At 41.4% G+C, this 576716-nt stretch overlaps 11 protein-coding genes, 4 long non-coding RNA genes, 2 other non-coding genes and 1 pseudogene across 49 annotated transcripts in view; 6 read left to right on the top strand and 12 right to left on the bottom strand.

Moving 5' to 3' along the window:
• LOC144986786 (NLR family CARD domain-containing protein 3-like) overlaps nt 1-8830 on the top strand; it is a 16357-nt gene extending 7527 nt beyond the window's left edge. The window contains exons 4-10 of one of the 3 annotated variants that reach the window (XM_078934862.1): nt 1231-1309; nt 1471-1669; nt 1809-3612; nt 3695-3868; nt 4169-4345; nt 4803-4976; nt 8072-8830. In XM_078934862.1, the coding sequence (XP_078790988.1) occupies nt 1231-1309; nt 1471-1669; nt 1809-3612; nt 3695-3868; nt 4169-4345; nt 4803-4976; nt 8072-8099 (2635 nt within the window). In that variant the 3' untranslated portion in view covers nt 8100-8830. Of the gene's footprint in view, nt 1-1230; nt 1310-1470; nt 1670-1808; nt 3613-3694; nt 3869-4168; nt 5458-8071 lie in introns of those variants that run through there. The other 2 variants (XM_078934855.1, XM_078934853.1) reach the window with 2 other exon arrangements.
• A 4753-nt stretch (nt 8831-13583) lies between these two features.
• Nucleotides 13584-44442, bottom strand: LOC110014287 (NACHT, LRR and PYD domains-containing protein 3). 16 transcript variants are annotated; one of them, XM_078934760.1, is made up of 14 exons: nt 44332-44433; nt 42822-43044; nt 36649-36777; nt 35897-36034; nt 35716-35814; nt 35470-35574; nt 33882-34001; nt 27615-27670; nt 25736-27527; nt 25188-25364; nt 21981-22154; nt 16409-16585; nt 14973-15146; nt 13584-14658 (listed from the first exon to the last, which is right to left on the bottom strand). In XM_078934760.1, the coding sequence occupies exons 4-14, from the start codon at nt 35980-35982 to the stop codon at nt 14649-14651; spliced, it is 2970 nt and encodes a 989-aa protein (XP_078790886.1). In that variant the 5' UTR covers nt 35983-36034; nt 36649-36777; nt 42822-43044; nt 44332-44433; the 3' UTR covers nt 13584-14648. The 16 variants fall into 16 exon arrangements, with proteins under 16 accessions (XP_078790886.1, XP_078790896.1, XP_078790893.1 ...); XM_078934770.1 differs by having other exon boundaries at nt 25736-27524; XM_078934767.1 differs by having other exon boundaries at nt 42941-43044.
• A 5402-nt stretch (nt 44443-49844) lies between these two features.
• LOC144981288 (protein NLRC3-like) lies at nt 49845-95079 on the bottom strand (annotated as a pseudogene). Its single transcript, XR_013650656.1, has 10 exons — nt 94993-95079; nt 82866-83003; nt 82679-82783; nt 81163-81282; nt 72275-72330; nt 70396-72187; nt 63093-63266; nt 52153-52329; nt 51653-51826; nt 49845-51336 (listed from the first exon to the last, which is right to left on the bottom strand). The product of XR_013650656.1 is annotated as a protein NLRC3-like (transcript).
• A 39277-nt stretch (nt 95080-134356) lies between these two features.
• Nucleotides 134357-137761, bottom strand: LOC110016625 (protein NLRC3-like; the record flags this gene model as incomplete). Its single annotated transcript, XM_023962172.2, has 4 exons — nt 134357-134613; nt 135321-137166; nt 137254-137369; nt 137643-137761. Coding segments are annotated over 4 exons (2268 nt in total), but the record flags the coding sequence as incomplete, so codon positions are not given.
• A 10698-nt stretch (nt 137762-148459) lies between these two features.
• LOC144986480 (NACHT, LRR and PYD domains-containing protein 12-like) lies at nt 148460-319613 on the top strand. Of its 3 annotated transcripts, XM_078933958.1 has the most exons (18): nt 148460-148593; nt 149517-149654; nt 149738-149854; nt 150651-150764; nt 152750-152828; nt 152990-153188; nt 153328-155131; nt 155226-155399; nt 158544-158717; nt 175671-175847; nt 179547-179720; nt 186724-186900; nt 193838-194014; nt 197381-197557; nt 292620-292796; nt 314864-315037; nt 316570-316743; nt 317467-319613. In XM_078933958.1, the coding sequence occupies exons 2-18, from the start codon at nt 149569-149571 to the stop codon at nt 317504-317506; spliced, it is 4194 nt and encodes a 1397-aa protein (XP_078790084.1). In that variant the 5' UTR covers nt 148460-148593; nt 149517-149568; the 3' UTR covers nt 317507-319613. The 3 variants fall into 3 exon arrangements, with proteins under 3 accessions (XP_078790084.1, XP_078790085.1, XP_078790087.1); XM_078933959.1 differs by lacking the exon at nt 186724-186900; XM_078933961.1 differs by lacking the exons at nt 292620-292796; nt 314864-315037; nt 316570-316743; nt 317467-319613 and adding exons at nt 198412-198585; nt 198902-201704.
• Nucleotides 215381-231455, bottom strand: LOC144987022 (uncharacterized). Its single transcript, XM_078935877.1, has 3 exons — nt 231111-231455; nt 224040-224498; nt 215381-217798 (listed from the first exon to the last, which is right to left on the bottom strand). The coding sequence occupies exons 1-3, from the start codon at nt 231253-231255 to the stop codon at nt 216150-216152; spliced, it is 2253 nt and encodes a 750-aa protein (XP_078792003.1). The 5' UTR covers nt 231256-231455; the 3' UTR covers nt 215381-216149.
• LOC101164534 (NLR family CARD domain-containing protein 3-like) lies at nt 240508-260187 on the top strand. The gene is made up of 11 exons (XM_023962158.2): nt 240508-240609; nt 242989-243126; nt 243209-243307; nt 243853-243975; nt 247532-247610; nt 247770-247926; nt 248066-249857; nt 249953-250126; nt 251606-251782; nt 254682-254855; nt 259107-260187. The coding sequence occupies exons 2-11, from the start codon at nt 243041-243043 to the stop codon at nt 259132-259134; spliced, it is 2889 nt and encodes a 962-aa protein (XP_023817926.2). The 5' UTR covers nt 240508-240609; nt 242989-243040; the 3' UTR covers nt 259135-260187.
• On the top strand, nt 263034-272875 carry LOC105355338 (uncharacterized). Its single transcript, XM_023962660.2, has 3 exons — nt 263034-263449; nt 265842-266336; nt 271005-272875. Exons 1-3 carry the CDS (start codon nt 263305-263307, stop codon nt 271007-271009), a joined length of 645 nt encoding a protein of 214 aa, XP_023818428.1. The 5' UTR covers nt 263034-263304; the 3' UTR covers nt 271010-272875.
• Nucleotides 271889-271961, bottom strand: trnar-ucg (transfer RNA arginine (anticodon UCG)). Its single transcript has one exon. It is a non-coding gene; the product is annotated as a tRNA-Arg (tRNA).
• Nucleotides 318747-331322, bottom strand: LOC144981348 (uncharacterized). Its single transcript, XR_013652072.1, has 2 exons — nt 330659-331322; nt 318747-321273 (listed from the first exon to the last, which is right to left on the bottom strand). It is a non-coding gene; the product is annotated as an uncharacterized LOC144981348 (long non-coding RNA).
• A 5314-nt stretch (nt 331323-336636) lies between these two features.
• LOC101161958 (uncharacterized) lies at nt 336637-349153 on the bottom strand. Its single transcript, XM_023962386.2, has 4 exons — nt 348896-349153; nt 348576-348797; nt 346008-346448; nt 336637-339136 (listed from the first exon to the last, which is right to left on the bottom strand). Exons 2-4 carry the CDS (start codon nt 348718-348720, stop codon nt 337785-337787), a joined length of 1938 nt encoding a protein of 645 aa, XP_023818154.1. The 5' UTR covers nt 348721-348797; nt 348896-349153; the 3' UTR covers nt 336637-337784.
• A 2846-nt stretch (nt 349154-351999) lies between these two features.
• LOC111948635 (uncharacterized) lies at nt 352000-365705 on the bottom strand. The gene is made up of 2 exons (XM_023962446.2): nt 365249-365705; nt 352000-356746 (listed from the first exon to the last, which is right to left on the bottom strand). The coding sequence occupies exons 1-2, from the start codon at nt 365418-365420 to the stop codon at nt 355104-355106; spliced, it is 1815 nt and encodes a 604-aa protein (XP_023818214.1). The 5' UTR covers nt 365421-365705; the 3' UTR covers nt 352000-355103.
• Nucleotides 365706-366400: 695 nt separating this feature from the next.
• On the bottom strand, nt 366401-383380 carry LOC144988219 (uncharacterized). Of its 2 annotated transcripts, XR_013652064.1 has the most exons (3): nt 382742-383190; nt 371026-373841; nt 366401-370144 (listed from the first exon to the last, which is right to left on the bottom strand). It is a non-coding gene; the product is annotated as an uncharacterized LOC144988219 (long non-coding RNA). The 2 variants fall into 2 exon arrangements; XR_013652063.1 differs by lacking the exon at nt 366401-370144 and having other exon boundaries at nt 371140-373841; nt 382742-383380.
• A 3603-nt stretch (nt 383381-386983) lies between these two features.
• On the top strand, nt 386984-387056 carry trnar-ucg (transfer RNA arginine (anticodon UCG)). The gene has a single exon. It is a non-coding gene; the product is annotated as a tRNA-Arg (tRNA).
• An 11025-nt stretch (nt 387057-398081) lies between these two features.
• Nucleotides 398082-436417, bottom strand: LOC105358446 (uncharacterized). Of its 4 annotated transcripts, none has more exons than XM_023961758.2 (27): nt 433063-436417; nt 432051-432213; nt 431896-431931; nt 431739-431794; nt 430775-430882; nt 430090-430197; nt 429415-429522; nt 428738-428845; nt 428053-428160; nt 427376-427483; nt 426696-426803; nt 426011-426118; nt 425334-425441; nt 424654-424761; nt 423969-424076; nt 423292-423399; nt 422612-422719; nt 421930-422037; nt 421253-421360; nt 420575-420682; nt 419930-420037; nt 419622-419684; nt 417411-419400; nt 417267-417329; nt 416941-417072; nt 413044-416248; nt 398082-400580 (listed from the first exon to the last, which is right to left on the bottom strand). In XM_023961758.2, exons 2-26 carry the CDS (start codon nt 432139-432141, stop codon nt 416022-416024), a joined length of 4494 nt encoding a protein of 1497 aa, XP_023817526.1. In that variant the 5' UTR covers nt 432142-432213; nt 433063-436417; the 3' UTR covers nt 398082-400580; nt 413044-416021. The 4 variants fall into 4 exon arrangements, with proteins under 4 accessions (XP_023817526.1, XP_023817523.1, XP_023817513.1 ...); XM_023961755.2 differs by having other exon boundaries at nt 431739-431931; nt 433063-433171; nt 433967-436417; XM_023961745.2 differs by having other exon boundaries at nt 431739-431931.
• Nucleotides 436418-445367: 8950 nt separating this feature from the next.
• LOC105357660 (NACHT, LRR and PYD domains-containing protein 12) lies at nt 445368-520477 on the top strand. Of its 9 annotated transcripts, XR_013650421.1 has the most exons (17): nt 445368-445495; nt 445856-445996; nt 446079-446183; nt 446733-446852; nt 448145-448200; nt 448288-450148; nt 460886-461056; nt 462145-462321; nt 469111-469290; nt 470202-470378; nt 473433-473606; nt 474732-474902; nt 482259-482435; nt 516855-517021; nt 517936-518112; nt 519150-519323; nt 519638-520477. XR_013650421.1 is itself a non-coding variant. In XM_078934008.1 (16 exons), the coding sequence occupies exons 2-16, from the start codon at nt 445908-445910 to the stop codon at nt 519645-519647; spliced, it is 3816 nt and encodes a 1271-aa protein (XP_078790134.1). In that variant the 5' UTR covers nt 445368-445495; nt 445856-445907; the 3' UTR covers nt 519648-520477. The 9 variants fall into 9 exon arrangements, 8 of the variants coding, with proteins under 8 accessions (XP_078790134.1, XP_078790128.1, XP_078790124.1 ...); XM_078934008.1 differs by lacking the exon at nt 516855-517021 and having other exon boundaries at nt 448291-450148; XM_078934002.1 differs by lacking the exon at nt 516855-517021 and having other exon boundaries at nt 469114-469290.
• On the bottom strand, nt 453450-456693 carry LOC144988142 (uncharacterized). Its single transcript, XR_013651965.1, has 5 exons — nt 456102-456693; nt 455519-455576; nt 455309-455370; nt 454421-454516; nt 453450-453927 (listed from the first exon to the last, which is right to left on the bottom strand). It is a non-coding gene; the product is annotated as an uncharacterized LOC144988142 (long non-coding RNA).
• LOC144988412 (uncharacterized) lies at nt 508564-513525 on the bottom strand. The gene is made up of 2 exons (XR_013652328.1): nt 513026-513525; nt 508564-511070 (listed from the first exon to the last, which is right to left on the bottom strand). It is a non-coding gene; the product is annotated as an uncharacterized LOC144988412 (long non-coding RNA).
• Nucleotides 520478-576716: the final 56239 nt, after the last annotated feature.

The following is a 576716-nucleotide window of genomic DNA, read 5'->3' as shown; positions in this document are numbered from 1 at the left end:
GGAAAGGTGTTGGAGGGTGTTCCTAATCTCCTGGAGTGCCTGGTCATGCCGTCCACCAAGAGCCCCTTGGATTGAGAGGACATGTTTAACCTCTTGAAACTCTGCGGGGTCCATTATGGCCAGATGATTCTGTTATGTTGAGTGGTTGGATCCCAAAGCAGAGTCTGATGCCGAGGACAGGTTAACAGTTTATTATTCGCGAAACAGAACAAAATCAGACAGGAAGCTGAATCAGGGAGCTAGACTTGAAACACAGGACGGTCACATATAGCAACTGAATATAAATCATCTGGCAGGGAGGAAGAGAAAGATTCAGGCTATTACAGAAAGATCAATGAGATGAGGATCAGGTGTGCAATGTTGAGAGGCACCAGGCAAAAGCTCAGACACGCCCCCGCTCCACACTGCTCAAAACTGTGACTAGTCAAAGGGTGGATTCATTGACTTAAAACCTTGTGCTATCCTACGGGGTCAAGATGACCATTGACGTGTTATCCCTACCATGACAAAGGTGGATAAGGGTGGAGAGGATTTCATGTAATCCATCAAAACCAGTAAAGATCACAAATCATTGAAGAAAAAATTGTTCAACACATTTTCTTGTGGGGTCTAGATTACCTCACTCCCAAAGTCAAAGTGCCTAGGATAGCACAAAGGTTAAATCATCATCATCTTCTGGTGCAGATAGGTGAGCTACATGTAAACATTCTTTCTCACAGACATTTCTATCTTCATGTGTGCAGCAGTGAGTGTTGGAGCTTTTCCACAAACACAGCAGTCACAATGAAAGAATACATCTTAAAGTGTACTAAAAGCTGCTCGGTGGGGCAGTGGTTAACGCCGTCAATTCAAGTCCCTGCTGGGGGACCTGAAACTGGACATCAATGGGGGACCTTTCTGTGTGGAGTTTGCATGTTCTCCCTGTGTATGTGTGGGTTTTCTGCTGGGACTCTGGCTTCCTCCCACATCCAAAGACATGCTTTATAGGTTAATTGGTTACTCAAAATTGCCCATAGATGTGAATATGAGTGTGCAAGGGTGTGTGTGTGTGGCAACCTGTCCAGGGTGTTGCCAGCCTTCGCCCACATATGGCTGGGATAGGCTTTGGGAACCCTGTGACCCTGAAAGGCATAAAACGGCTTAAAAGATGAATGAAATAAGGATTGTACTGAGTGTTTGCACGGCCACCAGCGGGTCCAGTAGGATCTGATTATTGCTGATTCTCCACAGACTGGACCAGCAGAGCTCAGAGACTCCCAGTGGTCCGTCTGTCCAGCAGCATCAAACACAGTTGGACTCCATCTTTCTGGTCTGTACATGAACACAAACTACTTTCCCATCATTCTGTCCACAGTCGTCTCCATGCTGCACTTTGAACACCGGTGGACTGTCAGTGTGTCCAACATGGAGCTGATGTTTGGCTCCATGACTTCACTCTGATTGGCTCATTCATCTGGAATTTTGTTGCAGCTGCTGGAGGACAACATTGTCACTTTTGTCAAGAAGGAGCTGAAGAAGATCCAGAAGCTTCTGAGTCACAGAGAGGATGAGGAGGAGCTGGAAGATGAAGATGAAGGGCTGAGGAGCAGCAGAGAGTCACTGAGGAAGATCACAGTGAACTTCCTGAGGAGAATGAAGCAGGAGGAGCTGGCTGATGGACTGCAGAGCAGTAAGAGGATTTCTCTGAAGGTTTCAGCTGCTGATAAATGAAGATTTACTGATGTCTGAACACATGGAACTACAGGGATTCAAACCCTCATCATTAAGGGCTGCAGAGAGTTGATCTACTGTTTGTTGTCTTCATTCAGGTTTGACTGCTGTAGTTTGTCGACATAAAGTCCAATCTGGTCTAATGAAGAAGTTCCAGTGTTTGTTTGAGGAGATGGCTAAAGCAGGAAACCTAACCCTTCTGAATGAGATCTACACAGAACTCTTCATCACAGAGGGAGGAAGAGGAGAGCTGAATGAAGAACATGAGGTCAGACAGATTGAAGCAGCATCCAGGAAAGCAGACAGAGCAGAAACAAGCATCAGACAAGAAGAGCTCTTCCAACTCCCAGCTGGAAGACAAGAACCAATCAGAACCGTGATGACTAAGGGAGTGGCTGGCATCGGGAAAACAGTCTTAACTCAGAAGTTCACTCTGGACTGGGCTGAAGGCAAAGCCCACCAGAACCTCCACTTCACATTTCCATTCACTTTCAGAGAGCTGAATGTGCTGAAAGAGGAGAAGTTCAGCTTGGTGGAACTTGTTCATCACTTCTTCCCTGAAACCAAACAAGCAGGAATCTGCAGCTTTAAATATTTCCAGGTCCTCTTCATCTTTGATGGTCTGGATGAGTGTCGACTTCCTCTGGACTTCCACAAGACTCAGATCGTAAATGACCCTAGAAAGCCCACCTCAGTGGCTAATCTGCTGACAAACCTCATCAGGGGGAACCTGCTTCCCTCTGCTCGCCTCTGGATAACCACACGACCTGCAGCAGCCAATCAGATCCCTGCTGAGTGTGTTGATATGGTGACAGAGGTCAGAGGGTTTGATGATCCACAGAAGGAGGAGTACTTCCGGAAGAGGTTCAGAGATGAAGAGCAGGCCAGCAGGATCATCTCCCACATCAAGAGATCCAGAAGCCTCCACATCATGTGCCACATCCCAGTCTTCTGCTGGATCACTGCTACAGTTCTGGAGGATCTGCTGAAGAGCAGAGAGGGAGGAAAGCTGCGCAAGAGCCTGACTGAGATGTACTTCCACTTCCTGGTGGTTCAGGCCAAAGTCAAGAAGGGTACATATTATGGAGGGACTGAGACAGATCCTCACTGGAGTCCAGGGAGCAGGAAGATGATGGAGTCTCTGGGAAAACTGGCTTTTGAGCAGCTGCAGAAAGGAAACCTGATCTTCCATAAATCCGACCTGACTGAGTGTGGCATCGATATCAGAGCAGCCTCAGTGTACTCAAGAATGTTCATACAGATCTTTAGAGAGGAGAGAGGCCTGTACCAGGACAAGGTCTTCTGCTTCATCCATCTGAGTGTTCAGGAGTTTCTGGCTGCTCTTCATGTCCACCTGACCTTCATCACCTCTGGAGTCAACCTTATGGAAGACGAACAGAAGAAAAAATCCTTAAAGATTCTCAAACTGAAAAAAAGCGGTCCAGTCCAGTTCTACCAGAGTGCTGTGGAGAAGACCTTAGAGAGTCCAAACGGACACCTGGACTTGTTCCTCCGCTTCCTCCTGGGTCTTTCATCGCAGACCAATCAGAATCTCCTACGAGGTCTACTGACTCAGACAGGAAGTAGCTCACAGACCAATCAGGAAACAGTCCAGTTCATCAAGGAGAAGATCAGTGAGGATCTACCTACAGAGAAAAGCATCAACCTGTTCCACTGTCTGAATGAACTGAATGATGGTCCTCCAGTGAAGGAGATCCAACAGTCCCTGAGGTCAGGACGTCTCTCCACAGATAAACTGTCTCCTGCTCAGTGGTCTGCTCTGGTCTTCATCTTACTGTCATCAGAGGAAGATCTGGAAGAGTTTGACCTGCAGAAATACTCTGCTTCAGAGGAGGCTCTTCTGAGGCTGCTGCCAGTGATCAAAGCCTCCAACAAAGCTCTGTAAGAACTCTCAGGAAAATGAACAAATGAATCTGAGTGGAAACATGAAAGATTCGATAACTTCTGTATGTCTTTTTTTCAGACTGAGTGACTGTAATCTGTCAAAGAGAAGCTGTGTAGCTCTATCCTCAGTTCTCAGTTCTCAGTCCTCTAGACTCAGAGTTCTGGACCTGAGTTACAACAACCTGCAGGATTTAGGAGTGAAGCTTCTGTCTGTTGGACTGGAGAGTCCACACTGTAAACTGGAGACTCTCAGGTCAGGTTTCCTTCAAAGGTTGATTTCCTACAAGTTCTGTCTGTTTTTCTCTGTTTCAGGAAAAAGCGTCAGATAGATGTCAGTGAAGAAGAACCAGCAGAGGACTGTTGCATAAAGGAAAAAGAAAACAACATTCTGTTTGAATTAAAAATCCTGGTTTTTCCAAGAGAAATTGCTTATTAGTCAGAATGTCATCTGTCAGTCTGTCATCAGGGCGGGTCCCCCCTGACTGAATGTACCAAGTTCCTGGACCTCCAGCTGCATCACTGCTCCTGAACACACTTTTCTGTCTGATTTCAGGTTGTGGAGCTGCAGTTTGTCAGAGATCAGCTGTGAAGCTCTGGTCTCCGCTCTGAAGAAAAACCCGTCCAACCTGACAGAACTGGACCTGAGTTGGAACGAGAACCTGCAGGATTCAGGAGTTGTTCATCTGTCTGGTTTTCTGGAGAGTCCAGACTGCAGACTGCAGACTCTGAGGTCAGACTCCATGTTTCAGTTGTGTTCAGATCAAAATGATGACAGTTGTGTTCACCCACATCGGTTAGAGCTGAAAGTCTCTGGCTTGAAGGACTGCAGCACAGAAGGACTGGAAGATCATCTCCTGAAAACTGGGATGAAGACTTTCCAGCATCATGCTGCTGAAATTCTCCCATGTTTCAGTGCTTTTTGGAGAAGAGCTGAGCAGAAAAAGGAAGTGGACTTTTTCTGCTGTTGGTGCAGAAACATCAGTTGGTTTGGATGCAGCCACAGGCTGATGTTTGACTTTCACACATCTGGACTTCTTTCCTGAAGCAGCTGCATGTTATCCTGAATGTTCCTGAATGTTCTTCTTCTTTGCTTCTCCTAGACTTCAACTCTGAATTATTCTCTTTAGAAGTGAAGGATGAAAAACAAGAACTTTGTCTTTAAACTCAACTCTTTGTTCTGGATTCAGGTTGAACTATTGCAGTTTGTCAAAGACCAGCTGTGCTGCTCTGGTCTCCGCTCTGAAGTCCAACCCGTCCCACCTGACAGAACTGGATCTGATGTTCAACAACCTTCAGTCTTCAGATGTTCAGCAGCTCCAGGATCTGGTGGAGAGTCCAAACTCCAAACTGCAGACTCTGAGGTCAGTAGAGGGTTGGAGTCAGTCCAGCTGCTTCCAGATGTTTGGTCCTAAAGTTAGTCTGAGAGCAAAGATGCAGAGTTTCCTGTGAAGCTGCAGCTTCTCAGTGAAGCTCTGAGGAGAATGATGACAGGCTTCAGGACAACAGTCAGCCAAACAGAGCAGCAGAAGCTCCAACAGGTGAAGATTTAAATTAAAAATTAAATTAATTTTATGTATGAAGCTCCTTTTATGTAAAAAGAACAGGTCAAGGTGCTGTACATAAAAACAAACAAGAACGCAAAAACACCAATTCCCACGGATGCTAAAAATAACAGAATAAGCCCCTCATAATAAAAACACAAAAACAAAGACAAATTTAAAAAAAATAATTATAAAAAGCTAAAGAAGAAAGAACCCAGAAGGGCTGTCCAAACGGTCCTTTTGTTTGCTGCGGCGTCATTATCCAGACAATACAAGCACAACTAAGCCCCAGCCTCTCCTGCCTCACCCCCCCCCCCCCCCCCCCCCCCAACCCCCAGGTCCAATGCGCCACCACCAGGCCAGGTAGCTCAGAGGACCTGAAACAAAAGAAGCCAGAGGCCAACAGGGCCAAATCCTCTGGGAGCCCAAACACCTCAGCCAAGACATAGTTAATGCATAAAAAGTCTAAAACACCTAGAATACAAATTAGAAAAGTTTTGATGTAAAAAAGTACAACTTGACTCTTCTTTCTCTTTCGGCTTTTACCATCAGGGGTTGCCACAGCGAACAAGTCGCATGGTAAACTTGGCAATGTTTTACGCCGGATGCCCTTCCTGACGCAACCTTCTCAAACCGGGCTTGGAACCGGCACAGAGGTAGAAAAAAGTACAACTTGACTAAAAAGCCATAAATAAATAAATATCATAACATAACATACAAAATACAAGAGTAAAATTCTAAATCCCACATAGGAGATGTACTTAAAAGCTGAATTAAATAGTTGTGTCTTTAGTCTCTTTTTAAAAACTTCGACAGTGGATGAGGCCCTCATATCCTCAGGGAGGTTGTTCAACAGACGAGGCCTCTAGTATCTAAACGAGGCCACGTCGTAGATTTTTTTCTGGACCTAGTGACCTTAAGCAGGCCGGTGAACCCATGGGAGGTCCATAATCTCAAAGCAAGTCTAATATAAAAGTAGAACCAAGACCATGAAGACTCTCATAAACTATTAAAATAATCTTAAAATAAATCCTAAAGCTGACAATGACCCAGTGCAGAGATTTTAAGCTTGGTGTAATGTGCTCCCTCTTCCTGGTTCTCGTTAAAAGTTGTCTAGCCGAGTTCTGGACTAGCTGCATACCATTAGGAATGGTTTTCTTAACACCAGAAAGGTGGGCATTTGAGTAATCAATTCTTGATGTGATAAAAGCACGAATTAAAATTTCAGCACTGGCTCTAGAGAGACAGGGTCTCACTCGTGTGATATTCCTCAGATGGTAAAATGTAGTTATGCCGTTATAACCCAAGATCTGCGTCTAGAACCACATCGAGGTTCTTTACTGTATCACATATAGTCATATAGTTGGTTGACAGATATAATTGGACCTTATTTCTTTCATCTTCAGAACCGATAACCAAGATTTCTGTTTTTTTCTTGGTCGAGCTGCAAACATTTTTCTCCCATCCACATTTTAATATCTGAAATACAGTTTAAAAGGCTGTCCATGGGTTTTGTATCATTGGGTGACACAGCTACACACAATTGAGTGTCATCAGCATAGCTATGAGTTAATGCCGTGTCTCCTGATGACATCACCAAGGCGAAGCATGTAAAGATTAAAAAGTGTGGGACCCAGGATAGAGCCTTGGGGCCCCCCTTCATGTCCGTTGGTGTCTCCCAGATAAAAAAAAAATCATTTAAATTAACAACAGAATCTCCATCTGTGAGGTGGGATTTAAACCAATTAAGCGTCGCAACATCAATCAAAACACAACTATCGCGTGTTCTCTCACTGATAGGAGGACGTACTGTAAAAAGATCAACAAGGGTTGTTGATCCATTCCCTGTAAGGAAGATGATCTAAGATCATCTACCTTAGTGGTAAAGAGGTCTACATACTCTGCTACTCAAACTTTACTGCTAAAAGTGGAGGGCAGGCCAGAGATTGGATTTATTATTTCATCAATTATAGCAAAGAGGATTTTTGGCTTGGACTGATTTTCTTCTATGAACTTTTAGAATAAGAAATTATTTGTTTGATATTGATTGAATGTTTAAGACTGTCAAATTCAGTTCAGTTGATATATTGCTGTGATTCTATTGGTGGTAACTGGACGAGTTCTGGATGTGCAATGTGTTAAGATTATTATAGTTCCTGTTGCGTTTCCTGGAGAAAAGACTGTGTGGATAAAACAGATGGTATGGTGAAGATGACAAGTTGTGGTGATGGTTTGTGGGATATCTGGCTGAAGGGTCTGAGGAAGAGGACAGAGTTTTGTTGTGATCCTGTAGATGTTGGATCTGGGGGAGTATTGAGAGTTGATGGTCGGTCCTCTTTAACCCTTGTGATATCTTAGATGACCCCACCCTTACATTGACGTGTTCTCCCTACCATGACAAAGGTGGATAAAGGTGGAAAGATTTCATGTAATCCATGGACACCAGTGAAGATCACAAATCATTGAAGAAAAAAGGTTCAGAGCTCTGTCTAGTGGGTCTAGATGACCCAACTCCCAATGTTAAAGTGCCTAGGATAGCACATTCAGAGGGTACTGGGGTGAAGACCGTCGGGTCAATATATCTTAAAGTATCAGCGAGTTTTACTAATATCGTCCATGAGCCTGGTGACGGTTTCATTCATTTGGTCACAGCAGCAGTTTTGACAAGCCATAGAAACCACCATGAGTGATGAGAAATAAAAGAAACCTTCTCCAGAGGCTTTCTCTAGCTGCTCACAGAAACACCACTCGCCACTGAAGTGCACTGAAGTGCATCAACAAGATGACAGGAAGCTGCTGCTCTGAACAGGACTGAAGCTCCTGCTGCTCTTTCTGCTGCTGTGCTGCATCACTGACTGATAGACCAGGATCAGGAGACACTCCATCACCTCTGTCTCTCTACTTTCTCTTCACAGGTGGGAGGAACATGGCTGGTCGGACTGATGTTCCTCCTAAAGGAGCAGAGAGGAGCAGCAGCTGGTCTGCAGAGATGTTGTGACTGGACGGTGTTCCTGGGAGGTGGAGAGCAGAGTGATGGAGGAATCAGAGGAAGTGGAGATGAGTGTCAGAGCTGCAGCAGGAACTGATCTGAGATCAACTCCACTGTCTCTCTCAGCATCAAGTGGACAGTTATTGTGCTGCAGCTCCCCCGGTGGACTGATGGAGAACTGCACTTCCTCTTCTCATTCTAACTTGGAGTGTTGGTCTGAAACATGGGTTGGATTCAGATGTTCAGCAGCTCCAGGATCTGGAGAAAAACAGACCTGCAGACAAACAGATTCTTTTCTAGATCATCACTTTCTTCTTTGATCTCCATTTGATGGACAGACTTGAGTTTGGGATGGACCAATCAAGGATTGAGGGAATCATTGATCAGACAGAACATTTCTGGATTAGATAGATCTATGTGTGGGTCAGGGGAAAACACAGTCAGGCGTTGGATCCTGGTTCTGTCTCTGGGACAGCTACAGAACCAGAACTCTGGATCACAAGATTCTGGTTCCAGATTTTTCACACTTTTCTGTTCTCCAGAAACTCTCATTGACAAACAAACAGAGTTTCATTCAGAAACCTCCAACGTGGTCATGTGACCAGAATGTTCATAGTGTAGACACGGACAAACGCTGTGGTCACATGACTCACTGGTTTGGATTCAAGTCATTTGAAGTCAGTTTTTGGATCAGAAATCCCATCTGATCTCAGTTAGTGAACAAAAGTCTCTCAGTTGATTCATTTTTCTATCATCTCTGTTCTGTTGATGATCAAATATTGACTCATGCAGTTTGAAAGACTCAGAGTTTTGGTTTGATTGATGTTTTCCACAGTTTTCTGATTGAACTGCCTTTTTCTTTGGTGTTTTGTGGGTAAAACTTCATTTTTTTCATGCTGACAACATTTTTAGCTGCAGTTTTGAAGAAGTTTCATCTAAATCCAGTTGAATCTCCTCATTTTATAGAATGTCTGAAACTAGTTGAAACTTTCTGAACATAAAATCTGTTTTCTCCAGAGGACATGAATGAACAGAGTGGATCTTAGTGAGGAATGACAGCCTCTGGATGCAGAGAATCACTTTTACATGGAAGCATATGTGTGTCATATTTCAAAAATAAAAGTCAATGGCTGAAATGGTTTTTTATTTTCACTTTTTTTCTCTAACCCTTCCCTATTCCCACCCAATCCCCAGGAGAAAGGAGATGGCTAAACCAGCGATCCTCATCAGGTTTGTAAATCAAAAACACAAGCTAGCTCTGATGAATCAAACAAGGAATCTGAAGGGATCTGCTGCTTATCTGAACGACAATCTGACCAGAAGGAATGCTGAAATCGCCAAACATGCCAGGCTTCTCAGGAAGTGTAAGCAGATTGAGAACACTTGGGTTAAAGGCTGCATGATTTACGTCAAACCACTCGGTCCACCGGACCGGTCCAAGGTTCTGGTTGTGAACACCATGAAGGACTTTGAGAAGTGTTTGATTACGGACGTCTGAACCATCGTGCTGTAAATCAAAGAGCCAGATAATTTCAAGAAAAATGACGCCTGGATTGATCACATTCTCCAAAAGTCTGAAGTGACCTGATTATCAGCAAAGTTCTGACCTGCAGACAACTTGACCTCAACTTTCAGCGCCGCTTATAACAGCCGCCGAATGATATTGGACCTTAATCTGATGTCTGCAGACATAACATCGAAAAGAACTTAAAAATTCAATTCAAATCATTTGTTGAAGACTGTTAAAATGGACGATTTCTACTTTACTTGCTCCAAAAATTGATTCATGATTTTTCCTGATGAAACATAATTTGCACATATTTTAAATTTGACACTTGATCAATTTTTGCTATGAAGATTTTTGAAACAGTGTTATGTCTATTTTACTGATATAGTATTATTTTTTAATCATGTACATGAGTTTCTAATGAATATAATCTGCATATATTTGAGATAACTGATGTGCATTTGCCATGTTGATTTCTAAAATAGTTATTTCTATTTTTACATAATAATTAAGTAATTCATCTTTGTTATGTGCTTGATTGATACCTTAAGGATTCTTAATCTGATTAAAGTTATGAACCGGATAATGATAAATCATGTAATAAAATGGTTACGGTAGAACAGGGGTGGGATTATATAAATTCGCTTCGTTCCACTCCCTTTCAAGCAATATTTATTAACATGTCTAGTTATCCTAAGTTTGATTTGTCTTTGTATGAATGTATAACAGCTGATTAAATTGTTTTTGTGTATTATTTTTACTTGATTGCTTGAAATAAACCATTTAAAAATAATCAAATCAAAAACAATAAAGCTGCGTTTGTTGACTCAAAAAATAAATGAAAAACCAGTCCGCCAAACAGCTTTTTCTTTTTCTTTTTCAACACCGTTCATTCTGACACTTAATTGAAAGACATTTGTATTTGACTTTTAATTTCATAAAAGGTTCTCTAGTAAAGAGAACTTCACTAGAGACGACACCCGGGTGCAGTGTAGCAGTGTAAAACTGTCCTCTGAGCCTCCCTTAGTGCTGCTGCAAAACCCATGCAGGGAAAGTCGAGTAGTTCCTAGCTTTAGCTTATGTGCTGAAAGACAAGTGAAGGGAGTGAGACACAGAAATATTAAAGAAATAGTTACTAGTACTCTCAAAAACAAGCAGAGCTATGATGTAATTGTGGTTTATTAATCATTCAATCCATTTCCTCCAAGACCCTCTTAGTAAATGAGTTAATCAATGATAACAACCTTCGTCTTCTAGCCTTAGAATGAATGCCTTGAATGAAGCAACCCCCCCCCCACACACACACACACATACACACACTTATGCTAACTATAAAAAAATCAAGGATTTCAGGAAAGGAGGTGGTTTGGCTGTAATATCACAGTCAAGCTTATTGCTCTGCGCTACGGTTAAACATGTTTATGATTGCTTTAAAAGCATCATATCATGTCTATATTTCACCCAAACAGGAAGACTCAAAAACCTGTTATATTCATAGTTATTTATCGCCCAACCGCATGCCCCCCTGCCCATAATTAAATTGATGAATTTTCTGACTTTCTATTGCCCACTGTTTAAGATTCTGATGAAATCATAATAATGGGGGATTTAATATTCATTTTGATGACTGGGAAAAGTATTTGCAGCTTCATTACATGATGTTGGTTTCACACAAAACGTAAATAAACCCACTCACTAGGCCTGCACGATACATTGCAAATTAATCGTTATCTTGATATCAAGCTGCAATACACATATCGCAAAAGTTGGTGAAAATTGAGATAAATGGTAATCTTAACAGTGCTAAGATAATCTTATGTCAGCTTGAAGTATTTAAGGAATGAACTAAATCTATTTATGCATTTGACCAATCGGATGGACCCCTTTTATGTTAGATGTTTGCCTCCTATGTAGACTAGGGTCATCTGGATTGTAATTTAGGTTATGTTAACTTTTTTTTAAATTAAACTGTTGCAGTGAAATAGAATTTATGTTTTTGGTTGTTTTGCTATTTGTTCATTTACATCGTCATGGCAATATTGATAAATAGTATCGCAAATGGCAAGTTTTACTCATATTGCTCAGCACTTCCACTCACTGTCATAAGCACACCCTGGACCTTGTTTTAACCCATGGTATAGAGATCAGCCAGCTGAGTGTCCTTCCTCATAACCCCATCATTTCTGATCACTTACTGATTACCTTCCAGTTTTCATTAGAACATGCTACTGCTCCAGTGAAAAAAAAAACAGCTTAGAAGAACCTTATCTGATCATTCTGTGTCTGAGTTTAATCTCACAGTTCAACAAATATTAAGTAAATTAAGTAATGATGCCTTACAAGCCCTCAGGAGTACACTCAATGTTGTACTCAATGTAACCCTAACCGAGTAGCACTGTGTGGTTTAATGCTGAAACAAGTGACTCGTAAGTTGGAAAGAGAATGGCGTTGCTCCAGTTCAGAGAAGTCTCTGGATACCTGGAAACATAGCCTCTTAACCCTTGTGCTATCTTAGATGACCCCACCCTTACATTGATGTGTTCTCCCTACCATGACAAAGGTGGATAAAGGAGGAAAGATTTCATGTAATCCATGGACACCAGTGAAGATCACAAATCATTGAAGAAAAAAGGTTCAGTGCACTGTCTAGTGGGTCTAGATGACCCCACTCCCAATGTTAAACTGCCTGGGATAGCACAAGGGTTACATTATAAAAAAGCTCTGCGTAGAGCTAGAACCCAGGACTATTCAACCTCAATAACAGAGAATGGAAATAATCCAAGATTTCTTTTTACTACAAGTTACACACCAGATTACAATGCACTGGAGAATGGCATGCAATGACAGTCTTCCCACTAATAAAGAAACAGATTCCAGACGTCAGTGGAAACATGGCAGTCACCTGGTGGGACAAGGCTAGGAAGTGGTGGTGGTGCTGTGAGACTACTGTTTTGATGCAGAAATTCTTTTTGCATCATAACTCAAACAAACAGGAGAGCATATCTGCGGGTCTTAAGTCGCTCACATTATACCATTGTCTTGATTCTGATTGGCTGCTGAGTGTGCATTAAAAAGTGATAACCACACATTTTAAAAATAAGTTCCGGTCACATAGCATAAATGTTAACATTGAGTTGGTTTCTTTAAAACAAACTTTAGCTTCATCATCTGGACAACCAAAAGCACTAAGAGGTGAACTTTCTCTCTGATCTGATGCTTTATTCAACCCAACATGACAATCAGCATAGATATCGCTTTCCTTTGCTGCTGCACTCGAGGTTCGCGCTGGCTGAGCTGGCAAAGGGGCGCGTTGTCACTTTTCTGTTGCACCACGTAAAAAAATAGTCTCTTTTTGGAGAAAAAGAGATCACACCGAAAAAATAACAAAAAAAAAATAACAAGAATAAAGTACTAAAACATGGTTGAATATTTATTTCTTTCAAAAAAAATGGACAAAAAAAGAATATACATTTTCTCTTTTAACCATGGTATAAGCGGGTTAATGATCTTTGAAGTGTGCATTTTCAGACTAAATGCACTTCACGGAAACTGAAGCATCTTTCTGCAGGTGGTGCTGCAGCTTTGGGCATGTTTTCCAACTCTTTAGCTTCTGCTGTTCATGGAGTCGTGTCCCTCTGTTCTTGGAAAGGAGAAACGTGCAGAGAACTTTTCCCATTTCCACTCCCTCCTTTCAGCTGCTGCCCCCTGTTCCCCTCTGAATCAGGGGGGAGGAGCTCTCATCTGTTCTGCCCACCCCCATCTAGAAAGACATCAGCACCACCTGAACATTCCAAAGCTCTTTTCCAACCCATTTCTACTGAGAAGGAACCAAACACATGAAGATTAGAACAGCTGGAACCGGATGAGGGGGAAGGCTAAGGATTCAAGTCTGTTTGTGAGTCAAAGACAGAAATCAATAGAAAACACAGAGTTGATTCAAAAGAACATTTATTAGATCCAAACAGGCTGCAGGAATTTTACAGACAGCTTTGCTTAGTTTTCCCTGCAGTTCCTATCCTGTTTCAATGCAGTTTGAAGCATGAAAAAGAACAGAGTTTTACCCACAAAACACCAAAGAAAAAGGCAGTTCAATCAGAAAACTGTGGAAAACATCAATCAAACCAAAACTCCGAGTCTTTCAAACTGCATGAGTCAATATTTGATCATCAACAGAACAGAGATGATAGAAAAATTAATCAACTGAGAGACTTTTGTTCACTAACTGAGATCAGACGGGATTTCTGCTCCAAAAACTGACTTCAAATGACTTGAATCCAAACCAGTGAGTCATGTGACCACAGCGTTTGTCCGTGTTTGTACTATGAACATTCTGGTCACATGACCACGTTGGAGGTTTCTGAATGAAACTCTGTTTGTTTGTCAATGAGAGTTTCTGGGGAACAGAAAAGTGTGAAAAATCTGGAACCAGAATCTTGTGATCCAGAGTTCTGGTTCTGTCCTTGTTCCAGAGACAGAACCAGGATCCAACGCCTGACTGTGTTTTCCCCTGACCCACACATAGATCTATGTCATCCAGAAATGTTCTGTCTGATCAATGATTCCCTCAATCCTTGATTGGTCCATCCCAAACTCACATCTGTTTATCAAATGTAGATCAAAGAAGAAAATGATGATCTAGAAAAGAATCTGTTTGTCCGCAGGTCTGTTTTTCTCCAGATCCTGGAGCTGCTGAACATCTGAATCTAACCCATGTTTCAGATCAACACTCCAAGTTAGAATGATAAGAGGAAGTGCAGTTCTCCATCAGTCCACCGGGGGAGCTGCAGCACAATAACTGTCCACTTGATGCTGAGAGAGACAGTGGAGCTGATCTCAGATCAGTTCATGCTGCAGCCCTGACACTCATCTCCACTTCCTCTGATTCCTCCATCACTCTGCTCTCCACCTCCCAGGAACACCGTCCAGTCACAACATCTCTGCAGACCAGCTGCTGCTGCTCCTCTCTGCTCCTACAGGAAGAACATCAGAATCACCTTTACTTCCACCTGCAAAAAAAGCAGAGAGACAGAGATGAAGGAGTGTCTCCTGATCCTGGTCTGTCAGTCAGTGATGCAGCACAGCAGCAGAAAGAGCAGCAGGAGCTTCAGTCCTGTTCAGAGCAGCAGCTTCCTGTCATCTTCACCTGTTGGAGCTTCTGCTGCTCTGATTGGCTGACTGTTGTCCTGAAGCCTGTCATCATTCTCCTCAGAGCTTCACTGAGAAGCTGCAGCTTCACTGGAAACTCTGCATCTTTGCTCTCAGACTAACTTTAGGACCAAACATCTGGAAGCAGCTGGACTGACTCCAACCCTCTACTGACCTCAGAGTCTGCAGTTTGGAGTTTGGACTCTCCACCAGATCCTGGAGCTGCTGAACATCTGAAGACTGTGGGTTGTTCCCTCTTATGTCCAGATATGTCAGGTGGGACGGGTTGGACTTCAGAGCTGAGACCAGAGCAGCACAGCTGGTCTTTGACAAGCCGCAGTTCTTCAACCTGAATCCAGAACAAGGAGTTGAGTTTAAAGACAAAGTTCATGTTTTTCATCCTTCAGTTCTTCTAAAGAGTTCAGAGCTTAAGAAGATGAGGACGAGTCAGCAGCAAATGTTGGACATTGTTCCCTGATCCATGACTTCAGCTCTGAATGAAGAGTCAGAAGCCTTGATGAAAGGATGTGAGCAGATGTTTGTGGATGTAACGGTGAGTGTTACAGACTTTTGTCTGTATTTTTGTGTTTTAGTTTACCCTATGCAGAGGCCTGCTCCCTCACGCTGCCTGATTTCACCTCCTGCAGGAGATGATTGCACTCTCCTTCCCTCCTCCAATCACCAGACTGGGCAGGAAGCATAAAAGCCTCAGCAGCCCCTGTTCTAGTGGCAGCTGAATTCCTTGAGAGGGAACCCTTATCTCAGCTTACCCCTGCTATCAGACTTACATTTTAGGAGCCTGTGGAAAAGGCCTGGTTCTCCTTCTTTGTTGTGGTCATCTTTTCATTTATGGTTTAATCTCAGTACTGTCCCCCTTGTTAAAGGTTCCACTTTATGTTCAGTGGATAGTTGTGTTTTTTCCACTTTTTTTGTTGTATTTTTGGGGAGGTCTTCAGTTTATTAGAAGATGCAGAGTAGTGCTTATCAAGTTAAGTTTTGTTCCCTTTTTGAAACAAAATCTTTGACGCCATTGTGTTCACTCCCACACCTGTCCATCTAATACATGGTTACAATATCAGTCTTGACCTTATCGGCTTACATTTTTTTTCTCTATGTTGCCTATTTTCTCCCTTCCCATGGGGTGGAAAGTGACAGTGGGGATGTATGTGGATGAAAAGGTGAGGATGTTTGTGGAGGATGTGTCTGTCAGAGCAGCATCCAGCTGCAGCATGACTCTGTCACTGTTTGCTCACAAACATCAGCCGCTGGACTCTCAGCTGCATCTGCTGAATAACAGCAGGACTCAGAGTGCATGTGAGCGTGCACGGCTGCTTCTTCTGCACTTGTTTTAAAGGAGTCTGTTGGAGCAAAGACACAAAGAAGAGCTGATGGCTGCAAGCAGATCTTTGTGGAGCACAAATGTCAGCAGACAGCTTTGAAACAAGCAGCTGCAGGAAGAAAAGAAGAAGTTCTTCTGCAGATCTTTGAAAAGATCAAGCAGCTGCAGGAAGATGCTGCTGCAGATCAGAATCTGGACATTTCTGCTCACTGTGGATAAACACAAATTTGTCATCATATTGATCTGAACACAACTGAAATGTGGAGTCTGACCTCAGAGTCTGCAGTCTGCAGTCTGGACTCTTCAGAAAACCACATAGATGACGAACTCCTGAATCCTGCAGGTTCTGGTTTTCACTCAGGTCCAGTTCTGTCAGATTAGACGGGTTTTTCTTCAGAGCTGAGATCAGAGCTTCACAGCTGATCTTTGACAAACTGCAGCTCCACAACCTGAAATCAGACAGAAAAGTGTGTTTAGGAGCAGTGATGCAGCTGGAGGTCCAGGAACTTGGTACATTCAGTCAGGTGGGACCCTGATGACAGATTGACTGATTATGTTTTCACTGTTTAGCATTTTCTTTGGGATTTTGACCCAAAAACATGACATTGAATGAAAATGCAGTAGATGAGAAATTACTTTAAAATTGAGTTAAAACACACGAGGTATTGAAATGTCATTTAACATCATGAATTATTCATTACTAAATACATTTTCAAAATGCATGGTAGAAATGCAGATTGAACTGACAGTTGGAAAACTTTATTATGGAGATCATGGAGAGTGAAGAGTTAATTATTGCTGTGATGAGTGGAGAGATGATGGGGCAGCAGCCTTTAACGCGGGTGGAAGAACTGGGGTCCAGAGTGCAGGTGGAGGCTTTGATTGCTATCAGCTGCTTGCTGAGTTCCACAGAGGAGACTGGAGAATTGGGAGTAAGGGAACTGTAGATTGTTTCGATTTTAAATTGAAATGGGACAGAAAGGAGTTGCCCTTGGCTAACGTGAAAGATAAAGAGAAGTTGCCATTATAATTTAGGAATTTTCTATGATAGACAAACAAAGTTTTAGGATTATTGGAGCTGATATGAATGTTGTTGAAAAAAATAATATGACCGGGCAGTAATGAGGGCATACTTGTACTGATGAATGAAATCAATGTACATCTGGAGATATGCAGTTAGTCCAGTTTTGCGATGCAGTCTCTCAAGCTGTCATTTGTGGGATTTCATGGTGCAGAGTTCAGAGGTGTACCAGGGTGCTGTGTGGGTGAAGGAGAAGAATTTTTGTTTTAGTGGGAGCCAACTGGTCAAGACAGGAGGAGAGTGTGATATTGTAGTAGTTTACATGTTCAGTAGTATTGTTAGACGGGGGTGGGGATGGGGGGGCATTTCAGCAGTAAGGGAGGCTTGGCAGTATATCAGGAGAGACGGATAAGAGGTTATCAAAGGTTATCTTGCAATTGATTATAGGTGCATAGAGAGGAAATTCAATGTCCAGACTTATGGCTAAGTGGTCAGTTATATGATGGTTTTGACTGGAAAGATAATGAACCAAGATCCCAGTTTTGCAGATGAGATTTAAAATGTGGTTGGTAGATGGTAGATGGTAGAGGGGTGGTTGGTAGCCATATGCTGCCTGAAAGTGTAAAAACCGGTGGACTTCTGAGAAGACCGTGCAGACGGAACACATGTTGACAGACAAGTACTGCCATCTCTTTGGCTGATGGTAGCCACTGCAGGTATATGGCATGAACCAACTCGGAGAATGAGTCCACAACCGTCATGACGACTGTTTGTCCCTGAGAACATTGCAGACCTGTAAGGAAATCCATGGCATGGCAATCCATGGCAACATGGAACCAAGGTCTGGAGGGCACAGGCAGAGGCTTAAGTAAACCAACAGAAGGGGTTTTCTGGGTGTCTTAACACTGGCACACATGGGGCATTAGGAGACAAATGCCACAATGTCAGATGACATAGTGGGGCACCAGAATCTTTGAGCCACCAGGAAAGCATTCCTAGTAACTCCAGGGTGGTAAACTAAATGAAATTAATGTCCCAATTTCAGGACTGACTGCCATAGGTGCGAGGAGACAAACAAATACTCTGGAGGACAACCTGGAGGTATACATGTAGGATCGGGAACAGAAGCCTTGATCCTGCGCTCCAAAGACCACCGTGTTGCACCCATAACCAGATGAGCAGGGAGAATGACGCTGGTAGTTGTACACTCTTCACCCTCCTCTCACTGATACAAATGTGACAGAGCGTCCAGTTTGGTGTTTTTACTGCCCAGATGATAAAAGAGGGAGAATTTGAATCTGTTAAAGAACAAATCCCACCGCGCCTAGTGGGAGTTCAGGCGTTTGGCTGTCCGAATGTATTATAAGTTCTTGTGGTCAGTCCACACAAGAAATGGTCTCTCAGCTCCCTCCAGCCAATGACGCCACTACTCAAGTGCCAATTTGACAGCAAGGAGTTCTCTGTTCCCTATATCATAGTTTCTCTCAGCAGGAGTGAGCTTGCAGGAGAAATTTTGCGCAGGGATGGACTTTATCAGACGCTTTCTGAGACAAAACAGCCCCTACTCCTTTTTAAGATGCCTCCACCTCCATGATGAATTACTTGGAGGGATCAGGCTGAGTCAAGATAGGAGCTGCAGAGAAGCGTCATATATCTTATCTGCTCCCTCATCCCAGGTAAAACACACCTTCGCTGAAGTTAGTCCATGGAGGGGTGCAGCCATGTAACTAAAGCCTCTAATGAATGGCCTGTAAAAATTGGCTAGCGCTGGAGTTGTTTGCGCCCGGTAGGAACAGGTCAATCCAGAAGAGCCTTTACCTTGTCCCCATCAATCTGTACGGACCCAGGTGTAACTACATGGCCGAGGAACATTTTGTGTGTGGAAATCACACTTCTCGGCCTTGCAATACAGCTGGTTCTCCAGGAGGCGCTAGATGATGGCTCTGACGTGCTGCACAAGGGTCTTGAGAACTGGAGAGAAGGTCTGAATTTTGTCCAGATACACAAACACAAACTTATTAATCATGTCCTTGAGCATGTCATTAATCAAACACTGAAAAACAGCAGGAGCGTTGGTATATCCAACAAGTATTACCAAATACTCAAAGTGGCCACGAGGGGTGTTAAAGGCGGTCTTTGACTCATTTGACTCATCCCTCTCCCGTATGCAGACCAGATGATATGCACTTCGGAGGTCCAATTTGGTGAAGACCTGAAGACCTCAGAGTTTCAAGGACCTCATGCGCTCCTTCATGTGCCACCAAGATCCTGGTAGGTGGTCGTGAAGGTGGAGAAAAAGATTAAATGTGGCACACCGGTTCCCTCCTAGCTGGTGAACCCTGGCATTTTCCCGGACTGTTGAGGACAAAGTGTCCAGACTGCCCACGGTACAAACACAGTCCTGCTCCCATACGGTGCTGCTGTTCTGCAGGAGAGAGACATACTAATTCCAGCAGCATGGGCTCCGGGGGAGGAATCCTGTCGTAGAGACATTCTTCTGGTGTTTTTTGTTACAGTCAATTAGTAGCCAAAACTTTATTTTTTATTTTATGCCCCCCTAGGTACCCCTCGACTCTGAAGGGCGCGTAACAACTCCCATCGCTTGGCTCTCCCGTCAAGAAGCTCAGAGCGATCAATTCCTTTGCTCTGTTGGGAGGGGAACACACTCGGATTTAAGTCAACATGGAGGCGGCAGGAAGTGAGAAAAGCCTGGCAGTCCCTCCAAATGGCTCAGGGTGACCCAGTTGGGTTTGTCGTAACGGAGACGTAGGAGCCAGCTCCAATCTAGACAGGCGATCATGGAGCTGCTGCATACCAGACATGCAGCCGTGCATCCCCTGAGTCAGGCCCGACAGCTCACCTCCTGTAGCAGTACCTCCTTCACCGGATGACCCAGGTAAGTCTCTGGAGTGTGAATTTTCTGGAGGGTTTGACATGGTTGGAATGTAATGTTAGGGCTTGTAACTAGAAGGAACCCAGGAGCAGGAAGAACTCGAATCCAAGGGATTGGAATGCCATAAGGATAAATAACCAAGATCCACCACATACAAAATCATGACTCAAATGACAGGACAAAACAAGACACTGCGACAACGAAAATCCAAGTGACAACTCCAAAAATACCTGAAATAATAATTGACAAGTGCAAACAGCTGTGAAGGCTGGAGACAGTACATGGGGGAGGGGGGGGGGTGCTGCCACACAGCACTAATTGTGACAGCATATCATAAAAAAAAATGCTTCAAACTTTGACTTTCAATCGAAGCAGGAAGTGATCAATTACGGAGAATTAATTATTGCTAATTTATTAAGAGTGAACTTTTTGGGTGTTTTCTTGTGAGGTCTGATCGTTCTTAGATGACTCGTCTCACCGATTTGGTTTTGACAGGTTTTTCCAAAATCATGTGCAGAGTTTCAGCTTGTTTGTGATCTTTATGAATGTAACTGGGAACACTCAAAGAATGGATCAAATGTCTGCTCTTTTCTGAAGCCATTTCTGTTTTCTACACCAGGTGATAAGAGCAGCAACAGCAGGAGAGGACAGATAATGGGAGGAGCAATGAAGAAGACTGATGAGGATTCATCATGTTCATCCAAGCATCAGAGCTTCAGCTGCAGCAGCTCCTCCTCTATGTTGAACAACAGTTTGAGAGGAGGAACCGCTGAGATCCAGCCAAGTCATTCCACACAGATACTGAGGGACACTGACCAGTGTTGGTAAACGAGTGTCAATGCTAGAAATTTCCGGAATGCAATGGCCAGACTCAAATGTGGAAAATACAGGTATCTGTGCCCACACAAAAACATCAACTGCTTTTTTGCATTTCACTATAAGAAAGAAGCAATGCACACTTTCTGCATTGAAAAGACAAATACACTTGTTGGTTTTTATGTGCATTAGTCAAATTAACAATCTCTACTTAATCATCTACTCAAATACAAAATCATGACCCAGAGGGAGATCCATGTGGAGCCAAGAGTTCCACACAAACTCTTTGCTCCTTTGGAATTCTCACAGAGGAGCTGGAGGAAAAAAAACGAGGAGATGAAAGTCTGGACATCTTTGGTTAGACTGCTGCTAGACCGGGATGAGTAGATGATGGATGGATGGATGGATTGCATAGCTGCTTTTACACAACTTCAATGTTTATCTGCTTGAGGAGATATGACCATCACAATTATAAACTGTTTTATGGGGGTGGCAAAATTAGCATAATTTCAGAGCATTTATATTTAACATTCAAAACAGAGAAAAGAAGGAGGTGATGAGGAAGAGTCAGCAGCAAATGTTGGACATTGATCCCTGATCCATGACTTCAGCTCTGAATGAAGAGTCAGAAGCTGCTGGGAGCTTTGATGGATGATGTGATGATGTTTGTGGATGAAAAGGTGAGGATGTTTGTGGAGGATGTGTCTGTCAGAGCAGCATCCAGCTGCAGCATGACTCTGTCACTGTCTGCTCACAAACATCAGCCGCTGGACTCTCAGCTGCATCTGCTGAAACACAGCAGGACTCAGAGTGCATGTGAGCGTGCACGGCTGCTTCTTCTGCACTAGGATTTAAAGGAGTCTGTTGGAGCAAAGACACAATGAAGAGCTGATGGCTGCAAGCAGAACTTTGTGGAGCATAAATGTCAGCAGACAGCTTTGAAACAAGCAGCTGCAGGAAGAAAAGAAGAAGTTCTTCTGCAGATCTTTGAAGAGAACAAGCAGCTGCAGGAAGATGCTGCTGCAGATCAGAATCTGGATATTTCTGCTCACTGTGGGTCAACACAACTTTGTCATCATATTGATCTGAACACAACTGAAACATGGAGTCTGACCTCAGAGTCTGCAGTCTGCAGTCTGGACTCTCCAGAAAACCACACAGAGGATGAAATCCTGAATCTTGCAGGTAGTTCCCGCTCAGGTCCAGTTCTGTCAGATTGGACGGGTTTTTCTTCAGAGCTAAGACCAGAGATTTACAGCTGATCTGTGATAAATTGCAGTCCTTCAACCTGCAATCAGACAGAAAAGTGTGTTCAGGAGCAGTGATATGGCTGGAGGTCCAGGAACTTGGTCCATTCAATCAGGTGGGACCCGCCTTGATGACAGACTGATAGATGAGATGATCACATTGAATTATAGGTACAAAAAAAAAAAAAAACTTCCGTTGGAAAATCTTGATCACATTTTAATGAATCCGACACAAAGTTAAGTGAACAAAGACTGTTTAAACCTTCTGCAGATATTTTACGGGGAGATGAAGATTCAAGAAAACAAAGTTGCTGATTCATGAAAACTTGGAAAAGAGACATTGAAGAATTTTCCAACAGCAAAGCTAGATTAGACAGAACCCTGTTAAGAACCTTAAGCACAGAAATCCTTCTCTGTGTTACAGAGAAATACACAGTCAGTCCTGTTTTTAGACACTGATGCTATGATACTAATGATGCTATGCTAACGAGCTGTTCGTGTGTCCTAAGTATAAAATAGCGATTTGTCAAATTTTAACACTCTGCTCATGGAAGAAATGTGTAATATTCAGCGGGTTGTTTAGGTTTCAATATTTATTTCCTATCATACTTTAAACATAACGGTTGCACTGAAGGACCTGGATGCAACAGTTTTTTACAGATAACTAAGAATAGGCATTTATTAATAAAACTCTATTCCAAATATACAAACTCTTGTGTAACCTGAGTACTTGAATTATTTTACTACCAGACAGTGGTTTGTTTTTATTAATTTTACCGACATGTTTCGGTGGAATACCTTCCGCCTTCGTCAGGGTCGTCATCAGGTGGTAGTGTGTGACGTATTTAAAAACAGATGATTGTGACTGAGGTGAGTCACCTGTCAAACTTTGACGAGTGACTCCGCCCCTTGTGTCTGTTTTTTGCTGGAGGATTTTGCTCCAGGTAGTTTTTATAACTCTTTGTATTAAGCCATTTTACTAAACTGGATAACAAGAAAAACATTAATGTTTGATTAGATGGGCTCGGAAAAACTGTCAGCCCAAAGTTCAAGTAACTTTCAAAGAATTCATTCTCTTTGGTCTCCCATAGCTAATTTCATGACTTAGGGGGTGGGTGACTGGGCGTTGCTGCTCCTTGTCTGTCTGCCGTGGTTTGGGAGTGGTGGGTGAGCCCTCCGGTGCCTGGCGGGTGCGGTTGGGACTCCGTCGGTCTGGGGGGTCAGATCCGGTGCCGGGGTGGGGCTGGCGGGGGCGCCACGTGGTCTTCTGGGCTCGGGTGTGAGGGGACGTGGTCAGGAAGATTAAGTGGGGCTTGGGGGGTGGTCTTTTTGCCTGTGCAGGAGGGGCCCTGCCCTCGGGCGAGGTGCTCCTGCACTGGATGGGCTGCCCATCTGCACGTGGGGCTGGGATCACTCCTTCTCTGGCTCTGGGACGGGGCAACTCTCTTGGGGCACGTGGTTGCTCTGGGCGACACCTACCATGACATGTTTCTTTCAATTTGAGGAGTTGTGAATAACAAGTGTTGTATCTTGAGGGATAATATAAATGTAGTAACTTTTTCAGATATGGAGGTGAGAGACCAAGCAAGCTTTTGTAAATGAACATAAGCCAGTGGTTGTTGCGATGGGACTGCAAAGAAGGCCAATTAACCTGAGAGTACATTATGCAGTGATATCTTCTGTAAGGGGCATTAGTAACAAAACGAATTGCAGAGTGAATAATTGTGTAAAATGTTTGAAAACTTCCTTTGCGGCCATGGCTATATATTATATTACCATAATAAAACAAAGGAAGAATACACATTTCAACGACAATCTTTTAGCTGAAGATGTAGAAGCAGAACGGTTTCTGTACAAAAAGCCATGTTTTGCTTTGACTTTAATTTGTAACATGGTGATGTGGTGACGGGAGTACAGTGCATTGTCTAACCAGATTCCCAAGTACTTGTTCTCTGTAACCAGCTCTAAGATGGTTCTATCTCCGGTGATAAGGTCGGGTTGGAAGGAATTGCAGTTAAACCACATGATTTGAGTTTTTTTAGCGTTCAAGGATAGCCCTAAATTTGTAAAGGCCTTTTGTATATCCAATAAGCCTCGTTGCAGTGAATGATGGACTGTTTCTGGAGACGGACCAGAAGCATACAAAACAGTGTCATCAGCATATAAGTGTACAGTACCTTTACTAACAGCCCTTGGGATGTCATTAATTTAAATAGAGAAGAGAGTAGGGCCATGAACAGACCCCTGTGGCACACTTTAAGAGATACAGAGAGGCTGAGAATATTAAAAAAATATATATTTGCCTGCTGCATTCTGTCAGACAAATAGTTAGTGAATCATATTAGAGACTGGTTGGAAATACCCATGTTGCCAAGTCTGTTCAATAAAATAGAATGGTTTACCAAATCAAAGCTTTAGCTAGATCAATGAATGCAGCACAATACTATTTGGAGTCCAAAGCAGAGCCAATATCATCAACAACTTTAAACACTGCAGTGATACAACCATGACCGGAACGGAAGCCAGACTGTACTGCAGATAATATTTTATGAATCTCAAGATGGTGAGTCAGCTGTTTATTAACAAGACAGCATTGCAGATGTCCATTCAGCTGGAATTTCACCAGTATGGATGTAGAGATTAAAAGCATTTGTCAGTATTGATCAGGATGACTGTCATTAGTTTGAGTTCTTGTTTGTTTTCTGACTCTAAATACTCATAAATCTGTCAAATGTTTCAACAGCTGAACCTTTTGTTGCCATGGAAACATCTTTGTTCTAAAGAAAATCTAAGCAACCGTTTTCTTCCACTGTAGACTCTTCCAAGAATCAAAGATGTTCAATTTCTCAAAAATCCAGAAAATCTTTGAAACCAAACCTTTCAGCTTCAGTGAAGAACTACAAATGTAGAAATGAACCAACCAGCAGCTTCAATGTTAATTAAATATGTCAAATTATCCTAAGTTTGATTAGTTACCGTATGAATGTATAACTGATGTTTATATTGCTTTTGTGTATAACTTCTATTTGATTGCTTGAAATAAACCATTTCAAATAAAAAAAAAATGTTCTGACCTCAGAGTCTGCAGTCCGCAGTTTGGACTCTCCAGTCCAGAACACATAACCTTCACGGATGAATCCTTCAGGCTGTTGTTGCTCAGATCCAATTCTGTCAGGTGGGACAGGTTGGACTTCAGAGCTGAGGCCACAATTTCACAGTAAGTCTCTGAGAGTCCACATCGTTCTGAAAGTCTGTGAAGAAAAACAAAGACAGAAACAGGTGATCATATGATGAGTTCAGGATGTGATGAAGTTCCATTTGGACATTTCTATATTCATCAGAGCTTCATTTTGGAATAAAATGTCAATAGGTTATCCCATATTTACTCTGAAGTACTGAAATATTGAAATATCTACCAAGTGACCATGTATGGTAAAATAATGTGTGGAGAAATGCTTGTGCAGGACTTGTTTCCAGGGAAAAAAAAGATCATTTGAGTGTGAAAAACAAACTGATTTTCTTTTTTCATGTTTTTATTTCTTATCATTTTCAAACCTTTCATTCTTTGTAAATCAATCTGAACACTGATCTGATTCATCATCACAATCACTTCTGGACTCACCTGAACTTTCTGCAGTTCCTCATAGCTGGGATCAGTCTCCGTTTACCCTCATCTGATGTCTTGTACTGGTTGAGGTCCAGCTCATCCAGAACCTCCTCTGACATCTGCAGAGTGTAGGCCAGAGCTGAACAGTGGATCTCTGAGAGTTTCTTCTCTGATTTGTTCTCTGACTTCAGGAACTCTTGGATCTCCTGATAAACTGAGAGGTCCTTCATCTCCATCAGACAGTGATAGATGTTGATGCTTCTGTCAGGTGAGACTCCTTTACTGTTGATCTCCTTCAGGTTGTTGATGGCTCTCTGGATGGTTTCTGGATTCTTCTCTCTCTGACCCAGCAGGCCTCCTAAGAGTCTCTGGTTGGACTCCACAAAGAGACCATGAAGGAAGCGAACCAGCAGGTCCAGGTGTCCAGTTTTACTCTGCAGGGATTTCTTCATGACTCTACTCAAAAACTCATCCAGGGATGGGTTCTCCATTTTCTTCTTCAGGAAGTTCTCAATGACCTTTACCTTCCTGTTGGAGTAACAGTGGAACATGTAGACTGCAGCCAGAAACTCCTGAACGCTCAGATGAACAAAGCTGTAGACCGGTTTCTGGAAGATCCCACACTCTCTTCTGAAGATCTCAGTACAAACTCCAGAGTACACTGAGGCCTCTGTGACATCCAGACCACACTGCTGCAGGTCTTCTTGGTAGAACATGATGTTTCCTTTCTCCAGATGTTCAAATGCCAGCCTCCCCAGCTTCAGAAGAACTTCCCTGTCAGTCTCTGTCAGCTCTTGTGGACTTGTCTGATGTTCCTGCTGGTACTTGTTCTTCTTCCTCTTTGTCTGGACCATCAGGAAGTGGGAGTACATGTCAGTCAGGGTGGTGGGCAGCTCTCCTCTCTGCTCTGTGGTCAGCAGGTTCTCCAGAACCACAGCAGTGATCCAGCAGAAGACTGGAACTTCACACATGATGTAGAGGGACATGGAGCCCTTGATGTGGGAGATGATTCTGCTGGACAGCTCTTCATCTGGGAACCTCCTCCTGAAGTACTCCTCCTTCTGAGCATCATTGAAGCCTCGTACTTCTGTCAGTCTGTCCACACATGAAGGAGGGATCTGATTGGCTGCTGCAGGTCTGGAAGTGATCCAGACCAGAGCTGAGGGCAGCAGACGTCCCTGGATGAGGTTAGTGAGCAGCACGTTGACTGAGGACTTGTGTGTGACATCAGACACCAGCGGACTGTTGTTGAAGTCCAGAGAAAGTCTGCTTTCATCCAGACCATCAAAGATGAACAGAAGTTTGCAGACAGACAGCTGTTCTGCTGGGATCTTCTGGAGTGTTGGATGGAACAGCTGGATCAGAGTGAGAAGACTGTGCTGCTCATCTCTGATCAAGTTCATCTCCCTGAAGGACAGAGGAACCACAGCACTGATGTCTTGGTTCTCCAAGCCCTCGGCCCAGTCCAGAGTGAACTTCTGCACTGAGAAGCTTTTTCCAGCTCCAGCAACTCCGCTGGTCAGAACCACTCTGATGGATCTGTGTTGGTCAGGGAGGACTTTGAAGATGTCTGGGTTCTTGATTGCAGTGTCATGGAGCTGGTTGGTCTTGGTGGTTGTCTCCAGCTGCATCACCTCATGTTGGGTGTGACCCTCTGGTCTCAGTTTCTCTGTGATGTAGAGCTCAGTGTAGACCCTGTTGAGGAGCGTTTCTCTTCCTGCTTCTTCAGTTCCTTCAGCCACATGTTCACTTCTGCTCTTCAGACTGATCTGATGTTCTCCAAAACTCTCCTGCAGACCAACATCTGCTGAAAGAGCAGAGAAGAAAGCTCCTTCATGAGTGTTCCACATGTTTCCAGAAGAATCCATCAGCAGATGATCAGGCTCTGACTCACCAGCTCTGGGTCTTTCTGCAGACTGGGGTCCGCTCCTCTTCTTCTCTCTGTGGACACTAAGGAGAAACGTTAGTGAACAACAATCAAAGCCTTCAGTGGGAAGTTCCAGACTAACGCTGATCATAAAGCAGATCCTCTCTGATCTTCAGACTCAGATAAGTTATGTGATCCAGACTGTGCTGAATGTGAGCAAATGTGTTTCCAGGTTGAAACCAGAGCAGATCTAGTCCATCTGAAGGTCTAAATCAGGGCTGTCGAACTCATTTTGGTTCGGGGGCCACATTCAAGGCGTCTGATCCCAAGTGGGCCGGACCATAACATAAAGGCAAAAAAACAGCTTTTTTTTTTTTTTTTTTTACTTTGTTGGAAAAAATGCATCAACCAACACAGTAGACAAATCATTTGTTATTACTGTACACATTAATTCACAGAGGCCAATGGATCTCAAATAAAATGCATTTCAATTAAAAAAATTTGTTTATTCAATAGTCACAGACTGAATATTTTACATCTGACACTGAAGCAATCCCGTTTATAAACTCAAGAGTTTCCCCTTGTTGGGATTAATAAAGTTCATTCATTCATTCAAGAGGGGCCACGGAAATAAATGAAACACCTGCCTAGAATGTAAATGTGCAAATCAATGAAAAATTAAACTTGTGTAGCCCACTTATAAAAAAGGATTTATTTTTCCTACAGGTTTTTAAAGGGTTAATTTTTCATTTGCGCTAGAGATGGTTTGGACCTCCAGGCATACCATGCAGGGCTCTGTGGAGGGTGCCATCTTGTGTCTGTGTGTTCTTTTCTTGCAAGCACGAGGCAGAGAAGGAGCTGCGTGACCAGCAGAAAAAGATCGGTAGTGTTATAGAGAGAAGAAGAAAAATAAGTTGAAGAATCAAAAGAAGCTACCTTTTGTTTTTTGAGATCGGTTACATTGTGTGCCGAACGAACATTTTCAGAGCGGCTACGTTGTGAACGTGTCGTGTTTAAGAATTCTTGGAAACTCCGGTGAGCAGGAAAGAGTTGTAAAATGGAGTTGACGGTTATGTTTTAAATTAAATTCTTAAAAGGGGGAACAAAACAATTCGGAGTATGTAAAAAATGTTAAATTTTGTTCTGTGTTATAAATGTTTACTTTATCTGATTTCTTCCTGGTATAAATATGCGTGAATATGTATTTTTGACAAGTTAATTGAAATGGTGGTTGAAGTATTCATTGTTTAAAAAGAATTGTATTAAACCATGGTTATAATAATTGTATTTGTTAACACTTAATTCATACAGTTATTTTTTCAGATTTGTGCAAAGGGAAATTCCTTTTACTAATAGTAAATACTTGTTAAAAGGATTCCTGAATTTTTTGTTTGTAAATTGGTTTTGGTGAACTACTAAAAAAAAAAGAGAAAACCATAAAAACAATTTCCAAATTCCAGGGAAAAGATATTGAGTTAATTGAAAGATGAGATCTCACTTAAAATATAGATTATAATGTGTCTGATTTATTCTGTACTATGTGCAGAATTGTTTTGATGACCCTCAATTATATCTCGTACTACAATTCTTCGTTGGCGGTCGATGGTGGGCCAGGCGTAGAACGAGAGTATCCTGTTGGAGATTGAAGTACAGTGTGGCCAGCTGTTACTGATTCCCATCAACAGGATTGAACCCAACCTGACAGGACAAGAGATAAGGAACATTCCCATACACATTCACTTATCCTACCCGGGTAGAGAACAAATTGAGTGCATGAACGAGACAAAGGAAAATTTATTTTATACTATTTCTTATAAAGCTGATTTATTTTGTAAAAGAAATTCAGTTTTCTGAAGAAATTATTGTTTATGTTGTTCTATTTTGTGTTGTGAAAGGTAATGGAATAAACCTGCCCTCTGTTATTTAAACACATTGTTGTTTCGGAGGTCCCGAATACAAGCGGCTGAAATGAGCTTCCTCCGTAGGGTGGCTGGGCGCTCCCTTAGAGATAGGGTGAGAAGCTCGGCCACCCGCAGGGAGCTCGGAGTAGAACCGCTTCTCCTCCACATCGAAAGGAGCCAGCTGAGGTGGCTCGGGCATCTAGTCCGGATGCCCCCTGGACGCCTCCCTGGAGAGGTGTTCCGGGCATGTCCCACTGGGCGGAGGCCCCGGGGAAGACCCAGGACACGCTGGAGAGACTACGTCTCTCGGCTGGCCTGGGAACGCCTCGGGGTCCCCCCAGAGGAGCTGGAGGAAGTGGCTGGGGTGAGGGAAGTCTGGGCATCTCTGCTCAGTCTGCTGCCCCCGCGACCCGGTCCCGGATAAGCGGAGGAAGATGGATGGATGGATGGTTGTTTTTCTTCTCTTCGTAAATAGAATATAGTAACTTTGTGTAGCTTTTGCTGGTTAAGTTTGACACAAGTGCTACACTTGCAAACATTTGTGAACATAAGAATTTGGAGTTAACCTCCTTTCTCTCCTGAAACTTCACCAGACCATCAATATCAGGATTCAGATCAATTCAATTTTATTTGTATAGCCCAAATTCCCAACAACAGTCGTCTCGATGGGCTTCGTATCGATCCTGTGCAGCAACACATTTACTGTCGTTCCAGTGTGCAAATCACAATGAAATGTCCAAGAGTCTTTTCCTGGTTTCCTGCATGAATTTTGTGGCAACACCTCACTTTTTCCTGATTTTGATGGGGCGCCATCAGTGACCAGACTGACATCACGTGACCAGTTCACTCCAACATCGTCCAGCACAGTAACTAGAGAGCTGACTATGTCATCAGCTGTTGTTGTGTCCATCAACTCAAGAAACTCCGCTATGACGTCTCTTCAACACCTCTAATAAATATGCACAGTTGTGCAATATCTGTATCTGTGCTTTCATCAATGACTGGATTCCTTCATTTGGCACCCAACTCTCCTCAGAGATGTTGTATCTGCAATCGTAATCCTTGACAGACTTATGCTAGCAAAGGTCAACTGCTTTTTGGGGCACAAGACTTCTGCAGCCGTCAGCATTTTTCAATAAGATCATCATCCAAAAATGTTTAGAATGTTTGCTCCAACTTGTTTGCAATCAGGTGTCTATCAATGCTCCATCACTGACATTACGCTGCAGTAAATGCAGACGGTTGTTCTTCAGTCCAGCTAATAGTTGGTAAATCTTCTCTTTTCTTAACTGCAAACGGTGAAACTTTTCTTTGTGACGAGTCTTATTGTGGTGCTGAAAGTTATATTCTTTGAGCACCTTTTGATGACATAACAAGCATGCAGGTTTTGCAGTCAGTTCCGTGAAAAAAATAAAACATTTATTTTCCTGGAAAGCTCAGCGCTCCACTTCAACCTTTTTCCTTTTTGACAACATTTTGGTCATTATGGTGACACTACTCATCATTCTTATTGCAACATAACAGCAATGAGGCTCGCGCAGAACGAAACTACATCTTACCCAGACACAGAGCTGTTAGGTTTCGCTTTTGAGAAATGAGAGCACAAGGGCACAGTTTGTAGAAATGATAAACCCTGAAAACGCCTCTGGTGCCAATGTTGATGAAATGCTGAATTCTGTTACTTCTAGCATCTTGAATGTTCTGGATGCCATTGCCCCTATGAAGGTTAAATTGAGAAAACATAGACAGAAATCTCCCTGGAGGAACGATGATCTAGTCAGGGCACAGAAACAACAGTGCCGCAGAGCTGAGCGAAAGTGGCGCAAGTCAAAACTCCAGGTTCATTATGAAATCTATAAGGGGGAGTTGTATGCTTACAACCAGATCTTATGCAGAACAAGGGAAAGGTACTTCTCTGAAATCTTTGGAAGTTGCAGCAGCAACTCTCGTGTCCTGTTCACAACAGTAAACAGATTAACTAACCCTCCAACCCAGCTACCAATAGAACTGGTTTGCACACTTAAATGTAATGAGTTTGCTGTATTTTTTAATGACAAGGTTCAGGGCATTAAAAAACCCATCAACTCCACAACACATATAACTATCGAACGGCCACCTACTCACTCTAAGCTGACTCACTTTGTACCTGTCACTGACCAAACTGTCCAAGAGACCATCACCCGTCTGAGCTCGTCTACATGCTGCCTTGATGTGTTACCCACTAGATTTCTAAAGTCTGTCCTGAGCAGTGTGTTGCCATCAATTACTCAAATAGTTAACATGTCTCTTCAATCTGGAATATTTCCAGAGGCCTTAAAAACTGCAGTCATTAAACCTCTCCTGAAGAAAAGCGGTCTTGATCCCACTGTACTGAATAATTACAGACCTATCTCTAATCTGCCATTTTTAGGAAAAGTCCTTGAAAAAGTTGTCTACCAACAGCTCACTGATTTTCTCTTATTAAACAATTCATTTGATGTTTTCCAGTCAGGTTTTAGACCCCATCATAGCACAGAAACTGCTCTTATCAAGGTAACCAACGACATCCGCCTGAACACTGATGATGGCAAAGTCACTGTCTTAATCCTGCTAGACCTGAGTGCTGCCTTTGATACTGTTGATCATGGGATCCTTTTGCACAGACTCCAAGACTGGGTTGGCATCTCTGGATCTGCCCTAAGTTGGCTCAAGTCTTATCTAAAAGACAGGAAATAATTTGTTGAAATTGGGAGTTGTGTCTCAAACTACATGGCCTTGACTTGTGGTGTGCCCCAGGGATCGCTCCTGGGACCCCTTCTGTTCAACCTCTACATGCTGCCACTAGGGCAGTTAATAAGCAGTAATAACATATCTCATCACAACTATGCAGATGATACTCAGATCTATGTGTCACTGACAACAGATGAATATGGGCCAGTGGATTCACTCAGCCACTGCCTCCAACAGATCAGCGCGTGGATGCAGAACAACTTTCTCCAGCTAAACTCAAACAAGACCGAAGTTATTATTTTTGGACACAGAAACAAAGAGAAAGTCTCAGCAGCTACCTTCATTCTCTGTCTCTTAAACCCTCAAATCAAGTCAGAAATCTAGGGGTAATCATGGACTCTGACCTGAACTTTAACAGCCATATCAAGTCAGTAACATCAGCGGCATTTTACCATCTGAAAAACATTGCCAAAATCAAAAACATAGTGTCAAAGCCAGACCTGGAGATACTTATTCATGCATTTGTCTCCAGTAGGTTAGACTACTGTAACGGCCTGCTCACCGGCCTCTCCAAACGAGCTGTAAAACAGCTTCAGTACATCCAGAATGCTGCTGCTCGAGTCCTGACCAGAACCAGGAAGTATGATCACACTAGTCCTGTGCTCAGGTCTTTGCACTGGCTCCCTGTACCTCAAAGAATAGACTTCAAAGCAGCTCTGCTTGTGTACAAGTCTCTCCTTGGCCGAGCACCAAAGTACATCTCTGACATGTTAGTGCCATATGAACCATCTCGTACCCTGAGGACCTCAGGGGCCGGCCTCCAGTTGATTCCCAAAGTCAGAACTAAACAAGGGGAATCAGCGTTTCAATATTCTGCAGCTAAAATCTGGAAGAGCCTCCCTGAAGTCGTAAGACAGGCCTCTTCTGTGTTCATGTTCAAATCTAGACTTAAAACATTTCTGTTTAGCCGTGTATATGACTGAAAGGTCCTATCTGCACGTTTGTTTTCTTTCCTTCCTTTATTTTTAAATCAATTTTCAATTTTTTTTTTCTTTTCTTTTAAAGTAAATTTTACGTTGATTATTTCTATGATGTATTGTGATTTTAATGCATTTTTCTGTTTTGTGAAGCACCTTGAATTACTTTGTGTACGAATTGTGCTATACAAAAAATCTTGCCTTGCCTTGCCTTTTGGAACGTCCAAAGATGTGCTGTTTCACCTGTTTTGCTTTTCCATTACTCCCCCTAGTGGCGGAATTGCACATTTCAGTTATGTCTTTAAAAAATCATAACTCGCCACAGGAATGGACTAGAAACGTGCTTTCTTTTTTAAACATCCTTATTATTTTTACTCTTCATGACTGGGCCTGATAGAAACATCTTGCGGGCCGGAAACGGCCCGCAGGCCGTATGTTTGACACCCCTGGTCTAAATGATACGTTAGCTGTGTTTGGAGCTCATGTCTGGACTGAGCTCAGAGAAAAGTTCAGCTGTTTGCTTCATGCTCACAGACTGAGCTTTGTGTCCTCAAGAGTTGTCCAACTCTTTTCTTTCGTCTCAGACCTAAAGCGCTCACAGCAGATGGTTGACCTTCCTGGATGGATCAGCTGATGTTCTTGATGAGAACATTGTTGTTCCTGCTGAGAGCTGAACTCTGCTTTGTTCACTAGAAACTGCTTCTTACTGTGAGTCTGAAGGTCCTGGTTCAGTTCTGAATTCTGGAGAATTCCATTTGGACCGGTCACTCTTCATGGATCCACAGCTGGAGGCTGCAGACTGGAGTCTCTGTGTGACCTGTTGACCTCTGTAAACACAAAACCATCAGAGTGTTGGAGGATCTGCTTCTTCATGAACAGCTGATGGACTTTGACATGAACACAGACTGAGCTGTTTAGTCTGGAATAACATGACATGTTTGGATCAACAGTTTACAGTTGGAGGTGTAACCCTGACTGCTTTGCAGCTTCGCCCATATGACATAAAGCTCTCGCGAGAGTTTGTGCGATTATCGCACTAGGCTTTATAAAGGAGCATGCGCACTCAGTTTTGTTGACGGAAGTCAGACGAAGGGGGCTGTCACTGCCAGCATGAGACGCGGGCGGGTGATGAGAAGCGCTATGTGAATGAGTAACGTGGGAACTGGTGAGTGTTTTGTATATATTGGGGAGTCATTCTTAATAAACACTCTCGGTTGTGTGCCCAGGCAGATCAGCTGATGCTGGCGTTAGCTGAGTTCGTCTTGTTGAACGGGTTATGTGTGTTTTGTTGTTCTGTGCACGCAGTGGTTTTGAAATGCTGACGTGTTGTCACTGATGTTTGGGATTTGATTCACTCTTTATTGGTTTGAATTTATTGGTTATGTTTGATTTGGAGTACTCTTTTTGAACTTTAGTTGTTTATTTGCTGGAATTTGTGTTTTACTTTAATGTCCTCTTCCATTACAAAGAAGTTAGTTATTGCTGGTTCTGTGCAGGCCAGGTTCCACCGAGGATGGAGGCTGTTCGGCCCTGAATTCAGGCCTTTGCAAGTGGGAAACATTGGACTGGGCGGTAGGAAGCATCTACACCTACACCCCCATATGTGGATATGATGGATTATCCGATGAACTCTGCTTACACTGAACTTCTTGGACTGGATTCATGAACATTATTGGAGGATGGACAGCAGATTCACTGCAGTGAACTGATTTATGTTTTTTGCTTGTTTATTTTTTGTTGTAAATCAAATATGAATACATATATACACTTTCTGCATCTTAATGTTGCTTGTCATCATTAGCACTTCCTCTGAGACGAACTTTGGCCCTTTATAACTAGCTTTAACTAGAGTCTGGTGGATTCTAGTTAACTGGCTACAGAGGGAAAAGGTTTCAGCATTTTCTGTCAGTCAATCCAGACTTTTTTCTAGAAAAGCTGATTCCAATTCTCCATGTAGAAATGCAGAAATTTTGATAGCAGAAAGTCAAACTAGAACAATGTGATGTTTGGAAAGCATGAAAATCTGAATCCTAGGAGTCTGCAGTGATTCTTCTCATTAGACTGGAGCTGCTGTCAGTCAGAGTCAGCAGTCAACATGTTTTCTTCTCCAACATCTCTGATGTCTCTCAGAGACTCTCAGAAGACTCAACTGAAAAGATCTCATCACACACATGATGCTCCAAGTGAGTCTGATCAGAGAGATCCAGAACTGAACCAGACCTCAAGTCCTTCATCTGAAAACTGTTGATCATCTGAACTAGAATCCAGCCTCCAAAAACTCTGACAAACACTCACTGTTTCAGTCCTGAATGGATGTCCTTGAAGTTTATTGGTAAATCCTTTGACATGTCACTCCTGTTGGACCCCCAACTGGATCCAGATCCAGGTCCAGGTTGGTTCCTGTGAAGAATGAAAGTTGTTTGTGTGAGTGCTGAGCTCTGACATGGAGAAGATCATGGACAGTTGGAGATGTTCATCATTTGAAAACTGTTGATCATCTGAACTAGAATCCAGTCTCCTTTAACTCTGAAAAATACTTACTGCTCCACTCCTAAATGGATGCCTTTGAAGTTTATTGGTAAATCCTTTGATATGTCACTCCTGTTGGACCTCCAGCTGGATCCAGATCCAGGTTGGTTCCTGTGAAGAGAGAAGGTTGTTGGTGTGATTCCTGAGCTCTGACATGGAGAAGATCATGGACAGTTGGAGATGTTCATCTCACCTATGACCTTTTCTCTGGTTGTCATGGTTACCACCTCTGCTTTTAGAGGGAGGGGCTCCTTCCTGTGTGTCCTCCCACTGATCCATGCTGCTGGATTCTCTGGATCCACATCAGCTCACACACACCTTCCACCTTCACCTGCAGAGGAAACCCTCCTCATCATCAGCTCTGATCCTCCTTCACCAACAGATCAGCTGCTCCTCCACTGATTGGCTCTTCTCTTGTGTTTCCTCTCAGGTTCAGGTGACTGCAGTCAGACAGCAGTGGGAGGCAGAGGAAGCTGCCATCAGCTGCTGCACTTCTGCTCTTCCTCCACCAGGTGGAGACATGGAGCTGCAGCAGCAACATTTCCATTCAGTCACTTTGACAAAGAAACAACAAACTTCCTGTTTCTACACTTCAGGAAACATGAAGCATCAAGAAAAACAGGAAGAAATCAAAGAATGAGGAGAAAAGAAAGAAAGACATGAATTCTTCCTCTGACTGAGATGCAGAAACGAGCAGAGAGCTTCAGGCTGATCAGCTCTGGATTCAGCGCTTGATGAAGAGTTCTGGGAGCAGAACTGAGAATCTCCAAACAGAAAGAAGCTGAGAATCAGATATTTCCTGATCTAAAGACAGAACAGGATCAACAGAAAACCTGACACCACCTGGCAGCAGGTGAGAGGAAGGGCAGAGCTTCAGGCTGATTGACAGATTGTTGATGTCAGTGACTGTAGAAGATCATGGACAGTTAGAGATGTTCATCTCACCTCTGAGCTTTGCTCTGGTTGTCATGGTTACCATCTCTGCTTTTAGAGGGAGGGACTCCCTCCTGTGTGTCCTCACACTGATTCATGCTGCTGGATTCACATCAGCTAACACACACTTTCCATCTTCACCTGCAGAGGAAACCCTCTTCATTTAGATTGATTGATTTGATTTATTTAAGTGTCATGCACTAATGTGCCCAGCCCACACGGGCTTATGTGACACTGAAAAACAAAATACATAAAACATATAGAAACATGCCCATCACAAAAATCCAATAACCCTCCTAGTCAGAGTCTCACAGAATACAAAGTGTCCATTCTTATTGTCCGTGCCTTTGACACAAAATTTTCCAAACAAAACATTTCATTTTCAAAAATCCAGCGTAAAATTTTATCTTCAGGTAACCAAAACAAATCAGGACATTTCTTTTCTATTACCTCATACATACAAAGTCTGTGTTTTTCGTACAAAGGACAATAAATCAAAAAATGAAATTCATCCTCCACTACTTGCAGCTCACAGACCTCACAGTCTTTCCTCCTCAGGAACACCTTAAAAGTTCCCTACTTCCACCGGTAGGGGGAGCACTCCTGCTCTAAGTTGAGCACATGAGGATACTTGTCCTCTTTTTAAGTTGTACATAACATATGGCTCAGCAGAAAATCTGTCCTTAATTTGCAAATAAGTTTGTAATTTTGGTTTTTGAAGCAGTTTCATTTTCCAGTCTTTTTCATAATAACCAACTAAAGTTTCCTTAACATTATCTATCTTACATTTCAAACAGTTAAATAATAATGATTGTAGGTTCACAGAGAACAGAATGTTGAATACATCACTACACCAGGGACAAATATGAGCTCTATCCCAGTCAAATATGTTATGTGCAAGTCTCTCTGCAGGTAAAGTCACCAGCCGGTTCCATAATCTGAGGACTTCTGCTCTTTGTTTGTTTGTCCCCTCTATGGCAGCTTTTGTGGTGAACCTGTGTACACCAGGAAGTATTTAATTGCTCTGTTCTGGACCTTCACACACTCAGAAGTGTCTTCATAACCCCAGACTCCAGCAGCATAAAATAACACAGATCCCACCATGGCATCATACAATTTACTAAACGTGTCAAAACTCAACTCCAGACAGACCTTCATCTGATTCATCACAGCACCAAGTGCCCTCCCAGCAGAATCTGATAACAGCTGCTTTCCTTCTGTGAACATCATATTTGTATGAAAAAGAAAAACCAAGATTTTAAGAAGTATCAGTATACATAAGAGTATTTTTACCAACATAAAACAGAAAATTACTTTGAGGTACAAAAGGCTTTCTAAAACAAACTATTTGTGTTTTATCACCCTTGATAGTGAGTCTCTTTTTGTTACACCAGTCATTCATTGTATTTAACATTCCTTGTCATTTTATTTCCTCATCAACTATCAAAACAATATCATCAGCATAAAGTAATATGCTCAAATTCCAATTATTGATTTCAATACCTAAGTTAGTTTTCTTAATTTCTTGAGCTAAATCGTTAACATAGATAGCAAAAAGAGTTGGGGAAAGAACATCTCCTTGTTTGACTCCAAATGGTGTAGAAAACCATCCTGTTTTTAGGTCATTCACCTGCACACAGGCTAATGGAGCCTTGTACAGAGCTTTAATTGCTTTATAAAATTTATCATTAATACCATACATAAGTAATTTCTATTCAAGGAGATCTCTATTTATCAAGTCAAATGCTTTTTCAAATCCACAAAACAAACAAATGTACTTCTACTTTCTTGCAGTCTAGCTCTCACAACAGAGGACAAAACGTAAATATTGTTAATACATGCTCTATTTCCCCTGAATCCATTCTGCTCCTCTACAAGGACTTCGTTTGTTTCTAGGTATTCAGATAACCTATTATATAAAATACTAGAGAACACCTTATACACGGTACTCAGAAGACTAATGCCTCTATAATTCAGAGGGACTCTTGGGTCTGCTTGAGGGGATTTTGGAATCGGCTTGATGATCGATTTTTATCAAATTGATGGTATAAAGCCATTCTTAAAACAGAATCTAAAGAGACAATGTAAAGTATTTAACAATTTAGGACACCTAAGAACTCGTTTGATAGTTCATCCACACCAGCAGCTTTATGAAGTTTAGTTTTCTCAATGACTTTTAGAACTTCCTCAATTGTAATATCTTGATTCGTTTTGTTTCGGGAGTTCAGAGAAGTTTTTTATACTACTGTCTTCAAGCAGTTTTTTGGATTTGCACATATTCAGAAAAACTGGTCATCAAACGACCAGTTTGGTCATCTTTTAAATAATCTTAACTTCTTATCAAAATGACTCTGACAGTTTTTAAACCCAGAAAGAAGCTCTCTTTTTCAGGACCATTTCTTTGCCTTTGAAATACTTTTTCTCTGATAAACACAATTTTTCCCATAGACTCTGCAATTCATTGCTCCAGTAAGGTTGTTTTCTTTTACATATTCCTTTATTGCTTTTTTAGTTCTGTTTTGGTCTATTTTTTATCCATTTCTTTATATAAAGCATTACAAATCCAACCATAACAATGGTTCAGATTTTCCTGTGTTTGTCTACCTTCCCTCAGCTGAAGACCAATTTCACTTAGGGACTCACAACAGACTTCTGACTCCAGAAAATTAACAGGCAGTTTTCCGATTGGCTTTTTATTTTATAAACTAACTTGCATATCATTTGAAAAATTTGTTTCAATGGTTTTAAGACGCAAATAGAGCACTAAATGATCAGGGAATTGACTTCTGTCATCAGATAAGACTTGTGCTTTTTACCAGCTCCAAAGGGGTGAGAACTTTAAATTCAACACACTCATTTAAACCAGTGTGCGGGGTGACAATATAGTCCACCACAGCTTTACCCTTAAAGGATATAGAGGTGAAGCCATCATTCTGTGGATTTACCCTCCTATTCAAAACACAACATTTAGAGTCTTTAAGAAATTCAACAAAAACGTGTCCATGATTATTTAATACCGTGTCTAAGACAACTCTTGAGGGAATATCATCCTCATCCACAAAATCTTTTAAGCATCCTATGCGACTGTTCAACTCTCCACATATATAAACAGAATCAGCATCCAGTAACCATCACAGTGGCAGACATCCAAGAAAGAGTCTCAGGTATGAAGAACTGGACAGCACCGGGCCCTGACATGATACATGCCTACTAGCTAAAGAAGCTTACCGCACTCCACGAGCGCCTGGCAGCACAAATGAACCAGCTGCTAAGAGATGGGACTCACCCCGAATGGCTAACGGAAGGGAGAACAATCCTGATCCAGAAGGATCCTTCAAAGGGTGCAGTCCCATCCAACTACCGGCCAATAATCTGTCTCTCCACAACATGGAAGCTCATGTCAGGCATCATTGCAACCAAGATAAATAGGCACATGGATCAATTCATGAGTAACACACAGAAGGGCATTGGTAGAGACTCCAGAGGAGCCAGACATCAACTCCTGGTCGACAGAACAGTCGCTCAAGAATGTAAGTCACGACACACCAACCTGTGCACAGCCTGGATTGATTACAAGAAGGCCTATGACTCAATGCCACACACGTGGATCACTGAATGCTTGGAGCTGTATAACATCAACAGGACTCTAAGAGCCTTCATAGGAAACTCGATGAAGCTGTGGAAAACCACCCTTGAAGCCAATGGGAAGCCACTTGCACAAGTGTCCATCAAATGTGGGATATACCAAGGTGATGCTCTGTCCCCACTGCGGTTCTACATAGGTCTGAACCACCTCAGCCAAATAATCAACAAGACTGACTGGATACAGACTCAGAAATGGGGCCAACATCAGTCACCTCCTCTACATGGATGACATCAAGCTATATGCTAAGAGCGAGCGTGACATTGACTCCCTGATCCACACCACCAGGATCTACAGTCCTGACATTGGGATGTCATTCGGGCTCGAGAAATGCAGCCGGATGGTGACAAAGAGAGGCAAGGTAGTCCACACAGAAGGGGTCTCACTCCCAGAAGGAACAATAGCAGACATCGAGGACAGTTACAAGTACCTTGGAATTCCACAGGCAAAAGGCAACCTGGAGCAGGCAACAAGGAAAGCTGCAACAGCTAAATACCTCCAATGAGAAAGGCAAGTCCTGAGAAGCCAGCTCAATGGCAAAAATAAGACCCGGGCAATTGACAGCTACGCACTGCCAGTTATCAGATACCCTGCAGGAATAATAAGATGGCCAAAGGAAGAGATACAGAACAAAGATGTTAAAACACAAAAGATTCTCACCATGCATGGAGGGTTCCATCCCAAATCCAGCACCCTGAGACTGTATGCTAGCCGCAAGGAAGAAGGCCGAGGATTAGTGAGCGTAGAAGCCACTATCCAGGATGAAACATCCAAGATGCATGAGTACATCAAGCTCAAGGCCCCAACTGACAGTGTGCTCAGTGAATGTCTCAGGCAATGGAGAACAGAGGATACAGTGCTGGAGGACAGATCCTCATGGGAGGTCAAACCCCTGCATGGGATGTACCACCGGACCATAACTGAAGTGGCTGATATCAAGAAGTCCTACCAATGGCTAGAAAGGGCTGGCCTACAGGACAGCACTGAAGCGCTCATCCTGGCAGCTCAGGAACAAGCCCTGAGCACCAGAGCCATAGAAGCTCAGCTCTACCACACCAGACAAGACCCAAGCTGTAGGCTGTGCAAAGAGGCGCCTGAAACAATTCAGCACATAACTGCAGGGTGTAAGATGCTGGCAGGGAAAGCATACATGGAGCGCCACAATCAAGTGGCTGGAATAATATACAGGAACATGTGTGCAGAATATGGACTGGAAACCCCAAAGTCAAAATGGGAAACACCATCCAAGGTGGTAGAGAATGAGAGGGCAAAGATCCTGTGGGACTTCCAGATCCAGACTGATAGGATGGTAATGGCGAACCAACCAGACATTGTAGTGGTGGATAAAGAACAGAGGAAAGCCGTTGTGGTGGATGTGGCAGTGCCAAGCGATGGGAACATCAGGAAGAAGGAACATGAGAAACTGGAGAAATACCAGGGACTCAGAGAAGAACTGGAGAAAGCATGGAAAGTGAAGGTGACAGTGGTGCCTGTGGTAATTGGAGCATTCGGGGCAGTAACCCCCAAGCTGGAGGAGTGGCTATAACAGATACCTGGAAAGACCTCAGACCTCTCAATCCAGAAAAGCGCAGTGCTGGGAACAGCTAAGATACTGCGCAGGACCCTCAAGCTCCCAGGCCTCTGGTAGAGGACCCGAGTTTGGAGGAGATACCACCCGCGGAGGGTGAGAGGGGAGGTTTTTTTTTTATATATATATATTATTATATATATATTATTAAAAAAGTCAGCGAGAGAGAAGCCCGAACCGACCCGAACGTAATGATTGTCATTTAGTTCTGACTCGGGCTTAAGATCTTACCTCTACTCTGGATTCAGTGATTTGATAAAGAGCTCTGGGAGCAGACCTGAGAAGAATCTCCAAACAGAAAGAAGCCGAGAATCAGATATTTCCTGAGCTAAAGACAAAGAACAGGATCAACAGGAAACCTGGCAGCAGGTGAGAGGAGGGGCGGAGCTTCAAGCTGATTGACAGGCTGTTGATCTTAGTGACTGTAGAAGAGCTGGAGAAAGGTGAGGTCATGTGATCTTCTGCTTTGTAAGGAGACCCTTTGAAGGTGATTTGATTGAAACTACAGAACAGATGATGAAGAAATGATGTTTGAGGAAGAACCAATCAGAGACGAGCTCACAGCTTTGTTCCATCAGAATCATGTCAGAAGTTCAGAAATGAAGGAGATCTCAGTACTGAGGGGATTGGAAACATGCAGTTGTTCAGCACTGAGGACCTGAGAGCCTCACAACCTTCTTCAGCAGAGATCAAACCACTGAGGAGCTTCCACAGCCTCTAAGACATTTGAATGTCATTTGAATCTGAGCTGAGAGGAAGGGTGGAGCAGAGACAACAACTGTTTTTTGAAGAACAAGGATCCAGCAGAACTCAGAGTTTGTCCTTCAGCGCATCTCTGACAGCTTTAGTGTGGTATTATTGTCTATTTGTGTTGTTTCCGTTGAAGAACATAAAACTCATAGAACTGTTTTAGAATCACTGTTAGTAGATAATGCATGCCATAAAAGGCCTCACTTAAAGTTCCAAGTTCCAATAACGTTACGTGTTTCAGTTTGACCGTCCTGTTGATGTTGTACAGCTCCGTCCGTGAAACCAGGGTTCAACTCCGGGCTGCTCCCTGTTCCCTTCTCTACCTCTGTGCCGGTCCCAAGCCCGGTTTGAGAAGGTTGCGTCAGGAAGGGCATCCGGCGTAAAACATTGCCAAGTTTACCATGCGACTTGTTCGCTGTGGCGACCCCTGATGGGAGAAGCCGAAAGAGGAAGAAGATTAGTGATCTCTGTGATCTACTGCCAAAGACAGACGTCTCACAAAAGCCTTAGATGGCCTTAGGAGCTTGAATAACTAGATGAAGAAACATTCGGGAGTAAACACCTCCTTCTCGGACGACTGGATGAATGATGTGTTTGGACGATACAAGACGGCCTCTTTTTCCCTGAGTGCCATTATTATCTGTGCATCTATTTTGATTGTTTGTGGATGTTGTTGTGTTCCCTGTATCTGTCAACTCCTCGTCAGGTCAGAGCCAACCCGACCAGAAAGATGAGGAACTAGAGGGGACCACTCTGCTGTGAGATCAATGTGTGCTATACTTTGTCTCTGTTTATCATATAATCTGCTTTACTTTTACATTTACTTTTTGATACTTTTAAATATACTGTTATTACTCAAGTTGCAGAGTCAAGTTAATAAATGAATGATGGTTTAAAGTTCCGGGATGTTCTGTACCACGAGGCTGTGTGTCCTGCACATGGAAAGGTCTAGTCCTGGCTCCTGAAGGTTTCCTCATTATTACATTTTTTTTCTTCCTATTTTTTATACATTTTTGTGTTAGACAATGCATTATATCTTCTAGGGGTTGGTCTGGGATTTAAACATATTTGCTGACCCAGTAGAAAGAGAGGGAATGAAGAACATAAAGCTCATAAAATTGTTTTAGAATCACTGTTAGTTGATAATGTGTGCCATAAAAGGCCTCACTTAAAGTTCCAAGGAGCAGAGGTCAGGTTGTGGAGCAGGGTGCCAGGCACTCATGGTGGTGGTGGGGTCCTTTGTAGTTTGTGTTCTGATTTTTTCTGTGCAGATGGCTTTGGGAAAGCTAACGTTCCTGGGAGCCGTGGAGGCTGCTGACCAGGTGGGTTCTTTATTATATTATTGTTAGGGTAACAGAATCTCCACGCTTCACTGTCAGAAATCAACTGTCAACTGTATGTGCATCATCCCCTCTGTCACTCAGACTGTTCAGCTCTGAACATCCTTGTCAAACCTCCCCCCACCCCAACACACACACACGCGCCAGCACGCATACACACACAAACACCACTCACGCTCCTCATGTCTTTTTCCCTCTTAGGTGACCTGCAGTGACCTTACGCTGCTGGTTTTTGGAAGAACTATTTTCTTTTTGAACAGAAGAACAACTTAAAGACAAACTTCCGTCTGAGCTCTTCCTCTGCTGCTTCTCTTCCTCACAGATGAGAGCCTTCATCATGAGTGGAGAAGACAACAGAAAACACAAAGACTCACCGTGAAGAAGAAGAAAGTCCTGCTCTGTCTACTCTGACACGGAGGAAAACTCTCAACTTCCTCATTTCCTGATTCAGGAACACATGAGCAGAGCTCCGCCCCCTTATGTGTGTGTTGGTTGGGCCGAGCGTCTGACTGAGTCACGTGACGTGGAACTGAACAGCTGAGCGTGCTGCGTCATTCATTCAATGGCGATGCACACACTTCATTCAGGCAAAAGCACCGGCGAGACACGAGCCTTGTCAGTCTGTGTGTAGAGTTTGTTTGCTTACTTGTGTGCAATTGAGTCGTCCATGTTAATCTGTGGAAGAGGCAGCCGATAAGAAGAAACTTTATCCGAGCGCTAGAATAGCGCGATCACTTGTTTCCTTGTTTGTTTGGTGTGTGTTGTGGGAACAGAGTGAACTTCGCAAGTGTTTGTGTGTACTTCAGGTGCATGTCGGAATTTTTAGTATTAAGGACTTTGTTTATTCTGTGGGTGTGTTTTGTAACTTTTGTCAATTTATAGTGGGAAGTTTATTTTTGAATGTGATTATTCGCTAAATAATTTGATTTTAAAGCAATTATTGAATGAATTTGGACTTGATGCATGAATTTAAATAAGAATGTAATTAAAGTAAATGAGTGAGGTTGATAATTAACTGAGGCACTTTAAATTACACAAATATTTTGTTGTGTATGTGGAATTTGAATTTGTAAATATTTATTACTGTTATTGTGTGTGTTAAAAGGGAGCCGGTTTGGCTCGTGCTGGTTTGCGGCAGCTTCCGTCCATGAAACCAGGGTTCGATTCCGGGCTGCTCCCTGTTCCCCTCTCCACCTCTGTGCCAGTCCAAAGCCCGGCTTGAGAAGGTTGCGTCAGGAAGGGCATCCGGCATGAAACATTGCCAAGTTTACCATGCAACTTGTTCGCTGTGGCGACCTCTGATGGGAGAAGCTGAAAGAGGAAGGATTGTGTGTGTTAAAGGTTTTTACTTATTGATTCCTGACTGATCAAAACGGAAATGAATTAAAGTTTGGAAATTGATCTCAGTCAGAGTAGATCGATCTTCAACGTTGGACGCGCAGCCCTTTTCTTTTTGTGTTAGTTTCCCCCCTGTTATCAGAAACCTAAAAGAGACTGTTTCATGTAATAGGAAATAACACGACTTATTACAATGCACAGTTTGTGTTTTTTTTTTTTTGTGTGTGTGTCAATCAACTCTTGGTAAATAGGTTTATCTGTTTGTTCATGTTACTCTAAAGGCTCCTGCAGAAACAATCCTCACAGTGTCTCTGAGTCTGGATCCAAGCATCAACAGCAACGTTTTTCCTCTGATCCATTTGTCTGAAATACTGTGATGGACCAGCAGCTCCACTTCAATCTGGACAATCATTGTCCAACAACCTCCACTGGTCAGGTCAAAGGTCAATAACTGTTATGAAGTGGAGTGTGTAGAGCATGAACACTGATTCAGTGTGTGAATGTGTGTGTGACTGGGTGAATGGGACTGTGACTGTAAAGCACTTTGGGCCTTCAAAAGAAGGTAGAAAGTGCTATATAAGTATACGCCATTTACCATTTGTATTCTATTTCTTAATTTGACTTTGACACAGTTTAAAGGTGAACTTTGCTTAAACCTGATGGTTGAACTCTCGCCTTTTTTCTGCCTTGTGCAATGTGACAAGAAGTCAACTTGAAACTTTGTTCTTCCAGTTTTTTCTTCTGGTTCTAGAGAAGGAAAGTGTTGATTCCACTGGTGACTGAAACAAACACACAGTAGTGTCTGATAAGGACACGTCAATGAACACTCATGGGATCATGTTTGGCACGTGTTCCTGGCATCTGCAGTTATGGCACACAGTCGGGACTTGAAGATTTTCTTCCACAAAAACTTGTTCAATAAAAAAAACTTTTACATAATCTTTCTGCCTTAACTGTGTGATAAATATTATATTACATCCAGTTTATATAAAAAGATCAATGATACTTGTTTCATTGGAACAGTGTCTTTTTAGATTTGTGTAGGTTTTAGAGTTGTGATGTCTAAAATTATTTAATATTAAATTTAACATTATCTGATAATAAACTAATTATTTATTTTGGTGTTTTTTTTCCTTGCAAGGATGACTGTAATGTTGGAGCTACAAAAATGCTCTAATAGGTTCATTAATAAGAGGTTTGAAGGGCTTATAATTCAAGATTCAAGATTCAAGAGGTTTTTATTGCCATATTCTGTGTAGCTACACAGAGTAGGAATTTGTTTCGGTGCAAATGTGCAACATAAAACAGAAGAACAGTAAACAACAAAAAATTTTACGCAATGGACAGAACAAAAATATAAATATAGAGTCAGTAGTGCAAGGAGTGACAAAACAGTGCAAACTGAGAATGTTCAAGGTGCAGGTAGTGGGCTGGTGTCTGATTGGACATTGAAGTGAAATTTGGGGGGGGGGGGGGGGGGGTTACAGGGCGTTTAAGAGTCTGACTGCAGAGGGAAAGAAACTGTTCTTGTGTCTGGAGGTTCTGGTCCTGATGGACCTTAGCCTCCTGCCTGAAGGGAGTAGTTTCAGTAGGGAATGTCCAGGGTGGGAAGGGTCGTCAGCTATCCGGCCTGCACGTCCCCGGGTTCTGGAGAAATATAGTTCCTGGACAGATGGGAGGCTGCAGCCGATCACCTTCTCTGCTGAGCGCACAATACGCTGTAGCCTGTTAATGTCTCTGGTTGTGGCACTAGTGTACCACACGGTGATGGACGAGGTGAGGATGGACTCAATGATGGCCGTGTAGAACTGCACCATCATCTGGGCCGGCAGCCGGGCTTTCTTCAACTGCCGCAGGAAATACATCCTCTGCTGGGTCTTTTTGAGGAGAGAGCAGATGGATGGCTCCCACTTGAGGTCCTGCGTGATGGTGGTGCCGAGGAAACGCACAGAGTCCACTAGGGTGATGGGAGAGTCTGACAGGGTGAGAGGGGTTGAGGGGGCTGTGACTTTCCTGAAGTCCAGTATCATCTCCACTGTCTTCTGGGTGTTCTGCTCCAGGTTGTTGATGCTGCACCACGACACCAGCCGGTCCACCTCCCTCCTGTAGGCAGACTCATCATCATTAGAGATGAGTCCGATGAGGGTGGTGTCATCTGCAAACTTGATCAGTTTGACAGAGTCATGGCTGGAGGTGCAGCAGTTAGTGTACAGGGAGAAGAGCAGAGGGGAAAGTACACAGCCCTGTGGAGTTCCTGTGCTGATGCATTGGGTGGTGGAGACATTCTTCCCCAGCCACACACACTGCCTCCGGTCTATTAGGAAGTCAGTGATCCACCTGCAGGTGGAGTCAGGCACGTTGAGCTGGAGGAGCTTTTCCTGGAGCAGAGAGGGGAGGATGGTATTGAACGCAGAGCTGAAGTCCACGAACAGGATCCTAGCATAGGTTCCCGGGGAGTCCAGGTGCTGCAGGATGAAGTGTAGGGCCAGGTTGATGGCATCGTCTACAGACCTATTGGCTCTGTAGGCGAACTGCAGAGGGTCCAGGAGGGGGGAGGTGAAGGATTTGAGGTGGGGGAGGACCAGACGCTCGAATGACTTCATGACTATAGACGTGAGTGCCACAGGCCTGTAGTCATTGAGGCCAGTTATGCGGGGCTTCTTGGGGACAGGGACGATGGTGGACAGTTTGAAGCAGGCCGGGACGTGGTAGGACTCCAGGGAGGTGTTGAAAATGCCTGTGAAGACCGCTGCCAGTTCGCCTGCGCAGTGTTTCAGGGTGGCAGGGGAGATGCCGTCCAGGCCCGGAGCCTTCCGTGGGTTTTGCTTCCGGAAAAGCTTATACACCTCCTCTTCTGTCACTGAGAGGACAGTGGTGGGGGAGAGGTGGTCTGGGGGGGTCATACTGTCCTCAGTGATAGTGGTGGGGGAGGAAAGTGGCACCAAAGTTGTTGAGGAAACCTGTTCAGTGAGGGGGGAGGAGGAGGGTTGTGGGACCTCAAACCTGGCATAAAAGGTGTTAAGCCTCTCAGCCAGTTGTAGGTCGTCAGCAGCATGTTGGGCTCTGGGCTTGTAGTTGGTGATTTGCCTAAGCCCTCTCCAAACAGAGGTGACGTCGTTGACAGAGAATTGGTCTTCTAGGCGTTTATTGTACCGAGCTCTCGCCTGTTCCACCTCTTTTGAGAACTGGTACTTAGCGGCCTTATAGCTCTCTTTGTCTTCCGCTCTGTGGGCTGCTTCTTTCTCCTTCCTCAGCTGTCTCAGTCTGGGTGTGAACCAGGGTTTATCATTGTTATAAGTGACCCTGGTTTTTGTTGGGATGATGCTGTCCTCACAAAACTGGATGTATGACGTTATAATGAAGACTTATTTGTTTGTGAAAAATAGTATGAGGTAATAAACAAATACTGTGGATAAATATACAGTATATAAAATATGTTTAATAGAGTAACAGTATTTTCATACAAATATGTTGCTGGTAATTATTGATGTTGTGCTTCCCTGGAATCATCAGGGGCCTGTTTCAGAAAGGAGGTTCAACCAACTCTGAGGTTGAACTTGAACTCTGAGTTGGTCAATCGGGAGATTAACAACTCTGAGTTTTCTGTTTCAGAGAAGCTGATCCGAGTTAGGTCAATCAACTCTGAGTGGACTGATTCAGAGGTAAGCGTGCGCACCGCGACTATAAGAAGCCATTATCAATAGAGCGCAGATATCACGAGTCACCATGGCAACCGTGAAAAAAAGAGGTCTGCATATTTTTCTCCAGCTGAACTTGACGTGCTGCTGCAGAGTTACAGTGAATATGAGCACATATTCTGGAAGAAAAGCAACACCGCTGCATCTGCAAAACAGAGACAGTTAGCGTGGAAAACATAGCTGCTCAAGTTAATGCTTAAGTTTGCATTTAAATCATTGTTATAAAATATTGGCTGTAATAACTTTCTAAATAGCGTAACGGTGTGAAATAAAAATGGCGATATTAAGGTGTACTTTTGAAGTGTTATTCCTGGTGTTATTGCATGAAATGCTGCATAGTGTACAGAACCAATCTGGGGGAAAATGCATTTAATGTTGATAATGTTTAGATGACTTTTTTGTTAACCTCCCCCTCTTGCAAACGTTGGTCAGTTTAATATTAATACATGCAATTGTGTTTTTAAAAGTGAACTTTTGTCTACTGTTGGACCTTTCGCTGCGCGAAGACTTCTCCTTTCTTTTCTCTCGTCTTTCCGACCGACCGTGGTCAGAAGCGCAGGGGAGATTTCCTCCAGGGCCGAAGGGAATTCTCCTCCGGGGTTCACTTCCCGTTGGAAACCCTCAACCTCCAGAGCGGATTAAGAATGACTCCAGACAGTTATTCTGGGAATGGCACCTTCTCTTTATTTAACTAAGTGCTCCGTCCTCCGAACACACAATATATACCACGCACACACCTCCGCTCCGTACCCCCCCCCCCCCCCCCCCCCATCTGCACCTGCACTCGCCCCTCCCCTTCTCTCTCGTGGATCGCACCCCGCTCAGCACACACACGCTGCAACACTACCCTTTTATTGATCAAGTGGTATAGGTTTATATGGGATTAAGAAAGTAAGCAGTACTAGCAAATTGTGTTTCCAAAAAGTAATTGTTACATTAATCTAATTCAATGTCCCTGATTTCATTTTCATGTAGATGCAATCCTGCAGGAATTAAAAGAACATGGCAGCAGCTAAAAATGAAGTATAAAAACATAATTCAATCAGGTCCATGGGGAGCATGTCATGGATGTAGGCTATGTTGACAATATTTGACATATGAAACATCTACATAGCAATACATATCTAAGGTTGTTTTCATTGTATATATGTAATTGACTGCAACGAAAAACGGTAACGCTCAAACAAAAACGTATGGAGCAATGACAAAAAATCGAGTCATATCAAAATCCTCGTACGAGGTAAATATAATTCTCTACGAATTAATGCAGCCTCCTCGTCTATTGGGTCCTCCAAAAAAGAACAAGCCATTCTTGTCACTTATACCGTCTCTGTGTGACGGAAATTTGGGCAATGAAGGTTAAAGCGAAAAATACCGCTTCGTCTTTAAAAAGGGGAGGGGACCGGCAGAAACTTTGAGTTTGGAGAATAAAACCTGCTCCCGACCAGGTTTGGTTCACAGCATAAGTAACCATGGATACTGACTCCGAGTAAAAGTTACCTCTCTTTCAGAAACGGGTTTGACTTACTCTGCTTTCTCTGGTTTAACAAACCTCCCATTCTGAAACGGAAAACCCAGGGTTTCCCTGATTTCAGGGTTAATGCACTCAGGGTTTACACTTAACCTCCTTTCTGAAACAGGCCCCTGGTCACATGACCATGTTGGAGGTTTCTGAATGAAACTCTGTGTTTGTTTGTCAATGAGAGTTGACAAACACAGAGAATAAATGTTTGGATTTCTTTCTATGTGTGCATTACTTGGGTTGATGCCGACATCTGGTGAAAATTTCCTGTCAATAGCTCGATTAGAAATATGTTTTTTGAGAGAAATGTTGACGTGTTCAATACTTATTGTCCCCGCTGTATGTCATCCAGAAATGTTCTGTCTGGTCAATGATTCCCTCAATCCTTGATTGGTCCATCCCAAACTCACATCTGTTCATTAAATGTAGATCAAAGAAGAAAGTGATGATCTAGAAAAGAATCTGTTTGTCTGCAGGTCTGTTTTTCTCCAGATCCTGGAGCTGCTGAACATCTGAATCCAACCCATGTTTCAGATCAACACTCCAAGTAAGAATGAGAAGAGGAAGTGCAGTTCTCTATCAGTCCACCGGGGGAGCTGCAGCACAATAACTGTCCACTTGATGCTGAGAGAGACAGTGGAGCTGATCTCAGATCAGTTCCTGCTGCAGCTCTGACACTCATCTCCACTTCCTCTGATTCCTCCATCACTCTGCTCTCCACCTCCCAGGAACACCGTCCAGTCACAACATCTCTGCAGACCAGCTGCTGCTGCTGCTCCTCTCTGCTCCTCCAGGAGGAACATCAGAACCACAAGCCCCACCTGCAAAGAGAAAGTAGAGAGACAGAGGTAAAGGAGTGTCTCCTGATCCTGGTCTGTCAGTCAGTGATGCAGCACAGCAGCAGAAAGAGCAGCAGGAGCTTCAGTCCTGTTCAGAGCAGCAGCTTCCTGTCATCTTCACCTGTTGGAGCTTCTGCTGCTCTGATTGGCTGACTGTTGTCCTGAAGCCTGTCATCATTCTCCTCAGAGCTTCACTGAGAAGCTGCAGCTTCACAGGAAACTCTGCATCTTTGCTCTCAGACAAATTTCAGGACCAAACATCTGGAAGCAGCTGGACTGACTCCAACCCTGTACTGACCTCAGAGTCTGCAGTTTGGAGTTTGGACTCTCCACCAGATCCTGGAGCTGCTGAACATCTGAACACTGAAGGTTGTTTCTCCTCAAGTCCAGTTTTGTAAGGTGGGACGGGTTGGACTTCAGAGCTGAGACCAGAGCAGCACAGCTGATCTTTGACAAACTGCAGTTCATCAACCTGAATCCAGAACAAAGTTTAAAGACAAAGTTCATGTTTTCATCTTTCAGATGAAAAACAGCTGCTTCCTCTGCACTTGCTTTAAGAGCACAAAGAAGAGCTGATGGCTGCAAGCAGAACTTTGTGGAGCACAAATGTCAGCAGACAGCTTTGAAAGAAGTAGCTGCAGGAAGAAAAGAAGAAGTTCTTCTGCAGATCTTTGAGGAGAACAAGCAGCTGCAGGAAGATGCTGCTGCAGATCAGAATCTGGACATTTCTGCTCACTGTGGGTCAACACAACTTTGTCATCATATTGATCTGAACACAACTGAAACATGGAGTCTGACCTCAGAGTCTGCAGTCTGCAGTCTGGACTCTCCAGAAAACCACACAGATGAAGAACTCCTGAATCCTGCAGGTTCCTGTTCCAGCTCAGATCCAGTTCAGTCAGATTGGACGGGTTGGACTTTAGAGCTGAGACCAGAGCAGCACAGCTGATCTTTGAGAAACTGCAGAACCTCAACCTGAATCCAGAACAAAGAGTTGAGTTTAAAGACAAAGTTCATGTTTTTTATCCTTCACAGTTGTCCCCCCACACATCTGGATGACGCTCATCAGCTGGACTATTTAAATACAGTATGTAGTTGTGGAGTTAGATAAGCTTAGATAAGTTAGAGTTCTGGTACATCACCTGTCAATCCTGGGAGAGGATCCTTCCTTCATGTGGACACCCCTATGGTTTGTTCTTTTTTTCCTGAATCCGTTATTTAGGGGTTTTCCTTACCACAAAGGAGGGTCTAGGGGCAGGGATGCCCATTGTACCTTAGTATGTTTAGTTTAGTTTAGCAATCAGCTATTGAAATCTATGATTTCATCTTCTTTATGATTTATGTTTATTACACAATCACCGGCATGAAGCCCAGTATTGTAAATATTGGGCTATATAATTAGTTTGAATTGAATTGACCCTAAACACAGCTCAAATTTGGCTAAGGCATTCATACAGAGGAACAATTACAATGTTTTGGAATGGCCATCTCTGTCCCCAGACATGCATATTATTGAAAATTTGTGGTGCCATTTAAAGCGGGCTGTCCATGCTCGGGCACCATCAAACATGACTGAACTGGAGATGTTTTGTAAAGAAGAAATGTCAAAAATACCTTCAGCCAAAATCCAGACCCTTGTAGGAAGCTATAGGAAGTGTTTAGAGCTTGTTATTTCTGCAAAAGGAGGATCTACACAATATTAATGTAGTTTTATTTTTGGAGTGCCCAGATTTATACTCCTGCCTATTTTTGTCTAGCCCTTGTACTATCTTAGATGACCCCACCCTTACATTGACGTGTTCTCCCTACCATGACAAAGGTGGATAAAGGTGGAAAGATTTCATGTAATCCATGGACACCAGTGAAGATCACAAATCATTGAAGAAAAAAAGGTTCAGTGCACTGTCTAGTGGTCTAGATCAGTGTTTTTCAACCAGTGTGCCGCGGCACACTAGTGTGCCGTGGGAGATGGTCAAGTGTGCCGTGGAAAATTGCCCTCATTCACTGATCTTTTTTTTTTTTTTTTTTTTTTTTTTTTTTTAACTTGTCCTGTCCAACAGCTAGGCAGACAGATGAGAGCTGAGGGCCTCTTGGGTTGGACATATTTTACTTTAACAAGAGGGGTTATTAATCTTCAGACAAACCAAAGGTATGTCTGAATAAACCCCTTTTGTAATTGAGGCCAAACTTTATTAATTTCAAACATGTCTGAAAATCTTTGGTGTTGGACCGGACGGAAAAGGAAAGAGGGGAAGAAGAAAGAGGGACGTTAGAGAGAGGGGGGGTAGGGGGTGATAATAGGAGGGGAAGGGGGATAAGACCATGAAGCAGCATAAAGCAACAAGTTTACTGGTTGTTAATCATTATGGTAAGGTTCAAATGTAAAAAAAAAACAAAAAAAAAGGGCGGAGCCTGTCCACACACACACTCAAATGTTATAAACACACTTGTTAGTTGCAAAAATGTCCACCTGTCGACATGTACACAAAACAGATAGTGTTCACACGCATACTTATGCCTTAAAACCAACTAGTGTGAAATATTTCAGTCATTCAGTCTGTTGAGCTGACACCTGTGCTCAGGTGAGTGTTTATGTTCTTCTAAAATGGATGGTGGAACGTGAAAAGAAGGAGGGAGAGTGCCCAGCCATCCCCACCCCAAGACCCCCACCGCACCAGCAGCGGCAGCCGGACCCCCCCCAACACCACACGGGAACCGGCAGGGAACAACCGCCGCCCGGGCGACCAAGCCCGCCACCCAGGCCAGGGCCAGCAGGGCCGCCGCAAGGCCCCCAGAGCCAGAGAGCAGGGAGGCACGGAGGGAAAGAGGGCGCCGCCCCAGCCCAACCAGGAGAGCAGCCCCCCCGCCGCGCCGGGAGAACCCAAAGCAGGGCCCCACCGGAGAAGGACGCCCACAGCCCCAGACGAGCACCCCACCACCACCCAGGAGTTCCGGGCATCCCCCCGCCCCAACCCCAGGTACGGGCCAGGACCCCCCAAGGGAGACCCACTCCGCACTCCAGGCAGCCATCCGCCCGGCCAACGGTTGGTCCAGGGAGGAGCGAGGCAGGGGCCCGCCGCCCCCGCCCAGGAGGGGGGAACCCCGGGGAAAAAAGAGGGCCCACAAGGGGTGTTGTAAATATGGCCCGACCAGGCTCGGCCACAGTTGGAAATTTGGCGGGGCCCAGCACTCAGGAGCAAGGACCAGAACCCACCCCCCAGGGACACGAACACCCCCGGCTCAGATGTAATGTGAACCCCCCCACCGCGCGGAGAGAGCACCGCCGGGCCCAGGAAGCCAGCACCCCGGGGACACAGCCGCCGTTGCAAAGGGGCCCGTACCCCCCACCAGGGAAGAGGCAGGGGACAGATGGTCCTAGGTCCCACCTTCCTTGCAAAATGTGTGTGCGTGTATGTGTGTTTGAGAGAGTGTGTGTGTGCATGTGTGTGTGTTTATGTTGGGATGTATATATTGAGGGGGGAGGGGTGTGTGTACTAAGGGGGGTGCGGTTAAAATTGGCGGGTAGGGCACTAAGGGGACGTCTCCTGATTACTCACAGTGACGTCCCCTCACCCTCCCCACCAAGGGGCCCTAAATGTCTAAGGTGCGGTTAAAATTGGCGGGTAGGGTGCTAGGAGGACATCCGCTGCTTGCTGGCAGTGATGTCCAAGCACCCCCCCTACCAAGGGCCCTACATGTCTAAGGTGCAAATAAAACCGAAAGAGGGGGGGCCCACTCCATACGGCAACCACAGGAGGGGGGTCACTGCCTAGTGAACCCCCCCCCCCCAAGGCTCATCGCAGGCTAAGCCCCCCACCCCATCACCCTATTATGAGGTTATATGAGGAAGGGGGTAAGTTGGGGACAGATGATAGACTGTCCCCCGGTGGTCAAACAGCCGTCCCCCGCCCCCCCCCCCAGCAAGGGGGCCAGGCCCACCCAGCCCCGGGGCCCCACCCCCGGAGGCGCAGACACCCCAGGCCCAGCACCACCACCCCCACACAGAGAGAGGGGAGCCAGAAAGCGCCGGCCCCCCCCGGAGCAAGCCCAGGCCCCCACCCCCAAACGCCGGCCCTAGAAGAGCTCTGGTCAGGCCTCGACGGGACCGAGGCAGCCAACCGGCCGGGGAAACCGCCGATGGCCTCAGCGGAGACCCCGACCCGTCAACCCCCCCTGCCCCGTACCAATAGGGCCCCCCCCCCCCCCCAGAATGCCCCCCCACAGGACAGGGCCGACAAGACCCCCACCCCACCCCACCCCCAGACCCCGCAGCCGAAGCGGATGACACCCAGAGCGACCGGGGGCCCCAAGAGGGTTGTCCCGTCCCGCCCCAGAGCCAGGGAAGGGCCGATCCCAGCCCCAGGTGTAGACGGGAAGCCCATCCAGCGCCGCTGGGCCCCCCCCCCCGAGCAGCGCCCCCCGCCAACCCCCCCCAGCACAGGCAAAGGGACCACCCCCCCAAGCCAAGCCAGACCACCACCCCACCCCCCCCACCACGCACCCCCACACCCAAGCCCAGAGGACCACGCAGCGCCCCAGGCCGCCCCACCCAGGCGCCGGACCCGACCCCCCGACCAACGGAGCCCCCACCACCCCCAGCCAGGCACCGGAGGCCCCGACCCCCACCCCGGCCCACGGCAGAAGGGCAAGGAGCAGCGACGACCATGCCCCCCCCACCCCCTAAGTCACGGAGTTAGCTATGGGAGACCAGAGAGACCGAATTCTTTCAAAGTTACTTGAACTTTGGGCTGACATTTTTTCCAAGCTGATATGATCAAGCAGCAGATTTCTGTGTTGACTTATATTTATATTTTTTTTGCTTTTCCAATTTATTAAAATAGTTTTTTTAGCAATGCAAAGAGTTATGAAAATGATAGAGCCTAATCCTCCTTCTACATCGATGGCACTCATGTCACCAAGCACACAAAGTGACGGTGAAGCTGTGATTGAAACCTTAAGCCAGACTGATAGATCGGCACATACCTGCTGCCAGAGAGCCTGGACAGGCGTGCAGAACCATAGTGCATGCATGTAATTAACGGGTAGATTATTGTCACAGTGCTGACAAATGTCTGAGTTACTGAGACCCATCTTGAACATCCTCTGTCCAGTGTAGTAAATTCTGTGAAGAGTTTTGAAATGGATTAGCTGCAGATTTGGATTTTTTGTCATTTTAAAGGTGTTTAGACAAAGTTCTGACCAAAAACTTTCATCTGTGCTGATGCTCAAATCCGCATCCCATTTTGTTGTCGGAAGTGAAATATTGTTATCTAAATTACATAAAAGTTTGTATATTTTGGAGAGAGTTTTATTCATTGAGAAATTGATCAGAGTGGTAACTACATCTGGTAGCTTTAAATCGTTGTCTCTGTATTTAAACTTTTTAGTAATAATTGATTTAAGTTGCTGATATTCCAAGAAGTTATATATTCCATGTTTGTCTTGAAGTTCCTGGGGAGTTATGAATCTTCTATCAATAATTATGTGCTCTAGTTGTTTTATGCCCCCTGCTTGCCAAGCTGGGAAGTGGATAATTTTTTTGTTTATGAGGATGTCTGGGTTGTTCCAGATGGGTGTCATTTTGCACGGTTGAATTGATGATTTTGATATTTTGAGAAATTCCCACCAGGCTGTTAAAGTGGCATTTATATTAATACTTTTGAAACAATCCTGTTTTTTAACTATTTGACTAATAAATGGAAGATCTGACAGGTTGATCTTTCCACATAACGCCTGTTCCAAGTCTAACCATGAGTTGGTTTCTGGATTATTTTTTAACCATTTTAAGATGTATTGTAATCTATTTGCAAGAAAGTAATTGTGGAAGTTAGGTAATTCTAATCCTCCACAGCTTTTTGCAGATTTTAAAGTTTTTAGACTAATTCTTGCAGGTTTATTGTTCCATAGAAAGCTTGATATGGATGAGTCTAATGTTTTGAACCATTTTAATGGCGGTTGTGTGGGAATCATTGAGAAGAGATAATTAACTTTGGGTAAGATTTTCATTTTAACCGTGGCTACCTTGCCCATAAGGGACAAAGGCAGGTTGGTCCAGCGTGTTAGGTCGTCCTGTATGTTTTTCAGTAATGGGGTGTAGTTTAGCAGCACCAGTTCTGATATTTTGGGGGAAAAATAAATACCTAGATATTTTATATTGCCTGATTTAACTGGTATTGTGAGTCCTTGCTCCGCATTACTGTTCAGTGGTAATAAAACAGATTTATTCCAATTAATGGAATAGTCTGATATAGAAGAGAATTCATTAATGATTGTTGCCGTTTCATTTACAGAATGTATATTACTTAAAAACAGTAATATGTCATCTGCATAGAGACTAATTTTATGATGGCTGTGTTTGGTTTTAATTCCTTTAATACTCTCATTCTGTCTTATTGCTGCAGCTAGAGGCTCGATAAATATTGCAAAAAGCGAGGGGGAGAGTGGGCAACCCTGTCTAGTTCCTCTTCCAAGAAAAAACCTGTTGGAAGTCTGTTTATTAGTTCTAACTGATGCATTGGGGTTGTGATATAATATTTTGATCCAATTGATGAATGATTCTCCAAACCCAAACTTATGGAGGGCAGCAATGAGGAACTTCCAATTTACTCTATCAAAGGCTTTTTCAGCATCCAGTGATAGTATAGTCATTTCCTGGTTTTTGATGGTGGCAAAGTCTATTATGTTAACGAGTCTGCGGACATTGTCATCCGAGTGTCTGCCTTTGATGAATCCAGTTTGATCAAAGTCAATTATGTGAGGAGTGACTTTTTCTATTCTCTGTGCTAGTGCTTTGCAGATAATTTTTACATCTGCATTAATTAAAGAAATGGGGCGATAGCTTGAAGGACTCGTGGGGTCTTTGTCTGGTTTTAGAAGAAGGATAATGTTGGCAGAGTTCATGTTAGGTGGTAGAGATTGGCTTTCATTGATAAATTTTACCGTTTTATAAAACGTTGGTGCCAGTTGTTCCCAGAATTCCTTATAAAACTCTGCAGGAAAGCCGTCAGGCCCTGGTGCTTTACCATTAGGCATAAGTAACAGAGCTTCATGAAGCTCAGACAACGAGAGCGGAGAGTCTAAATTTGTGATTTGATCTTCGTTTAACTTGGGCAGGTTTATATTGTTGAGAAATGAGTTGATGCTTTGTTCTGATGGATTGATCTGTGGAGTGTATAAGTTTTGATAAAAGTCTTTAAATGCATTATTAATTTTTACCGGGTCATGGGTGACATTCCCTGTTTGGTCCATAATCGAAGTGATTGTTGATTTTTCTTTATTAATTTTAAGCTGATTAGCTAGAAATTTGCCAGATTTATTTGAGTTTTCATATCTTTCCAGTCGAAGCCTTTGTATCTGGAATTGTGTTTGTTTATTGATGATGTCATTTAACTGCAGTTTTAAATTTTTCAGGTCGCCCAGTATGTGTTCCTGTGCAGAAGCAGCATAAGCAGTCTCCAGAGTTTTTATTTTATTTCCTAATTCTAATAAATCTGCTTTCTCCTTGCGTTTTTTATGCGTTGAATAAGAGATGATTTTCCCTCTCATGACTGCTTTTGCTGCTTCCCAAAGAATACTTGGTGATATTTCAGAAGTATCGTTGAATTCTAAGAAGGTTGCCCACTCTTTTTTAAAGAATTCAATAAATTCCTGGTCTTTTAACAGAGACGTATTAAACCTCCAGGTTGAACCCGAGGGTCTGGGTACTTCCCTTGAAATAGTAACAGAAACTGGTGCATGGTCACTGATAATAATTGGATGAATGTTGGAACTTTTAATTTCTTTCAAAAGGGAGTTACTGACTAATAAATAATCTAAACGAGATTGTGAATGGTGAACTGGAGAAAAAAAGGTGAACCCCTTAGTGCTCCTCATCATCAGCTCTGATCCTCCTTCACCAACAGATCAGCTGCTCCTCCACTGATTGGCTCTTCTCTTGTGTTTCCTCTCAGGTTCAGGTGAATGCAGTCAGACAGCAGTGGGAGGCAGAGGAAGCTGCCATTAGCTGCTGCACTTCTGCTCTCCCTCCACCAGGTGGAGACATGGAGCTGCAGCAGCACAGTGTAATAGATTAGTGTTTTTCAACCAGTGCGCCGTGGGAAATTGCCCATTTTCACTGATCTAAAAACATTTCCCATCTCCAGGAAATCAGCTCTTTGTTCATCCAAACAGGTCCTGATAAAACACTGAGTAGTTAGGAATATGAAAGATCATAAAAAACTTTTTTCTTTGTGTTTATTTGATTCTATTAAAGACATTTTTATAAGAATGACGGTAACGCGATTTAGCTGCAGCTATAACTGTTTTCTGAAAAGTCCCGCAGCTTTTACTGTCTCCACGACTCTACCAATCATTCTTGAAGGCTTCATCACATGTCATCGGTCTGACCAATCAGAAGTGTTTAAAGTATTCACTTCCTTGTTCCAATTTAGCTCATAACTCACTCAGTTCCAACAAAAATACCAGCTAAAGCTCGTCTTTAGCGGTGTAGCTTTCCACAGAATCAGGTATCAGACTGGAACAAGTGAACAAAACCATGAAGCTCAGAGACGCGAGTCTTTCTGCCGTTTTGTCGCAGTTTTTACACTACATCTCCCATGATGCATTAGCTTAAAGGGACAGCGCCTCAGCGTACAATAAGTCAGATTGCCGGGGGGGGGGGGGGCTGTAGATCAAAACAGACTGAGTTTCTGCTTTTTTTTTTTTTTTTGGGATGCTGGTGTGCCGCGGGATTTTTCTCAAGGTCAAAGTGTGCCGTGGCTCAAAAAAGGTTGAAAAACCTGGTCTAGATGACCCAACTCCCAATGTTAAAGTGCCTAGGATAGCACAAGAGTTTCATCTGTCTTTCTTCTACGATTGCCCATTAATCTGTTGGCTGATTTTATCGGCTTTTATTGTGTTGATTTTAGTTATTTATTGTATTTTCTGTAATGTACAGTGTCATTGAGTGGCAAGAAAGGCACTTTAAATAAATTTCATTATTATTATTATTATTGTTACAATAGCAGCAACGCTGCACTGTTACCAATCAGGGACTCAGAGTTGATAGTGTTGTGTGGGTAGCGTCCGCTTCGAAACACGCCAACCGTTGTAAACACGATCGTGAAAGAGAAATGAAAAGTTGCGATTTGTGCACAGCCAGATTAATATGACACAAATATGAACATTTAATAGAAACAGAGCAGTGAAAACTAAAGGTCTGAAGCAAGATTTGCGGAAAATCCACCAGCTGGATGCTTCTACCCAGCCCCCCTAAATGGCTGTGACCACCTGCCAGGTGCCCCACGAAAGGCTCCTGACCTGGATGGCATCAGCCCCAGGACACTGAAGTGCTGCACTGGCCAGCTATCCACAGTTTTCAGTGCCTCTTTAACCTGAACCTCAGTCTGATGAAAGTGCCAGCCACCTGGAAAACCGCATGTCTGGCTCCTGTTCCCAAGAAGACTGCACCCTCTGAACCTAGTGATTACCGTCCTGTTGCCCTCACGTCCTATGCGGCTAAGGTGCTGGAAAGGATTTTGTTGTTCCACCTGAGACCTCTGGTGAAACCATCTCTCGACCCACTTCAGTTTACCTACCAGCCATGCCTAGGGGTGGAGGATACTGTTATTTACCTGCTGCAACGTGCTCATCCTCACCCGGATAGAAGGGGGGACACTGTGAGGGTCACATTTTTTGATTTCTCCAATGCGTTCAACTCCGTCCAGCCCTAGTTACTGGGTGAGAGGCTGCGGCTGATGGGTGTGGACGGTGCCTTGGTCTCCTGGATTACTGACTACTTGTCAGACAGGCCGCAGTTTGTCCCGTTGGGCAGTATCCAGTCTGATCTGGTGACGAGCAGTGTGGGGGCCCCACAGGGCACTGTGCTCTCTCCTTTCCTGTTCACTTTGTACACCAGTGACTTCCAGTATAACTCAGAGTCATGAAAATCGTCAGAAATCTTCTGATGACTCTGTGGTTGTTTGCTGTATTACTGGTGGGCGGGAGGAGGAGTACAAGGAACTTGTGGATAAATTCGTGAGGTGGGCTGGAGAAAATTACTTGCTGCTAAATGAGGAAAAGACCAGAGAGATGGTGATGAACTGCAGGAAGAAAAGACCAGCTTCCTATCCTCTCAAGATCTTGGGCAGGGATGTGGCAAAGGTACAGGAAGACAAGTACCTGGGAGTAACCATCGCCAACAGGCTGAGCTAAAAGACCAACAGCACTGCTGTGTACAAGAAGGCCAGCAGCAGACTCTACCTCCTGAGGAAACTATGGTCCTTCAATGTGTGCAGCAAGATGCGCAAGATTTTCTAGCACTCTGTTCTTCTCGGTGGTCTGCTGGGGGGGGGGGGGGGGGGGGGGGGCAGCATAGCTGCCACGGACACTAATAGACTTAACAAACTGATCATAAGAGCTGGCTCTGTAATCCGGTGCAAAATGGACACGTTTGAAGCTGTGATGGAGAGGAGGACTTTAAATAAGCTCTTATCCATCATTGATAATCCAGAGCATCCTCTCCATCCTGTTCTTGACGGTCAGTGGAGCACCTTCCACAAGAGGCTAAGGCAGCGTCGCTGTCAGACCAACCGCTACAGGAGATCATTCCTTCCTCACTTCATTGGACTCTATAACTCGTCATCCATTTTCAATAGATAAACTCATTTGAGGTCTGCCTGTTTTTAGCTGATAGATGAACGGATTGTATCTGATTGTCACCCTTTGTTTGTATTTGTATTCAACCGCCCAGCTTTCACCCGATTTTGTTGGCGGCTTCCACGCCTGATTGACTGCTGCAGTGTGCAGACCGAGGCAAGGCTCAACGTGGATGGGGTTTAATGTGTTGCGCTCCGAATGATGTCTAATATGTTCATCTAAATGTAAATGTTAAATCTAAATATGAACAATAAATGTTTGATCTAAACATTAAAGTCCAGTTTCTGACTCCCAGTCTTTGGATTACAGTGGAAACGGATCCACACAAAGGAACATCCTCAGAAGGAGCCTAGTAAACCATTGGAGAGAACAGAAGACTGAGATATTCTGACACTGTGGACCACTGATCTCTGAGAGAAGTGTTGCGGTGGGGCAGCGTCCTGACGGTGAACTAATTCTCTTTGTATTTTGTATTTAATCCTTTATCAAATATTGTTAAGCTTATAATCTATTTACTCTTAACTTTGTTGATCTTAATCTTTTCCTAAACAAACAACCAATACACAATGTTATTAATTTCAATATGTGGAAAATATGCTAATACTTCATTCCCATTGAATTGGCCCAAAGCTCAATGGCTCTGAAGAGTTATCAGAACCCTTTTTTTTCATTCATTTTTTTTTTTAATTTTTCATCCTTTATTGTGAAAAATTGATTTCTAGTCTGCACTCAGACTTGTGTCTGTGTGTGTGCACATGCATGCTCACGTGCTCTGCTGTGTCGGATTTAAACTTTGACCTTGATCAGCTTTCAGGCAGGTTTGATCAGGATGACTATTTTGTCATTAGTTTGAGTTCTTGTTTGTTTTCTGACTCAATCAGAAATCAGTCAAGTATTTCAACTGCCGAACCTTTTGTTTCCATGAAAACAAATTTGTTCTAAAGAAAATCTAAGCAACCATTTTCTTCCACTGCAGACTCTTCAAAGAATCAAAGATGTTCAATTTCTGGAAAATCCAGAAAATCTTTGAATCCAAACCTTTCAGCTTCAGTGAAGAACTACAAATGTAGAAATGAACCAACCAGCAGCTTCAATGTTCTGACCTCAGAGTCTGCAGTCTGCAGTTTGGACTCTCCAGTCCAGAACACAGAACCTTCACGGATGAATCCTCCAGGACGTTGTTGCTCAGGTTCAGTTCTGTCAGGTGGGACGGGTTGGACTTCAGAGCTGAGGCCACAACTTCATAGTGAGTCTCTGAGAGTCCACATCCTGGAAGTCTGCAAGAGAAACAAAGACAAAAACATGTCTATCTCTTAACAGATCTTATGATGAATTCAGGATGTGATGAAGTTCCAGTTGGACATTTCTCTCTTCATCAGAGCTTCATCTTCATCATGAAACAGTCCTCCTCATCAGTTTCTCTCAGACCTTCATCCTTTCAGAGTGGATAGAAAGAACCTCATTCAGGTTCCTCTCTGTCATTTCTGCCTCACAGCTTCTTTCACTCATTCATCTTGCTTTCTGACTCTCGTCGAGTACAGACATGTTTTCCTCTTGCTCCTCCTATGTCATCCCTTTCCAAGGCTTCTTATCCTGTCTGCCCCAGAGCTGCATTTTTTTATCCTTCTGAAACCACTGCTTTTCTACAAACTGAATTTGGATCTGATCAGCTTGTCCCTAAATTCGATCAACAATGTTTTTTCCACACTTAGGAACGGGAAAGCGGACCCTTCCTGCCCAGACTGAACCCATGCTGCTGGATACACCTTTGATCCATGGGGCAAGTGGAGCCTGGTGTGCCTGGCCCAGCTGTCTGTGGAAGACGTCGAGGACGTGTACCTATTTGGACTTTTGATAATTGGATTTCTCCTAATTGGCATCGGAGGTTATTCGGGGAGGAGAGACTCAGATGGAGAAGCTTTCAGAATTGGTTCAAAAGCTGTGTGCTTTTCTTGCCCACTTATGCAGATTGCTTGAGACTCTAAAGATGGATGTCACCATGGAGTGATTTTCTGCCAGGATTGAAGGAAGACCAGAATAACATCACACAGTGCCACTTTAATTGACAACATATTTTCAAATATTTTTGATAGTAAAGTGGTTAGTGGTGTATTACTAAATGACATTAGTGATCATCTTCATGATATATGATGTAAGACATAAGATACGTAATCAATCAAAATGATTTTGCATATTGTAGGATTAAATCAGAACAGTCACTCAACAGGCCATCGGCGGTTTCCCCGGCCGGTCGGCTGCCTCGGTCCCGTCGAGGCCTGACCAGAGCTCTTCTAGGGCCGGCGTTTGGGGGTGGGGGCCTGGGCTTGCTCCGGGGGGGGGGGGGGGGGGGGGGGGGGGGGCAACGCTTTCTGGCTCCTCTCTCTCTGTGTGGGGGGGGTGGTGCTGGGCCTGGGGTGTCGGCGCCTCCGGGGGTGGGGCCCCTGGGCTGGGTGGGCCTGGCCCCCTTGCTGGGGGGGGGGGGGGGGGGGGGACAGCTGTTTGACCACCGGGGGACAGTCTACCAGCTGTCCCCAACTTACCCCCTTCCTCATATAACCTGAGGTGAGGGGGTGGGGGGCTTAGCCTGCGATGAGCCTTGGGGGGGGTGGTTTACTAGGCAGTGGCCCCCCTCCTATGGTTGCCGTATGGAGTGGGCCCCCCCTCTTTCGGTTTTATTTGCACCTTAGACATGTAGGGCCCTTGGTAGGGGGGGTGCTTGGACATCACTGCCAGCAAGCAGCGGATGTCCTCCTAGCACCCTACCCGCCAATTTTAACCACACCTTAGACATTTAGGGTCCCTTGGTGGGGAGGGTGAGGGGACGTCACTGTGAGTAATCAGGAGATGTCCCCTCAGTGCCCTACCCGCCAATTTTAACTGCACCCCCCTTAGCACACACACCCCTCCCCCCTCAATATATACATTCCAACATAAACACACACACATGCACACACACACCCTCTCAAACACACATACACGCACACACATTTTGCAAGGAAGGTGGGACCTAGGACCATCTGTCCCCTGCCTCTTCCCTGGTGGGGGGTACGGGCCCCTTTGCGATGGCGGCCGTGTCCCCGGGGTGCCGGCTACCTGGGCCCGGCGGTGCTCTCTCCGCGCGGCGGGGGGGTTCACATTACATCTGAGCCGGGAGTGTTCGTGTCCCTGGGGGGTGGGTTCTGGTTCTTGCTCCTGAGCGCTGGGCCCCGCCAAATTTCCAACTGTGGCCGAGCCTGGTCGGGCCATATTTACAACACCCCATGTGGGCCCTCTTTTTTCCCCGGGGTTCCCCCCTCTTGGGCGGGGGCGGCGGGCCCCTGCCTCGCTCCTCCCTGGACCAACCGTGGGCCGGGCGGATGGCTGCCTGGAGTGCGGAGCGGGTCTCCCTTGGGGGGTCCTGGCTCGTACCTGGGGTTGGGGCGGGGGGATGCCCGGAACTCCTGGGTGGTGGTGGGGTGCTCGTCTGGGGCTGTGGGCGTCCTTCTCCTTCTCCTTCTCTCTCTGCGTTGGGTTCTCCCGGCGCGGCGGGGGGTCTGCTCTCCTGGTTGGGCTCCCTCCGTGCCTCCCTGCTCTCTGGCTCTGGGGGCCTTGCGGCGGTCCTGCTGGCCCTGGCCTGGGTGGCGGGCTTGGTCGCCCGGGAGGCGGTTGTTCCCTGCCGGTTCCCGTGTGGCGTTGGGGGGATTCCGGCTGCCGCTGCTGCTGCGGTGGGGGTCTTGGGGTGGGGATGGCTGGGCACTCTCCCTCCTTCTTTCCACGTTCCACCATCCATTTTAGAAGAACATAAACACTCACCTGAGCACAGGTGTTAGCTCACCTTTGCACTAACAGTTTGCATGACTGAATGACTGAAATATTTCACACTAGTTGGTTTTAAGGCATAAGTATGCGTGTGAACACTATCTGTTTTGTATACATATCGACAGGTGGACATTTTTTGCAGCTAGCAGGTGTGTTTATAACATTTGAGTGTGTGTGTGGACAGGCTCCGCCCTTATTGTACTACATTTGAACCTTACCATAATGATTAACAACCAGTAAACTTGTTGCTTTATGCTGCTTCATGGTCTTATCCCCCTTCCCCTCCTATTATCACCCCCTACCCCCCCTCTCTCTAACGTCCCTCTCTCTTCTTCCCCTCTTTCCTTTTCCGTCCGGTCCAACACCAAAGATTTTCGGACATGATTGAAATTAATAAAGTTTGGCCTCAATTACAAAAGGGGTTTATCCAGACATACTTTTGGTTTGTCTGAAGATTAATAACCCCTCTTGTTAAAGTAAAATCTGTCCAACACAAGAGGCCATCAGCTCTCATCTGTCTGCCCAGCTGTTGGACAGGACAAGTTAAAAAAAAAAAAAAAAAAAAAAAGAACAGTCACTTAAAAATTTAAATCCTTTTAAAATCCTATCCTTTTAAAACTGGGACTCCGTTTACAAGGAGTCAGATGTAAACACAGCTTACAACTCCTTTATAGAAATTTTCATAGCCAGAAAGATGCATCTGTGTGTGATTTGATTGAGACAAATTCAAATACAATGTTTCTCATGCCTACTAATGAGAAGGAGGTATTGGACACTATTAGGACATGTAGTAATAAAAAATCACAGGATGCGGCTGGCGTTGATATGAAAACAATTCAGAATGTTGCTGAAGCTATTATCAAACCACTTGCACATATCTTTAATCTGTCATTTAAATGTGGGCAGTTTCCCACTAAAATGAAAACGGCCAAAGTAATTCCTTTATTTAAAACAGGGGATAAGCAAAGTTTTACAAATTACCGTCCAATGTCTTTATTGCCTCAGCTTTCAAAAATTCTAGAGAAATTATTTACTCTCAGATTACTTAACTTTATCGAGAAAAACAATCTGCTGTTCAACAGTCAAAATGGCTTCCGACAAGGAAGATCTACGTCACTTGCCTTAATAGAACTTGTGGAAAAGATTACCAACTGTATTGAAAAAAATAAATTCAGCAATGGAATTTTAATTGATTTACAGAAAGCCTTCGATACGATTGACCATCATATTTTACTGAAGAAATTGGTGAAGTATGGAATCAGAGGAGTAACACAAAACTGTTTAAAGAGCTAACTGGAAGATAGACAGCAGTTTGTACAGATTGATAATACTAAATCTAGAAATAGGAATTTCATATGTGGAGTACCTCAAGGTTCAATTCTTGGACCAACTCTGTTTTTACTTTATATTTACGATATGTGCAAATTGTCAAACATTATGAAATTCATACTTTTTGCAGACGATACCAGCATTTTATGTTCAGGGCAGAATCTAGAGAAACTTCTTAGTGACGTAACTCAGGAATTTTACAAGTTAAAACATTGGTTTAGTAAGAACAAATTATCTTTGAATCTAAAAAAAGACTAAATTTATGCTATTTAGGAGGAAAAGTAAGGGGGTGCCAGTGGAAATTATTATTAATGATACACCAATTGAGAGAGTGCAAAAACATGTGTTTTTGGGTGTAGTTATTGATGATAAGCTTTGTTGGAAATCCCATATACATCATTTACGTTCTAAAGTGGCTAAATGTGTTGGTTTGATGAAAAGGTTTAGCTATGATGCTTAATCAATCCGTTTTTGTTTATTTTGTATCATTCCTTTCTAATGGCATATTTGAATTATTGTATTGAAGTGTGGGGAAATAGCTACAAAACTAATTTGCATCCTTTAGTTATACTCCAAAAGCGAGCCATCAGATTAGTTCACAAAGTTAAATATTATGAGCACACCAATCCTCTTTTTCTTAATACATTTACATTTACTACATTAAATTGCAGGCCTTGGTAGATTTTAAAACGGCCCAAATCATGTATAAAGCATCAATAAATTATATATAATGAATATGTACCAAGATGCAATGCAACAATGATTAGTATGTGTATTCTCGGACTATGGAAGGATCATTACCAAAGTGGTTGTTTTGTTTTATTTAGTTTTCATTTCTTTTTCAACTTAGGCATCTTGTTTCCTTTATAGGGGGTTTGGTGTTTGGTCGGAGTTTTTGGGTGTGTCTGTCTGTCGTCATCAGGTGTTTTTTGTATGTTAGCGTTATTATGTCAAATGTTTAATTTCGTTGTTTTGTTGATATGAGTGTTGTTGAGTGGGGGTTTGATTTTTATAAACTTTCGCTTCTTCCATTCCCCTATCAAATCTTATTTTCAAAGTCTTGTATTGACTTATATTTTCTTTTTTCAGGTAAATGTTGATTTGATTTGAAACAAACTTGTTACTAGTTACTAAGACTGGGCTAAATTCACCCACTTTATTTGAGTCAAACCTGCCTCAACACAGCAGTGCCAGCCAAGGACTCTGCCAGCAGGACTAAACAACCTGCTGCCGCCCAAAAGAATTTAATCTAATCGGACTCCCATAGCGAGCTGTGGACAACCGTCCTTGGCTCCACCAAACAAACCACTTTCAGAGTGGACAACAGCAGCTGTTCACAGGGCTGATAACTGCAACTCATCCCCCACTTGACCTCGGCTCTACTAATACCCCCCTCCCTCCTTTGTGCGCCGTCTGGAAGAATGTGCCCGGCTAATGGAGCTGCACTCCAAGGAAAGATCTCATGGGGGCCCCCAAACCCCATCCTCCCCAGCCTCATGTATTGTGTTTTGTCTGCATACATGGCAATTGTGGTAAATGGTGTAGTTTTATCTTGTATCTACACATTGTACACATTGTTTAGATACAACTTTTTTTGTCACCAAAGACGCCCCCTCCCACTTTTTTGGACCATCTGTACGCTAACCAAGGTTGCGCCTACGTCATGGCGTCACAGCCGGCATCAAGGCAGCAAAACAACCTTGGTCAACTCCCAAATGTGTGTGTTTTCCTGTTGTTGTATGTCTGCTCCTGTTCAAATTATACTAGAATCTAATTTCCCTCTGTATTATAAAGTATCATTCATTCATTCATTCATTCATTCATTCATTCATTCATTCATTCATTCCATTGAGAACATGCGGCTCAACTTTCAGGCTTTTGTCATGTGTTCAGAGGGAGAGCTCTGTTTGTTTAAGCGCTGTGTTCATAGATTGTCTGGAAAAAGGAAACCGCAGAGAAAGAGGCCAGGGGGCGGAGCTTCAACAGGAAACAGAGAAGTGTCTTACTACAATAAAAGCAGGTGGATTCTTCAGAGTCTCATTCAAAGTCAGGAATCTTCTCCAAAGGATCCTCAGGAGACCATGATGACATCACTCTGACCTTTGACCCATTATGCTCCTCACAGTTCACACACACAATATGAGGCTGTTGATGTTCCATGGACATAAGAAGCTGCATCCAGACTGCTGAAGGCTAGCTAGCTTTGATCAGGAACATCATGGTTCTAATGGTTCCAGAGCCATACTATAACAAAACAGCAGGAATCGTTTAATATGCACCTGGTGAATCCATGCAGGTGAATCAAATCCTGTCTGGACTTTCTTCACTGGATTCCAGAACCTCGGTATGGAGGAACAAAAACCTGTGCAGGTTTACAAGTTAGCTATGATGCTAGGCTTCATTCTGCAGTCAGAACTCCTATTTCGGTCCGATCAATAAGGACTTTCACAATCAAACTTATTAGCAGCACAACCTTCATTTCCAGGTTCTAAAAGCCTGGATTGATCCAGAAGATTTTCTGGTGAACTTGTACTCACACTCTGGGATTTTTCTAAAAGCATCAGAGAAATAGGAATCCAGAAAATAGAAGAAAGACGTCTGAAACATGAATCCTTTCAATGGAACTGGATAAACAAATCAATACAAGCTCATGAAACTGCACTGCTGTGTGTTAGACTCAGATCTTCATCAGAGACTGTATGTATGCAGATGATGGTTGACTGAACTAAAGGGACCAAAAGGATCAGAAGAAAGAATCTGTTTCTGCTTCAGTTTCTTCTGTTAGTTATCAAACTGTTTAATTCACAGATCAATGAATTATGTAGAAAGAAGATGATGAACAGAAGAAAGAGCATTTTAGAAATGTGCTTCTAGAATGACTGACATTGTGGAAATGAAGACATCCTTTCATTCTGGACCGTCTGCTTTGTGTTCAAACCTTTCAGACAGTTCTGAAGATTTCATTTGGACAAAATGTAATCTATTTGTAATCTGATTAAAACAGAAGTCTAAGGGAAAACTGAATAGATTCTGTGATCACTAAAGTCTATAGCTGCAGCTCTGAGTAGAGCCATCAGTAAAAATGTTTAGAAGATGTTAGCTTTCTTACAGAATCAGGAAGATCAGGAGAGTTTGACATGATTCCAGAAATCAAATCTAAATGTTGTTTTGTGTTGATTCTGGTGTTAAATTGAAATGTGTGACCACAAATGCTAGAAGATAAATGTTGAAGATCTGAACACTGATCTGATTTATCATCACAATCACTTCTGGACTCACCTGAACTTTCTGCAGTTTCTCACAGTTGGGATCAGTCTCCGTTTACCCTCAGCTGATGTCTTGTACTGGTTGAGGTCCAGCTCATCCAGAACCTCCTCTGACATCTGCAGAGTGTAGGCCAGAGCTGAGCAGTGGATCTCTGAGAGTTTCTTCTCTGATTTATTCTCTGACTTCAGGAACTCTTGGATCTCTTGATGAACTGAGAGGTCCTTCATCTCCATCAGGCAGTGATAGATGTTGATGCTTCTGTCAGGAGAGACTCCTTTACTGTTGATCTCCTTCAGATTGTTGATGGCTCTCTGGATGGTTCCTGGATTCTTCTTTCTCTGACCCAGAAGGCCTCCTAAGAGTCTCTGGTTGGACTTCACAGAGAGACCATGAAGGAAGCGAACCAGCAGGTCCAGGTGTCCAGTTTTACTCTGCAGGGATTTCTTCAAGAGTCTTTTCAGAAATCTATCCAGGGATGAGTTTTTCATGTTGTTTTCCAGGAAGTCCTCAATGACCTTTACCTTCCTGTTGGAGTAACAGTGGAACATGTAGACTGCAGCCAGAAACTCCTGAACGCTCAGATGAACAAAGCTGTAGACCGGTTTCTGGAAGATCTCACACTCTCTTCTGAAGATCTCAGTACAAACTCCAGAGTACACTGAGGCCTCTGTGACATCCAGACCACACTGCTGCAGGTCTTCTTGGTAGAACATGATGTTTCCTTTCTCCAGATGTTCAAATGCCAGCCTCCCCAGCTTCAGAAGAACTTCCCTGTCAGTCTCTGTCAGCTCTTGTGGACTTGTCTGATGTTTCTGCTGGTACTTGTTCTTCTTCCTCTTTGTCTGGACCATCAGGAAGTGGGAGTACATGTCAGTCAGGGTGGTGGGCAGCTCTCCTCTCTGCTCTGTGGGCAGCAGGTTCTCCAGAACCACAGCAGTGATCCAGCAGAAGACTGGAACTTCACACATGATGTAGAGGGACATGGAGCCCTTGATGTGGGAGATGATTCTGCTGGACAGCTCTTCATCTGGGAACCTCTTCCTGAAGTACTCCTCCTTCTGAGCATCATTGAAGCCTCGTACTTCTGTCAGTCTGTCCACACATGAAGGAGGGATCTGATTGGCTGCTGCAGGTCTGGAAGTGATCCAGACCAGAGCTGAGGGCAGCAGACGTCCCTGGATGAGGTTAGTGAGCAGCACGTTGACTGAGGACTTGTGTGTGACATCAGACACCAGCGGACTGTTGTTGAAGTCCAGAGAAAGTCTGCTTTCATCCAGACCATCAAAGATGAACAGAAGTTTGCAGACAGACAGCTGTTCTGCTGGGATCTTCTGGAGTGTTGGATGGAACAGCTGGATCAGAGTGAGAAGACTGTGCTGCTCATCTCTGATCAAGTTCATCTCCCTGAAGGACAGAGGAACCACAGCACTGATGTCTTGGTTCTCCAAGCCCTCGGCCCAGTCCAGAGTGAACTTCTGCACTGAGAAGCTTTTTCCAGCTCCAGCAACTCCGCTGGTCAGAACCACTCTGATGGATCTGTGTTGGTCAGGGAAGACTTTGAAGATGTCTGGGTTCTTGATTGCAGTGTCATGGAGCTGGATGGTCTTGGTGGTGGTCTCCAGCTGCATCACCTCATGTTGGGTGTGACCCTCTGGTCTCAGTTCCTCTGTGATGTAGAGCTCAGTGTAGACCCTGTTGAGGAGCGTTTCTCTTCCTGCTTCTTCAGTTCCTTCAGCCACATGTTCACTTCTGCTCCTCAGACTGATCTGATGTTCTCCAAAACTCTCCTGCAGACAAACATCTGCTGAAAGAGCAGAGAAGAAAGCTCCTTCATGAGTTTTGAACATGTTTCCAGAAGAATCCATCAGCAGATGATCAGGCTCTGACTCACCAGCTCTGGGTCTTTCTGCAGACTGGGGTCCGCTCCTCTTCTTCTCTCTGTGGACACTAAGGAGAAACAGATTTTAAAAGTTCTCATTTGGATCCAAACAGAAATTATGTCAGATTTGCTTTAATAATAATAAACTTTATTTGTATAGCACCTTTCAAGACAAAACACACACAGTGCTTCAAAGTAAAACACTGTAAAACACAGAGTATAAAAATAATTATAAAAAATATATTTTAAAAAGATAGGTTTTTAGCTGTTTTTTAAAAGAAAACACTAAGTCTGCAGATCAGACATGTAGATTAGAAATACACGAGGTCAGGCCCACAGTACGTGTGCCTCAAGGCAGAGGGCACTTGTGATCCCAGAGAATGCGACACCACGGCTAAAGAATGATAAAATTTGTGGTAGCAAGTAGTCATGGGTAGATGAGGTCTCGTGAAGCGTTTCAGCACATTGCCCAAAGTGTAATGATAATGTCTCCAGATGCTTTTAAGTTTGACAGTTCTGCTGAACAAATGCAACAATTAACCTCCAAAACATAAAATGATTAATGTAAAGAAAGAGTCAGTTTGAAATGGAATTATATTCTGCTAGATCAAGTGGAAACCAAGAGGAACCTGGGGTCAAAAAGAAAAAACTCTCGAGAAACCTCATGAAAAGGTCAAACACAGGTGGGCGGGGTAAACAGGGGTGCACGGGCGCGAGATTTATTCAACAGCTGGAGGCTGGGCACGCATCCAAGGCAACAATCTTGCATAGCCAATATTTCTAACAGTGATAGTCAAAGGACAACACCACACACTGACCTGCCAAGACATACAATCGCAAACACGCAATTAAAGCCATAGTATTTCCAATAACACACTCCTCTCCTTACAGTACTTGTGTTTATTTCAAGGAAATGTGTCCTCCCTCAATACACACATCAAATGCAGCTAAGCCAGACGTAACACAGGACAAACAAACCACATGTTGTGTCACAAAGTTTCTCAAGCACGAAGACAGTGGGAGGGAATGCACATGAAAACTGGAGCTTGCGGTGTACCTGAACATGAACCTGCGTGGCTTGTCCTCATGGATCTTAAATATGTCACAGAGCTTGTTGTTGCCCCTGTTCACAGTGATGACTCACTAGCATTTTTGGAAAGTAAAATAATTGAGCACAGGCACAGACTTAAAGAACTTTTCCCTGATTTGAGTTACCGAAGCATCATTACTTGGAGCACTATTGAATAAAGGAATATCTTATCTTATCTTATCTTATCTTATCTTATCTTATCTTATCTTATCTTATCTTATCTTATCTTATCTTATCTTATCTTATCTTATCTTATCTTATCTTATCTTATCTTATCTTATCTTACTATCTGCAGATGATCAAGCTGTTTGGTCCAGTTGTTGGGCAATGGACAATGCGCTTTAAAGCCAAGCATAACTTTTTCGAACAGGTTATCAGACACACAAGTTGTTTCAAGAATGTCCCCGTTTCTTTATCCTTAAACATCAGATGATGATTGCTTACCATCTGCGTGCACTACATCTATCTAAGCCAGACATTGAGGTTTCAGATGTATCCACTCTGCCAGTGGACTTGCTCAATGAAGACACAGCACAAGTCATCCAGCAAAAGTTCCCTGGCACACATGAAGTCCAATTTGCACAGTGTGTGACACTCAAGGGCATTACTTACAGAAAAGAAATGTTACTGGCTCACAGAGTAGCAGGTGGATTGCCAGACGTTTTTGAAATTGACCAAATATGCATTGTACATGATTGTGTGTTCTATGTTGTCAAAGAGCTGTGTGGTTGGTATAGAGAGCATTATAGAGTCTTTGAACTCAGCCCAGCACCTAAAAGAACATGTTAAAAACACCCAAAACACAATTTTCATTGGAGTGGGTCTTTCTAGAGGTGAATAATAAAGATATTTTCTTTTCCAGTGTAATGATGTAGATGCCAGACGAGAGTACATTATTAAAGGAGTCTCCATTTACATGGATGAAGATCCAGAAAACTTGGTCCAGGAATATGAGGTATGTATATCTTTTTTTTAACTAATAAATTTCTTATGTGCTGGACTTCACAAAATGTTATTTTGCAGTCCTTCATTTTCTTTCCAACTGCTTAAGGCCGTGTCGCACTGCCACTACCTACAATCTTTGTTTTTTCCACATTGTGAATGACCAGTTTCCATCTGTAGACAATGCGCAAGCGGCAGTGCGACGTGGCTTCAAAGGAAGTGTATGTCTTCCTGTATTTATTAACAATCCACCACTGTAATATATTGTGTATTTGTCAATGTACAGTTAATATTTCTTTTTGACTAAGATCTTGCCCATCTATTTGTTTTGGTACAGGGCATGGATGAAGACTCTATTAATGATGCCATTGCGGACACCTGCGCGGGTGTTTATGTCCTGAAGGAACAAGCTTCGAGTGCCGAGGGTAAAGACATTGGAGTTGTCTTGGAGGGTAAAGACATTGGAGTTGTCTTGGAGGGCATCATGGTGCTACAGAATCTGGAAAATGTGGCAATGGCTGTCGCCATGCTGTTTGGATTGATGTATGCCCTCAACCTCAGCTATCCGCAAAACCTCCGTTACATGTTTGAGGTACTTCAAAAGATAATAATGGAACTGAACGAAGGAGAACTTTCCAACAAGGTTCGTGCTCTGAAAAACAGACTCTTTCAGAGACAAGATCAGAGGCCACGGACAGTGAGCAGTGTCTTCAGACATTCACCACAGAGGGTGTTGTGTCCTCACCTACCAGTAGTACTTGTTTTCCATCGTTAAGCATTTACCATTGTTAAATGCATTTTGTGCAATGTTTGATTCTATGATTGAATAGCTTTAGATTTTAATAACAAAAAAAACTTTTCTTTACATTCTTATTTGTTTACAATTCTTTAGAAGGATTTTTTTCCACTCAGGTATATTTGCATTAGTACTTAACAGTTTTTACTTTTAAGAAACATACCTGACAATGCACTTTGTTTTTTGTCTTGAAACATGGTTCAACCGTCTTAATTTTGAAGTTTATTGCAACTGTGAATGTTATGAATACAAAATTGCTTTGTGATAGCAGTCTTTTAGTGTGAAACGGACAAAAGGTCCAGAAAACGTAGCATTTTCTTTAGAATTGCACTACCAAACGTGATATGCCCTTATTTGCCAGCACTACTTAAGTTCCATTTTTTTTTAAATTTAATTGCACGGTGTGCAATATTTTTGTGTTTTCTTAGGTAAGTTTGAAGATTTTGATTGAATGCCTTTTGAGTCTTCAACATATTGTGACTTTGATATTTTAGAATGCACAGTATGCACATAAAAAATTGATTTATGTACAATCTTATTTGTTTAAAATTTTTATGATGATTTTTTTTTGCTCTGGTATATTTGCACTGGCAATAACAGTTGTTTACTTTTGAGATACCTGACAATGCACTCTCCTTTTTGTTTTTGATACATGGTTCAGCTGTCTTAATTTTTGGCAACTCAATGTTCTGAATACAGAATAGGTATGTGATACCATCTCTTTGTGTGACTGCAAGTCATTTGAAATTTCATATCAAGTACACTGTAACATGTAACTATTTAAAAAGAACTATTTTGATGGGAAGTTTCAATAAATTGCTTTAAAGTAAGTATAGGACATAATGAAAACACTAGTTTTGTAGCTTTAAATAAGAAACATAATTACTTTTAAAATATCAAGTTGAAGTTATAGTTAAGAATTAAGTTTGCTGCACATGGTAAAATCATTTCAAAATTTCACAATAAACTAGGTTTACATTTTCAACATTTAACACATTAAATGAACATGATTCTTTTAAACTAACACGATTCCTTTGAAATAACTAACATGATTAAAATGATTTGGACTTTTAAAACTGAAGAAATAGAAGGAAAGCTTCTACAAACAGGTTTTCCATGTGTTTGTTCAGAAGGAACGGCGCACCGACTTCATTTATGAGTAAAGTAGGTCTATAATAACAATGTTGGTGCTTTTTTTCTGTGCTACAGTTTGTAAACGAAAGAAAAATGTGGAAGATAAAGTTTAAACAACAAACTTTAACTGATGCTAATCAACTGGTGACTAAGCTGATCTGTAAGGGTCATTTGTTTGTGTATCTGACTGATGACATCAGCGCCTCACCAGCTGTGAACCTCAACACAAGTTGCTGAGTCAAAGCTGATTGGCTGTGGTGATCACAGGAGGAATGTGCTGAAAGGTGAACAATGACAAGAACAAAGTGGTGATGGTTGATGACATTTTTGGTTCCGAACTCTTTTTATTGAACAAATGCAGATGTTTTACACTTCCCGTTGCACTGACTGGACGTTTTTCTGCTGCCCTCTGAGAAACATTTGCATCAACTGGAATTTGGTCTCCAAACTGAGTCGATTCTTGCTCCTAACAGTTGGTCTTGGTGCTCAGGAGTCCTTTCCTTTCTGATTCTATAAGCTCACACTGTTTAGTGGTACGTCTCATTAAAATGACAACTCTGTGATCCAGACTGTGCTGAATCTAATCTAAGCAAATGTGTTTCCAGGTTGAAACCAGAGCAGATCTAGTCCATCTGAAGGTCTAAATGATGAGTTAGCTGTGTTTGGAGCTCATGTCTGGACTGAGCTCAGAGAAAAGTTCAGCTGTTTGCTTCATCCTCACAGACTGAGCTTTGTGTCCTCAAGAGTTCTCCAACTCTTTTTTTTTATTATTATTTTTTTTTAAACTTGTCCTGTCCAACAGCTGGGCAGGCAGATGAGAGCTGAAGGCCTCTTGTGTCAGACATATTTTACTTTACACACAGGGGTTATTAATCTTCATACAAACCAAAGGTATGTCTGAATAAACCCCTTTTGTAATTGAGGCAAAACTTTATTAATTTCAATCATGTTTGAAAATCTTTGGTGTTGGACCGAACGGAAAAAGAAAGAAGGGAAGAAGAGAGAGGGATGTTAGAGGGGGGGGGGGGGGGGGGTAGGAGGGTGATAATAGGAGGGGGGGATAAGACCATGAAGCAGCATAGAGCAGTGTTTTTCAACCAGTGTGCCGCGGCACACTAGTGCGCCGTGGGAAATTGCCCTCATTACCTGATTTAACAACATTTTCCATCTCCAGGATTTCAGCTCTTTGTTCATCCAAACAGGTCCTGATAAAACACTGAGTAGTTAGGAATATGAAAGATCATAAAATACTTTTTTCTTTGTGTTTAATTGATTCTATTAAAGACATTTTGATAAGAATGACGGCACCGCGATTTATCTGCAGCTATAACTGTTTTCTGAAAAGTCCCGCAGCTTTTACCGTCTCCACCAATCATTCTTGAAGGCTTAATCACATGTCATCAGTCTGACCAATCAGAAGTGTTTAAAGTCTTCACTTCCTTGTTCCAATTTAGCTCATAACTCACTCAGTTCCAACAAAAACACCAGCTAAAGCTCGTCTTTAGCGGGGTAGCTTTCCACAGAATCCGGTATCAGACCGTGGAACAAGTGAACAAAACCATGAACCTCAGAGACGCGAGTCTTTCTGCCGTTTTCTAGCAGTATTTTCACTACATCTCCCATGATGCATTGGCTTAAAGGGACAGCGGCTCACGTCTTGAAACCACAACGAACATAGTCAGTTTGTATGTAACTTAACTTTTATTACATCTTTTAGAAAAAACACCTGCAACTTCCTGCTTTTTCTGCCACAATTATCACAAAAATGCACGTCAGATTGCCCCCCGGGGGGGGGGGGGGGGGGGGGGGGGCTGTAGATCAAAACAGACTATGAGTTTCTGCTTTTTTTTTTTTTTTTTATTGGACGCTGGTGTGCCGCGGGATTTTTTTTAAGGTTAAAGTGTGCCGTGGCTCAAAAAAGGTTGAAAACACTGGCATAGAGCAGCAAGTTTACTGGATTTTTATCATTACGGTAAGGTTCAAATGGAGACAAAAAAAGCTTCCGGTTCCGGGTTACACAGCAGGACGCGTGGCGTGCCTCTCTGCGAATACAACTATCTTCAAATTACTTAAAAGGTTGATTTTCTCCAAAAAAGAGAGCTGACCATGCCCCCGAAGAAACCCCAGGAATACGAAGATCTCAAAAAGTCTCTTGACATTATTCAAGAAACGCTGAAAAGTTTTATGGAACAAGTGTCGGCTAAGCTAACGCCACTTTGGGAGATGATGGAAGAGTTCCGAAGAATTCGGGCTCAAAATGAGCAGCGAGAAAACCGGGTCGAGATTCTGGAGAAAAGACTGGACGATGTGGAACAGCAAGTAAGGATGAATAATGTCATTCTCACTGGAGTACCAATCAAGCCTCGAGCGAAACTGACAGCAGGAGCAAGCACTGCTAATGCTAGCGCTAGCGTAGCTAGCAGTGCTAATACGGTGATCGGGGCAGAGTCTTTGGAGCAGCAAATACATTCATTTCTCACATCTAAAGGGATTTCCCTGGATCTCAATACCATCGAGACCTGCCACCTGCTCCCCAGGAGAAAGGAGACGGATAAACCAGCGATCCTCATCAGGTTTGTGAATCACAAACACAAGCTAGCTTTGATGACCCAAAGGAAACACCTGAAAGGTTCGGCTGCTTATCTAAACGACCATCTGACCAGAAGGAATGCTGAAATCGCCAAACATGCCAGGCTTCTCAAGAAGCGTAAGCAGATTGAGGACACTTGGGTTAAAGGCTGCAGGATTTACGTCAAACCGCTCGGTCCAGAGGACCGGTCCAAGGTTCAGGTTGTGAACACCATGAAAGACTTTGAAAAGTGTTTAATGACGGTCGTCTGAAACAACATGTAGTAATAAACCAAAGAGCCAAATAATTTCAAGAAATATGACGCCTGGATTCCTCACTTTCTCTGTATGTCTGACGTAACCTGAATAACAGCAGAGTTCTGACCTGCAGACAACTTGACCTCAACTTTCACCGTCGCTGATATCAGCTGAAGAAGGATATGGACCTGAATCTAATGTCTGCAGACATAACATGGAAGAGAACTATTAACTCTGTTTAAACCCAGAAGTACGGCTGTTATCAGTAAAAGAAGAAATACCAACCTTGGACAATCGACAGTTATGGACCCTTTTTACTTTTCCCCTACAGCATTACTTTATTATAAAAAAAAAAAAAAAGTAAAACAAATGATTAATCACTTATTGAAAATTGTTAATTTGATTGACTTTTAATGATATTACTTCACTTTCTCAAAAAATTGATAAATTGATTCAAAAATCTTTCCTAATGTAGCATAATTTTGCACATGTTTTTAACTTTTGATACTTGATGAAATTTTGCTATGACAATTCCTGAAACAGTGTTGTGTCTACTTTACTGATATAGTATTATGTTTTATTCATATGAATGGCTTTTATAAGTAACATAATCTGCATATATTTCAGATGACTGATCTGCATTTGCCATGTTGATTTCTAAAATAGTTATTTTTGACGTAATACTTAAGTAATTCATCTTTGTCATGTGCTTTATCGATATCTTATGATTTTTAATTCTGTCTGATAAAAACTGGGAACCGGATATTGATAAATCATGTAATAAAATGGTTACAGTATAACGGGGTGGGATTATATAAGTTTGCTTCCTTCCACTCCCTTTCAAGCAATGTATAACTGATGATTATATTGCTGTTGTGTATTATTTGTACTTAATTGCTTGAAATAAACCATTTCAAATCATTTCAAAAAAAAAAATGTAGTACAAATCTAAAAGGGGGGGCCTGTTCACACACACACTCAAATGTTAACAACACACCTGCTAGCTGCAAAAATGTCAACATGTCAACATGTACACAATACAGATAGTGTTCACACACGCATACCTCTGCCTTCGAACCAACTAGTGTGACATATTTCATTCATTCTATCACGCAAACTATTAGTGCAAAGGTGAGCTAACACCTGTGCTCAGGTGAGTGTTTATGTTCTTCTAAAATGGATGGTGGCGCATGAACGCAGGGCCCCACCCGAGAAGGGTGCCCACAGCCCCAGACGAGCACCCGATCACCACCCAGGAGTTCTGGGCATCCCCCTGCCCCAACATCAGGTACGAGTCAGTACCCCCCAAGGGAGACCCGCTCTGCACCCCAGGCAGCCATCCACCAGGCCCACGGTTGGTCCAGGGGAGGAGCAAGGCAGGGGCCAGCTGCCCCCGCCCAGGAGAGGAGCACCCCGGGTAAAAGGGGGGCACACGAGTGGTGTTGTAAACATGGCCCGACCAGGCTCGGCCACAGTTGGTAATTTGGCGGGGCCCAGCGCCCAGGGGCCGGGACCAGAACCCACCCCACAGGGATACCGAAACCCCCGGCTCAGGTGTAATATGAACCCCCTCCCCGCGCGGAGAGAGAACTGCCGGGCCCAGGAAACCGGCACCCAGGGGACACGGCCGCCGTTGCCAAGGGCCCCGTACACCCCACCAGGGATGGGGTAGGGGTCAGATGGTCCTAGGTCCCACCTTCCTTGCAGAATGTATGTGTTTGTGAGGGTGTGTGTGTGCGCCTGTGTGTGTGTGTGTTTATGTTTGAATGTTTATTTTGAGGAGTAAAGGGTGTGTGTGTTTACTAAGGGGGTGTAGTTAAAATTGGTGGGTAGGGCACTGAGGGGACATCTCCTGATTACTCACAGTGATGTCCCATCACCCTCCCCACCAAGAGGCCCTACATGTCTAAGGTGCAAATAAAACCGAAAAAGGGGGGGCCCACTCCATTCGGCAACAATGGGAGGGTTGCCGTCCAACTTTCCTCTCAGACCTAAAGCGCTCACAGCAGATGGTTGACCTTCCTGGATGGATCAGCTGATGTTCTTGATGAGAACATTGTTGTTCCTGCTGAGAGCTGAACTCTGCTTTGTTCTCTAGAAACTGCTTCTTACTGTGAGTCTGAAGGTCCTGGTTCTGTTCTGAAGAATGGAGGTTCATTTTTGGACCGGTCACTCTTCATGGAGCCACAGCTGGAGGCTGCAGACTGGAGTCTCTGTGTGACCTGTTGACCTCTGCAAACACAAAACCATCAGAGTGTTGGAGGATCTGCTTCTTCATGAACAGCTGATGGACTTTGACATGAACACAGACTGAGCTGTTTAGTCTGGAATAACATGACATGTTTGGATCAACAGTTTACAGATCTCATCACACACATGATGCTCCAAGTGAGTCTGATCAGAGAGATCCAGAACTGAACCAGACCTCAAGTCCCTCATCTGAAAACTGTTGATCATCTGAACTAGAATCCAGCCTCCTTTAACTCTGACAAACATAGAGCTGTGACGGTGTCGAATTTTTCATCACCGCGGTGTCGCGGTTAACCGCCCCCCCCCCCCCCCCCCCCCCCCCAAAAAAAAACCACAAAATCCCCCGGCAGCCGCATCGGAAATAAATACAATTACAACGTACTAGTCTTTATTAACAAACAACAGTAACAACTAACAACTACATATCTAACTTGTGAACTAACTATAGGTGTTGTAGATTGACTGTGTGTGTGAGCGCGGAGCGTCTTGTGTAGGAATAGTAAGAAGGTGCGCACACGTCTGTTGGGGGGTGTGTGTTGATTCTTCTGCAGTGGACCGCTCTGGAGCTGCACGCAAGTTTCACCTGTGCTCTCTGGTACAGACATCTTCTCAGAATATTATGTATTGCCCAGTAATAAACAGACTGCAGACACTTTGTCACCTTTCCGGTAGCCGTGAGCCTGACACCCATGAAGAACGCGGGGCAGGAGGCTCCGCCTTTGTTTATACAGACACGTAACGTTACGCTGCAAAAAATAGTTCCCAAACTGATCTTCATGGAAATCCAACAGCGCGCGTTCATATTTGGTGTTACGGAGTGAAGGAGGACAGTAATAACACCCCCCCCCTCCAACACAAAATCCTCCAGTGGGCGGGTGTGTCGCGCACTTAAGAACGCACGCAGCTTGTAATGGAAATGAATACAGTGGAAATTAACAATTGGAAAGCAGTAAATTTGTCTTATTTCCTTGCGAGACGGAAACTTCTGTTGTGGAATAAGGATGTGTGCTTCTGAAAGCGCGCGCCCGTGTATGTAAAGGGAGCCGCGTGTCACGTGCAGCGCAGAGGCAGACAGTGAGGGTACTTGCGCGGTGGGAGAAATGGAGACAACAGTCTGAAAGAAAGAAGGAAAGTCTGACCACAGGACTAGCAGAAAAAGGAAATTATCAGCAAAGATGAATGCGTTTAATGTGTTTATTATAGTTCCAAACACGCGCCATATGCAAAAAGTAAAAAAAAAGTGCGTAAAAAAAGTGCGTAAAAAAAGTGCGTAAAAAAAGTGCGTAAAGAAAGTGCGTAAAAAAAGTGCGTAAAAAAAGTGCGGTGATGCGGTGATGCGTTGATGCGGTTATCGTCACAGCCCTAGACAAACACTCACTGTTCCACTCCTGAACTGATGACTTTGAAGTCAGGATTAGAATCCTTTGACATGTCACTCCTTTTGGACCTCCAGCTGGATCCAGATCCAGGTCCAGGTTGGTTCCTGTGAAGAATTAAGGTTGCTGGTGTGAGTGCTGAGCTCTGACATGGAGAAGATCATGGACAGTTGGAGATGTTCATCTCACCTCTGAGCTTTGCTCTGGTTGTCATGGTTACCACCTCTGCTTTTAGAGGGAGGGGCTCCCTCCTGTGTTTCCTCCCACTGATCCATGCTGCTGGATTCACTGGATCCACATCAGCTCACACACACCTTCCACCTTCACCTGCAGAGGAAACCCTCCTCATCATCAGCTCTGATCCTCCTTCACCAACAGATCAGCTGCTCCTCCACTGATTGGCTCTTCTCTTGTGTTTCCTCTCAGGTTCAGGTGAATGCAGTCAGACAGCAGTGGGAGGCAGAGGAAGCTGCCATTAGCTGCTGCACTTCTGCTCTCCCTCCACCAGGTGGAGACATGGAGCTGCAGCAGCACAGTGTAATAGATCAGTGTTTTTCAACCAGTGCGCCGTGGGAAATTGCCCATTTTCACTGATCTAAAAACATTTCCCATCTCCAGGACATCAGCTCTGTGTTCATCCAAACAGGCCCTTATAAAACACTGAGTAGTTAGGAATATAAACGATCATAAAATACTTTTTTCTTTGTGTTTATTTGATTCTATTAAAGACATTTTAATATGAATGACGGTACCGCTATTTAGCCTTAGCTTCAGCTGTTTCCTGAAAACTCCCGCCCCTTTAACTGTCTCCACCAATCATTCTTGAAAACTTAATCACATGAAGTGGTTAAACTCTTCACTTCCTTGTTTCCATTTAGCTCATAAGTCTCTCAGTTCTAACAAAAATACCAGCTAAAGCTCGTCTTTAGCAGTATAGCTTTCCACAGAATCTGGTGTCAGACTGTGGAAAAAGTGAACAAAACAATGAAGCTCAGAGATGCTAGTCTTCTTGCCCTGTTACGTCAGTTTAACTACATCTCCCATGATGCATTGGGTTAAAGTTACAGCACCTCAGCGCACAATGAGACATCCTTGTTATATGTCTTGAAACCACAACGAACACACAGTTTGTAAATTTTCTAACTTAACTTTTATTACATCTTTTAAAAAACAGGTGAAACTTCCTGCTTTTTCTGCCACAGTTATCACAAAAATGCTGGTGGGATGCTGGTGTGCCGCGGGATTTTTGTCAAGGTTAAAGTTTGCCGTGGCTCAGAAAAGGTTAAAAAACACTGTAATAGATCAACCAACTTTCAGCAATCCTTGTGCTTAGTTTGCTTTGCTTTGCAAAAATTCTGGAAGGTGTAAGGAACACATTTTGGAGTTTTCCTTAGTTATGATATAAAGTTTGCCAAATAGTTAAAAAACAGGATTGTTTCAAAAGTATTAATATAAATGCCACTTTAACAGCCTGGTGGGAATTTCTCAAAATATCAAAATCATCAATTCAACCGTGCAAAATGACACCCATCTGGAACAACCCAGACATCCTCATAAACAAAAAAATTATCCACTTCCCAGCTTGGCAAGCAGGGGGCATAAAACAACTAGAGCACATAATTATTGATAGAAGATTCATAACTCCCCAGGAACTTCAAGACAAACATGGAATATATAACTTCTTGGAATATCAGCAAACTTAAATCAATTATTACTAAAAAGTTTAAATACAGAGACAACGATTTAAAGCTACCAGATGTAGTTACCACTCTGATCAATTTCTCAATGAATAAAACTCTCTCCAAAATATACAAACTTTTATGTAATTTAGATAACAATATTTCACTTCCGACAACAAAATGGGATGCGGATTTGAGCATCAGCACAGATGAAAGTTTTTGGTCAGAACTTTGTCTAAACACCTTTAAAATGACAAAAAGTCCAAATCTGCAGCTAATCCATTTCAAAACTCTTGGACAGAGGATGTTCAAGATGGGTCTCAGTAACTCAGACATTTGTCAGCACTGTGACAGTAATCTACCCGACAATTACATGCATGCACTATGGTTCTGCACGCCTGTCCAGGCTCTCTGGCAGCAGGTATGTGCCGATCTATCAGTCTGGCTTAAGGTTTCAATCACAGCTTCACCGTCACTTTGTGTGCTTGGTGACATGAGTGCCATCGATGTAGAAGGAGGATTAGGCTCTATCATTTTCATAACTCTTTGCATTGCTAAAAAAACTATTTTAATAAATTGGAAAAGCAAAAAAAATATAAATATAAGTCAACACAGAAATCTGCTGCTTGATCATATCAGCTTGGAAAAAATGTCAGCCCAAAGTTCAAGTAACTTCGAAAGAATTCGGTCTCTCTGGTCTCCCATAGCTAACTCCGTGACTTAGGGGGTGGGGGGGGCCTGGTCGTCGCTGCTCTTTGCCCTTCTGCCGTGGGCCGGGGTGGGGGTCGGGGCCTCCGGTGCCTGGCGGGGGTTGTTGGGGGCTCCGTTGGTAGGGGGATCGGGTCCGGCGCCTGGGTGGGGCGGGCTGGAGCGCTGCGTAGTCCTTTGGGCTTGGGTGTGGGGGTGCGTGGTGGGGGGGTGGGGTGGTGGTCTGGCCTGGCTTGGGGGGGTGGTCCCTTTGCCTGTGCTGGGGGGGGTTGGCGGGGGGCGCTGCTCGGGGGGGGGGGGCCCAGCGGCGCTAGATAGGCTTCCCATCTACGCCTGGGGCTGGGATCGGCCCTTCCCTGGCTCTGGGGCGGGACAGGACAACCCTCTTGGGGCCCCCGGTCGCTCTGGGTGTCCTCCGCTTCGGCTGCGGGGTCTGGGGGGGTTGGGGTGGGGGGTCTTGACCTGTGGGGGGCATTCTGGGGGAGGGGGGGGTCCACTATTGGTACGGGGCAGGGGGGGTTGACGGGTCGGGGTCTCCGCTGAGGCCATCGGCGGTTTCCCCGGCCGGTTGGCTGCCTCAGTCCCGTCGAGGCCTGACCAGAGCTCTTCTAGGGCCGGCGTTTGGGGGTGGGGGCCTGGGCTTGCTCCGGGGGGGGCCGGCGCTTTCTGGCTCCTCTCTCTCTGTGTGGGGGGGGTGGTGCTGGGCCTGGGGTGTCGGCGCCTCCGGGGGTGGGGCCCCTGGGCTGGGTGGGCCTGGCCCCCTTGCTGGGGGGGGGGGGGGGGCGGGGGACAGCTGTTTGACCACCGGGGGACAGTCTATCAGCTGTCCCCAACTTACCCCCTTCCTCATATAACCTCATAATAGGGTGAGGGGGTGGGGGGCTTAGCCTGCGATGAGCCTTGGGGGGGGGTTTACTAGGCAGTGGCCCCCCTCCTATGGTTGCCGTATGGAGTGGGCCCCCCCTCTTTCGGTTTTATTTGCACCTTAGACATGTAGGGCCCTTGGTAGGGGGGGTGCTTGGACATCACTGCCAGCAAGCAGCGGATGTCCTCCTAGCACCCTACCCGCCAATTTTAACCGCACCTTAGACATTTAGGGCCCCTTGGTGGGGAGGGTGAGGGGACGTCACTGTGAGTAATCAGGAGATGTCCCCTTAGTGCCCTACCCGCCAATTTTAACTGCACCCCCCTTAGTACACACACCCCTCCCCCCTCAATATATACATCCCAACATAAACACACACACATGCACACACACACCATCTCAAACACACATACACGCACACACATTTTGCAAGGAAGGTGGGACCTGGGTCCGTCTGTCCCCTGCCTCTTCCCTGGTGGGGGGTGCGGGCCCCTTTGCAACGGCGGCCGTGTCCCCGGGGTGCCGGCTTCCTGGGCCCGGCGTTGCTCTCTCCGCGCGGTGGGGGAGTTCACATTACATCTGAGCCGGGGGTGTCTGGTCCCTGGGGGGTGGGTTCTGGTCCTTGCTCCTGAGTGCTGGGCCCCGCCAAATTTCCAACTGTGGCCGAGCCTGGTCGGGCCATATTTATAACACCCCTTGTGGGCCCTCTTTTTTTTCCCCGGGGTTCCCCCCTCCTGGGCGGGGGCGGCGGGCCCCCTGCCTCGCTCCTCCCTGGACCAACCGTGGGCCGGGCGGATGGCTGCCTGGAGTGCGGAGCGGGTCTCCCTTGGGGGGTCCTGGCTCGTACCTGGGGTTGGGGCGGGGGGATGCCCGGAACTCCTGGGTGGTGGTGGGGTGCTCGTTTGGGGCTGTGGGCGTCCTTCTCCGGTGGGGCTCTGCGTTGGGTTCTCCCGGCGCGGCGGGGGGGCTGCTCTCCTGGTTGGGCTGGGGCGGCGCTCTCTTTCCCTCCGTGCTTCCCTGGCCTCTGGCTCTGGGGGCCTTGCGGCGGCCCTGCTGGCCCTGGCCTGGGTGGCGGGCTTGGTCGCCCGGGCGGCGGTTGTTCCCTGCCTGTTCCCGTGTGGCGTTGGGGGGATTCCGGCTGCCGCTGCTGCTGCGGTGGGGGTCTTGGGTTGGGGATGGCTGGGCACTCTCCCTCCTTCTTTTCACGTTCCACCATCCATTTTAGAAGAACATAAAACCTCACCTGAGCACTGGTGTTAGCTCACCTTTGCACTAATAGCTTGCATGACTGAATGACTGAAATATTTCACACTAGTTGGTTTTAAGGCATAAGTATGCGTGTGAACACTATCTGTTTTGTGTACATGTCGACAGGTGGACATTTTTGCAGCTAGCAGGTGTGTTTATAAAATTTGAGTGTGTGTGTGGACGGGCCCCGCCCTTTTTGTACTGCATTTGAACCTTACCATAATGATTAACAACCAGTAAACTTGTTGCTGTATGCTGCTTCATGGTCTTATCCCCCTTCCCCTCCTATTATCACCCCCTACCCCCCCCTCTCTCTAGCGTCCCTCTCTCTTCTTCCCCTCTTTCCTTTTCCGTCCGGTCCAACACCAAAGATTTTCAGACATGATTGAAATTAATAAAGTTTGGCCTCAATTACAAAAGGGGTTTATTCAGACATACCTTTGGTTTGTCAGAAGATTAATAACCCCTCTTGTTAAAGCAAAATATGTCCAACACAAGAGGCCCTCAGCTCTCGTCTGTCTGCCCAGCTGTTGGACAGGACAAGTTAAAAAAAAAAAAAAAAAAAAAGGTTAAAGTTTGCCGTGGCTCAGAAAAGGTTGAAAAACACTGTAATAGATCAACCAACTTTCAGCAATCCTTGTGCTTAGTTTGCTTTGCTTTGCAAAAATTCTGGAAGGTGTAAGGAACACATTTTGGAGTTTTCCTTAGTTATGATATAAAGTTTGTACTTTGTAATTTTGTATTTATTTTCATATGTGGTTCCATTAAAAAGTAAATTTTAAGAAAGAGTGAGTCCTCTATGTTCTTTTAATTTTGATTCCTCTTATTAAGCAGATGACTAAATATTTGGCAAGGTTCCAACCACTTCTGTCTCTTGGTTATATGAAGACACTGAATAATGCTTTTATTGTCAATTTTTATTCATTCATTTTCTTAACCGTTTTTCGCTTTCGGGGTCACGGGGCTGCCGGAGCCTGTCCTGGCCACTTGTGGGCGAAGGCAGGGGTCGCCCTGGACGGGTTGCCAGTCTGTTGTCAATACAATTCATTATTGTAACTCCCTGTTCTCTGGTCTTGAAAAAAGAACAATAGATAAGATAATATATGCCTTTATTGTAACTGTCCACTTGGACAATGAAATTGCAGCAGTCACCATTGCAGTGCAAAAAAAAATCTAACAAAGTAAATGTAAGAACTAAAAACTTTCAGCTGTTTTTAAAAGTCTTTAAATATCGAAACAAGTGTGCTGGTGTGTTTTTAAAAAAGGCAGCAGGAGCAAAACTGATTGGTTGTGATTTCTTTTTTTATTTTTTCAGTCAGCAATCAGCATCCAAAAATCCATCAAAGTCCTCATCGTCTGTATTTGAAATGAACAGCTGGGCTATATTTCTATCAAACACGCCAGATTGCCTTTCATTGTCAGAGTCTGTCTCGTTGCCGTGTGGCTCCTCCAGAATGATGCCGGCAGCATGCCCAAGCATCTACAATTCATTTACAAACTGTGGTGTAACTCGTCCGGCGCTGCCTCCCAGTCTTAATAAAACTGTGTCCACCATTCGACAGTGTGACTCACTGGGATGTCAAAAGTGGGCAGCACTTCGTCCATGTTGGTGGTGGCTGGGCGTGTTTGTCTGCAATCTTTTAATTGCAGTAGCAGCTGAAGATAGGCAAGCTTTTCATTGTAATCCGCCAGAAGTTGCTGCGCCACCGTAGTCCTTACCCGGTGCTTTCGTTTCATTAAAGGAAAGCACCAAGCCGGACCTCCTTGAAAATATTCAGTTTTCATTTCCTCTGAAAGTGTTTCTGCCCTCAGTCGAATGGTGACTGTAGAGACACCTCTTCCCAGCTGTTATCTGATCATTGATCCATTGCTAGAGTCTGCTTTTTTTCTCCTGGAAACTGTGTCATCTTGACTTGTCGGACTTCGTTTTCCAGCTTCCTCTTCTTGCGAACCATGTTCCTCCACATACAGTAGCTGATAGGTCTTTGCAGAGTTTTCAGGGTTTCCAAAACTATGTTGTTTTGTTGTTCACGCCCACACTTCCCTCCTTACTGTTCTCATGCTGTACTCTCCAACGTCCTCTTTACCAAAGTCGCACAACAATACATTAGACGCACCACCTCATAGGGCGCACCGTACATTTTGGAGAAAATTTAAGACTAAAGTGCGCCTTGTGGTCGAGAAAGTACGGTAATCTCTTACTTTTCCTGTTCTGACATGAACCCACTGGGCAAAGACACGTCTATTAGATATCTAAATCATGGCTATTTCAATGCTTAATAACATAGATATGCATTATGTAGCTGATAAACATGGATTCATAGAGTTCTATTGCACATCATGGTTTAGATCTCTAGCAGATGACTTTCCCACAGATAATTGCATCGTGTCTACTGGATATATTAGACAAATCTATTTTGCTTCTCTATTATATATCTAACAACAGTGTTCACACATGGGTCACTTACTCACCTACATGTAAATATATCATCCTGAGATATGTTTAAATGTCTATTAGAAAACTTTTTTGAATATTTAAATAAAAGAGAAAAAACAAGTCAAGCATGATTCTATTGTTGTTATTTTGTTGTGCTGTCATCCTTTTTCTTCTTTCATGCAGATGACAATATTAGTGGAGAGTCCACTTTCTTTCTTATCTATACACATAAATGCAATTCTGTGTTTTTAGAACTGAACAACAAGCAGACACTGGTGTACAGCATAAGGTTAAAAAATGTGCTTTAAGGTCATTATAATAATAATCCACTATTACAAATAGATCAGACCTATTACCATCATTTTGTTCACTTATATGACAAATTAAAATCAGAACAAAAACAAGTTGGATTGTTGTTTTGATGCAAGTTTCTGAGACCTTTAACAACAGGTACATTTCAGGATACTTCTACTTCTGGGAATTAAAACTTTGTGATTACTAGTTGTCTGTGAACAAAAAGGCTGCACTGTGACAAAGTGGTTAGCTCTTTCACCTTACAGTGAGAAAAAATCTGGTTTAAATACCAACTGGGACCTTTTCATGTGAAGTTTGCATTTTCTCCCTCTACAGATGTGGACTGTATAAAGTTTCCTCCCACATTTCAATAAGATGTTTCACAGGTCAACTGCAGTCTGCAAATTTATTTTTTGTGTTTTTGTGGCCTTGTGATAAACTGGTGACCTGATTAGGGTGTACTTCACCTTCAACAATAGCAATTAAGTCATGGTACGGACATGGTACAGATTTGAGCATCGGGCATGGCTTGTTGTTCAAGCAACAGCGCAATTTGAGCAGCGTGACGCAGTCAGTTTTCAAACTTCTGAACTTTGGCGAGGTTGCCGAGTCACATCTTAGGAACTCATCTTTGGACATGTGAAGTGTTAAATGACACGACCAGCTTGTAGGATCAGCTACACCGACCCCTGGAGGCTGGCTGGCAGGCAGAGACAGGGTAGCAGCTGCCACATTGGGGAGGCAGCCTGCTCCGGTCTCCTGAACGTTATATTTTTCTTATTTTTCCCAGAGAAAATAATTTAAAGGCATCTATTTCAGTCAGACAACTCATGCAGTAAAGAAAGCTTTATTTTCCATATTTCTTTTAGTTTGGCACAAGGCTCTGTTCGTATGCGATAAAACAAGATCTCCATAAAAAAACTCGGGTATAAAACTACCTACCCCTAACAGAGCTCAAAGGTGGAGGGTGGGGCAAAAACGCAGCACTTGTGGAAATGGATGAAGCATAGGAAGCAGACCAGGGGCCTGTTTCAGAAAGGAGGTTCAACCAACTCTGAGGTTGAACTTGAACTCTGAGTTGGTCAATCGGGAGATTAACAACTCTGAGTTTTCTGTTTCAGAGAAGCTGATCCGAGTTAGGTCAATCAATTCTGAGTGGACTGATTCGGAGTTTAGCGTGCGCACCGCGACTATAAGAAGCCATTATCAATGGAGCGCAGATATCACGAGTCACCATGGCAACCGTGAAAAAAAGAGGTCTGCGTATTTTTCGCCAGCTGAACTTGACGTGCTGCTGCAGAGTTACAGTGAATATGAGCACATATTCCAGAAGAAAAGCAACACCGCTGCATCTGCAAAACAGAGACAGTTAGCATGGAAAACATAGCTGCTCAAGTCAATGCGTAAGTTTGCATTTAAATCATTGTTATAAAATATTGGCTGTAATAACTTTTTAAATAGCGTAAGGTGTGAAATAAAAAATGGCGATATTTAGGTGTACTTTTGAAGTGTTATTCCTGGTGTAAATGCATGAAATGCTGCATAGTGTACAGAACCAATCTGGGGGAAAAATGCATTTAACGTCGGTAATGTTTAGAGGACTTTTTTGTTAACTTTCCCCTCTTGCAAACGTTGGTCAGTTTAATATTAATACATGCAATTGTGTTTTTAAAAGTGAACTTTTGTCTACTGTTGGACCTTTCGCTGCGCGAAGACTTCTCCTTTCTTTTCTCTCGTCTTTCCGACCGACCGTGGTCAGAAGCGCAGGGGAGATTTCCTCCAGGGCCGAAGGGAATTCTCCTTCGGGGTTCACTTCCCGTTGGAAACCCTCAACCTCCAGAGCGGATTAAGAATGACTCCAAAACAGTTATTCTGGGAATGACACCTTCTCTTTATTTAACTAAGTGCTCCGTCCTCCGAACACACAATATATACCACGCACACACCTCCGCTCCGTGCTCACCCCCCCCCCCCCCCCCCCATCTGCACCTGCACTCGCACCCCGCTCAGCACACACACGCTGCAACACTACCCTTGTATTGATCAAGTGGTATAGGTTTATATGGGATTAAGACAGTAAGCAGTGCTAGAAAATTGTGTTTCCAAAAAGTAATTGTTACATTAATCTAATTCAATGTCCCTGATTTCATTTTCATGTTGATGCAATCCTGCAGGAATTAAAAAAACATGGCAGCAGCTAAAAATGAAGTATAAAAACCTAATTCAATCAGGTCAAATTTGAGCATGTTATGGATGTAGGCTATGTTGACAATATTTGACATATGAAACATCTACATAGCAATACATATCTAATGTTGTTTTCATTGTATATATGTAATTGACTGCAACGAAAAACGGTAACGCTCAAACAAAAACGTATGGGGAAATGACAAAATATTGAGTCTTCTCAAAATCCTCGTACGAGGTAAATATAATTCTCTACGAATTAATGCAGCCTCCTCGTCTATTGGGTCCTCCAAAAAAGAACAAGCCATTCTTGTCACTTAGACCGTCTCTGTGTGACGGAAATTTGGGCAATGAAAGTTAAAGCAAAAAATACCACTTCGTCTTTAAAAAGGGGAGGGGACCGGCAGAAACCTTGAGTTTAGAGAATAAAACCTGCTCCCGACCAGGTTAGGTTCACAGCGTAAGTAACCATGGACACTGACTCCGAGTATAAGTTACCTCTCTTTCAGAAACGGGTTTGACTTACTCTGCTTTCTCTGGTTTAACAAACCTCCCATTCTGCAACGGAAAACCCAGGGTTTCCCTGATTTCAGGGATAACCCACTCAGAGTTTACACTTAACCTCCTTTCTGAAACAGGCCCCAGGTGAGTTAATTGGACTGAACCGCCCACGGGGAGAAGTAAACAGGTAAACGCACTACTGAGCTTGCCTGCCTGAAATTCTCCCAAGGTCGTTTAATTTTAACTTCATTCTTGCTTTTGTTTTTTTGTCCCCCCCCTCTACAAACCGGGGCACAGAGAAACTGAAACATTGCAGATGCAGTTGTCATTCAGATGTAGCTCCTGCAGCAGGAGTGAACCGGAAGAATCTCTGAATGATTGCAGGAAACCAGACATGGAGACGTGATTATCGATGTTTTTGTGGAGCCTTTTAAAACAACTAGGGCTAAAGAAACATCTGGTGGTACACGCAGCCAGGGCATCAAGCTCATGAACACATTTTTGGACAGGCGGTGAGCAGAAAATTCACAGTGGGGCAAAGTAGAGGCAGCCAAAGCGGGTAGGTCCATAAACTGTACATCACTAGACTGTTTGGCTTCATTTCACTGGATCCTGAAGTAAGGCGTTTTCTATGGGTGACATCCTAACCGGCTTTGTCCATCCATCCAGAAAAGCAGGGTCCAGCCTCCTCCCATGGACTCCGAACAGCTCCTCTTAACCCTTGTGCTACCCTATGGGGTCAAGATGACCATTGACGTGTTATCCCCACCATGACAAAGGTTACTTTCCTTAAGGGGCGGCTGACCTTGGGTCGGAGGTTTGCAGGTTCGATTCTCGCCTTGCCCACCCATGTGTTGAAGTTTCCTTGGGCAAGACACTTGCCTGTGGTAGGAGGTTGGTGTTAGTGTTTGGCAGCGGAGCCGCCATCAATGTGTGAATGTGTGTTAATGGGTCTGTCACTGTAAAGCTCTTTGGGCCTTTGAGGAAGATAAAAAAGTGCTATATAAGTACACGCCATTTACCATTTCCTTCTTGGATATGTAATTGTACATAAAAAAGAAATAGCAACTCCTTACAGTCACTCAGCAAACCCCTAAGCTTCTGCAAAGAAAAAATCCTGGAGTTGCCACTGCACTGTTGGTAAACATCTCTGGATATCCAGTAGACATCTATGATGTCTGTAAGTTATCTAACAGACATCTTGCTTGCCCCTGGTAGGTTGGAACATGATCTGACATGTTCAGATTCTTCAGCAGAGCTCCTCCCTGTGCAAGTTTCTACATGCAGCAGCATCAGCAAAATCTACACTAATCACCTCACCAAAAACAGCTTGATGAAAAAGACTCTCAAATACCGGGTGCTTTAATTACTGATAGTGATCAGCAAACAAACTAAAGCTCTGCAAGCTTCTACATGCAGGAGAGGTCATCACGTCACCAACAGCAGCTTCATGAAGAAGACTCTTTTTTTAAACTCTGGAATCTAACATTGTCAAACAAACTCCTTTAAAAACCCTTGTGCTATCTTAGATGACCCCACCCTCCCATTGACGTGTTCTCCCTACCATGACAAAGGTGGATAAAGGTGGAAAGATTTCATGTAATCCATGGACACCAGTGAAGATCACAAATCATTGAAGAAAAAAGGTTCAGCTCACTGTCTAGTGGGTCTAGATGACCCCACTCCCAATGTTAAAGTGTCTAGGATGGCACAAGGGTTAATGGTGTTTTCCTCAAAAGGTTAAAGGTTACAGTAAAACAGATTATCTGAGGAAGAAGAAGATTTTCATATCACATGAATAAAAAGACAAATATTTCAGCTCAGGTGGAACTTCACTAATATGGTTTGTTCATATAAAGGGTTTGGTTTATTTTAAAAAGACAAACTTTAAAAAGTTTTTATTTTTACAGATTTTGAGTCTGAATGTTTGTCACCATGGAAACCGTTTTTGTTTCAGTGCAGCAGGAATCAGTTCCATCTGCAGAAATCTTCTTTTCTGTTAAAAAGCTGAGTTTTCTGGCTGCTTAAGCTTCCAGTCTGGGGCGGATTTCTGCAGAAAAGGATGTTGCATCAGATCCAGACCATAATGACTGCACAGCCATTGATCAGCACATAGAGGAAACGGCTGTTCTCAGCCAGAGGATTCTTTAGCTCACTGACTGCATGATATCAAAAAATTCAACAGTTCAAGTCAGAAAACGTTATTGACGGAAATATAACAAGCTTCCCATGATCCCTGCAGGTGTTTCCTTCTCTGCTTCAGTTACAGACAGATCTCTAAGGATCAGGGACCAAGCTAGACCTCTGTTTTTTTTTATATTAGTAAGTAAAACTTTTTATTTAGACAAAACACCTTGATCATGACAAGAAACAGAAAACCTTTTCACAAAGACTCACCGTGATGGAAGAAGAAATCAGGAGCAACATCCAAATATCTGTCTCCTTGGTCAAACTCTGCTTTCTCTCTAATTCTTCAAAACTTGGGAAGAGCTCCTCCTCCTCCTCCTCCTCCTCCTCCTCCTCCCTGCACATATGAGAAATCCCCTAAATTGTTCAGTTTGCTGTCAATAAGCAGCTGTTCATTAAAAGAACACTGTTTATCCCCTTATCAAGCATCGGTAACATCCCACTCTTTCTCTGTTTTCCTTGTCTGTCCGGAGGAAATTCAGACAAATATAATTAACATAAATGAAGCTTAGCCTGAAATACAAAAGGGGGTTTATCCAAATTTACCCTCTGTTTGTCTGATGATCCATAAACCCCTAAATTAACAGTGAAATCTGTCCAACACAAGAGGCCTTCAGCTCTGATCTGCTCTGCTGTTGGAAAAAAAAGAGACTTTTTAACCTCTGGGTGTCTTGTCAGGGTTCTGACTTTTTCCTTAATAAAGAGAAGAACCACACAGGAGATGAAAACTTTTGCTAGACTTCTGCAGAAGGAGAATCGGTCTGTGACAGCGCAAACTGTCACAAAGGAGTTCTGCCATCCTAGTGCATGGAGCCTTCTTTTATTGAAAACTGAAGGTTGCAAACATGAATCTGGGTCATTTAATCAGAAACAACAAGAGCATCATATTCTTGTATATTCAGAACTTTTCAGGTCATTGTTTTCTTACTAAAAGATAGAACTGAGACGAACATATCATGGTGATTATGGCGTGTAAGCAAAAGATAATTACATAACCCTAACAGTCTCTTAACTGAAATTGAAACTGGAATCCATCATGGACAATCCTCTTCATCATCATCATCCTCTGCATGAGACCATGGAGTCACTAAGCAGCTTCTTCAGTCAGAGACATAAACCCCCTGCTGCAGGAAAAAAGTCTTTTTACAGATCTTTCCTTCTAATAGACTCTACAATGCCTCATAGACACTGGACACTTCAGTCTTTTTATTGTACTTTTGTGTTGTTATTTTTGCTGTTATTTATTATGTTTTAGTGATATTTCATATCAGCTATTATTTGTTCTTTTATTATTATCTTTTGCTTTTTGAGCTACAAAGCAATTTCACCATCATAGGATGAATTAACGTTCTGTTTATCTAAATTCAATAAAATAACTTATTAAACTCATTTTATCTCCAGATTTTTTTCTGATTTTCTCTTCCTCCAGAACGGCAGGTCATACTTCCTGTGTTGCCATTTCCGGGTGAACATAATCCAGTGCTTGATCGTTGTTTAACTGTTTGCTCCGAAAAAGTAAAATCTGCTTCTATTAGATACTTAGCGGATAATGGAACCCCGCAAGAAAGTGAGATTATTCATTTTTAAAGAATGGTCTTTTCTCTAAGTTTGCACTTTGTTGACGGTCCCTTGGCAGCCAACTCGGTGTCTCGGTATCTCCATTTACTGCTGGAAGAGAAGAATTCTCAATAAAAGAAAAGAAAAAAAAATTCTTTTGTAATGCATTTACAGTTCGCTCTCTGTGATACTTGCTGTCACATTTGAATGTTTATCAGAAGAGTTCTTGAGACCGGAAGTCTGAATCTGTGAAGATCTTTGTAACTTTACTGAACAGATATATTTTTTATTTTCATAGTGACAATAATAACTAATAATAACTAGAGGGTTGAATGCTACATTGCTGAATGAAAATGAAACTTATAAAGGGGTAATAAATGAAAAAAAAAACTTTATGGTCAACTTTGATCATTTCTTAATTTAAATAAAGTGAAAACAGCTTAATAACAAAAAATATATTTTTGTGGAGAATGTGAGCGACGGCTATTGGACCAACAAGTTTCAGCACCACAGAAAGAAGCAAAACTTTCAAATATTCCCCATGTTTTTCATTGGAGGCAAAAATCCTGGAATATCTTGGAAAGTTCTAGGATTTGAAGGACCAAAAGTCATGGCTGGAAAAAGCTGAAAGAGTTAAACATTTTAATAGTTTAAGTGTTAAAATAGCTGAAATATTGTAGAATAATTTAAGCACCAAAAATGGCAGAAGATACTGCAATAAAGAAAGAGGAACAGGTTGAATGCTTTATAGCAGGGGTTCTCAAAGTTCGGCCCAGGGGGCCAATGGCGGCCCGCGGGAAGATTTTTTTCGTGGCCCTTAATAAAAGAGAGCCAGAGCAGGTTCCTTTGAGGAAAAAGTTGTTGGCGAGAAGAAAAGACGCTTTCGAGCTAAGTGGACAAATGCTTACTGTGTCGTACGTCATTGACTGAATAAAGTCATGTGCCTTATTTGCAAGCAGGTAAATGCAATGCTCAAAGAATTCAAAATAAATCGTGATTATGTTACAAATCATAAAAACTATGATAAATGTACCAGCGAGGAGCGCGACAAAAAGCTCCAATAACTACAACAAGGCAATGCTGCACACAAGATGTTTACAAAATGGCTAAATCCCGTCAAGCTGTGACAGAAGCTAGCTATGTTGTGCTTTTGGTAAAGGCCTGTTGTAGCAAGCCCTTCAGCGATGGGGAGTTTGTAAAAAGAATGTATGCTGAAAGTAGCTGACATTGTTTGTCCAGAGCAAAAGAAAAAGTTTGAAGAAATACGTCCGTCAAATGAGACAATTAATAGACGAGTAGAAGATTTGGGCAGCAACCTCTGACAGCAACTGGGAAAACATCTGGAGGGCCTGGTTGATTGTACAAATGACACTTGGTCATTACTGTTATTAAAAACAACTTTTCCTCGTTATCCATTTTTTTTCACCAAAATTGGCCCCCAGTCTAATGTTGAGTTCCTAATTTGGCCCTCCACTGCTAAAACCTTGAGAGCCCCTGCTATATAGCATTCAATCAATAAAATAAAAGATCCCCTTATTTTATTTTCCCCTCTCGGGTTATTGCGGGACAGTGAGCCTTCAAAGTGGGTCACACAGATACAGAATTACCGTGGAAGTGGCTGACACACAGACAGGGAGAGAAGCTGCGGGAGAATCTTTGAACGATCTCATGAACCCTGAATGGAGACGTGATGACCAATGTTTTAGCCCAGGGAAAATTTCAGAATAAAAGCAGATCAACTTCCGTTTCATGTATACTTACATTTTGAAATAAAGGGTGGTGTTGGGAGTTGATTTTTTTCAAGTTGTGAGTTATTGTTTCGGGTTGCGAGTTATTTTTTAACTGTTGTGATAAATTTGAGTGTGTTGTTTTGTGTTGTGAATGTAAAGTGTTGTTTTTTTTATTAGTTTTTAAATAAAAAAAGAGATGTTCTGAAAGGCAGAAATGTGTTTCCACGCAGAGGAACCTGCAGCAGCTGCTGATCCATCAGAAGAGACACAGCTGCCTCTGCCTCCAAAGAAGCTGCTGATCTGCATAGAGAGAGAGCTCCAAGTCTATGAGGGTAAAAATGTGTCAAAAAGAACGCACTTGTAGATTTGATTTGAGATCTTGTAATATAGAATCTGAATACTTGTGCATCAAAAATCTGCATCTGTGTGTAAAAATCTTCTGCTGTGAACTGACAAATTTCCAATTGCATGTGTTCATTTAGAGCAGGGGTCGGGAACCTATGGCTCGCGAGCCATATATGGCTCTTTTGATGGTCACATGTGGCTCGCAGACAAATCTTTAATTATACTTTTTTTTTTTCTTGCATTTTACCAGTCCTTCTCGGGCACAATGCGATGCCAGAGGCGCGCAGTAGTAGCGGTGCTTGGAGAAAAAAATCTGCGCCAGCGCTATCAGTTACTATTATCTATTATTTCACAGAGTTTGTACCAGCCGGAAACCTGTGAATTACCGTGCCTAAAAGTGCGCGCTCCCGTCTCTGAGAAAGAGCGCGCAGATGCGAGGACGGGATGTGTGAGGGAGAAAGCAGAGGGTGGGGCTGAGGTGTTGTGGGGACAGGCAGCAGGTGAATCGCGCAGGGATTGTAAAAACCTAAAACCCGCTGCCCGTCATTCACTGCAGCGTGTGAGTGTGTGTTTGGCTCCCCGTCTGCATGTGAGCAGTCTGTCTCACATCTACAGAACATTCAGACCTACGATGACGTTTAAAGTCTCAACGCCTGCATGAAGAAGAAACTCACCACGTATCAACCAGACTAGACCATCAGCAAAACTACCACGAGAAATACTCATCATTTATTAGCAACAGCATAACAATGTTATTAAAAAGAATCCTCAGACTTATTGTACTTTAAAAATGTTGAAACTAAATCAAATGCACACATTCACTTGTATTTTAGTTTTAAACAAATTGTCGCGGACTGAGTTGGATGGCTGTTGGGCCGCGTTAAAAGTTCTGGAGTTCATGGAACGCATCGATCAAGCAGAGATCTGATTGGCCCTCAGTTCTGTCGCTCAGCCTGTTGTTAGGTAGTTTGGACCAATGGGGTTCAGCTGTGGGCCGAATAAGGAAAATGGGAGGGGCTGGAGCGGGAGCAGGGGAATATAAAGTTGGGAGAAGCTCTCTCGTCTCGGCGGGAGAGATTCAGGAGTTGCTGAATGAATTGAACGGCGTTTGTTGCGGTCTGCAGTAATCAGAATAAAGACCTTTAAAAGAGGTTAAGTCTCCGTACCTCAGTGTGGGAAAAGGACACTACATTATTGTATGGCTATTTAGAAATTACATTTCAGAATATGTGGCGTTTATGGCTCTCTTGGCCAAAAAGGTTCCCGACCCCTGATTTAGAGTTACAACTTCAAATCTGTGATTACAACTGCTCAAATGTGCTTCTGCGTGTGCTCGAATCTGCTGCCGCAAATCACAGGTGCGCTACAACTGCGCTCTGAATTCTGACACATTCCTTGCGAGAAACTTGGGTCAAAAGTGATCTGTGTCCGATAATGGGACTAGGGGGGGGAGGGAGGGTAAGAGGAGGCCGAGTCAACCAATCAGAGTGCTGGATTCAGAGGACTTGGTAAAGTTAGAAAGATCTTCACAGATTCACACTTCCAGCTTCAATAACTCTTCTGATAAACGTTCAAATGTGACAGCAAGTCTCTCAATCATTTTGTATGAACACAGAGAGTGAAATAAAAATGCATTTCTACAGAAAAACTTAGTTTTCTCCTGCATTTTAATGAGAAATGATCTCTTCGTGCTTTAAATGCAGACATGCAGCTAGACGGCTGCCAACGGACAGGATCAGGAAGATGATTGTAGCAGGACAACAGGGCCAGGGCTATGAGCAGCTTTATTATAAATCATATGGATAAACATTTGAAAAAAATATATTAGATTAGATAAATGCGTTCTCCGCGACGTTCCAGGCGACAGCGCGGCGGCGCGCGGCTGTGGCGGACTCAGCCCGCTGAGCAACGGCTGGCCGCTGACTGAGCGATGGCGTAGCGTGTCGCTGGTACGCGACACCGCGGCCAAACGCCGAGCTCCGCGGAGGAAAGAAGAAACGAGGATCCCGCTGACCGACGGCGGAGCACACCTGTCGCTCGCGGGTGCTCCGCGCTTGTCCAGTGGGATGCTCGGCCTCTCCTTCCTCCGCGGAGCTCGGCAGCTGGCAGCGGTGTGACACCGCGCTATATGCCCTCGCTCAGCGGGCAGCCGCCGAGCTCCGGAGGAAATAAGAAGCAAGGATCCCGCTGACAGACAGCGAGGTCTACGCCCTCGCTCAGCGGAGGAAAGAAGAAGCGAGGAGTCCGCCACAGCCGCGCGCCGCCGCGCCGGAACGCGGACTCAGCCCGCTGAGCGCTGGGTATGCGCGAGCGACAGGTGTGCTCCGCCATCGGTCAGCGGGATCCTCGTTTCTTCTTTCCTCCGCGGAGCTCAGCGTCTGGCCGCGGTGTCGCGTACCAGCGACACGCTACGCCCTCGCTCAGTCAGCGGCCAGCCGTTCCTCACCTCAGCGGGCTGAGTCCGCCACAGCCGCGCTGTTGCCTGGAATGTCGCGGAGAACGCACATGCAGAAGCACATTTGAGCAGTTGTAATCACAGATTTGAAGTTGTGACTCTAAATGAACACATGCAATTGGAAATTTGTCAGTTCACAGCAGAAGATTTTTACACACAGATGCAGATTTTTGATGCACAAGTATTCAGATTCTATATTACAAGTTCTCAAATCAAATCTACAAGTGCGTTCTTTTTGACACATTTTTACCTTCATACAAGTCTCTGCAACCAAAGCAAAGAAGCAACCAGAGAACAGAAGACAAGAACATCTGAGACTAACAATTCATTCAGACAAAAGAGGAGATTGAAAACCAGCAGAGACATGATCTGATGGAGTTTCTCATTTATTGTCATTATTCTTCCAAACAGTCCTATCAAGTTGGCCCAAAGGCACATTGGCAGTGCAACATGTTGTCTATGAAGAACCTACTCAGCCGTGCTATAAATAACAACAAACATCCAAACCACAACAGTAAACAATCAAGACAAACAACTCTCAACACACAGAATCCAGGAAATATCCCAAACAGAAAGAACCATTTTTACCCACAATGCATCTGCACTGTCCTGTTTATCCTAAAAGACCCTGCAGCAGACAGGGTCTTTCCAATAACTTTATTAGTCTTGTCTTTTTAAATTGGAAAGATTTTTTCACTCATTCTTAAAGGAAGCTCTTTGCAGCCGTTCTCTCCTGACAGATGGAATGATGGGAAATTAAATTCATGTTCAAGTGTGGTCAAAGCAGAACAGAAAAACCTCACCTGAAAACATTCCTTTTAAGGTGAGACAACTTCTGATGAAAACTTGAGTCAAGAAAAAACAAGCTCCAAACGGCCAGAGGGATGTTGTGAGTTGGATGCGGCGGGGGATGAAGTGAGTCATGCAGGCAGGATTAAGACAACGACAAGCAATCAGGAGGAAAACAAGACAGAACAAGTTCTGAGACAAAACGGGTCCCTGCAGGGAATTGAGCAATAACACAGAAACAGAAAGCAGAAGATCTCAATTGGAAATCTGGTGAATTTACTACAATAAGCAGCAGTTGCTCTGAAGTAAACTTGCTCCAATGATCAATAAATTCTGCAGAAACCACTTCCTGTACTCACATCAAATAGCCTGTAGACGAGGAACAAAATCAACGCTGACCCCTGGTTAAGGAACTGTCATATTTAAATCCCATTTCGTGTTTAACTGTTAACATTTAACAGTGTTAATTGAACTGCGTTAATAATACCGCTGGCATAGGGGTTAGGTTGTAAAATAATAATTTAATTTAACTATAAAGGACAATTAAAAACAATTACATTATGAATAAAAAGCACAACATTTATTTTTTTAAATTCATGGCTTTAACATACATGAAAGAAATTATTCAGTATAATTAAAGTTGGGTACAAAAAAGACCAGCTAAATCCTTTTTCATGGAGACTTCAGACAAAGAGGCAACATTTTCACCATTTTTTCCTGCATAACTGTATTTATTTTGTTTTCTTAGTTTGTTCACAAATCAAAATACAAATTGAAGTAGTCCTTCAATATTCAAGGTTCTATTGAAAATACCGACTTTTGATGTGGGCAAATATTAATCTAGCGATTTACATTTTGCCTGATGTTAATCGCATGTATTGTACGTGCAACCAAGCACAAAAACTGATGGATATTCAGTTTGTCAACGTAGTATGTGGCCAAGAGGCACATTGCTGCATTGCTCACAGGTTTTTAAGTGTTTTGGATGTGAGGCTAAACGTAGTTTTTGTTTTAAGGGGTATTATTAAGAGCCTTATTTAGAACACTCTGCCCTCCACTCCACATCTTTGGTCTAACTATAAAAAAGCTTCCAGAGACTAAAAATGGTCTACGGTGATGCTTTAAGACTGCTGTTAAGAAAGTCCAAAGGGACCAGTCCTAGTAAACTGTTTATGTCCTCCAGAGTAAGCATAGTGCAGGCTGATTGAAGAAAACAAATGTAGAAATGTTTATGTCGCCTGAATGTTTCTGTAAATACAATTATTTTATCGTTTGCTAAAATAGTGCTACACAATGTACATCAAAGCTGTGGAAATATTGGCACGACTGTGTAGTGAAAGGATAACAATCCCTCTGTTCTTATGGGGGCGGGGATCTTTTTAATGCTTTGTAGAATGGACTACGAGTCTGCTATAAAAGCTTGTCTTGTGGCTGCAAAACTCTGAACTGCAGCACATACAACAGAGACAATTGGACAATGTTTGTTCTTGGACAATGTCCAAGAACAAACAGCGCTGTGATAAAGGCAAAACTGAGCTTAACCCTAACCCGCCAAATAAGTAGACTTCAGGGTGGAGCTCTCCCTAAAGCCATGCACACACACGGCATTGTTGGCTTCTGTTTTTGTGCATGAAATAATCTCATAACTTTTATTTTTAATACTAATAACTATAAAAAAGTATTATGTTGTTTGTATAAGCCACAATATATTTCCCCATTTAAATCAGTACATACATTCATTCATTCAGACAAAAAAATATGACAACGACAACAACAATAATAATAATAATAATAATAAATCAGGGTGGTATTCCAGAAAGCATGTTTAAACTACCCTGACTTTAACCCTGAACTCTGGCTGAAATCCGCCTGAACTTGCTTACTCTGGTTATGTTGGTTCCAAAAGACCAGATATGAGTTAGCATAATTACGCTCGACTTGGTAACCCTGGGTTAATGCGCGTGCAGGTAAAGTACATAAAGACATTCTCAATGGATCGCCGATTTCCAGAATCACCATGGAAAGGCATGGTGAAAAAAAGAGCGTTATACTTCAGTGAGACGGAGTTGGAGATTTAAATGAGGTGTATGAAGATTATAAGACCATCAAAAAAGTAATACGGCTGCATCATCAGCAAAAGAAAGATTTTCTGCTTGGATAAAAAGAACGGACAAAGTAAACGTTTTTGATATTATTTTCAATGTGAGGCACCTATCCAATTTAATTTAATTGGTAACAAGTAATTGAATTAAATTTATTCAACCTAATTTCTTATGTCTATCTAACTCAATATTTTTACTACAACTCAAATTTACATATTTATCTTACTAAATGTCATATTACTTCAATTCAATTAAAGTTTTTCCATCTTTATTTATTGTATTTGAATTCTCGTATGTCTAAGTTTGAGCCTGCAGATATTCTTATCCTTTTCCTCCCTCTCAGTCATGGTGCAGAAAGAATTAAATATAACAGGACAAATAACTCAGCAAAACGCAGTAAAACAGATAATTAACTAAACACATTTGGACAAAAACCCACACTTAAACCCAAATCCATCCAGACAGGCAAAGGGAATGGTATCCCACAATTCTTTGCGGTCCAGATCTAACAGCAGCACCAAAGTTACACTTACTTAATTGAATTAATTTAAATGAAAGCAAAATAACTGTCTCAAAACTACCTGTTATTTTTAAACTGACTTAACTGATAAAACTGATTTATCTTAACTGAAGCAAATAATTAAGTTAGATCAAAGTGAAAAAGTTGATCTTTCCAACATCCATATGTGGTCTTATCACCCTCTCACGGTGGAAAAAGTATTATCTGAGCTTCTTCATCCACTAAATCATCTTCAAATGGACACTCCATGCTGCTTCACCTCTCTGTAAACAAACTAACCTTCAACTAAACCTGCTCCAGACCAGGTTATGTTCAGAGCATGAGTTACTATGGCAACTTGACATACCCTAAACAATCCCTCTGTTTGTGGAACCGAAAGCTGAGCTTATCAACTTCCTTAGCCTCAAACTTACCGTGGGAGCTAGCATTAACCTGCTTTCTGGACTACCCCCCAGAGCCAGAGAGCCAAAGAACTTCATCTGAGATGGTCTGTAGTCTGAGGGACTCATGAGGACGACGACACTGCAGCGCCTCCTGCAGAAGCATCAGAGAGTCTGCAGACAGAAGCTCCTTCCAACAGCAGAGAGGTCTGCAGGAGCTCTTTCCACCACCAGCAACAAACTGAACCAAGCAGGACCTACAAGAAGATCAGCCACTAAACTTCCACAACTCTGTCATTTCCTTTCAGAAGCTCTGAGCTCCATCTGAGTCTGCAGAGATGCTGAGCTCCTCAGCTGCTGCAGCTCCCACAGTCACATGAAGGTCTGCAGACAGCAGCTGCAGCAGGAAGTCTAGATGTTTGCAGCTGCTGCAGCTTTCAGATGAAACAGTGATGCTGGAAACAGCCTGGAGATGTTGTGAGTCCATCACAGGGTTTGGTCCAAAGCTCCAGTGCAGCCTCTCACCTCCTCCACCTTCCTCTTTGAGGCAGCAGAAGCTCCTCCTCTTCTTCAGCTGGATGATGCTGTCCTCCATTTGCAGCTGGACCATGACATCATCACTGACCATGTGGCCTACTGGATCAGAAGGTTCAGGGTTCAAGTCCCTTCATGGTTGGACAAAAAAAGAAGAGTTTGGTTTGGATCCTTTCTTGTCTTTCTGTTCTCATTTAGTCTCTTCTAGTTCCAGGTCTGGTTCAAATAGTGGAATCATCCAAAAGTAGGAAAACAGTCCTCCATTTTCAAGTTTAGCAGTAATTTGATGGACGTGTGGAGGACTTCCCAGCTGGATCAGTCCATAAAAATGGACATTATTGAAATAGGACACATGAAGGACGGCACCCATAGACAGAAGTAGTGCTTGAAAGAAGCTCCCAGTCTTCTCTGCTGCTGCTTTGACTCTTCAATGTTCAGGAATCTTTACACAGCTCCAGGCTCTGGGATAGGAAAAGCTATGACAGAGGATTTCACTAATACCCGAACCCCAATGACACGACTCCAGATGATCATCCAAACCACTGACAAGCTGGACTTGTGCTCTCCTTCAGTGAAGAACCTCCTCCTGCTGCTCCTCCATCTTTAGCTCTGACTTTGGAAGTCTTAACTCCTCCTCCTCACCATCACTGTGACTGTTGACGTCTTCCAACTCCTCCAGAAAGCTGTTTTCTGATGAAGGTCTAACATCTCCTCCTTGTTGCTGCACAGTGGAGGTCCCCAAACATTTTAGCACCACAGACCGGTTTGATGTCAGACAAAATCTTCACAGACTGTTAATTAATGAGAGGTAGATTATTACTGTAGCAATGCTATGATTGAGCCAGAGAGAGCTTTCATTTTTAAACGTTCAACATTGTACATCGCACAGATGTCATCCCTTCCTTTCCCACACTCATGGTGCTAAAAAGAAGTAAACACAACGGGAAGAAATGACTAAGGGTGAAAAACCAAAACGGCCAGATGAAAGGACACATAGGCAAAAAGAAACACCCGTGCTCAACCCTATTTTTGACCAGAGAAAGTGTGGCAGTTTCCCCTGACTGAAACTCCACACGGGAACTCAAACATACACACACATCATATAATCAGGGACCAAGCTAATGCTGGATGGTATGGAGTCCTATACTGTTCATAATTAAATAAATAAATATTTAATTCAGTAAATAAATATGACCTCATGTAGGGCTGCACGATATGAGGAAAACTTGCGATATGCGATATTAGTGATCAATATTGCGATAACGATATAATTTGCGGTAAATAAACAAATAGAAAAATAAACAAAAACATCATTCCCATTTCATTGCAACAGTTTAAAAATTATACTCCATATGACCCTCATCGACATGGGGGACAAACATCTAACATAATAGGCCTCCATCTGATTGGTCAACAATGGGAAGGCCTCCATCTGATTGGTCAAAGCATAAAGGGATTTATTTGCTTAGTTAAATGCTTCAAGCTGCTAGAAGATTGTTTTAACACATTTTGGGTTTGCGATTTATTGCAATATTCGCCGTCTTTTGCGATATGCATATTGCAGAGCTGGATATTGCGATAACGATACATTTGCAGTATATTGTGCAGGCCTAACCTCATGCAAATATTCAATAAATAAATATGACCTCATGCAAGTACACAATCAACCAATAAATCTCTCATAAATATATAAAAAGACCATGAAATTGTGAAAAACCTGCACACCGATTTTAAATTAGCCATTATATTATTCAATACATTTCATTTTGCTTTAAAAACCTGTTCACTATTTTTAATCAGCATTTTAAAATATTCATTTTAATCATGTGGAATATTATTATAATTCTACATCTTTTTTTCAGAACCTTAGATTTCAAAATCAATATTTTCCAAAGTAGCTTTGTTTTTATTTCATGTTGCTGTTTTTCACAATGACTGATTTATTTCATGAAGAGCTTTTTCAGGACAATGTCTCTGTCTGTCAATCAAACCAGACAAGGCGGAGACACTTTTGTGATTGGCTACTCCTTTACTCAGACATGAGCAGCAGCACCCTAACTACATCGATCAAAGATGCTTCAGCGAACGTGAAGGCGCGAAGCCCACTCCTCACTGGGGGAGTATGCACCTCAACACATCCACAGTGTTACCAGAAATTGGCCTGATAGCCATTTGGAGCTGTGGCTGTGTTTATCTCACTTAAAATGCATGGATGCACACAGAGAGTGTTAAGAGATCAGATTTATTTATTTTGAATAGTTCCACATGATAACAATTTTACCATGTTTGAGTTCATGAGATCATCCCAGCGAGGCCTGCAGTCAAACTACGTCTTAAATTACGTGTAAATCAGAGCGCCCAGCGCAAAAGTGTGTGTGAGCGCAAGTTAAGGGTCTGTTGTTCAGTTCGCCGGAAAAGTAATAATAAAAAGGTATATCCAAAGTATAGAGAATGAATCATTTAATAACCCCGCTCTGAGGTCTGAACAGGGAAGTGAACCCCAAATCAAACCCCGGATCTCCGCTGCGTTTTACAACCAGAAAGACAAACGTCATCGCAGGAAAGGTTCAACATTTTATCCGAGAGGGAAAAATAAGACCAGAGGACCTGATTATATTCATTGTCTCAATGAAAATAGAAAACATATCTTAAGGTTCAGGAGGCCCGAGCAGGCTTGTTCCGCTATCCGCTGCTGCCCGGTCTGACTGTCGGTCCGCCAGCTCACCTCCTCCTACGAACCGACACAGTGTAAGGCACGATGACGTCAGACTGGATCTGTGAGCTCAGACAGCAGAGCTGTTAGCTGCAGAGCAAAGGAGAGCTCTGAGTGAATGACGTGACAGTCAGGAGTGTTTCATGGGGGACTTTGAGACGTAGACGACCGGAGCTCCTTTGGTCCACAGAAACCCTCAAACTACAAAAACAGAATCATCCATGTTTGCATATTTTGCTGCAGACAGTTGGATAGATGCGGATATCGCTGAAATATGTCATCTGACTGGTACTCCGCTTAGCCGGTATCCTGGAATATAAGTCGATTTCCAGGGATCAGCAAATGTGCGTTTAGATCCCGCCCAATTTCACTGATTGACAGACAGAGACATTCTCCTGAAAAAGCTCTTCATGAAATAAATCAGCCATTGTGAAAAACAGCAACATGAAATAAAAACAAAGCTACTTTGGAAAATATTGATTTTGAAATCCGAGGTTCTGAAAAAAGACGTAAAATTATAATAATATTCCACATGAATAAAATGAATATTTAAAAATGCAGTTTTAAAATAATGAACAGGTTTTTAAAGCAAAATGAAATGTATTGAATAATATAATGGCTAATTTAAAATCTGTGTGCAGCTTTTTCACAATTTCATGATCTTTTTATATATTTATGAGAGATTTATTGGTTGATTGTGTATTTGCATGAGGTCATATTTATTTTTCGAATTAAATATTTATTTATTTAATTATGAACAGTATAGGACTCCATTGGTTCGGTGGGTGCACACATTCAACCATTTAAAACATGTGAGCAAGTTCCTGATAACAACACAGACTGCTGTACACAATGTTAAGTCCATTATTATTTTGGGTGGTTTGTTTGTGTTTATTATGTTTATGTATTTTAGTATGTCTTGTGCCTTACCTTTTTCAGTTTCAATTCCTGGGTCAAAGGACCCGACCTCTGAGTTTGGTAGGCTTTAGTAGGGCCCGACCAAAAATCAACCATTAACCTCAACTGGAACCACCGGGCACCTAGCAGCCAGATGGGGGTGACCAAGATGGCGCTCTGAACAGTCGTGTTTGGCTGAGCTCTGCAAACCTAACTGTTTTTTGTAATAATACACGGTGAGCAAAGACCTTTTCTTGATTTTTTTTACCTCTTTACAATTTCTTTATACTTTTTGCATAGTTCTCAAAGCAATATGAGTAAAGCCGAGAAGAGAAAGACGGAACTCAAGAAATCGCTAGCGAGTGTTGGCTCTGTTAGCAAACCTGCTAACGTTAGCCAACCTGCAAAGCCGTCTGCGTCGAGTAAGACTACTGATGCTAAAGTCAAATTAATTGACTCAATGCATGACTACATGGAGGCAGTTTCGGAACCATTCCTAATGGAAGAAGAAGACTTCCCTGCTCTTCCCTGCACACCCACTGCTTCCCCAGCTGGTAAGCTGAGAAAAGTCACAGAAACGGAGACAGAGGCTGTTCTTTCTCAACTCTCGTCACTTACACAATTGATAAACTCGAGGTCAGACACTCTGGAAAAGTTAATTAGCGGCAACTCCAGAGAGATCTCTGAGTTGAAAAAAGCTGTGCAGGAGAACTCCATGCAAATCTCAGCTGTAAAAGACTCCGTTGATGTTGTTTGCACTGAGATCAGTGACATGAAGAACAGAGTGGTCCACGCTGAGGCACAACTGGAGAAACATAAAACAATCGTGGAAACACAGGAAAAAAGGATCTCCCAGCTGGAAAGCTACTCCCACCGCTGGAATCTGAAACTTCGCGGTTTGGCTGAGAAAGAAAATCAGAACGTGCGGCAAGAAGTGATCCAGATCTGCCAGTCTGTTCTACCGGAGGCGAAAGACAAACTCCCCGATGTTGTGGATACGGTGCACAGACTCGGCCCGAAGAGACCGAACAACAACCAACCGAGAGGGATCATCATCCAGTTCACTGCGAGGATTCACCGCGATGCTGTCTGGCGCGCTGCAAAGAAATCTGCCTTCCTGAAAGAACACAACCTGAGGATGTCGGAGGATCTGTCTGCTGAGGACCGCGAACGGAGAAACCGACTGTGGCCGGCCGTGGAGAAAGCCAGGAGGGAGAACAAGCTGGCGTTCTTTGTTGGAGGACGTGCCTTTGTGAATGGTAAAGAAATCCTGCCGCCTTAACGAAGGCTGCAGATGTCAAAGCTGGATCTGAACGTTTTTTGCTATTTTCCACATTTGTCAAAAATGATACTGTTGCTTAAAATTTGATTTTATTTGAGCTCATAAGCTATTGCATTCAAGCTGCTACTTTTTATTTTAATTTTTATCTTGCTTTAATTTTGTTTTTGATATAACATTATAATGTTATTTTAAGTATTACATTATACTTAAATGTGAATCAAGTAGCAGCATTGTGGGTTTTATTTTTATTTATTTTTTTCTTAAAACATTTACTCTTATGAGTAAGATGGGACTAATGACGCCCATCCCTTTGATGTTATTTCATAAGGAAATAATTATTGTTAGGGTCTTAGTTCACAGCTTTTTTTGTAATGGTTTGCAGGTTCTTATCCTCTTTCTGTTCCTAAGCGACCAAAAATCCTTAACTCAACTTCTTTTTTCTTCTTCTTTGGTCTAAATATCTTTTGTTTTTGTTCTTTTTTTCTATTTCAACTTCATGTCTTTATCCATTATTTCTTTAAATGCGAGAGGTTTAAGAAACAATGTTAAACGTAAAGCCATTTTTTTATTTTGTAAGCAGTTTAATTCAGATTTTTGTTTTATCCAAGAGTCCCACTCAACTGAACAAGACAAATCCTTCTGGAGGTCACAGTGGGGAAATGATGTGTGGATGTCACATGGTACAGAGCGAGCTGCTGGTGTCTGCATTCTCAAAAACAGATTCAATGGAAAAGTTTTGCTATCTGACAGCGATAAAGATGGTCATTACATTTTTATGATACTTGAAGTAGCCCATTCCGTCTTTATTCTAGTCAACGTGTACGGGTTCAACTCTCAAACAGAAAATAATCTCCTCTTCAATAGACTAGAAACACGTTTATTGCACTGGCTGTCTAAATACCCAAAGTCTTTTATAATATTTGGAGGGGATTTTAACACAGTTTTTGATAATTCTATGGATAGATGGCCTCCCAGGAGTCCAGACTCTAACTCTCCTATAAAGTTGTTTGCACAAAATTTAGATTTAATTGATTCTTGGAGAGACTCGCATCCAAACCAAAGAGCTTATACATGGTGTAACAAATCACAGACCAGACACTCACGCATTGATTTCTGGCTTACTTCTAAAGACTTAAAAAATGTTAAAACAGATATTCATGCCACACCGCTTTCAGACCATAAAACAATTCATCTAACCGTCCCTTTGTCGAGCTCCTCTGGCACCAAAGCTTCATATTGGAAGTTAAACAGTACCATTCTTGAGCATCTGGAGGTGATTTCTGAAACTCATCTCTTAATAAAACTTTATTGGAACAAAGCACTAGCTGAACACTCATTCTGTAATAATTGGGAACTTTTGAAATACGAACTTGGTAAATTTTTTAGAAAATATAGCTCTGACTTAACAAAAAAAGAAGAGCTGTTGAGACAGATGTAATACAGAAGATTGCTCTTCTTACATCTAAACCAACAGATATCCTGGATGAAACGGATAAAACAGCTTTAATAGACTTACAACACAAGTTAGATGACATTTATAAACGCAAAGCAGAAGGCGCGTTTATCCGATCTAGGAGAAGGTGGATTGAAGAAGGAGAGCAGAACTCTGCCTATTTTTTCAGGCTAGAGAAACACCAGTCCAATAGTAATTCTATTTCACAATTAAATATTAATGGGGTCATTTCTGATGATAGAAGTACCATAGCAAAATATTGTTCTGATTTTTATAGTAAACTCTATTCTTCCAACTATTGTTCAACATCTGCCCTTACCTTTCTTAACACTGTCAATAATATTACTCCAGTGAGTGAAGCGGACAGAGTCTGTTGTGATGATGTCATCTCTTTGAATGAGGTTACAGATGCTATAAAATATCTGAAAATAAATAAATCTCCTGGAACAGACGGCCTTACTGCCGAGTTCTATAAACAGTTTTCTGACAATTTAGCCCCATTTTTATTAAAAGTTTTTGAAGAAAGCATTAACAAGGGTGCACTCCCTCCCACGTTATCTCAGGGACTGATTACCTTGATCCCTAAACCGAGAAAGGACCCTCTTTCCTTAGATAACTGGCGACCAATCACCTTATTGAATTGTGATTATAAGATATTGGCTTTGATTCTTGCAAATAGAATAAAGCCAGTCTTAGATACAATTATTGATGAAAATCAGTCTGGATTTATGCAGAATCGTCATATCTCAAACAATATTAGATTAATTTTAGACATACTAGATTACTCAGAACTCGTGCAGGATGACAGTCTCATTCTTTTTTTAGACTTTTATAAAGCCTTTGATTCTTTAGAACACAATTTTATTATTGCTGCTTTAAATAAATTTGGTTTTGGTCAATTCTTCTGCAATGCTGTTCAAACTTTATATGTCAATAGTAATAGTTCTATAAAACTCGCCAGCGGAACTTCTCCTAGATTCTTCTTGAAACGTGGGGTAAGGCAGGGATGCCCCTTGTCAGTCTATCTGTTTCTTCTTTCTGTTCAACTCCTTAACCTACATATCAAACTCAGCCCATTAAAAGGTTTAATTGTGGCTGAGAGGGAAATATTCATAAGTCAACTAGCAGATGACACTGCTCTCTTTCTCCGAGACGCTTCACAAGTAGCTGTGGCGATTAATATCATCCAGTCCTTTTCTAAAGCTTCAGGACTTACCCTTAATTTAAATAAATGTGAAATTCTGCCTGTTAAAAACTGTTTGCTTACATCTATCCAAGGTATTCCTGTAAAAACATCTGTTACGTACCTTGGTATTCAAATCACTAAAGATATGCAATCCAGATGTTCTATAAATTTCTCTCCAATAATAGATAAAACCAAAAAAAACCTAAACCAATGGCTGCAAAGAGATTTGTCTTTGAAGGGCAGAGTTCTGCTTACAAAAGCAGAAGGAATCTCTCGTTTGACGTATGCAGCTCAATCTCTACAGGTTAATAACACAGTCTGCAATACAATTAATAGAATATTATATAACTTTCTATGGAGAAATAAAACTCACTATATCAGAAAATCTGTTATTTTAAATACCTCTGATAAAGGCGGTTTAAATTGTATTGATTTTACTGCCCTTAACAATACACTCAAGGTAATCTGGATTAAGAAATATCTTAATAACCCCACATCTATCTGGAACTTTATTCCACATTTTGTATTTTCAAAGGTAGGAGGCCTGAACTTCCTGCTGTGCTGTAACTATAGTATTCCAAAAATCCCTTTGAAACTGTCAAATTTTCATCAACAGGTTCTCTTAGCCTGGGCTCTGATCTACAAACACAACTTTTCTCCACAGAGTTGTATTATCTGGAATAACTGTAATATTGTCTATAAAAGGAAAACTCTGTTTTTAAATAATTGGTTTAATAATGGTATAATTTTCCTCAAACAATTATTCAAAGAACCTGGATTATTATATAACTACTCAGATTTCACAAAGCAGTATAAAGTACCAATAACTCCCAAAGAATTTGCAGTAGTGTTTGATGCCGTCCCATCTGGGCTTTGCATGTTATTCAGGGGTTTCTACAGCGCTCCTCCTCTGACTCTTCATCCTCCTGATGTGCTCAAATCCCCTCTGGGTAATTTCTGCTTCACTTCCACTAAACAGTTGAACTCAAAAATCAGAGCTTTGTTTCAAGATAATTTAGTTTCTGTTCCATCAGCTATCTTTTATTGGGCTAATTTCACTTCTAACATTGATTGGAAAAAAGTCTGGTCTTTACCACAAAAATACTTCTTAACAAATAAAGTCAAAGAAATCTCTTTTAAACCCCTACACAGATTTTATCCAGCAAAGCATTATTTAACGAAATTTAAGGCTGACATAAACACCAGTTGTACTTTCTGCCAGAAACAACCTGAAACCTGCTCTCATTTATTCTGGTCTTGTGAATTTACATACAGATTTTGGAAAAACATTCACAAATTTATCACCGATTCTATTTTTGCTGACATACAACTTTATTATAAAAACATACTTTTTGGTTTTCATAGCTTTGATGTCAAAGACCGTGATGCTTTCTTTTGTGTAAACATGGTATTATTTATCGCTAAATTTCATATACACAAAAGAAAATTTTCCAATAAAAAACCGGATTTCTTTGTGTTCAAACTGGAACTGCAGCATTATTTAAACTTAATTTCTGCTTCAAAAAATACAAAAGCTCAAAAAACAATTAGCATCTGTAAATCTTTTGGACTGCTGACAGATTTACTCTCGCATTTTCTCTTTTCTCTTTATTTTTTTGTTTCTTTTTATTTCTTATTCCCTTTTGTGTTTATTATTAATAATTAGTATTTTTTAAAGAATGCAACATGTTTGTTCTGTATTCAGAATTCTATTGTACATTATATGTGCATAATTGTTGTATTTTCTTGTTTTGTAAGTTGCAATTGTTCAATAAAAAAAAAAAAAAAAAAAAAAAAAAAAAAAAAATGATACCTGCAAAACAAAAAGTTTGCATTAGTAATGGAAACATTAATTTCTGTAAAAAAAATAAAAATAAACACCTGTTAAAAAAAAAAAAAAACAAAAAAAACAAAAAAAAAACCTAGCAGCCAGACACACGGAGATAGCACTGACGTCATCGCCCCATCTCCCCTCTGAAAAAGGCTAAGTTGAATCGAATAATGTGACAGTGTTCGTAGGGTGGGTGTTAAAATGAAAATGCAATCCTCCCTTTGCATTTTCATTTTAATTATGACACAGAATAACTGTTTTTTAAGTAGAAATAAGAAATGGAAAAATAAATTTTGAAGGATTGTTTTTTTTTTTTTTTTGAGTCGTTTGATGCAGTGACATTGTGAAAATGAAAAAAACATTTCTGTTAATCCATTTTAATTGTCAAATTAAACATTTCTAAATGAATTTTACACATTTACCATGGAACTTTATGAAAATGAAATGTTAAATACCATTTTCTTTATCATTTTAATTAAGTGACAACATTAGCAGTGTTGTTGAAGAAAAAAAAGCGGTCTGGGAGATCTCTTTTTCTTTTTAATTTTGTGTCAAGAAATGCAGCTCCATTTTAAAAATGGAGCTGCATTTCTGGTAAGACTTTTCTTTTTTTCTTTTTTATGTGACAGAATCGCTTCCATAATCCATCAATCCACCCGGGGAGCTGCAGCACAATAACTGTCCACTTGATGCTGAGAGAGACAGTGGAGCTGATCTCAGATCAGTTCATGCTGCAGCTCTGACACTCATCTCCACTTCCTCTGATTCCTCCATCACTCTGCTTTTCAACTCCCAGTCACAACATCCATGCAGATCTGCTGCTGCTCCTCTCTGCTCCACCAGGAGAAACATTAGACGCTAGTACTCCCACCACCTGCAGAGAGAAATGAGAAGACAGAGATGGAGTGTCTCCTGGTACTGGTCAGGAGCTTCTGCTGCTCTGGTTGGCTGGCTGTTGTCCTGAAGCCTGTCATCATTCTCCTCAGAGCTTCACTGAGAAGCTGCAGCTTCACAGGAAACTCTGCATCTTTGCTCTCAGACTAACTTTAGGACCAAACATCTGGAAGCAGCTGGACTGACTCCAACCCTCTACTGACCTCAGAGTCTGCAGTTTGGAGTTTGGACTCTCCACCAGATCCTGGAGCTGCTGAACATCTGAACACTGAAGGCCGTTCAAGGTCATATCTAAGAATGTCAGGTGGGATGGGTTGGACTTCAGAGCTGAGACCAGAGCAGCACAGCTGGTCTTTGACAGACTGCAGTTCCTCAACCTGAATCCAGTACAAAGAATTTAGTTTAAAGACAAAGTTCATGTTTTTCATCTTTCACTTCTTCTAAAGAGTTCAGAGCTGAAGAAGATCAGAAAGTTTAGAAAAAGTCCAAAGATGTGAAGCAACAGCAGCAGATCAGAAGAGTCCAGCAGAAGCAGAGAAGAAGAACATTCAGGAACATTCAGGACAACATGCAGCTGCTTCAGGAAAGAAGTCCAGATGTGTGAAAGTCAAACATCAGCCTGTGGCTGCATCCAAATCAACTGATGTTTCTGCAGCAACAGCAGAAAAAGTCCACTTCCTCTCTCTGCTCAGCTCTTCTCCAAACAGCACTGAATCATGGGAGAATTTCAGCAGCATGATGCTGGAAAGTCTTCATCCCAGTTTTCAGCAGATGATCTTCCAGTCCTTCTCTGCTGCAGCCCTTCAAGCAGAGACTTTCAGCTCCAACAGATCAAAGCAGAGAGAAGAAGGAAGTGATGAGGAAGAGTCAGCAGCAAATGTTGGACATTGATCCCTGATCCATGACTTCAGCTCTGAATGAAGAGTCAGAAGCTGCTGGGAGCTTTGATGGATGATGTGATGATGTTTGTGGATGAAAAGGTGAGGATGTTTGTGGAGGATGTGTCTGTCAGAGCAGCATCCAGCTGCAGCATGACTCTGTCACTGTCTGCTCACAAACATCAGCCGCTGGACTCTCAGCTGCATCTGCTGAAACACAGCAGGACACAAAGTGCATGTGAGCGTGCACGGCTGCTTCTGCAAGCAGAACCACAAATGTCAGCAGACAGCTTTGGAACAAGCAGCTGCAGGAAGAAAAGAAGAAGTTCTTCTGGAGATCTTTGAAGAGAACAAGCAGCTGCAGGAAGATGCTGCTGCAGATCAGAATCTGGACATTTCTGCTCACTGTGGGTCAACACAACTTTGTCATCATGTTGATCTGAAAACAACTGAAACGTGGAGTCTGACCTCAGAGTCTGCAGTCTGCAGTCTGGACTCTCCAGAAAACCACACAGATGAGGAACTCCTGAATCCTGCAAGTTGTTGTAGCTCAGGTTCAATTCTGTCAGATTGGACGGGTTTTTCTTCAGAGCTGAGACCAGAGCTTCACAGCTGATCTCTGACAAAATGCAGTGCCTCAACCTGAAATCAGAGGTCCATGAATTTAGTACATTCAGTTAGGTGGGACCTGCCCTGATGACAGACTGATGTATGACATTTTCACTGATTGCTCATATCATTTAGATTTTGAAACAAAAACATGACAATGAATGAAAATGCAAAAGATTATATATGAAAAAAGTTAAAACAGAGGAGCAATGGTAATCTCATTTATCATTATAAATTATTAATTACTAAATATTAAATAAATATTTTCAAATATATTTTTTTAAAATTCATGGCAGAAATGCAGATTGAACTGACAATTACAAAATGAATTTGAAAGTTAACAAACATGACAATTTAAAATCCAATTGAATTTGCTTTGATTTAAAGCTTTGATTTAAAAACGTCAGATTAAATTGTTTTTCTTCATTTTGAATCCTAAATTGTAAAAGGCCTTTTCAAATGACATCATCATATTGCAAAGTGAATTGTTCATTGAGAATTGAAGATTGATTTGAATTGTGGGTTAAAAAATTTGTCCATAAGAATATTTTGACAACATTTTAATGGATGCAAAACAAAATCAAGTGAACAAAGAAAGTTTAAACCCTCTGCAGATATTTTACAGAGAATGAAGATTCAAGAAAACAAAAGTGTTGATTAATGAAAACTTGTAAAAAAAAGACATTAAAGAACAACAGCAAAGTTAAATTAGACAGAACCCTGTTAAGAACCTTTAGCACAGAAAATCATCCTGATCAATATTCCTTTAATGAACTGATCTCTTCCATAAAGACTCACTGATGAAACTGAAATTGAAGATTGAAGCTTAGCTGACTCACCGGGAAGTTTAAGCAAAGGTCCAAAGTCTCAGCATCAGTTCATGTCACTGACATTACTGTCATGGTTTGTGTTTCTTTTTCTTGGTTTTTGCTTTCCATCTTGTTTCTGTCATGTTTGAGTTCTGTTTCCTGTTTTATTTTGAAAGGTTTCCTGTTTTGTCATGCTTTTGAGTTTTACTTCCTTGGTCCCAATCTGTCCTGATCATGTTCACCTGTGGCTTGTCTGTCCTGTCTGTATTTAAGTCTTGTCTCTGCCTTTCTTTTGTGCTGGTCCATTAATGTCTCTTCCATCTCCGTCTTCCCACAGTAAGCCCACAGTTAGTTTTGGTTTTGTTACCCTGCTTGGCAGCGCTTTTTTTATTATATTAAATCCCTTGCCCTGGAACCGTATTCCTCCCGTTTCTGCATTCTGTGTCCTTCATGCTCCCCAGCCCTCCCTACCTGACATTTAGAAGAATATTGGAAGGTTGTCAAAGTCGAGGCCCGCGGGCCACATCAAGGGGGTTCCGGGAGCTCCGAGAGCTGAGCGCAGGCGAGGAAGGAGGGTGTGCGTCCCCCGTGAGGGCGGCGCCCACCGCATCCCCGTCTGCGCGACCGCTGGAACCCCCGATGCCCTGGACCCGCGGTACTCCAGGAAGCATGTTTAGACTAGCCTGAGTTTAACCCTGAACTCTGGCAGAAATCCGCCTGAACTTGCTTACTCTGGGTATGTCGGTTCCAAAAGACCGGATATGAGTATGCGTAATTACGCTCGACTTGGTAACCCTGGGTTAATGTTTGTGCGCATCAAGTACATAAAGACGTTCTCAATGGATCGCCGATTTCCGGAGTCACCATGGAAACGCGTGGTAAAAAAAAAAAAGAGCACTATACTTCAGTGAGACAGAGTTGGGCATTTTAATGACGGCGTATGAAGATTGTACGTCAATCAAAAATGTAACACGGCTGCATCATCCTCAAAAAAAAAAAAAAAGAAGAAAAAGAAAAAGAACAGACAAAGTAAACACACGAGTTTCTGATCTTATTTCCATTTTCCTTTTCTGAATACTACATGTAATTTTTAAGGTAAGCCTGAACGCCGGCTGAAATCTGCCTGAACTTGCTTACTCGGTATGTCGGTACCAAAAGACCGGATATGAGTTGGCGTAATTACGCTCGACTTGGTAACCCTGGGTTCAGGCTTAAAGTCAGGGTAGTTTAAACATGCATGTCAAAAAGTTTCTTTTTCCAGCATCCATATGTGGTCTTATCACTCTCTCACGGTGGAAAAAGTATTATCTGAGCTTCTTCATCCACAAAATCATCATCAAATGGACACGTCATGCTGCTTCATTTGTCTGAAAACAAACTACCTTTCAACTAAACCTGCTTATGTTCCAGGTTGTACCAGGTTATGTTCAGAGTATGAGTTGCCATGGCAACTTCACATACCCTGAAACATACCTCCATTTCTGGAACCGAAAGCTGAGGTTATCAACTTCCTTCGGCTCAAACTTACCGTGGTAACTCACATAACCTGCTTTCTGGAATACCCCCCAGGCCCGGCGTGTAATTACATGTGCCCAACAAGATAATTTTCTATTGTTTTTGATGGCCCGAAATTTGTAGTGCTGGAAACTAATAACTGCATATGCCATAATGCAGGACTTTAGCTGCATTGCTGAACAGCAGTTTTGCCAGGTTAGGTGGTTTCCTTGCCAATTGGATGGTTTTAATTCAAAATTTATGAGCCTACGTTTTAGATTTTATGTTTTGCTCTGACTGACTGCAAAAACAGCAGACATGGAAACCAAGAAGGGCAGGATATGTCCAGATTTTTGTCATCAAAGTCGTTGACAACAAACAACATACACCACAGTGGGGATAATGTTCATTGACTTCTCTTCAGCCTTCAACACCATACAGCCGAGACTGATGAGGGAGAAGTTAGGGAAGATGCAGGTCGATGCCCCCCTGGTCTCGTGGATTGAGGACTACCTGACAGGTCGACCTCAGTTTGTGAGACTGCAGAGCTGTGTGTCTGACACCCTGATAAGCAACACAGGAGCCCCTCAGGGAACCGTGCTGTCCCCCTTCCTATTCACCACATAGACAGCTGACTTCCAGTACCACTCTGAGCTCTGTCACCTCCAGAAGTACTCTGATGACACAGCTGTAGTCGGGTGTGTGAAAGATGGATGGGAAGAGGAGTACAGGTGCCTCGTGGAGCATTTCATCAAGTGGTCTGGGGAAAATTATCTGCAGCTAAACGTGACCAAGACTTAAGAGATGGTGATTGACTTTAGCAGGAGAAAGTCTCCGCCCTCCCCAGTCTTTATTGGTGGGATGCATGTGGAAATTGTCTCGTCATACAAGTTCCTGGGAGTACATCTAGACGATAAACTGGACTGGTCCACAAACACTGAGGCGGTCTACAAGAAGGGCATGAGCAGACTTTAGATTCTAGAGTTACAGACTGTACAGTTATTCTATTATTATTTTATTCAAATATTTCCTCTTTTCTTCCCTGTATATTTTGTGTCTGTGTTTGTCTTTATCCCCCTATTTCCTTAGTGCTGCTACTGCAACTAAATTTCCCTTTGGGGATTAATAAAGTTGTTCTTGAATCTTGACAACAAAAACCAGAAGTGCAAAGAGCTGTGATCATGAAACTTCACTACCCACTGTATAAGACGAGGGTGATGGCCCTCAGCTCAAAACAGAAACTACTGTTTGAGGGAGCAACAGTTAACATTCGCCAGGGCATCCCTCAACCTGTTCTTCAGCAAGGAAGAAAGTTTAATGCAATATGCCAAAAAACTAATCACCAAAGGCATCAGGCTCATGGTGCAATACCCAGCGACTCTTCATTTCTCAACAATGAGAACTTCTCTTTTGATACAGTGGAGGATGCCACAATCTCTGTCAACGCAATTAAAGCATCATGTGACTAAATGTCAGGCCAGAAATATAATTAACAGTAATGCAGGACCATATTAATTTTCCTTGCATATCTGCTATGTCAGCAAATTCAGCAACATTTAATTTAAATGTAATGAGTGCTGTTTTGTGGCTGATGCATTTACCTTTCTATTTTGAAATTGTTTATTATAATTATTATTATTTTTGGAAGGTTGGGTGGGGAGTGAGGGAATCGCATACTGAGTAGGCTGCTATCTTCTTGCCTCTGTTCCCAACAAGTGCCGTCTCCCGTCAGCCCCAATGAGTCAGAATATTATCAATGAGGTCTTTTCTACGTCGATGTACGGGTCTGTTTAAACTTTTGATCTGTTCAACAAGTTACTATGACCAGGTTGCTTTTGTAAAGAAACCCAGTCTTTTGATTGTGCAAAGTGGAATATCTATTTTTGGTCTTGGAAAGGTTTGGTTTTGGCAAAGGCTTTATCAATTTGGTAAAATCATTGTATAGCTCTTGAAGGAATTTATATTTTTTGGTAAAATTCATTAGGGTTTGCAGTCTTAAATTTTATTACATTGAAAATAAGTCATTTGCTGAAGTGTGTGCTTTTACATCCTTAAAACCTCGAAGAAGCTTCTTTAAGTTGTGAGAGGTTTCAGGAATGCAGCTCCAACCTCCAACCCCCTTCAGGAGAAAACAGTCTTTGATCTTCTAAGACCATCTGGAAGCCTTAACTGTAGATCTGACATGGACCAGAATTAAATTGTCTCCAGGATTCAATTTAAATCATGGGAAACCCTGGAGGTGTCAACTCACATGAAAAGGACAAAGAGTTGGGACTGATTGCCTGCGGAGAGGGATCCGGGCGACTCTGCTGGACCCCCATGGGGACACAGTTGGTGGTCGGACAGATGTCCGTCTTTGAAATAACCCCCCTGGACGTTTGAAGCAGGAAGCTAGGACCAAATGCTGTAACTCCTAACATGGGCTGAAGGAAGTAGGCAGGCTCCTCTGTCAGCCAATCTCCAGCGACCAGAGGCGGAGATTCGGCGGCCATCTTGCTCCCGGGGGAGGATGTTCTGACCACATGCTTAAAAGTCTGAACTCAAGGAATTTTCCTGTGTCTCCAGACAAGCTGCATGTGAATTCGGAATGTAACCTCTTGCGTATTGCAGGCCTTGATTTTGGACACCCAGATCGATCTGTTTTTACTCTGTTTTTAGAAATATTGTTAGGGAATAAATTTGTTAAACTTAATCCGGCCGAATCCCGTGGTTTTCTTCTTCTCGACTTTATTGAACATGCAACAAGGAAAGTAATCTCAAAGCGACAGATTATATTTTCCAACATTAATTGGTGACCCCTGAACGTGAAAAGTGGGGAAGAAACGCGGAAGCGCAACGCGGGTAAGAGGACCGATAGTGGTTTATTATGAGATTTCTGAGACTTTCGGCGAAAAGTCGGTGACGCTCCCCCCCACGTGCTTGACTTCCCTCGAGGCCTCACAAACAAAAGGTAAAGCAGGAACCTGTTCGTAAATTCTGCATATTGACCAGGTTATTCTCTTAGTGAATAACTCAAATTGTGGGGAAGTGAAGTATGTGGACGGCATAGCGCACCTGTATAAGTTTTGTGGGTTCACCCTCCTGAAACAGCAAATTGGACTGAGGAAATTTATGAAAATTAGAGCTGAGCAAATTGTGCAGGTTTTGTGTCTGTTTAGCCTGTCAAAATTGAATAAATAGTAAATTGGGAGCGTGTGATATTTGGATTACGTTAAAATTTAGTAGGTTTTGCGTCTGTTTGAGCCTGTACGAAATCCCGTACGAAAACAACAGTGTTACTATAGGAACTAATTTTGCGCGTTTTAGGATTTTCGGAAAAACCAGGAAGGCAGCGAACCTTCACAAATTATTTTTAATGCGTAGAGAAACCACAGAGGGATTCACAGTAAAAATGAAAGGTGCACTAGACAGAAAATATGAGGAAACCGGTGTATTTTGTTTTGACGACAGACGACGCTGACGACTTGACTTGACAACAGCGGTGAAAATGGCTTGAATGAGGATGAATGGGATGAAATGTATGCGATTTTGGAAAGAATGGGATGAAAGAGTGTTTGAAATTTGTGCATTTTAACTGTATTTTCCACATTTCCCAGTGTATTGTCTGCTCTACGGACGCAGCCATCTTGTTCATCATGTTTACATCGAACGGACCAATGACGGGACGTTTTACTTGTTTTCGAATGTGTAGACGACTGTGATTGGTTTTGTCTGTACCACGTGGTAAGCGTGACGGAGTCCTGGCCAAAATGGCAACGGTGGCTGTGATTGGCTTTGTTTGTACCATGTGGTCGGCGAGACGCGTCCCTGACGACCAAATATGACGGAACGTGCTGAACTTTTTCATGAGGAACATTTGAAGAGTTTGGGATGTAATTTGCGGTAAAATCATGATCGTCGTTATCGAGCGTGGTAATGACCTCGGTTGTAGTTTAAAAACAAATGTCAGTGGGTTTTCGGTTCGCCGAAAAAGGTTTTTATGTTGCACAGCGCCTCCGACGGGAGCCTCTGCCGCAACGGTGATATCAACGTGCATGGTTGCAGGGTCTAATACATTTGGGGTAAAATAATTTTGTAATTATTTAGGTTTTCTTATTGTGAATACATGTCTCTAATTTGTTTGTATGTCCTAATAACCGCGATTAAGTTCAGCTTTGTTTGAAGAAGTATTATTGACATTTTTAATTTGTTTAATTTCGTTTTTCTGTTTGTTTTGATCTTGTGCACTGCTGTTTGAATGAGAAGCGAATGAGTGGCGGTTTTGTTTGTTTGAATCATAATCAATAGTATTTGAAAATTGTTATCAGAATGGGGAAAAGGACGAGGTAAAGGAAAGGAAAACATGGTTTTTGAGGATTTGGAAGGATGTTGCAATGTAGAGACAAAAAATGTAAGGTGACAAGCAGGAGAAATTAAAGGCATTGTAAGTAAAATGGAGGGTCTGTGGGCATGTAAAGGTGTGGTATGAAAGTGCAGGGTATGGTACAACAGGAGAAGAGGGAACATGAATGTTAAAACGCTAGTTATGAACGATTCATTTCAGTGAAATGGTTTAATTTTGTTTGTGTAAGGTACCTAATTTGTTGTGTTATGTCTTTTGCAAAAACGGTTAAAAGTTCTTGTCTTTGTATTGATTGTCTGTTTTTTAGAGTGTAAATTGTGTTTTTGGTTAAATAAGGAAAAGCTCAAATTGTGGGATTTTGTTGCTTTTAGCACTTCTCCATATTCTTTTTGTAGGGCAACAACAGTCCTTAATGGTAAGTCAAAACAATTTGTCTTTATTTTTTGATTAAGAGTGAATGATTAGCGGTCGGAATGCATGTAAGACAATATATTTTTCAAAGATTTTGCTCCAGGTCCGTCATATCGGACAAAGAAAATTTTAGGGATTTTTCCCTTTGCTGGTTTTCATTACTGATCAACTGACGGTGTTGGAGACGGTGAAGACTGAACATGACTAATACATTTCTAAATCTCTTTCCAAGCAGAAGAGCAGCAACCCCCCCCCCCGAGATCTCATAAAACTTTACGCAGAAAACCCCCCTCTGTTTTGTGGGTGAGTGACAAAAGACGCAAAAGTTTACCATCCTCCGCAGCTCTCTACCTTCACAGGAGGGAGCCGAGTCAGCAGTGACTGACCCCCAGAGCACATTTGAAGAAACAGGACAGGAGAGAGGGGGAGGTTGAGCAGCTGAAGAAAAACAATTCTTTACCCTGCTGAAACGATTCACACAGGATAAAAGGTGTTTTAAAAAAGAAAAGGAAACTAACATGAATTTTGACTTTTGATGCCCTCAGAGACAGCAGTAATGACGTGTCATGCTCAGCCATTCGGAGACCAAAACAGGAGGACGGGTGGAAAAATCCTGGGAGAAGCAGGCCACCCAGGGGACCCCAGCAGCAGTTGGAAATGGCATCTATGGCGCTCTGAACCCTAACAGCCCACAACGAGGTGCCCAACAGCAGAATGTACAGACCAAGAGGCAGAGGGTCTGGAGGAAAAATGAACAGTACCCATGACCACTCCAAGCCCTCCTCCACCGTGGCGAGGACCACAGGGCAAGTCGGACAACACCACTTGATGCAGGAGCCATTGTCTTTTTCAAGCTCAAAGGTAACCACTGATGAGTCTACTGGACACTCTACCTGCTCTGACAAATGAACAGATGACTCCTCAAAACCTGCAAAAGACCATCCGACTGACTTTTGACCAGATGGTGGAACATTCATGCGTGCATTCACCAAACACGCCTGTGAATCTGTTGGGATGGGACAGTCTTGTCAAAACAGGAGACAACAGACTGGATGCCATGCCGGACACCACAGCCGACCCCCACTGCAGACATGTAAAGGGCCCTGAAACGCCAGGTGGTTTCGTTAATTTCAGGTTTGAAGCCTGGACTCCTGTGTTTGAAGCCTCCGAATGGTCTGACCTGTACACTCCATTATGACAGAGAGCATGATTAACAGTAAGAAGTATTTCAGCAGGTAGAAGGCCACACGTGGCATTTGAACTACACTGACATATATTAACCCTGAGGGCGAGCGGCTTATTGTGCATTCATACACTCACAAATGCAATGATACTAGCTGTCAGACACAGCTGTATCTCACATAGGATTAGACTAAGCAGGACATTAACAACACATTGGTTAAATTGTGTTTTTTCAGGTGTTCACTTTCCTCCCTCAATAAAAATGTACAGGTTAATTTTGCCGTTCAACAACTAAGCAGAGAGGAGACGGCTCATGAAGATGCAGAGGTGACGTTTAAAACGCTCTCTGATGCTTCATGGTCCACAGGTTCAGTTGATGTTGGTTCATTCTTCATCGTCCCCCCGGTGGTGATTCAGGTCATTGCAGGAGCACAGGTTTTTAGATTTCAGTGCAGCTGAGTGACTGATGCAGATGAAGGGAGGAAGGAAACTCAGTCTGGGCTGTAGAACTATAGTGTCATTGAATATTCGTATTCTTCATAGTTTACTTTAGGAAAGCGGTTTTAAAAGCTGATGGATCGTATGGCATATAATTTAAGCTAATGTTAATTTAAGTTGATGACGTCACCATTATTATAAAACCTATCCGTCCCTGATCCATATTGCATGCTGTCACCTTTAACCTCACAAGGTGTGTTGTTTGTTGCTATTGCTTTAGCACACGTCTTCTTTTGCTTTCCATCACATAAAAATAGCAGACAATTGTTCGCATTATAGTACAGAGGGGTTCATAAAATCCTTCTTGCATTTTTGATCACTGTTTAAAGTCTCTCTGACAGAACATTATGCTATAAGAGGTTTGTGTTTTGCTAATACAGGTTGATATCTGCCTGCAATTAATGAAAGATCTTCTGTTGCAGTTGTATTATTTCTTCTTGTGACCTTGCCTTTTACAGGAGCGTGGACAGGACGCCTGTTCACCTTATCGATGCACCAAACAGTTTATTGTTTTTATGTTCTTGCTTTATATTTAATTCGTTTTATGTGTTTGTCCTGGAGCTTAGCCCCAGGCCAAGAGAGGGAGGTGGACGAAAGAGGTCTTAATGATTAAAAGAAGGACATTATTTTATTATCGTTTAAATGTATTTGTCTAGAAAGAATGTTTAAATAGTAACACAGATTGACCATTTTTAAAATTTTAAAGCTTTGTGTGTCTGTTCATCTGATTTTCTCTCATCCACAGCAAGGATGAGTAAGTTCTACGACTGGGTCATTAGACAACAGCCCATAATAAACTTTTTTCTTTTTCTTGAATTTGTATTTTCCCCACTTGTGTTCTTCATAAAACAGCACGAGGGGAAGCAGACCTTTGAAAAGAGAAATGTGGTGGACCTTTTCCATCATATTTTCTCTTACTGCGCATGCGTAAATTGATTCTTGTCTCATTGTCTTTTGTGTTTTATTGTTTTTTATTTTTTAATTTCCTGACCCTAACACTGACAAAAACTTAGACCCACAGCAGAATCATCTTGGCAGAACAGTACCACAGCAGTGGACACCCCAAGTCCTTTTGCAGCCGTTCTGTTGTATCAGATGTGTCACATCTCTAATAACAGGCTTATTGAGAAGTCCATAGGAGGCCAGGTCCAAGCTTGCCAGAGCTTGTGGGACATGCAGAAGGAGGACGCGAGTGTTCGAGGCCCGGAATGACCTTTTTTGGACTTTGTTACATTTTATAAAATTGCTTACTGTTATGTTTGGCAATTTTCTTTTCTCTTTTCATCGTCTGTGTGATTTTGTTCTGCTTTAACATTTCTCAATTCCCCCCCTTAATTCCAGGTGTTCCTTTTCCTTACAGGAAGTGCTATTTTATTGTCTTTGTATCTTTTACTTTTTAGAATAATTTGAATTTTTATTTGTGCATTTTCTTTATTTACTATTTTTTGTCTTGTTCTTTGTAAACGCCAATGTGCCAAAGATCCAATGAAGCATGAGTGTCCTTAGGGACGGTCGCTGATGGGGCTCGGGGCCTTAGCATGCATTTTTCCTGTCCAACTGAATGTTTCTTAAAGATCATTAATGCAAGCTCCACAGGTTTTTCGCTGCTGAACTCATAAACGGATCATCAACACCTTTGAAATGCACATTGGTTCTGTTTATATATTGTGAGGGCTCGAGACCACAGCTGTTTTGATTGCATGATGTGATAATGTGTTTTTATTTTTTGTGTGACCTCACTTCGTGAGGTCAAGAGAGGGAAGCTGAAGGAATTTATATTTTTTGGTAAAATTCATTAGGGTTTGCAGTCTTAAATTTTATTACATTGAAGATAAGTCATTTGCTGAAGTGTGTGCTTTTACATCCTTAAAACCTCGAAGAAGCTTCTTTAAGTTGTGAGAGGTTTCAGGAATGCAGCTCCAACCTCCAACCCCCTTCAGGAGAAAACAGTCTTTGATCTTCTAAGACCATCTGGAAGCCTTAACTGTAGATCTGACATGGACCAGAATTAAATTGTCTCCAGGATTCAATTTAAATCATGGGAAACCCTGGAGGTGTCAACTCACATGAAAAGGACAAAGAGTTGGGACTGATTGCCTGCGGAGAGGGATCCGGGCGACTCTGCTGGACCCCCATGGGGACACAGTTGGTGGTCGGACAGATGTCCGTCTTTGAAATAACCCCCCTGGACGTTTGAAGCAGGAAGCTAGGACCAAATGCTGTAACTCCTAACATGGGCTGAAGGAAGTAGGCAGGCTCCTCTGTCAGCCAATCTCCAGCGACCAGAGGCGGAGATTCGGCGGCCATCTTGCTCCCGGGGGAGGATGTTCTGACCACATGCTTAAAAGTCTGAACTCAAGGAATTTTCCTGTGTCTCCAGACAAGCTGCATGTGAATTCGGAATGTAACCTCTTGCGTATTGCAGGCCTTGATTTTGGACACCCAGATCGATCTGTTTATACTCTGTTTTTAGAAATATTGTTAGGGAATAAATTTGTTAAACTTAATCCGGCCGAATCCCGTGGTTTTCTTCTTCTCGACTTTATTGAACATGCAACAAGGAAAGTAATCTCAAAGCGACAGATTATATTTTCCAACACTCTTCAGAAGCAAATGTCCTTGTATATGTTGTAAATGTGTGGAGAGAGGGCCGCCCAGCCCAGGAACCCAGCACCCAAGGGACACGGGCACCATTGCTACGGGCCTGGCACCCCATTCCAGGGATGGGGTAAGTGATTATATAAGGAAGAGGGTAAGTCAGGGACAGCTGGTAGACTGTCCCCTGGACTGTCCCCACCCCCACCCCAGGTATTTTACAGAGGATGAAGATTGAAGAAAAAAAGTTGCTGATCCATGAAAACTTGTAAAAGGGACATTGAAAAAGAATTTTGTTTTGTGCAAACGATTGCGCATAACAAGTACAGGGAATTAGGCGGCTGACAGCCAAAGGGACTTGATAATGTGATAGGGCTGAGGGGGGTAGTTTGTTCCTCATGGTGCACCACAGGCTAACCTTCATGGCCACCACCTGTCTCATGAGTTGGGATTGGCCCATTAAGATGAAAAATAGCTCTGGTCCCAGTCCCAACCAGGCTTTGGTTTCCTGATTTGGCCATGGTGAGTGATATTAATATGTGGACCTTCTACTGAAGTTTTTAATAATTTGAGGTGGCAACATTTTAAACTGTATTTATATTAACAGGTGGTGAGATGAGTTCTGACCCTGACCAATAGCATTTTAGCTGTGCTTTGTTGCCAGGCAAGGGTAAGGGTATTCACCATAACGTGGTAAGGTCCCCTAATGCAAAATAAATGTCGGTCATTCTTTTTTATTTAACCAGTCACATTTTGAGTTGGTGTAAGCAGAGCTTTCTAGCAGACTAATGCAACATCACAGTATTCAGACCTTCTGATTGGACAGAAGTTTCAGGAAGTCACATCAGATCCATGGAGCACTTTTTGATCTGTCTTTGTTAAAAACAGAGCTGACAGTAATGTACTCCATGGAGGATTTTGGAAGAAAATCTCCCACTGATCTCCTTGACATCCTTCATCAGAAAAATCTAAGTGAGAACATGAAACAACCGTATATATTTGTATGTTTGGTGCTGACAGTCCCAGTGTCCACTGTGTCTGTCGACCGGACATTTTCGGCTCTAAAGCTAATTAAAACCTAGACATAAACACAAGTGGACAGACTTGGATCTCAGCACTGGCCTTGATGGCAGAAAAGGAGATCTTGACGGAACTGCGGACGATAAGCTACATTACGGGGTGATCGAACTGTTTTTAAGGAAATTTAGGACGATGGATTTTGTCTTCAAATCTGATTTTTTATTTGTTTTTTTGTTTTGGAGCGAAATGATAATTATATTCCAAATGTATCTGGTTTTCAAAGTTTTGTCCTGGGTGTAGTTGCATATCAAGATTTGTTTAGTGTTTTGTTTATTTAGAAACAAAAAATGCTTAGTGATGGGTTGAGTTATTCAGATGTAGCACTACTGAAGCCCAGGTGTGTAATGCACAGTAGAGGATGACCTCACAGTTTCGACCTACAAGTGGTGGTGTCCTGTTCAGATGCACCTCCTCTGTTTTTTTGTTTTCTTTTAGTCACTGTTGGGGTAGTGGTGTTTGTGTGTGTATTGGGGCCCTGAGCAGGTACTCCTGGTGAAGAGGTTGGATTGGAGATCTCCTTTAGCGTAGTTAGTTGGCAATCCACCAGTGCAGTGGGGCTGAAGAGTCCTTGGAAGCTGCGCCCCTTATTCAGTGTTGAAGCGTGGCCCAACTGTAAACTTCTTTTTTTTTTTTTTGTGGAACTTTCAAAATTTTAATAAATTGTATATTTTTGTATACAGAGACTTTTGTTCCCCACAAAAGGGCATACTGAAAAAAACAGTGATGTGTTGGTCATGAACGAAACAGCTCTTATATGATATAAATAAATCTCATTATTTAAACTATAATGCCATTTAGACTATAGAATCCAATTAGCTACCTTTTTTTTTCAACCTCTGTATTGTCTGCTTCTGCTCAGTGGATAAACACACCACCCTCAGCGCTCACAGCAGCAAGTGAATCAGCAGGATGTCGTTCATTCATCTTCTAAACCTGTTTTGTTCGTTTCAGGTCACGGGGCTGCCGGGCTCGCAGCCACTGGTGGGTGAAGGCGGATGACATCCTGGACAGGTCGGTAGACTATGAGGCATGTTTTTGGATGGTGTTCTGTTTAAGGTCCCATCCGGGGCTTGAACCGGGGGCCTTATTGCGGTAAGGCAAGAGCGCTAGCCACTAACCACTAAACCCTGGAGATGATTGCTTTGTTTGAAAATTAGGAACGCTGCTCATTGCAGTTCTGGCAGACAATCTCAGGGAAACAACATTAGTATGAACTAAACGCGCCATTGTGGATACGACTGATGGCCGATCATTTGTTTCTTCAAACGGAAAAAGAGCCAGCATCTTCCTGGGAACTATTTTTTTTACTGTCCTTCACTCTGTCTTACTACTTCTTCTCTTCAAGCCGCTCATAATTGGTCAATATGTGTTTTTGCTGAGCGGGGGAGGGGTAGCAAAAGCTAAATGGAATAGAGCCCCAAGTGAAACAAAAGACTAGAAGAGACAACATCAACACAAAAATGTAGAGAATTAAGTGACACTAGAAAAAGAAGCAAAATCCAGAACCACAAATCTTTAATTAATAATATGAATAGAAAATTTAGAGTCTAGAAGAAAATTACCCTCAGAAGGAGCCTAGTTAACCATTTGAGATAACAGAAGACTGAGATTTTCTGACACTCTGGACTACTGATCCCTGGAGGGAATGGAACGCTGCTTTTAGAGCTGGGAATGAAGCTGGTCTAAGAACATCCATGTCCAACCTGTCACATGGCATCAGGGTGCCAACATCTTCCGCCTCTCACTGAGCCAAGCTGTTGTTCCCTCATGCTTCAAAGCCACCACCATCATCCCGGTCCCAAAGAAATCATCTCCGTCCTGCTATAACGACTACCGCCCAATCACTCCCGACCCCATTCTCATGAAGTTCTTTGAGCAGTTAGTCGTGCATCAAATCAAGTCTACCCTCCCCAGCCACTTCCTTCAGCTCCTCTGGGGGGACCCCAAAGCGTTCCGAGGCCAGTTGACAGACATAGTCTCCCCAACGTGTCCTGGGTCTTCCCCGTGTCCTCCGCCCAGTGGGACATGCCCGGAACACCTCTCCAGGGAGGTGTAAAGCTTGCATCCAGACTAGTTGCCTGAGCCACTTCAACTGGCTCCTTTCAATGTGGAGGAGAAGCGGTTCTACTCCGAGCTCCCCGCGGATTGCCGAGCTTCTCACCCTATCTCTAAGGGAGCACCCCGCTACCCTACGGAGGAAGCTCATTTCAGCCGCTTGTATTCAGGACCTCGTTCTTTCGGTCATGACCCATAGCTCATGACCATAGGTGAGTGTTGGAAAGAAGATCGACCGGTAAATTGAGACCTTTGCTTTTTGGCTCAGCTCTCTCTTTACCATAACGGACCAATACAGCAACCGCATAATTACGAATGCCGCTCCAATCCACCTGGCAATCTCACGCTCCGGTCTTCCCTCACTCGTGAACAAGACCCCAAGGTATTTAAACTCCTCCACCTGGGGCAGGGACACTCCACCCACCGAGATATGGCAAACTACCTTTCTCCGGTCGAGAACCATGGCCTCAGATTTAGCTGTGCTGACCCTCATCCCTGCCGCTTCATGCTTGGCCGCAAACCGCCGCAATGCACGCCGGAGGTTCCAGCCCGATAAAGCCAACAGGACAACATCATCTGCAAAGAGCAGAGAGGAAATCCTGTGGCCCCCAAACCAGACCCCCTCCGGTCCCTGGCTGCACCTAGAAATTCTGTCCATAAAAACTATGAACAAAAACCGTTGATAAAGGGCAGCCCTGCCAGAGTCCAATGTGCACCGGGAACAAGTCTGACTTACTGCCGGGTATGCGAACCAAACTCTTACTCTGGTCATACAGAGACCGGACAGCCCTCATTAAGGCTCCCTGGACCCCATACTCCCAGAGCACCCTCCACAGGATACCACAGGGGACGTGGTCAATGGCCTTCTCCAAATCCACAAAACACATAAGGACTGGATGAGCAAACTCCCACAATCCCTCCAGCACCCTAAAGAGGGTGTAGAGCTGGTCCACTGTTCCACAACGGGGGAAAACCGGAAACCACACTGTTGTTCCTGAATCTGAGGTCCAATTATGGGACGAACTCTTCTCTCCAGTACCCTGGCATAGACTTTCACAGGGAGGCTGAGGAGGGTAATTCCCCTGTAGTTGGAACACACTGTAGCATTGCCACACAAATATAAAATTGTCATATCGCTGTTGGGATAAAAAAAGTAAATGATTTCTAAATTGGCCACCAATATTAATGGTCCAGTATGTCATTGTTAAGTTTCCAGGTGAGCACATTATAATAGTTTGATTTGTATGTATTTGGTTTTGGATTATGTTTTTGTGGACTACAAATATGGCGGCCAAGAGACTTCCTGCCGGTGACTTCCGGTTACTCAGGTGTGTGGCTTATTGTTGGAATAATGTACCGGTATATAGGTTATCTCATATTTGCTTATTTTATGCATCACCTTGCTATATATATATATATATATATAGGTGATTTAATCATGTTTGCAGAAGTGTCTGTGTGTGTCCAAATCTGTTTCACAGGAAGGTGGAGGTGACACCCTTGGGAGAAAATGTTTATCTTTGCGTCTTTTCAGCATTCTCCTGAGAACCTGTGTTAGCTATGTCTAAAATGAATCGAAGGACGCTCTGTGTTAGTTTATCTGTGAGAAACGGCTTTGCAGGTCCAGAGATGATTTGAGAAGACTGTGGAAGGATGGACATGTTGTAATAAATGCTTTCTGATAGCGCTGCAGCTGTGTTTTTATCTGTTTCCCCTCCTTAGAGCTCAGCGCATGTGTAACTTAGGGAAAATCCAAATCAACTTATTAAAAGAGGAGGCAGCAGAATTTGCGCCAGAGTGGAGAGAGATTGTTTACTGGGTAGATCTCTGTCTGCTCTCCTCGTAAAGGTACCTTTGTCCGTTGGTCTTTCTTTCCTTTTTGAATTGTTATGATGTTGCAGGTTGTTTGAACCCAACACTTATGACAGCTAATGTTCTTTCCTTTCATCAGGGGGTTCTGAAAAGTTCTTTTCTGGCTCGTCACCCCGGACCTGTCTACCATGGGAGACCCTACGAGGGGCTTAAGCCCCAGACAGCTTAGCTCCTGGGATCACTCAAGCTCTCAAACTCCCCCACTACATTAAGGTGGCGGTTCACGGGGTAGATTGCTGTTATTCTTCTTATTATAACTGTTATTTTATCTATTTTATTTTATTATTTTATAAGCTACTTGCACTCTGGGGCGAGAGTAAACTAATTTCCTGTATGTCAGGAAATGTGCTATATGTCATGTGTTTACAGCATTTTTGACATTAAAGATTAGTTTGACTTTGACTTTGACTTTATTCCTTTATCAAATATTGTTAATTTTATAACCTCTTTACTCTTAACTTGGTTGATCTTAATCTTTTCCTGAAAAAAAAAATACACAGCCATTTTAACTTTAATTTTTGGAAAATATGCTAATATTTCATGCCCATCTTCAGAGCCCATTGGCTCTGAAGAATGTTCAGAACCCTTTTATTGTGAAAAATAGATTTTACAGGAACTGGGAAATAGTTAAAAAAACATCAGATGTCAACTTCAACCTAGTAAACGCCGGTCCTTGAAAATATTGTCTGACATTGAACAGGCCTGCCTCTGCAGGTTTACTCAATTCTTTAATTTCTCTTCCCCAAAACTTTCCTTCTTTTTCTGTTTGTTCTTTCTAGAGTGCACTCACACTTGTGTCGGTGCGTGCTCACATGATCTGAGCACTCACCGACGCAAAACGCATGACTTTTGACCTTGCTCAGCTTTCAGGGAGGTTTTATCAGGATGACTAGTCTGTCATTAGTTTGAGTTCTTGTTCGTTTTCTGACTCTTGAAACTCATAAATCTGTCCAGTGTTTCAATAGTTGAACCTGTTGTTGCCATGGAAACAAATTTTTTGTAAAGAAAATCTAAGTAACAGTTTTCTTCCACTGCAGACTCTTTAGAGAATCAAAGATGTTCAATTTCTGGAACATCCAGAAAATCTTTGAATCCAAACCTTTCAGCTTCAGTGAAGAACTACAAATGTAGAAATGAACCAACCAGCAGCTTCAATGTTCTGACCTCAGAGTCTGCAGTCTGCAGTTTGGACTCTCCAGTCCAGAACACAGAACCTTCATGGATGAATCCTCCAGGAAGTTGTTGCTCAGGTCCAGTTCTGTTAGGCGGGATGGGTTTGACTTTAGAGCTGAAGCCACAATTTCACAGTGAGTCACTGAGAGTCCACATACTGGAAGTCTGTGAAAAGGACAGAAACAGGTGATCTTATGATAAATTCAGGCTGTGATGAAGTTCCAGCTGGACATTTAACTCTTCATCAGAGCTTAATTTTCCTCATGAAACAGTCCTCCTCATCAGTCTCTATCAGACCTTCATCCTTTCAGAGTGGATAGAAAGAACCTCCTTCAGGTTCCTCTCTGTCATTTCTGCCTCACAGCTTCTTTGACTCCTTCATTCTCCTTAGAACACGCGGCTTAACATTCAGCCTCTTGTCATGTGTTCAGAGGGAGAGCTCTGTTTGTTTAAGAGCTGTGTTCACAGACTGTCTGGAAAAGGGAAACAGCAAAGAAAGAGGCCAGGGGGCGGAGCTTCAACAGGAAACAGAGAAGCGTCTCACTCCAAAAAAAGCAGGTGGATTCTTTTGTGTCTCATTAAAGCCAGGAATCTTCTCCACAAGCCTCAAGAGACCATAATGACATCACTCTAACCTTTAACTATTTTAAACCATCCTTGTTTAAACCTTTCAGAAGGTTCTCGATTGGATTTTATTTGGACAAATAGGATCCTTCTTTGCTCTTTAGCTAAAAGATCAGGTGAGTGTTCAAAGCAAACTGATATTCTTCTTTTCTGTTTTTTTTATTTCTAAAAATTCTCAAACCTTTCATTCTTTGTAAATCAATCTGAACACTGATCTGCTTTATCATCACAATTACTTCTGGACTCACTTGAACTTTCTGCAGTTCCTCACAGTTGGTATCAGTCTCCGTTTACCCTCATCTGATGTCTTGTACTGGTTCAGATCCAGTTCATTTAGAACCTCCTCTGACATCTGCAGAGTGTAGGCCAGAGCTGAGCAGTGGATCTCTGAGAGTTTCTTCTTTGAGTTGTTCTTTGACTTCAGGAACTCTTGGATCTCCTGATGAACTGAGAGGTCCTTCATCTCCATCAGACAGTGATAGATGTTGATGCTTCTGTCAGGAGAGACTCCTCCACTGTTGATATTCTTTAGGTTGTTGATGGCTCTCTGGATGGTTTCTGGATTCTTCTTTCTCTGACCAAGCAGGCCCACTAAGCGTCCCTGGATGGTTCCTGGATTCTTCTCTGTCTGACCCAGCAGGCCTCCCAAGAGTCTCTGGTTGGACTCCACAGAGAGACCATAAAGGAAGCGAACCAGCAGGTCCAGGTGTCCAGTTTTACTCTGCAGGGATTTCTCCATGACTCTACTCAGAAACTCATCCAGGGATGGGTTCTCCATATTGTTGTCCAGGAAGTCCTCAATGACCTTTACCTTCCTGTTGGAGTAACAGTGGAACATGTAGACTGCAGCCAGAAACTCCTGAACGCTCAGATGAACAAAGCTGTAGACCGGTTTCTGGAAGATCTCACACTCTCTTCTGAAGATCTCAGTACAAACTCCAGAGTACACTGAGACCTCTGTGACATCCAGACCACACTGCTGCAGGTCTTCTTGGTAGAACATGATGTTTCCTTTCTCCAGATGTTCAAATGCCAGCCTCCCCAGCTTCAGAAGAACTTCCCTGTCAATCTCTGTCAGCTCTTGTGGACTTGTCTGATGTTCCTGCTGGTACTTGTTCTTCTTCCTCTTTGTCTGGACCATCAGGAAGTGGGAGTACATGTCAGTCAGGGTGGTGGGCAGCTCTCCTCTCTGCTCTGTGGTCAGCAGCTTCTCCAGAACCACAGCAGTGATCCAGCAGAAGACTGGAACTTCACACATGATGTAGAGGGACATGGAGCCCTTGATGTGGGAGATGATTCTGCTGGACAGCTCTCCATCTGGGAACCTCCTCCTGAAGTACTCCTCCTTCTGAGCATCATTGAAGCCTCGGACTTCTGTCAGTCTGTCCACACATGAAGGAGGGATCTGATTGGCTGCTGCAGGTCTGGAAGTGATCCAGACCAGAGCTGAGGGCAGCAGACGTCCCTGGATGAGGTTAGTGAGCAGCACGTTGACTGAGGACTTGTGTGTGACATCAGACACCATCAGACTGTTGTTGCAGTCCAGAGAAAGTCTGCTTTCATCCAGACCATCAAAGATGAACAGAAGTTTGCAGACAGACAGCTGTTCTGCTGGGATCTTCTGGAGTGTTGGATGGAACAGCTGGATCAGAGAGAGAAGACTGTGCTGCTCATCTCTGATCAAGTTCATCTCCCTGAAGGACAGAGGAACCACAGCACTGATGTCTTGGTTCTCCAAGCCCTCGGCCCAGTCCAGAGTGAACTTCTGCACTGAGAAGCTTTTTCCAGCTCCAGCAACTCCGCTGGTCAGAACCACTCTGATGGATCTGTGTTGGTCAGGGAGGACTTTGAAGATGTCTGGGTTCTTGATTGCAGTGTCATGGAGCTGGTTGGTCTTGGTGGTGGTCTCCAGCTGCATCACCTCATGTTGGGTGTGAGCCTCTGGTCTCAGTTCCTCTGTGATGTAGAGCTCAGTGTAGACCCTGTTGAGGAGCGTTTGTCTTCCTGCTTCTTCAATTCCTTCAGCCACATGTTCACTTCTGCTCCTCAGACTGATCTGATGTTCTCCAAAACTCTCCTGCAGACCAACATCTGCTGAAAGAGCAGAGAAGAAAGCTCTTTCATGAGTGTTCCACATGTTTCCAGAAGAATCCATCAGTAGATGATCAGGCTCTGACTCACCAGCTCTGGGTCTTTCTGCAGACTGGGGTCCACTCCTCTTCTTCTCTCTGTGGACACGAAGGAGAAACGTTAGTGAACAACAATCAAAGCCTTCAGTGGGAAGTTCCAGACTAACGCTGATCATAGAGCAGATCTAGTCCATCTGAAGGAGTTTGGAGCTCATGTCTGGACTGAGCTCAGAGAAAAGTTCAGCTGTTTGCTTCATCCTCACAGACTGAGCTCTGTGTCCTCCAGAGTTGTCCAACTCTTTTCTTTCCTCTCAGACCTAAAGCGCTCACAGTTGATGTTTGACCTTCCTGGATGGATCAGCTGATGTTCTTGATGAGAACATTGTTTTTCCTGCTGAGAGCTGAACTCTGCTTTGTTCACTAGAAACTGCTTCTTACTGTGAGTCTGAAGGTCCTGGTTCAGTTTTGAAGTCTGGAGGTTTATCTTTGGACTCGTCACTCTTCATGGACTCACAGCTGGAGGCTGCAGACTGGACTCTCTGTGTGACCTGTTGACCTCTGCAAACACAAAACCATCAGAGTGTTGGAGGATCTGCTTCTTCATGAACAGCTGATGGACTTTGACATGAACACAGACTGAGCTGTTTAGTCTGGAATAACATGACATGTTTGGATCAACAGTTTCCAGTTGGAGGGAAAATGTTTCAGCATTTTCTGTCAGTCAATCCAGACTTTTTTCTAGAAAAGCTGATTCCAATTCTCCATGTAGAAATGTAGAAATTCTGATAGCAGAAAGTCAAACTAGAACAATGTGATGTTTGGAAAGCATGACAATCTGAATCCTAGGAGTCTGCAGTGATTCTTCTCATTAGACTGGAGCTGCTGTCAGTCAGAGTCAGCAGTCAACATGTTTTCTTCTCCAACATCTCTGATATCTCTCAGAGACTCTCAGAAGACTCAACTGAAAAGATCTCATCACACACATGATGCTCCAAGTGAGTCTGATCAGAGAGATCCAGAACTGAACCAGACCTCAAGTCCTTCATCTGAAAACTGTTGATCATCTGAACTAGAATCCAGCCTCCAAAAACTCTGACAAACACTTACTGTTCAACTCCTGAACCGTTGTCTTTTAAGTTTATTGGTAAATCCTTTGACATGTCACTCCTGTTGGACCCCCAGCTGGATCCGGATCCAGATCCAGATCCAGGTTGGTTCCTGTGAAGAATGAAGGTTGCTGGTGTGAGTGCTGAGCTCTGACATGGAGAAGATCATGGACAGTTGTAGATGTTCATCTCACCTCTGAACTTTGATCTGGTTGTCATGGTTACCATCTCTGCTTTTAGAGGGAGGGGCTCCCTCCTGTGTGTCCTCCCACTGATCCATGCTGCTGGATTCACTGGATCCACATCAGCTCACACACACCTTCCTTCTTCACCTGCAGAGGAAACCCTCCTCATCATCAGCTCTGATCCTCCTTCACCAACAGATCAGCTGCTCCTCCACTGATTGGCTCTTCTCTTGTGTTTCCTCTCAGGTTCAGGTGAATGCAGTCAGACAGCAGTGGGAGGCAGAGGAAGCTGCCATCAGCTGCTGCACTTCTGCTCTCCCTCCACCAGGTGGAGACATGGAGCTGCAGCAGCAACATTTCCATTCATTTTGACAAAGAAACAACAAACTTCCTGTTTCTACAATCCAGGAAACATGAAGCATCAAGAAAAACAGACAGAATTTAAAGAATAAGGTGAAAAGAAAGAAAGACATGAATTCTTCCTCTCAAAGCTCCAACAGAGACTTTCTCATGAACTTTGACCTCCACACAGGTTTGGATGGAGGAGAACAGGAAGGTTTGGGAGTCAGAACTGAAACCTTTGAACTCCAGAGCTTAATGATGGTTTGTGTTTCTGACAGAAACTCTGTATTTTGTCTTGGTCCTGGAAACTTCTGACAGAAAGCAGCAGTCAGCTGATTTATTCCACTTTCATGAGTCAGCATTTTAATTTCTGTAAACATCAAGAGTTTATTCTGTCAAAAATCTTCATTAAAAATGCAATTTGTTTCCATTTTCTTTATCAATCAGTGAAACAGAAACTGATCAATAAGTGAGAATTGATCCTCAGTTGTTGTTCAGTAATGAGATCAAATCTTTAAACAGCAGAGTGATGAGAGTTTGCAGAAAAAAGAAGATCTTTAAATATTCAGAGACAAACAGTCAAGTTAGTGAAGTCAAAGAAAGTGTTGATTTTCCTGAAAGATCTGAAGAGTCGTCTCTTCTCACCGTGTGATGCAGCTCAGATCAGTGATTCTGCTTCTTCCTCGTCTGCTTTGCTTTAAGAACACTTCACTTCCTCATGTTGTGTTGATTCTGCTGAGTGTTGTTGTTTGTCGTCACTGTTTAGGTTTGTGTCTTCAGATCAGCTGTTCAGATAAATGGAAAGAAAACCTATTTTTCTTTTGATCTCTTCAGACTTTTTCCTTTCAGTCAGGCTTCTGCGTTGATCTTTCCTCTTTAGTCTCCACTAGTGATGGGTAGATGAAGCCTCGTAAAGCATTTCAGCACATTACCCAAACCGTATCAATATTGTGTTACTCAAAACTGATTCCTGCTGGTTTGAAAACGTCATTGCAAGAAACCAAGTGGAGAAACTCACTGATATACTCATTAAATACACTAATATATGCCGAACAATATTTTACAGAGTATGTGTTATGTCATATCTTAATCTAAGTGTAAAATATCAATTACATAAAATGTACAATCAAATAACATAAATGGTTCCCAGATACATGAAGTCTGAAGCAGGAGGGGTATTTCTTTTCACAAATTTCTATTCCAAAAAAACATTGTTTTGTTAAGTATCTTGGCTTTCAGCCGATAACGTTTTTGGAGGCAAGTTCCCCAGCTTTGGAGAACACTCGTTCGAATGGCGCTGATGATGCTGGAGTGCATAAAAACTGTAGGGACAGCCTGAAGAGATTTAGGAAATTGGTTTTAAGATGGGCCCAATACTGCAAAAGATCCTGGATCCGTGTCAGGTTTCCCTCAGCGAGGTATCTTTTGACATCAATAATAGAATCTGCTGTGGTGTTGGTAGCCTGCCCTCCAACGTCCTTGTCCAGCTGCTGCCACTGGTTGTCTAAGAAACAGCAGATTTCATTTAAGTAGTCAAATACAAACCAGTACATGATTTTCAAATAAATACAAGCACAAATAAAGGGATAAACTTGAACGCAACATGCCTGAAGTGGGTGCCGATAACTGTTGTGAATACGTTTCAGGCTGCGGTTCAGCAGATGTGCGCCCAATAACAGCAGCACTTTCCATTTTTAATTTATTCATTGCTTCACCACACCTTGAGGAACACAGAGATCTTAGTGTTTTAAATCTGGGGTCTAGAAGTGTTGATAGCCCTTGTGCCATCCTAGGCACTTTAACATTGGGAGTTGGGTCATCTAGACCCACTAGACAGTGCGCTGAACCTTTTTTCTTCAATGATTTGTGATCTTCACTGGTGTCCATGGATCACATGAAATCTTTCCACCTTTATCCACCTTTGTCATGGTAGGGAGAACACGTCAATGGTCATCTTGACCCCATAGGATAGCACAAGGGATACTTTTAGCACACATAATGACTACAGATTGGCAGCGGTGTCTGTGACTTGTCGCCTAAGTTGTTCCTGTTGTGATGCCTGAGTGTGAAAAGTTGAAGCATTGCGCTCAAGTGCATGATATAGCATTTTCATCATCGAGATGACCTTTGATCCTAAAACTTTCTTCTCCTCTGCTGTGGCTTGATGGACAGGAGCAAGCACAAGAAGTGTTTCTCCTATGATTTTATATTCATCAGCTGTAAGTGGAATTATGTCTGTTGTCAATCAGGAAAGAGATAATCACACTGGCTCCTTCTCATCATTTAGCCTCGCCAGCATCTGATATGTACGGTTCCAATGTGTTGGCACCTCATTGATAAGTTTCAGGATTGGCCGGCCCATCTGTTGCTGCAATTGAGCAAGCTTCCTTTTGGCTATGGTGCTTGATCTGAAGTATGTGACACAGAGTGTCTAGATTTGTGTCTGATTGATGTGAGTGCAGGGATTTGATCACAGGATTTCTTAACTATTACATTTATAGTGTGTACAATGCAAATAGAATGCTGAATGTTTTGTAAATGCCATAATGTTTGGTGCTGCGTCGGTCACAAGACTCCTTACTTTATCAGCCATGGCCCAGTCATCCATTACGCCCTTTTTGACTCGGGCCAAATTGTCTCCAGTGTAATTTTGTTGAAAGGGTTGCACCCCCAACCCATACAGTATATACACAACTGCATATTACCATTGATGCAGTGACAGGTAAGGGCCAAGTAAGCCTCCATGTTCACAGATGTGCACATCAGCTTTTATACTTACTGTCACAGCTTGCTGTACTTATATTTCTTACCCACCTTTTCTTGAACAGTCTGAAAATTTAACCACATTAAGACAAATCAATATCTCAATTAAATTTCAAATGAATAATTTCTAACAAATTTTCTAAACAAACCCTTCTGGTCGGAAAAAACATACGATGGCTCAAGGACCTGAAGCAGTTCCCTGAAGCCCTCACTCTCAATGCTAAATAGTTTGCAGTCCTTGATGCTAAAATCTGGTCCAAAACATGCCTCCTGGAAGCTTGATGGTCAAATGAAACAATGAAAACAACAATAATTCATGTATTTATTATTCAGAAAGCAACAATTACTGAATGTTTTTATAGAAATACCTGTGTTTATTATAGGACATAGTTGTGACTTCTTCATTCATATTCCTTGCTCTATAATGAATCAGCATTGAGGAGGAGCTTTTATTTAACTATGAAAGTTTTGCCAAACAAATGCGACATTTAACCTACAAAATGTAAAATGATTAATTTCAAATAAGAGTCAGTTTGAAATGCAAAAGAATTCTGCTAGATCAAGAGGAAACTGAGAAGAACAGGATGAAACAAAAACTAATGCCTTTATTTGCCGGAATGACATCAAAATAGTCCCACACGGCGGACACCTTTCTCTTATTTCTGGGATCCATCTGAAAGCTTTGGCGCCTCTGTGACACACAGACACAGTAGCTGTAAGAGTCATGTGACTTTTCTTAAATGGATACGTGCAACGACACAGGGTTTTACTCTATGAGCTCCACACGTGAGCTGACGGGTCAGTGTTGGCGGATCGGTCACTAGACTCCACATCTCAGCTCCTCACCGTGGTTCTGAATCCAAACAGGTTCTGATTTCCAACTTTTCTCTAATTTTTCTGAACTGAAACAAAGTGAATTCACAAAAACACTGATCCAATCATTTCATCTGAATGATCTGGAAGTCAAAAAGTCGGAATCTCTGAGCCAATCATTTAATGTCTGAGGGTTTGATCAGGATTCATCTCCAATTTCTAAACACAGCAGATGGATATATGTATATATAATAACAATCTAACAAAACTATTACGAATAAGCAAACAAAATCATTTTACTACACAACTGAAGGCTGCATCTGGAGATCAAAAAAAGTCTTGGAGGGTGTTAAATGACATTCTCAGCCGCAGAACAAAAACTACAGTCATCCCTGATTCTTTAAAGCAATGTCAATCAAACAATTTAAGTTTACCTGATATTTTTAACAATTATTTCTGTTCAGTTGGGAAAAGTCTTTCTCAAAACATTTGTCCACCAGGTGGTGCCAATTACAATGTTTACCTTCAGGGAAATTACCCAAATTCATTCTTTCTAAAACCCACCTGTAAATCAGAACTGGTAAATATTATAAACAAGCTAAGATCGTCCTACACAGTTGGTGCTGATAACATAAGTAGTAATATCATTAAAGCCACAGTAAATGACATTGCAGAACCTCGCGCTTACACCATTAATCTTTCATTAACACATGGCATAGTCCCAAAAATGACTAAAATAGCTCAAATAATACCCATATATAAGTCTGGGGACAAAAATGATATTAAAAATTACAGACCCATATCAATACTGCCAATTCTTTCCAAAGTATTTGAGCGAGTTGTGTACTCAAGATTATCAGACTGTTTTGTAAAACACAATATACTAGTGCCTCAACAATATGGCTTTAGGAAAAACAGCACCACGGGTATGGCTCTATCTTAGATCTTGTAGAAGAAATTAATGATGCCTTTGAAAGAGGTGAATATGGTAATGGGGTTTTTCTGGATCTTTCTAAGGCATTTGACACTATAGATCATGAAATATTACTCAGCAAATTAAGGCATTACGGGGTCAGGGGATTAGCGCTCCAATGGTTCAGAAGTTAAATCTGTGGAAGAGAGCAATATGTAAAAGTTGATGAACTAAAATCACATAAACTCAACATTCAAACGGGTGTGCCACAAGGATCCATAATGGGACCACTCCTCTTCATAATTTATATAAATGATTTTGTTTACTGTTCCGGCGCCATCCACAAAATACTTTTTGCAGACGATACTAGTTTATTTCTGGCACATAGAAATATAGACCTATTAGAAAAACTCTTAAATGAACAACTAGTAAAAGTAGATACTTGGTTCAAATGCAATAAATTGTCATTAAACACTAGCAAAACCTTTTTTATCATATTCCACACATCCAGACACAAATCCACCTACAGGAAATTAAACATAAATATAGATTGGCGATCTCTACAACAGGTGGACTCAATAAAATTTCTTGAAATCCATATAGATCAATTTATAAATTAAAAAAAACACATAGATGAACTAGTTAAAAAATTATCCAAATTTGTTGGTTTATTCTATAAGATTCGGCACATTCTCCCATCAGATGCATTGCTAACATTGTACAGATCCCTGTTTGAGCCTCACCTGAATTACTGTAACATCAAATGGAATAACACATATTCTACCTACACGGCAAAACTCCAGATTACACAAAATAAAGCAAAATAAGAGCAATAACCTGGTCCATGCCAAATTCTCCAATGGATGCACTCTTTCACAGATACAGCCTCCTTAAGTCACCGGAACTCAACACTTATCATAATGCATGCACAATGTACAGTGTTGTTTATAAATTAAATAGTCGTTTGTGTGACCTCATTCCACTTTTTTCGCCCTCTTATCACCATGACACCAGGGGAAAGCATATGCTAAAAGGCAAAAACAGAAAGTTACAATGCACAAGCTTCTCTGTCTGTACTAGAGGTCTACAAACTTGGAATACTTTAGACAATGACGTTAAACAGTCTGCCACAATATATATGTTTAAAAGGAAACTGAAATTGCTATTATTGTCAACATACTGTACAAATGCTGCCCCGACCGAAACCACCTAGTAATGTGTTCGTGATTTCTCTCTGTTGACACTTATATGGCCACACGCCTGAGTCTATGTTGTTCGAATTCATTGTTCCATTGTCCAACGCTTTCCACTATATTACCATCATTTTCTCATACCATTATTGTATTTTATTTATGTGATTGTTTTCATTTCCTTTTCTTTTCTTTTTTCTTCCGCCATTCATCTTCTGTACTTTAATGCTTGTTTAATATGCTGGACCCCTAATAATAAGCAGCTGCTTCGGGGATGTCCATTTTTTCCACATTCTGTATTGTGAGGGGATTTGTTTGCTTTTGACACATTGTGGAAAAAAAAAAAAAAAAAAAAAAAAATGTGATGGAAGGGGCGGGGCTTCAGAGTGAATGACAGGTTGATACAGAAGTCCTCTTGGAGGTGATCTGCCTCTCAGAGTCTGCAGGATGTTTGTGGATTGTCCTGCAGACTCTGGATCCATGAAGACAGGGTGAAGATGAGGGTGGATCCTCTTCATTCTGATGCAGTGGGAGTGCTACTCTGACAGGAAGTGAAGCAGAAACTGAAGGAAGCTTCAGAACCAGCAGTTCTGGGAAGAAAGCAGAGGCTGAGGATTCTGGTTCTGAAGGTTGTGACGTATCAAAAATAAGCAGATCAGAACCTGCAGAAGATTGGAGAACAATCAGAGGATGGCCCTGCTTCACTCCTCCCTCCCCTCAAAGCTCTCTGTTAGAGCGCCGCAAACCTTCACGCACACGCTGGATTGAACGTGCACGCGTGTGCATGAAGTTCTGTCATTGCAGCCACAGATCATATCTGCAGACATAATCAAAGAGCTTCATCTGAGCAGAATATTCTTCACTTTCAAAGCTTCTTCTTTCATTTCTCTCTAAGGTCAAAGGTCGCTCCGTATCCCCAAGGCGCCTCTCGGTTTTTTTCTTTCAGCTCAGTGCGCCTCCTATTGTTTGGTGGTGGAACAGCTCTGCTGTAGCTTTGTTTTTTATTCATGGAGGATCCAGATGAGCCGAAGAAAGAGGAGACAATGATCCAGATGTTTGTCTTCTGCAGGTTTGTTCTCCTTCACTGGTCTCTTTCTGTGTGACATCATGAAGTTTTGTCCACAGGGTGTCACTGTTTCTATGTTCTGATGTTTTCTATTGAGTTCAGGAAGTTCTTCTGCTGTGAAGAAAAGTCTAAAGTTGAAGAATGAAGAACGAACTTGCAGGATTCTTCCTGGTTTGTTTCTCACTAACTGAAGAACAAATGTGAGTCTTTTGGTCAAACGTCTCCAATGATTGGTTTTCTTTGGTCCAAAGGAGGAATTCTGACCTGAAGGAGCTTTGAAGGTTGGAGCTCAGTGGAAATGTGAAAAAATCTGGAAGGAGAAAATGACTTTCCTGATGTTTCCTCACAAACCATCAAAGGTCAACAGGAACCAACAAAGAACATGTTGGTGTTGCAGAAAGATCTCAGAGCTCTGAGGTCACTGATGACCTGATCTAATCAGCAGCTGAACATTGAGCCCTTTATCCCGTACCACGAAGACACCTCTAAACCCTCATGATGCTGTGTCTGTAAAGTCTGCAGGTCACCATGACAACCGTTTCCTTCAGGTTGAAGATCTGCAGAGTTGATGTGAGTAACTTCCAGTTTTCAGTCGGACTCTCTGACAGCTGAGTTTGATCTGCTGTGAAGCTGAAAGATGAAAACCAAGTTTGTGAGTTTGTGGACGTGAAGAAAGATCTGGATGATTCCTTTGACTGGAAAATGTCATCAAGTTAAAGAGATTCCAACATGTTTGCTGTTGTCAATGTTCTGCAGAGAATGGCAGTGACTCATGTGACCATGTCAACTCAATTCAATCCAGTTCAGTTCAGTTCAGTTCTGTTCAGTTCTATTCTATTTGTATAGCCCTAACACACAACAACAGTCGTCTTGATGGGCTTCGTATCGGTAATTGAAAAAGTAAAACATAAAATCAAAAGGATCATGAATAAATAGAATTCATTAGGAAAATACTAAAATTAACTAACAAACTGACTAAACTAAACGGTCATCCCTGCCCTTAGACCCCCTTTCCCGGTAAGGAAAAACTCCTAAAAAAAAAAAGATTCCGGAAAAACCAAAGAATCCTCATTGGTGCCCACATGAAGGAGGGATCCTCCCCCAGGACTGACAGGCAATTTACCAGAACTCATAAAGAAGAATTAACTTATCTAACCCTACAACTACATATTTAAAGTCCAGCAGATGAGCTTAATCCAAATGGAGCTGGGGGGATGGCCGGGGGCGCGGAGTCGAGCCGGAGACAGGATCCAGGTCGAGACAAGCATGACCTGTGCAAAATGTGCAAAATTAATTTGCGCAAAACACAATGTGATGACTGGTCACTTTTGTGCTGTGTAAATGTATAGACACACACACAACTTCATATTGCAATTGTTTGTCTGTTGTATTGTGATTTTGTTTTTTTCTGGTTCACAGTGCATGAATGTAAAACAAAATTTCAAGATTATGTTTCAATTTTATGTAAAAGTATTGTATTTTATATGTTAGTCTTTTAAAAGTAATACAGTAGTGAAAAATTTGAAAAAAGTTTGAACATGTATATTTTTAAGAAAAACGAGTGAATTATCTAATAATTGAACCACTACCTGTTAGAGGTAAGGAACACAATTTCACTAAGTTTTGATTGAATATTTCATTAATAACTCCCTTACTAATTATTATCACTGCTTGTTTTTGGTTTTCAGATATCTTTTGATTAATAAAACATGCAGCAGGTCAAATTGACCCAGGAACATCATCTCTGTTCCTCACAAATGAACATAACAGGAGGATTAACAGCCCAATCCTCAGAAGATCTGAGCTGTCTGGAGGTGACGCCTCCTCCTGCCCCCTGAAGGAGCAGCAGAGAGGAAGAGGAGAAGCTGAGGGTTCTGCTCATGTGAGCGTCTGCAGAGTGAAGCTCCCACACAGACTCTGCTGGGGGGTGGAGCTCAGGTGTCCTGTGGGCATGTCAGCGGTGGAGGACAGCAGCCACGGAAAAGTGCAGCAGCTGACCTCTGAGCGGCTCTGTTCTGCTATAAAAGAGATTAGATTAGATTCAGCTTTATTGTCATGACACAGAAAAACGGGTACAAGGAAACGAAATGCAGTTTGTGTCTAACCAAAGTGCAACAAGCAGTAAAGTGCAGGATAGAAACATGTCATAAATATAAGTTAGATATGAATACAATATACAAGATAGTACTACTATAAACAGTTTGTCCAGATTTCCTGGTTGACTGATTATAAATGTACAGGAATATTATATATTTGCATTTAGGGATGAGTCTATTTACAGTGTAGTCTTACATACATGTTCAAAGGAGACAGCTTTGGAAAAAATTGTTTCTCAGTCTGCTGTGGGTGGAACCAGCTGACGACCTGCTGTTGCCATGGAAACAGACTTTGGAGCAAAGGGTCTGAACCTGCAAATGCAGCTGGTTTCTTCCTGCAGGGTTTGTCTGTCAGACCTTCATCAGGCAGAAGAATCCAGAACCAGATTTGAAATGTTTCCCTCCTGAAATCCTGAAGGTCTTTTTCACAAACTCAACCCTGATAGAGACTCTCAAACATCGGACTTTCAAAGACGCTTCAGGAATCCAGATTGAGGAGTTTTGGGTCAAACTAAAAGAAAATGAGAAGAAAAGAGAAATAAAGGTAAATGTAAACAGAGTAGAAAAGTCTGTTTTTTCTGATCCAGCTCCTTCAAACTTCCATCCATCATGTGATGTTTGGAGAAACAGAAAGAGAAAAAACTCCAAATCCGTTGATGTTTTACAGAAGAAAACAATCAAATCATAAATCCAGTCAATGATTACAAAGAAACCTCTAGACTGCATAAAAGATTAACCAAATTTAAGATCTGCTTTAGGATCAGACCATGTGCCTCATGTCCAAAGTCCACAGGAATCTGCTTTATGCATTCAGAACCGGTTTGAAACTGGAGCCGGTTGGACTTCAGGGACACAAAACTGTTCAGAAAATCCAGAGGAAGAAGTCAAAGAAAGAACAGCTGCATTTGTGACAGAGGGGTGAGTTGATGGAACAGCTGGGATGGAAAGAATGTGGATGTTTGCATTTCAAAGGCTTTCAGAAGAAGTTCTTGAATGTTAGGACTCAGCTGGGAGCCTCTTTGTTGGAATCCTAAAGGATCCTGGCTGAGATCAGATTCCATTGATCCAGCAGTAGTTTGGAGTTCTGGATCATGAAGTGATGAAATGATTTGGAGGAGTTGAAAGGAGGATCAATCATCTGAGCTTCAGCTTTTCCAATCCCATTTGATCTGGTTGGGATTTTTCTTTCTTTGGTTATTTTTTCATCTTTCAACCAAACAAAGAAACAAAGTGAAGATCTTCACTTCTGCAGGTGGAGACCATGAGCTCATCTGAAAACAGACAGACTTTAGGACTCTTCAAACACTGACCTCTGCAGGGCAGAATAGGAAGTGCAGCTTGAAGATCTGATCTTCCTCTTCATCAGATGAAACGACAGGCTCTCATGTGACTAAGAACATCTGAACAGCTTTGATCCTTTTCTGCTGCTTTTGCTCTGATGTTGCTTTAATTCTTCTTCAATCCGTTTGGATTTCAACTCCTTTCATAGATTTTCTTCATAGCAGCTCGACTTGAATTTGGACATGAAGGACAACAGGTCAAAGGTCAAATGTCAGTAAGGAAACTCTGAGCTCATCCAGATATTTAGTTTTAGTCCAAGACAAACATCAGAACAGAAGTTGGTTCAGATCCACAGAGTCCTGCTGGGATCAGAGTCCTGATCCTGCTGCAGACAGAACTTCTCAGAACATTTGAATCATCATCTGATCAAAGAAGAAAGACTTTTCTGCTGGCTGCAGCAAACAAAGGTTTGATGAAGATGTTGAGGATTGAAAATGAAGCTCCAAAGCAGAAACTTGATCCTGATGTACAGATGATGATGAGGAGGGTTTCCTCTACAGGTGAAGGAGGAAGGTGTGTGTGAGCTGATGTGGATCCAGTGAATCCAGCAGCATGGATCAGTGGGAGGAACCACAGGAGGGAGCCCCTCCCTCTAAAAGCAGAGATGGTAACCATGACAACCAGAGCAAAGCTCAGACGTGAGATGAAGATCTTCCAATTGTCCATGATCTTCTCCATGTCAGAGCTCAGCACTCACACCAGCAACCTTCATTCTTCACAGGAACCAACCTGGACCTGGATCTGAATCTGGATCTGAATCCAGCTGGGGGTCCAACAGGAGTGACATATCAGAGGATTATTTAAATATGTTCAAAAAAAGTCGTTCAAGAGTGAAACAGTAAGTGTTTGTCAGATACATGTTGTTGGAGCAAGATTCATGTTGGTTTGCAAATATGTACAATTTATAATATTAATACCATATGATATTGGGAAATAATGCAGCCATGAAGAGGCCCAAGTCAGGGTATCACTTTGCTGGTCCCAAGACTGGATACATACAGAGGGTTGTTTCAGGAAGGGCATTCAACGTAAAACCTTTGCCAAACCAAATATGCAAAACATGGCCTATGGAATCCATATTGGTTTGGTTCAGTTCTGGATCTCTCTGATCAGACTCACTTGGAGCATCATGTGTGTGATGAGATCTTTTCAGTTGAGTCTTCTGAGAGTCTCTGAGAGCAGAGATGTTGGAGAAACATTAAACAGAAATGAATCTTTTAACATTTTTTTGATTTGCTCAACTGTTTCGACCAGAAGAGAAAAAGCTCAGTCGAATGCTCAAATGAAAGTCTTTCAGACAGTTGATCTAATAAAGCAACCAGAGAAAATATAAAATATTGATGGATAATGGTTGGACTCCATTAAAACTGTAAATAGAACGTATTTCTTGGTCTCATCAACAAACTCAAACATTAACTTCTTCATTTTCTTCTGGTCTAAATGAGAATCAATGATCCAGTAAACTGTAACTCTGATTCATCTGTGAGTCAGAATGAATGTTGGAATCATTGCTGTTCTGAAAACCACAGCATTCATGATGTATTTATGATCTAAGATGATCCAAATCCAAAAGAAGTCAAACACCATAATGAAAGAAACTGGTACTTCCAATAAAACAAGTGTTTTTCTATCAGGATCCATCAGAGACTCAGAACTGGATCTGGATTTGAACCCAGCTGTGTGTCCTTCAGGAGTGACAAGTCAAAGGGTCTTATTATCGACTTTAAATCATCTTCTGGTGCAGAGAGGTGAGCTGTATGGAAATGTTTTTCCTCACAGACATTTCTATCTTTATACAGTCAGGACCATAAATATTTGGACAGAGACACATTCTTTCTAAGTTTGTTTCTGTAAATTACCACAGTGAATTTTAAATAAAACAACTCAGATGCCATTGAAGTGCAGACTTTCAGCTTTTATTCCATGGGTTGAACAAAAAGATTGCATAAAATGTGAAAAACTAAAGCATTTTTTAAACACAATCCCTTCATTTTTTGGACTTCTAAGTACTTGGACAATTGACTTCCATGCTATGACATGGGCAGGTGTGGGCAATTCCCTTGTTATGTCATTATGAGTGAAGCAGATAAAAGGCCTGGAGTTGATTAGAGGACTCGTGCTTGCATTTGGAAGATTTTGCTGTGAACAGACAACATGCGGTCAAAGGAGCTCTCCATGCAGGTGAAAGGAGCCATCATTAAGCTGAGAAAACAAAAGAAAACATGCCGGAAATTGCTACAGTATTAGGAGTGGTAAAATCAACAGTGTGGTACATCCTGGGAAAGAAAGAAAGCACTGGTGAACTCAGCAACGCAAAAAGACATGGACGTCCACAGAAGACAACAGTGGTGGATGATCACAGAATCATTTCCATGGTGAAGAGGAACCCGTTCACAACAGCCAACCAAGTGAACAACACTCTCCAGGAGAGTGTTGGCGGATCAATATCCAAGTCTACCATGAAAAGAAGACTGCATGAAAGTAGAAAAGTCTGGAGAAAAGTCTGGAGAAGGCGTGGAGAAGCTCATGATCCAAAGCACACTACATCATCAGTAAAACACTGTGGAGGCAGTGTGATGGTCTGGGTGTGCATGGCTGCTAGTGGCACTGGGTCACTAGTGTTTATTGATGACGTGATACAGGACAGAAGCAGCCCAATGAATTCTGAGGTGTTCAGAGACATACTGTCTGCGCAGATCCAGGTGAATGCAGCCAAACTGATTGGGCGGCGTTTCATAATACAGATGGACAACAACCCAAAACATAGAGCCAAAGCAACTCAGGAGTTTATTAAAGCAAAGAAGTGGAATATTCTTGAACGGCCAAGTCAGTCACCTGATCTTAACCCAATTGAGCAGCATTTCACTTGTTGAAGACTAAACTTCAGACAGAAAGGCCCACCAAACAAACAGCAACTGAAAGCCGCTGCAGTAAAGGCCTGGCAGAGCATTCAGAAGGAGAAAACCCAGCATCTGGTGATGTCCATGAGTTCAGGCTTTCATTGCCAACAAAGGCTTTTCAACCAAAAATTAGTAATGACCATTTTGTTTTCAATAATTTCATTTCATTCATCTTCTTCCGTTTTCCCCTTTCGGGGTCACGGGGTTGCCGGAGCATATCCCGGCCACTTACTGGCGAAGGCAGGGGGGAAGACACCCTGGACAGGTTGCCAGTCTGTCGCAGGCTCAAAATCACACACCCAGTCACACTCACACCTAGGGACACTTTAGAGTGACGAATCAACCTCTGAAGCATGTTTTTGAATGGTGGGAGGAAGCCGGAGTCCCCGGAGAAAACCTATGCATGCATGGGGAGAACACGCAAACTCTACACAGAAAAGTCCCCCATTGTTGTTCTGTTTAAGGTCCCCCAGCCGGGACTGGGGGAATTTGTCCAATTACTTACGAGCCCATGAAATGAAGGGATTATGTTTAAAAAATGCTTTAGTTTTTCACATTTTATGCAATCTTTTTGTTCAACCCATGGAATAAAAGCTGAAAGTCTGCACTTCAATGGCATCTGAGTTGTTTTATTAAAAATTCACTATGGTAATGTACAGAAACTAAATTAGAAAGAATTTGTCTCTGTCCAAATATTTATGGTCCTGACTGTATGTGCAGCAGTGAGTGTTGGAGCTTTTCCACAAACACAGAATAGATCTTGTAGATTTTACTGAGTGTTTGCAGGACACCAGTGGGTCCAGTTGGATCTGATTGTTGCTGATTCTCCACAGACTGGACCAGCAGAGCTCAGAGACTCCCAGTGGTCTGTCTGTCAAGCAGCATCAAACACAGCTGGACTCCATCTTTCTGGTCTGTACATGAACAACAACTACTTTTCCATCATTCTGTCCACAGTCGTCTCCATGCTGCACTTTGGACACCAGTGGACTGTCAGTGTGTCCAACATGGAGCTGATGTTTGGCTCCATGACTTCACTCTGATTGGCTCATTCATCTGGAATTCTGTTGCAGCTGCTGGAGGACAACATTGTCACTTTTGTCAAGAAGGAGCTGAAGAAGATCCAGAAGCTTCTGAGTCACAGAGAGGATGAGGAGGAGCTGGAAGATGAAGATGAAGGGCTGAGAAGCAGCAGAGAGTCACAAATGAAGATCACAGTGAACTTCCTGAGGAGAATGAAGCAGGAGGAGCTGGCTGATGAACTGCAGAGCAGTAAGAGGGTTTCTCTGAAGGTTTCAGCTGCTGAGAAATGAAGATTTACTGATGTCTGAACACAAGGAACCACAGGGATTCAAACCCTCATCATTCAGGGCTGCAGAGAGTTGATTTACTGTTTGTTGTCTTCATTCAGGATCTTCTGCTGCAGTTTGTCGACATGAAGTCCAATCTGGTCTGAAGAAGAAGTTCCAGTGTGTGTTTGAGGGGATCACTAAAGCAGGAAGCCCAACCCTTCTGAATGAGATCTACACAGAGCTCTACATCACAGAGGGAGGAAGAGGAGAGCTGAATGAAGAACATGAGGTCAGACAGATTGAAGCAGCTTCCAGGAAAGCAGACAGAGCAGAAACAAGCATCAGACAAGAAGAGCTCTTCCAACTCCCAGATGGAAGACAAGAACCAATCAGAACCGTGATGACTAAGGGAGTGGCTGGCATCGGGAAAACAGTCTTAACACAGAAGTTCACTCTGGACTGGGCTGAAGGCAAAGCCCACCAGAACCTCCACTTCACATTTCCATTCACTTTCAGAGAGCTGAATGTGCTGAAAGAGGAGAAGTTCAGCTTGGTGGAACTTGTTCATCACTTCTTCCCTGAAACCAAACAAGCAGGAATCTGCAGCTTTGAACATTTCCAGGTCCTCTTCATCTTTGATGGTCTGGATGAGTGTCGACTTCCTCTGGACTTCCACAAGACTTGGATCCTAAAGGACCCTAGAAAGTCCACCTCGGTGGCTAATCTGCTGACAAACCTCATCAGGGGGAACCTGCTTCCCTCTGCTCGCCTCTGGATAACCACACGACCTGCAGCAGCCAATCAGATCCCTGCTGTGTCTGTTGACATGGTGACAGAGGTCAGAGGGTTCAATGATCCACAGAAGGAGGAGTACTTCAGGAAAAGATTCAGAGATGAAGAGCAGGCCAGCAGGATCATCTCCCACATCAAGAGATCCAGAAGCCTCCACATCATGTGCCACATCCCAGTCTTCTGCTGGATCACTGCTACAGTTCTGGAGGATCTGCTGAAGAGCAGAGAGGGAGGAGAGCTGCCCAAGAGCCTGACTGAGATGTACATCCACTTCCTGGTGGTTCAGGCCAAAGTCAAGAAGGTCAAGTATGATGGAGGAGCTGAGACAGATCCTCACTGGAGTCCAGAGAGCAGGAAGATGATCGAGTCTCTGGGAAAACTGGCTTTTGAGCAGCTGCAGAAAGGAAACCTGATCTTCTATGAATCTGACCTGACAGAGTGTGGCATCGATATCAGAGCAGCCTCAGTGTACTCAGGAGTGTTCACACAGATCTTTAGAGAGGAGAGAGGCCTGTACCAGGACAAAGTCTTCTGCTTCATCCATCTGAGTGTTCAGGAGTTTCTGGCTGCTCTTCATGTCCACCGGACCTTCATCACCTCTGGACTCAACCTCATGGAGGAAGAACAGAAGAAAAAATCCTTAAAGATTCTCAAACTGAAAAAAAGCAGCTCAGTCCAGTTCTACCAGAGTGCTGTGAAGAAGGCCTTACAGAGTCCAAACGGACACCTGGACTTGTTCCTCCGCTTCCTCCTGGGTCTTTCACTGCGGACCAATCAGAATTTCCTACAAGGTCTGCTGACTCAGACAGGAAGTAGCTCACAGACCAATCAGGAAACAGTCCAGTTCATCAAGGAGAAGATCAGTGAGGATCTGCCTGCAGAGAAAAGCATCAACCTGTTCCACTGTCTGAATGAACTGAATGATGGTTCTTTAGTGGAGGAGATCCAACAGTTCCTGAGGTCAGGACGTCTCTCCACAGATAAACTGTCTCTTGCTCAGTGGTCTGCTCTGGTCTTCATCTTACTGTCATCAGAAGAAGATCTGGAAGAGTTTAACCTGCAGAAATACTCTGCTTCAGAGGAGACTCTTCTGAGGCTGCTGCCAGTGATCAAAGCCTCCAACAAAGCTCTGTAAGAACTCTCAGGAAAATCACCTTCAGTAAACAAATGAATTTGACTGAAAACAATAGTTTCAATAACTGCTGTTTGTTTTTGTCTTCTTCAGACTGAGTTGCTGTAATCTCTCAGAGAGAAGCTGCATAGCTCTGTCGTCAGTTCTCAGCTCTCAGTCCTCCAGGCTCAGAGATCTGGACCTGAGTAAAAACAAGCTGCAGGATTCAGGAGTGAAGGCGTTGTCTGCTGGACTAAATAGTCCAGACTGTAAACTGGAGACTCTCAGGTCAGGTTTCATTCCAATGTTGATTCTCTACAAAAGTTATGTCTGTTTTTCTCTGTTTCAGGAGAAAGTGTTAAATAGACATCAGTGCAGAAGAACCAGCAGAAGACTGTTGCATAGAAGTGAAAAGAAAACGACATACTGCTTAAATTAAAAATTCCTGGTTTTTCCTTATCTGATGGTTACAAATGTTATCCTGGTTTTTTGCACCAGACTAAACAGGAGAACTTAAGTCCATCCAGGTGTCGATATGTGGGAGAAGTTCGTGGTCTCTGTGTTATTTTAAGAAAACATGAATCAATAACAGAACTGCAGATTTCAAAGGACAAACAGTTGCAGCAGATTTCTGACCCACAGAGCAGCAGCTTCTCATGAAGAGATATGAGGAGATCAAACTACAGCAGACTGACAGGTCTTTCCCACAGACCTGGTTCTAGTGATTATTCAGAACTGAGCTTGGATCAGAACCAGGTCTTTCATGTCACATAGTCTTTAGGTTAGCTTCTGGTTCTCAGTCCTGGTGCTTCAACAGACACCAAATCTTTGCTGGTTTAGAGTGAAGAACCTCTGCATGTAGTTTATGTTCAAGGCTGTGGGCGGAGCTACCTGGCCAAAGGAAGACCGTTTGATCAGCAAACCAAGAAACTGAAGAAGAACTTAATGCTGACCAGGATCTCTCCCAATCAAATGTGCCGTTAACTATCTGCTCTAGTTCAGCAGCAGCCCTGGTCATGAAGGTCCTTCAAACACAGATGTTCCTTCAGGCAGAGCAACAACACCAGAGAAATCAAATCCATAACCCTTGTGCTATCCTATGAGGTCCAGATGACCTGATCCTTACATTGACGTGTTCACCCTAGCATGACACAGGTGGATAAAGGTGAAGAAGATTTCATGTAATCCATGGACACCAGTGAAGATCACAAATCATTGAAAAAAAAGGTTTAGCGCACTGTTTAGTGGGTCTAGATGACCTCACTCCCAATGTTAAAGTGTCTAGGATAGCACAAGGGTTTAAAAAAAAGTGGTTCTTCATCCTTCAGAAGACAAAATCAAATCTCTTTGGAAGTTCTCTTTTTTGATTCTTTAGCAGCATCAAAACATGCTTCATTCCTGCAGATCCTCCAGGACAACGTTCCAATCTTCTTTTAGCTACAGTCACTGACATGAACTGAAACTGAGACTTTGGACCTTTAGTAAAACTGTCTTCTTTCTGCTGAGGCAGCAAAGTTTCAGTCCTCACTTTCAGTCCCATCAGTGAGTCTTTATGGAAGTTCAGTTCAGGTTTAGAAAGGGACTTTTTACTGACAAACTGATCAAAAAGATACTTAAAGGGTCTATACCAGGGGTGGTCAAACTACGGCCCGCAGACCAGATCCGGCCCGCCACTTATGGATGGCTTCCGGTTCCAGGTTAATGAACGGACACATATTGCCTGCCGGCTGCTCTCTCAAGAGATTTTCGAGCGACTTAGTTATTTCAACGATCATCAATCGACTGAAAAACGCGGATTATCTCTAAGAAAGACAGCCGACCATGCCTCAGAAGAAAAACCAAGCAACAAGTAATGGTGATGACTTCAAAGCTGCACTCGACGAAATCCATGCTAAGCTAGCTCCTCTCACGGAGCTAGTTCAAGAGTTTCGAAGACTCCGTGCTCAAAACGAGCAACGTGATAATCTGTTCAAGATTATGGAGAAAAGACTGGACAACATGGAACAACAGGCGAGGATGAATAATGTCATTCTCACTGGATTATCGATCAAACCTCGGGGAAGGCTAAATGCAGCTGGAGTTAGCATGGCTAATACTACTAGCGCTAGCATTGCTAGTAGTCTTCTGAAATGGAGAGCAATGGAGAAACTCTGGAACACCAAGTGGAATCATTTCTCACATCTAAAGGGATTTCCCTGGATCTAAATACCATGGAGACCTGCCACCCGCTCCCCAGGAGAAAGGAGACGGATAAATCAGCGATACTCATCAGGTTTGTGAATCACAAACACAAGCTAGCTCTGATGAATCAAAGGAGGAATCTGAAGGGATCTGCTGTTTATCTGAACGACCATCTGACCAGAAGGAATGCTGAAATCGCCAAACATGCCAGGCTCCTCAGGAAGCGTAAGCAGATTCTGAACATTTGGGTTAAAGGCTGCAGGATTTACGTCAAACCACTCGGTGCACCGGACCGGTCCAATGTTCTGGTTATGAACACCATAAAGGACTTTGAGAAGTGTTTGATCACGGTCGTCTGAACCAACAGGCAGTAATAAGTCAAAGAGCAAAATATAATTTCAAGAAATATGACGCCTGGATTCATCGCTTTCTCCAAAAGTCTGAAGTGACCCTGATTTTCAGCAAAGTTCTGACCTGCGGACAACTTGACCTCAACTTTCAGCGCCGCTGATATCAGCCGAAGAAGGATATGGACCTTAATCTAATGTCTGCAGATATAACATCAAAGAGAACTATAAACTCTGCTTAACCCTTGTGCTATCCTATGAGGTCCAGATGACCTGATCCTTACATTGACGTGTTCTCCCTATGACAAAGGTGGATAAAGGTGAAAAGATTTCATGTAATCCATGGACACCAGTGAAGATCACAAATCATTGAAGACAGCGCACTGCCTAGTGGGTCTAGATGACCCAACTCCCAATGTTAAAGTGCCTAGGATAGCACAAGAGTTAAACCCAAAAGAACGGCTATTAATAAGCAAAAGAAGGAATACCAACCTTGGACGATCGACAAATTATGGACCCTTTTTTATTTCACAGTATTAGCTTACTATAATGTGTATATATATATATATATATATATATATATATATATATATATATATATATATATATATATAATCTATTATTGAAGATGGTTATAATGATTGATTTGTAATTAGATAATATATTATATTCATGAAATATGCATTCTTTTTTTGAGCTAATTTTCTTCCTCAGAAGTAAGACGACTCAATCTTTGAGGCTCCGCCGTTCGCTCTATGTAGGTGCCATCCATTTCATGACATCAACCCAGAGTCGAAATTGGCGGCATGTCTGTGTTTTGCCAAAGAAAAGCAGCAAGAGAATGAAGTGCCTGGACCTCCAGCTGCATCACTGCTTCTGAACACACTCTTCTCTCTGATTGCAGGTTGGAGAACTGCAGTTTGTCAGAGATCAGCTGTGAAGCTCTGGGCTCAGCTCTGAAGAAAAACCCGTCCAATCTGACAGAACTGGACCTGAGCTGGAACAACCTGCAGGATTCAAGAGTTCTTTATCTGTGTGGTTTTCTGGAGAATCCAGAATGTAGACTACAGACTCTGAGGTCAGACTCCATGTTTCAGTTGTTTTCAGATAAAAATAATGAGTACAGATAACTGACTGATGAAATGAGTACAGAACAACAACTGAGACCTCACCTCTTTCCTACCTTCCTGTGTGCTGCTGCTGACTGCACTCGCTGTAACTCTGAGGCTCCGTTTTTTCTTTTATTACAGAGGTGTTCAGGTATATCGGATGTGCACAACTCATGTGATATTTGCATCTGAAATAAGAAGGAGAAGCTTGTCTGAGCATTTATGTGAACGTGTGAAAGTCAGGGAGGGAGGTTAAAAGACCAAAAAAGGGAATCATGACTTGATTCCCATCATTAATGTTAATGATCCGCTTAAAAGATTTGATTAACTCCTGAATGTCACATCTCTACAACGCATCTCTGTAACATCAGGAATGTCAGTATACTCCGAATCTGTCTCCTGCATGAAGGAGTAAAACTGCTGGTGATTCAAATCTTTAGCTCAAATAACGTTTACAGTTTGTGTTCCAGAGCTCATTCTATAGTCCATCTTCAGGACTTTGCCACACAGTGCTCCTTGGTGGATGATGCAGTGATCTATTGTCAACTCACCAGTACACTTCTCCTCCTGGATCTTTACTCACATCCTTCCCACTAGTGAACTTTTTTCCACCACACATAGCCGCTGCTCCATCAGTTGCTAGTGCAACAAGTTTGTTTCGTGACAGTTCCACTTTGACAAACATTTTCAAAAATATCTTTGTCCCGTGTATCGATTTAATGTCCATTATTTCTTCTGTAAGAAGAAAAATTGGAGTCCACTCTCCGGATGAAGATGTCCAGCTGTGCCGTATCAGTCATGTCAGGACTTTGATCCACAGTCAGAAAGTCTGCAATACTTACCTACTTTACTTCTTTCACTCAACTGTGTTCTTAAACCAGCGGCCATCTCCCAAACTCCACCAACAACCGTATTTCTACTCAGGCATCTGTTTGCTTGGATTTGCTTTTGTCTGGACATCAGACGTCAAACACCTCCATCCAACAACTCAGCAGAACTTCTCTGTTGGTAAACGGTCTGGCTCCTCTGCCGTGATAAAACTTGCTTTCACAGCAGCATCACTTTGGGATTCTGCACGGCTGCAAAGCGTCTGCTGAAGTGTCCCATTCTTCTCTGACTCTTCTGCTTTCTGGATCTTCTGCTCTGCATTCAGGTCTTTCAGGTTCTTAGGATGTTTAGTCTCACAGTGTCGTCTTAGATCAGGTTCTTTCACTAAAACCACATTAGCTCCACAAACGAGACCCACGGCTTTACCAGCAATGTCTGGAAACATTTAAGTTTAAAGTTAAGCTTTAGCATACCTCAAGCCACTCTGTTTGTGGAATGTGAGCAGAAAAGGCTTTCATCGCATTACTCTTCCATGAAGCATCTCCTTGTGCAAAGTGCGCTGAATAGTTGATGGATGCACAGTGACACCATCTTCAGTAAGATCATGTTGTAGGTCTGTGGAACTGGTCTGTGGGTTGACTTACTGTTATCACCGTCCTTCAGCTCTGCTTATATGAGAAGATTCAATGAGAACAACTTGCAACTGGCAACCTTAAATACAATACCTTAAATCTCATGATCGGCTTTACCTGTGTATGTAGGTCAAGGGTCGATGAGCGTATCTTATCATATTTTGTGTTACAATTTTTTGTGCTGAAGTTTTTAAATTCAATAACACAACAAGAGTGCCCAAATGTATGCACCTGCCTACTTTTAAGTAATTATTGCACACTTTCCGTAAATCCTATGAACTTCTTTGCACTTCTCAAATGTCACTGTGTATGTTGCTATGGTGTCTATTTTACAAAACTCCTGTGAGGTTGATGCAATGAGAATGTCATCTACATACGTTATGATTTGAATTTTCATAGGGGGCTCAAATACCGCTAAACAGTTTGAAATAGCATCAGAAAAATTGGTAGGATTTTCTGCATAGCCCTTAGGAAGTCTTGTATAAGCGTACTTCTTTCCTTCAAAAGTAAATGCAAACGAATATTGACTATCTGCGTGTCAGGGGACTGAGAAAAATGCATTACTTAGATCTATTACTGAGAACCATTCTGCTCTTGGATCTAAAGTATTTAACAAAGTGTGTGGATCTGGTACATTAGGTGCTCTTTGTACAACAACATCATTATTGGTCAATTTAAGGGTGGGGTCATCTAAGATAGCACAAGGGTTAAGAGATTCTTTCTCTGTCAACATAATTTCCACTCAGCTTGTTCTGTCAGCCAGATGCACATTAGGCTGTGTCATCACTACCCAGTTTAATGCAATCCTCTTAAACTTAGTTTCAGGAATGGTAGAAATTCCAGTTTCCAGATCAGTCTGCCTGTTCGTTGTATAAGTCACTTCCTGCACATGTTCTTTCATTTCATCCCATTTTGAACCTTTAGTACAAGAAATAAATGGAACTGCATCTGCCATTTGTTTCCAACTTGTCACTCTTTCTGTATACATTAAGTTTTTTGCTTCTGGTGTAACTTTCCAATAAAAATCCTTTATTGTACATTTTTGAAACCCTAGTTTACTCACTGCTTCGTCATATTTCCTGTCAGGACCAGGAGACTTTTGCATGTTAACATGACAAATAGATTTTCTGGAGACATAAAATCTGCATGGGGTGACACTCTGGCTTTTGCTTTTTCCATTAAGGTTTTTGCAGTCTCTCCAAGATCAGTCTTCGGTAGATCTAAAGTCCAATAATAGTATGGTTCACCTCTACCTTCTAGCACACAGATGTCTGTATCTGGACAACGTCGTGCTTGCATCCCCCCTTCTCTTGTGGGGTAAATTCCTAATTTCAATCTTATCATGACATCTCTCCCTAAAAGATTAAAAGGACAGTTTGGTGCTAAAACCACAGGAATGCTTGTTGTTTCATTAGTGTCAGGATTTTCAAAACAAACTGGTTTACTCAAGTGTTTAGTCTCAATTTGCAGATTTCATTTGGATTGTTTTATTTGACTTAGGAAAATCATGGCAATGACTTCTTATCACAGTTCTACAAGCCCCTGAATCACAAAGAAAAACAAATGGTTGTCCCTGAACATAAAGAGTTATTTCTGGCTTTTCCATTAGACAAACTTCAGTGATATCTAAAAATTCATCACTAATTGGTTGAATTTCTAGTTCAGAATCATCTTTTATCTTGTCATTTCTTCTACCATCTAATCAATCTGATTTCTTCCTTTCAGGACAATCTCTCTCTCCCAATGATCTCTCTGTCTACAAATCCAACATCCATCATCAACCTGCTCTGACCCTCTGTTGCTACTTCCTCTAAACCTTTCCTCAAAAATTTTCTTTAAAATTTCCTTTTCCACGACCACGATCTCTTCCTCTCTTCACATTCCTTCCAAAAAACACATCACTACTTTCCTCCTGCCAAAATGTAACTACACCTAAATTTCTTCTTATTCACCATCACTGTTTTCTGCATGAACAGCAAAATTCATAAACTGTTGTAGTGCTCCTGTAAGTAGATCAATGTAATGCTTCCTTATCCAGTCTGCAATCTCTGGTCTCATAGCTTGCAGTAAGGCTTGTTTCAGCTGCTGTCTATAGGGACCATCATCATTATCATCATCTCTGAGTCCACTGTTAGCTTTAAAAACTTCTTCAAATTTGACTCTAAAATCAGACACTAACTCTCCATCGTTTTGCTTAGTTTGACCAATCTTTCCATAATCAGGTCTCATTGGAAAGGCTTCTCCAATTCTTTGTCCTAAAAGTGTAAGACATTGAATCAACTCTTCACTGTTATGCGGAAGAGGTCTGGGTGGATCCTCATCATCCATAGGATTCCAATTTCCCTTTACTTTTGCCCAGTCTGCTTTAATAGCAATCATCCATGCTTGCTGACATTTAATGCCATTCAGATGGTAAGCTCTCTGAACTTCCATCATTTGCTCATGAAAATCCTGTGGATTTTCCATGTGAGAGATGAATCCCTCCACTGCCTTCCTAACATCATCTACTGTCCAGGTTCTAAACACAAGAAGTGTAGGCGTCTGGCCATCTTCTCCAGCTCTGGGATTGGGCACTTCAATCATTGGGTTCAGATGACTCTCCGGCTTCTTCCAAACCAACCCCCACAGTTTTGCTCCATTCAAGTTTTTTCGCTTTTCCTCTTTACATCATTTTTTATTTTTCTGGTTTATTTAAATCAGTCAGTGGCAGGTAAAGACCCGTCAAGGAAGGAGCAGTTGGCCCCTGATAGGGAGGAGGTGAGAAAGCAGCTGGATTCTGCCCCCCCCCCCCCCCCCCCCTTTCATCTCGGCCTGCAGCTCAGCTGCAGCCGGCTGCAGGATTCTGGGTCTCATGAAAACTGATTCATCATCCTCTTTCTTAGCAATCAGACATGCTTCTCTAGTTTTATTTTTCTTAATGCCATTTGTTCTTTTTATTGCTTCATTTAACCACAGTTTTGCACAAATTAATTCTTCACTATTTTTTGTTTCTTTTTTGTTTTTTATTCTGTTTTTAATTGGTAACTGTTGAACTAATTCAGTACATGCCTGTACTCCAAGATTCCCCTTAAAATCGAAGTTTTTATCCCATTTTCTCAAGAATGTAGTTGAGCCTGGATGAGCTCTTTCCATGTATTTTGAATCCCCTGTTAATTCTACTTTTCTATTTGAATTCCCCATTTTTTGTTTTTATTAATGTTAGTCACAGAGTGTGATCAGAACCAACAGAGAATTTCACTCCCCGTGCAACAAGCTTCTGGGTCAGACCTATTGTCTGATCCGGTCACACGTTTAGGGTCCTCCTATAGGAGCAAAACCCGTTTTAGACTCTTGGTCCTTTTCACCTAAAACCTTATGAGATGAAATCTTGTTCTACTTCAACAAGCAGCCTTGTGTTAACACCGCAAGGTTTCGAGCTGCCCACTGCTTCGAACAAGTTCACTCCATTCACACATGCACTCACATTCACACCAAAAAAAACTTTTTATTTATTTTTGTTGTTCTTTTTCTAGGCCTTTCAGGGACTTGAACCCTCTTACGCGTTTTAGGCTGCAGAACTCAAACCTACACCTTTATTCAGAATTCTGGACCTTTTCGGGACTTCAAACCCACACGTGTTCTAGGCAACAGGACTGGAACCCGTCCCTTTCAGAATTCTGGGCCACTACGAGGACTCGAACCTCTGAATAAGCGCTTCACTTGCCTTGTCGTTGCGGTCTGACTGGTTCACGGATAACGTCAATCCGGACCCAGGGATCAGACCAGTCGATTGGCTGGCGTAGAATTCACTACGACAGACTTTCCTCCGGAGACCTAGTCTCACGGGCTGTCGACAGACTTCAATCAGTGTGGTCCTCACCCAAGGACACAGATATGTTGTCATCTGGCTCGAATGGACCAAAGAATGTCAGATAAATGCATCTAGACATTAAAGAAAAACACAATTATAAACAACAAACCACAACAAGAATCAAGTTTCTCAAGCACGAGGGAGAAGAAACCAGTGTGACAGAAGACAACCGCCACACTTGCTCTTCTCAAAAGTCTCAAAAGTCGACATTAAGCTGTTCTGTATTGGTATCCTCAGTTAGCGTGAAGTGATTCTGTTGTGATCTGTGTTTACATTATCAGTCTGTTAGATGCATGTGATTGGAAGAGTGTGGGTGGGGGCGGAGGAGCAAGTGAATATAAAGGAATGCAGTGAGAGCGTGTGTACGCCGTAATCAAATGAGGAGACAGCATCAGGGCAAGTCTTCCGTTTTATGCCATCTTTGGCCTGGTAGCGGCTGACAGCAACCATTTAAGATACATAAAAGGCTTCCGATTTCGAAACAGCCGTTGTGGACTTTTCTTTACGTCCAGCCGGACTATGTAATAATTTTGAGTAACCCATTTTGTTTAATCTTGCATTCTCACTATCACCAAGGTGAAATTCCTTTATGTAAGTTATTTGAACTTTATCTCTTTTCAATCGTGAAAACAGCTTTGATCTCTTAATAGGATTATGTGTGCCATTTATATTTAAAGAAACAAACTTTGTAGGCCTCCTAGCTATTCAACTGTATCATTTCACCATGACAAACCTGGTGCTTTTCCCTTCTCTGCGCAGAACAGTAAAGTGTAACAAAACAACAAAAGCAAACACACCAAACACCCACAAGATATGTAAAAAAAACATGGCTTCCAATGTTGGGGTCAGCGCTATAGACCCTAGTGTCCCCTAGAGGGAGCTCTATGGCAACAACCCTTCTTCTGTTAACCAGTGCAGGGGAACCTTTTGCCGGGGACGGTGATTTATAAACTAACACCTAGGGCTGGGCGATAAAACGACAACGGTACATGTGCCAAAATAACTTTTTCATGATAGAACAATAGGTCAATCATGACAGACTTTTATTTTGAATTACGAAATTAGCACTCGCCAGTTAGACCATTTTTTCCTCTTTGACAAGTAAAAGTGCGAGGGTTAGTTGCCGTGGTTCCCGTGTAACGCCTTCCCAGGTTCGGCTTGTTAAGGACAACCTGATGTGCAAATGGGAATGGAAAAGAATCGCACAAACTCTGCAAGAATTTGTCAGGTTGGGAGGGCTGGGGGCATGAAGGACCCAAAATGCAGAGACAAGAGGCACACTGTTCCAGGGCAAGGGGTTTAATCACAAACAAAACTAAACTCACTGTGGGCAAAACATGAACATGGCAGAAGGGAAGAGCCGATAAAGACGTTAGAGACATTACATGAGAGACATGAGAGTCATGGTCAGGCACGGAGTCGGCCAAGGAGTCAGGCATGGAGTCGTGGTCAAGCATGGAGTCATGGTCAGGCATGGAGTCATGGTCAGGGTTCTGACAGCAGTAAGCCGGCAGGTCGGGTCAGTCGTCAAGCTCCGGCGGGTCGGGCCAGTCGTCGAGCTCCGGCGGGTCGGGCCAGTCGTCGAGCTCTGGTGGGTCTGACCAGTTGTCGAGCTCCGGCACCCCCTTGGAAACAGGGGTGAGTCGGGGTGCGTCCGGCACCCCCATGGAAGCAGGGGCGAGTCGGGGTGCGTCCGGCTGATGAGGAGAGTGGCTTCAGCTAATTGTGTCAGGCAGGGAGTGAGAGTGGGAGGGGGAGGATCCTGACAGAGGCACCATGACAGAGACCAGCCGTTCCTGGTAGGAATGACAGTTGGATCTCTACTGCACAGACAAAAAACAGATACAGGTTTCAGCACTTAATTCACACAATGTTCATGTATATAAAGAACCAAGTAAATGCATAATCAAAAACTATAAAAGTATAATAGAATACATAATAAAAGTACAATAAAATACATCATCGTTCCACATCGCCACATGGTAAGTTAACGTTTGAGTAAAATTATTCGTATTTATTAGTCCTTCGTTTGGTGAATTTTCTTTGTCCCTCCCTCTTCCAACATCTCTGCACGCGAGGTAAACAAGCACATGCGGGTCACTCCCTGAAGAAACAACGAAATGTGGTGATTTTTCACAGGATCCAATCAGAACTGGAGGATAGAGCTGCTTCATTTACAGCAGCAACAGACAGATGAACAAAAAGTGTTGACTTGGAGACAGCGCTGTTGTTGGATACTAATGCTATGATGCTATGCAAACGAGCTGTTCCGTCTGATACCTAAATATAGACAAGGAGAGAGAGAGGTAAGCAGTCCCAGGTTGTAAAATTTCAGCGTCATCTTGTCTGGGATCACAGTGTTAAAGGCTGAACTGAGGTTACAAACATCATCCTGACGTAGGTGTTAGTATGCTCCAGGTGGGACAGGGACACGTATAGGCAGTGGCGGTTCTACACTGACTTACTCCCTGGGCGAGTAACCCCACCAGCGCCCCGCCCCCCCCCCCCCCCCCCTGCACACATACAAAATTTGACAACAACATCCTGTTGTGTTCCCTATCTTCTATTTAGCCATTTTACACAAAAAATGCATGACTTTTCTAGACTCGTATTACAGGGGGGTCAAACTCAGTCACACAGGGGGCCTAAGTTAAAAACACGCTTAAGGTTTTGGGCCGAAGAAGATAAACATTTACTGAACACACTAAAGCTAAACTTTTAAACCTTTTAAACTGAACTTTTTGAACATAAATATGAATAAAAACAGGAACACAAGTTAAACCTTAAATAATATGTTGCTCCCCATAGAAATATATTCTGTCAAAATTATACAAATATGAACATGCTGCAGAACAAAACAAAGAAAGCCTGGAAATATTAATAAGAAATTACAAATTAAATAATTCAATTTTTTAGAGCATTTTTTTAGAACTGGACTCCTGCTTCATTTTTAGCAATAATTTCTTAATGTGTGACGCCCTTTGTGAAACATATCAGAGGGATTAGATCTAAAAAAAAAAAAAAAACTTATTGTGATTAATATGTTTAGGTCTTATAAAACATTAAAGACTAAATCATAGAATTCATCAGTGGGATTACTCCAAAAATATTTGGCATTTCCCTAAATTTGTGCAACACCAACAGTAGAAATCCTCCAAAAAAACTCAATCCATAAAAAATGGTCTGCCCCCACCACCCCTCCCCCTCCCCTTCCCTCTGACACACGCGGCTCCGTCTCTATGACGGGAGGCGCAGCTGCGGCCCAGAGTTGATTGTCAGATAGAAAAAGACTCCCAATCACCTCTTAGTGTGATTCAGCCAGCCACCGGCGAGTTGCGCCCCCTTCTCGAGTTTTTTAACTTATGTTCCAAAGACTACCGCAAAGAGGTGTGGCCGCAAGCGTCTTGCAGCAGAGGGCGGTGGTCACGTGCGTGTCGGGTCTGCCGTGTCAGAGCAAAGAATTGTGGGAAATAATCCCCATTGCCTGCTTTTGTCGAAATTGGGTTGAGCACGGGTGATTGTTCTGCCTAATTCCTTTTCATGTGCCTGTTTTACGTTGTTCTGTTTTTGTTACGTTGAGTTATTTCATCTTTTTTTTTTTTTTTTTTTTTTTTTTTTTTTTTTTTTTTGCACCATAAGTGTGAAGAGGAAATAGGATGAAGACTTTCTTAAGAGTCTGATGTATCAAAGTAATAGTATCAGCTGTCGGCAGCTGAAGCAATTTCAAATTAAAAGCTTCAAGCTTCCTCTTTGACTATCTAACACAATATGTGTAACGCACGCATCGGGCACGGCAAATGCCGCCCTGGGCGACCGCCCACATCGCCCATATCAAAAACCGCCACTGCGTATAGGGCTTACGAGACTGCATCTTTTGTTGATCGGTACTCCCTGTAGGCAAATTGATGACTGTTCAGAGTAGCAGGGCTGATTTAAGTGATGTAACTTAGGACAATGACTAAAAGGATGTCAGAGCGACAGGCCTGTAATCATTGAGGCAAGAGACAGACGATTTTTTTGGCAGCGGCATGATGATGGGAGACTTGAGACACAGGAACTGAGGCGGGCTGCAGAGACAGATTGAAGATGTCCAGAAAATTCCAACCTGCTGTTGGGCATATAGCTTCAAATACAACCGGACACCTTATCTGGTCCTGCAGCTTTGCTGGTGTTAATCCTCCTCAGGGTGGAGCTCACTTGATGTAGCTGCAGGACAAGAGGCTGGAGCTGTTCCTCCAGCCTGGAAAGATGACCAGTGTCTCTGCTGCTGGGCGTGTCAAAGCATACAAAGAAGATGTATATTGTTCCTGTGGTCTGTGATGCTTCTAGTGCCTCATCACATCTCCTGCGGGTTGTTGTTAGCAAAGTGCTCCTCGATGTGTTGTCTTTACCTGCGTTTGGCCTGGTTAATGCCTATCCTTGGCTCTCTCAGGACCCTGCTGTAGGCCAGCCTGTCACCTGTCCTGTAGGCTGCATTCCGAGCTTTGAGCAGAGATCTCACTGTGTCATCACACCATGGTTTCTGGTTTGGATACACTTCGATGAACTTTGTCGGCATCGGTGCAACACTGCACACAGCTCAGGACAGATTTAATCTGATATTTTTCAAATCTTAGCTTTAAATCCAAGCGAAATCATTTGGATTTTATATTGTCATGTTTTTTGGTTCCATAACTGAATAAAAAGTAATTTTCCTACTTTCAGTTTAATCTGCTTTCCTGCCATGAATTTTGAAAATGTAATTGGATATTTAGAATTCATGATGATGATCCTCATCTCTTTTAACTTCAATTTAAAGTAATTTAAAATCTTTTGCATTTTATTTACAATCATGTTTTGGGGGTGTCAGATAAATGCATCTAGACATTAAAGAAAAACACAATTATAAACAACAAACCACAACAAGAATCAAGTTTCTCATGCACGAGGGAGAGGAGCAAGAGTGACAGAAAACGTCTACCACGCTTCTCTTCTCAAAGGTCTGCCTCTCCTCGTGCCTCTTTTATTAAGAACACAAGAAGGAGGTAACATTTTCAAGACAAAGAGAAAAGTTCATTAGGGGGTGTTGTATAATGACCCATTTGGTTGGATTCTAAGTTCAAACAGTATTCCTTATCAGCTAAGGACAGTGTGTCGTAAAACCCCCTCTTAGCTGGGATGAGAAGCAGATGAATAAACACACACAACTGTTTTCAGAAAAGGTCAATCTGAGTTAACATTTAAACATACATTTACACAAATACATTTAAGCAATGATAATAATAAAACAAATTCCTTCACATACTCCCTCCTTTTTATCATTGATAAATGTCAACATCTCACATCCAATATCACATCTCTTGTCAGTTTTCCGTGACATCTTCATTTTCATAAAACTTTCAATTTACACTCAGATGAGAAGTTCCTTTTTTTTTCTCAAGTAATTTCAATTTCAAAATCATTACAGTCATCTTGTTCTCCCTTTAATAACAAGTTGTATTCTTAAATCATAAGAACACTTTGTACTCCACAATTCACTGCTCTGGAAATCATAGATTGAATACAAGGAAAAATGCACATAGTGAACACATAACATATGATCAGTACCATAAGAATAGGTGTCACTATTTTTAACAAAAGTTGCCACCATGAACCAAAAGCAAACCAGGAGAAGAAATCCCAAGATTGGGGTTTCCTGTCATCCTGCATTGCCTGCTGAACCATTTCAAGTTGATGTAATGCTTCTGTGATGCTGTGACCTTCATTGGTGTTGTCAGGATTAAATGTACAACAGGTATCATTTAACATTTTACAAACACCTCCTTCCTGAGCAACCAATAAGTCCAATACCAATCTGTTTTCTAGAACAATAAGTCTCATGCTTGACATTTCTTCATTATAGCCTTTAAATGCTTTAATTGTAGCGTTCAAAAATAAACCTAATCAATAATCAATGGTCTCAATTCTGAGAGCGTTTTAGCATTTCCCACTCAGGGAAACAATGCCATAGTTACCTTGTCCCCAGTATTCCAGTGTTTATGGTCTCCAGGAACATGTGATCCTCAAATGGAATCATGTGGCTTGACATCAATAAGGTTACGTCTGTGGCGTAGGTGAAGCTCATGGACTGCAGAACCTATGAAAGTGTGACCTGTGACCTTTACGGGAGCACAAATCCCACTCCAGTCTCTAGGCAGACTGAGGTAGAGGGCCTGCCCACAAAACCAAAACATTTGATCAACCACATAAGTACCATTGTTACCTGGCATTAAATCTGGATTAGATCCAACACAACGTCCTCTGGGGCAGGGAACAGCATAACCATGGGAAACTCTGTCATTGATTATCTAGACTGTGAAGGGAACAAGAAGTTCATGACACATCTTACTCGGCAAAGTTCCTAAAAACACTGTTCCATTGTTAGTTACGCAATGTGGAAACACAGTTCCTGGTTCCACACTAGCATATGGAGCAAATGATTTTTTCAATTTCAGTTTTTTAAACTGATACAAACTCTTGCAACTCGGTCTTACAAGAGTTCCATTTGAAGTGGTGACGGCTCCAGTACTAATATACCCTCTGGTATGATATTCAATAACACAGTCGCTTTTCCACTCAGAAAATTGCTTTGCCTGTAAATTAGGATGTAGGGATGAAGCTGGAATTACAGAACAAACATAGCAATCAGATCTATTCCTTTCTTTAGTCAGTAACATAACATACCTATACCAAGAATTTGTCATATACAGGTGAGTTATGTTCATTTTTGGACTATTCAAAACATCATGTTCATCAATACTCAGCCATCGTCGAGAAATGTTTCTTTCCTCGTTGGTGGTTCTTCTTGCAGGTGGATAATGATTCCAAAAGAACCAAATCCTTGTGGTTGCTCCTGTCAGGAATAGCAGGAACAGTAAACAAAATAAACTGTCTCTTAGCCCAGTTGGACACGCCATGGTGGATATGTGCCTATCTTCGGGAGGGAGAGGTTACTAGCACATCACCTCCTCAAGTCCTCTAACAGTGTAGGATCCGTGTAGTGCAAAAGAGTTCTGGTGTGCTTTCTTCCCTAAGACTAGGTGGATCTCTCGGCTTTGCTGACGTTGAGACAAGCAGCTTCTATACAGCTGCCTCCCTTTGTAGTCAGACTTCCCCACCTAGCAGTTGGAGTTAGCCTCACCCAGATGCTTTTTCTTGCAGTGTGATAGATGGATCCAAGACGTCCTTTCAGCAATCTTTACAGCTGTTGGTGTAGTCAGCAGGACTTGGAATGGCCCTTCCCCCCGTGGGCTGGACCAACACTTCCTTTTTATGGCCTTCACAAACACCCAGTCACCAACCTGCACTGGTGAAGTGTCCTGTGGAGATAAAAAGGAATCTGGCACGTGATTTGTCCTTTGCACATCTGGTAAACAGTGGTAAACATTTTTCTCAAATAATCCACTAAATTGGCATCATCATCTGGAGAATGTTGCCGTGTAGGATCAAGATCTGGTAACCTATAAGAACGTCCATACAACATTTCAAAAGGCGTTAAAGGTTGACCTGCTGTGCGTGTGATACGCATGCTTAGTTGAACTAAGTCTATGCAATCAGGCCACTGTCTGTTTATCTCTTCCATGCATTTCTTTAACTTTGATTTGATAGTGCCATTAGTTCTCTCAACTAATCCTGCACTCTGTGGGTGATAACTACAATGTCTCTATAAATCAATACAAAAGATGTTGAGCCATTTTGTCTATCACTTGATTTACAAAATGTGTACCATTATCACTTCTTATCACTTGTGGTATGCCAAAAGTTGGGATTATTCTTTTACAAATCCCTTTAGCTACTGTAATAGCGTCTTGTGTTGCACATGGAAAAATTTCAACCCATTTGGAAAATGCATCAATAATCACTAAACAATATTTCAATCCTTTACTTTTATTGAATTCAATAAAATCCATATGGATTGTATGGAAAGGAAAAGGTGGTTCAGGAAATTTTCCTCTCTTAGGTCTAACATTGCCTTGGGGATTATGACGCATACATGTAACACATTGTTTACAAAAAAGTTTTGAATAGAAAATAAATCCATAAGTTGTATAATACTTCTCTAATAACTTCATCTTCCCCCCTGTTGAGACATGGCAAGGCCCATGACTCAAAATTGCTACCCATTTGTACATGGATTTTGGTAAAATAGGTTTTCCTTCTGTGCTGATATAAAGACCTTGTTCTAACTTTGCTCCCTTTTTCAACCATAGATCTTTCTTGTTGTAGTGCGCTGTGTTGCATTTCTTTAAAACATCAGCCGTTGCATCTGCAGTCACATCCTCATTAATGCATATTTCTACATCTTTTGTTGCAGCTTGCTTTGCTGTTGCATCTGCAAAGGCATTCCCTTTAGAAATTTGATCTGTTTTTCGTGTGTGTCCCTCGCATTTACATATTGCCACTTTAGATGGTAACATTACAGCAGTCAATAATTCTTTCAGTAAGTCTACATGTGTAACTGGTTTTCCTGTTGATGTCTTAAACCCTCTGTTCTTCCACTGTTGACAAAATAAATGCACAGTAGCAAACGCATATTGGCTATCAGTATAGATCGTAACTGGCTTATCTTTAAACAGTTTGCATGCTTCAGTTAAAGCTGTCAACTCTGCTGATTGTGCTGAGTAATTTCCAGGCAGGGGTCCTGCCTTCAAAACCTTATCTTGAGTTACAACAGCAAAACCCACTTTGTTTCTGCCCGTTTCATCTTTCTTTGCTGACCCATCAACAAAAACAATTTCTCTTTCAGTGAGATCTAAAAATTCATCACTAATTGGTTGAATTTCTAGTTCTGATTCATCTTTTATCTTGTCATTTCTTTTACCATCTAATCAATCTGATTTCTTCCTTTCAGGACAATCTCTCTCTCCCAATGATCTCTCTGTCTACAAATCCAACATCCATCATCAACCTGCTCTGACCCTCTGTTGCTACTTCCTCTAAACCTTTCCTCAAAAATTTTCTTTAAAATTTCCTTTTCCACGACCACGATCTCTTCCTCTCTTCACATTCCTTCCAAAAAACACATCACTACTTTCCTCCTGCCAAAATGTAACTACACCTAAATTTCTTCTTATTCACCATCACTGTTTTCTGCATGAACAGCAAAATTCATAAACTGTTGTAGTGCTCCTGTAAGTAGATCAATGTAATGCTTCCTTATCCAGTCTGCAATCTCTGGTCTCATAGCTTGCAGTAAAGCTTGTTTCAGCTACTGTCTATAGGGACTTTCATCATTATCATTATCTCTGAGTCCACTATTAGCTTTAAAACTTCTTCAAATCTGACTCTAAAATCAGACACTAACTCTCCATCTTTTTGTTTAGTTTGACCAATCTTTCCATAATCAGGTCTCATTGGAAAGGCTTCTCTAATTCTTTGTCCTAAAAGTGTTAGACTTTGAATCATCTCTTAGATTGTTATGCGGAAGAGGTCTGGGTGGATCGTCATCATTCATAGGATTCCTTTACTTTTGCCCAGTCTTCATAGCAGTCATACATGCTTGCTGACATTTAATGCCATTCAGATGGTAAGCTCTCTGAACTTCCATCATCTGCCCGTGAAAGTCCTGTGGATTTTCCCTGTGAGAGATTACTCCCCTCACTGCCTTCCTAACATCCTCTAATGTCCAGGTCCTAAACACAAGAAGTGTAGGCCTCTGGCCATCTTCCCCAGCTCTGGGATTGGACACTTCAATCATTGGGTTCAGATGACTCTCCAGTTTCTTCCAAACCAACCCCCATAGTTGTACTCCATTCAAGTTTTTTCCCTTTTCCTCTTAACATCATTTTTCCTTTTTCTGGTTTATTTAAATCAGTCAGTGGTGGGTAAAAACCCGTCAACAGAGGAGCATTTGTCCCCTGGTAGAGAGGAGGTGAGAAATCAGCTGGTTTCTGCTCTCCCCCCCTTTTCATCCTGCCCCTGCTCGGTCTGCAGCCCGCTGTAGCCTGCTGTTGCAGGGGTCTCACAACTGATTTCCTCCCCTTTTTTAGCAATCAGACATGCTTCACTAGTTTTACTTTTCTGAATGCCATTCTTTATTTTTCGTTGCTTCATTTAAGCACAGTTTTGCACAAATAAATTCTTCACTATTTTTTTGTTTCTTTTTTATTTTGTTTTTAATTTGTAACCTTTTAACTAATTCAGTACATTCCCCTTAAAATTGTAGTTTTCATCCCATTTTATCAAGAATGTAGTTGAATCTGGATGAACTCTTTCCATATATTTTTAATCTCATGTTAATTCAACTTTTCTATTTGAAATCCCCCTTTGGTTTTATCTTTTTTATTTACGTTAGTCGAAAAGTGTGATCAGAACCAACAGAGAATTTCTCTCAGGACCGAATTTCACTCCCCGTGCAACAAGCTTCTAGGTCAGACCTATTGTCTGATCCGGTCACACGTTTAGGGTCCTTCCAGGAGCAAAACCCGTTTTAGACTCTGGGTTCTTTTCACCTAAAGCCTAATGAGATGAAATCTTGTTCTACTTCAACAAGCAGCCTTGTGTTAACACCGCAAGGTTTCGAGCTGCCCACTGCTTCGAACAAGTTCACTCCATTCACACATGCACTCACATTCACACCAAAAAAAACTTTTTATTTATTTTTGTTGTTCTTTTTCTAGGCCTTTCAGGGACTTGAACCCTCTTACGCGTTTTAGGCTGTAGGACTCGAACCCACACCTTTATTCAGAATTCTGGACTTTTCGGGGACTCCAAACCCACACGTGTTTTAGGCAACAGGACTTGAACCTGTTCCTCAGAATTCTGGGCCACTTCGGGGACTCGAACCCCTGAAAAAGCGCTTTACTTGCCTTGTCGTTGTGGTCTGACTGGTTAAAGAATAACGTCAATCTGGACCCAGGGATCAGACCAGTCGATTGGCCGGCGTAGAATTCACTACGACGGACTTTCCTCCGGAGACCTGGTCTCACGGGCTGTCGACAGACTTCAATCAGTGTGGTCCTCACCCAAGGACACAGATATGTTGTCATCTGGCTCGAATGGACCAAAGAATGTCAGATAAATGCATCTAGACATTAAAGAAAAACACAATTATGAACAACAAACCACAACAAGAATCAAGTTTCTCATGCACGAGGGAGAGGAGCAAGAGTGACAGAAAACGTCTACCACGCTTCTCTTCTCAAAGGTCTGCCTCTCCTCGTGCCTCTTTTATTAAGAACACAAGAAGGAGGTAACATTTTCAAGACAAAGAGAAAAGTTCATTAGGGGGTGTTGTATAATGACCCATTTGGTTGGATTCTAAGTTCAAACAGTATTCCTTATCAGCTAAGGACAGTGTGTCGTAAAACCCCCTCTTAGCTGGGATGAGAAGCAGATCAATAAACACACACAACTGTTTTCAGAAAAGGTCAATCTGAGTTAACATTTAAACATACATTTACACAAATACATTTAAGCAATGATAATAAAACAAATTCCTTCACAGGGGGCAAAACCCAAGAGAAATTACTCAACAGTGAAAATGTATTCTGTCATTTTCTCATCAGGGTGGGTTCCATCTGACTGAATATACCAAGTTCCTGGTCCTCCAGCTGCATCACTGCTCCTGAACACACTTTTCTGTCTGATTGCAGATTAGAGAAATGCAGTTTGTCAAAGATCAGCTGTGAAGCTCTGGGCTCAGCTCTGAAGAAAAACCCGTCCAATCTGACAGAACTGGACCTGAGCGAGAACTGGAACCTGCTGGATTCAGGATTTCTTCATCTGTGTGGTTTTCTGGAGAGTCCAGACTGCAGACTGCAGACTCTGAGGTCAGACTCCATGTTTCAGTTGTGTTCAGATCAATATGATGACAAAGTTGTCTTGACACTAAACTGCTGACATAAGGCACTTCCTCATCACTTCCCTTTTCTCTCTGCTTTGATCTGAATGTTAAATCTAAATGGTCAGAAAATGTGCAAATTTAGCCACGCCCATCAATCACCTTATACTTGTCAGCCACGTGTCAGTAGAACATGACCCGCTCTCCTTAAGCAGATAAAAGTTAACGTGGTGTAAAAATAGCTATGCCATCCATCCATCCATCCATCCATCCATCCATCCAACCATCCATCCATCCATCCATTCATCCATTCCTCCATTTTCTTCTTCCCATCGTGGTCTGGCAGCAGTCTAACCAAAGATGTCAAGACTTTAATCTCCTCAGTTGTTCCCTCCAGCTCCTTTGTGGGAATCCTGAAGTCTTTCCAGATCAGATGTCAGTTGTCTCCTTTCCATGCTGAGGATGCTGAGGAGCAGCATTTCTACTCTGAGCATCCTCTGGGGGACCAAGCACCCCACAGTTTGAGAAACATTGCATTAATCCATTCCAGAAGCGGCAGTGATAGCTCCCCATATCTCTAAAGAGGCGCCCAGCCACCCTGTAGAGGAAGTTGATTTCTACCGCTGGTATCTGGAACCGCGATCTTTAGATCATTATTTAGAGCTCATGACCACAAATAAGTGTTGGATCAAAGACCAAACACTATTTGGCGTGGCCAAATTAGCATATTTTCCAAATATTGAAATTTAAAATTGTTGTATCCCGGTCTTTTTATTAAGGAAAAGATTAATATCAACAAAGTTAAGAGTAAACAAGGTGTAGATTAACAAAATTTTATAAAGACTAAGAGCAAAATGTAAAGAGAATTAGTTTACCATCAGCACACTGCACCACAGCAACACTTCTCTCAGAGATCAGTGGTCCAGAGTGTCAGAATATCTCAGTCTTCTGTTCTCTCAAATGGTTAACCAGCCTCCCTCTGAGGTTGTTTCTCTGTGTGAATTAGTTTCCAATGTGAACCAGAGTCTGGGAGTCAGAAACTGCACTTTAATATTTAAAAAAACTTTGATGTATAACATTTAGATTTACATAAAACCATGGTGATTCTTTTGTCGCTGTCACTGGTACAACATTTAAAAAGTGCTATTTGGACAGAGCATCATTTTTACATTAAAACAACAATTTACTGTTGTAACACTCTACATCAAATGAGAGTAATTACAAAAATAAACAGGGTTCTCTTTCCTTCTTTACAGTATGTCTTTGTTTCTTTTTCTCTAATGACACTAACAACCCCAATGCGACTCAATGATGTTTCCCAGCTACTTTGTTATTTTTGAAATGTACACGGATAAATACGAAAACCTCACCCTTGGTTCAAACGACCACCCAAATACACCCAGTCTTTATATTATTTACACTAAGTTCTTTAGAGTTTCTTTGGCGTCTTTAGTCTCTTAGGACAAAGCAGTCTCAAAGATGGCGGGCCTGTAACGCTCCGTCCGCATTCTGACGGACAACAGCTCCTTAACCGGTTGAGTTGACTTGGTTACTGTGCGACTTTCAAATTAAAGGGAAGACCTCATGATGCATGGTAGAGAGTTCCAGTTTACACTCCAATGATGCACCCAGAGAAACATCTGTTGTACACTAGTGGTTCTCAAACCTTTTCTCTTATTCCCCCCTTTGAAAGAGGAAAAATATTAAATCCCCCCACCCTCCCTCACCACGAAAAACTGTGACAAAATAGGCCAAAGCATGTTTGTTTTGTTTTTCTTTTTTTGCCAAGCAGGACTTGATGAGTGTATGTAACTTTTGGAATACATGGAAGTTATTTACAATTTATAAGTTTGTCATTTTCTTGAAATACAAAGGCGGTGAATTTATGTTGTTTTATGCTGTAATTATAGAGTTGGGCTGGTGGATTGTGGTTGTTGTCTGGACTCATGTCCGCATTTCATAATCAGTCCATGATTTCGTGCTGCATAACTTCATATAACTCCACTGTAGGGAGAGAATATTGCTTTATGATCTGTATAGACTGACTAGAGAAATAATTTGACTTACGTGAGTATATTTAGTGTTGATGTGTGAGGCCAGGAGTGCTGCCTGAGTCTGGAATTGTAAAGAGTAGGCGGCTGCGGTCTGTTGCCCCTGCATGATCCTGTATTTCTGCTTCCTGGGGTCCTTGCCATCTGCGGCATGATTAAACACCTCCCGCAGCTGCTGTGTGAGTGCAGGATCGGAGTGGAAGGGTAACACACCTCAAGTCCAGAGCGCAGCTATCCACTGTCGTGGTCAGGAGGCAGACACCCAGGGAGCCTTTAGCATCTTCTGTGGGAGAAAGGCTTGATTGTTGGCCCAGAAACAGATCACACTGCATGAGGAAGCCCATGCATTGCTCGAGTCTCCATTGAATTTACCCGAAGGGCCATTCTCTGTTCCGATGCTTGAAGCTCCCGGCGCGTCGCCTCCAGCGGCCGCTGATGACTGAGGGACCGGGGGAGTTGTGGCGGCTGTGTGGCTGACAGGCAGGTTGATATGAAGCTGTGACTTGATGGTTACAATCGCAGAGTTCAGACGTTGGAGCTAAATTTAGCTCAATTTACAGATCCAGCAAATTAAAAACAAAAGATTTTAGCACTTCCCCTCAGTTGCAAAGAGGCTGAAAGGCAATTCAGGGACAGGAAACGTGCTTAATGTACACAGATATTGTGATATAATGTCCAAGCTGGTAGAAGAGTTTTCAAACTGTCTGTGACTTTGAGAAATGGGAGCTCTGTGTGATGGATGTGAACATTAGTGAGTTGTCAGGACAGATGGCTGACTTTTCCTCTGTTGACTCTGCTGATTGAAAATCTCAGCAGCATTCTGAGCACCTTTGGAGTTTAGTGCAGCCAGAAAATGATCTAAATCTCCACCGAGCTGCTCTAAAAATGGCAGGATTATTTGGGTTGACATATTGGGTTGACAAAATATTTCCATCGAACAACTGAATGCTGTTTTTCTTTTCTGTCCTATTCAGTGTTCATCTGAATCTGTGTTGAACCCATCAAATGTGCTATTAACTATCTGAACTAGTTCTGAAGCAGTCCTGATCTTCAGTTCTTGAGGGCCAAAGTGGTAATCCCAGTTAATTTTTTTTATTAAATCTGGACTCATTGTGTATTTATCTTTAACATAGACGAGGATTTTCTGTGCTACAGGTTCATAATGTCTCTTTTCCAAGTTTTCATGAATCAGCAACTTTGTTTTCTTGAACCTTCATGTCATTTAAAAACGCGTTTTACAATAGGATTCAAGATGAAGAAGTGTAATTTAATCTGCCATTTTTAAAAATCAAATCTTTTAATCAAAGCAGAATCTATTGGATTTTAAATTTTCATGTTATTTGGTTCCATAATTCAAATGTCAGTTCAATCTGCATTCCTGCCTTGCATTTTTAAAGTGTATTTATTAATTAATCATTCATGATAATAAATGACATTCCAATTCCTCGTCTGATTTAACTACATTTTAACTTCATTTTAAAAGCAATTTCATTTACCATTATGTTTTTGGGTCAAAACAGTGAAAATATAATCTGTCAGTCTTTTATCAGGGCGGGTCCCACCTGACTGGATCTACCAAGGTCCTGGACCTCCAGCTGCATCACTGCTCCTGAACACACTTTTCTGTCTGATTGCAGGTTGTGGAGCTGCAGTTTGTCAGAGATCAGCTGTGAAGCTCTGGTCTCAGCTCTGAAGAAAAACCCATTCAATCTGAAAGAACTGGACCTGAGCTACAACAACCTGCAGGATTCAGGAGTTCTTCATCTGTGTGGTTTTCTGGAGAGTCCAGACTGCAGACTGCAGACTCTGAGGTCAGACTCCATGTTTCAGTTATGTTCAGATCAATATGAGGAAAAAAATTGTGTTGACATTAAACTGCAGACATGAGGCACTTCCTAATCAATTCAGTTTTTCCTCTCTGCTTTGATCAGTATGTTAAACCTAAATGATCAGAAACGATGCTAATTTAGCCAATGCAGCTATACCATAGCACCTATGCCATCCATCCATCCATCCATCCATCCATCCATCCATCCATCCATCCATCCATCCAGCCATCCAGTTAGCCATCTCTCAATTTTCTTCTTCTAATCTCGGTCTGGCAGCAGTCTAAACAAAGATGTCCAGACTTTCCTCTACTTGGTTGGTTCCTCCAGCTTCTCTGTGGGAATCCTGAGGTCTTCAAATCTGCATCCCATTTAATCGTCGGGATTGAGATATTATTATTAACATTGCATAAGAGTTTATATATTTTGGACAGAATTTTATTCATTGAAAAATTAATCAGAGAGGTAACTGGTTCTGGTAGTTCTAGGTCATTGTCTTTGTATTTAAACGTTTTAGTAATTGTAGATTTTGGCCTTGTTAGAGAGTCCGCCCTGTAACTGGAAGGTCGTGAGTTCAAACCCAGGCCGAGTCATACCAAATACTTTAAAAATGGGACCCAATTCCTCCCTGCTTGACACTCAGCATTAAGGGGTTGGATTAGGGGGTTGAACCACCAAATGGTTCCCGAGCATGGCTGTGTCTGCAGCTCACCGCACCCCCAGGGGATGTGTAAAATGCGGAGAACAGATTGTGGAACTTTTACTTTACAATAAGAACCGTCCAATTTATAAATTCAAGAACAAGTTTGCCAAATACCCTTGGTTAACTACCGGTCTATAAAATGCTTGTAAAAACGTAAATAACTTCAATAAAAATTCTTATAACAAAAGACATAAAAAAAGTGTACTTTAATAATCTACTTAATGAAAATAAAAACTAGGTGAAGCAAGTTTGGGAAATATTAAATAACATTATTAAAAACAGGGGGGGGGGGATCCCAGATTACTTTAGAGATGAGAAGGCGCCTTGGGGTGAGAGCTACTTGGCAGTGGTCTCCCTCCCATGGTTGCCCTATGGAGTGGGCCCCCCCTCTTTCGGTTTTATTTGCACCTTAGACATGTAGGGCCCTTGGTAGGGGGGGTGCTTGGACATCACTGCCAGCAAGCAGCAGATGTCCTCCTAGCACCCTACCCGCCAATTTTAACCGCACCTTAGACATTTAGGGCCCCTTGGTGGGGAGGGTGAGGGGACATCACTTTCAGTAATCAGGAGATGTCCCCTCAGTGCCCTACCCGCCAATTTTAACTGCACCCCCCTTAGTACACACACCCTCTACACCTCAAAATATACATTCAAACATAAACACACACATGCACACACACACACCCTTACAAACACACATACACGCACACACATTTTGCAAAGAAGGTGGGACCTAAGACCATCTGTCCCCTACCCCTTCCCTGGTGGGGGGTACGGGGCCCTTGGCAATGGCGGCCGTGTCTCCTGGGTGCCGGTTTCCTGGGCCCGGCAATGCTCCCTCCGCGCAGGGGGGGGGGGGTTCACATAACACCTGAGCCGGGGGTGTCCGTGTCCCTGGGGGGTGGGTTCTGGTCCTTGCCCCTGAGCGCTGGGCCCTGCCAAATTTCCAACTGTGGCCGAGCCTGGTCGGGCCATCTTTACAACACCCTTCGTGGGCCCCCCTTTTCCCTGGGATGCTCCCCTCCTGGCGGTGGCGGGTGGCCCTGGGCTCGCTCCTCCCTGGACCAACAGTGGGCCGGGCGGATGGCTGCCTGGAGTGCGGAGCGGGTCTCCCTTGGGGGGTCCTGGCTCGTACCTGGGGTTGGGGGATTCCCAGAACTCCTGGGTGGTGATGGGGTGCTCGTCTGGGGCTGTGGGCCCTGCGTTGGGCTCTCCCGGCGCGGCGGGGGGCTGCTCTCCTGGTTGGGCTGGGGCGGCGCTCTCTTTCCCCCCATGCCTCCCTGCTCTCTTGCTCTGGGGGCCTCGCGGCGGTCCTGTTTGCCCTGGCCTGGGTGGTGGATGTGGACGCCGCCCGGGGGGCGGTTGTTCCCTGCCTGCTGCTGCTCCGGCGGGGGTCTTGGTGTGGGGATGGCTGGGCACTCTCCCTCCTTCTTTACACATTCCACCATCCATTTTAGAACATAAACACTCACCTGAGCACAGCTCAGGTGAGCACAGCTCACAGCTTCCAGATCATGTATTTTCTGATGGAGTGTCTCATTCTCTGTGCGAAGCACGGTGAGCGTTTTCTCAGCCAGTGAAAGGCGATGGTCATGATCAGAGCTAGCTTCTTCAACCTCCTGTATCCGAGCCCTGAGATTCGCAAAAGATGCTTGGGTTGCAGCAAATGACGCCTCGAGCTTGTTAAATCTTTCTTTCATTGTTTTATTCATGCTCCGAATTGCTGAGAGGACGTCTGCAGGCTCTGGGTCCGGGCAGTCCGGTCCGCTAGCTGAGTCAGAGGCTAGCACGGCATCGTCAGCTATCTCAGGCGGGTTAGTCTCCACTTCCGGAGGTTTTAATGGCTTCTTCCATTTTTCGTTTTTATCATTTTAACAAAGAAAGTAAAAAGCTCACAACTGCAGCTGTAAAGATTTATTCCAAAAAATCTGTAAATCGCAAAAATGTTCGGAGAGAGTGGAGAGCTCGGTGAAAACACGTCTACTCCATAGGCGTTCCCATTCGCACCCCCCACAGAAATTAAATTCTTAAGGGTTGTTATCGATAACAAACTATGTTGGAAGTCTCACATCAGACACATACAAACTAAGTCTAAAAAAAGTATTTCAATCATAAATAAATCTCAACATATATAAGAATACAACAGTAGATTTTTATTGTACTGCTCCTTAATATTAACTATATTTCCCCTGCTGTATAGAATTTAGGGGGAATATTTATAAGAGCTCACTATATCCTCTCTTTATACTTCAAAAACGAGCCGCCAGAATTGTACATAAAGCTGACTTTATTGAAACAATTAATTTTATCAAACCTTAATCTTACAACTGTATGAGCCTGTTGATTTTTTACACCACTCAACTCTATACAGAGCCAGTGAGAAATCATTACGATTCAATATCCAAAAACAGTTCTTAGAAAAGGAAGGAGGCTACAAACTGAGGGGATAGGAACTTCAAGATCAAATTGATAAGAACCACAAAGAAAAGTTTCTGTGTGTCGGTGTGTGGCACTAAACTTTGGAACGGGTTAGGTAGTGAGCTCAAACAATCTTCAAATATTCAAATATTGAAGAAAATGTATAAAGAAACTCTGATTTCACGATGTAAAGATAAGAGGAGCTAAGGATCAACAGGTGTTGAATTCCAAATACATGTGTGAACTTGGTGAAATAATCAAAGCGTTTTTAATTACAACCAACAAGTGTTACATTGTGTAATGTGCAACAATTATTACTGAAATGTTTTTTAACACAATCAATAAGCTATTGATTTGTTTACGTGATCTGCAATGTGTAGCAATAATTACTGGTTTATTGTGATAATGTGCTCTAATAATAATCAATGATTATTACCTAACGGTTACCGTTACTGTTAACTGATGATTGATTTCTGAAGATAATCAATCATGTCTAGGTAGTGGATTTTGGAACTTCAAAAGAATCTATCTGATCAGAACCGGATTACAAAAACTGTGTAAAACTATAAAATTAACTAAATCAGTGGGGGTGGGATTATATAACTCCTTTTTTCCCACTCCTTTTCAAGAAATAAATCAAGCTCTACTTGACTGTAGTTAATGATCTTTTACACTTAATTAAGCAAATGGGATTTAAGTGTCTTTTTTGTAAGTTCTTTTTTATGTTTTTTTTATCTATACATTTCTATATTTCTGTAATGAGTTGGATAAATATGAGTACATTCTTTATTGCTTCGATTACAATGCTTGAAATCAATCAATTAATCCAGTGTTTTTCAACCTTTTTTGAGCCACGGCAAACTTTTACTTTGACAAAAATTGCGCGGCACACCAGCATCCAAAAAAAAAAAAAAAAGTAGAAACTCCTAGTCTGTCTTGATCTACAGCCCTCCCCTCCCCCGCAATCTCACGTTCATTTCTGTGATAATTGTGGCAGAAAAAGCGAAAAGTTAAAGCTGTTTTTTCTAAAAAATGAAATAAAAGTAAAGATAGAAAATGTAAAAACTGTTTGATGTGTGTTCGTTGGTTTCAGGACGTTTGACAAGGACGGCTCATTGTGCGCTGAGGCGCTGTCCCTTTAACCCTGTCCCTTTAACCCAATGCATCATGGGAGATGTAGTGTGATAACTGCCGTAAAAGGGCAGAAAGACTATCTTCTCTGAGCTTCATTGTTTTGTTCACTTGTTCCACAGTCTGAGACCGGATTCTGTGGAAAGCTAAACCACTAAAGACGAGCTTTAGCCGGTATTTTTGTAAGAACTGAGCGACTTTTTGAGCTAAATTGGAACAACGAAATTAAGACTTTAACCACTTCTGATTGGTCAGACTGATGACATGTGATTAAGCATTCAAGAATGATTGGCGGAGACAGTTAAAGGGGCGGGACTTTTCCACAAACAGCTTTAGGAGCAGCTAAATCGCGGTACCGTCATTCTTCTCAAAAAGTCTTTAATAGAATCAAATAAACACAAAGAAAAAATAATTGTATGATCTTTTATATTCCTAACTACTCAGTGTTTTATCAGGGCCTGTTTGGATGAACAAAAAGCTGATATCCTGGAGATGGGAAATGTTTTTAGATCAGTGAATGAGGGCAATTTCCCACGGTACACTTGACCATCTCCCACGGCACACTAGTGTGCCGCGGCACACTGGTTGAAAAACACTGAATTAATCAATCAAACGATCAATAAATCAAGTGCTCAGTGCTTCGATGCTCAGTGAGCATAGAAGGTTTGAGACCCCTGTTCTAAAACATAAAATTCCAAAGAATAGACAAAACTGATATCAACCTTTTGACCAGCCCTAAGGCCAGATATAATCACACACCAGGCTGGATTTGCCCCGCAAGCCTGAGGTTTGACACAAATGTCCTAAAAGATTTCTGGCATCAGAAAAATGAACTTTGGGAGCGGAATAACAAGCTGAACCGCTTAGACTACCAGCAGAACCAGCAGAAACCCTATGACTAACAGCAAAACCATCTGAAACCCTTAGACTAAACGCAGAACCAGCTGATACCCTTAGACTAACAGCAGAACCATCAGCAGCTCCTCTGCAGGGCTACATTCAGACATTTTGGGCCCTGTGGATCCTCATGTTTTTCAAGGCCCTTCTACAGTTTAGAGATTTCAATATGATGCCTGGAGTCATCGCTTTCTCCAAAAGTCTGAAGTGACCCTGATTTTCAGCAGAGAGTTTTGACCTGCAGACAACTTGACCTCAACTTTCAGCGCCGCTGATAACAGCTGCAGAAGAAAAAGGACCTTTATCTAATGTCTGCAGACAAAAGATCCAAGAGAACTATAAACTCTGTTTAAACCAAGAAGAAGGAATACCAACCTTGGACGATCGACATGGATATGGACCCTTTTTTATTTCACAGCATTACCTTACTATAAAAAATTAAAATATATAAATAAATCAAAAACGCTTAATCTATTATTGAAGATGGTTATAATGACTGAATTCTAATTATATTAGTTCACTTGATCTAAAAAGTCATGATTTGTTATGTTTATTTTCTGATTGTGTTATTTTTTTAATCATAAACATGATTTTTCTAATGAAATTAATCTGAATATATTTTAGATAACGGATCTGTATTGTGGTATTTTATTATACAAAATAGTTATAACTACTTTACATAAGTATGAAGTAATTCATCATTGTCATGTGATTTATTGATACTTAAGCATACGTAATGAACTGAAACTGTGTTGGTAAGGCATTGTTATCAGATGATAAGGTTATGAACCGGATAATGATAAATCATGTCATAAAATGGTTACGGTTCCTTCCACACCCTTTCAAACAATCTTTGATGTAATATCTAATTATCCTAAATTTGATACGTCTTTGAATGAATGTATGAATGCTTATTGTATTGTTTTGTAAATTATTCTGTGATTGCTTGAAGTATACCATTTCAAATCAAAATCAAATAAAATGTCAGTAAGTGCTTTCAAAGGAGAACTAAAGACTTTTTTAGCAGTTTTTCTGCACAACCTGCTTTTTCCAGAAGAGAGAACGGAAAGTTTAGCTCTGCTTCATTCTTTTCTTGTGGTGAACATCTTTGAGTTTCTGCTGTTGGAAAAATCCTTAATGTCTCTTCTGCAAGTGAATCAGCAACTTTGCTTTCTTGAATCTTGTCATTTGAAAATGCATTATAACCCTTGTGCTAGCCTACATTGACATGTTCTCCCTACCATGACAAAGGTGGATAAAGGTGGAAAGATTTCATATAATCCATGGAAACCCTTGAGGTACACAAATCATTGAAGAAAAAAGGTTCAGTGCACTGTCTAGTGGGTCTAGATGACCCAACTCCCAATGTTAAAGTGCCTAGGATAGCACAAGGGTTAAAATTTGGGATTCAAGATGAAGAAATACAATTTCATCTGAATTTTTTAAATAAAAGCTTTAAATCTAAGCAAAATCAATTGGATTTTAAATTGTCTTTTTTTTTTATATGACAATTTTCTTTTTTCAAATGAAGTTTATTTTCCAACTGTCAGTTCCATCGGCATTTTTGCCGTGCATTGTAAAAATGTATCTCGGAATTAATAATTCATGATGATAAATGATATTTCGATTCCTCGTCTGTTTTAACTTTATTTTAAAGTCATTTCAGATTTACTGCATTTTGATTATATTTTATCATCATGTTTTTGGGTCCAAATCTTAGAGCTAAGATGTAATCTGTCAGTCTGTCATCAGGGGGGGTCCAACCTGAGAGAATGTATCAAGTTGCTGGACCTCCAGCTGCATCACTGCTCCTGAACACACTTTTCTGTCTGATTTCAGGATGAGGAACTGCAGTTTGTCAGAGATCAGCTGTGAAGCTCTGCTCTCAGCTCTGAAGAAATACCCATCCAATTTGACAGAACTGGACCTGAGTGAGAACAAGAACCTGAAAGATTCAGGACTTCTTCATCTGTGTGGTTTTCTGGAGAGTCCAAACTGCAGACTGCAGACTCTGAGGTCAGACTCCATGTTTCAGTTGGGTTTAGATCAATATGATGACAAAGTTGTGTTGACCCACAGTGAGCAGAAATATCCAGATTCTGATCTGCAGCAGCATCTTCCTGCAGCTGCTTGTTCTCTTCAAAGATCTGCAGAAGAACTTCTTCTTTTCTTCCTGCAGCTGCTTGTTGCAAAGCTGTCTGCTGACATTTGTGCTCCTCAAAGTTCTGCTTGCAGCTGTGAGCTCTTCTTTGTGTCTCAACTTTGGTCCAACGGACGCCTTTAAAGAGCGTGCAGAAGAAGCAGCCGTGCACGCTCACACGCACTCTGAGTCCTGCTGTGTTTCAGCAGATGCAGCTGAGAGTCCAGCGGCTGATGTTTGTGAGCAGACAGTGACAGAGTCATGCTGCAGCTGGATGCTGCTCTGACGGACACATCCTCCACAAACATCCTCACCTTTTCATCCACAAACATCATCACATCATCCATCAGAGCTCCCAGCAGCTTCTGACTCTTCATTCAGAGCCGAAGTCATGGATCGGGGATCAATATCCAACATTTGCTGCTGACTCTTCCTCATCACTTCCTTCTTCTCTCTGCTTTGATCTGTTGGAGTTGAAATTCTCTGCTTGAAGGGCTGCAGCAGAGAAGGACTGGAAGATCATCTCCTGAAATATCCTGTATTGATGATGTCATGGAATATACATCTATAGAGATTAGTAAGGAAAAAAACAGAGTGACATCAGTGTCAGTTGCGTGTATCTAGCCCCGCATCAAACATTGAAACTTTCACAAGTGCTATCGAAAACATTTGTGCTAATATTTCCAAAAGCATTTGGAAATATTTCTATGTGGAGACTTTAATATAAATTGGTTGAACCCAAACAATCACACCATGACAGAAGATTTTAGTCATAGAATGTAAAGTTTTAGCTTATATCCATTAACAACAAACCGAGCAGAATAACAACAAATAGTGGGACCTTGATGGATAATATATTTACAAACTACCTAGAAAACAGGATAAAAAGTAGACTGTTGATGTTGATGTCAGTGACCACCCTCTGGTATTTGCAAACTATGAATGATTTTGTAGATAAATAAAAGAAAAAAGGCAAGTAGTTTACAGAAGAAAACTAACATAAAAATCAATAAATGAATTTAAATCAGAACTTCAAGAACAAACTTGGAAAACCCTGTATGGAAGCAACGATGTTAACTCAGCTTATGAAAATGTATGCAGGAGTTTACATCAATATACAACAAAAACTGCCCACTTACAAAATCCAGTAGTAGAAAACAATATAATAAAATTCCATGGAGGACAACTGGACTGAGAAATGCATGCAAAAAAAACTGTTTATAAAAAAGAATTCCTAAAAAATAGAACTGTTGAAGCGGAGCAGCGACAAAAAAATGTTTAAACAAATTAAACAGTATAATGAGAGGTATCAAACAGTGTCATTATAATACAAAAAAAGAAATGAAATTATCCAGACTTTGCAGTTGTTAAAATGAGATATGCAGTAATATTCAGGATATGACAAGGGAGTTAATGAATATTTTGTAAAAAAAAAGGTCCAAAGGTAGCCGACGAAATGAACTGTACTACTAAATCAGAAATAAAACAGTCAAACACCAGATAAGAAACCAGAAACCTGTGGAAGCAAATTAAATTCTAAAAATCATCAAAGAATTGAAAAACAAAACATCTACGGACTATAATGGATTGATGGATTGATATGATGGTGACAAAAAAGTTAATTGATTCCATTGTTGACCAGCTAACCTGCAATTTATCCTCTCAAAAAGGAACATTTCCAAAGAAAATGAAAATAACAAATTACAGACCAGTGTCTTTACTGGAGGAAGCTCATTTCAGCCGCTTGTATTCGGGACCTCGTTCTTTTAGTCATGACCCATAGCTCATGACCATAGGTGAGTGTTGGAATGAAGATCGACCAGTAAATTGAGAGCTTTGCTTTTTGGCTCAGCTCTCTCTTCACCACAACAGACCGATACAGCGACTGCATAACTACGGACGCCGCTCCGATCCGCTTGTCAATCTCACGCCCCTGGTCTTCCCTCACTCGTGAACAAGACCCCCAGATATACAAACTCCTCCACCTGGGGCAGGGACACTCCCTCCACCGAGAGATGGCAAACTACCTTTCTCCGGTCAAGAACCATGGCCTCAGATTTAGCCGTGCTGACCCTCATCCCAGCCGCTTCACACTCGGCCACAAACCGCCCCAATGCACGGTGGATGTCCTGGCCTGATGAAGCCGACAGGACAACATAATCTACAAAGAGCAGAGAGGAAATCCTGTGGCCTCCAAACCAGACCCCCATGTGGGCATTGAAGTCCCCCAGGAGGACAATGGAGTCCCCCATTGGGGCACTTTGCAGTACGCCTTTGAGAGATACCAAGAAGGTCGGGCACTCCGAAATGCTGTTCGGCCCGTAAGCCGAAACCACAGTTAGAGACCTGTCCCCCACCCAAAGGCGAAGGAGCATGACCCTCTCATCCACCAGGTTGAACTCCAACACTTGGCGGCTGAGCTGGGGGCTCACGAGTAACCCCACACCAGCCCGCCACCTCTCACCTTAAGCAACTCCAGAGTGGTAGAGAGTCCAACCCCTCTCTAAGGACTGTGTTTTAGAGCCCAGGCTATGTGTGGAGGTGAACCCGACTATATCCAGATGGTATCTCTCAACCTCTCACACCAGCTCAGGCTCCTTCCCTCCCAGAGAGGTGACGTTTCGTGTCCCAAAAGCCAAGTTCCATGTCAAGGGTTTGGGCCGCAGAGGCCCCGCCCTTGACCGCCACCAAAACCACATTACACTGGCCCCTTTTGAGGTCTCCTACGGGTGGTGGGCCCATGGGAGAGTGTTCCCACGTCCTTGATCTTTCCTTTCATTAGGGGTTCTGAACCGCTCTTTGTCTGGCTCGTAACCCAGGACCTGTCTACCAGGGGCCTAAGCCCCAGACAGCTTAGCTCCTGGGATCACTCGAGCTCTCAAACTCCCTCACCACGTTAAGGTGGCGGTTCAAGGTGTGGTCATCGATATGAAAAAGGCTTTTGACACCATTGATCATAACATTTTAGTAAACAAACTGAAAAGATATGGAATAGGAGAACTGGCATTAGCAGTTACATTAAAAACCGGCAACAGTTTGCACAACTGGAAAATTGCAAATCCCCCCTACTAAATTTAAGGTGTGGAGTACCACAAGGGTCAATATTAGGTCCAACACAAACAATATCTAAATGGCATACACATGGTGTAGGTGTAAAATGAATGCTTTGTTTTTAAATGGAACTAATCAAACAGTTTAGTTGTGAGGTATTGGGGCCAGGGCGGTTTTAGTTTTTAGGGAAACAAAAGAACTGGTCTGAAAACGTTTTTTAGGATTCGTTTGTTTTTATAGAGAATAGGGCCCCCAACTGTTGAAACAGCAGTGACTTCTAAACCCTAGTTTAACCAAACAATGCATTCTGCGCTTCATATCATCGTCATCAACCACGTGATCTGCGCTACTTGACACACATCCCGAAACATTTTGCCCAACCACTCTGCTTCACGAAGGTGAAACAAGGGCCGGAGTGTCCCTGTCAAATAGGCCATCCCTAATAAATGCCTTTTCTTAATTATCTGAAAAAACTGTTGCATCAGGATCTGTAGGAAAAGATCTGTCCGCTTTTCAGACTTTTCCATGCATGTTCAAAAGTCGTGAAAAACAAATTTTAATTCCCTAACAAAAGTTCTCGAACAGATTAAAACATATTTAAGACAGAGCTCTGGGTCTCAAACTCTAAAGCCTACAATGAGAACAAGTTACAGGCGTCTTAGGATGCAGGCCGGCTGGGGACAAAGGAAATTCTTCAGAGCAAACTTTATCAATGGCGGATCGGGCATCCTCCAGTCTCCATCTCCCGGACACACGGATTCGCTGAGAGAGGGGCCGCCTGCCATATTTGGAAGTGCACGTCATCAAAATGGCCACCAGATCTGCACACACTCAGTTTGGACAGCAAAAATTCCAGAGTAGGGCGCTGGGGCAGCAGGTCAACTTCTTGACATGAGAAGGGTTTTATTGCTCTGTTCCCATGGTTTGAATCTACAACCTAGATCAGGGGTGTCTAAAGTTTTTTTGGTGAGGGCCAAATACAGATACATGAGCAAACGTCCGGGCCGCACACAAGAGGTGACATATTTACACATGATTACTGTGTATTTCTAACTCACTTATAATGTGGAGAACAGTGCTCTCAGTGGGAGCAGTGATGCTGATCTGTGCCACATAAAACATGAAACATTGACTCAGACGATGAAACCTCATTCCAACCAGGCAGTTCAGAACGGATTTATTGAGCAGCTGAAGCCAGCAGATCTATACATAGCCGTTAGTGTGGTTGACTGGCAGAGCGCACGATTTTGTAGTTTATAAAGTAAAGAGTCGACTGTTTTCTCAGAAAAGTAGACCAAAAAAAAGGGCTTATGGGTGACCAACCAGGACAATTTTAACATTAAACGCACAGAATTTAAAAAGCTTCATTTTACACTCTGTGACAAAATTTGCAGCTATGAACAAAAAAAGAAAAATCCAAAAACAAAAGTTATTTTTTACATAAAGGGAATATTTTTCACAGTTCAGAATGCATTTTCGTCACCTTTTAGGTTCACTGTATCTCTGTGAAGCGTGCAAACATGGCCTTGCGAACAGCATCCTTGTAGGTGTCAGACGGAGACAGCTCATAGGAGCTTCCTTTACTTCCTAAAGGCCCGTACAAACCGGGACGAAAATTCGCCAGGCGTTATTCGCCAGCGTTTTTCAACACGTTTTTTGTGTTCACACCCAGGCGATTTTCGCTGACGTTGAGCCGAGCGAACATGCAATTTCATTCCCTGACATTAGATGGCGCTTAATGTAAAGCAGAAATACTCCTGTACACAAGGTGGCGCTGCGCAACTTTACGCTTCTTAAAGTCGCTTTTCACTCAGTAGAAGAGAGCAAGTATTTACGCACTTGTCAGAATCATACAAAGAAAACATGAATATTTCAAGCACCAGTTGCTCCAACTGGTGCTTGGTTCGGGGATATTTTAGAATGTCTGTCATTATTTCTTCGCGGCTGTGTAGATGCAACTCGGCGTCTATCTTCTTCGCTGGTATGTGTGCTCAGCAAGGCAGTTTTGTGTTTGAGCGCCCCCAAGTTGTGTTTTACTGTAACTTCAGAGGCTCCAGACACGTGTGCAAAAGCGCCATTCTCATTGGTCGAATAGATTTCGACGCAACGCGTCAAAAAAAAAAATGAACCCGAGGCGTTTTTTTTTTTTTTTGACGCTTTGACGTGTGGCGTTTTTTCGCATCGGTGTGCACACTATCATTGGTGCCCTTTGTTTAGTCACGAGGCGTTAAACGTCGGCGAAAATCGCGCGCAAAATTCGTTCCGATGTGTACGGGCCTTAAGCCTGTGCCCTTTGAAGCGCAGGGGAGATTTCCTCCAGGGCCGAAGGCGATTCTCTTGCGGGGTTCACTTTCCTGTTCAGAACCCTCAGCCACAAGAGTGGATTAAGAACGACTCCAAACAGTTATTCTGGGGGGGAACACCTTCTATTTATTAAAATGCTCCGTCCTCCATACACACAATATATCGACCCCCCACACCTCCGCTCCGTGCTCACACACCCATCTCCACCTGCACGCACTCCTCCCCCTGTCTCTCGTGGCACGCACCCCGCTCAGCACACACACACTCCGCAACACACCTTTCTGTGACCGACTCCATCTAGTGTTGAAACTGAGAAGTTCAACAGAGTTGAGCTCAAGCGCCATGTGCGGGCCATATTCAATTATATTTTCAAAATTTGCTGCGGGCCAATAAAAACAGACCCGCGGGCCGCAGTTTGCCCGCGGGCCGTAGTTTGGACACCCCTGACCTAGATGGTTTAAAATGTCTCTTCAAATGAAGCTAAAAGAGAGTCTGCATCTGCAGTCATAAATTCTACCCACATAAATGTCAGAGCAAGATGTACCTTCAGGGTTCAAAATGAGTTCACGACACACTACAGATTAAAACTATAACATAATTAAAATAAGATAGAAAATATACAGTCCTTCAGATCCTTCAGTTCATCTGTTATGTTTAAAGTCTGATAGGAAATAAATATTTAAATTTAATCAACCTGCTGATGATTACACATTTGTCTTAAAAGTAGAGTGTTCAAATTTGACAAATATAGTTATTTGGTTTATATCATGATACATGTCGTTATTTTATACTGAAAACACATGAACAGCTTGTAACATAGCATAATTAGTATCATAGCATCAGTGTCTAACAACAGCGTGCAATTCTCTTTAACACAGAGGATTGTCTGTGCTAAAAGTTCTTAACATGATTAGGTCTAAGTTAGATTGGCTGTTGGAAAATTCATCAATGTCTCTTTTTCACATTGTCGTAAATCAGCAACTTTGGTTTTTTTTTAAACTTCATCCTCTGCAAAATATCTGCATGGGGTTTAAACTTTCTTTGTTCACTTGATTTTGTGTCAGAAAGATAAAAATGTGATGAAGATGTTTCCTATGATCGTTTTTCTTTACCCATATTTTAAAGTGATCTTCAATTCTCAATGAACAATTCACTTTGCAATGTGATGATGTCATTTGAAAATGCATTTTACAAATTAGGATTCAGGGTGAAGAAATATAATTTAATCAGATATTTTTTAATTTTTTTTTTTTTAAATCAAAGCAAAATCTATTGGATTTTAAAGAGTCCTGTTTTTTTTTTTTTGGTTCCACACTTCAAAGGAAAACTCATTTTCCAACTGTCAGTTGAATCTGAATTTCAGCCATGCATTTTCAAATTGTATTTTATGTATTTACCAAGTTCCTGGACTTCCAGCTGCATCACTGCTCCTGAACACACTTTTCTGTCTGATTGCAGGTTGAGGAGCTGCAGTTTGTCAGAGATCAGCTGTGAAGCTCTGGTCTCAGCTCTGAAGAAAAACCCGTCCAATGTGACAGAACTGGACCTGAGCGGGAACTGGGACATGCAGCATTCTGGATTTCTTCATCTGTGTGGTTTTCTGGAGAGTCCAGACTGCAGACTGCAGACTCTGAGGTCAGACTCCATGTTTCAGTTGTGTTCAGATCAATATGATGAGTACAGATGACTGACTGATGACATCACTACAGAACAACAATGTTACATTAATGTAATTTGTTCTTTTTGTTTAGAATTTACTTTGGTGAAAATTACATAATCTTGATAAATTGCCACAGTATATTTCTGCTATGCTGGTGATAAAGCGGGCGGAATAAAAGAAATTGCAAAATTGCATTTTTGTTTTGAGACAAATATTTCTGTTTTGAAATTGATTTGAAAGAGATTATGTTCACATTTAACTGAGGAGAAATAATATTTAAATAGTAAAATGTTCAATAACTGTGTGTTTTTTTGAAGAAAGTGAAAACAATCATTTGCTTTTTTGGATTTCGAAATATTGGGTTAATTTTATTTTTACATTGTGTAACAATCACCCAAATCTAATGGAGTGGAAATATGAATTTCTCATGAAACAGTGGTTTAACATCTGTCAACTCAGAACTCAGGGATAATTCACTCACTTTAAAGCTAGTATAGCGAGGAGGTGTTACATAGAATTTACAGTTTGTGTTACAGTGCTCAGTGTTTTGCATGAATGGACTCTTTATGATGTTATAAGGGAAAAAAAGCTCATTGTGAGAAGAGATTGCCTCTCAAACCAGATTTTCTTTTTTTCAAATCTGAAAAATCAGACAGACGACGGCTTAAGTGTTTACTGTTTTCACCCCCCTCCCCCCGCGTGTCACTGTCTTCCTCTCAGCCTGCTCCAGGTTTCCGACCCCTGCGTTAGACCAGAACTCACAGGTTGAAGTAGGTAGCTTCACTGCCACGTCTCTTCAGTTCTCCATGGGACAGCAGTTTCTCTCACTGTCCCTCATTGTCTCTGGCAGCTCTGAGTCTGAGTGAAGTTGCAAAGACAGAAGCAGCAGATCAGAACCCTGTATTACCATAGACGTATATATTACAGGACGGAGCGTCTCTGACGTCAACCACTGACTTCTACAGTCCCCTACCTGAAGCCTAAATTATCAGCTCAGGTGCTGCCATGTCGGCTGGAGTTAACTCAGCCTAAACCAGACGTTCCAAATATGGTGAAAAGAGGCAGGACCAAAGGAAATCGTTTTCCCCATTAGCTTTTGTCCACCCCAGCGGTTCATATTGGTCCCTCCCCATGCTAATGGGGCTAATCATTTTAGCTAAAGCTAAAGCTCCAGCTCAGCAATGCAGCGTTGGATTAATATTTACAGCACGAATACTTAGCTGAGTTGAACATACTGTCTTTAACTTAAGGCTCAGGTTAATATTTGAGTTAACCCTCTACACACACAGTCACAGGGCCCCGGTTAAGCAGAATGAACTACTGTGGTAACAGAACCCAAAATGTGATGTTGATGTGGACACAGGTCTGAAGAGGTTAAACATGACTGATGCTGTCTCTTCTTCTGCTGACAATGCAGAGAAGTAAGTGTGACAACACGAGCAGTGCAGGCACACACTAAAAAGAATGGGGACTCAAATCAAGCGGAGACGTGGTTCCAAAATAAAAATAAAAAGAGAATTATAAATTTTGTTTAAAAGACAGAACAACTGAAACACCTGAGATAAAACCACAAGGGGCCTCTAGCGCACCTGCAAACAAAAAGTTGGTCACTCAAAAAAACAACAAAAAAAACACCCCACCCATATGCATATGCAGAACGTGACACAACAACAGAAAAGTACCAGTTACTGTTGCAGGTAGCTAGGGAGGAGTAGAAGTTACGAGCCCCAAAAGCCCTCCAAGTCCCAGGAGCGCCTCCGCAGCCATGTGATCGACCACAAGGGAGAGGAGATGCCGCTGTTCAGTAGCTGATCTGGTGGACTGGTGGAGCAGATTAAAGGGACCCGTAAAGCATCTGTAATTACTCCTGATAAGGCTACAAAAACCCATCCTAAACAGCAGCGGGGTTCCACACCAAAGACCAGATCAACGCTGGATATCACCTAATAGGGAGGAACATGGACAAATCACTCTGTTCCCATTTCACCTTTTTCCAGTCACAAGCCGACCCGCCGTGTGACAAGGAATTGTGATGTCCACTGCACTGACAGGAGCAGGAACCCAGAAAGAGAGGCAGTCTCAGCCAGGAATGAGGGAGAGCCAGCACAGTCCTATTTTATAGGTGGTCAGGTGCTCATTATTTATTGAGTAAAATCGATTTTGTTTTTCTTACAATTACAGTCTGGATTATCGGTAATGGTTAAGTCTGTTGGGCACCAAAAGGTGAAGCATAACAAAACCATCACAGCCATTTGGGCTCAACCAATGGGCTTTTTTTGTATCGCTAAAAGGAATATATTTATGATATAATATATAATAATAATTTCAAGGCCCCTCTACAGTTTAGAGATGTCAGGAAATGCTTTCAAAGGAGAACTAATGACTTTTTTTAGCTGTTTTTCTGCACAACCTGCTTTTTCCAGTCAGGATGAATAGAGAAAGGAAAGTTTAGCTCTGCTTCATTTTTTAGTTGTGGTGAACATCTTTGAATTTCTGCAGAGAAACTTCATGCTGACCTGAATTTTTCTACACTTCCAATAGTTTGTTTCCAAAACTCCTACAAGGAATCCAACCTTTCCACAAGTTTCTAAATGTGGTTCTTGTTCCTCTGATTTGAAAGGAACCAGAGTGTTTAGTGTCTGCAGAATCTTTCCATGGAACAACTGAATGCTCGTTTTCTTTTCTGTCCTCTTCAGTCTTTATCTGAATCTGTGTTGAACCTCATGAAACTTCAGCAAATCAAGTGGAAACATTGATGCTGTCACAGTTGTGGAAATCTGCTCTCTAATTGAAAATTTCCACTTCACTTCAGAATGATCTGTTGACTTTGATTCTGCAGACCTTATTGTCTCCATGACCTTCAGACACTCAGATATTGCATTGCTCTGTCATTTCTTTCCCATTAACTGTGCAGTTAACTAACTGAACTAGTTCAGCAGCAGTCAGTGATCAAGATGTTTCTATATCAGGATTTTTTACACACAATTCAAAGTAATCTTAAATTCACAGTGAACAATTAACTTTGCATTGTGATGATGTCATTTGAAAATGCATTTTATAATTTAAGATTCAGAACTAAGAAATACAATTTAATCTGTCATTTTTTTAAATCAACGCAAAATCTAGTGGTTTTTAAATCGTCATGTTTTATGGTTAAATAATTCAAATGAAATTTATTTTACAACTGTCAGTTCATTCTGCATTTATGCCATTCCTTTGTATAATATATTAGTAATCAGTTAGTCTGTCACCAGGGCGGGTCCCATCTGACTGAATTTACCAAGTTCCTGGACCTCCAGCTGCATCACTGCTCCTGAACACACTTTTCTGTCTGATTTCAGGTTGATCTGCTGCAGTTTGTCAGAGATCAGCTGTGAAGCTCTGGTCTCAGCTCTGAAGAAAAACCCGTCCAATTTGACAAAACTGGACCTGAGCGAGAACAAGAACCTGCAGGATTCAGGAGTTCTTCATCTGTGTGGTTTTCTGGAGAGTCCAGACTGCAGACTGCAGACTCTGAGGTCAGACTCCATGTTTCAGTTGTGTTCAGATCAATATGATGACAAAGTTGTGTTGACCCACAGTGACCAGAAATGTCCAGATTCTGATCTGCAGCAGCATCTTCCTGCAGCTGCTTGTTCTCTTCAAAGATCTGCAGAAGAACTTCTTCTTTTCTTCCTGCAGCTGCTTGTTTCAAAGCTGTCTGCTGACATTTGTGCTCCACAAAGTTCTGCTTGCAGCTGTGAGCTCTTCTTTGTGTCTTTGCTCCTCACCTTTTCATCCACAAACATCATCACATCATCCATCAAAGCTCCCAGCAGCTTCTGACTCTTCATTCAGAGCTGAAGTCATGGATCAGGGATCAATGTCCAACATTTGCTGCTGACTCTTCCTCATCACTTCCTTCTTCTCTCTGCTTTGATCTGTTGGAGCTGAAAGTCTCTGCTTGAAGGGCTGCAGCAGAGAAGAACTGGAAGATCATCTCCTTAAAACTGGCATGAAGACTTTCCAGCATCATGCTGCTGAAATTCTCCCATGATTCAGTGCTGTTTGGAGAAGAGCTGAGCAGAAAGAGGAAGTGGACTTTTTCTGCTGTTGCTGCAGAAACATCAGTTGGTTTGGATGCAGCCACAGGCTGATGTTTGACTTTCACACATCTGGACTTCTTTTCTGAAGCAGCTGCATGTTGTCCTGAATGTTCCTGAATGTTCTTCTTCTCTGCTTCTGCTGGACTCTTCTGATCTGCTGCTGTTGCTTCACATCTTTGGACTTTTTCCAAACTTTCTGATCTTCTTCAGCTCTGAACTCTTTAGAAGAAGTGAAGGATGAAAACATGAACTTTGTCTTTAAACTCAACTCTTTGTTCTGGATTCAGGTTGAGGAACAGCAATTTGTCAAAGACCAGCTGTGCTGCTCTGGTCTCAGCTCTGAAGTCCAACCCATCCCACCTGACAGAACTGGACCTGAGATACAACAACTTTCAGTCTTCAGATGTTCAGCAGCTCCAGGATCTGGTGGAGAGTCCAAACTCCAAACTGCAGACTCTGAGGTCAGTAGAGGGTTGGAGTCAGTCCAGCTGCTTCCAGATGTTTGGTCCTAAAGTTAGTCTGAGAGCAAAGATGCAGAGTTTCCTGTGAAGCTGCAGCTTCTCAGTGAAGCTCTGAGGAGAATGATGACAGGCTTCAGGACAACAGTCAGCCAATCAGAGCAGCAGAAGCTCCAACAGGTGAAGATGACAGGAAGCTGCTGCTCTGAACAGGACTGAAGCTCCTGCTGCTCTTTCTGCTGCTGTGCTGCATCACTGACTGACAGACCAGGATCAGGAGACACTCCTTCATCTCTGTCTCTTTACTTTCTCTCTACAGGTGGAGGACGTTGGACTGATGTTCCTCCTAGAGGAGCAGAGAGGAGCAGCAGCAGCAGCTGGTCTGCAGAGATGTTGTGACTGGACGGTGTTCCTGGGAGGTGGAGAGCAGAGTGATGGAGGAATCAGAGAAAGTGGAGATGAGTGTCAGAGCTGCAGCACGAACTGATCTGAGATCAGCTCCAATGTCTCTCTCAGCATCAAGTGGACAGTTATTGTGCTGCAGCTCCCCCGGTGGACTGATGGAGAACTGCACTTCATTTTCTCATTCTAACTTGGAGTGTTGATCTGAAACATGGGTTGGATTCAGATGTTCAGCAGCTCCAGGATCTGGAGAAAAACAGACCTGCAGACAAACAGATTCTTTTCTAGATCATCACTTTCTTCTTTGATCTACATTTGATCTACAAAAAAAAAAGCATCTGCCTTGGCTGAATGACAAAATCTGGAAAATAATGAAACAGAAAGATAAAGCACTTAAAATGTTCATGAAAACTAAATCAACCTCCAATTCCTTATTCCTTACCTCACTAAGGAATAAAGTTACTGCAGAAATCAGACATGCTAAAGCTAATTTCTTCATCAATGCTATAATTAACTCAAAAGGTAATGCAAAAGAAGTCTGGACACACATTCATAAACTGGCAGGATGCTGTACTGCAACACGTAACATTAGTGAAATAAAATTAAAGAAGGGTCCATCCAATGACCCTTTAGATATTGCAGATGCCTTCAACAGATATTTTGTGACCTCAGCCATAAACTTGACACAGACATTGTCTCCTGTTACAATCCAGCTAGTTGTAATGCCTGCTTCAGTAATAGAACCAACGTTTAGTCTAAGTCCAGTATCACAAGAACAAATTGGAAAAACACTTTGTGGTTTTAAAAATTCTAAAGCCGAAGATGCATTTGGCCTGAGCACATTAATTATAAAAACTCACAAAGAGTCACTGGTATGTCCTATTACCACCATAATCAACAAATCAATAAACACAAGTACTTTTCCAGACCTCTGGAAAACATCAGTGATCACACCAATCCTTAAATCTGGAGATCCAACAGAAATAAGCAATTACAGACCAATAAGCATCTTGCCAGTCGTGTCTAGAGTGCTGGAAAAGTGTGTAGCAGAACAACTTGTAGGACATCTTAACTATAGTTCTTATAACCTCCATCAAATGCAATTTGGATTTAGAAAGCATCACTCTACGGAAACAGCGGTCTGTTTTCTTCTCGAAAACTTAAAACTAAAGATTGACAGAGGAGGAGTTGTGGGAGCTGTGTTCCTTGACCTTAAGAAAGCTTTTGACACAGTCAACAGGGATATCTTAATCGAAAAATTACATCATTTTAATCTTTCACCAAGAACTCTACTCTGGCTGGAATCTTACCTGACATGCAGAAAACAACAGGTCAGAATCAATAATACAACATCATCATGTGGAGAAAATCAACTAGGGTTACCTCAAGGCTCATCATTATCCCCATTACTGTTCAGTCTTTACATCAATGACCTCCCTAGCTGCTGCCCACCTAATGTGCAGTGCCAGCTTTATGCAGATGATGCTGTCATCTATGTTCATGCTAGGGACAGATACCAAGCAGCTCAAGAACTCACATCAACCATGAACAAGATCTCAGAGTGGCTCCAAAAATCCCAGCTGATTCTCAATGTATCTAAAACCGTGTGCATGTATTTTTCTAAAAGCTCAACTAACCAAGACACCCCTCCGGTATTGATAAATGGAACAGCTATACAATCAGTCTCTGAATATAAATATTTAGGAATAACAATTGACACACAATTAACATTCAAATCACACATCAAAAAGGTTGTTAACTCAATTAAATTCAATTTATCAAATTTTAGACACATAAGAAACACCTTAACTCTGGAAGCTGCTAAGCTGTACTATAATGCAATGATTGTTTCACAAATGACCTACTGTATGACCAGCTGGGCATCAGCATGCAGAACCATTCTGAAACCTCTACAAACTGTTCACAAACAAGCTCTGAAAACTTTGGACAAAAAGCCTAAAAGCCACCATAATTGTAAAATACTTCAGAAACACAATCTACTGAGCTTCAATAATATGATTCAACATACAGATTGCATATTGGTCTATAAAATCCTTCATGGTCTGGCTCCTCCCCCACTTCATGACTTTGTTAAAAAAAGACAAAACAGAAGCACCAGAGCAAGTTCAAGAGGCGACTGCATCATTCCTTCCAGAAAAAGCAGCTTTGGACAGACTGTTTTCTCCTTTCGAGCCTCTCAAACCTGGAACACAGTCCCAGAAAGCATTCAAGAGCTCTCCACACTTCCATCTTTCTCAAAACAATTAAGATCTTGGCTGCTGGAAAACCAAACTTGCACTCATAGCTAATTTTAGGGACAATGCAAGAAAACTGTTTGCTAACAAAAGTAAAAATAAACCATTGGGGGGTGAAAAAAAGTGGTCACAGTTGTCATAGTATTGTTTTGATTTTGGCGATTTTATTGATGTATATTTTGGGGAACTATGCATTTGAAACTGTTTTAAATGTTATCCGAGTTATGTTAATTTTATGTCATTTTTCTAATGCAATTTTACGCTATATATGTACATTTTTACTCTGTTTTACTCATTTTATTTTAAGTCTCTAGGTGGCTGGCCATGGTCAGAACGGGACAGAGGATGGAAATTAACCTAGGCTGCAATCCTGCATATTTACAGTGTCTCATTACCTTTAGAGTATTCTACACTGTTTGTTGTATGCATTGTCCCTTAAATAAATAAATACAAATACAAATTTGATGAACAGATGTAAGTTTGTGATGTACCAATCAAGGATTGAGGGATTCATTTATCAAACAGAACATTTCTGGATGACATATGTGTGGGTCAGGGGAAAACACAGTAAGGCGTTGGATCCTGGTTCTGTCTCTGGAACAGGGACAGAACCAGAACTCTGGATCACACGATTCTGGTTCCAAATTTTTCACACTTGATTTCTGTTCTCCAGAAACTCTTATTGACAAACAAACACAGAGTTCTATTCAGAAATCTCCAAGTATTCTGTCTTACTACGACTGACCTTAATGCCTCTTCTTTCCAGAACAAACCTCCACCTCTCTAGCTGTTCCTCCACCTGCTCTCTACAATCACTGCAAATTACAATGTCATCCGCAAACATCATTGTCCAGGGAGATTCCTGTCTTACCTCGTCTGTCAGCCTGTCAATCAGCATAGCAAACAAAAAGGGACTCAAAGCTGATCCTTGGTGTAAGCCCAATTCCACCTTGAACTCCTCTGTCTGACCTACAGCCCATCTCACCACCGTCATACTTCTCTCATACATGTCCTTATATGTAGTCAAAATCCTGACAACCACGTCATCAATCTTCACCAGATCAAAACTTTTAGCCTTGACAGTATTGCTTTACCGTGCTGGCGTAGTGATGTTGGAACAGCACGGACACGGCGTACTCTACTTTGTTGCCATGTGTCTTAAAAAGACTAGCCGTCTCTCTCCTTTTCTTCTCACAGCTTTTCCTCCTAGAGTGTGAAGGGGAGAGGCTGCTCACACTTTATGACCCAGACACGCCTGATGAGTGACAACAAAAGCACGCGGATGACAGAGCAACTGCGAGCAAAAAGGATGTCAGCAAAAAGATTCCAGATTCCGTGCTCCTGTACTTGGCTGTGGACATTACCTCTGCTCCTGCTCTTACACGAACACCCCAGCCGTCCCCCTTACTCATCTGGATTAAACCCATCTGCTGGACTATTTATATATGTAGTTGTAGGGTTAGATAAGTTAATTCTCTCTAAGAGTTCTGGTACATTGCCTGTCCGTCCTGGGGGAGGATCCCTCCTTCATGTGGGCACCCGTGAGGTTTCTTATTGTTTTTCTGAATCCGTTTTTTTACTACCAAATGGTTACTTGACCTTGTTTTTACCTACCGCTAAAGAGGGTCTAAGGGAGGGGATGCCCAGTTTTCTTTTTGTCTGTTTAGTTTAGTTTAGCAATGAGCAATTGAATTCTATGACTTCATGTTCTTTATGAGTCATGTTTATTATACAATAACCAATATGAAGCCCATTGAGATGACTATTGTTGTAAATATTGGGTTATTTAAATAAAATTGAATTGAAAAAAGACCAAAGCATATTTGTATTTTTCCAAAGTAGATACAGACAGCGCGCACTGTCTCATACGTATGAGGGGCCGTATAAGACATTATTTATTCTGAACATTCATACATTCTTGCTCTCACAGTCATATATACTCTCTTTCGCATACATATATTCTCTTACGCATCCATATATTCTCTCTCTCACATTCATACATTCTTGCTCTCACAGTCATATATACTCTCTTTCGCATACATATATTCTCTTACGCATCCATATATTCTCTCTCTCTCACATTCATACATTCTTGCTCTCACAGTCATATATACTCTCTTTCGCATACATATATTCTCACTTGCACATTCATATATTCTCTCTCTCGCATGCATATATATTACTTTACACATACATACATTCTCACTCTCATTGTCACTCTTAAAAAAGAATGTATGTATGTGAAAGACAAGTATATATGAACGTGTGAGGAAGAGTTTATATGTGTGTGTGAGAGAGGAGTATGCATGAAACGGAAGTGACTTTGCATGAAAAGGAAGGCACTTTGAATGAAAAGGAAGGCACTTTGCATGAAACGGAAGGCAGATGATTTCTCGTGCTCTGATTGGACGAGAGGCCGCCACCTCCCATTTTGAACACACTCTAAACCCTATCACTTGTACTGACTCATAACTATTAAGGTTACACAACTTAAATGTCATTTTGTAGTTGATTCAACTATAAAGTATTAAGCTCTATCAAGATTTTTTCAAATTTAACTTAACAGTGCTAAATATTTTAAAGCTTATTTGTATCTAGCACTCAAAAATTTTAAGATTCCTGAAGTAGCGTCATGACGTCATCACGTACTGGTGGGAGGGTCTTTCGTTTTCTCTACGTTAGCTCAGGTGGCCATGTTGGATTTGCCGAATGCGAGTATGCGACGTTTGAAATTGAAAGTCGAGCATTTTATTTTTCTGCAAAGCGTTGCGATTTCGTCCCGCTTCAAGACGCCCCAACCTCGGGTTTTTTTTTTCATCCGCCTCATCGCTGATGGTGCCGTCTTGTCTTCAGCCCTGATTTAATTTGGTAAGTATCGTTCATGGTTTATTTTGAATGAATGCTTTAAAAATGCTCTTATACTACCGTAAATGTGGTTTACTGTTGTTTAAACATATGTGTGTTATGATTGTTTTAGAGATTAATGTGGCAATGTATACATGATTAGTTTGTCATAGCAGACGTATGGCGAGCCAAACCCAAAATGCATTTCTGCCCGTAAGTTACGACAGTGATGAGTTTTTTTTTTTTTTTTCAGAGGTAGAAATGATCTGTTATGCTGCAATCACAGTAAACGTGATCCGCGTGTGAAATTCGCGTTGGAGGCCTCTGTCTGTGGCTAAAGTTTGCTGCTGGACATTTGTCCAAAAATGTCACTCAAAGCCTCTAACGGTTGTGTGGGAGGAGCTACCGCCAACAGTTTTAAGCCTGGTTGCTACATGGAAGCATTGGGTTTTGAATGCAGCTTTAAGCTTTTATAAATCACTGATCTCCATTATAAAAAAGGTCTTTGTAAAAATAAATTAATCAACGTGCTCGTGTTGTGTTCAGGTACCGAACTACAGAGTGTTCAGTGTTTCACCTCCAGGTAGACGCCAAGGCCAGCCAGGTAACTTGTCTCCTGATCAGTTATTTGTCTAGAGCTATTTTAAAAAAACAAAAAATGCAATAGGTTGTGTAGTGCAATAAATGTTTTTTGATCAGAATATAATTGAAACATTTTTTAACATTGAAAAATCTCTTTTGGACTTTTTCAGATACTGAACTTCAGAAACTGAACTTCAGAAAGTTCACCAGAAAGTCACCATTTCACCAGAAAAGAGGTGTCAGTGGGTGAGTTTTATACTTATTTAATGCATTCATCCTGAACTATTACCATTATTAGATTTATACGGCAGCATGGAAACATTTATGCACATTTTAACTAGCCAAAGGTCTAAATAGAGCTGAAATTATTTACATTTGAACTAAACATATTTAGATTGCAGGCTGAAGGTGGCACAATGGAATGGAGGTGCAAGTTGTGTTCTGTTACTTTGGCACTAAGCAGTACTACATATAATACTGCAGTACTACATAGCCAATATTCCAAAGTGTTTCCACTGCCATGTATGTGGAGACACTTTGGAATATTGTCATGTCTTTATGACAGTATATTACAATAATAAAATGATGTTGCATTAGCACCATTCCATCATTTGAAACCATGAAAACTCATCTGTCAAGATCTGAAATGGATTTATGTAGAGTAGATGCAGTCAGAGGAAATTGTGCAGTTTTTACATGTTTGTGTAACTTAAAGCTGCCCTTTTCTGAGACTAAGTCCACCAAAACAGACAGGAACTGGCCAGCTTGGTTAGGATTTATGACCTCCAGGTGAATTTCTAATGTGCATAATTCAAAAACGGATAACAGCTGTAAGAAGCCAAGGTGTAACTTGCCTTAAAAATGACTTTGGGTCTTTGACCTGAAGTGGATCATGCCATGAACACTGTATTGTACTCTCACTAGAAATAGACATCTAGAAAAGGTATCATTTTATTATTTCTTAAAGTTCCTTAAATAAATATTGGAAGTGTTTGCTCTGCATTTGCTTCAATGGTAATGGATATTTCTTTTTATTCTTTTAGGACCAGCGTGACGTGAACATGAGACGGGCACTTGTCCTCCTTGCACTTCCTGTTTATCTGCATGAAGATGCCTCCAACTTCTTCAAGACCTGTACAGTAAGTGCAAACGACTCCCTGTCAATGGTTTTCACTAATCCTTTAATATTGATTGAGATTTTATTGAGTGACATAATAAATAGGGCAATTGTTTGTAGTTTGTAAACTGAGTGATATTTTTAAATAAGCGACTCGTCGCATTTCGGGCAGACACTCGGCAGAATTGCAGGTTACTCCCCTAGGGCGGGTCTGTTAATTAACCCACCTGCTTAGCGTCCTATTTAAGTCAGGTGTACAATTGTTCATTCTCTCTTACCTTCAGCGCTCATTCTTCGCCGGTCTCAGTGCCCGCGGGTCTCCGTCTCTTTCGGCGTCTTGCTGTGTTCCCACCGTTCTTCGGATGGATGATCCCCGTTTTTTATGATGTGGGGTTTTCGTTTCGCCGCGTCTGCTCTGCTTTGCAGTGATCCGCGGGCGGCTGACGGCGCACAGCGCGGTCGTTTCGCCGCGGTCGCGTGCATCTGCAGGGGGTGTGCTTTCCGCGATGTTCGGGATGTCCGTGGCCCCCGATCAGGGGCTGTCCGGGTCTTCTCGTCTGCCGTGGTCAGCCGACTTTCTGCGGTGAGCAGCAATCAGTCCTTTCCCGTGTAGTTTTCTAAGGCTGCGTTTTTCTTCCTGTTTACTTCGGTGACGTCACGCCCCTAAGGACCCTGGGAATTGTAGTTTTTTCTCCGGGTCCTTCTTGATGCACTTCTGATTCCTTTTCTGCTGCGTAGTTCTGCGTCGTCCGGTTGTTTTTTCAGGGGTTGTGGGGTCCTTTCTGTGGTTGTGAAGGCTGGCAGTCCTCGTTTGGACAGGTTTCTCATGCTGGCTGAATTTATCGTGGCTTTTTGCATTTGTTTTCTGTTGCTGTTTTGTTCTTTGGGAGCTGTGTGTGTATCTTATCTTTGATTTGATGCTGGCTTTATTATTATGGCGGTTCTTCTGTTTGTTTTCTTCGTTGTTGTGGCTGCTGGTTAGTTAGAATGTGAATCAGTGTCTCTTGGACCCGTCTCGGCTCTGTGGACATTTTTCCCTATGATTGGTCTCTCTTATGCAGCGTCTATGGCTCATTTTATTCACTCAGCGATCCTCGTTCATTGCCCCCGCACATTCTGCATCTGGTTCTGCTCCGCCTGTTTTTTTTTCCCCTGCTCTGTGTACCCTAGTGGGTCCTGCCCTGTCCTCAGGGACTTGCGTCGGCTGCATTAGTGAGTGTGTCGGTCTCGTCGCGGCCTTGTTTTTTTCGGCTGGGGGTAGTTCGATTCTGGGCCGCGTGTTCCTGTTCTGGATTTTCGTGTTTTGCGTTTGATCTTTCCCTCTCTATGCCTGGAGTGGTTTTGTGATGACTGTTGTGTCTTCAGGCTCCCTCCACTTGTTCTCCTGTGTCTGCGCCTTCTGGTTTGGGGGAAAAGGATTTAAGAAGAGTGGTTTGTGTTTGTCCGGCCGCCAGAATCTACAGCTCTGATGGTTCTTAAGGGGTCGTCCGGTTATTTCATCCTTGGAGATTATATTAAGGCTGTTTCAATATTGAATGATAGTATTGTGTCATCGGTTGACTTGGTTAATTAACACTTTGAGCAACTTCTACCCTGACCATAGGAAATAGATCACTTGCGCTCTCAAGCTTAGTTCAAGAGTTAAATCTTGTGTCCACAAGTCAGTCTTCGGTCTGCCTTTTCTAAGCAGATGGCACTCTGCTAGATGCATCCCCATTTGGAGGCTTGTTATACTCCGCCTCTGAATGCTTAAGGTTCAGTCTAGCAAAAATAATATCAAAACCTATGATCCCTCATGGCTCTCAAGTTCTCTTTTGCAGTATCCAGTCGCCCTTGGCTAAATAAAAATTTGAGAACCATTAATATCATATACAAGGCATCAAATCCAGCCGAGCTGTAATCCTCTGCTACGTGGGATGTTGACCTTCCTCAGCTACAAATCTCCTTGGCTACTCTTCCCATCTACTACTCCTACTCCTCGATGGCCTCCTGAAGGTGCGTCCCTCTGAAACTGTCAAAGGTTAATTTTATCATTGGAATATATAAAAAAAAAAAAAATTGGTGTTAAGATTTCGTGCAGGTCATATATTTCACTATTATTTCACTGTTGGAATTTGTAATTATGGTGGTTTCTAGGGTGCGATAAATCCACAATGGGTCTTTACCTTAACTATCTACTAAATTTCACTTTCTCAGATTTGTTTTTAAAAGCACTGTTATTTAATTTATCTCAATCATTTTGAAACTGATCAGTTTCTGGGTTATTTATATATTCTTGTCAAGACTAATACTGCTTTGTTTTTTATCTATGCATCGCATCCTGAGCCTGCGAACCCTCACGCCCCGATCAGCTTCTCCGTTTCCAGGAAATGATGTCACCCATGCATTCCCTGATCTGGTGCTGCAACGATGACTGCTTAACGTACCTATTGCTGCACTGAAAGTGAAGGGGTGGTGGACCTCCTCTGCGTTCCAAGGACACTCTGGCTTGAATCAATCTATGTCAGCTGCAGAATGAGTGTGACATTCTTGGATTATAAATGTTGAAAGAAAATTATTTGTCAGGTGGAAGCCTCTAAATTTAGGTTGCTCTAAGTTGTATCAATTCAATCATTTTAATTGGTATGCCAAATGGGAGAAAACTTTGTGGCCGTTAAGCTCGTTGTGGTATTGTCGTTGGAGTTCGTAATAATGGAAGTTATTAAGCCTGCGTGAGTAGCATGCATAATGTGTATGTAATGGCGTCGAGCCCGTCATAGTGTGATGGCAGCTTAGAATAATGGATTTTACTAAGCTTGTGTGAATATTATGCCAGATGAAATGTTTATGGCCGTTAACCCGTCATAGTATGTGATGGAAGCTTCAAATATGGGGTTATTTCATTCATGGCATAGGATGTCATCGGGAGCATTGTATTGGATGTAAGTTTGTGTCATCCTAGGGTCGTCCATGGCGGCTAGAATTATAGTTCCGCACAGCGTTTTGCGGACGTGGGCTTTACGTTCTAAGATCAGGTAGGAGTACTTCTTATGTCGGCTCCCTTTTCATTTCTTTCCCTCTCTCTTTGAGGTAGTATGCTCCCCTGGTGAATGGGAGCGGCCCAACGGTCAATAGTGCCGGGGTAAACACATAGCAGATACACTAGATAGCATGTTCCCTTCGTAGAGTGGTTCTCGAAGGGTGCGGCCAAACGGTCAATAGTGCCGGGGTAAACACATAGCAGATACACTAGATAGCATGTTCCCTTCGTAGAGTGGTTCTCGAAGGGTGCGGCCAAACGGTCAATGGTGCCGGGGTAAACACATAGCAGATACACTAGATAGCATGTTCCCTTCGTAGAGTGGTTCTCGAAGGGAGCGGCCAAACGGTCAATGGTGCCGGGTAAACACATAGCAGGTACACTAGATAGCATGTTCCCTTCGTAGAGTGGTTCTCGAACGGGAGCGGCCAAACGGTCGATGGTGCCGGGTAAACACATAGCAGATACACTAGATAGCATGTTCCCTTCGTAGAGTGGTTCTCGAAGGGAGCGACCCAAACGGTCAATGGTGCCGGGTAAACACATAGCAGATACACTAGATAGCATGTTCCCTTCGTAGAGTGGTTCTCGAAGGGATCGGCCAAACGGTCAATGGTGCCGGGTAAACACATAGCAGATACACTAGATAGCATGTTCCCTTCGTAGAGTGGTTCTCGAAGGGAGCGGCCCAACGGTCAATGGTACCGGGTAAACGCATAGCAGTCATACTGGAAAATGAAATGAAATGAAGTGAAAATGGAATGCAGCCAAAAACACACCTCATCTTATTTACACACTGATTATACATTCACATTTTCTTCTTCTGGATGATCTTGGCGTTGGGGGTTTTTGTTACCCTAAAGCGTAAGGAAAATAATTATCTTAAGAGAAGTCCTCCCTCAAGTAGAAGCCGCGAATGATGAGTATAAAATGCATGGTGTTTAAATTGAATCAGGTTGTGTAATCTTGTTGGCTCCCCTCCAGTCTTCTTTTTCTCTCTCTCTCTTCAGATAGTATGCTCCCCTGGTGAACGGGAGCGGCCCAACGGTCAATGGTGCCGGGTAAACACATAGCAGATACACTAGATAGCATGTTCCCTTCGTAGAGTGGTTCTCGAAGGGAGCGGCCAAACGGTCAATGGTGCCGGGTAAACACATAGCAGATACACTAGATAGTATGTTCCCTTCGTAGAGTGGTTCTCGAAGGGAGCGGCCAATCGGTTAATGGTGCCGGGTAAACACATAGCAGATACACTAGATAGCATGTTCCCTTCGTAGAGTGGTTCTCGAAGGGAGCGGCCAAACGGTCAATGGTGCCGGGTAAACACATAGCAGTCATACTGGAAAATGAAATGAAATGAAATGAAGTGAAAATGGAATGCTGCCGAAAACACACCTCATCTTATTTACACACTGATTATACATTATACATTCACATTTTCTTCTTCTTCTGGATGATCTTGGTGTTGGGGGTTGTTACCCGAAAGTGTATGGAAAAATAATTGTCTCAAGGAATTGAACGGAGCCTTATGCCAAAACGAAGTTGTGAATCAAATTGTGAATGTCATCCTAAAGATGTTGTGAAAACCTAAAGATGTCGTGAAATAAATGTTCTTCTGCAAGAGTTGTCTGACTGAAATAAGCGACTCGTCGCATTTCGGGCAGACACTCGGCAGAATTGCAGGTTACTCCCCTAGGGCGGGTCTGTTAATTAACCCACCTGCTTAGCGTCCTATTTAAGTCAGGTGTACAATTGTTCATTCTCTCTTACCTTCAGCGCTCATTCTTTGCCCCTCCCTCCTCCCCGGCTTCCACCTGTGGGCTCCGTTACGGGGGTTGTTACCCGAAAGTGTATGGAAAAATAATTGTCTCAAGGAATTGAACGGAGCCTTATGCCAAAACGAAGTTGTGAATCAAATTGTGAATGTCATCCTAAAGATGTTGTGAAAACCTAAAGATGTCGTGAAATAAATGTTCTTCTGCAAGAGTTGTCTGACTGAAATGGTTTTAAGAATGAGACGGAAGATGAAAGGCGAACATCAGGGACTGCTGATTGGATGGCGCGGGAACCTTTTCGTTTACCTTTTCTGCTCCTGATCCATCATTATTTGAATAAAGAAAAATGAAGCTTTAGTCTTAAATTATTTTATAAATGTCCTCCTTCAGAAAAATGCTAAAGAACTTTTTAAAAACACAATTTTAATTGGAGTTGGTCCTTAAAACATCATAGCCAGTTGATTAAAATCTAACAGAATGTTAACATGAAAAGATTCCCATTGACAGATGGCAGGAATGTCAGTTTTGGACATTAGTGTGATGAATATCTTTGAGGGTCTGAACTCATCTGTGTTTTTTGTTTTGTATTTTCCAGAATACCAGACCTCACAGACACCGCTGTGGGTATCTTCTCAGTTGTCGTGGTGACGCTCCTGATGCTGCCGTCAGTGGTCCCACACATCTGGCTGACTAATCTCTTCTACTCTTCGGGGACAAAACTTGAACTTGCCTTCACATTTATTCATAACGCTGTCATGAGCCGTGAGGACAGCAAACCACTGAAAGGACATTTATTGACGCTGAAGAATGTTTCGTTGAGTGAGTCTTCCAGAATGGACCATTTGTTGGTTTAAGTGTTATGTAACTAATGTGTTTTGTTGTGATCATCTGCTTTTTCTGCCGTACAATACAAAACCAACTCTTTTTATCAATATGTTGTGTGGCACTCTTATAATGCAGTTTTATTGCACTTATTGTTTCTTCATCCTCTTGATATTTGTGCTTTTTTTTTAAAGAGCAATTAAAAAAAGTGTATTAAGCAATCACTATTGTGTGGCCTTCACGTTTGTTGGTTTTTATCAATGTTAGCTTTTAAAATGTAGTGGGGCAGTATCATCTCTATCTCTGTTTAGAATACATTTTAAGCTGAAGAATTTTAAATATTTTCAATGCTACACATTTAATGAGTTAAAGAATTTATAAAGCATTTGAGTGAATTTTACATATTTTATGAGTTGAGTAATATTATAAAAATATAGTTAGTTAAAGCGTTTTTTAGTTGGAAAATATTAAAAACTTTAAGTAAATAATCTCTCTTTTATAAGTTGAGGAATCTTAATATTTTTTATATGAAATAATACAAATGTAAGCCAACTGACAATATGAATTTTAATAAATGTTAACTTAAAAGTTTTAATAATATAACTTAACTGTTGCGTAATCTGTTACACAATAATTTTTAAGTTCAGTCAACTCGCTAGGGATTACAGTGCAGACGCTAACATGAACCAGCAAGAAATCCCAAATTAACAGACTTGTGGTGTGGAAAGGTATGTTTTTCAGCTAGCAGTAATAATCAAAGTATCCGTTCTCTGTTTCAAAATGAGATTGCCACAAAACCGTATGTTATCTCATACTGGAACAGCTTTGGATGTAGAATTCAGTGGGAAAAGGTTTGGACCCTGCCACAAAAGTATTTCATCACCAATAAAATCAGAGAAATTTCTTTCAAAATTCTTCACAAATTTTATCCAGTGAAACATTTCTTTACTAAGTTTAAAAAAGATCTGGACATAAACTGTTCATTCTGTCATTCCTCACCAGAAACTGTGCCTCATCTTTTTTGGTTTTGCTCTTTCACTCAACTATTTTGGAAAGATGTGATACATTTTATAAGAACTCATCTATGTGAAGATTATAGATTATTTTACGAGCATATAATTTGTGGATATTTTACACAAGAATGACTTAATGCAGAAAAAATATATGTAGTTAATTTACTTATAATTATGGCTAAATACTTTATACACAAGTGTAAATATGCCAACAAAAAAAACGTGTTTTATGTTTTTCAGAAAGAAATGGTTTTGTATGTGAACAGTATTAAATCTTCCACTAACAAAAAAGCTGTCAGAACAGTTGAAACATGGTCTCTCCTGAAACTTTAACAGATTCCTTTGCCTTATTATTTTTGTTTTCTTTTTGCATAACCTGTTTTACATGGTTATCATTATGTTTTTTTTGTTCATTCTCATGGCGAACGTGAAGATTGTATTTTGCACACAGTGGAGTTTTGTGTTTGGTATTTTGTATGTGCAAGATATTGTTAATAAAGTTTATTTTTTTTTAAAAACGAACCGGCAAGAAGTAGCCACGGGGGTCCTGCAGCCATCGGAACCTTAACAAATATTTCATCTCCACCTCACCGTTGCCTTTTTTAAGAAATGACAGCTGGTTTTCCCACATTTATATGTAGTTATGGATCGAAAACAAGAGGAATTTGTTTTAATGTAAATGCGTGTTCCAGCGTCTACAGGAAGTGTCGCCCATAATTCACGCAAAGGCTCATGGGGGCTAGGAATAAGGTGGATACGGATTTTCTGTTTCGGTGGCACTTCTATTACCATTATTGGTATTTGAGACATTCCTTTGTGTCTCTAGAGATGCAGACAGGTTTGTGACCACTTGAGGTGAAGATAAAATATTTCTTAAGGTTCCGATGGCCTTCTTATTGGTTCGTGTTAGCGTCTGTTCAAAATGGGAGGTGGCGGCCTCTCGTCCAATCAGAGCACGAGAAATCATCTGCCTTCCGTTTCATGCAAAGTGCCTTCCTTTTCATTCAAAGTGCCTTCCTTTTCATGCAAAGTCACTTCCGTTTCATGCATACTCCTCTCTCACACACACATATAAACTCTTCCTCACACGTTCATATATACTTGTCTTTCACATACATACATTCTTTTTTAAGAGTGACAATGAGAGTGAGAATGTATGTATGTGTAAAGTAATATATATGCATGCGAGAGAGAGAATATATGGATGTGCAAGTGAGAATATATGTATGCGAAAGAGAGTATATATGACTGTGAGAGCAAGAATGTATGAATGTGAGAGAGAGAATATATGGATGCGTAAGAGAATATATGTATGCGAAAGAGAGTATATATGACTGTGAGAGCAAGAATGTATGAATGTTTATGGTTCAGAATAAATAATGTCTTATACGGCCCCTCATACATACGTAACAAAAATGTGGTTGTAAAGATGGTAACATCAGTAACCTGTCCAAACAATGCACTGAAATACACCAGTCTCAATGGATTGTAAGGTATCATTAACAAAGTGGTCATTTATACTAGGACTGATGCTATGGAAGCTGGTCTCAGAGTATTTGCTCAGCATGTTACTAAGTATTGGTTTAACTGTGACTTTAAACTCAGACACAGAATGGTCAGATAAGGTTCTTCCAAGATGCTTTTTATTCACTGGGGCAGTAGCGTGTTATAAGGTTATTAAAAAGTGATCTGAAATGATGGGGTTATGAGGAAGGACAATCAGCTGGCTAGTATTTATACCATAAGTTAAAACAAGGTCTAGGGTGTGCTTGTGACAGTGAGAGGGTTCATTTACATTTTGTGTGAAACCAACATAATCTAATAAAGCTGCAAAAGCATGTCCTAGACAGTCACTAGGGTCTTCAAAATGAATATTAAAATCCCCTATAGTTATAATTTGGCCAGAATCTAAAACAGTATCAAAAGGATGTCAGAAGACTCAGTTAAAAATGTTGACTACGGGCCGGGGGGGTGGTGGTAATAAATAATTATGAACAAAACTGCTTTTTGAGTCTTACTGTTTAAGTACTTACTTACTGTTTATTTATAGACAATATGTTTTCAAAGGAGTTACAAACAAGTATTTCTTTAGTGCTAAGAAGTAAGCTAGACTGTGATATTACTGCCAAACCACCTCCTTTCCCTAAAATCCTGGATTACTGATAGTTATTATATCTCAATAACTTTATTCAGCCTAACATAGTGATCCTGTTGGAGCCAAGTTTCTGTTATGGCTAGTAGACTACATTTTTTATCATTAATCTACTCATTGACTAAGAGGGACTTGGAGGAAATGGATCTAATTTTTAATAAACCACATTAAATTATAACATAATTCTGCTTGTTGTTATTGAGAGTACTAGTGTCTGTCACTTTAAGGTTTCTGTGACTCACTCCTTTCACTTGCCTTTAAGCTAAAGCTAGGAACTGCTTAACTTTCCCTGCATTGGGATTGCACCAGCACTAAAGGAAGCTCAGAGGAGAGTTTTACACTGCTGCTCTGTGCCCGGGTCTTGTCTCCGGATTGTCAGGTTGCATGACAAAGGCAAGCAGAAATGTTCCTAGAAAGAAGAGTGGCTCGATCCAGGATGGATGCCTTGCCATCTCTCCGCATGAGACCGGTCTTTCCCCAAAACGTGCTTCAATTGGCCACACAGCCAACGCCGTTTTCTGGACACAGTCTAAAATATTAACAGGCTGAAAGTTCATATTGTGCCTCAATAATAAATTATCCAACGTACGATGTAAAATTAAGTAAAATAGTCCCACTGTTATTGTTCTTCAAAGTGAGGATGGTAGTCAATATTGTCTGCATTTTGGTCCTTGGCTACACTGTTTATCTAATTTGTTATCTTAAAGTGTATGTAATTATTTCAAAGACATGTTAGTATTTATTGATCATTTCATTATAGTGTTGCAAACGATGTTAAATTAATATGTTATGTTTTAAATTGTTCTAAAATAAAAGGTTTTCATGTTCAAAATGTATTTGTCTTCTCCCTTCTTGTTTTTACACAGAAGACTTTCGATAAGAATACAGACAACAATACTGGATTGAAAAGCAGAATCGATTAGAGTACTATTGATATAATCTAAAAAATACCTATCTCAGCCAAATGGTTACTTGATCTAACAAAGCATAGACTGCTGTCACTACTTTTAGTTTAAATAATAGTGAAATGTTCACCGATCATATTAGAGATGATAAAAAACTACAAAAAAATAAAACTACCCCAGAAAGAATATATCTAAACAATCACACTTTAGAAAACTTAATTTCTACATATTCAAAACCTACTTGTGCATTCCTCTAATAAAGATACTTAAAGGCTTTTCCCTTGTGTCAGTTTTTATGCGTGTTTGTAGACAAGACCTGTGAGCAAACTTGTATCACATTCTTTACAAAAAAACAGGCTTTTCTCCTGTATTAGTTCTCATGTGTCTTTTCAGACTACAGACATCACTAAAACTTTTATCACATTTTAAACAAGAAAATGACTTTTCTCCTGTGTGGGTTCTCATGTGTGTTTTGAAACTAGATATTTGATTAAAACCTTTATCACATTCTTTACAAAAAAAAAGGCTTCTTTCCTGTGTGAGTTCTCATGTGTGTTTTGAAACTAGATATTTGATTAAAACCTTTATCACATTCTTTACAAAAAAAAAGGCTTCTTTCCTGTGTGAGTTCTCATGTGTGTTTTGAAACTAGATATTTGATTAAAACCTTTATCACATTCTTTACAAAAAAAAAGGCTTCTTTCCTGTGTGAGTTCTCATGTGTGTTTTGATACTAGATACACGACTAAATCTTTTGTCGCATTCTTTACAAGAAAATGGCTTCTCTCCTGTGTGAGTTCTCATGTGTGTTTTGAGACTAGATCTGTGACTAAAACGTGTATCACATTCTTTACAAGAAAATGGCTTTTCTCCTGTGTGAGTTCTCATGTGTCTTTTGAGACTAGATATATCAGTAAAACCTTTTTCACACTCTTTACAAGAAAAAGGCTTTTCTCCTGTGTGAGTTCTCATGTGTGTTTTGAGACTAGACACACGACTAAAACTTTTATCACATTCTTTACAAGAAAAAGGCTTCTCTCCTGTGTGAGTTCTCATGTGTGTTTTGAGACTAGATACATCACTAAATCCTTTTTCACATTCTTTACAAGAAAATGGCTTTTCTCCTGTATGACTTCTGATGTGTGTTTTGAGACTAGATACATCACTAAAACGTTTTTCACATTCTTTACAAGAAAATGGCTTTTCTCCCGTGTGAGTTCTTATGTGTCTTTTGAGACTAGATATATCACTAAAACTTTTATCACATTCTTTACAAGAAAAAGGCTTTTCTCCTGTGTGCATTCTCATGTGACTTGTGAGATGAGATATACGACTAAAACGTTTTTCACATTCTTTACAAGAAAATGGCTTTTCACCCGTGTGAGTTCTCATGTGTGTTTTGATACTAGATATACAAGTAAAGCTTTTATCACATTCTTTACAAGTAATAGGCTTCTCACCTGTATGAGTTCTCATGTGTGTTTTGAGACTAGATACATAACTAAAACGTTTTTCACATTCTTTACAAGAAAAAGGCTTTTCTCCCGTGTGAGTTCTTATGTGTCTTTTGAGATTAGATCTGTGACTAAAACTTTTGTCACATTCTTTACAAGAAAATCGCTTATCCTCTGCATGAATTCTTGTGTGAATTCTGAACAGAGAAATGTTACAAAAGCTTTTACCACATTCTTTACAGATATAACATCTTTCATCAGACTCAGTTCCTATGTAGTCAGACGGGTTCCTACTAATTGATCCTAAGCTTTCACCAGACTTGAAAGGGGAATGTTTCTTTTCTTTTGGAGATTGTTTACATTTTTTACCCAAACTTCCATTCTTGGGATTGTTTTTAACATTAGAGTCACACTGACTTGCTGACATGTGAGAACTGTCCACATGTTGGACATGACTTCTGTCTATTCTCTTCCTCTGATCTCTGTTCTGTGGGTCTGAATCTTCATCTGTAGTTGATGTTGATTCTTCATGGTGGCTTCCCTCTTCATCCTGTCTATCAGTTACATTAAAACTCTGCTGTTTGTTTAGATCTGCTTCACTGTTCTCATTTTTCTCATAAGTAGGAAACTCTATCAAAGTATCAGTCTCCTGCTTGAGATCAAGCTGATCTTTATCCTGACTGATGAAGAGCTCTTCTGGCTCCACTTTAATCGGCGATGGTTCTGGTACATTCAGCTCCTCTTCAATTTGTGGAGGTTCTTTATCCTCCTGCTCCTCTTTATAATGTGGAGGTTCTGGATCCTTCCTTTCCACTCTGAAGTTCCTTTGTTTGTTGCAGAGATCCTCCTCTTCAGTTACCCAATGCTGAGGGAGAACTGTGGGAACACAAGAAGACGCCCTTTTATATTTTTTGAGGACTTTGTGTATTGTTAAGCACCAATAAAAAAACGAATAGTCTCTGTCAGAACATGTACAATTAAAAAAAAACAAGTACAAAAAAAAAGAATTCCATAGTTTATACACCAAATAAAAAAAATTCACTTTTAAAAAGATTATCCACCAGCTGTGGCTGCTTATCTACAACACAACTTTCAAAACATTTGAGGACCCCCTGAAGTGCTTTAAAAAAAGAAGAAAAGTCTCTTCCATTTTCTTTAGGAAACAGGACAAACCTCTTATGACCCCCCATACCTCCTCCCCAGTGAGGAGAGCTGTGTCAGTCAATAACTTGTAGTCTATCCCAGCTGAAGATGATACAAATTATTTTCTTATTGATTTCTTTAATACTTTCTAAAAGAAAGCCGAATTTCTGACCAATCCCGCCCGCTCCCGCAACGTATGCATTACACTCCCGCCCGCACCCGCAAAACTCAGAGAATTTATTACCGCACAGTAATAGAGATGTTTTGATTTTGTATCGTCTCCCGTCCCGCAGGAAAAAAACACGTATTTGTATTGATATTATTTAAGAGATTCATGTCCCTCCTCCACCCTCATCTTTTCATGCATTCCTCTTTTGTGTAATGTGCAACTTCATTATTAAATATATTTTCACAAATCCTGTTCGGTTAAAAGTGTGCGTGTGTGTGTGCGTGCACAGACAGACGGCCTGAGGCGCGCTGAACCAGCTGGTAAAGATTCAGGTCAAACTCATTTGAATTTATGGAGGGAAAAAAATTAATGGTTCAACAGAGCTGAAAATCCATGAATAAATTTTTTCCTGACGGAAAAATACATTATTTTTTAGTTTCAGCCTTTTCCCATTTTTGCGCCTCAGTGGGGCATCGGCATGCAGATCTGAACACCATGCGTGACTCACGATGAACCTCGTTTGAGGTTCTTTTCTGCTTCATCCATTGACATCATGTCCCTGCCAGGCAACCTGCTCCGTCTTATCCGCGCAGTGTTGCCAGATAGAGTCACAGCTCTTTCATCCGTGTGCTGCGCTGGAGCGCCCCAACTATTGTGTCAACCTGCTATGACCGTATTTTGCACTCTCAGCTGCAGAGGATGTGAACAGGTGAACAGGTAGAGAAGAAAAGCAGGTAAAGAGGCGGGGGATGGCTTTGGCTTCAAACTGTCAGAGAGATGAAAACACGGGCGTCAGATTCAGACGCAGCTTTCACTGCAGGAGTTGAAGAGAGACTTTCTCTGGGACGATCACATGATCTCAAACAGGGAAACATGATTACCAAGTAGAACTCTTCAAAATAATAAACCTGATCTCTCCACATTCGTCGTGTCTACCATGCATTGAGGCACACATCGCTCCATGTAGCGATCAGACCATAACCTCTAGCTAGTAGCTCCACCTCACGCGACCGCGGTATCAGGCTTTAAAGAACACAATTTCTAAGAGGCGGGCGGGGCCTTGCACACCCCCAGCAACAGGTTAGATGACAGTGGCCATAAGGCGTCTCTACCTGGTGCCTTCAGGGAGCTTCAGTACATAAGAATCAAACAGCCGCACAGCCTAAAGTAGTCCGCTAATATATATTCATGAGATATTCATGGCAACACTGATTCCTCAGGTTTTTTTTTGCTGCCTGCTCCCGCCCGCAGTACAATTCAAACCGCCAAATCCCGCGAGATTTGGGTTGGGTCCCGCAGGACCCGGCGGATCAGCAAGCTAATTCTCAAGTGCAATATCACAGGGCTGTGCAATGTATAATGTATATAATATACTGTGCAATTTGTAACACACTTTCTGTGCAATACTCAACAGGAACCACACCGTATCATGTTGATATTATATTATTTATTTGTGTCTCAATGTAAACGGCTGGCCCGGTACCAGACAACGTAATTTCGTTTTATCATGTGATAAAATGACAATAAAGATTCCCGATTCCTGAAAGGGGGAACTAGGAAATTGCATTTCCGTTATATTGGTCCATTCGTCAAGCTGGACCTTCCGACCAGCTTGCGGATCCACCCAGTCTTTTAGGTGTGCAAGCTGATGCCTGTGAAAGTCAGCCCCTCCACACCATTGCCCAAACGCGCCGCAGCAGTACCTGAACCGAGGATGAGGGGGGCAGAGAGAGAGAGCGCGCCAGGTCCAACAATAACAAACTAAATCAACATAAAAGTGTATCATTAAACCCCCAATTGGCATTTACTGCTTTTAAAAAGTTATTAATTAATGTTGATGTAACTTGTTTTAGTACCGGAATTAACAAAAATCTACTTTCACCCCAGACTATTACATAGTAAAAACTGCAGATAATTATTCATGTCGGTAAGTTTGGTGACTGCAGTGTTAGTATCTTCAGAACTATTGAACATTTTGATCAGATGTGATTCATATCTCCATGATAAATTCTTAAAAATTATTGATGATTTTTTTTAAAGTTGTTGTTGTTGCATAAATATGATGATGAGTAGTAATGACTGGCTAATGTCAATTGAACCTTTTTTGTTTGTTTGTTTGTTTTTTAGAGTACATGGTATACTTTTTTTAATCTCTTAGGACCTGGCATAAACATGCATGGACATCACATTTTGGGTTTGATTACCATAGTAGTTATTTCTAATTAACTGGGGTTCTGTCTAAAAGAAATAAAAAATTATCTGGTCTTAAAGGGTAATTCCCTTCTCCAGCAGCTGCAGTGTCTCACTGCTGTCTGTCTGTCGGCAGCACAGAGAGTGCCGTTTTCTATTATAAGGATACAAACATTTTTTTTTTCTGTTAACATGATTTTGTATGTTGTTGTTAGCATTAAGACAACCCAATAGAGAAACCCGCTGTCAGTTTAAAACATTTTTAAAAGAGCTATTGATCCCAGAAGTCTGAATCTGTGAATATCTCGCTAGCTTAGCTAAGCCAGACTGTTTTTGAGCTCCTCCTGATCAAACTAGCGCAGCAATAAAGTGAGGCCCCTGTAATCCCACAAAAAATTCAGTTCATAAAAAAAAAGTTTGAAAATATCTGTAGATATTTTTTACAGAGGATAAATGGTCAACAAAAGAAAGTAGTTTATTTATAAAAGTATTTTTTTTATTATTAAAATTCAATAGAAAACTAAAGTATTTTTTTCATGGAATGGCTTTTAGTATAGACTTATATTAGTACTGGACAAGCGGTGTGTGAGTCGCCCATGGAAAATTCCTCGTGAAATCAGACCAAATCTGACGCCGTTTTTTTGGAATTACGGCCACCGCCATTTTGAACCAGGCAACAGTGATGAGTGAGAGTCGGTCTTAGTCATGTTTTTAGGGCAACTACAGTTGCCAATCAGGATGAGCTTGTTCATAGTCCACACCCCTTCTACTGAAAGTGGCTCAGGGGAATCTGTCAATTAAACGTTCGAATTGGGGCCAGCGGGCACCACACACTTCTACTGAAGCATTTGATTGGTCATTTTATAAGTTAAATAACTGTCAATACAGAAAACTTATTGTGAAAAAAAACCTGCGTATAGTAAACTAGTTTCTCAGTTTACTCCAGAGAACATGTTGTGTTGAAATAGTACTCAACTTTCTTTGTTTAAAAAACAAAAGAACAGCATTTGAGGTGTCATACGTACAGCAATAGGATTGATTTGTAAGAACAAAATGCCATCAATATTTCTAAGAACTTCACAACCATTAACATGAAAAAATAAATTATTGTGGTTTATTCATCTTTTGTTCCATTATCCGACAGGGCCTGACTAATTAAAAGACCACTGGGAACACTTTTACAACAGATTTCAAGATGATCGCAGTGAGACTTTAAACCTTGAAACATACGAGTTGACCTCAGTGAATGTGCAGTCATGATGCTGTAGCATTTGAATTTTGAAGTATAACGATTAATCAATAACTGGTGAATCGATTTCTATTCCTATGAACCAACCAGATCAACCTGTCTGAGGCTAGTTGTAATTGAACTGAATCTACCCATACCATACAAAATCCTTTCTGAGTAAGATAAATTGATAATCGATGTTGGAAAATACAAACATGATTAAGGCATGGTAGGTGCATTTTATTATAACGTAAAAATGACCTAGTGCATCACAGCAGAAAACACACATGTGATGCAACAATAACTGATCAATCCATCGTTCCAGTCCAATGTGCGGAAACACTCTGAATTTTGTGTACAGTACAGTATACAGTGTGGTAGAATGTTCAAATAATGTTCCTTTTTTGTTCTTTTGATGTGGAAATACAACAGTGGGCAGAGCTTTTTGAAACTAAAAGGTGAATGGATTTGCCATTAATTTTTGTTACTTGTTTGTTTGTACACGTATTTAATTTATCTTGTAAGAAATACAAGGAATCTGGAAAAATTCAGCTGCACTGTTTAGTACCAGGTATTTCTCAGAGTCACACTGATGGAATTTTTGGATAAAGATGTTCTGGATCCATTTTAGGTCGGTGAATCTGATTGTTCAGAATGAAACAATATTGACTATAAATCATATCAGCAACCACAAATCATATTAATCGAGTCATTAAAACAAACGGTTATATGTATGCTATGTAGCATACATTGCATGCAAGCTTTTTTTTAGTTTCATTATCATCATTTTCATATTTTTATTCTCTTTTTTGACTTTACTGGCAACCAGCATCACAACCTTTAAGTGTTATAATTAGGGGTGTGTATTGGCAAGAGTCTGGCGATACGATACGTATCCCGATACGCGCCCTGCGATACGATACGTATCCCGATATTTTACCGAAACATGTTTTCTTTCTGTTTTTTTAATATGACTTAACCTGAATTTGAATGTCTTCCACTGTAATAAAATGTTCAAATTCGGTTTAAGGATCACAATGTTAAGCACTGCATTTGTATCTCATATAACAAGTTGTGTTTACCAAAGCAAATTCATAGTGCTTTTATTTTGGTAAGTTAAAATATAGAAAGGGAAGAGTCAACATTGTCTGATTTAAAAAATATATATCTTTTTTTTAAGTGTAAGAAAAAACAAAGAATGAATGAGCCTTAACCAATAAGTTTCTATTGGGGAAATAGAATGCTGTTTATTTTCAGCATTAATGTAGCTTCTCTAGTGCTTTTAAATAGTTCAAGAGCCTGAATGGTGCTTTAAAAATAAAGGGTGGGGAGGACACACTGATTCTTTCCAGAAACAATAAATTGTGATGATGAGGCAGCATGACAGAACGAAGGAAAGTTGCTTTATGTGACAAAAAAAAGGGTCTTTATTTACATTTCTGCTCTTACACCTTTGCAGCCACGCTTCTGAAAAACACGGAAGTAAACTGGTAAAGCTGATCACCACAATGTCAGCCTTTTTCAGAGCATTGTACACATCCCTCTGATCCATCAGGTCCCTAAACTAGAATCCATTGCTTTGAGGTTCGGCAGAACTTTAGCCCGCTTTGCTAGCATGTTAGCAGATGCTAAGCGCATTAGCCTATTAGCTGCTGCCGTGCTTCATTGTCTATCTTAATTATCTGAGCCGCTAAAAAGCACAGCAATCCACCTTTTCATATCTTACTGGCAGCAACATGGCTCAAACTTTCTGTTTGGTATCCATTCCAAGTAAAAACTAAATAGTTCATGTCTCATAACAACAGAACAAGCTGCCTCTGGCGGCAGTCTTCCTGTTGTTTTGTGCAGAGTAGAGCTGCTCAAAGAGGCTCCGTGTGCTCTGCTGCCAACTAGCGGTCGGAGGGTGAAGTGGAAAGCAAGAGTCAGAAGCTGAAGGACGCTCAGAAATAATTGAATAAATATCGATCTGGCAGCATTTTGAATCGATACAAGTATTGCCAAATGACGTATTGCGATATATTGTCGAATCGATTTTTTCTTACACCCCTAGTTATATTGGTGAGTGAACTAAAATTAATTCTATGGTTTCATTTTCTACAGTGGGCTATCATTTAAATCGCCCGTTCCTGAAGGCCGACATGGAAAGTAATGTACGTTGTGTGAAACTCTAAGTTTTATTGAAAAGAAGTGGAAGTATTTATATAGGTGGGCGGGGTCACAGTAACAGCAACAGCATTGGAAGAATGTTGTCGGCTGCAATGACCAACGATGTACAACGATGTACAACTTGATGGACTGCATGTTTGGAGAGCTTGAAACTCAAGATAGAACTGTTGATGAAGTGAACATTCTGATAGTGTGGAGATGAAGATCAGAGTCACACTCACCTTCTGACATGTGAGAGCTGTCCAAACTTTGGACATGACTTCTGTCTCTTCTCGTCCTCTGATCTCTGTTCTGTGGGTCTGTCTCTTCATCTGTAGTTGATGTAGATTCTTTCTGTTGGTTTCCTTCTTCATTTAGACTATTAGTTACATTAAAGCTCTGTTGACTGTTTAGATCTGCTTCACTGTTCTCATCTTCCTCAAAAGTAGGAATCTTTATTAAGGTATCAGTCTCCTGCTTCAGATCAAGCTGATCTTCATCCTGACTGATGAAGAGTTCCTCTGGTTCCTCCTTAACCTGTGGAGGTTCTGGATCCTGCAGTTCCTCTTTAATCTGTGGAGGTTCTGGTTCCTGCAGTTCCTCTTTAATCTGTGGAGGTTCTGGTTCTTCCTGTTCCACTCTGAAGGTCCTCTGCTGATTGCACAGATCCTCCTCTTCAGTCACCCAATGCTGGGGGACGACTGCAGGGACACAAACACAACAAGGAGCCTTTTATACGTTTTCAGGACTTTTGGGTTTTGTCAAGTACCAATAAACTCAGTGATCATTGGACTGTTCAAACCTGGATTGAATTATGATTTAGATATTAAATGCATTAATACATTAAATACATTAGATACATTAAACACAGTTTCTGATTTGTGAAACCTCTCTCTGATTTGTGAAAATTTGAAATAGGATGATTTTTTTCGCATGTTTCGCTCTGAGCCCACCTTAGACCGGGTCCTGTTCAAAAACCGCTGGACCTGGACTGCTCAAACCTGGATTAAATTATAATTTAGATACTAAAGAGATGAGAAGTGAACTTGAAACTTTGTTCTTCCAATTTTTTCTTCTGGTTCTAGAGAAGGAAAGTGCTGAGTCCACTGGTGACAGAAACAAACACACAGTAGTGTCTAGGGGTGTAACAATACACGTAGTCGAACCGAAACGTTTCGGTACAGCAGTTTTGGTTCGGTTTACTGCTGTACCGTTTCTGTATGTTTTTGTTTTTTCCCCCTGCATTTGCATTGTAACAACCCAGGTGCTTTGTCACTCATATCGGGGAAACTAGAACTAGCTGCATTGGCTGTCCTTGCCTCATACTCCACACGACTTCATACAGTTTCAAAGAGAGAGGTAGACTGACGAGTAGATTGCTCATTCTCCTTTCCGGGATCATAGCTCGTTTCTTGTGGACTGTTACATCCCTCTTCTGAGAGGAGGGAGAAATGTGTGACATAAAGAAAATTATGAAAACCGGGCGGGGTTAAAGTTGGCCACGCAGCCGTTTATTCGGTGACAAATATAACACTCATAGGGGACTAAAAGAGAAATAATCAACTCAACACCAAAGGTGCAACAAATAATGGGATAACTTAAATTCTCAGGCTTTATAGCAAGGCACTGAATTACTCAAAATGCAAACAAAAAGACTACAAGAGTAAATGTAACAAAAAGACAAAACCAGAATCAAAGCTAAGGGGGAAACCAGAGGCTTTCTCGAGCTAAGGCCAGGCAGACAGCAGGGGCAGGCTGAAGAACGAATTCCCACTCAGGAATGCAGCCGCCACTGGAGCAGAGGATCCTGGGAGCTTTTAAGCTTCCCTCCAAGCCAGGCGAATTGTAGCAGCCTTAATCAGCTCTGCATAGGAGCAGAGTCAGCAGCTCTGCAGGAGCTGGACTTCTACAGGAGCTGAGAACACATATTCATACACACACGGACACACAAGACAAGCAGACAACTACCAGGGGTCGTAACACCCCTCCCCTTAAGCTGCAAACCTTTAAATATGAAGATTTGCAAGCAAACCAACCAAAATGAAATTAAGTGTGTGATGCACAACTTACTCTGAGGGAGAACTTGAATCCAATCTGGACATGTCATCACCTAATCGGTTCTCCTCTGCAGCTAAACCGAGCACCGGAGGCGCAGGTTAGGAGGTCCGGGCTGGAACTCATGCCTAACGGCTGAGGGGAGCGTTGTGGGGTGTGAATGCTGTCTAATTTACCCGGTCTCAAAACTAGTGCCCCTTCCACTGGGTCACATGCAGAACATCCAACAAAACAAGCCGTGCGTAAAAGCGGATCAGCTCTCCGTGTGGCACGTCGCTGTGCGCATACGGGGAGCGCGGACTTCCTAGAGCGCTCCAAATCAGACGTGTGACCTTTTCTCATGGTCACCTGTCTTTGAGAAAAACTGTCAGATTTACACGACGTCGTGACACGGTTAGTTCCTGAAAGAAAATGCATAGATAAACCGTCAGACAAGTCATCTCGCGGCTGCGCGCACGTAATGGCGCAGGCTGGGTATGGCCTGTGCATGGCTGTTCGGCGCTGACTTTTCGGTGCTAAGGTGGTTATCGGGGGTACCTCGAGATGTGGCACAATCTTTTCGCCAGCCACATCATTTCCCAGCAAAACTGTAACACCTTTTATGGGCAGTTCCGGACAAACTGCCATGGGAAAAATACCTGAAATTAATTCAGATTTTAGATGCACGAGATGAACGGGGAGAGGAGAATACTCCATGCCAATCCCACGAAGAAGGCAGGTATACCCACAGGAGGATAAATCTGAAAATGATAATGCATTAGCCAAAATTACGGTCTGGGAACCACCTGTGTCCCTCAAAATGCGCACTGAGCGCTCATCCGTGCGTTTGCCGCTCAGCGAGATAAGACCTTCAAAGACAAAAGGTTTAAAGCAGGAGGCTGAGTGTTTCTTCCTTTTACCGGACTTTAAGATGATTCCAACCCCTTTTGGACTAGAAGGACTCCGTTGGGCATTTTCAGATCTCGTTTGGAGGAGAACGCAGTCAGCGATGACATGTCCAGTTTTGTGACAATAAAAACACTCGCGTGTTTCTCTGGATGCAGAAAAAATTACTTGCAAAATTAATTTATTGGTTTAACATAACAATAAATAAATATGACCTATGTAGGTGATCTACTTGATAAAATAGGAAAAACTATTACCGTAATTTCTGGACTATAGAGCACACCCGATTACAAGCCACACCCACCCATTTTCACGTGTTTAACTTCTTTAGTACATACACAAGCCGCGTCACAGTACAAGCCGCATGCATTACGCAACATGGTCAGCCTGACAAATCACGTCCTGACTCCCAGACTAAGTGCATTTCATTAGCACACTGTGGGAGGAGTCAGCCTTGCCTCGGGCTCATGTATTTAAATATACCCACATCTGCCAAACAGCATGCACCTCTATTCTGTTCACAAGTTCCTCAGTTATGGTGTTTTTATTTTATTTTTTTTAGCTTTTTTAACTTATTGACAATCTAGGTATCATACATAAAATTACAAACAGTAACCATGTAATCAACATTACATCCCTCAGTTGTGATGAGGAAATTTACATCCGCGATCCCCCATTTCCCATGAGTCTTAGGGGCTAAAGGCGGGTCTAACCCAGCTCGCCACACTGTTGTACGTGTTTAAAAATGAGCAAGGAACAGCAGTGGATGGAGGGGCGAACGGAAGAACAGCTCTCCTTCCGCTTGTGTCGCGGCAGCATTATGGGAGTAACAGAGCTGGTTAAAAAAACACACCAGTAAAATAAAGCAGCGGCGACTGAAAAGTATCGCGCGCCTCAGCGCGGCGCGTGCGTCAGAAATTTCCTTCCACAACAAAGACTGTTGCTCCGCGCTCGCCCCGCGCGCTCCTTGTCTCCCCTTCCTATCTTCTCCGACACCCCTGGCCAGGGCGGCTCCAGGGAGTAGCACTTCGTCCCCATTGCGCCTGTGGACGGAGCGAATCGTATCTGTGCAGAGCAATCGGACTTAATACTGAACGTTTTGTGTATGAGGGGCGGATGCGTTGTTACATGTGGGAGCCATCAGACTGCCATCGGCCCCCACAGCTCTATAACAGCAGCAGGAGAACATGTCTCCAGCTCACACGGAGGCTGTGAGCTTTTCAATGCAAAATTCCGCTCAGTCCTTAGAAACAGTAAAAACGACCACGTCAATTTGTGTTTCCAGTCGTGTCCCGACAAAATAAAGGCTGATGTTATTCCCACATATTTACGTGCAGCCAAGCTGCAGATTGCAGCTTTTCCGTCGCGCAGCAGAGCGGCTTTTCCAAACCCGTTGGTGATGGTGGATTTTTTCACGCTGCTCTTAACGATTGCTTTTAACTTGAAAGCTACATCATATTGTAGTGGCGGTCACGTGCACGTTGGGTCTAATGGCACCAAAGGATTCTGGGATGCGGCCGGGCATGCGTGTTTCTTTTTGTTGAACCATGACTGAAGTGTCTTAGACCTGAAGTGAGGTCCATGCTGTTAGGCTGCTAAGAGGTGTGTTGAAAAATAAATGACTTGTTGCTTGGAGTTGGATAGAGAATTTGAACCATGCACTAAGTCCAAAAGTACGTACATGGCGGCCGCCAATTAAATCCATAAATTAGCTGCGTCACTGAATAAGCCGCAGGGCTGTAAGCGCAGGAAAAAAGTAGCGGCTTACAGTCCGGAAATTACGGTAGCTGCCAGGAACCAAAAACTTTGGATAATTAACACCAGCCTGAAAAATTAACTTGCACATTTATTTTCTTGTAGACCCGATTGTAACAATCGGGTAATGCCCTTTAAGAGCATTAACAGATCTGTGGCATTCACTATCTTTGTGCAACAATGTCAACACACAGCATTCCACGTATCCAACTGTCTTTCCCCGTCATGCATGCTGAACAAAGCCAAAGTGTTCCCACACAGGAGAGCGTACGGAGATGGGGTGGGGGGGGTCATCACTTCTGCATTAGCCATGCTGATACTGTTGACATGCGCACTGTCACCTCCATCACCTAATAGCTGTTGAACCTGAACTGCAATGACGTTTTTGACGGTGGAAGGTGGACAACACTGTCCTTCTGCATCGCCTCAAAAACACTGTAGGACTGTGAGCAGAGGTGCTGCAGTGGTTCCGATCATATCTGACTGACAGAACTGAATATGTGCTCATGGGAGGATGCAAGTCCAGACCGCTCCCTGTGACATGCGGAGTCCCGCAGGGGTCAGTTCTCGACCGTATTCTCTTCATAATTTACATGCTTCCCCTTGGACATCTCATCAGTAAACATGGGTTGTCCTTCCATTGTTATGCTGATGACACACAGATCTACATAAAAACTGCTCCAAACTCCACTGCAGCTCCATCCCATCTCACTGCATGCCTTGAGGAGATAAAGGCATGGATGAACAGCAATTTCCTACAGCTAAACAACAGCAAAACCGAGGCACTCCTTGTTGGCACCCCCCAGCAGATTAACTCCTCTTCAATATCCCAGTTCACTTGCGATAGTCAGATCATCACTGTTTCCTCCTCAGTCACCAACCTAGGAGTACAGTTTGACGCTCAGTTAAACTTTAACAACCACATAAAGGATCTATACAAGACCTCATTCCACCACCTACAAAACATCTCCAAACTCTGGCCACTTCTATCACTTCCCGACGCAGAAACACCTGTCCATGCCTTTATGGCTGGACTACTGCAACTCCCTTTTTTCTGGCATTCCCAACAAAAATATAAAAAAACTTCAGTACATCCAAAACAGCGCAGCCAGAATCCTAAAAGGAGTCAGGAAATATGAAGACATCACCCCCATCCTGAAATCGCTGCACTGTCTTCCTGTTTCATCCCGGATTGAATACAAACTTTTCATTATCACCTACAAATGCATGGCCGGTCAGGCACCACCATACCTCCACGAACTCCTCATTCCCCAGAAACATAAGCGTACCCTCCGTTCATCAGGCAGCTTCCTTCTTCATGCCCCCCCCACCAGGCTCTACACGATGGGAGACAGAGCATTCTGTTCTGCTGCACCGAGGCTTTTGAACTCCCTTCCTATCAATCTCAGAACATCACAGACCCTGGACTCTTAAAGAAATTTCTATTTAAAAAAGCCTATGATTGCTGATAGTTTTATTTTTTGCATGTTAAGTGCTACTTTTATCATTTCAAATTAGTTTTGTATTAAGATGTGCACACTTTCTTTTTAATTGAGTTTTATTCATATATTTTAGAAAATTGAGGTTTCATTTAATGAAAAGTGCATTATGGATTAAATTTATTATTATTATTATTATTATTATTATTATTATTATTATTATCTTCCTTCAGGGTTCACTTCGACGTTCGGACCCTTAGAGCCTCCAGAGCGGGTTAATAATAGAACCAGACTCCGTTCTTTTGAAGGAAACCTTTTTTATTGCTGTTCTCCATAACTGAGCTACACAAACTGAACGCACCCTCACACACACTGTTGCGCTGCGTGCTCCCACTCTCTGCCCCCCCCCCCCCCCCTCCATCTACAGGTGCGCAAGTGCAAAGACCATTGAGAGTCTGGGCGGATTACCGCGAGTAACATTAGTTCCGCCTCGGTGCAAAGTTAATACATGGGGGGGGGGCAAACAAACAAAAAAAAAACCGAAATGGTACAAGAGTAAACCAAACAGAAAGTGCCGTACCGATACAGCTCGGTCCACCTACGTGTACTATTACTGCGTTATTACTGGGATTGCTTCAATGTCAGATGTATAAATTGTTTAAACCATTTTTTTAAGTGAAATGCAATTTATTTGAGATCCATTGGCCTCTGGGAATGAATGTGTAAGAATAAGTGATTAGGCTACCATGTTGGTTGAGGCTTTTTTTCCCCAACTGACTGAAAAAAGCAAAAACAAAGCTGTTATGCTTTTAGGCCCACTTGGGATCAGACGGATTGAATGTGGCATACCGAACCAAATTGAGTTTGACACCCATGTTTTACCAAATCATTATACCCGTAATAGTTTCTGATAAGGCCAAGTCGATGAATACTCATGTGATCCTGTCACATTACTGGCAACTGCACTTAGCTGGAAAAACTGTCCACTGATTTCCCATCATGCCTTTGTTTACACTAACACTAGCTAACAACCTCAAGCTAACATTAGCAGTGAAAATAGAATACCAGCAATATCAGCGCTATCCAGCTGCACAGTTTGGATCCAGATAGCAGCTCAGATGATGAAAACAAAGACGTTCATCATGAATCTTTGTCTGCAGGTGGATGCAGTGAACAAACCTGCAATGTGTAGCTGAAGCTGCGGGTTCCAGCTGCTATCCAGCAGTCTGCGCTGACGACAGAGCTCCTGCTCGTTCTGGACGATGGTTCCTTCAGCAGCAGAAAGTTGTTCTCTGACAGAACCTTCCTGAGGTTCTGAAGACATGGTTCCTGCTCCGATCTTCAGCTCCAACTCCCACAAACACCGCCTTCCTCTTCACTGCAGCTCCGATCAATCATCTGCTAGTCTCACAATCACAGCAATCCACGTTGTCTTTCCGTTCAACACTTCTTCACTCATTTACGACACTTTGGAAAATGCTGAGAGTTCCAACACGAACCACGTATCGCCCTTCCTGTCCAAAAACCTCACGAACGTCCCCACAAAACACACAAGCTAACGCCGCTAGCCTGCTAAGAAGCTAACACCGCTAGCGCCTCGTGCTGTTTACTTCCGGGTCACGCGCAGGAGCTTTATTTAAAAAAGAAAAACGTATAAACTGTTTAACGGGACCCCAGTGTGGTTCGGGATACTCCCAATGTTTTTTAAAACAGATTCAACTCAGGGGATGAAAAAGAAAAGAAATTCACAAATTTATAAAGTATATGACTGAGATGTAACATAATAACAGAAAAGTGTCTTTCTTTGGAATGCAAACATTTTTCAGCAACAGTCGGCAAAGTTTTTTAAGCTTTTTCTTGTTTCTGTGTCTTCTTCAAAGACCTGTTCAATAAAAAGTGTTTGGAAAAGATTTTTAAAAATCACTGATTATTTCAGGTTGAGACAAAATAAACACTAAACTTAATCATTTTATTTCATTTATGTTTATTTTTTGGGTATTCAGTTTAAATAAAAACTAAATATCACATCTGGTTTATTTAAAGAGATGAATTTTTAGCCGTTTTTCTTTGTTCCCCTTTTGCTTTTTCTAGGTCTGAGAGTATTAACGGCTAACAGACTGAAATATGTCTTCTTTTTCTTCTTGCAGGTTGTTGTTGGTGTTCATCTCTTGGCTCCTCCCATCAGTCACAACAGGCAATCAGGTTTCGCTGATCTACTGATCAGTGGTTTGGCATCTGTTCCAATACATTTTTTAGTAGTTTGGGGTAAAGACTGAAGATAGACAGAAAGATAAACTTTCTGTCTGGTTAGTCTTTCCAAGAAAACCTGGAAGTTTCTGACTTCATGATCAAATGTTTGTCAAAAACTTATTTAGGGAGTCTGGAGAATAAAGTTGATTTTCTGCTGCTCTAGTCTGGACATTAAAACAAAAAATTTAATTTTCATTAGAAACATTTTGTTACAGAAATATTATTTTACTTTTTTGAATAAATTGTGGTTTAGAATCAGAGACATAAAGGTTTTTCATTTTCAGTCAACAATCTTTAGATGTTTTTCATGTTCAAAGTCACAAGTGAGGTCTTTCTTTTTCATGTAGCTGCTATATTTTTTACATTTAAACTGTGTTAAACACCAAATGTCCTCATTGTGCTGCAGATCCCATGTTTGCCACTAGAGGGCAGCACAGCAGCTTCAGAGTTTATCCAAATTCAAGGGCTGCATCCGATTCTTTACTTACAGAAATGTATTCCATATAAATTAAAACATCTTTCTAAAATCTTTAAACTGCAGCTAAAAGTCTTTAAAAATCCAAATATAAAAAGAAGAAACATGAAATTAAAAAAAAACAATCAAATTGTCTTAAACAAAACTATTTTTAAATTAAAGCACAGACTGTGTTAAACAGCAACAAATCAACAATAAAGAACATAAAGCCTGTAAAAAAAAGAACAGTCAAAAGAAAAAAAACATAAACCCACACTTTAACAGTAAATACATGAATTCTCAATAAACAGCAAGAAAGCAGCCATGTAGGCATTGAAAACAGACATCAAGCCAGAATCCAAGCAACACCTTCATCCTGATGAAGCTCCGCCCTCTGACCTTTATCCGCTGCACAGCTGCAGTCATCTCCAGTCTCCACCCCCCGTCTGCAGCAGCATCTGCTGCCTTCATCCTCTCTCTGTGAGTCTCTGCAGAGTTTTTCTGCAGCAGCATCAGAGTCAGAGAGCCAAAGGAAGTGGTCTGAGAAGGAAGCAGCTCTGAAGCTCTGCAGCAGGGGGGTATTCCAGAAAGCAGGTTATGCTAGCTCTCACGGTAAGTTTGAGGCTAAGGAAGTTGATAACCTCAGCTTTCGGTTCCAGAAATGGAGGTGTGTTTCAGGGTAGGTCAAGTTGCCATGGCAACTCATGCTCTGAACATAACCTGGTCTGGAGCAGGTTTAGTTGAAGGTTAGTTTGTTTTCAGAGAGGTGAAGCAGCATGGCATGTCCATTTGAAGATGATTTAGTGGATGAAGAAGCTCAGATAATAGTTTTTCCCCCATGAGAGGGTGATAAGACCACATATGGATGGAAAAAAAAAATTTTTTTTACTTTGATCTAACTTAATTATTTGCTTCAGTTAAGATAATAAGAAATCTTTTTTTTTTTTTGTTAAGTCATCTTAAAAAAAACACGTAGTTTTCAGACAGTTATTTTGCTTTCATTCAAATTAATTCAATTAAGTAGGTGTAACTTTGGTGCTGCTGTTAGATCGGCACCGCAAGGGATTGTGGGATATCATTCCCTTTGCCTGTCTGGACGGATTTGGGTTTAAGTGTGGGTTTTTGATCAAATGTGTTTAGTTGTTTAGCTGTTTTACTGTGTTTTACCGTGTTTTGCCGAGCTATTTTGTCCTACTTTGCTCAAGTCTCTGCACCATGAGTGAGAGTGAAGGAGAGGATGATGAGTTTATATAGCACCCCTACGGAGTAACAGTAATATTATCAATGTTGGAAAATTCCTAAATGAACGTACGCATGTAACATATATTATTTTGTTCTTTTTATTGTTATAAAAATGAGGATCTGCCGGCTCAAACATAGACTTTTGAGAGTTCAAGAATTTTAATTCATTACGATGGAAAAAAAATTACTTGAATTGGAGTAATATGACATGTAGTTAAATAAATATATAAATTTGAGTTGTATAAACAAATATTGAGTTTTATAGACGTAAAAAATGAGGTTGAATAAATTTAACTTAATTACTTGTTACCAATAGAAGTAATTCATTTAAGTTGGCAAAATTGGATAAGTTATATATATATGCGTCACATGAAAATAGAAATAAGGTCAGAAACTCGTGCGTTTACTTTGTCTGTTCTTCTACTACAAGCAGAAACTCTTTCTTTTGATGATGCAGCCATATTACTTTTTTGATGGACGTATAATCTTGATACGCCGTCATTAAAATCTCAGACTTCGTCTCACTGAAGTATAGCGCTTTCTTTTTTTTTCACCACGCGTTTCCATGGTGACTCCGAAAATCGGTGATCAATTGAGAATGTCTTTATGTACCTGCTGTGCACGAGCATTAACCCAGGGTTACCAAGTCGAGCGTAATTACGCCAACTCATATCCGGTCTTTTGGAACCGACATACCCAGAGTTAGCAATTTCAGGTGGATTTCAGCCAGAGTTCAGGCTTAAAGGCAGGCTAGTTTAAACATGCTTCCTGGAATACCCCCCAGGACTCATGAGGAGCACACTGCAGCGCCTCCACCTCCTCCACCGTCGTCTTTGAGCAGCAGCAGCTTCTCCCCTTCTTCAGCTGGATGATGTTGTTCTCCAATTGCAGCTGGACCTGGATGTTGTCACAGACCATGTGGCCTAATGGACAAGGCGTCTGACTTCAGCTCAGAAGACTGAGGGTTCAAGTCCCTTCATGGTTAGAGATTGAAGAAGAGCTTGGTTTTGATTCTTTCTTGTTTTTCTGTTCTCATTTATTCTCTTCTAGTTCTAGGTCTGGTTAAACTAGTGGAATCATCCAAAAGTATGAAAATATGAGAACAGTCCTCCAAGCAGGCGTCGTATTGAAAAGCTCACACATCTGTCATACACCTAAAAAAGGTCATAGTTCAAATCCAACTTAGCACTTCCAAGTTTATCTGTAATTTGATGGTCCAGAAAGCTGTTTTCTGATGAAGACCTAACATTTCCTCCTCACTCTGTTCATGTGAATTCACCCCAGAGAAAATCATTTATCTGTGAAACATCTGCTAAAAGTTTTCATCGAACTAATAATCTGAAAAGACAGATGAGAACTGCCAGCAGGAAACTTGTTCAGGGAACTAGAAAAATGTTTTTTTTGTGTGGGATAGAATCTTTACAAATCTCTAAAAACACCAGAAATCCCAACTTTTCCTCCACTTAGCCTGAGTTTGGGTTCCAGGAAGCGGTGTGCGTTCAAGCTCCGCCCCCAGCAGCATCTCATGAAGCCCCTCCTCCAACATGAGGCCTCTGAGGAATTTTGAATGAACCTTTACATTTCAACAGAAATTTAAAGCTAATAACAGGAAAAAAAACTCTCTTCATGTTTGAAAACAATCAAACATTCAAACAGGAAGAGAAAACAACGTTTTTTAGGAAATCAACAGATTTGATTGATTGTAAATCTTCTTCCTGTTGGAGTTTGATGAATGGAAGTAGAATCTGTGGAAAGTCAGTTGATGTTTTCCATTTCAGTAAATGAAGGTTTGATCTGCAGATTTCCTGATGGCTTTCTGACTGGGATCCAGACATGATCTAGACATGACTCATGAGGAACCAAACAGCACAGAAACTGCTCTGAATGTTCCCTCTTCTTCACTTTCTGTCTGACTGCATCCATGAAGGGACTTGAACCCTCAACCTTCTGATCCGTTTGGCCACATGGTCTGAAAGAAAATCTAGGTCCAGCTGCAGGTGGAGGACAGCATCATCCACCCGTCACAAAGAGAGGATGCAGACCTGAGCCTGGAGATGACTTTGTTTGTCAGAGCTTCAGGATGAAGCTCTGACAAACTGTTGAAGCTGCTAGAAAACACTGAATCTCTTCTTTCTGCAGCTCCTGCTGATCTGGAGGTGAATTTCATGGTTCAGTAGAAACATGTTGGTCTGAACTCTAACCTTCAGAGGAAACATTTGATCCAGTCAAAGCAGGAATTAGCCTGTAGAAGGAATCTCTAGTCAATCCTCTTGTTGGAGCCTGGTGAACATCCAGGAATGTAGAGGATTGGTGGTTAGAAAACTGCTCCTTCCTCTTTTTTCTGAAGCTGTTCTGGATCCAGAATGAGGAAGAGGCTGGACTCTGCTTCATCATCAGCTTTGAACACAGATGCTGTCATGGTCCTCTCTCATCTTCTGACTCTGAGCTTGTCTGTTTCCTGTTGAAGTGACTGAGGTTGGAGTTTCCAGATCCTGATGCTGCAGAGGAACAAAGTGGATCAATGGGTCTCATCCACAGTGGTCCTTGGAGCAGAACTCTCCAAGTCTGAGTGGAAATGTTCCTCCATCATCAGATTCAGTGAATGTCTGGTCTGAGCGGGATTGTGTCCAAACTCTCACAGAGCTTCTCCAGAATGAAAGCTGTCAGGCAGCAACAGCAGTGTGATCACAGAAAAATGTCCTCTGACACCAAAACCACAGAACATTTCATCAAATCATCTTTGTATTGGACCTGAAATTCTAGTTTTCATTTAGTAAAGTCTTTTTTTTCAGAGAACAAACCTGCCTGATTGGTGGTTTGTTAGTAAGTGGGAGGAGCTTAATCCAAGGCTGTTTCTCACCTTCTGCTTTTGCCTTTATGTGTTCAAAATTTAACAGCAACAATCAGAGTTGGTGACATTTTCGTGCACTTTCACCTCTTTCTTTGAGTTGACGTTTCTGAAGGTCAAAGGTCAGACAGAGCAGCTTTCAACTGTAGAAACTAAGAAGAGGAAGTTTTCAATGCTGAAGAACTCAACTAAACAGCATCAGGAACTGCAGCAGACCGACAGCTGATGGAACTGAAGCAGTTTCTAAATTCAAGTTCCAAACATTCTAAAGAATAAATCAGTACGGTGGCCGACACTACACTCACACTACATACACAAGAAACACTACACACGACATAACCACAGCAATAGCATTAACCTCAGCACAACGGAAATGAGGACTTTTTTTTTCCTATCGGAAAAAAAAAAGCAATTCAGTTTCAAACTATTCAGCGCTCCTGAGAGCTACGTGATATTTGGACAAGATTAGGATGTTTTCTTACAAGATAACGTAATTATTAGTTATTTCTTACAAATATACTGTGACGAATAGTTAGAAACTGCCTTTAACTTTTATTACACTAATGGTTTAAACTTAATTCACTGAGCATGTATTGTCATCTCAAAATTATATTACATTTGAAGAAAGCACAGCCAAACTATTGTTCTAACAGTTTCTTCTCATCCTCCCTTTTTCTGTGCATGTGTTTTCTGCTGAGCAGGCCTCAGAGTTATCTTCACTTTAGCCTTGGAGCTCCTCTCCAGCAGTAACCTGTGGGCGTGATTTTCACACGAGGTCCATCGGACGATCTTCTGAATATGCAAATGCAGGGTTTTTATACCAACCCCATCCCTGAGCTCGTTGGTTCGGACTTTGAATGCACCATGTTAATCTGTCTGTCCCCTTCGTGTTTGTGCGAAGTAAAACCTCCACAAAAGCTAAGTAACTGTCTCTGAGACGTTATTCATTATTTCTGTGTGCAAGAAACTGACGGGGTTACGAACTAATACAATACAGTCCTTTCTAGACAATCCAGTTTCTTCACCTATACATTTGTCTACAAATATAAATTTACCCAGCTCTCCACGTAGTGACATCTGCATCTAACGCTCTTTTTTTAAGTTATGACTTTTTAGTCTTAAATTTACGAGAAAAAATCTTGTAAATTTACACGTTTTTATCTCATAAATTTACGACTTAAAATCTCATAAATTTACGAGAAAAAGTCATAGATTAATGGCGACTCAAAATCAGATTATTTTCAGTGGAGTCGTCTTTCTTGGGTTCTGTGTCAGTAAATCGGAGTTTCATCTGAAAAAATAAGAAGCTAAGAAATACGTTTGGGTGTAGAGGACCTCTGCAGCCTTTATTTTCCTTTTCATTCACATAACTTGAAGTTCATTTGTCACCTTACGTCATGAACCTGTCATCCAATCACCAATGTGGAAGTAAACAGTGTTACATATGCTCCCTCCTCCAAATGAATCTCCTATTTAACATGAAAACAATAAAGATGAATGAAAATAGTCTGTTCTATTAGCATTAGAACGTTGACAATCCCAGAAAGTGCTGCTCCTCCTCAGACAGAAGCATCCCACAAATGTAGAGATCTTGTCTTTAATGGAGGAAGAAAGGATTCAAGTGTACAGCTGCAGGGATACCGACGGCTTCATCGGGCTGCAGAGATCCTGCAAACCACCCATCAATAAATTAAACATTAATAAATCGTAAATCAAACAAATGAGCTTCCAAACATTTGGAACGTTATTAATATATATTCAGCTCACCTGTTCAACTAAGTTTAGTGGGTCTGCTCTGCTGCTGCGCGGCGTTCACTTGCTGCTTCACTGTATGCTCACCTCCACTTTAATCTCGTAAAATTACGAGTTTTTTTCTCGTAAATGTACGATTTAAAATCTCGTAATTTTACTTTTTTTGGTGGCCCTAAAACTGAATTATTTTTTTTTTCGCCGATAGGAGAAAAAAAGTCCTCATTTCCGTTGTGCTGAGGTTTTTCCTGTAGGTGTCATGATCCGAAAACGAGACCGACCCAGATGCTGTAACCTGGAAGGAGGAGATAGGTAAGTGGTTAGGTGAGTAATAAGGATTTATTTCTGATCCGATGAGGTTCTTGGGATTTACCATGGCTGGAGGCTCTGACGGAGCTATGACCGAGTTGAGGGCAGAGGTCCAGATGTGGTAAGGGTTTCGTTGCGTGTCTGGAGATCTTGGCGAGCGGCGTGGCTGGAGTTCTTGAAGGAGTGATTTCCTGTGAGGATTCAGGAGGGTAGCTACTGCTCGAGGTAGCGTCTGACTCAGGTGACTCTTGTGGCATGAAGTTCCTGAGGCAACAACAAAACAAGGTTAGCGAGAGAACAAAGCAAGGGGGCAGACGTAAGTTTTTAGGATGACTAGGCACCATCAGAGTTATCGAACTGGCGAAGAATACTGGAGCTGGGTCTCCTTGAGAAGAGCAGAGTCTTGATGAAGAGAGTAGTCACAGCCGGTGGAGTCAGGAGCAGAGCAGAGCAGGGAGGGGGAGGAGAACTGACAGAGGCACCATGACAGTAGCTGTGGTTATGGGGATAATTTCGTTGTGCTTCGGGTAATTTCGTTGCGTTTTTTCTTTTGTATGTAGTGTGAGCCCTGTCGGCCACCATAAATCAGAGGTTGAAAGTGTTCCTCAGTACTCAAGTACTTTATTTCAGCAGCTCCTCTTTTCCTCTAAGGTGAAGCTTCATGTGGACGACTTCTTCTTTTCTCCTCTTTTCTGAAGCTTGGGTTCCATGCAGTCTGATCAGCTCTGATTTGGGGTTCAGTTGATGTTTGTGATCAGGAACTCTGGATTCTTCTCAGACGGAGACGTTCTACCTTTTTAGCAGAGAGCAGAATCTTTCTACCTCTAAAACAAAACTCAAAACCCATCTGTTCAAACTCTTCTGTCTGTGGTCGTTTCCACTTCCTTTTCCTCTGTAGCTTTGGTATTGTCATGTCTCTTTGAATCAGCATCAATAAACACGAAGGTGTAACCACAGAAATTTTAAAACTGTCTGATAATGGAGGACACATTAGCAATTGGAGTTTGTGCCCAGCCTGAATTACATGACACTAAGTCATTTGTAAGATTTGACATCAAGCCTTTTCCAGCTGTATGTGGTGGACACGCACTAATAAACAGTAGAAGAAGCCCCCCCCCCCCCCCCCCCCCCCCCCCGCTCGCAGATACGTGCAGTTCTTTGTCTGGTTAACGGTTTGGACAGTGTGAGGGTGACACACATTGTGGTTTCTGCTGAACAAGTGTTCACATGTCAGTTGCATGGTGTGAACATAGCATAAGTCTCAGGGTTTGGCTGCAGCTCTCCTCCAGATGAAGGAACATTGAGATCCTCTGAACTCTTCTCTTCTGCTCTGCTTCTCAGCATCAACTACAGAGTTGAAGTTTTTTTCTTATATTTCTGATTCATAATCTTTGTTTTAGTCTTAGTGAAGCAGATGAACTGTCAGAACAGAAACATCCCTCAGTTCCTCAGGAGTTTATGATTTACTTACACGTAGAATCTTTAGAGGAAAAGAGGATTTGAGCAAATATTTTAGTTTGAGTTTAGTCCAGCCCCCCAGAGCTGAAACACAATGATCTATTTAGGAGTCAGCTGCTCATTGACTGCTGCAGCTGCGGTCAAACCAATTCTTGTAAATGCAGAGAGGAGGAAAAAGCCACACAAATGCACACACACACACACACACACACACTCACTCACACACACCCACAAACCTACACACCCACCCTCACACACATACCCACACAGACACAAAGAGGGAGGAGGGCTGCTCTCAAACTCAGACAGCAGAGTTTGTCCAGCAGACACAGACGTTGGAGTTTCCTCCGTTTTCTTCTTCTGTCACGGTGAGTCTTTGTGCAAAAGTAGTTTTCTGCTCTCATGATGAAGCTGTTGTCTCTGATCTGTGAGGAAAAGAGCAGCAGACAAAAACACATCAGAGGTCACTGACATGGCGACTTCCTCCAGAAACTCTGATTCAGTTTGATCTGTGGATATTCTTTCAGGTTCCTAATGTGTTTTTAAAGATCCAACACATTTATAATGTATGGAAGGGTTACCTCATCAGCACTAACAGCACCTTCCACCAGTTATCCAGTGCCGTAAAAAAAAAAAGTTAAACAAGGAACTATACTTCAGTCACTTTATTTTCTCCTCTAATTTTTACATTGTTATTTTTTATACTGACGAAGTGTGCATCATCGGAAATTAACGCACTGAACTATTCGACACGAAGCGGTGGATGGTTGCTTCCGGCATGTGCGTTAATTTTTGATAATCCACACTTCGAAGGCTTATACCATGGTCACTTGAATTGAAATAAATATTCAATCCGTTTTTATTACTTTATTCTTGTTATTCTTTTGGTTTGGATCCTTTTTTTTCACAAAAAGTGAACTATTTATTACGTGGTGTGGCACATTGACCCAGTAACATGACATGTCAAAAAAAAGCGATATTTATGCTGAGCGTCACAATGGGTTGAATAAAGCATCAGCTCAGACAGAAAGTTTACCTCTTATCGCTTGTTTTTGTCCAGATACTGAAGCTAAAGTTTGTTTTAAAGAAGCCAGCGCAGCGATATAGAACATTTAAGCTATGTGACCAGAACTTCTTTTTAGGCTGTGGTTATCACTGTGGTATATCACTTTTTATCACACCCAGCAGCCAATCAGAACCAAGTATTCATCCGGATAACGGTACAAATATTTCTTATGGAGTCAAGATGGTGCTCTCCTGTGTGTGACATTGCGCTACTCTCAATCAGTTTTTTTTTCTTTTTTGCTGGTGATAGTTCTGTCTTTGTTTTATAACATCCAAACATTGTTGACTCATATCAAGTACAACTGGGAAGCTCTCTTAAGGTTGGAACTAACGAGTCACAGAGGTTATTTTGACACAAATATCTTGAAAATTCACCTGGAGCTACAACCCCACGCTGGTATCAAATAACGACAGGCTGCAGCAAGCTCGTTTCCCAGAAGCCGCCACACAAGCGCAGAAGATGGGGAAGGACAGCACGCAGGCTATGCAAGCTGGCTAGCCTCCTTCGTCGATAAAGTAGTAGACCCAATCAGTTTTCCTACCGCCCCAAAAGATCAGCAGAAGACGCAGTGCCCCTTGCACTTCACTCCACCCTAACACCTGGATACCAAGAACACCTATGCTCAGTCACGTTTCCTGGACTACAGTTACTGTTAATACAGTATGGATGTGAAGATGACTGGCAAACTCACCGAACTGGGAGTGCCTACACTCACCCGAAACTGGATACTGGACTTTCTCACAGACAAGACCACAGGTGGTGAGGATGAGAAAGAAGGTCTCTGCAGATCAGACAATCAGCACCTGAACACCACAAGGGTGCTGCCTTAAACTCTTCTCATTGTACACATACGACTGCACCTCCCCGGACTCCAACAACATCATCATTATGTATGCAGACGACACAACCGTCCTTGGCCTCATCAGAGGAAGGGACGAGTCCGCATACAGAGACCTGGTGCACATGATCACTATCTACAGTGAGGACAATGACAATGACTATCATCTCAATGTAGAAAATCCAAAGATATAATCGTGGATTATAAAAGCAATGCCCCGCCACATCAGCCGCTCAACATCAACAGAACTGTGATGGAGCGGACCAACTGTCACCAGTCTTTGGGTCTGCAGATTACAGACAGACTCAGCTGGGAAAGAAACACTGTTGCCATTGTAAAGAAAGCCAAGCAGAGGCTGTACACAACATGCTAACCAGCCACGACACTAAGAGCAATGAACAATGAACAACAACCACAATATATTACAAACATGACAAAAAGTACAATAATGAAAAGGCTTGGAAACTGCAATAACATGTGGTTATGACTGCATTATGTCCGTCTGCAAGTCATATTTTACTCTACTCTTCTCTATCTTAAATTTTGTTCATCTTTATTTATGAACGTTGTTTTTGTTGTCCTTCAGTAATAACACCTGATTTGAGAGCTGCCAAAGAAAATTTTCAATTTACTTGCTATACATGTACAAATGGCAATTAACTCTTAATCTCAATATCCAGGATAATTCTAACAACATTCCACACAGCCCAATCAGTCGGTTCATCAGCTTAGTTGACACAAACAAAGAAAAGGTTTTTTGATACCAGAGAACAGAGCTCAGAACCTCATCTGGTAACAATCAGGATGTCTATCAGAGCTTAAGAGGACATGTTTCCTCTGCAGGTGAAGGTGGAATGTGTGTGTGAGCTGATGTGGATCCAGTGAATCCAGCAGCATGGATCAGTGGGAGGAACCACAGGAGGGAGCCCCTCCCTCTAAAAGCAGAGATGGTAGCCATGACAACCAGAGCAAAGCTCAGAGGTGAGATGAAGATCTCCAACTGTCCATGATCTTCTGCATGTCAGAGCTCAGCACTCACACCAGCAACCTTTATTCTTCACAGGAACCAACCTGGATCTGAATCAACCTTTGGGTTCAACAGGAGTGACATGTCAAAGGATTCTAATCCTGACTTCAAAGTCATCAGTTCGGGAGTGGAACAGTAAGTGTTTGTCAGAGTTTTTGGAGGCTGGATTCTGGTTCAGATGATCTGTAGTTTTCAGATGAAGGACTTGAGGTCTGGTTCAGTTCTGGATCTCTCTGATCAGACTCACTTGGAGCATCATGTGTGTGATGAGATCTTTTCAGTTGAGTCTTCTGAGAGTCTCTGAGAGCAGAGATGTTGGAGAAGAAAACATGTTGACTGCTGACTCTGACTGACAGCAGCTCCAGTCTAATGAGAAGAATCACTGCAGACTCCTAGGATTCAGATTTTCATGCTTTCCAAACATCACATTGTTCTAGTTTGACTTTCTGCTATCAGAATTTCTACATTTCTACACGGAGAATTGGAATCAGCTTTTCTAGAAAAAAGTCTGGATTGACTGACAGAAAATGCTGAAACCTTTTCCCTCCAACTGGAAACTGTTGATCCAAACATGTCATGTTATTCCAGACTAAACAGCTCAGTCTGTGTTCATGTCAAAGTCCATCAGCTGTTCATGAAGAAGCAGATCCTCCAACACTCTGATGGTTTGGTGTTTGCAGAGGTCAACAGGTCACACAGAGAGTCCAGTCTGCAGCCTCCAGCTGTGAGTCAATGAAGAGTGACCGGTTCAAAGGTCATCCTCCAGCCTTCAGAAGACGAAAACAAAGACCTTCAGACTCACAGTAAGAACCAGTTTCTAGTGAACAGAGATCTGTTGATGAATCTTTTTCCACAGTCAGTGTTTAGATGGGATTTGATTGTTGGAGAGAAACCCAAACAGTAACTTTAGCTCCAAATCTCAAACAGCTTTTGAAAATGTCTTGCATGATATCATCATTCTCTGATGGTTTGAAGTCCTCAGGTCATGAAGTGAACAAAATTAATTGCAAATGAAATTGATTCTCTGGGATTTTCTACATTATCGCAGAGCTGAGGCTCACGTCTCAACCAAAGCACAAAGTCTGAAGGAGGAATTTTCATTTCTGACTGACATGTTGCTCCTCCCACATTTCTGTTCTTCTTCTCCAAATGGTTTCAAAGACTAAAATCAGAGCAAGTCCAAGTGTCCTTTGGAGCTCAGAAACCCTCAGAGAAAGTTGGTGAAAAAAAAGCGACGACAGAGAGTTTAGAATCCCAAACAGACAGCAGAGATTTGATCTGAATCTGAAGAAGATGAGAGAAGATCTGAGAGTCTCTGAGAGCAGAGATGTTGGAAAAACTTTAGACAGAAATTTATCTTTTAATATTTTCTTATTTGAACAAATGTTTAGATCAGAAAAGAAAATTTAGTCAAATATTTTAATGACGGTCTTTCATACAGTTAATCTAATGATAATTAACCACAGAATATGTAGAATATTGATTTTGATGCGTAACGGTCTCCATTAAAATGATAACTTTTTCTTTGTATCTCATCAACAAACAAACATTAAAGTCTTCTTTTGTGTCTAAATGAGAATCAATAATCCAGTTTACTGTAACTGTAATTCATCTGTGAGTCAGAATGAATGTTGGAATCATTGCTGTTCTGAAAACAACAGCATTCATGATGCATTTATGATCTGAGATGATCCAAATTCTGAGATGATCCAAATCCAAAAGAACTCACCAAACAACATCATCAAAGAAACTCACTTCTAACAAAACAAGTGTTTTTCTATCAGGAACCACCAGAGACTCAGAACTGGATCTGGATCTGAACCTAGCTGTGTGTCCTTCAGGAGTGACTGTTATGTTGAGTGGTCGGATCCCAAAGCAGAGTCTGATGCCGAGGACAGGTTAACAGTTTATTGCTTGCTAAACAAAACAAAATCAGACAGGAAGCTGAATCAGGGAGCTAGACTTGAAACACAGGACAGACACATAGAACAACTTAATAGAAATCATCTGGAAGGAAGGAAGAGAAAGGTTCAAGCTTTTAAAGACCTACCAATGAGAAGAGGATCAAAGTATTAATATAAACACCACTTTAACAGCCTGGTAGGAATTTTTCAAAATATCAAACTCGTCAATTCAACCATGCAAAATGACACCCATCTGGAAAAGCCCAGACATCCTCATAAACAAAAGAAAACTTCCCAGCTTGGCAAGCAGGGGGTGTAACACTAATAAAGCACTTAATTTTTGATAGAAGATTCATAACACCCCAAGAACTACAAGACAAACATGGAATAAATAACTTCTTGGAATATCAGCAACTTAAATCTACTATTACAAAAGTTTAAATCCAAAGAAAATGATTTAAAGCTACCAAAAGTAGTTACCTCTCTGATTAATTTTTCAACTAATAAAACTCTCTCCAAAATATACAAACTCTTATGCAACCTAGATAATAATATTTCACTTCCGATAACAAAATGGGATGCAGATTTGAGCATCAGCACAGGTGAAAGCTTCTGGTCAGAAATTTATCTAAACACCTTTAAACTGACCTGCGACAGACTGGCAACCTGTCCAGGGTGTTCCCTGCGTTTGCCCATAAGTGGCCAGGATAGGCTCCGGCAGCCCCGTAACCCCGAAAGGGACAAACGGAAGAAAATTAATTGTTGCTTGTTGGCTCTGTCCTGTGGGTGGGCTGCCCGGGGGAGGGGGGTGGCTACACTATTGGTACGGGACCTTGGAGGTTTGACGGGTTGGGGTCTCCGGTGAGGCAATCGGCGGTCGCCCCAGCTAGTTTGTTTTCTTGGTCCCATCGAGACCAGAGCTCTCAGGGGTGACGCCTGGGGGTGGGGGCCTGGACTTGCTCCGGGGGGGGGGGGGTTGCTTCCTGGCTCCTCTCTCTCTGTGTGGGGTGGGTAGCGTGGGGCCTGAGGGATCTGCGCTACAGGGGATGGGACCCCCTGGGCTCTATGCTGGGGGGGGGGCTGGGGGAGGCTTGTTTGACCACCCGGGGACAGTCTACCAGCTGTCCCCGACTTACCCTCCTCCTCATATAATCTCTTCTTAGGGTGATGGGGGGGGGGGGGGGGGGGGTTCAGCCTGTGATGCACCTTGGGGGGAGAAGCAACTTGGCAGTGGTCCCCCTACCATGGTTGTCGTGTGGAATAGGCCCCCCTTCTCTCGGTTTTATTTGCACCTTAGACATGTAGGGCCCTTGGTAGGGGGGTGCTTGGACATCACTGCCAGCAAGGAGCAGTTGCCCTTTTAGCGCCCTACCCGACAATTTTAACAGCAACGTAGACATTTAGGGCCCCTTGGTGGGGAGGGTGATGGGGCATCACTGAGTAATCAGGAGATGTCCCCTCAGTACCTTACCAGCCAATTTTAACTGCACCCCCTTAGTACAAACACCCTGTACTCCTCAAAATATACACTCCAACATAAATACACATACATGCACACACACCCTCACAAACACACACATGCATTTCGCAAGGAAGGTGGGACCTCGGACCATCTGTCCCCTACTCCATCCCTGGTAGTGGGTACTGGGCCCTTGGCAACCTCAACCATGTTCCTTGGGTGCTGGCTTTCTGGACCCGGCAGCCCTCTCTCCACACAGGGAGAGGGATCCCTGAGCTTTCTGGCAAGGCAAACACCCGGGGATCACATTACACCTGAGCCGAGGGGTGTCTGTGTCCTTGTGGTGTGGATTCTGGTCCTTGCCCCTGAGCGCTGGGCCTCGCCAAATTTCCAACTCTGGCCGAGCCTGGTCGGGGCATGTTTACAACACTTCTTGGGGACCCCCTCTTCTCTTGGGTGCCCTCCTCCTGGGCGGGGATGGGCGGCCCCTGCCTTGCTCCTTCCTGGACCAACGGTGTGCTGGGTGGGTGGCTTCCTGGAGCGCTGGGCGGGTCTCCCTTGGGGGGTCCTGGCTCGTAACTTGGGTTGGGGTGGGGAGAGGCCCAGAACTCCTAGGTGGTGATGAGATGCTCGTCTGGGGCTGTGGGCGCTCTTCTGGGGTGAGCCCTGCGTTGGGCCCTCTAGGCGCGGTGGGGGGGCTGCTGCTCTCCTGATTGGGCTGGAGCTGCACTCTGTCCCACCATGCCTCCCTGCTGTCTGGCTCTGGGGGCCCCCGTGGAAGTCTGTCTGGCACTGGCCTGGGTAGCAGATGTGATCGCCCAGGGAGCGGTTGTTCTCTATCTGCTGCCGTGCGGCGTTTGGGGGAAAGGCTCCAGCAACCCTGTTACCCTAAAAGGGATGAAACAGCTTAGAAGATGAATTACTGAATGATTCTACTGAGTGTTTGCAAGACACCAGTGGGTCCAGTATGATCTGATTGTTGCTGATTTTTCACAGACTGGACCAGCAGAGCTCAGAAACTCCCAGTGGTCCATCTGTCCAGCAGCATCAAACAGAGCTGGACTCCATCTTTCTGGTTTGTACATGAACAACTACTTTTCCATCATTCTGTCCACAGTTGTCTCCATGCTGCACTTTGGACAGCAGTGGACTGTCAGTGTGTCCAACATGGAGTTGATGTTTGGCTCCATGACTTCACTCTGATTGGCTCAACATTATCACTTTTGTCAAGAAGAAGCTGAAGAAGAAGATTCTGAGTCAGAGGGAGGATGAGGAGGAGCTGGAGGATGAAGATGAAGAGCAGAGGAGCAGCAGAGAGTCACCGATGAAGATCACAGTGAACTTCTTGAGGAGAATGAAGCAGGAGGAGCTGGCTGATGGACTGCAGAGCAGTAAGAGGATTTCTCTGAAGGTTTCAGCTGCTGATAAATGAAGATTTACTGATTTCTCAACACATGGAACCACAGGGATTCAAACCCTCATCATTCAGGGCTACAGAGAGTTGATCTACTGTTTGTTGTCTTCATTCAGGATCTTCTGCTGCAGTTTGTCGACATAAAGTCCAATCTGGTCTGAAGAAGAAGTTCCAGTGTTTGTTTGAGGGGATGGCTAAAGCAGGAAATCCAACCCTTCTGAATGAGATCTACACAGAGCTCTTCATCACAGAGGGAGGAAGAGGAGAGCTGAATAAAGAACACGAGGTCAGACAGATTGAAGCAGCATCCAGGAAAGCAGACAGAGCAGAAACAAGCATCAGACGAGAAGAGCTCTTCCAACTCCCAGCTGGAAGACAAGAACCAATCAGAACCGTGATGACTAAGGGAGTGGCTGGCATCGGGAAAACAGTCTTAACTCAGAAGTTCACTCTGGACTGGGCTGAAGGCAAAGCCCACAAGAACCTCCACTTCACATTTCCGTTCACTTTCAGAGAGCTGAATGTGCTGAAAGAGGAGAAGTTCAGCTTGGTGGAACTTGTTCATCACTTCTTCCCTGAAACCAAACAAGCAGGAATCTGCAGCTTCAAACATTTCCAGGTCCTCTTCATCTTTGATGGTCTGGATGAGTGTCAACTTCCTCTGGACTTCCACAAGACTCGGATCCTAAATGACCCTAGAAAGTCCATCTCAGTGCCTGATCTGCTGACAAACCTTATCTGGGGGAACCTGCTTCCCTCTGCTCGCCTCTGGATAACCACACGACCTGCAGCAGCCAATCAGATCCCTGCTGCGTGTGTTGACATGGTGACAGAGGTCAGAGGGTTCAATGACCATCACAAGGAGGAGTACTTCAGGAAGAGGTTCAGAGATGAAGAGCAGGCCAGCAGGATCATCTCCTACATCAAGAGATCCAGAAGCCTCCACATCATGTGCCACATCCCAGTCTTCTGCTGGATCACTGCTACAGTTCTGGAGGATCTGCTGAAGAGCAGAGAGGGAGGAGAGCTGCCCAAGAACCTGACTGAGATGTACATCCACTTCCTGGTGGTTCAGGCCAAAGTCAAGAAGGTCAAGTATGATGGAGGAGCTGAGACAGATCCTGACTGGAGTCCAGGGAGCAGGAAGATGATGGAGTCTCTGGGAAAATTGGCTTTTGAGCAGCTGCAGAAAGGAAACCTGATCTTCTATGAATCTGACCTGACAGAGTGTGGCATCGATATCAGAGCAGCCTCAGTGTACTCAAGAATGTTCTCACAGATCTTTAGAGAGGAGAGAGGCCTGTACCAGGACAAGGTCTTCTGCTTCACCCATCTGAGTGTTCAGGAGTTTCTGGCTGCTCTTCATGTCCACCTGACATTTACCAACTCTGGACTCAACCTCATGGAGGAAGAACAATCACAGATCTCTAGGCCTGAACTGAAAAGTCTAGTCCGGTTCTACCAGAGTGCTGTGGAGAAGGCCTTACAGAGTCCAAACGGACACCTGGACTTGTTCCTCCGCTTCCTCCTGGGTCTTTCACTGCCGACCAATCAGAGTCTCCTACAAGGTCTGCTGACTCAGACAGGAAGTAGCTCACAGACCAATCAGGAAACAGTCCAGTTCATCAAGGAGAAGATCAGTGAAGATCTGCCTGCAGAGAAAAGCATCAACCTGTTCCACTGTCTGAATGAACTGAATGATGGTCCTCTAGTGGAGGAGATCCAACAGTCCCTGAGGTCAGGACATCTCTCCACAGATAAACTGTCTCCTGCTCAGTGGTCTGCTCTGGTCTCAGACTTACTATCATCAGAAGAAGATCTGGAAGAGTTTAACCTGCAGAAATACTATGGTTCAGAGGAGACTCTTCTGAGGCTGCTGCCAGTGATCAAAGCCTCCAACAAAGCTCTGTAAGAACTCTCAGGAAAATCACCTTCAGTAAACAAATGAATCTGAGTGGAAAACAAAAGTTTCAATAACTGCTGTCTGTCAATGTTTTCTTCAGACTGAGTTGCTGTAATCTGTCAGAGAGAAGTTGCATAGCTCTGTCGTCAGTTCTCAGCTCTCAGTCCTCCAGGCTCAGAGATCTGGACCTGAGTTACAACAATCTGCAGGATTTAGGAGTGAAGCTTCTGTCAGCTGGACTAAAAAGTCCACACTGTAAACTGGAGACTCTCAGGTCAGGTTTCATCCAAATGTTGATTCTGTGCAAGTGATTTCTGTTTTTCACTGTTTCAGGAGAAAGTGTGAGATAGACATCAGTGCAGAGGAAACAACAGAGGACTGTTGCATAGAAGTAAAAAGAAAACAACATTCTGCTTAAGTTATAAATCCTGGTTTTATACTTCATTTTAAAATCATTTCAAGTCTATTTTTTTTTCTCCAACTCCAAGAGAATTGCTTTTCAGTCAAAATGTCATCTGTCAGTAGCCGCGTTTACATGAGCAAAAGTAATCGGTATGAACGCCTGATCGGAAAGAAAATGCGTCATGTAAACGCGCCGTTCGGAATGCTCTGCCCCTTTCAGACTCATTCGGATCAGAATTTCTTTCCGATCGAGATAGGTGGGTTATACCGATCGTTTATCCGATCGTGGAACATGTAAACGGTCATTCCGATTGTGTGTCACTGCTGCTCTGGGTTACGTCATGCATAGACGGTGTTTCGCTGAGAGAAAGCTTTGGAGCGCATACGGGACCAACCAGCTCTAAGGACGCCCCGTGAAAAGCGCCGCTCCGCTCTCGCCCCGCTGGCTCTCCCCTCTCTTTCACCCCTCACGGGGGAGATTCGGAGGAGGAGCGCTTCGTGCCCCCCGACGCTCACTCGGTCCACTGGCACCCGAGTGAGCAGAGCAACTGGATTAATAATTTTGTGTCGGGGGGGGGGGGGGGGGGGGGGGGTGCTTTTTTACGTGTGCGTTTTGTTGTTTTGTTATGTGTGGGAGAATTCAGACAGCGAGCCGTCCCGCCGCTCTGGGTAAAGCGGCTGCAGGACTCAGGAGGAACCGTGTTCAAACAGAGCTCGGGCCGCTAGCTCACAGAGTGGCTTTGGGGCGGTCTGTGTGAACTTTTCAGAGCAAAAATAAATGTCGCTCAGTCCTTAGAAAGCTGCAGATTGCTGCGTTTCTTGCACGGTCCTGGATTTTGTGTCCATCCATCAGGCTAATGATGTTAGCCCGTGTTAGCCTGTCCTAAGCTTTCGTCCATCTTAATTCTTCCACAAAAAAGCACTGACCACACAGATCAAATATAACGATGAGCGAACTGGCACTTCATAATATTCATAACATTAATAAAAGCACGTTTGGAAGATCGTCTCGTATGTTACCGAGCTGCTGCATAAATGTCTGTGGAAGCGGTTTGTTTACAACGGGACCTATTTCCGCATCCGGGTGATTTATCACTACTGCGCATGCCCAAATTATTCATTCCGCACGAAAGTGTGTGTCATGGGAACGTTTGTTCTGATCGGAAAAAGGTTTTCTGTGCCCATGTGCACGGGTGAATTTTAACCCGACCATTGATCCGATCAAGATATGCTGCCCATGTAACCGCGGCTAATCTGTCATCAGGGCGGGTCCCACCTGAGTGAATGGACCAAGTTCCTGGACCTCCAGCTGGATTACTGTTCCTGAACACACTTTTCTGTCTGATTGCAGATTGTGGAGCTGCAGTTTGTCAGAGATCAGCTGTGAAGTTCTGGTCTCAGCTCTGAAGAAAAACCTGTCCAACCTGACAGAACTGGACCTGAGCTACAACGAGAATCTGCGGGATTCAGGAGTTCTTAATCTGTGTGGTTTTCTGGAGAGTCCAGACTGCAGACTGCAGACTCTGAGGTCAGACACCATGATCTGTTTTGTTCACATCAACGTGATAACAACTTCGTGTTATCCACATCTGTTGGAGCTGAAAGTCTCTGGCTTGAAGGGCTGCAGCAGAGAAGGACTGGAAGATCATCTCCTGAAAACTTGAATGAAGACTTTCCAGCATCACAGTGCTGAAATTCTCCCATGATTCAGTGCTGTTTGGAGAAGAGCTGAGCAGAAAGAGGAAGTGGACTTTTCCTGCTGTTGGTGCAGAAACATTCAATTCAATTCAATTCAATTTTATTTGTATAGCCCAAAATCACAACAACAGTCGTCTCGATGGGCTTCGAAGTAAAACATGAATTCAAAAGGATCATGAATACAAAGAGTTCAATAGGAAAATACTAAAATGAACTAACAAACTGACTAAGCTATACTGTTATGAAAACTTCGGGCGGGGGGATGCCCGGACCCCCTGGGTGGTGATGGGGTGCTCGTCTGGGGCTGTGGGCACCCCTCTCGGGTGGGGCCCGGCGTTGGGCCCTCCTGGCACTGCGGGGGGCTGCTCTCCTGGTTGGGCTCGGGCGGCACTCTCTTTCCCCCCATTGCTCCCTGCTGTCTGGCTCTGGGGGCCTTGTGGCGACCCGCTGGTCCTGACCTGGGTGGCGGGCGTGGGCACCCGGGGGTCGGTTGTTCTCTGCCTGCTGCCGAGTGGCTTCTGGCTGCCGCGGCTGCTGCGGCGGGGTCTGGGTGTGGGGGTGGCTGGTTGCTCCCCCTCCTCCTTTCCACATTCCACCCTCCATTTTAGAAGAACATAAACACTCACCTGAGCACAGGGGGTATTCCAGGAAGCATGTTTAAACTAGCCTGACTTCGAGCCTGAACTCGGGCTGAAATCCGCCTGAACTTGCTTACTCTGGGTATGTCGGTTCCAAAAGACCAGATATGAGTTGGCGTAATTACGCTCGACCTGGTAACCCTGGGTTAACGCACGGCACATAAAGACATTGTCAATAGATCGCCGATTTCTGGAGTCACCATGGAAACGCGTGGAGAAAAAAATAGAAAGCGCGACACTTGAGACGGAAGTGAGACGAAGTCTGAGATTTTAATGACGGCGGATAGAAATTATAAGTCCATCAAAAAAGTAACACGGCTGAAAAATCATTTAAATAATTTATTTAAATTTATTCAAACTCAATAATTGTTTATACAACTCAAATTTACGTATTTATCTAACTAAATGTCACATTACTCCATTAATCTTTTTTCCATCTTAATTACTTCTATTTCTTGAACTTTCATATGTCTAAGTTTGAGCCGGCAGATATGCTCATTTTTATAACAATGAAAAGAACGGGGGAAAAATGCACGGAGTGCATAAACTCATCAAAGAATATACCGTCAGCATCATAACAGTTTAAGGCGGTAGGGGTGCTATATAAACTCATCATTCTCTACTTTACTCTCACTCATGGTGCAGAGACGTAAGCATAGTAGGACAAAATAGCTCGGCAAAACACGGTCAAACACAGCAAAACAGCTATACAACTAAACACATTTTGTAAAAAACCCACACGTAAACCCAAATCCGTCCAGACAAGCAATGGGAATGATATCCCAGAATCCCTTGCGGTGCCGATCCAACAGCAGCATCAAAGTTACACCTTCTTAATTAAATTAATTTGAACGAAAGGAAAATAATTGTCTGAAAACTACTTTTTATTTTTAAGGTGACCTAACAAAAAATGATTTATCTTAACTGAAGCAAATAATTAAGTTAGATCAAAGTAAAAAAGTTTATTTTTCCAACATCCATATGTGGTCTTATCACCCTCTCATGGTGGAAAAAGTATTATCTGAGCTTCTTCATCCACTAAATCATCTTCAAATGGACACGCCATGCTGCTTCACCTCTCTGTAAACAAACTAACCTTCAACTAAACCTGCTCCAGACCAGGTTATGTTCAGAGCATGAGTTGCCATGGTAACTTGACCTACCCTGAAACATACCTCCATTTCTGGAACCGAAAGCTGAGGTTATCAACTTCCTTAGCCTCAAACTTATCGTGGGAGCTAGCATAACCTGCTTTCTGGAATACCCCCCAGGTGTTAGCTCACCTTTGCACCGACAAATTGCGTGAATGAAATATATCACACTAGTTGGCTTGTAGGCATAAGTATGCGTGTGTGAACACTATCTGTATTGTGTACATGTTGACATGTGGACATTTTTGCAGCTAACAGGTGGGTTTACAACATTTGAGTGTGTGTGGACAGGCCCCGCCCCTTTGAGATTTGTATTCTATCTGTACCTTACCGTAATGATAAACATCCAGTAGCTTTTTTGCTTTATGCTGCTTCATGGTTTTACCCCCCTCCTATTATCACCCTCCTATCCCTCTCTTTCTAACACCCCTCTCCCTTCTTCCCTCCTTTCCTTTTCCGTACGGTACAACACAAAAGAATTTCAAAAATAATTAAAATGAATAAAGTCTGGCCTCGATTACAGAAGGGGTTTATTCAGACATACCTCTAGTTTGTCAGAAGATTTATAACCACTGTTGTAAAATACAATATTTCCAACACAAGAGGCCTTCAGCTCTCATCTGTCTGCTCAGCTGTTGGACAGGACAAGTTAAAAAAAAAAAGCTAGACAACATCAGTTGGTTTGGATGCAGCCACAGGCTTATGTTTGACTTTCACACATCTGGACTTCTTTCCTGAAGCAGCTGCATGTTGTCCTGAATGTTCCTGAATGTTCTTCTTCTCTGCTTCTGCTGGACTCTTCTGATCTGCTGCTGTTGCTTCACATCTTTGGACTTCTTCTAAGCTTTCTGATCTTCTTCAGCTCTGAACTCTTTAGAAGAAGTGAAGGGTGGAAAACATGAACTTTGTCTTTTAACTCAACTCTTTGTTCTGGATTCAGGTTGTTTTACTGTGGTTTGTCAAAGACCAGCTGTGCTGCTCTGGTCTCAGCTCTGAAGTCCAACCCATCCCACCTGACAGAACTGGACCTGAGATACAACAACCTTCAAGATTCAGATGTTCAGCAGCTCCAGGATCTGGTGGAGAGTCCAAACTCCAAACTGCAGACTCTGAGGTCAGTAGAGGGTTGGAGTTAGTCCAGCTGCTTCCAGATGTTTGATCCTAAAGTTAGTCTGAGAGCAAAGATGCAGAGTTTCCTGTGAAGCTGCAGCTTCTCAGTGAAGCTTTGAGGAGAATTATGACAGGCTTCAGGACAACAGTCAGCCAATCAGAGCAGCAGAAGCTCCAACAGGTGAAGATTCAAATTCAAATTCAAATTAATTATATTTATAAAGCACCTTTTAATTGAAAAGAACAGCTCAAGGTGCTGTACATAAAAACAAACAAGAACTCAAATACAACAATTTCCACGCTCCCTCCACAGCTCACTGTGACATTACTTTCTGTTAGGTAGTTAGCCGCTCAGCCCAGTGGAAATTTCAGAATAAAAGCACCTAAATTGCTGCTTTACTTCTGTTGTGAGTTAAAGTGTTGTGAGGTAAGTTAATGTGTTGTGTTGTGACCCTTCTGGGCCATGAGTTAATGTGTTGTGTTGTGAGTTAATGTGTTGTGTTGTGAGTTAATGTGTTGTGTTGTGAGTTATTGTGTTGTGTTGTGAGTTATTGTGTTGTGTTGTGATTTAATGTGTTGTGCGTAAAGTTAATGTGTTGTGTGTAAAGTTAATGTGTTGTGTTGTGACCCTTCTGGGCCACCGTAAGAATTGGACTGAGTTCATGATTGAAATGCTGAATCGATGATATTAAAAAGAGTTGGTTGCTGGTCTTCCAAATGTGAGATAAAGTGTGCAACCACTTCAGGGTGTAGACGGCGCCTTCTAATGGTTCTCTCAGGGATCCTCTCAATGCAGTCACTCTGGGTATGTCGGTTCCAAAAGACCGGATATGAGTTGGCGTAATTACGCTCGACTTGGTAACCCTGGGTTAACGCACGGTACATAAAGACATTCTCAATAGATCGCCGATTTCTGGAGTCACCATGGAAACGCATGGAGAGAAAAAAAAGAAAGCGCGACACGGCGGATAAAGATTATAAGTCCATCAAAAAAGTAACACGGCTGAAAAATCATTTAAATAATTTAGTTAAATTTATTCAAACTCAATAATTGTTTATACAACTCAAATTTACGTATTTATCTAACTAAATGTCACATTACTCAATTAATCGTTTTTCCATCTTAATTACTTATATTTCTTGAACTTTCATATGTCTAAGTTTGAGCCGGCAGATATGCTCATTTTTATGACAATGAAAAGAACGGGGGAAAAAGGCACGGAGTGCATAAACTCATCAAAGAATATACCGTCAGCATCATAACAGTTTAAGGCGGTAGGGGTGCTATATAAACTCATCATTCTCTACTTTACTCTCACTCATGGTGCAGAGACGTAAGCATAGTAGGACAAAATAGCTCGGCAAAACACGGTCAAACACAGCAAAACAGCTATACAACTAAACACATTTTGTAAAAAACCCACACGTAAACCCAAATCCGTCCAGACAAGCAATGGGAATGATATCCCAGAATCCCTTGCGGTGCCGATCCAACAGCAGCATCAAAGTTACACCTTCTTAATTAAATTAATTTGAACGAAAGGAAAATAATTGTCTGAAAACTACTTTTTATTTTTAAGGTGACCTAACAAAAAATGATTTATCTTAACTGAAGCAAATAATTAAGTTAGATCAAAGTAAAAAAGTTTATCTTTCCAACATCCATATGTGGTCTTATCACCCTCTCATGGTGGAAAAAGTATTATCTGAGCTTTTTCATCCACTAGATCATCTTCAAATGGACACGCCATGCTGCTTCACCTCTCTGTAAACAAACTATGCTTCAACTAAACCTGCTCCGGACCAGGTTATGTTCAGAGCATGAGTTGCCATGGTAACTTGACCTACCCTGAAACATACCTCCATTTCTGGAACCGAAAGCTGAGGTTATCAACTTCCTTAGCCTCAAACTTATCGTGGGAGCTAGCATAACCTGCTTTCTGGAATACCCCCCAGAAATGCCCACATCCACAACAGAGGTCACTGGGAACTTCAGGCCGTGAGTAATGAGTGTGACCTCTGGGTGGGCACATTCACATGTAGAACAAAGTACAGAACTGTTAAAATGTTCATAAAATCACGCACAATGTGTAAGTTAAAATTACCTAGAACCATTATTTTTTCAAAATCGATGTATACTAAAGAAAGCACTTCAGAGAAATCAGAAATAAAATTTTAATTATATTTATCAAACACTATCAAACACAACATGACAGGATTGTCAAATACAATGGCCTGGTATTCATAAGAAGAATATTCATTACATATGGTGTCTCTTAAACCAATACCTGCAGATACAATTGCAGTAGTCCCACCACCCATGCCTTGTTTTCCATCTTTGTTTGTAAAGTTAAAAAGCGGGGGTGTTGCCTCTGACAGAGAGATTGGTGGACCAGAGTTTTATTAAAAGCAGACCATTTAGATTGTGATTTAAATGAAAGTCATGAATGAGAAATGATTAGTTTGATAGTGATTGAACATTTAAGACTGCAAAATTCAGTTCAGTTTTTTTATTGCTGTGACTGGATTGGTGATGACTGGACGAGTTCCGGATGTGTACTGTTTTAAGATTATTATAGTTCCTGTCGCGTTTCCTATAGTAACAGACCGTATGGATAAAACAGATGGAATGGTGAAGATGTCAAGTTGTGGTGATGGTTTGTGGGATATCCGGCCGAAGGGTTTGAGGGAGGGCACAGAGTTTTGTTGTAATCCTGTAGATCAGGGAAACTCATTACATCGATCGAGATCGACCGGTCGATCTTCAAGGACATGAGGGTAGATTGCAGGCCAGCAAAGATAAATAACAAAAAAAAAACGTACTTCTAAAAAATCCACCAGCCAATCAAAATCCTCACTGAGAAGTACAGGACTTGATTGACATGCAGGCCGGCCAATTGAACATCCTCTGATGCATACGTCACTGCACATGCGTTTTTAAATTCACTGAGCGCAAATACTGTCTGTCATTAGAAAGTTGCTTTGTTTTGCTTTCTGCCCCGCGGCACGTCAAGTCCCCGGCAGAAGACCACTCTGGACAACCGGAGTGTTTATTGTTTTATTGTGTCCTCCTGCTATCGCCTCTGTAGTTGTCGCCCGATAAATACGAGCTAATTAGGGATGCAGTGTTTTCCGTGACATGTGCTCCGTAGGCAGCCAGCAGTGCTTTCAAAATCCCATGCTCCCGCATTGCACGGTTTACAAAAGAACATGACATACAATAGTCGCTGCTTTCTGTCTTTGTAAAAACACGCCTCATCTGTTAATGCAAAAGTATTTCTGTGTAATCTTACTGTGTATTTTTTAATCATCAATACATAAACAACAATGTTCAAATAAACATGTAACTGATAAACATAACTAACAAACATTTACTAATAGTGTATATATATATGTACACATATATATACACACACACACGTACACGGGTAGATCTTCAAGACATTGTCGACTCATGGTAGCTCACGTGCCAAAAAAGTGTGAACACCCCTGCTGTAGCTGTTGGTTCTGGGGGAATGTTGGGAGTTGATAGTCAGTCCTCTTTAAAACAATGCACAGTGTGTTGGATACTAGCAGTGAAAACGTATGTTCAGAGGGGACTGGGGTGAAGACTGTCGGGTCAATATAAAGAGGGTCAGTTCCAAAAAGGATATTATCAATAAAACCAACTTATCAATAAAACCAAAACACAACTTGCGAGAGACTGACAGCTGCCAGGTGCTTAGGGAGAGGATCCTGCTAAATCTAGTGGATCTAGTGGGGGTGGGCCCAGAAAAGAAGACAGCTTTCCAAGTGTTTTTTAAAAAGAGAAAAAGGTCCAGAAAATCTAATTTCGTTACCTCTGACTGCTGCAGTGAGGTGTCGTTAGTCCAAACGTGAACAATAATCTGGATGATGGTGGATGGGAGAGCAACCAGAAGGTCTGGGAGTTTTTGGAGAATGTCCATCATTGCTGGAAAACATCTGGTGACTGCTTTAAAGTATCAGAGAGTTTTACTAATTCGTCCTTGAGCCTGGTGACGGTTTCATTCATTTGGTCACAGTAGCAGTTTTGACAAGCCATAGAAACCACCATGAGCAATTAGACAAAAGCGATACAGAAATGCTACTCGCCACTGCACCAACAAGATGACAGGAAGCTGCTGCTCTGAACAGGACTCCTGCTGTTCTTTCTGCTGCTGTGCTGCATCACTGACTGACAGACCAGGATCAGGAGACACTCCTTCATCTCTGTCTCTCTCATTTCTCTTTGCAGGTGGGAGGATGAAGGCTGGTTGGACTGATGTTCAGAATCGGAATCAGAGGAAGTGGAGATGAGTGTCAGAGCTGCAGCAGGAACTGATCTGAGATCAGCTCCACTGTCTCTCTCAGCATCAAGTGGACAGTTATTGTGCTGCAGCTCCCCCGGTGGACTGATGGAGAACTGCACTTCCTCTTCTCATTCTAACTTGGAGTGTTGATCTGAAACATGGGTTGGATTCAGATGTTCAGCAGCTCCAGGATCTGGAGAAAAACAGACCTGCAGACAAACAGATTATTTTCTAGATCATCACTTTCTTCTTTGATCTACATTTAAGACTCAGAGTTTTGGTCTGATTGATGTTTTCAATCACTGTTTTCTGATTGAACTTCCTTTTTCATTGGTGTTTTGTGGGTAAAACTCTGTTCTTTTTCATGCTTACGGGATTTTTAGCTGCAGTTTTTATAGAAGTTTCATCTAAATCCAGTTGAATCTCCTCATTTTCTAGAATGTCTGAAACTAATAGAAACTTTCTGTGCATCAAGCCTGTTTGTCATGATTACAGCTGGCAGCTGCATCCCCCTCCCTCCGTGCAACCACCTGGTTCTTAGCACAGGGTCCTCTGAGCCTCCCTGAGTGCTGGTGCAAAACCCATGCAGGGAAAGTTGAGCAGTTCCTAGCTTTAGCTTGTGTTCCAAAAGGCAAGTGAATGGAGGGAGACAAAGAAATATTAAAGTGACAGACACCAGTCCTCTCAATAACAACAAGCAGAATTATGTCATTAAATATGGCTTATTAAACATTAGATCCATTTCCTCCAAGTCCCTCTTAGTCAATGGCCCTAATTAATGATCACAAGCTTGGTGTACTAGACTGAATGAAGCCCCCCCCCCCCCCCCCCCCCCCTTATAAAAACTGTCAGAAATCCATGATTTCAGGGAAAGGAGGGGGTTTGGGAGTAATATGACAGTCTGGCCTACTTCTCAGCAGTAGTCAAAATTGAGATAAATGGTAATCTCAAATGTGCTAAAACAATCTTATGTCAGTTTGAAAAATGTAATGTGATTGTCCTTTGTTTTCTGTTTTTAACAATTTCATTTTTTTTATGACTGTTCTATCTCCTTTTATGTTAAGCGCTTTGTGTTTTCAACTGAAATGAAAGGTGCTATATAAATAAATAAAGTTTGCCACAAGTAATTGAGTTAAATGTTTTCAACATAATTTCTTATGTCTATCCAACTCAAATATTGTTTATAGAGCTGAAATTTAAATATAAATGTCATATTACTTCAATTCAAAAAAATGTTTTTCCATCTTAATTTATTGTAATTCTTGAACTCTCATATGTCTAAGTTTGAGCCTGCAGATATTCTAATTTTTATAATAATAAAAAAACAAATATGGACTTGCAACATGAAATCATAGCTTTTCTCTGACATTAACACAATTAACCCCACAGTGCAGTAGTGGTGCTAAATAAACTCATCATCCTCTCTCTCCCTCTCACTCATGGTGCAGAAAGAATTAAACATAACAAGACAAGTAACTAAGCAAACCACAGTAAAACAGCTAAACAACTAAACACATTTGGTCAAAAACCTTCACTTAAACCCAAATCCGTCCAGAAAGCTAAAAACTACAAACTGAAGCTCACCAACATGATCTTCCTCTCTGTCCCAGTCACTGCAGTGATGAACAGCTCAGTGTGTGTGCGTCTGTGTGCAATGACACAAACAAACATGAAGATCAGATTTGGCTCTGAACAAGTGCAGAAAGACAGAAAGATCTCTGGTGTTCTGTTAAAGTAGAGCTGAGGTTTCACACCGACACACACTTCATTTTCCAGCAAACGCAGCAAACGGAAGGAAAAGTCAAACTTGTTTTGTGTGTTTCTGTTCCAGAAATTGTTGGGTTAAAACAACCTCCAACATCAGAATAACAACATGAAGGAAAGAAAGACAACAGACAAAGGTACCTTTTTACGAGGAGAACGAACAGAGAATAGTACCCAGTTACAATCTCTCTCCGCTCTGGCGCAATATTTCTGTCGCTTCCCATTTTATTAACTTTGTTGGGTTTCCCTAATTTACATAATGCGCTGAGCTCTAAAGGCCCGTACACACCGGCAAGAATATTCGCCAGCGTTTTTCGCCACGTTTTTTGTGTTCACACCCAGGCGATTTTCGCTAACCGTGAGTCGAGTGAACATGCAATTTCATTCCCTGACATTAGATGGTGCTTAATGTAAAACAGAAATACTCCTGTACACAAGGAGGCGCTGCGCAACTTTACGCTTCTTAAAGTCGATTTTCACTCAGAAGAAGAGAGCAAGTATTTACGCGCTTGTCAGAATCATACAAAGAAAACATGAATATTTCAAGCACCAGTAGCTCCAACTGGTGCTTAGTTCGGGGATATTTTAGAATGTCCGTCATTATTTCTTTGCGGCAGTGTAGACGCTACTTGGCGTCTATCTTCTTCACTGGTATGTGTGCTCAGCAAGGCAGTTTTGTGTTCGAGCACCTCCAAGTTCTGTTTTACTGTCACTTCAGAAGCTCCAGACACGTGTGCAAAAGCGCCATTCTCATTGGTCGTATAGTTTTCGACGCAGCGCGTCAAACCAAAAAAAACAAACCCAAGGCGTTTTTTAAAAAGTGACGCTTTGACGCGTGGCGTTATTCCGCGTCGGTGTGCACACTCACATTGGTGACCTTTGTTTAGTCACAAGGCGTTAAACGTCAGCGAATATCGCGCAAAATTCGTCCCAGTGTGTACGGGCCTTAAGGAGGGGGAACAAGAAGGCACAGCTGCAGCCGGATTATAAAACATTAATTACGACATGTCTATCTTCTGCAGCCTTAGCACATCATCTTTAGACCTGCAAAGACTTTTCACACAGCTAAACTAACACAGAACGTCATTCTTTTTATTCTAGACACAGCTGACACAGGTTCCCAGGAGAATGCAGGGTAGAAACAAAAATATAATAGGGGCGGCTGTGGTGCAGTGGTAGGCCAGGCTGACCCATGATCATAGATTGCAGGTTCAATTCCCGCCCTGCACGCCCATGTGTCAAAGTGTCCTTGGGCAAGTCACTGAACCCCACCTTGCCTCTGGTGGGAGGTTGGCACCAGTGCTCAGCAGCAGAGCCTGGGACTGTGACTATAAAGCACTTTTGGGCCTATAAGTATACACACAGATGTGGACACAGACACTTCTGCAAACAAAAGCAAGTATGAGATAACTTATATAAATTATTCCAACAGAAATGTTACACTGTGATCTCCTCTGTGATGACTCTCCTCTTCATCACAGATGAAGCTCCTCCTCCTAGAGTCCACGTTTGTTCTCCAATCTTCTGTAGTTTCTGACTGAGACCTTCACTGGGAAATGTGGAAAACATGTTTTCAGCTGAGTTCAGATAAAACCTTCATGCAAAAAAAAAAAACGGATATTTGTTGCTTTTTTTATATTTGAGAACAGGACAAAAGCTATAGGTTAAAAATGAGATTAACGCCGTAAAATAAATAATGTTCTAATAAGTCTGTTATTAATTGATCAGGATTAATACGTTCATTTGACGCCTCTAATTATAACTTTTATGTGACTCCATCATGTCCTCACTGCAGACTACTTTTCACAGCAAAAAACTGAAAAACTAGTAGGAAGGAAAGTTTCCATCTAGTCTCAGTATTAAAACAAAGTTTTACATCCCTCGCAAAAGTGTTTTTCCTCCATTCAACGTTTTTTAAGCCATTCTTACAATCAAGATTAGGTTTTAAAGACATCATATCCGCTTTGGTTTAATGACTTTTTTTTAACAACTTTAATATTGTCTGACTAGTTAACTAAAACTGTTAATTTAATTTTTTTTAAGAGACTGAGTTTTAGAAATGCGGTTCTCTGAATGACGTTCCTGTTGTGACCCGGAAGTAAACAAACGAGGCACTAACAGTTTAGCAGCGTTAGCTTACCTTGTGTTGAGTGGACGGAGATGTTTTGGCAAAACCTTTGTGAGGTTTGTAAGGAGATATATAGCGATACATTGTTCGATTGCGAACAAAATTTCTTGTCGTAAATGAATGAAGAAGTGTTGAACGGAAAGACAACGTGGATTGCTGTGATTGTGAGACTAGCAGATGATCGATCGGAGCTGCAGTGAAGAGGACGGCGGTGTTTGTGGGAGTTGGAGCTAAAGATCGGAGCAGGAACCATGTCTTCAGAACCTCAGGAAGGTTCTGTCAGAGAACAACTTTCTGCTGCTGAAGGAACCATCCTCCAGAACGAGGAGGAGCTCTGTCGTCAGCGCAGACTGCTGGATATCAGCTGGAACCCGCAGCTTCAGCTACACATTGCAGGTTTGTTCATTGCATCCACCTGCAGACACATAGATCCATGAACGTCTTTGTTTTTGGCGTTGTGAGGGCTGTGAGCTTGTGAAAGAGTGTGTAAACAAAGGGATGATGGGAAATCAGCGGGCATTACCCTCGGATAGACGCATGCGCTGTTTTTCCTCTGTTTTGGGATAAAACATTCATTTTAAAGGCGTCTAAGACGTTTGCATTAACATGTTTAAAGCCCTAGTAACTGGCAGTGACATGCAGAGGACTGATTGTGGTCTGCAGAACCAATATCATCAATGCTGGAGACAGAGGGGCGTGGCTACACCTGAGCCAAAATAACCACTTCAGTATCGGCCTGTCGGGGGGGGGGGGGGGGGGGGGGTGATATATGTCAAAATAACACATCTGTCAATCAGGCTGGTCAACTTTTCATTATGATGTTTGATTAGCTTATCTGCATGTCAGTCAAGTGATGTACTTCACAGTGAGACTGTTGATTGGCTGATGGGAAAAAAATTTTTTTGCTGAAAAAAAGTTTATTTAGGATGGTTTGCAATCTGGGAGGTATTCCAGAAAGCAGGTTATGCTAGCTCCCACGGTAAATTTGAGGCTAAGGAAGTTGATAACCTCAGCTTTCGGTTCCAGAAATGGAGGTATGTTTCAGGGTATGTCAAGTTGCCATGGCAACTCATGCTCTGAACATAACCTGGTCTGGAGCAGGTTTAGTTGAAGGTTAGTTTGTTTTCAGAGAGGTGAAGCAGCATGGTGTGTCCATTTGAAGATGATTTAGTGGATGAAGAAGCTCAGATAATACTTTTTCCACCATGAGAGGGTGATAAGACCACATATGGATGTTGGAAAGAGAAACTTTTTTACTTTGATCTAACTTAATCCCAGCCTCCCAGTCTTAGGAAGACTGTGATAGCTTGCAGTTTAAACTACACAAATACCCCACACTTTTGTACTGTTCGAGGGTGTGTTGTCTTTCACGCCCACACTTCCCTCTTTACTGTTCTCAGGCTGTCCTCTCCTTTGTCCTCTTTACCAAAGTCACACAACAATACATTAGGCGCATCGCACCATAAGGTGCACCGTACATTTTGGAGAAAATGTAAGACTTTTAAGTGCGCCTCATGGTTGTGAAAATTAACTATTTGTTTTCATACTTTAAACATAACAGATGATCTTAAATATGCAATAGTTGTTTGTTTTTTTGCTAATTAACAAAAGGCATTTATATTACGAACTAAACCGAAAATTAAAGCAAACGCTTTCAAGTTTCAAAAGAGACCCTCCTCTCAAGTGCCTATCAACTCGCTTTAAAGCAGTCGCAGGGAATCACCAGGTTGACTGTCACCCAGGAAACACTTCCATGAGACCCGGCAGAGTGTGTATGGCCTTCCTCCTGCTCCACACCAAGAGATTTTCCATCCTGGGCTGAGGTAGTCATTTGGGGCACAAAAAGAACTCAGACGAGGCCAACACATCCATCAACGCCTCCTTAGCTCACCCTCTTCAACGAACTCACCGTTCCGGCCTAGAAGGACGCCGCTGCTATGGTGGGTAGCAAGCAAGGGCCATCCCCAGCCATGTAGACACTGTTGTCCGTGGGAAGGAAACGCTCCCCAAAAACTGCAAGTGGCAGGGATCCTGGGTGATCCGGTGCAGACAACACTGCTGCCAATTACTCCACCGAGGCCCAAGCGAGGCAGCTAAATCCGTAAGTGGCCCAGGCCTGGCAGCTGGCACGCAGAGAAACAGATTCTACTAACCGGTAGATTAAACTCCTCTGGGATGCGGTGACCAGGCGGTTCGTCGACCATGATCAACCACCATGGATCAACCACTGGAAAAACCCATCCTCAGACTCTCTGGAGGATCCATTAGATTCAGCAGGATACTTTCCCAAAACACCTGGCTGTAGTCCGCCTCCCACACGTTTAGGTTTGGTTTTATTGATAATTGTTTTTTTTGTTTTTTTTTAACTTCCCCTCTTTTCATCGACCCAACGGTCTTCTTGGAAACAATATTTTAACTGCTAATATCTAACACACTGTGCACTGTTTTAAAGATGACTGACTATCCACTTTTACTGTACCGGATACTTCACTCCACCCCTCTCTTCTAACTGCAGATCACACTCCTCATCCCAGTGAGCTTGTTTTTGCTCTAATGACTCAAGATCATTTCCTATCAATAACCCTCTCCTATCTTCTTCTAGCACCCATACATTGGCTGTATTTCTCCAGACTTACCTCATTTAAGTTAAAGAACAAATTGTGTGGAACTCTCAACCTTTCGGTGTTTTATTGGCACTAAAGTGGATGGAATAGAAATATTGTGATTGACAAAACCCAAAGTACTGTAAACGTATAAAAGGCTCCTTGTTGTGTTTGTGTCCCTGCAGTCCTCCCCCAGCACTGGGTGACTGAAGAGGAAGATGTCTGCAACCAGCAGAGGAACTTCAGAGTGGAACAGGAAGAACCAGAACCTCCACAGATTAAAGAGGAACTGCAGGATCCAGAACCTCCACAGATCAAAGAGGAACAGGAGGAACCAGAACCTCCACAGATTAAAGACGAACAGGAGGAACCAGAACCCCCACAGATTAAAGAGGAAACAGACGAACTCTTCATCAGTCAAGATGAAGAGCAGCTTGATCTGAAGCAGGAGACTGATACCTTGATGGAGATTCCTACTTATGAGGAAGATGAGAACAGTGAAGCAGATCTAAACAATCAACAGAGCTTTGATGTACCTAAAAGTCAGGATGAAGAAGGAAACCAACATGAAGAATCAACATCAACTACAGATGAAGAGACAGACCCACAGGACAGAGATCAGAGGAAGAGAAGAGACAGAAGTCATGCCAGAACTGTGGACAGCTCTCACATGTTAGAGGGTCAGTGTGACTCTGATGTTAGAAAAAAATCAAAGAAGAAAGGTTTGGGTAAGGAATGCAAACAATCTCCAATGGAGAAGACACTTTCCTCTGGAAAGTCTGGTGAATCTTCAAGAATAAGTAGTAATCTCTTTGTCCACATGAGAACTGAGTCTGATGAAAGACTTTATGTCTGTAAAAAATGTAGAACAGCTTTTTATAAATTTTCTCAGTTTAGATTTCACATAAAAAAACAAACAGGAGAGAAGCAATTTTTTTGTAAAGAATGTGATAAAAGATTTTGCAAAAGTTGTACTTTTAAATCACACATGAGAACTCACACAGAATATAAACCATTTTCTTGTAAAGAATGTGATAAAAGTTTTAGTGAACAATCTGTCTTGACAACACACATGAGAACTCATACAGGAGAGAGGCCTTTTTCTTGTAAAGAGTGTGAAGCAAGTTTTAGTAAATGTTCTAATCTCAAAAGACACATGACAATCCATACAGGAGAAAAGCCTTTTGTTTGTAAACAATGTGATAAAAGGTTTTGTAAAAGTTGTGCTCTCAAAAATCACATGAGAACTCACACAGGTGAGAAGCCTTTTTCTTGTAAAGAATGTAAAAAGAGTTTTAGTCAAACATCTAGTCTCAAAACACACATGAGAACTCATTCAAGAGAAAAGCCTTTTACTTGTAAAGAATGTGATAAATGTTTTAGTCAAACATCTATTCTCAAAAGACACATGAAAACTCACACAGGAGAAAATACTTCATGTTAAATAATGTAATAAAGGATGTAGTGTAAACTCAAAATCAGGGAAACTCGCAGCACAGAACTTGTGCAAGTGCCTTTCAGGTCACCCAAGGTCACTCTACAAGGTTAAGAAGTAATAAAAAAAACAGAATAAATCAATAAGAAATTTACAGATACAGAATAAACATAGAGAAAAAACTTCTGTAAGACAAAAAAAAAACTTAAATAACACTCCAGGTTTACAAAGAAATGATAAAGGATTTTGAGCAAGGACCATTTTTCTTTCATAAATAAACAAAAATTTTATATAAAGCTTTTACATTTATTTTGAAATATTTAACCCCATTATTTTGATGATAAATGGCAAATACTTATATAGCACTTTACTACCTTTTTGGAAGGCCAAAAAAACTTTACAGTCCCGTCCCCAGTAGCGGTTTTAGGCATGGGCAATACGGGCAATTGCCCGGGGAGAAAATTTCAATGGGGGTGCTTAGAAGAAAAGAAAAATTGCGCAACTATCAGTTTTCTATTATTTATTTCAAAGACTTTGTAACAGCCTAAAACCAGCGAATTGCCACCCCCGCAGCTGTGTGCTCCTGTCTTTGAGGAGCTGCGTCTGTGAAGGGGAGGGGTAGTGGGCGCAGGCTACAAGGAGCGCAGCTTTGGTTGCGCAACACCTGGATTATCGCTGCGGTTGGATCACTCAGCTCATGTGTATAATGTCATTATTTACTAACTATTGTAGATATTTTTATTACATGTCTTTTCTGTCATTTAGTTGGTGTCAGGTTTTGACATAAAGATAGCAGGTAATGTAGGATGTAAAACAGCTGTACTTTATGAGATCAGAAATAAACAAAAGGTCATTTTTAATGAATGTATCGAGGTTTTTGTAGGATTTTTACTGTTGGTGTTGCATAAAATTAGAAAAATGACAAATATTTTTGGAGTAATCCCACTGATGAGTTCTATGATTTCATTCTTAATGTTTTATAAGACCTAAAAATGGTATTTACAATAACAGGTTTATAAAAAAATCCAATCCCTCTGATATGTTTCACAAAGACACGCACAGGACGTCACACACCAAGCAGAAATGAACTTATTGTTAAAAATGATGCCAGGAGACCAGTTTTAAAAAGAGCAAAGAAAACGAAAAGACATGACTTGTCATTTATTATTATTAATATTTCCAGGCTTTGTTTGTTTTGTTCTGCAGCATGTTCATATTTGTACAATTTTGACAGAATTATTTTTATGGAGAGCAAAATAGTACACGTCATTTAAGGTTTAACTTGATTTATTCTGGATAATGTTCCTGTTTTTATTCATATTTATGTTCAAAAAGTTCACTATAAAAGGTTTAAAGGTTTAGCTATAGTATGTTCAGTAAATGTTTATCTTGTTCGGCCCAAAACCTTAAGTGTCTTTTTAATTTAGGCCCCCTGTGTGACTGAGTTTGAGCCGCCTGTAGTACAAGTTTATGAAATTCATGCATTTTTGTGTAAAATGCCAAATAAAGATAGGGAACACAAAAGAGTGTCGTCAAATTTGTATGTGGGGGGGGGAGGGGTAGTTCCCGGTGGAGTTACGCCCGGGAAGAAAGTTAGTGTACAACCACCACTGCCCGTCCCCCAATGCACTCACCCATGCACACACTGATAGCAGCTTCACTGCCGAACAATGGAAAATGTGAGGTTTAATGTCTTGCCCAGGGATACTTTGACACATGGGAAGGCAAAGTGCTAATTGAAGATCTTCTGATCAGAAGTCTGCCTCTACACCACGGTCAAAGACTTTTGTTTCTGTGTTTTAGAAAGTTAGAATATTTCAAAATATGTTTTAACGTGTAAAATTCCTAATGTGCTTATTAACTTCAAAACAACCTGAGCTTACATGCCATGAACGCAAGGCCACAGGCTGATCGCCTCCATATTGCAGCACATTGATGCAGTCATTAGAGGGAGGCACAAGTTAGTACTGAACACAGAAATAAACAGTTTCTAAAGTCCGATGAAAAAAATCCTTTTGGGATTTTTCTATGAGGTTCCGTTTGTGCCAAAAATCTGTTTTTGTGTCCACTGTCTATGTCTTTGGTCCATTGTCTATGTCTATTGACCAAGTTCATTGAACATTGGTTCATGCGTTATGTGTAAAACTTTGCATTTGTCTTTGTTATACGCCCTGTCGTCTCCTTAGCATCCGTTGCTACTGTCGTTAGCTACGACGTTTGCTACTGTCGTTAGCTACGACGTTTGCTACTGTCGTTAGCTACGACGTTTCCCCGTGTCTTGTCGTTAGATCTTAGATCTTGTCGTCTTTCAAAGTCGTCAGAAAAATCCTTTGTACGGCCGGTAAATTGTTTCCTGTACTACCACGGAATGAAAAAAGAAATGTTTATTAAAGCCGGCGCCAGGGTTAACCATGACAAATACTTTTTTAAGATGAACTTTATTGATATTCCCTCAAACGCGCATTGCCAGAAAGAGGGGGGGAGGGCGCATGCGCACAACGCTTTCACGTTCCCGAAGCGACTCTCTTGCCAATTTTTTAAAGTTATTTAGAGACTGGCTTCAATTAAATCTGGAGATGAAACTACTATTTAAGTCTTTTAAAATAGCTGATCTTTATCAAACATGCTGTCACAAATCGGGTGGATAAACGAGGAGCAGACGGCCCAAAATCTTTGAATGGATTTTGATCTTTTCTTTTCAATCTGTTATGTATTTATTTGAGCATGAGGTGGCGCTCTCTGGACCACTATGAGGCTGTTTTGGGCGCCTCTGCTCCTCGTTTATCCATCAGATTTGGAACAACATGTTGAATAAATTTCAGTTACTTTTCAAAAGACCTTTAAATAATAGTTTCATCACAAGATTGAATAGAAGCCATACTTTAAATAACTTAAAACTAAATAACTTTAAACGGGAACGCGAAACCGTTGTACGCATGCACCCCCCCCCCCCCCCCCCGCGCACCTTTCTGGCAGTGCGCGTTTGCAGGATTATCAATAAAGTTTTGTTTTTTTAAAACGTGTTTTGTTCCGTGATAAAACAGGAAACCGTTTACCGACCGTACAAAGGACTTCTCTGACAACTTTTGCAAAATTTGAAATACAACAAGATCTAAGGACACGCCATGGTGAGACGACGTAGCAAACGACACTAGCAACGGTTGCTAAGGATTTTCCTGACGACACGTGAAACGACGTAGCAAACGACACTAGCAACTGTTGCTAAGGAGGACTTTCCTGACGCCGTAGTTAGACGACATGGGATAAGGACAAAGACAAATGCAAAGTTTAAGCATGGATCAAGCATATACATCACAAAGTAAATACAAAGTAATAATAAAAGAATCATGGGCATGCAGAAGATATTGCTTAGTAGTACATAGACATGAACCAATGTAAAATGAACTCATTCAATAGACAGACAATGAGCTCAAAGCATAGACAGTGGACGCAAAAACACAATCAGTGGACATAGACAATGGACCAAAGACATAACAGTGGACGCAAAAACACAATCAGTGGACATAGACAATGGACCAAAGACATAACAGTGGACGCAAAAACACATTTTGATATTTTTGGCACAAATGGAACCTCATATTTTTCTGATAAGATATTCTATGTCAAACAGTTTTGTAGGCTTTCATAATCTCTAAACCACAATTATCAAAACCCAAAAGATAAATGATCAAAACATTTTGAAACGTGTGTGTAAAGATACTAGACAGTATGAGTTTCACTGCTTGAAATGACAAAAAAATGATAAACATACACACTTACAAAACACATTCTTTTAGATGTATGTGTAATGAGTTGTTTTTAATTATTAGAGTTATATCTTAAACGGCTTTATTGTGATTGTAGTTTATGCTGAGACAATGTACATGTTACTGCTGTTGCTCCACCTCTGCAGGCTGAGGAAGACGTCCTGCAGATGAAGCTTCACACGTGACCACCTGCTCTCTGCTCCTGATCCATGTCTTCATCTCACTCCTGCTGTTCACATCCAAACAGATCTTCAGGCTGAAGCTTTAAATCTGGATCTTCAACTTCATGTTGATGAAGAGTGAAGGAAGTCGGTTGGATTCTTTGATGCTCTAATGTCTTTTGGATTCAGGATGAGTTCTTGTAGATTTAGAAAAACCACCATGATGATCATGCTTGAAGACTTTCAAAATAAGAGACTTGCAAACACGACAATCACTGCTGGAGGATAAATACATTTAATAATTATTATCTGTAAATAAATAATATTTATCAATAAATCCTTGATTCTAAATGATTGATCTAAAGTTTAAAGGAAAATAAGTAAAAGTGCCTTCTCAGCACAGGCACAGATGATTTCCTGGAAAGAAGAAAACCTCAAACATCATGATGTGATCTGGAACTGAGCTGTTCTTCAGAAGATCCTCCCAAACATGGAAACTGTTGCTGCAACACGTGAAGGTTTGGTTCTGTTGCTAGTGAGATCTGATGGATCAGAACCAGACTTCTGTCAGCTGGAACTGTGGCTTCTTCCAGACCATGTGACCTCATGGAGAAAGTTCCAACATGGTTTCAAGGAAATGTAGAGGTTTTCCAGGAAACGTTGCTGCAGTTCCTCCGTCTCATCAAATGAGAGATTTCTCTGCACTAAAGAAGAAAATCTTCCAGAACAGCTTCAAGCTGCAGAAAAACTGTTTCCATCATTCCGAAACAAACTGTTTCAAAAAAGGAAAACAGAAACGTTGCTAGAAGCTGCAGATGCAGTTACAACAAACAGCTAGTAACAGTTTATTTGGGAATATGTTCTGTCTCTGACCATGAAGGGACTTGAACCCTCAATCTTCTGATCCGAAGTCAGACGCCTTGTCCATTAGGCCACATGGTCAGTCATAATGTCGTTGTCCAGCTGCAGGTGGAGGACAGCATCATCCAGCTGAAGAAGAGGAGGAGCTTCAGCTGCCTCTAAGAGGAAGGTGGAGGAGGTGAGAGGCTGCACTGGAGCTTTGGACCAAACCCTGTGATGGACTCACAATATCTCCAGGCTGTTTCCAGCATCACTGTTTCATCTGAAGAAGCTCCAGGCTGAAAGCTGCAGCAGCTGCAAACATCTGGACTTCCTGCTGCAGCTGGAACTGCTGAAGAATTGGAATGACAGAGTTGTGGAGGTTTAGTGGATGAACTTCTTGTAGGTCCTGCTTGGTTCCGGTTGTTGCTGGTGGTGGAAAGAGCTCCTGCAGACCTCTTTGCTGTTGGAAGGATCTTCTGTCTGCAGACTCTCTGATTCTTCAGCAGGAGGCGCTGCAGTGTGGTCCTCCTCATGAGTCCTGAAGCTGCCCCGTCAACTGCAGAGCTTCAGAGCTGCTTCTTCTCAGACCACTTTATTTGGCTCTCTGGCTCTGATGCTGCTGCAGAAAATGATGAAGCTCTGACAAACTGCTGGAGCTGCTGGAAAACGCAGAGTCTCTTCTTTCAGCAGCTTCTGACAACAGAAGTTGCAGTCTACAACAGTTGTTTCAGTCACACATTAATGTTCCAGTCTCACTCAACACAAACTCCTGTCCTTCATCAGCCGTTGTCATGGAAACCAGCTGACTCCAGCAGCTTCAGAAGCTCCCGGGATGAGGCAGGAGGGACGTTGTTGGAAAACAAAAACTTTTCATCATCCCTGAAACCTGAAGAAGATGAGGAGTTCTGAGCGTCTTTTCTGAGCCTTTCATGAGGATCTGTCAGCTTACTGACTTTACTGACTGAAACAGTCAGTTCAGTTTGGATTGAAACAGTGAATTTTCCTCCTGACTCTCCTGCTGATCTGGAGGTGGATTTCAGACCAATGACTCTCATGGTTCAGTGGAAACATGTTGGTCTGAACTCAAAACCCTCAGAGGAAACATTTGATCCAGTCAAAGCAGGAATTAGCCTGTGGCAGAAATCTCTGTCATGTTATCGGCTGTCTAAAGTCTGTTCTTCAGAATCTTCTCAGGATGATGGAAACCAGAGGATTCCTGCTGCTGAAACTTATGGAAAGCCGTTCTTCAGAACAGGAGGTTCTCTAGAGGAGGGTCTAGATGACCCAACTCTCAAGTGCCTAGGGTAGCACAAAGGTTGCGAAAACTAATCGGTTTTAGGATTAACATGCAAATTTGTTTTATTCTGATGGCTTGGTTTTCTTGTGTTACATAAACAGACACGAATAACAAAGAGTCGAATCAGTTGTGTAAATATATCAATTTAAAGAATCTCAGTACCCTAAAAAATGTAATGAGCACTAAAATAAATAGATGATCGTTACACATCTAATGGAACAAATTCAGGATTTGTAGTCAGACAAAATGGTCTCGTAAAGTGCGCCGTGACGGCCCACTGTGTTTTTGTGACATTGATGTGGTCAGTGATTTTTGATTAGGGTGTTATATTCTGGTCTTCACTCAAGAAACGGAACACATAAATGCCCGTACACACCGGGACGAATTTCGCGCGCGATATTCGCCGATGTTTAACGCCTCGTGACTAAACAAAGGGTACTAATGTGAGTGTGCACACCGACGCGAAATTATTTAACAATCGCCTCGGGTTCGTTTTTTTTGGTTTGACGCACCGCGTCAAAAACTATACGACCAATGAGAATGGCGCTTTTGCACACGTGTCTGGAGCTTCTGAAGTTACAGTAAAACACATAACTTGGGGGCGCTCAAACACAAAACTGCCTTTCTGAGCACACATACCACCAAAGAAGATAGACGCCAAGTAGCGTCTACACTGCCGCGAAGAAATAATGACATTATAAAATATCCCCGAAAACGCTCATGATACATTTTCAGCTCTTGTACCAGTCGATAAAACTCCCCTTGTTCTTCTCTTCTTGTAACTATGGGATGTACCCAAAATCGGCGTCTTTCCAGCGTCTTTCATCATTCAACAGAACAATAATTTCTCAATCGCTGGAACTGGAGCTGGAGCTACTGGTGCTTGAAATGTTCATGTTTTCTTTGTATGACAAGCGCGTAAATACTTGCTCTCTTCTTCTGAGTGAAAATCGACTTTAAGAAGCGTAAAGTTGCGCAGCGCCACCTTGTGTACAGGAGTATTTCTGTTTTACATTAAGTGCCATCTAATGTCAGGGAATGAAATTGCATGTTCACTCGGCTCATCGTCAGCGAAATCGCCTGGGTGTGAACACAAAAAACATATTAAAAAACGCTGGCGAATAACGGCTGGCGAATATTGGTCCCGGTGTGTACGGGCCTTAATACTTTTACCCAACAGGGGAGTACTTTTAATAAACTCAGGCAGCTCAGGTACATGCTCTCATTCATTCTGACTGTGCAACGTCCGACTGGAAACAAACACACAACAATAGTTCCCATTGTTACATAGGGAACACTTTGGTTTCATTTCCAAACGTTGGTTTGTCCTAAATCTACAAACTGTCTCCACAAATTGTCTCCTAACTCTCAGAGATTCCTGCTGCTGTCAAAACCCGCAGCACAAGGAACCACTTCATGAATCAATTTTTCCATTAACTTTATTGCACAGCATAGATAATTACAAACCACACCTAGCAAGTAGTGCGTCAGAAAGCAACAACCAATTTTATCTTTCAAGAAAGATAATAGATTGGTTTTTAAAAGTATAGAAAAGTAGCACACACAAAGTAAGTGCTTTGAGTGTCTGGAAAATGATGATGATGATGATGATGATGATGATGATGATGATGATGATGATGATGATGATGATGATGATGATGATGATGATGATGATGATGATGATGATGATGATGATGATGATGATTATTAGGAGTAGGAGTAGGAGTAAGCTTGTGGGACTGACAGAACTCCAACCAGAACCAAGAAAATTCCCTGAAAACCAAACAAAAGAGCCCAATCTTTAGAAGATCTGACCTGTCTGGAGGTGACGCCCCCTGAAGGAGCAGCAGAAAGGAAGAGGAGCAGCTGGGGGTTCTGCTCATGTGAGCGTCTGCAGAGTGAAGCTCCCACACAGACTCTGCTGGGGGGCGGAGCTGCTGCTCAGGTGTCCTTTGGGTGTGTCAGCAGGTGAAGGACTGCAGGCAAGGAAAGGTGCAGCAGCTGACCTCTGAGCGACTCTGTTCTGCTATGACAGAGGTAGGTGGGACCAGCTGATGACCTGTTGTTGCCATGGAAACAGACTTTGGAGCAAAGAAGCTGCAAATGCAGCTGGTTCTTCCTGCAGAGTTTGTCTGTCAGACCTTCATCAGCCAGAAGACTCCAGAACCAGATTTGAAATCCTGAAGGTCTTTTTCACAAACACTAACCCTGATAGAGACTCTCAAACATCTGACTTTCAAAGACGCTTCATGAATCCCGATTGAGTAGTTTTGAGTCAAAGCAAAAGAAAAGAAAAGAAAAGAGAAATGATGTCAAATGGAAACAGAGTTGAAAAGTCTTTTTTCCTGCTCCAGCTCCTTCAGACTTCCATCCATCATGTGATGTTTGGAGAAAAAGAGAGAGAAAAAAACTGCAAATCAGTTGATGTTTGACAGAAGTAAACAGTCAAATCATAAATACAGTCAATGATCACAAAGAAAGCTGTTGAATGCATAAAAGATTAACCAAATTTAAGATCTGTTTCAGGATCAGACCATGTGCCTCATGTCCAAAGTCCACAGGAATCTGCTTTATGCATTCAGAACCGGTTTGAAACTGGAGCAGTGGGACTTCAGCGACACAAAGCTGTTCAGAAAATCCAGAGGAAGAAGTCAAAGAAAGAACAGATGCATTTGTGACAGAGGGGTGAGTTGATGGAACATCTGGGATGGAAAGAATGTGGATATTTGCATTTCAAAGGCTTTCAGAAGAAGTTCTTGAATATTAGGACTCAGTTGGGAACCTCTCTGTTGGAATCCTAAAGGATCCTGGCTAATATCAGATTCCATTGATCCAGCAGTAGTTTGGAGTTCTGGATCATGAAGTGATGAAATGATTTGAAGAAGTTTAAAGGAGGATTTTTCTTTCTTTGGTTCTTTGTTCATCTTTTAACCAAATAAAGACACAAAGTGAAGATCTTCACCTCTGCAGGTGGAGATCACGGGTTCCTCTGAAAACAGACAGACAGAGGCTTTTGGGATCTTCAAACACTGACCTCTGCAGGGCGGAATAGGAATTGCAGCTTGATGTCTGAATGGAGGAAATGTTTGATCTTCTGGACAAAAAGATAAACAGGTCTAAGGTCAAATGTCAGTGAGGAACCTCCGAGCTCATCCACATATTTAGTTTTAGTCCCAGCAAAGAGAAGTTGGTTCAGTTGGTTCTGCAGCAGGATCAGGACTCTACAGACAGACAGCAGACAGAACTTCTCAGAACATTTGAATCATCATCTGATCAAAGAAGAAATACTTTTTCTGCTGCAGCAAACAAAGGTTTGATGAAGTTGTTTAGGATTGAAAATGAAGCTCCAAAGCAAAAACTTGAGGGTTTCCTCTGCATGTGAAGGAGGAAGGTGTGTGTGAGCTGATGTGGATCCAGTGAATCCAGCAGCATGGATCAGTGGGAGGACACACAGGAGGGAGCCCCTCCCTCTAAAAGCAGAGATGTTAACCATGACAACCAGAGAAAAGCTCAGAGGTGAGATGAACATCTCCAACTGTCTGTCCATGATCTTCTCCATGTCAGAGCTCAGGACTCACACCAGCAACCTTCATTCTTCACAGGAACCAACCTGGACCTGGATCTGAATCCAGCTGGAGGTCCAAAAGGAGTGACTGGTCAAATGATTTACCTCCTAACTTCAAAGTCATCAGTTCAGGAGTGGAACAGTGAGTGTTTGTCAGAGTTTTTGGAGGATGGATTCTAGTTCAGATGATCAACAGTTTTCAGATGAAGGACTTGAGGTCTGGTTCAGTTCTGGATCTCTCTGATCAGACTCACTTGGAGCATCATGTGTGTGATGAGATCTTTTCAGTTGAGTCTTCTGAGAGTCTCTGAGAGACATCAGAGATGTTGGAGAAGAAAACATGTTGACTGCTGACTCTGACTGACAGCAGCTCCAGTCTAATGAGAAGAATCACTGCAGACTCCTAGGATTCAGATTTTCATGCTTTCCAAACATCACATTGTTCTAGTTTGACTTTCTGCTATCAGAATTTCAACATGGAGAATTAGAAGAAAAAAGTCTGGATTGACTGACAGAAAATGCTGAAACCTGTAAACTGTTGATCCAAACATGTCATGTTATTTCAGACTAAACAGCTCAGTCTGTGTTCATGTCAAAGTCCATCAGCTGTTCATGAAGAAGCAGATCCTCCAACACTCTGATGGTTTTGTGTTTGCAGAGGTCAACAGGTCACACAGGGAGTCCAGTCTGCAGCCTCCAGCTGTGGATCCAAGAAGAGTGACCAGTCCAAACGTCATCCTCCAAGATTCAGAACTGAACCAGGACCTTCAGACTCACAGTAAGAAACATTTTCTAGTGAACAAAGCAGAGTTCAGCTCTCAGCAGGAACAACAATGTTCTCATCAAGAACATCAGCTGATCCATCCAATCAATTCAGTTCAATTTTATTTATATTGGCCAGTATTGCAACAATAGTGGTCCCAATTGGCTTTCTAATAAACAGGAAATTATAAAGAACACAAAGTCATACAATTTAATAGGTAATGGCTAAAATAAACTAAACAGACTAAACTAAACTGGGCATAAACTAGACCCCCCTCAGTTAGGAAAAATTCCTTTAAGAAATGGATTCTCGAAAAAAAAGAAGAAACCTCAGATGTGTTCACATGAAGGAGGGATCCTCACCAGGATGGACAGGTGATGTACCAGAACTCTTAGAACAGAATTAGCTTATCTACACCTACATGTTTAAATAGTCCAGCAGATGAGCTTCATAGGCTTCTTAGGGTCCACAACCAAGTGTAAGAGCAAGTACAGGTGGGACAATGCATGAATCGCTCTGCACCAAACAGAGGCATGGAGGACTGAATGATAAATTATCAGGAACAGAGGAGAGAAGGAGACAACAAGTAGATGAGATTAGAGGACAGAACCCCAGTGCACCATACTTTCCGCAGCTTCTGGTTAGGGTCAAACTTAGGGATCAGGTCTGGGCTAGGCCCGGGGGGGGGGGGGGGGGGGGGGGGTCAAAGGGTAGTGTTGCCATTGGTCTCTGGGTATGGTCGTGGATAGATTGTGGTGCAGGAATGATCTGGAGGTTCTTTGAAAATATTTGTGTGGTCACAATGGGATCACATCATCCAAGTGTGTGTAGTACAAAGGTCAGGTCGGGTCAGGTTGAAGATGGGTTAAGATGCATACAGGATCTGGAGCAGCCTACTAGCAACTAATTGGTATTGATATTAAGTTTCAATCAAACATGTGAATAGTAAGCTACTATTAGAAAATTACTAGCTACTCTGACAATAAGCCTGTCCAAAGAGGAATGTTTTAAGCCTAGCTTTGAATGTCGAAACTGTGCCGGCCTCTCTTACATGAGCTGGGAGCTTATTCCACAAGACAGGGACTTGATGGCTAAACTCTACCTCCGACTGTTCTTTTACAAATTCTAGGCACCACAAGCATTCCTGCATTTTGAGGGCGAAGTCTTCTGTTGGTAAGGCACTGAGCCAGTGAAGTCAAAATAACAAGGAAGTTATATGTTCTCTTCTGCTAGTTCCTGCCAACAATCTAGCTGCTGCGTTCTGAACAAGCTGGAGACTTCTTAAGGAACTTTAAGGACACGCTGCTAACAAGGAGTTACAGTTATCCAGCATAGACGTAACAAACGAATGGATGAGTTTTTCAGCATCACTTTAAGATAATATATTTCTGATCTTAGATATATTGCACTGGTAAAAAAATGCAGTTCTACACGCCTATAATATGTGAGCCTTAAATTATAAATCCTGGTCAAATAAAACCCCTAGGTTTCTAACAGTGGAATTGGAGGCTATACATGCGCCATCCAGGGAGACTATCTAACTAGACAAAGCATCCCTCAGGTTTTTAAGACATAGTTTAATTAACTCAGTTTTTCTGGGTGTAGGAGAAGGTAATTAATTGTCATCTAGATCTTGATGTCCCTAATGCAGGCCTTTAGTTTCTCTATATGATCATTCTGGTCAGGTTAAATACAACTGTGTATCATCTGCATAACATTGAAAATGAATGTTTTTTTTCCAGATTATGTTTCCTAATGGCAGCATGTAAAGCATAAACAGTATGGGTCCTAGAACTGAGCCCTGTGGGACTCCATAGCTAACTCGAGTGTGATAAGAGTACTGTCCATTTACATTAACAAACTGGTACCTTTTGGGTAAATAGAATTCAAACCACCGGAGGGCAAATCCTCTGATCCCAATATGATGATCTACTCTTGAGAGTAAAATACTGTAGTTGATAGTGTCAAAGGCTGCGCTGAGGTCTAACCGGACCAGAATATAAAGTATTTCCTTTTTCTGAGGCCAGTAATAAGTCATTAGAGACTCTAACTCTGAACCCTGACTGAAAATCTTCAAAATGGCTATTGTCGTGTAGGTGGCAGTAAAGCTGCTTAACTACAACTCTTTATAGGATTTTCAAAATAAAGATTTGATATTGGTTGACATTGATCTTGGTGTGGGGATGACTGGGCACTTTCTATCCTTCCTTTAACATTCCATCACCCATCTTAGAAGAACATAAACACTCACTCAAGCCCAGGTACTATCTTACCTTTGCACAAATAGTACACATGACTGAATGAAATGTTTCATATGTATTGGTCTGAAGTCATGAGTATGCGTGTGTAAACATGAGTTCTATTGTGTACATGTTGACTTGTCTGTATGTGAACATTTTTGAAACCAACCGGTATGTTTACGACATTTGAGTGTGTGTGTGTGTATGTGTGTGTGTGTGTGTGTGTGTGCGTGTGTGTGTGTGTGTGTGTGTGTGTGTGGACTGGCCCCGCCCCTTCTAGATTTGTATTTCATCTGAACTTGACAGTAATGATTATAATCATCCAGCAACTTGTTGCTTTATGCTGCTTCATGGTTTTACCCCCCCCTTCTATAATCATCCTCCCACCCCCACCCCCTCTCTAACATCCCTTTCTCTTCCTTCCTCTTTTTATTTTCCGGTCCAACGCAATAATGTTACAAATATACCGGTAAGTAAGATGAATTAAGTTTAGCCTAAATTATAAAAGGGGTTAATTCAAATATACACCTAGTGTGCCAAAAGATTCATAACCCCTGTTGTAACAGTAAAATATGTCTAACACAAGAGGCTTTCAGCTCCCAAAAATAGAGACAAGTTGAGGTTTTGGAGGACATAATAACTGATGTTATTTCCACTTGATCCACAGCAGTGAAGCAGTCTAATGTTACAGAGGTTTCTATGGATGCCTTCACTTCTACCGCTTCGGCCAGCTCTGGGCTGATAGTAGGAATAACTAGTTTCAACTTAAGTTTAATATTTGAGATTTTACTATAAAAAATATAAGAAAATCTTCAGAGCTGCTCTGACTGCAGATTATTCTGGCTATTGAACTAAGGAGAAATATTGGATTATTTCCATTCTCTGCTATTTAGGTTGAACAGTACTGGAGCTTTGGGTGCTCTAAGTTTTTTCATCTTGCACTATGCTTCCTTCCCACCGGTGCAAAGTCTTTCTGTGTATTCTGTGTATTCCCTGGGTGCTAGGGAGGCGCTGGGGTGCTAACTAGGTTAGCCCTGATAGGGTGGACCGCGCTACAAGTAACAACCTGGCTTGCTGGTTTGGCTTGTCTGGAGCTGCACTTTTAACTGCTCTAGCCTGGCCTCCATGTCTAAGAAAACACTACACCTAGGATCCTCACTAAACATATGGACCATGAGGCAGGAGAGAGGAATGAAGGCCGAGGAGGTAGAAGCCATGCCGTGCTAAACTAAGGCTAACGGTGTTTAACTAAGAAGCAGTTACATTGCAAGCTTAGAGTAGCATAGACAGCAAGTGGTTAACACAGTAGTGTATTTACTATTATAATAAAGATGCTTCTTAATTAATGTGAATATTAAACCAGATAACACTAAAGTTAGGTATTAGCAATTAGGCTAATACCAAACGGGAGCAAAACAGTCAAACAACAATCAAGCACTGGATTACGCTGACCCGGGGAATGACATCACAGGAAACAGCTCATCCAGGGACATCCAGGAAGATCAAGCATCTGGTATGACTGCTTTATGTCTGAGTGGAAAGAAAATAGTTGGATAACTCTTGACACGAAGCTCAGTCTGTGAGGATGAAGCAAACAGCTATTTTTTTCTCTGACCTCAGTCCAGACGTGAGCTCCAAAAAACAGCTAACGCATCATTTAGACCTTCAAATGGACTAGATGTGCTCTGGTTTACAACTGGAAACACATTTGCTCACATTCAGTGCAGTCTGAATCACACAATATCTGAGTCTGAAGAAAATCAGAGCGTATCTTCTCTATGATCAGAGTTAGTCTGGAACTTCCCACTTACTGCTTTTATTGTTGTTCACTAACGTTTCTCCTTAACGTCAACAGAGGGAAGAAGAGGAGCGGACCCAATTCTGCAGAAAGACCCAGAGCTGGTGAGTCAGAGCCTGATCATCTGCTGATGGATTCTTCTGGAAACATGTGGAACACTCATGAAGGAGCTTTCTTCTCTGCTCTTCCAGCAGATAATGGTCTGCAGGAGAGTTTTGGAGAACATCAGATCAGTCTGAGGAGCAGAAGTGAACATGTGGCTGAAGGAACTGAAGAAGCAGATAGAGAAACGGTCTTCAACAGAGTCTACACTGAGCTCTACATCACAGAGGAACTGAGACCAGAGGGTCACACCCAACATGAGGTGATGCAGCTGGAGACAACCACCAAGACCAACCAGCTCCATGACACTGCAATCAAGAACCCAGACATCTTCAAAGTCTTCTCTGACCAACACAGATCCATCAGAGTGGTTCTGACCAGCGGAGTTGCTGGAGCTGGAAAAAGCTTCTCAGTGCAGAAGTTCACTCTGGACTGGGCCGAGGGCTTGGAGAACCAAGACATCAGTGCTGTGGTTCCTCTGTCCTTCAGGGAGATGAACTTGATCAGAGATGAGCAGCACAGTCTTCTCACTCTGATCCAGCTGTTCCATCCAACACTCCAGAAGATCCCAGCAGAACAGCTGTCTGTCTGCAAACTTCTGTTCATCTTTGATGGTCTGGATGAAAGCAGACTTTCTCTGGACTTCAACAACAGTCCGGTTGTGTCTGATGTCACACACAAGTCCTCAGTCAACGTGCTGCTCACTAACCTCATCCAGGGACGTCTTCTGCCCTCAGCTCTGGTCTGGATCACTTCTAGACCTGCAGCAGCCAATCAGATCCCTCCTTCATGTGTGGACAGACTGACAGAAGTCCGAGGCTTCAATGATGCTCAGAAGGAGGAGTACTTCAGGAGGAGGTTCCCAGATGGAGAGCTGTCCAGCAGAATCATCTCCCACATCAAGGGCTCCATGTCCCTCTACATCATGTGTGAAGTTCCAGTCTTCTGCTGGATCACTGCTGTGGTTCTGGAGAACCTGCTGACCACAGAGCAGAGAGGAGAGCTGCCCACCACCCTGACTGACATGTACTCCCACTTCCTGATGGTCCAGACAAAGAGGAAGAAGAACAAGTACCAGCAGGAACATCAGACAATTCCACAAGAGTTGACAGAGACTGACAGGGAAGTTCTTCTGAAGCTGGGGAGGCTGGCATTTGAACATCTGGAGAAAGGAAACATCATGTTCTACCAAGAAGACCTGCAGCAGTGTGGTCTGGATGTCACAGAGGCCTCAGTGTACTCTGGAGTTTGTACTGAGATCTTCAGAAGAGAGTGTGGGATCTTCCAGAAACCGGTCTACAGCTTTGTTCATCTGAGCGTTCAGGAGTTTCTGGCTGCAGTCTACATGTTCCACTGTTACTCCAACAGGAAGGTAAAGGTCATTAAGGACTTCCTGAAGAAGAACATAAGGAACCCATCCCTGGATGTGTTTCTGAATAGAGTCATGGAGAAATCCCAGCAGAGTAACATTGGACACCTGGACCTGCTTGTTCGCTTCCTTCATGGTCTTTCTGTGGAGTCCAACCAGAGACTCTTAGGAGGCCTGCTGGGTCAGACAGAGAAGAATCCAGGAACCTTCCAGAGACTCTTAGGATGCCTACTGGGACAGAGAAAGAAGAACCCAGGAACCATACAGAAAGCCATCAACAACCTGAAGAAGATCAACAGTGAAGGAGTCTCTCCTGACAGAAGCATCAACATCTATCACTGTCTGATGGAGATGAAGGACCTCTCAATTCATCAGGAGATCCAAGAGTTCCTGAAGTTGGAGAACAAATCAGAAAAGAAACTATTGGAGATCCACTGCTCAGCTCTGGCCTACACTCTGCAGATGTCAGAGGAGGTTCTAGATGAGCTGGACCTGAACCAGTACAACACATCAGATGAGGGTAAACGAAGACTGATCCCAGCTATGAGGAACTGCAGAAAGTTCAGGTGAGTCCAGATTTGATTGTGATGATAAATCAGATCAGTGTTCAGATTGATATACAAAGGACAGGTTTAATAATGATTAGAAATAAAAAAAAACATGAAAGAAGAAAGAATTGTTTTTAACAATCATATGATCTTTTAGCTAAAGAACAAAGACGTATTATATTTGTCCAAATGAAATCCAATCCAGAACCTTCTGAAAGGTTTGAACCCAAAGCAGACGGTCCAGAATGAAAGGATGTCTTCATTTCCACAATGTCAGTTATTCTAGAAGCACATTTATAAAATGCTCTTTCTTCTGTTCATCATCTTCTTTCTATATAAATCATTGATCTGTGAATGAAAAAGTTTGATAACTAAACGAAGAAACTGAAGCAGAAATTGATTCTTTCTTCTGATCCTTTTGGTTCCTTCAGTTCAGTCAACCATCATCTGCATACATACAGTCTCTGTTAAAGATCTCAGTCTAACACACAGCAGTGCAGACAGAAATGCAGGGAAATCTATCTGAAATCTGCTTTTTTATGAGCTTGTATTTACTTGTTTATCCAGTTCCATTGAAAGGATTTATGTTTTAGACTTCTTTCTTCTATTTTTCTGGATTCTTATTTCAGAGTGGATTCAGAGTGTGAGAACAAGTTCACCAGAAACTCTTCTGGGTCAATCCAGGCTTTAAGAATCTGGAAATGAAGTTTGTGCTGTTGATAAAGTTTAATTATGAAAGTCCTTATTGATCAGACCAACATAGCAGTTTGGACTGCAGAATGAATCCTAGCATCACAGCTAAATTCTAAATCTGCAAAGGTACTTGTTCCTCCATATTGAGGTTCTGGAATCCAGTGAAGAAAGTCCAGATGTGCTTTGATTCACCTGCATGGATTCAGCAGGTGCCTTTTAAATAATTCCTGCTGTTTTGTTATAGTGTAGCTCTAGAACCATGAGAAACATGTTATTCCTAAAAAAAAAACGTTCAAGATGGTGGACCTGAGGACTGGAGTTCAGAAACAAAACTTCAGAACACAAAGACTGAAGCTGTGGCTGTTTCTGAAGGTCACCACGAGAGGCAGACCATGATACTTCCACCGCATGCAGCTCCAGCGACAGGGAGAGGAGCAGGTATCAGGCAGCAGCTGTGGATGTAGACAGTTGTTCATGGATCTGTCAGCACAGAGAGCTGCATGTTAGTCAGTGACTGCACTCATGTTCACAGCCATGCTCCAGCTGATCCTGAAGGAGATGTTGTCATGGAAACAGGTTTCTCACAGCTGAAAGAAGCTCATCTTCAGGGTCAGACAGGGGAAGATGCAGATGTTGTTCTTGAAAATGAAACACGTATGAAGCTAGCAGCTGTCTACAGAGTTTGATTGTATTTCACCTTCAAGCCCAAAAGAACAACAATGCTGACTCATCATTCCAAAAAGAGTTCAGAGGAGCAGAGAAGTGAAGAAACGCTTGCATGTCAGTCAGCTGGTAACAGACCCCGCCTCCAGAATGTGGTGTTTCCATGACATCATAAACAGCTTCAAGAAACCATCAAGTACAGATTTTGAAAAGCTCTTTGAGAATAGGAACAGTCACTTTAGCCTCTTTCTACCAAGAAGACCTTCTAGAAAGTTCTGCCTGAAGGTTGGTGCTGCTGTGATTCTGTTCATGACGGGAGACGTGGAACTGAGGAGGAAATTGGATTCAAAGTTCTGCAACAGAACAGGAAGATGAACTGTATAGTTATTTACAGCCTCAGAGCTGAAAAAATGAAAATATCATTTTGGAAACGGAAACAAAGGATTCCACATTCAACCCTCATCCTCATCATCATTATGGTCAGAGTGACAGCAGTCAGTCTCTGTGATCCAGATGTTCTACTATGAACTTTGGTGTTCAGACCTCAGATCACTGACAGACTGAGGACAGCATGAAGCTCCATGGAGCTCCACCTTCTCTCCTCCAGCTGCAGATGAAAGAAAGATGAAGGTCTGAGAGAGACTGATGAGGACTGTTTCATGATGAAGATGAAGCTCTGATGAGGAGATGAATGTCCAATTGGAACTTCATCACAGACTGAATTCATTATAAGATCATCTGTTTCTGTTTTTGTATCTCTTCACAGACTTCCAGAACAATTTGGACTCTCGGAGACTCACTGGGAAATTGTGGCTTCAGCTCTGAAGTCCAACCCGTCCCACCTGACAGAACTGGACCTGACCAACAACATCCTGGAGGATGCATCCATGAAGGTTCTGTGTTCTGGACTGGAGAGTCCAAACTGCAGACTGCAGACTCTGAGGTCAGAACATTGAAGCTGCTTGTTGGTTCAGTTCTACATTTGTAGTTCTTCACTGAAGCTGAAAGGTTTGGATTCAAAGATTTTCTGGATTTTCCAGAAATTGAAAAGAAAACAGTTGCTTAGATTTTCTGTAGAACAAAGATGTTTCCATGGCAACAAAAGGTTCAGCTGTTGAAACATATGACAGATTTATGAGTTTAAAGAGTCAGAACTCAAACTAATGACAGACTAGTCATCCTGATCAAACCTACCTGAAAACTGACAAAGGTCAAAGTTCAAATCAGACACAGCAGAGCACGTGAGCATGCACATGCACACACACAGACACAAGTGTGAGTGCAGACTAGAGATGAAAATCACAGAACGAAGGAGAGTTTTGGTGAAAAGAAATGAAAGAAATGAATTAACCTGCACAGACAGATCTGTAGGTGCATATTGGTTTAATGTCAGACAATATTTTCAAGAACCTGTGTCTATCAGGTTGAAATTGAAGTCTGATGGGTCTTTTATTTCCCATTTTCGATCAAATCAATTTTTCACAGTAAAAGGGATCTGATAATTCTTCAGAGCCAATGGGCTCTTGGCTAATTTGATGGGCATAAAATATTAACACATTTTCTAAATATTGAACTTGAAATATTAAAAAAAGGAATACTGCTGGACCTGAACCAGTACAACACATCAGATGAGGGTAAACGAAGACTGATCCCAGCTATGAGGAACTGCAGAAAGTTCAGGTGAGTAAATGGCTGACCGACATCCCCAGCACTGCATGTACGGCCACTGCCCCGGCCAACAGGATCCCCAAAAGCCAAGCCGCCCTGAGAGGACCGAGGGGTGGGAACACCGGCCGCCCCTCCCCAAGCCCACCTATGTATTATGGTGTGAGTGTGCAGTGTGCTGGCTGCAGGTAAAATGGGGGGTCTCCAGTGGGTTGGCGGGCTCCTCTGTGTGTAGTATGTAGTGTGTATGTGTTGTGTGAGTGATGCCAATAAGCAGTGTGTGGTGCCTGGAGCGTGGAGCAGGTTTCTCTTGGGGGGGTCCTGGCTCATGCCTGGGGTTGGGGTTTTCAATGAACAATTCACTTTGGAATGAGGTGGTGTTTATTTTATTTTTTTGACAATGCATTTTATGATTTAGAATTCAAGACAAAGAAATATGATTAAATTTGACATTTTTTAAATCAAAACATTAAAACAAAGGAAAATTTATTGGAATTTAAATTATCATGTATTTTGGTTGTTTGATTCAAATAAAAAAACATTCAGTGCAGTCAAATATATTTAGTAATTATTAATTCATGATAAAAATATCATTCCTTTACTGTTTTAACTTCATTTGTGTTGCTTTTTAATTCACCATCATGTTTTTGGGTCAAAATCCAAGAGAAATGGCCAAACAGTGAAAATGTTTCAGTCTGTCATCAGGGCGGGTCCCACCTGAATTGACCATATACCTGGACCTCCAGCTGCATCACTGCTCCTGAACACACTTTTTGGTCTGATTTCAGGTTGATCTGCTGCAGTTTGTCAAAGATCAGCTGTGAAGTTCTGGTGTCAGCTCTGAAGAGAAACCCGTCCAATCTGACAGAACTGGACCTGAGCTGGAACAACTTGCAGGATTCAGGAGTTCCTCACCTGCGTGTTTTTTTGGAGAGTCCAGACTGCAGACTGCAGATTCTGAGGTCAGACTCCATGTTTCAGTTGTGTTCAGATCAATATGATGATAAAGTTGTGCTGACCTGTCCCTGACCAAACATCTCCCATAAGCGAGCCTTGGGGGCGGGGTCCTGGGCTTTCTTCTAGTAGCAGCTTTTTCTTGGCTCCTCTCTATATGTGTGGGGTGGGGGGTGGGGGTTGAGGTTGTGAGCTCTTCAAGTTACCCCTGGGCTGGGGAGACCTGAGCCCAATGCTGGGGGGGCTGGGGGACAGTTATTTTATATTTAGGGCCCCTTGTTCAAAGGGGTCATTATTGTAAGCAATCAGGAGATATCCTCTCAGTGCCCTATCCGCCAATTTTAACTGCACCCTTTAGTACACACACCCTTTACCCTACAAAACAATATACACTCCAACATCAGGCCCTCTGCAACGCCGGCCGTGTCCCTTGGATGCTGGCTTCCTGAGCTCAGCAGCCCTCTCTCCATGCAGGGAGAGGGATCATTGAGTTCCCTGGCAAAAACATGAGCCAGGGATCACATCACATGTGAGCTTGGGGTTGTACGTGTCCCTGTGGTGCATGTTCTAGTACTTGCCCTTAAGCGCAGGCCTTCTCCAAAATTCCAATACTGTGTAAGCCTTTTCGGGCCAGATTTACAACACTCCTTGAGGACCCCCACTTCTCTTGGCTCCTACTGGAGCTGGAGTGGGCTGGGTGGGCGGCTGCCTGGAGTGTGGGGCGGGTCTACCTTGGGGGACCCTGGCTCGTGTCTGCAAAATGGGGGGATGCCCTTAACATCCGGGGTGGCGGTGGGCTGCTTGCCAGGGGCTGGGCGTGTTTTCCTAGGGTGGGGAAATTCTTCTGGTTGGGGTGGAGCTTGCACTCTCTGTTACCCTGTGTCCCTGTGCTTTCTGGCATTAGGGGCCTCTCGCAGTTCTGCTGGCTCTGGCCTGGGTGGTGGATGTGATAACCTGGCAGGCGTGCGAGTGTTGGGGGTCCTGGCTACTACTGCTGCTTTAGCGGGGGCCTTGGTGTAGGGAACACTGGGCACTCTGTCTCTTTCTTTTTACATTCCATCATCCACCCCAGAACAACATAAACAATCACTCAAGCACAGGTGCTATCTCACCTTTGCACAAATAGTTTGCGTGACTGAATGAACAAGATCAGACGTACAACAACAAAAATACACACACATTACAGCCGAACGCAGGCCCTAATGCCTGAGCCCAGCGCAACCTTGTATAGTATGCAAGTGGTCGACGATGGGGGTGGGGGGGTGTCATTTGGTGATAAAAAAAGCTGTATCTCTACAGTGCGTACAATGTGTAGATACAAGAAAAAAAACTACACCGTTCAACACAAATAGCACATATGCGGCAAGACAAGCACGGAGCTTTTGATCCGCTTGTGAAAGCTTCTTGTTCTGAGTTTCTCCACCAGAACTGTGACGGTGTGGGATTTTTGATTACTGCGGTGATGCGGTTATCGTCACAACCCTACTCTCCACCCCGATGAATCTTTCTCAAAAGCCTTGACAGATTGCTTTTCTTGATCTTCTGCTCCCAGGCCACCTGATACATCAGAAATTCTCCGATCCCAATTAGGAGAAATCCAAATAGGTACACGTCCTCGACGTCTTCCACAGACAGCTGGGCCAGGCACACCACCCTCTACTTGCCCCATGGATCGTTGGTGTACCCAACATCTGGCAGGAAGGGTCCACTTTCCCATTTCTTAGTGTGGAAAAAACCTTGTCAATCGAATTCAGGGACCAGCTGATCAGATCCATATTCAGAGTGCAAAAGAGCAGTGGTTTCAGAAGGATGACAAATTGCAGCTCTGGGGCAGACAGGACAAAAAGCCTCAGGAAGGGATGACACAGGAGCGAGAGGAAAACTGTCCTCGGCGAGAGTCCGAAAGCAAAAAGCATAAAAATGTGTTCCCATGTATTAGTATGAGTATGCGTGTGCAAACAGTAATAGTATTGTGTACATGTTGACATGTTTGTATGTGAACATTTTTGGAACCAACAGGCGTGTTTGTAACATTTGAGTGTGTGTGTGGATGTGTGTGTGTGTGTCGACAGGCCCCGCCCCTTTTCGATTTATCATACATCTACAATTGAAAGTAATAATTGTAAACGTCCAGTAACTTGTTGCCCCTCTATAATGACCCTCCTACCCCTCTGTCTGCTAAGCTGTTGGACAGGAAAAGTTTAAGTCCAAGTTCCTGTACCTTTGGCTGCCATCACTGCTTCTGGTACAAGCTCCTGAATACATGTCTGATTGCAGGTTGGAGAGCTGCAGTTTGTCAAAAATCAGCTGTGAAGCTCTGGGTTCAGCTCTGAAGAAAAACCCGTCCAAACTGACAGAACTGGACCTGAGCTGGAACTGGAACCTACAGGATTCGGGATTTCTTCATCTGTGTGGTTTTCTGGAGAGTCCAGACTGTAGACTGCAGACTCTGAGGTCAGACTTCATGTTTCAGTTGTGTTAACAATGATGACAATGTTGTGTTGGTCCACAGTGAGCAGAAATGTCCACAATGTAAAACTGATCTTCAGTAGCATCTTCCTGCAGCTGCTTATTCTCTTCAAAGATCTGCAGAAGAACTTCTTCTTTTCTCCCTGCAGCTGCTTGTTTCAAAGCTGTCTGCTGACATTTGTGCTCCACTAAGTTCTGCTTGCAGCCAACAGCTCTTCTTTGTGTCTTTGCTCCAACTGACTCCTTTAAAGTAGGTGCAGAAGAAGCTATCTATGCTCTAATAGATAGGAATCCCTTTTTGCTTTTTTCATTTGGTCTGGGAATCTTCCAGCTTGCAATGAAAAGTTACACATTTATGTAAGAGGCTTAGAGATACTATTAATAACCTGTTTCACCAATGTCATATCTACATTCTCACAACCTTTTGAGTTTTTCTACCCTTGAATTCATTCACAATTGATATCAGCTTATTTTCGTTCACATCAGAGAGAAAGATTCAGTGTGGGATCCTTTCGATGGGTGGATTATTGTCTTTGCTGGTTCTGCATTTTGGAATTTCCGCTGCCAACTCTGGACCCATGTTTACAAAATATTTATTGAGTCCGTTTGCTGCCTCATTGCTGTTACAGCTTTGACCTTTCTCCTCTGTAAAGTAATCTGGGTATGTTCCCTTTTTTGTTCCATTTTTAATCATGCTAATTATTTCCCAAACTCGCTTTACGTTGTTTTATTTTCATTCAGTAGTTTATATTTCACTGTGGCATGTTATTTCAGTAAGTTTAATCTTGAATGACTTATGTCTACGTTTAGTTTCCCTTGACCTCTGTTTTAAGAAATTTTTAGACATTATTTTTCTTTTTACAAGCATTTTGTAGACCTGTAGTTAACAATGGGCATTTTGCAAATTTGTTCTAGAATTTATAAAATGGGCAATTCTTCTTATAAAGTGAGCTAAATATTCCTAAAAACATTTGTAAGTCGTGTCCACACCGTTCTCTCTGTTCGCAGAGTTACCGTTTTGTCTGGATAAACCATTATTAAGAAATAACTCATAGTTTTTTCATTTCTTTACCTTTTGTAGACTGGTTCTTCTATTTTTTCTGTTTTTACATTAATGTGAATTTGTGCAAAAACTGGTAAATGATCAGTTAAGTCACATATCATTAGTCCACTCATTTGAGTGCATTCTACATTATTTGTAAAAATATTATCAATGAGAGTAGCACTTTGCGTAGTGATTGTACTAAGTCTTGTTCTGTTTGGATATAAACTCATACCATACATTCTGCTAATAAAGTCGTTGGTTGCTTTATGTTTGCTGGGGTTTATCAGATTGATATTGAAATCTCCACAGATGTATAATATTTTGTTATTTTGAGAGGTAAACATCTTTTCCATCCAGTCACTGAACACCTCTAAGCTTGACCCTGGTGACCTAAAAACACAGCTTATAATGAGATTTTCCTATAATCATTGCCTATTTCAATTTTAAGACATTCCAGTTTTCCATCAACTGCAACTGACAATTTATCAATTACTGTAAACTTAGTATTTTTTTCACATATATTGCAACTCCTCCACCTTTTTTGTTTACTCTGTTCACATAGTTACGTTCGTAGTTTTCCAATTCAAAGTCAGCGTCCTTGTCGGGGCTGAACCAAGTTTCAGATATGGTTATGAAATCAAAGGAATGGTCCATATTGTGTAGATAGTCCTTGATTTCTTCAAAATTGGTATAAAGGCTTCTGCTGTTATTAAAGTGAATAATTGACAGTTTTTCTTCTGGTTTAAGAGTTTTTTAAAGTAATCTGTGCTGTAATATTTGCAGTCCATATTGATAGTGGAAAAGAATTGATCAGGGTCGATGTCTTGCTGGTTGTTGTCATTATTACTGAATATTTTAAGGTCGGTTTGCTCACCATTCAGATCTCTGAAAGTCGTGGTTGCAGGTGACTGTTGAAGAAAAAGTGTTGTTTTTTTTAAAAGCCGTAGATAGTAGTGTTTGTCTCCTCACCTTGTAAGACCAGCATCTTCACTTATGCCTTGTTTAGACTCAATAGGTAAATATTTATCCAATTCATGCAGGCTCCTGAGAAGAACAGCCTTGGACTGCTCAGGGTAGCCACAGAGTTTGGCATAACTTGTACAGTCTTTTACCAGGGTTCCTTGAATTTTCCCAGTTTTTCAAATAGCTTTTTCATGAAAACGTTGGTTCCCTTCAGATTTCTTCTTCGCTTCAATAAAGTTGCTCTCTGTTTCCGATTAAAAAACTTTAAGAGGATCGCTGGTTTGCCGGTCTCTCCTCCTGGAAAGTGATCGCCAGATCTCCACATTGTTTGTGTCCAGAGAAATCCTTTGGACTTTAAGAACTCCTCCACCTGTTTCTTTTTTTTTAATGATAAATGACCTTTCAATTCCTCGTGTGTTTTAACTTCATTTTAAAGTCATTTCAAGACTTTTGCATTTTCATTTACCATTATTTTTCTGGATCACAAAGAGAAAATGCTGAATATTGAAAATGTAATCTGTCAGTCTGTCATCAGGGCGGGTCCCACCTGACTGAATCTACTAAGTTCCTGGACCTCAAGCTGCCCTCACTGGTCCTGAACACACGTTTATGTCTGATTTCAGGTTGAAGAGCTGCAGTTTGTCAGAGATCAGCTGTGAAGCTCTGGTCTCAGCTCTGAAGAAAAATCCGTCCAATCTGACAGAACTGGACCTGAGCTGGAACCAGAACCTGCAGGATTCAGGAATTCTTCATCTGTGTGGTTTTCTGGAGAGCCCAGACTGCAGACTGCAGACTCTGAGGTCAGACTCCATGTTTCAGTTATGTTCAGATAATTATGATGACAAAGTTGTGTTGATCCGTGCCTGACCAGACCTCTCCCATTGGCGACACTTTGGGGCGGGGTCCTGGGCTTTCTTGGCTCCTCTCTCTATGTGTAGGGGGGTTGGGGCAGTGAGGCCTGGGGGTCAACTCTTTAAGTGATATGACCCCTGGGCTGGGGAGACCTGAGCCCAATGCTCAGGTTGGTTGTTTCACCAACTGGTTGCCTGTTAGCAGTTGTCCCAGACTTACCCTTTTCCTCATAATCACTTTTTTGCTTTGGCTCAGCAGACCCCTTTAAAACAAGTGCAGAAGAAGCAGCCGTGCATGCCTTTTGACCGTTCATTAACTCCAGGTGACCAAAACATAAAATGGTTGCTATGGAGATAAAATCAACAGAAGAGCTGCACTTTTGAAAAAAGCAGATTTTCTATCAACTTATCACATGTAGCTCCCACTGATATGATAATCTTAAACTATGTGTTATTTTGAGTATGTTAAGTTTATGCTGATTGCAATGCTAGCAATTTTAGCTACATTAGCATAACTAGCATAGTTAGCATAATTAGCATCATAACCAAAGTTTTTTTCTGATTCAGTTGACGATGCTGATCGTCGTTATTAGTGGTCTTGTAATCAAACAGTCTTCCTATGCCAGGGCAATTAGCCAGCAGATTATGGGGTACAAACAGAAGTGGGAATTGCCGTCAACAGCCATGACATCGAAGTTTGCCATGCCCTACCAAGGAAAATGAAAAATAAACCCTCAGCAATAATAATGCAGTTTTAAAATAGAAAACATAACAAATTTCTCCTAAAGCAAGAAAGAAGACTAAAAGGAACAACGTCTACATGTATTAACATCTAACCACGAAGAATTCTGACATTATTTGGAAAGCACGGTTACTCAGAAAAGAAAAAAAACATACAATAGACATGAACAACAAACTGCAAAGTTTTCATCAAACTAAACGGCCCACCTAAACAGGGAAAAGTCATTGCAATCAAAGAAATGGATTAACTGGATCAATTTTGAGACACAACAGTGTAGTCCACCGCGCACACATCTCTAAATAACTATGGACGTAGACATTAACCCAGATATCAATTTCTTTGACTTTGTGAAGATCCACTGCAGTTTTTATGCTGAGGAAGAAAACAATAGAAAGGCAAATCCTAATCACAAACTCTCAATCATACATTTTATCAGCAGAAGCTCATATGCAAATCACCAAGCAATTGAAGAATACACCAATTTACCAAAACTTTCATAATAATTGTAATATCAGAGACCTGGCTTAAGGCAAAAAAGGACTTTCACTATGTGAACAGGACAAATAAGCAAGCCGGGGGGGGGGGCTCTTTAGATACACTACAGTCTTAAACACAAAGTTGTGGAGACAATGTCGGGCTGTATTAATGATGTTGCGGAATATATATCAATAGAGATTAGTATGCAGAAACAGAGTAACATGTTGAACTGTTGAAAACATCTCCAAAAATATCTCCAATAGGGTCATATTTCTTAGTGGCGATTTTAACATAGATTTGTTGAACCCAAACAATCACACCAAGACAGAAGATTTCACGCATAGAAAGTTCACTTTAAGCCTGTATCCATTAATTTAACAAACCGTGAAGAAGAACAACAAATAGAGCGACCATGATAGATAATAGCCGCGGTTACATGGGCAAAACATCTTGATCGGATCAATGGTCGGATTAAAATTCAACCGTGTACGTGGGCCCAAAAAAACTTTTTCCGATTATAACAAACGTTCACATGGTCACACTTTCGGTCGGAATGAAACATTTAGGTATGTGCAGTGGTGAAAATACCGGAAGAGGAAATGAGTCCCGCTGTAAACAAACCGAGATGCAACATACATAGACATCTGGCAGCTTGGTAATATACGAGATGATCTTCTAAACATGCTTTTAATAATGTTATGAATGTTATGAAGCACCTGTTCGCTTATCATTGTCATGTAGGGGGGCTGTGGTAGCGTGAAGGACCCAGAAATGCAGAGACAGAGGCAAACGGTTCCAGGGCAAGGGGTTTAATTTTAACAAAAAGTGCTGCAGAGCAGGATAACAAAAAACAAAACAAAAACTCACTGTGCCGTGGCATGGAACATAGAACATGGCATGACAGGACGACGAGGCATGAAGACGTTAAGAGACGTTAATGGACCAGCACAAGAGGAAGGCAGAGACAAGACTTATATACAGACAGGGCAGACAAGACACAGGTGAACACGATCAGGGCAGATGGGGACCAAGGAAGTACAACTCAAGACAAGACAAGACAGGAACCCTTTCAAAATAAAACAGGAAACAGAACCAAACAAGACAGAACAAGAACTAAAACAAAACCAGAGACAAAACAAACTCAAACCATGACAATCATTTTATTTTTAATCTGTGTGGTCAGTGCTTTTTTTTGTGTAAGAACATAGCCGAAAGAAGCCAGGGTTATGAGTGGGCTAACACGCGCTAACAATATTAGCCTTGTTTGATGAACACAAAATCCATGCGGGAAATGCCGCAATCTGCATCTTGGCTGCACGTAAATATGTGTGACTAACATCAGCTTTTATTTTTTTGGGACACGACTGGAAACAGAAATCCAGGTGATTGTTTGAAAAGTTTCAAAGAGCGGCGGGACGGAAGCCTAACAAAGCACCCGTAACAAACACGTAACAAAGCACCACCCCCTTGTCTGCAAACACAAAGCTATAACTCCGGCTGCTCTTAAAAAATAGAACTGGGGGTATTCCAGAAAGCAGGTTATGCTAGTTACCACGGTAAGTTTGAGGCTAAGGAAGCGTATGACCTCAGCTTTCGGTTCCAAAAATGGAGGTATGTTCCAGGGTATGCTTAGTTCCCATAGCAACTGATGCTCTGAACATAACCTGGTCTGGAGCAGGTTTAGTTGAAGGTTAGTTTGTTTTCAGAGAGGTGAAGCATTTTGGCGTGTCCATTTGAAGATGATTTAGTGGATGAGGAAGCTCAGATAATACTTTTTCCACCGTGAGAGGATGATAAGACCATGTATGGATGTTGGAAAGATAAACTTTTTTACTTTGATCTAACTTAGTTATTTGCTTCAGTTAAGATAGATAATTTTCTTTAGTTGATTCAACTTAAAAATAACACATAGTTATCAGATATTTATTTTACTTTTATTCAAATTAATTCAATTAAGTAGGTGTAATTTTGCTGCTGCTGTTAGATTGGCAGCGCAAGGAATTGTGGGATACCATTCCCTTTGCCTGTCTGGACGGATTTGGGTACAAGTGTAGGTTTTTGTCTAAATATGTTTAGTTGTTTAGCTGTTTTACTGTGTTTTGCAGAGTTATTTTACCCTGTTATGTTGAATTCTTTCTGCACCATGAGTGAGAGGTAGGGAGAGGATGATGAGGTTATTTAGCACCCTTAGTGCATCAATAAGAGAATTGAAGTTTCGGTCAGAGTGATGATACATTAAATACATGGTATATATTGTTAATCCACATTGTATCATTTCTTTTAATTTTCTAAAAATGGTAAAATCTGCAGGCTCAAACTTAGACATATTAGAGTTCAAGCGGTACAATAAATTGATATGGAAAAACATTTAACTAAATTGTAGTAATATAACATTTAGTTAGATAAATATGTAAATTTGAGTTGTAGAAAACAACTATTGAGTTGGATAGACATAAGAAATTAGGTTGAAAAAATTTAACTCAATTACTTGTTACCATTTGATTTAATTCATTTAAGGTTTATAAGTTGTACATATATACATCACAATGTAATTGGAAATAAGATCAGAAACTCGTGCATTTACTCTGTCTGTTATTTTTCTCCAAGCAGAAACTCTTTCTTTTGCTTATGCAGCCGTATTATTTTTTTGATGGGCGTATAATCTTCATACGCCGCCAGTAAAATCTCTGACTCTGTCTCACTGAAGTATAGCGCTCTCTTTTGTTCTCCACACGTTTCCATGGTGACTCGGAATATCGGCGATCTATTGAGAATGTCTTTATGTACTTGCTGTGCACGTGCATTGACCCAGAGTTACCAAGTCGAGTGTAATTACGCCAACTCATATCCGGTCTTTTGGAACCGACATACCCAGAGTAAGCAAGTTCAGGCGGATTTCAGCCAGAGTTCAGGCTTAAAGTCAGGGTTGTTTAATCTTTCTTTCTGGAATACCCCCGTGTTAAAACGGAATGGCGATACAAAAAATATAAAAACAAATAAACCAGTATCATGAAAACTTGCAAAAAAGACTATTATACAGAAATATTAGAAAAAAATAAATCAAACACTAAAGACATTTTGAAAGTATTGAACAGTGTCAAATTAAAAAAATCATCAAATAATTTAAAACCAAAACATCAGACTATAACGGAATTAATATGATGGTTATTTCATTGTTGACCCGCTAACTTATATTTGCAATTAATCCTTTCAAACAGAAACATTTCCACAAAAAAGCTAAAGTAAAAGCTAAAAATAGCTTTACTCTGCCAATTTTCAAAAATACTCGAAAAAGAATTTCTCACAAGGCCGGAAAATTTGTTGAAAATCTTAAACTAACATCCGACGACAAATATGGTTTCAGAAAAAACAGATCAACATCCATAGCAATTACGCAACTAACTGAATAAATAATAAAGGGCACAGATAATAAAGAGTTCACAGTGACATTGGTCATCGATCTGAAAAAGGCTTTTGACACTTTTGATCGTAACATTTTAATAAACAAACTGGAAAAATATGGAATAAGAGGTCTGGCATTAAACTGGTTAAACAGTTACATTAAAAACCAGCAGCAGTTTGTCCAACTGGAAGATTGCAGTGCTTGCAACTTTAATTTAGCTTTGCTGTTGGAAAATTCTTCAATGTTCTTTTTTTCAGGAGCCCCCATGAATCAGCTACTTCTGCAGGGGGGTTTAAACCATCTTTGTTCTCTTGATTTTGTGTCGGATTCCATCAAATTGTGTTTAAGATTGTCCTATGGAAGGTTTTTTTTTCACTTTGCAATATGATGATGTACAGTTTAGGATTCAAGATTTAGAAATAGTATTTTGAAATCCAAGCTTTAAATGAAAGTAAAATCAAAAGGATTTTAAATTGTCATGTTCTTTTGGTTCCATAATTCAAATGAAAATTCATTTTCCTAATGTCAGTCCGATCTGTATTTCTGCCGTGCATTTTGAAAATGTATTTAGTAATTAATAAGTAATGATAATAAATGACATTTCAATTCCTTGTCTGTTTAAACTTCAGTATAAAGTAATTTAAAATCTATTGTATTTTAATTTACCATCATGTATTTGGGTCAAAATCCAATAGAAATTGCAAAACATTGAAAATATATCTGTCAGTCTGTCATCAAGGCGGGTCCCACCTGACTGAATTTACCAATTTCCTGGACTTCAAGCTGCATCACTGCTCCTGAACACACTTTTCTGTCTGATTGCAGGTCAGAGAGATGCAGTTTGTCAAAGATCAGCTTTGAAGCTCTGGGCTCAGCTCTGAAGAAAAACCCGTCCAATCTGACAGAACTGGACCTGAGCTGGAACCAGAACCTGCAGGATTCAGGAGTTCTTCATCTGTGTGGTTTTCTGGAGAGTCTGCAGACTGCAGACTCTGAGGTCAGACTCCATGTTTCAGTTGTGTTCAGATCAATATGATGACAAAGTTGTGTTGATCCACAGTGAGCAGAAATGTCCAGATTCTGATCTGCAGCAGCATCTTCCTGCAGCTGCTTGTTCTCTTCAAAGATCTGCAGAAGAACTTCTTCTTTTCTTCCTGCAGCTGCTTGTTCTCTTCAAATATCTGCAGAAGAACTTCTTCTTTTCTTCCTGCAGCTGCTTGTTTCAAAGTTGTCTGCTGACATTTGTTCTCCACAAAGTTCTGCTTGCAGCCATCAGCTCTTCTTTGTGTCTTTGCTCCAACAGACTCGTTTAAATCTAGTGCAGCAGAAGCAGCCGTGCACGCTCACATGCACTCTGAGTCCTGCTGTGTTTCAGCAGATCCAGCTGAGAGTCCAGCGGCTGATGTTTGTGAGCAGACAGTGACAGAGTCATGCTGCAGCTGGATGCTGCTCTGACAGACACATCCTCCACAAACATCCTCACCTTTTCATCCACAAACATCATCACATCATCCATCAAAGCTCCCAGCAGCTTCTCACTCTTCATTCAGAGCTGAAGTCATGGATCAGGATCACTGACCCAAAGAACCAAAGCCACAAGAACCAAAGCTAAACCCCTCTTCATCCTAAAATAAATTTCACCAAATCAAACTGAGTCCCTGTCTGTGATAGTTATTGGGTCCAGCCTACTCCAAACCTAACATGTCCAACATTTGCTTGTTTCCAACTGTGGGAAGAGTGAGCAGCACCAAGTTACTGGGTGTGCACATTACAGACAACCTCTCCTGGATGGAGAACATCGCATCACTGGCTGGGAAAACACAGCAGCGTCTCCACTTCCTCCGAAAACTAAAGAAAGCAAAAGTCCCTCCTCCCATCATGCACATGTTTTACAGAGGCGCCGTGGAGAGCATCCTCACCAGCTGCATCACTGTGTGGTATGACGCCTGCAACGCGTCCTGCCAGAAGTCCCTCCAACGCATCGTGAGGGCAGCTGAGAGGATCATCGGTGCCCCCCTTCCCTCCCTCCAGGATATATACAACACCCGCCTCACCCGGAAAGCCCTCTGCATTGCAGATGACCCCACCCATCCATCCCACAGCTCCTTCAGTCTGCTGCCATCCGGGAGGAGACTACGCAGCCTTCAGGCCAGGACCAGCAGACTAAGAGACAGTTTTCTCTTCCAGGCTGTCAGGAAGCTGAACTCTCTCCCGGCCCTGCCCCCACTCACCTCTTTTTGCCCCGTTGTCCTCCTGCTCGGCTGATCCCTGACATACACAGGTCATCTACCTCATCAGCACTAACTGCACCTTCCACCAGTCCTCCAGTGCCGTAAAATATTTAAAAGGAAAAAAAGGGAAAAAAAGCGGAAGAATGCTGATTGGTACGAGGCCCACTGGGAGGAAATGGAGCCTGTTACAGAGGCAAAAAGAAAAGCCCTTCTGGCTTACAAGGCCAAGCCCAGCCCAAGTACACTACAAGCCCTATGGACTGCCAGGAACAAAGCCCAGCAGACCGCCCACCACTGCACCAACACCTACTGGCTGAACCTCTGCAGCAGTATACAGTCAGCTGCAGAGACAGCCAACGCAAGAGAAATGTATGAGGGCATTGAGAAGGCAATAGATCCAACCCTCTCCAAGACTGCGCCACTCAAGTCCAAAATGGGCCAAGTGATCACCAACCAGGGTAAGCAGATGGACTGATGTATAGAACACCATCTCAAGCTGTACGCAACGCAAAACATAGTAACTGACAAAGCTCTTAACTCCATCCCGGACCTGCCAGTCATAGAGGAGCTAGACGCCCCACCAACTGTGGAAGAACTCAGCAAAGCCATCGACGGTCTTGCCTGTGGGAAGGCACCTGGGAGCGACAGAATCCCCCCCGAGAGAGATCCTAAAAAGCGGGAAATCAGCCCTGCTTCACCCACTCTACGACCTCCTCTGCCTCTGCTGGGATGAGGGCTACATCCCTCAGGACATGCGAGACGCCAATGTCATCACTTTGTACAAGAACAAAGGTGACAGGAGCGATTCCGACAACTACCGCGGCATTTCCCTCCTCAGCATTGTCGGCAAAGTGTTCGCCCGCGCCGCCCTAGTCCGCCTGCAGCCTCTTGCCTCCCACGTTTGCTCAGAGTCCCAGTGTGGCTTCAGGACTGGTTGATCTACTGTAGACATGATCTCCCCTTGCCAGCTGTAGGAGAAGTTCCAGGAGCACATCATGCCGCTCTACATCGCCCTTATCGTCCTCATAAAGGCATTCGATTTGGTCAGCCGAAGCTGACTCTTCAGTTTGCTGCGAAAGATTGGTTGCCCCCCGCACCTGCTTGCAGTGGTCATATCCTTCCCCGAGAACATGCACAGCACAGTCTGCTATAATGGTGAAGCATCTGCGGCCTTCCACGTCAGCAGTGGAGTAAAGCAGGGCTGTGTCCTCGTGCCAACACTCTTCGGCATCTTCTTCTCCATGCTCCTTCAATACGCCTTCAAGGACTGCAGCGAGGGTGTCTACATCCACACCAGGTCAGATGGCAAGCTCTATAGTTTAGCCCGTCTTCGTGCCAAGACAAAAGTCACAGAATTCTGGGAACAACTGGCACAAACATTTTATAAAACGGTCACATCTATTAATGAGAGCCAATCAATGCCACCTAACATGAACTCAGCCAACATAATTCTTCTTCTAAAACCAGAGAAAGATCCCACTAGTCCTTCAAGCTATCGCCCTATTTCTTTAATCAATGCAGATGTAAAAATTATCTGCAAAGCACTAGCACAGAGAATAGAAATAATCACTCCTCACATAATTCACTTCGACCAGACTGGATTCATCAAAGGCAGACACTCGGATGATAATGTCCGTAGACTAGTTAATATAATAGACTTTGCCACCATTGAAAACCAGGAAATGACGGTACTATGGCTGGATGCTGAAAAAGCCTTTGACAGAGTAAATTGGAAGTTCCTTATTGATGCCCTCCATAAGTTTGGTTTTGGAAAAGCATTCATCAATTGGATCAAAATATTATATCACAACCCCAATGCATCAGTTAGAACTAATAAACAGACTTCAAACAGGTTTTTTCTTGGAAGAGGAACCAGACAGGGCTGCCCACTCTCTCCTTCTCTTTTTGCTATATTCATTGAGCCTTTAGCTGCAGCAATAAGACAGAATGAGAGCATTATAGGAATAAAAACCAAACACAGCCATCATAAAATTAGTCTTTATGCGGATGACATATTACTGTTTTTAAGGAATTTACATTCTGTAAATGAAACAGCAATGATCATAAATGAATTCTCCTCCATATCAGACTATTACATTAATTGGAATAAGTCTGTTTTATTACCACTCAACAGGAATATGGAACAAAGACTCACAATTCCAGTTAAAACAGGAAATATCAAATATCTGGGTATCTACTTTTCCCCCAAACTATCAGAACTGGTGCAGCTAAACCACACCCCATTACTGAAAAGCATACAGGACGATCTAACACGCTGGACCAACCTGCCTCTGTCCCTTATGGGCAAGGTAGCCACGGTTAAAATGAAAATCTTACCCAAGGTTAATTATCTCTTCTCAATGATTCCCACACAACCGCCATTAAAATGGTTCAAAACATTAGACTCATCCATATCCAGCTTTCTATGGAACAACAAACCTGCAAGAATTAGTCTAAAAACTTTAAAATCTGCAAAAAGCTGTGGAGGATTAGAATTACCTAACTTCCACAAATACTTTCTTGCAAATAGATTACAATATATCTTAAAATGGTTAAAAAATAATCCAGAAACCAACTCATGGTTAGACTTGGAACAGGCGTTATGTGGAAAGATCAACCTGTCACAGCTACCATTTATTAGCCAAACAGTTAAAAAACAGGATTGTTTCAAAAGCATTAATATAAATGCCACTTTAACAGCCTGGTGGGAATTTCTCAAAATATCAAAATCATCAATTCAACCGTGCAAAATGACACCCATCTGGAACAACCCGGACATCCTTATTAACAAAAAAATGATTCACTTCCCAGCTTGGCAAGCAGGGGGCATAAAACAACTAGAGCACGTAATTATTGATAGAAGATTCATAACTCCCCAGGAACTTCAAGACAAATATGGAATAAATAACTTCTTGGAATATCAGCAACTTAAATCAAGTATTACTAAAAAGTATAAATTCAAAGACGACGATTTAAAGCTACCAGATGTAGTTACCACTCTGATTAATTTTTCAATGAATAGAACTCTCTCCAAAATATACAAACTTTTATGTAATTTAGATAACAATATTGCCCTTCCAACAAAAAAATGGGATGCAGATTTGAGCATCAGCACAGATGAAAGCTTCTGGTCAGAACTCTGTCTAAACACCTTTAAACTGACAAAAAGTCCAAATCTGCAGCTAATCCATCTCAAAACTCTTCACAGAATTTACTACACTGGACAGAGGATGTTCAAGATGGGTCTCAGTAACTCAGACATTTGGGGGGGGTTGGCGGGGGGCCCTGCTCGGGGGGGGGGGGGGGGGGGGGGGGGGCAGCGGCGCCGGATGGGCTGCCCATCTGCACCTGGGGCTGGGATCGGCCCTTCCCTGGCTCTGGGACGGGACGGGACAACCCTCTCGGGGCCCCCGGTCGCTCTGGGTGTCACCCGCTTCGGCTGCGGGGTCTGGGGTGGGGTGGGGGGCTTGTCGGCCCTGTCCTGTGGGGGGGCGTTCTGGGGGGGAGGGGGGGCCCATTATTGGTACGGGTCGGGGGGGCTAACGGGTCGGGGTCTCCGCTGAGGCAATCAGTGGTTGCCTCGGCCGGTTGGCCTCCTCGGTCCCGTCGAGGCCTGACCAGAGCTCCTCTAGGGCCGGCGTCTGGGGGTGGGGGCCTGGGCTTGCTCCGGGGGGGGCGACGGTTTCTGGCTCCTCTCTCTCTGTGTGGGGTGGGTGGTGCCGGGCCTGGGGTGTCGGCGCCTCCGGGGGTGGGGCCCCTGGGCTGGGTGGCCCTGGCCCCTTTGCTGGGGGGACGGCTGGGGGACGGCTGTTTGACCACCGGGGGACAGTCTACCAGCTGTCCCCAACTTACCCCCTTCCTCATATAACCTCATATTAGGGTGAGGGGGTGGGGGGTCTAGCCTGCGATGCGCCTTGGGGGGGGGGGGCTACTACTACTACTACTTGGCAGTGGCCCCCCTCCTATGGTTGCCGTATGGAGTGGGCCCCCCCTCTTTCGGTTTTATTTGCACCTTAGACATGTAGGGCCCTTGGTAGGGGGGGTGCTTGGACATCACTGCAAGCAAGCAGCAGATGTCCTCCTGGCACCCTACCCGCCAATTTTAACCGCACCTTAGACATTTAGGGCCCCTTGGTGTGGAGGGTGAGGGGATATCACTGTGAGTAATCAGGAGATGTCCCCTTAGTGCCCTACTCGCCAATTTTAACTGCACCCCCCTTAGTACACACACCCCTCCCCCTTCAATATATACATTCAAACATAAACACACACACATGCACACAAACACCCTCTCAAATACCCATACACACACACACATTTTACAAGGAAGGTGGGACCTGGGTCCATCTGTCCCCTACCCCTTCCCTGGTGGGGGGTGCGGGCCCCTTTGGGGATGGCGGCCGTGTCCCTTGGGTGCCGGCTCCCTGGGCCCGGCGGTGCTCTCTCCGCACGGTGGGGGGGTTCATATTACACCTGAGCCGGGGGTGTTCGTGTCCCTGGGGGGTGGGTCCTGGTCCTTGCCCCTGGGCGCTGGGCCCCGCCAAACTTCCAACATGGCCGAGCCTGGTCGGGCCATATTTGTAACACCCCTTGTGGGCCGCCCTTTTTTCCCCGGGGTTCCCCCCTCCTGGGCGGGGGCGGCGGGCCCCTGCCTTGCTCCTACCTGGACCAACCGTGGGCCGGGTGGGTGGCTGCCTGGAGTGCGGAGCGGGTCTCCCTTGGGGGGTCCTGGCTCGTACCTGGGGTCGGGGCGGGGGGATGCCCGGAACTCCTGGGTGGTGGTGGGGTGCTCGTCTGGGGCTGTGGGCGTCCCTCTCCGGTGGGGCCCTGCGTTGGGCTCTTCTGGCGCGGCGGGGGGGCTGCTTTCCTGGCTGGGCTGGGGCGGCGCTCTCTTTCCCTCCGTGCCTCCCTGCTCTCTGGCTCTGGGGGCCTCGCGGCGGTCCTGCTGGCCCTGGCCTGGGTGGCGGTCTTGGTCGCCCGGGGGGCGGTTGTTCCCTGCCTGTTCCCGTATGGCGTTGGGGGAATTCCGGCTGCCGCTGCTGCTGCGGCGGGGGTCTGGGTGTGGGGGTGGCTGGGCGCTCCTCCTCCTTCTTTTCACATTCCACCATCCATTTAGCTAAAGTAAAAGCTAAAAATAGCTTTACTCTGCCAATTTTCAAAAATACTCGAAAAAGAATTTCTCACAAGGCCGGAAAATTTGTTGAAAATCTTAAACTAACATCCGACGACAAATATGGTTTCAGAAAAAACAGATCAACATCCATAGCAATTACGCAACTAACTGAATAAATAATAAAGGGCACAGATAATAAAGAGTTCACAGTGACATTGGTCATCGATCTGAAAAAGGCTTTTGACACTTTTGATCGTAACATTTTAATAAACAAACTGGAAAAATATGGAATAAGAGGTCTGGCATTAAACTGGTTAAACAGTTACATTAAAAACCAGCAGCAGTTTGTCCAACTGGAAGATTGCAGTGCTTGCAACTTTAATTTAGCTTTGCTGTTGGAAAATTCTTCAATGTTCTTTTTTTCAGGAGCCCCCATGAATCAGCTACTTCTGCAGGGGGGTTTAAACCATCTTTGTTCTCTTGATTTTGTGTCGGATTCCATCAAATTGTGTTTAAGATTGTCCTATGGAAGGTTTTTTTTTCACTTTGCAATATGATGATGTACAGTTTAGGATTCAAGATTTAGAAATAGTATTTTGAAATCCAAGCTTTAAATGAAAGTAAAATCAAAAGGATTTTAAATTGTCATGTTCTTTTGGTTCCATAATTCAAATGAAAATTCATTTTCCTAATGTCAGTCCGATCTGTATTTCTGCCGTGCATTTTGAAAATGTATTTAGTAATTAATAAGTAATGATAATAAATGACATTTCAATTCCTTGTCTGTTTAAACTTCAGTATAAAGTAATTTAAAATCTATTGTATTTTAATTTACCATCATGTATTTGGGTCAAAATCCAATAGAAATTGCAAAACATTGAAAATATATCTGTCAGTCTGTCATCAAGGCGGGTCCCACCTGACTGAATTTACCAATTTCCTGGACTTCAAGCTGCATCACTGCTCCTGAACACACTTTTCTGTCTGATTGCAGGTCAGAGAGATGCAGTTTGTCAAAGATCAGCTTTGAAGCTCTGGGCTCAGCTCTGAAGAAAAACCCGTCCAATCTGACAGAACTGGACCTGAGCTGGAACCAGAACCTGCAGGATTCAGGAGTTCTTCATCTGTGTGGTTTTCTGGAGAGTCTGCAGACTGCAGACTCTGAGGTCAGACTCCATGTTTCAGTTGTGTTCAGATCAATATGATGACAAAGTTGTGTTGATCCACAGTGAGCAGAAATGTCCAGATTCTGATCTGCAGCAGCATCTTCCTGCAGCTGCTTGTTCTCTTCAAAGATCTGCAGAAGAACTTCTTCTTTTCTTCCTGCAGCTGCTTGTTCTCTTCAAATATCTGCAGAAGAACTTCTTCTTTTCTTCCTGCAGCTGCTTGTTTCAAAGTTGTCTGCTGACATTTGTTCTCCACAAAGTTCTGCTTGCAGCCATCAGCTCTTCTTTGTGTCTTTGCTCCAACAGACTCGTTTAAATCTAGTGCAGCAGAAGCAGCCGTGCACGCTCACATGCACTCTGAGTCCTGCTGTGTTTCAGCAGATCCAGCTGAGAGTCCAGCGGCTGATGTTTGTGAGCAGACAGTGACAGAGTCATGCTGCAGCTGGATGCTGCTCTGACAGACACATCCTCCACAAACATCCTCACCTTTTCATCCACAAACATCATCACATCATCCATCAAAGCTCCCAGCAGCTTCTCACTCTTCATTCAGAGCTGAAGTCATGGATCAGGATCACTGACCCAAAGAACCAAAGCCACAAGAACCAAAGCTAAACCCCTCTTCATCCTAAAATAAATTTCACCAAATCAAACTGAGTCCCTGTCTGTGATAGTTATTGGGTCCAGCCTACTCCAAACCTAACATGTCCAACATTTGCTTGTTTCCAACTGTGGGAAGAGTGAGCAGCACCAAGTTACTGGGTGTGCACATTACAGACAACCTCTCCTGGATGGAGAACATCGCATCACTGGCTGGGAAAACACAGCAGCGTCTCCACTTCCTCCGAAAACTAAAGAAAGCAAAAGTCCCTCCTCCCATCATGCACATGTTTTACAGAGGCGCCGTGGAGAGCATCCTCACCAGCTGCATCACTGTGTGGTATGACGCCTGCAACGCGTCCTGCCAGAAGTCCCTCCAACGCATCGTGAGGGCAGCTGAGAGGATCATCGGTGCCCCCCTTCCCTCCCTCCAGGATATATACAACACCCGCCTCACCCGGAAAGCCCTCTGCATTGCAGATGACCCCACCCATCCATCCCACAGCTCCTTCAGTCTGCTGCCATCCGGGAGGAGACTACGCAGCCTTCAGGCCAGGACCAGCAGACTAAGAGACAGTTTTCTCTTCCAGGCTGTCAGGAAGCTGAACTCTCTCCCGGCCCTGCCCCCACTCACCTCTTTTTGCCCCGTTGTCCTCCTGCTCGGCTGATCCCTGACATACACAGGTCATCTACCTCATCAGCACTAACTGCACCTTCCACCAGTCCTCCAGTGCCGTAAAATATTTAAAAGGAAAAAAAGGGAAAAAAAGCGGAAGAATGCTGATTGGTACGAGGCCCACTGGGAGGAAATGGAGCCTGTTACAGAGGCAAAAAGAAAAGCCCTTCTGGCTTACAAGGCCAAGCCCAGCCCAAGTACACTACAAGCCCTATGGACTGCCAGGAACAAAGCCCAGCAGACCGCCCACCACTGCACCAACACCTACTGGCTGAACCTCTGCAGCAGTATACAGTCAGCTGCAGAGACAGCCAACGCAAGAGAAATGTATGAGGGCATTGAGAAGGCAATAGATCCAACCCTCTCCAAGACTGCGCCACTCAAGTCCAAAATGGGCCAAGTGATCACCAACCAGGGTAAGCAGATGGACTGATGTATAGAACACCATCTCAAGCTGTACGCAACGCAAAACATAGTAACTGACAAAGCTCTTAACTCCATCCCGGACCTGCCAGTCATAGAGGAGCTAGACGCCCCACCAACTGTGGAAGAACTCAGCAAAGCCATCGACGGTCTTGCCTGTGGGAAGGCACCTGGGAGCGACAGAATCCCCCCCGAGAGAGATCCTAAAAAGCGGGAAATCAGCCCTGCTTCACCCACTCTACGACCTCCTCTGCCTCTGCTGGGATGAGGGCTACATCCCTCAGGACATGCGAGACGCCAATGTCATCACTTTGTACAAGAACAAAGGTGACAGGAGCGATTCCGACAACTACCGCGGCATTTCCCTCCTCAGCATTGTCGGCAAAGTGTTCGCCCGCGCCGCCCTAGTCCGCCTGCAGCCTCTTGCCTCCCACGTTTGCTCAGAGTCCCAGTGTGGCTTCAGGACTGGTTGATCTACTGTAGACATGATCTCCCCTTGCCAGCTGTAGGAGAAGTTCCAGGAGCACATCATGCCGCTCTACATCGCCCTTATCGTCCTCATAAAGGCATTCGATTTGGTCAGCCGAAGCTGACTCTTCAGTTTGCTGCGAAAGATTGGTTGCCCCCCGCACCTGCTTGCAGTGGTCATATCCTTCCCCGAGAACATGCACAGCACAGTCTGCTATAATGGTGAAGCATCTGCGGCCTTCCACGTCAGCAGTGGAGTAAAGCAGGGCTGTGTCCTCGTGCCAACACTCTTCGGCATCTTCTTCTCCATGCTCCTTCAATACGCCTTCAAGGACTGCAGCGAGGGTGTCTACATCCACACCAGGTCAGATGGCAAGCTCTATAGTTTAGCCCGTCTTCGTGCCAAGACAAAAGTCACAGAATTCTGGGAACAACTGGCACAAACATTTTATAAAACGGTCACATCTATTAATGAGAGCCAATCAATGCCACCTAACATGAACTCAGCCAACATAATTCTTCTTCTAAAACCAGAGAAAGATCCCACTAGTCCTTCAAGCTATCGCCCTATTTCTTTAATCAATGCAGATGTAAAAATTATCTGCAAAGCACTAGCACAGAGAATAGAAATAATCACTCCTCACATAATTCACTTCGACCAGACTGGATTCATCAAAGGCAGACACTCGGATGATAATGTCCGTAGACTAGTTAATATAATAGACTTTGCCACCATTGAAAACCAGGAAATGACGGTACTATGGCTGGATGCTGAAAAAGCCTTTGACAGAGTAAATTGGAAGTTCCTTATTGATGCCCTCCATAAGTTTGGTTTTGGAAAAGCATTCATCAATTGGATCAAAATATTATATCACAACCCCAATGCATCAGTTAGAACTAATAAACAGACTTCAAACAGGTTTTTTCTTGGAAGAGGAACCAGACAGGGCTGCCCACTCTCTCCTTCTCTTTTTGCTATATTCATTGAGCCTTTAGCTGCAGCAATAAGACAGAATGAGAGCATTATAGGAATAAAAACCAAACACAGCCATCATAAAATTAGTCTTTATGCGGATGACATATTACTGTTTTTAAGGAATTTACATTCTGTAAATGAAACAGCAATGATCATAAATGAATTCTCCTCCATATCAGACTATTACATTAATTGGAATAAGTCTGTTTTATTACCACTCAACAGGAATATGGAACAAAGACTCACAATTCCAGTTAAAACAGGAAATATCAAATATCTGGGTATCTACTTTTCCCCCAAACTATCAGAACTGGTGCAGCTAAACCACACCCCATTACTGAAAAGCATACAGGACGATCTAACACGCTGGACCAACCTGCCTCTGTCCCTTATGGGCAAGGTAGCCACGGTTAAAATGAAAATCTTACCCAAGGTTAATTATCTCTTCTCAATGATTCCCACACAACCGCCATTAAAATGGTTCAAAACATTAGACTCATCCATATCCAGCTTTCTATGGAACAACAAACCTGCAAGAATTAGTCTAAAAACTTTAAAATCTGCAAAAAGCTGTGGAGGATTAGAATTACCTAACTTCCACAAATACTTTCTTGCAAATAGATTACAATATATCTTAAAATGGTTAAAAAATAATCCAGAAACCAACTCATGGTTAGACTTGGAACAGGCGTTATGTGGAAAGATCAACCTGTCACAGCTACCATTTATTAGCCAAACAGTTAAAAAACAGGATTGTTTCAAAAGCATTAATATAAATGCCACTTTAACAGCCTGGTGGGAATTTCTCAAAATATCAAAATCATCAATTCAACCGTGCAAAATGACACCCATCTGGAACAACCCGGACATCCTTATTAACAAAAAAATGATTCACTTCCCAGCTTGGCAAGCAGGGGGCATAAAACAACTAGAGCACGTAATTATTGATAGAAGATTCATAACTCCCCAGGAACTTCAAGACAAATATGGAATAAATAACTTCTTGGAATATCAGCAACTTAAATCAAGTATTACTAAAAAGTATAAATTCAAAGACGACGATTTAAAGCTACCAGATGTAGTTACCACTCTGATTAATTTTTCAATGAATAGAACTCTCTCCAAAATATACAAACTTTTATGTAATTTAGATAACAATATTGCCCTTCCAACAAAAAAATGGGATGCAGATTTGAGCATCAGCACAGATGAAAGCTTCTGGTCAGAACTCTGTCTAAACACCTTTAAACTGACAAAAAGTCCAAATCTGCAGCTAATCCATCTCAAAACTCTTCACAGAATTTACTACACTGGACAGAGGATGTTCAAGATGGGTCTCAGTAACTCAGACATTTGGGGGGGGTTGGCGGGGGGCCCTGCTCGGGGGGGGGGGGGGGGGGGGGGGCAGCGGCGCCGGATGGGCTGCCCATCTGCACCTGGGGCTGGGATCGGCCCTTCCCTGGCTCTGGGACGGGACGGGACAACCCTCTCGGGGCCCCCGGTCGCTCTGGGTGTCACCCGCTTCGGCTGCGGGGTCTGGGGTGGGGTGGGGGGCTTGTCGGCCCTGTCCTGTGGGGGGGCGTTCTGGGGGGGAGGGGGGGCCCATTATTGGTACGGGTCGGGGGGGCTAACGGGTCGGGGTCTCCGCTGAGGCAATCAGTGGTTGCCTCGGCCGGTTGGCCTCCTCGGTCCCGTCGAGGCCTGACCAGAGCTCCTCTAGGGCCGGCGTCTGGGGGTGGGGGCCTGGGCTTGCTCCGGGGGGGGCGACGGTTTCTGGCTCCTCTCTCTCTGTGTGGGGTGGGTGGTGCCGGGCCTGGGGTGTCGGCGCCTCCGGGGGTGGGGCCCCTGGGCTGGGTGGCCCTGGCCCCTTTGCTGGGGGGACGGCTGGGGGACGGCTGTTTGACCACCGGGGGACAGTCTACCAGCTGTCCCCAACTTACCCCCTTCCTCATATAACCTCATATTAGGGTGAGGGGGTGGGGGGTCTAGCCTGCGATGCGCCTTGGGGGGGGGGGGCTACTACTACTACTACTTGGCAGTGGCCCCCCTCCTATGGTTGCCGTATGGAGTGGGCCCCCCCTCTTTCGGTTTTATTTGCACCTTAGACATGTAGGGCCCTTGGTAGGGGGGGTGCTTGGACATCACTGCAAGCAAGCAGCAGATGTCCTCCTGGCACCCTACCCGCCAATTTTAACCGCACCTTAGACATTTAGGGCCCCTTGGTGTGGAGGGTGAGGGGATATCACTGTGAGTAATCAGGAGATGTCCCCTTAGTGCCCTACTCGCCAATTTTAACTGCACCCCCCTTAGTACACACACCCCTCCCCCTTCAATATATACATTCAAACATAAACACACACACATGCACACAAACACCCTCTCAAATACCCATACACACACACACATTTTACAAGGAAGGTGGGACCTGGGTCCATCTGTCCCCTACCCCTTCCCTGGTGGGGGGTGCGGGCCCCTTTGGGGATGGCGGCCGTGTCCCTTGGGTGCCGGCTCCCTGGGCCCGGCGGTGCTCTCTCCGCACGGTGGGGGGGTTCATATTACACCTGAGCCGGGGGTGTTCGTGTCCCTGGGGGGTGGGTCCTGGTCCTTGCCCCTGGGCGCTGGGCCCCGCCAAACTTCCAACATGGCCGAGCCTGGTCGGGCCATATTTGTAACACCCCTTGTGGGCCGCCCTTTTTTCCCCGGGGTTCCCCCCTCCTGGGCGGGGGCGGCGGGCCCCTGCCTTGCTCCTACCTGGACCAACCGTGGGCCGGGTGGGTGGCTGCCTGGAGTGCGGAGCGGGTCTCCCTTGGGGGGTCCTGGCTCGTACCTGGGGTCGGGGCGGGGGGATGCCCGGAACTCCTGGGTGGTGGTGGGGTGCTCGTCTGGGGCTGTGGGCGTCCCTCTCCGGTGGGGCCCTGCGTTGGGCTCTTCTGGCGCGGCGGGGGGGCTGCTTTCCTGGCTGGGCTGGGGCGGCGCTCTCTTTCCCTCCGTGCCTCCCTGCTCTCTGGCTCTGGGGGCCTCGCGGCGGTCCTGCTGGCCCTGGCCTGGGTGGCGGTCTTGGTCGCCCGGGGGGCGGTTGTTCCCTGCCTGTTCCCGTATGGCGTTGGGGGAATTCCGGCTGCCGCTGCTGCTGCGGCGGGGGTCTGGGTGTGGGGGTGGCTGGGCGCTCCTCCTCCTTCTTTTCACATTCCACCATCCATTTTAGAAGAACATAAACACTCACTTGAGCACAGGTGTTAGCTCACCTTTGCACTAATAGTTTGCATGATTGAATGAATGAAAGATTTCACACTAGTTGGTTTAAAGGCATAGGTATGCGTTCGTGAACACTATCTGTTTTGTGTACATGTTGACATGTGGACATTCTTGCAGCTAGCAGGTGTGTTGATAATATTTGAGTGTGTGTGAACAGGCCCCGCCCTTTTTGTACTACATTTGAACCGTACCATAATGATTAACAACCAGTAAACGTGTTGCTTTATGCTGCTTCATGGTCTTACCCCCCTTCCCCTCCTATTATCACCCTCCTACCCCCTCCTCTCTCTAACGTCCCTCTCTCTTCTTCCCCTCTTTCCTTTTCCGTCCGGTCCAACACCAAAGATTTTCAAACATGATTGAAATTAATAAAGTTTGGCCTCAATTACAAAAGGGGTTTATTCAGACATACCTTTGGTTTTTCTGAAGATTAATAACCCCTCTTGTTAAAATAAAATATGTCCAACACAAGAGGCCCTCAGCTCTCATCTGTTTGCCTAGCTGTTGGACAGGACAAGTTTAAAAAAACAAAAAACAAAAAAAAAAGACAAAAGTCACAGACGTACTCATCCGTGAGTTGCTCTTTGCTACTGATGCAGCCTTCACGCACACACTGAAGGCGGACTTCAGCAGCTTGTCAGTCGCCTCTCCCATGCCTGCAAGGAGTTTAGACTTACCATCAATCTGAACAAAACCAATGTCATGGCCCAGGTCACTGAGACCCCCCCCCCCCAACAATCGCCATTGACTGATACATCCTGGTCGTTGTGGAGAACTTCAACTACCTCTGGTCCACAATCAAGATCAAGTGGCAGGACAAGGTAACAAACACCAAGGTGCTGGAACGAGCCAACAAAGGCAGCATGCACGCAGGACTTAGTGAGAGACATCTCAGGTGGCTTGGCCATGTCTTGAAAATGGACACAGGCCGCATACCTACAGACCTCCTCTAATGCGAGCTAGTTAAAGGCCATAGAACAAGAGGGCGTCCAAAACTGTGCTTCAAAGGCGTCTGCAAGAAGGACATGGGGCGGTGCTCTATTAACCCCAACACATGGGAAAGTCAAGCAGAAGATCACTCTATCTGGAGACTCATAGTCAGACAGGGTACATCAGATGCATAGGCCAAGCGGAACGAGAATGCTGCACAGAAAAGAACCAGGAGGAAGCAGCGGCAGCAGCAGCTGAAAGAGCCATCATCCTTCACCTGTACCAAGTGTGGCAGGGACTGCCATTCCAGAATCGGACTGCACAGCCATTTCTGGTGGTGCAGGTAGATTCACAAGGAGCTACACCATCGTCTCTCGAGACAGACGGCTGCCGACGGAAAAACAATAGAATATCATCTCATTGGCCACATATAATTACACGCCGGGCTTGATGTGGCCAATGAGATCATATTCTATTGTTTTTCCTTGACTTTGACACATATGCTCCAGGAAAACATTCCAATCTTCCTTTAGCTACAGTCAGTGACTTGAACTGATACTGAAACTTTGGACCTTTAGTGAAATTGTCTACTTCCTGCTGGTCAGCAAAGTTTCAATCTGCACTTTCAGTTTCATCAGTGAGTCTTTATGGAAGAGTTCAGTCCAGGTTTAGAAGAGAACTCTTTACTGACAAACTGATCAAAAAAAGACTTGACCCTTGTGCTATCCTGGAAAAGCTTTACAGCTGTGTTTGCAGCAAACTGATGATTGGTTCAGATTTTCTTCATCAAATTAATTTATGAAGTAGGATAGATAAGGATGGTTTTCTGAGCTAAAGTTTCTTAACATTTTCTGTCAAATTTAGTATTGATATTGGAAAGTTCTTCAATAACTCTTTTTCAAGTTTTCATGAATCAGCAAATGTGTTTTAGTGAATCTTCATCCTCTGTAAAATATCTGCAGGGGATTTAAACATTCTTTCATCACTTGATTATGTGTGGGATCCATTAACATGCAATCAAGATTTCCCCATGGAAGTTTTTGTTTTACCCATAATTCAAAGTAATATTAAATTCTCAATGAACAATTCACTTTGCAATGTGATGATCTCATTTGAAAATGCTTTTTACAATTTAGGATTCAAGAGGAAAAATACAATTTAATCTGACATTTTTGAAATCAAAGCTTTAAATGAAAGCAAAATCTGTTGGATTTGAAATGGTCTTTTTTTTGGTTCCACAATTCAAGCGAAAATTTCTTTTCCAACTGTAAGTTCAACCTGCATTTTGTAATTGTATTTAGTCATGAATAATTCATTATAATAAATGACATTTCAATTCCTCGTCTAGTTTAACTTAATTTTAACGTCATTTCAAATCTCTTGCATTTTCTTTTTCCATCAAATTTTTGGGTCAAAATCCAATAGAAATGGCTAAACAGTGAAAATGTCATCTGTCAGTCTGTCATCAGGGCGGGTCCCACCTGACTGAATTTACCAAGTTCCTGGACCTCCAGCTGCATCACTGCTCCTGAACACACTTTTCTGTCTGATTTCAGGTTGGAAAACTGCAGTTTGTCAGAGATCAGCTGTGAAGCTCTGCTCTCAGCTCTGAAAAAAAAACCGTCCAATCTGAAAAAACTGGACCTGAGCTACAACAATCTGCAGGATTCAGGAGTTCTTCATCTATGTGGTTTTCTGCAGAGTCCAGGCTGCAGACTGCAGACTCTGAGGTCAGACTCCATGTTTCAGTTGTATTCAGACCAACATGATGACAAAGTTGTGTTGATCCACAGTGAGCAGAAATGTCCAGATTCTGATCTGCAGCAGCATCTTCCTGAAGCTGCTTGTTCTCTTCAAACATCTGCAGAAGAACTTCTTCTTTTCTTCCTGCAGCTGCTTGTTTCAAAGCTGTCTCCTGACATTTGTGCTCCACAAAGTTCTGCTTGCAGCCATCAGCTCTTCTTTGTGTCTTTGCTCCAACTATCTCCTTTAACCCTTGTGCTATCTTAGATGACCCCCCCCCCTTACATTGACGTGTTCTCCCTACCATGACAAAGGTGGATAAAGGTGGAAAGATTTCATGTAATCCATGGACACCAGTGAAGTTTACAAATCAGTGAAGAAAAAAGGTTCAGAGCACTGTCTAGTGGGTCTAGATGACCCAACTCCCAACGTTGAAGTGCCTAGAATAGCACAAGGGTTACTGCAAGTGCAGAAGAAGCAGCCGTGCACGCTCGCATGCACTCTGAGAGTCCAGCGGCTGATGTTCGCATCACTGGCTGGGAAAACCCAGCTGAGAGTCCAGCGGCTGATGTTTGAGCAGACAGTGACAGAGTCATGCCGCAGCTGGATGCTGCTCTGACAGACACATCCTCCACAAACTTCCTCACCTTTTCATCCACAAACATCATCACATCATCCATCAAAGCTCCCAGCAGCTTCTGACTCTTCATTCAGAGCTGAAGTCATGGATCAGGGATCAATGTCCAACATTTGCTGCTGACTCTTCCTCATCACTTCGTTCTTCTCTCTGCTTTGATCTGTTGGAGCTGGAAGTCTCTGCTTGAAGGGCTGCAGCAGAGAAGGACTGGAAGATCATCTCCTGAAAACTGGGATGAATTGACTTTCCAGCATCATGCTGCTGAAATTCTCCTATGATTCAGTGCTGTTTGGAGAAGAGCTGAGCAGAAAGAGGAAGTGGACTTTTCCTGCTGTTGCTGCAGAAACATCAGTTGGTTTGGATGCAGCCACAGGCTGATGTTTGACTTTCACACATCTGGACTTCTTTAGTGAAGCAGCTGCATGTTGTCCTGAATGTTCCTGAATGTTCTTCTTCCCTGCTTCTGCTGGAATCTTCTGTTCTTATGCGGTTGCTTCACATCTTTGGACTTTTTCCCAAACTTTCTGAACTTTTTCAGCTCTGAACTCTTTAGAAGAAGTGAAGGATGGTAAATGGTGTATACTTATATAGCGCCTTTCTACCTACAAGCCCCAAAGCACTTTACAGTTACAGTCTCATTCACCCAGTCACACACTGGTGGCGGCGGCTCCGCTGCCGAACACTGGCGCCAACCTTCCACCAGAGGCAAGGTGGGGTTCAGTGTCTTGCCCAAGGACACTTTGACACATGGGTGTGCAAGGCGGGAACCGAACCTGCAATGTTACTATCATGGGTCGACCGTCCTACCGCTGCACCACGGCCGCCCCATGGATGAAAAACATGAACTTTGTCTTTAAACTCAACTCTTTGTTCTGGATTCAGGTTGAACTACTGCTGTTTGTCAAAGATCAGCTGTGCTGCTCTGGTCTCAGCTCTGAAGTCCAACCCGTCCCACCTGACAGAACTGGACTTCAGCTGCAATAACCTTCAGTCTTCAGATGTTCAGCAGCTTCAGGATCTGGTGAAGAGTCCAAACTCCAAACTGCAGACTCTGAGGTCAGTAGAGGGTTGGAGTCAGGCCAGCTGCTTCCAGATCAGGGGTGGGCAAACTTTTCGATTCGTGGGCCACATAGGGTTTTAAAATTCAATAGAAGGGCCGGACCAGGAGCAGATGCGTGGAGTGTTACGGTAATCCACCATATAAGAGAAAGAAATGATATTGAATCTGGATAAAAACATTTGATTGAAATTAAATTTATAAATTAAAACAGAACATTTTTGAGTTTTTATTTTAAAACTGTGGCTTTTATTATCATTTTAGCACCAATGGCTTGATGTACATCATGTAAAACGCAAACTTAGAGAAATGCAGCGTTCATGTGGTGTTTGAATGATTGGAAGAATGAAAAACAAAAAATCTTCCAACACTAAATGGATGCTAGAGCAGGGGTCCGAAACTGCAAGAGGATGAATTAAAATATGTTCTATGTGTGTCTCCGCCGCGTTGCCAAACTGAAAAAAAAACATGCAGCTCTGATATTGTTCAGGGGGCCAGACCAAACATAGAGGCGGAGGCTACAGGACAACAGTCAGCCAATCAGAGCAGCAGAAGCTCCAATAGGTGAAGTAAAGTTAGCTGCTGCTCTGAACAGGACTGAAGCTCCTGCTGCTCTTTCTGCTGCTGTGCTGCATCACTGACTGACAGACCAGGATCAGGAGACACTCCTTCATCTCTGTGATTTTCTTTTATTTTATTTTTCTTTTCTTTTTTTTTTACAGGTGGAAAGGACCAACTCTTGTCATTCAGATTATCTCATAGAGAGGAGCAGCAGCAGCAGCTGGTCTGCAGAGATGTTGTGACTGGACGGTGTTCCTGGGAGGTGGAGAGCAGAGTGATGGAGGAATCAGAGGAAGTGGAGATGAGTGTCAGAGCTGCAGCAGGAACTGATCTGAGATCAGCTCCACTGTCTCTCTCAGCATCAAGTGGGCACTTATTGTGCTGCAGCTCCCCCGGTGGACTGATGGAGAACTGCACTTCCTCTTCTCATTCTAACTTGGAGTGTTGATCTGAAACATGGGTTGGATTCAGATGTTCAGCAGCTCCAGGATCTGGAGAAAAACAGACCTGCAGACAGACGTGACAATGTGACGTTACTTTTACTGCCACTGATTAAAGTTGGAGCAGGAGTTGAACATTACAAGCGTGGAGCCAGAAAAGCTCCATTTGCTTTTTGACAGATTGATTCTTACTAATAAATTATGTCGAAATGTTCAGGATGATTGTCGTCCAAGATGAGGGAGTTTACTGTGTGAAAACACTAATCCAGCACCATCCAGTCACTTCCGGTCTCACTTCCACACCAGACTAAAAAAAGGCGTGGAAACCCCCCCACAGTCACGTGTCAGAGTATGAATGCCTAACTAAAGAGGAAAGATCAACATGAAGCTTCATCTTCTCTGCATCTTCCTCACAAACAGCAGCTCAGTGTGAGGAAGAGGAGCCACCGGGTCAGAAGTCATGTGATCAAATTCTGCAGAACCATTACGGAGAAAGGCTGAAGCTGATTGGTCCAATACAGAAGCCTGACTGAAGGAAAGAGTCTGAAGAGACCAGAAGAAAAAGCGGTTTTCTTTCCATTTCTCAGAACAGCTGATCTGAAGACACAAATCTAAACAGTGATGACAAACAATGCCCACGACTAACGAAAATACGGTAATTTGCTTAAAAGATAAGAACAGCAAAGAACAAAAAAACATCCAAATGCCGAATTCATCTTCCCAAACAAAATCTGGATTTCAAAGAGACTCAAAGCCAGAAGGCAGTTTGCAGATTTGTGTTAAGCTGAACCTCACTGCTGCCCTCAGACTGATGAGAAAAAACACAGAGAAGCAGTTTGTCTGCTTTAGTCTTCTTCACAGCTTCTGATGGAGCTCTGTGATCTCACCTCAGTCCTGGGTTCAGCAGTCAGAACTGAACCTGAGGAGTCCAGCTTTGGAACCTGCAGAGAACCAACAAACAGCAGAAACCCACACTGTGGGAAAGACTCCACACTTCTAACTGATGTTCAGGTCTACTTTATTCTTCACAGTAAAGATTGGGACAGAACACTGAGAACCAGTCAACCAATCTCTACAAGAAAACATGAATCACAAGAACATTAGACGTCTGGTTCTTTATCCGCCTCACCTTAATACATTTTTAGGAAAATCTTTTTCTTTTCTTATCCATGATTTATTTGTAAATCTTTCTAGATAAGGAAAAACAAAACAATTCAAAACCACAATTACAAAGAAAGAAAAGAGGAAAAAAAATGAGGAAAATATTTTTCTATAGAAGTTTTTTGCTAATATGACCCAAAAAATATAAACTGTAGTTGCTACTTTTTTAAACCCATAATGAGATGTTTAGTGATCACATCAAGTGTTAGAATTAATCAAATTGGTTTCAGTGTTGTCATGGTAACACAGACAAAGGCAACATACACATTTTACCAGCATAAGCTACAACCACAATGAAGACGTTCCAGAGATGAAGATTAAACTAAGATAATAATCAAACAATGTAACAAAAACAAGTGAGCTCATTCAGAGCTAAAGTAGGCTAACTGGCAGCTGACCGTAGTGAAGGTGAAAGAAAGAAAAAAAAAGTCATTAGGATCAGAAAACCCAACTTGCTTTTTCTGATTCGTTCTGCTGGCATATGGCAGGAGCTGCTCTGTTACAGCTTTATGTACTCATCCCTGAATGTGGTGTCATTGTTTTATTGCATTGTTGTTCATAAACCACACTGTCTCTTGATCAGGATGTCACTGCAGTGACATGAAGGTTGGTGGCAATTATATCTCTATAAGTGATCAATAGTCTATACTTACATTACATAAATAAAGTCATGCAAAAAAATAAAATTAAAAACATGTAAACTTCAATGTTTGATTTCTTTCATTGCACAGGTATCTTTTTTCCTGACATTCTATCTCTATAGACATGTCATAGTTAAAACTAAATGTTGTATTTTTTTGTTACTAAAGTGTGCACAACTTTCTTTATGAGCATACATTTCCTTTTGGCAGTTATCTAACCCCGTATTAGTTTTTTTCATACTTCAAATAAATCCATCAAATTTACAATGAGTCTAGAACTGGTTTCATTTCGTTTTAATTTACATGATATTTTTCTCAAAATGTTTAATCTGTGCTTTTATTAGTTATAGGCTGATTCTGATTTGGCCCCTTTGAATGCATTCTGTTCTGATTTGTAGATTCCTTTGCTTCTTAAATTGAGAATATTCGCTCAATTATTTATTTTTTATCATAAAAAGGCTTCTCTACTGTGTGAGTTCTCATCTATCTTTTAAGATGAGATTTAAGTCTACACTTGTATCACATTAATTTCAAGAAAAAGGCTTCTCTCCTGTATGAATTCTCATGTGTCTTTTGAGATCAGATATTTGACCAAAACTTTTATCACATTCTTCACAAGTAAAAGGCTTCACTCCTGTGTGAGTCCTTATGTGTCTTATGAGATTGGAAACTTTACTAAAACTTGAATCACATTCTTTACACAAAAAAGGCTTTTCTCCTGTATGAGTTCTCATGTGTGTTTTCAGATTAGAAATACGACCAAAACTTTTATCACATTCTTTACAACGAAAAGGCCTCTCTCCTGTGTGAGTTCTTGTGTGTCTTATAAGATTAGATAGAGTACTAAAACTCACATCACATTCTTTACATGGAAAAGGCTTCTCTCCTGTATGAATTCTCATGTGTGAATTTAGATTAGAAATACGACTAAACCTTTTATCACATTCTTTACACGGAAAAGGCTTTTCTCCTGTATGGTTTCTCATGTGAATTCTGACTTGAGACAAGTAATCAAAGCTTTTACCACAATCTTGACAGACATAAGGTCTTTCGGACTCTGTTCTTAAGTGGATTGACACATTACTTGCAATTCCTATTCTTTTACCAAACTTTATATAGGTAGATATTTTTTCTTTTGGAGATTGCATGTGTCTTTTAATTAAAGATGCCTTTCTTGCTTTTTTTATAATAGAGACACTTTCTGATGTGCAAGAGCTGTCCACACTTTGGACATGACTTCTGTCTCTTCTCTTCCTCTGATCTCTGTTCTGTGGGTCTGTCTCTTCATCTGTAGTTGATGTTGATTCTTCATGTTGGCTTTCTTCTTCATCCTGACTATCAGTTACATTAAAGCTCTGCTGATTGCTTAGATCTGCTTCACTGTTCTCATCTTCCTCATAAGTAGGAATCTCCATCAAGATATCAGTCTCCAGCTTCAGATCAAGCTGATATTCATCCTGAATAATGCAGAGTTCCCCGGGTTCCTCTTTAATCTGTGGAGGTTCTGGTTCCTTCAGTTCCTCTTTAATCTGTGGAGGTTCTGGTTCCTGTAATTCCTCTTTAATCTGTAGAAGTTCTGGTTCCTGCAGTTCCTCTTTAGTCTGTGGAGATTCTGGTTCCTTCAGTTCCTCTCTAGTCTGTGGATGTTCTGGTTCCTCATGCTCCACTCTGAAGTTCCTCTGCTGGTTGCAAGGATCCTCTTCAGTCACCCAGTGTTGGGGGAGAACTGTAGGAACACAAACACAAGAAGGAATCCTTTTATACTTTAAATGTCTTTTTGTATTGTTAAGAACCAAGAAAAATCTAAACCACCTCAAACCTACTTCAGTTTAAATTTTCATTTTTAAATTTCCTCCATTTTCTGAACTAGCTGAATCCCCATCGGGGTCACGGGGATCCTAAAGCCTATACCAGCTACTGTTGGGCAAAAGCAGGGTACGTCCTGGACAGGTTGCCAGTCCATCTGAGGACAGATGTCTCAGTGACCATGGAGAATGTGATGGAGAATCTGCTCCTGGACCAGTAGGTTTCAGCTTGTTTGTGATCCATTTTAATGTAACTGCGTAAAGACAATAAATAAATAAAAGTGCTAATCTTTTCTAAATTGATTTCTTTCTAAACAAGGAAATGAAATCAGCAGCAGAGGAAAATGTTCAACATCTCAGAGGTGGCTGTTGTGGAGCAGAAAGTGACAAAAATCAGTAAGGATGAAGTGACCAAGACAGTAAAGAAGATGAAGAGGGGAGGAGTTGCACTGTCTTTTTGAAGATCTAGAGCAGAGGCGGTGGAGGAGTTTAAATATCTGGGGGTCTTGTTCACAAGTGAGGGAAGACCGGAGCATGAGATTCACAGGCGGATCGGAGCGGCATCCGTAGTTATGCAGTCGCTGTATCGGTCTGTTGTGGTGAAGAGATAGCGAAGCCAATAAGCAAAGCTCTCAGTTTATCGGTCAATCTTCTTTCCAATACTCACCTATGATCATGACCGAAAGAAAAGGGTCCCGAACACAAGCTGCTGAAATGAGCTTCCTCCGTAGGGTAGCTGGGCGCTCCCTTAGAGATAGGGTGAGAAGCCCGGTCACCCACATAGACCTCGGAGTAGAACCGCTTCTCCTCCACATCGGAGAGAGCCACTTGAGGTGGCTCAGGCATCTAGTCCGGATGCCTCCTGGACCCTTCTCTGGGGAGGTGTTCCGGGCATGTCCCACTGGGCGGAGGCACCGGGGAGGAGCCAGGACACGCTGGAGAGACAACGTCTCTCGGCTGGCCTGGGAACGCCTTGGGATCCCCCAGAGGACCTAGAGGAAGTGGCCAGGGTGGGGGAAGTCTGAGCATCTTTGTTTAGACTGCCCCGCGAAAAGATAAGTGAAGGAAGATGGATGGATGGATGGATGGATGGATGGATGGATGGATGGATGGATGGATGGATGGATGGATGGATGGATGGATGGATGGATGGATGGATGGATGGATGGATGGGGCAGAGGTTAACAACGTTTATGGCATGAAGCGCCAATTTGAACCTTAACAACTGTGCCATCACCAACTATAATGCAAACTCTAATACAAAGAAATACAAACATATTTCCAATAGATCTGAAAAGTTATTTAATTCTCTATCAGAAGGTCAAATAGCTTTTTGAAACATATTTTGGTATTAACTAAAAAAAATGCTTTCATAACAATACTGCACAAGGAAAATAGGTCATAGCCAAAATAGTATTGTAACTATATTGGTTAAAAAAACAAAACTACTGCATTTGTGGTATTTCATAATTACAATAATATAAATTTTCTTCAGTTGGACAGCGTCATTATTATTTTCTTTTTTTTTTACCCAGGCTAGCTGGCTTCTGGTTAAAATGGCCACATTATTTTCCCCTTGAGCTGAATACAACCCTGACAGCAATTAAGAATGACTAAATTCCGGTCATTTCCGTTGGCTTCATGAATGAACATCAATGTAATTTCAACTAAAGGACACGTCACGTGAAACTGAACAAAAAAAGACAAACGATTGTGTACACTGCATCTGAAGCATTGACTGTATTTGAGAACAGCAGCGTAGCTTAGATGAAATCCACCAATTAGCTAATTACCAAGACAAGTCTAATATTTTGCAAACCTTCATTAGCCAAACGTTGCTCCAAATTTCACTCCTCCAACAGTAAATTTGGTGCCTAATGCCTAACGAGTGTTCATTTTGGACACCGCCTGCATTCCTTTATCCTTGGAGTGTCTTTCTTGCTCTTCTTTCTAAACTGGAGACTGATGTTTCCTTTAATCTTTTGTCCATTTTTCACAACCTTGAATAAACTTTTCTGTCTGTCAAATACGGTGGCCGAGAGGTGCAAGACACATTTACATAAGATACAACAACGACAAATCCCGATACAAACGAACAAATCATGAAGCACTGAAAACTATTTAAGTACAAATGAATTACTACTGAAACACAACAGCAAATCACAATACAAATTACAGGGTCCTTAAAACACAAAAGCAAATCTGGGTGCAAATTACAAAATACTGAATCACAAAAACAAGCTCAGTAAAAATCAGTACAAATCCAGAAACACAACAACGAAAGCGGACACACAACTTTTAACAGAAAGGGAATGTCCTGAATCCCGGAAGTGAAGTAATATAAAACAAATTGTGTACGATTTTTAAATTTATGTATTATTATTTTTTTCACGTGGACATTTTAAATACATGAAACAGTCCAAAAGCATTTTTTTAAGTTCATTCATTCATTTTCTAATCCGTTTGTTCCCTTTTGGGGTCGCGAGGCTGCCAGAACCTGTCCCGACCACTTGCAGGCAAAGGCTGGGGACACCCAGGATAGGTCGCCAGTCTGTCGAAGGACCACAATCACACATCCAAGCACGCTCACATTCACACCTATGGACAATTTAGAGTAACTCAACACTGGGTGGAAACCAGAGAAAGTAAAATTGTCATCAATCTTATGAATCAAATCTTTAATTGACTGGTGTGGGATTCGGAGTTGGATGAAGTGTACAGCTTGCCATAAAAGGAACATATTTCTTCAGAGATCTTTTGAGGATCAGAGCATAAATAATTATTTTTATGGAGTTATTATTATTTTCATTAAAAAGAGGCTTGGAACAAATCAGGTTTTACTCATTTATAATTTCAGTTTCTTTTTGCTTATAATTTTTAGCTATTAATTTTCTATGTTTAATGGCAATTTGTCGTACTTTTAGTTTAAAGAATTCCCACTTGTCAATTTAACAACTTTGATGGTTTCTAATAGTTCGGTAATAGCACGGCCAAAGTTTTAATTAGTGAGGAGTGAGGATTTAGATTTCCAGTAGCCTCTTCCAAAGTATTATTTTTAATTTGAGAGCTGATATTAAGTTCAATCAAACAGTGATCAGTCAGGGGAGATGCTGACATGCTAACGCCGATTTTGTTTTGTAAAGGTTATTTAAGACTAGCCAGAAGTCAATCTGAGATTTTTAAGAGCCATTAGGTTTAAACCAAGAGAATGCTTGTTTGAGAGGGTTGTTTTATTTTTCAGGGGTCAGAAACATTAATATCAAGACAAAAAATCCTGTAAGCTTGGATAGAAATGATGGGTATTGAACTTTGAGGGTACTCTATCAAGACATTCATCCTTTACCGTGTTATAATCACCACCGATTACTACTTTATTTGTACAATATTTATGATTAAGAATTTTGATGTGGTTTGCCATTTCTACTAATAATAATTTGTTTCGACAAGGAATATTATAGCCATTGACACTGGATAAGATCAGAAAACCTTTATCTCTTTTGAGAACACAAATACGCCAGTGGCCATAATTATCAGAGATATAGGTGACTACTTTGAATGGACAGTATTTAAAGAGCAAAGCAACACCAGAAGATTTGTTTGTACCGTGAAACTGTACCTGAAACTGATTTTTTTCTCCCCATTGATTAAACCGAAAGCTGTATGTCTGCTTTATGGGATTCTTGCAAGAAAAAGCAGCTGGCCTTCTCATTTTTGCAAAATAGGAAAATAGATTTTTTTTTTAATTGTCTCGTAAACCCCTAGCATCAAAGGAAACAAAGTTAACATTAATAAAATACAGAAAATAAAACAACAATAAATAAAGTGATTTCTTACTTACACTTACTGAACCTGATTTACATATGCTATTTGGACACCAGGTCCCAAATAACAGTTTAATACAACACTAGACCTCAAACTTTTAGAAAAATAGATTTCGACAAGTTTATGACTTTAAAGTTAACAACGACAGAGATTTGCTTACCTCTGTGAACTTAAGCTATATAAAAAAACAGACCATTGTTCGAAATAAGCGGTTATCCGGATAACCGAACCAGATTTCATGGAGGACAACCAAATATGAACATGATGGTTGTCCGTGTGACAACCTGGTCTTTTATTCAAAATTTGGGTATTTTACAACTATTTTTTAAGTTTCGAAGGTTAGTTTTTGGCAACCTCTGAATTGAGACGTATGCAGCAAATTCTTTCCACAAATGAAGACAAATGAAGTGCGTGCATGCTAGCGAATCCTCTCTGTTTCTACATGTAAACTTTTCAATAAAGATTATTCAAATAAATGTATTGAACAACAGTACACTATCAAAATAATCAGCCCATTAACAGAAGATTTAACACATTCATAAAAGACTGTAACTTTCACTCATAACAGAACAGACTGACATGATCTGAAAAAAAACTTTTTCCATGGGATTAATATGATATTCTAAATTTTTACAACAGTCTTTGTATTTTATATTCTTTAAGCAACAATTATCAAAACCAAAGAAAAAAGAACCAAAATATGTCAATCTGTGTAAAGATACTAGGTATAAAGATATTAGTTTCAAGGTTTATGCTTTACTATGTGTAACCAGATGCTTCATCTTTTAGTAAAATGTTTGTTTTAAATATTTAAAGAGCTTTTTAAATGTCCATCATAAGAGGCAGTTCATATTAGATGTATAGAAGAAATAAAGATGGAAGTAATGACAGCTGAGTAAGTTTCATTGCTGTTGAATATTGGTACCAAAAGACAAAAGACAAAATTGGGGAGGACGACCAAATATTACTTGCCAGACAACCATTTTCCCCCCCTTATTTCTAACGCTACCAACCATAAGAGGTATATGCTTTACACAACACAGCATTTATCTTAATTAACTCCAAAAGTGTGAAGAATAATAAAAAAATGCACAGCTACAATTGGACTCCATTAGCGTACCTAATGTGGCCCAAATACTAGACGTTGTGTCCCACAGCTCTCGCTTTCTCCATTTTGGGCCAGACAGCAGCTCTTGCTTCTCCGTGGGATTTGCAAAAATCTTACTTGAAGAAGATGCCCAGCTCTTTACAAGCCTTTGCATCTCTAGAAATCTTCCAGAAGATGTCGCGGTAGTGCCTCATACTGAACTGGTTTAGGATTAGGCAGTGCATCCAGGTTTGTCTCCTCCCCAAACGATGTGCTGTATCCACAGCCATGTCCAATACCGAAGTGTGCTGTGGCCTGATCTTTGCCAGCACTTCTTTGGGGGTGTTTTCTTCGCCGTTTTCTTTCAAGCCTTGCACCGTATTTTGACAACCATAGGGCGCACTGGGTGGTAGGGCGCGGTCTCAGTCACTGGGGATTTTTCTGTCTTTGACATATACAAAAGGCGCACCGGGTGTTAAGGCGCGGGCACGTTAACGCCCCGTTCAGACCCTTAGCGATTCTAGAGTGGGTTAATAAAACATTCGGTCTCTGTTCTTTAGAGGAAACTTTTTTTGTTGTTACTGTTCACCCTAACTGAATAACACAAACTGAATGGTCACTCACTTGCGTGCTCTTGTCTCCCTTCCTCCTTATCCCACAAGCATTAAAGACACACAGCACACACAGAGGGGATTAGCGAATGCCATCACATGTCCTTTCTTCCTATCTATATGCTAGTGTAACCCTGACATGCTTTGCAGCTTCGCCCATCCGCAGCAATGACATAAAGCTCTCGCGAGAGTTTGCGTGATTCTCGCACTAGGCTTTATAAAGGGGCATGCGCAGTCAGTTTTGTTGACGGAAGTCGGACAAAAGGGGCTGTCACTGCATGCATGAGACGCAGGAGGGGTCGCTATGCGAACAAGTAGCGTGGGAACTGGTGAGTGTTTTGTATATATTGGGGTGTCATTCTTATTAAACACTCTCGGTTGTGTGCCCAGGCGGATCAGCTGATGCTGGCGTTAGCTGAGTTTGTCTTGTTGAACGGGTTATGTGTGTTTTGTTGTTCTGTGCACACAGTGGTTTTGAAATGCTGACGTGTTGTCACTGATGTTTGGGATTTGATTCACTCTTTATTGGTTTGTATTCACTGAATTTATTGATTATGTTTGATTTGGAGTACTCTTTTTGAACTTTAGTAATTTATTTGCTGGAATTTGTGTTTTACTTAAATGTCCTCTTCCATTACAAAGAAGTTAGTTATTGCTGGTTCTGTGCAGGCCAGGTTCCACCGAGGATGGAGGCTGTTCAGCCTTGAATTCAGGCCTTTCCAAGTGGGAAACATTGGACTGGGCGGTAGGAAGCATCTACACCTACACCCCCATATGTGGATATGATGGATTATGCGATGAACTCTGCTTACACTGAACTTCTTGGACTGGATTCATGAACATTATTGGAGGATGGACAGCAGATGCACTGCAGTGAACTGATTTATGTTTTTTGCTTGGTTACTTTCTGTTGTAAATCAAATATGAATACATATATACACTTTCTGCATCTTAATGTTGCTTGTCATCATTAGCACTTCCTCTGAAACTAAACTTTGGCCCTTTATAACTAGCTTTAACTAGAGTCTGGTGGATTCTAGTTAACTGGCTACACTAGAAAACGCTGCTGCTCTCAGCACATACACATACACACATACACAAACAGACAGACTTGTGCGGCACGCGCTGTCACGTCTCCTTTCTTCATATGCACTAGCGAAAACGTGCTGCTTTCATCGGCACACACACACACACACACAAACTGGCGCCAGTATGTCTATTACAATAAATTCTTCATTGCTGGAACTGGAGCTGGAGCTACTGGTGCTTGAAATATTCATGTTTTCTTTGTATGATTCTGAAAATCGCGTAAATACTTGCTCTCGTCTGAGTGAAAAGCGAGTTTAAGAAGCGTAAAGTTGCGCAGCGCCACCTTGTGTACTGGAGTATCTCTGTTTTACATTAAGCCCAATCTAATATCAGGGAATGAATTTGCATGTTCACTCGGCTCATCGTAAGCGGAAATCGCCTGGGTGTGAACACAAAAAACGTGGCGAAAAACGCTGGGGAATAACGTACGCCGATATACGTCCCGGTGTGTACAGGCCTTAAAGCAGTGGGCAAGCTTCCTGTTCTGCTCACTCCTCCTGTACTGAAATGGTTGAGGGTTACGAGGTAGAAGGAGCATAGAAGGCTTTAAAATGTAGATGGTTGCACTCCCCTTAGATTCCACTTGTCCTTTACGTCTCTCTCCCTTCCTCACTGCATCTTCTTCTACGACCCACAACTACACATTAGGCGCACCGGCTCATAGGGCGCCCCCTGCTGGTGGAAGAAAATGTATAACTTTTAAGTGCACCTTATAGTCCTGAAATTACAGTAGTTTCAAATTCCAGCACCATTTATATCGCTCCATCTCCACCACCACCACTTTAAGTCACCATTTTCTCTTTTAAGCACAGAAACTTCTTTTTCCAGATCGCTCACTTTGGATTTACAGTCATTTATATCGGCAGCGATTACTTCAGTGATTATTGTTAGATTAGCCAGAATCAGAGTTTTCCCATCAACATCATCAAATGGAGGGTTTGGTGGGTCTAATCTGGGTTTCTTTTTAGTAGCCGGCGAGGACACGTCCATTGCGTTTTTGTGGTCATTTGTTGCCATCTCTGGGTTTTTGGCTGCAGCACTTGGCTTCTCTAAAGCGTTAGGCTTTTCTCATGGGATTCTTAATTTGTAGGAGCTCTTAAGATTGTTGATTTTTTTCTTTGCTTTACATCTTTTTCCAGTGGTAGGACTTAACGGTAACAAAAACTTAGAGCAAAAACGAGTTTAGCGGTTTGAAAACGAGGTCAAAATTGATAGTTTGGGATCAGACTGGAACAGCTCAAAGAGGGTAAAAACAGCGATCAGACCAGTGTGCGCGGCCGCAGGGGCATCTCTTTGAACAAACATTTCTTTTTTTCTAATTATTTTGCATAAAGTGCAGCAATTCTGGTAATAACATAGTCAATACATTTGTCTTTGACCTGCTTCTCAATTTTTTGGGATCTGTACAGTGTAACATAGGAAATTTTCCGGACAAAAGGTTCGGTTCAAAAAACCACTCGTCTTTTTTTAAAGGTAAGTCGGTTGTTGTCTAATTTTGCTACTAGACAATTTTTATATGTGCTTTCTTCATCTCATGCAAATTTCATGAAGAAAATTAAAGCAAGTACCTGTTTTTGATTCGCAATTCGTAAAAGGGCCCACATACTCTTTCGTAATTTAGTTATTATCTATAATTATGTAACATCAGCTCCTATTTTTATTAATCTACAACAGTTATATTTGATTTGATCATCAGCTTGTTCAAGATGATTGGGATATTTCTTAGGCCTTCTGAGGTTACAACAAATACCGTGAGTCACGAGGTCGGTTTCTAGCAAGCTGATTGGCTGCTATCACTGTCTACAAACATACAGGAGCACATGTAACTGGATAAAATGCTGTTTGAATGTTGTATTTTTCATAAAATATTTGTTTTTCATAAAATAAACAGTAATCAGGAACTTTAAAAAATATTTTATAGTATTTTACCCATTATTTTAATATTTCTGCAGACACTTTGTTTTTCCTTTTTTTTCTAACTTTCATCACGTTCTCACATTTTCTGTGAAAAATGGATCTGCTACCTGGATATTTACATTTGAAATTTTCTGTGCTTTCAGTTTTTGACACCGTGGCTCCAAAGAAGGTTTTACTGAAACTTGGGATCAGGTTTCTAGGAACTCTTATGTCCAGCTGTAGTGACTTTATCACCTCAAACTGTTTCTAAGGTCACTTCTGAGGAAGAACCAAGCCTTGTGTAAATAAGACGTCTACTTTAAAGGGTATTTTTAAGCCAAGTCATTACATTAACATTTAAGGTCAAGCTGAAGATTTACTCTGCCCCACAACATCTGTTGTCATGATTATTTGATCATATGGAAATAAAGATTGATTTGACAGATTTGTTATTCTTGTAGTTATTTTCACTACCTTTGTAATGATGCCTCCCTTTCTTGAAATTTAAACCCTCTCAACCTCGTTTCGGGTCACAAAAATGTACTGATTTTGCTATTTAATCGGGAAATAAAAAATCTAAATGTGCTCACTTGAAGTGGCATAACTTCCTTATTATTTGAGCTATCTGAATAATCTTTAAATTATTGGAAAGCTCTCTTTCATTCTTTAGGCCATTTCCAATTACATAAAGTTACTGAATGAAGTTTAAAATGTTACAAAACTAAAATGGCAGCAACAGACGAGGAAAACAAAGACGTTCATGGATCTCTATGTGTCTGCAGGTGGATGCAGTGAACAAACCTGCAATGTGTAGCTGAAGCTGCGGGTTCCAGCTGCTATCCAACAGTCTGCGCTGACGACAGAGCTCCTCCTCGTTCTGGACGATGGTTCCTTCAGCAGCAGAAAGTTTGTTTCTGACAGAACTTTCCTGAGGTTCTGAAGACATGGTTCCTGCTCCGATCTTCAGCTCCAACTCCCACAAACACCGCCGTCCTCTTCACTGCAGCTCCGATCGATCATCTGCTAGTCTCACAATCACAGCAATCCACGTTGTCTTTCCGTTCAACACTTCTTCACTCATTTACGACACTTTGGAAAATGCTGAGAGTTCCCACACGAACCACGTATCGTCCTTTCTGTCCAAAATCCTCACAAACGTCACAACAAAACACCGCCACCTGTCAACACAAGCTAACGCTGATGGCCTGCTAACAAGCTAACGCTGCTAGTGCCTCGTGTTGTTTACTTCCGGGTCACGTGCAGAAACTTTATTTAAAAAGAAACGTATGAACAGCTTAACTGACCCTCAGTATGGTTCAAAATGATTCCAATATTTTTTAAAACAGTTTTAATTCAGGAAATAATAAAGAAAAGAAAATCAAAATAGAAAAAAATACATGTTCGGGGAAACTTGATTAGAGCTGTTGTGACGTCATCATACTGCTAATTCGAAATGAATATTGCGACAATGTTCTCAGGGTGGATGTGAAAACGCAAATGTAATCCCTTCTTTGAATTTTCGTTTTAATTATGACACAGAATACGCGGTTATTAAGTAGAAAATGAAAAAGCATTTGGAAGTATTGATTTTTAATTTTAATTTTGAGTCATTTGATGCAGTTACATTTTGAAAATTAAAAAACATTTCTATTAATCCATTTTAATTGTCAAATCAGACAATTCTAAATGAATTTTAAATGAAATGACAAATACCATTTTCATTATCATTTTAATTAAGTGACAGAATAATTGGTGTTGAATAAGAAAATGTAAAAGCATTTTGGTGGATTGCTTTTTCATTTTAATTTTGAGTCAAAAAATTCAGCTTCATTTTGAAAATGAAAAAGCATTTCTGGTTTTGATTTTTATATTTAATTATGCTACAAAGTCGCTTCCATACATCCCACCTCCTGACTGACACCACAGAGGGAGGCAACAGTCCCATGGAGACCAGCTCTGATGGAGAACCATAAGAACGTGGAAGGAGAACGGCAGCAGTGAACGGCAGCAAGAACAGTCCTCCTTTTTGGGGGAGATCTCCTCACTCACAGAGACCCTCAAGAAGAAGAATGAGGAGGAGGAGAAAATGATGCTTTCAAAGACCTGATGGACACATTCAATCAGATCAAAGAGGAGATTTAAAACCTGCAGAAACCAAAACCCAAGAAGAAATCTGGGATGCAGAGATTTCTTCAGTTTTTCCAAAGATCTGAAAGACAGAATTGATCCAAACTGGATTGATTTTGTTCTTTAGTTTTTCTACATTTGACAGAAACCAAAGTGGGAGGAGTCCTCTTTATGAAGTCCATAAGAACCATAGAAAGAAGTTCTAGATCATATATATCTATAAATACTTGATTCTAAATGATGGATTTAAAGTTATGGATTTAAAGTTAAACAGAACTAAAAGTGCTGACTCAGCACAGATCAAAGGAGACACAGATGATTTCCTGGAATGAAGAAAAAATCAAACATCATGATGTGATCTGGAACTGAGCTGTTCTTCAGAAGATCCTCCCAAACATGGAAACTGTTGCTGCAACACGTGAAGGTTTGGTTCTGTTGCTAGTGAGATCTGATGGATCAGAACCAGACTTCTGTCAGCTGGAACTGTGGCTTCTTCCAGACCATGTGACCTAGTGGACAAAGTTCCAACATGGTTTCAATGAAATGTGGAGGTTTTCCAGGAAACGTTGCTGCAGTTCCTCCGTCTCATCAAATGAGAGATTTCTCTGCACTAAAGAAGAAAATCTTCCAGAACAGCTTCAAGCTGCAAAAAAAACTGTTTCCATCATTCTGAGGACATTTCTTTAGGCTTCATGTGAAGAAAACAAACTGTTTCAAAAGATGAAAACGGAAACAAAGAAGTTTCTAGAAGCTGCAGATGCAGTTACAAAGAACAGCCAGCAGGTGTCCCACCATGGGAGTCTCTGTAGTTTAATGATGGCTTTTCTTTGGTGAAATTCCGTCATTTGGATGAAAGACAAACAGGAAGACAAATCCTTGTTCTTCTAATATTGGATCCAAATGTTGGTAGAAAGTAAAGCAGCAACAATCAAATGAGCAGCAGGTCTTTTTAGTTCATCTCTCACTAGAATGAGATCCAGACTGAAGCTTTTGGAAACTTGGATCATTCCAGCTGAAACTCACTTGGATCAACTGTGGACATTTCTGGAGATTTCAGGACGTGGATTCAACAAATCCCAGTTAGTTTGCTAAGAAAAAGAAGAAAACTCATTTACTGAGACTCTGGGATGTTTGAAATCCAGTTTCTAGGTCTGGGAGCTGAAAATGTGTGGAGCTGCTGAGAATCCATCATCCTCTGTAAACGCTGGATCTTCATCCCTGAAAGTCCATGTGAAGAGAAGAAATGGTTGCTCCTCTTCACACCAGAGACAGGAGCAAGAACAGATTTGATTGAGAAGCTCATTATTTGTCAAACTTTTAATTGTTAAATAATGTTTACGCCTCCATTTGCTCTGGATTTGAGAGTAAAATGATTCTCTTTTGATGAAGTGATGCAAAATTCTGGGAGTCTACAGATCAGCTGAAGGTCAGACGGCGGCCGCTCCTCTTCAGTTTTACTGGCTGCTGGGTCACCTGGTGGTAAATCCTCGATGAAACACAGAAGGGTGAAGGTTCAAAGGAATCAATGACTTGTTTGGAGGCAGTGGTCTTCATAGATCTCAACATGTTTGAAAAGTTTCTCCAAACATTTCAGGTTTACAACATGAACTTCATGGATTCTCTGAAACAGACATTTCATCTAAACTAAACTTCAGATTAACCTCCAGTTTCTCCTAAATGTCAGTTAGAAACTCTGCCTGTCAACCTTCTACAATCACACAACTATTTTTTTTCTGGTGTTTCCCCAACTTCCTGTACTGAGAGAAACTCAACATTACCCCCGGTGAAACCTACTGGGCTAAACAGATACAAAATAAATAAATATACGACTGAAATCCATATAGAATGACCACGGCCTTAACAGAAACAAAAACGTGGTGAACATTTATAAAGCTGGTAGCACGCTGAACTTAAAGGGGTTGGATTGGGGGGTCAAACCACCAAATGGTTCCTGAACGCGGCTGTCTCTGCAGCTCATTGCTCCTCCAGGGGATAGGTTAAATGTAGAGAACAAATTTCACACTTAGGTAAGTGACAGCTGGTGACTTTATCTAAGTTTTCTCCCATCCTCTGCTTCCTTGTTAATTATCCTCCTGGACAATTCATTTATTTGGTGAGAAGGTAAGTGTTTTTTCAGTAGTCCCCTTAACTTTCACCAAAACAAAGGAGATCATTGTGGGCTTCAGGAAGACTAGGAGAACGACCCAACCCCCCACTCCACATCAGTGGTGAGGAGGTGGAACAGACCGACTCTGTTAGGTTTCTTGGCACGCACATTTCCAAAAACCTGACATGGACACTGAACATCTCCAAACTGGTGAAAAGGGCCAATCAGAGGATGTTCTTCCTGCAGAAGCTGAGGAAGGCGGGTCTGGCTCCGGGACTTCTCAGACAGTTCTACAGGAGCACCGTGGAGAACATCCTCTGCCAGGGCTGTACAGTGTGGTAGAGCAGCTGCACAGCAGAGGAGAGACCTGTCCCGGGTGGTGAAGACACCGCAGAGGATTGTGGGAGCCGAGCTCCCAGACCTGGACGCGGTGTACAAAGTGCGTCTAAAGAGAAGAGCACGGGTCATCAGCATGGACAGCAGCCATCCTGGACATTCCCTGTTTGTGCCGCTGGAATCGGGCAAGAGGTGCCGGGTTTTAAAAACAAGGACAACTAGGCTGAGACGCAGCTTTTTCCCCAGAGCCGTAGTCTCCATCACCCCCCCCCCCCCCCCCCCCCGCTTTCGACCTCCCTCTGACTGACTCAAATGTTATTAATCTCAGATATCCCTCAGTATAACACACTACTGAACGTGCAATAAACTGTTTATTTATGACAGTTTAATTTAAACTTCTTAACTTATTTTCTGATTTTTCTTCTATTCATATATTGTTTTTTTTTATTCTTTGATGTCTACTTTTCCTTTTTGACTGAATTTCGTGGTAGAATTACAATGACAATAAAAATCTTTGAACTTTATCACAGAACTGGACTGAGTGACCAAACAGAAAGTACCTCTTGGCTCCTAGAAGCCAAACTCCCATTGACTTCTAAAGAGAAATACACAGCTATTACTCAGTCATTCTATTGGTCAGAATAACCATTCTTACTGTGATACCTTTTTTAACATCTCCTTGCTAATCCTAATTTATTTTTTCATATTTCTTTATTGCCAGAGGTCAGAATTTGACAAAAACAACAGGTGACAGAACATGAACAGTATAGAAAAAGAACAAACAAATCTAAGGAGAATAGAAAAAAGGTTTGTTTCAGTGAGAGGACAGCATCTTCACACTGCTACTTCCAATGGTTTCAGTTCCTCTGGAACAGCTGGACATTGCTTCATAAAGATCAACAAGAAAAGCTGCTCTGCTACAGAAAGTGGTGTTTGGTAAAGAGTTAGAGATGTTTCAGAGCTGAAACAGGCAGATTTAAGAAATACATCAAATATTCAATTTGACCAATGAAACAATCAAATGATTTCCCCTCAGTCCTGAGTTCAGCAGTCAGAACTGGACTTTAGGAGTCCAGCTTTGGAACCTGCAGAGAACCACCAAACAGCAGAAACCCACACTATGGAAAAGACTCCACACTTCTGACTGATGTTCAGGTCCACTTTATTCTTCAAAGTAAAGATTTGGACAGAAAATTGAGAACTAAAAAGAACAGATAAACAGTTCTAATCCCTAGTAGAAAAAATGAATCACAAGAACACAAGAGAGAAACAACAGTCTGGCTCTTTACATGCCTATCAATACATTTTGGGGAAAATCTTTTACTAAAGAAAAGCTTTGCTCAGATGACCAAAAACTGTCAACTGCAGTGACTACCTTTTTTTTAAAAAACTATATTGAAATGTTCACTGACCACATAAAAAGTGTTAGAATTAAACAAAAATATTTCCAGCGATGTCATGTAACACAGGCAAAGACAACATACAACATTAGCATAAAATACTACCTCAATGAAGCTGTTCAAGAGATTAAATAATTAAAATATTAATTAAAGATAAAATAAGAAATTAAACTTTATTAATAACTATTATAATCTTTGATTTAATATCTAATTATCCTAAGTTTGATATGTCTTTGAATGAATGTATGAATGCTTATTGTGTTGTTTTGTGCATTATTCCTTGATTGCTTGAAATAAACCATTTCAAATCAAATCAAATAATCAAAACTAATATTTCTATTTATAGGTTGATCTAGAAAAAACAGTTTGAAGTTTAGCATTTTTTATAAATCAATTCAAGCAGTAAAACTAAAGTTGTATATATATATATATATATATATATATATATATATATATATATATATATATATATATATATATATATATATATATATATACATATGTCTCACTGTAATCATGTGGCATATTTTTGACAGGAAGATGAAGGGAAATTTTGTATTCAAGACGAGGAAAATTTGTACTCAAAACAGACATAATAAATGTAAAACTAAATGTTTTATTTATTTTCTAAGACATTTTTTTAAAAAAAATTTTTATCATCAATAACATACAATTACCATTGATAGATTATACGTATAAATATTCTACAGTTTAGTTTTACTGCTTGAATTGATTTATAAAAAATGATAATCTTCAAACTGTTTTTCTAGATCAACCTATAAATAGAAATATTAGTTTTGATTATTTGATTTGATTTGAAATGGTTTATTTCAAGCAATCAAGGAATAATGCACAAAACAACACAATAAGCATTCATACATTCATTCAAAGACATATCAAACTTAGGATAATTAGATATTAAATCAAAGATTATAATAGTTATTATTGAAACAGTAATCTCTGGCCACATTTTGTGTTGTTAGGGGACAACACCTGATAGTTTAAACAACACACCAATAGGTTGTTTCAGACCCAGAAGTGTTGGGAAATAGTCCAAAAAAACAGCATCAGGCATGTCTCACATTAGGTGCAAGTTCATGTTTGTAAAAAAAAAGAGAGGATAATAAATCAAAATTACAAAAACAAGTGAGCAACATTAGAGCCAAATCAGATTAAATGGCAGCCGTCTGTAGCGGATGTTGAGAAAAGAAATGACAAAAAAGGTCATTAGGATCAGAAAACCCAACTTCTTCTGATTTTTTCTGTTGGCTTATGGCAGAACTGCTCTGTTGTAGCTTAATCTACACCCCCCTAAATGAGGTGTATTCGTTTTATTCTATTGCATTGTTGTTCATAAACCACACTGTCTCATGCTCAGGACTGGTTGCAATTATTTCTCTATTTGTGATCAATGCTCTATATTTACATTACATTAATAAAGTAACGCCACAAAAAAATCAAAAACATGTAAACTTCATCATTGTTTGATTGCTTTCATTGTGCAGACATTCTATCTCTAGTTGTAGTCACTACACAAGCACACTTTGTTGAATCGATGTTTCATGACTCGATATTAATGCTTTAAACCTGTGATGTATTTTGACAGTAATCTAAATAGATAAATTTTATGTTCAAATCATATTTAAAAAAAAGTTATATTCAAAATAGACATGTCATGGTTGTTACTAAATTTTGCTTTGATATTTTTTGTTTTTAAAGTGTGCACAACTTTATCAGCATATATTTCCTTTTAGCAGATGTCAAACCCTGTATTAATTTTTTATACTCATGTTTCAAATGTACAATTTCAGTTTTAAATAAATCCTTCAAATTTACAATGCGTACTTTTGAGCTTAGAGAGAGTTTTATTTCTTTTAAATTTACATGATCTATTTCTCAAAGTTTCAATCTGTTCTTTTGTTCCTTTTAAGGTGATTCTGATTTGACCCCATCATTTTCATTTGTTTCCTTTTAGATTCAATAATGGCTTCTCTCCTTTGTGTGTTCTCATGTGTGTTTTGAGATTAGATGTTTGTCTAAAACATTTATCACATTCCTTACAATAAAAAGGCTTTTCTCCTGTGTGAGTTCTCATGTGTTTTTTGAGATTAGATCTTTGACTAAAACTTTTATCACATTCTTCACAAGGAAAAGGCTTTTCTCCTGTATGAATTCTCATGTGTGTTTTCAGATTGTATATTTGATGAAAACTTGCATCACATTCTTTACAAGAAAAAGGCTTCTCACCCGTGTGAGTTCTCATGTGTCTTATGAGATCAGATATTTGACAAAAACTTGCATTACATTCTTTACAAGAAAAAGGCTTCTCTCCTGTGTGAGTTCTCATGTGTGTTTTGAGATTAGATCTTTGACTAAAACTTGCATCACATTCTTTACAGGAAAAAGGCTTTTCTCCTGTATGAGTTCTTATGTGTCTTATGAGATTAGATACAGTACTAAAACTTGAATTACATTCTTTACAAGGAAAGGGTTTCTCTCCTGTGTGAGTTCTCATGTGTGTTTTGAGATTAGAAATATGACCAAAACCTTTATCACATTCTTTACACAAAAAAGGCATTTCTCCTGTATGAGTTCTCATATGTGTTTTCAGATTAGAAATACGACTAAAACTTTTATCACATTCTTTACACGGAAAAGACTTCTCTTCTGTATGAGTTTTCATGTGATTTCGGACTTGAGACAAGTAATCAAAGCTTGTACCACATTCTTCACAGACATGGGTTCTTTCAGTCTCAGTTCCTATGTGGATGGACACATTGTGTCCAATTCCTTTTCTTTTACCAAACTTTATATAGGTAGATCTTTTTCCTTTTGGAGATTGTTCGTGTTTCTTAACCAAATATGCCTTTCTGGGTTTTTTTCTGACAGAGTCACTTTCTGACAAGTGAGAGCTGTCCTCACTTTGGACATGTCTTCTGTCTCTTCTCTTCCTCTGATCTCTGTTCTGTGGGTCTGTCTCTTCATCTGTAGTTGATGTTGATTCTGTCTCTTCATCTGTAGTTGATGTTGATTCTTCATGTGGGTTTCCTTCTTCATTCTGACTATCAGCTACATTAAAGCTCTGCTGGTTGTTTAGATCTGCTTCACTGTTCTCATCTTCCTCATAAGTAGGAATCTCCATCAAGGTATCAGTCTCCTGCTTCAGATCAAGCTGATCTTCACCCTGACTGACACAGAATTCCTCTGACTCCTCTTTAATCTGCGGAGGTTCTGGTTCCTCATGTTTCACTCTAAAGTTCCTTTGCTGGTTGTCTGGATCCTCTTCAGATACGCAATGCTGGGGGAGGACTGCAGGAAAAGAAACACAAGAGGGAACCTTTTTATACTTTTATATGACTTTTTGTATTGCTAAGCACCAAGAAAAATCTAAGCCACTTCAAAAGTACTAAAGTTTACAATTTCAATAAAAACATTTTAAAAATCCATCCCTTCATATTCTGAACTCACTGAATCCCTTTCGGGATCATCGAGTCTACAGGGGTGGCCAAAGGTTTTGTAAATTACATTAACATTGGACATTGGAAAGGTTGCTGCTTAAGTTTTTATATTAGCAATTTGCATATATTCCACTCCAGAATGTTATGAAGAGTGATCAGATTAATTGCATAGTCATTCTTTGCCATGAAAAGGAACTTAATCACTTAAAAAAATTCCACTGCATTTCATTGCTGTAATTGAAGGGCCTGCTGAGGTCATTTTTGTAATCTACTTGTTAACTCAGGTGAATGTTGACAAGCACAAAGCTGGAGATCATTATATCAGGCTGATTGGGTTAGAATGGCAGACTTGACATATCAAAAGGAGGGTGATGATTGAAATAATTGTTCTTCCATTGTTAACCTTGTTGACCTGCAAAGAAACATGTGCAGCCATCATTGCGTTGCATAAAAATGGCTTCCCAGGCAAGGATATCGTGGCAACTAAGATTGCACCTGAGTTAAGAATTTATAGGATCATCAAGAACGTCAAGGAAAGAGGTTAAGTTCTTGTTAAGAAGTCTTCAGGGTGTCCAAGAAAGTCGAGCAAGTGCCAGGATAGTCTCCTAAAGAGGATTCAGCTGCGGGAATAGAGTGCCACCAGTGCAGAGCTTGCTCAGGAATGGCAGGAGGCGGGTGTAATCGCATCTGCCATCTGACTTTTGGAAGATGGCCTGGTGTCAAGAAGTCAGCAAAGAAGCCACTTCTCTCCATCAGGGACAGATTGATCTTCTGCAAAAAGTATGGCGAATGGACTGCTGAGGACTGGGGCAAATGTATACTCTTCGATGAAGCCTCTTTCCGATTGTTTGGGTCATCTGGAAAAAGGCTCGTCCGGAGAAGAAAAGGTGAGTGTTACCATCAGTCCTGTGTCATGCCAACAGTAAAGTATCCTGATACCATTCATGTGTGGAGTTGCTTCTCATCCAAGGGAGTGGGCTCACTAACAATTTTGCCCCAAAACACAGCCATGAATAAAGAAATGTACCAAAATACCCTCCAACAGATACGTCTTACAACAATCCAACAACAGTTTGGTGAAGAACAATGCATGTTCCAGCACAATGGAGCATTGTGCCACAAGGCAAAGGTGATAACCAAGTGGCTCAGACACCAAAATGTTGAAATTTTGGGTCCATGGCCCCAGATCTTAATTCCATTGAGAACTTGTGGTCAATCCTCAAGAGGACAAACAACAACCCACTAATTCTGACAAACTCCAAGAAGTGATTATGAAAGAATGGGTTAGTATCAGTCAGGATTGGGCCCAGAAGTCAATTGAGAGCATGAGTACACCCCACTACATTTGTCAGGAAACCTTTAGTGTCCTTTCAGAATCAAATTTTTTTGTGAAATACTATACTAAAAAATACACGTACAAAGGTGAGCCATTGATTGCAAACAAGATATGACAACTTGATTTTCTTAAAAAAAATTCAAGCCCATGTTGCAAAAATGAGTACACCCCAGTCAGTCTTAGGGGAAAAGCCAAACTTCAGACAACTAAGTTCTAATTAAAGGGCATTCAACCACAGGTGAGTCTCATGATTCATTTAAGAGGTGTCCAGCACAGCATGTGTCTGTGTATGTGTAAGACAAGAGAGAAGAGAAGAAGAGCACGTGCAGCGAGATGGGAATGAGGGGGGCAGGGGGGGCGCATTCATGTTGTGTGTTATGGAGGAAGGAGAACGGTAATAGAAGAAGGTTTCCCCATGAATAAATGCTTTTGACTCTTTATTAGCCCGCTTTGGAGAATATGAGTGTCTGAACGGGGAAGTGAACCCCCAGAGGAGGATCCGCCTTCGGCCCTGGAGGAGCCGTCGGAAAGAGGAACAAAGTCATCACGGGGAAGGTTCAACACCACGCTCGGCCATTTCGCTGGAAATCTTTTCAAAAACCGGCCAGTTGCGATAAGAGCCCTGGAGTTTGGCCTAATAATAGTTCGCCCCAAATAATAATCCAATCGGTGACCTGCTTCTCTTCCACTGACTGGTCTTAGCAGCATCGTCCACCATGGTTGATGTTGACGTTCTCGTTCCCGCCTACTTCAACGCAGAATGTTGACGTTTGTAGTGTGTCGATGACGTACGATTCGGATTCAGGTGGCCTGGCCGGTCAGACGGCGGTCGCAATTGAAAAGATCGGAATCAGGACGGCACACCCAAGTGGCCTGGATCACATTTGAAAAGATTGGAATTGGGTCACATAGGGGCAAAAAAAAAAATCGGAATTAGCGTTTCAGCCTGCAGTGTGAACGTAGCCAGAGACATCCAGGCCGTCCACGGAAGCCAACATCTCAACAGGGGCGTCTTCCAATGAGAAGGGTTTAAGAAAATTGCAATGCAAGTTCACTGAAGTTATTGAAAGCAGTAGGAAGCCCAACTGGAGGGACTGTTTCCCGGAACACCAAACGGTGCACACTGCAGAGGAATGGTATGCATGGATATTGTCCACGAAAGTAACCTCTCCTAAGCCCATACAAAAGAAAGCATGCAAGCCATCAGTGGAACGTGTGTCCGAGGTTGTTGACCCCTGATATGTGTTGTGGTTTTACGAAGTTTGTGGTGAACATTTCTCTGGATTGCTCAGAAAAGTGTTCCTACTGGTTCTATGTGTTAAATTACAGAACTCTAGACTTGATGTTTGGTTCTTGCATTATTTTCTTAATTTTTGGAGATTGAAAAAAAATACTCCTTGTTGTTGTAAACTTAGAGGTTGAAAGTCTGATATAAGAAAACTTCAAAAAAATCGCCTTTTTAGTTGTAACGTGTTCTTATTTTGGAGTGTGGCCAGGCTCGTAGCTTCGTCATAGCGGCAGGGTTTCTCAAGACTGCATAGCATCATTTCCGCCTTCTGCGATCTGGAGCTTAGGACCGCAGCTGGATGCAATCTGGTCCAAAGCTCCCCCCGGACTAGCGCATACCGCAGCAAAGCACCCTCCCCGGCCCACTAACACGAAGCTAGCCCAAAGCCGCGGCTGCAGTCAAAAGCTCCGGACCGCATAAGGCGGAAGTGCTGCTACACAGACCTGAGAAACCGTGTAAACAATCATGTGAATTTGTGTTTCCAGTGGTGTCCAGACAAAATAAAGGCTGATGTTATTCCCACATATTTACAGCCAAGGTGCACATTGTGGCATTGCCCGTACAGAGTTTAAGTTCATTCATGGCTAAATATTGTTAGCACCTATTGCTAACTCTTCGTACGGGTACTTGCAAATAGCACTGGCCACACAAATTTACAAAATTTTGAGCGAACAGGCCCTAAATAATAATCTTAACAATAATAAAAACACATTTAGAAGACTGTCTCCTGCTGCTTCATGCTGATTTTACTGTTCTAGAACAGCTGCAGCCTCCCTCAACATCTCTCTGCACAGATTTCTCCATGATAAACTTCTGCCATTTGCTGGCAGGACCAACAACGCACTGACGTCATCGACCCGCCTCCCCCCAGAAAATACTGACTGGAATTAAATGATGCAGCAGTTTTGGCACGGTGGATATGAAAAAGAAAATGCAATCCCCTCTTTGCATTTTCGCTTTAAATATGTCACAGAATAAGCAGCGTTTAAGTAGAAAATGAAAAAGCATTTTGGAGGATTGATTTTTAATTTTATTTGAGTCATTCAATGCCATGTCAAATTAGACATCTCTATTTTAATTTTGCTAGACATTATCTAGAGAACTATCTGATAATGAAATACTGTGCTTTCACATCCGTAGGGCACACTTAAAAGTCTGAAATTTTCTCCAAAATGTACGAAACGTCCTATGGTGCGGTGCGTCTAATGTGTTGTGGCGTGACTTCTGTAAAGAGGACGTTGGAGAGGACTGCATGAGAACAGTAAGGAGGGAAGTGTGGATGTGATAGAAGACTACCCCCGAAATAGTACATAGTGTAGGTATGTGCATTACTTAAAACAACATCATTTTGGAAACCCTGAAAATGCTGCACAGAGACACCTTTATGAAGCACAGTTTAAATTGCAAGCTATCAACTATGCGGAGGAACATGGGTATCGAGCAGCCGCTAAATAATTCAAAATTAATGAATCCATGGTTCCCAAGTGGAAGTAGCTGGAAAACGAATTCCAACAACTAAAGAAGGCGAGGTGGCCCTGAGTTGCAAGATTGACACAGCAATGAATTGAAAATCACAGAACAGCTGGGAGAAGCGTCTCTACAGTCACCATTTGTCTGAAGGCAGTAAAGCTTGCAGAGGAAATGAAAATCGAACATTTTCAAGGAAGTCAGTCTTGGTGCTTTTGTTTTATGAAATGGGGTCACCTTTTGTATCCGGCCAAGGACTATGGTGGCGCAGAAAATTCTAGCTGATTACAATGAAAAACTGTCCATCTTCCGCTCCTACTGCTGCAAACACATCAGCCCAGCCACATCACCAACACGGACGAGGTTCCGATCACTTTTGAGATCCCGGTGAGTCACACTGTCGAATGGCGGGCACAGTTTTACTGAGAGTGGGAGGCAGCGCCGGGCAAGTTACACCACAATTTGTGAATGGATTGTAGATGCTTGGGCTAAGGTGTCTGCTTGCACCGCTTTCGAAGTGCAGAAAAGCCGGTGTCATTCACGAGGAACCGCACAGCAATGAGACTGACTCTGTGACTCTGACAATTATGAAAGGGAACCTGGTGTGTACGGTAGAAATTTAGCCCAGCTGTTCATTTCAAAAACAGAACATGAGGACTTTGATTGATTTTTGGATGCTGATTGATGACTGAAAGAATAAAAGAAAACTTCAGGGCTCTTGTGTTTTGGTTTGTAAGAAACTAGACCAAATGGTTATTTTAGTATTAAAGGTTGCAGACTCTTGATCTCCACTGAAGCTATGAGAATGAAATGTCATTCCACAGACAAACCATCAACAAAATGATCCTGATGCTGCTAAGGTACTTATGGAAATGAAGCAAATCTCAGCAGAGATGCAGTTTTTCTGAACTGAAATAACTGACATTGAACATCCTGAACACTCATGGAGCTGAACTGGACACAGAAAAACCTCCCTGTTGTGTTTCCACTCATCAATGAGGAGCAGTTTGATGAAGATGAAGCTGCACCGGAGGAAGAATCAGTTCAGAAAAAGATGGAGAACAATTCTGACACTAAGCAGTTTTTCACTGATGTATTCAGGTTTGAATCTTTTCTGTCTGCACATCCATGAGCAGGACCCTGTCTTTGGGTTTTAGCTGGAAATGTAGTTTTAGAAACAGAATCTGTCTGAATGTCTGGAATTGGAGACATGAAAGAGGTTTAGTTGGGATTTTGTGTTTGACAGAAAAATATGGTAAAAATGACTGAACTACAAACTTGTATCGACAGATGACGAAACAGCTTTTTTTAAATCTTGCTAACAATTCTTTTTTTTATCTGTTAAGGTTTCATGTTTATCGTTAGCTTGTCGCACTTAAAAGTCTTACATTTTCGACAAAATATCAGGAGTGCCCTATGATAAGGTGTGCCTTATGTGTTGTGTGACTGGTAAAGGGGACGTAGGAGAGGACAGCATAAAAACAATGAGGGAAGTGTGGGCGTGGAAGAAGACAAACCCCAGAAAAGCGGGGGATGTGCATTACGCAGAACAACATCGTTTTGGAAACCCTAAAAATGCTGCAAAGAGACACGCTTCTGAACCACAGTTTATATTGCTTCAAGCTATCAACTACGCGGAGGAACATGGGAATCGAGCAGCTGCTAGAGAATTAAAGATTAATGAATCCATGGTTCACAAGTGGAGGAAATTGGAAAACAAACTCCTACAAGTCAAGAAAACACAGCTGAGTTTCTGGGGAAACAAGGCAAGTTGGAACGAGTTGGAAGACCAACTTGAGTGATGGATTAACGATCAAAGAACAGCTGGGAGAAGCGTCTCTACAGGCAACATGCGACTAAAAGCAGCAAGATTTGCAGAGGAAATGAAAATCGAACAATTTCCAGGAGGTTCGTCTTGGTGCTTTCGATTTTTGAAACAGTGCCATCTTTCCATCCGGGCAAAGACTACTGTGTAATAGCAACATCTAGCGGATTACAAAAAAAAGCAGTCCAACTTTCGCAACAACCGCAGTAAAAAGATTGCCGATAAACAAATCCAGCCTAGCCACATCACAAACATGGATCAATTTTGACATCCCGGTGAGTCACGCTGTTGAGAAGAAGGGGACCATCACGGTAGGATACGCAAGAAGGGGCACAAAAAGGCAAGGCAGCCTGCCTTGCTAATCGACAGAAACTGCCACCTGTGGTGTATTTTATGAAGAAAAAATGAGGACTTCGATGGACTTTTGGATGCTGATTGATGACTGAAAGGAAAAAAATAATCAAACCCAATCATTTTTGCTCCTGCTGCCTTTTTTAAAACACACACTCTAGCATGCATGTTTTACCGGTATGTTTTAACGTACCCGCGCCTAAATACAAATAAAGCACAAATAACTGAAACTGTGCTATATTGTCGTGAAAATACGGTAAGATAATATGATTTGAAGAATGCTGTCGGCTGAACTGACCAACAATGTCTTCCGTCTTTTCAACTGGAAGGGACAGAAGAGACTCTTCCAGTACACACTGTTGATGGACTGCATGTTTAGCTTGAGGCTCAAGATAGAACCGTTGTTGAAGTGAACATGCTGATAGTGTGGAGATGAAGATCAGAGTCACACTGACCTGCTGACATGTGAGAACTGTCCACACTTTGGACATGACTTCTGTCTATTCTCTTCCTCTGATTTTTGTTCTTTTGGTCTGTCTCTTTGTCTACAGTTGATGTTGATTCTTCATCTTGGTTTACTTCTTCTTGTTGGTTTCCTTTTTCATCTTGACAATCAGTTACATTTAAGCTCTGCTGATTGTTTAGATCTGCTTCACTGTTCTTATCTTCCTCATAAGTAGGAATCTCCATCAAGGTATCAGTCTCCTGCTTCAGATCAAGCTGATCTTTATCCTGACTGACACAGAGTTCCCCTCGTTCCTCTTTAATCTGTGGAGGTTCTGGTTCCTGCAACTCCACTTTAGTTTGTTGAGGTTCTTGTTCCTCCTGTTTCACTCTGAAGTTTCTCTGCTGGTTGCAGAGATATTCCTCTTCAGTCATCCAATGCTGAGGGAGGACTGCAGACACAAATACAACAAGGAGCCTTTTAAAATGCACATTAAAGTTTTTTATTACATATTTAATGATTTTAGGGTCTGGTGAGAGCTGGAAGGGACAAATTGAAAGAAATACAGGGCTGAACATAAATGAATACACCCCACTATATTTGTCAGAAAACCTTTAGGGTCAGAATGAAAATTTTCTGTGAAATTTTATACTACAAAATACTCCTACAGAGGTGGGCCATTGCTTGCAAACAAGATATGTCAATTTGAAAAAACAAAAAATAGATTTTCTAACAAATTAATTAAATCCCATGTTGCAAAAATGAGTCCTGTATTTTACGAACTATAAGCCACTAGTTTTGTCACGAACCTTCGACCCTGCGGCTTATTCAATGATGCAGCTAATTTATGCTTTTATTTTGCGGCCGCCAGGAGCACTCCAGCAGTCTGGACTGGATTGCAAAACTGTAAATATGTGTACATTCTTTAATGCTTTGACTACAATGCTTGAAATAAATCAATAAATCAAATCAAATCAAGATTATGTGATCCAAGTTAGATCATTAACCTTAATTTCCCATTATGGAGTTAAAGAAGTAATCAATAAAACTCAAGCATTTTTGACCAAATCCATTTTTCTGTATGAAAAATTCCTAAAAAGAAAAGTAAATTTCTGATATGATCTTTGTTGTAGTAGGACAATAAGGTCATGAATAACCCGTACAGAAAGTATGGTGACAGTCGCTTCAGTATCTTTAGAGCAGGGGTTCTCAAAGTCTTTGTAGCAGAGGGCAAAATTAGGAACTCGACATTAGACTGGGAGCCAATTTTGGTTAAAAAAAAATGGACAAACTGAAAAATGTTTTTTTCTCCAGTTGCTGTTAGAGGTTGCTGCCCAGATCTTCTACTTGTCTAGAAATTGTATCATTTGACAGACATATTTCTTCAAACTTTTTCTTTTGCTCTGGACAAACAATGTCAGCTATGCTTTCAGCATACATTCTTCTACAAACTCCCCGTCACTTAAGGGCTTGCTACGCCGGGTAATTTCTAAAGCCACAACGTAGCTAGTTTCTATCACAGCTTCTCTGGATTTAGCCATTTTTTTTAAACATCTGGTGTGCAACATAGCCTCATTGTAGTTGTTGGAGCTTATTGTTGTTCTCCTCGCCATTAAAATTGTCATAGTTTTTATGATTTTTAACATAGTGACGATATATATAAAATTCTTTTAGCATTGCATTTACTTGCGTGCAAATAAGGCACATGACTTTATTCAGCCCATGAGGTAGGAAAAAGTAAGCATTTGTCCACTTAGTTCGAAAGCGCCTATTCTTCTCGCCAACACAGCATTTTTCCTCAAAGGAACCTGCTCTGGCTCACTTTTATTGAGGGCCTCAAAAGAATTTTTTCCCGCGGGCCGCCATTGGGCCCCGGACCTAACTTTGAGAACCCCTGCTTAAAGGCTATTGAACCTTTTTGTTCTGATTCATATCTCTATTAAAATTTGAAAAAATATATCCAATAAAATAAAGATGTACTTTCTCACAAAATGTTCATGAATTTTCTGACGATTCTTCATTAACAGCTCATATAAATGTAGACATTTATTCATTTTTGAGAGATTATGGATTTTTACAGATTGGTGTTTTCATGGAGCTTGCACTTTGTTGATGGTCCCTTGCCAGCTGTCTTGCCGCTGAGTCACAATTCATAGTTCAAAGAGAACATTCTCATTAAAAAGCACACAAAAAACATCCCTTCTTCTTTGGAAATGCATTTATATTTCACTCTCTGTGTTAATACAAAAGAATTAAGATACTTGCTGACACATTTGAACGTTTATCAGAAGAGTTATTGCAGCCGGTGTAGGTACTATAACCATTTGGCCTTTCAAATGAGGATTACGTCACACTACAGTGGCCCCACTTGGACAAACTACATAGCGTGGAGATCTGCTCGGGCTGTACATATTTTCATTTCACGTTTCCTTTTGTAACCTAAAGTTCTAACTTCTTTACATAACTGCAACATTGGAGCCCTCCAGCCTCACAGTTTGGATCCAGAGCAGCTCAGACGAGGAAAAAAAGGACATTTATGGATCTATTTGTTTGCAGGTGGATCATGCAGTGAACAAACCTGCTATGTGTAGCTGAAGCTGCGGGTTCCAGCTGATATCCAGCAGTCTGCGGTGACGACAGAGCTCCTCCTCGTTCTGGACGATGGTTCCTTCAGCAGCAGAAAGTTGTTCTCTGACAGAACCTTCCTGAGGTTCTGAAGACATGGTTCCTACTCCGATCTTCAGCTCCAACTCCCACAAACACCGCCGTCCTCTTCACTGCAGCTCCGATCGATCATCTGCTAGTCTCACAATCACAGCAATCCACGTTGTCTTTCTGTTCAACACTTCTTCACTCATTTACGACACTTTGGAAAATGCTGAGAGTTACCACACGAACCACGTATCGTCCTTTCTGTCCAAAAACCTCACAAACGTCCCAACAAAACACTACTGTCCTCTTGACACAAGCTAACGCTGCTGGCCTGCTAACACTGCTAGCGCCCCATGCTGTTTACTTCCGGGTCACGTGCAGAAACGTTGTTAAAAAAGAAACGTATAAACAGCTTAAATGAATATCTATATAGTTCACAATGCTTCCAATATTTTATTTTTAAGTTTAAATTCGGAAGACAATAAAAAAGGAAATTCAAAATAGGAAAAAAAATACATTTTCGGGGAAACGTTTTGGGAGCTGTTGTGACGTCATCACAGTCTTTCTCATTACAACGTTCAGATTTGCCAATAAAATGCATCAGACTAAATAAACCTGATCATATTTGTCAATTGTATTTTTAACTACAGTTATGGATAAAAAATTGTTTTAAGTGAACAAACAAAAAACAAAAATTAAACAAAGAAAATTTAAAAGCAATAAGAAAAAAATGTCTCTAAAGAGAATAAAGAGTATAATTAAGCATTAAACTAAAGTAAATAAAAAATACAAACAATAAATTACAAAGTTCTTATTGCAGTGAAAAATAAACAGAACTTCATTAGATTAGCACATTTATAAAGTATATAACTAAGATGTAACAAAATTAAAGAAAAGGGAAAAAAATAAAGATCTTTGGAATGCAAACATTTTTCATCAACATACTGCAAAGATTTTAAAGGTCTTTCTTGTTTTTGTGTCTTATTCAAAAACTTTTTCAATAAAAAAAACTGTTTTGAAATTTTTTACTTGAAATCACAGTTTATTTCACGTTGAGACAAAATGAACACTTAAATATTTTTATTTATTTTGGTTTCCGTTATTCTTCTTGCAGGTTGTTGTTGTTGTTGTTCACCTCTGGGATCCTCCCATCAGGGGTCACCACACCCAGCAATGAGGTCATCTGATCAAATGAGGTCATCATTTAGCATCTGCTTCAATAGAATTCTTAGTATGAGTTGAAGGCTGAAGATAAAGGAGGGATTTGTTAGTGAAAGATCAACTTTCTGTTTGGTTGGTCTTTACAAGAAAACCTGGGGGGTACTCCAAAAAGCAGGTTATGTGAGTTACCACAGTAAGTTTGAGGCTAAGGAAGTTGATAACCTCAGCTTTCGGTTCCAAAAATGGAGGTATGTCTCAGGGTATGCCACGTTGCCATAGCAACTCATGCTCTGAACATAACCTGGTCTGGAGCAGGTTTAGTTGAAGGTTAGTTAGTTTTCAGAGAGGTGAAGCAGCATTGCGTGTCCATTTGAAGATGATTTAGTGGTTGAAGAAGCTCGGATAATACTTTTTCCACCGTGAGAGGGTGATAAGACCACATATGGATGTTGGAAAGATAAACATTTTTGCATTGATATAATTTAATTATTTGCTTAAATAAAGATAAACGTTTTTTTTAGTTAAGTCAGCTTAAAAATAACACATAGTTATCAGACATTTATTTTACTTTCATTCAAATGAATTCAATTAAATAGGTGTAACTTTGGTGCTGCTGTTAGATCGGCACCGCAAGGAATTGTGGGATACCATTCTCTTTGTCTGTCTGTCTGGATTTGGGTTTAAGTGTGGCTTTTTGACCAAATGGGTTTAGTTGTTTAGCTGTTTTACTGTGTTTTGCCGAGTTATTTTGTCCTACTATGCTTATGTCTCTGCACCATGAGTGAGAGTAAAGGAGAGGATGATGAGTTTATATACCACCCCTGCTATGTACAGGTGTAATGATAAAGTCAGATAAATGGTAAACAATTTCATGTTGTGAATCAATATTTTTACTTTCATTTTATTGTTATAAAAATGAAAATATCCTCAGCTTCAAACTTAGACATATGAAAGTTCCAGAAGTACAATAAATTAAGATGTTTGTAGCTGCCTGCCAGAGAGCTGTATAAAGTCCATCTTCTAAGGCAAATTGGAAATTGACCTTGAGATGAACCTTATAAAACCTAATGTTAAAAAGACCAACCTTGAAATAGAATTGCTGGAACACCAGTTTAAAGTGAGAAACAGTATGTTGAGCATTTAATCTGTTATTTGCTGAATGGAGTATAAAGCAACAATCAGCCTTTGACTCTTGACTGACTGATTTTATTATACATAATTTTGGCAAATCATGTCCCGTTCCACCCTGCCATCTCTTTGATCGGCAGGATCCAATGGGGCGTCCACTGGACCGTCTTCATCAGGACATGGGGGGGCCCTCTCACCTCTCATGGTGGCGATGTGGTGAAGAACAACACATGCAGCTGTAATGCCACATGCTCTCTCTGGCCTGTCCCTGAGCCCACATAGGCACTGAAATCTTGCCTTCAGGATGCCTGTAGTCATCTCCACCCTGACCCGGGTTCTCTTGTGGGCCAGGTTGAATTGTCTGTGGTCCAGGCTGAGGTTCAAGTTTAAGGGTCATCAGATATGGCAGACAAGGATACCCCCCGTCTCCCAGCAAGTAAACATGGAAATGTCCTATAATGGCAATTAAAGTGTATAATTTACATAACATTAAAGGCATGACATTGTATTAAAAAAAGAAAGTACGGCAAATTATACCCTAGTGAAATTCAGGGCGCAATGACTCCCTAAAAATTCTGGCATCATGAACAGATCCTGGCCCTTTGGCTTCAATGTTTGTGATGAGGTGGGTGGCATCAAATATTACCTAGATAGTGGGGAACAGTAATCAGTATGATTTAAAGTTTGATAAAAAAGAACAACTGTAGCATATTGTTACCTGCACATTGATTCTATGCATTGACTTTCCATTAGCATAGCCTCCTTCATTGACTGAAGGAGCTTTAATAGGAATGTGAGTTCCATCAATGCACCAAACCACATTTGGGAACCCTGAAATTGGAGGATATACAACTAGAAATGTTGTAATGATTGTGACTGTAAACAGTATGGATATACTGATAAAGCAGTGCTATGTATTCGAAACTGTGTCAAATGAAATAATAGGACAAACCTGCTATTCTGTGGAATTCCTCTTTAATGCCCCACAGTGGTTTATGGCCACAGAGAGAACCAACAAACAGCATAAACCCACACTGTGGGAAAGACTCCACACATCTGACTGGTGTTCACATCCATTTTATTCCACTTTATTCTTCACAGTAAAGATTGGGACAGAACACTGAGAAGTACAAAGAACAGATATCTAATTATAATCTCTACTGAAAAAACATGACAAACACACAAGACAGAAACACCACTCTGGTTCTTTATCCGCTTAATACATTTTTAGGAAAATCTTTCCTGACTAATTGGTGGGGATGCAGTACTGAAACCGGTACCCTTTTGTACCGGTACCACGTCATCAATGCTCACCAGAACGACAAGTTCCAGCCTCAACAGTATGGCTTAATGGTGCCGGCGTAGTGACGTTGACACAATGTGGACACAGCATGCTCTACTTTGTTTCCATGCGTCTTAAAAAGACTAGCCGTCTCTCTCCCTTTATCCTTGTTACTTCTCCTGCTCCAGTGTGATGGGAGTGGGGCTATCCATGTTTTCTGACTCAAACAAGCATGACGAGTGACAACAAACGCACGCAGATGGAAGAGAGACTGAGAGCATAAAGGTCCAAAGTGTATCTGTATTTTACTAAAGTAGATGTAGATGGCACGCACTGTTTCAAATGTAACAAAAGCGTGGCTATAAGGACAGTAACACCAGTAACCCGTCCAGACACTGCACTAAAATACACCAGATTCTAACGGAAAGGTGCACAGCATTTGACCATCCAAGATATCTAGAGCAGCTATATATATATTTCAATATATTTCCACTGTTCTTGTTCTTTGCAGTGAGGAGGCCATTTGATAAACTCTGCATTTTGGTTCTTAACTGTACTGTTTATCTAAGTCATTACATTAAGGTGTATGTAATTATTACGAAGACACGTTAGTATTTATTGATCATGTGTCTTCTCCCTCCTTGTTTTTACACAGAAAAGTATCAATAAGAATACAGACAAAAATACCGGATTGAATAGGAGTATCGATAAGAGGAGTACCATCAATAAAGTCTCAACAAAACTGATCTCTACTAAATCGTTACTTGACCTAACAAAGCATAAAGTCCCTACTTTTTGTTGAAATAAAAGTGAAATCTTCACTAATCCCATTAGAGATGGTAAAAACTTAAAAAAAAACTGTTCTAAGTTAGAATATCATATCAAAACAATTAAAGTCTTTAGAAACACCATTTATACACATAAAATACTCACTTGTGCCCACCTCTTATAAATTTACTGTATCAATGTGGTATGGAGGCTATCAGCCTATTGCTCTGTGTACAGTCGTGGCCAAAAGTTTTGAGAATTACATAAATATTGGAAATTGGAAAGGTTGCTGCTTAAGTTTTTATATTAGAAATTTGCATTTACTCCACTCCAGAATGTTATGAGGAGTGATCAGATGAATTGTAGAGTCCTTCTTTGCGATATAAATTAACTTAATCCCGAAATAAAAAATCTCCACTGCATTTCATTGCTGTCATTGAAGGGCCTGCTGAGATCATTTCAGTAATTGTCTTGTGAGAATACAGGTGAGAATGTTGACAAGCACAAGGCTGGAGATCATGATGCCAGGCTGATTGGGTTAGAATGGCAGACTTGACATATCAAAAGGAGGGCGATTATTGAAATTATTGTTCTTCCATTGTTAACCATGTCGACCTGCAAAGAAACATGCATTGTCATCATTGCGTTGCATAAAAATGGCTTCACAGGCAAGAGTATTGTGGCTACTAAGTCTGCACCTAAATCAACAATTTTCAGGATCATTAAGAACTTCAAAGAAAGAGGTTCAATTCTTGTTAAGAAGGCTTCAGGACGTCCAAGAAAGTCCAGCAGGTGCCAGGATCCTCTTCTAAAGAGGAGTGCCACCAGTGCAGAGCTTGCTTAGTAAAAGCAGCAGGCAGGTGTGAGCGCATCTGCACGCATAGTGAGGCAAAGACTTTTGGAAGATGGCCTGGTGTCAAGAAGGGCAACAAAGAAGCCACTTCTCTCCAAAAAAACCATCAGGGACAGATTGTGATGTGTGGGGTTGCTTCTCATCCAAGGGAGTGGGCTCACTCACAATTCTGTCCAAAAACACAGCCCTGTATTCTGAATGGTGCCAAAACACCTTCCAACAGCGACTTCTTCCAACAATCCAAAAACAGTTTGGTGACGAACAAAGCATTTTCCAGCACAATGGAGCACAGTGCCATGAGGCAAATGTGATAACTAAGCGGCTCTGGGACCAAACGTAAAAAATTTGGGTCAATGGCCTGGAAACTCCCCAGATCTTAATCCCATTGAGCGCTTGTGGTCAATTTTGAAGAGGCAGGGGGACAAACAAGAAGTGTTGATGAAAGAATGGGATGCTATAAGTCAGGATTTGGTTGAGAGCATGTCAAGTCAGATTGCAGAGGTCCTGAAAAAGAAGTGCCAACACTGCAAATACGGAGTCTTTGCATAAATATCATGTAATTTTTCGATAAAAGCCTTTGAAACATATGAAGTGCTTGAAATTACCTTTACAGTACATCACCTAAACCAGCGGTCCCAAACCACCGGGCCGCGGGACACTTGGCACCGGGACGAACAGAAAGAAACAATAATTTCCATTTTATTGTTTTTCTCGAAAAAAAAGTTTTATTTTAAAAAGTGACCGGATTCTCTCTGTTACATCCGTCACACTTAACGCACGTCAAAGTCACGACACACCAAAAATCATGTGATACACCCCGCTAAAATTAAACCCAAACAACCAAAATGAGCAAAAAACAAGGGGAAACGGTCCAATGAAGGGACAGAAGAGGAACCTGCACCCGCTAAAAAATCTGGAAAATCCGGAAATCTGCCTTTAACAGGCAGCGGTAAACGTGCCTTGCGCTGCACCTCAACCCACCCCCACCCCACCCCCCACCGGTCGGCGGTAAACGTGTCTTGCGTTGTACCGGTCCGCGGTGACAAAAAGGTTGGGGACCACTGACCTAAACAACTGAAATAAAGATCTCAAAGCAGTTTAGCAGCAGACTTTGTGAAAAGTAATATGTGTGCCATTTTCAAAACTTTTTGCCATGACTGTACTTGTAATTAAACCTGAGGTTGCTATGGAGTTCATTAGGCTATTAGGGTTTGACCCCAGAAGTTTTAAACATGAATGTCCTGTAAAAAAAAAAAAAAAAATCAAAATTGTAAAGGCTTCTGTCCTGTGTGAGTTGTCATGTGTCTTTTGAGATTAGATCTGTGACTAAAACGTGAATCACATTCTCTACAAGAAAAAGGCCTTTCTCCTGTGTGTTTTCTCATGTGTGTTTTGAGATGAGATCCAGTAATAAAACTTGAATCACATTCTTTACAAGAAAAAGGCCTCTCTCCTGTGTGAGTTCTCATGTGTGTTGTGAGATGAGATGCAGTAATAAAACTTAAATCACATTCTTTACAAGAAAAAGGCTTTTCTCCTGTGTGAGATGACATGTGTATTTTCAGATGAGATATTTGACTAAAACTTTTTTCACATGCTTTACAAGAAAAAGGCCTTTCTCCTGTGTGTGTTCTCATGTGTGTTCTTAGATGAGATGCAGTACTAAAACTTTTTTCACATTCTATACAAGAAAAAGCCTTCTCTCCTGTATGAGTTATCATGTGTGCTCGGAGATGAGACATCTGACGAAAACTTTTATCACAATTTTTACAAGAAAAAGGCTTTTCTCCTGTGTGAGTTCTCAGGTGTGTTTTGAAATTAGATATTTGATTAAAACTTGTATTACATTCTGTACAAGTAAAAGCTTTTTCTCCTGTGTGAGATGTCATATGTGTTTTGAGATTAGATAGTTGACGAAAACTTTTATTACATTCTTTACAAAAAAAAGGCTTTTCTCCTGTGTGAGTTCTCATGTGTGTTTTGAGATTGGATATTTGATTAAAACTTTTATCGCATTCTTTACAAGAAAAAGGCTTTTCTCCTGTGTGGGTTCTCATGTGTGTTTTGAGATGAGCTGCCGTGCTAAAACTTTTTTCACATTCTATACAAGGAAAAGCCTTTTTTCCTGTGTGAGTTCTCTTGTGTCTTTTTAAATTAGATGTTTGATTAAAACTTGTATCATGTTCTTTACAAGATGATCTATTATCTGCATGGTTCCCAATGTGAATTCTGTACATAGATATGTTACAAAAGCTTTTACCACATTCTTTACAGATATAACATCTTTCATCAGACCCAGTTCCCATGTAGTCAGACAGATTACTAATTATTCTTGAACTTTCACCAGACATGATAGAGGAAAGTCTCTCTACTTTTGGAGATTGTTTGCATTTCTTAATCAAACTTGCCTTCTTGGGATTTTTTCTAACACCAGAGTCACACTGACTTGCTGACATGTGAGAGCTGTCCAGACTTTGGACATGACTTCTGTCTCTTCTCGTCCTCTGATCTCTGTACTGTGGGTCTGTCTCTTCATCTGTAGTTGATGTTGATTCTTCTTGTTGGTTTACTTCTTCATTCTGACTATCAGTTACATTAAAGCTCTGCCGATCATTTATGTCTGCTTCACTGTTCTCATCTTCCTCATAAGTAGGAATCTCCATCAAGGTATCAGTCTCCTGCTTCAGATCAAGCTGCTCATCATTCTGACTGATGAATAGCTCATCTGGCTCCTCTTTAATCGGTGATGGTTTTGGTACTCCCTGTTCTTCTTTAATATGTGGAGGTTCTTGTTCCTCAGGCTCCTCTTTATAATGTGGAGGCTCTGGATCTTCCCGTTCCACACTGAAGTTCCTTTGCTGGTTGCAGGAATCCTCCTCTTCAGTCACCCAATGCTGGGGGAGGACTGCAGAAACACAAGAAGAGACCTTTTTTATGTTTTGAGGGATTTGTGTTTCATTAAGCAATTTGAATAGTCTAGCCACCACCTTGCTTATCTATAAGACACTTCCAAAACCTTAGAGGAGGAGTCCCTGAAGGATCATTGTCTGTAAAGTTAACTTACTTGTAACACCGTCAATGCAATGTCTTTTTAATAAGTTGCTTCTGTTTTCTTTAGCACCAGAACACTGTGCTGAAAAAGCCCCCCTACACCTCCAAACAAGGAGGAGAGCTTTGTCAGTCAATAAGCTGTAGTTTGAACCAGCTCAGGATAATAAAAATGATTTTCTTAATAATTTCTTTAATACTTTCTTAAAGCAAATGAAATTACAAAAAATAGTGATTCACAAATGGTATGAACAGGTCTTCACTGCATCTAACTGTATACTCAAATTAAAACAAGGTGAGAAAAATAGGACAGATTTACTAGAGAGGGGACGGGGGCGTTGACAGAGAATGTCCATTTATACTGATTCTGCATCCAGGTGATTAAGTGTTTTATGAAATTATTAAAAGAAAGCCATTCCACTGTTTTAGATTCTTGCTATGATTGACAGTAAAGATGCAGGCATCCATTGTTGATGTTTGTCACAGTCTCATACTTCTTTTACCACACCAGCTCTGTAATGTTAAAATGCTGCTAATAAAGTTGCATTCACAATGGATTCTTCTCTGTTATAATATTTAGAAAACACCTTCTGGGCCGAGGAATGGAGCCCAATCAACCGAGGTCTGCTCCTTGCCTGATGGTGGTGTTGGTGGGGGGTTGTGGGTGTTAACCTGGAGGTGGTGCTGGCAGCGCAGCCTCTTCGTAAAAGGGGCTGTTCTTACTAGTATACATTGTTGAGATAAAAAATGTAAATAAGTTATCCCATTTTTACTCTGAACTATTGACCTATTGTGGTACAGTACTGACCTATTGACCATATATGGTGAAGTGTGTGTGCAAACTGTTTTGCAAGAACTTCTTTTCTAGGAAAGCAGACGAATATCCTGTGACTGCTGCACATTTGCTCAGCAATGGCCCAGCGACGGCAAGTCATCTTTAAAAAGCAAGAAGCAACCGAAGAAGGCTGAGCCAGCAAAACATGGCCTGCGTGGCTGCTGTGTGACCCCTAACCTTTATAGATGCCACGAACATGTAAGCTAGCGAACGCCCTGAGATCAATAAAAGGAGAGGGCATGGCAAAATATGCTTCAGAGTGGTCGGAGATTGTAACTAAGCATATCTCTGTCCATTCTCCTTGAGTGTAAAGGTACCTTGATTCTCTCTAGTCTTTCTTTCCTTTCGTTGTTTTCTGATGTTGCAGGTTGTTTGAACCCAACATTCGTCACAATGTTGGGTTCAAACATTGTTTGAAGTCCCATCCCCTCCGTTTCATAGATTCGGAGGGGATGGGACTTTTTTAGCAGAATACTCAAAAATGCACAAACTGATCAAAATATTGCTTTGAGGGAAAGGGTACATCAATACAAAAGTGTAAAAAATGACACTGGGCACTAAAAATTATGCAAAATCTTTTATGTCAACGTTTACTGTCTATTTCTTAATTTTGTTTAACACATTTTAATTTGTATTTTGTGTTGTGGTTGCAGTGTTGTGTGTTGTGGGTGGGAGCAAGGGGCAAACCTACCCGGACACAGCTGGAAACTGAACTGACTGAAGGCTGCCCTACAGACTACAAAACAATGCATTATGGGACATGTGTCCTGATGGTTTTTGTAGTGGAGTGATTAATTAAAATAATTTCAAATACCAATTCATTAAAAAAGGCTACATACATCACAAAACATTAAAATAATCATAAAATATATAATAACACAGATCATACTAAGGGGGAGAAGAATATTAAAACTAAATTGAATGTTAAGGACAACTACAATTTCCTGTTCTCCTTTAGTCCTGCTGCAGATTCGCTTTCATCTGACAGCCCCCCCCCCTCCCGCCTGGTGTCCCCAATGATCCAGGTGAGGTGCTGGTTCATCTCAAACACGTCTATCGTTGCATTTTCCCCACGTATTTTCAGTGTGTCTAAGGCTAATGTTGTTTTTGCTCGAGCGTGGTTAAAGTTCAAGCCCCGTTAGCTGTCACGCATGTAGGTGTGGGACATTTATTCTCCTCAGCTGACCCGACTCCCGTGGGAGCGGTGTGCTGCCGTAACGGCCGTGCATAACCGTTTGATGCGCCGCCATAACCGTAACAAACCTTCCTCCGGGTCTGTGCGGCCCAGAGAAAAGTTCAGCAAGGACTGCATGTATTTAGAAAATTACAAGCGAATAAATACGTTCTAAAGGAAAGTAAGGAACTCCTTAATGTGGTCCAGGGAGGGGGCTGTCAGGTTTCCTGCTTTCAAACCCTGTCATTGTCACGCCCCCAATAGTCATATACCCCACTGTGATTGGTTGGTCAGCTTCACGCACGACAATGAAAAAGTGTCATTCATACAAACTGGCGGGCTGCAGTAACATTAAACCTTCATATTAAGGCGGGGACCGCAAAATATCATCTTGGGGGCCGCAAATAGCCCGCGGGCCGCGAGTTTGAGACCCCTGCTGTAGACTCTGGCACTGGTACACTAGCCACAGGTCGGAAGAACGAATCAATAGTTCGCTTGCTCATAGCTCAGACGCACATATCAGGTTGTGATATTTGTCTCCGTTTCCTTCCCACAGATGTTTACGCGCACTCGATTATCTCTAGGCCCCTCCCCCTACACGCATTTTAGCCACTCACAGTGGCTTTCCCTATTCTTCTCACACGCAGTGGCCGCCTCACACAGTCATCACGCGAGAGTGTACGTGCTCGCGTTTCATGAGTATGTGCGCGAGTGTGTGTGTCTGCCTGCGTGCGTGTGCGCTCACGTCTCATTGATTATTTCATAGATCATTGACGTGCCCCTTCCACGTTTAATGTATAAAAAAATACGTAGGGTGGGGGAGGCAAATTTACTGGTAGCACATGTGCGACTGGATGTAAAATTCAGTCGCACACTCTCAAATTTTGGTCGCAAAATGCGACCAATTGCTCGCAGTCTGGAGCCTTATGAGCGCACATTCAGTTTGTGTAGCTCAGTTTCGGAGAACAGCAACAAAAAAAGATTTCCTCCAAAAGACGTTCCACGCTCAGAACCCTTATTGCAGTTCTGGTTCAACAGCTATTAGGTGACGGAGGTGACAGTGCGCATGTCTACAGTATCAGCATGGCTAATGCTGATACTGTAGACTGATACCATCTCCATACGCTTTCCTGTGTGGGGGGAACACTTTGGCTTTGTTCAGCATCCATGAAGGGAAAAGAAAATTGGATAAGTCAAATGCTGTGTGTTGACATTGTTACACAAAGATAGTGTATGCCACAGATCTGTTGATGCTCTTAAAACGGCATTTCCCGGTCGTTACAAACGGGTCTACAAGAAAATAAATGTGCAAGTTAATTTTTCTGGCCAGTGTTAATTATCCAAAGTTTTTGGTTCCTGGCAGCTAATAGTTTTTCTTATTTTATAAAGCAGATCACCTACATAGGTCAATTTTCTTTATTGTTATATAAAACCAATAAATGCATTTTACAGGTAATTTTTTTCTGCCTTTTTTGTACCAAAAATAGATAAAAACTTTATTAATCTCCCAATAGAGAAATTCAGGTGTCCGACAGCAAAACACACACAAACACACACAATAAATAACAATAAAAGTTCAGTTCATAAAATAGCAGTTAATATCAGGCAGATTTGTTGAACAGCAGTACCGAACCGAAACGTATCAAACCGAGCCCTATGAAACTCTGAATCGAATCGAATTGAGATTTTAGCATATCGTTACACCCCTATTAAAGACCTCTTAGTGCCTTACCACCCAAACAGAACACTTCACTCACAAAATGCAGGACTGCTTGTGGTTCCTAGAATTTGTAAAAGCACAGCTAGAGGTAGAGCCTTTAGCTACCAAGCCCCTGTCTTATGGAACAAGCTCCAGCTCCAGCTCATGTAAGAGAGGCCAACACAGTTTTTACTCTCAAAGTGAGGCTAAAAAAATTTGTGTTTGGACAGGCTTGTTGCCAGACTAGCTAGAAATCAGTAGGGGTGTAACGATACGCTAAAATCTCAATTCGGTTCGATTCAGAGTTTCATAGGGCTTGGTTTGATACGTTTCGCTACGGCTGTTTAACAAATCTGCCTGATATGAACTGCTATTTTATCAACTATTATTTTATTGTTATTTATAGGGGTGTAACGGTACACGTAGTTGGACCAAACCGTTTCGGTACGGCACTTTCGGTTTAGTTCATTTTTGTTTTTTCGATTTTTTGTTTGTTTATTTCCCCCCCCCAAATGTTTTAACTTTGCGCCGAGGCGGAACTCATGTTACTCGCGGTATTCCGCCGAGACTCTGAATGGTTTCTGCATTCGTGCACTTCAAGGAAGGGGGGGGGGGGGGGGGTGCAGCGTAAGACTGTGTGTGTGTGTGATTACGCGTTCAGGGTGTGTCGCTCAGTCATTGGAGAACAGCAATAAAAAAGGGTTTCCTCCAAAAGAAAGGCGGCTGGTTCTATTATTAACCTGCTCTGGAAGCTCTGAGGGTCTGAACGGGGAAGTGAACCCTGAAGGAAGATCCGCCTTCCACGGCCAGAAAGCTGCATTTCTGGTTTTGACTTTTTTTAATTATGCTACAGAATCTCTTCCATAGTTTCACCTCTTATCAAAGAGGCTTTTTCAATTCTGAATTAGATGACAGCCCCTAAACCTACTTCCATTATAAAACCAATAAATGCATTTTGCAAGTAATTTGTTTTGCCTTTTTTGTACCGAAAAAATACTATGGATAGATCGATAGAGGGATGGATGGATGGATGGATGGATAGAAACTTTACTGATCTCCCAAGGGAGAAATTCAGGTATCCAGCAACAAAACACAAAACATTACAAGAAAATTTGCAGTTCATATCAGGCAGATTTGTTAAACAGCAGTGGCTGGATCTGTGTGCAGCGTTCCAGAGGCGCATGCTGCAAGAAAACACTGCTGCCTTCTAGAGCTCATATCCATCAAGGAAGAACTGCAAAGACACCCGGGGCGATCCGGGCCTCAATAAACACTGCAGTGGACCTTAGTGGTCTTCTGTCGGGGACTTGACGTGCCACGGGGCAAGTAGCGACTTTCTGATGACAGACAGAATTTGTGCTCAGTCTATTTAAACACACATTTGCAGTGACGTTTGTATCAGAGGATGTTCGATTGGCCGTTCTGCATGTCAATCAAGTCAAGTACTTCTCTGTGAGGATTTTGATTCTCTGACAGATATTTAAAAAAATATTTTTATTTTTTTGTTTATTTATTTATGCTGGCCTGCAATTTACCCTCATGTCCTTGAAGATCAACCAGTCAGTCGCAATCGACGTAGTGAGCACCCCTGCTTTAACTGCTCACCCTTCATTTGAGCATCATTCATTCCTTTTCAGCAATCCACCTATTTTAGTAGTGACTGTTTACAGACCAGCAAGTCGTCCGTCCAGTTTTTTACAAGATTTTTTTATCTCTCGTTCTCCTTAGCCATAATAGGATTCTAAAAACTGGAGATTTTAATCTTCATGTTGACAACCTGGGTTATCCTGCCTCAAAGTTTTTAAATCTTTTATGTAGTATGGATTTTCCCCAGCATGTACACAGCTCACATTTGGACATGAGCTTATTCTGATGAGAAGCCTTGAAGAAAATCGCAATGCAAGTTCCCTGCAGTTAGCAAAAGCAGTAGAAAGCCGAACTGGAGTGATTGTGAAACCATACGGTGCACACTGCAGAGGAATGGCATGTATGGTCGTCGTCAGCGAAGAAAGCCTCTCCTAAACCCAATTCACAAAACAGCATGCAGAATTTGCTAGGGCTAGAGTGATGAGGCAAACATCTTTTTCGGAACTAATGGTTTTAAAACTGTATGGCGTTGCAAAAGTGAGGATTTCAAAGAGAAATGCATGGTGCCTACAGTGAAACATGGTGGTGGCAGTGTCCTCATGTGGGGCTGCATGAGTACTGGTGCATTGCATTGATGGTATCATGAACTCAACAATGTACTGCTCTATACTAAAGGAGAAGATGCTGCAATCACTTAATGCATTTGGTCATGGAGCACTTTTCCAACACGACAATGATCCAAAACACACTTCTAAAACTACTGCTGTATTTCTGAAGAAGAACAGGATGAATGTCATTGAATGGACAAGTATCTCTCCTGATCTGAACTCAATCCAACACCTGTGGGGAATTCTAAAGATCAAGTTGAGCATCACTCTCCATCAAGCATCCAGGCTCTAAAAGAGGTTCTTCTTGAAGAATGGTTAAAAAAAAAGATAAATGTTGCAATATGTCACCAACTTGTTCATTCTACGTCTAAAAGACTTGGTGCTGTCCTTAAAAATCAAAATGCTCATACAAAATACTAGATGTAGTAGTTTTTGTTGCAGGGTCTATTCAGTTTTGGTTAAACCAATTTAAGAAAAACAGAAGATTATGTGATCTAAGTTAGATCATTCAACTTAATTTCATGTTATGGAGTTTAAAGGAGTGTTAAAAAAAACGAAACCTTCTGGAAAGCTTGGAAATGTTTCTTTTGTTCATCGAGCTACTAATTAAATTACTACTTTTTTAAGGGAGTGTGTTGATTTATGAAAACTGTACCTTATTTTGCAGCTTTTGGGAGAGTATTTTATTAATTGGGGTGGCAGTGGCTCAGGCGGTTGAGCTGATTGGCCAATAATCGAAAGGTCAACGGTTCTATTCCCACTCCCCCCAGTCAAGTGTCGCTGTGTCCTTGGGCAAGACACTTCAAAATATGAAACAAATCAATGTGCAAGAAGACGTTTCGCGACAGGGGAAACAAATTCTGGCACAACAACACGGTCAAATATTGAAGTGGTTATTTTGGCTCATGTGCAGCCACGCCCCTCTGTCTCTATGGAAGCGATTGTGTAGCATAAATAAAAATGCGGTCCTCATTCGGACGCACCGCGGACAATCTTTTGTTCTTCGGACCGCCAGCTGCCTTCGCATAGCGGAGCACGAAGTCTCCCGATCATGATCGCTGAAGGCGGAAATGCTGCTACGGTCTGAGAAACCATCATATGAATTTGTGTTTCCAGTGGTGTCCAGAACAAAAATAAAGACTGATGTAATTCCCACAAATTTACAAATTTATTTGGTGCTTCATGCTGAATTTGCTGTTTGATGACAGCTGGAGCCTCATCAACAGATAGCAGATTTCCCCGTAATAAATGCTTGCTGGTTGGATCAACACTCACACAGCGCGAAGCTGCAGGAGACTATCTTCTAAATGTGCTTTTATCACACAGTTATGATTATAATTAACGGCCTGCTCTGCTCGATCATATGTTTTAAATCAGACGACGCTGAAGTTGGGTTACGATTCACAACTTCTGATTTGCGAGGGCACTAAAGGAACATTCCGCAACAGGAACTGGACCCGGTTTTAGGTGATCTTAATGCGAAAAATGCAGTGGAATGTTCCTTTAGTGCCCTCGCAAATCAGAAGTTGTGAATCGCAAGCCAACTTCAGCGGCCGGACACTCGGAGAAAGCAGCGACGTCATCGCCCCGCCTCCCCTCTGCTAGTGCTCACTGTTAATGAAGTTTGCTACAGATTTTGCAGGGTGGATGTGAAAATGCAATCCCCTCTTTGCATTTTCGTTTTAAGTATGACACACAATAAGCGGTTTTAAGTATAAAAGGAAAAAGCATTTTGAAATATTGCTTTTTCATTTTAATTTTGAGTCATTTGATGCAGCTACATTTTGAAAAGTAAAAAGCATTTCTGTTAATCCATTTTAATTGTCAAATTAGACATTTCTAAATGTATTATGCTACACATTTAGCAGAGAACTTTTTGAAAATGAAATGTCAAATCCCATTTTCATTTTAATTAAGTGACAGAATAAGCGATGTTGAGGAAAGAAATGAAAAAGCATTTTGGTGGATTGCTTTTTCATTTTAATTTTGAGTCAAAAAATGCAGCTTCATTTTGAAAATGAAAAAGCATTTCTGGTTTTGACTTTTCTTTTTATTTATGCTACACAATCGCTTCCATACGTCTCCAGCATTGAACCACACATTCAGTACTCTGCGTGTCACCATACTAGCTGTCACTTTAAAGTTTAAACATGTCCATGCAAATGTCTGTTAACTCCGTTAATGGCGCATTGAAACATGAATGTTGATCCTTCCACAACTGAGGAAAAAAACGGCCCGAACGTCTCAGCGCACTCCCCACTGATTCCCCCATCATCCCTTTGTTTGTTTATGCCCTACCACTAGTTAACAACCCCAATCTAACATTAGCGGTGAAACTAAGCCGACAGCAACATCGCTAATCCAGCCACACAGTTTGGATCCAGAGGAGCTAAGACAAGGAAAACAAAGACGTTCCTGGATCTATGTGTGTCTGCAGGTGGATGTAATGAACAAACCTGCAACTTGTAGCTGCAGTTGCGGGTTCCAGGCGACATCCTGCAGTCTGCGCTGACGACAGAGCTCCTCCTCGTACTGGACGATGGTTCCTTCACAGAGTCGGAAGATTTCTTCAGCAGCAGCAGCTAGTCGCTCGTTGATCAACTCTCTCAGAGGCTGAAGAGAAGACATGGTTCCTGCAGCTGCTCCGTTCAGCTGCGACTCCCACAAACACCGCCGTCCTCTTCACTGCAGCTCCGATCGATCATCTGCTAGTCTCACAATGATCCCAGCAATCCACGTTGTCTTTCCGTTCAACACTTCTTCACTCATTTACGACACTTTAGAAAATGCTGAGAGTTCCCACACGAACCACGTATCGTCCTTTCTGTCCAAAAACCTCATAAACGTCCCAACAAAACACCGCCACCTGTCAACAAAAGCTAACCAAGACAACAAAATGGCACCCTGACATCACTAGCCGGAACCGGAAGTCCAGAATCAGATTTTTCTTTCAAACTTTATTGAACAATCAGAAATGTACCCGCTCTCGCGTCGGGAAATCTCTTTTTTCTTCTTCTCGAAAAAGGACAAATTTAAGTGGCAATCCTAACAGTTATGTTTATTTTCTGTTTTAAGCTTTAATCCATGTGTCAATCAAAACCTGCTATTTTTTTAAAATAAACTTTATTGCACATTATGACATTTACAGAAATTCAGAACACAATTGAATTCCAAATATCAAATACACACACACACACACACACACACACACACACACACACACACACACACACACACACACACACACATATATATACACATATATATAGATATATATCTATATATATCTATATATAGATCTATATCTATCTATCTATCTATCTATCTATCTATCTATCTATCTATCTATCTATCTATCTATCTATCTATCTATCTATCTATCTATCTATCTATCTATCTATCTATCTATCTATCTATATCTATATCTATATCTTTATCTATATCTATATCTATATCTATATCTATATCTATATAGATATAGATAGATAGATAGATAGATAGATAGATAGATAGATAGATAGATAGATAGATAGATAGATAGATAGATAGATAGATAGATAGATAGATAGATAGATAGATAGATAGATAGATAGATAGATAGATAGATAGATATGTGTATGTGTGTGTATATATGTATTTGCCAGTAGATTTTGAATCTAACACATACAGACACAGCTTTGATCGTTTTTTTCTTCTCAATATTACGAATACTATTAATGTACAGATTGAACTCAGAAAAGAATACAGTGAAACAAGTTTTTCGACCAGGGCCTTTACATTTGTGAATATGAAATTTGGCCAAAATGTGCAAGAGATTTTAAAGCAAACCGGAGAACTTTTGTAAATTCTTTCATATCCGACCCAACAAGACATCTTTCCTTGAAAAAAATAAATAAATAAACAAGAATCAACTTTGTCATGGATGAAATCACAAATCTTATGCCAAATCACTTTAATTTGAAGACAATACCAGAAAAGATGGTTGACCGTTTCATGGGAATTGCAGCAACAACTAAAGAGTGTGTCAATGTTCAATAAAACCTATTTTGAATCAAAATTTTAGCTGAGTCAATTCTGTGGATAATCTTAAAATAATCTTCTTTTACTTTATTGGAATATAAGAATTTATTAAGGGTTTGCCAAACCTCCTTCCATGCAATATCTTCTACAAACATATTCCAATAAGACATTTTCTGAGGTAGTGAAGGGGGTCTAAGGGCAGGGATGTCCAGTTTGGCTTAGTCAGTTTGTTAGTTCATTCATATAGTATTTATATAGTTTTTTAATATTTAATTCTATGTATTCATGATCCTTTTGATTTTATGTTTAACTTTTTCAATTACCGTCACGAAGCCCATCGAGATGATTGTTGTTGTGAATTTGGGCTATACAAATAAAATTGAATTGAATTGAATTTGGATTTGAAATAATGTTCTAATGGATTTCTTGTTTTTACTGGGATAAATAGACAGACATATTTTCCCCACATGACTATTTTTGGGAGAGAGCAGAAACGGCTCCCCAACATTAACTCTATGTTGAAATTTAAACAGTATGCATACCCCAGTATGCAAACACTTTAGAATTTTCTAAAGGGGGAACAGGGGTGTTAAATTTAGAAAGAAATTCCTCATATGTTAAAATTAAGAAGAGGTAATATGAAGACGTATAGTGTTCCAAATGGAGTTGTGATTTCTGAAAAGTTGTTTCAACCAATTCATTTGAAAGGTTTAAGTTATAATTTAAGGTATAAAAATCAAGGAAAAAGAGGGCCACTTTTGTCATAAGAGTTCATGAGAACATTTTTCTTGAAGTAATGTGTTCTGTTTTTCCACAGGAAATTCAAAAGCCTTTTGTCAATTTATGAGCTCTAAAATAAATAGATGATCATTTCATGGTGTGTTTAGCCAATAAGTATCTTCAACAGCAGGTTAGTTGGAAAACATGAAAGAAACCAGCCCTCTGCTACTGGACTTTGACATTTGTGGTTTCATTAAATTCATTTTTCGAGCAAAAAAGAAAACCAAAAAAAATCTGTTTGTATATTAAAATCTGAAGTTTCTGTTTATTCTTTCATGTAGTCATTGCTCCCAATCTTTACATTTTCTTTTTTGTGTAAAATTGAGCAAAATTGTTGTTTTGGTCATTCATGTGATTAGTTTTTGTAAAACTGTGTTTTTGCAGTTGGAACATCAAATGCAACCAAACCGTTTCTCCAGAAAAGTTGATAAATTGATCAGAGCAGGAGATGGTGGAGGACGAGCTGGTGGAAAACACTTCAGGACAGCCTTTAACATAAAAACCATCTCCAGTCCAGGATGATGGAGGAGCTGATGCAGACATTCAGCTTTATTGTAGGAAAACTCCACAAAGAAAGAAATCAAATCACAGCTAGAATTTTCCTTACATGGAGCTCTAGTTTGGGCTTAGTTTGTTTTTATTGAGTCACAAGCTGTACACAATCCTGATAAATAGGAATGATAAAGTCTGAACTGACCCAGAAGAAAGATCTGGTCCTCCTTTAGGTCTCCAACCCTCCAGTGATGGAAGTTCAAAGTGGGAGGAGTCATCTTTATGAAGTCCATTAGAATCATAGAAGTTCTAGATTATATATATATAAATAAATACTTAATTCTAAATGATCTAAATTTTAAAGGAAATGAACTGAAAGTGCTGACTCAGCACGGATCAAAGGAGACAGAGATGATTTCCTGGAATGAAGAAAACATCAAACATCATGATGTGATCTGGAACTGAGCTGTTCTTCAGAAGATCCTCCCAAACATGGAAACTGTTGCTGCAACACGTGAAGGTTTGGTTCTGTTGCTAGTGAGATCTGATGGATCAGAACCAGACTTCTGTCAGCTGGAACTGGGGCTTCTTCCAGACCATGTGACCTCATGGACAAAGTTCCAACATGGTTTCAATGAAATGTGGAGGTTTTCCAGGAAACTTTCTGCACTAAAGAAAAAATCTTCCAGAACAGCTTCAAGCTGCAGAAAAACTGTTTCCATCATTCTGAAGACATTTCTTTAGGCTTCATGTGAAGAAAACAAACTGTTTGAAAAGATGAAAACAAAAACAAATACGTTTCTAGAAGCTGCAGATGCAGTTACAAAGAACAGCCAGCAGGTGTCTCACTGTGGGAGTCTCTGGAGTTGAAAAATGACTTTTCTTTGGTGGAATTCAGTCTTTTTGATGAAAGACAAACAGGAAGGCAAATACTTGTTCTCATAATATTGGATCCAAATGTTGGTAGAAAGTAAAGCAGCAACAATCAAATGAGCAGCAGGTCTTTTTAGTTCATCTCTCACTAGAATGAGATCCAGACTGAAGCTTTTGGAAACTTGGATCATTCCAGCTGAAACTCACTTGGATCAACTGTGGACATTTCTGGAGATTTCAGGACGTGGATTCAACAAATCCCAGTTAGTTTGCTAAGAAAAAGAAGTAAACTCATTTACTGAAACTCTGGGATGTTTGAAATCCAGTTTCTAGGTCTGGAAGCTGAAAAATGTGTGGAGCTGCTGAGAATCCATCATCCTCTGTAAACGCTGGATCTTCATCCCTGAAAGTCCATGTAAAGAGAAGAAATGGTTGCTCCTCTCCACACTAGAGACAGGAACAAGAACAGGCTTTGCTTTTGAAAAAATGTTCCTGAATTTTGACTGATGAGCTTATTATTTGTCAAACTTTTTAGTTGTTGTCTCTATTTGTTCTGGATTTGAGAGCAAATTGATGCAAACTGATGCAAAACTGAGGAATTCTGGGAGTCAACAGATCAGCTGAAGGTCAGACGGCGGCCGCTCCTCTTCAGTTTTACTGGCTGCTGGGTCACCTGGTGGTAAATCCTCCATGAAACACAGAAGGATAAAGGTGAAATGTGAAAAAGGAACAGATGACTTGTTTGGAGGCAGTGGTCTTCATGGATTTCAAAATGTTTGTCATTGAGAGTTTCTCCAAACATTTTAGGTGACAGTTTACAGAATTCAATTCAGGGATTCTCTTAAATAGACATTTAATCTGAGCAGAACTTCAGACTCTTCCCCCTTCACGTTCCAAACAGGAAGTGCCTCTTGGCTCCTAGAAGCCAAACTCCCATTGAATTTTATAGAGAAATAAACAGCTGTTACTCAGTAATTCTATTGGTCAAAATAACCATTCTTACTCTGATACCTTTTTTACATCTTCTTGCTAATCCTAATCATAATATTTTTACATGATGTTATTTTTTATTTCAAGTTATTCAAGTTAAAACTGACTCATCAGATGCCCCCACCTTGAACGTTCAAAATGTTTGATTGACGGATTCTTCTGGGTCCATTTTCAGTGGAAGAGGTGTGGACTTCCAACTGCAGCAGTTGACATAAAAATGTTAACTTAAACCAATCATTGCTTACTGTACATGTGTATTTGTTGTATGTCTGATCTTGTTCGGGTTGTACTGGAACTAATCTTGTATGTCAGTGTAAAAGCTGTGCAAACAACAATAAAAGCTATTCTATTCTATTCTATTGTATTTTATTCTATTCTTGTCGTCTGGCTCCATCCTTATCCATCAGCAAAACGGTGACTGAATTGATTTCTTTTTGGTTAGAGCCAGAGATAAGACAATTTCTATGGCTTAGTCCAGCTATCTTGTACAGTCAATTGGTCCTCCTTTGGGTTGTCTCTTTGCATCTGAGCAGACTTCCTCTAGAGGTCAGAATTGGACAAAAACGACAGATGGCAGAACTTAATCCTTGTGCTATCCTAGGCACTTTTAACATTGGGAGTTGGGTCATCTAGACCCACTAGACAGTGCTCTGAACCTTTTTTCTTCAATGATTTGTGATCTTCACCGGTGTCCATGGATTACATGAAATCTTTCCACCTTTATCCACCTTTGTCAGGGTAGGGAGAACACGTCAAAGTAAAGGTGGGGTCATCTAAGATAGCACAAGGGTTAAACACTAAAGAAACAACAAAAAAATCTCTCTGCAGAATGGAAAAAAGTGTGGTTTCAGTGAGTGGACAGCATCTTCACACTGCTACTTCCAATGGTTTCAGTTTGGAACGGCTGGATGTTGCTTCATGAAGATCTACAAGAAAAGCTGCTCTGCTTCAGAAAGTGGTGTTTGGTAAAAAGTTAGAGACGTTTCAGAGCTGAAACAGGCAGATTTTAGAAAGACATAACATACTCAATATGACTGATGAACCAATCAAATAAACGGACGGAGCTCTGTGATCTCACCTCAGTCCTGAAATCAGCAGTCAGAACTGGACCTGAGGTGTCCATCTTTGGAACCTGCAGAGAACCAACAAACAGCAGAAACCCACACTGTGGGAAAGACTCCACACTTCTGACTGATGTTCACGTCCACTTTATTCTTCACAGTAAAGATTAGAACAGAACACTGAGAACTAAACAGAACAGAGGAACAGTTCTAATGTCTACTAGAAAACATAAATCACAAGAACACCAGACAGAAACACCAGTCTGGTCTTTATCTGCCTCTTCCTTAATACGGTATATTTTTAAAATGTTACCTTCACAAAACTGTTATTTGATAAGATGGCTCAACAAAATATAAACTGCAATTATTTTGTTTTAAAACACTATTGAAATGTTCACGAATTACATAAAATGTTAGATTTAGGGACATGTAAAAATAATTCTAGTGTTGTCATGGTAACACACAGAATTAGACAACCTTGTCTCATCATGAATTACAACCATTCAATCTTACGGTCAAAATAGAAAACAACATATTTCTATTTATAGATGTGTAAAAAAAGAAATTTCAAGAACAACTTAAATATTTTTGTCAATCAATACAAAAAGCCAAACTCATAATGTACAGAATTATTACAAATGAAATGTATTCATCCATTATTTTTTATCAATGTCATTATTGTGGCTTATAGATTATGAAAACCTAAAAAATAGAAAATTTGAAAATTATTACATTATATCAGAAGATAAAAAAAAGGATGTTTTCAGCACCCATGTCAGAGTTCAGAAAACTGTTGCTTTCTATGCATTCAATAATCACCTGTGCCTCCTTTAATTTGAATGGCTGCGTTGATGTGGTATGGAGGCCATCAACCTGTGGCTCTGTGTTCATGTAATGAAAGTTCAGGTTGCATTGATAGTTGACTTCAGGTCAACTTCATTGTTGGATCTGCTGTCTCATCTTCCTCTTCACAACCCTTCATAGATTTTTTTTTATTGGGTTCAGGTCAGACTTTGCTGGTTGATCAAACAGTAACATCCTGGTCGTTTTGTTGGAAAATAAAATTGTTGACAGCTTGTCTGTAGACTGTAGTGTAAAGTGCTTTCGAATCTATTTTATTCTACCAAGTGAGAGAGCCAATATCATGCCATCCTTAGGCCTTTCAGGGTAAACTACATATCCATATATATGTTAACCTTTGGCACACTCAGGGCATTTTAAATAAAATATGAGTTATTTTTACAGCTTGGAAGTAAGACGGCTTGATCTCTGAGGCACCGCTTTTCGCTCAATGGGACTGCTGCCCATTTCATGACATCAACCTAGTAGTTCTTCGTAAATTTCCAGCCTATTTTTTAAAAAAAGGGGGGGGGTAACCTTTTCACAATATTTCTTCCTTCCCATTAAAAGCATTAATGTCTTTTCTTCACAAGTCCAACGCTGTTAGTTTTTCTTTCCTTTTTTTAAGTAGCAAAATTTAACTTCATTCTTCATTACAATTTTTGTGTAGAAAAAGGCTTCTCTCCTGTATTCTCACATGTTCTCATGTGTCTTTTGAGACTAGACACATCACTAAAACCTTTATTACATTCTTTACATAAAAAAGGCTTTTCTCCTGTGTGAGTTCTCATGTGTCTTTTGAGACTTGATACAAGACCAAAACTTTTATCACAATCGTTACAAGAAAAAGGCTTATCTCCTGTGTGAGTTTTCAAGTGTCTTTTCAGACTAGATATTCGAGTAAAACCTTTGTCACATTCTTGACACGAAAAAGGCTTCTCACCTGTATGAGTTCTCATATGTATTTTAAAATTATAATTATTAATAAAACTTTTTTCACATTCTTTACACGAAAAAGGCTTCTCACCTGTGTGAGTTCTCATGTGTATTTTGAAATTATGATTACTAATAAAACTTTTATCACATTCCTTACAAGACAAATGCTTCTCTCCTGTGTGAGTTTTCATGTGTGATTTGAGATGATATCTTTGACTAAAATTTTTGTAACATTTGTTACACGTAAATGGCTTCTCTCCTGTGTGAGTTCTCGTGTGAATTCGGAACTTAGACCAGTACCCAAAACTTTTGTCACATTCCTTACAGACATAAGGATTTTCATCAGACTCGGTTCTCTTGTGGACAGAAACATTGTGTGCAATTGTTCTCTTACCAGACTTGATAGAGGAAAGTCTATTTTCTCTTGGGGATTGTTTGCTTTTACTACCCAAATTATCCATCTTGAAATTTTGTCTAACTTTAGAGTCACACTGACTTGCTGACTTGTGAGAGCTGTCCACATGTTGGACATGTCTTCTGTCTCTTCTCTTCCTCTGATCTCTGTTCTGTGGGTCTGTCTCTTCATCTGTTGTTGATGTTGATTCTTCATGTTGGTTTCCTTCGTCATCCTGGCAATCAGTTACATTAAAGCTCTGCTGATTGCTTCGATCTGCTTCACTGTTCTCATCTTCCTCATAAGTAGGAATCTCCATCAAGGTATCAGTCTCCTGCTTCAGATCCAGCTGCTCTTCATCCTGACTGATGCGGAACCCTTTTTGCTCCTCCTTTGTCAGAAGAGGTTGTGGTTCTTCTAGTTTCTCTTCTTTAATCTGTGGAGGCTCTGATTCCTCTCGTTCCTCTTTAATGTGTCGAGGTTCTGGATCTTCCTGCTCCTCTTTAATCTGTGGAGGTTCTGGTTCCTGCAGCTCCTCTTTAATCTGTAGAAATTCTGGTTTCTGCAGCTCCTCTTTAAACTGTGGAGGTTCCTCATGTTCCACTCTGAAGTTTTGCTGTTTCCAGATATCTTCCTCTTCATTTACCCAATGCTGGGGGAAAACTGCAGGGACACAAACACAAAAATGAATTGGCCCTGTTATTTCTTTTATTGCTCGGTTAAATACCAAATAAAATTCGAGCCAGAAGCCCTATGCTTGTTTGCATCTGTGTGCGCTGTGAGCACTACATCCAATCAAATTAGGCCTGTGTTGGTTTGAACCAAAATGTGCAACCATATTGCAGGACAACCAATAAAGCCGATCTGTTACTCTCTGTTCACCCAAGTATTTCTGTTCTGGTTTATTAAAAGATCTTTGTTTACAAGATCTTTTTTTTGTTGAAGGGTCAATAATACCCTAAAAAGTTTTATTCTATTTTAGTTAAACATATAAAATTAAATCTGCATGCACATCCCCTTGAATCAATGTTTCCTAAATTGATATAAATGCCCCCCCCCCTCCCCCGAGTACTTTTGCCAGCAAGCCAACAGAGGAAATTTTAAAAATCAAGGCTAAGGAAAGGCACATTGAAAACATAGACAGATCATATTCACAACAGAAATGTTGGACTTAAAACAAAATATAAAAAAAAAAAAAAATTTGGGTGCAAAAAGTGTTATTTTGTGCACAACTTTTTCTTTACGCATATGGACAATTATCTTACCCTACATCCTTGTTACTATGCCTATGTTCAAGTCTGTCTGCATCATCCACTTTCATGTTTTTTGGAGTCTGACTGAACCATTACAGATTTAACATACTTACTTGGTCCAAACTTTATAAAAAAATGTGCTGGAATGAGATATGAGAAAAAAATCAGTAGTTGGAAAATATATTGGGTTCATATGTTTGTAAATCTAACTCTAAAAATGTCTCACAAGCCACAGAATGAATCATTGGTCTGTAATGAGGGGATTTAAAATCCAGACAATTGTGGCAACTCCAGGTTTTCACAATTGCAAACAATATGAACTGGGTCTTTGTTATGACGAATTCATTTTGGATTTTTGAAATGGGGACGTACAAGCTCAGTGGCAATTTAACTACCAGGAGTAGTCATTCGTTTACATACCATGGAAGAAATTATGATTTCTTGGTCATTTTTAATAGAATATGAATGACAACACAAATTCCACTCATAGTTAGTTAATGGTTGGGTGAAGCCATTTATTGTCAAAAATTCAGTTTCCTCTTTTTAAATCCAAATGACAACAGAAACTTTCCAAATGACCCTGTTCAAAAGTTTATATATCCTTCTGCCTTTGAACTGAAAATATGCACACAAGCTGATCCAAAAGGATTTGAATGACAGTTAAAGGTAACTCTCCTCACCTGTGACTCATCTGCCTGTAATCATTTGGTACAAAAGGTCTTGAAGTTTCTGAGTTTCCAACAGACCCTTACATCTTTCATTCAGTACTGCACTGATATTTTAGGATCCTGCGGAAAGCTAAAGAGCCGTCAGAAGATCTACTGGAAAAGGTAACTGAACAGTACAAAACAGCGAGGGATATAAGAAGATATCCAAGGAAGGGAGAATGTTCTGTTGAAACCAAACCACACTCACAAACATTTCTGCCACAACTGCCAGAAAAAAAAAACATTAGGAATGAGGAGAAAACCTCACAAATAACTTCAGCTGTGATCTAGAACTCTCTGAAAAACTGTCTTGGATGTTGGCGATGTGGCTGAGCTGGAGGTGTTTGTCTGCGATCCTTTTTACTGTAATTTTGTGCTGAAGAAGAACAGCTTTTCACTGAAATCAACTGGAAGTCGCTGTGGCACTGTAATCCTCGCCCGGATGGAAAGATGACGGCGTTTCAAAAAGCGAAAGCAAAACCTTCTTTTGTAAGCGTTACTGCCATCAGTTGAATGGTGACTGCAGAGATGCTTCTCCACGCTAATCGTTAATCCATCACTCAAGATCGCCTTTTTTTTGTCAGAGTTTGTTTTCCAGCTTCCTCCACTTGTGAACTATGGATTCATTCATCTTGAATTCTCTGCAGCTGCTCCATTGTCCCTCCGTGTAGCTGATAGCTTGCAGTTTAAACTATGCTTGTTGTAAACAATGTTGTTCATGCCCACACTTCCCTCCCCTGTTCTCATGCTGTCTTCTTCTACGTCCCACAACAACACAATCGGCGCACCGCCTCATAGGGCGCCCCTTACATTTTGGAGAGAATATTAGACTTTCAAATGCGCCTTATGGCCGTGCCACAGTAAAGAACAAATCTGAGGATATCAAGAAGTTTCAAGATTGATTTCCTGCTGGAGGAAGTTAGAGCCATGAAGATCCAACATGGACTAGAGCTGAGCGATATGATAAAACTAGATTTTTTTTCATTCCAAATTCTATTTTCGATTTTAATTGATTTTTTTCTCCCTCCTTTTACTTTTACAAAAATTACAAATGACAGACTATATTTAACAAAAACTATTATTTTTTTTAATATATCCTTTGGAAATTGGCTCTAACACAAAGTTCAACAAAATGCAAGCTGTAAAAACGTTTGTGCCGCAGATTCAGCAGATATTTTGTGAGCTACCGCTAACTTGAGCTTCTCATGAAGAAAAATGTTTCTAGCTCTCGACAGTGTGTGTGTTTCAGGTGTTGAAACAAGTTTGTCGTACTCCCACCGAGTTTAATCTTGGGTAGTGGGTTGTTATAGTTGTGGCCGTATTTAGTTTAGTGTTTTGCGTGTTTTAGTTCTATCAGAGTGGGACTTTTGGGTTTTTGTGGATCTTTATGTGTCTGATTTGTTGATTACTTTCAGGTGTGGTGATGGAAAGCGTGTGGCTTCCATTGGACCCAAGCCGATGGAGGCAGCCTTTAAGAGCACCGTGTGGACCTCCAGCCTGCGAGGAGGAAGCTTTGCTACAACCCGTCTCCACTGCAGCTTAATGATCTTCTCTACCTGATATGCCGTCTGTGTCACACTGTGTAGTTCTTTGTGGGTTTGTGTTCAGGCCCACTCTATGTAGTCTCTTGTTTGGTATAATTGCTCAGACGGTTCACTCGGTCTTCCGGCAGAGATCCCGGACCACGCAGGGTAAATGGCGTATACTTATATAGCGCTTTCTACCTTCTTTCGAAGGCCCAAAGCGCTTTACAGTCACAGTCCCATTCACCCATGCACACACACATTCACACACTGATGGCGGCTCCGCTGCCGTACACTGGCGCCAACCTCCCACCAGAGGCAAGGTGGGGTTCAGTGTCTTGCCCAAGGACACTTCGACACATGGGCGTGCAAGGCAGGAATCGAACCTGCAATCTTACGATAATGGGTCAACCGCCCTACCGCTGAACCACACCCACCAGGGTCCGGACATGAAGAAAGTCCTCCCCGGCACCCCCGGCGAAGAGCGCCCTCTCCCTTCCCGCCTGAGCCCACGGAGCACAGAGATGTCAGCGGAGCAGTCGGTCCTGTTTTCGCTCCAAAGCCTTCTCTGGAGCGAAACACCTTCTATGCATGACGTAAGACCAGAGCAGTAGTGTCACACGATCTGAATAAACTGTTTACACGCAAAACGATTGGATCAACAATCGGCATTACCCACCTATCTCGATCGGAAAGAAATTTTGATCCGAACGAGTCTGATCGGTGCAGACTATTCAGAACGGCGTGTTCCCATGACGCATTTTTCTTCCAATCAGGCGTTCTTCCCGATTACTTTTGTCCATGTAAACGCAGCTACTGACAGTAAAGATGCAGCTCTCCGAAAGGGTGCTTTTATCAGTTCAACACTGGCTCTGAAATGTTATGGCCACGTCTTAAAGTCAGATCTGTGTCTTCACACGGTGCCTGCGCTTGTAAATATATTGCACAAGCTTTTTTTTTCTCAGCCTTGCAGAAGAAGCTGTTCTTTGCTTGCTGCAGTTTTCATGTCTCCTCATTGCGAGAGACAGACGTTACTCAAAACAACAGAAGCCGAAGAGAGCAAAGAGCTGGAAAAAAATCTGTATTTTCTCAAAAATAAACCGTCTAAAACACAAATTCTAATTAATTTATAAAATTGATTTATCGCCCTGCCTTACCACTAATAATCAGTTTCGGCCCCGAAAAATCATACCGGTCGATCTCTAGTGTGAATGAGTTCGTTTGTGAACAGACCCAACCCCTTTTGACCAACATCTATATTTGGAAGTAATATTGATCAATTTTACCCCCTCCAACCCACTTTTCCCCACCTCTAACGTCCTTCGCTCTCCTTCTCTTTTCCAACTGGTCCAACAAGAAATGTATAGAAATACAATAAACAAAAATAAACTTTAGCAACTTCCACTAGAATATGTAGGTCTAAACAACTTGAACCGGAAGTGGCGTTGCTTTCTGATTTATCACAACATACTCGATGTTTCAGGCTGAGATTGTGTTTAATCAGTGTATTGTGTTTAAACTGCAAAGCCCCTTTACTATCGGCAAACTTTGTGTTCCCCGCAGTTCTGGGCTAGCTGCGGCAGTATTCGATATTCATTTAGTTCGACTGCTTATAGTACCTCAGCCAGCTGAATTCTTTCAGCCAGTCTTCTCGAAAATGGTCAGTGCTTTTTTCGCCACACCAACCTCTTACTCTGCATCATCATCCGATGGTGAGACTGTAGACTCTGGCACTGGTACACTATGGAATCGATTCTGTAGCATAATTAAATATAAAAGTCAAAAGCAGAAATGCTTTTTCATTTTCAAAATTAAGCTGCATTTTTTGACTCAAAATTAAAATGAAAAGTCAATCCTTCAAAATGCTTTTTCATTTTATACTTAAAAACCACTTACTCTGTGTCATAATTAAAATGAAAATGCAAAGAGGGGATTGCATTTTCATTGTCACATCCACCCTGCGAACATTGTCGCAATATTCATTTCGAAAAAGCATTTCCATTGCTATCTCTGTGTGTCCGCCTGCCAAGAGACACAGAAACACCAGGAGCAGTGTAGCTTTGTGTTAGCGGCAGGGAAGAGGGCTTTGCGGTGGTTGTGGTCCTCCTTCGGACGCACCGCGGACAAGCTTTTTTTCTTCGGACCGGCAGCCGTCTTCGCATAGCGGAGCGCAAAGCTCCGATCGCAGAAGGCGGAAATGCTGCTACGATCTGAGAAACCATCATATGAATGTGTTTCCAGTGGTGTCTAGAACTGCTTTTGACTTTTATTTTTGATTGTGCTACAGAATCGCTTCCATAGTACACTAGCCGCAGGTCGGAAGAACGAATAAATAGTTCGCTTGCTCATAGCTCAGACGCACGTACAAATCCGGTTGTGATCATGATGTCTGCCTCCGTTTCCTTCCCAGAGATGTTTACGCCCGCTGGATTATCTCCCCCTCGAAGCATTTTAACCACTTACAGTGACCGTTCCCTATTCTTCTCACACGCATTTGCCGCCTCAGGCATCCCTCAATGAGAGTGTGTGCTCGCGTCTCATGAGTATGTGTGCGAGTGTGTGTGTGTTTGCGTGCGTGTGCGCTCACGTCTCATTGATCATTTTATTGCTCATTTCATTGATCATTGACGTGCCCCTTCCACGTTTAATGTATAAAAAAAAATCGGAGGGTGGGGGAGGCAAATTTACTGGTAGCACATGTGCGACTGGGTGTAAAATTCAGTCGCGCACTCTCAAATTTTGGTCGCAGTCTGGAGCCCTGCTAATATCAATTAATGGACTCCTGAGGTGGCCTGTGAAACGCTCACATGTAGCATCAGATGCCACGGAGAACCTCTGAGAATCTGTTTAGGTAGAGTATCGATCGTTTGAAAAAGAAATTTGGTCATTTTTGTTTTATTTAATTAAGTAGAAAAGTGCAAGATTCTTGTTTGCTTTACTGAAATACTGTACATGACAGGCGTTCAATACGGCAATTGATCGGTAAGTCATGAAGAATGTGAGAGGATATTGTAGGCCATCAGAGATGACCAAAAAAAACAAAAAAAAGATAAAATAAAGATATTATTGTTCAAAGTGCTATCAACCAATCATCCTCCTCACTATTAAGTACATCATTTGATTGGCATGCAGAGCAACCAATCAAACATTTCCATAAGGGGTCGACCAGTTATGGCCTAGGCTTATTATGAAGACGAATATTTGTTCTTTTGACTTATGAGGGTCAACCATTTTTTAATCGGGCTGTGCTGTTCCCCTGCCAGAATTTGTTTCCCCAGTCTCTTTCATCGTTGATTTGTTTCGTAACAATCATATTTTGCCCCAAAAAGTGAGAAAAAAAATAATAAAATAAAAAACAAACAAAAAAACTGGGTGTTTCTGATATACTTTATTTTGCAGCTTTTGGGGACTTTATTGTCATATTTGCATTGTTTTCCACATATTCTATGCAAAACGACAGATTTTGTGTAAAAAAATAACTTTTTTTAAAGCTAATTTAAATGAAAGAAACACAATTTACTTACACTTATTTAAGTAACTTTGTTATGGAAGTATTAAACATGACAAACCCTCACAAGAATAAAGTATATCGTAGACATCCATTTTCTTTTTACTCTATTTGGTCGATTGCTACTAAATAAATCAACGCAACCAGAAGTCATGTCACGACAGGGGAAACATTTTCTAGCACAACAACACGGTTCGATATTAAAGTGGTTATTTTGGCTGAGGTGTAGCCACACCCCTCTGTCTCCAGCATTGATCTGATTGGTTCTGCAAACCACACATTCAGTTGTCACCATACTAGCTGTGACTTTAAACATGCCCATGCAAATGTCTGTTGACGCCGTTCATATAGTGTTAAACCATGAATGGTAGTGCTTTCACAGCTGAGAAAAAAACATCATGGACGTCTCAAATGCGCAGTGGCGGGGATGACTTCACATTGATTTCCCATCAGGCTTTTATTTACACTCTACCACCCAACTACCCCTGGCTGCAGCCTGCAGAATTGCACAACATAGTGGAATGCTGAAACGCTGAGGAATGTGAACATGCTGTGGAATGTTAACCCCGCCCATGCTGAGCCCGTCTTCTTCTTTGGTTTCACAAGTTTCCATGTGCAATATTGCCACCTACCGGTTTTTAAGTAGCTTTTCCTTACCGTGAAGGGGGGGTCTAAGGGCAGGAATATCAGTTTAGATTAATCTGTTTTGTTAAAGTTTAGTATTAATCCTAATGCATTCTTTGTATTAATGATCGCTTTTTCATTGTATGTTTACCTTACAATTAATTCTCAATGAAGCCCATTGAGACGTCTGCAATTCGAATTGGCGCTAAATAAAAAGAAAATATTTAATTGAATTAGAGAATTTATACAGTGATTGCTGTCTTCTTATGCCTTTTACAAGTTTCCATGTGCATGTTTTAGGGAGGTAATAAATTTTGTCTGGCCTCACGGACTCAAAAAAATAACTCATTGGATGAACTCAATTTAATTGTGGGCAGGATTTCCATCCAATAAATATAAGTAACCCCACCTCAAAGAAAATTCTTCCATGTAACGAAATATAATTGAGGAAAGTTTTCACTTTTGAAAAGTCGAAGGATTTGAAGGACCAAAAGTCATACCAGGCATTAGACGAAGGAGTTGAACATTTTAATAGTTGAATGGTTAAAATAGGTGAAAAATTGTAGCCATAAGACGGCAAAAAGAATAAATAAAGAGAAACAGGAAAACAGCATTTAACAGCATGCCCCTTACTTGAACTCAATTATTTTGGATTACAGTAAACCCTTGTTTTTCGCGGGGGTTACGTTCCAAAAAGACCTTGTGACAGGCAAAATCCGTGAAGTAGAAACCTTTATTTTTTTAAACTATTATTATACAATTAAATACTCTATTATACATTGAAAAGAAAGAACAAACCACTTTACAGGCTCAAGCATTTGTTTCACAAATAAAAGTACTTTAGAAACCTTTTTTTCAACAAATAACTCTGTACTGTAATAATAATAATTTTAATGAATGTGAACAGAAGGCTTCAAATCGCGGAGATTAGCCCCGCCCACCGCGACCCGAGTATTGGATTAAACGGGAGAAAATTTAAAATGATTATGAAAAAAATACAAAGTACAGTGGGACAAATAGTGACTCAGGTGTATTTCACTGCTCTACAGACTGAGCCGCTGCATCCTGACTCCGCTCTGCAGTGTTTTCTATTTTGAAGCCCGTGGTGCAGCTGTGTTTGTTCGGGAGAAGAGCATAGTGATTGGCAGTTGTTGTCGCTCTTTTTTCTGCTTTGCAAAAAGATCCTTATACACCGACATGCCACCATCAAGAGAATTTGCACGTAGTAATGAAAATTTGGCACGCTGATTTAAGTACGTGCACATATTAAACTGCAACGTTATTGAGGCACAGGTAGAGAAGAAGCGGAGTGACTTTTTAGCCAATCAGAATGCAGAACACAATGCACGATGCAAATCCGTGAAGTAGCGAAACCGTGAAAAGTAAACCGCGTTATAGCGAGGGATCACTGTACTGGAGTTATAGGGGAAACTATTAATACATTTTGTTTTAGGTCAATTAAATGTAGATACATTCTTTTAAAATAAATATTTTTAAATAAAACAAACAGAAATTTATTGTGTTACATGAAAGAGGGGCTTGAATCATTATTTTGAGTGAAAAAAACATTGTACCATTCAAATTTTCCTCCCTCTGGTCTCTTTCTTCCTCATACAATTACCAATGACACAAAATGTGCTCCACTGATTCTTCCCCTTTCCTGCAATCACAACTGCTGTGATGAATGTGAATCAAATGCACGGGCTCAGCGTGGGCGGGGTTCACATTCCTCAGCGTTCCAGCATTCCACTACGTTGAGCCATTCTGCAGGCTGCAGCCAGGGCTTACTCCTACCACCAACAACCCCAAGCTAACATTAGCAGTGAAACCAAAACGGCAGCAACATTTGAGCTATCCAGCAGCACAGTTTGGATCCAGAGCAGCTCAGACGAGGAAAACAAAGACGTTCATGGATCTATTTGTCTGCAGGTGGATGCAGTGAACAAACCTGCAATGTGTAGCTGAAGCTGCGGGTTCCAGCTGCTATCCAGCAGTCTGCGGTGACGACAGAGCTCCTCCTCGTTCTGGACGATGGTTCCTTCAGCAGCAGAAAGTTGTTCTCTGACAGAACCTTCCTGAGGTTCTGAAGACATGGTTCCTGCTCCGATCTTCAGCTCCAACTCCCACAAACACCGCCGTCCTCTTCACTGCAGCTCCGATCGATCATCTGCTAGTCTCACAATCACAGCAATCCACGTTGTCTTTCCGTTCAACACTTCTTCACTCATTTACGACACTTTGGAAAATGCTGAGAGTTCCCACACGAACCACGTATCGTCTTTTCTGTCCAAAAACCTCACAAACGTCCCAACAAAACACAGCTGTCCTCTAAACAAAGCTAACACTGCTCGCGCTGTTCTTGTTCTCTGTTCGTAAACAGTTTTATGATGCATTAGCGCCACCAGCTGGTCTGGAGCTCGAAGTGAAATGTTTTCCTTCTTCGCATAAACTGTCATAAACAGCAACTAATAGCCTAAAAATGGAATAAAAGATACATAAATTAAACATTTAACAATAAATTACACGAATTGTTGATAAAGAGTAAAAAACAACACAATTTTAAAAACTGGAGTTGTAATAAAACCTTTAAATGTAACTTGGAGTAAGTTTATGCAGCTTCCAACAGGTTCAAAGGAACAATGAAATCTGTGAGCAGAAACCTCAGTGTGAGGGAGGAGGAGGAGCTTTCACCTGGAATCAAACCACCACCCAGTGGCGGTTTTTGATATGGGCGATGTGGGCGGTCGCCCAGGGCGGCACTTCATAGGGGGCGGCATTTGCCGTGCCTGAGGCGTTACACCTAATGTGCTACATACTATATTCAAAGAGGAAGCTTGGAGCTTTTAATTTGAAATTGCTTCAGCAGCCAACACTTAATGCTTTTTATTTGACGCATCAGACTCTTAAGAATGTCTTCCTCCTATTTGCTCTTCACACTTATGGTGCAAAAAAAAAAAAAGAATACCACAGAGTGAAACAACGTAAAACAGGCACATGAAAAGGAATTAGGCAGAACAAACACCCGTGCTCAACCCAATTTCGAAAAAAGCAGGCAATGGAGATTATTTCCCACAATTCTTTGCTCCGACACAGCAGACCCGATGCGCACGTGACCACCGCCCTCTGCTACAAGACGCTTTCGACCACACCTCTTTGCGGTAGTCTTTGGAACATAAGTCAAAAAACTCGAGAGGGGAGCGCAACTCGCCAGTGGCTGGCTGAATCACACTAACAGGTGATTGGGAGTCTTTTTCTATCTGACAATCAACTCTGGGCCGCAGCTGCGCCTCCCGTCATAGAGACGGAGCCGCGTGTGTCAGAGGGAAGGGAAGGGGAGGGGGAGGGGGAATGAGATCAGACCATTTTTTTAGGATTGAGTTTTTTTGGAGGATTTCTGCTGTTGGTGTTGCACAAATTTAGGGAAATGCCAAATATTTTCGGAGTAATCCCACTGATGAGTTCTAAGATTTAGTCTTTAATGTTTTATAAGACCTAAACATATTAATCACAATAAGTTTTATTTTTTAGATCTAATCCCTCTGATATGTTTCACAAAGACACACACAGGACGTCACACATTAAGAAATTATTGCTAAAAATGAAGCAGGAGTCCAGCTCTAAAAAAAAATTCTCTAAAAAATGATGAAAGAGCAAAAAAAATGGAATTATTTGATATAATTTCTTATTAATATTTCCAGGCTTTCTTTGCTTTTTGTCCTGCAGCATGTTCATATTTGTATAATTTTGACAGAATATATTTATATGGAGAACAAAATATTACAACTTATTTAAGGTTTAACTTGTGTTCCTGTTTTTATTCATATTTATGTTCAAAAAGTTCAGTTTAAAAGGTTTAAAAGTTTAGGTTTAGTGTGTTCAGTAAACATTTATCTTCTTCGGCCCATAACCTTAAGCGTGTTTTTAACTTAGGCCCCTGTGTGACTGAGTTTGACCCCCCTGTAATACGAGTCTAGAAAATCCATGCATTTTTTGAGTAAAATGGCTAAATAGAAGATAGGGAACACAACAGGATGTTGTCAAATTTTGTAAGTGTGCAGGGGGGGAGGGGGGGGGGGCGCTGGTGGGGTTTCTCGCCCAGGGAGTAAGTTAGTGTAGAACCGCCACTGCCACCACCACTTCCATTAGTGTGACAGCAGCTTCTCCACAGGACGCTGCAGATCCATTGCGGTCCATTTCCATTTTCTGGATGAAGGTGAGAAGAAGCAGCTCTGAAGAGAAGGACTCATGAGGATGAGGAGGACCACACTGCAGCGCCTCCTGCTGAAGCATCAGAGAGGTCTGCAGGAGCTCTTTCCACCACCAGCAACAACCTGAACCAAGCAGGACCTACAAGAAGTTCAGCCACTAAACTTCCACAACTCTGTCATTTCCTTTCAGAAGCTCTGAGTTCCGTCTGAGTCTGCAGAGATGCTGAGCTCCTCAGCTGCTGCAGCTCCCACAGTCACATGGAGGTCTGCAGACAGCAGCTGCAGCAGGAAGTCCAGGGGCCTCATTTATAAAACTTTGCGTAGGATTTGCGTCGGAAGTGGCGTACGGATGAAACATAGGACGTGCGTACGCACAGAAATATTCGGATTTATAAAACCGTGCGCACGCACATCATACGCATCTTTCCCTTAATAAATCACAACCAATTCTAAATGCAGCGCAGCTTTTGCGGCGTCATGACACGTCCATAGTTGCCCATAAATAGTCCGTGAAACGCCCACAAATTAATATTCATGGCTTGCTAAATCATGACAAACACAGAGGGGAAATCAAAAAAACGTAACTTCATTCAATGTGAAGTAGAAGTTATCGTTGGCGAGGTGGAAAAGAGGAGAAAAGTGTTGTTTGGAGGGCACAGTGTGGGCATTACTAATGCCAAAAAGGCACGCGAGCGGCAAACGGTGGCAGACGCCGTAAATGCTGTAGCCTCACAACCTAGGACCATGGCTGAAATAAAAAAGAAATCAAAGAAATGATCGGACTTCAAAGTCGAGGCAAAAAAACATCTAGCGCTGCATCGGCAGAGTGTGTCCGCCACGGGCGGGGGGGGGGGGGGGGGGGACACCGGAGCTGACCCCTCTTGATGAGAGACTGGCGGCTATTATTGGGGAATCCCTATTAAGTCCCCCTCATCGGCGTTCCTCTCCTCCTCCGTCACTCGGTGACTGAGGCGGAGGGGACGCCGACGCGCCAGATGCACCGGGTGACACAGGTAACAGAAATAATTAAAATGAATGCAGTCAAGTCACATGTATGCAGGCTACACAATTACAGATTATTAATATAGAACAATTTTATTTTAGTTGCTGGGTGTTCCAGCGGGGCCAGTGGTTACGATGCTGCAGCTGAGCAGCCGTCTGGATCCAGCGTCTCCACGGCACGCGGCTCTCAACCCTCCAGCAGTGGGCGTGTCCTCACCGATGCAGTCCTTGAAATGCAGAGGAAAGTCAGTAGTTCAATCAGAGAGGAGGCCAAGGAGTTGGGCGAAATCAAGACTGCCCTGACTGAAATAAACTGCACGATGAGGGAATTCTTAAATAAATAATATTTTCCACACCTCTTGTTGTTCTTTACAAGCGACGCATCACTTCCAAACGCTGGCGCACAGCAGCAGCAGCATTTGGCTCAAATGCGTGGGGATGGGGTTCAGGGTCGGGGCCAACACAGCAATCGGCGCCAGGGGGTAGGGGCACGTTTTTAAGCTGTGCCACATTGTGTAGCACAGCACATGCCGGCACGATTTGGCACACACTGTCACTTTCACGTGTTTCTTCCATCTGCCGACGGTGTCGCCGTTTCTCATTTCACCCGTTTTTGTGCGTACGCCTGGGTCAGAGCTTGCGTGGAGGACCGCACATTTTCCCGTCAAGTTTGCTTTTTATAAATCTCAACTATTGCGTAGAGAGTGGCGTACGCCTTCTTTTGTGCGTACGCAACGTTTATAAATGAGGCCCCCAGATGTTTGCAGCTGCTGCAGCTTTCAGCCTGGAGCTTCTTCAGATGAAACAGTGATGCTGGAAACAGCCTGGAGATGTTGTGAGTCCATCACAGGGTTTGGTCCAAAGCTCCAGTGCAGCCTCTCACCTCCTCCACCTTCCTCTTTGAGGCAGCTGAAGCTCCTCCTCTTCTTCAACTGGATGATGCTGTCGTCCACCTGCAGCTGGACTATGACATCATCACTGACCATGTGGCCTAATGGACAAGGCGTCTGACTTCGGATCAGAAGATTGAGGGTTCAAGTCCCTTCGTGGTCAGATCCAGAACTTCTGGAAGAAGAAAACAGTCTGTTCTGGTTTGGTTCTTTGGTTCACTTCTTAATCCAGGTCAGGAAACCTTTATTTTCTACTAAAATGTCAATCTCAGCATCATGGTTCCATTTCTCTGGAATTCAGATCATGAGAAGAAAAATCTGTTTCAACAGATAAAAACACAAACAGGTTTCTGAAGGAGGCAAATGCAGTTCCAAGGAATGACCAGCAGGAGGCTGGAATTTCCTACAGAACCTAAACCTAACATTTGACATCCTCTGTTTTCTGCAAATGTTTGAGTTTCTTTATTTCTCTTCTTCTGGCCACAGTCTGCAGTCTTCAGGTCTAAAACTTTGTGAAGCTCAGAGGGTCTGGAGTTGTGGAAGATCCTGAACCCATCAGAAGGAGCTGCTTTAAACTTTCTTTGAAACATCAGCTGAAGATCAGGGGGGTATTCCAGAAAGCAGGTTATGCTAGCTGCAATGGTAAGTTTGAGGCTAAGGGAGTTGATAACCTCAGCTTACGGTTCCAGAAATGGATGCATTTTTCAGGGTAGGTCAAGTTGCCGTAGCAACTCATGCTCTGAACATAACCTGGTCTGGAGCAGGTTTAGTTGAAGGTTAGTTTGTTTTGAGAGAGGTGAAGCAGCATGGCGTGTCTATTTGAAGATGATTTAGTCGCTGAAGAAGCTCAGATAATACTTTTTCCACCATGAGAGGGTGATAAGACCACTTATGGATGTTGGAAAGATAAACTTTTTTACTTTTATCTAACTTAATTATTTGCTCCAGTTAAGATAAATCATTTTGTTTTGTTAAGTCAGTTTAAAAATAACACACACGTTATCAGACAGTTATTTTCCTTTCATTCAAATTAATTCAATTAAGTAGGTGTAACTTTGGTGCTGCTGTTAGATCGGCACCGCAAGGGATTGTGGGATACCATTCCCTTTGCCTGTCTGGACGGATTTTTGTTTAAGTGTGGGTTTTTGACCAAATGTGTTTAGCTGTTTAGCTGTTTTACTGTGTTTTGCCGTGTTTTGTTGAGGTATTTTGTCCTAGTATGCTTAAGTTTCTGAACCATAAGTGAGAGGAAGGGAGAGGATGATGAGTTTATATAGCACCCCTACAAGGATGTGGTATAATGCCAGTGATGGGAATTTCGTAACCAGTTGTATACAAAGTGAGCATAGCATATAATTTTTTTATTTTTATAAAAATGAGAACATCTGCCGGCTCAAACTTAGACACATGAGAGTTCAAGAATTATTATTAATTACGATGGAAAAATATTAATTGAATTGGAGTAACATGACATTTAGTTAGATAAATATGTAAATTTGAGTTGTATAAACTATTATTGAGTTTTATAGACGTAAGAAATTAGGTTGAATACATTTAACTCAATTACTTGTTACCAATAGAAGTAATTCATTTAAGTTGGCAAAATTGGATAAGTTATATATATATATATATATATATATATATATATATATATATATATATATATATATATATATATATATATATATATATATGCGTCACAAGGAAAATGGAAATACGATCAGAAACTTGTGCGTTTAGTTTGTCTGTTCTATTTCTCCAAGAAGAAACTCTTTCTTTTGCTGATGCAGCCATATTACTTCTTTGATGAGCATATAATCTTCATACGTCGTTTCCATGGTGACTCTGTGTTGGAGTCTAATTAAAAAAATTAAAAAAGACAAAGTCCAAAAAGCTATCAGCATGTTTTTCTTGTGGGTGGAACAGGAAAGATATTGAGGGACAGCTGTACCTGAGCTGAAGTAACCCTTGTGCTATCCTAGGCACTTTAACATTGGGAGTTGGGTCATCTAGACCAGTGTTTTTCAACCTTTTCTGAGCCACGGCACACTTTAACCTTAAAAAAAATCCCGCGGCACACCAGCATCCAAAAATTTAAAAAAAGAAGGAGAAACTCATATTCTGTATTGATCTACAGCCCCTCCACAATCTCACATGCATTTTTGAGATAATTGTTGCAGAAAAAGCTGGAAACTGCAGCTGTTTTTTTCTAAAAGATTCAATAAAAGTTAAGTTAGAAGATTTAAAAATAGTTTGATGTGTGTTCGTTGGTTTCAAGACGTTTAACGACAGATCTCCTTGTGCCCTGTCACTCTCACAACCCAATGCATCATGGGAGATGTAGTGCATAAAACGGCCGGAGATCGGTTTTCGGAGCTTCATGGTTTTGTTCACTTGTTCCACGGTCTGATACCGGATTCTGTGGAAAGCTACAGCGCTAAAGACGAGCTTTAGCTGGTATTTTTGTTAGAACTGAGCGACTTTACGAGCTAAATCGGGACAAGGAAGTGAAGACTTTAACCACTTCTGATTGGTCAGACTGATGACATGTGATTAAGCCTTCAAGAATGATTGGTGGAGACAGTCAAAGGGACGGGACTTTTCCCAAATACAGCCGGAGCTGCAGCTGAATCGCGGTACGGTCATTCTTATCAAAATGTCTTTAATAAAATAAAATAAACGCAAAGAAAAAGTATTTTACGATCTTTTATATTCCTAACTCCTCAGTGTTTTATCAGGGCCTGTTTGGATGAACACAGAGCTGAAATCCTGGAGATGGGAAATGTTTTTAGATCAGTTAATGAGGGCAATCTCCCACGGCACACTAGTGTGCCGCGGCACACTGGTTGAAAAACACTGATCTAGACCCACTAGACAGTGCGCTGAACCTTTTTTCTTCAATGATTTGTGATCTTCACTGGTGTCCATGGATTACATGAAATCTTTCCACCTTTATCCACCTTTGTCATAGAAAAAATAACACATCAATGTAAGGGTGGGGTCATAGGATAGCACAAGGGATAACTTAGTTTTAAAATGAGCAAATATCGACTCACTGGATAAAGAAGAAAGGTGGAGACTGTAATGTTAGAATTGATAAGAAGAGGGCACTGGTATGTGGAGCCTGAAGGTATTGATGTGTAGAGACCACGAAGAAGAGTTGATGATTCACTGGAACTCATTGCTGGACATTTCAGGGGCCTGTTTCAGAAAGGAGGTTAAGTGTAAACTCTGAGTGTGTTAACCCTGAAATCAGGGAAACCCTGGGTTTTCCGTTTCAGAATGGGAGGTTTGTTAAACCAGAGAAAGCAGAGTAAGTCAAACCCGTTTCTGAAAGAGAGATAACTTATACTCGGAGTCAGTGTCCATGGTTACTTATGCTGTGAACCTAACCTGGTCGGGAGCAGGTTTTATTCTCTAAACTCAAGGTTTCTGCCGGTCCCCTCCCCTTTTTAAAGACGAAGCGGTATTTTTCGCTTTAACCTTCATTGCCCAAATGTCCGTCACACAGAGACGGTCCAAGTGACAAGAATGGCTTGTCCTTTTTTGGAGGACCCAATAGATGAGGAGGCTGCATTAAGTCATAGAGAATTACATTTACGTCGTGCGAGGATTTTGAGACCTAGACTCGATTTTTTGTCATTTCCCCATACGTTTTTGTTTGAGCGTTACCGTTTTTCGTTGCAGTCAATTACATATATACAATGAAAACAACATTAGATATGTATTGCTATGTAGATGTTTCATATGTCAAATATTGTCAACAAAGCCTACATCCATGACATGCTCACATTTGACCTGATTGAATTATGTTTTTATACTTCATTTTTAGCTGCTGCCATGTTCTTTTAATTCCTGCAGGATTGCATCTACATGAAAATGAAATCAGGGACATTGAATTAGATTAATGTAACTATTACTTTTTGGAAACACAATTTGCTAGTACTGCTTACTTTCTTAATCCCATATAAACCTATACCACTTGATCAATACAAGGGTAGTGTTGCAGCGTGTGTGTGTGTGTGTGTGCTGAGCGGGGTGCGAGCCACGAGAGAGAAGGGGAGGGGCGAGTGCAGGTGCAGATGGGGGGGGGGTACGGAGCGGAGGTGTGTGCGTGGTATATATTGTGTGTTAGGAGGACGGAGCATTTAGTTAAATAAAGAGAAGGTGTCATTCCCAGAATAACCGTTTTGGAGTCATTCTTAATCCGCTCTGGAGGTTGAGGGTTTCGAACGGGAAGTGAACCCCGAAGGAGAATTCCCTTCGGCCCTGAAGGAAATCTCCCCTTCGCTTCTGACCACGGTCGGAAAGACGAGAGAAAAGAAAGAAGAAGTCTTCGCGCAGCGAAAGGTTCAACAGTAGACAAAAGTTCACTTTTAAAAACATAATTGCATGTATTAATAACAAACTGACCAACGTTTGCAAGAGGGGGAGGTTAACAAAAAAGTCCTCTAAACATTACCGACGTTAAATGCATTTTTCCCCCAGATTGGTTCTGTACACTGTGCAGCATTTCATGCAATTACACCAGGAATGACACTTCAAAAGTACACCTAAATATAGCCATTTTTTATTTCACACCTTACGCTATTTAAAAAGTTATTACAGTGAATATTTTATAACAATGATTTAAATGCAAACTTAGGCATTAACTTGAGCAGCTATGTTTTCCCACGCTAACTGTCTCTGTTTTGCAGATGCAGATGATGTTGCTTTTCTTCTGGAATATGTGCTCATATTCACTGTAACTCTGCAGCAGCACGTCAAGTTCAGCTGGCGAAAAATATGCAGACCTCTTTTTTTCACGGTTGCCATGGTGACTCGTGATATCTGAGCTCCATTGATAATGGCTTCTTATAGACGCGGTGCGCACGCTCACCTCCGAATCAGTCCACTCAGAGTTGATTGATCTAACTCGGATCAGCTTCTCTGAAACAGAAAACTCAGAGTTGTTAATCTCCCGATTGACCAACTCAGAGTTCAAGTTCAACCTCAGAGATGGTTGAACCTCCTTTCTGAAACAGGCCCCAGATCCTCCATGTCATTGTTTGGGTTTTATGCCTTAGTTGTTGTTTCTGTTTTGTTCTGTCATGATTTGGGTTCTGTTTCCTGTTTTATAGTCTCTGCCTTCCTCTTGTTCTGGTCCATATTGGCTCATTCCTTGTCTACCTAGTTACCATGAAAGTTGTCTTCATGCTGTCTTCATGCTCCTGTGATGACCACAGGAACATGAAGATCTCATGGGGGTATTCCAGGAAGCATGTTGAAATCCGCCTGAACTTGCTTACTCTGGGTATGTCGGTTCCAGAAGACCGGATATGAGTTGGCGTAATTGCGCTCGACTTGGTAACCCTGGGTTAACGCATGTGCACGTCAAGTACATAAAGACATTCTCAATGGATCGCAGATTTCCAGAGTCAGCATGGGAACACACGGAAAAAAAGAGAGCGCTGTACTTCAATAAGACTGGGATAGAGATCTTAATGATGGCCTATGAAGAATTTAAGCCCATTGTTTAAAAAAAAAAGCAACATGACTGAATCAGCAAAAGAGACTCTGTCTGCTTGGCAAAAAAATAACTGAGTGAAGGTGTTAGTATTATCGTATTCTCTGCTTGTGGGGAGATGAAATGTGTGTGTGTGTGTGTGTGTGTGTAGTTCCTCTTTTATCAGGTGTAATGCATCTAAAACGAGGACTCTGACCCAAGTAAAGATGAAACATAAAAACACTCTCCAACAAGGTAATGTTTTCATATCAAGATAACAACTTCTGAACTGTCATTTAATTCAATATTCCATGTATTGTGGTTGGATATGTAGCCGATAGCAAAAAGGCTGAGGCCCTTTAAAAAAGGACGAGGGTCCACCTCCACCTTCCCTCATCACGGCTGAGGAGCTGGCAGTATCCTGTAATAAAGAGCGGCCTGTCATTGATGGGATTCCAGGGGGCAGTTCATCAGACCATGCTACAAACCCAAGTGGCTTAGTTAAATGTAGGTATTTCAATGATAAGTCATGATGTATTGATGATTTATTGTATTGTATTGTACTGTATTTTGAAAAAAAAAAGTTTATTTTTACAATTTACATTTTTTGACCGCATGTTTTTTACACTTTTGCAGCTGTATTTAATATTTATTTCTTTATTTAATAAGAATCTCATTTTTGATTATAATTTTTCATAATAATTTTAGTAATATTTTTAATAACTTAATATGAATGTCATTTTTTATGTCCTTTTTTGATGTAATATTATTATATAGATTATTTCTGAATGTCGTTTTTGCTGCCACAAATAAATGAAATTTCCCCATTGTGGGATTAATAAAGTTATTTGTCTATCTATCTATCTATCTATCTATCTATCTATCTATCTATCTATCTATCTATCTATCTATCTATCTATCTATCTATCTATCTATCTATCTATCTATCTATCTATCTATCTATCTATCTATCTATCTATCTATCTATCTATCTATCTATCTATCTATCTATCTATCTATCTATCTATCTATCTATCTATCTATCTATCTATCTATCTATCTATCTATCTATCTATCTATGCATTAGTCTTGAATAAATAAAATCAACACTCACCATTTAACAAAGACATTTAGTGAGCATATTCCAGTCATTACTTCAACGTCATGCATTTCTGTTGTGTATTTTATTCAATGTTACTGCATATGATGATGTATACTGATTTTCCTGTATTAGGTATTGAGTATCTGACTGGGTTTTTGTAATGCAGATGCTGATGGTCAGTGCGCGTTGCTGGAGCCTCCTGCATCACCACACTGTTATAATTTTAAGTGATTCATGTCTTCAGATCATTAGATCATTCAATGATCATTAGTTTCGTGGATCAAGCATCTTAACATAATTTCACTGCAGGATGTAGAGTGTAGGATGAAGAGACCACATCTGCAGTGACAGAAATCGACAGAGCTAGACCTATTGAGGTATATGATGGTTCCTCACTTTTTTAAATTTGAAATTTAGATGCATATTGTCATTGCAATTTCAGAGTATTGCTGGGGATGTTAATGCAGATGAGGGTCAGTGTAGCTCCACCTTGAATCTTGGCACTGTAAGAACATTTCTGCAGATAAATTATCTCATGTTGATATTTGGTTTGTATTGCAAACATCAAATACCAATCATGTGAAAGTACTTTGTCTTTGTGGTTGCCTGCCAAAGAGCTTTATATAAGTTCCATCTTAGGAGGCAAATTGGGAAATGTGACCTTAAAATTGAATTGCTAGAGCATCAGCTGAAGGTGAGACACAGTATGTGAAAATTTAATCTGTTTGTTGAACACACTATTAAGCAATAGTCATTCTTTTTATTACAGCAAATAAAGAAATGGAGAACTATCAGACTTTAAGTCGTGTTTTTATTGGATGTAATGTAATGTAGGCTATCATGTCCCGTACCACCCTGCCATCTCTTTGGCCAGCAGGGTCCAATGGGGCGTCCACTGGTCCATTTTCTCCAAGAGGCGGGGGGAGCCCTCTCACCTGTTATGGTGGTGATAAGTACAGCACATCCATATATGATTACACATGCCCTCTCTGGTATGCAATAATGTTTTGAGCCCACGTAGGCACTGAAATCTTGCTTTCAGGATGCCTGTAGTCTGCTGTGGTGGGTCAGGTTAAATTGTGCCTGTGGTCCAGGCTGAGGTTCAGGGTTGGAAGTTATATGTTTAAAAAGCAGAGCCTGTTCCTACCGCAGGGATTGTCTTATTTTGAAAATCAGCCCACAGAAGTAGAAATACCTCGAATAATGTTTTGATTAGAGCAATTGGTTGTAACCCCCCCTCCTGCAGCTCAGGCTGCGTGGGTCTCCTCCCCTCTCCTGGTCTGGCTGGTCAGGCTAGGGAGGATCTGGTTCCCTTACGATGACACAGTTCACTCCAGCACCATGCATGTATCTCCACCCCCACTTGGACACTGCTCCCTGTCTGCTTTATCCCTCCTCCCAACCCACAGTGTATCGATGGACAGATGTCTTCTGCTTATCTTAGTGTCAGAATTTTACAACCTGGTTATCTGAAGATTCATCACTTCTCTTTGTAATAGTAAAATCTGTCCAACACTAAAGGCCTTCAGCTCTCATCTGTTTGCTCAGTTGTTGGACAGAACAAGTAAAAAAAAACTATATTTAAAAAAAAGAATTCACCAGAAAAGGTTTTCTGACCCAAATGGGATCCCTGCATTTACCATTAGAAAACTGAACAATATAAGTTTTGTATTTAGTACAAGATGACTTTTTAAAGAATAGTTTCCAACACTCAATTCAAACATCCCACATTCCCATGCTGCTGATGCTCTTCTGTAGAACCTCCTTCACCTAAAGCCTCTTGGAGCTCACAGAGGCTGCAGATGGCTTAGTTTGCTGTAAGGAGCAGCACTGCCACACCAAACATGAAAGAGCATCAAAGCTTCTCCAGCTGACGTCTTCAACACTGGGGCTCCATCCCCTTTTCCATCCATCTTTCTTTTGTTTTGATTTGAGGCCAACATTTTTAATCTGCTGCTGGGTTTAGTTCATCTCCTGCTGTCTGGAACGTTGAAGGTCAGAGCATAAGGGCCTTTGATCTTCTGCACATTCAAGAATAGAACGGTTGGTTGAGAAAAGCTGCAAAGTTCTCAGAGTAGATAATATTTATCAATAAAAACTTGATTTTAAATAATGGATCTAAATTTAAAGGAAAATAACTGAAAGTGCTGACTCAGCACAGACACAGATGATTTCCTGGAATGAAGAAAACATCAAACATCATGATGTGATCTGGAACTGAGCTGTTCTTCAGAAGATCCTCCCAAACATGGAAACTGTTGCTGCAACACGTGAAGGTTTGGTTCTGTTGGTAGTGAGATCTGATGGATCAGAACCAGACTTCTGTCAGCTGGAACTGTGGCTTCTTCCAGACCATGTGACCTCATGGACAAAGTTCCAACATGGTTTCAGTAAAATGTGGAGGTTTTCAAGAAAACGTTGCTGCAGTTCCTCCGTCTCATCAAATGAGAGATTTCTCTGCACTAAAGAAGAAAATCTTCCAGAACAGCTTCAAGCTGCAGAAAAACTGTTTCCATCATTCTGAGGACATTTCTTTAGGCTTCATGTGAAGAAAACAAACTGTTTGAAAGGATGAAAACAGAAACAAAGACGTTTCTAGAAGGTGCAGATGTTGTTACAATGAACAGCCAGCAGGTGTCTCACTGTGTGAGTCTCTGGAGTTAAAAAATGACTTTTCTTTGGTGAAATTCAATCATTTTTTGTCTGATAAGCTCATTATTTGTAAAAACCTTCATTGTCAAATGTTTTTATGCCTCCATTTGCTCTGGATTTTGGAGAAAAGGGATTCTATGTTGATGCACTGATTCAAAATGGAGGAATTCCACGAGTTAACAGATCACGCTGAAGGGTCAGAAGATGACCGCTCCTCTTCAGGTTTACTGGGTGTTGGGCGAAACCTGCCCGGGGTCACGGCGGTCCCAGAATCCTTTTGATAGAAGCTGGGTGGAATTCACTTGTGGGACCCCCTGTCCAGCCTTTGCCTGCCCTCTGCCGCAGACATTTCCCATTCCCATGTTCCCAGTGCACTTTGTCCGTGCAACACCACCCCAAGCAGGGACTGGGCCACATACAACAGGTCGACCCATCTTGAAACATGGACCAATGAGTCTAACAGTCTTTGCAAATCTTGGTCTATGTGCAGATTTGAATTCAATAACAACCATGTCTCAGGTATGCATTGTGTTTCCTATATAATGACGTATTTATTTATAGAAAAATTCTATACTAACTGTTGCAGTCTGTACAAAAGAATCAATACCATGACCTTGGTCTTGTTTTTGTGATGATTAGATTACTTCTCTTTTTTAAAAAAAGGACCAAAATTAAGCATTTTATGATCATTTTACTGTATCTGCTAAGCCTAGTCTAATTGTTTACAGATCTTTTCAATATGGTGTCGCTCTTGACTTATCTTGAACAGTGGTAACAGACTAGCGTAGTGTCTCTAGCCATTTAACTCATTGGGTTAAACCACCAAATGGTTCCCGAGTCCAGATGTGTGCAGCTCATCGCTCCCCCAGGGGATGGGACAAATGTAGAGAAAAAAAAATGTCACACTCAGGTGAGTGACAGCTAGTGAGACATTAACCCTTGTGCTATCCTAGGCACTTTAATGTTGGGTTGGGTCATCTAGACCCACTAGACAGTGCTCGGAACCTTTTTTCTTCAATGATTTGTGATCTTCGCTGGTGTCCATGGATTACATGAAATCTTTCCACCTTTGTCATATTAGGGAGAACATGTCAAAGTAAGGGTGGGGTCATCTGAGATAGCACAAGGGTTAAATGTATGTTCTCCTACCCTCTGCTTATCCTCTCCTCCTGGCCAATGGCCTTGTTCAGTGAGATGGTAAGTGTTTTTTTTGTTGGCCTCATATGGTCGTCCCAGTGACTATCAGGTAACTGGACTGAGTAATAGAACAGGAAATAGCCACTTGCTCCCAAAGCCAAAAATCACATATACCAGTATTTCTACTGAAAAATAAACAACTGTTACTCAGTTATTTGTCAAAAGAACCATTCTGGCTCAGATACCGTCTTGTTTACCTACATCTTCTGGCAAATCCTATTTTTTTATTCAAGATATTTCTTTATCACAAGGTATTCAAGTTATAAACTGTCCAATAAGATGCCTCAATAAAGCATGTGGTGTCTGTGGGCCCCCAAATGTGCAAGATGTTGGTTTGACAGATTCCCCTAAGTCTCTCTTTAGTGGAAGGAGTATGGACTTCCAACAAACTTACTCCTGTTTGGTGGCAGTAGTTACCAGAGAAAAGTTGACTGAGATCGACTCAGAGCAATCACTGTTTACCGATGTCATCTGGCTCCAACATGGTGACATCTGTCTCATAGAAAAATGGGGACTTAATTAACTTCATTTGGTCTGCTACGGAAAATTGTGTTTGGTGATCTGAAACAGGCAGATTTAAGAAAGACAGAGTCAGTAATACTGATGAACCAATCAAATGATGGATGGAGCTCTGTGATCTCAGTCCTGAGTTGAGCAGTCAGAACTGGACTTAAGGAGTCCAGCTTTGGAACCTGCAGAGAACCAACAAACAGCAGAAACCCACACTGTGGGAAAGACTCCACACTTCTCACTGATGTTCACGTCCACTTTATTCTGCACAATAAAGATTGGGACATAACTAAAGCTAAAAAGAACAGATAAACAGTTCTAATGTCTACTAGAAAACATGAATCCCAAGAACATCAGACAGAAACACCAGTCTGGTTCTTTATCCACCTCTTCGTAATACATTTTTACTAAATCTTTTCTTCACAAAACAGTTATTTGCTAACATGACTCAACAAAACATAAAAAAATAATTATCTTATCCTTCAAAACAATATTGAAATGTTCATGAATCACATAGAAAGTGTTAGAATTAGAGATGTGTAAAAAATAATTCTAGTGTTCTCATGGTTACAAAAAGACTTAGACAACATTGTCTCATAAAGTACAAAAATCTACTACTAATAATTAACCAACAAAATGTCTTTAAAAATCAAATCTTGTCATAATTCAAAACAGCAAATTTCTATTCATAGGTATTTCTAAAAGACTAAATTTCATAAACAAGTTAAATGTTTTTGTCAATTATATAAGTGAAACTCATGATGTATAAAATCATTACAAAATCCTTTATTCTGAGCAATGTGATCATAGTTTCTTTTAGATGATGAAAACCTAAAATTGTCTTAGAAGTTTAGAATATCATATCAGAAGAATCAACAATGGAATTTTTCAGCACACATTATAGCTCAGGCTGCTTTGACAGCCGACATCAGGTCATCGTCATTACTAAGTCTGGTGTCTCATCTTCCTCTTCACACCACACTTTTATTGGCTTCAGGAAAGGATACTTGGTTGGTTGAGTAAACACAGTAACATCCTGGTCTTTAAACCCCCGTCAGGTATCTTTGGAAATTATCCAAGTCCTGCTTAAAAAAACTAAATAAGAATCTCCACACAGCTTTTCAGCAGAGAACAGCGTGCAGTGCTTTTGAATTTATTTTGGTCTACTGAGACTGAGAGACCAGTTTAGAGTTAATTAGCCAGAGTTTTAAACATTGTATTTATGCATTTTTTTTACCAGTTAAATAAAATAACAAAAAGAGATTAAATATTATTGTACTGGTGTGTAAATGTCAAGCCTCTTGTTTAAAAAAGGAATGAATGTTTTCACAATATTTTATTCTTTCTATTTGAACCTTTCTCGTCTTTTCTTCACAAGACCTCTGCTGGTTTTTCTTTTTTAAGTTGCAATTTTTCACTTTTTCCTTTTTACAAAGTTTGTGTAGAAAAAGGCTTCTCCCCCATGTGAACTTTCATGTGTCTTTTAAGATTAAATGCACGACTAAAACTTTTATCACATTCCCCACACAAAAAAGGCTTCTCCCCAGTGTGAATTCGCTTGTGTGTTTTGAGACTAGATCCACGGCTAAAAGTTTGACCACATTCTTTACATGAAAAGGGCTTCTCTCCTGTATGAGTTTTAATGTGTGCTTTGAGACTGTACACATCCCTTAAACTTTTATTGCATTTTTCACATGAAAAACGCTTTTCTTCTGAATGAGTTCTCATGTGTTTTTTGAGACTAGATTTTTGACTAAAAGGTCTATTACATTCTTTACACGAAAAAGGCTTCTCTCCTGTGTGAGTTCTTATGTGTGCTTTTAGGTTAAATATTTTAATAAAACCTTTTCCACATTCCTTACACGAAAAAGGCTTTTCTCCTGTATGAGTTATCATGTGTGTTTTTAGACTAGATGGTTGCCTATAACTTTTATCACATTCTTTACACGAAAAAGGCTTTTCTCCTGTGTGAGTTCTCACGTGTGCTTTGAGATGAGATACACTATTAAATCTTTTATCACATTCTATACATGAAAAAGGCCTCTCTCCTTTATGAGCTCTCATGTGTGTGCTAAACTTAGACGAGTAACCAAAACCTTTCCTTCGCATTCTGTAAAGTCTGTCACCAAACTCATTTTTTGTGTAGACAAAGAATTTATTAACAATTCTTGAGGTCTGGCCTGTCTTTACAGAGGATAGTCTCTTTGTGTTTGGAGATAGTTTGTGTTTCTTAATCAAGGTTGCCTTCTTGAAGTTTTTTCCAACATTAGAGTGACACTGATTTTCTAACATGTGACAACTGTCCACATTTTGGACATGACTTCTGTCTCTTCTCTTCCTCTGATCTCTGTTCTGTGGGTCTGTCTCTTCATCTGTAGTTGATGTTGATTCTTGATGTTGGTTTTCTTCTTCATCCTGACTATCAGTTACATTAAAGCTCTGCTGATTGCTTTGATCTGCTTCACTGTTCTCATCTTCCTCATAAGTAGGAATCTCCATCAAGGTATCAGTCTCCTGCTTATAATCAAGCTTCTCTTCATCCCGACTGATGCAAAGCTCATCTGTTTCCTCTTTAATCTGTGGATGTTCTGGTTCCTCCTGCTCCTCTTTAACCTGTGGAGGTTCTAGGTCCTCCAGCTCCTCTTTAACCTGTGTAGGTTTTAGATCACTCTGTTCCACTCTGTAGTTCCTCTGCTGGTTCCAGAGATCTTCCTCTTCTACCACCCAATGCTGGGGAAGGACTGCAGGGACACAAACAAAAGCATGAGCCATTTTATATTTTTTTTGCAAAATATATATAGATATATATATATATATATATTCGTACTTGTCCTGTCCAACAGCTGAGCAAACAGATGAGAGGTGAAGGCCTCTTATGTTGGACATATTTTACTTTTACAACAGGGGTTCTGAATCTAGTAAAATGCAGTGAAAATTGGCGGTTACGGTGCCGAGAGGACATCTGCTTGCTGGCAGTGATGTTTAAGTACCCCCCGCCCACGCCACAGCTCTATATCTAAGGTGCAATTAAAACCGAGAGGGGAGGGGCCGGTTTCCATCGGGCAACCATGGAAGGGGACCACTGCCAAGTAGCCCCCCAATCACCCTAATAAGTGATTGTATGAGGAAGAGGGTAAGTCGGGAACAGCTAGAAGACTGCCCCCCAGTGGTGAAACAGCCGTCCTCCAGCCCCCTCCCTCATTAGGCACAGGTCTCCTCAAACCAGGAATCCAATCCCCCGGAGCGCTGACCCTCCAGGTACCACACCCCCCACCTCAGACAAAGAGAGAGGAGGCAAGAAAGCACCCCTTGTGAAGTATTTTTGACAGCAAGTTAACAGAGGACATTTTAAAATCAAGGCCAGTAAAAGTCTTTTTTTCTAAAAATTTACAAATCTTATTCACAACAGAAATGTTTGACTTAAAACTAAATGTTTTACTTTTTTTTTTGCAAAGTTGTGCTCATAGTATTATTTTAGATATTTTTCATTTTAGATGATTTTGATAAGTTATCTTACCCTATATCCGTGTTGCTTTGTCTATGTTCAAGTCTGTCTGGAGCATCCACTTTGGTATTTTTGACGTCAAACTGAATCACTATACATTTTATATTCTGCTTTGGTCAACTATGTATCTGCCATATTTTTAAAAACAATGTAAACGCTGTAAATGCTGTAAATCAATAGTTGGAAAATACATTGGGTTCATATGTTTGTAAATCTGAGTTTGAAAGAATCAGTGCCTCATCAGCCAGAAACTCTGGTCTATTGTTAAGGGATATAATATCCAGACTTTACCCTGGTTACATTCCATCTCCGGGTTACCACAATATCAAACATTTTAAACTGGGTTCTTGCTACAGAAAATCTTTCTGGATTTTGGAAGTGGGGATGCACAAACTCAGAGGCAATGTACTAATTATGCTTGAGAAAATTTGATAAATCAATATTTTTAAAAGCACACATGGTCTGAGTAAATTATATTTCTTTGTTATTATAAGTACTCGAAAGTACTTGGAACATTCAATAGCAGGACTCTGAGGTGACTTGAGACTGGTTAGTCTTGGCTCCTTTGACTTAGGATTTGACTATGGACTTGAGGACAAAAACCTGAGACTTACTCGTGACTTGCAAAACAATGACTTGGTCCCACCTTTGCAACTACTGTTGGAGGCAGAGTACGCCCTGGACAAGTTGTCAGTTTGTCGTAAAACCACACAACACACACACTCACATCCACACTTGTGCGACAATTTGGAATTACCAGTTGTGGCTGTACCATCATCCGGGATCACATAACATCTGAGTATGGGGGTGTCTGTGACTCTGGTACTAGTTCTCTCATCTTTTCCAACATCAAAGGTATGGTTGTGCCGATGGACAATACCATCGTCCATCGTGATGGGTGACTGACATCACGATGGAGATACACCATCGTGATGCCACGCCCCCGCCACGCTGCGAGTAGACACCATAAGACGCGGTTACATGTGCAAAATATCTTGATAAGGATTATTGGTCGGATTAGAATCCAACCGTGTCGATGGGCCCAGAAAAACTTTTCCAGGTAATAAAAAACATTTACATGGGTCACACTTTCGATCGGAATAAATCATTCGCACATGCGCAGTGGTGTTTTTAAAAACCGGAAGAGAAACGTTGTTCCGCCGAGCGGCTACATACATAGATACGTCAGCTTGGTATTATACAAGATGATCTCTTAAACGTGCTTTTATTAATGTTACGGTTATTACGAAGCGCCTTTTCGCTCATCATTTTAATTTTAATCCGTGTGGTCAGTGCTTTTTCTGTTGAAAAACTGAGCCGGAAGCCAGGATTAGCAGTGTGCTAACACGGGCTAACAACATTAGCATGAACATAAAAATCCATGCGTGAAACGCTGCAATCTGCATCTTGGCTGCACGAGAATATGTCTGAATAACATCAGCCTTTGGACACGACTGGAAACACAAATCCACGTGATTGTTTGAACGGTTTCTAAGGAGTGAGTGGCCTTTCTGCTTCAAAGCTTACACACTGCGTTAGCTAGCGCTCCGAGCTCTGCCTGACACACACTTTTACCCGGAGACCCGCTTCTCCTAAATTCCGGTTGCTCGTTCACGTAGAGCTGCGGGACGGATCACAGTCCTAAGTCTCCCACACGTAACAAAGCATCCTTACTTCCCCTAAAACACAAAACTGTAAGTCCGTCTGCTCTGCTAGAGACACGGTCGCTAGCTCTACTGGTCTAATCAAACGCAGGAGCGGACTACTTCTTTTCTATTTTGTTTACTTAATTTTTTTAAAGTCACTTCCCTCAGTTTAGCCTGGATCATCGCGGATGAGTCATTATTTGGGAAATAGAATAAATAAAGTAATAAAGTAAAATAATGAATAATGTTTATATAATAACAAAAAATAACCCCGCCGACGATATCATCGTCCATCCCGATGGTTGACTGCATACATCGTCAACTGCCAATTTAGGGGACATTGCCCAACCCTAATCAAAGGAGCCTGGCACTAGTCCACGGCTTTGCTCTTAGTTGGACCTCCAGGGCCAGGGAGTCCTAAATGTCCTACAAACCCAAGCAACTCTGCATGAATCCCACTGGTGTACACATTTCAGGTGTACTTAAAGCAGCAGTAGATGAGTGGCATCTAAAAAGCCAGTGGTTGTCATTAAGAACGCATTTAACGTGTGTAGCAATGGAGCTAATAGGCTAACATGTTAGATGTTTTGCTGATGTTATAAATCTTGCATCCCAATGTAGTATGAAAGTAACTTCTGTTAGAGTAGAGTTTTATTTGCCATTTGCACAAATACATCACAGCACATGTACATTGTAATTCTTCTGTGGTATGATTAAGAAAGACAATAATCAAGAACATTCAAAGAGATACCAGTATGAGGTGAAAAATTAAACCCTACCTTTGTCCTCAGCCCTAAACCCTAGATTTAAATATCTTGTGTCTATCACCTGGAGAAGTGCATGACATTCATGCAAAACTGAAAGCAGCAGATTTAAAGGAAAGCTATCCATTATCTTGTGAATAGAATAGAATTCAACTTTATTGTCATTAGTCTGAAGTACACAGAAACGAAAAGCAGTTTGCATCCATTCAGAGTGTTTTAACACTAATATATATATATATATACATACATACACAGTGAGGTCAATAAGCATTAAGCACACACACACGCACGCACGCACAAACGGGGTGTAACTACACTAAAATTTCAATTTGGTTTGATTCAGAATTTCATAGGGCGTGGTTCGGTACAGTTTCGGTACAAATAGGCAGAAGAAAATTTATTGCAAAATGCATTTACTGGTTTTGTATAACAAAAAAAGAAAATTGACCTATGTAGGTGATTTGCTATATAAAAAAATACAACTATTGGTTGTATAATTAACACAGGCCTGAAAAAAAAAAACATTTTAACTTGCACATTTATTTTCTTGTAGAGCCGATTTTTAGTTTGGTGATGCAGTCTTAAATCCAGGGCTCGACATAGCCATTCATCCGCTGGCCTGGTCCAGCTCGCCCGAGCAGTACGGACCACAGGACTTTATTTTTCACTTGCCCGCTCGGGCCACTAACTATCTAACGGTTAATATATTTTTCACCTTTTTCAATAAAGTACATCTTGTGAAAACGTGTAGATTTACCTCGTCTTCATCACTTTGAAAGTGATTAAACATATTTTCTAATTATAGAGCAAAGTGGTAACAGGTACAAAGAGAATAAAAGAGAGCCTGAAACATAGCCTTGAGGCACCCCGTTAGTCCCCAAGACTAACACAAAAGTAAGACTTGAACCACTGCAATGTCACTGTTTACTCCAACCCACTGCTCCAGGCGAGAAAATAAAATTCCATGATCAACAGTGCCAAAGATGGCAGACAGGTCTAAAAGGCTATAACCACGCAATCACCAGGCTGTAGGTAAAAATATATCATTAAAAACTTTTGAAAGAGCTGACCCTGTACTATGCAAAGTTTTGAAAGCAGACTGGACGACATCAAGTATAGAGAGTTCTTCCAAAAAAGCCATTAGGTGAATGTGCATGATTCTTTCAAGTACTTTAGAGATAAAAGGTTGTTTAGAAATCAGGCTAAAATTTGCTAATATTGTAAGTCAATCCAGGCTTTTTTAAGGAAAGGAGATACGTCAGAATGTTTAAAATATAAGGGAGCGCCACCCAAACTTAGAATGCTGTTGATAAGTGCAAGAACAGCTGAGTCTATTTTGGGAAAAACCAACCTCTTAAAAGGGAAGGGGAATAAGATCACGCTTTGAGCTAGATGGCTTTAAATGATAAAACATTTCCTCTAAAAAACTAAATACTGAAACAGATGGATCATAACCAGGATTTGGTTCTAGCACTAGTAACCTTATCAATAAAACTGTGTAAAGAATGTACACCCACACACCCACACACCCACACACACACACACACACAAGATTTGACAACATCCCTTTGTGTCCCCCATCTTCTATTTGGCCAGTTTACACAAAAAATGCATGAATTTTCTAGGCTCGTAATACAGGGGGACAAGCTCAGTCTCACAGTGGGCCTAAATTCAAAACACACTTTAAGTTTTGGGCCGAACAAGATAAACATTTACTGAACACACTAAAGCTAAACTTTTAAACCTTTTAAACCTTTTATAGTGAACTTTTTGAACATTAATATGAATAAAAACAGTAATATTAATCCAGAATAAATCAAGTTAAACCTAAAATAACGTCTCATTTTGCTCTCCATAAAAATATATTCTGTCAAAATTACACAAATATGAATATACTGCAAAACAAAACAAACAAAGCCTGGAAATTTTAATAATAAGTAACAAACCAAATCATTCCGTTTTCTTTGCTCTTTTATCATTTTTTAGAGCTGGACTCCTGCATCATTTTTAGCAATAAATTCATTTCTTGATGGGTGACGTCCTGTTTGTGTCTTTGTAAAACATATCAGAGGGATGAGATCTAAAAAAAAAAGTGGTTGTGAATTTTAGGTCTTATAAAACATTACAAACTAAATCATAGAACTCATCAGTGGGATTACTCCAAAAATATTTGGCATTTCCCTAATTTTGTGCAACACTAACAGAAGAAATCCTCCAAAAAAAACTCAATCCACAAAAAATAATCTATAGTTTATTTCTGATCTCATAAAGTGCAGCTGTTTTACTGCATTACCTGCTGTCTTTATGTCAAATACTATGGAGTCCTATACTGTTCATAATTAAATAAATACATATTTAATATATTCAAATATTCAAATAGTCTTTTTTCAGAAGCTCGTATTTCAAAATCAATATTTTCCAAAGTAGCTTTGTTTTTATTTCATGTTGCTGTATTTCACAATGGCTTATTTATTTCATGAAGAGCTTTTTCAGCAGAATGGGTCTGTCTGTCAATCAGTGAAAGTGGGCGGGATCTAAACGCTCATTTGCTGATCCATGAAAATCGACTTATATTCCTCGATACCCGCTCAGCGGTGTGCCAGTCAGAGAGATGACATATTTCAGCGATATCTGCACGGCTTTATAGACATTAGAGATCAAATAGAGACAAACTGTCTGCTGCAGAAAATGCAAACATCTACGACTCTGTTTTTGTAGTTTGAGGGTTTGTGTGGATCAAACCACAAAGGAGCTCCGGTCGTCCATATCTTTCAGTCCCCGGTTGAAACACTCCTCATTCTTACGCCATTCCCTCAGAGCTCACATCGTGCCTGATGTCGGCTCGCAGGAGGCGAGCTAGTGGACCGACAGTCAGACCAGGCAGCTGTGCAAAGCGGGACAATCCTGCTCGGGCACCTGAACCTTATATTTTTCTATTTTCAATGAGACAATGATTATAATCAGGTCCTATGATTTTATTTTTCCCTCTCAGGAATATGTTGAACCTTTCCTGCAATGACGTTTCTGACCATGGTCGGAAAACGCAGCGGAGATCCGGGATTGATTGAGCAATTCTGCAGCCAGGGCTTACTCCAAGAACCAGGCTCTGTACTTTGGAGGAAACTTTTTTTTACTATTACTTTTCCAGGGGACAGGGCAACAGACCCTTAACTTGCGCTCACACATACACTCGCGCCACCGCTCCATGTGGCTATCAGGCTAAAATCATTAGGTGGTAGCCCCCTCCCACACGTGGCATGTTGCGTTCATGGAACTCCAGTTCATAGAACTTTTGTGGAACTCCAACAGCCAACCTAACTTAGACCACTACTAGATGTTAATGAGAAGATGAAAATTGCTGAAACGACCACAAAACCACCTGAATTATGCACACTCGCCCAAAGCCACTTTTATCCGCAAATTTAGAACAAAAACCACCCAATTTTTTGTAACACTGTGGCTGTGTTGAGGTGCATACTCCCCCTAGTGTTGAGGGGTGTGCATCGCGCCGTCAGGTTCGCTGAAGCATCTTCGATCGATGTAGTCAGGGTGCTGCTGCTCATGTCTGAGTAAAGGAGTAGCCAATCACAAAAGTGTCTCCGCCTTGTCTAGTTTGATTGACAGACTCAGTCTCCTGAAAAAGCTCATTATGAAATAAATACGCTATTGTGAAAAACAACAACATGAAATAAAAACAAAGCTACTTTGGAAAATATTGATTTTGAAATCCAAGGTTCTGAAAAAAGAAGTAGAATTATAATAATATTCCACATGATTAAAATGAATATTTTAAAATGCTGTTATAAAATAATGAACAGGTTTTTAAAGCAAAATGAAATATATTGAATAATATAATGGCTAATTTAAAATCGGTGTGCAGGTTTTTCACAATTTCATGGTCTTATTATATATTTATAAGAGATTTATTGGTTGATTGTGTATTTGCATGAGTTCCTATTTATTTATTTAATTAAATATTTATTTATTTAATTATGAACAGTATAGGACTCCATAAAATACTGACACCAACTAAACAACAGAAAAGACGTAATAAAAATATCTGCAATAGTAAGTAAATAATGACATTACCGTAATTCTCGGACTATAAGCCACTACTTTTTTCCTGCGCTCACAGCCCTGCGGCTTATTCAGTGACGCGGCTAATTTATGGATTTTCTTGGTGGCCGCCATGTACGGACTTTCGGATTCAGTGAATGGTTTGAATTCTTTATCTAACAGCAACCACAAGTCATTTGTTTTTCAACAAACTAAGCAGCCAAACAGCATGGATCTCACTTCAGGTCTTAGACACTTCAGCCATGGTTCAAAAAATGAAACACGCATGCCCGGCCGCATCCCAGAATCCTTTGGTGCCGTTAGACCCAACGTGCACGTGATCGCCGCTACAATATGATGCAGCTTTCAAGTTAAAAGCAATCGTTAAAAGCAGCGTGAAAAAATCCACCATCACCAACGGGATTGGAAAAGCCGGTCGGCTGCGTGACGGAGAGAACAGCGCATGTGGGAATAACATCAGCCTTTATTTTGTCGGGACACGACTGGAAACACAAATCCATGTGATCGTTTTAACGGTTTCTGAGGACTCACCGGAATTTTGCATTGAAAAGCTCACAGCCTCCGTTTGAGCTGGAGACATGTTCTCCTGGCTGCTGCTCGTTCACATAGAGCTGCGGGGCCAGTGGCAGTCTGATGGCTCCCACACGTAACAACGCATCCGCCCCTCATCCACAAAACGTACAGTTTTAAGTCTGATTGCTCTGCACAGACACGATTTCCTCCTCCCTGTAGCCGCCCTGGCCAAAGGTGAGAAGATAGGAAGGGGAGCGCGCGGGGCGAGCGCTGAGCTCAGAGGCGTCCGCGGAACTTCTGACGCACGCGCCGCGCTGAGGCGCGCGCTTTTCAGTCGCCGCTGCTTTATTTTACTTTTTTTTTTTTTTTTAACCAGCCCTGTTAGTACCATAATGCTGCCGCGACACAAGCGGAAGGAGAGCTGTTCCTTTTCACCCCTCCATCCACTGCTGCTACTTGCTCATTTTTAAACACGTACAACAGTGTGACGAGCCGGGCGTTGGCCCCGCCTTTAGCCCCTAAGACTCATGGGAAATGGGGGATCGCGGATGTAAATTTCCTCATCATAACTGAGGGATGTAATGTTGATTATATGGTTACTGTTTGTAATTTTATGTGTGATACCTAGATTGTCAATAAGTAAAAAAAACTTAAAAAAATAATAATAAATAAATAAACCATAACTGAGGAACTTGTGAACAGAATAGAGGTCCATGCTGTTTGGCAGATGTGGGCGTATTCGCATGCATGAGCCTGAGGCAAAGCTGACTCCTCCCACAGTGTGGTAATGAACCTTACCCATGCTGGGAGTCGGGACGTGAGTTGTCAGGTTTACCACATGCGGCTTTGCTTTTACTACGATGCTGACACACATGAAAATGGGCACGTGAAAATGGGCGGGTGCGGCTTGTAATCGGGTGCGCGCTTTATAGTCCGGAATTTACGGTAATTAAATGAGCTGCTGAGTGACCCAACAGCACGTGATGATCCCAGGTGTTGCGTAATGTCGGCTGTGCTCCTTGCTGTCTGCGCCCACCACCCCTCCGCTTTCTTCCTTCTGACATACGTGGCTCCGTCTCTAAGACAAGATGCGCAGCCGCGGCCCAAAGTTGATTGTTAAACTGAAAAAGACTCCCAATCACCTGTTAGTGTGACTCACCCAGCCACCGGTGAGTTGTGCCCCCTCTCGAAATTTTTGACTTCTTATGTTACAAAGACTACCTCTAAGAGGTGTGGGGGCAAATGTCTTGCAGCAGAGGGCGGTGGTCACGTGCATGTTGGGTCTGCTGTGTCTGAGCGTGGAATTGTGGGAAATAATCCTCATTGCCTGCTCTGGTCGAAAATGGAGTTACCACAGGTTTTTCTTCTGCCTAATTCCTATTCATGTGGCTGTTTTACGTTGTTTCACTCTGAGTTATTTCATCCTTTTTTTTGCACCATAAGTGTGGAGAGGGGAGAGGATGAAGACATGGGTGTGATGTTCAGTGTTAGGTGTGTCAAAATAAAAGCGCAAAGTGTTGGCTATAGCAGGCCTGTCAAAATAAAAGTTGAAAGTCTCCTCTTTGACTTATGTGTAATGCTGCAGTACGGCAAATGTTGCCCACCATGATGGGCCACCGCCTACCTGGTCCAGATCAAAACCCGCCACTGCGTGTGAGCGACCTGCTGGGGATTGCGGATCCATTGTTTCAAACGGACACAGGCCTGGGGCCTCATTTATAAGACTTTGCGTAGGATTTGCGTCAGAAGTGGCGTACGGATGAAACATAGGACGTGCGTACGCACAGAAATATTCGGATTTATAAAACCGTGCGCACGCACATCCTACGCATCTTTCCCTTAATAAATCACAACCGATTCTAAATGTAGCGCAGCTTTTGCGGCTTCATGACACGCCCATAGTTGCCCATAAATAGTCCGTGAAACGCCCACAAATGAATATTCATTGATTGCGAAACCATGGCAAACACCGAGAGGAAATCAAAAAAACGTAACTTCACTCAATGTGAAGTAGAAGTTATCGTTGGCGAGGTGGAAAAGAGGAGAAAATGTTTGGAGGGCACAGTGTGGGCATTACTAATGCCAAAAAGGCACGTGAGCGGCAAACGGTGGCGGACGCCATAAATGCTGTAGCCTCACAACCACGCGTGTCAGGTTCCTCCGAGTGCTCCTCTGTAACGCCGGGCCCAAAAGCCCGCAGAGGTCCAACAGGACGGCTCGAGGAAGCCGGAACCGGCTCATAAGCCACTTGTCCTCGTTTTCCAGCAAGTCTTCTTGCTGCCTAAAGATGCGTTCACTCCGAATTCTTCCATTTGCCACATCTTCTAAGAGCGCAAGATCAGCCATTGTGCGTCATTACGCATTGTGATGGGGCATTTTATTTCCCTCCATTTTTTTTATTTTTTTATTTTAACTTGTCCTGTCCAACAGCTAGGCAGACAGATGAGAGCTGAGGGCCTCTTGTGTTGGACATATTTTACTTTAACAATAGGGGTTATTAATCTTCAGACAAACCAAAGGTATGTCTGAATAAACCCCTTTTGTAATTGAAACCAAACTTTATTAATTTCAATCATGTTTGAAAATCTTTGGTGTTGGACCGGACGGAAAAGGAAAGAAGGGAAGAAGAGAGAGGGATGTTAGAGAGAGGGGGGTAGGAGGGTGATAATAGGAGGGGAAGGGGGATAAGACCATGAAGCAGCATAAAGCAACAAGTTTACTGGTTGTTAATCATTATGGTAAGGTTCAAATGTAGTACAAAAAGGGCGGAGCCTGTCCACACACACACTCAAGTGTTATAAACACACCTGCTAGCTGCAAAAATGTCCACCTGTCGACATGTACACAAAATAAATAGTGTTCACACGCATACTTATGCCTTATAACCAACTAGTGTGAAATATTTCAGTCATTCAGTCATGCAAACTGTTAGTGCAAAGGTGAGCTAACACCTGTGCTCAGGTGAGTGTTTATGTTCTTCTAAAATGGATGGTGGAACGTGAAAAGAAGGTGGGAGAGTGCCCAGCCATCCCTACCCCAAGACCCCCACCGCAGCAGCAGCGGCAGCCGGAATCCCGCCAACGCCGCACGGGAACCGGCAGGGAACAACCGCCGCCCGGGCGACCAAGACCGCCCGTGAGGGTTTCCCTCCATTTAATTGCATCTGACAAGCTACAGATGTCGGTAATAATCCACGTGGAAATGGGAAATTGTTGTTGTTGTAATTTCTTGTTGCTTTCTGAATGGTTGAGACATACGCCATACATTGTTTTATCAAAAATAAAGCAAACTTAAGGCATATGCATGAATACCATAATTCCATAGCTTATGAAGAAATGTTTTAATATGAAAACAACTTTCCCCAGTGGACAATTAATACATCTGTCCGTCCGTCCGCACGCCCGCACCTATATCCGCTCCGCCAGACGGACACATTAACGAGAATATCAGTTTTGTACATTGTTTCGTTCTGTTAACTATATTATTTATGAGGATGAATTGCACTACATGTCAATATTGCAGAATATATTTCACTTTTATTTTTGCAAATATGTGTTCATTTGAATTTCTGTGGTAATTTTGTTTGCTTCACTGCTGATCGATCAAACGGGTGTTCGTGTAGGCTGTTAATTGTAAGACTTGCTTTGTGAAGTCTTCATGTTATTTATGAGGCAGGATTGTCATTTTCACTTTCACGTGTTTCTTCCATTTGCCGACGGTGTCGCCGTTTCTCATTTCACCCGTTTTTGTGCGTACGCCTGGGTCAGAGCTTGCGTGAAGGACCGCACATTTTCCCGTCAAGTTTGCTTTTTATAAATCTCAACTATTGCGTAGAGAGTGGCGTACGCCTTCTTTTGTGCGTACGCAACGTTTATAAATGAGGCCCCAGGTGAGGATGGCCTGTGATGATGTCAGTGTAAAATTTGAAAATAATCCTTTGAATCACGTTCCTTCAGTTCATCCATTATGTCTGAAGTATAATGGGAAATACATTATTCTGAACAACCTGCTGAAGATTACATATTTCTCTTATGAGCAGAGTGTTCAAATGTGACAAATGTAGTTATTTAGGTTATATCATGATATATTTTGTTCTTGCCTGACATGATAAACAAAATCTATATACTGTAATACAAAAATCCAATATTGCCCAGCCTTAGCGTTGAGTAAAATAATTTCTTGTGATAAAGTTATGAGTGATGTTATTTTCAATTACCGCAATCATTTTAAAATTATTTGTTCAGTGATTCACTATCTGCAAAAAAGTAACAAAATACACAGGAGTCCTTCATTATGCGCCAGCTTTTGCTAAGCAGAATCACATTGAACTACAAGAACGAATAGGACACCGTTTCCCAGAATGCATTTCTTTCTTTCTTGTTTGCAGTCACATGGTTGGCTTGCAGTCAGCTCGGCACCAAATTTCCAGCTGCACTTGCCTAGTGACTAGGTAGACGCATTGTACCCGCCCCTGTCTCGCAATATTGTTATGATGGGACAGAGCAAAACTACCCAACATGCACCGCAAACAAACAGCAGCGTCCTTCCGAGTGATCTCAAACAAGTATTAGCGGTGAAACTAAAACAGCAACATTGGAGCTACCCAGCCGCGCAATTCGGATCCAGATATCAGTTCAGACGAGGAAAACAAAGACGTTCATCGTGGATCTATGTCTGCATGTGGATGCAGTGAACAAACCTGCAATGTGTAGCTGAAGCTGCGGGTTCCAGCTGACATCCAGCGGTCTGCGGTGACGACAGAGCTCCTCCTCGTTCTGGACGATGGTTCCTTCAGCAGCAGAAAGTTGTTCTCTGACAGAACCTTCCTGATGTTCTGAAGACATGGTTCCTGCTCCGATCTTCAGCTCCAACTCCCACAAACACCGCCGTCCTCTTCACTGCAGCTCCGATCATCTGCTGCCTACTCGTCTTACAATCACAGCAATCCACGTTGTCTTTCCGTTCAACACTTCTTCACTCATTTACGACACTTAGGAAAATGCTGAGAGTTCCCACATGAACCACGTATCGTCATTTCTGTGCAAAAACCTCACAAACGTCCCAACAAAACACCACCGGCCTCTCAACACAAGCTAACGCTGCTAGCCTGTTAACAAGCTAACACTGCTAGCGCCTCGTGCTCGTCTTCCTCTGTGGTTTATAGGCGGTTAGCAAACATCATGGTGCATTAGCGCCACTAGCTGGTCAGGAGTGTGAATCAGTCCTGTTCTTACCAGTATTTCTTTTTTTCTTTTCAGAATTAATTTTAACTTTATTAACAATTGGGGTAACATACAATAAATGCGAACAACAACCATGTAATCAACATTACCTCGAAGATCAATCAACATTGCCAAACATAACATATTAACAGAAAATAAAGAATAAAGGAAACAAAACAAAAAGACAATGAACACAACACACAAATGAATAAAAACGAATAAGTAAAATAAAAGAACATAGAACCAATCTAAATAGTCTAATACTAGTTAGGGGTACTCGTGAAGTTTGTATTTCTGAGCAAAACTAAGCAATTTCAAGCTATTCTTTTTTTCATGTAATGAAATGATTGAAAGTAATAACAGAGCTCTTTATGAAATGTAACAAAAAGAGGTTTGGTCTTCAAATATTTATTTTTGCGTATATAAAACTTTCCTTGCAATATCCGGATATTAAGAACAGTATTTTCTGGTCTATTATATGATACCACACCGAATAAAACATTTTTGCATGTAAATGAACTGGCATTGCAGTTTGGGAAGAATAGCAAACACAGAAATCTCCCCAGAATGTTTTTATAATTCCACAGTTAAAGAATAAATGATCCACTGTCTCAATGTCATTCAAACAAAAACTGCAGTCATTCTCTTCAAACTTACTTGAATATTTGACTCAATATTTAGATACAATTGGTTAAAATGATTAAACTGCAGCTAAAAGTCTTTTAAAAAGTTGAAACACAAAAAGAAGAAACAGGAAATTAAAAGATAGTAAAATTAAAAACGTGTTTTAAAACAATTTGTGTTACACAAATAAACATAAAACAACTAAAACCGTTGAATAAAGTCAAAACAAAAATATAAATCTCACATTTGGATCAGTAAAGACATGAATTCTCCAGAAACATCCAGAAACAGCTCTGAGCAGCAGCCATGAAGGGACTGAGAACAGACGGACATCAAAGCAGAATCCAAGCAGCACCTTCATCCTGATGAAGCTCCGCCCTCTGACCTTCAGCAGTCATCTCCAGGCTCCGCCCCCAGCATCTACTGCCTCCATCATCTATGTCGGGTGGATGATGCTCGGGTGGATGATCCTCCACCAGCAGCTGGACCTGGATGTTCTCTCAGACCATGTGGCCTAACGAATCAGAAGGTTGAAGGTTCAAGTCCCTTCATGGCTGCAGACAGAAAATGAAGAAGAGGGAACATTCAGAGCAGTGTCTGTGCTGTTTGGTTCCTCATGATTCACGTCTAGATCAGGTATGGATCCCAGTCAGAAATTGATCAGGAAATCTGCAGATCAAACCTTCTGAATAATGCCCTCTGACGTACTGCATTACGGTGTGGTATGGCAGCTGCACCATGGCGGACAGGGAGAGACTGCAGAGGGTAGTCAAAGCAGCTCAGAGGATCATCGAATCCCCCCTCCCCTCTCCCTGGCTTTAGACTGTTTGACCTGCTGCACTCGGGGAGACGCTACAGGTGCATCAGATCAAGGACAAACCGCCTTAAGAACAGTTTTCCCCCAAAGCCATAACCATCCTGAACTCACACAGGCAGTGACACACACACACACACACACACACACACACACACACACACACACCCACACACACACACACACACACACACACACACTTGTTTCCATTATCTGTGGGTACCAGTTTTGTGGTCATCATATGCGGGGACCACCCTTTCCTGAGGTACTAGAACACTGTAAAAAATCAGGTGGCCTCAGAAAAAAATCATCATTATCTTCATCACTTCAAAGAGCCAAGAAGTTTTAGGTTTTTGGATCGACCTGTTACTACAAGGTTATATGGGGACACAAAAAAAAATGCATGAACATTTTACATGGGGACCTGATTTAAATAATATTTGCATAATTTACACAAGTTGCCATTCATTTGTGGGGACTTTGTGCAAGGTCCCCACAAATTAATGAAAAACTAATGTCTAATAGTTTGATGGGTCCCAATGTCTCCTGCTTGACACTTAAAGGGGCTGGATTGGGGTGATTAACCACAAAATGATTCTCAAGTTCAGCTGTGTCGACTGCTCACCTATCCCCCAAGGGATGGGGTCAAATGCAGAGAACAAATTTCACACACTTGGGTGAGAGACAGCTAATGGTACTTTAACCAACTATTAATCACAATCAACTGAGTGCATTTTACAACAAAAAAAAAATACTCGGAACAAATAAACTAGTCTTATTTGGTTTTTACTTCACAAGTACTTGTGTTGGCATACAAGTCAATTTAGTTGGACAACAAAGGCTTAAATGTTTAATGGCAAGTTAGCCAATCAAAACATGGGAATTTTGTACACTTTTTCCCCTCATCTTCAGTGAGTGAAACAAGCTGCAATAAACAAACCAGTTGCAATGCAGTTATGAACTTAATTTTAAACAATCTAACATTTTCTTCCCCAACAGAAAGAAATTTATAACATATCACAGACACTTAATTTTCCTTTTGTATGCAGTTATACGATTGTAAACATAGAACTTGAGGTGTTGCCAGTCCCGATTCTTCAGGGCTTCCCCTTCAGCTGCCAAACACTTTTCGCAGTCAGCCTTTGCTGGTACACGACATGATTTGATGAAAATACTCATCTGCCTTTCCACAGCCTGAACTTCGCTTTTTGTCCAAGGTTCCTTCCTCTTCTTGTCAGATTTACCTTTGGCATAGCAGAGAAATTTGAGAAATTTACATTTTTGTTAATCAAAGAACTGTCAGATTGTCTTACCTTAAATATAATTAGATTTTAGAGGTTCTCAGAATGAAATTACAGAGGAATATCAGAGACATTTGATTAAAAGAATATTCATAAATATTTACCAACGTTTACATTAGTTAACCATTTTAGTCTAGATTTTATGCTTTTTAAACTCCCTTCATATTCCTTATTTTCATCATCTACACAAACCTGGAAATCTCTGGTCCTGAAGAGCTACTACATTTTTTTTTTTTTTTTTTTTTTGGCTTTTCTGCCTTAACAACCACGTTTCCAGGTTCAGGTGTGTTTGACAAGTCATATCTTGAAGGATACTAATTAAAGAAAGGATTTAATCATGAAATTAAAACTGAAGTGAAATGTTGCATTGCCCTCGACTGAACACACCTAATCCTGGTATGGACAGCAGCATTATAAATCAAGTTAAAGTTTAGTATCAAACTCTACTTCTCTTAATGCTGCAGCCATTAAAATGTAACTAATTTGCACTTTGCCTCTGTATACACCAAGTATTATACAAATGTGCTAGACGTTTGCAAAAAAGCACATTGACCACAAATTTTTAATTACACAAAAAAATCAAAATTAAGTAAAGCTTTGCAAAAATTCAATAGGATATTTCTATATATATTCACCTTTCAGATTAGACTTTGGAGCAGTGAAACTTGAAGGAGTCTCATCCATGGAGGGTCCTTTCGATCTCTCTGGTGATTTAGATGGTAGCTCATTTCGGTCATTTGATGCAAATGAGCCTTCTGTAGTGGGTTCTGTGGGGGAAAAAAATACTTTTAGAAAAACATTTTTTTTTTTTTAACGTTCCATTGTCTATTTTTTAATATTTTGCAAGTGTGCATTAAATTCCTTGATCTCCTCACTGGCTAATTAGTTTTACAATCCTATGCATTTGGACTTCAGTATAAGCTACTTTAATAGCAGCAAATGATTACAGGAGAATGCATACCATCAACAGCAAACAAGTCATTTTCCTCATTTATGCGTCCTTCTTCAGTGATGGGAACTTCATCTGTAGAGTTTTACAAAAAAATAGGTTAGTAAAGAGTCCAAAACTAGTGGTTAAGCATTTTAGTAAAATTTAAAAACCAACCATCTGGGTCAATTCCAATCTCGTCCAAGTTTTTTCCATGAAACTCAGCCAGTCTTCCTTGCTCCAGAGCCATCAACACTTTGCTGACTTTGGCTAGTTGCAGGGTCTTTTCAGGTAGTCTGTAGAACTCCCGGTGAATTCTTATATCATGTCCCAGAAAGTTAGCCAACTGGTCCATCTCTGTATCAGTCATGTTTAGCACAGTTGAAAGGGTTGCAGCATGCTTCCGCAGTCTGGTAGATGTCAGTGACTCTGGGCATTTTGCACCACATATCTTAGAAAAATTCCGAAGGCAATCAGAACCTCTGAAATGTGTCAAGGCATCTGGTCTGGCAAACAAATAAATGTTCCCTTTCAGAACCCCAGAAGCATCTCTTTGCTTAACTAACAGTTCCAGTGCACACAACATCTTTGGGGTAAGTAGGACCGGAACAGGACGGCCTCGTTTTCCTCTGATGATAATTCTTGTAAAATGTCTGCAGAGCTTTTTTTCCACTTCAGAAAGTGCCCAGTCCACATCTTCATGGGAGTCAGAAAGGTCTCTCTTCTCAAATGCTGATAAAGGCATGCTTGACACCTCTCCTTCTCTGCGCCGATTAAAGAGAATTATCTGTGTCAAGCAAGTCTTTGACAGTTCTGACCAAGCCTTAGTGGAAGGGTTTGCAGAGAGTAAGCTGAACCACTCTTCTTGGACTTTATCAAGATGTGTGTGCAACTTTTGCACGTCTTCAGTAAATGGCATGAGAGTGGGAACATTCCACTTTGCTTCCCTGATGTTTCTTAATGCCGTTGCTGATATCATCTCATTCCACTTCTCTCGATGGACTTCCAGGAACTCACTAGCCTTCTTAACAAGCTCTTTGTCATCGGTAATTAAACCCTGAGCTTTTAAGAGCTTGCTGACTTTAACTAGTGTATTTCCAAGCTTGTTTGCTAGTGATGGGACAGAGAACTTGTTTTCTTCATCATCATACCCGCATGTAGCCTTGACAGCTTTCACTGTCTCAGGGTACTTCTTGGGGTTGATGAGATCTTCCATTTTTTTTAAAGTTGTGACTTTTCTGGCTTGATGTACAAGTCTTCCCATTTCTCGCATCTTCTCTCGAACATATTGCTGACTCTTTGCAGAAGTTCCGCCTTTATTTAACAGATGTTGTCCTAAATCTATGATGACAGTATCACTTTTTATTATGTTTGTGATTTCGTCAGGATTCATTGCACTGATTACCTTCCAAAGATGTTTGCTAATGTGTGAAGGGACTGGTCCAGTGAATGCACACAAAGCCTGAACACGATTTTTGCCAGGCTTTTTGGTGACAGTTCCCGGTTTAAGTGAACAAGTGCCCACGTGTCTCCATAACACATTTCGTTTGTAAAGTCCTTGACAGTATGCGCAGTGCATAAAGTCTTTACCTTGAATTTCTGCAGATGGTCGTTTAGATGCCACCAGTTTCCCGCTTCCAGCCTCCATAACAGCAGCATTGTGTGCAAAGTTTCCTTTGTTGCGAATGAAATCCAAATGCTTTTTCCTCTCTCTAGAGCCTTTTGGAAAGCTGAGAGCTTTAGCTACGTCACATTTATTAATATGAGCACGCTCAAGATGCCTGGCCATCTTAGCGTAAGGCTTATTACAATATAAGCAATAATGCTTTTTGTCATAAACCCTTTTTCCTCCTCTTTTTTGGCAAGCAGTAACAACAATATCATTATCATTCATACTTGAAGAGGGTTCTTCTTCTGCTCCCAAGTCATCAGGTATATCACTAAGTGGGTAATTACTTATGGATGTTGTAGAGTCGCAGATCTCTTCATTTAAAGGATTACTGACATTGGGTAAGTCATCCAGCTTAGGACGTTTTTCCCGACCCGGTGTTCTGAAGCTGCAATCACTGTCAGCATCACTTTCTGAGCTTGTATCTGGAATGTAAAGATCTGAACTTGAAGTGGAGTCATAAAGCTGATCAGGGTCCTCCAGATTCAGGTCTTGGAGCTTAAACAAACAAAAAGTTCAAGAGTAACAGTGCGTTCTGCAACAGCTGCGCTAAAGTAAAATAGAAACAAATGATGGCATTCATCTTTCTGCTATATGTTAGGGGAACATATTAAAAAAAACATAGTTAACCTGAAATAGAAATAAATGTCTAGAAATGTGAAATTAAACCTTTCATATTTTTTTAAGCCAACAGAAAATAGTAAGAGTTTAAAACTCACAATGACACTTTTAGTTCTTCTTAATCGTGGGACAAAAATCTCATCGTCAGGGTGCATCACAAGCTGCAGAGCACATACATACAGATTAAAAATGTTAGACAAGTTTATAGCATTACAAAATTTGTTACATTGTCAGTGAAAGCTTTAAATTTCTTATTTATATATATATATTTTTATATAAATTGAACAAGACTAGACTAGCCAATTGAAAAGAATAGTATACAAGAATAAAATCAACTTTGGAATATAGCAAAAAGCTAGATTTAGACACACCTGTAAATTTACATTAAGAAAAAATTAAGTTTTACCTCAGATGAAGATGTAATGTGCGATTCACTGGCTTTGTCTGTCCAGGGAACTGGCAGTGTTAGAGGATGGCCTTCTACTGCATTCATGCGAACACGATCCTTTGGTGACTGCAAGACATTTTTTTAAATTTAAAAAATATATATATATAAAACTTAATGTTTAGTGTAAGACTTAAAAGATGCTTGATAACAAACAGGTGTGTTAGCTTTAATTGTTCATTGAAAAAAAGTGTTATGGTATAAGAATTAGATGTTTTTTGATAATATGTAAAAATTAAAAATTCCTATTTTTATGAAAGTGAAAAAATTTGCAGATTATGGCCAAGACTACAATTTTACACAAATTGGATTGTACATCGTGGGGACCAGCTATATTCAACACAATCAGCCATAATAATTCCTCAAACTGTGTAACAGAAACCTGTCTTTTGGGGACGTAGTCAGAGTCAAAAATCGCAACAAATGTTCCATCAACGACCATTTATAAATTGCATAATCCAAATCTGTAGATAGCCACTTTTTCTCAAATATAACAGAACACATCAGCTGGTTAGACCCTCTTAACTGGTCAGATATTTCACATATGCGAGCAAAAAAGGTCTAAGGAACTCTCAAATTACAATCTAAACACAAACAGAGCAGTACCTGAAGGAAAGAGCTGCATAGTCCACTGGCATCATCTGTCTGGATTTCTGGCAGTGTTACAGGGTTGCCTTGTTCCACTGCATCCATGTGAAGACCATCTGTTGGTGACTATAAGATGAAAATATATTTACAAAAGATTTTTAAACAGAATTGAGGACTAAAAACTAACTAAATAGTCTATAATCTAAGGTATAATGATTGATAAAGCTGAATATTTAAAAAAAAAACAATGAATAAATAAATATATGACTCAAATAGAAATATGAATGATTTCAATAATTAGATATTGAGATAATTGGTAAAATTTTTAACCAAAGTATTGTGTTTTAAACAAATACTTGTGTATAATGGGGACCCGCTATTTTCAACACCATCACCCATATTATTTCCTCAAACTGTAACAGAAACCTGTCTTTTGGGGACGTCGTCAGAGTCAAAACTAAATTCAAACTAAAATCAAAAACCTACAAGTCTAAATGTTCAAAATCACAACAAATGTTCCATCAACGACCATTTATAAATTGCATAATCCAAATCTGTAGATAGCCACTTTTACTCAAATATAACAGAACACAATAGCTGGTTAGACCCTCTTAACTGGTCAGATAATTCACAAATGCGAGCAAAAAAGGTCTAAGGAACTCTCAAATTACAATCTAAACACAAACAGAGCTGTACCTGAAGGAAAGAGCTGCATAGTCCACTGGCATCATCTGTCTGGATCTCTGGCAGTGTTACAGGGTTGCCTTGTTCCACTGCATCCATGTGAAGACCATCTGTTGGTGACTATAAGATGAAAATATATTTACAAAAGATTTTTAAACAGAATTGAGGACTAAGAACTAACTAAATAGTCTATAATCTAAGGTATAATGATTGATAAAGCTGAATATTAAAAAAAAAACAATGAATAAATAAATATGACTCAAATAGAAATATGAATGATTTCAATAATTAGATATTGAGAAAATTGGTAAAATTTTTAACCAAAGTATTGTGTTTTAAACAAATACTTGTGTATAATGGGGACCAGCAATTTTCGACACCATCCCCCATATTATTTCCTCAAACTGTGTAACAGAAACCTGTCTTTTGGGGACGTCGTCAGAGTCAAAACTAAATTCAAACTAAAATCAAAAACCTACAGGTCTAAATGTTCAAAATCACAACAAATGTTCCATCAACGACCATTTATAAATTGCATAATCCAAATCTGTAGATAGCCACTTTTACTCAAATATAACAGAACACATCAGCTGGTTAGACCCTCTTAACTGGTCAGATATTTCACAAATGCGAGCAAAAAAGGTCTAAGGAACTCTCAAATTACAATCTAAACACAAACAGAGCTGTACCTGAAGGAAAGAGCTGCATAGTCCACTGGCATCATCTGTCTGGATCTCTGGCAGTGTTACAGGGTTGCCTTGTTCCACTGCATCCATGTGAAGACCATCTGTTGGTGACTATAAGATGAAAATATATTTACAAAAGATTTTTAAACAGAATTGAGGACTAAAAACTAACTAAATAGTCTATAATCTAAGGTATAATGATTGATAAAGCTGAATATTAAAAAAAAAACAATGAATAAATAAATATATGACTCAATAAATAGAAATATGAATGATTTTAATAATTAGATATTGAGAAAATTGGTAAATTTTTTAAACAAAGTATTGTGTTTTAAACAAATACTTGTGTATAATGGGGACCCGCTATTTTCAACACCATCACCCATATTATTTCCTCAAACTGTGTAACAGAAACCTGTCTTTTGGGGACGTCGTCAGAGTCAAAACTAAATTCAAACTAAAATCAAAAACCTACAAGTCTAAATGTTCAAATTCACAACAAATGTTCCATCAACGACCATTTATAGATTGCATAATCCAAATCTGTACATAGCCACTTTTACTCAAATATAACAGAACACATCAGCTGGTTAGACCCTCTTAACTGGTCAGATAATTCACAAATGCGAGCAAAAAAGGTCTAAGGAACTCTCAAATTACAATCTAAACACAAACAGAGCTGTACCTGAAGGAAAGAGCTGCATAGTCCACTGGCATCATCTGTCTGGATCTCTGGCAGTGTTACAGGGTTGCCTTGTTCCACTGCATCCATGTGAAGACCATCTGTTGGTGACTATAAGATGAAAATATATTTACAAAAGATTTTTAAACAGAATTGAGGACTAAAAACTAACTAAATAGTCTATAATCTAAGGTATAATGATTGATAAAGCTGAATATTTAAAAAAACAAAACAATGAATAAATAAATATATGACTCAAATAGAAATATGAATGATTTCAATAATTAGATATTGAGATAATTGGTAAAATTTTTAACCAAAGTATTGTGTTTTAAACAAATACTTGTGTATAATGGGGACCCGCTATTTTCAACACCATCACCCATATTATTTCCTCAAACTGTAACAGAAACCTGTCTTTTGGGGACGTCGTCAGAGTCAAAACTAAATTCAAACTAAAATCAAAAACCTACAAGTCTAAATGTTCAAAATCACAACAAATGTTCCATCAACGACCATTTATAAATTGCATAATCCAAATCTGTAGATAGCCACTTTTACTCAAATATAACAGAACACAATAGCTGGTTAGACCCTCTTAACTGGTCAGATAATTCACAAATGCGAGCAAAAAAGGTCTAAGGAACTCTCAAATTACAATCTAAACACAAACAGAGCTGTACCTGAAGGAAAGAGCTGCATAGTCCACTGGCATCATCTGTCTGGATCTCTGGCAGTGTTACAGGGTTGCCTTGTTCCACTGCATCCATGTGAAGACCATCTGTTGGTGACTATAAGATGAAAATATATTTACAAAAGATTTTTAAACAGAATTGAGGACTAAAAACTAACTAAATAGTCTATAATCTAAGGTATAATGATTGATAAAGCTGAATATTAAAAAAAAAACAATGAATAAATAAATATGACTCAAATAGAAATATGAATGATTTCAATAATTAGATATTGAGAAAATTGGTAAAATTTTTAACCAAAGTATTGTGTTTTAAACAAATACTTGTGTATAATGGGGACCAGCAATTTTCGACACCATCCCCCATATTATTTCCTCAAACTGTGTAACAGAAACCTGTCTTTTGGGGACGTCGTCAGAGTCAAAACTAAATTCAAACTAAAATCAAAAACCTACAGGTCTAAATGTTCAAAATCACAACAAATGTTCCATCAACGACCATTTATAAATTGCATAATCCAAATCTGTAGATAGCCACTTTTACTCAAATATAACAGAACACATCAGCTGGTTAGACCCTCTTAACTGGTCAGATATTTCACAAATGCGAGCAAAAAAGGTCTAAGGAACTCTCAAATTACAATCTAAACACAAACAGAGCTGTACCTGAAGGAAAGAGCTGCATAGTCCACTGGCATCATCTGTCTGGATCTCTGGCAGTGTTACAGGGTTGCCTTGTTCCACTGCATCCATGTGAAGACCATCTGTTGGTGACTATAAGATGAAAATATATTTACAAAAGATTTTTAAACAGAATTGAGGACTAAGAACTAACTAAATAGTCTATAATCTAAGGTATAATGATTGATAAAGCTGAATATTTAAAAAAACAAAACAATGAATAAATAAATATATGACTCAATAAATAGAAATATGAATGATTTTAATAATTAGATATTGAGAAAATTGGTAAATTTTTTAAACAAAGTATTGTGTTTTAAACAAATACTTGTGTATAATGGGGACCCGCTATTTTCAACACCATCACCCATATTATTTCCTCAAACTGTGTAACAGAAACCTGTCTTTTGGGGACGTCGTCAGAGTCAAAACTAAATTCAAACTAAAATCAAAAACCTACAAGTCTAAATGTTCAAAATCACAACAAATGTTCCATCAACGACGATTTATAAATTGCATAATCCAAATCTGTAGATAGCCACTTTTACTCAAATATAACAGAACACAATAGCTGGTTAGACCCTCTTAACTGGTCAGATAATTCACAAATGCGAGCAAAAAAGGTCTAAGGAACTCTCAAATTACAATCTAAACACAAACAGAGCTGTACCTGAAGGAAAGAGCTGCATAGTTCACTGGCATCATCTGTCTGGATCTCTGGCAGTGTTACAGGGTTGCCTTGTTCCACTGCATCCATGTGAAGACCATCTGTTGGTGACTATAAGATGAAAATATATTTACAAAAGATTTTTAAACAGAATTGAGGACTAAAAACTAACTAAATAGTCTATAATCTAAGGTATAATGATTGATAAAGCTGAATATTTAAAAAAACAAAACAATGAATAAATAAATATATGACTCAAATAGAAATATGAATGATTTCAATAATTAGATATTGAGATAATTGGTAAAATTTTTAACCAAAGTATTGTGTTTTAAACAAATACTTGTGTATAATGGGGACCCGCTATTTTCAACACCATCACCCATATTATTTCCTCAAACTGTAACAGAAACCTGTCTTTTGGGGACGTCGTCAGAGTCAAAACTAAATTCAAACTAAAATCAAAAACCTACAAGTCTAAATGTTCAAAATCACAACAAATGTTCCATCAACGACCATTTATAAATTGCATAATCCAAATCTGTAGATAGCCACTTTTACTCAAATATAACAGAACACAATAGCTGGTTAGACCCTCTTAACTGGTCAGATAATTCACAAATGCGAGCAAAAAAGGTCTAAGGAACTCTCAAATTACAATCTAAACACAAACAGAGCTGTACCTGAAGGAAAGAGCTGCATAGTCCACTGGCATCATCTGTCTGGATCTCTGGCAGTGTTACAGGGTTGCCTTGTTCCACTGCATCCATGTGAAGACCATCTGTTGGTGACTATAAGATGAAAATATATTTACAAAAGATTTTTAAACAGAATTGAGGACTAAAAACTAACTAAATAGTCTATAATCTAAGGTATAATGATTGATAAAGCTGAATATTAAAAAAAAAACAATGAATAAATAAATATGACTCAAATAGAAATATGAATGATTTCAATAATTAGATATTGAGAAAATTGGTAAAATTTTTAACCAAAGTATTGTGTTTTAAACAAATACTTGTGTATAATGGGGACCAGCAATTTTCGACACCATCCCCCATATTATTTCCTCAAACTGTGTAACAGAAACCTGTCTTTTGGGGACGTCGTCAGAGTCAAAACTAAATTCAAACTAAAATCAAAAACCTACAGGTCTAAATGTTCAAAATCACAACAAATGTTCCATCAACGACCATTTATAAATTGCATAATCCAAATCTGTAGATAGCCACTTTTACTCAAATATAACAGAACACATCAGCTGGTTAGACCCTCTTAACTGGTCAGATATTTCACAAATGCGAGCAAAAAAGGTCTAAGGAACTCTCAAATTACAATCTAAACACAAACAGAGCTGTACCTGAAGGAAAGAGCTGCATAGTCCACTGGCATCATCTGTCTGGATCTCTGGCAGTGTTACAGGGTTGCCTTGTTCCACTGCATCCATGTGAAGACCATCTGTTGGTGACTATAAGATGAAAATATATTTACAAAAGATTTTTAAACAGAATTGAGGACTAAGAACTAACTAAATAGTCTATAATCTAAGGTATAATGATTGATAAAGCTGAATATTTAAAAAAACAAAACAATGAATAAATAAATATATGACTCAATAAATAGAAATATGAATGATTTTAATAATTAGATATTGAGAAAATTGGTAAATTTTTTAAACAAAGTATTGTGTTTTAAACAAATACTTGTGTATAATGGGGACCCGCTATTTTCAACACCATCACCCATATTATTTCCTCAAACTGTGTAACAGAAACCTGTCTTTTGGGGACGTCGTCAGAGTCAAAACTAAATTCAAACTAAAATCAAAAACCTACAAGTCTAAATGTTCAAAATCACAACAAATGTTCCATCAACGACGATTTATAAATTGCATAATCCAAATCTGTAGATAGCCACTTTTACTCAAATATAACAGAACACAATAGCTGGTTAGACCCTCTTAACTGGTCAGATAATTCACAAATGCGAGCAAAAAAGGTCTAAGGAACTCTCAAATTACAATCTAAACACAAACAGAGCTGTACCTGAAGGAAAGAGCTGCATAGTTCACTGGCATCATCTGTCTGGATCTCTGGCAGTGTTACAGGGTTGCCTTGTTCCACTGCATCCATGTGAAGACCATCTGTTGGTGACTATAAGATGAAAATATATTTACAAAAGATTTTTAAACAGAATTGAGGACTAAAAACTAACTAAATAGTCTATAATCTAAGGTATAATGATTGATAAAGCTGAATATTTAAAAAAACAAAACAATGAATAAATAAATATATGACTCAAATAGAAATATGAATGATTTCAATAATTAGATATTGAGATAATTGGTAAAATTTTTAACCAAAGTATTGTGTTTTAAACAAATACTTGTGTATAATGGGGACCCGCTATTTTCAACACCATCACCCATATTATTTCCTCAAACTGTAACAGAAACCTGTCTTTTGGGGACGTCGTCAGAGTCAAAACTAAATTCAAACTAAAATCAAAAACCTACAAGTCTAAATGTTCAAAATCACAACAAATGTTCCATCAACGACCATTTATAAATTGCATAATCCAAATCTGTAGATAGCCACTTTTACTCAAATATAACAGAACACAATAGCTGGTTAGACCCTCTTAACTGGTCAGATAATTCACAAATGCGAGCAAAAAAGGTCTAAGGAACTCTCAAATTACAATCTAAACACAAACAGAGCTGTACCTGAAGGAAAGAGCTGCATAGTCCACTGGCATCATCTGTCTGGATCTCTGGCAGTGTTACAGGGTTGCCTTGTTCCACTGCATCCATGTGAAGACCATCTGTTGGTGACTATAAGATGAAAATATATTTACAAAAGATTTTTAAACAGAATTGAGGACTAAAAACTAACTAAATAGTCTATAATCTAAGGTATAATGATTGATAAAGCTGAATATTAAAAAAAAAACAATGAATAAATAAATATGACTCAAATAGAAATATGAATGATTTCAATAATTAGATATTGAGAAAATTGGTAAAATTTTTAACCAAAGTATTGTGTTTTAAACAAATACTTGTGTATAATGGGGACCAGCAATTTTCGACACCATCCCCCATATTATTTCCTCAAACTGTGTAACAGAAACCTGTCTTTTGGGGACGTCGTCAGAGTCAAAACTAAATTCAAACTAAAATCAAAAACCTACAGGTCTAAATGTTCAAAATCACAACAAATGTTCCATCAACGACCATTTATAAATTGCATAATCCAAATCTGTAGATAGCCACTTTTACTCAAATATAACAGAACACATCAGCTGGTTAGACCCTCTTAACTGGTCAGATATTTCACAAATGCGAGCAAAAAAGGTCTAAGGAACTCTCAAATTACAATCTAAACACAAACAGAGCTGTACCTGAAGGAAAGAGCTGCATAGTCCACTGGCATCATCTGTCTGGATCTCTGGCAGTGTTACAGGGTTGCCTTGTTCCACTGCATCCATGTGAAGACCATCTGTTGGTGACTATAAGATGAAAATATATTTACAAAAGATTTTTAAACAGAATTGAGGACTAAGAACTAACTAAATAGTCTATAATCTAAGGTATAATGATTGATAAAGCTGAATATTTAAAAAAACAAAACAATGAATAAATAAATATATGACTCAATAAATAGAAATATGAATGATTTTAATAATTAGATATTGAGAAAATTGGTAAATTTTTTAAACAAAGTATTGTGTTTTAAACAAATACTTGTGTATAATGGGGACCCGCTATTTTCAACACCATCACCCATATTATTTCCTCAAACTGTGTAACAGAAACCTGTCTTTTGGGGACGTCGTCAGAGTCAAAACTAAATTCAAACTAAAATCAAAAACCTACAAGTCTAAATGTTCAAAATCACAACAAATGTTCCATCAACGACCATTTATAAATTGCATAATCCAAATCTGTAGATAGCCACTTTTACTCAAATATAACAGAACACAATAGCTGGTTAGACCCTCTTAACTGGTCAGATAATTCACAAATGCGAGCAAAAAAGGTCTAAGGAACTCTCAAATTACAATCTAAACACAAACAGAGCTGTACCTGAAGGAAAGAGCTGCATAGTTCACTGGCATCATCTGTCTGGATCTCTGGCAGTGTTACAGGGTTGCCTTGTTCCACTGCATCCATGTGAAGACCATCTGTTGGTGACTATAAGATGAAAATATATTTACAAAAGATTTTTAAACAGAATTGAGGACTAAAAACTAACTAAATAGTCTATAATCTAAGGTATAATGATTGATAAAGCTGAATATTAAAAAAAAAACAATGAATAAATAAATATGACTCAAATAGAAATATGAATGATTTCAATAATTAGATATTGAGAAAATTGGTAAAATTTTTAACCAAAGTATTGTGTTTTAAACAAATACTTGTGTATAATGGGGACCAGCAATTTTCGACACCATCCCCCATATTATTTCCTCAAACTGTGTAACAGAAACCTGTCTTTTGGGGACGTCGTCAGAGTCAAAACTAAATTCAAACTAAAATCAAAAACCTACAGGTCTAAATGTTCAAAATCACAACAAATGTTCCATCAACGACCATTTATAAATTGCATAATCCAAATCTGTAGATAGCCACTTTTACTCAAATATAACAGAACACATCAGCTGGTTAGACCCTCTTAACTGGTCAGATATTTCACAAATGCGAGCAAAAAAGGTCTAAGGAACTCTCAAATTACAATCTAAACACAAACAGAGCTGTACCTGAAGGAAAGAGCTGCATAGTCCACTGGCATCATCTGTCTGGATCTCTGGCAGTGTTACAGGGTTGCCTTGTTCCACTGCATCCATGTGAAGACCATCTGTTGGTGACTATAAGATGAAAATATATTTACAAAAGATTTTTAAACAGAATTGAGGACTAAGAACTAACTAAATAGTCTATAATCTAAGGTATAATGATTGATAAAGCTGAATATTTAAAAAAACAATGAATAAATAAATATGACTCAAATAGAAATATGAATGATTTTAATAATTAGATATTGAGAAAATTGGTAAAATTTTTAAACAAAGTATTGTGTTTTAAACAAATACTTGTGTATAATGGGGACCAGCAATTTTCAACACCATCACCCATATTATTTCCTCAAACTGTGTAACAGAAACCTGTCTTTTGGGGACGTCGTCAGAGTCAAAACTAAATTCAAACTAAAATCAAAAACCTACAAGTCTAAATGTTCAAAATCACAACAAATGTTCCATCAACGACCATTTATAAATTGCATAATCCAAATCTGTAGATAGCCACTTTTACTCAAATATAACAGAACACATCAGCTGGTTAGACCCTCTTAACTGGTCAGATATTTCACAAATGCGAGCAAAAAAGGTCTAAGGAACTCTCAAATTACAATCTAAACACAAACAGAGCTGTACCTGAAGGAAAGAGCTGCATAGTCCACTGGCATCATCTGTCTGGATCTCTGGCAGTGTTACAGGGTTGCCTTGTTCCACTGCATCCATGTGAAGACCATCTGTTGGTGACTATAAGATGAAAATATATTTACAAAAGATTTTTAAACAGAATTGAGGACTAAAAACTAACTAAATAGTCTATAATCTAAGGTATAATGATTGATAAAGCTGAATATTTAAAAAAACAAAACAATGAATAAATAAATATATGACTCAATAAATAGAAATATGAATGATTTTAATAATTAGATATTGAGAAAATTGGTAAATTTTTTAACCAAAGTATTGTGTTTTAAACAAATACTTGTGTATAATGGGGACCAGCAATTTTCAACACCATCCCCCATATTATTTCCTCAAACTGTGTAACAGAAACCTGTCTTTTGGGGACGTCGTCAGAGTCAAAACTAAATTCAAACTAAAATCAAAAACCTACAGGTCTAAATGTTCAAAATCACAACAAATGTTCCATCAACGACCATTTATAAATTGCATAATCCAAATCTGTAGATAGCCACTTTTACTCAAATATAACAGAACACATCAGCTGGTTAGACCCTCTTAACTGGTCAGATATTTCACAAATGCGAGCAAAAAAGGTCTAAGGAACTCTCAAATTACAATCTAAACACAAACAGAGCTGTACCTGAAGGAAAGAGCTGCATAGTCCACTGGCATCATCTGTCTGGATCTCTGGCAGTGTTACAGGGTTGCCTTGTTCCACTGCATCCATGTGAAGACCATCTGTTGGTGACTATAAGATGAAAATATATTTACAAAAGATTTTTAAACAGAATTGAGGACTAAAAACTAACTAAATAGTCTATAATCTAAGGTATAATGATTGATAAAGCTGAATATTTAAAAAAACAAAACAATGAATAAATAAATATATGACTCAATAAATAGAAATATGAATGATTTTAATAATTAGATATTGAGAAAATTGGTAAAAATTTTAACCAAAGTATTGTGTTTTAAACAAATACTTGTGTATAATGGGGACCCGCTATTTTCAACACCATCCCCCATATTATTTTGTCAAACTGTGTAACAGAAACCTGTCTTTTGGGGACTTTGTTAAAGTCAAACGCAAACAAAGAACTATATGATTTTTAAATAAAATGTAATTACTAATTATTTTCACTGTAGGAAATGGATAAACTTGACAGATAAATAACTTAAAACATTTGTTTGAAACAGTCCCGAATAAAGTCCTAACTCTTTTCACACACGCCCTTCACAGTATCCACTCAAATTGTGTGTAAGGCTTTTAATTACTTTGAATACATAAATTAAGTCATGTAAATGTACTAAGGAAATCTTGCCTTGTTTCCACTTTAAAGTTTCATTCTAGAAAAATGTTTAGTATGGTTCACGAAAGAGTGGCTTAGAACACGTTTTCAAGTTTAGAGTACAAGTAGAGAGGGTGCATGAGTAAAATTAACAGTGAAACCGTTCTAGAGCTAGGTTTAGTCTAATTACTATATCTAGTAACTGTTTCATATATGTTTTTTTAAGCTATAACCCCTATTTTTTTTTTTTTTACAAATAATATAAATTTACAAATGCTGTAGTTGGAGCCACCTCTAGTAAGTAATGCAGAATACCTTTGTTCTCCATGGGCAGTCATTGCCTCCATAGTCGTATGTAATTTCTTCTCCTTCTTGAATGTTGTGTAAGGCAAATAGACAAAGGTGTGGCACTCCATTCACATCAATTTTTTTCATTTTACTATTTGGGCATCTGTGCTCATCGTTAACAAACCGTCCAAGAGAGCCATCTTCTCTAGAGGCATCAATGCTGTTAAAAAAAAGAATACATTTTTTCACACCAAACATAGAAAATGGATATAATTTTAGCTAACATTTGTCATCTCCATTAATACTGATCCATAAATATTATGCAAACTCTAAACATACCACCATATTTTCTCCTTCCATCTAAAGGCAAACATGAAAGTTGCACAGGAATGATGGTAAACTCTTTTTCTTCTTTCACATTCTTTTTCATTTATCATGTCACCTCTGTATTCCACAATAAAATCTCCTTTGTTGAATGGATGTGTAGCAAATACACCACGCCCTGTAAAACCAAAACAAATAAAAATAAAAATCAGTTGATGAAAAGGCCTTTAATGAGATGATCATTATGTGACTGACACATCTTGTAAGTCAACAAGGCTTCCTAATCCTGAAGATCAACCCCCCTGCCTGTTTATTCTAGCTGTATTTCATGCTGCTCATTGCCTAGAACAGGTGTGCTCCCTCAATCAGGATGAGCATCAAAAAGTAAGGGGCTAAAAAACAGGCAGGGTGATGGATCTCCATGACCAGGATTGAGCAGCTCTGTTTAAAAAGTAACCATGGGCTCACACTGCATGTAATAAAGCGGAGGTGCAGTCGCCGGAGTCTTTTCGGAACTTAAAAAGTGCGAGAGGCACTCCCACAGCATCCAGTCCGGTCTGGCCTCTCCTGCAATTCAAATCCGTGCTGTTGGCTTAAAATTTTGGCCGAACGCCAGAGCGACCCAGAGCTCAAATAAAACTACCTAAACCGTAACTCATGCGAGCGAGTGTACAGTGCATCCAGTACATTTTTCAAAATAAAAACTATTTACTTGTACACACTATGTGTAAATTTATGCTGACACAAGGTCACAAAGGGTGTGGTACCGCGTCATTTTGGTAATTTAACAGCATGGACAATGAGAGGCTGATCACAGAGGTCCAGAACTACCCCATCCTTTATGATACTGTTCATGCTTTTTATAAGGATGACAAAAAGGATATAGCCTGGGCTGTAGCAGGACTGCAGCCATCTTTAGCCAATGCGAGTCATCTGCCATAGCTCCGATGACTGCAGCGGAGCAGTGGTCACTGGATGCAGTGTGAGCCAGGGTAACATAACACAAGTTCAAAGAACACATCCTCACCTTTAACTGCATTGATGAACTTCACCTCTAGTTTTCCTGTTTTGTCAGTCTTTGTGATAACATGATGCATTGCATCCTTCTGCGGGCTAATGCGTGGTGCCATTCTAAACTGCATGAGAGACAATAGTGATTAATTTGTCTTTTCATGCATCCTAGGTATTGCACAGCAAAAGATTGTTACACAAATCACATCACTTCACACATACCTAGTTCAACACAAACTTGTATAAATAACAATTTATATTTACCAAATCCACTTTTTAAAGAGTAAGAGGGATACAGGGAACTACAAGCTGACTTGCTGAACTTTATCCTCTGTTGTAACACGTTAAGTCTACAGCTCGATCTCTCTGATTAAAACGGAGTTCTGCTGACTTACGTTTCATGCGCGTTTTAAATCAATCCTCTGAACTACTGTCTGCGGCCGGGTTCCGTCACTCACGCGGAGCGGCTCATCACTGCAGGCCTTCAGCAGATCATCTTTTCAGCTGCTCATTTTTGGACAGTTTGTCCCCACAAATCATATCCGCAGCGTCGTCTGTGTATTTCATCCCTACTGAGCGTCAACGCGACACAGGTGTTCGCCTGCTCTGACGTAATTAATGCTCCAATGTCGGCTCGTCGCACGTGCAGGGGAAAAAGGCACCCACAGTAAACCCGTTTCCTCACAAATATTTAAGCAGAAACGAACAGAGAGGAAATGTGCAGCGTATGTCCCGTTTTCGAACGAGTCGCGCGGCCACCTATTAAGTTTAAGCTAATATCTGCAAAGTTTTTCTGACATGAAAAACACGGCAGAAACACTGAAAAACAGGGAAACCTGACCAGTTCGTCAAAAACAACTTCAAATAATGCGTACCAGCAAAGCACATGATTAAAAAATAGCAATTAAAGCGCTTTTTACCGTGTCTTGCTCCAACTTTTTGAGGAAGATTACTCCCGTGAAACCATCTTGCCTCCCATCACGATGCACCTGCGCGAGCTCTGTGGGTCACGTGACTGTTTTAAAGCGCGAGCAAAACATATACGTTGCTTGAATTACTCTACAATCGTTGAAACTTAATTAATTTACTCATATTTTTACAATAAATGAAATATCTCTGTATTTTAGGAGCTCTGAAAAATTGATATTTAATATTGTAGTTGTGGTGTTACCCTCCTTACCTTTGGGCTTCACACCCAATAGGCTTTGCAGCTGACTATTCTGTATGTCTATGGTGATTTTGCCCTCCTTATTCAGTTGGCAAATAAGTGAATAAAGCTTTACAGTCAGAAGACAAGACGTGTCTCTTCATCATTTGCCCATAGTGTTCAAAAGAAACATGTAACATTAACACTTTTTAAAAAAAAAAAACATAGATGTGATTTGGGAAACATTGTTTAACCTGTATGGTTTTGTTAAATAATGTTTCATCCAATATGAAAATCACCTTCATTTATTCTTTTTTTATTTATTCTTCTTTTTTACTTATGTGGGAAACGTCTTTGTGGTATTATTGTATTGCAGTGTCTTTCTCCTTTTCTTATGGGTCCATTATACTCTGCTTTCATCTTGATTTCTGAATCAAAAACTCTTACCTTTGTTCAATGAATTCTTAACTATCAGTCCTCTAAGGGCTACTTTTCCCTTGCAGAAGTTTTCAGGCGATACAGTGGCCTGCATCAAGGGGTGGAGGTGGGGGTGGACAGGCGGCTTGTGGAGGACTTTGAGGCCTGGAGGAGGAAGAATCAGCTGCAGCTGAATATCCAGAAGACCAAAAAATGATCCTGGACTTCAAAAAAAGCCTCAAACACCTCAAACCAGATATATTGAGGGAGACAGCATGGAGATGGTACAGTACCTGTGGGTCTTGTTGGATAACAAGCTAGACTGGACCACCTATACAAGAAGAGCCAGTCCAGGCTGCGGTGTGCTGGTGCAGCACCAGTAAGAAGAACATCTCCCGGATGAATAAATTAATATATAAGGCCAGCTCCATGGTAGGACTGAAACTGCCCCAGTGGAGGACGTGGCTGAGCAGAGGATTTCTTTCAAGTTCAGAGCCATTGTGACCAATCCCTCACAACTGCAGCACCAAACCTTCACTGGGAAGAAGAGTGTATTCAGCAGAGGTCTAATATTTACAGATCAGTGTGAACTAGATCAGTTTTAATGGTTTTACTGTAGTAGATTTTAATATCTGAATATGTTATGGATTTATTATATATTTTAAATCTATTAATATTTTTAACCAATAGATTTTAATGGTTTGGTATGGATTTATTTTTCTTTTTTCTTTTATTGCATGTGTTGAATGGAAGCAGCTGGTCGCTTTGTAATTTCGGGATTAATGAAGCTTCATCTCTTCTTTTTCTACAGCCTTCATGGCAAATACTGAATGGACATTAAACTCCTGCTATTGATTATCATGGAAGTACTGCTGGAATGAAGAGAAATAACAAAAGTGATCTGGCGCTGATAGATCCACGTGGAGGCAAAATGTACAGCAGGAAAAAGATACAGATGACGAGCTTGATTGAACTTGGGAATGGCACAGTAGAATCAGAGGGAAACAAGGTAAAGGCTCTGGGATGATTGTGGAGCACGACATTGTTTTCTTTAAGTCTTCACAAGAGTTTCACAAACTGTTGCTGGTGTTTTGGCCTCCATGCAGATCTCTAGAAGTTGTGATGTTTCGGGGTTGAGACTTTCAATCCCCTTTCAAAGATTTTCAATTCAATTCAACTTTATTTTTATAGCCCAATATTACAACAGTATTAAACTCAATAGGCTTCACACTGGTATTTGTATACTAAACATGAAATCATAAAGAGCATAAAGTCATAGAATTCAATAGGTAATGGCTAAACTAAACAGACTAGGACTTATATAGACATATCCCCACCTTCTCAGTAAGGAAAAAACCCTTAACCCTTGTGCTATCTTAGATGACAACACCCTTACACTGACGTGTTCTTCCTACCATGACAAAAGTAGATAAAGGTGGAAAGATTTCACGTAATCCATGGACACCAGTGAAGATCACAAATCATTGAAGAAAAAAGGTTTAGCGCACTGTCTAGTGGGTCTAGATGACCCATTCCCAATGTTAAAGTGCCTAGGATAACACAAGGGTTACGTTGGAGGTGTGAGGGGCTGTAAGCTAGCAGGAGAATGTATGAAAACAGTGAGCTTTTCAGTCACAGGGAGGGCGGGGTTATTTCATGCTAACAATCCCGCCCACAGTTCAGAGGTAAAAGTTTAAAGAAATTGTGCCGGTTCTGCAAAACTATCCCCTAGAAAATGACTTTTTAAATTTTGGCTAAAAACTGCATACTAATCATTAAAAAACACTGGAAATGCTTAAAAAAAAGATCAAAAGAAGATCGGAGTGGGTCTTTGGCTTGGCTGGATTTTGCTGATGGTTTGGCTGTATGACAGACTTCCGTCCTTTGCCTGGACAGACAGGCGATTTACCAGAACTCTTAGTGAAGAATTAGCTTATCTTACTCTACAACTACCTGTTTAAATAGTCCATATGGAGGTTTCATCCAGATGAAGTTGGGGTACGGCTGGGAGCCAGGGAAGTGAAGTTAACATATTACTCCTTTAGGAGTAATATGTTAGCTTCACTCTTCTGCTAGTTCCTGCTAACAATCTTGCTGCTGCATTTTGAACAAGCTAAAGACTTTTTAAGAAACTTTTAGGACACGCTGATAGCAAAGAGTTACAGTAATCCAGCCTAGACAAAACAAATGCATGGATGAGCTTTCCAGCATTACATTTGGATACTATATGTCTGATCTTATTGATATTGCACAGGGGAAAAGAATGCAGTTTTACTAGCCTGTGATATTTAAGCCTTAAACGATAAATCCTGGTCAAAGTTAGGTTTCTAACTTTGGAATTGTTGGCTATATTTATGCCATCCAGGGAGACTATCTGATCAGATAGAGCATATCTGAAGTTTTTAGGACCTTGTACTATGACCTAAGTTTTTTTCTAGGTTTAGGAGGAGGTAATTAATTGTCATCCAGGTCTTGATTTCACCGATGCAGGCATTTCGTTTCTCTATATGGCCATTCTGATCAGGTTTAATGGATTAACAAAACAGCTTATCAGCCACACAACAGTGAAAATTAATATTGTTCTTCCTGATTATGTTTTCCAAGGGCACCATGTAAAGCATAAACATGATCGGTCCAAGAATTGAGCCCAGTGGGACTCCATAGGTAACTCAAATGCAATGAGAGGACTGTCCATTTATGTTAACAAACGATTGTGGATAAACAGGATTCAGGCCACTTGAGGGTGTTCTTTGGATGCAACTCAGTGTAGCAGGATGAGCTAATTGAGTTTCAGCACAGGTGTAGTTACTCCCATCTTGGTGCTGCTAATGAGCATCTGGCCACCTATAAAATGTGACTGAGCGGGCTCGCCATCAACTTTGGCTGAGACTGCCTCTCTCCTTCGGGTTTCTGCTTCTCTGTCGGTGCAGTGCAGTGGTAATCACAATTTGTTGTTGCACAGCGGATCTCCATGTGACTAGAAAAAAAGGTGAATAGGAATGGACCGCATCGCTTCCCATAGCTTCCTTCAGATGATATCACAGCACTGATTTGGTCTTTGGTGCAGAACCAGCTACTGCTTATTATGGGTCTTGTGGCCTTTGTCGGGATTAACTGCAGATGCTTCACGTGTTTGTCCCATCAATCCAAGATGGCAGCAGCAAGTCCTATGCCTGTTTTATGTCTGTCTGTTTTTCTCCAGTTTTTCCCAGTTTTAATCGATTTTAGAGCATTTTTATTTTTGAAAACGTGGCAATTCTGTTTTATCATCTGATATATTTGTGGACTGTGGATCTATACTACTACCCTGTTTTGTGAGCTGCCCTGTGATTTTGAATTGCCTCACTTGCTCTGGGGCCTGTACCACCCAGCCTGAGCCTGCTATTTCACTGTGGGTCTGGTGCAAACCGGCTTGAGCCTGCTACCTAACTCTGGGGCCTGTGCCACCCGGCTCGAACTTGCTACATCACTCTGGGACCTGTGTTAACCGGCTTGAGCCTGCTGCATTCACTCTGGGACCTGAACTAATCTGGCTTGAGCCTGTTACATCATTCTGGGGTCTATACTAACTGGCTTGAGCCTGCTACCTCGCTCTGGGTCCTGTGCTAACCAGCTTGAGCCTGCTACATCCCTCTGGGGCCTGTGCTAACTGACTTGAGTCTGCTACGTCACTCTGGGACCTGTGTTGCCAGCTGGAGCCTTCTGTACTACTCTGAGGTCTGTGCTGCTTCTAATATCCAATCACTCAAAGTCAACATTAAGTTGTGGACAATGGCATAAGTTACAACTTTATTTTGTTTCCTGGTTGTGTGGGACCTGGGGTTGAGTTATCATCCCTGGGTGAGAACTACTAACAATGCATTTAGCCTGTGGGACATTGGTCATGGATACACTCAAGCTAATCCTGCTGTTCAACCTGCGCAACTACCAATTCACCTGGCACAGGACATGAATTTATCATCTGCTCTGCCCAGAGATTTACCTAAACTTCAAAGTGTTCTAGCTTTGCATTTTTTAAACAAGAGACTTTGTTTGGTATCATCCTCCCACAAGACAGACTCAAAATGTAAGGCAATGAGGCACCGTTTTTGATTGTTTTGCTTTTACTTCTGTCTGGCAATGTGCAACCTAACCCTGGTCCTGAGCTACAGTGTACACAGACACCATCCGACTTTAAAGCCATGTCAGGGCTCAAATTTGTCCATCTAAATGTGCGCAGCTTGTTATCTTGTTATCAATTTGGAAATCAGCTTTTGTTATCCCTTTATTTCAAAGGTGACCCAGCAATTTTAGCTTTACAGACCTATATCTAATCTATCACTATTGTGCAAAATTCTTGAATATCTTGTAAGTGAGGAATTAAAAGACTTTTTATTTTCCAATTCAATCTTGGCAAAAATATCAGTCAGGCTTTAGAAAAAAACATAGCACTGGAACAACTGCAATGAAGGTGATAAATGAATTATTGTTGCTCTTTACAAGAAACAATATTGTGCATCGCTTTTTATTGTTCTGTCAAAAGCATTTGATATTGTCGATCATGGTGTTTTAAAGAGAAGACTTCTTCGGTCAGGATTGTCAGAGCAAGCAGTTGATTGGGTCTCTTATTATCTGAGTAATAGAACCCTGTGCATTAAATATGAAGGTCTATGTTCTGAATGTGTTACTGTCCGCAGGGGAGTTACACAGGGTTCTATATCAGGTCCCCTCCTATTCATTATTTATATCAATAATTTGGGGCTAAATGTATCTGATGCTAATATACATTTTTATGCTGATGGCACAGTTATTTATTGCTGTGGAACAATTCTTGATCGGCCATTGAATCCTTGCAGAAAGCCTTTGGTGCTGTCTAGCAATCTTTACTTCAACTAAAATTAGTTCTCATTGCTGATAAAACCAAGCTTATGTTGTTTTCTAATTGTAAGAAGATGCCTGATACAATTCCCACTGTGTCCACTCTTGAAGGAAACAACATAGAGGTCGTTCATGAGTATAAATACCTTGGTGTATTGATTGATGACTCCCTCACTTTTAAACCTCATGTGGAGAATCTTGTCAAGAAACTGAGACTAAAATTGGGTTTTTATGTTCGAAACAAGCTGTGTTTTTCATTTAAAGTAAAGAAGCAACTTGTAGCTGTGACTTTCCTCTCTGTGAAGGATTATGGAGACCTGTTTTAAATGAATGCTTCAGTTCAATGTCTTCGAATGATTGACATGGTTTATCATTCTTCTCTGAGGTTCATTACTAACTGTAAAACAATGACACATCACTGTGAGTTGTATTCTCGAGTGGGATGGCCTGCCCTGGCCATACGTAGGAGGAGTCATTGGTACACTTTTTATTTATAAGGCACTGCTTGGACTAATGCCGACCTACATATGTTCCTTACTGTCACAGAGAAGGGCTAATTCTTATTATCTTGGTTCACATGATCATGTGTTGCTCTCTGTTCCATTTGCTCGCACCGGACTGGGCAAAAAGGCTTTTGTCCACTCTGCACCTTATGCATGGAACATGTTGCAGAAGGACTGGAACTTGATTGAGTTGATTTCCTTGAATGCTTTTAAATTTAAACTGGGAAGTCTCAAGGCTGACTCCATAACATGCACTTGTTTTTCATAATCGGTTTGTTATTTCCCGTTATTTTGCTCTTTGTAATTGTGTAACTGTATTTTAGTTGCTGCCGCTTGTCCAGGACTCTCTTAGGTTTTTAATCTCAACGGGACTTTCCTGGTTAAATAAAGGTTAAAAAAATAAATAAATCTGTACCACCGTCCTGCTGGGTCAGCCGCTGAGTAGCGGCGTCTCCTCTCCCACTGTGAAGCTGGTCACGTGGCTGCGCAGGTGCCCCTGGGATTCATGTCATTTCTACCTATCTCCGTGAGAATCTATCTTTAAAAAGCATACTGGCTATGTTGTTTTTAATTGGTTGATTATTGGTTTTACTGGGTTTGTATGCCAATAAGTGGCTAATGCTTTGTTTTTTGTTTCAGAGCTGCCTGAAACTGTAACTTGTATGCAAGTGGAGGTTTACTCTCTTTTTTTGTGTGGTTTTTGAGTAAACAGCTCTGTTTTTAGGGGAGTTCTAGGCCATTAGTGGTTTTATCCTAGTGTGCCTGAAGAGCTCACATTGCCACATCTCCTCCAAATGCAATGAGTACAGTTCTTACCAAAAAGTTCTAATTTGGTTTCATCTGACCACAGGACATTTTCCCAATCTTCTTCTGTATCATCCAAATGCTCTCTAGCAAACTTTAGATGGGCCTGCACATATACTGGCTTTAGCAGGGCGACACATCTAGCACTGCAGGATTTGTGTCCCTGGCGGCATAGTGTGATACTGATGGTAGCCTTTGTTACTTTGGTTTTAGCTCTCTGCAGGTTTTTCACTAGGTCCCCCTCCTGTGGTTCTGGCATTTCTACTCACCATTTTTGTGATCATTTTGACCCCAGGGTGTGAGATCTTGTGAGGAGCCCCAGATGGAGGTAAATTATCGGTGGTCTTGTGCACACACAAGACAACGAAGCACACGCAGGAACACCACCAAAGAAATACAATGGTGGAAAGAGCTAAATGGTCTGAATGCTGTGGCTCTCTGTGTTTTTTGTAAAATACCTATCATGTTCTAAGATTGTCATGGTAACCTGGTCTAACACATCGACGTGCAGTCCAGGTTTGTTTTGTAACATCATCATGTATAAGGTAAAAATGTTTTGTGAAAAAAAGTTGCATAGTGAGGAAATAAAAAGCTTTATGTTCTTAATTTGTCATTTATTTATTCATTTTTCATCCTCAAAGTATCGATAAGAGTATCGTTAGAATACCGGATCGATAAGCAGTATAAATAAGAGTAGTAGTACCATTAAAACCTTAACGATAGCCATCCCTATCCATGACATAATGTCAAATGTAGGAGGAACATTATTTTGTGGATAAAATAGAAGTTCTGATGAGGTAGGCTGCAAAAGTGCTTCTAGTAGAGCAGGGGTTTCAAACTCAATTGACCTTGGGGGCTTCAAGCCAGGTCAATGTCACGCCTCCAAGAGTCACATACCCCACTGTGATTGGTTGGTTCGTCAGCTCCACACACAACACTGAAAAAGTGTAATTCATACAAAACTGGCGGGCCGCACCAACATTAATCTTTCATATTAAGGCAGGGGCCGCAAAATATCATCTGGGGGGCCGCAAATAGCCCGCGGGCTGTGAGTTTGAGACCACTGCAATAGAGGACAAATGTCTTTGATCTCTTGCTGATTTTTTAGATTGACCCACCCAATAAGAAATTGACAGTCTGCCGTCTTAATGGTAGGTTAATTTGGACAGTAAAATATCACAAAGAAAATCAAGAAAAGAACTAATTTTTCAATAATTAAACTACAAGATTCACACTAAATGAACCGTATAAGTGGGGACGAGGAAGTGGGCGGTGCTAGACTATATTAGGAAAACTGTGTGTGTGTGAACCGCTGACTGCAATACCATAGGAAAGACACTAGAGGCATCAGTGAGCAAAACTCACACACTCACACATATGAAAAAATGTGACTTCTGTGCCTAAGCTAAAAATTGCACAGGAACCTTAAAAAATGCTTTTTAAGCTATTTTGAATAGTTATCTTAATGGGGACCAGGATTTTGGTCCCCACTACGCAATTGGTCCCCATTCCGTGACTGTGTAAACAGATCGATGTCCCCATGATGTGACGAATACCAACACACACACCCACACACACACACACACACACACCCACCCCACCCCCCCCACACACACCCACACACACACACACACACACACACACACACACAAACACACCCATGTCTCTCTCTCTCATTATGTACTATATATCTCTGCTATCATGGGCATAGCTAGTACAATAACTACCTCACTGTGGAAAGTAGAACTTTTTAGCTACATTCTTTTTACTGAACATTTTTGGTACTTTGTAAATTGTACATTTTTGTGTGAAATTCCTTTTCTTATGCATGTCTGCTTTGAACAGCGATCAGCTCTCATTTCACTGTATGTGCGTGCGATAGGAATCGTACATCTGTATTGTGACACTAAAGGCATTCTATTCTATTCATTTTTACTGAAATGGAAAACATTGAGATCCTAGTTAAATTCACCAAACTCCAGCAAGGAAAATAATGAACAATTAGCATCATATCAGTCTATTTATTTCCTGACAAATGTTGTTTTCTATTCCTGTTTGAGTGTTTGATTGTTTTCAAACATGGAGAGTTTTTTTTCCCTTCAAATGTACTGGTTTATTCAAAATTCCCCAGTGGCCTCATGTTTGAGCAGGGGGCTCAATAAGATGCTGCTGGGGGCGGAGCTTGAACATACACAAGCTTAGGCTGGAGGAAAAGTTGGAATTTCTGTCGTTTTCAAAGATTTCTTAAACATTTTGTCCCACAATAATCACTTTTTCTAGTTCACTGCAGCTGAAATATTTTCCTGCATGTGTTTCCTGTTGTGAATTCTCATCTAGTTTTCAGATTAGTTTGATGAAAACATTTAGCCAATTCTACACAGAAAAAGGCTTTTCTCTGAAGTGAATCCTCCAGAACTCAGAGATGTTCCTTCAAGACAAACTTTGACCTCAGTCTTTACAGAAAGGACCTTTGTCACATGGATCAGTTCTCCTGTGGACAGACACACTCTCAGCATTTCTACAACTTTTCCAGACCCTCCACAGGAAACTCTCTTTTCTTTGTGGGTCTTTTTCTAAAATCAGACACACTCTGACTTTCTGACATATAAAAGCTGGGCCTTTTCCCAGAGTAAATTCCCTTTTTCCAGAAACTGCTGCTCCCGTCTTAGTCCAACATTTCCTGTCAGGTTTATTTTTTAGGAGGAAAAAGGGATTCTGAGCAGAAAGCAGACAAACGGACCTGGAAAGATCCAGACTCTGCAGGGAGAGGAATCCAACCATCCAATCCAATCCAAGCCAAAGCTGGACTGCAGTTCAGGAGCGCCTCCTACAGGACAAAGCGGAGAAATTACGTCTAAAAAGCTTCTTTCTGAACAGATGCTCCATTAAGACGGGCTTGTTAGTGTTTGGGATTGAGTAGTTGGTTTGGATGATCATCTGGAGTCGTGTCACTGAGGTCAGGTCTTAGTGAAATCCTCTGCTGTCATTGCTTTTCCTCTCCCAGAGCCTGGAGCTCTGCAAAGTTTCCTGAACATTGAAGAGTCAAAGCAGCAGCAGAGAAGACTGGGAGCTTCTATCAAGCACTCTTTCTGTCCATGTGTGCTGTCCTTCATGTGTCCTAATGCAATCATCTCCATTTTTACTGACCGATCCAGCTGGGGAGTCCTCCACACATTCATCAAATTATTGCTGAATGCAGAGTTTGATCTTTGACCTTTTTCAAATCTTTGATGGATTTGTCCTTTGATGATCTTTACCATGACGTGTGCTTGTAGGACGGCTTCTTTGTCAACGTTTGACCCGTTTAGTTTTAGATTATTCCACTATTTGAACCATTTTGCTAGTTTGGATTTGGAAGAAATGGAAATCTTCCCATCGACAACTCTGGCTTTGTGAAGGAGAATAAACGGTGGGAGCGAGTTCCTTTTTTCTCAAATGCTTCTCATCATTCTGCCGGAGTTTCAATACTTTAACAAAATTACAGGGGATATCTTGAGGGGGGAAAAATGTTCTGAAGAGGGTAGATGGATAGCACTGACAGTAAAGCTGGACAGTTCGATTTTTATAATCTGTAAAATGTAAGGTCATAATGTAACAGCACAAGCAAAGCAATTATCTACAGATGTTTACAGCATTATACAGGTTTTTATATAAAGATGCATTTTTGAATTTTGGAGGAGACTTCATTGATTCTCCAAATATTGGTGTGGACAGAAAGAGCTCAAAACTCACAATTTAAATCAACAGCTTTCCTAATTAAACTTTCCCTGATTGATAAATGGTGCATTTTTAATCCGAATACCATCTAGTTTACCTGGAGTAACTCTAGTGAAAGAATCGATTTATGGCTGACATCCTGTTATTGTTTGCAGTATATAACTAATATTTCACACTGTTATGCTCCTTTTTCAAATCCCAAAATGTTATCCCTCCCTCCTTGAACACCTGACGCCCTCTTCTGGATCAAGGACGAATCGAACCTGATCCATTACTTTGAGTCTCTGGAATAGACTCTCTTGTGAACTCTGAGTTTGCGCATCTTGGTATCCTGTTTTCACACCCTGACATGAACACGTACACAGAAACAAACCCGGAAACATGCAACAACTACAGAGATATAACGGGGTGGGATTGTATAAGTTTGCTTCCTTCCACTCCCTTTCAAGCAATATTTATTAATATGTCTAATTATCCTAAGTTTGATTAGTTACTTTATGAATGTATAACTGATGATTATATTGCTGTTGTGTATTATTTCTACTTAATTGCTTGAAATAAACTATTTCAAAATCAAAAAATCAAATCAAAGATGAAGGTTTTTTTCTTTGATTTCTGATTCATAATCTTTGTTTTAGTCTTAGTGAAGCAGATGAACTGACTCCTGTCAGAACAGAAACATCCTTCAGTTCCTCAGGAGTTTAGGATTTCCTTCCATGTAGAATCTTTAGAGGAAAAGAGGATTTAATCAAATATTTTAGTTGAGTTTAGTCCAGTCGCCACAAAGCTGAAACTCAATGTGATTTGCTCTAGGACCCAGCAGATTGTTGACTGCTGCAGCTGCAGTCACGTGATTTCTGGTAAATGCAGAGAGGAGCAAAAATTCACACACACACATACACACACACACACACAGGACGGAGGTCTGCTCTCAAACTCAGACAGCAGAGTTTGTCCAACAGACACAGATGTTGGAGTTTCCTCCGTTTTCTTCTTCTGTCACGGTGAGTCTTTGTGAAAAAGTTGTTTTCTGCTCTCATGATGAAGCTGTTGTCTCTGATCTGTGAGGAAAAGAGCAGCAGACAAACACATCAGAGGTCACTGACAACATGGCGACTTCTTCCAGAAACTCTGATTCAGTTTGATCTGTGGATGTTCTTTCAGGATCCTAATGTGTTTTAAAAATCCAACACATTAATAACCAGGATGACAAATTCTAACAACATTCCACACAGTCCATCAGTCGGTTCATCAGCTTAGTTGACACAAACAAACAAAATGTTTTTTGGTACCAGAGAACAAAACCTCATCTGATAACATTCAGGATGTCTGTCAGAGTTTAAGAAGACATGTTTCCTCTGCAGGTGAAGGTGGAAGGTGTGTGTGAGCTGATGTGGATCCAGTGAATCCAGCAGCATGGATCAGTGGGAGGAACCACGGGAGGGAGCCCCTCCCCCTAAAAAAAGGAAAGATGGTAACCATGACAACCAGAGCAAAGCTCAGGGGTGAGATGAACATCTCCAACAGTCCATGATCTTCTCCATGTCAGATCTCAGCACTCACACCAGCAACCTTCATTCTTCACAGGAACCAACCTGAACCTGGACCTGGATCCAGCTGGGGGTCCAACAGGAGTGACATGTCAAAGGGTTTGCCTCCTAACTTCAAAGCCATCCATTCAGCAGTGGAACAGTGAGTGTTTGTCAGAGTTTTTGGAGGCTGGATTCTAGTTCAGATGATCACCAGTTTTCAGATGAAGGACTTCAGGTCTGGTTCAGTTCTGGATCTCTCTGATCAGACTCACTTGGAGCATCATGTGTGTGATGAGATCTTTTCAGTTGAGTCTTCTGAGAGTCTATGAGAGACATCAGAGATGTTGGAGAAGAAAACATGTTGACTGCTGACTCTGACTGACAGCAGCTCCAGTCTAATGAGAAGAATCACTGCAGACTCCTAGGATTCAGATTTTCATGCTTTCCAAACATCACATTGTTCTAGTTTGACTTTCTGCTCTCAGAATTTCTACATTTCTACATGGAGAATTGGAATCAGCTTTTCTAGAAAAAAGTCTGGATTGACTGACAGAAAATGCTGAAACCTTTACCCTCCAACTGGAAACTGTTGATCCAAACATGTCATGTTATTCCAGACTAAACAGCTCAGTCTGTGTTCATGTCAAAGTCCATCAGCTGTTCATGAAGAAGCAGATCCTCCAACACTCTGATGGTTTGGTGTTTGCAGAGGTCAACAGGTCACACAGAGAGTCCAGTCTGCAGCCTCCGGCTGTGGATCCAAGAAGAGGGACCGATCCAAAGATGATCCTCCAGACTTCAGAACTGAACCAGGACCTTCAGACTCACAGTAAGAAGCAGTTTCTAGTGAACAAAGCAGAGTTCAGCTCTCAGCAGGAACAACAATGTTCTCATCAAGAACATCAGCTGATCCATCCAGGAAGGTCAACCATCTGCTGTGAGTGCTTTAGGTCTGAGAGGAAAGAAAAGAGTTGGACAACTCTTGAGGACACAAAGCTCAGTCTGTGAGCATGAAGCAAACAGCTGAACTTTTCTCTGACCTCAGTCCAGACATGAGCTCCAAACACAGCTGACACATCATTTAGACCAGGGGTGCTCACACTTTTTTGGCGTGTGAGCTACTTTTGAATCGACAACGTCTTAAAGATCTACCTATGTATATATGTATATATATATATACATATATGTATATATATATATATTATTAGTAAATGTTTGTTAGCTATATTTATTAGTTACATGTTTATTTGAACATTATTGTTTATGTAATGATTATTAAAAACTACACAGTGAGATTACACAAAGATACTTTTAATTTGTGTTACAGACGAGGCGTTTTAAGACAGAAAGCTGCGACTATCATTGTTGACTATCATCTCTGTTGTAAGCTGTTCAATGCGGGGAGCATGACATTTCAAAGGCACTGCCGGCTGCGTACGAAGCGCGTGCCACGGGAAAACAGCGCTTCCTTCATGAGCTCGTGTCTGTCGAGCGAGAACTGCAGAGCTGGTAGCAGGAAGAGAAACGCGGGACGGCTTCAATAAACACTCCAATTGTCCGGATTGGTCTTCTGCCGGCGGATGTGTCATACCGCGGGGCAGAGATCGACTTTCTGATGACAGAGAGTTTGTGCTCAGTGAATTTAAACACACGTCTGCAGTGACGTATGTATCAGAGGATGTCCGATTGGCCAATCTACATGTCAATTAAGTCCCGTACTTCTGGGTGAAAATTTTGATTGGCTGGTGGATTTTTAAGAAGTACTTTTTTCTTTTTTTTTCTTTGCTTGCCTGCGATCTACTTTCATGTCTTTGAAGATCGACAGGTCGATCGCGATCGACGTAAAGAGCACCCCTGATTTAGACCTTCAGATGGACTAGATCTGCTCTGGTTTCCACCTGGAAACACATTTGCTGAGATTCAGCACAGTCTGGATCACATAATCACAGTGTGTGTGAGTGTGTGTGGGCTTTCGAAAGAAGGTAGAAAGCGCTATACGCCATTTACCATTTACCATAATTTCTGAGTCTGGAGATCAGAGAGCATCTGCTCCATGATCAGAGTTAGTCTGGAACTTTCCACTGACTGCTTTGATTGTTGTTCACTAACGTTTCTCCTTAGTGTCCACAGAGAGAAGAAGAGGAGCGGACCCCAGTCTGCAGAAAGACCCAGAGCTGGTGAGTCAGAGCCTGATCATCTGCTGATGGATTCTTCTGGAAACATGTTGAACACTCGTGAAGGAGCTTTCTTCTCTGCTCTTTCAGCAGATGTTGGTCTGCAGGAGATGTTTGGAGAACATCAGATCAGTCTGAGGAGCAGAAGTGAACATGTGGCTGAAGGAACTGAAGAAGCAGGAAGAGAAACGCTCCTCAACAGGGTCTACACTGAGCTCTACATCACAGAGGAACTGAGACAAGAGGCTCACACCCAACATGAGGTGATGCAGCTGGAGACAACCACCAAGACCAACAAGCTCCATGACACTGCAATCAAGAACCCAGACATCTTCAAAGTCCTCTCTGACCAACACAGATCCATCAGAGTGGTTCTGACCAGCGGAGTTGCTGGAGCTGGAAAAAGCTTCTCAGTGCAGAAGTTCACTCTGGACTGGGCCGAGGGCTTGGAGAACCAAGACATCAGTGCTGTGGTTCCTCTGTCCTTCAGGGAGATGAACTTGATCAGAGATGAGCAGCACAGTCTTCTCACTCTGATCCAGCTGTTCCATCCAACACTCCAGAAGATCCCAGCAGAACAGCTGTCTGTCTGCAAACTTCTGTTCATCTTTGATGGTCTGGATGAAAGCAGACTTTCTCTGGACTTCAACAACAGTCCGGTGGTGTCTGATGTCACACACAAGTCCTCAGTCAACGTGCTGCTCACTAACCTCATCCTGGGACGTCTGCTGCCCTCAGCTCTGGTCTGGATCACTTCCAGACCTGCAGCAGCCAATCAGATCCCTCCTTCATGTGTGGACAGACTGACAGAAGTACGAGGCTTCAATGATGATCAGAAGGAGGAGTACTTCAGGAGGAGGTTCCCAGATGAAAAGCTGTCCAGCAGAATCATCTCCCACATCAAGGGCTCCATGTCCCTCTACATAATGTGTGAAGTTCCAGTCTTCTGCTGGATCACTGCTGTGGTTCTGGAGAACCTGCTGACCACAGAGCAGAGAGGAGAGCTGCCCACCACCCTAACTGACATGTACTCCCACTTCCTGATGGTCCAGACAAAGAGGAAGAAGAACAAGTACCAGCAGGAACTTCAGACAAGTCCACAAGAGCTGACAGAGACTGACAGGGAAGTTCTTCTGAAGCTGGGGAGGCTGGCATTTGAACATCTGGAGAAAGGAAACATCATGTTCTACCAAGAAGACCTGCAGCAGTGTGGTCTGGATGTCACAGAGGCCTCAGTGTACTCTGGAGTTTGTACCGAGATCTTCAGAAGAGAGTGTGGGATCTTCCAGAAACCGGTCTACAGCTTTGTTCATCTGAGCGTTCAGGAGTTTCTGGCTGCAGTCTACATGTTCCACTGTTACTCCAGGAGGAAGGTAAAGGTCATTGAGGACTTCCTGAAGGACATGAACATGGAGAACCCATCCCTGGATGAGTTTCTGAGTAGAGTCATGGAGATTTCCCTGCAGAGTCAAACTGGACACCTGGACCTGCTGGTTCGCTTCCTTTATGGTCTCTCTGTGGAGTCCAACCAGAGACTCTTAGGAGGCCTGCTGGGTCAGACAGAGAAGAATCCAGAAACCATCCAGAGAGCCATCAACAACCTGAAGGAGATCAACAGAGAAGGATTTTCTCCTGACAGAATTCTCAACATCAGTGGAGTTTCTCCTGAAAGAATTCTCAACAACATTGGAGTTTTTCCTGACAGAAGCATCAACATCTATCACTGTCTGATGGAGATGAAGGACCTATCAGTTCATCAGGAGATCCAAGAGTTCCTGAAGTCAGAGACCTTATCAGGGAAGGAACTCTCAGAGATCCACTGCTCAGCTCTGGCCTACACTCTGCAGATGTCAGAGGAGGTTCTGGATGAGCTGGACCTGGACAAGTACAACACATCAGATGAGGGTAAACGGAGACTGATCTCAGCTGTGAGGAACTGCAGAAAGTTCAGGTGAGTCTAGAAGTGATTGTGTTGATAAATCAGATCAGTGTTCAGATTGTATTACAAAGAATGAAAGGTTTGAAAATGATTAGAAATAGGGTTGGGCGATGTCCCCTAAATTGGCAGTTTACGATGTTTGCTGTCAACCATCGGGATGGACGATGACATCATCGGGGGGGGGGTTATTTTTACATTTTTCGTTTTTATATAACTGCTATTCGTTATTTTACTTTTTTAAGTTTATTTCCCAACTAATGACTAATCCGCGATGATCCAGTATAAACTGAGGGAAGTGACTTTAACAAAAAAAGTAACAAACAACATAGAAAAGAAGTAGTCCGCTCCTGCACTTAACTAGTCAAGTGGACAGGTGTGGGTACCGGATGTTCTCGGGTTGCCGGATGTTCTCGGGGTCCTTCGGGGTCCTTCGACCAATTATGACGTCACACTATTTGATTGGCTGTAAGTTGCCACGACCAATGAGTTAACGTCGCTAAGTTCTTTTAAAGACTTTATTGACAATTGCGGTATCATACATTAACAATGACATTAACGTTAACAACGAACAATAACGATGTAATCAATATTGCCTCGAAGATCAGTCACCATTGCCAAATATAACATGTTGACATAGAAAATAAAGAATGGAGGGGAAAAAAGAAACAAATAAATAAAAACATAAGTAAAATAAAATAAAGGAACATAGAAAAATCTAAGTAGACTAATACTAGTTAAGTTAGGGGTACTCGTGAAGTTTGTATTTCTGAACAAAACTAAGCAATTTCAAGCCATTCTTCTTTTTCATATAATGAAGTGATTGAAAGCAAAAACAGAGCTCTTTATTAAATGTTATAAAAAGTGGTTTGGTCTTCAAAACTTGACCTCACCAAGATGGCGGTGCTCTCCTCCCATGAGGAACCACGTGATGTCTCCTCTAGTGATATAACTTATTTGAAGGACCCTGAAGGACCCCGAGAACATCCGGCAACCCGAGAATATGAGGGGCCGTATAAGACATTATTTATTCTGAACCATTCACATTCATACATTCTTGCTCTCACAGTCATATATACTCTCTTTCGCATACATATATTCTCTTACGCATCCATATATTCTCTCTCTCACATTCATACATTCTTGCTCTCACAGTCATATATACTCTCTTTCGCATACATATATTCTCTTACACATCCATATATTCTCTCTCTCACATTCATACATTCTTGCTCTCACAGTCATATATACTCTCTTTCGCATACATATATTCTCTTACGCATCCATATATTCTCTCTCTCACATTCATACATTCTTGCTCTCACAGTCATATATACTCTCTTTCGCATGCATATATTCTCACTTGCACATCCATATATTCTCTCTCTCACATGCATATATATTACTTTACACATACATACATTCTCACTCTCATTGTCACTCTTAAAAAAGAATGTATGTATGTGAAAGACAAGTATATATGAACGTGTGAGGAAGAGTTTATATGTGTGTTTGAGAGAGGAGTATGCATGAAACGGAAGTGACTTTGCATGAAAAGGAAGGCACTTTGAATGAAAAGGAAGGCAGATGATTTCTCGTGCTCTGATTGGACGAGAGGCCGCCACCTCCCATTTTGAACAGACGCTAACACGAACCAATAAGAAGGCCATCGGAACCTTAAGAAATATTTTATCTTCACCTCAAGTGGTCACAAATCTGTCTGCATCTCTACAGACACAAAGGAATGTCTCAAATACCAATAATGGTAATAGAAGTGCCACCGAAACAGAAAATCCGTATCCACCTTATTCCTAGCCCCCATGAGCCTTTGCGTGAATTATGGGCGACACTTCCTGTAGACGCTGGAACACGCATTTACATTAAAAACAAATTCCTCTTGTTTTCGATCCATAACTACATATAAATGTGGGAAAACCAGCTGTCATTTCTTAAAAAAGGCAACGGTGAGGTGAAGATGAAATATTTGTTAAGGTTCCGATGGCTGCAGGACCCCCGTGGCTACTTCTTGCCGGTTCGTTTTTAAAAAAAAATAAACTTTATTAACAATATCTTGCACATACAAAATACCAAACACAAAACTCCACTGTGTGCAAAATACAATCTTCACGTTCGCCATGAGAATGAACAAAAAAAAAACAATGATAACCATGTAAAACAGGTTATGCAAAAAGAAAACAAAAATAATAAGGCAAAGGAATCTGTTAAAGTTTCAGGAGAGACCATGTTTCAACTGTTCTGACAGCTTTTTTGTTAGTGGAAGATTTAATACTGTTCACATACAAAACCATTTCTTTCGTAAAAACATAAAACACGTTTTTTTTGTTGGCATATTTACACTTGTGTATAAAGTATTTAGCCATAATTATAAGTAAATTAACTACATATATTTTTTCTGCATTAAGTCTTTCTTGTGTAAAATATCCAAAAATAATATGCTCGTAAAATAATCTATAATCTTCACATAGATGAGTTCTTATAAAATGTATCACATCTTTCCAAAATAGTTGAGTGAAAGAGCAAAACCAAAAAAGATGAGGCACAGTTTCTGGTGAGGAATGACAGAATGAACAGTTTATGTCCAGATCTTTTTTAAACTTAGTAAAGAAATGTTTCACTGGATAAAATTTGTGAAGAATTTTGAAAGAAATTTCTCTGATTTTATTGGTGATGAAATACTTTTGTGGCAGGGTCCAAACCTTTTCCCACTGAATTCTACATCCAAAGCTGTTCCAGTATGAGATAACATACGGTTTTGTGGCAATCTCATTTTGAAACAGAGAACAGATACTTTGATTATTCCTGCTAGCTGAAAAACATACCTTTCCACACCACAAGTCTGTTAATTTGGGATTTCTTGCTGGTTCATGTTAGCGTCTGCACTGTAATCCCTAGCGAGTTGACTGAACTTAAAAATTATTGTGTAACAGATTATGCAACAGTTAAGTTATATTATTAAAACTTTTAAGTTAACATTTATTAAAATTCATATTGTCAGATAAAAAATATTAAGATCCCTCAACTTATAAAAGAGAGATTATTTACTTAAAGTTTTTAATATTTTCCAACTAAAAAACGCTTTAACTAACTATATTTTTATATTACTCAACTCATAAAATATGTAAAATTCACTCAAATGCTTTATAAATTCTTTAACTCATTAAATGTGTAGCATTGAAAATATTTAAAATTCTTCAGCTTAAAATGTATTCTAAACAGAGATATTGATACTGCCCCACTACATTTTAAAGGCTAACATTGATAAAAACCAACAAACGTGAAGGCCACACAATAGTGATTGCTTAATACACTTTTTTTAATTGCTCTTTAAAAAAAAAGCACAAATATCAAGAGGATGAAGAAACAATAAGTGCAATAAAACTGCATTATAAGAGTGCCACACAACATATTGACAAAAAGAGTTGGTTTTGTATTGTACGGCAGAAAAAGCAAATGATCACAACAAAACACATTAGTTACATAACACTTAAACCAACAAATAGTCCATTCTGGAAGACTCACTCAACGAAACATTCTTCAGCGTCAATAAATGTCCTTTCAGTGGTTTGCTGTCCTCAAGGCTCAAGACAGCATTCTGAATAAATATGAAGGCAAGTTTAAGTTTTTTGGGGTGCTGTAGGTCCAGAGCATAGATGTCCCCGAAGAGTTAGAAGAGATTAGTCAGCCAGATGTGTGGGACCACTGACGGCAGCATCAGGAGCGTCACCACGACAACTGAGAAGATACCCACAGCAGTGTCTGTGAGGTCTGGTATTCTGGAAAATACAAAACAAAAAACACAGATGAGTTCAGACCCTCAAAGATATTCATCACACTAATGTCCAAAACTGACATTCCTGCCATCTGTCAATGGGAATCTTTTCATGCTAACATTCTGTTAGCTTTTAATCAACTGGCTATGATGTTTTAAGGACCAACTCCAATTAAAATTGTGTTTTTAAAAAGTTCTTTAGCCTTTTTCTGAAGGAGGACATTTATAAAATAATTTAAGACTAAAGCTTCATTTTTCTTTATTCAAATAATGATGGATCAGGAGCAGAAAAAGGTAAATGAAAATGTTCCCACTCCTTCCAATCAGGAGTCCCTGATGTTCGCCTTTCATCTTCCGTCTCATTTTTAAAACCATTTGAAATATCACTCAGTTTACAAACTACAAACAATTGCCCTATTTATTATGTCACTCAATAAAATCTCAATCAATATTAAAGGATTAGTGAAAACCATTGACAGGGAGTCGTGTGCACTTACTGTACAGGTCTTGAAGAAGTTGGAGGCATCTTCATGCAGATAAACAGGAAGTGCAAGGAGGACAAGTGCCCGTCTCATGTTCACGTCACGCTGGTCCTAAAAGAATAAAAAGAAATATCCATTACCTTTGAAGCAAATGCAGAGCAAACACTTCCAATATTTACTCAAGGAACTTTAAGAAATAATAAAATGATACCTTTTCTAGATGTCTATTTCTAGTAAGAGGACAATGCAGTGTTTATGGCATGATCCACTTCAGGTCAAAGACCCAAAGTCATTTTTAAGGCAAGTTACACCTTGGCTTCTTACAGCTGTTTACAAATGATTTGTTATCCGTTTTTGAATTATGCACATTAGAAATTCACCTGGAGGTCATAAATCCTAACCAAGCTGGCCAGTTCCTGTCTGTTTTGGTGGACTTAGTCTCAGAAAAGGGCAGCTTTAAGTTACACAAACATGTAAAAACTGCACAATTTCCTCTGACTACATCTACTCTACATAAATCCATTTCAGATCTTGACAGATGAGTTTTCATGGTTTCAAATGATGGAATGGTGCTAATGCAACATCATTTTATTATTGTAATATACTGTCATAAAGACATGACAATATTCCAAAGTGTCTCCACATACATGGCAGTGGAAACACTTTGGAATATTGGCTATGTAGTTCTGCATAGTGCCAAAGTAACAGAACACAACTTGCACCTCCATTCCATTGTGCCACCTTCAGCCTGCAATCTAAATATGTTTAGTTAAATTGTAAATAATTTCAGCTCTATTTAGACCTTTGGCTAGTTAAAATGTGCATAAATGTTTCCATGCTGCCGTATAAATCTAATAATGGTAATAGTTCAGGATGAATGTATTAAATAAGTATAAAACTCACCCACTGACACCTCTTTTCTGGTGAAATGGTGACTTTCTGGTGAACTCTCTGAAGTTCAGTATCTGAAAAAGTCCAAAAGAGATTTTTCAATGTTAAAAAATGTTTCAATTATATTCTGATCAAAAAACATTTATTGCACTACACAACCTATTGCATTTTTTGTTTTTTTAAAATAGCTCTAGACAAATAACTGATCAGGAGACAAGTTACCTGGCTGGCCTTGGCGTCTACCTGGAGGTGAAACACTGAACACTCTGTAGTTCGGTACCTGAACACAACACGAGCACGTTGATTAATTTATTTTTATAAAAACCTTTGTTATAACGGAGATCAGTGATTTATAAAAGCTTAAATAAAGCTGCATTCAAAACCCAATGCTTCAATGTAGCAACCAGGCTTAAAACTGTTGGCGGTAGCTCCTCCCACACAACCGTTAGAGGCTTTGAGTGACATTTTTGGACAAATGTCCAGCAGCAAACTTTAGCCACAGACAGAGGCCTCCAACGCGAATTTCACACGCGGATCACGTTTAGTGTGATTGCAGCATAACAGATCATTTTTACCTCTGAAAAAAAACAAAAAACTCATCACTGTCGTAACTTACGGGCAGAAATGCATTTTGGGTTTGGCTCGCCATACGTCTGCTATGACAAACTAATCATGTATACATTTCCACATTAATCTCTAAAACAATCATAACACACATATGTTTAAACAACAGTAAACCACATTTACGGTAGTATAAGAGCATTTTTAAAGCATTCATTCAAAATAAACCATGAACGATACTTACCAAATTAAATCAGGGCTGAAGACAAGACGGCACCATCAGCGATGAGGCGGATGGAAAAAAAACCCGAGGTTGGGGCGTCTTGAGGCGGGACGAAATCGCAACGCTTTGCAGAAAAATAAAATGCTCGACTTTCAATTTCAAACGTCGCATACTCGCATTCGGCAAATCCAACATGGCCACCTGAGCTAACGTAGAGAAAACGAAAGACCCTCCCACCAGTACGTGATGACGTCACGACGCTACTTCAGGGATCTTAAAATTTTTGAGTGCTAGATACAAATAAGCTTTAAAATATTTAGCACTGTTAAGTTAAATTTGAAAAAATCTTGATAGAGCTTAATACTTTATAGTTGAATCAACTACAAAATGACATTTAAGTTGTGTAACCTTAATAGTTATGAGTCAGTACAAGTGATAGGGTTTAGAGTGTGTTCAAAATGGGAGGTGGCGGCCTCTCGTCCAATCAGAGCACGAGAAATCATCTGCCTTCCGTTTCATTCAAAGTGCCTTCCTTTTCATTCAAAGTGCCTTCCTTTTCATGCAAAGTCACTTCCGTTTCATGCATACTCCTCTCTCACACACACATATAAACTCTTCCTGACACGTACATATATACTTGTCTTTCACATACATACATTCTTTTTTAAGAGTGACAATGAGAGTGAGAATGTATGTATGTGTAAAGTAATATATATGCATGCGAGAGAGAGAATATATGGATGTGCAAGTGAGAATATATGAATGCGTAAGAGAATATATATGCATGCGAGAGAGAGAATATATGGATGTGCAAGTGAGAATATATGTATGCGAAAGAGAGTATATATGACTGTGAGAGCAAGAATGTATGAATGTGAGAGAGAGAATATATGGATGCGTAAGAGAATATATGTATGCGAAAGAGAGTATATATGACTGTGAGAGCAAGAATGTATGAATGTGAATGGTTCAGAATAAATAATGTCTTATACGACCCCTCATACGAGAACATCCGGTACCTACACCGGCGGAGCGCGGACTTCCAGCTTTGTGTTTGATGGGAAGGGAGGGGGGGGGTGCTTTGATACATGAGCGGTATGTGTGGGAGATTTAAGTCTGCGATCCTTCCCGCAGCTCTAGGGGAACGAGCTACCGAACTCAGAACCGGGTCTAAAAGTGCGTGTCTGAGCACAGCTCGGATCTTCAGCACACACAGGGGTTTTAGCTTCAAAGCAGAAATGTCGCTCAGTCCTTAGAAAATATTCAAACAATGACGTGGATTTGTGTTTCCAGTTGTGTCCCCACTGTCCCGACTAAATAAAGGCTGATGTTATTCCCACATTTTTACGTGCAGCGCCACCCAAAGCTAATGTTGTTAGCCCGTGTTAGCATACTGCTAATCCTGGCTTCTTTCCGGCTTCGTTCAGAAAAAGCACTGACCACACGGATTAAAATTCAAATGATGAGCGAACAGGTGTTTCATAATAACCGTAACATTATTAAAAGCACGTTTAGAAGATCGTCTCGTATATTACCGAGCTGACATGTCAATGTACATAGCCGCTCTGCGCTGTTTAACATCGTTTTGTATTGAATTGTTACATTCAATAAAGTTTGAAAAAAAAAAGCCGCTCGGCGGAATTTCTATCCCCTTCCGGTTAACACACCCTACTGCGCATGTGCGACTGATTTATTCTGACCGAAAGTGTGACCTTAGTGAACGTTTTTATATCTGGAAAACATTTTTCTGGGCCCATGTACACGGTTGGATTCTAATCCGACCATTGATCCCATCAAGATATTTTGCACATCCCATCAAATATTTGACGTACTGCAACAGTATTTAACAGGCAATTCTTTGTATCTCAACATTCCTCTTTCAATGACCCTCACACCAACAAATACACAAACATCTGGACAGAGCATCCTTCTGGTGTCCAAGTCATTCATATATTGATAATAAAAACATTAAATACATTACATTTCAGATGTGTGTAGTATAAATTTAATTTTGATCTCCAGTCAAAAGGTTTTACTTTTATAACTTTTCCTTTTCTTTAAAAACTAATGATTGACTTTTTGCATGAACAACTGATAATTGATGGAATATTAAAATATTCACACAGGCATGCTCAGTCAGGTGTGTTTTCCAAAATACATCTCAGAATTACTTACCTTGCTGGAGTGATGGTATGATGATCTCAGTGGGATTTCTCTTGTTTCTTGTAATCCTCTGCAGATCAGGTTTAAATTCAGTCGTAGCCTCTCTGATCAGCTCATTTACATGAGTGTCAGTCAGAACGGACCGATGCCTTGATTTCACATATTTCAAGGTAAAAAACAGGGACTCGCAGACATATGTTGAGAATATCGACAGCTGCTTGAGAGCGGCCCTTTTACACACGGGGATTTCTCTGTTCTCTAAAACGTAACAGGATCTTCATTCAAAGAGATTTCAGCTCAATCATCTCCGGTTTGCTCACTGCCTCATCAGTGACAAGCGGGGATCTCAGGCAGTCAGTCTCTGCATTAAAGGATCAATGAGAAAAGTGATCTGCGGTCGTTTCTGCTGCAGCTCCTCAAACTGCAAAGTAAAGTTTCCGTCCAGCGTCACGTTCTGCGCTTCATTCATTTGGATTGCAGCTTTCTGCTGTGAGCTCCACAGAGAGGTGGGTTAGATTGCCGTTGTGCACTTTAAAAAGATTCAACGTGTTTATAAACGGAGAATACACTTTGTGTCAGATCAGGAAGAGTTTTTAATTTCCCCTGCAGATCCAGGTTTATCCAGGTGTGAAAGCATGTCCACTAAAAAAGCCAAATCCAAGCATATTGGGGTCTGAAATCATGGGATATGTTTTGTTTTCATTTCCTCTGCAAGCGTTAATGCCTTCAGTCAAGTCGATGTGCCGCATCGAGCCGATTGGCCGAAAGCCACATGTTCGCCACCCCTGCATTAGATCATCCTGAATGTTTTTAAAAGCCTCATTGTTTATGTGTGTGAACTGTGGGGAGCATGATGGGTCAAAGGTCAGAGTGATGTCATCATGGTCTCCTGAGGCTCATGTGGAGAAGATTCCTGGCTTTTAATGAGACACTGAAGAATCCACCTGCTTTTATTGTAGTGAGACACTTCTCTGTTTCCTAATGAAGCTCTGCCCCCTGGCCTCTTTCTCTGCTGTTTCCCTTTTCCAGACAGTCTGTGAACACAGCGCTTAAACAAACAGAGCTCTTCCTCTGAACACATGACAAAAGCCTGAATGTTGAGCCGCATGTTCTAAAGGGAATGAAGGAGTCAAAGAAGCTGTGAGGTAGAAATAACAGAGAGGAACCTGAAGGAGGTTCTTTCAGCCACTCTGAAAGGCTGAAGCTCCTGCTGCTCTGCTTTAGAACAGGCTTTCTGATCTCCAGTCTCCAGAACCACCAACCTGCATGGTTTCCATCTTACCTGCTGAAACACACCTGACTGAGCTCATCATGGAGTTCTACAGAGGCTGATGATGAGTCACTGGAGGCAGGTGTGTTTACGAATAGAAGTAGAAAAAGCCTTCAAGAAGGTGGACCTGAGGACTGGAGTTCAGAAACAAAGCTTTAGAACACACAGACTGAAGCTGTGGCTGTTTTTGAAGGTCACCACTGGAGGCAGACCATGATACTTCCACCGCATGCAGCGGTTAGCCTCTTTCTATCAAGAAGACCTTCTGGAAAGTTCTGCCTGAAGGTCGGTGCTGCTGTGGTTCTGTTCATGACGGGAGACGTAGAATTGAGGAGGAAACTGGATTCAAAGTTCTGCAACAGAACAGGAAGATGAACTATTGTTGTCTACAGCAGTGTTTTTCAACCTTTTCTGAGCCACGGCACACTTTAACCTTAAAAAAAATCCCGCGGCACACCAGCATCCAAAAATGTAAAATAAAAGGAGAAACTCATAGTCTGTATTGATCTACAGCCCCTCCCTCCACAATCTCACATGCATTTTTGAGATAATAGTTGCAGAAAAAGCTGGAAACTGCAGCTGTTTTTTTCTAAAAGATGCAATAAAAGTTAAGTTAGAAGATTTAAAAACAGTTTGATGTGTGTTTGTTCGTTTCAAGACATTTAACAACAGATCTCCTTGTGCGCTGTCACTCTCACAACCCAATGCATCATGGGAGATGTAGTGCATAAATCGGCAGGAGATCGGTTTTCGGAGCTTTATTGTTTTGTTAACTTGTTCCACGGTCTGATACCGGATTCTGTGGAAAGCTACACCGCTAAAGACGAGCTTTAGCTGGTATTTTTGTTAGAACTGAGCGACTTTACGAGCTAAATCGGGACAAGGAAGTGAAGACATTAACCACTTCTGATTGGTCAGACTGATGACATGTGATTAAGCCCCCCAAGAATGATTGGTGGAGACAGTTAAAGGGACGGGACTTTTCCAAAATACAGCCGAAGCTGCAGGTAAATCGCGGTACCTTCATTCTTATCAAAATGTCTTTAATAAAATAAAATGAACGCAAAGAAAAAGTATTTTACGATCTTTTATATTCCTAACTCCTCAGTGTTTTATCAGGGCCTGTTTGGATGAACACAGAACTGATTTCCTGGAGATGGGAAATGTTTTTAGATCAGTTAATGAGGGCAATTTCCCACGGCACACTTGACCATCTCCCACGGCACACTAGTGTGCTGCAGCACACTAGTGTGCCGCGGCACACTGGTTGAAAAACACTGGTCTACAGCTCATCGTCGTCATCATCGTCTTCGTTATCACAGCCTGAATTCATCGGAAGATCACCTGTTTCTGTCTTTGTTTCTCTTCTCAGAATTTCACAATGTGGATTCTCAGAGACTCACTGTGAAATTATGGCTTCAGCTCTGAAGTCCAACCCATCCCACCTGAAAGAACTGGACCTGAGCGACAAAAGTCTGGAGGATTCCATAGAGGTTCTGTGTTCTGGACTGGAGTGTCCAAACTGCAGACTGCAGAATCTGAGGTCAGAACATTGAAGCTTCTGGTTGGTTCATTTCTACATTTGTAGTTCTTCACTGAAGCTGAAAGGTTTGGATTCAAAGATTTTCTGGAATTTCCAGAAATTGAACATCTTTGATTCTTTGAAGAGTCTGCAGTGGAAGAAAACAGTTGCTTAAATTTTCTTTGAAAACAAATAGATTTTCATGGCAACAAAAAGTTCAGCTGTTGAAATATTTGACAGATTTCTGTGTTTAAAGAGTCAGAAAACAAACAAGAACTCAAACTGATGACAGACTAGTCATCCTGATCAAACCTGCCTGAAAGCAAAGTTCAAATCAGACACAGCAGAGCACGTGAGCATGCACGTGCACACACACAAACAGAAGTGTGAGTGCAGACTTGAGATGAAAATGAGAGAAAGAAGGAGAGTTTTGGTGAAAAGATATGAAAGAATTGAGTAAACAAGCAGAGGCAGATCTGCTCCATATAGGTTTAATGTCAAAGAATATTTTCAAGGACAGGCGTCTACCAGGTTGAAGTTGAAGTCTGATGTTTTTTTTAATATCCCAGTTTCTTTTAAATCTATTATTCACCATAAAAGGGCTCCGAAAATTCTTCAGAGCCAATGGGCTTTTGGCTAATTTGATGGGCATGAAATATTAGCATATTGCCTAAATATTTAAATTCAATTTATTTTGGATTGTTTTTTTTGTTCAGGGAAAGATTAAGATCAACAAAGGTAAATATAAAGAGGTTATAAGATAAAATTGATAAACGATTAAATGGAATATATAAGAATTAGTGCCATGCATTTTGAAAATGTATTTAGTACATTTTTATTCATGATGATAAATGACATTTCAATGCCTTGTCTGTTTTAACGTTATTTTAAAGTCATTTTAAATCTATTGCATTTTAATTTACATCCCTCCCCCGCCCCAAGTAGTAATGTATTTTCATTTACAGATCCTCACTATTTTTCAGTCCCTAGTTTTAAAATATAATCTGTCAGTCTGTCATCAGGGCGGGTTCCATCTGACTGAATGTACCAAGTTCCTGGACCTCCAGCTGCATTACTGCTCCTGAACACACTTTTCTGTCTGATTGCAGGTTGAGGAACTGCAGTTTGTCAGAGATCAACTGTGAAGCTCTGGTCTCAGCTCTGAAGAAAAACCCGTCCAACCTGACAAAACTCGACCTGAGCTACAACAAGAACCTGCATGATTCAGGAGTTCTTCATCTGTGTGGTTTTCTGGAGAGTCCAGACTGCAGACTGCAGACTCTGAGGTCAGACTCCATGTTTCAGTTGTGTTCAGATCAATATGATGAGTACAGATGACTGACCGATGACATCACTACAGAACAATAATGTTAAATGAATGTGATTCGATTGTTCTTGTTGTTTAATGTACTTTAATTAAAATTGTTTTACAATCTTGCTTAATTGCCAGAGTACTTTTGTTAGTATGCAGGTGATAAGGAAGGTGAAATATATTTTTATTATTCTAAAATTGATGCGATAATGCATAAGGTAGAGTAAGAGAAAGTAGAAATTGTGAGGTCATGAGGAGAAGACACTTGCGGCAGTTCAGAGATGAAATGTTAAGAAAATACGTTAAATCCAAGAAAATGCTACGTGTGTTAAGAACAAATGGACAGTAAGTCCAGAATAACATATGGTTTTATAAGTTGTTCACAACTTTAAGGATGTGAGCATGCTAGTCAGATTAACTTGCTATCTTAACATACTCTAAATGGGACTGTGGAGTTTGAGGCACCAATGCTGTGACTGAAAACACTATCCTACATCAAAGATTAAATCAGAACATTACTCTGTTTTTTTTTAAGAATTGCTCAATACTGCTCAGTAGCTCTCAATACAATTGTTGCAGTCCTCAAGTTTTCAGAAATGACTTCTTAACTACTCTTATTACAACCTAAATGTTTATTTTTTAAGGTATCTCAATTGTGTAAATATTGATCATCATTGACCCATAAAAATGTATTACTTTTGGTTATAATTTTAACTACAGTCAACAAACTTTGTACAATGACAGCTCTTTCACATTTTATACCATACCACTTTAAAAAGGTTGAAAGAAAAAAACTTTGAATAATTGTTAAATGATTTATGAAACATACTGCAATGTAGACTCAATAAATGTAAGAAATCTAATTTCTGAGAACATTTGTTGTAGGAAAATAGGGTCATGATTAGTCGGTATAGAAAGTTTGGTGACAGTAGCTTCTGTCATGACTCTTAGGCGAGGCAGACCTAGATGCTGGAACCTGGGGAAAAAAACATATGTCAGTTAGATGGTAAGAAATACTTTATATTTTGTAGCCTGGTTTGGAGTAGTGGCATGGCTGGAGATTCTGGCGTGATTAGGTTTCTTGGCGTAGCAGGAGGTCTTTGCAGGATTCGTGGCGTGACTGGAGGTCTTGATGCGTTTTTTTGTGGTTCTCGGGATTTTCAGGAACGTAGCGACTGCTCATGGAGATCTGACTCAGATGACAATCGTGGATGAAAGTCCTGAGGCAGGAGAGCAAAAGTTAGCTTGAGGCAAAACATGGAAGCAAGACATAAGCCCAAGAGACCAGATTAAGCACCATAAGGGGCAACGAACTGGTGAAGAATGCCGGAGCTGGGTCTCCTTATGAAGAGCTGAAAGTTGATGAGGTTATAGCTGGTAGAGTCAGGAGTAGAGGGGAGGGGGAGAAGACCTGCCAGAGACATGATGACAGTACCACCCCTTAACGACTGCCGCCTGGCGGTCCTGGACACCGATCCGGATGGGCCCGGTAGAAGTCACTGATGGTAGGGTCCAGAATGAGGGAACGAGAGACTCGGGAGCGTTCCCCTGGACCGTAACTCTCCCAATCCACCCACCAGAAACTGGACTCCACGACCCCAACGCCGGACATCCAAAACACGGCTGGACGTGAATGCCGGAGCGCCATTGAAGATACGGCAGGAGGTCGCGAAGCAGAAGGCAGGCATAAAGGGCTGTCCTAGACGGGCCTAATTTGAGAAACATGGAATGACGGATGTACCTTAAGAGCCCCAGGAAGCCGAAGATGGACCCATGAGGTCTTGATGATTTTCTCAATTGTGTATGGTCCGATGAAACGAGGGGCGAGTTTGCAGGACGTGTACTGGATCGGGATGTTCCTGGATGAGAGCCATGCCCTCTGGCCGGATTGGTAATCGGGCCCCACCATTCTGTGACGACTGGCAGTACGACAGTTACTCTCCTTGGTATGGAGGAGAGCAGCTCTAGTGCCAAATGCGTGGGCACCGTTGGAGTTGGTGTTGGACCAAGGGCACTTCCAAATTAGGTTCCTGGGACGGAAACAAAGGGGGTGAGTTCCCAAGGGAAGTCTCAAACGGAGACATCCCTGTGGCAGAAGAGTATTGTGAGCATATTCTATTCAAACTAGGTATTCGGACCAGTCAGTGGTATTCTGGGCAGCCAAACAACGGAGAGCCACCTCAAACTCCTGGTTAGCCTGCTCACGGTTCACGGTTGGCCAAATCATAATTGCGTTCTGCAGGGGAGAGTTTTCGGGAGAAAAAGGCACATGGTTTTAACTTACAAGGCCTCCTCCCTTTGGGAGAGAAAAGCTCCAACCCTGGAATCAGAGGAGTCCACCACTACAATGAACTGTCTAGAGCAGTGCTTCTCAAATAGTGGGGACGCGCCGAAGCGAGGCCAGGGGGGGGCACACGTGGTGGTGGCGGTTTTAGGCACAGGTAATACGGGCAATTGTCCGGTGCGCAAATTTACCATGGGGGCGGCGGTGACAGCGGCTCAGTGCTTGGAAAAAAATCTGTTCCACTATTCGGTTCCTATGTCTGTTCTATTACAGTTTGTAACAGCCTGAAACAGTGAATCCCCTTCCCTGTAGCTGCGCGAGTGAGAATGAAAAGGGAGGGGTGGTGTGGGCTATGTCTGCCGGGTGAATCTGGACACGCGGATCACTGATAGAGCTGCCTGTTGCCCAACACCAGGATCACGCATGCCTTTAGATCAGTGGTTCCCAAACTGGGGGGCGCACCCCCTTGGGGGGACGCGGTGGTATTGCAGGGGGGCGCGGTGGAGCTTCGAAACAAAGGATTTGTATGTTTGTGTCAGTGTGTGTGTGGGGGGGGGGGCTCGAAATTATTCTAATCTTCAGAAAGGGGGGCCCTGCATAAAAAGTTTGGGAACCACTGCTTTAGATGACTCAGCTCATGCTAATAATGTTATTCTTTATGAACTATTGTAGACATTTTAATGACGTGTTTTTATTTTCCAAAATATAATGGTGCTGCTGTGTTACTGTTTCAGATCAATTTTGATTTAATATTATTTATTGAATTATTTTTCTCAGCATCAAATGGTTCAGTTGGTCGAAATGTTTCTAGTTTAAATAATGAATGACAGATTTTTTTAATTTAAGGCACTATCAGATTCTTTTCTATTTTAGACTAGAACAGAGTTTCTGTGGCAAAATAAAGTTAATATTTGTTGTAAGTGGATTTATGTTTCTTTTGTCTTTTGTTAATGTTAATAGATACAATTTTAGGTAGACTTACACAAATGTTATAGGTACCAACCTAGTATATTGTCACCGCGTGAGTGTGTGTGTGGGGGTTATAGGGGGGGTTCAGGGGGGGCGCGTAACATTTTCTTTTTCCTGGGGGGGTGGCAAAAAATAATTGAGAAGCACTGATCTAGAGGGATCTTGTTGTACTAGTCTAGGAGCTGATACAAGAAGTCTTTGAGTGTCAAAGGCAGCCTGGTCTTCAGGGTTTCAGTTGAAAGGCTTGGAGATAGAAGTAAGTTGAGCCAAGGGTGAGGCGATACTTCTATAGTTTCTTATGAACCGGCAGGAGAAATTAACGAACCCCAAAATTTCTGTAATTTTTTGCGGGAGTTGGGAGGTTCCCACTGAGAGACAGCTTCAATTTTGGCAGGATCAGGACAAATATTTCCAGCTTCAAAAATGTAACCCAAGAAGGGGATTGTGAAAGCATGGAATTCGCGTTTTTCAGCTTTGTCGAAGACTTGGTTTCAGAGGTCTTTCCAGAACTTGACGGACATGGTTTTCATGTTGAGTGGGATCTTTAGAATATATAAGATTGTCGTCCAAGTACACGAAAACAAAACGGTTGATGAAATCCCTGAGGCCGTCATTAACTAGCCTTTGGAATACTGCAGGTGCATTAGTCAAGCCAAAGGGCATAACGAGTTATTCAAAATGTCCTAACGGAGTGTTGAACGCAGTCTTCAATTTGTCACCTTTGATTCGAATGAGATGGTAAGTGTTAAGAAAGTAGAGTTTAGAAAAAAATCCTGGCTTCCTGGACAGAATCAAAAACGGAACTAATGAGTGAAAGAGAGCATTTGTCTTTGACCATTATCCGATTTAATTCACGAAAATCAATACAAGGTCTTAAGTATTTATCTTTTTTTCTTGACAAAAAACAAACCTGCACCAACAAGAGACAATGGCAGGCGGATGTGACCAGAGGAAAGTGCCTCCTGGATGTATTTTTCCATAGCTGCTTTCTCAGGACTTGATACTTTAAATAATCTTCCTTTGGGTAAGGTAGCACCAGTTGGATAGAACAATCAGAGGGTCTATGGACCGGTAAGATGCCAGCTTTAACCTTACTAAAAACCAACTTAAAGTCTTGATAAGATGGCACTTTGGAGATAGATATCTTCAGAATTATTGGTCCCTGAGGGAGTGATAGAAGGAATAGCTGACTGAAGACAGTTAGCCAAACAAACAAAAAAAAAACACAACAAAATAAAAACTTAGCCAAGCATTATGTGGTCCATTTGGTTATACGTCGGAGGGTTTATGTCATTTGAGCCAGGAATACCCTAAGACAAAATGGGTCTGAAGAGAGTGAGTAATAAAAAATTGAATAAGTTCCCTGTGATTACCGGATGTAACGAGGAGTATAGGTTTCGTGCGCTGGGTTTTTAGAGAAAGGGGTTGACCCCCTAGACCCGCAGCTTTAATAAGGGTGTCCAGAGGTTCAACAGGCAGTGAAAAACGCGTGACAAGACTCACATCAATCAAACTTTGCTCGGCTCCGGAATCAATCAGAGCATGAAAATCTGAAACTTCTGACTGATGACAAATCTTGACAGGAACAAACAAAAATTATTTTTTAGAGGAATTCATAAAAACCGCCCAGCCGCAGCCTGTCTACTAGCGAGGGGGGGTGGCCTTTGGTGTTCAACTGGAATGGAAATTGATATACTTGGTGAGACTGATTGCCACAATAAAAACATGAACCTTCCTCCTTACGTTTCTGACGCTCTTCTGCAAATAACCTGGAATGTCCGATCCGCAAGGGTTCTTCTGGAACTTTGTGATAATGAAAACAGCAGGGTGAGATGAATTAGAGGCGATCGATTGCTGAGTGATGTTAGTTTGTGGCTTATGGTTCGGCAGATTACATTCATCCTGGCGTTCACGGAGACGAGTGTGGGCGTGGAGAGCTGCAGAGACAAGATCTTCGAGTTTTTTCGGTGATGTGACTGAAGCGGAAGCCGGAATGTTGTCGGAAGGTGGAAGCGAAGCTGTAACAGTGGTGTTAGAAAATTGTCCAGTTAATTCTATGAGAGTTTGTTTCATACTGTCAATATGGTGGTAAGGGTTGTATTGCGCTGAAGACATCTGGGTTATCGCATCCGCTTGCCGGTCGAGAAGGATTCCTTGCTGTGAGATGGCAAGACGGAGTTCTTCCGGGTCAGCTGGGTCAGAAGTTTGGCCGGTTCGTTCTGTCATGATTTGGAGGCGAGGCAGACCCAGATGCTTGAACCCGGAAGGAAAACCCAGGTAAGTTAGGTGGTAATTAATATGCTTTGTTTTTGTAGCCTGGTTTGGAGTAGTGGCTTGGCTGGAGATTCTGGCGTGATTACGTTTCCTTGACGAAGCGGGAGCAGGGCCACATTCAGACATTTTGGGCCCCGTGGATCCTCATGTTTTCAAGGCCCCTCTACAGTTTAGAGATGTCAGGAAATGCTTTCAGAGGAGAACTAAAGACTTTTTTAGCTGTTTTTCTGCACAACCGGGGTTTTACAGTCAGGATGAAGAGAGAAAGGAAAGTTAAGCTCTGCTTCATTCTTTTCTTGTGGTGAACATCTTTGAGTTTCTGCAGAGAAACTTCATGCTGACCTGGATTTTTCTACACTTCTAATAGTTTGTTTCCAAAACTCCAACATAAAATCCAACATTTCCACAAGTTTTTAAATGTGCTTTTTGTTCCTCTGATTTGAAAGGAACCAGAGTGTTTAGTGTCTTCAGAATCTTTCCATGGAACAATTGGATGCTCATTTTCTTTTCTGTCCCCTTCACTCTTCATCTGAATCTGTGAACCTCATGAAACTTCAGCAGTTCAAGTGGAAACATTGATGCTGTCACAGTTGTGGAAATCTGATCCCTAACTGAAGATTCTCACTTCAATCCAGAATGATCTGTTGACTTTGATTCTTCAGACTTTGTTGTCTCTGTGACCTTCAGACACTCAGATATTGCTTTGCTCTGTCATTTCTCTCCCATGAAATGTGCTGTTAACTATCTGAGCTAATTCAGCAGCAGTACTGGTCATGAGTTCTTCAGGACCGAACTGGTAATCTTAGTTCTTTTTTAAATCTGGACTCAATGTTTATATTTTTACAATTTAGGATTAAGGATGAAGAAATATAATTTAATCTCACACTTTTGAATTTAAAGCTTAATATCAAAGTAAAATCAAATGGATTTTAAATTGTCATGTTTTTCGTTCCATAATTTATGTGAAAATTTCTGCCACGCAACTTGAAAATGTTTCTAGTACTTAATAATTCTTGATGATAAATGACATTTCAATTTATCGTCTCTTTAAACTTAATTTTGAATTCACTTAAAATATATTGCATTTAATTTACCATCAAACCCAAAAGAAAAGGCTAAACAGTGAAAATGTCATCTGTCAGTCTGTCATCAGGGCGGATCCCCACTGACTGAATTTACCAAGTTACTGGACCTCCAGCTGCATCACTGCTCCTGAAGACACTTTTCTGTCTGAAGCAGGTTGAGGAACTGCAGTTTGTCAGAGATCAGCTGTGAAGCTCTGGTCTCAGCTCTGAAGAAAAACCCGTCCAATCTGACAGAACTGGACCTGAGCGGGAACGAGAACTTGCAGGATTCAGGAGTTCTTCATCTGTGTGGTTTTCTGGAGAGTCCAGACTGCAGACTGCAGACTCTGAGGTCAGACTCCATGTTTCAGTTGTGTTCAGATCAATATGATGACAAAGTTGTGTTGACCCACAGTGAGCAGAAATGTCCAGATTCTGATCTGCAGCAGCATCTTCCAGCAGCTGCTTGTTCTCTTCAAAGATCTGCAGAAGAACTTCTTCTTTTCTTCCTGCAGCTGCTTGTTTCAAAGCTGTCTGCTGACATTTGTGCTCCACAAAGTTCTGCTTGCAGCCATCAGCTCTTCTTTGTGTCTTTGCTTTGGTCCAACAGAGACCTAAAAGAACCTGGAAAAGCTTTACAGCTATATTTGAAGCAAACTGATTATTTTTTCAGATTTTCTTCATGAACTGAATTGTAGGAGGATTGATCAGGAGGGTTTCCTGTAATAATTTTTCTAATTTAGCTTTTCTGCTTTAAAATTCTTTATTTTCTCTTTTCAAAGTTTTCATGAATCAACACTTTTGTTTTCTTGAATCTTAATCCTATGTAAAATATCTGCAGGGGGTTTAAACTTTCTTTGTTAACTTGATTTTGCTTTGGATCCATTAAAATGTGGTCAAGATTTTCCTATGGAAGTTTTTTTTTATTTTTACCCATAATTCAAAGTCATCTTCAATTCTCAATAAACACATCCCTTTAGAATATGATGATGTCATTTGAAAATGCATTTAACAATTTAGAATTCAGGAAAAAACTTTATCTGACATTTTTGACAACAAAGCTTTGAATCAAAGCAAAATCAATTGGATTTTAATTTGTCTTGTTTTTTTTGGTTGCATAATTCAAATGAAAATTTATTTTCCAACTCTCAGTTAAATCTAAATTTCGCCTTGCAATTTAAAATTGTATTTTATGTATTTACCAAGTTCCTGGACCTCCAGCTGCATTACTGATCTTGAACACACTTTTCTGTCTGATTGCAGGTTGGTAAACTGCAGTTTGTCAGTGATCAGCTGTGAAGTTCTGGTCTCAGCTCTGAAGAAAAACCCGTCCAATCTGACAAAACTGGACCTGAGCCACAACGAGAACCTGCAGGATTCAGGATTTCATCCTCTGTGTGGTTTTCTGGAGAGTCCAGACTGCAGACTGCAGACTCTGAGGTCAGACTCCATGTTTCAGTTGTGTTCAGATCAATATGATGACAAAGTTGTGTTGACCCACAGTGAGCAGAAATGTCCAGATTCTGATCTGCAGCAGCATCTTCCTGCAGCTGCTTGTTCTCTTCAAAGATCTGCAGAAGAACTTCTTCTTTTCTTCCTGCAGCTGCTTGTTTCAAAGCTGTCTGCTGACATTTGTGCTCCATAAAGTTCTGCTTACAGCCATCAGCTCTTCTTTGTGTCTTTGCTCCAACAGACTCCTTTGAATCCGCACGCTCACATGCACTCTGAGTCCTGCTGTGTTTCAGCAGATGCAGCTGAGAGTCCAGCGGCTGATGTTTGTGAGCAGACAGTGACAGAGTCATGCTGCAGCTGGATGCTGCTCTGACAGACACATCCTCCACAAACATCCTCACCTTTTCATCCACAAACATCATCACATCCTCCATCAAAGCTCCCAGCAGCTTCTGACTCTTCATTCAGAGCTGAAGTCATGGATCAGGGTCAATGTCCAACATTTGCTGCTAACTCTTCCTCATCACTTTCTTCTTCTCTCACCTTTGAATGTTAAATCAGAAATGTTCTGAAATTGTGCTAATTTAGCCACACCCCTGAAACAGTCATGAGATGTGCCAGTAGAAGATGGTTGTCTCTCATTTAACAGATAAACATTAAAGTGGTGTAAAAACAGTAATGTTATCTCTCCGGCCGTCCATCCATCCATCCATCATGCTCTTCCTAGTCTGAGGAGCAAAGAGTTCCATGTTGTGGAGCTCCACACAGATCTCCCTTTAGGTCATTATTTTGTTTTAGAGTAGATGATTAAGTATAGATTGTTCAATCGTCTATCGCACATAAAAAAGATTAACTTTAGGTATGATTGAAATTTGCAGCAGCAGGTATCTATGCAAGAAAAAACCCAGCTGTTCTCATCTTCAAATGAAGAGACTTTTATTCATGCAACACAGTTGTTTCCAGTATTTTCACTTTATTGACTGGCAAATCTAATACACCACGACTGTGAAATAAAGAAACTCACACACACATGACGGATGGATTTTCCTTCACCCCTCCTGCACACCCCTCTTCTTTTTTTCCCCGGAATCTTTTTTATTGTTGCAGGCTTTATTGTCACTGAGAAGAAGGGTCTGAGGGCAGGGATCCCCAGTTCAGCATATGTGTGTTTAGTTTAGTTTAGTCAATAGCCTATTGAATTCTATGACCTCAAGTGCTTTATGATTTCATGTTTAGCATACAATTACCGGTATAAAGCCCATTAAGATGACTATTGTTGTAATATTGGGCTACATAAATAAAATTGAATTGAACTAAATTATAAACACATAACTTAGCATATTTGTCCCTTCAGTGCAGAAAGTGTACATTGTTTCAGTCTAATAGTGAAATGCAGTAAAGCAGTTGATGTTTTTGTGTGGGCACAGATAAATTTATTCTCCACATTTGAGTCTGGCCATTGAATTGTGGAACTTTCCAGCGTTGACGCTTATTTACCACCTCTGGTCAGTGTCCCTCAGCATCTGTGTGGACTTCCTGTGTGGAATGACTTGGCTGGACCTCAGCGGTTCTTCCTCTAAAACTGCAGTTAAACAGAGAGGAGGAGCTACTGGTTTCAATCCTGCAGCTGCAGCTCTGATGCTTGGATGAACATGATGAATCTTCATCAGAGTCTTCATCATTGCTCCTCCCATCATCTGTCCTCTCCTTTTTTTTGCTGTCCTCATCACCTGCTGTGGGCTTATAAATTTAGAATCAAAACCATCCAATTGGGCAGGAAACAACCTAACCAAGCAACACTGGGGTTCCTTAGTTATTTTGTTTGCAGCGCAATAAATCTCAGGCAATCAATAACAATAAAAAATGATCTGGGTTGGCCACATATCATTACAAGCTGGGGCTGATGTGCGCCGCGGGCCTTGACTTTGACACGTGCTCCAGGACAACATTGCAATCTTGTAGCTACAGTCAGTGACTTGAACTGATGCTGAAACTCAAATTGTCTACTACTTTCTGAGTCAGCAAAGTTTCAATCTTTACTTTCAGCTTCATCAGTGAGTCTGACATTTTTTAAATCAAAGCTTTAAATCAAAGTAAAATCAATGGGATTTTAAATTGTCATGTTTTTTAGGTTTCATAAATCAAATGAAAATTTATTTTACACTTGTCCTAGTCAATCTTCGCCCACAAGTGGCCGGGATAGAATCCGGCAGCCCCGTGACCCCAAAAGGGACAAAACGGAATAGAAAATGAATGAATGTTCAATCTGCATTTCTGGCATGCATTTTGATTTGATTTGAATTTGATTTGAAATGGTTTATTTCAAGAAATCAAATAGGAATAATACACAAAAACAATGCAATCATCAGTAATACATTAATACAATAACTAATCAAATTTAGGATAATTAAGCATAAAATTAAATATTGCTTGAAAGGGAGTGGAAGGAAGCAAACTTATATAATCCCACCACTGTTCTACTGTAACCATTTTATAACATGATTTATCAATATCTGGTTCCTAGCTTTTATCAGAAAGAATTAAGATTCCTGAAATATCAATAAAGCACATGACAAAGATGAATTACTCAAATTATTTTGTGAAAAATAACTTTTATAAATCAACATGGTAATGAAGTATCCAAAATGTATGAAGATTATGTTAGTTATAAAAGTCATTAATATGATTAAAAAATAATACTATATCAATAAAATAGACATAACACTGTTTCAGGAATTTTCATAGCAAAATTTTAGCAAGTATCAAAAGTTTTGAAAATGTTTCTAGTACTGAATAATTCATGATGATAAATAACAATTCAATTCCTCATCTGTTTTAACTTCATTTTAAAGTAATTGAAAATATATTGCATCTTAATTTACCATCATGTTTTTGCGTCAAAACCCAATAGAAATTGCTAAACAGTGTGAATGTCATCTATCAGTCTGTCATCAGGGCGGATCCCACCTGACTGAATTTACCAAGTTCCTGGACCTCCAGCTGCATCACTGCTCCTGAAGACACTTTCCTGTCTGATTGCAGGTTGTTCAGCTGCAATCTGTCAGAGATTAACTGTGAAGCTCTGGTCTCAGCTCTGAAGAAAAACCCGTCCAATCTGACAGAACTGGACCTGGGCTGGAACGACCTGGAGGATTCAGGAGTTCCTCATCTGTGTGGTTTTCTTGAGAGTCCAGGCTGCAGACTGCAGACTTTGAGGTCAGACTCCATGTTTCAGTTGTGTTCAGATCAAGATGATGACAAAGTTGTGTTGATCCACAGTGAGCAGAAATGTCCAGATTCTGATCTGCAGCAGCATCTTCCTGCAGCTGCTTGTTCTCTTCAAAGATCTGCAGAAGAACTTCTTCTTTTCTTCCTGCAGCTGCTTGTTTCAAAGCTGTCTGCTGACATTTGTGCTCCACAAAGTTCTGCTTACAGCCATCAGCTCTTCTTTGTGTCTTTGCTCCAACAGACTACTTTAAAGCGCGTGCGGAAGAAGCAGCCGTGCACGCTCACATGCACTCTGAGTCGCTGTGTTTCAGCACATGCAGCTGAGAGTCCAGCGGCTGATGTTTGTGAGCAGACAGTGACAGAGTCATGCTGCAGCTGGATGCTGCTCTGACAGACACATCCTCCACAAACATCCTCACCTTTTCATCCACAAACATCATCACATCATCCATCAAAGCTCCCAGCAGCTTCTGACTCTTCATTCAGAGCTGAAGTCATGGATCAGGGATCAATGTCCAACATTTGCTGCTGACTCTTCCTCATCACTTCCTTCTTCTCTTTGCTTTGAATGTTAAATCTAAATTTCTGGCTGTAAGTCTGTCAGGCTAATGTTTGACCTTCAGTTTTGACCTTGACCTTTGAAATCTAGACTAATTGTTTATGTTTTTACAATTTAGGAGTCAAGATAAAAAAAATACCATTTAGTCTGACATTTTTTAAATCGAAGCTTTAAATTAAAGCAAAATCTATTCGATTTTTAATTGGGATGTTTTCTTGGTGGCATAATTCGAAAGAAAATGTATTTTCTAACTATGTTCAATCTGAATGTCTGCATAAAAATGTAAAATGTATTTAGGAATTATTAATCAATGATGATAAATGACAATTCAATTCTTCGTCTGTTTTAACTTCATTTTAAGGTCATTTTAAATCTACTGCGTTTTTTATGTATTTTTTACTTTTTTGAGTCATTGTTCAATAGAAATAGCTAAACAGTAAAAAAATAATCTATCAGTCTGTCATCAGGGCGGGTTCCATCTGAATGAATTTACCAAATTCCTGGACCTCCAGCTGCATCACTGCTCCTGAACACACTTTTCTGTCTGATTGCAGGTTGATAGACAGTTTGTCAGAGATTAACTGTAAAGCTCTGGGCTCAGCTCTGAAGAAAAACCCATCTAATCTGACAGAACTGGACCTGAGCGACAACAACTTGCAGGATTCAGGATTTCTTCATCTGTGTGGTTTTCTGGAGAGTCCAGAGTGCAGACTGCAGACTCTGAGGTCAGACTCCATGTTTCAGTTGTGTTCAGATCAATATGATGAGTACAGATGACTGACTGATGACATGACCACAGAACGACAATTTTACAATAATGGGATTTGTTTGTTCTTGTTGTTTTGGAATGTACTTTGTTGAAAATTGTTTCATAATCTTGCTGAATTGCCATAGTACTTTTGTTGCTATGCAGGTGATAAGGACGGCGGAATATACAGTTTTTTTGTTATTCTAAAATTGATGGGTTGATAGATAAAGTAGAGTAAATGAGAGTAGAAATTATGAGGTCATGACGAGAAGACACTTGAAGGAGTTCAGCAAAGATGAAACGTTCCGAAAAACGTTAAGAAGTCAAAGAAAATCCTAGGTGTGAACGAATGGAAAGTAAGTCCAGAAAAACGTGTTTCTGATTTTGAAAGTTGTTCAGGACTTTAAGGATGTGAGCATGCTAGTCAGATCAATCAATCAATCAATCAAGCAAGCAAGCAAACAAGCAAGCAAGCAAGCAAATGTAATTTATAAAGCACTTTTCATATAAGGCTGGTGGGAGGTTGGCGCCAGTGTTCGGCAGCAGAGCCGCCATCAGTGTGTGTGTGTGTGTGACTGGGTGAATGGGACTGTGACTGTAAAGCGCTTTGGGCCTTTGAAAGAAGGTAGAAAGTGCTATATAAGTATATGCCATTTACCATTTACCATTAAAAAAGTATAACACAATGTGCTTTACATTAAAACAAAACAATAAAAAAAGCAAGAATGAAAATTAAAATACGATTTTTTTAAAATAGGGCCCCCCTCCTACACAAAATCCCCCACTTCTTTCACACCTCCCACCCCCCTAACTGATGGGTAAAGACAATGAGAAATGGGCTGAGCACATGGATGATGTTGGAAACGCTAATAATTGGAACCTCCCTCTCTGTGAACAGCCACATAACCAGCCAAATACAGCATCACAGGCAGGGGCCGCTCCACCGCAGCTAAGCAGTGATGCCGCAGCTGGACAGCAGCCGACCCAGAGGGAGAGGTTCCAGCTGAGGAAGCACTGGAAATAAATATGAGAATGAAAAAGTAAACATATTGATAAATTCTTTTGTTTGTAGCAAGAAAAAACATTCTGAAGTTCTGGATTTCCAATGACATTCCGACCATAGAGGACTGGTACACAGAGGTTTTGAAGATTCTTCCTCTGGAAAGACTAACGCATAGCCTTCATGACAACATTGAGGAGTTCAAAACGTCTGGCAACCAGTTCTGGATAAGACTAATCTTTCTTTGGATTGAACTCTGGTGAAATGTGAAAAACCTGTACTAGACTTTTGCCGCTGGTGATGAAAGTTTTTTTTATTTCTTATTTTTAACCTGCTGCCTGTTTATGTTAGATTGTGATGTTAAAAAGAAAATATGGGTTTATAAACATCTTGATATTCTATTTTTTATGATTGACTAAGTTTTCACTACCCAAATAAAAAGAAAAAAAATGGTAATTTGGACACAGATCTGTAGTTATTAAAAACTGAAGGGTCCAAATAGATTTTCTTGAGTAACGGTTTCACCACTGCAGTCTGAAAGGCAGCAGGAAAAATACCCGTCTGTAGAGAGGAGTTCATGATCTTAAAAATCTCACTCCCAATATACCCGTAAAAGGATTTGAAAAGTGATGTAGGGATGGGACCTAAAAAAACAGGTCGTTGAATTAACTTGGGAGAAAACTCGACCAAGTGTTGCAGCTTCAACCAGGTCAAAAATGTCCAGTGCTTCCTCAGGTAAAATCAAGCCATCATTTCCAATTAAAAGGGTTTTCTGTTCATTTATGATGTTAGATCTGACATCTCTCTCCTGAAGTGGTCTGCAAAGTCCTCACACAATGAGGCGGAGGCTGGCATTGTGTTTTGACTCACTTTTGGGTTGATAAAAGATTCAGTTGTGGTGAAGAGGACTCTGGGGTTATTTTTATTTACAGAGATGTTTGCAAAGTAGGAATTTCTAGTCTGTTATACTGTTTGACTATGTAGGTTTAGTTGGTTTTGCTATAGTTGATAGTTTATTTCAAGTTTGCGTTTTCTCCAAAGACTTTCAGCAGATCTACAATGTCTCTTCAATTGTTTAATTTCCTCAGTTCTCCAAGGGGGTGTGGGTTTGATTCTCATCCTTTTAGATTTAGTGGAGCAACTGAGTCGAGACTGGATTTTAATTTACTGTTAAAACGTTCAACAAGTAGATCACAGGGGGCCGGCAAGACAGGTGGAGAGTTGGAGCGAACAGATGTAATAAACTTTTCGACCACCTCAGGAGTCAAGTAGTGTTTCATCACCGTTCTCAAAGAGGTCTCCTGTTTTATAAAACCAGTGATGTTAAAAAGCACACAGTAATGGTCAGATACAGCCAGATCCACAACAGCGGACACACTGGTAGGTAAACCATGACTGATGACAAGGTCAAGAATGTGCCCCCTGTTATGAGTCGGCTGCATGACATGTTGTTTAAAATCAAGAGAGGAGAGCAAGTCCAAGAACTGAGATGTGCAATATTCCAAATTCCTGTCTATATGCAGGTTAAAATCCCCAGTTATTAAAATCATGTTAAAGGAAGTGTGGAGAGATGCTAGAAACTCAGAAAACTCCTCAATAAAAACAGAGCTTGGTTTGGGTTGTCTGTAGACTGTGATGCATAGAATTGGAGGGCTGTTAAAAACAAAGGCGTGATGTTCAAAGCTGTGGTACTCATCTAAGAAAATCTGCTTTACTGCAATGGAGTTGGACATTATAGATGCAGTTCCCCCACCCTTTTTGCCCTCCCTGGTTGAAAAAACAGAATTAAATTGGGTGGAGAGATCTCTGTGAGAACAGAAGATGCATCCGTGCTCAGCCATGTTTCGGTTAAAAATAGATCATTATAATCATGGATAAAATCATTTATAATAAATGTTTTGTTGGACAAAGATCGAACAATAAAAAGTGCCGGGCTGCAACCAGTTTGCATCTGGACTTCATGACGTGCTCTCAGAGTGAGCTTAGGAAAAGACCAAACATGAACATCCAAACTCCAGACAACAGGCCACAACATGTTAACTTTGATTATTCTAGATTCAATTCATGCCAGCTTACTTTACTTTACTTCGAACAACAGAAGTTCAAGAAAGCAGAGAGCTGGGAAAGCAAAATCCAGATTTTCCCAAAAAACATTTTCCTAAAACAAAAAAATTAAAATTAATAGATAAAACAACAATCGATCTATCGACAAACCCTGAGGCTGGTATGACCACACACCAGGCTGGATGTGACTCAGTAGCCTTGTATTTGACACAAATGTCCTAAAGGATTTCTGGGATCAGAAAAAGGAACTTTGGGAGCAGCAGAACCAGCTGAAACCCTTAGACCAGTGTTTTTCAACCTTTTCTGAGGCACGGCACACTTTAACCTTAAAAAATATCCCGCGGCACACCAGCATCCGAAAAAAAAAAAAAAAAAAGGGGGAACTCATAGTCTGTATTGATCTACAGCCCCTCCATAATCTCACATGCATTTTTGAGATATTAATTGCAGAAAAAGCTGGAAACTGCAGCCGTTTTTTTTTCTAAAAGATGCAATAAAAGTTAAGTTAGAAGATTTAAAAACAGTTTGATGTGTGTTCGTTGGTTTCAAGACATTTAACAACAGATCTCCTTGTGCACTGTCACTTTCACAACCCAATGCATCATGGGAGATGTAGTGCATAAATCGGCAGGAGATCGCTTTTCGGGGCTTCATTGTTTTGTTCATTTGTTCCACTGTCTGATACCGGATTCTGTGGAAAGCTACACCGCTAAAGACGAGCTTTAGTTGGTATTTTTGTTAGAACTGAGCGACTTTACGAGCTAAATCGGGACAAGGAAGTGAAGACTTTAACCACTTCTGATTGGTCAAACTGATGACATGTGATTAAGCCCCCCAAGAATGATTGGTGGAGACAGTTAAAGGGACGGGACTTTTCCAAAATACAGCCGAAGGTGCAGCTGAATCGCGGTACCGTCATTCTTATCAAAATGTCTTTAATAAAATAAAATAAACCCCAAAAAAAAGTATTTTACGATCTTTTATATTCCTAACTCCTCAGTGTTTTATCAGGGCTTGTTTGTATGAACAGAGAGCTGACATCCTGGAGATAGAAAATGTTTTTAAATCAGTTAATGAGGGCAATTTCCCTCGGCACACTTGACCCTCTCCCACGGCACACTAGTGTGCTGCAGCACACTAGCTGAAAACACTGCCTTAGACTACCAGCAGAACCAGCTGAAACCCTTAGACTAACAGCAGAACCAGATGAAACCCCTTAGACTACCAGCAGAACCAGATGAAACCCTTAGATACTAGCAGAACCAGCTGAAACCCTTAGATACTAGCAGAACCAGATGAAACCCCTTAGACTACCAGCAGAACCAGATGAAACCCTTAGACTAACAGCAGAATGAGCTGAAACCCTTAGACTACCAGCAGAATCAGATGAAACCCTTAGACTAACAGCAGAACCAGATGAAACCCTTAGATACTAACAGAACCAGCTGAAACCCTTAGACTACCAGCAGAACCAGCTAAAATCCTTAGACTAACAGCAGAATCAGATGAAACCCTTAGACCAGGGGTCGGCAACCTTTTTTACTCAAAGAGCCATTTGGGACCACCCCTAATAAAAAAGAAAGCACCGGGAGCCACAACCCGTTTTGACATCATTATATATATTATGCATGTATATATTATATCAAGGGTGCACATTACATCGATTGCGATCTACCGGTCGATCTTCTATGACATGAGTGTAGATTGCGGGCCAGAAAAGATTAAAAAAAAAAGAAAGTACTTCTTTAAAATCCACCAGCCAATCAAAATCCTCACTGAGAAGTACGGGACTTGATTGACATGTAGATTGGCCAATCGGACATCGTCTGAAGCATAAGTCGCTGCAAATGCACATTATGTTCTTTAAAAGATGATACCGCGGCCGCGGTCTGATCGCTGCATGGAGCGATGTGTTCATCAATGCATGGTAGACACTGAGAATGTGGAGAGATCAGGTTTATTATTTTGAAGAGTTCTACTTGGTAATCATGTTTCCATGTTTGAGTTCATAAAATCCTCCCAGAGAAAGTCTCTGCTTTAACTCCCGCAGGGAAAGCTGCGTCTCAATCTGACGCCCGTGTTTGCATCTCTCTGACAGAGTTTGAAGCTAAAGCCCCTCCCGCCTCTCTACCTGCTTTTCCTCTCTACCTGTTCCCTGTTCACATCCTCTGCAGCTGAGATTTGTTTCCCCCGCGCTCCTCCTCGGTGTATTCTACAAAGAGAGCGCAAAATACGGTATTCGGGGCGCTCCAGCGCAGCACAAGGATGAAAGAGCGGGACACAGGTTGTAGCGGGGATAGAGCGGGTTAAGAAAATGAATGGAAGAAGGCGCTCCGCTGAAGAAATATTCAATATTGTACACATTTTATTATTAGTCTGAACTATCTTTTATTTATAATAATCTTTTATTTTATCAGTCCAGTACGAAAAAGAACATCAACAAAAGCTGTTTTGGGCGGTTTTTGGCTGGGTCTGGCGGTTTTCAGATGACTTTTCGGCTGGAAACCTGTGACTCTATCTGGCAACGCTGGCGCGAACTCTCAGTCTGTCATCAGTCTCTGCCCCGCGGCACGTCAAGTTCCCCGCAGAAGATCGGAGTGTTTATTGAAGCCGCCCCGCGTGCCTCTCCCTGCTATCAGCTCTGCAGGTATCGCCCGATAAATACGAGCTCATTACGAAGCTGTTTTTTACGTGGCTCGCGCTTCGTGCGGAGCCAGCAGCGCCTTTGAAATGCCATGAAAAATGAACAAACTAAAATAAAATTTAATTATTATAAAATACTCATTATTTTCCAAAGTCACAGGGAGCCACAAGAGATGGATGAAAGAGCCACATGTGGCTCCGGAGCCATGGGTTGCCGACCCCTGCCTTAGACTAACAGCAGAACCAGATGAAACCCTTAGATACTAACAGAACCGGCTGAAACCATTAGACTAACAGCAGAACGAGCTGAAACCCTCAGACTACCAGCAGAACCAGCTGAAACCCCTTAGATACTAGCAGAACCAGCTGAAACCCTTAGACTACCAGCAGAATGAGCTGAAACCCTTAGACTACCAGCAGAACCAGATGAAACCCTTAGACTACCAGCAGAATGAGCTGAAACCCTTAGACTACCAGCAGAACCAGATGAAACCCTTAGACTACCAGCAGAATGAGCTGAAACCCTTAGACTACCAGCAGAACCAGATGAAACCCTTAGACTAACAGCAAAACCAGATGAAACCCTTAGACTACCAGCAGAATGAGCTGAAACCCTTAGACTACCAGCAGAACCACCAGCAGCCCCTCTGCAGGGCCACATGCAGACATTTTGGGCCCTGTGGATCCTTATGCTTTTCAAGGCCCCTCCACAGTTTAGAGATGTCAGGAAATGCTTTCAAAGGAGAACTAAAGACTTTTTAGCTGTTTTTCTGCACAACCTGACTTTTACAGTCAGGACGAAGAGAGGAAGGAAAGCATTTTCAAGTGGAAACATTGATGCACTTCCAGCCAGAATGATCTGTGGACTTTGATTCTTCAGACCTTGTTGCGTCTGTGACCTCAGATATTGAGCGTCTGAACTAGTTTAGCAGCAGTCCTGGTCATGAGTTCTTCAGGACCAAATTGGTAATCTCAGTTCTTTTTAAATGGTGACTCATTGTGTATTTTATCTTTAAAACAGAAGACGATTTTCTGTGCTAAAGTGTCTTATCAGGGTTCTGTCTAATTTAGCTTTACTATTAGAAAATTCTTCACTATCTTTTTTCCAAGTTTTCATGAATCAACACTTTCTTGAATCTATATCTCCTGTAAAATATCTGCAGGGGGTTTAAACTTTCTTTGTTCACTTGATTTTGTGCTTGATTGATTTAAAGAATTGATCAAGATTTTTCTATTGAACTGATTTTTTTTTACCAATAATTCAAAGTAATCTTCACTTTGCAATGTGGTGATGTCATTTGAAAATGCATTTTACAATTAAGGATTCAGGATGAAGAAATACAATTCAATCTTAATTGTTTTTTAAATCAATGTTAAATCAATTGAATATTTAACTGTCATGTTTTTTGGTTGCCTAATTCAAATGAAAATTCCTTTCAGTCAGTTTAATCTGCATTTCTGCCATGCTTTTAAAAAAATGTAATTCAGTAATTAAGCATTAAAAACCGTTATAATGTCATCTGTCAGTCTTTTATCAGGACGGGTCCCACTTGACTACATTTACCAAATACCTGGACCTCCAGCTGTCTTCACTGCTCCTGAACACACTTTTCTGTCTGATTTCAGGTTGTGGAGCTGCAGTTTGTCAGAGATCAGCTGTGAAGCTCTGGTCTCAGCTCTGAAGAAAAACCCGTCCAATCTGACAAAACTGGACCTGAGCGAGAACAGGAACCTGCAGGATTCAGGATTTCTTCATCTGTGTGGTTTTCTGGAGAGTCCAGACTGCAGACTGCAGACTCTGAGGTCAGACTCCATGTTTCAGTTGTGTTCAGATCAATATGATGACAAAGTTGTGTTGACCCACAGTGAGCAGAAATGTCCAGATTCTCATCTGCAGCAGCATCTTCCTGCAGCTGCTTGTTCTCTTCAAAGATCTGCAGAAGAACTTCTTCTTTTCTTCCTGCAGCTGCTTGTTTCAAAGCTGTCTGCTGACATTTGTGCTCCACAAAGTTCTGCTTGCAGCCATCAGCTCTTCTTTGTGTCTTTGCTCCAACAGACTCCTTTAAAGCGCGTGCAGAAGAAGCAGCCCTGCACGCTCACATGCACTCTGAGTCCTGCTGTGTTTCAGCAGATGCAGCTGAGAGTCCAGCGGCTGATGTTTGTGAGCAGACAGTGACAGAGTCATGCTGCAGCTGGATGCTGCTCTGACAGACACATCCTCCACAAACATCCTCACCTTTTCATCCACAAACATCATCACATCATCCATCAAAGCTCCCAGCAGCTTCTGACTCTTCATTCAGAGCTGAAGTCATGGATCAGGGATCAATGTCCAACATTTGCTGCTGACTCTTCCTCATCACTTCCTTCTTCTCTCTGCTTTGATCTTTTGTTGCTGAAAGTCTCTGCTTGAAGGGCTGCAGCAGAGAAGGACTGGAAGATCATCTCCTGAAAACTGGGATGAAGACTTTCCAGCATCATGCTGCTGAAATTCTCCCATGATTCAGTGCTGTTTGGAGAAGAGCTGAGCAGAAAGAGGAAGTGGACTTTTTCTGCTGTTGCTGCAGAAACATCAGTTGGTTTGGATGCAGCCACAGGCTGATGTTTGACTTTCACACATCTGGACTTCTTTCCTGAAGCAGCTGCATGTTGTCCTGAATGTTCCTGAATGTTCTTCTTCTCTGCTTCTGCTGGACTCTTCTGATCTGCTGCTGTTGCTTCACATCTTTGGACTTTTTCTAAACTTTCTGATCTTCTTCTCTGAACTCTTAGAAGAAGTGAAGGATGAAAAACATGAACTTTGTCTTTAAACTCTGCTCTTTGTTCTGGATTCAGGTTGTGGAACTGCGGTTTGTCAAAGATCAGCTGTGCTGCTCTGGTCTCAGCTCTGAAGTCCAACCCGTCTCACCTTACAAAACTGGACCTGACCGATAACAACCTTCAGGATTCAGATCTTCAGCAGCTCCAGGATCTGGTGGAGAGTCTAAACTCCAAACTGCAGACTCTGAGGTCAGTAGAGGGTTGGAGTCAGTCCAGCTGCTTCCAGATGTTTGGTCCTAAAGTTAGTCTGAGAGCAAAGATGCAGAGTTTCCTGTGAAGCTGCAGCTTCTCAGTGAAGCTCTGAGGAGAATGATGACAGGCTTCAGGACAACAGTCAGCCAATCAGAGCAGCAGAAGCTCCAACAGGTGAAGATGACAGGAAGCTGCTGCTCTGAACAGGACTGAAGCTCCTGCTGCTCTTTCTGCTGCTGTGCTGCATCACTGACTGACAGACCAGGATCAGGAGACACTCTTTCATCTCTGTCTTTTTCATTTGTCTTTGTAGCTGGGAGGAATAAAGAGTCTGATGCTCCTTCTGGAGGAGCAGAGAGGAGCAGCAGCAGCAGCTGGTCTGCAGAGATGTTGTGACTGGACGGTGTTGCCTGGAGGGGGAGAGCAGAGTGATGGAGGAATCAGAGGAAGTGGAGATGAGTGTCAGAGCTGCAGCATGAACTGATCTGAGATCAGCTCCACTGTCTCAGCATCAAGTGGACAGTTATTGTGCTGCAGCTCCCCCGGTGGACTGATGGAGAACTGCACTTCCTCTTTTGTTTCTAACTTGTTAGGAAGTTTTCTTCTTCTTTTCTCTATGAATACACTCCTTCATCCAGGTAGAATCCATCATAGTAGTAGGTTTAAAGGTTGTCATCTGAACTTGGTTTTCTACTTCCCTTGTCTCTCATATTGGAAACTTTTCTTAACTTTTTCCATACACTCTTACCATAGTTACTAATGTCATCTTCCCTATCTGCTGACGTCTGTGTGTGTCCATAGAGATGTTTTTATGTACATTATAGTGGCATTTTCGCCTGCTTGTTCTGATCATTAGATTATTACAATTTTTGGTCAGTAGCCTTTAGACTCACGATCTTCAATGTTATTTCAGACAGACAACTCATGCAGTAAAATATTTATTTTCACATTCTTTTCATTTGGCATAAGGCTCCGTACAATTCTATGAGACAAGATTTCCATAAAACCTTTGGGTAATAACTATCCCCAACACCAAATGTCATCAACGTAAAAAAGCATGTAAATGTATAAGCAGTGTGAAATAAGATGAAATGTGTTTCAGAGGCATTCCATATTCAGACTTACAAGTATGACTGCTATGTGTGACTCGGCACCTTTGACCGTTGGGCCACCCCTGTTCCAGTACAGCGCCACGAAGGGAACACACTATCTAGATAGAAAAGAAAAGAGCCAAAAATATTGAACATGGAGCAAAACGCTGTAGGGAACTATATTTTGAACCACCATAAACCAACCTGTAAGACGACACTAGCTTAACACCCATTTCGATGCTTCCACTGACATACTATAACATGCTTAACAACCATTAATTCGAAGCTTCCTGTGAAGAAACTGGATTCTCTAGAAAGGACCGTATTAAAATTTAGTTCGTAACCCCGTCAGTTTCTTACACACAGAAATAATGAATAATGACTCAGAGACAATACTTAGCTTTTGTGGAGGTTTTACTTCGCACAAACACGAAGGGGACAGACAGGTGAACATGGTGCATTCAAAGTTCGAACCAACGAGCTCAGGGATGGGCTTTGGTATAAAAACCCTGCATTTGCATATTCAGAAGATCGTCCGATGGACCTCGTGTGAAAATCACGCCCACAGGTTACTGCTGGAAAGGCGCTTCAAGGCTAAAGTGAAGATAACTCTGAGGCCTGCTCAGCAGATCACACATGCACAGAAAAAAGGGAGGATGAGAATAAACTGTGAAAACAATAGTTTGGCTGTGCTGTCTTCAAATGTAATATAATTTTGAGATGACAATACATGCTCAGTGAATTAAGTTTAAACCATTAGTGTAATAAAAGTTAAAGGCAGTTTCTAACTATTCTTCACATACCCCCCTGTTTGTCATATCAAAATTATACATGTATAGTAAGCAGAACTCCTGTCATCATCAACCATATACCATTTCACGAAGATTTTCAGTATAGGCAGCATATCGGCTCTGCATCGAAAACAAAAGTATAGAGGTACAGGTAAATACACAAGAAAACATAAAATCAACGTGAATAAATGAGCATATCAGAGGTGGTAGGTGATACATGAGTGTTGATGCGAAAACCTCCAGGGCTAAACTTATACCATCTGTGTGAAACATTCAGTGAGCAGTCAGGGAGGGCAAAACTCATCAACGGCTCTGTGCCCCTCGGCAGCCATCACTAAGGATACGCATGCATCACCAGTCCAGACCTCGGCACAATTTCGTTAATTAAAGTTACATAGAACAAGAAACAAATTAAGAAATGAAGAAAAATAAAAAAAATCAAATCAAACAAAAGAAAAACAATAAAATAAATCTGTAAAGACCAGTTTCAACCACGAGCAGATGCGAATTAGGTTAATTGTTGGCATAGTGCTGATCATTCATTTGACACATGGAATCAAACACATAACGAAAAGAAAAAAAGAAAAACAACACAGAGAGGACCGGAGTGACTAGTTTTATCAGTACACTCCACCAGAAGTAAACCAATAAAGTGGGGACCCAGACCAGTAGGCGTCAGTCATCTGAGAAGAAATTTGGGATTTAAGGGACTTGACCTCACTGATGATGTGAGTGAGATCTCCAGAGGAAGAGGGAATAAAAGTACAAGATGAAACCACGAGCAACAGCTGGACCCATGTTAGCTGGTTCGAAGCTCACTGTAGCTGGAAGAGAGGAGCGCTAGAGGAAACACTCCAGGGAGCGCCCCTCGCCAGGAGTAGTGCAGCGGCTCTGTAGTTGGACTTCAACCAGGGATGTGTCTCGTAGGCTCTCAGCAATTTACAGTGGCTTACGTGAATCCAGGAGGGTCAGTCAGCAAGTCGGACTGCAGTTGGCATGGTGAGGAGAACCTTGAAGGGCCTCGCGCGCCGAACCACACTTGTCCCGTCTGACCCTCTTCAAATAACGAGGTTCATTGCTTGAAGTGGGTACGCCACACAGAAAGTCTGTCCTCACTTTACTTGTTAGGGCTTTATGTTAACTGTGTCTTTGTGTGTGCGTGCATCAACGTTGGGGGAAGAATAGAGAAACGGCTGCAGTCCGCTGCGCGAGCACGCTGAGCAGAGCACCGCTTGCAGGCTCCGCTTGCAGGCAAGGTGCTGCGCGTGCACGAGTCATCTTGCGCAGACGGGACAAGTGTGGTTCGGCGCGCGAGGCCGTCATTGTAGCTGCCTTCCTTCCGCGGAGGAATGGCAGTTTAGGGATGGAAGTGTAGGCACAAGTGTAGGGAAATAAGTCCTCCAGGGAAGGAGAAGAAGTGTAGGGACGTCAGTGTAGGCCGGAAGTGTAGGCATAAGTGTAGGTGCAGCCGCGGCGAGTGAAGCCGAAGAAATAGAGCCTTGGGATGGCTGAGTATGACTTTTGAGACGAAACGTAGCTCCGGGGAAAATATGTGTGTGTAACGCTTTTTGTGTCTCTTTGTCTGTGTCTAAGTTTGCCCTTTTTCGACAGCCCCTGTGGTGTGTGCTCGCTTTGATTAATTCCTCGTTCTAAAACAAAATAGTGACTCAGTTGACAAATAATTAGGTTTCTTTTCTGATTCTCCAAGCTTTTTCTGCTGATTAGATTCAGTGCTGGAGAATCCATAAAACGGGTTACTTGGGTGGGAACTCTGGTTTGTGATTGAAATTGAGAAGCTGGTTCTCAGGACAGCCACATCCACAAAGACTATCTTTGTAGAAGCCTGGTGTGGTCGCTGAATTCCTGAGAGCGTTTGTGGCTGATCGTCGATCATACACCTCGAAAAGATGGGGGGGACTCATTCACAAAATCTCACTAAAAAGAAAGACAGCACATTGCTCAGGTTCAGAAAGCTTTTCATAAAGTTTGGAAGTATGTGGAAAGTCAGGATCAGACATTAATCAAGTATTTGGATAAATGGGTTAAAGATTATGGATTTCATAGAAAGTTAAGCAGATCAGAGTGCAGGACAGAGCAAAAGGAGGGGGAACAGCTTCACAGATCAGAGTGCGCGTGCCCGAGCCTGCAGACAGGCTGATGAGGACTCGCAGAAAGGAGGGGTGATTTCTCCATTGTAAGCAGATGTAACGACTTTCTATGCTCTCAGAATAAAAATAGGACGTGTTTTAGTGTGTATTTTAGTTTGTATTTTAGTGTTTAGGACATGGACTAGGGTAGATGTTCAGAAAAAGCTATAGAAAGTATCATTTCTTACAAAGCAGTAGTGGATCATTTTGTGCAGGACACACCTCCCTCTTGAATAAACATGATCAGACTCAGATGGCTGATGCCGCCTTTCCTTTTTTTAGTTCACTTTCCCCTACTCATAAAAAGTTTGATTGCAGCCTTCTGACCCCACTGATCATATCCCTGCATTTCTGCTTGTAAATCAGGATTGACCCCTTAAAAGCATTCCTGAGGATCTCTGGTTCACACACTCGCCTTACATTTTTTTTTCTTTTTACGCGCTTAATAACATCCATTCATTCTAAGCTTCCATCTAAGTATTAACAACGATCTTAACAGTCATAATTTCGATGCTTCGCTTAAGAAACCTCAAGGTCCGTTCCATAATATAATGCAACTTAAAAACCTCCTAAATTTGAGGCTTCCACCTGGCAAATACATTTTCCAAACAACCATTATCCAGGAATTTACATTCCATTCTGCTGCTAACATTTTGGTTCATTCAAGTCAGAAATATCATTAGAACACAGAGGAGGTCCACCGCCCCATCACTTTCAGTGCAGAAATAGGTACGTCGAGGGTAGTCGTTGTTGCAGCACCAGAACAAGGAGAGCAGGGGGAACGATATCATCCACCGGAAACAGAAGTACTGACCAGGGAGTAGGGGGTCTCAGGCTCAGGAAGCGATGCATAGATAAAAGACAAAAGAAGTATTATCACTTCTTTTTTATTATATTACCAGCGTACAAAGGCAGAACCACAGTCATCCTGGACACAGAACAATATGAAAAGTAAATTAATGAGATGCTTCAACACAGGAACACCTATGAGGTACTGAAAAGAGACCCCACAGAAGCAAAGAAGAACCTACAACCACCTCATACCAACAGCCAGCATCATCCACCGGATCTATGGCACTCCAGAAAATACACAAACCTGGAGCACCACTGAGGCCCATAATAGACAGCATGGGATCAGTAACATACAACCTCTCCAAATTCATTGCCGATATTTTTAAACCCCTCTTAGGAAACACAGACTACCACTGTGAAAATGCAAAACAGCTGGCAGAAGAATTCAAAAACACAAAGATGGAAGCAAATGAAATATTTATTTCACGTGACGTAATATCATTCACCAGGGGCCTCATTTATAAAACTTTGCGTAGGATTTGCGTCAGAAGTGGCGTACGGATGAAACATAGGACGTGCGTACGCACAGAAATATTCGGATTTATAAAACCGTGCGCACGCACATCCTACGCATCTTTCCCTTAATAAATCACAACCAATTCTAAATGCAGCGCAGCTTTTGCGGCTGTATGACACGCCCATAGTTGCCCATAAATAGTCCGTGAAACGCCCAAAAATGAATATTCATTGATTGCGAAACCATGGCACACACCGAGAGGAAATCAAAAAAACCTAACTTCACTCAATGTGAAGTAGAAGTTATCGTTGGCGAGGTGGAAAAGAGGAGAAAATGTTGTTTGGAGGGCACAGTGTGGGCATTACTAATGCCTAAAAGCCACGTGAGTGGCAGACGGTGGCAGACGCCTTAAATGCTGTATCCTCACAACCTCGGACCGTGGCCGAAATAAAAAAGAAATGGTCGGTCATCAAAGTCGAGGCAAAAAAAACTCTGGCGCTGCATCGCCAGAGTGTTTTTGCCACGGGATGGGGGGGGCGACACCGGAGCTGACCCCTCTTGATGAGAGACTAGCGGCAAGAATTGGGGAATCCCTTAGTCGAGTGGTGACTGAGGCGCAGGGGGACACGACGCGCCAGATGCACCGGGTGACACACCCCCAAAAGCCCACAGAGGTCCAACAGGAAGGCTCGACGAAGTCAGAACCGGCTCATACGCCACTCGTCCTCGTTTGCCAGCAAGTTTTGTTGCTGTCTAAAGATGCGTTCACTCCGAATTCTTCCATTTACCACATCTTCTAAGAGCGCAAGATCAGCCATTGTGCGTCATTACGCATTGTGATGGGGCATTTTATTTCCCTCCATTTAATTACATCTGACAAGCTACAGATGTCGGTAATAATCGACGTGGAAATGGGAAATCATTCAGCACAAATGTAATTTCTTGTTGCTTTCTGAATGGTCGAGACATACGCCATACATTGTTTTATCAAAAATAAAACAAACTAAAGGCACATGCATGAATACCATAATTCTGTAGCTTATGAAGAAATGTTTTAATATGAAAACAACTTTCCCTAGTGGACAATTAATGCATCTCTCTCCATCTATCCATCTGTCTGTCTGCACCTATTTCTGCTCCGCCAGACAGACACATTAACGAGAATATCAGTTTTGTACATTATTTCGTTCTGTTAAATATATTATTTATGAGGATGAATTGCACAACATGCCAATATTGCAGAACATATTTCACTTTTGTTTTTGCAAATAAGTGTTCATTTGAATTTCTGTTGTAATTTTCGTTTGATTTTTTTTTTTGTTTCACTGCTGATCGATCAAACGGGTGTTTGTGTAGGCTGTTAATTGTAAGACTTGCTTTGTGAAGTCTTCATGTTATTTCTGAGAGGCAGTATTGTCATTTTCACTTTCACGTGTTTCTTCCATCTGCCGACGGTGTCGCCGTTTCTCATTTCACCCGTTTTTGTGCGTGCGCCTGGGTCAGAGCTTGCCTGAAGGACCGCACATTTTCCCGTTAAGTTTGCTTTTTATAAATCTCAACTATTGCGTAGAGAGTGGCGTACGCCTACTTTTGTGCGTACGCAACGTTTATAAATGAGGCCCCAGGACTCCAGTAGAAGCCACACTACAAATAGTGCGGGAACAGTTAACAGCAGACAAATCGCTAAGGAAACGCACAAATCTCACAGTTAACGACATTACACAACTTATCCGTTTAATTACTACATCCACCTATTTCCAATTCCGCAACTCAATTTACAGACAAAAGGAAGGCTTTCCCATACCCCAACCCACTATCAGCCACAATGTGCAGCTTTTCATAGAGGACCTGGAAAAGAAAGCAATAGCATCCGCATCGGAGGACTGCCGTCCAACCCTATGGAAACGCTACGTCGAAGACGTTCTGGAAAAGTTCAAAACAGGACATACGCAGGAGATCACAGAACACCTAAACACCAAGGACGATGACAAATCAAATTCACACATGAAGAGGAAAAAGACAACTCCATCAACTTTCTGGACATAAACATCACGCACACCGAAAGCAGGGACATAAAAATAATATTATACAGGAAACCAACTCAAACAGACCAATATTTATTATGGACCTCAGAACATCCTTCAACTCACAAAATATCCATCGTAAGAACCTCATTTGATCGTGCAGAACTGGTAACGGACGGGGAGGACAAAACGGAGGAGAAGAAACATACAAAATCCACTAACCAGGTGTTAGTATTCTCAATGGGCCATAAAAAAGGGACAAATACAGGTGGAGCAGAGGAAATACAAGGAAGTAGAAAAATCTGACGAAGAAATCAGAAAACATAGGAATGTTTACATTGCCATACATCAAAGGAATAACAGAACGCATCCTAAGGGCCATGAAAAAACATCAGATCAGCCCCCCAGTTAAACCGTATAAAAAACTCAGGCAACTACTGGTTCACCCAAAAGACAAGATCGAACAAAATAAGAAATGCAATCTCATTTATGAAATCCCATGTCACACCTGCAATAAAACGTACATCGGTGAAACAGGACGCACCTTCGTCACAAGAAAAACAGAACATCAAAAAAAAAATGCGAAAAGGAAACAAAAGACTAACAAGAGCAAGACGACAACAGGCAGTACAAGAAAATATGAAATCAGCCATAACGGACCACTGTTACGGCTCGTAACCGAAGAACCCAAACGCAGGAAGAACTCGAAAACCAAATGTTGAGTAGTCAAAGATTTACTCGAAAAACTCGAGGAAACAAACATTAGTGACACTGAACAAACAGGACACTGTGACACAGAAACCACAGGGGCAGGAACCTAAATAAACAAACACAAATTACAAACAGACAACAGCTGAGATCCAGGTAATTGCACAGGAGGAGGGGGAAGGGGTAGGCTGCAGCCCAGCTGTAACCATGACAACCCACACAAACAAGGAAACCACATCATGGACTGGAAAAAAGGCCAAAGTCCTCCGCACTGAAGACAACAGACACCGCAGATGGATCATGGAGGCGGTGGAGATAAGAAAGCGAGCCCATACTTCCATGAACAGGGATGAGGGGGCCTGCCTGCTCTCTCACACCTGGAGCAACATCCTCCAGCAAAAAATGGACATCAAGGGGCGGGTTCACTTCTCAAAGTTTGACAGGTGACTCCTCCTCAGTCACAACCATCTGTTTTTAAAGACGTCACACACTACCACCTGATGACGACCCTGAAGAAGGCAGAAGGTATTCCACCGAAACATGTCGGTGCGTTTTATAAATTGTATTTAAAAAACAAACCAGTGTCTGATAAAAAATAATTTAAGTACGCAAAAGAAGTATTAGTCTTGGCAATGAATATATAAATATCTTATTTCTCAGAACAAGTCTGAGAAAGTGAAATCAAGTGAGTTTAAGGAGAAGGTTCTATTCATGTATTCATCGCACCATGGAAACCACCAGAAGCCCAGATTCCAACAGAGAACCGACAGTGTAATATGGAACCTGCACATAATATAACACCCAAAATTTTTATTTGCACCAATGGTAAGAGAGAAGTCATCTTTTTCATTTCTGGAGGGACACACTTTCAGAAGACCATCGAGGAGCAGGCGAATGGAAGGGTATCCAAGGACCAATGAGATTACGTAGATGAGGAAGGTTGACATCTCACATAGATTTGGACTGCAGCTCGGCTGGATTTGATAGTTTGTACTTGATATCAGTGGTCTCAAATAGAGCACACATAACTTAAATATTAATTAGCAAAGGACTTGCTGGATATAGCAAATAAAGAACAATTGAGATCAATAAGATAAGACCTCTAATAATTTAATAAGACCTCTCTTCAGGTCATTGACCAGCTCCTCCCATGTTGTCCTGGGCTTATTCTTCACCTTCCTCAGCATCATCAATACCTCACGAGGTGAGATCTTCCGAGGCGCCCCAGTCCTAGGGACATTGACAGTCATCATTAGCCTCTTCCATTTTCTGACAATTGCTCCAAATGTTGTTCTTTTCTCACCAAGCTGCTTGGCAATTGCCCCGTAGCCACTTCCAGCTTTGTGAAGGTCTACAATTTTGTCTCGTGTCTTTTGACAGCTCTTTGGTTTTGCCCATGTTGGTAGTTAGACTTCTGACTGATTGTGGGGTGCACAGGTGCCTTTATGCAAGCTAACGACCTCCAACAGGTGCCGCTAATTTAGAATCATGAGCAGAGTGGAGTTGGGCTGTTTAAAAGCAGAAAATAAGGCAAATAATTATTTGTCACAGTAATATACCAATAAATTGTTTAAAAAATCGTACAACGTGATTTCTGAATGTTTCTTTAGATTCTGTCTCTCACTTTGGAAATGCACCTATGATGTAAATTTTAGACCCCTCCATGTTTTCTAAGTGGGGAAACTTGCTAAATAACAGTGTGATCAAATACTTACTGACCTGACTGTATGTATATGATACATGCAAGATATAGGTCCTTTAAAAAAGTCACACAATTTTAAATAAAAACTGCATATTTGTAATTAAAAGATCACTGGGAACGATTTTACATCGTTCCCAACATAGTTGGGTAGGATTTTAAAAGTTGTGCAGTGTTTCTGTTCTAAATTTTAGTAAAAAAGCTAAGTAACCTCGTTTCCCAAATTTTGAGTCCAGGTTCTTCGTTGTCTTCTTCTTTTCTTTGGAAGAGGAGGATGAGGAAGAGGAATCAGATTCAGTGATGGAGGATGTATCCGAGTTGTCCTTTATTTTCCTTTTGCGAGATCCTAAGATAAAGCAAATAAACGTTTAACTTATTAGTGTTTTTTTTCTTTTTGAGAAATGCAGGACAAAATCCAAATAAACTAAAGTACATAGTTCATTATTTTCATCTCAAGAGTAATAATTTTTCATTTTCCTTTGGAACTTTTAGGGGCAGTCTGCCCTGCACTTTCAGCTTTTTGTTTGAAGAAATCACACTTTTCCCTCCAAAGCTGGTTCTCTTGTCTTAGAAGCAAATTTTCTTCATTTGCAATTTTTAATTTCTCAGGAACTGTATCCGTGGTCGGAGTAGTTTCCTCTGGTTGTCCCACTAAAAAAATAAAATAAAAAAACAAACAAACAAAATAATAATAATTATTAGACATACAGTTTGTAATTATAAGCTAAATATAGAAAGGAACACTTTGATCATTCTTTAAGACGTCCTGATCCTCAACATTGAATAATGGTAAAATATTGACATAAATATACTTGTTCAAATAAACCTGACATGCATTACAATTTAAATAAATTGCTGTCATATTACTTGTTTGGAAAAAAAACAATTAAATAGTGAGGTTTTGCAGTCAGTTTAGCAAAGGATAATAAAAATAAAAAATAAAGGAAAAAGAAGTTATTTCTGTAAATAATCCAGAAGTAATTTTTTGGCAATACGAGACCACACACACACAAAAAAGAAAATCAAGCAAAAAAAGCAAATTTGTTTAGACACAGAATTACAAAAGTAATGTTTCAATTGTGTGCTATTGCTGTATGTATCTTCTTTATGAATATTATTTGAACCTACAATTTTCATTAGCTTAAAAACATTGCAGTCTAAAAAGTAGAGCAAAAAAGAAATAAAGAAGCAATGTCAACACAGTTTCAAACAGATGACTTAAACAAACAGTTACCTTCACTGTTGGGTGTCTTGTCTCTGTCTCCATAATTGAGATTGTGCACGGCTTGTTAGCATGACGAGTCTTTGGCATTTCTAAAAAATAAAAACAAAAAGAGAGACAGAAAGAAAAGAAAAGTCCATTAATTCATGTAAAATAAGTAAACTTACGAAGAGTTGGTGTAGATATAGACGAGACACTTTGGATTGGGCTTATTTTCCTGTGGCTTCACGGATTCTTCATGGAAGTATTCACGATAGCTGCTCTAAAGTGGTAAAGAGACGGAGGTACGTCATCATTATTTTTAAATAAACGGCTTTCTTTGATTTTCCCTAAAGCACGCTCAAAATGTGCAGCAAACAACAGACTTCATCATTGATGCTACTTGCATATTTGACAGCGGCCCCTCTCATGGTAAGTTACAACAATGTTTTTAATTTAATCACAAACTTCTAAGATAATACATTTTGAAATAACTGCAATTTTAGCATTTCAAAGTAACAGACATGCTCTTCACGTTTCAAACATAGAGACCGGCTAAAAATCACAAAGTTTATTTTATGAGCTTCTAATCAGTTTAAATATGTATAGATCTGTCAGATAAATGCATCTAGACATTAAAGAAAAACACAATTAGAAACACAACAAGAATCAAGTTTCTCATGCATAAGGGAGAAGAAGCAAGTGCGTCAGAAAACGTCCACCACGCTTTTCTTCTCCAAAAGACTTCCTCTCCCCGTGCTGCTTTTATTAAGACTTCAAGTAGGAGGTTACAATTTCCAGACAAAGAGAAAAGTTCATTAGGGGGCGTCGTATAATGTCCCATTTGATGGATACTAAGTTTACACAGGATTATTTATCTGCTTAGGTCAGTGAGTCGTAAACCCCCTCTTTCTAGCTGAGATGAACAAACACACAACTGTTTTATAAAAAGGTAAAAAGGTCAATCTGAGTTAACATTTAAACAAATACATTTAAACAATGATAATAAAAAAATTCCAGGGCTTTAAAAAAAAAAAATTAGTCACCAGTAATGCCGGCATCATTGAAGTGTTGCAAAGGTTGTGAAAAGAAACATTTTCATATTAAGGTAAAGGACATATGTCACTGTAGGTGTATATTTTTGACAGACCTCTTTAGAAACATAGATATACTCAGGGCTCTATATTTAAAACACTGGCTTACCTGACAAATAAAAAAAGATTCAAATTGTTGTGCGCGCCTCAAGGCTCTCCAGAAATGCACTTTTTCACCTTGGGAGTACTGGAGTGTTGCTGCATTTGAGTGCGCTGGGAATTTGCAGTTCTGCTCGCCCCGACCCAAGAACACACACCCGGGGTTAATTCAGTATTAAAAGTAAATATTTAGCCTTGTTGCTAAACATCTGGTTTAGTCTGGTTGAGACGTGGTGAGTTTCAGCTTCATGCAGGCGTTGAGACTTTAAACGTGATCGTAGGTTGGTTTGAATGTTCTGTAGATGTGAGAAAGACTGCTCACATGCAGACGTGGAGCCAAACACACACTCACACTGCAGTGAGTGACGGGTTGTGTGATTTAAGTTATGACAATGTGCCCACTACCCCCCCCCCCCTTCTTCCTCACACATCCCGTCCCTGCAACTGCGTGCTCCTTCTCAGAGATGGGAGCGCACAGCTGCAGGCCTGGCAATTCACAGGTTTCAGGCTGTTACAAACTCTGTGAAATAATAGATAATAGTAAACTGATAATGCTGGCGCAGATTTTTTTTCTGGAAGCACCGATAGATACTACTGCGCGCCCCTCTGGCATCGCATCGTGGCCGAGAAGGACTGGTCTAATGAAAAAAAGATTTTATAATTAAAGATTTGTCTGTGAGCCACATGTGACCATCAAATGAGCCATATATGGCTCGCGAGCCATAGGTTCCCGACCCCTGCTCTAAAGATTGTTGTCACTGCCGTCTTGTTTCTATTTAAATTTGCCACACGTTACTTGTTGAGCACTGGGAAGATGATCCACATGCCAATGGGAAGAAAACTAAGTTTGTATGTACACTGCATAGGAATTTTTTGAAAGAAAAATTGAAATTCCTGATAAAAGAGTTATTACATTTTTTTGTCCATAAGAGGGCATCCTTCAATTGATAATGTGGCTAACTGGGGTTTTATCGTTACATGTGTCATTGTGTTCCTTGTTAGAAATACAAATTCTCAAGGAAGAGAATTACGTACTTTTAAGAATTCTGAAAAAGAAAGATTGAAGTTATGTCTTAAACAAAATTGCTCATAATCTAATAAATTGCCCTCCGTATCCATCAGATCAGTCACCGACCAGACACTTCTGCCAAACCATTCAGCACAAAACAAGGACTGGTTTCTGTGGAGGATGTATCTGTTTTTCCAAATAATATTTGAGTGTGGTGAGACATTATGCACATACAATATTTTCCAGTCTAGCAGAATTTGTTTGTGGAACTCTGATAATGCTAATGGGAGTTTATTAATGTCAAAATCACTAATAAGCACCAACTTTAACCCGCCTAATTTGTTAAATGAATAATTTGGGACACAAAACCAAAAGGATTGGTTGTGTTTGATCCACGATTTCCACCAGTTTATTTTCAGGGTTCCGTTAAGGCAGTCATAATCAATAACTTTGAGACCCCCATCCTTAAATTCTTTATTCCGGGAGGATCTATTCAGAGGCCTGAGGGGGGGAAGTCATTGTATTTGGGCGATTTAAACCACCTGTAATTTTAATGGCGGGCGCCTCTTGGGTTTGTGAATGTGTTGGAAAAATAAAGATCTTTACTAATTTACCCTGACCTCTGAGAACTTCCTACACTCCCTCTGCTCAAAGGCCAGCTGGTGACAGTCATATCAAGAGCACATGAACTCAGTAAAACCATAAAAAAACAAAACGGCCAAAGAAAATCTGAAAATGGAAGCTAAACAGTCTTTGCCAAAGAAGACTTGCCTTTCTGAGGATGAAGACACATGGTTAAAATAATATAAATGATAAATTGATGCTATCAAGACCAAAATGGCTAAAAAATGGAGAGCAACATTTCAGCTACCTTTTTTGAATTGGAAAAACGTAATTATAAAAGAAGTACAATTGCAATTGATAGTGCTGTTTGTACTGACCCCACAGAAACATGTAAAAATTCTATGAAAAACTGTAGAAAACTACACTTATTGATGAAGACTGTCGATTTTTTTTGTAGAAATCTTTCATGTCATGGGAAAAATTTTTTTTATGTTTTCTGCCCCCTCACATGGAACAATCTACAAAAAAGATGGAAATTGGAGGAGAAAGTCACTTTTAACTGTACCTGTTTTACATAAGCTCTCATTTTTTATTTATGTTTTTAATGTAATTTATTGTTTCCCCCCCAAGCCAGGACTCCCTCGAAAAAGAGATTCTTAATCTCAATGGGACAATTCCTGGGTAAATAAAGGTTAAATAAAATAAATGATCCCTCCCTCCTCCTGTCCCCACCTGTGAGGAGCTAACAGGTGATCAACATACCAGTAATCACTCTCACTTAAGCAGATTCCCCCCCCCCAGCGGGGGGCATGGGGCATGTTTATTGTGCAAGTGACTGTAAATTTCTGTAAATTGAAAAATGTAAAATAAAGTTTGTTGGGAAAAAAAAATCAACATTTGTTCTTTTCATACTCTGTTAAACTCGCTGCTGGATGGAGTGAGCATCCATCTGACAGAAATGTAACCCAGAAGGTCCGGTGATTTTTCAAAATAAAATACTTTTCAACATAAGAGGCAGCACAGACGTATAAGACAACTTACTAAAACCCGGCAAATTGACACGCAACTCGCCAAAAGCCAATTTTCTCTGCAATGTCAAAATCAAAGCGACCATATTTGGTGTTGTGTTTTGTTGGGTTTAGCAGCATCTGGCAACACTGCTGGTAGACGCGCTTCTTTTTAAAAAAAAACTTTATTAACAATTGAGGTATCATACATTAAATCTTTCTCTTTCGGCTTTTCCCCATCAGGGGTCGCCACAGCGAACAAGTTGCATGGTAAACTTGGCAATGTTTTACACCGGATGCCCTTCCTGACGCAACCTTCTCAAAGCAACCGTGCTTGGAACCGGCACAGAAGTAGAGAAGGGAACAGGGAGCAGCCCAGGTTTGAACCCTGGTTTCACGGACGGAAGGTGCCGCAAACCAGCAGGAGCTAAACCGGCTCCATACATTATCATACATTAAATAACGAACAATAACCATGTAATCAACATTACCTCGAAGATCAATCACCATTGCCAAACATAACATATTAACATAGAAAATAAAGAATAGAGGAAAAAAACAATGAACATAACACACAAAAAATAAAGACAAATAACTAAAACAAAACTAAAAGAAAAGAACATAAAACCAATCTAAATAGTGTAATACTAGTTAGGGGTACTCGTGAAGTTTGTATTTCGGAACAAAACTAAGCAATTTCAAGCCATTCTTCTTTTTCATATAATGAAGTGATTAAAAGTAAAAACAGAGCTCTTTATGAAATGTTATAAAAAGTGGCTTGGTCTTCAAATATTTATTTTTGTGAATATAAAACTTTCCTTGCAATATCAGGATATTAAGAAACAATATTTTCTGGTCTATTAAATGATACCACGCCGAATAAAACATTTTTTGCGTGTAAATTAACTGGCAATCCAATTTTGGAAGAATACCAAACACAGACATCTTCCCAGAATGTTTTTATAATTCCACAGTTAAAGAATAAATGATCCACAGTCTCAATGTCCCTTAAACAAAAACTGCAGTCTTTCTCTTCAAACCCAAAACGAAGCCTCAAAAATTCCTTGAATGGGTAAACATCACTAATTATTTGAAAATGAATGTCTTTTACTTTTCAAAATACAAAATTTTAAGTAATTCAACCTTAATTCAAATACCTCTTCTTTAGAGAAGTGTTTAGAAATGCTTTTTTTCTGATGAGATGTTTGGAAGAGTTCTTTAACAATCTATCTGCATATGAAGCTGTTTGGTAATTCTATGTTTGTAACCGGCTGTTCATCCAATAAGAGTGAAGGAAGTTTGAATTGAATTTTGTTTAACAGTAGATTTTGTCATAAATGTATCAAAGACCAAGGAAGAGCTTTGATCACAGCATCATATTGTTTCCGATCAAAATATTGAAATTTAGAACTATAATGTTCAAAACGACAAAATATTTTTAGAATGATCCAGTTGATGCAGAAAAGACCATATCCTTTAGTCAGCCAGTTATTGTAAAAGAAGGATTTGTTTCTTTGTAACACATAACGGCAGTTTTCAAAGAGGCGTGGTGTGCGGACTAAAGTTGTGCTTATAAATTAGTTTCCAGTGCAATAGAACTTGCTGATGAAAGGCAGAAAGTTTGATTGGCAGTTTTTTTAGATCATAGTCACATTTAAACAGAAAGTTAATTCCACCTACATCCCTTAATATTTTAAAGGGGAATTGATACCAGAAACCTTTTTCGTTCTTTAAGGATCTCTCGTCCCATCCAAACATTCAACATCAATAGCTTTAAGTCCTCCCTCCTCATAATCTGTTAATATCACACTTTTTCTAATATGAGTTTTGTATTTCCAAATGAACTTAAAATTAATTTGATTTATATCTTTAATTGCAGATTTAGGGAAGAATCTTGACAGAGATTCTATCTTTACTAGAAAGTTTTCCAAAAGTTTAGATCCTCCAATGATTTGGAGTCTTTGGTTAGGTGAATACTCAGATATTTTACTTGGGATTTAACAGGAATGTTTTAATTGTTGTTAAAGTTGAATCTTTAATTGGCAATAATTCACATTTATTTAGATTGAGTTTCAGACCAAAAACTCTGGAGAAAACATTTATTAATTGTAAAACCACAGAAATCTGACCGCTGTCCTTCATAAAAATAGCTGTATCATCAGCGTACTGAGTGATTGCTATTTGCTGGCCTAAAGCATTAAGTTTCTCAAATTTTAAATTTTTTATCCAAATGGATAACATTTCAGCTGCTATGATAACGAGTAATGGAGAGATGGGACAGCCTTGTTTAACTCCTTTGTTAATGGAGAATCTCGGCGAAGTCCCATGTGGCAATGAAATGACTATTCGTTTCTCTATAAAGTGTTTTGGTGAGATTGATAAAGTTGGGTCCAAAGCCAAAAAAATCTAAAGTTTGAAACATTAATTGATGTTCTAGACTGTCAAAGGCTTTAAAAATATCAAGGAACAAAATGAAGCCTTCGTCTTCAATCAGATAATTGTAATCCAACAGATCCAATATAAGGCGGATGTTATTATGAATGGATCGGCCTTTCAGAAATCCAGACTGAGTGTCAGAAATAATCTGGGACATCCCAGTTTTCATTCTATTGGCAAATATGTGAGTTAAGATTTTATAGTTATTATTAAGCCGGGTAATTGGTCTCAGATTATCAATCAGTCGAGGATGTTTGCCAGTATGAGAGTTCTGATGCCTTGCTTCATAGTTGTTGGTAGAGTGTGTTTGTTAGTTATTTCCATCAGTGTCAGATAAAGCAGATCTTTTACATGTTCCCAAAAGTGTCTATAAAAAGTAACAGTCAGCCCATTTTATAGCTTCTTCTAATTCTGACTTGGTGATCTCTGCCTCACAAAGCTCTCTGCAGCCATCATCTATTTTAGGGACCCAATGTTTGATTTGTTTTAAAAAAGGCTTTGGCATCATGGAGGGAGTATGAGGATGAGTATAACTCACTGTAGAACTAAAAAAAATCTTTTGTAATTGCTGTAGGATCTGTGCACTCTACATCTTTTATTAACAAAGTTTTTACATTGTTTCGCTCTTGCCTTCTTTTTTCCAGTCTACAAAAATATGCAGAACTTTTTTCACCTGTCTCAATCCATCTTGCTCTTGATCTGATATATGCACCTTTTGCCTCATTTATGTACATTTTATCCAATGAGGATTGCAAGATGATCATTTTCTGTTTATGATTTTCATCTGAGTCCAAATTGTGACATATTGAGTTTATTTCTTTGATAATTTCTTCTTCCTTGAGTTTTTACTGCTTACTCATCTCCTTACCTCTAGATATGGAAATTTGTCTCACTTTATATTTTAAAAAAAAAACTCCCATCTATCTCTATAAGATGTGAAGTGAGCCTCCCTATTAATTGTATTAAAAAAGTTTTGACAGTATGTTTGCAGACGCGCTTCTTTGCTTGGCTTCTCTGTGATACACCGACACAGTGACTTTTCCTGAAGCGACAAGCGCACCGACCCATCACTACCAGTCATTCTTCTGGAGCGATCAACCTGCCCTCCTTGTACACCTGACGCCCTCATTTGGATCAAGGATGAATCGTACCGGATCCTTTACTTTGAGTCCCTGACTCTCTTGTCCAGGGACTCTCTTGTAAACTCTGAGCATTGCCCATCCTGGTATCCTGTTTTCACACCCTGACAAGAACACGTGCAAAGAAAAAAACCCGGAAACATGCACCAACTATAGAAATGAAGGTTTTTTCTTTGATTTCTGATTCATATTCTTGGTCTCAGTCTTTGTGAAGCAGATGAACTGACTCCTGTCAGAACAGAAACATCCTTCAGTTCCTCAGGAGTTAAGAATTTACTTCCATGTAGAATCTTTAGAGGAAAAGAGGATTTAAGCAAATATTTCGAGTTTAATCTAGACACCACAAAGCTGAAACTCAATGTGATTTGCTTTAGGACCCAGCAGCTTGTTGACTGCTGCAGCAGCAGTCACGTGATTTCCTGTAACTGCAGAGAGGAGGAAATAGTCACACACACACACACACACACACACACACACACACACACACAGGACGGAGGTCTGCTCTCAAACTCAGAGACAGCAGTTTTATATCCAGCAGACACAGACGTTGGAGTTTCCTCCATTTTCTTCCTCTGTCACAGTGAGTCTTTGTGAAAAAGTTGTGTACTGATCTCATGATGAAGCTCAAGCTGTTGTGTTTGATGTGTGAGGAAAAAAAGCAACAGACAAACACATCAGAGATTACTGACAACATCTTGGCGACTTCTTCCAGAAACTTTGATTGAGTTTGATCTATGGAAGTTCTTTCAGGTTCCTAATATGTTTTTAAAAATCTAACACATTTATAATCAGGATGACAAACTCTAACAACATTCGACACAGCCAATCAGTCGGTTCATCAGCTTAGTTGACACAAACAAACAATGTTTTTTGATACCAGAGAACAGAGAACAGAACCTCATCTGGTAACAATCAGGATGTCTGTCAGAACTTAAAAAGACATGTTTCCTCTGCAGGTGGAAGGTGTGTGTGAGCTGATGTGGATCCAGTGAATCCAGCAGCATGGATCAGTGTGAGGACTTAAAGGAGGGAGCCCCTCCCTCTAAAAGCAGAGATGGTAACCATGACAACCAGAGCAAAACTCAGAGGTGAGATGAACATCTCCAACTGTCCATGATCTTCTCCATGTCAGAGCTCAGCACTCACACCAGTAACCTTCATTCTTCACAGGAACCAACCTGGACCTGGATCTGAATCCAGCTGGGGGTCCAAAAGGACTGACAGATCAAAGGGTGTACCTCTAACCTTCAAAGGCATCCATTCAGGAGTAGAACAGTGAGTGTTTGTCAGAGTTTTTGGAGGCTGGATTCTAGTTCAGATGATCACCAGTTTTCAGATGAAGGACTTGAGGTCTGGTTCAGTTCTGAATCTCTCTGATCAGACTCCCTTGGAGCATCATGTGTGTGATGAGATCTTTTCAGTTGAGTCTTCTGAGAGTCTCTGAGAGACATCAGAGATGTTGGAGAAGAAAACATGTTGACTGCTGACTCTGACTGACAGCAGCTCCAGTCTAATGAGAAGAATCACTGCAGACTCCTAGGATTCAGATTTTCATGCTTTCCAAACATCACATTGTTCTAGTTTGACTTTCTGCTATCAGAATTTCTACATTTCTACATGGAGAATTGGAATCAGCTTTTCTAGAAAAAAGTCTGGATTGACTGACAGAAAATGCTGAAATATTTTCCCTCCAACTGGAAACTGTTGATCCAAACATGTCATGTTATTCCAGACTAAACAGCTCAGTCTGTGTTCATGTCAAAGTCCATCAGCTGTTCACGAAGAAGCAGATCCTCCAACACTCTGATGGTTTTGTGTTTGCAGAGGTCAACAGGTCACACAGAGACTCCAGTCTGCAGCAGCCAATCAGATCCCTCCTTCATGTGTGGACAGACTGACAGAAGTACGAGGCTTCAATGATGCTCAGAAGGAGGAGTACTTCAGGAGGAGGTTCCCAGATGGAGAGCTGTCCAGCAGAATCATCTCCCACATCAAGGGCTCCATGTCCCTCTACATCATGTGTGAAGTTCCAGTCTTCTGCTGGATCACTGCTGTGGTTCCGGAGAACCTGCTGCCCACAGAGCAGAGAGGAGAGCTGCCCACCACCCTGACTGACATGTACTCCCACTTCCTGATGGTCCAGACAAAGAGGAAGAAGAACAAGTACCAGCAGGAACATCAGACAAGTCCACAAGAGCTGACAGAGACTGACAGGGAAGTTCTTCTGAAGCTGGGGAGGCTGGCATTTGAACATCTGGAGAAAGGAAACATCATGTTCTACCAAGAAGACCTGCAGCAGTGTGGTCTGGATGTCACAGAGGCCTCAGTGTACTCTGGAGTTTGTACTGAGATCCTTAGAAGAGAGTGTGGGATCTTCCAGAAACCGGTCTACAGCTTTGTTCATCTGAGCGTTCAGGAGTTTCTGGCTGCAGTCTACATGTTCCACTGTTACTCCAACAGGAAGGTAAAGGTCATTGAGGACTTCCTGAAGAACAACATGGAGAACCCATCCCTGGATGAGTTTTTGAGTAGAGTCATGAAGAAATCCCTGCAGAGTCAAAATGGACACCTGGACCTGCTGGTTCGCTTCCTTCATGGCCTCTCTGTGGAGTCCAACCAGAGACTCTTAGGAGGCCTGCTGGGTCAGACAGAGAAGAATCCAGGAACCATCCAGAGAGCCATCAACAACCTGAAGGAGATCAACAGTGAAGGAGTCTCTCCTGACAGAAGCATCAACATCTATCACTGTCTGATGGAGATGAAGGACCTCTCAGTTCATCAGGAGATCCAAGAGTTCCTGAATTCAAAGAACAAATCAGAGAAGAAACTCTCAGAGATCCACTGTTCAGCTCTGGCCTACACTCTGCAGATGTCAGAGGAGGTTCTGAAGGAACTGGACCTGAACCAGTACAAGACATCAGCTGAGGGTAAACGGAGACTGATCCCAGCTGTGAGGAACTGCAGAAAGTTCAGGTGAGTCCAGAAGTGATTGTGATGATAAATCAGATCTGTGTTCAGATTGTATTACAAAGAATGAAAGGTTTGAAAATGATTAGAAATAACAAACATGAAAGAAGAAAATCAGTTTGTTTTTCACACAGAGATGATCATTTTAACTAAAGGGCAAAGAAGGATCATATTTGTCCAAATGAAATGTTCCAAATGTGTGTCAGTTTGCTCGGTGTGAGGGAAGAGTTATTCATCTTAAGGAAATCCCACCAGGCTGTTAATATAGTTTTGAAATTGATACTTTTAAAGCAAGTGTACCGCTTGATGGAGCTGTTAATAAAATAAATATCTGATAGTTCAATCTTTTTACATAGTGACTGTACTACATCTATCCATGAGTGATCTGCTGGATTGTTCTTATGCCATTTTAAAATACATTATAATCTATGAGCAAGGAAGTAATTGTAAAAGTTAGGAAATTCTAACCCACCAAGGGATTTAACATGTATCAAGGTTTTTTAATCTGATTCTTGGAGGTTTATTTTTCCATAAAAACTTGGACATGAATATATCTAGTGATTTAAACCAAATTGCAGTTGGTTGTATCGGAATCATAGAAAAAATGTAGTTGATTTTGGGTCATATTTTCATTTTAACTGAAGCTGTATGCTTGTGAATGATATGGGTAAGTTAACCCATGACATTAGATCATCCTGAATGTTTTTAACAGCCTCTTTGTTTATGTGTGTGTGTGAACTGTGGGGAGCATGATGGGTCAAAGGTCAGAGTGATGTCATCATGGTCTCCTGCGGCTCCTATGGAGAAGATTCCTGGCTTTTAGTGAGACACTGAAGAATCCACCTGCTTTTATTATAGGAAGACACTTCCTGTTTCCTATTGAAGCTCCGCCCCCTGGCCTCTTTCTTTGCTGTTTTCCTTTTCCAGACAGTCTGTGAACACAACGCTTAAACAAACAGAGCTCTCCCTCTGAACGCATGACAAAGGCCTGAATGTTAGGCCGCATGTTCTAAAGGGAATGAAGGAGTCAAAGAAGCTGTGAGGCAGAAATGACAGAGAGAAACCTGAAGGAGGTTCTTTCATCCACTCTGAAAGGCTGAAGCTCCTGCAGCTCTGCTTTAGAACAGGCTTTCTGAACTCCAGTCTCCAGAACCACCAACCTGCATGGTTTCCATCTTACCTGCTGCAACACACCTGACTGAGCTCATGATGGTGTTCTACAGAGGCTGATGATGAGTCACTGGAGGCAGGTGTGTTTACGCAGAGAAGTGGAAAAAGCCTTCAAGATGGTGGACCTGAGGACTGGAGTTCAGAAACAAAACTTTAGAAAAAACAGTCACAAGCTGTGGCTGTTTCTGAAAGTCACCACGAGAGGCAGACCATGATACTTCCACCGCATGCAGCTACAGAGACAGGGAGAGGAACAGGTATGATCCAGATGTTCTACTGGTAACTTCGGGGTTCAGACCTCAGATCACTGACAGACTGAGTGCTGCTTGGAGCTCCACCTTCTCTCCTCCAGCTGCAGATGAAAGAAAGATGAAGCTCTGAGAGACTGATGAGGAGGACTGTTTCATGATGAAGATGAAGCTCTGATGAAGAGAGAAGTGTCCATCTGGAACTTCCTCCCAACCTGAATTCATCAGAAGATCACCTGTTTCTGTCTTTGTTTCTCTTCACAGACTTTCAGAACAATTTGGACTCTCAGTGACTCACTATGAAATTGTGGCCTCAGCTCTGAAGTCCAACCCGTCCCACCTGACAGAACTGAACCTGAGCAACAAAAGTCTGGAGGATTCATCCATGGAGGTTCTGTGTTCTGGACTGGAGAGTCCAAACTGCAAACTGCAGACTCTGAGGTCAGAACATTGAAGCTGCTGGTTGGTTCATTTCTACATTTGTAGTTCTTCACTGAAGCTGAAAGGTTTGGATTCAAATACTTTCTGGATTTTCAGAAATTGAAAATCTGCTTAGATTTTTTTTAGAACAAAGATGTCTCCATGGCAACAAAAGGTTCAGCTGTTGAATCATTTGACAGATTTATGAGTTCAAAGAGTCAGAAAACAAACAAGAATTCAAACTAATGACAGACTAGTCATCCTGATCAAACCTGCCTGAAAGCTGACCGAGGTCAAAGTTCAAATCAGACACAGCAGAGCACGTGAGCATGCACGTGCACACAGACACAAATGTGAGTCAGACTAGAGAGGGAAATCAGAGAAAGGAGAGTTTTGGTTAAGAGAAATGAAAGAATTGAGTAAACCTGCAGAGGCAGATCTGTAGCTACATATCAGTTTAATGTCAGACAATATTTTCAAGGACCAGAGTCTACCAGGTTGAAGTTGAAGTCTGATGTTTTTTTAATTTCCCAGTTCCTGTAAAATCTATTTTTCACAATAAAGGGATCTGATAATTCTTCAGAGGCAATGGGCTCTTGGCTAATTGGATTGGCATATTTTACAAATATTTAAATTCAAATTGTTGTGAATTGTTTTTTTGTTCAGGAATAGATTAAGATCGACAAAGGTAAGTAGGCCTGGTCAAAAAATCAATTGAATGAATTAATTTGAATTATTTGTTACGGGCGACAAAAAAAAAAAAAAAATTGGAGAATGTACCAAGTTCCTGGACCTCCAGCTGCATCGCTGCTCCTAAACACACTTTTCTGTCTGATTGCAGGTTGAGGAGCTGCAGTTTGTCAGAGATCAACTGTGAAGCTCTGGTCTCAGCTCTGAAGAAAAACCCGTCTAATCTGACAGAACTGGACCTGAGCTGGAACAAGAACCTGCAGGATTCAGGAGTTCTTCATCTGTGTGGTTTTCTGGAGAGTCCAGGCCGCAGACTGCAGACTCTGAGGTCAGACTCCATGTTTCAGTTGTGTTCAGGTCAATATGATGATTACAGATGACTGACAGATTACATCACTACAGTACAACAATGTTACATTAATGAGATTTGTTTGTTCTTGTTGTTTTAAATGTACTTTAATAACAATTGTTTTATAATCTTGCTAAATTGCTGCAGTACTTATGTTGCAATGCAGGCGATAAAGAGGGCAGAATATATTTTGGTTATTCTTAAATAGATGGGGTGATGCATAAGGTAGAGTGAAAGACAGTAGAAATGATGACATCATGAGGAAAAGACACTTGTGGCAGTTCAGCAGAGATGAAACGTTAAGAAAATACATTAAGAAGTCCTAGAAAATCCTAGGTGTGCTAAAAACAAACGCTTACTGTGAGTTTTCCCTCATATCATGCAGCCCTAGCTCGGGCTGATATTTGAGTTAACCCTCTACACACACAGTCACAGGTTAAGCAGATTGAACTACTGTGGTGATAGAATCCAAAATGTGATGTCCATGTATGTGGACACAGGTCTGAAGAGGTTAAACATGACTGATGCTGTCTCTTCTTCTGCTGACAATCCAGAAAAGTAAATACTGAAAAGTTCTTTCAAAGAAAAACTCATTTTCTTTCATATTCATATTTAAATATGTATATTGAGCATAAATAAAATAAAATATTTTCCATCATGTATTTTGAACACATCTTTGCTGTTTTATGAAATAATTTTTTGCAGGTTCGAGGGAGGTAGGCACTGAGCAGAAACAAATGACTCAAAGACTGCAAGCTAGAATAAAATGTGTCTTTTTATTCCCCGCTTCAAAACAGTCACACAACATAACACAGGAGTTTAAGCCATGCAGTTTCAACAGAAAACATTTCATCTGCCCCTACCGTGACACACGGACTGGAGAGCCAACAGTCCCGATAGAGTGGCTTGAAACAAAACTCCGGCTGGGCGTTCGTACGTAACCCACAGCAGACTCTGAATAAAGTTGGGCTTCCTTATCTTTTATATTCTTTGATGAGCGTGAGGAAAAGGAGGGCCGGTCCCTTCCCGCAGGCTCACCCTGCACGTAGACTCATCCTATACCATCATAAACATGTCAGACTATCTTCTACAGAGCACTCCTTTTACGGGTCAGTAACAGGATACAATTCTAAACCTTGTCAGGATATGCTCTACAGAGTCCTCCCTTAACAGGATGAAACTTTATATTAAACATTCCTTTTGGGGGTCAGTCATAGAAACATCATAAACATATCAAGACATTCTCCTTTTTTGGTTATTAGCAACATAGAACCTTATATAAGAGTACACAAGAGTTTACATAAGTATTCCTTTTTTGGATGGTCAGCCACAGAACATTATCTTTAATGCAGGGCAGAAGGCTCCCCCCCTGCCTACAGTGCATTATCCATGTCATTCCACCCCTTGGTCTGGGGCTGACCATCAATTAAGGAAATGATTCCCATCCCCGGCATGTGAATCCCAAGTAATAAAACGATACTCTCGTGCTCCTAAATAATATAAGCATCATAAGCGATATGATGCACAGCAAAATCAAGCAAATCTACCCGAGACGGAAAATGCCTGATGGTACGGCGATAATTACATGAAATCCAGTAATCATCTACAAAAATTTCCTGTTGACATGAAGGATCAAGGCGGACAGAATATTTTTCTGTTCCAAATGAATCATCTCTGGTAGATAGAATAATTTTCATTTGAAAGCCAAATTATAGATCAATTTAGAAACCTCTCGTCGCACGTGACGAATGTACACACAGGTTGGGATATTGCAAAGCGTCAAAACAGCAATAATAACTATTAATATGATCAAGGGAGGCACAACGGTTGTCCGAGCTGTTACAGACATCCCAGAAAAGATATCCCACCAGTGGTGCGCAGAGTGTTGTTCCACCATTCTAGCGGCATGTACCACCTTATTCTTTGTTATGACCGTGGATATCATGAGTCTGGAGACGTTGGACCTATAAGAATTGATTATCTTTTGGACCTCCGTGGAACGGTTCAGTGCGCATATGAATCGCTCCAGGGATACCTTCCATGGCATGTGAAGAACATTCCACTGCAACATGGTAAGGTGAGATTCTGAAGTAAAATTGGTCAATTGATAGGTCACATTTTTCCATTTCCAGATATTCACGTTCTTCAAACATCCAGAAAAAGGTGTCCACAGCAACATCGGATGGGGGTTAATCGTGGCTATACAGATAGTGTGGGGAGCTATCTGCCATAGCAAGTCAGAAGGTTTTTCTACATACCATTCGCATAGTGCCGTGTCTTCGGTTAAACATGGTTCTCGATATCTACTTGTCACTAAACAGGCCATCCCTTGATCCGTCTGATCACATGTACTAAGGTCATAGGTAAGATTAGTCTGTGGACTAAACCAGTCGCCTTTCAGGATCACATACCAATAACCTGTGAGGGTTACGACAGGCAAAACATGATACTTACATACTGGCGTATGTTCAGTAACATTCATTTGCACCCATCTGACAGTGCAAGTGGTAGCATTACATATGGTCTTCTCAGGATGTATGTGCAACCATAGTCCATCAGAGATATTCCACAAATTCCTCCACTCGTGAGGATTGTTAGTTGTTACAATCCTCTTGAATCTGTCCTGTTGTAGACGTGCATGTAATCCTTGCACGTTACAGATCGTCATATCCAATGCTTTTGTCACATTTTTCAACACCGTGGCTGCCTCGTTAACCGCAGTCACAGTCCATCCAAACTGAGCGAAGAAAACTTTCGCCGCCTGCTGTTGGGTCAAGACAGTGGTTGGCATCCATGCACCCACAGAATGCAAGGCCTGTGAAGCATCTTGACCAGCGCTTGACAGCATAGAGCGAGTTACCTCCGTATTCGCAGTGTCAGACAGACCAAGGATTGTTCCAGCTCCACCCAGCAGGGTGTCATACCATGCCCGCTTTCGATGAACTCCATGGCAGGCAGGTATGGGTGGCATGGAGCACAGTCCAAGTGACATCCACATGATTTCTTTGTTGAGCCAGTTTTTGGCAGGTATTTATTACCGGAACCATGCAATCTGGAAGGGTTGCTTAATTACTGCAAGTCGTGTAGCTGATGTTCCGCTGCTGCCGCAGCAGAGGCTGACGAGGACCAGGATAGCACCGAGTGCGTGGACCCCCATGCCCCATGAGCCAGTACTGCAACCTCCGTGGCGGAAGGACTGGCGTAGGGAGAGAACCATGGTTCTTAGGTGGTGACCGTCCGATCAGCAGTCTCCACGGGAACATCCTGTAAAATATGGTTACTTAACACACAAATTAATCTTCCCTCAAATAACATTTATTGGCAGGAACATTATCCCACTTATCTTCCCCAGGATACATCACAGTTAGTCATTCCTGGTAAAACATCCATTCCAATTATCCATTCTTTAATGGGTGTTATTATAACGGAGTATTGCTTTATTGGCATATTTTCAATTTTTTTAAGGGCAGCGTTACTGTTTTACCCATCACTACGCACCCCCCTAACCCAGTCAATGTTACAGTTGAACCTTTAAATTTATGAGGGTTTCCATGTAGCAAGGTGGCTGCTGCCCCAGTGTCAATCAGAGCCACCACTGATTGAATTGATTTCTTCCAATAAATGTCTACCATGACATGGGGTCTAATGTCATCAGCAGACCATTTTACAGATCAAATTACTGGGGCTTGGCCTAATCCCTAATCAAAATTAGGGAGATCCAACAGATTTGGGTAAAGACGGCTTTTCTTTTTGTCTTTATTTTTACCCTTTTTTCTCTTTCTTTTTCTGTTTCTTTCTCTAGATGCTTTTGCTATTTGATAAGATTCGTCTTCATCCTCACTGCTTGAAGATTCAGAGGTTGACTCTTGTTGCTTTCGTTCGTTAGTTCTGACATCACTCTGTACTGAGCTTCTATCATCACTCAGTGTTTGAGAGTGTGTAAGAGACTGTAAAAATCCCTTAAAGTCAGCCCATTCTGCACAGGAGACTTTTAGCCCCCTTTTTCTGCACATTTCTCGCAGCTCCGCAGTTGGTTTCCCATCAATCTCTGAGAGAGGAACTCCCCCCTTCACTAAAGCTGACCAGATATCTCGAAGGGAGGGGCCACCGTCCTCCTCTGACAGTCTGACTATCCACAGGTCAAGAGGTTCATCCCCTTTTCTCCTCAACCTATTAACCAGATGAGCCACCTCCTCAGAGATGTAATCCTCCAAAGTTCTGGTTAAAACAGGCTGTGGTTGATCCTGTGGCACTGCTTCATACATTTGATGTCCGTGCTCATCCATAACAGGATGTCCATTAACGTCCGTTAATGGTCTCATTAAAGGAGGCACCTGTTGCTCTACACGGCGTCTCCTTATTACTGGATTAGCCCTAAGCAAGGGCCCTCCGTCACCCCACTCAAAAAATCCTACTCCTTCATGAGAGTCGTCCCAGATGTTGCCATCCCCGCTTTCAGGGTCCCAATCATCCCCGTTTCCGAATTTAGCCATAAAGGTTCTGATTTGAGGCCCCTCGAGCTTGCGTGGAGGTTTATTATTTTTCCTCCTGTTTACTTTTGACACATGAGCGATGGCTCGCTCAGCCAGCCTGGCATGAGTTTGAGCCTCTATTTCTAACTTCATGATTTTTTGTTTCAGCAATGAATTCTCTGCTGTCTGCGCAGAGAGATCATTTGCTTGCTGCAGCATCTGCGTCTCCTGCTGCATTCTCCTCTGATACTGATCTTTCCATGCACAGGCACACATCCACATGCGCCTCTGAGCCCCTCCCAACGGAGCTTTCAGCTGAACAGTAATGCGACGTAATGCAGCCAGCACGGCGGCTGGAGACCCGTCATCACACTCACTGGACCAGTCCTCTGATCGCCCTCCCCCGTCCCGCAGGCACATAGCGACCTCTTTCCACGGACCGGTCCTTCCTGGACAAATATCTTCCTCTTTTTCCTCAGATTTTTTCTGGGTTTTCCTCTTAAACATTGTTTCTATTCAGTGTATCCTCCCACAAACTTGTTGATCCTGTTCGTGACGCCAAAATGTTTTATGAAATAATTTTTTGCAGGTTCGAGGGAGGTAGGCACTGAGCAGAAACAAATGACTCAAAGACTGCAAGCTAGAATAAAATGTGTCTTTTTATTCCCCGCTTCAAAACAGTCACACAACATAACACAGGAGTTTAAGCCATGCAGTTTCAACAGAAAACATTTCATCTGCCCCTACCGTGACACACGGACTGGAGAGCCAACAGTCCCGATAGAGTGGCTTGAAACAAAACTCCGGCTGGGCGTTCGTACGTAACCCACAGCAGACTCTGAATAAAGTTGGGCTTCCTTATCTTTTATATTCTTTGATGAGCGTGAGGAAAAGGAGGGCCGGTCCCTTCCCGCAGGCTCACCCTGCACGTAGACTCATCCTATACCATCATAAACATGTCAGACTATCTTCTACAGAGCACTCCTTTTACGGGTCAGTAACAGGATACAATTCTAAACCTTGTCAGGATATGCTCTACAGAGACCTCCCTTAACAGGATAAAACTTTATATTAAACATTCCTTTTGGGGGTCAGTCATAGAAACATCATAAACATATCAAGACATTCTCCTTTTTTTGGTTATTAGCAACATAGAACCTTATATAAGAGTACATAAGAGTTTACATAAGTATTCCTTTTTGGATGGTCAGCCACAGAACATTATCTTTAATGCAGGGCAGAAGGCTCCCCCCCTGCCTACAGCTCATTTGCAAAAAAAGCCCTTACATGAATATTTATTGAGTAAATCTATTTCGTTTTCCTAACAATTACAGTCTGGATTATCAGTGATGGTCATGTCTGTCAGGCATCAGAAAGTGAAGCTCAACAAAACCATCACAGCCATTTGGGCTCAGTCAAGGGGCTTTTTTTCTTGTATTTCTACAAAAAAGGGCCATTTTAAATGGATAAAACTGAAATGGATCTATCGACAAGCTCTAAGGCCAGATATGATCACACACCAGGCCGGATGTGGCCCGCGAGCCTTGAGTGTGACACAAATGTCCTAAAGGATTTCTGGGATCAGAAAAAGGAACTTTGGGAGCAGCAGAACAAGCTGAAACCCTTAGACCAACACCAGAACCATCAGAAACCCTTAGACCAACACCAGAACCATCAGCAGCTCCTTTTCAGAGCCACATTCCCACATTTTTGGCCCCGTGGATCCTCTTGTTTTTCAAGGCCCCTCTACAGTTTAGAGATATCAGGAAATGCTTTCAGAGGAGAATTGAAGACTTTTTTTAAACTGTTTTTCTGCACAACCTGATTTTTCCAGTAAGGATGAAGAGAGAAAGGAAAGTTTAGCTCTGCTTCATTCTTTTCTTGTGGTGAACATCTTTGAGTTTCTGCAGAGAAACTTCATGCTGACCTGAATTTTTCTACACTTCCAGTAGTTTGTTTCCAAAACTCCAACATAAAATCCAACATTTCCACAAGTTTATAAATGTGCTTTTTGTTCCTCTGATTTGAAAGGAACCAGAGTGTTTAGTGTCTGCAGAATCTTTCCATGGAACAATTGGATGCGTTTTTTTTTTTTTGTCCTCTTCAGTCTTCATCTGAATCTGTGTTGAACCTCATGAAACTTCTGCAGTTCAAGTGGAAACATTGATGCTGTCACAGCTCTATTCTCTAATTGAAGATTCCCACTTTAAGCCAGAATGATCTGTTGACTTTGATTCTTCAGACCTTGTTGTGTCCGTGATCTTGAGACACTCAGATATTGCATTGCTCTGTCTTTTCTCACCCACCAAATGTGTCGTTAACTATCTGAACTAGTTCAGCAGCAGTCCTGGTCATGAGTTCTTCAGGCCCAAACTGGTAATCCCAGTTTTTTTCTTCAAATCTGGACTCATTGTTTATATTTTTACAATTTAGGATTCAGGAGAAATAAAATTTAATCTCACACTTTTGGAATTAAAGCTTTAAATCAAAGTAAAATCAAACGGATATCAAATTGTCATAGTTTGGGTCTATAATTCAAATGCAAATTTCTGCCACACAATTTGAAAATGTATTTAGTAATTAATAATTCATGATGATAAATGACATTTCAATTTCTCGTCTGTTCAAACTTAATTGTTTTTTTTTCTTTCTAAACTTGTCCTGTCCAACAGCTGGGCAAACAGATGAGAGCTGAAGGCCTCTTGTGTTGGACATATTTTACTTTAACAACAGGGGTTATTAATCTTCAGACAAACCAAAGGTATGACTGAATAAACCCCTTTTGTAATTGAGGCCAAACTTTATTAATTTCAATGATGTTTGAAAATCTTTGATGTTGGACCGGACGGAAAAGGAAAGGAGGGAAGAAGGGAGAGGGATGTTAAAGGGGGGGGGGGGGTAGGAGGGTGATAATAGGAGTGGGGGGGATAGAACCATGAAGCAGCATAAATCAATAAGTTTACTGGATGTTTATCATTACGGTAAGGTTCAAGTGCAGTACAAATCTCAAAGGGCGGGGCCTGTCAACACACACTCAAATGCCATCAACACACCTGCTACCTGCAGAAATGTCCACCTGTCAACATGTACACAAAACATGTACACAAAACAAATTGTGTTCACACAGGCACACCCATGCCTTCAAACTAACTGCCCCGCCCAGCCAGGAGAGCAGCTCCCCCACCGCGCCGGGAGGGCCCAGCGCAGGGCCCCACCCGAGAAGGGCGCCCACAGCCCCAGACGAGCACCCCATCACCACCCAGGAGTTCTGGGCACACCCCAACCCCAGGTACGAGCAGGGACCCCCCAAGGGAGACCCGCTCCGCACTCCAGGCAGCCACCCACCCGGCCCACGGTTGGTCCAGGAAGGAGCAAGGCAGAGGACAGCCGACCCCATCCAGGAGGGGGGCACCCCTGGGAAAAGGGGGGCCCACAAGGGTTGTTGTAAATATGGCCCGACCAGGCTCGGCCACAGTTGGAAATTTGGCGAGGCCCAGCACCCGAGGGCAAGGACCAGAACCCACCCCACAGAGATACGGACACCCCCGGCTCAGGTGTAATGTGACCCCCCCCCCCCCCCTGCGCGGAGAGAGCACCGCCGGGCAAAGGAAACCGGCACCCAGGGGACACGGCCGCCGTTGCCAAGGGCCCAGTACCCCCCACCAGGGACGGGGTAGGGGACAGATGGACCTAGGTCCCACCTACCTTAACAAATGTGTGTGCGTGTGTGTGTGTTTTTAAGGGTGTGTGTGTGTGCATGTGTGTGTGTTTGTGTTCGAATGTATATCTTGAGGAGTAAAGGTGTGTGTACTAAGGGGTGCAGTTAAAATTGGTGGGTAGGGCACTGAGGGGAAATTTCCTGATTACTCACAGTAATGTCCCCTCACCCTCCCCACCAAGGGGCCCTAAATGTCTAAGGTGTAGTTAAAATTGGCGGGTAGGGTGCTAGGAGGACATCTGCTGCTTGCTGGCAGTGATGTCCAAGCACCCACCCTACCAAGGGGCCCTACATGTCTAAGGTGTAGTTAAAATTGGCGGGTAGGGTGCTAGGAGGACATCTGCTGCTTGCTGGCAGTGATGTCCAAGCACCCACCCTACCAAGGGCCCTACATGTCTAAGGTGTTCAAACTTAATTTTGAAGTAATTTCAAATATATTGCTCTTTAGTTTATCATCATGTTTTTGGGTCAAAATCCAAAAGAAGAAGTGAAAATGTCATCTGTCGATCTGTCATCAGGGCGGGTACCAGGTGACTGAATTTACACCTGTGATGTGCACCTGTTCTGCATCCAATCAGACAAAGTGCTCCTCTATGGTAGAATACACTGATCTCTGTTGTAGCCTTGTTGAAGCCAAGCTAATCTAAGTCAAGTCACACTAAAGCCTTCTGGATTTTCCTTCTCTACGCCATCAACCTACCCCATGCACGAGTGATGCCGCCCAGTCCTCCATTTCTATGTTTAAGAAACTGCACAACTTCAACCAAATCCCTGTTTGCTCTTGGGTCCAAGTTATTAAAGTTCCTGGACCTCAAGCTGCATCACTGCTCCTGAAACCACTTTTCTGTCTGATTGCAGGTTGGAGTACTGCAGTTTGTCAGAGATGAGCTGTGAAGCTCTGGTCTCAGTTCTGAAGAAAAACGGGTCTAATCTGACAGAACTGGTTTTGAGCGGGAATGACCTGCAGGATTCAGGAGTTCTTCATCTGTGTGGTTTTCTGGAGAGTGCAGACTGCAGACTCTGAGGTCAGACTCCATGTTTCAGTTGTGTTAGGATCAATATGATGACAAAGTTGTGTTGACCCACAGTGAGCAGAAATGTCCAGATTCTGATCTGCAGAAGCATCTTCATGCAGCTGCTTGTTCTCTTCAAAGATCTGCAGAAGAACTTCTTCTTTTCTTCCTGCAGCTGCTTGTTTCAAAGCTGTCTCCTGACATTTGTGCTCCACAAAGTTCTGCTTGCAGCCATCAGCTCTTCTTTGTGTCTTTGCTTTGTTCCAGGAGAGACTTAAGAGAACCTGGAAAAGCTCTACAGCTATGTTTGAAGCAAACTGATGATTGGTTCAGATTTTCTTCATCAACTGAATTGATGGAGGGTGGATCAGGGGGGTTTCCTGTAATAATGTTTTCAATTTAGCTTTTCTGTTTTAAACTTCTTCAATGTCTCTTTTCCAGGTTTTCATGAATCAGCACTTTTGTTGCCTTGAATCTTCACCCTCTGTCAAATATCTGCAGGCAGTTTAAACTTTCTTTGTTCACTTGATTTTGTGTCTGATCCATTAACATGTGATCAAGATTTTCCTATGAAAGTTTTTTTTATTTTAATCCAACTCAAAGTGATCTTCAGTTCTTAATGAACAATTAATTTTGCAATGTGATGATTTCATTTGAAAGTGGATTTTACAATTTAGGTGTCAAGACAAAAAAATAGAATCGATTCTGAAATTATTTAAATAAAAGCTTTACATCATAGTAAAATCAATTGGATTTTAAATTGACATGTTTTTGGTTGCATAATTCAAATGAAAATTTATTTTCCAACTGTCAGTTAAATAGGAATTTCTTCCAAGCATTTTCAAATTATATTTTATGTATTTATCAAGTTCCTGGACCTCCAGCTGCATCACTGCTCCTGAACACACTTTTCTGTCTGATTGCAGGTTGGAAAACTGCAGTTTGTCAGAGATCAGCTGTGAAGCTCTGGGCTCAGCTCTGAAGAAAAACCCATCCAACCTGACAGAACTGGACCTGAGTATGAACAGGGACATGGAAGATTCAGGAGTTCTTGGTCTGTGTGGTTTTCTGGAGAGTCCAGACTGCAGACTGCAGACTCTGAGGTCAGACTCCATGTTTCAGTTGGGTTTAGATCAATATGATGACAAAGTTGTGTTGACCCACAGTGAGCAGAAATGTCCAGATTCTGATCTGCAGCAGCATCTTCCTGCAGCTGCTTGTCCTCTTCAAAGATCTGCAGAAGAACTTCTTCTTTTCTTCCTGCAGCTGCTTGTTTCAAAGCTGTCTGCTGACATTTGTGCTCCACAAAGATCTGCTTGCAGCCATCAGCTCTTCTTTGTGTCTTTGCTCCAACAGACTCCTTTAAAGCGTGTGCAGAAGAAGCAGCCGTGCACGCTCACATGCACTCTGAGTCCTGCTGTGTTTCAGCAGATGCAGCTGAGAGTCCAGCGGCTGATGTTTGTGAGCAGACAGTGACAGAGTCATGCTGCAGCTGGATGCTGCTCTGACAGACACATCCTCCACAAACATCCTCACCTTTTCATCCACAAACATCATCACATCATCCATCAAAGCTCCCAGCAGCTTCTGACTCTTCATTCAGAGCTGAAGTCATGGATCAGGGATCAATGTCCAACATTTGCTGCTGACTCTTCCTCATCACTTCCTTCTTCTCTCTGCTTTGATCTGTTGGAGCTGAAAGTCTCTGGCTTGAAGGGCTGCAGCAGAGAAGGACTGGAAGATCATCTGCTGAAAACTGGGATGAAGACTTTCCAGCATCATGCTGCTGAAATTCTCCCATGATTCAGTGGTGTTTGGAGAAGAGCTGAGCAGAAAGAGGAAGTGGACTTTTTCTGCTGTTGGTGCAGAAACATCAGTTGGTTTGGATGCAGCCACAGGCTGATGTTTGACTTTCACACATCTGGACTTCTTTCCTGAAGCAGCTGCATGTTGTCCTGAATGTTCCTGAATGTTCTTCTTCTCTGCTTCTGCTGGACTCTTCTGATCTGCTGCTGTTGCTTCACATCTTTGGACTTTTTCTAAACTTTCTGATCTTCTTCAGCTCTGAACTCTTTAGAAGAACTAAAGGATGAAAAACATGATCTTTGTCTTTAAACTCTGCTCTTTCTTCTGGATTCAGGTTGAGGTTCTGCATTTTGACAAAGTCCAGCTGTGATGCTTTGGCCTCAGCTCTAAAGTCCAACCCGTCCTACCTGACAGAACTGAACCTGGAAAACGACGACCTTGAGTCTTCAGATGTTCAGCAGCTCCAGGATCTGGTGGAGAGTCCAAACTCCAAACTGCAGACTCTGAGGTCAGTAGAGGGTTGGAGTCAGTCCAGCTGCTTCCAGATGTTTGGTCCTAAAGTTAGTCAGAGAGCAAAGATGCAGTTTCCTGTGAAGCTGCAGCTTCTCAGTGAAGCTCTGAGGAGAATGATGACAGGCTTCAGGACAACAGTCAGCCAATCAGAGCAGCAGAAGCTCCAACAGGTGAAGATGACAGGAAGCTGGTGCTCTGAACAGGACGGAAGCTCCTGCTGCTCTTTCTGCTGCTGTGCTGCATCACTGACTGACAGACCAGGATCAGGAGACACTCCTTCACCTCTGTCACTCTACTTTCTCCTTGCAGGTGGAGGTAAAGGTCATTCTGATGTTCCTCCTGGAAGAGCAGAGAGGAGCAGCAAGAGCTGGTCTGCAGAGATGTTGTGACGGGACGGTGTTCCTGAGAGGTGAAGAGCAGAGTGATGGAGGAATCAGAGGAAGTGGAGATGAGTGTCAGAGCTGCAGCAGGAACTGATCTGAGATCAGCTCCACTGTCTCTCTCAGCATCAAGTGGACAGTTATTGTGCTGCAGCTCCCCCGGTGGACTGATGGAGAACTACACTTCATCTTGTCTTTCTAACTTTTTATGAAGTATTCTTCTTCTCTTGTCTATGAAGACTCCCATTCATCCAGGTGGAATCCATCATAGTAGTAGGTTTAACCCTTGTGCTATCTTATGACCCCACCCTTACATTGACATGTCATGGATTTCATGTAATCCATGGACACCGTTGAAGATCACAAATCATTGAAGAAAAAAGGTTCAGCGCACTGTCTAGTGGGTCTAGATGACCCAACTCCAAATGTTAAAGTGCTTAAGTTAGCACAAGGGTTACAGGTTGTCATTTGGACTTGGTTTTCTACTTCGCTTGTCTCTCTTATTTGGAGCCCCTCTTAACTTTTTCCATACACTCTTACCAGAGTTGCTAATGTCATCCTCCCCATCCTACTGACGTCTGTGTGTGTTCAAAAAGATGTTTTTGTGTACATTATTGTGACATTTTCTCCTGCTTGTTATGATCCTTTGATTATTACATTTTTTGGTCAGTAGTGAATGGCTATGGTACCTACAGGGGATAAGAGATCTTTCTGCAGCAACTGAAGTCTTGTTCCATGTAAAGGAAATAAAGTTCAACACTGAGACTTTCTTTGTGGTCCATGCACTCTGTCGGACTCATGTTACAATAAAAACAGTCCCGACTGAAACAAAAATCAACTTAAAGTTCCATTAACTGATAAATCGATGATTACCACTCTGATAGTAAATTCAAGGACTGTTTAATAGCCAATGAGCATAAAATATGTATTTATCACTGAAATGAATTGATAAATTTAAGATTAAAACAGCTTGCCAATGCCATTGCTGGCAGTTACACAGGTGGTGCTGATGTCTTTCTAGATGGGGGTGGTCCCCCCCCCCCCTGTGGGTCTGCCACAGGGGGGGGGGACACCGGGACACCGGAGATGACCCCTCTTAATGAAAAACTGGCGGCAATAATTGGGGAATCCCTTTTAAGTGGAGTGGTGATGAGGCGGAGGGGGACACGACGGGCCAGATGCACCGGGTGACACCCCCCCAAAAGCCCGCAGAGGTCCAACAGGACGGCTCGAGGAAGTCGGAACCGGCTCATGTTCAGCGCAAATGTAATTATGGCCCGCAGCACTCACAGAGTGCAAGGACCATATTGTAACTGCTACGAGGGTCGAACACTCAAAAGGTCCAAAACGTCAAAAAAACGCGTCAAAACGCCAAAAAATGGGGTCAAAAGTCGCCCAAAGCACAAAACGACACGACAATTGTGTAACGCAACAAAAATACACACACACACGCACAACACCAACGCAAAAACGTAAAAATTGTAGTCGCAAAAATGACGACAAAAGCACAAAAAACCCCAAAAAAGCCCTCAAAAGACGGGTTTAAAGCCAAAAAGACATGCCCAGCCTATAGTAAAAGACAGGCCGCATTGAAATACATAGGCCGCCTGACTGCAAAAACTTCTATATTGTTTCTGCTTCGTTTCATTATTATGGCCCGCAGCAGCAGTCACTGACTGCAAGGACCATATTGTTTTCGCAGTTGGAACGACGACTTCGCCGCCTTTCAGCGAGAATTTGACCCCCGCCGCATGCTCGAAAAGTCACCAAAATGTGCACACACCTGGGATAAATTGCAAATGAATTTTCCACAAAGTCAACGTCACCCCCCCGAAGACGATGACATCACGGCCAGCGATCCCGTCAAAAAAATGAATGGGCCGAAAATCGCGTATGGGGCCGAACAAAATGTACTTCAAAATACAGTCGCCAAACCAAGACACACGTGTCGGGGATATCCCAAAGATGTTTTGAAATCATTATGGGACGGCCACACGACCTACGGCTTGGCGGCCATTTTGTGGCGAACTCTGAGAATTGGCGATTTTCGTGTTTTCCCACAATATGGGGAAAAGACACTTTTGTTTGAACGATTTTCACGCAATTGCACACACTTGCTGCCAGCTCCAGTCTACAAACACCCTAGAAGTGTCGTTGACCTTTGACCTTGGGAAAAGGCCGCCATCTGGAATTTTCTCAAAAAAGCACCTTTAGCACCAGATACAAACGAAAACTCGTCGTTGGAATTTTCATCAATCGTCTCGTAACTTTTCGGGCACCAACGGCCAGCTACTCTGGAAAAAATGTTGGAATTAGAAGTTGTAGATTTTGAATGACGTGCGCGTGGCGAGCTAGCAACCGTTGCCATCTTGGCTAGCTCGCACATTTTTCATTGGAACGTCGTGAAGAGGAAATATGCGATTCCTTGGCCCGCGCTGAACAAAACGATGCTACGCACGACAAGATCGATAAAGGAATGTGGGCGTGGTAAGCAAAAAACCGTCGCAAAAAAATGTGCCGACTCGGCAAAAACGAAAACATTCGGAACTTTTTTTTTGAGAATCGACTAACGAAACCAATATACCCTTGTCCGCGATATCCAAAGGACATTTTGAAATCATTACGGGATGGTGACACGACCTACGGTTTGGCGGCCATTTTGTGCCAAAATCTGTCGTTTTGCGTTTTTCGCGTTTTTACACAATATGGAAAAATAAACATTTTTTCGAGCGATTTTCACGAAATTTGACTCACATGTTGCTAGAGCAAGTCCACAACTACCTCTGGAGTTTCGTCCACCTTTGACCTCGGGAAAAGGCCGCCATCTTGAATTTTCTATAAAAAACGCCTTTACCCCTGGATTCAATCGTAAACTTGTCGTTGGAATTTTCCGCGATCGTCTCGAAACTTTTTGGGCATCAACGTCAAGCTACTGTGAAAAAAATGTTGCAATTAGAAGTTGTAGATTTTGAACGGCGTCCGCGTTGCGAGCTCGCAAAGTCGCGCACTGCTATTCCTCATACCTTATTATGGCCCGCAGCAGCAGTCACTGACTGCAAGGACCATATTGTTTTCGCAGTTGGAACGACGACTTCGCCGCCTTTCAGCGAGAATTTGACCCCCGCCGCATGCTCGAAAAGTCACCAAAATGTGCACACACCTGGGATAAATTGCAAATGAATTTTCCACAAAGTCAACGTCACCCCCCCGAAGACGATGACATCACGGCCAGCGATCCCGTCAAAAAAATGAATGGGCCGAAAATCGCGTATGGGGCCGAACAAAATGTACTTCAAAATACAGTCGCCAAACCAATACACACGTGTCGGGGATATCCCAAAGATGTTTTGAAATCATTATGGGACGGCCACACGACCTACGGCTTGGCGGCCATTTTGTGGCGAACTCTGAGAATTGGCGATTTTCGTGTTTTCCCACAATATGGGGAAAAGACACTTTTGTTTGAACGATTTTCACGCAATTGCACACACTTGCTGCCAGCTCCAGTCTACAAACACCCTAGAAGTGTCGTTGACCTTTGACCTTGGGAAAAGGCCGCCATCTGGAATTTTCTCAAAAAAGCACCTTTAGCACCAGATACAAACGAAAACTCGTCGTTGGAATTTTCATCAATCGTCTCGTAACTTTTCGGGCACCAACGGCCAGCTACTCTGGAAAAAATGTTGGAATTAGAAGTTGTAGATTTTGAATGACGTGCGCGTGGCGAGCTAGCAACCGTTGCCATCTTGGCTAGCTCGCACATTTTTCATTGGAACGTCGTGAAGAGGAAATATGCGATTCCTTGGCCCGCGCTGAACAAAACGATGCTACGCACGACAAGATCGATAAAGGAATGTGGGCGTGGTAAGCAAAAAACCGTCGCAAAAAAATGTGCCGACTCGGCAAAAACGAAAACATTCGGAACTTTTTTTTTGAGAATCGACTAACGAAACCAATATACCCTTGTCCGCGATATCCAAAGGACATTTTGAAATCATTACGGGATGGTGACACGACCTACGGTTTGGCGGCCATTTTGTGCCAAAATCTGTCGTTTTGCGTTTTTCGCGTTTTTACACAATATGGAAAAATAAACATTTTTTCGAGCGATTTTCACGAAATTTGACTCACATGTTGCTAGAGCAAGTCCACAACTACCTCTGGAGTTTCGTCCACCTTTGACCTCGGGAAAAGGCCGCCATCTTGAATTTTCTATAAAAAACGCCTTTACCCCTGGATTCAATCGTAAACTTGTCGTTGGAATTTTCCGCGATCGTCTCGAAACTTTTTGGGCATCAACGTCAAGCTACTGTGAAAAAAATGTTGCAATTAGAAGTTGTAGATTTTGAACGGCGTCCGCGTGGCGAGCTCGCAAAGTCGCGCACTGCTATTCCTCATACCTTATTATGGCCCGCAGCAGCAGTCACTGACTGCAAGGACCATATTGTTTTTGCAGTTGGAACGACGACTTCGCCGCCTTTCAGCGAGAATTTGACCCCCGCCGCATGCTCGAAAAGTCACCAAAATGTGCACACACCTGGGATAAATTGCAAGTGAATTTTCCACAAAGTCAACGTCACCCCCCCGAAGACGATGACATCACGGCCAGCGATCCCGTCAAAAAAATGAATGGGCCGAAAATCGCGTATGGGGCCGAACAAAATGTACTTAAAAATACAGTCGCCAAACCAATACACACGTGTCGGGGATATCCCAAAGAAGTTATGAAATCATTATGGGATGGCCACACGACTTATGGCTTGTCGGCCATTTTGTGGCGAACTCAGAAAAATGGCGAATTTCGTGTTTTTTGACAATATGGGACAACGAGACTTTTGTTTAAGCGATTTTCACGAAATTGCACACACATGCCAAGACCATGATTCTACAATAACCAAAGAAGTTTCGTTGACCTTTGACCTTGGCAAGGGGCGGCCATCTTGAATTTTCAAAAAAAAGCACCTTTAGTAACGGATACAAACGAAAACTAGTCCTAGGGATTTTTATCGATCTTTTTGAAATTTCTCGGGCATCAATGGCAAGCTACTGTGGACAAAATGTTGGAATTAGAAGTTGTAGAATTTGAAACGCGTGCGCGTGGCGAATTCGCAACCGTCACCATTTTAGCTAGCTCGCACATATTTTATCGAAATAGCCTGAAACTGAAATATGCGATAACCTGGCCCACACTGAACAAAACGATGTCACATACGACAAAATCGATAAAGGAATGTGGCCGTGGTAAACAAAAAACGGTCGCAAAAAAAAGTGCTGACTCGGCTAAAAAAAAAAATTTCGGATTTTTTTTTTTATGAATCGGCTAGCGAAACCCAGATAACTTTGTCGGGTATATCCAAACAAAGTTTTGAAATCATTATGTGATGGCGACACGACCTACGGTTTGGCGGCCATTTTGTGCCAAAATCCGCCATTTTGAGTTTTTCGCGTTTTTACACAATATGGAAAAATGAACTTTTTTTCGAGCGATTTTCACGAAATTTGACGCGCATGTCCCTAGTGTAAGTTTACAATCACCTCTGGAGTTTTGTCGACCTTTGACCTCGGGAAAAGGCGGCCATCTTGAATTTTCTATAAAAAATACCTTTACCACCAGATTCAAACGTAAACTTGTCGTTGGAATTTTCATCGATCGTCTCGAAACTTTTTGGGCATCAACGGCAAGCTACTGTGGAAAAAATGTTGGAATTAGAAGTTGTAGATTTTAAACGGCGTGCGCGTGGCGAGCTAGCAAAGTGGCGCACTGTTATAACTCCCATGCATTTCAATACAATACAGTGAAAATTGAATGCATGCATTCATGCCTGAAACAGATTACATTGAAAAACACTGGATATGGACATATAAGGAATGTGGGCGTGGTTAGCATAAAACCACTGTTGCTAAGGACGACAAAAAGTTTACTTTTACCGATTTGTCCGAAACTGACGTCAATCTGTTCGTCCTCCCGAGGGGACCAAAACATAAAATGGTTGCTATGGAGATAAAATCAACAGAAAAGCCGCCATTTTGGAAAAAGTGGGTTTTTTAGCAACTTATGACATATAACTCTCACCAATGGAGGAATGTGTTTTTCTGAGTCAAATGATGATGCTGATCGCTATGCTAGCACTTTTAGCTATGTTAGCATAACTAGCATAGTTAGAATAATTAGCATTTTAGGTAATGTGTTTTTCTGAGTCAGTTGATGCTGATCGCTATGCTAGCACTTTTAGCCACATTAGCATAGTTAGCATAGTTAACATAATTAGCATTTTAGGTAATGTATTTTTCTGAGTCAGTTGATGATGCTGATCGCTATGCTAGCACTTTTAGCCACATTAGCATAGCTAGCATAGTTAGCATAATTAGCATTTTAGGTAATGTGTTTTTCTGAGTTGGTTGATGATGCTGATCGCTATGCTAGCACTTTTAGCCACATTAGCATAGCTAGCATAGTTAGCGTAATTAGTATTTTAGGTAATCTGTTTTTTTGAGTCAGTTGATGATGCTGATCGCAATGCTAGCACTTTTAGCCACACAAGCATAGCTAGCATAGTTAGCATAATTAGCATATGCAGTTTTGACTAGCCATTATCAAAAGTGGGCGGTGAGGGCGGTGAGGGCGGTGACGGCGGTGGTGCGTAGAGTTGGGCGTGGAAGGCGTGTTGCGTCTGCGGGCCATACAACGCCGCTTGCGGCTTTAATTATGGCCCGCAGCAGTCATAGACTGCAAGGACCATATTGTAACTGGTACGAGGGTCGAACACTCAAAAAGTCCAGAACGTCAAAAAAACGCGTCAAAACGCCAAAAAATGGGGTCAAAAGTCGCCCATAGCACAAAACGACACGACAATTGTGTAACGCAACAAAAATACACACACACACGCACAACACCATCGCACAAACGTTAGAATTGTAGTCGCAAAAATGACGACAAAAACACAAAAAAGCCCAAAAAAGCCCTCAAAAGACGGGTTTAAAGCCAAAAAGACATGCCCAGCCTATAGTAAAAGACAGGCCGCATTGAAATACATAGGCCACCTGACTGCAAAAACTTCTATATTGTTTCTGCTTTGTTTCATTATTATTTTTACGTTTCTTCTTTCTTACGGATCCGTTGATCGCAAATTTGACCCCCGCCACATACCCGAAAACTCACCAAAATTGCCACACAGCTGGGATAAATTGAAAATGAATTTTCGGCAAAGAGAACGTCACCCCCCCCACGATGATGACATCACAGCGAGCGTTCCCGTAAAAAAAATGAATGGGCCGAAAATCGCTTATGGGGCCAAAAAAAAATATTTTGAAATACAGTTACGAAACCAAAACACGCGTATTGGATATATCCCAGAGAAGTTATGAAATCATTATGGGATGGCCACACGACCTACGGCTTGGCGGCCATTTTGTGGCGAACACAGAGAAATGGCGATTTTCGTGTTTTTTGACAAAATGGGAAAACGACACTTTTGTTTAAGCGATTTTCACGAAATTGCACAAACATGCCAAGACCATGATTTTACAACTACCAATGAAGTTTCGTTGACCTTTGACCTTGGGAAGGGGCAGCCATCTTGAATTTTCATAAAAAAGCACCTTTAGTAACGGATACAAACGAAAACTCGTCCTATGGATTTTTATCGATCTTTTTGAAACTTCTCGGGCATCAATGGCAAGCTACTGTGGACAAAATGTTGGAATTAGAAGTTGTAGAATTTGAAACGCGTGCGCGTGGCGAATTCGCAACCGTCGCCATTTTAGCTAGCTCGCACATATTTTATCGGAATAACCTGAAACTGAAATATGCGATACCCTGGTCCACACTGAACAAAACGATGTCACATACGACAAAATCGATAAAGGAATGTGGCCGTGGTAAACAAAAAACGATCGCAAAAAAAAGTGCTGACTCGGCAAAAAAATTTTTTTTCGGATTTTATTTTTAAGAATCGGCTAACGAAACCCAGATAACTTTGTCGGGTATATCCAAAGAAAGTTTTGAAATCATTACGTGATGGCGACACGACCTACGGTTTGGCGGCCATTTTGTGCCAAAATCTGCCATTTTGAGTTTTTCGCGTTTTTACACAATACGGAAAAATGAACTTTTTTTCGAGCGATTTTCACGAAATTTGACTCGCATGTCCCTAGCGTAAGTTTACATTCACCTCTGGAGTTTCGTCGACCTTTGACCTCGGGAAAAGGCGGCCATCTTGAATTTTCTATAAAAAACACCTTTACCACCGGATTCAAACGTAAACTTGTCGTTGGAATTTTCATCAATCGTCTCAAAATTTTTTGGGCATCAATGGCAAGCTACTGTGGAAAAAATGTTGGAATTAGAAGTTGTAGATTTTGAACGGCGTGCGCGTGGCAAGCTAGCAAAGTGGTGCAGTGTTATAACTCCTATGCATTTCAATACAATACAGTGAAAATTGAATGCATGCATTAATGCCTGAAACAGAATACATTGAAAAACACTGGATATGGACATATAAGGAATGTGGGCGTGGTTAGCATAAAACCCCTGTTGCTAAGGACAACAAAAAGTTTACTTTTACCGATTTGTCCGAAACTGACGTCAATCTGTTCGTCCTCCCGAGGGGACCAAAACATAAAATGGTTGCTATGGAGATAAAATCAACAGAAAAGCGGCCTTTTGGAAAAAGTGGTTTTTTTATCAACTTATGACATGTAGCTCTCACCAATGGAGGAATGTGTTTTTCTGAGTCAGTTGATGATGCAGATCGCTATGCTAGCAATTTTAGCTATGTTAGCATTACTAGCATAGTTAGCATAATTAGCATTTTAGGTAATGTGTTTTTCTGAGTCAGTTGATGATGCAGATCGCTATGCTAGCAATTTTAGCTATGTTAGCATTACTAGCAAAGTTAGCATAATTAGCATTTTAGGTAATGTGTTTTTCTGAGTCAGTTGATGATGCTGATCGCTATGCTAGCACTTTTAGCCACATTAGCATAGCTAGCATAGTTAGCATAATTAGCATTTTAGGTAATGTGTTTTTCTGAGTCAGTTAATGATGCTGATCGCTATGCTAGCACTTTTAGCCACATTAGCATAGCTAGCATAGTTAGCATAATTAGCATTTTAGGTAATCTGTTTTTCTGAGTCAGTTGATGATGCTGATCGCTATGCTAGCACTTTTAGCTATGTTAGCATAACTAGCATAGTTAGCATAATTAGCATTTTAGGTAATGTGTTTTTCTGAGTCAGTTGATGATGCTGATCGCTATGCTAGCACTTTTAGCCACATTAGCATAGCTAGCATAGTTAGCATAATTAGCATTTTAGGTAATGTGTTTTTCTGAGTCAGTTGATGATGCTGATCGCTATGCTAGCACTTTTAGCTATGTTAGCATAGCTAGCATAGTTAGCATAATTAGCATTTTAGGTAATGAGTTTTTCTGAGTCAGTTAATGATGCTGATCGCTATGCTAGCACTTTTAGCCACATAAGCATAGCTAGCATAGTTAGCATAATTAGCATTTTAGGTAATGTGTTTTTCTGAGTCAGTTGATGATGCTGATCGCTATGCTAGCACTTTTAGCCACATTAGCATAGCTAGCATAGTTAGCATAATTAGCATATGCAGTTTTGACTAGCCTTCATCAAAAGTGGGCGGTGAGGGCGGTGAGGGCGGTGGTGTGTAGAGTTGGGCGTGGACGGCGGGTTGCGTCTGCGGGCCATACAACGCCGCTTGCGGCTTTAATTATGGCCCGCAGCAGTCATAGACTGCAAGGACCATATTGTAACTGCTACGAGGGTCGAACACTCAAAAAGTCCAAAACGTCAAAGAAACGCGTCAAAACGCCAAAAAATGGGGTCAAAAGTCGCCCAAAGCACACAACGAGACGACAATTGTGTAACGCAACAAAAATAAACACACACACGCACAACACCACGCACAAACGTCAAAATTGTAGTCGCAAAAATGACGACAAAAACCCAAAAAAGCCCCAAAAAGCCCTCAAAAGACGGGTTTAAAGCCAAAAAGACATGCCCAGCCTATAGTAAAAGACAGGCCGCATTGAAATACATAGGCCACCTGACTGCAAAAACTTCTATATTGTTTTTCGAATGTTTTTTTATTATTATTATTATTATTGTTTCTAACGGCGTCTTTGAGCTCAAATTTGACCCCCGCCACATACCCGAAAACTCACCAAAATTGGCACACACCTGGGATAAATTGAAAATGAATTTTCGGCAAAGAGAACGTCACCCCCCCGAAGTCGATGACATCACAGCGAGCGTTCCCGTAAAAAAAATGAATGGGCCGAAAATCGCTTATGGGGCCAAAAAAAAATATTTTGAAATACAGGTATGAAACCAAAACACGCGTGTTGGAGATATCCCAAAGAAGTTATAAAATCATTATGGGATAGCCACACGACTAACGGCTTGGCGGCCATTTTGTGGCGAACACAGAGAAATGGCGATTTTCGTGTTTTTTGACAATATGGGAAAACGACACTTTTATTTGAGCGATTTTCACGAAATCGGACACACATGCCACAACCTTGATTATACAATAACCAAAGAAGTTTTGTTGACCTTTGACCTTGGGAAGGGGCGGCCATCTTGAATTTTCATAAAAAAGCACCTTTAGCAACGGATACAAACGAAAACTCGTCCTAGGAATTTTTATCGATCTTTTTGAAACTTCTCGGGCATCAATGGCAAGCTACTATGGACAAAATGTTGGAATTAGAAGTTGTAGATTTTGAAACGCGTGCGCGTGGCGAATTCGCAACCGTCGCCATTTTAGCTAGCTCGCACATATTTTATCGGAATGTCGTTAAAATGAAATATACGATTCCCTGGCCCACACTGAACAAAACGATGTCACATACGACAAAATCGATAAAGGAATGTGGCCGTGGTAAACAAAAAACGATCGCAAAAAAAAGTGCTGACTCGGCTAAAAAAAAAAAATTCGGATTTTTTTTTTATGAATCGGCTAGCGAAACCCAGATAACTTTGTCGGGTATATCCAAAAAAAGTTTTGAAATCATTACGTGATGGCGACACGACCTACGGTTTGGCGGCCATTTTGTGCCAAAATCGGCCATTTTGAGTTTTTCGCGTTTTTACACAATATGGAAAAAGGAACTTTTTTTTGAGCGATTTTCACGAAATTTGACTTGCATGTCCGTAGCATAAGTCTACAATTACCTCTGGAGTTTCGTCGACCTTTGACCTCGGGAAAAGGCGGCCATCTTGAATTTTCTATAAAAAACACCTTTGCCACTGGATTCAAACGTAAACTTGTCGTTGGAATTTTTATCGATCGTCTCAACACTTTTTGGGCATCAATGGCAAGCTACTGTGGAAAAAATGTTGGAATTAGAAGTTGTTGATTTTGAACGGCGTGCGCGTGGCAAGCTAGCAAAGTGGCGCAGTGTTATAACTCCCATGCATTTCAATACAATACAGTGAAAATTGAATGCATGCATTCATGGCTGAAACTGAATACATTGAAAAACACTGGTTCTGGACATATAAGGAATGTGGGCGTGGTTAGCATAAAACCACTGTTGCTAAGGACGACAAAAAGTTTACTTTTACCGATTTGTCCGAAACTGACGTCAATCTGTTCGTCTTCTCAAGGGGAACAACACATAAAATGGTTGCTATGGAGATAAAATAAACAAAAAAGCCGCCATTTTGGAAAAAGTGGGTTTTTTATCAACTTATGGCATATAGTTCTCATCAATGGAGGAATGTGTTTTTCTGAGTCAGTTGATGATGCCGATCGCTATGCTAGCACTTTTAGCCACTTTAGCATAGCTAGCATAGTTAGCATAATTAGCATTTTAGGCAATGTGTTTTTCTGAGTCAGTTGATGATGCTGATCTCAATGCTAGCACTTTTAGCCACATTAGCATAGCTAGCATAGTTAGCATAATTAGCATTTTTAGTAATGTGTTTTTCTGAGTAAGTTGATGATGCTGATCGCTATGCTAGCACTTTTAGCCACATTAGCATAGCTAGCATAGTTAGCATAATTAGCATTTTAGGTAATGTGTTTTTCTGAGTCAGTTGATGATGCTGATCGCTATGCTAGCACTTTTAGCCACATTAGCATAGCTAGCATAGTTAGCATAATTAGCATTTTAGGTAATGTGTTTTTCTGAGTCAGTTGATGATGCTGATCGCTATGCTAGCACTTTTAGCCACATTAGCATAGTTAGCATAATTAGCATAATTAGCATTTTAGGTAATGTGTTTTTCTGAGTCAGTTGATGATGCTGATCGCTATGCTAGCACTTTAAGCCAAATTAGCATCGTTAGCATAATTAGCAAAATCAGCCTTGACTAGCTTTTAATTTGCGGGCTGTGAGGGCGGTGAGGTCGGCGGTGGTGCGTTGAGTTGGGCGTGGAAGGCGGGTTGCGTCTGCGGGCCATACAACGCCGCTTGCGGCTTTAATTATTATTATTCTTCTTGCACACTAACGGCGTCTTTGAGCTTAATTTTGACCCCCGCCACATACCCGAAAACTCACCAAAATTGGCACACATCTGGGATAAATTGAAAATGAATTTTCGGCAAAGAGAACGTCACCCCCCCGAAGTCGATGACATCACAGCGAGCGTTCCCGTAAAAAAAATGAATGGGCCGAAAATCGCTTATGGGGCCAAAAAAAAATATTTCAAATTAGAGCAACGAAACCAAAACACGCGTGTTGGAGATATCCCATAGAAGTTCTGAAATCATTATGGGATGGCCACACGACCTACGGCTTGGCGGCCATTTTGTGGCGAACTCAGAGAAATGGCGATTTTCGTGTTTTTTCACAATATGGGAAAACGACACTTTTGTTCAAGCGATTTTCACGAAATTGCACACACATGCCACAAACACAATTCTACAACTACCAAAGAAGTTTTGTTGACCTTTGACCTTGGCAAGGGGCGGCCATCTTGAATTTTCATAAAAAAGCACCTTTAGTAACGGATACAAACGAAAACTCGTCCTAGGGATTTTTATCAATCTTTTTGAAACTTCTCGGGCATCAATGGCAAGCTACTGTGGACAAAATGTTGGAATTAGAAGTTGTAGAATTTGAAACGCGTGCGCGTGGCGAATTCGCAACCGTCGCCATTTTAGCTAGCTCGCACATATTTTATCGGAATAGCCTGAAAATGAAATATGCGATACCCTGGCCCACACTGAACAAAATGATGTCACACAAGACAAAATCCATTAAGGAATGTGGCCGTGGTAAACAAAAAACGATCGCAAAAAAAAGTGCTGACTCGGCTAAAAAAAAAAATTTCGGATTTTTTTTTTAAGAATGGGCTAGCGAAACCCAGATAACTTTGTCGGGTATATCCAAAGAAAGTTTTGAAATCATTACGTGATGGCGACACGACCTACCGTTTGGCGGCCATTTTGTGCCAAAATCGGCCATTTTGAGTTTTTCGCGTTTTTACACAATATGGAAAAAGGAACTTTTTTTTGAGCGATTTTCACGAAATTTGACTCGCATGTCCGTAGCATAAGTCTACAATTACCTCTGGAGTTTCGTCGACCTTTGACCTCAGGAAAAGGCGGCCATCTTGAATTTTCGATAAATATTACCTTTATTGGCAGATTCAAACGTAAACTTGTCGTTGGAATTTTCAACGATTGTCTCGAAACTTTTTGGGCATCAATGACAAGCTACTGTGGAAAAAATGTTGGAATTAGAAGTTGTAGATTTTGAATGGCGTGCGTGTGGCAAGCTAGCAAAGTGGCGCAGTGTTATAACTCCCATGCATTTTAATACAATACAATGAAAATTGAATGCATGCATTCATGCCTGAAACTGAATACATTGAAAAACACTGGATATGGACATATAAGGAATATGGGCGTGGTTAGCATAAAACCACTGTTGCTAAGGACTACAAAAGGTTTACTTTTACCGATTTGTCCGAAACTGACGTCAATCTGTTCGTCCTCCCGAGGGGACCAAAACATAAAATGGTTGCTATGGAGATAAAATCAACAGAGAAGCCGCCATTTTGGAAAAAGTGGGTTTTTTATCAACTTATGACATATAGCTCTCACCAATGGAGGAATGTGTTTTTCTGAGTCAGTTGATGATGCTGATCGCAATGCTAGCACTTTTAGCCACATTAGCATAGCTAGCATAGTTAGCATAATTAGCATTTTTAGTAATGTGTTTTTCTGAGTAAGTTGATGATGCTGATCGCTATGTTAGCACTTTTAGCCACATTAGCATAGCTAGCATAGTTAGCATAATTAGCATTTTAGGTAATGTGTTTTTTTGAGTCAGTTAATGATGCTGATCGCTATGCTAGCACTTTTAGCCACACTAGCATAGCTACCATAGTTAGCATAATTAGCATATGCAGTTTTGACTAGCCTTCATCAAAAGTGGGCGGTGAGGGCGGTGAGGGCGGTGAGGGCGGTGGCGCGTAGAGTTGGGCGTGGATGGCGGGTTGCGTCTGCGGGCCATACAACGCCGCTTGCGGCTTTAATTCTTCTTCTTCTCGTTTCTAACGGATCCGTTGAGCTCAAATTTGACCCCCGCCACATACCCGAAAACTCACCAAAATTGGCACACATCTGGGATAAATTGAAAATGAATTTTCGGCAAAGAGAACGTCACCCCCCCCACGATGATGACATCACGGCGAGCGTTCCCGTAAAAAAAATGAATGGGCCGAAAATCGCTTATGGGGCCAAAAAAAAATATTTTGAAATACAGTTAAGAAACCAAAACACGCGTGTTGGAGATATCCCAAAGAAGTTATGAAATCATTATAGGATGGCCACACGACCTACGGCTTGGCGGCCATTTTGTGGCAAACTCAGAGAAATGGCGATTTTCGTGTTTTTTCACAATATGGGAAAACGACACTTTTGTTCAAGCGATTTTCACGAAATTGCATACACATGCCAAAAACACGATTCTACAACTACCAAAGAAGTTTCGTTGACCTTTGACCTTGGCAAGGGGCAGCCATCTTGGATTTTCAAAAAAAAGCACCTTTAGTAACAGATACAAACGAAAACTCGTCCTAGGGATTTTTATCGATCTTTTTGAAACTTCTCGGGCATCAATGGCAAGCTACTGTGGAGAAAATGTTGGAATTAGAAGTTGTAGAATTTGAAACGCGTGCGCGTGGCGAATTCGCAACCGTCGCCATTTTAGCTAGCTCGCACATATTTTATCGGAATAGCCTGAAACTGAAATATGCGATACCCTAGCCCACACTGAACAAAACGATGTCACATACGACAAAATCGATAAAGGAATGTGGCCGTGGTAAACAAAAAACGATTGCAAAAAAAAGTGCTGACTCGGCAAAAAAAAAAAAATTCGGATTTTATTTTTAAGAATCGGCTAATGAAACCCAGACAAATTTGTCGGGTATATCCAAAGAAAGTTTTGAAATCATTACGTGATGGCGACACGACCTATGGTTTGGCGGCCATTTTGTGCCAAAATCTGCCATTTTGAGTTTTTCGCGTTTTTACACAATATGGAAAAATGAACTTTTTTTCGAGCGATTTTCACGAAATTTGACGCGCATGTCCCTAGCGTAAGTCTACAATCACCTCTGGAGTTTCGTCGACCTTTGACCTCGGGAAAAGGCGGCCATCTTGAATTTTCTATAAAAAACACCTTTACCACCAGATTCAAACGTAAACTTGTCGTTGGAATTTTCATCGATTGTCTCGAAACTTTTTGGGCATCAATGGGAAGCTAATGTGGAAAAAATGTTGGAATTAGAAGTTGTAGATTTTGAACGGCGTGCGCGTGGCAAGCTAGCAAAGTGGCGCACTGTTATAACTCCCATGCATTTCAATACTAAACAGTGAAAATTGAATGCATGCATTAATGCCTGAAACTGAATACATTGAAAAACACTGGATATGGACATATAAGGAATGTGGGCGTGGTTAGCATAAAACCACTGTTGCTAAGGACGACAAAAAGTCTACTTTTACCGATTTGTCCAAAACTGACGTCAATCTGTTCGTCTTCTCAAGGGGACCAAAACATAAAATGGTTGCTATGGAGATAAAATAAACAAAAAAGCCGCCATTTTGGAAAAAGAGGGTTTTTTAGCATTTTATGACATATAACTCTCACCAATGGAGGAATGTGTTTTTCTGAGTCAGTTGATGATGCTGATCGCTATGCTAGCAATTTTAGCCACATTAGCATAGCTAGAATAGTTAGCATAATTAGCATTTTAGGAAATGTGTTTTTCTGAGTCAGTTGAGGATGCTGATCGCTTTGCTAGCACTTTTAGCTATGTTAGCATAGCTAGCATAGTTAGCATAATTAGCATTTTAGGTAATGTGTTTTTCTGAGTCAGTTTATGATGCTGATCGCTATGCTAGCACTTTTAGCCACATTAGCATAGCTAGCATAGTTAGCATAATTAGCCTTTTAGGTAATGTGTTTTTCTGAGTCAGTTGATGATGCTGATCGCTATGCTAGCACTTTTAGCCACATTAGCATAGCTAGCATAGTTAGCATAATTAGCATTTTAGGTAATGTGTTTTTCTGAGTCAGTTGATGATGCTGATCGCTATGCTAGCACTATTAGCCACATTAGCATAGCTAGCATAGTTAGCATAATTAGCATTTTAGGTAATGTGTTTTTCTGAGTCAGTTGATGATGCTGATCGCTATGCTAGCACTTTTAGCCACATTAGCATAGCTAGCATAGTTAGCATAATTAGCATATGCAGTTTTGACTAGCCTTCATCAAAAGTGGGCGGTGAGGGCGGTGAGGGCGGTGGTGCGTAGAGTTGGGCGTGGAAGGCGTGGAAGGCGGGTTGCGTCTGCGGGCCATACAACGCCGCTTGCGGCTTTAATTATGGCCCGCAGCAGTCATAGACTGCAAGGACCATATTGTAACTGCTACGAGGGTCGAACACTCAAAAAGGTCCAAAACGTCAAAAATACGCGTCAAAACGCCAAAAAATGGGGTCAAAAGTCGCCCAAAGCACAAAACGACACGACAATTGTGTAACGCAACAAAAATACACACACACACGCACAACACCAACGCAAAAACGTCAAAATTGTAGTCGCAAAAATGAAAAACAAAAAGCCAAAAAAGCCCCAAAAAGCCCTCAAAAGACGGGTTTAAAGCCAAAAAGACATGCCCAGCCTATAGTAAAAGACAGGCCGCATTGAAATACATAGGCCACCTGACTGCAAAAACTTCTATATTGTTTCTGCTTTGTTTCATTATTATGGCCCGCAGCAGTCATAGACTGCAAGGACCATATTGTAACTGCTACGAGGGTCGAACACTCAAAAAGTCCAAAACGTCAAAGAAACGCGTCAAAACGCCAAAAAATGGGGTCAAAAGTCGCCCAAAGCACACAACGAGACGACAATTGTGTAACGCAACAAAAATAAACACACACACGCACAACACCACGCACAAACGTCAAAATTGTAGTCGCAAAAATGACGACAAAAACCCAAAAAAGCCCCAAAAAGCCCTCAAAAGACGGGTTTAAAGCCAAAAAGACATGCCCAGCCTATAGTAAAAGACAGGCCGCATTGAAATACATAGGCCACCTGACTGCAAAAACTTCTATATTGTTTTTCGAATGTTTTTTTATTATTATGGCCCGCAGCACTCACAGAGTGCAAGGACCATATTGTAACTGGTACGAGGGTCGAACACTCAAAAAGTCCAAAACGTCAAAAAAACGCGTCAAAACGCCAAAAAATGGGGTCAAAAGTCGCCCAAAGCACACAACGAGACGACAATTGTGTAACGCAACAAAAATAAACACACACACGCACAACACCACGCACAAACGTCAAAATTGTAGTCGCAAAAATGACGACAAAAACCCAAAAAAGCCCCAAAAAGCCCTCAAAAGACGGGTTTAAAGCCAAAAAGACATGCCCAGCCTATAGTAAAAGACAGGCCGCATTGAAATACATAGGCCACCTGACTGCAAAAACTTCTATATTGTTTTTCGAATGTTTTTTTATTATTATGGCCCGCAGCACTCACAGAGTGCAAGGACCATATTGTAACTGGTACGAGGGTCGAACACTCAAAAAGTCCAAAACGTCAAAAAAACGCGTCAAAACGCCAAAAAATGGGGTCAAAAGTCGCCCTAAGCACACAACGACACGACAATTGTGTAACGCAACAAAAATACACACACACACGCACAACACCAACGCAAAAACGTAAAAATTGTAGTCGCAAAAATGACGACAAAAACACAAAAATGCCCAAAAAAGCCCTCAAAAGACGGGTTTAAAGCCAAAAAGACATGCCCAGCCTATAGTAAAAGACAGGCCGCATTGAAATACATGGGAAATCCTAACCGCAAAAACTTCTATATTGTTTCTGCTTCGTTTCATTATTATTATGGCCTGCAGCAGTCATAGACTGCAAGGACCATATTGTAACTGGTACGAGGGTCGAACACTCAAAAAGTCCAAAACGTCAAAAAAACGCGTCAAAACGCCAAAAAATGGGGTCAAAGGTCGCCCAAAGCACACAACGACACGACAATTGTGTAACGCAACAAAAATACACACACACACGCACAACACCAACGCAAAAACGTAAAAATTGTAGTCGCAAAAATGACGTCAAAAACACAAAAAAGCCCCAAAAAGCCCCCAAAAGACAGGTTTAAAGCCAAAAAGACATGCCCAGCCTATAGTAAAAGACAGGCCGCATTGAAATACATAGGAAATCCTAACCGCAAAAACTTCTATATTGTTTCTGCTTCGTTTCATTATTATTATTATGGCCCGCAGCAGTCATAGACTGCAAGGACCATATTGTAACTGGTACGAGGGTCGAACACTCAAAAAGTCCAAAACGTCAAAAAAACGCGTCAAAACGCCAAAAAATGGGGTCAAAAGTCGCCCAAAGCACAAAACGACACGACAATTGTGTAACACAACAAAAATACACACACACACGCACAACACCAACGCACAAACGTCAAAATTGTAGTCGCAAAAATGACGACAAAAAACCAAAAAAGCCCCAAAAAGCCCTCAAAGAACGGGTTTAAAGCCAAAAAGACATGCCCAGCCTATAGTAAAAGACAGGCCGCATTGAAATACATGGGAAATCCTAACCGCAAAAACTTCTATATTGTTTCTGCTTCGTTTCATTATTATTATTCTTCTTGCACACTAACGGCGTCTTTGAGCTTAATTTTGACCCCCGCCACATACCCGAAAACTCACCAAAATTGGCACACATCTGGGATAAATTGAAAATGAATTTTCGGCAAAGAGAACGTCACCCCCCCGAAGTCGATGACATCACAGCGAGCGTTCCCGTAAAAAAATGAATGGGCCGAAAATCGCTTATGGGGCCAAAAAAAAATATTTCAAATTAGAGCAACGAAACCAAAACACGTGTGTTGGAGATATCCCAAAGAAGTTCTGAAATCATTATGGGATGGCCACACGACCTACGGCTTGGCGGCCATTTTGTGGCGAACTCAGAGAAATGGCGATTTTCGTGTTTTTTCACAATATGGGAAAACGACACTTTTGTTCAAGCGATTTTCACGAAATTGCACACACATGCCACAAACACGATTCTACAACTACCAAAGAAGTTTTGTTGACCTTTGACCTTGGGAAGGGGCGGCCATCTTGAATTTTCATAAAAAAGCACCTTTAGTAACGGATACAAACGAAAACTCGTCCTAGGGATTTTTATCAATCTTTTTGAAACTTCTCGGGCATCAATGGCAAGCTACTGTGGACAAAATGTTGGAATTAGAAGTTGTAGAATTTGAAACGCGTGCGCGTGGCGAATTCGCAACCGTCGCCATTTTAGCTAGCTCGCACATATTTTATCGGAATAGCCTGAAACTGAAATATGCGATACCCTGGCCCACACTGAACAAAATGATGTCACATACGACAAAATCCATAAAGGAATGTGGCCGTGGTAAACAAAAAACGATCGCAAAAAAAAGTGCTGACTCGGCTAAAAAAAAAAATTTCGGATTTTTTTTTTAAGAATCGGCTAGCGAAACCCAGATAACTTTGTCGGGTATATCCAAAGAAAGTTTTGAAATCATTACGTAATGGCGACACGACCCACGGTTTGGCGGCCATTTTGTGCCAAAATCTGCCATTTTGAGTTTTTCGCGATTTTACACAATATGGAAAAATGAACTTTTTTTCGAGCGATTTTCACGAAATTTGACGCGCATGTCCCTAGCGTAAGTCTACAATCACCTCTGGAGTTTCGTCGACCTTTGACCTCGGGAAAAGGCGGCCATCTTGAACTTTCTATAAAAAACACCTTTACCACCGGATTCAAACGTAAACTTGTCGTTGGAATTTTCATCGATCGTCTCGAAACTTTTTGGGCATCAATGGCAAGCTACTGTGGAAAAAATGTTGGAATTAGAAGTTGTAGATTTTGAATGGCGTGCGCGTGGCAAGCTAGCAAAGTGGCGCAGTGTTATAATTCCCATGCATTTCAATACAATACAGTGAAAATTGAATGCATGCATTAATGCCTGAAACTGAATACATTGAAAAACACTGGATCTGGACATATAAGGAATGTGGGCGTGGTTAGCATAAAACCACTGTTGCTAAGGACAACAAAAAGTTTACTTTTATCGATTTGTCCGAAACTGACGTCAATCTGTTCGTCCTCCCAAGGGGACCGAAACATAAAATGGTTGCTATGGAGATAAAATTAACAGAAAAGCCACAATTTTGGAAAAAGTGGGTTTTTTATCAACTTATGGCATATAGCTCTCACCAATGGAGGAATGTGTTTTTCTGAGTCAGTTGATGATGCCGATAGCTATGCTAGCACTTTTAGCCACATTAGCATAGCTAGCATAGTTAGCATAATTAGCATTTTTAGTAATTTGTTTTTCTGAGTAAGTTGATGATGCTGATCGCTATGGTAGCACTTTTAGCCACATTAGCATAGCTAGCATAGTTAGCATAATTAGCATTTTTAGTAATGTGTTTTTCTGAGTAAGTTGATGATGCTGATCGCTATGGTAGCACTTTTAGCCACATTAGCATAGCTAGCATATTTAGCATAATTAGCATTTTAGGTAATGTGTTTTTCTGAGTCAGTTGATGATGCTGATCGCTATGCTAGCACTTTTAGCCACATTAGCATAGCTAGCATAGTTAGCATAATTAGCATTTTAGGTAATGTGTTTTTCTGAGTCAGTTGATGATGCTGATCGCTATGCTAACACTTTTAGCCACATTAGCATAGCTAGCATAATTAGCATTTTAGGTAATGTGTTTTTCTGAGTCAGTTGATGATGCTGATCGCTATGCTAGCATTTTTAGCCACATTAGTATAGCTAGCATAGTTAGCATAATTAGCATATGCAGTTTTGACTAGCCTTCATCAAAAGTGGGGGCTGAGGGCGGTGAGGGCGGTGAGGGCGGTGGTGCGTAGAGTTGGGCGTGGAAGTCGGGTTGCGTCTGCGGGCCATACAACGCCGCTTGCGGCTTTAATTATTATTATTATTCCGCTTTCTATCTGCGCCTTTGAGCTCAAATTTGACCCCCGCCACATACCCGAAAACTCACCAAAATTGGCACACACCTAGGATAAATTGAAAATGAATTTTCGGCAAAGAAAACGTCAACCCCCCGAAGTCAGTGACATCACGGCGAGCGTTCCCGTAAAAAAAATGAATGGGCCGAAAATCGCTTATGGGGCCAAAAAAAAATATTTTGAAATACAGGTACGAAACCAAAACACGCGTGTTGGAAATATCCCAAAGAAGTTATGAAATCATTATGGGATGGCCATACGACCTACGGCTTGGCGGCCATTTTGTGGCGAACTCAGAGAAATGGCGATTTTCGTGTTTTTTCACAATATGGGAAAACGATACTTTTGTTTGAGCGATTTTCACGAAATTGCACATACATGCCACTAGCACGATTCTACAACTACCAAAGAAGTTTCGTTGACCTTTGACCTTGGGAAGAGGCGGCCATCTTGAATTTTCATAAAAAAGCACCTTTAGTAACGTATACAAACGAAAACTCGTCCTAGGGATTTTTATCGATCTTTTTGAAACTTCTCAGGCATCAATGGCAAGCTACTGTGGACAAAATGTTGGAATTAGAAGTTGTAGATTTTGAAACGCGTGCGCGTGGCGAATTCGCAACCGTCGCCATTTTAGCTAGCTCGCACATATTTTATCGGAATAGCCTGAAACTGAAATATGCGATACCCTGGCCCACACTGAACAAAACAATGTCACATACGACAAAATCGATAAAGGAATGTGGCCGTGGTAAACAAAAAACCGTCGCAAAAAAAAGTGCTGACTCGGCAAAAAAATTTTTTTTCGGATTTTATTTTTAAGAATCGGCTAACGAAACCCAGATAACTTTGTCGGGTATATCCAAAGAAAGTTTTGAAATCATTACGAGATGGCCACACGACCTACGGTTTGGCGGCCATTTTGTGCCAAAATCTGCCATTTTGAGTTTTTCGCGTTTTTACACGATATGGAAAAATGAACTTTTTTTCGAGCGATTTTCACGAAATTTGACTCGCATGTCCCTAGCGTAAGTCTACAATCACCTTTGGAGTTTCGTCGACCTTTGACCTTGGGAAAAGGCGGCCATCTTGAATTTTCTATAAAAAACACCTTAACCACCAGATTCAAACGTAAACTTGTCGTTGGAATTTTCATCGATCGTCTCAAAACTTTTTGGGCATCAATGGCAAGCTACTGTGTAAAAAATGTTGGAATTAGAAGTTGTAGATTTTGAACGGCGTGCGCGTGGCAAGCTAGCAAAGTAGCGCACTGTTATAACTCCCATGCATTTCAATACAATACAGTGAAAATTGAATGCATGCATTAATGCCTGAAACTGAATACATTGAAAAACACTGGATATGGACATATAAGGAATGTGGGCGTGGTTAGCATAAAACCACTGTTGCTAAGGATGACAAAAAGTTTACTTTTACCGATTTGTCCGAAACTGACGTCAATCTGTTCGTCCTCCCGAGGGGACCAAAACATAAAATGGTTGCTATGGAGATAAAATCAACAGAAAAGCCGCCATTTTGGAAAAAGTGGGCTTTTTAGCAACTTATGACATATAACTCTCACCAATGGAGGAATGTGTTTTTCTGAGTCAGTTGATGATGCTGATGGCTATGCTAGCAATTTTAGCCACATTAGCATAGCTAGCATAGTTAGCATAATTAGCATTTTAGGTAATGTGTTTTTCTGAGTCAGTTGATGATGCTGATCGCTATGCCAGCACTTTTAGCCACATTAGCATAGCTAGCATATTTAGCATAATTAGCATTTTAGGTAATGTGTTTTTCTGAGTCAGTTGATGATGCTGATTGCTATGCTAGCACTTTTAGCCACATTAGCATAGTTAGCATAGTCAGCATAATTAGCATTTTAGGTAATGTGTTTTTCTGAGTCAGTTGATGATGCTGATCGCTATGCTAGCACTTTTAGCCACATTAGCGTAGCTAGCATAGTTAGCATAATTAGCATTTTAGAGAACGTGTTTTTCTGAGTCAGTTGATGATGCTGATCGCTATGCTAGCACTTTTAGCCACATAAGCATAGCTAGCATAGTTAGCATAATTAGCATATGCAGTTTTGACTAGCCATTATCAAAAGTGGGCGGTGAGGGCGGTGGTGCGTAGAGTTGGGCGTGGAAGGCGGGTTGCGTCTGCGGGCCATACAACGCCGCTTGCGGCTTTAATTATGGCCCGCAGCAGTCATAGACTGCAAGGACCATATTGTAACTGGTACGAGGGTCGAACACTCAAAAAGTCCAAAATGTCAAAAAAACGCGTCAAAACGCCAAAAAATGGGGTCAAAAGTCACCCAAAGCACACAACGACACGACAATTGTGTAACGGAACAAAAATACACACACACACGCACAACACCAATGCACAAACGTCAAAATTGTAGTCGCAAAAATGAAAAACAAAAAGCCAAAAAAGCCCCAAAAAGCCCTCAAAGAACAGGTTTAAAGCCAAAAAGACATGCCCAGCCTATAGTAAAAGACAGGCCGCATTGAAATACATAGGCCACCTGACTGCAAAAACTTCTATATTGTTTCTGCTTCGTTTCATTATTATGGCCCGCAGCAGTCATAGACTGCAAGGACCATATTGTAACTGCTACGAGGGTCGAACACTCAAAAAGTCCAAAACGTCAAAGAAACGCGTCAAAACGCCAAAAAATGGGGTCAAAAGTCGCCCAAAGCACACAACGAGACGACAATTGTGTAACGCAACAAAAATAAACACACACACGCACAACACCACGCACAAACGTCAAAATTGTAGTCGCAAAAATGACGACAAAAACCCAAAAAAGCCCCAAAAAGCCCTCAAAAGACGGGTTTAAAGCCAAAAAGACATGCCCAGCCTATAGTAAAAGACAGGCCGCATTGAAATACATAGGCCACCTGACTGCAAAAACTTCTATATTGTTTTTCGAATGTTTTTTTATTATTATGGCCCGCAGCACTCACAGAGTGCAAGGACCATATTGTAACTGGTACGAGGGTCGAACACTCAAAAAGTCCAAAACGTCAAAAAAACGCGTCAAAACGCCAAAAAATGGGGTCAAAAGTCGCCCAAAGCACACAACGAGACGACAATTGTGTAACGCAACAAAAATAAACACACACACGCACAACACCACGCACAAACGTCAAAATTGTAGTCGCAAAAATGACGACAAAAACCCAAAAAAGCCCCAAAAAGCCCTCAAAAGACGGGTTTAAAGCCAAAAAGACATGCCCAGCCTATAGTAAAAGACAGGCCGCATTGAAATACATAGGCCACCTGACTGCAAAAACTTCTATATTGTTTTTCGAATGTTTTTTTATTATTATGGCCCGCAGCACTCACAGAGTGCAAGGACCATATTGTAACTGGTACGAGGGTCGAACACTCAAAAAGTCCAAAACGTCAAAAAAACGCGTCAAAACGCCAAAAAATGGGGTCAAAAGTCGCCCAAAGCACACAACGACACGACAATTGTGTAACGCAACAAAAATACACACACACACGCACAACACCAACGCAAAAACGTCAAATTTGTAATCGCAAAAATGACGACAAAAACACGAAAAAGCCCCAAAAAGCCCTCAAAAGAAGGGTTTAAAGCCAAAAAGACATGCCCAGCCTATAGTAAAAGACAGGCCGCATTGAAATACATAGGAAATCCTAACCGCAAAAACTTCTATATTGTTTCTGCTTCGTTTCATTTTTATTATTATGGCCCGCAGCAGTCATAGACTGCAAGGACCATATTGTAACTGGTACGAGGGTCGAACACTCAAAAAGTCCAAAACGTCAAAAAAACGCGTCAAAACGCCCAAAAATGGGGTCAAAAGTCGCCCAAAGCACAAAACAACACGACAATTGTGTAACGCAACAAAAATACACACACACACGCACAACACCAACGCAAAAACGTAAAAATTGTAGTCGCAAAAATGACGACAAAAGCACAAAAAAGCCCAAAAAAGCCCTCAAAAGACGGGTTTAAAGCCAAAAAGACATGCCCAGCCTATAGTAAAAGACAGGCCGCATTGAAATACACAGGCCACCTGACTGCAAAAACTTCTATATTGTTTCTGCTTCGTTTCATTATTATTATTCTTCCCGTTTCTAACGGATCCGTAGATCGCAAATTTGACCCCCGCCACATACCCGAAAACTCACCAAAATTGGCACACCCCTAGGATAAATTGAAAATGAATTTTCGGCAAAGAGAACATCACCCCCCCCACCATGATGACATCACGGCGAGCGTTCCCGTCAAAAAAATGAATGGGCCTAAAATCGCTTATGGGGCCAAAAAAAAATATTTCGAAATACAGTTACGAAACCAAAACACGTGTGTTGGAGATATCCCAAAGAAGTTATGAAATCATTATGGGATGGCCACACGACCTACGACTTGGCGGCCATTTTGTGGCGAACACAGAGAAATGGCGATTTTCGTGTTTTTTGACAATATGGGAAAACGATACTTTTGTTTGAGCGATTTTCACGAAATTGCACACACATGCCACTAGCATGATTCTACAACTACCAAAGAAGTTTCGTTGACCTTTGACCTTGGCAAGGGGCGGCCATCTTGAATTTTCATAAAAAAGCACCTTTAGTAACGGCTACAAATGAAAACTCGTCCTAGGGATTTTTTTCGATCTTTTTGAAACTTCTCGGCCATCAATGGCAAGCTACTGTGGACAAAATGTTGGAATTAGAAGTTGTAGAATTTGAAACGCGTGTGCGTGGCGAATTCGCAACCGTCGCCGTTTTAGCTAGCTCGCACATATTTTATCGGAATAGCCTGAAACTGAAATATGCGATTCCCTGGCCCATACTGAAAAAAATGATGTCACATACGACAAAATCGATAAAGGAATGTGGCCGTGGTAAACAAAAAACGATCGCAAAAATAAGTGCTGACTCGGCTAAAAAAAAAAAATTCGGATTTTTTTTTTAAGAATCGGCTAACGAAACCCAGATAACTTTGTCGGGTATATCCAAACAAAGTTTTGAAATCATTACGTGATGGCGACACGACCTACGGTTTGGCGGCCATTTTGTGCCAAAATCTGCCATTTTGAGTTTTTCGCGTTTTTACACAATATAGAAAAATGAACTTTTTTTCGAGCGATTTTCACGAAATTTGACGCGCATGTCCCTAGTGTAAGTTTACAATCACCTCTGGAGTTTTGTCGACCTTTGACCTCGGGAAAAGGCGGCCATCTTGAATTTTCTATAAAAAACACCTTTACCACCAGATTCAAACGTAAACTTGTCGTTGGAATTTTCATCGATCGTCTCGAAACTTTTTGGGCATCAACGGCAAGCTACTGTGGAAAAAATGTTGGAATTAGAAGTTGTAGATTTTAAACGGCGTGCGCGTGGCGAGCTAGCAAAGTGGCGCACTGTTATAACTCCCATGCATTTCAATACAATACAGTGAAAATTGAATGCATGCATTCATGCCTGAAACAGATTACATTGAAAAACACTGGATATGGACATATAAGGAATGTGGGCGTGGTTAGCATAAAACCACTGTTGCTAAGGACGACAAAAAGTTTACTTTTACAGATTTGTCCGAAACTGAAGTCAATCTGTTCGTCCTCCCGAGGGGACCAAAACATAAAATGGTTGCTATGGAGATAAAATCAACAGAAAAGCCGCTATTTTGGAAAAAGTGGGTTTTTTAGTAACTTATGACATATAACTCTCACCAATGGAGGAATGTGTTTTTCTGAGTCAGTTGATGATGCTGATCGCTATGCTAGCACTTTTAGCTATGTTAGCATAACTAGCATAGTTAGCATAATTAGCATTTTAGGTAATGTATTTTTCTGAGTCAGTTGATGATGCTGATCGCTATGCTAGCACTTTTAGCCACATTAGCATAGCTAGCATAGTTAGCATAATTAGCATTTTAGGTAATGTGTTTTTCTGAGTTGGTTGATGATGCTGATCGCTATGCTAGCACTTTTAGCCACATTAGCATAGCTAGCATAGTTAGCATAATTAGCATTTTAGGTAATGTGTTTTTCTGAGTCAGTTGATGATGCTGATCGCAATGCTAGCACTTTTAGCCACATTAGCATAGTTAGCATTGTTAGCATAATTAGCAAATCCAGCCTTGACTAGCTTTTAATTTGCGGGCTGTGAGGGCGGTGAGGTCAGCGGTGGTGCGTAGAGTTGGGCGTGGAGGCGGGTTGCATCTGCGGGCCATACAACGCCGCTTGCGGCTTTAATTATTATTATTATTCCCGTTTCTAACGGATCCGTTGAGCTCAAATTTGACCCCCGCCACATACCCGAAAACTCACCAAAATTGGCACACACCTGGGATAAATTGAAAATGAATTTTCGGCAAAGAGAACGTCACCCCCCCGAAATCGATGACATCACAGCGAGCGTTCCCGTAAAAAAAATGAATGGGCCGAAATCTCTTTATGGGGCCAAAAAAAAATATTTCGAAATAGAGCTATGAAACCAAAACATGCGTGTTGGAGATATCCCAAAGAAGTTTTGAAATCATTATGGGATGGCCACACGACCTACGGCTTGGCGGCCATTTTGTGGCGAACTCAGAGAAATGGCGATTTTCGTGTTTTTTGACAATATGGGAAAACGACACTTTTGTTTAAGCGATTATCACGAAATTGCACACATATGCCAAGACCCTGATTCTACAATAACCAAAGAAGTTTCGTTGACCTTTGACCTTGGGAAGGGGCGGCCATCTTGAATTTTCTTAAAAAAGCACCTTGAGTAACGTATACAAACGAAAACTCGTCCTAGGGATTTTTATCGATCTTTTTGAAACTTCTCGGGCATCAATGGCAAGCTACTGTGGACAAAATGTTGGAATTAGAAGTTGTAGAATTTGAAATGCGTGCGCGTGGCGAATTCGCAACCGTCGCCATTTTAGCTAGCTCGCACATATTTTATCGGAATAGCTTGAAACTGAAATATGCGATACCCTGGCCCACACTGAACAAAACTATGTCACATACGACAAAATCGAGAAAGGAATGTGGCCGTGGTAAACAAAAAAACGTCGCAAAAAAAAGTGCTGACTCGGCAAAAAAAAAAAAAATTCGGATTTTATTTTTAAGAATCGGCTAACGAAACCCAGATAACTTTGTAGGGTATATCCAAAGAAAGTTTTGAAATCATTACGTGATGGCGACACGACCTACGGTTTGGCGGCCATTTTGTGCCAAAATCAGCCATTTTGAGTTTTTCGCGTTTTTACACAATATGGAAAAATAAACTTTTTTTCAAGCGATTTTCACGAAATTTGACGCGCATGTCCATAGCATAAGTCTACAATCACCTCTGGAGTTTCGTCGACCTTTGACCTCGGGAAAAGGCGGCCATCTTGAATTTTCTATAAAAAACACCTTTACCACCAGATTCAAACGTAAACTTGTCGTTGGAATTTTCATCGATCGTCTCGAAACCTTTTGGGCATCAATGGCAAGCTACTGTGGAAAAAATGTTGGAATTAGAAGTTGTAGATTTTGAATGGCGTGCACGTGGCAAGCTAGCAAAGTGGCACAGTGTTATAACTCCCATGCATTTCAATACAATACAATGAAAATTTAATGCATGCATTAATGCCTGAGACTGAATACATTGAAAAACACTGGATATGGTCATATAAGGAATATGGGCGTGGTTAGCATAAAACCACTGTTGCTAAGGACGACAAAAAGTTTACTTTTACCGATTTGTCCGAAACTGACGTCAATCTGTTCGTCCTCCCGAGGGGACCAAAACATAAGATGGTTGCTATAGAGATAAAATCAACAGAAAAGCCGCCATTTTGAAAAAAGTGTTGTTTTTTTTACAAACTTATGACGTATTGCTCTCACCAATGGAGGAATGTGTTTTTCTAAGTCAGTTGATGATGATGCTCGCTATGCTAGCAATATTAGCCACATTAGCATAGCTAGCATGGTTAGCATAATTAGCATTTTAGGTAATATGCTTTTCCGAGTCAGTTGATGATGCTGATCGCTATGCTAGCACTTTTAGCCACATTAGCATAGCTAGCATAGTTAGCATAATTAGCATTTTAGGTAATGTGTTTTTCTGAGTCAGTTGATGATGCTGATCGCTATGCTAGCACTTTTAGCCACATTAGCATAGCTAGCATAGTTAGCATAATTAGCATTTTAGGTAATGTGTTTTTCTGAGTCAGTTGATGATGCTGATCGCAATGCTAGCACTTTTAGCCACATTAGCATAGCTAGCATAGTTAGCATAATTAGCATATGCAGTTTTGACTAGCCATTATCAAAAGTGGGCGGTGAGGGCGGTGAGGGCGGTGAGGGCGGTGGTGCGTAGAGTTGGGCGTGGAAGGCGGGTTGCGTCTGCGGGCCATACAACGCCGCTTGCGGCTTTAATTATTATTACGTTTCTTCTTTCTTACTGCGTCTTTGAGCTCAAATTTGACCCCCGCCACATACTCGAAAACTCACCAAAATTGGCACACACGTAGGATAAATTCAAAATGAATTTTCGGCGAAGTGAACGCCCCCCCCCAAACCCGATGACCTCACAGTCGGCAAAACCGTAAAAAAAATGAATGGGGCCGAAATCTCAAATGGAGCCGATTTTTTTTTTTTCAAGATACAGTTACGAAACCAAAACACGGGTGTTGGAGATATCCTAAAGAAGTTTTGAAATCATTATGGGATGGCCACACGACCTACGGCTTGGCGGCCATTTTGTGGCGAACTCAGAGAAATGGCGATTTTCATGTTTTTTGACAATATGGGAAAACGACACTTTTGTTCAAGCGATTTTCACGAAATTGCATATACGTGCCACTAACACGATTCTACAGCTGCCAAAGAAGTTTCGTTGACCTTTGACCTTGGGAAGGGGCGGCCATCTTGAATTTTCATAAAAAAGCACCTTTAGTAACGTATACAAACGAAAACTCGTCCTAGGGATTTTTATCGATCTTTTTGAAACTTCTCAGGCATCAATGGCAAGCTACTGTGGACAAAATGTTGGAATTAGAAGTTGTAGAATTTGAAACGCGTGCGCGTGGCGAATTCGCAACTGTCGCCATTTTAGCTAGCTCGCACATATTTTATCGGAATAGCCTGAAACTGAAATATGCGATACCCTGGCCCACACTGAACAAAACGATGTCACATACGACAAAATCGATAAAGGAATGTGGCCGTGGTAAACAAAAAACCGTCGCAAAAAAAAGTGCTGACTCGGCTAAAAAAAATTTTTCGGATTTTATTTTTTAGAATCGGCTAACGAAACCCAGATAACTTTGTCGGGTATATCCAAAGAAAGTTTTGAAATCATTACGTGATGGCCACCCGACCTACGGTTTGGCGGCCATTTTGTGCCAAAATCTGTCATTTTGAGTTTTTCGCGTTTTTACACGATATGGAAAAATGAACTTTTTTTCGAGCGATTTTCACGAAATTTGACTCGCATGTCCCTAGCGTAAGTCTACAATCACCTTTGGAGTTTCGTCGACCTTTGACCTCGGGAAAAGGCGGCCATCTTGAATTTTCTATAAAAAACACCTTAACCACCAGATTCAAACGTAAACTTGTCGTTGGAATTTTCTTCGATCGTCTCAAAACTTTTTGGGCATCAATGGCAAGCTACTGTGTAAAAAATGTTGGAATTAGAAGTTGTAGATTTTGAACGGCGTGCGCGTGGCAAGCTAGCAAAGTGGCGCACTGTTATAACTCCCATGCATTTCAATACAATACAGTGAAAATTGAATGCATGCATTAATGCCTGAAACTGAATACATTGAAAAACACTGGATATGGACATATAAGGAATGTGGGCGTGGTTAGCATAAAACCACTGTTGCTAAGGACGACAAAAAGTTTACTTTTACCGATTTGTCCGAAACTGACGTCAATCTGTTCGTCCTCCCGAGGGGACCAAAACATAAAATGGTTGCTATGGAGATAAAATCAACAGAAAAGCCGCCATTTTGGAAAAAGTGGGCTTTTTAGCAACTTATGACATATAACTCTCACCAATGGAGGAATGTGTTTTTCTGAGTCAGTTGATGATGCTGATCGCTATGCTAGCAATTTTAGCCACATTAGCATAGCTAGCATAGTTAGCATAATTAGCATTTTAGGAAATGTGTTTTTTTGAGTCAGTTGATGATGCTGATCGCTATGCTAGCACTTTTAGCTATGTTAGCATAGCTAGCATAGTTAGCATAATTAGCATTTTAGGTAATGTGTTTTTCTGAGTCAGTTGAAGATGCTGATTGCTATGCTAGCACTTTTAGCCACATTAGCATAGTTAGCATAGTTAGCATAATTAGCATTTTAGGTAATGTGTTTTTCTGAGTCAGTTGATGATGCTGATCGCTATGCTAGCACTTTTAGCCACATTAGCATAGCTAGCATAGTTAGCATAATTAGCATTTTAGGAAATGTGTTTTTTTGAGTCAGTTGGTGATGCTAATCGCAATGCTAGCTCATTTAGGCACATTAGCATAGCTAGATAGTTAGCATAATTAGCATTTTAGGAAATGTGTTTTTCTGAGAGAGTTGATTATGCTGATCGCTATGCTAGGACTTTTAGTCAAATTAGCATAGTTAGCATAGTTAGCATTATGAGCAAATCCAGCCTTGATTAGCTTTTAATTTGTGGGCGGTGAGGGCGGAGAGGCCGCGGTAGTGCGTAGAGTTGGGCGTGGAAGGCGGGTTGCGTCTGCGGGCCATACAACGCCGCTTGCGGCTTTAATTATTCTTCTTCTTTCTTTCTTCCACTTTGAGCCAAAATTTGACCCCCACCACATACCCGAAAACTCACCAAAATTGGCACACACCTAGGATAAATTGAAAATGAATTTTCGGCAAAGAAAACGTCACCCCCCCCACGATGATGACATCACGGCGAGCAATCCCGTCAAAAAAATGAATGGGCCGAAAATCGCTTATGGGGCCAAAAAAAAATATTTCAAAATACAGTTACGAAACCAAAACAGGCGTGTTGGAGATATCCCAAAGAAGTTATGAAATTATTATGGGATGGCCACACGACCTGCGGCTTGGCGGCCATTTTGTGGCGAACTCAGAGAAATGGCGATTTTCGTGTTTTTTGACAATATGGGAAAATGACACTTTTGTTTAAGCGATTGTCACGAAATTGCACACACATGCCAAGACCCTGATTCTACAATAACCAAAGAAGTTTCGTTGACCTTTGACCTTGGGAAGGGGCGGCCATGTTGAAGTTTCTTAAAAAAGCACCTTTAGTAACGTATACAAACGAAAACTCGTCCTAGGGATTTTTATCGATCTTTTTGAAACTTCTCGGGCATCAATGGCAAGCTACTGTGGACAAAATGTTGGAATTAGAAGTTGTAGAATTTGAAACGCGTGCGCGTGGCGAATTCGCAACCGTCGCCATTTTAGCTAGCTCGCACATATTTTATCGGAATAGCCTGAAACTGAAATATGCGATACCCTGGCCCACACTGAACAAAACGATGTCACATACGACAAAATCGATAAAGGAATGTGGCCGTGGTAAACAAAAAACCGTCGCAAAAAAAAGTGCTGACTCGGCAAAAAAATTTTTTTTCGGATTTTATTTTTAAGAATCGGCTAACGAAACCCAGATAACTTTGTCGGGTATATCCAAAGAAAGTTTTGAAATCATTACGTGATGGCGACACGACCTACGGTTTGGCGGCCATTTTGTGCCAAAATCTACCATTTTGAGTTTTTCGCGTTTTTACACAATATGGAAAAATGAACTTTTTTTCGAGCGATTTTCACGAAATTTGACGCGCATGTCCCTAGCGTAAGTCTACAATCACCTCTGGAGTTTCGTCGACCTTTGACCTCGGGAAAAGGCGGCCATCTTGAATTTTCTATAAAAAACACCTTTACCACCAAATTCAAACGTAAACTTGTCGTTGGAATTTTCAGCGATCGTCTCGAAACTTTTTGGGTATCAATGGCAAGCTACTGTGGAAAAAATGTTGGAATTAGAAGTTGTAGATTTTGAACGGCGTGCGCGTGGCGAGCTAGCAAAGTGGCTCAGTATTATAACTCCCATGTATTTAAATACAATACAATGAAAATTGAATGCATGCATTAATGCCTGAAACTGAATACATTGAAAAACACTGGATATGGACATATAAGGAATGTGGGCGTGGTTAGCATAAAACCACTGTTGCTAAGGACGACAAAAAGTTTACTTTTACCGATTTGTCAGAAACTGACGTCAATCTGTTCATCCTCCTGAGGGGACCAAAACATAAAATGGTCACTATGGAGATAAAATCAACAGAAAAGCCGCCATTTTGGAAAAAGTGGGCTTTTTAGCAACTTATGACATATAACTCTCACCAATGGAGGAATGTGTTTTTCTGAGTCAGTTCATGATGCTCATCGCTATGCTAGCAATTTTAGCCACATTAGCATAGCTAGCATAGTTAGCATAATTAGCATTTTAGGAAATGTGTTTTTTTGAGTCAGTTGATGATGCTGATCGCTATGCTAGCACTTTTAGCTATGTTAGCATAGCTAGCATAGTTAGCATAATTAGCATTTTAGGTAATGTGTTTTTCTGAGTCAGTTGAAGATGCTGATTGCTATGCTAGCACTTTTAGCCACATTAGCATAGTTAGCATAGTTAGCATAATTAGCATTTTAGGTAATGTGTTTTTCTGAGTCAGTTGATGATGCTGATCGCTATGCTAGCACTTTTAGCCACATTAGCATAGTTAGCATAATTAGCATTTTAGGAAATGTGTTTTTTTAAGTCAGTTGATGATGCTAATCGCAATGCTAGCTCATTTAGGCACATTAGCATAGCTAGCATAGTTAGCATAATTAGCATTTTAGGAAATGTGTTTTTCTGAGAGAGTTGATTATGCTGATCGCTATGCTAGGACTTTTAGTCACATTAGCATAGTTAGCATAGTTAGCATTATGAGCAAATCCAGCCTTGATTAGCTTTTAATTTGTGGGCGGTGAGGGCGGAGTGGGCCGCGGTGTTGGGTAGAATTGGGCGTGGAAGGCGGGTTGCGACTGCGGGCCATACAACGCCGCTTGCGGCTTTAATTATTCTTCTCGTTTCTAACGGCGTCTTTGAGCTCAAATTTGACCCCCGCCACATACCCGAAAACTCACCAAAATTGGCACACACCTGGGATAAATTGAAAATGAATTTTCGGCAAAGAGAACGTCACCCCCCCCACGACGATGACATCACGGCGAGCGTTCCCGTAAAAAAAATGAATGGGCCGAAAATCGCTTATGGGGCCAAAAAAAAATATTTTGTAATACAGTTAAAAAACCAAAACACGCGTGTTGGAGATATCCCAAAGAAGTTATGAAATCATTATGGGATGGCCACACGACCTACGGCTTGGCGGCCATTTTGTGGCGAACTCAGAGAAATGGCGATTTTCGTGTTTTTTCACAATATGGGAAAACGACACTTTTGTTCAAGCGATTTTCACGAAATTGCACACACATGCCACAAACACGATTCTACAACTACCAAAGAAGTTTTGTTGACCTTTGACCTTGGGAAGGGGCGGCCATCTTGAATTTTCATAAAAAAGCACCTTTAGTAAGGTATTCAAACGAAAACTCGTCCTAGGAATTTTCATCGATCTTTTTGAAACTTCTTGGGCATCAATGGCAATCAATTGTGGACAAAATGTTGGAATTAGAAGTTGTAGATTTTGAAACGCGTGCGCGTGGCGAATTCGCAACCGTCGCCATTTTAGCTAGCTTGCACATATTTTATCGGAATGTCGTGAAAATGAAATATACGATTCCCTGGCCCACACTGAACAAAACGATGTCAGATACGACAAAATTGATAAAGGAATGTGGCCGTGGTAAACAAAAAACGATCACAAAAAAAAGTGCTGACTCGGCTAAAAAAAAAAAATTCGGATTTTTTTTTTATGAATCGGCTAGCGAAACCCAGATAACTTTGTCGGGTATATCCAAACAAAGTTTTGAAATCATTACGTGATGGCGACACGACCTACGGTTTGGCGGCCATTTTGTGCCAAAATCGGCCATTTTGAGTTTTTCGCGTTTTTACACAATATGGAAAAAGGAACTTTTTTTTGAGCGATTTTCACGAAATTTGACTCGCATGTCCGTAGCATAAGTCTACAATTACCTCTGGAGTTTCGTCGACCTTTGACCTCGGGAAAAGGCGGCCATCTTGAATTTTCTATAAAAAACACCTTTGCCACTGGATTCAAACGTAAACTTGTCGTTGGAATTTTTATCGATCGTCTGGAAACTTTTTGGGCATTAATGGCAAGCTACTGTGGAAAAAATGTTGGAATTAGAAGTTGTAGATTTTGAACGGCGTGCGCGTGGCAAGCTAGCAAAGTGGCGCACTGTTATAACTCCCATGCCTTTCAATACAATACAGTGAAAATTGAATGCATGCATTCATGCCTGAAACTGAATACATTGAAAAACACTGGATATGGACATATAAGGAATGTGGGCGTGGTTAGCATAAAACCACTGTTGCTAAGGACAACAAAAAGTTTACTTTTACCGATTTGTCCGAAACTGAAGTCAATCTGTTCGTCTTCTCAAGGGGACCAAAACATAAAATGGTTGCTATGGAGATAAAATCAACAGAATAGCCGCCATTTTGGAAAAAGTGGGGTTTTTATCTACTTATGGCATATAGCTCTCACCAATGGAGGAATGTGTTTTTCTGAATCAGTTGATGATGCTGATCGCTATGCTAGCACTTTTAGCCACATTAGCATAGCTAGCATAGTTAGCATAATTAGCATTTTAGGTAATGTGTTTTTCCGAGTGAGTTGATGATGCTGATAGCAATGCTAGCACTTTTAGCCACATTAGCATAGTTAGCATAGTTAGCATAATTAGCATTTTAGGTAATGTGTTTTTCTGAGTCAGTTGATGATGCTGATCGCAATGCTAGTACTTTTAGCCACATTAGCATAGCTAGCATAGTTAGCATAATTAGCATTTTAAGTAATGTGTTTTTCTGAGTCAGTTAATGATGTTGATCGCTATGCTAGCACTTTTAGCCACATTAGCATAGCTAGCATAGTTAGCATAATTAGCATTTTATGTAATGTGTTTTTCTGAGTCAATTGATGATGCTGATCGCAATGCTAGTACTTTTAGCCACATTAGCATAGCTAGCATAGTTAGCATAATTAGCATTTTAAGTAATGTGTTTTTCTGAGTCAGTTAATGATGTTGATCGCTAAGCTAGCACTTTTAGCCACATTAGCATAGCTAGCATAGTTAGCATAATTAGCATTTTAGGTAATGTGTTTTTCTGAGTCAGTTGATGATGTTGATTGCAATGCTAGCACTCTTAGCCTCATTAGCATAGCTAGCATAGTTAGCATAATTAGCATTTTAGGTAATGTGTTTTTATGAGTCAGTTGATGATGCTGATCGCTATGCTAGCACTTTTAGCCACATTAGCATAGCTAGCATAGTTAGCATAATTAGCATATGCAGTTTTGACTAGCCATTATTAAAAGTGGGCAGTGAGGGCGGTGAGGGCGGTGGTGCGTAGAGTTGGGCGTGGAAGGCGGGTTGCGTCTGCGGGCCATACAACGCCGCTTGCGGCTTTAATTATTATTATGGCCCGCAGCAGTCATAGACTGCAAGGACCATATTGTAACTGCTACGAGGGTCGAACACTCAAAAAGGTCCAAAACGTCAAAAAAACGCGTCAAACGCCAAAAAATGGGGTCAAAAGTCGCCCAAAGCACAAAACGACACGACAATTGTGTAACGCAACAAAAATACACACACACACGCACAACACCAACGCACAAACGTCAAAATTGTAGTCGCAAAAATGACGACAAAAACCCAAAAAAGCCCCAAAAAGCCCTCAAAAGACGGGTTTAAAGCCAAAAAGACATGCCCAGCCTATAGTAAAAGACAGGCCGCATTGAAATACATAGGCCACCTGACTGCAAAAACTTCTATATTGTTTCTGCTTTGTTTCATTATTATTATGGCCCGCAGCAGTCATAGACTGCAAGGACCATATTGTAACTGCTACGAGGGTCGAACACTCAAAAAGGTCCAAAACGTCAAAAAAACGCGTCAAAACGCCAAAAAATGGGGTCAAAAGTCGCCCAAAGCACAAAACGACACGACAATTGTGTAACGCAACAAAAATACACACACACACGCACAACACACCCGCACAAACGTCAAAATTGTAGTCGCAAAAATGACGACAAAAAGCCAAAAAAGCCCCAAAAAGCCCTCAAAAGACGGGTTTAAAGCCAAACAGACATGCCCAGCCTATAGTAAAAGACAGGCCGCATTGAAATACATAGGCCACCTGACTGCAAAAACTTCTATATTGTTTCTGCTTCGTTTCATTATTATTATTCTTCCCGTTTCTAACGGATCCGTAGATCGCAAATTTGACCCCCGCCACATACCCGAAAACTCACCAAAATTGGCACACACCTAGGATAAATTGAAAATGAATTTTCGGCAAAGAGAACATCACCCCCCCCACGATGATGACATCACGGCGAGCGTTCCCGTAAAAAAAATGAATGGGCCTAAAATCGCTTATGGGGCCAAAAAAAAATATTTCGAAATACAGTTACAAAACCAAAACACGCGTGTTGGAGATATCCCAAAGAAGTTATGAAATCATTATGGGATGGCCACACGACCTACGGCTTGGCGGCCATTTTGTGGCGAACTCAGAGAAATGGCGATTTTCGTGTTTTTTGACAATATGGGAAAATTACACTTTTGTTTAAGCGATTATCACGAAATTTCACACTCATGCCAAGACCTTGATTCTACAATAACCAAAGAAGTTTCGTTGACCTTTGACTTTGGCAAAGGGCGGCCATCTTGAATTTTCATAAAAAAGCACCTTTAGTAACGGATACAAACGAAAACTCGTCCTAGGGATTTTTATCGATCTTTTTGAAACTTCTCGGGCATCAATGGCAAAGCTACTGTGGACAAAATGTTGGAATTAGAAGTTGTAGAATTTGAAACGCGTGCGTGTGGCGAATTCGCAACCGTCGCCATTTTAGCTAGCTTGCACATATTTTATCGGAATAGCCTGAAACTGAAATATGTGATACCCTGGCCCACACTGAACAAAACAATGTCACATACGACAAAATCGATAAAGGAATGTGGCCGTGGTAAACAAAAAACCGTCGCAAAAAAAAGTGCTGACTCGGCAAAAAAAAATTTTTTCGGATTTTATTTTTAAGAATCGGCTAACGAAACCCAGACAAATTTGTCGGGTATATCCAAAGAAAGTTTTGAAATCATTACGTGATGGCGACACGACCTACGGTTTGGCGGCCATTTTGTGCCAAAATCTGCCATTTTGAGTTATTCGCGTTTTTACACAATATGGAAAAATGAACTTTTTTTCGAGCGATTTTCACGAAATTTGACGCGCATGTCCCTAGCGTAAGTCTACAATCACCTCTGGAGTTTCGTTGACCTTTGACCTCGGGAAAAGGCGGCCATCTTGAATTTTCTATAAAAAACACCTTTACCACCAGATTCAAACGTAAACTTGTCGTTGGAATTTTCATCGATTGTCTCGAAACTTTTTGGCCATCAATGGCAAGCTACTGTGGAAAAAATGTTGGAATTAGAAGTTGTAGATTTTGAAAGGCGTGCGCGTGGCAAGCTAGCAAAGCGGCGCACTGTTATAACTCCCCTGCATTTCAATACAATACAGTGAAAATTGAATGCATGCATTAATGCCTGAAACTGAATACATTGAAAAACACTGGATATGGACATATAAGGAATGTGGGCGTGGTTAGCATAAAACCCCTGTTGCTAAGGACAACAAAAAGTTTACTTTTACCGATTTGTCCGAAACTGACGTCAATCTTTTCGTCCTCCCGAGGGGACCAAAACATAAAATGGTTGCTATGGAGATAAAATCAACAGAAAAGCCGCCATTTTGGAAAAAGTGGGTTTTTTTTATCAACTTATGACATTTAGCTCTCACCAATGGAGGAATGTGTTTTTTTGAGTCAGTTGATGATGCTGATCGCTATGCTAGCACTTTTAGCTATGTTAGCATAACTCGCATAGTTAGCATAATTAGCATTTTAGGTAATGTGTTTTTCTGAGTCAGTTGATGATGCTGATCGCTATGCTAGCACTTTTAGCTACATTAGCATAGCTAGCATAGTTAGCATAATTAGCATATGCAGTTTTGACTAACTATCATCAAAAGTGGGCGGTGAGGGGGTTTGAGGGCGGTGAGGGCGGTGAGGGCGGTGACGGCGGTGGTGCGTAGAGTTGGGCGTGGAAGGCGGGTTGCGTCTGCGGGCCATACAACGCCGCTTGCGGCTTTAATTACGTTTCTACTTTCTTACGGATCCGTTGATCGCAAATTTGACCCCCGCCACATACCCGAAAACTCACCAAAATTGCCACACAGCTGGGATAAATTGAAAATGAATTTTCGGCAAAGAGAACGTCACCCACCCCATGACGATGACATCACGGCGAGCGTTCCCGTAAAAAAAATGAATGGGCCGAAAATCGCTTATGGGGCCAAAAAAAAAAATTTCAAATTAGAGCAACGAAACCAAAACACGCGTGTTGGAGATATCCCAAAGAACTTATGAAATCATTATGGGATGGCCACACGACCTACGGCTTGGCGGCCATTTTGTGGCGAACTCAGAGAAATGGCGATTTTCGTGTTTTTTCACAATATGGGAAAACGGCACTTTTGTTAAAGCGATTTTCACGAAATTGCACACACATGCCACAAACACGATTCTACAACTACCAAAGAAGTTTTGTTGACCTTTGACCTTGGCAAGGGACGGCCATCTTGAATTTTCATAAAAAAGCACCTTTAGTAACGGATACAAACGAAAACTCGTCCTAGGGATTTTTATCAATCTTTTTGAAACTTCTCGGGCATCAATGGCAAGCTACTGTGGACAAAATGTTGGAATTAGAAGTTGTAGAATTTGAAACGCGTGCGCGTGGCGAATTCGCAACCGTCGCCATTTTAGCTAGCTCGCACATATTTTATCGGAATAGCCTGAAACTGAAATATGCGATACCCTGGCCCACACTGAACAAAGTGATGTCACATACGACAAAATCGATAAAGGAATGTGGCCGTGGTAAACAAAAAACCATCGCAAAAAAAAGTGCTGACTCGGCAAAAAAATGTTTTTTCGGATTTTATTTTTAAGAATCGGCTAACGAAACCCAGATAACTTTGTCGGGTATATCCAAAGAAAGTTTTGAAATCATTACGTGATGGCGACACGACCTACGGTTTGGCGGCCATTTTGTGCCAAAATCTACCATTTTGAGTTTTTCGCGTTTTTACACAATATGGAAAAATGAACTTTTTTTCGAGCGATTTTCACGAAATTTGACGCGCATGTCCCTAGCGTAAGTCTACAATCACCTCTGGAGTTTCGTCGACCTTTGACCTCGGGAAAAGGCGGCCATCTTGAATTTTCTATAAAAAACACCTTTACCACCAAATTCAAACGTAAACTTGTCGTTGGAATTTTCAGCGATCGTCTCGAAACTTTTTGGGTATCAATGGCAAGCTACTGTGGAAAAAATGTTGGAATTAGAAGTTGTAGATTTTGAACGGCGTGCGCGTGGCGAGCTAGCAAAGTGGCTCAGTATTATAACTCCCATGTATTTAAATACAATACAATGAAAATTGAATGCATGCATTAATGCCTGAAACTGAATACATTGAAAAACACTGGATATGGACATATAAGGAATGTGGGCGTGGTTAGCATAAAACCACTGTTGCTAAGGACGACAAAAAGTTTACTTTTACCGATTTGTCAGAAACTGACGTCAATCTGTTCATCCTCCTGAGGGGACCAAAACATAAAATGGTCACTATGGAGATAAAATCAACAGAAAAGCCGCCATTTTGGAAAAAGTGGGCTTTTTAGCAACTTATGACATATAACTCTCACCAATGGAGGAATGTGTTTTTCTGAGTCAGTTCATGATGCTCATCGCTATGCTAGCAATTTTAGCCACATTAGCATAGCTAGCATAGTTAGCATAATTAGCATTTTAGGAAATGTGTTTTTTTGAGTCAGTTGATGATGCTGATCGCTATGCTAGCACTTTTAGCTATGTTAGCATAGCTAGCATAGTTAGCATAATTAGCATTTTAGGTAATGTGTTTTTCTGAGTCAGTTGAAGATGCTGATTGCTATGCTAGCACTTTTAGCCACATTAGCATAGTTAGCATAGTTAGCATAATTAGCATTTTAGGTAATGTGTTTTTCTGAGTCAGTTGATGATGCTGATCGCTATGCTAGCACTTTTAGCCACATTAGCATAGTTAGCATAATTAGCATTTTAGGAAATGTGTTTTTTTAAGTCAGTTGATGATGCTAATCGCAATGCTAGCTCATTTAGGCACATTAGCATAGCTAGCATAGTTAGCATAATTAGCATTTTAGGAAATGTGTTTTTCTGAGAGAGTTGATTATGCTGATCGCTATGCTAGGACTTTTAGTCACATTAGCATAGTTAGCATAGTTAGCATTATGAGCAAATCCAGCCTTGATTAGCTTTTAATTTGTGGGCGGTGAGGGCGGAGTGGGCCGCGGTGTTGGGTAGAATTGGGCGTGGAAGGCGGGTTGCGACTGCGGGCCATACAACGCCGCTTGCGGCTTTAATTATTCTTCTCGTTTCTAACGGCGTCTTTGAGCTCAAATTTGACCCCCGCCACATACCCGAAAACTCACCAAAATTGGCACACACCTGGGATAAATTGAAAATGAATTTTCGGCAAAGAGAACGTCACCCCCCCCACGACGATGACATCACGGCGAGCGTTCCCGTAAAAAAAATGAATGGGCCGAAAATCGCTTATGGGGCCAAAAAAAAATATTTTGTAATACAGTTAAAAAACCAAAACACGCGTGTTGGAGATATCCCAAAGAAGTTATGAAATCATTATGGGATGGCCACACGACCTACGGCTTGGCGGCCATTTTGTGGCGAACTCAGAGAAATGGCGATTTTCGTGTTTTTTCACAATATGGGAAAACGACACTTTTGTTCAAGCGATTTTCACGAAATTGCACACACATGCCACAAACACGATTCTACAACTACCAAAGAAGTTTTGTTGACCTTTGACCTTGGGAAGGGGCGGCCATCTTGAATTTTCATAAAAAAGCACCTTTAGTAAGGTATTCAAACGAAAACTCGTCCTAGGAATTTTCATCGATCTTTTTGAAACTTCTTGGGCATCAATGGCAATCAATTGTGGACAAAATGTTGGAATTAGAAGTTGTAGATTTTGAAACGCGTGCGCGTGGCGAATTCGCAACCGTCGCCATTTTAGCTAGCTTGCACATATTTTATCGGAATGTCGTGAAAATGAAATATACGATTCCCTGGCCCACACTGAACAAAACGATGTCAGATACGACAAAATTAATAAAGGAATGTGGCCGTGGTAAACAAAAAACGATCACAAAAAAAAGTGCTGACTCGGCTAAAAAAAAAAAATTCGGATTTTTTTTTTATGAATCGGCTAGCGAAACCCAGATAACTTTGTCGGGTATATCCAAACAAAGTTTTGAAATCATTACGTGATGGCGACACGACCTACGGTTTGGCGGCCATTTTGTGCCAAAATCGGCCATTTTGAGTTTTTCGCGTTTTTACACAATATGGAAAAAGGAACTTTTTTTTGAGCGATTTTCACGAAATTTGACTCGCATGTCCGTAGCATAAGTCTACAATTACCTCTGGAGTTTCGTCGACCTTTGACCTCGGGAAAAGGCGGCCATCTTGAATTTTCTATAAAAAACACCTTTGCCACTGGATTCAAACGTAAACTTGTCGTTGGAATTTTTATCGATCGTCTGGAAACTTTTTGGGCATTAATGGCAAGCTACTGTGGAAAAAATGTTGGAATTAGAAGTTGTAGATTTTGAACGGCGTGCGCGTGGCAAGCTAGCAAAGTGGCGCACTGTTATAACTCCCATGCCTTTCAATACAATACAGTGAAAATTGAATGCATGCATTCATGCCTGAAACTGAATACATTGAAAAACACTGGATATGGACATATAAGGAATGTGGGCGTGGTTAGCATAAAACCACTGTTGCTAAGGACAACAAAAAGTTTACTTTTACCGATTTGTCCGAAACTGAAGTCAATCTGTTCGTCTTCTCAAGGGGACCAAAACATAAAATGGTTGCTATGGAGATAAAATCAACAGAATAGCCGCCATTTTGGAAAAAGTGGGGTTTTTATCTACTTATGGCATATAGCTCTCACCAATGGAGGAATGTGTTTTTCTGAATCAGTTGATGATGCTGATCGCTATGCTAGCACTTTTAGCCACATTAGCATAGCTAGCATAGTTAGCATAATTAGCATTTTAGGTAATGTGTTTTTCCGAGTGAGTTGATGATGCTGATAGCAATGCTAGCACTTTTAGCCACATTAGCATAGTTAGCATAGTTAGCATAATTAGCATTTTAGGTAATGTGTTTTTCTGAGTCAGTTGATGATGCTGATCGCAATGCTAGCAATTTTAGCCACATTAGCATAGCTAGCATAGTTAGCATAATTAGCATTTTAAGTAATGTGTTTTTCTGAGTCAGTTAATGATGTTGATCGCTAAGCTAGCACTTTTAGCCACATTAGCATAGCTAGCATAGTTAGCATAATTAGCATTTTATGTAATGTGTTTTTCTGAGTCAATTGATGATGCTGATCGCAATGCTAGTACTTTTAGCCACATTAGCATAGCTAGCATAGTTAGCATAATTAGCATTTTAAGTAATGTGTTTTTCTGAGTCAGTTAATGATGTTGATCGCTAAGCTAGCACTTTTAGCCACATTAGCATAGCTAGCATAGTTAGCATAATTAGCATTTTAGGTAATGTGTTTTTCTGAGTCAGTTGATGATGTTGATTGCAATGCTAGCACTCTTAGCCTCATTAGCATAGCTAGCATAGTTAGCATAATTAGCATTTTAGGTAATGTGTTTTTATGAGTCAGTTGATGATGCTGATCGCTATGCTAGCACTTTTAGCCACATTAGCATAGCTAGCATAGTTAGCATAATTAGCATATGCAGTTTTGACTAGCCATTATTAAAAGTGGGCAGTGAGGGCGGTGAGGGCGGTGGTGCGTAGAGTTGGGCGTGGAAGGCGGGTTGCGTCTGCGGGCCATACAACGCCGCTTGCGGCTTTAATTATTATTATTCTCGTTTCTAACGGCGTCTTTGAGCTCAACTTTGACCCCCGCCACATACCCGAAAACTCACCAAAATTGGCACACATCTGTGATAAATTGAAAATGAATTTTCGGCAAAGAAAACGTCAACCCCCCCACGACGATGACATCACGGCGAGCGTTCTCGTAAAAAAAATGAATGGGCCGAAAATCGCTTATGGGGCCAAAAAAAAATATTTTGGAATACAGTTACGAACCCAAAACACGCGTGTTGGAGATATCCCAAAGAAGATTTGAAATCATTATGGGATGGCCACACGACCTACAGCTTGGCGGCCATTTTGTGGCGAACTCAGAGAAATGGCGATTTTCGTGTTTTTTGACAATATGGGAAAACGACACTTTTGTTTATGCGATTGTCACGAAATTGCACACACATGCCAAGACCCTGATTCTACAATAACCAAAGAAGTTTCGTTGACCTTTGACCTTGGGAAGGGGCGGCCATCTTGAATTTTGATAAAAAAGCACCTTTAGTAACGTATACAAACGAAAACTCGTCCTAGGGATTTTTATCGATCTTTTTGAAACTTCTCAGGCATCAATGGCAAGCTACTGTGGACAAAATGTTGGAATTAGAAGTTGTAGAATTTGAAACGCGTGCGCGTGCCGAATTCGCAACCGTCGCCATTTTAGCTAGCTCGCACATATTTTATCGGAATAGCCTGAAACTGAAATATGCGATACCCTGGCCCACACTGAACAAAACGATGTCACATACGACAAAATCAATAAAGGAATGTGGCCGTGGTAAACAAAAAACCGTCGCAAAAAAAAGTGCTGACTCGGCTAAAAAAAATTTTTTCGGATTTTATTTTTAAGAATCGGCTAACGAAACCCAGATAACTTTGTCGGGTATATCCAAACAAAGTTTTTAAATCATTACGTGATGGCGACACAACCTACGGTTTGGCGGCCATTTTGTGCCAAAATCGGCCATTTTGAGTTTTTCGCGTTTTTACACAATATGGAAAAAGGAACTTTTTTTCGAGCGATTTTCACGAAATTTGATTCACATGTCCCTAGCGTAAGTCTACAATCACCTCTGGAGTTTCATCGACCTTTGACCTCGGGAAAAGGCGGCCATCTTGAATTTTCTATTAAAAACACCTTTACCACCAAATTCAAACGTAAACTTGTCGTTGGAATTTTCATCGATTGTCTCGAAACTTTTTGGGCATCAATGGCAAGCTACTGTGGAAAAAATGTTGGAATTAGAAGTTGTAGATTTTGAACGGCGTGCGCGTGGCAAGCTAGCAAAGTGGCGCACTGTTATAACTCCCATGCATTTCAATACAATACAATGAAAATTGAATGCATGCATTAATGCCTGAAACAGAATACATTGAAAAACACTGGATATGGACATATAAGGAATGTGGGCGTGGTTAGCATAAAACCACTGTTGCTAAGGACAACAAAAAGTTTACTTTTACCGATTTGTCCGAAACTGACGTCAATCTGTTCGTCCTCCCGAGGGGACCAAAACATAAAATGGTTGCTATGGAGATAAAATCAACAGAAAAGCCGCCATTTTGGAAAAAGTGGGCTTTTTAGCAACTTATGACATATAACTCTCACCAATGGAGGAATGTGTTTTTCTGAGTCAGTTGATGATGCTGATCGCTATGATAGCAATTTTAGCCACATTAGCATAGTTAGCATAATTAGCATAATTAGCATTTTAGGGAAAGTGTTTTTTTGAGTCAGTTGATGATGCTGATCGCTATGCTAGCACTTTTAGCTATGTTAGCATAGCTAGCATAATTAGCATAGTTAGCATTTTAGGTAATGTGTTTTTCTGAGTCAGTTGAAGATGCTGATTACTATGCTAGCACTTTTAGCCACATTAGCATAGTTAGCATAGTTAGCATAATTAGCATTTTAGGTAATGTGTTTTTCTGAGTCAGTTGATGATGCTGATCGCTATGCTAGCACTTTTAGCCACATTAGCATAGCTAGCATAGTTAGCATAATTAGCATTTTAGGTAATGTGTTTTTCTGAGTCAGTTGAAGATGCTGATTGCTATGCTAGCACTTTTAGCCACATTAGCATAGTTAGCATAGTTAGCATAATTAGCATTTTAGGTAATGTGTTTTTCTGAGTCAGTTGATGATGCTGATCGCTATGCTAGCACTTTTAGCCACATTAGCATAGCTAGCATAGTTAGCATAATTAGCATTTTAGGAAATGTGTTTTTCTGAGAGAGTTGATTATGCTGATCGCTATGCTAGGACTTTTAGTCACATTAGCATAGTTAGCATTATGAGCAAATCCAGCCTTGATTAGCTTTTATTTTTTGGGCGGTGAGGGCGGAGTGGGCCGCGGTGTTGGGTAGAATTGGGCGTGGAAGGCGGGTTGCGACTGCGGGCCATACAACGCCGCTTGCGGCTTTAATTATGGCCCGCAGCAGTCATAGACTGCAAGGACCATATTGTAACTGGTACGAGGGTCGAACACTCAAAAAGTCCAGAACGTCAAAAAAACGCGTCAAAACGCCAAAAAATGGGGTCAAAAGTCGCCCATAGCACAAAACGACACGACAATTGTGTAACGCAACAAAAATACACACACACACGCACAACACCATCGCACAAACGTTAGAATTGTAGTCGCAAAAATGACGACAAAAACACAAAAAAGCCCAAAAAAGCCCTCAAAAGACGGGTTTAAAGCCAAAAAGACATGCCCAGCCTATAGTAAAAGACAGGCCGCATTGAAATACATAGGCCACCTGACTGCAAAAACTTCTATATTGTTTCTGCTTTGTTTCATTATTATTTTTACGTTTCTTCTTTCTTACGGATCCGTTGATCGCAAATTTGACCCCCGCCACATACCCGAAAACTCACCAAAATTGCCACACAGCTGGGATAAATTGAAAATGAATTTTCGGCAAAGAGAACATCACCCCCCCCACGATGATGACATCACAGCGAGCGTTCCCGTAAAAAAAATGAATGGGCCGAAAATCGCTTATGGGGCCAAAAAAAAATATTTTGAAATACAGTTACGAAACCAAAACACGCGTATTGGATATATCCCAGAGAAGTTATGAAATCATTATGGGATGGCCACACGACCTACGGCTTGGCGGCCATTTTGTGGCGAACACAGAGAAATGGCGATTTTCGTGTTTTTTGACAAAATGGGAAAACGACACTTTTGTTTAAGCGATTTTCACGAAATTGCACAAACATGCCAAGACCATGATTTTACAACTACCAATGAAGTTTCGTTGACCTTTGACCTTGGGAAGGGGCAGCCATCTTGAATTTTCATAAAAAAGCACCTTTAGTAACGGATACAAACGAAAACTCGTCCTAGGGATTTTTATCGATCTTTTTGAAACTTCTCGGGCATCAATGGCAAGCTACTGTGGACAAAATGTTGGAATTAGAAGTTGTAGAATTTGAAACGCGTGCGCGTGGCGAATTCGCAACCGTCGCCATTTTAGCTAGCTCGCACATATTTTATCGGAATAACCTGAAACTGAAATATGCGATACCCTGGTCCACACTGAACAAAACGATGTCACATACGACAAAATCGATAAAGGAATGTGGCCGTGGTAAACAAAAAACGATCGCAAAAAAAAGTGCTGACTCGGCAAAAAAATTTTTTTTCGGATTTTATTTTTAAGAATCGGCTAACGAAACCCAGATAACTTTGTCGGGTATATCCAAAGAAAGTTTTGAAATCATTACGTGATGGCGACACGACCTACGGTTTGGCGGCCATTTTGTGCCAAAATCTGCCATTTTGAGTTTTTCGCGTTTTTACACAATACGGAAAAATGAACTTTTTTTCGAGCGATTTTCACGAAATTTGACTCGCATGTCCCTAGCGTAAGTTTACATTCACCTCTGGAGTTTCGTCGACCTTTGACCTCGGGAAAAGGCGGCCATCTTGAATTTTCTATAAAAAACACCTTTACCACCGGATTCAAACGTAAACTTGTCGTTGGAATTTTCATCAATCGTCTCAAAATTTTTTGGGCATCAATGGCAAGCTACTGTGGAAAAAATGTTGGAATTAGAAGTTGTAGATTTTGAACGGCGTGCGCGTGGCAAGCTAGCAAAGTGGCGCAGTGTTATAACTCCTATGCATTTCAATACAATACAGTGAAAATTGAATGCATGCATTAATGCCTGAAACAGAATACATTGAAAAACACTGGATATGGACATATAAGGAATGTGGGCGTGGTTAGCATAAAACCACTGTTGCTAAGGACAACAAAAAGTTTACTTTTACCGATTTGTCCGAAACTGACGTCAATCTGTTCGTCCTCCCGAGGGGACCAAAACATAAAATGGTTGCTATGGAGATAAAATCAACAGAAAAGCGGCCTTTTGGAAAAAGTGGTTTTTTTATCAACTTATGACATGTAGCTCTCACCAATGGAGGAATGTGTTTTTCTGAGTCAGTTGATGATGCAGATCGCTATGCTAGCAATTTTAGCTATGTTAGCATTACTAGCATAGTTAGCATAATTAGCATTTTAGGTAATGTGTTTTTCTGAGTCAGTTGATGATGCAGATCGCTATGCTAGCAATTTTAGCTATGTTAGCATTACTAGCAAAGTTAGCATAATTAGCATTTTAGGTAATGTGTTTTTCTGAGTCAGTTGATGATGCTGATCGCTATGCTAGCACTTTTAGCCACATTAGCATAGCTAGCATAGTTAGCATAATTAGCATTTTAGGTAATGTGTTTTTCTGAGTCAGTTAATGATGCTGATCGCTATGCTAGCACTTTTAGCCACATTAGCATAGCTAGCATAGTTAGCATAATTAGCATTTTAGGTAATCTGTTTTTCTGAGTCAGTTGATGATGCTGATCGCTATGCTAGCACTTTTAGCTATGTTAGCATAACTAGCATAGTTAGCATAATTAGCATTTTAGGTAATGTGTTTTTCTGAGTCAGTTGATGATGCTGATCGCTATGCTAGCACTTTTAGCCACATTAGCATAGCTAGCATAGTTAGCATAATTAGCATTTTAGGTAATGTGTTTTTCTGAGTCAGTTGATGATGCTGATCGCTATGCTAGCACTTTTAGCTATGTTAGCATAGCTAGCATAGTTAGCATAATTAGCATTTTAGGTAATGAGTTTTTCTGAGTCAGTTAATGATGCTGATCGCTATGCTAGCACTTTTAGCCACATAAGCATAGCTAGCATAGTTAGCATAATTAGCATTTTAGGTAATGTGTTTTTCTGAGTCAGTTGATGATGCTGATCGCTATGCTAGCACTTTTAGCCACATTAGCATAGCTAGCATAGTTAGCATAATTAGCATATGCAGTTTTGACTAGCCTTCATCAAAAGTGGGCGGTGAGGGCGGTGAGGGCGGTGGTGTGTAGAGTTGGGCGTGGACGGCGGGTTGCGTCTGCGGGCCATACAACGCCGCTTGCGGCTTTAATTCTTCTTCTTCTCGTTTCTAACGGATCCGTTGAGCTCAAATTTGACCCCCGCCACATACCCGAAAACTCACCAAAATTGGCACACATCTGGGATAAATTGAAAATGAATTTTCGGCAAAGAGAACGTCACCCCCCCCACGATGATGACATCACGGCGAGCGTTCCCGTAAAAAAAATGAATGGGCCGAAAATCGCTTATGGGGCCAAAAAAAAATATTTTGAAATACAGTTAAGAAACCAAAACACGCGTGTTGGAGATATCCCAAAGAAGTTATGAAATCATTATAGGATGGCCACACGACCTACGGCTTGGCGGCCATTTTGTGGCAAACTCAGAGAAATGGCGATTTTCGTGTTTTTTCACAATATGGGAAAACGACACTTTTGTTCAAGCGATTTTCACGAAATTGCATACACATGCCAAAAACACGATTCTACAACTACCAAAGAAGTTTCGTTGACCTTTGACCTTGGCAAGGGGCAGCCATCTTGGATTTTCAAAAAAAAGCACCTTTAGTAACAGATACAAACGAAAACTCGTCCTAGGGATTTTTATCGATCTTTTTGAAACTTCTCGGGCATCAATGGCAAGCTACTGTGGAGAAAATGTTGGAATTAGAAGTTGTAGAATTTGAAACGCGTGCGCGTGGCGAATTCGCAACCGTCGCCATTTTAGCTAGCTCGCACATATTTTATCGGAATAGCCTGAAACTGAAATATGCGATACCCTAGCCCACACTGAACAAAACGATGTCACATACGACAAAATCGATAAAGGAATGTGGCCGTGGTAAACAAAAAACGATTGCAAAAAAAAGTGCTGACTCTGCAAAAAAAAAAAAATTCGGATTTTATTTTTAAGAATCGGCTAATGAAACCCAGACAAATTTGTCGGGTATATCCAAAGAAAGTTTTGAAATCATTACGTGATGGCGACACGACCTATGGTTTGGCGGCCATTTTGTGCCAAAATCTGCCATTTTGAGTTTTTCGCGTTTTTACACAATATGGAAAAATGAACTTTTTTTCGAGCGATTTTCACGAAATTTGACGCGCATGTCCCTAGCGTAAGTCTACAATCACCTCTGGAGTTTCGTCGACCTTTGACCTCGGGAAAAGGCGGCCATCTTGAATTTTCTATAAAAAACACCTTTACCACCAGATTCAAACGTAAACTTGTCGTTGGAATTTTCATCGATTGTCTCGAAACTTTTTGGGCATCAATGGGAAGCTAATGTGGAAAAAATGTTGGAATTAGAAGTTGTAGATTTTGAACGGCGTGCGCGTGGCAAGCTAGCAAAGTGGCGCACTGTTATAACTCCCATGCATTTCAATACTAAACAGTGAAAATTGAATGCATGCATTAATGCCTGAAACTGAATACATTGAAAAACACTGGATATGGACATATAAGGAATGTGGGCGTGGTTAGCATAAAACCACTGTTGCTAAGGACGACAAAAAGTCTACTTTTACCGATTTGTCCAAAACTGACGTCAATCTGTTCGTCTTCTCAAGGGGACCAAAACATAAAATGGTTGCTATGGAGATAAAATAAACAAAAAAGCCGCCATTTTGGAAAAAGAGGGTTTTTTAGCATTTTATGACATATAACTCTCACCAATGGAGGAATGTGTTTTTCTGAGTCAGTTGATGATGCTGATCGCTATGCTAGCAATTTTAGCCACATTAGCATAGCTAGCATAGTTAGCATAATTAGCATTTTAGGAAATGTGTTTTTCTGAGTCAGTTGAGGATGCTGATCGCTTTGCTAGCACTTTTAGCTATGTTAGCATAGCTAGCATAGTTAGCATAATTAGCATTTTAGGTAATGTGTTTTTCTGAGTCAGTTTATGATGCTGATCGCTATGCTAGCACTTTTAGCCACATTAGCATAGCTAGCATAGTTAGCATAATTAGCCTTTTAGGTAATGTGTTTTTCTGAGTCAGTTGATGATGCTGATCGCTATGCTAGCACTTTTAGCCACATTAGCATAGCTAGCATAGTTAGCATAATTAGCATTTTAGGTAATGTGTTTTTCTGAGTCAGTTGATGATGCTGATCGCTATGCTAGCACTATTAGCCACATTAGCATAGCTAGCATAGTTAGCATAATTAGCATTTTAGGTAATGTGTTTTTCTGAGTCAGTTGATGATGCTGATCGCTATGCTAGCACTTTTAGCCACATTAGCATAGCTAGCATAGTTAGCATAATTAGCATATGCAGTTTTGACTAGCCTTCATCAAAAGTGGGCGGTGAGGGCGGTGAGGGCGGTGGTGCGTAGAGTTGGGCGTGGAAGGCGTGGAAGGCGGGTTGCGTCTGCGGGCCATACAACGCCGCTTGCGGCTTTAATTATGGCCCGCAGCAGTCATAGACTGCAAGGACCATATTGTAACTGCTACGAGGGTCGAACACTCAAAAAGGTCCAAAACGTCAAAAATACGCGTCAAAACGCCAAAAAATGGGGTCAAAAGTCGCCCAAAGCACAAAACGACACGACAATTGTGTAACGCAACAAAAATACACACACACACGCACAACACCAACGCAAAAACGTCAAAATTGTAGTCGCAAAAATGACGACAAAAACACAAAAAAGCCCCAAAAAGCCCTCAAAAGACGGGTTTAAAGCCAAAAAGACATGCCCAGCCTATAGTAAAAGACAGGCCGCATTGAAATACATAGGCCACCTGACTGCAAAAACTTCTATATTGTTTCTGCTTTGTTTCATTATTATGGCCCGCAGCAGTCATAGACTGCAAGGACCATATTGTAACTGCTACGAGGGTCGAACACTCAAAAAGTCCAAAACGTCAAAAAAACGCGTCAAAACGCCAAAAAATGGGGTCAAAAGTCGCCCTAAGCACACAACGACACGACAATTGTGTAACGCAACAAAAATACACACACACACGCACAACACCAACGCAAAAACGTAAAAATTGTAGTCGCAAAAATGACGACAAAAACACAAAAATGCCCAAAAAAGCCCTCAAAAGACGGGTTTAAAGCCAAAAAGACATGCCCAGCCTATAGTAAAAGACAGGCCGCATTGAAATACATGGGAAATCCTAACCGCAAAAACTTCTATATTGTTTCTGCTTCGTTTCATTATTATTATGGCCCGCAGCAGTCATAGACTGCAAGGACCATATTGTAACTGGTACGAGGGTCGAACACTCAAAAAGTCCAAAACGTCAAAAAAACGCGTCAAAACGCCAAAAAATGGGGTCAAAGGTCGCCCAAAGCACACAACGACACGACAATTGTGTAACGCAACAAAAATACACACACACACGCACAACACCAACGCAAAAACGTAAAAATTGTAGTCGCAAAAATGACGTCAAAAACACAAAAAAGCCCCAAAAAGCCCCCAAAAGACAGGTTTAAAGCCAAAAAGACATGCCCAGCCTATAGTAAAAGACAGGCCGCATTGAAATACATAGGAAATCCTAACCGCAAAAACTTCTATATTGTTTCTGCTTCGTTTCATTATTATTATTATGGCCCGCAGCAGTCATAGACTGCAAGGACCATATTGTAACTGGTACGAGGGTCGAACACTCAAAAAGTCCAAAACGTCAAAAAAACGCGTCAAAACGCCAAAAAATGGGGTCAAAAGTCGCCCAAAGCACAAAACGACACGACAATTGTGTAACACAACAAAAATACACACACACACGCACAACACCAACGCACAAACGTCAAAATTGTAGTCGCAAAAATGACGACAAAAAACCAAAAAAGCCCCAAAAAGCCCTCAAAGAACGGGTTTAAAGCCAAAAAGACATGCCCAGCCTATAGTAAAAGACAGGCCGCATTGAAATACATGGGAAATCCTAACCGCAAAAACTTCTATATTGTTTCTGCTTCGTTTCATTATTATGGCCCGCAGCAGTCATAGACTGCAAGGACCATATTGTAACTGGTACGAGGGTCGAACACTCAAAAAGGTCCAAAACGTCAAAAAAACGCGTCAAAACGCCAAAAAATGGGGTCAAAAGTCGCCCAAAGCACAAAACGACACGACAATTGTGTAACGCAACAAAAATAGACACACACACGCACAACACCAATGCAAAAACGTAAAAATTGAAGTCGCAAAAATGACGATAAAAACACAAAAAAGCCCCAAAAAGCCCTCAAAAGACAGGTTTAAAGCCAAAAAGACATGCCCAGCCTATAGTAAAAGACAGGCCGCATTGAAATACATAGGAAATCCTAACCGCAAAAACTTCTATATTGTTTTTCGAATGTTTATTATTATTATTATTATTATTCCCGTTTCTAACGGATCCGTTGAGCTCAAATTTGACCCCCGCCACATACCCGAAAACTCACCAAAATTGGCACACACCTAGGATAAATTGAAAATGAATTTTCGGCAAAGAGAACGTCACCCCCCCGATATCGATGACATCACAGCGAGCGTTCCCGTAAAAAAAATGAATGGGCCGAAATCTCTTTATGGGGCCAAAAAAAATTATTTCGAAATAGAGCTATGAAACCAAAACACGCGTGTTGGAGATATCCCAAAGAAGTTTTGAAATCATTATGGGATGGCCACACGACCTACGGCTTGGCGGCCATTTTGTGGCGAACTCAGAGAAATGGCGATTTTCGTGTTTTTTGACAATATGGGAAAACGACACTTTTGTTTAAGCGATTATCACGAAATTGCACACATATGCCAAGACCCTGATTCTACAATAACCAAAGAAGTTTCGTTGACCTTTGACCTTGGGAAGGGGCGGCCATCTTGAATTTTCTTAAAAAAGCACCTTTAGTAACGTATACAAACGAAAACTCGTCCTAGGGATTTTTATCGATCTTTTTGAAACTTCTCGGGCATCAATGGCAAGCTACTGTGGACAAAATGTTGGAATTAGAAGTTGTAGAATTTGAAAGGCGTGCGCGTGGCGAATTCGCAACCGTCGCCATTTTAGCTAGCTCGCACATATTTTATCGGAATAGCTTGAAACTGAAATATGCGATACCCTGGCCCACACTGAACAAAACGATGTCACATACGACAAAATCGAGAAAGGAATGTGGCCGTGGTAAACAAAAAACCGTCGCAAAAAAAAGTGCTGACACGGCAATAAAAATTTTTTTCGGATTTTATTTTTAAGAATCGGCTAACAAAACCCAGATAACTCTGTCGGGTATATCCAAACAAAGTTTTGAAATCATTACGTTATGGCGACCCGACCTAAGGTTTGGCGGCCATTTTGTGCCAAAATCTGCCGTTTTGAGTTTTTCGCGTTTTTACACAATATGGAAAAATGAACTTTTTTTCGAGCGATCTTCACGAAATTTGACGCGCATGTCCATAGCGTAAGTCTACAATCACCTCTGGAGTTTCGTCGACCTTTGACCTCGGAAAAAGGCGTCCATCTTGAATTTTCTATAAAAAACACCTTTACCACCAGATTCAAACGTAAGCTTGTCGTTGGAATTTTTATCGATCGTCTCAACACTTTTTGGGCATCAATGGCAAGCTACTGTGGAAAAAATGTTGGAATTAGAAGTTGTAGATTTTGAACGGCGTGCGCGTGGCAAGCTAGCAAAGTGGCGCACTGTTATAACTCCCATGCATTTCAATACAATACAGTGAAAATTGAATGCATGCATTCATGCCTGAAACTGAATACATTGAAAAACACTGGTTCTGGACATATAAGGAATGTGGGCGTGGTTAGCATAAAACCACTGTTGCTAAGGACGACAAAAAGTTTACTTTTACCGATTTGTCCGAAACTGACGTCAATCTGTTCGTCTTCTCAAGGGGAACAAAACATAAAATGGTTGCTATGGAGATAAAATCAACAAAAAAGCCGCCATTTTGGAAAAAGTGGGTTTTTTTATCAACTTATGGCATATAGCTCTCACCAATGGAGGAATGTGTTTTTCTGAGTCAGTTGATGATGCTGATCGCAATGCTAGCACTTTTAGCCACATTAGCATAGCTAGCATAGTTAGCATAATTAGCATATGCAGTTTTGACTAGCCATTATCAAAAGTGGGCGGTGAGGGCGGTGAGGGCGGTGGTGCGTAGAGTTGGGCGAGGAAGGCGGGTTGCCTCTGCGGGCCATACAACGCCGCTTGCGGCTTTCATTATTATTCTTCTTGCACACTAACGGCGTCTTTGAGCTTAATTTTGACCCCCGCCACATACCCGAAAACTCACCAAAATTGGCACACATCTGGGATAAATTGAAAATGAATTTTCGGCAAAGAGAACGTCACCCCCCCGAAGTCGATGACATCACAGCGAGCGTTCCCGTAAAAAAAATGAATGGGCCGAAAATCGCTTATGGGGCCAAAAAAAAATATTTCAAATTAGAGCAACGAAACCAAAACACGTGTGTTGGAGATATCCCAAAGAAGTTCTGAAATCATTATGGGATGGCCACACGACCTACGGCTTGGCGGCCATTTTGTGGCGAACTCAGAGAAATGGCGATTTTCGTGTTTTTTCACAATATGGGAAAACGACACTTTTGTTCAAGCGATTTTCACGAAATTGCACACACATGCCACAAACACGATTCTACAACTACTAAAGAAGTTTTGTTGACCTTTGACCTTGGCAAGGGGCGGCCATCTTGAATTTTCATAAAAAAGCACCTTTAGTAACGGATACAAACGAAAACTCGTCCTAGGGATTTTTATCAATCTTTTTGAAACTTCTCGGGCA

This window comes from Oryzias latipes, chromosome 2 (genome assembly GCF_053564925.1).
Source record: "Oryzias latipes strain Hd-rR chromosome 2, Olatipes_Hd-rR_3.1".
In the NCBI taxonomy this organism is placed as follows: Eukaryota; Metazoa; Chordata; class Actinopteri; order Beloniformes; family Adrianichthyidae; genus Oryzias; species Oryzias latipes.
The sequence above is the reverse complement of the archived record's forward strand: the minus strand, read 5'-3'. Positions and strand labels throughout refer to the sequence as shown.

Bases quoted from the DNA above. Each gene is read 5' to 3' on its own strand.
- LOC105355338 (XM_023962660.2), top strand. From the start codon at position 263,305: ATGTCTTCAGAACCTCAGGAAGGTTCTGTCAGAGAACAACTTTCTGCT. The intron at 263,450-265,841 runs GTTTGTTCATTG...GTGTCCCTGCAG, and splicing joins GCTTCAGCTACACATTGCAG to TCCTCCCCCAGCACTGGGTG.
- LOC105358446 (XM_023961745.2), bottom strand. From the start codon at position 433,177: ATGCAGTTTAGAATGGCACCACGCATTAGCCCGCAGAAGGATGCAATG. The intron at 425,442-426,010 runs GTACAGCTCTGT...TTCATCTTATAG, and splicing joins TATGCAGCTCTTTCCTTCAG to TCACCAACAGATGGTCTTCA. The intron at 417,073-417,266 runs GTATGCATTCTC...TTTCCCCCACAG, and splicing joins TGACTTGTTTGCTGTTGATG to AACCCACTACAGAAGGCTCA.
- LOC105357660 (XM_078933998.1), top strand. From the start codon at position 445,908: ATGGATCAGTGGGAGGAACCACGGGAGGGAGCCCCTCCCCCTAAAAAA. The intron at 445,997-446,078 runs GTGAGATGAACA...CATTCTTCACAG, and splicing joins AACCAGAGCAAAGCTCAGGG to GAACCAACCTGAACCTGGAC. The intron at 470,379-473,432 runs GTCAGACTCCAT...GTCTGATTGCAG, and splicing joins TGCAGACTGCAGACTCTGAG to GTTGTTCAGCTGCAATCTGT.
- LOC101164534 (XM_023962158.2), top strand. From the start codon at position 243,041: ATGGATCAGTGGGAGGAACCACAGGAGGGAGCCCCTCCCTCTAAAAGC. The intron at 243,127-243,208 runs GTGAGATGAAGA...TATTCTTCACAG, and splicing joins AACCAGAGCAAAGCTCAGAG to GAACCAACCTGGATCTGAAT. The intron at 243,976-247,531 runs GTAAGAACCAGT...GATTTTTCACAG, and splicing joins CAAAGACCTTCAGACTCACA to ACTGGACCAGCAGAGCTCAG.
- LOC110014287 (XM_023962028.2), bottom strand. From the start codon at position 35,982: ATGGATCAGTGGGAGGACACACAGGAAGGAGCCCCTCCCTCTAAAAGC. The intron at 35,815-35,896 runs GTGAGATGAACA...CTCTCTTCACAG, and splicing joins AACCAGAGAAAAGGTCATAG to GAACCAACCTGGATCTGGAT. The intron at 35,575-35,715 runs GTAAGTATTTTT...CATTCTTCACAG, and splicing joins ATCCATTTAGGAGTGGAGCA to GAACCAACCTGGACCTGGAT.
- LOC111948635 (XM_023962446.2), bottom strand. From the start codon at position 365,420: ATGTCTTCTCTTCAGCCTCTGAGAGAGTTGATCAACGAGCGACTAGCT. The intron at 356,747-365,248 runs GTTTGTTCATTA...GTGTTTCTGCAG, and splicing joins ACTGCAGCTACAAGTTGCAG to TCCTCCCCCAGCATTGGGTG.
- LOC144986480 (XM_078933958.1), top strand. From the start codon at position 149,569: ATGGATCAGTGGGAGGAACCACAGGAGGGAGCCCCTCCCTCTAAAAGC. The intron at 158,718-175,670 runs GTCAGACTCCAT...GTCTGATTGCAG, and splicing joins TGTAGACTACAGACTCTGAG to ATTAGAGAAATGCAGTTTGT. The intron at 197,558-292,619 runs GTCAGACTCCAT...GTCTGATTTCAG, and splicing joins TGCAGACTGCAGACTCTGAG to GTTGAAGAGCTGCAGTTTGT.
- LOC144987022 (XM_078935877.1), bottom strand. From the start codon at position 231,255: ATGTCTTCAGAACCTCAGGAAGGTTCTGTCAGAGAACAACTTTCTGCT. The intron at 224,499-231,110 runs GTTTGTTCACTG...GTGTCCCTGCAG, and splicing joins GCTTCAGCTACACATTGCAG to TCGTCCCCCAGCATTGGGTG. The intron at 217,799-224,039 runs GTGAGTGTGACT...GTGTTCCCACAG, and splicing joins CAGCTCTCACATGTCAGAAG to TTCTCCCTCAGCATTGGGTA.
- LOC101161958 (XM_023962386.2), bottom strand. From the start codon at position 348,720: ATGTCTTCAGAACCTCAGGAAGGTTCTGTCAGAGAACAACTTTCTGCT. The intron at 346,449-348,575 runs GTTTGTTCACTG...TTGTGTCTGCAG, and splicing joins GCTTCAGCTACACATAGCAG to TCCTCCCTCAGCATTGGATG. The intron at 339,137-346,007 runs GTCAGTGTGACT...CTTTTCCTGCAG, and splicing joins CAGTTCTCACATGTCAGCAG to TCCTCCCCCAGCATTGCGTA.